Source organism: Bos mutus, chromosome 20 (genome assembly GCF_027580195.1).
Source record: "Bos mutus isolate GX-2022 chromosome 20, NWIPB_WYAK_1.1, whole genome shotgun sequence".
NCBI lineage: Eukaryota > Metazoa > Chordata > Mammalia > Artiodactyla > Bovidae > Bos > Bos mutus.
This window is the reverse complement of record NC_091636.1, coordinates 31,598,020-32,174,735: the sequence shown is the minus strand read 5'-3', so window position 1 is coordinate 32,174,735 and position 576,716 is coordinate 31,598,020. Positions and strand designations below refer to the sequence as shown.

Genomic DNA, 576,716 nt, shown 5'->3' with positions numbered 1-576,716 from the left:
TATTTAATGTCCCTGTGTAATAGCTTCAATATCTGGATCTCTTACAGATCTTTCTCCTAGTTTTCAGTCATTTGGTCTTGTTTTCTGTTATGCCCAAAGTGATGAAAGACAACAAACCGAAGATTCAAGAAATACTAAGAAAGAATAATAAAATTACACTTTGGGCATATCACAGTCAAACTGCTGAATGACAAAGACGGTTTAGATTGAACGCAGGACCTCGCTTATAAAAAGGCATTTGAAAGCCAGAGATTCTCTTTCCAGAGAGAACTTGCCCTTATTGTGTGTTGTAGCTTATCTAGAGCATGTTGTTCTAATCCAGTCAGAGATTACTGTGATTCAAGGCTCTATTTAGTTTTATTGAGAGCTGATCTCTTTCTGATTCTCTCACTCTTAAGATCTAGCCTTCTGGGGCAGCAGGGGCAGTCTCAAATGAAATACTTGGATATTTGCCAAGCCTCTCCTATCTTGGCAAACCTTGAACTCTAAAGTTGCGTCACTAAAACTCTAAAACTGCCGAAGACTTTACTCAGCTTTTCAACCCCCCAGCTTTAGGAGGAAGGAGGGGTCAAACGGTTTGATTAACCTCTTTTTACTTACCTTCTATATCATCTCTTGGCTCCTTAAGTTTTGATAGTAGGAGGAGTTCTCTAATGTCTTCAAACATTAAAGAAATGTTTTTACCCAGTTTTTCTAGTTGTTCTCGCCAGTCTTTTATAAGCTAATCCACCAAGACAATGATGAGAACCCTTAAGACTCAATATTTTGATGATGCAAATTCTTCTAGGTTTCATTTTATATTAAATATTAATCCAATTAATACACTAATAAGAATTTTTGTGGTGGGAGAAACAAGGGAAACTTTATAAAATAATACTGGGAATTATCTGAAAGATCAAACATCTGAGAATTGATTCGAAAAAACTTTAAAGGGGGCAGTAGCAAACTTGGCATGGAGTTTATCTAATCTTGCCATATTTTAAATTTGATGAAGTTAAAAAAATGGAAGCATTTGACACTAGAGATCAAATAGGTGGATTAATAGAAGATAATTCAGAAATATATCTAAAATAAAAGTAGAAATTCTAATTTTATATACCTGTTGGTTCTGTTTCCCCAGAGAACCCTGACTAATATAGATTTTGGTATCAGAAAATGAGGTGCTACTGTAACAAATACCTAAAATTTTGGAAGTGACTTTGGGACTGGGTAACAGGTAGAGACTGGATAAGTTTGAGGCGCATGTTAGAATACGACCTACATTTCCTTCAAGGTGCTATTGGTAGAAATATGAATGATGGATTCTTCTGGTGAAGTCTGATAGAATTGAGGAACATGGTAGTGGAAACTGGAGGAAAGGGGACCCTTGTTATAGAATGAGAAAGTAGTGGGCTGATTTGTATTCCAGGGTTCTGTGGAAGGTAGGATTTGTGATTATTAACAAATTGGATATTTAGCTGAGAAGATTTTTTAAGCAAAGTGTTAAAGTCACAACCTGGTTTTTCCTTACTGCCCATAGCAAAATGTGAGAGGAAAGAGGTAAATTGACAAAGGAAATGTTATTAAAAATAAAACCAGAACTTGAAAATTTAGAAAATTCTGCTTTTTCATATTGCAAAAACTGATAAAGTGGGTACTCGAGGTACTCTAGCTATGGCCTGATGCTCATAGCTAGATCATGTTCTTCTTTGGGACATACACACTCTCACAAAATACCAGATACCTCGGACAAGGTCATTCTGAGACCTTGATAAAATGAGGCAAAATAAAGCTATTTTATAATTTCATGTAAGTGCAGACAAAAACTATCACTGTACAAAACACAAAATATCAAACATCCCTGTCTCCCAGCTAGTATAAGTGACTGCTGCTTCTATCCCAGCTATCGTTTTAACTTCTTTCCAGTAAGCCTTTTCTGTAGATAGATTTGTTGAGATACCCAGCAACTGGATTAATTGTGATTTTTGACAGCATCTACTCTAAAGCTAATCCCCCTGCTTTGGACCTTCTCCAAAATTAACTAGTATGTTTTCTCCCTCATTGCCATGAGTAATAAACCTAGTTTATTGACTTGTGTGTATTTCCAGATGGTCTTTGACTGGAGGTAACTTACAGATATTAGTGCAAAAGCACATCAAGTACAATGATGTTCACTGCAGCAACATTTATAAAACAAAACACTGTAAAATGAACTAAAGGCCTGTCAACTGGGGACTGATAAAATAAATTCCAGTACCCTCTTTGAATGCAATTCTTTTTCACTACTCTGTCAAGAACATTCTTAAGTAAAACTGTTTTTTTTTTTTTCCCTGTAAATGCATGGCAATGAAGAGTATAATTATTACTTTAGGTGTTTCTGCCTTGGCTCAAGCTGAGTTGCCATTAGTTTTACTGATCACTGTTTTTGCATGATCAGTTCAAGTATAAACACAGTAAAAAAGATAAATAACCTTCTAATATTAACATGAAAATAAATTTGATCTGGGCTTACCAGGTGATGCTAGTGGTAAAAAACCTGTCTACCAATGCAGGAGACATGAGAGGCAAGAGTTCGATACCTGAGTTGGGAAGATCCCCTGGAGGAGGTCCATGGCAACCCACTCCAGTATTCTTGCCTGGAGAATCCCATGGACATGGAATACAGTCCATGGGGTTGCAAAAGAGTCAGACATGACTGTAGCAACTTAACACGCATGCAGATTTGATTTGAATGGGTCTTGGCTGGAGATTCCAGAGGTGTATGGGACCATACTCTTTGAACTGCTACATCAGAATATCAGTTAAAGCTAGGGAATAGGCATAGTTATATCACACAATTTAAAATGAAATATTCACACTACCATATGTAAAATAGATAGCCAGTGGAAATTTGCTGTACTATGCTAGGAACTCAAATCTGGTGCTCTGTGACAACCTAGGGGGCGGGATGGGGTGGGAGGTAGGAGGGAGGTTCAAGAGGAAGGGGACATATGTATTAATATACCTATGGCTGATTTATGTTAATATATTGGAGAAGGAAATGGCAACCCACTCCAGTGTTCTTGCCTGGAGAATCCCAGGAATGGGGAGCCTGGTAGGCTGCTGTCTATGGGGTCACACAGAGTCGGACATGACTGAAGTGACTTAGCAGTAGCAGCATGGTAGAAACCAATACAATATTATAAAGCAATTATCCTCCAATTAAAGATAAGTAAATTTTAAAAAACAGAGGGAATTTATTTCTACCATTCTTCTAATTCACTAATCCTATCTTCTGCCTCTGTTATTCTACTATTTGTTGCCTCCAGAGTGTTTTTAATTTCATTTATTGCATTATTCATTATATATTGACTCTCTTTTATTTCTTCTAGGTCTTTGTTAAACCTTTCTTGCATCTTCTCAGTCTTTGTCTCCAGGCTATTTATCTGTGATTCCATTTTGATTTCAAGATTTTGGATCAATTTCACTATCATTATTCGGAATTCTTTATCAGGTAGATTCCCTATCGCTTCCTCTTTTGTTTGGTTTTGTGGGCATTTATCCTGTTCCTTTATCTGCTGGGTATTCCTCTGTCTCTTCATCTTGTTTAAATTGCTGAGTTTGGGGTGTCCTTTCTGTATTCTGGCAGTTTGTGGAGTTCTCTTTATTGTGGCATTTCCTCGCTCTGTGTGGGTTTGTACAGGTGGCTTGTCAAGGTTTCTTGGTTAGGGAAGCTGGTGTCGGTGTTCTGGTGGGTGGAGCATGAATCAGAGAGGATAAAAGAAAAACGAATTAAAAGAAATGAGGACAATCTCAGAGACCTCCAGGACAATATTAAATGCTACAACATTCGAATCATAGGAGTCCCATAAGAAGAAGACAAAAAGAAAGACCATGAGAAAATACTTGAAGAGATAATAGTTGAAAACTTCCCTAAAATGGGGAAGGAAATAATCACCCAAGTCCAAGAAACCCAGAGAGTCCCAAACAGGATAAACCCAAGGTGAAACACCCCAAGACACATATTAATCAAATTAACAAAGATCAAACACAAAGAACAAATATTAAAAGCAGCAAGGGAAAAACAACAAATAACACACAAGGGAATTCCCATAAGGATAACAGCTGATCTTTCAATAGAAACTCTTCAAGCCAGGAGGGAATGGCAAGACATACTTAAAATGATGAAAGAAAATAACCTACAGCCCAGATTATTGTACCCAGCAAAGATCTCATTCAAATATGAAGGAGAAATCAAAAGCTTCTCAGACAAGCAAAAGCTGAGAGAATTCAGCACCACCAAACCAGCTCTCCAACAAATACTAAAGGATATTCTCTAGACAGGAAACACAAAAGCGGTGTATAAACTCAAACCCAAAACAATAAAGTAAATGGCAACGGGATCATACTTATCAGTAATTACCTTAAATGTAAATGGGTTGAATGCCCCAACCAAAAGACAAAGACTGGCTGAATGGATACAAAAACAAGACCCCTACATATGTTGTCTACAAGAGACCCACCTCAAAACAGGGGACACATACAGACTGAAAGTGAAGGGCTGGAAAAAGATTTTCCATGCAAATAGGGACCAAAAGAAAGCAGGAGTAGCAATACTCATATCAGATAAAATAGACTTTAAAACAAAGGCTGTGAAAAGAGACAAAGATGGTCACTACATAATGATCAAAGGATCAATCCAAGAAGATATAACAATTATAAATATATATGTACCCAACACGGGAGCACTGCAGTATGTAAGACAAATGCTAACAAGTATGAAAGGAGAAATTAACAATAACACAATAATAGTGGGAGACTTGAATACCCCACTCACACCTATGGATAGATGAACTAAACAGAAAATTAACAAGGAAACACAAACATTAAATGATACAATAGACCAGTTAGACCTAATTGATATCTATAGGACATTTCACCCTAAAACAATGAATTTCACCTTTTTCTCAAGCGCACATGGAACCTTCTCCAGGATAGATCACATCCTGGGCCATAAACCTAGCCTTGATAAATTCAAAAAAATAGAAATCATTCCAAGAATCTTTTCTGACCACAATGCAGTAAGATTAGATCTCAATTACAGAAGAAAAACTATTAAAAATTCCAACATATGGAGGCTGAACAACACACTGCTGAATAACCAACAAATCACAGAAGAAATCAAAAAAGAAATAAAAATTTGCATAGAAACTAATGAAAATGAAAACACAACAACCCAAAACCTGTGGGACACTGTAAAAGCAGTCCTAAGGGGAAAGTTCATAGCAATACAGGCATACCTCAAGAAACAAGAAAAAAGTCAAATAAATAACCTAACCCTACACCTAAAGCAACTAGAAAAGGAAGAAATGAAGAACCGTAGGGTTAGTAGAAGGAAAGAAATCTTAAAAATTAGAGCAGAAATAAATGCAAAAGAAACAAAAGAGACCATAGCAAAAGTCAACAAAGCCAAAAGCTGGTTCTTTGAAAGGATAAATAAAATTGACAAACCATTAGCCAGACTCATCAAGAAACAAAGGGAGAAAAATCAAATCAACAAAATTAGAAATGAAAATGGAGAGATCACAACAGACAACACAGAAATACAAAGGATCATAAGAGACTACTATCAACAATTATATGCCAATAAAATGGACAACGTGGAAGAAATGGACAAATTCTTAGAAAAGTACAACTTTCCAAAACTGGACCAGGAAGAAATAGAAAATCTTAACAGACCCCATCACAAGCACGGAAATTGAAACTGTAATCAAAAATCTTCCAGCAAACAAAAGCCCAGGTCCAGACGGCTTCACAGCTGAATTCTACCAAAAATTTAGAGAAGAGCTAACACCTATCCTGCTCAAACTCTTCCAGAAAATTGCAGAGGAAGGTAAACTTCCAAACTCACTCTATGAGGCCACCATCACCCTAATACCAAAACCTGACAAAGATCCCACAAAAAAAGAAAACTACAGGCCAATATCACTGATGAACATAGATGCAAAAATCCTTAACAAAATTCTAGCAATCAGAATCCAACAACACATTAAAAAGATCATACACCATGACCAAGTGGGCTTTATCCCAGGGATGCAAGGATTCTTCAATATCCGCAAATCAATCAATGTAATACACCACATTAACAAATTGAAAAATAAAAACCATATGATTATCTCAATAGATGCAGAGAAAGCCCTTGACAAAATTCAACATCCATTTATGATAAGAACTCTCCAGAAAGCAGGAATAGAAGGAACATACCTCAACATAATAAAAGCTATATATGACAAACCCACAGCAAACATTATCCTCAGTGGTGAAAAATTGAAAGCATTTCCTCTAAAGTCAGGAGCAAGACAAGGGTGCCCACTTTCACCATTACTATTCAACATAGTTTTGGAAGTTTTGGCCACAGCAATCAGAGCAGAAAAAGAAATAAAAGGAATCCAAATTGGAAAAGAAGAAATAAAACTCTCACTATTTGCAGATGACATGATCCTCTACATAGAAAACCCTAAAGACTCCACTAGAAAATTACTAGAACTAATCAATGATTATAGTAAAGTTGCAGGATATAAAATCAACACACAGAAATCCCTTGCATTCCTATACACTAATAATGAGAGAACAGAAAGAGAAATTAAGGAAACAATTCCATTCACCATTGCAATGGAAAGAATAAAATACTTAGGAATATATCTACCTAAAGAAACTAAAGACCTATATATAGAAAACTATAAAACACTGGTGAAAGAAATCAAAGAAGACACTAATAGATGGAGAAATATACCATGTTCATGGATTGGAAGAATCAATATAGTGAAAATGAGTATACTACCCAAAGCAATTTATAGATTCAATGCAATCCCTATCAAGCTACCAACGGTATTCTTCACAGAGCTAGAACAAATAATTTCACAATTTGTATGGAAATACAAAAAACCTCAAATAGCCAAAGCTATCTTGAGAAAGAAGAATGGAACTGGAGGAATCCACCTACCTGACTTCAGGCTCTATTACAAAGCCACAGTCATCAAGACAGTATGGTACTGGCACAAAGACAGAAATATTGATCAATGGAACAAAATAGAAAGCCCAGAGATAAATCCATGCACATATGGACACCTTATCTTTGACAAAGGAGGCAAGAATATACAATGGATTAAAGACAATCTCTTTAACAAGTGGTGCTGGGAAAACTGGTCAACCACTTGTAAAAGAATGAAACTAGAACACTTTATAACACCATACACAAAAATAAACTCAAAATGGATTAAAGATCTCAACGTAAGACCAGAAACTATAAAACTCCTAAAGGAGAACATAGGCAAAACACTCTCCGACATACATCACAGCAGGATCCTCTATGATCCACCTCCCAGAATATTGGAAATAAAAGCAAAAATAAACAAACAGGACCTAATTAAACTTAAAAGCTTCTGCACAACAAAGGAAACTATTAGCAAGGTGAAAAGACAGCCTTCAGAATGGGAGAAAATAATAGCAAATGAAGCAACTGACAAACAACTAATCTCAAAAATATACAAGCAACTCCTACAGCTCAACTCCAGAAAAATAAATGACCCAATCAAAAATGGGACAAAGAACTAACCAATTATGTAAAGTTTAAAAATAAAATAAAATTTAAAAATAAAAAAATAAAAACAAACAAACAAAAAAAGAAAAGATACATACACCCCCCCAAAAAAAAAGAACTAAATAGACATTTCTCCAAAGAAGACATACAGATGGCTAACAAACACATGAAAAGATGCTCAACATCACTCATTATCAGAGAAATGCAAATCAAAACCACTATGAGGTACCATTTCACACCAGTCAGAATGGCTGCGATCCAAAAGTCTACAAGCAATAAATGCTGGAGAGGGTGTGGAGAAAAGGGAACCCTCTTACACTGTTGGTGGGAATGCAAACTAGTACAGCCACTATGGAGAACAGTGGAGATTCCTTAAAAACTGGAAATAGAACTGCCTTATGATCCAGCAATCCCACTGCTGGGCATACACACTGAGGAAACCAGAAGGGAAAGAGACACGTGTACCCCAATGTTCATCGCAGCACTGTTTATAATAGCCAGGACATGGAAGCAACCTAGATGCCCATCAGCAGATGAATGGATAAGAAAGCTGTGGTACATATACACAATGGAGTATTACTCAGACATTAAAAAGAATACATTTGAATCAGTTCTAATGAGGTAGATGAAACTGGAGCCTATTATACAGAGTGAAGTAAGCCAGAAGGAAAAACACCAATACAGTATACTAATGCATATATATGGAATTTAGAAAGATGGTAACAATAACCCGGTGTACAAGACAGCAAAAGAGACACTGATGTATAGAACAGTCTTATGGACTCTGTGGGAGAGGGAGAGGGTGGGAAGATTTGGGAGAATGACTTTGAAACATGTAAAATATCATGTAAGAAACGAATTGCCAGTCCAGGTTCAACGCACGATGCTGGATGCTTGGGGCTGGTGCACTGGGACGACCCAGAGGGATGGTATGGGGAGGGAGGAGGGAGGAGGGTTCAGGATGGGGAACACATGTATACCTGTGGCAGATTCATTTTGATATTTGGCAAAACTAATACAATTATGTAAAGTTTAAAAATAAAATAAAATTTAAAATAAATAAATAAATAAATAAATAGACAGATAGTTGATTAAATGGATAGAAAATTATATCATACACAGAGCTTCTTAATTCTAGTGAACCCCTGAAAGCACACACAGATGTAAAACTTGCATACAGACTCCTGGATATGACCTGTGGATCTCAGGTTAAAAACTTGTCCATAGATACTGGGCATTACTCTTCATAAATTTTATTGTCTCTCTCAATTTCATTTTAGCTTAGAACACCTTGCGTGCATGTGTACCTGCGTGCTAAATTGCTTCAGTCATGTCCAACTCTTTGCAACCCTATGGACTGTAGCCTGTCAGCTACTCTGTCCATGGGTTTCTCCAGGCAAGAATACTGGAGTGGGTTGCCATGCCCTTCTTCAGGAGATCTTCTCCACCCAGGGATGGAATCCATGTCTGTCTCCTGCATTGGCAGGCAGTTCCTTACCACTAGTGCTATCTGGGAAGCCCTTAGACCACCCTGCCTCTGTCTAAAAGTTTAAATCCTAGTGTTTCATAAAAACTGTTGAAAACATACTCAACCTTTGCAATTTCTCTTTTTGTTGAATCAAGTTCAAGCAGAGAGATGCAGGCTCCATTTGTGTTCTCCCTACTTTGCATCAGTCCTCCTTACTTAGCAGTGACCCTGTGCTCCCTTTCTTTACTGTCCTAACCGTTGAAAAAAGCAATCTCCCACTGCCACAAATTGAATATTTAATACTAATCTCTAAATTTCATTTTTCTCCATTGCCTACTATTTCATCTCAGTACCTAAATTCACTCCATGTAAAGCTGACAAACAGTAAATCCATGATCAGCCTAAGGCACAACCATAAATTAAGAAGTAACATTTCTAAGAGATGTCAATAATGCAAGAGGCATAAGCACACACATTAGAAAGGATTACAGAGAGTACATGTATAATAGTTAATGGCTGTGCATTGTGCCAATTCTTTTCAGTTAAGAGAACATATTACTCAGTCTAAAACTTCTACAAGTTTCTCAAAAATAGTGCAGGAAAAGTAAAACTAGAGAACATTATATACATATGAAGGAAGCTCAGAATTTCAGGATGAAACAAAGTTCCTCAAATATGGCTCTTTTCCTGTTTTTTCTATTTCTCAAATGTTTTATAAACAGCATTAATTTTTACAGAAAAGTTGCTTTTATTATAAGATACCATTTTTTTGGTAAAAGGTTGAGATCATTCAGACTATTTGGAATTTCCGAAATAATATAATAATATGTCCCCAAATAGCAGGAAGTTCTTATCTGGACTTCATGTAGCATATTTCTTCTTTAAAATAAAATTAATTTTTGCAAACATTAGAAAACTTTTGGATTCTGTCTACAATGCTACATAATGCCTTTTGCTGTTTTCTGTTGCCTGTTTTTAAGCAAAAAAGAGAAATCTTAAAAAGAAAGAAAACAAAGGAATGTATCTGAGTTTGTTTTTTTTTTTCTATAGACAACTCTGCTAACAGAATTCAGTAAGAATTTATGAGACTCTTACTGGACAAAAGATACTTTGCTAGGACCCATAGGAAATGAGCAAGACATGATTTCTGCTATGTAGGTCATAAAATCTGGAAAGATATATATATATATATATATTTTTACAAAGTATGAGATGATATGAAATATCAGTCTTAATAAAATACAAAGTTCATGAAAATAGAAAGGTGTTAGTCACTCAGTCGTGTCTGACTCTTTGAAACCCCATGGATGGTAACCCACCAAACTTCTCTGTCCAGAGAATTCTCCAGGCAAGAATACTGGAGTGAGTTGCCAGTCTCTTTTCCAGGGGATCTTCCCAACCCAGGGATCAAACCTGGGTCTCTTGCATTGCAGGCAGATTCTTTGCCATCTGAGCCACATGGAAAAAGAAAGTATAAGATAAATTCTGTTTGAGGCATCACTGAAATATTCATGGAAGAAAATGGAATATAGGGAGGAAATTCCAGGTGAAAGTAATAGGCGTAGGGAATAGATGTAGTAATGGATGGGGGTGTTCTTGTAATGAAGTCCTTCAATTGAGAGAACTGGGTGAAGGGAAAATCAGAGAAGGTAAAAAAGTGTGTGTGAGGGGAGACCTCCTCATCTTGCCTTGTCCTGCCTACGTTAGTCGTATCTCCTATTGCCTTTCCTTTTGCTCTCTCATCCCAGCTACTCCAATCTTTTTCTCAGGTATGTCCTTGAACTCAGATGGTCCTCTGGCTACATGCCGCTCCCATTGCTGCGTGTCTTTGCCTAGCTAAATCTTACCTTTGTGCAGATCTCAACCCACTTCCTATTCTTAAGGAAGTCTTTTCTGATTCATCTAAATTATATTATGCTTGCTCACAGTATGCTGTCATTCTCCTTTATAATACTTAACCCTTAAAATGCAACTTTATAAGGATGTGTGGTATTTTCATTAATGCTTGTCTTTCACCAGACTGAGTTCCAAGAAGCAGGAGTGGTGACCACTTTTATATTCATCATTTTGTCTCTAGATCAAAGTGCAGTACCTGACACAGAGAAAACATACAATAAATACTTATTGAATGAATGATGAATGAGGTGAAAATGAACTAATTATGTACAAAAAGAAGGAAAGTAGCCAAGGTGATACTGTTTGACCACTCCCACAAAAATCATATGAATATGAAAAACAAAAGATTTGCTTTTGAGTTGTGAATTTAGCTACATGTTTTTCAAGTGTTTAAAACTGGTTTTCAGTGTTCTCTTGAAAAATTCACATTTTGCAATTTTGAAATACACTGCGATGCAAGGAATTTGAATCAAGTAATTACTGAGTACCCTTGGGAGATAAAACCCTGAGGCATAATTTCAAAGTTTCACTTATTCTGAGGCAAGTTTGAATCTCCTGATTTATAAGAAAACACAAGTAGTCTTTCCCACCCAGCAGAACACAGGGAAGGAACACCATGAATGCCTAATACTTGTCAACTGGAGTCAAACATGGCCAAAATCCAAGTCTTCTATGTACAGAATCACTTCTGCTCTGTAAATGAGTCATTCACGTGGTGACAGGATGAATAATAACAAAGCTTAGTTCATTTCATATCAGATAGTGCAAGTATGACAAGTTTGAAAAATGAACAGAATAATATTTGGTATTTCAGTAATAAGAGTTTCACTTGATTGAATTTCCCATAGACTCTGAGGCACTCCATGATAGAGGAATTATTTCTAAGGAGGGCAGAGATAGTTGTAGCTTCATTTTATTAATATCAGTGGTATCAGTGGAATCCATTGCATACTCCCAGCCAAGCCAATCCTTCTCTTCTAGTCATCCTTCCTATGTCTCTACACTTTTAATTCAGCATGCTCACACCACAGGCCTTGAGCTTGTGTAACAAGCCACAGTGAGCGCCTGGTCCCTAGCTCAGGGATTTCCTAGAGTTTGCTAACACACTGTAATAGGTGCCAAGCAGGTCCAGAATATTCTCACAAATGCTCCCTCCCCTTTCATCCTTCTTGTCTTAGCTCCTCAGCAACTCTAATTCCTCCAGTTACCATCTGCAATGATTTTGGAGTCAAAAATAAATAAATAAATAAAGTCTGTCATTGTTTCCCCATCTATTTGCCATGAAGTGATGGGACCAGATGCCATGATCTTAGTTTTCTGAATGTTGAGTTTTAATCAACTTTTTCACTTTCCTCTTTCACTTTCAAAAAGAGGCCCTTTAGTTCTTCACTTTCTGCCATAAGGGTGGTGTCATCTGCATATCTGAGGTTATTGATATTTCTCCCAGCAATCTTGATTTCGGCTTTTGCTTCATCCAATCCAGCATTTCTCATTATATAATCTGCATATAAGTTAAATAAGCAGGGTGACAATATACAGCCTTGATATACTCCTTTCCCAATTTGGAACCAGTCTGTTGTGCCATGTCCAGTTCTAACTGTTTCTTCTTGACCTGCATACAGATCTCTCAGGAGGCAGGTAAGGTGGTCTGGTATTCCCATCTCTTTATGAATTTTACACAGTTTTTTGTGATCCACACAGTCAAAGGCTTCGGCATAATCAACAAAGCAGAAATAGATGGTTTTTTGGAACTCTCTTGCTTTTTCGATGATCCAGCGGATATTGGCTATTTGATCTCTGGTTTCTCTGCCTTTTCTAAAACCAGCTTGAACATCTGGAAGTTCACGGTTCATGTACTGTTGAAGTCTGGCTTGAGAATTTTGAGCATTACTTTGCTAGCATGTGAGATGAGTGCAATTGTGTGGTCGTTTGAGCATTTGTTGGCATTGCTTTTCTTTGAGATTGGTATGAAAACTGACCTTTTCCAGTCCTGTGGCCACTGCTGAGTTTTCCAAATTTGCTGGCATGTTGAGTGAAGCACTTTCACAGCATCATCTTTTAGAATTTGAAGTAGCTTGACTAGAATTCCATCACCTCCTCTAGCTTTGTTCGTAGTGATGCTTCCTAAGGCCCACTTGACTTTGCATTCCAGGATGTCTGGCTCTAAGTCAGTGATCACACCATTGTGATTATCTGGGTCATGAAGATCTTTTTTGTACAGTTCTTCTGTGTATTCTTGCCACCTCTTCCTAATATCTTCTGCTTCTGTTCAGTGCATACCATTTCTGTCCTTTATTGTGACCATCTGTGCATGAAAAGTTCCCCTGGTGTCTCTAATTTTCTTGAAGAGATCTCTAGTCTTTCCTATTCTATTGTTTTCTTCTATTTCTTTGCATTGATCACAGAGGAAGGCTTTCTTATCTCACCTTGCTATTCCTTAGAACTCTGCATTCAAATGGGTATATCTTCCATTTTCTCCTTTGCCTTTCATTTCTCTTCTTTTCATAGCTATTTGTAAGGCCTCCTCAGACAACTGTGTGTTTCTTTTTCTTGGGGATGGTCTTAATTACTGTCTCCTGTACAATGTCATGAACCTCTGTCCTTAGTTCTTCAGGCACTCTGTCTATCAGATCTAATCCCTTGAGTCTATTTGTCACTTCCACTGTATAATCGTAAGGGATTTGATTTAGGTCATACCTGAATGGTCTAGTGGTTTTTCCTACTTTCTTCAATTTAAGTCTGAATTTGGCAATAAGGAGTTGATGATCTGAGCTACACAGTCCTGGTCCATAATAAAACGTAATTTTCTACTTCTCCCCACAGTCGTCATAGGGATTTAGGGAGATGCCATAGTTGTGGCATCAGTCAGAGAAACACATGACCTCTTATGAACTCTTTGTTCCTCTACTATCAGGATCTCTCCTAAGGAGATGACCTGAGTGCAAGTCCTTACCTTGTCTCTTTCTGTCCTTTTTCATAGCAATCCCTCAATTTAGGGACACACACACACATACAAACCCACACACCCCAATAATAAGTATACATTCATCACCATATATTTATTCAGATGAAATGACATTAAAAGAAACATCAAGGGCAATATTAAAGATCAAAATGTAGTAATTCTGCTCAAAAGAAGTTTACACAGATAGCAAGCAGCAGGGAAGAAGGAAGCAGTAGTATCACTCTCTCACTCTCTGTCACGATAAGATTATTGACTGCAAGTGCTCTTTCTCAGAACCAGTCTTCAGTACGACTTCTACCTTCTATGCCCCACACCCAGGTCCATATTTCTACTGCAGCTTTCAGCATGAAACATAATCACTTTCTCTCAGGCTTTCTCTTCTGATCACTTCTACTTAACCCTTTCTAACTGCTTACTTTATGTGTTACTACTTCCCAAATATTACTTGCTGTTCATCACTAATCCATTTCTGGACCTTAAATATGATTTCCAAGCAACTCTCATGCCTTGTACAACAGCATGACTTCAGGGCACATCACACAAAATTACCTAATTTCCAAGGCTACAGTAAACATGAGATGATTTTGGATAGCTTAACCTATCATCTTACTTTAGAATGTTGCATACTTAGTTTCCTTTTGTGTTACTCACTTTATAACCTCTCCATTTATGCAGATTTTATTGCTCTCATTCTCCTTTTCACATGGAATCAAACAAAAATGCTAATATCTTTTTTTTCATTTAGCACTTTACATTTTTAATTCATCTAACATTCCATTTTATCCCATCAGCTGTTGGATGAATAGGAAAGTTTTTTTCTCTCCACATTACAGATGGTGATACCAAACCTAGAGGGGCTCCTGCACACTTCATCTAGAGACATCATCTGGAGGCCTGGATGTTGTGAAAAATACAAAATATGACTTGTATCAATAGAGTGACTCTTCCCAATGAAAAGACTCCATGTCACAAACATGAGAGGACATCCCATGAATGTATCTGTTCAGTTCACTCAGTTGTGTCCAACTCTTTGCAACCCCATGGACTGCAGCACGCCAGGCTTCCCTGCCAGCCACCAACTCCCGGAGCTTACTCAAACTCATGTCCATCAAGTCACTAATGCCATCCAACCATCTCATCCTTCATTGTCTCCTTCTCCTGCCTTCAATCTTTCCCAGCATCAGGGTCTTTTCCAATGAGTCAGTTCTTCACATCAGGTAGCCAAAGTATTGGAGCTTCAGCTTCAGCATCAGTCCTTCCAATGAATATTTAGGAATAATTTCCTTTAGGATTGACTGGTTTTATCTCCTTGCTGTCCAAGGAACTTTCAAGAGTCTTCTCCAACATCACAGTTGAAAAGCATCAGTTCTTCAGCATCAAACTTTATGGTCCAACTCTCACATGAATGTATAAACTATAGTAATTTTACTTAAAATCTTCATAGTTTCAAGATTATTGCTAGTGAGACCAAAACTTTTATCCCTCTTGAGAATGGTACCTTTTCTACATATTTTTGACTTAGCTAATTAATTAGGAAGGGCCAGATAGTGAATATTCAGGCTTCGTTGGCTATTTTGTCTCTATCTCAACTATTCAACTTTACCCTTTCAGTGCCAAAGGAAGCCATAAATAGTACATTCAGATCAGATCAGATCAGTCAGCTCAGTCATGTCCGACTCTTTGCGACCCCATGAATCGCAGCATGCCAGGCCTCTCTGTCCATCACCAACTCCCGGAGTTCACTGAGACTCACGTCCATCGAGTCAGTGATGCCATCCAGCCATCTCATCCTCTGTAGTCCCCTTCTCCTCCTGCCCCCAATCCCTCCCAGCATCAGAGTCTTTTCCAATGAGTCAACTCTTGGCATGAGGTGGCCAAAGTACTGGAGTTTCAGCTTTAGCATCATTCCTTCCAAAGAAATCCCAGGGCTGATCTCCTTCAGAATGGACTGGTATTTGGTATTAATGGGTGACTATGGCAGTGTTCAAAACTGTAGAAAAAGATCTTCACGACCAAGATAATCATGATGGTGTGATCACTCACCTAGAGCCAGACATCCTGGAATGTGAAGTCAAGTGGGCCTTAGAAAGCATCACTACGAACAAAGCTAGTGGAGGTGATGGAATTCCAGTTGAGCTATTTCAAATTCTGAAAGATGATGCTGTCAAAGTGCTGCACTCAACATGTCAGCAATTTTGGAAAATTCAGCGTGGGCATAGGTCTAGAAAAGATCACTTTTCATACCAATCCCAAAGAAAGGCAATGCCAAAGAATGCTCAAACTACTGCATAATTGCACTCATCTCACACACTAGTAAAGTAATCCTCAAAATTCTCCAAGCTGGGCTTTAGCAATATGTGAACCATGAACTTCCAGATGTTCAAGCTGGTTTTAGAAAAGACAGAGGAACCAGAGATCAAATTACCAACATCCGCTGGATCATCGAAAAAGCAAGAGAGCTCCAAAAAATATATATTTCTGCTTTGTTGACTATGTCAAAGCCTTTGACTGTGTGGATCACAATAAACTGTGGAAAATTCTTCAAGAGATGGGAATACCAGACCACCTGATCTGCCTCTTGAGAAACCTGTATGCAGGTCAGGAAGCAACAGTTAGAACTGGACATGGAACAACAGACTGGTTCCAAATAGGAAAAGGAGTACGTCAAGGCTGTATATTGTCACCCTGCTTATTTAACTTCTATGCAGAGTACATCATGAGAAACGCTGGGCTGGAAGAAGCACAAGCTGGAATCAAGATTGCCAGGAGAAATATCAATAACCTCAGATATGCAGATGACACCACCTTATGGCAGAAAGTAAAGAGGAACTAAAAAGCCTCTTGATGGAAGTGAAAGAGGAGAGTGAAAAGGTTGGCTTAAAGCTCAATATTCAGAAAACGAAGATCATGGCATCTGGTCCCATCACTTCATGGGAAATAGACGGGGAAACAGTGTCAGACTTTATTTTTGGGGGCTCCAAAATCACTCTAGATGGTAATTGCAACCATGAAATTAAAAGACGCTTACTCCTTGGAAGGAAAGTCATGACCAACCTAGATAGCATATTCAAAAGCAGAGACATTACTTTGCCAACAAAGGTCCGTTTAGTCAAGGCTATGGTTTTTCCCGTGGTCATGTATGGATGTGAGAGTTGGACTGTGAAGAAAGCTGAGCACCGAAGAATTGATGCCTTTCAACTGTGGTGTTGGAGAAGACTCTTGAGAGTCCCTTGGACTGCAAGGAGATCAACCAGTCCATTCTAAAGGAGATCAGTCCTGGGTGTTGTTTGGAAGGACTGATGCTAAGGCTGAAACTCCAATACTTTGGCCACCTCATGAGAAGAGTTGACTCATTGGAAAAGACTTTGATGCTGGGAAGGATTGGGGGCAGGAGGAGAAGGAGACGACAGAGGATGAGATGGCTGGATGGCATCACTGACTCGATGGACATGAGTTTGAGTGAACTCTGGGAGTTGGTGATGGACAGGGAGGCCTGGCGTGCTGCAATTCATGGGGTCACAAAGAGTCGGACCTGACTGAGCAACTGAACTGAACTGAAATGATGGCAGTGTTCAAATAAGCTTTTTTTTTTTGCTCTGTGCAAGTAGCATCAGATTAGAAAAATTGACTAGTGGAGGAGAGTAGAAGACCCTCAGAAGACTCACAGAGATACAAACACTTGATTTATGATGATGGAGACACTGCAGAGGAAAGAGTAAAACATATTTTCTATATATTGTATTGGGACAATTTCCCTACAAGGGAAAGAAAATGAATCAGGTAAATCAACCCTGCCTCATACCACCAGAAAACCAATTCCAAGTGGACTTGAATGTGAAAACCAGCAAAATAAATTTTATAGAAGTTAATATGGGGGATAGTTTCATTATATCAGTTAGGAGAATATTTTATTAAAAAGTATACAATCAATACAACAAAAGAGTATATATTTAATTACATTAAATTTTAAAACTTTCTTTTCTCAAAAGAAAGTGAAACTAGACAGTGATAGAGGATATTTGCAACATGTATACTTGACAGAAGGTTTCTATCATATATTGTGCTCTTACAAATCAATAAGTCAGATACCCAGTGGAATACAATAGAAAAAAATGGCAAAGGAATTTAAAAGCCTATTCATAAATCTGGAAAATGAACAACCAAGAAAGTCACATGAAAATGTGCTCATCCCCATTAAATATCAGGGAAATTAAAAAATAAAACCACAAGAATAGACTGTTATTCATTCACCAAAACAGCTAAAATTAGAAGACTTAATATCAAGTGTTATTTGTGAAGCAAGATTTCACAGAGAGAAATGCACATGTACCTAGAGATATGTGCAAGAATTTTCATAGTAATATTACTCAAACAATAAAGGATTGTAAACAACTCAAATGTCCATTAGAAACATAATGAATAGGTTTTGGCAATTGAGTTTTATTCAATGTATAAATGAATGAACTTCAGTTATTTAGAACAGCATGAACAAAAACTTATAAGTAATATGAGAAAAGAAATCAGATAATAGCATACATATGGCATGATTTATTTATCTATATTTCAAGAAAGTGATACTACACTGTAAGCAGTATTTAAGGATGAATATTTGGATGGTAAAAGCATAAAGGCTAGGAAATAACATGATATATCTGGACCAGAATTCTTTCTCTGCTACTTACCAGCTACTTATGGCACTGAAATTCTCATCATCATTCATAAAATGAGAGTACTAATGTCTACCTCTTAAGGTTGTTAAAACAGTTAAAACTGGATAACACATGTAAAACTGAGCATATCGCCTGCTGTTAGGGTTTCAGCCTTTGGGTAATTCTACTCTTGTCTCTCATAATTTTGAACCAACTGACACTGGAAAAGGATAAAAATAAGGGCTTAATGACTGATAAATCTGACAACCATAGTTAAACCACAGTGATGTTTCATAATTCATTTTAGAGCTGGAGTATCCATTGGTATCTTTAATATTCTTAGAGATTTGTGAGTGGAAATAGAACAAGTGAGGACATATATTTAGGGGTTTGATTTCATTCCATCTAATGAAGGAGCATCAATCCAAAAGATGTTAGAATCTTTCCATCTCAATATGAGATGGATGCATACTCCTCCCACGGAAGAGGACTGAAGTGTTATCTCATTAAGGTTCATCTCATTAAGGTTCTCTCACCTCATGGAAACAAGAGAGCAGCTTCCCTAAACATATTACACATACTAAAGATTCAAATCATGAACATAGCAGTCATGGTTGTGGAAGTAGAAGTAGCAATTATTTTTTGCTAGGATGATGATGAGACTGATGACAATTTTTAAAATTAAAATAACAGGCAACCATTGAGTAAATGGAAATGCAAAAGTAGGAAGTCAAGAGATATTTGGAGTAACAGGCAAGTTTGACCTTGGAGTACAAAATGAAGCATGGCAAAGGTTAAAAGAGTTTTGCCAAGAGAACACGTTGATCATAGTAAACACCCTTTTCCAACAACCAAAAGACAACTCTACACATGGACATTACCAGATGGTCAATACTGAAATCAGATTGATGATATTCTTTGCAGTCAAAGACGGAGAAGTTCTGTACAGTCAGCAAAAACAAGACCAGAAGCTGACTGTGGCTCAGATCATGAACTCCTTATTGCAAAATTCAGACTTAAATTGAAGAAAGTAGGGAAAGGCACTGGGCCATTAAAGTGAAAGTGAAAGTCGCTCAGTCATGTCCAACTCTTTGCAACCCCATGTACTGTCCATGGAATTCTCCAGGCCAGAATACTGGAGAGGGTAGCCTTTCCCTTTTCCAGGGGATCTCCCCAACCCAGGGATCAAACCCAGGTCTCCTGAGTTGCAGGAAGATTTTTTTACCTGCTGAGCCACAAGGAAAGCCCAAGAATACTGGAGTGGGTAGCCTACCCACCCCTTCTCCAGTGGATCTTCCCAACCCAGGGATTGAACCAGGGTCTCCTGCATTGCAGGCAAATTCTTTACAACTGAGCTATTAGGGAAGCCATTAAGGTATGACATAAATAAAATCCTTTACAGTTAGACAGTGGAAGTGATAAATAAACTCAAGTGATTATATCTGATGGAGTGCCTGAAGAACTATGGACAGAGGTTTGTAACATTGTACAGGAAGCAGTGATCAAAACCATCCCCAAGAAAAAGAAAAGGAAAAAGGCAAAACAGTTGTCTGAGGATGCTTTACAAATAACTGAGAGCAGAAGTGAAGGCAAAGGAGAAAAGGAAAGATACACCCATCTGAAGGCAGAGTTCCAAAGAATAGCAAGGAGAGATAAGAAAACCTTTCTAAGTGAACAAACCAAAGAAATAGAGGAAAACAATAGAATGGGAAAGAATAGAGATCTCTTTAAAGAGATAGGAATACCAAACCACCTTACCTGCCTCCTGAGAAACCTGTATGCAGGTCATGGAGCAACCATTAGAACCAAACATGGAACAACAGACAGGTTCAAAATTGAGAAGGAAGTGTGTCAAGCTGTATATTGTCACCCTATTTATTTAACTTATATGCAGAATACATCATGAAAAATGCTGGGCTGGATAAATCACAAGCTAGAATCAAGATTGCCGGGAGAAATATCAATAACCTCAGATATGCAGATAATACCACGCTCATGTGGTGAATTCCTCAGAAAGTAAGGAGGAACTAAAGAGCCTCTTATTGAAAGAGGAGAGTTTAAAAGCTGGCTTAAAACTCAACATTCAAAAATCTAAGATTATGACATCCAGTCCCAGCACTTCATGGTAAATAGATGGGGAAACAATGGAAAAAGTGACAAACTTTATTTTCTTGGGCTCCAAAATCACTGCAGATGGTGACTAAAGCCATGAAATTAAAAGACATTGCTCCTTGGAAGAAAAGCTATGACCAACCTAGACAGCATATTAAAAAGCAGAGACATTACTTTGCAACAAAGATCTGTATAGTCAAAGGTATGGTTTTTCCAGTAGTCATGTATAAATGTAAGAGTTGGACCATAAAGAAGACAGAGTACCAAAGACCTGATGCTTTTGAACTGTGGTGTTTGAGAAGACTCTAGAGAGTCTGTTGAACTGCAAGGAAATCAAACCAGTCAATCCTAAAGGATATCAACCCTGAATATTCATTGGAAGGACTGATGCTGAAGCTCCAATACTTTGGCCACCTGATGTGAAGAGCTGACTCATTGGAAAAGACCCTGGGTTCTTGAAAGATAGAAGGCAGGAGGAGAAGTGGATGACAGAGGATGAGATGATTGGATGACATCACCGACTCAATGACTCTTTCTAAAATGGTGGCTAATTTCCTGGTACACTGATCAACTTTTAAGTCAAAGTATGGTTGGACATTACCGAACTCAATGAGTTCGAGCAAGCTCTGGGAGATGGTGAAGGACAGAGAAGCCTGGTGTGCTACAGTCCATGGCTTCACAGGGAGTCAGACAGGACTGAACAACTGAACAACATTGAGTAAAAGATGTATAACTCTATAAAATAATTAAGAAACAAAACTAGAAGCCAAAGTGGCAGAGTATTCAAGCATAAATATTCTAATTATACCTTAAGAAAGAGTTTTACATAATTGGTATAAACAGTCATCTGATGGCTATGACTTGGTAGTTCCAAGAAAGGGCCCTCCTGATAATCGTATCCTAAGCTCCTAGTCCAACAGTATATTGCTGTGTGGGGTAGCACCCTTTCAAACATCCATTTCTCTGAAGACCATAGCACTAGAAAACTTCTGTTGATAGTGTCACTAATGACGTTCATTCTTTGTTGTTCATCAGTTCAGCCACTCAGTTGTGTCTGACTCTTTCTGACCCCATGGACTGCAGCGCGCCAGGCTTCCCTATCCTTCACCGTCTCCCAGAGTTTGCTCAAATCCATGTCTATTGAGTCAGTAATGTCCAACCATACTTTGACTTAAAAGCTTGATCAGTGTACCAGGAAACTAGCCACCATTTTAGAAAAAAAGAAAAAAAAAAATGAGCCAGGTCCAGGGGAATAGTAAACCTGTAACTGAACTGACTTATTACAATGATAGTACAGATAGATATACCCACCCTATCACTAACTTTTCTCTTTTCTTTTTCATTTGAATTTTGTGTTTTTTTTTTCATTTTTTAATATATTTTTAATAAAATTTTATTTATTTTAATTGGAGGCTAATTACTTTACAATATTGTATTGGTTTTGCCATACGTCAACATGAATCCACCACAGGTGTACGCGTGTTCCGCATCCTGAACCCCTCTTCCACCTCCCTCCCCATACCATCCCTCTGGGTCATCCCAGTGCAGCAGCCCCAAGCATCCTGTATCATGCACCGAACCTGGACTGGTGATTCGTTTCATTTATGATATCATACAAGTTTCAATGCCATTCTCCCAAATCATCCCACCCTCGCCCTCTCCCACAGAGTCCAAAAGACTGTTCTATACATCTGTGTCTCTTTTGCTGTCTCTCATACAGGGTTATCGTTACCATCTTTCTAAATTCCATATATATGCGTTAGTATACTGCGTTGGTGTTTTTCTTTTTGGCTTACTTAAAAATACATTTTGTGGGCTTCTACTGAAAAGATTCTTGTTTCTCAGTGTCTTTAAAAAATAAAAAGAGGACTTTGCAATGCAGATTTTTACAGATGTTAAAAGATTTCTAGAGGCTTATTGGTTTTGGTCATGATTTGACACCATGATTGTTTTTCCTCATAGTTGTCTAATAATGGTAATTTAGTCACTAAGTCATGTCCAACTCTTGCGACACTATGGGCTATAACCTGCCAGGCTCCTCTGTCCATGGGATTCTCCAGGCAAAAATACTGGAGTAGGTTGCCATTTTATTCTCCAGGGGATTTTCCCAACCCAGGAATTAAACCTGGGTCTCCAGCATTGCAGGCAGATTCTTTATTGACTGAGCTATGAGGGAAGCCCACATAGTGATCTATACCTGCCTTACTTTGGACATTTAACTCTGGAAAACAAACATGTTAGTCTTGCCAGATTACCACAGACTCTCATGAACTGATACTTTATTTCTGCTGAGTCCAGGTTATACTGGTCACCATACAATAGTCCAATAAATCAAGAGATGAGGTGTTGGGTCAAGGAATAGCAACTAGTTAGAAAGCCAACAGATCAAGATGATGGTGGACTAGTGTCCCAAAGAACCATTTTTATCAGTTATACTAAAAGGGGAGAGGATAAAGCTGGTTGTTGAAAATTTCTTTGTGTAGGATCCTTTGTTCTTGCAGCTATCTACTCTGTAAACCTCCAACAGTTATTTTCTGTTCTGCAACTTTGTATTTTTATTTGAATGGAAAATACCTTTAAAGTTCAGAGCCCTGAGAATGGAATACTTTGTTACTCAGCCATATCTGACTGTTTGTGACCCCATGGACTGTAGCCAGCCAGGAGTTGTCTTAAAGGTGTGAGGTATTTGAAGAATCTAGCATAGCCATAGGGGACAACAGAACTTTGTGTGTCTTAGGAGCTCAGTCATGTCAGACTCTGCAACTCCATGGACTGTAGCCCTCCAGGCTCCTCTGTCCATGAAATTCTTCAGACAAGAACACTGGAGTGGGTTGCTATTTCCTCCTCCAGAGAGTGTTCCCAACCCAGGGACTGAACCCAGGTCTCCCACATTGCAAGCAGATTTTTTATTGACTGAACCACCAGGGAAGCCCAGCCACCAGGGACTTTACTCCTACTGTAAATCAGTGGATGATGCACTGCTGTGTATGGACAGCTCTCCCTAAATGGAAACAAAAGATTCAGGGGTCACAGCACCCCTGAACAGTTAGGTTGGACTCTCAATTCTATTTTACATCTATTTAGTTCCCTGTCTCTGGACACTCCTGGTATCTTCTTGGAAGTTGAAAGTTTCTTCTGTCTACTTGGTCTCTCCCCCTTCCCATTCCCCTCAGCAAACTGTTTTTATCCAGACAAGGAACAAGAATATTCTGTCTGTACATATGCATCAGAATATTTCTTGTTTATACCTAGACCACTGGTTTTTAAACTTAAGAGGCAGGATTTGTCATCTTCCTTTTCTTGGTTATTCAGTGACCCTTTTCCCCCAACATCAGCAAATTAAAGGCTAAATAGAATAAGTGCAGGTAAATTCATCATGTTTCAAGCTATCAGAAACTGCTTGATGTACTGGTCTAGCATCCTCTTGCCTTGTAGCTTCACTACTAACTCTTATCCAACCATGTCAGACCTTTTGCAGTTCCAGGAATATGCTATGCTGTGTCATTCATGCTATCTCTTCTTTCTTGTTCTTCTCTTTAGCAGAATGATCTTCCCCTTCCTCATTTTGAAAACTCCTTCAAAACCCAATACCAACATCTTCCTCCAGGAAGCCTTCTCTGAAACTTCATGCTTTTCTCTGGACCTCCAGAATAAGAAGCAAGTTCTGATGTCCCTTGAGGTTAATAGTCTTCTCCTTTGGCAAATTGCTGGCTCAGCAAGTATGAGTAACTCCCCTGAAAAACAGACTGATGTGGTGTCCAATCTTTGTATGCTGCTCCTTTATAACAAGGCCATTCCCTTATAGAATAGTCCATTGTTATATAGTCACCTAGAGGGCCCCTCCATTTATAAATATGAAGAGTGTTTCAGGGGCACGCTCCCATGGTCTGGCCTATGCCACCATATCTGGCCTAGGCAGACCACCCCATGACACAACATGTGTTTTCTGCTGCTTCTCTGCTAAGAAATTTGTCAGCAACAAATCTATTTTATATTTAACCATGTGATGGCTACAGCATGGTCTAGGTGCCCAATGGGCCTCAGTCTGTTAGGTGAGTACTTTACATGTTGTAATAATCAGTTTATGCATTTGAATTTTCCACTAGATTGTAAATTTCTTGAGGGAAGATAATGCTTTGTTTGATTTTGTATTCCTAGGATTCAGGACAGTTCTTATACATAATTGATGCTCGAAAAGACATTAGTGAATATCTCCTTTCATTCTTTAAGCCCCACATGCATACCTATCATTTTATTGAGCTAATGATTCCCCAGTGCTTCTGTTGAATATCATTTTTGTATGAAGAATGCTAATCTTTAATTCAGGAGATTAAGGCCCTATACATGAATAATAAGGGATAAATCAAATTGAAAATTTCAGAGCTGTCTCTAATTGTACACAGTTAAAATTTATTCCTCATTTTTTTAGGTTCAAGAATCATTTCTTCTTCAAATTACTTACATGGTCCTGGTCCAGCCAAATGACTTCTATAATGACTCATGGATCATTCATCACTCTTGTTTATGAGCTTTCAGAATAATTTTAGGGTTTTATTTAAACCTATAAATTATGTGTGTGTGCTTGCTTTCTTTTGCTTTCTTTCAGACTTAAACTGCTAAAAGCAAAATATTTTCATCTGAGATAAACAGTAAGATAACTTGGGTCTTCACAACTTGGCATAACTTGTCAGAGAGAGTAGAATACCAACTAGGAAATCATCTAAGTGTCATTTATTTAATGGGTCACAGGAATTCTGATTCTGATAAGTTTCATTCTAATCTACTGGTACACAGGTGTGGTTTCCTATGTGATAACATTGTTAGCCCTGAAAATAATTGCTCTGTAGGATCCACATGTGTTTTTGAATATTAGAAAAATAATATGCAACCCTTCTAAAGATCAGGGCCCTCCAAACTGCTATTACATGGCTTGGAGAAGGACCCAGGGAAATAAATTAAAGTTATATGTAGAAACATCAAGCATGCCTGCTTGGTGGGATCTTGTGAGAGTAAGTTAACATATGAGGTAGGGGACAGTAGTGGGAGAATGTTAGGAAGAGAGAACAACTATCACTCATAAAGAGCTTGAGCAGAGATATTTCTCTCTTTCCTACTTCAGAGACTTCTTCACTCCCTCTCTGGCACTTTGCATTACAGTTTACCTTGTGAGTAGTAGCTTCCTATGTGGCATGATTCTTGAGATGGCAAAAATGGCTCTTGCTTCTAAATACTTCACTGATCAACCAGTGATCCATGTATTGCAGGGTTAGAGCTCTGTTTCCTTTCCTTACCTAACTGGGGACTGTTAAAAGTTCCAAAAGCTGTGACTCATTAGACCTTATCAGATGCCTATAAAGGTAGTGTTCCCACAGCCCTTCAAAGAGTGTAAGACTTCCTCCACAGTCCTCAGATGTGGCACAGAAGAATGGAGTTGAAGGTGGACTTTCCCTTGTTAAGATCTGATACCAATATTTGTGTATGAATGGTTCAGTTCAGCTCAGTTCAGTCACTCAGTCATGCCCAACTCTTTGTGACCCCATGAACCACAGCATGCCAAGCCTCCCTGTCTATCACCAACTCCCGAAGTCCACCCAAACCCATGTCCATTGAGATGGTGATGCCATCCAACCATCTCAACCTCTGTTGTCCCCTTTTTCTCCTGCCCTCAATCTTTCCCAGCATCAGGGTCTTTTCAAATGAGTCAGCTCTTCGCATCAGGTGGCCAAAGTATTGAAGTTTCAACTTCAACATCATTCCTTCCAATAAACACCCAGGACTGATCTCCTTTAGGATGGACTGGCTGGATCTCTGTGCAGTCCAAGGGACTCTCAAGAGTCTTCAACACCACAATTCAAAAGCATCAATTCTTCTGCACTCAGCTTCCTTTATAGTCTAACTCTCACATCCATACATGACCACTGGAAAAACCATAGCCTTGACTAGACAGACCTTTGTTGACAAAGTAACATCTCAGCTTTTTAATATGCTGTCTAGGTTGCTCATGACTTTCCTTCCAAGGAGTAAGTGTCTTTTAATTCATGGCTGCAATCACCAGCTGCAGTGATTTTGGAGCCCAGAAAAAATAAAGTCAGCTACTGTTTCCACTGTTTCTCCATCCATTTGCCACGAAGTGATGGGACCAGATGCCATGATCTTAGTTTTCTGAATGTTGAACTTTAAGCCAACTTTTTGACTCTCCTCTTTCACTTTCATCAAGAGGCTCTTTAGTTCTTCTTCACTTTCTGCCATAAGGGTGGTGTCATCTGCATATCTGAGGCTATTGATATTTCTCCTGGCAATCTTGAACAGTATGAACAGTATGGATGGTAAATACATTCTTTATTCAGAAGTGAATTTACCTCACCAACTGTTGCCACTCATTTCTTTCTCCTATCAAAAAATGTACCTGGAAGAATTTCAGTTGGATTAGGTTTTACTTGCTTGTCTGTATCCAGGCATTTACCTTTACTGGAGTACTTTACTCCAGTACTTTACTCCAGTAAAGGTAAATGCCTTTACTCTAGACTCTGTGGAACATGTTGGATTCTAGTTATATGTCAGAACTTTCATCTTGTATTCTGACATAATATTGATATAATACTACTGATAATGAGGCTTCCAAATTCTCAGTTGAATGGGGTGAGTTCTAATAATTTAGTGAATAGAATAGTTATGATTTTTTTTTTTGCCTCTCGGTTTTTTTTTTATTAATTTTATTTTTAAACTTTACAATATTGTATTAGTTCCGCCAAACACCAAAATGAATCCGCCACAGGCATACCCGTGCTCCCCATCCTGAACCCTCCTCCACCCCCCCTCCCCACACCCTCCCTCTGGGTCATCCCAGTGCACCAGCCCCAAGCATCCAGTATCGTGCATCGAACCTGGACTGGCGACTTGTTTCATACATGATATTATACATGTTTCAATGCCATTCTCCCAAATCTCCCCACCCTCTCCCTCTCCCTCTCCCTCTCCCTCTCCCTCTCCCTCTCCCTCTCCCTCTCCCTCTCCCACAGAGTTCATAAGACTGATCTATACATCAGTGTCTCTATTTCTGTCTCGTACACAGGGTTATTGTTACCATCTTTCTAAATTCCATATATATGCGTTAGTATACTGTATTGGTGTTTTTCCTTCTGGCTTACTTCACTCTGTATAATAGGTTCCAGTTTCATCCACCTCATTAGAACTGATTCAAATGTATTCTTTTTAATGGCTGAGTAATACTCCATTGTGTATATGTACCACAGCTTTCTTATCCATTCATCTGCTGATGGGCATCGAGGTTGCTTCCATGTCCTGGCTATTATAAACAGTGCTGCGATGAACATTGGGGTACACGTGTCTCTTTCCCTTCTGGTTTCCTCAGTGTGTATGCCCAGCAGTGGCATTGCTGGATCATAAGGCAGTTCTATTTCCAGTTTTTTAAGGAATCTCCACACTGTTCTCCATAGTAGCTGTACTAGTTTGCATTCCCACCAACAGTGTAAGAGGGTTCCCTTTTCTCCACACCCTCTCCAGCATTTATTGCTTGTAGACTTTTGGATTGCAGCCAGTCTGACTGGCGTGAAATGGTACCTCATAGTGGTTTTGATTTGCATTTCTCTGATAATGAGTGATGTTGAGCATCTTTTCATGTGTTTGTTAGCCATCTGTATGTCTTCTTTGGAGAAATGTCTATTTAGTTCTTTGGCCCATTTTTTGATTGGGTCATTTATTTTTCTGGAATTGAGCTGTAGGAGTTGCTTATATATTTTTGAGATTAGTTGTTTGTCAGTTGCTTCATTTGCTATTATTTTCTCCCATTCTGAAGACTGCCTTTTCACCTTGCTAATAGTTTCCTTTGTTGTGCAGAAGCTTTTAAGTTTAATTAGGTCCCATGTGTTTATTTTTGCTTTTATTTCCAATATTCTGGGAGGTGGATCATAGAGGATCCTGCTGTGATGTATGTCGGAGAGTGTTTTGCCTATGTTCTCCTCTAGGAGTTTTATAGTTTCTGGTCTTACATTGAGATCTTTAATCCATTTTGAGTTTATTTTTGTGTAGTTATGATTTTTTTTTTAAATTTCAGCTTCATCTTGTGTTCCCAAGGCTCAAGAAAATACCAACTTAAAAAAAAAAGTAATCTTCCAGTGAGATTACTAGTCCAAATTGAAATATTGTTTTAGAAATTGGATCAAATTTTGAAGGATCAATTGGCCAAAATGCGATTGAATAGAGGCAACAAGTAAAAAGGCTTCCCAGGTGGCGCTGGTGGTAAAGAACCCACCTGCCAATGCAGGAAACAAGGGACATGGCTTTGATCCTGAGTTGGGAAGATCCCCTGGAGAAGGAAATGGTAACCCACTCCAGTACTCTTGCCTGGAGAATCCTGCGGACAGAAAAGCCTGTCAGGCTACAGTCTATGGGGTTGCAAAGAGTCGGACATGACTGAAGCGACATGGCACAAGCACAAGAGGTATAAGACACAAGTTTTTGTAATTAGGTAGTTGACATACTTTTTAAAATGTATACTTAGTTCACAACAGAAACTTTCTACAAATTCAGCCTCAGAATTTTCCTCTCTATACACCTTTCCTTGTCTTTTTCCTTTTCTTCCTTTTTATTTTTGAACAAAAGTTTTTAAATTCTCTTCAGCTTCTAAGTCCAGTAAATAAATCTGATTCCCATCTGGAAAGCATTCAGATCTACGCCATTCTTTGCTGAGACTCCTTTTAGACATTTTAGATGAGTCCAGCCCAGGATAAGCATATCCCTTGTAAGCATATGGTATTTCCAAGTCTCACTAAATGTGCAGTCCCATGATGATGTTTTCTCTGGTGGATCTCCTAACTTTCCCTCCCAAAGGAAGTTTGTGACCAGGATATCTTTACTGACCTTAGAAAAGTTTTTTCAACTATTACTTTTTTAATCCTCTATTCTAATTATGAATGATAGGAACTTCATGTAAATACATCAAAGTAGGGAAAACAGTGATAATTATCAAGTATGCTTATTATTTTAATTTAAAAAATATGCTCCCCGCCAAGTACAAAGGTGCCTGTTTAGCGAAACAGTGTCATTGTGCTGTGCTGTGCTTGGTAAACAATGTCATTAGAAAAACTTAATTATTAGGTATATGCAACACCAGTGCTAGTGAATGTGTCCCTTAAAGAAACAGAAACCCATCTAGACAGAAGAGCTTCCACTGCTCCATAAAGGGCATCTTCTGTCAATGTGATGGGGCTGGAAAGGAACACGCTTGAGAGCTGCAGGTGAAAATGAAAGTCACTCAGTCATGTCTAAGACTCTTTGTGACCCCATGGACTATGAAGTCCATGGAATTCTCCAGGTCAGAATATTGGAGTGGGTAGCCATTCCCTTCTCCAGGGGCTCTTCCCAACCCAGGCATTGAACCCAGGTCTCCCACACTGCAGGCAGATTCTTTACCAGCTGAGCCACCACAGCTGCAGGTGGGAGGTCCCTTCTAGGACTGAGGCTGCAGAGAAGTGGTTTCAATGAATTAAGAGAAACTCAGGATGAGGTTTCATGGCCCAGAACCAGTCCCTTAGGCTTCATTATTTTGTGCTTTGAAGAGTCATGTTCTGTGCAGAGGTCTTGACACTGTTGTGGATACCTCCTGAAAATGAGCATTGACAGCTTTGGAAGCTCCAGGGCTCCCTGAGGGGAGCCCTTTTACCACAATAAAAGTGGTTCCAGTGGTTGTGAAGGGATGGGATATCTGTTCCATGTGCGGTAGAGGCCTGGCCGATGGAGAGTTTAAGTGGTGTGCAGTGGCAGCATAATTTTTACTGGAGCAGTTTCTTGTCTAAAAGGCATTTTTTCCTGGCTTCACTGCTCCTAGTTATGTAGTTTACAAATTGTATAGCATACAAGTTGCTCGTCTTCCTGGAAACTATATGAGCTATTTGTGTTCTGCAATAAATTCCTTACTGCTTAAACCTGCTTAAATCAGACAGAATAGATCTTACTGTTTGCAAACCAGAATCTTGACCTGTGAAGGGTTATTCTTTTCAATATTCTCAAACAAATAAACAAATCCCATGAATTTCTCTAAAGAATATGTTTCCTTGAACAAAGGAAAGTGAAAAATGAATAGTTTTTGCAAAGCACCCAAAATTAAAGAGACTAGACAAGCCCTCACTCCAGTATATAGATACAAAAACAGGAGAATGCCAAAGTTTGTAGCATATCCAAAATGTCTGCAACAGGTATGCACTGAAAAGGGCTTTTGCTCAAAGCACTGCTCTATGTGATGAAGCCAATATGAAGAGGGACAATAAAGGCCTAGAGATTTCAGTCCCTGGTGTAAAGTAAAGAACCTCTGGGCTGGGAATCAAGACTACTCATGTTTGTAATCACCATCTTTAGGAACTATTCTAATCATATGGCTTTTGCTTAACCTTTCTGAGCCTTAGTCTCCTCACTGGTTCAATGTAGTGATTGAATTAAATGAAGCTCCACAATCTAGACAGAAAGAGGTATAGGGTGTAGACAATAGAGATATAGAAGCAGACGTTTCAATATTAGTTTCACAAACGCTTCTGTTTAATCATATAGTTGCATGTGTTATGTGCACACACATTTTGAAGTTTTTTTTCCTTAATTTGAATTTTGAAAATCTAAGAAGAAAAACTGTGCAGCAAGCAATGTTGTATCATAGAAAATCACCTTTAAAAAAACATACATCTTGGGCTTCCCTGGTGACTCAGTGGTGGGGAATTCCCTTGCCAATGCAGGAGATTCAGGTTGAATCCCTGGTCTAGGAAGATCCCACATGCCTTAGAGCAACTAAGCCTGTGTGCCACAGCTACTGAGCCTGTGCTCTAAACTCAGGGAATCACAACTTCTGAGCCCACATACTGTGGAACCTGTGCTCCACAACAAGCAAAGCAACTGCAATGAGAAGCCTACACACCAGAACTAAAGAGTAGCCCCTGCTCTCCACAACTAGAGAAAAGACCTCACAGCAACAAAGACCCAGTACAGCCAGTAAATAAATACATAAATAAAATTGTATAAAAAATAAAAGTTAAAAATATACATCTTAATTAGCACATAGTCTTTCCGCATTCTTCTGCCACTGCCCCTTGAGAAGAAAAATCTTCCCAAACATTTGGGATAATGAATGATAAAACTGCTTGCTGAAACACTAGGGTTCCCACTTGGAGCATCAGTATGGCTTTCAGTGAATTCATCTGATTGTGGAAAAGTTGTGCTCATCACATCATCACTGTTTGTTTCTGGACTTGGGTCTTAAAACTGATAACATTTCCAATATATATAGATCTTTCACTGTTAAAACCACCTGAAGTTTGAATTCTTACCACAACATCCCTGCCAAAATGTGGACCAAGACATTAATGGTGGAGAGTTCTTCCAGAAAGATTTTGTATCACCAAATAAAATCAATAAGCTGGCTGCAATTAAGATTCTTGGGTCACTGTCTTTTTCTCAAATTTAGGGACAAGTATCTTTGGTGTTTGAGAACTGAGCATCACTAGAGAGAAAACTGAGCCAGCCTGATTCTTCCCAGTTGAAGATGACTTACTTTTTTTGACATTTAATAACTAAAATGTTTTAATATCTAACTTTCTCTTGAAATTAACCTTGACATTCAAGCAATTAGAATGTATTGTAATGTCCAATTTTCTGCTTCAGAATTTCCTGGCACACAGTGTAAAGTTTAGCTCCCCATTTCAAGGATTGAGCTATAAAACTTAGCTCTACATATATTTCTTTTTACATTTATTAAAGCTTCTACATCAAGTATAACATTAGCCTTATGTTAGAAAATTTTAATATATCATTCATCTCTGTCATCTTTTTTCTAATAGCTTTGATCTGTTTTTTGTATTTTCCTTCCCGTGAAAATCTTTGGAACTCCTGAGTTTGTCTTTCCATACTCTCTACCCCTTAAGATTTGATTTTCTTCATCCTAAAACTAGATGAGCATACCATCTTCAAGGCATATCTTGAAGTTCATATATCTTCTGAAAGTCATGATAAATTTTGGCTAGGACAGAACCCTGCTATAAGCGTAAGATACTTTGACTTTTAAAAAAATTGATTTAATGGGTTAATTGTACCTTAAACAGTACCATATTATTCTATATTTTGTTTATATAAAATGTTATAAAGTTAGCTTTTGTCAAATGTCTTAGTAATATTTAGATTTCCATCAATAGCTTTTCTCTGTTCTATTAAATAATCTTATTACAATAGGAATTCATCACTTTTTGGTGAATCCCTAGTAGTCTCTACTTTCACTAACTATTTTTTCAACAATGCTTCCTAAAATCTAACTTGAGATTGACATCCCTTTACTAGTTAATATTTTATAGAAATGACATCTTAGTCTTTCTGACAACCTGAAGATATTTCCCTGTCTTGAGTCATTTCATAATATTCCCATTCTCCATGATCCTCGGTCACTGCCGAAATGAACAGTGTCACACGTTTGTTCTCCATTTTGTCTAAAAAGCAGTGAGCTTGGACCAGGTAATGAAGACTCATTTGATTAACCATGCTATAAAGTTGAAGAGAAGGTTTAGAATCTGCCTCTGAAACAGTTTTCTCTTACTATCCCTCAGTTGGCTGGTGCTTGTTGTGTCCCCAGAAAATGGTAAACTCTTCGAGGACAATGACAGTTTTTTTACTCATTTTAGTGTATACTCTGGAGAAGGCAGTGGCAACCCACAGTGCCTGACCACTACAAGTACTCAATAACTAGTTATTGATCGAATGAACTACTAAAGTAACTTGGAAATACAAAAGATAGGCTTTTGTGTATTGTACTAGCTACTGACAACCAACCATCATAGCATTATCTCTCTAAATGAATTTTTTTCTCAGTTATAACTAACCAGTTTTCAGAATATGACTCATTATTCTTTTAAACATTTTCTCAGATTTGCTTGGGGAATTTTTACAGGGGAAATCCTGTTGTTTCATAATCTTCACTTGAACCCAGAGATAGACCTGCTGTATAGAGATAAAAGGGGTGAACAGGTGACAAAAGAGGAAATAATGAGAATCAAGAAAATTACGGGGCATTATTTGTTGAAAGATTATTCTGCTCACATGGAACTTTATGCTAAATTTGAAGACAAACCAAAACATAAAAATGAGTTGCTAAATAGACTTACTGGGCCATCAAACTCCCTCAGACCAGAGATCTTAGTCTGTGTGTGGCTTTTCAACATCCAGGGCTTCCCTGGTGACTCAGAAGGTAAAGACTCTGCTTGCAGTGCAGGAGACCCGGGTTCAATCCCAGTGTCAGGAAGATCCCCCTGAGAAGAGAATGGCTACCCACTCCAGTATTGTTGTCTGGAGAATTCTATGGACAGAGGAGGAGCCTGGCAGGCTACAGTCCCATGGGTCTCAAAGACTGAGCGACTATCACTTTCACTTTCACTTTTTCAACATCCAGTGTTACTTTTGCATGACCTTTCATCTTGACATTATTTATCTTGGCCCTGTTAAAACCAGGACCCCATGTGGTGTCCTTGAGTGCCTTTTTGTGAATATAAATTGCCTCAGTGATTCTAAAGGGACATAACTGTGGGTACCACAGGCATGTCTGATATGGCTAATTGCAGCCATTTGGAATGAGACTTCAGATGAACCTCATTTCACCTAGAAACTGAGGTTGACTTGCTGCAGATTCCTGTCCTTCTGTCTGATATCTAAGAAGAGGGATTAATCTGGAATTGCTGCTATTTGTATCACCTCTAATAATGTCCATACAAATTATAAGTTCTAAAATTCTGTCTTGACAGGTATGAGAGAAGAAAATAAACCTTAGAAAATTAAGAACACGTTCCTAATTTATAATACCTTTCACTAGAAAAGATTACTGACTGGGAATTCAATAGAAAAACTGCAGGATTTAACTTTTCATTCCCATTCAGGTACTCACTCTTCTCTCAGTAGCAAATGAAAAATAAACTTCATGCCCAACCTCAGATCACAGCTCCTTCTTGCACTGAAACAATTTGTTCTGCTGATTAGAAAACCAAATAGTTTTCTGTAGACTGTTATGCCAAATGGTGAAGAATATTTTAGAGTCTTAAGAATCCACTGTTAAAATGGAATGCAGCCAGTAATGGTAGCTTTATCTCATGGGAGGCCTATTTCCAAAACCTGAGAAGTCAGAAGCCAAATGGGGAACCCAGTGAATGGATAGAATCATTTGGAAATGCAGCTCTGAGGAAAAGAAACCAGTCTGCTGACACTACCAGGGCCCTGAGTGGGAGTGTTACATTAACTGAAAATGCTGATAGCTCTAGACAGGTTGTTGAAAGAAGATATCCACAGATTCTGCCAAAGCTGCATGGAATAAAGAGGACATTTTGGAATACCTCTTACGAATAATATTATTGCTGTTTTGGGGTGGTTTTTTTTTTTTTTTTTTGTATTCTGGGAAAGAAAAAAGTCTGATTCAGAGGCAAAGTTGATGAATTATAGACTATGCTTAAAGAAATGAAGCTTTGTTTCTTTCAGAACAATCAATTCAATAGCTGCCAGGCCTGCTGGTGTGAACTAATGTGGCCATTTACTATTCCCCCAGGAAGGCAGCATGAGCTTCCTTAAGTAAATGCATTCTGCCTCTTCAATTGCAAGCCATTCTTTCCCATCAACAGGGATTTTTCAATGTATTAATGGTCACAAAACCCAAATAAAGAAGGCCTAAATGTCGAGGTGGAACTGTACCTCTATAAGGCATCATTGCTGCCATTCCTTACATATTTTAAAACTTTACAGGGCAAATGTTATAAGCCTGATCTTCCATAATTTGCCTTGAACTAGTTATAGTTAGACTGAGATCTTACATTTGGGAGATACCATAATTAAGTCTTAATTCAAATAGGTACTGATATAGGACTGCACACTTAATTCAAAAAGCAGATATACCACTTTTGTTCCGATTTCTATTTGTGCCAGGAAATCTACTCTTCTTTTTTGATTGGTACCACCTTTCCTCACATTGAGCCAAAATATTATTTTTATAAGCAAGGTGCTGGTCTAAATATTTCAGAGATCATGCTTTTGATCCTTTCAACATTATGAGGTATACAGTAGTAACTCCATTTTACTGAAACACAGTGAGGCCAAATAACTCATCAGAGCATACATAGCTAGTAAGGGGTGGAGCTGAGATTCAATACTGGGGTGGCCTTGCCCCAGATGCTATGCTTCCAGGCACTATACATACTGCCAAAATTGATCACTCTCTAGCTTTGAGATGCATTGCCATGCTGCCAACATCTGGCATTGCTTTTAATGGGATTCTGTAATGCCCAGGAGTTATATGCAAATTAAACAATTCTGTTAGATGTCTAAGGAGAAGGAGCAAGCACAAAACAACATTGCTTATATCTTTGAAAACTATACATAATTTATTTTCTTGTGAAGATTATAGGATGGCAGTTAGCAGGAGGAAGATTTCAGCTCAACATAAATGAGAAAATAAAATTTACTTTATTCAGTTCAGTTCACTCAGTCATACCCGACTCTTCACTACCCCAGGGACTATAACATGCCAGGCCTTTCTGTCCATCACCAACTCCCGGAGTTTACTCAAACTCATGTCCATTGAGTCAGTGATGCCATCCAACCATCTCATCCTCTGTCATCCCCTTCTCCTCCCCCCTTAAATCTTTCCCAGCATCAGGGTCTTTTCAAATAAGTCAGTCCTTCACATCAGATGGCCAAAGTATGGGAGCTTCAGCTTCAGCATCAGTCCGTCCAATGAATATTCTGGACTGATTTCCTTTAGAATTGACTGATTAGATCTCCTTGTAGTCCAAGAGACTCTCAAGAGTCTTCTCCAACACCACAGTTCAAAAGCATCAATTCTTTGGCACTCAGCTTTCTTTATAGTCCAACTCTCACATCCACAATAATATTAATATTTATCAATTTATTAAGTAATTTATTAATTAATATTCTATGTTCTACAAAAGTACAGTGAATCATGTGAGGAATACATAAACTCTCCTTCACTGAAGTATTGGGGCTTCCCATATGGTGCTGTCTAAGCAGAGATTTTGAAACAATAGGTCAAGGGTTGCTGTTGATGAGATCCTGGAATTTGGTCATGAATTGGGCTCAGTGATCTCAAAGGTTCATATGATATAGTTTTCACAGATACACAGACTCTTTGGGAAGCCAGAAGGTATCTCTCATTTATCATCATGCTACAAACCTGCCAGATTTCACCTGGCCTCTGTAACATTTTGTCATTTAGAATTTCCAAGGATATCTGAGCACCGAAGAATTGATGCTTTTGAACTGTGGTGTTGGATAAGGCTCTTGAGAATCCCTTGGACTGGAAGGAGATCCAACCAGTCCATCCTGAAGGAAATAAATGCTGAATATTCATTGGAAGGACTGATAATGAAGCTGAAACTCCCATACTTTGGGCACCTGATGCGAAGAACTGACTCATTTGAGAAGACCCTGATGCTGGAAAACATTGAAGGTGGGAGGAAAAGGGGATGACAGAGGGTGAGATGGTTGGATGGTATCACTGACTTAATGGACATGAGTTTGAGTAAACTCTGGGAGTTGGTGATGGACAGGGAAGCCTGGCATGCTGCAGTCCATTGGGTTGCAAAAAGTCAGACACGACTGAGCAACTGAACTGAACTGAACTGAACTGAAGGTATCAGAATGAAAACAAACCAAATTATACTTCAAATTACAAAAAAAGACAAATTAACAGTATAATATTTTGGTACCCCTTTGAGCACAACAAATTTGACAGACTTTAACAGTACCTTAGACTTCCAATTTCATTTTTAGGAACCACTACTTCTGTCTCAACTGCAAAGGTTAATGTGTCTAATTGGGCATTTAGACGTTTTAGTGGCACAAGCCTTTTTATTTATTTATTTATTTATTTTATTCGGAGGCTAATTACTTTACAATATTGTATTGGTTTTTCCATATATTGACATGAATCCGTCATGGGTGTACATGTGTTCTCCATCAAGAATTTTTCATTTAGGTTCTGAGAGGTTTCAGGATTTTTCCAACTTGCTGAACTTTCGGCAAATTATTGTCTAAAATGCACTTATTTCTGCTTCTATATGTATCTCAAAGAGATGGCTTGGGAAAGTTTTGGAATTGCTATAGGGTGTAAGGTTTAAACCAGGATTTGACTCCAGATTCAATATGTTCCAGGGTAGAAACAGTTATTCCTATTACTATGGATTTAATTGAGGAAGGTTGAGGTAATTCAGCCAAAGGCACAAATTCCTATCTTTAATTGAAGGATTTCTGCAAAGGAACACTAAGGATCCAATACTCTGTTGCAATTAACCTTTGAAAAGAAGAATTTTAAAAAGGAAGTCCTGGATTTCCAGTAGCAGGTTTTGAGCAGGTCTTGTTTAAATGCAAGGGTTGATTTTTAATTGCTATTATTCCTTGACTGCTCATAAATGTAACATTTTCTATCTGCTGAGCAATTAAAGACAGAATTCAAGCCACTTTTTCTCAGACAAAAACTTCTTCATGTTATGATCAAGATCAAACAAAATTCTCATATTCTTAATTTTCTCTTGGTAATAATTGTCAAATTTTGTTACTTTTATATTTGGAAACTATTTCTTCTTATTGTGTTTTTTACCTCTGAAAAGATTTGAGTTTGCTATATTTATAGTAGCAGTGAGCCTAGCTACATTTCAGGATCTAAAATGCCATGTTGTCAACAGCATACATGACTTTGCAGAATCTTCTCTGATAACAAGAAACATCATAGTCCCCTTAGGATTCTATAAAATGACCAAATTTTACTTAAGTGATAATTTTACTCTATAATGAGACTGTAATGGCTACTATTGGCCAGAAGCCTAAAAGAGATATTTATTGTGTGACTATAAAGAGAACTCTGGGGAGATATTCATGGGTAATTAGGTGCAGCTTTTAAATTCCAAAGTGTGTTTCATTTAACTCCATCTCATAATTTTATAGACTTCCACTGAATGCCTGAATGAGGATGACTAGATGGCATTTATGAAAGGATCTGAGACTATCATGCCTCTAAAAGAATCATGCACTGAAAGGTCTAGGCATTAAAGTCATGCATTTTACAACATATAGGCAACAATAACAAAATCAAATGACAATACTCAGTCCTTACGCTCCCCAAAGTCACATCACTGTAACTGATGCTAGTTGCAATAAAAATGACCAGAAAGCTAAATGCCTTTGCAATGACAACCACAAGCAGCCTGGCTCACATTTCCTTCCAGTTCCCTATGCCAGCTTGCCCTTCAAGTCCCAGCATCTCTTGAGGCTGAGGTTACAAGTGTTCCCACAATGACAAAGTCAGCTATAAATATTGCTCTCTCCTGTGCCATAATTTAAAACTAGGAAATGTTTAACTAGCCATGGGAAGGAGGAATTTGGATAGAATTGTTTTTAATCCTAAAATTTCTTTGCAAAATTGATATTTAAATTGGGTTAGTCTTCATCCATGCCATCAGTACAATATTTTCATTATTCTTAGAAGAGATTTGGAGTTGAAATGATGGGGTAGAAACCTTGAGGGAGCTAGTGATAACCCTCCTCTGATGCTCTAGAGTCTTTGACTTTTTCCTCTTTTAACCATGCATACTGCATTCCAGAATATTTTTTCCAATTCCTTCATCTCTTCCTTTCCTCTTCTTCCTCCCATTTTTTTCATTGTCCCTCATTGTTCAAACATAGTGAAGTTTGAACAAAAGAGGAGTAAGAAATATTCTACTCTTCAGGTCCCTAGTTTTATCTTTCATAATAAACCTTGGACAGGAACTTTACAAAGGATGTGGATCATAGAGAAGCTTCTAGCATTTAGGTCTCTGAAGTATAGTCATGAACATGTTCTTGTATTCAGGTTTTCAAATACTTTTTGAGTACCCCTTAGTTCATGAAGATAGATGAGGATACATGCTCCTTTCTCTAAGGGATTTTACCTAACTTCCCTTCCATAAAATAACTTAAAATGAGGAACAAACAAATAACATGACAAAATAGAATTGGAATGATTTCTTATTTCCCCTCACTTCAAATATCAGTTTCACCATGTCACTATATAGGATCTTAAAGTTCTGGGGAGACTGAATGGGTAGATAAATGGGATTAAGGGACATTGACTGTTGCTTGAGATTCAAAGTCCTTGTCACATAGTCCTGGGTTTTCCAAAGAGAGAGCCTGAGCTTACAAATAAATCATATATAAAATCTGAGTTTTCTTATGGCAAATTATATACATAACACACTATATATGTATACATATATATATACATATATGCATATACATTCATATAATAACTTCTTTTTTTAATTTTATTTTATTTTTAAACTTTACATAATTGTATTAGTTTTGCCAAATATCAAAATGAATCCACCACAGGTATACATGTGTTCCCCATCCTGAACCCTCCTTCCTCCTCCCTCCCCATACCATCCCTCTGGGTCGTAACTTCTAATATTCTGTAGTTTACATAAAAAATTCATCTCAATTTTTCAGAAGTTTTAGGTGACTATATCCAAGAAGCAGCATTAATGTCACAGCTGGGCCTTGGCTCTGGTCCCTGGACACACAATGCAATGCTTTTATTTTTAGATGTTTCACCTTTACCCTTTCAGATACAATTTTCCTTTCTTCATTGTTGAACATATTTGAGAAACTTTATAATCATCATTCTTCTAATCTGGCCTCAGAAAGCCAGCCACTGATTTTTCTCTAAGAGATACAGACAATATAGTATTAGAATTTCTCATGATGGAAGAAGTGTAAAATTATTTGTCATAAAGAGAGAAGACCAGTGGCTACATTTCACATTTTCACAGGCTAAATAAATCTGGTCTTCGCTGTGTCTCAAAAGGATTCACTTAGAATGTGTGCAGAAAAAAGCATCTGTCATACTGATACATGGGAATTGCTGGCATCATAAAGATTTTTCCAACCAGCTACAAAAGCTATGAAGAGAAGATAAGATATGTCTACTGAAATGTATCCTTAAAAATTCATTTTAATGTTAGCAGGATTTGAGAAAACAAAGCCATTAGAATGTTGCAGCCGGCAGAAGGGAACTTAAGCATAGTTTGAAATTACAGATACTTACCTGAATTCCACAGAATAAATAAATAATAATTAAATAACTAACTAAATAAAAGAAACTATCAAATTGTTTGTGCAGACCTAATCCTAAGGTATACAAGTTTGTGGACATATAGGGCAAAACAGCTCTGACTGTCTTCCTGGGTCTCAAAGTCTCCTGTCCAGATATCAGGGGGTTCCAGCTTTCTCTCTGAATTTCTAGCCAGATCACTTTCTCTGTTTCTTTCATGTGTCCCAAAGTGAGAAGTCAAGCAAAGTTATCATGTTCCCAGGCAAAAATTAATGTGTGTGTGAATGTGGTTCAATTAAAAGGCAAAGGCCCAAACATCTTTACCTGTCTCTTGCTCACGCTCTGTGAATCAAAGAAATCTGTGCCTCCATCGCGTCCCAAGAAGAGACTTTGAATCATGTGGCTGTCCCCCTACTCCATGTCCTCACCATTTCTCATCAAATTCATTAAACTAAAAATAGCAAACTGATCCACAGGACAACCAACTTGGAGAAACAAACACATGAACAACTTGCTTGGTCAGGTAGATTCCCAGTTTGAAAAACCAAATGGAAATAAAAGTAAAAAATACTCATTTTAAGCAGGTCAAGAGCAACTGAGTGTAGTTAATGGCAAAGCACTTTCAGCCTCCTTTAATCTAGAAATACCATCCATCTCTTACCTTGATCCCTTGAATCTTTGTAGATTTCATCTACTTTTCACTCCATAATTATCCTCAACAGTAACCTCCCCTGTGTTGAAATTAACCTGAATCATTGTTTCTACTTTCTAAACCAAAGAGCTCTGATTAAGACAATGCCAAGGAAGACACTTCACAAAATTCATCTCATTCTTTTGTGACTAACCTCTGACTTTAAGGGTGAGCCCTGCAGTTCTTGCATTCATCCTTCTGCTCAGAACACAGCCCTTAGAGCTCCCCAGAGAGACCCCTGAGTTCTTGTGTGACTCCTCTCACTAATTCTCATCATTTGCCCTTTACTCTTGCCCTTTGCAGACTCTTGAGTAAGCCTCTGTATTATACTCATCTAATGTGAACCAGGCAACCTGCTGGTCTTCATACTCTATCTGAACAGAATTTTTGACATACCCAATAGGAAGCCAGTGCTATACTTGTGTCTACTTTAGCTTTGATCTTTTGTTGCTTTACCAGGAGCAAAGTTAGTTTTCCAGTATATTCTCACACATCAAGGATCAGTTCAGTTCAGTTGCTCAGTCGTGTCCGACTCTTTGCGACCCCATGAATCACAGCACACCAGGCCTCCTTGTCCATCACCAACTCCCAGAGTTCACTCAAACTCATGTCCATCGAGTCAGTGATGCCATCCAGCCATCTCATCCTCTTGTCGTTCCCTTCTCCTCCTATCCCTAATCCCTCCCAGCATCAGAGTCTTTTCCAATGAGTCAACTCTTTGCATGAGGTGGCCAAAGTATTGGAGTTTCAGCTTTAGCATCAGTCCTTCCAAAGAACACCCAGGACTGATCTCCTTTAGAATGGACTGGTTGGATCTCCTTGCAGTCCAAGGGACTCTCAAGAGTAGCTAAAACCTGCTTTTTATAGGCCTCATCCCAGAGATTTTGAGTTCAGTGAACCTGAGAAGGAGCCCATAAATCTACATTTTATCTAGCTCCCAGGTGTTTGCTGATACAAGTGATTCTTGAGCCAACTTTGAGAAACACTGCTCTGGAACACTGGATTCCAAATTCAGTAGGAAACTAATGGATTATTATAACTCGCTGGGGAGCATTTAAAATGATCTCCTCTGGGGTCACACTCATGAATGTTCTGATTCAGTAGTTCTAAAGAAGAGGATGGAAGCATGCTAACTGACCTAGAAAATTGAATGGAAAAGCAAAATAGATGCTCTTTGTATTATTTATATCAGGTAGAGCTTCCTCTGGTGTGTCTCAGAGCATGAACCATTTGCATTAAATTCATCTGCTGAGCTTGCTGCACATGGATTTGCACTCTTCTAGACACAGTGGTCACAATTTCTGGCAGAAGGTGGGTGGGAATCTGCTCATTTGAAAGTTCCTCAAGTGAGACTTACATGTTTCTGCCTTTCTCTTCTTCTAATCACTGATCATCACTGAAGCATGAGCATTACAGCATTTTTTAGATTGTTTCCAAATTTGAAAATACATCCCTTGGCCATGTTAAAACCATTGGTACTGAATTAAGCTTTCTCGTTTCATGAGGTATAAATAATGAAGTATCCATCTGGATTCTCAGAAAAGTTTCCATTTAAATGCTCGTATTGACATGAATAACGTGTAAGTAAACTGTCTGGTTTGGAATGATATTTTAATATTTTCACAAGAGTCACTTAAAAAGTGTATTGATTTTCTGTGTCATTGTGGATCCTTTTACTTCTGCCCTAATACCAAGAGACAGAAAATACCATCAGGCAGGGGTGGGAATGGAGAGCTTTCTCAGAAAAGATATCACCAATATTTCTTCTTAGAAAGAACCAACAGCAGAAATTGCCTGTAAGGTTTTCATGAATTACAAAGTCTCACCTTTCAAAGAACATACATAATTCCACATGCCACTAATTCCCCACTATATAAATCACCCCCAAATAAAATGTTTGTGTATCCCTCCCTTTCAAGAAACTGCCCAAAGTTAGAAGAAAGGAAGTAATAAAGATTAGTGCATCAATACATGAAAAAGAGAACAAAAAACAAGAGAAAAAAATCAGTGAAATTAAGACTTGGGCTTTTTCAAAGATAAGTGATATCAACAAAGTCAGCAGGACTAATCAAGAAAAAAATAAAGAAAATCTTAAATGAAAGAGAAAACATTATAACTGATGCCACAGAAATTAAAAAAAAAATATAAGGAACTATTATGAACAATGATACAGAAGCAAATCAGACAAGCTAGGAGAAATGGATGAATTCCTAGATGCACACACCTACCTTGATATACTGAAGAAGAAATAACAAGCTTGGATTTAAAAAAAGGAGAAAAGGATATACAATGGAAAAAAGACACTCTCTTCAACAAGTGGTTCTGGGAAGACTAGACAGCTACACAAGAAAGAATGAAGTTAGAATATTTTCTCACATGGTGTAAAAAAAATAAAATGGTTTAAAGGCCTAGGTATAAAACTAGAAACCATAAAACTCCTAGAAGAGAATATAGGCAAAACACTCTTTGACATAAAGTGTAACAATTTTTTTTTTATCTGTCTCCTAAGGTGAAAGAAACAAAAGCAAAAATAAACAAATGGGACCTAGTTAAACATAAAAGATTTTGCATAGCAAAAGAAACCATTGACAAAGTGAAAAGACAATCTACAGAATGGGAGAAAATATCTGCAAATGATATGACCAATAAAAGGTTAACATCCAGAATACTGTAAACTCATAAAACTCAATATCAAAAGGCAAACAACACAATTAAAAAATGGGCAGAAGACATGAATAGACATTTTGCCAAAGAGAAAATGCAAATGGCCAAGAGGCAGATGAAAAGATGCTCAATATTGCTAACCATCAGAGAAATGCAAATCAAAACCATGAGAGATATCACTTCACATTGTCAAAATGGCTATCATCAAAAAGTATACAAATAACATATATTGGTGAGGATGTGGAGAAAAAGGAACAGTTTTACACTGCTGATGGGAATGTCAATTGGTGCAGGCAGGCACTGTGGAAAACAGTACAGATGTTCAACAAAAAGCTAAATATAGAACTACAATATAATTTACCAATTCCACTTGTGGGCATATATCCAGAGAAAACGAAAACACTAATTTGAAAAGGTATGTGCACCCCAATGTCCCAATATTCACGGCAGCATTATTTACAATAGTGAAGGTATGGAAGCAACCTAAGTGTTTATAAACAGATGAATGGAAAAGAAAATGAAATACTACTCAGCCATGAAAAGAATGAGATTCTGCCATTCACAACAGTGTACATGGACCTAGAGGTATTATCATAGTGAAATAAGTGACGCAGTGAAAGACAAATACTACATGTTATCCCTTATATGTGAAGTCTAAAAATTAAAACAAATGAATGTATATAATAACACAAGAAAGCCTGAATCAATAATAAATGAGATTGACTCAGTAATTAAAAACTTCCCAACAAACTCAGTACCAGAGGGTTTCACAGGGATCAAGTCTCAATTAATATCCCAATTCTCGAGCATTCTTTAATTGAAGTTTTATGAAAGACATATTTTTAATGTTTATTAGAATTGTGAGGGAAAAATAAAAATTTGATGGTTTTCAAATTATGTCTAAGTAAGACTGGCTCCTTAATTTGTGGGATCCAGTGCAAAATTAAAATGCAGGACGTTGGTAAAGCATTCTTACAAATTTAAAAGAAAATGACGGCAGAACATTGAAACAAACACATAGTTTTCTAAGCTTGGGATTGTGCAAATACAGAGGTCTCATGCCAAGAAGCCAGGCTATCTCTAAGCTTACAATTAATTTGTTCTAGAATTTTATTTAATATTTGACTAAGCAAATGCCCAATGGAGGGGGAAATATAGCAGTAACCAAGAAAGAGAATACACACATTTTATCACCATATCACCTAAGAAACTGCTACAGAAACTTACATTATAATATATTTTTAAATGTTTTCATTTAATATCTAAAACCATTAATTACCAAAACATTCAAAAATCCAGGTTAGTAATCCATTTCATTGATATGTAAGATTGAGGAGGTAGTAAGTCTGCAGATTAAAGAAGGAAGAAATCATCAAATTTTCCATTAAATACAAGTGAATCTAAGATATTATACTTTCTACTGGAAATAGAAAAATGATTGAGAAAGTGGAAGTTTATCAGACAAGATGTACAACTACAAGGGGCCATCCTGCAAGATGAGGTGTGTTTTAACAAGCAAGGTTTCTTAATTAATTATGGGCAATTCACTTTCTAATCAGATGTAAGTTATTGCACAAAAACAGGAAATAAATTATATTTGAGTTCTTACATTTTCTCATTTTAATTAGCACATATTGTGTGGTTTGCCTCAGCCCTTCCATAAATAATTTATTTCCTACTGCTCAAAGCTTCAATTTCTTCATCTCAAAAAGGAGAGGTTTCAGCTAACTGAGTTTTGAATGCTCTCCCAGTCCTAATTGAATTCAGTGTTACTTATTGGTAACGTACTGCCCACAAATTTCTGTGCAGGAGACTTCAGAATTTTAAAAAGAATAAGCCATGATTCCTGACCACAGAGAGGTTACAATCCAGAAGGCAAGGCTAGCCAGGTGCTCAGTAAGTACAATGTAAGACAGCTCCAAAATTCTCGATTTTTAATTCTAAACAAAAATCTTACCGAAGAAACACAGAAACTTTTAAGGTTGAGATATGATGTAAAATTAATAGACTGAAAGCGTGTAATACAAATCAATTTCCTTAAACCTTAGCTGTAGATGCTAGAGGCTTGAGTGAATTTTTTAAGCTATCTTATGTTGGACGTGACTGAGTGACTAAACACATAGCTAGTATCAGGGAAATTCTGCTGCCATGCCAACCATCCAAATGCCCAGGGTGGTATATACTTTATAAATGTGCTTTCTCTATAGTAGGGTGTGTTGACTGAATACATATCATGGACGCAGTTTCAGACCACATTTATCTTCATCACTGACTAGTGCAGCAAAGTGACCATGAGGCAAAACTCAGGCTTCATTATTTCACTTGTTTTGTATCCTGGGAAATTTTATTTGGTTGTCATCGTTTTCAACATTGCATGACTTTCATTTCACATATTCGGTTCAGCTGATATAATCAAGATTCTAGTGCATCATTCATCTTTCAATAAAAAATGAAAATCTGGAAGATTAAAAAGTGACAGTTTAAAATAGAGCATGAAATACAACCAAAGTCACAGAAATTGAATTAATACGGTTTAACATGATTTTCAAAGGTCTCCAGTCTGGAGTTTGGGCCCAATTTCCTGGCTGGCTTAAAATGAGACCACGGATCTTAAATGATATGCCTGAGGAACAGCCATGAGTCAGTGCCTGAATGAGCCAGGCCTGTGAGCAGAGAGGGCACAAGAGATAATAAGCGTTGTAGGTTCCAAACTTCAAAACAATCAAGAGCAAGATTTTCATTAATAAAAAATGTGCTTACCTGAAATGACATCAACATGGAACATGTTAATAGTGGTTGTCATAGGGGACACAGATACAGAGATGAAAGTGAAATTTGCACAGTCGTGTCCGACTCTTTGCAACCCCATGGACTGTGACCATGGAATTCTCCAGGACAGAATACTGGAGTGGATAGCCTTTCCCTTCTCCAGAAATGGTAATTTGCAATTTGGAGTGTCTCCGGGAGCAATACCTGTAAGAGAGAGGAGCCAGGACTGGGAACAGGGAGAAATTGAACTATGATGCATCTACAACAGAGGCCTCAACCACTCCTCTCAGAGCCTCGGAGCTGGTTTGGTTCTCTAGACATATGTCCCAAATTAAAGCAAGGGGGATAGGCCCTTTTATGCTGAGGAGGGCCTCAGCTGGAAGCAGTCATTTCCTGGCAGGTGGGGACATGAATGCCTTGGTCCCAGACATGGGTCTGGACTGTGTACCTCAGAATCCACTAGAGTTCACCCTTTGCCTCACGCAGCTCCACCTGTTTCCTCCCATCTGAGAAGAGTTCACCAGGATTCTGGGTGTTTTTTTCCCCAGGGAAAACTCAACATGAAGAAAGTTAACAGAATGACCTGCAGCCTACATCATCACAGGGAGTGTCAGGACTGCAATGAATACTACCATTTCTTAGCTCAACTACTGATTCTAGATTACTCTCACCCCCAGCTAGCCCTGTGGCTAGTCTCCGGGGCTCACCTGATGTGATGACTCGGACTCTCATCCCATAACCTTCATAAAAACATGGCTTCTGAATTTCTCTAGCATCATAATCACCCAATAGAGAACTGGCTTCTGCACTTGTCTATTTACTATCAAAATTAGGAGAGAAGCAAGAGACACTCTAGTGAATCATGTGGGAACCAAATATTCTTTCCTGCCCTCATTGTGTAACAACAATCCTACCATCTGTCTCCCAGTCATTAGGATCAATTACCCCTGGTGCTTCTTCTTGTTTAACAGGTGTTCTTGGTACAAAGTAACAAAAGTTGCCAGGAGGCACCTAGTTGTGCTCACTCATGAAAGCCTTGGCCCTCTTGGAACCAGCTTCTTTGGACCAATAGAGTCTTGCAGGGAAGGGTAGCACAGCTTTTCAACTTCATCTCTGAAATCAGTGGTAAACATAGAGAAAGCACAGGAGTGAAGGTTAGTGTAGAGATCATTTGTAGATTATATTATTAGTAGTATAAGGGAAGGTCGGTCAAATGTCAGAAGAAAAGTAAAATGGTTATGGTAGCAATTCAAGGAAAAACTGAAGAGGCCTAAGGCCAGTAATTAAAGGAGGACCAGTAATTAAGAAAGATCACCATCTAAAACATTAAAAATATGAGTGATGCTGAAGCTGAAGCACCAATACTTTGGCTGCTTAATGCCAACAGCCAACTCATTGGAAAAGACCTTGATGCTGGGAAAGATTGAGGGCAGGGGGAGAAGGGGGTGAAAAAGGATGAGGTGGTTGGATGGCATCACCAACTTAATGCACAGGAGTCTGAGCAAACTCCGGGAGATGGTGAAAGACAGAAAAGCCTGGTGTGCTGCAGTCCAAAGAGTTGGACACAACTTAGCGACTGAAAAAGATAGATGAATGGAAGGAGGCTCATAAGGGAGGATGGGAAACCTCAGGTCACTCCCATGACTCCAGCCCAACTTACTGCTAAGAAGGACAGAGGACACAGGAGAAAGAGCAGGTTTGATTCTTTTGGTTTATTTTCACATTGCCATAGGAGACAATATTTCAGGGTCACTTATTTAAGGTCACTGGCCCATCAGTGACATTGAGGGGGCTCCCAATTCTTTATTTGCTAAGTTTAAAGCCTCAGACCTTCTTTAAATGACCTACACATGGAAATTAGCTGTGCCTTGGCTTTCTGGGAACAGTAGCAAGCATAACTTCACATCTTTTAAATGTTTTATATTGATTACATGCCTCTAGAAAAAGTTAGTAATTTAAAGCAAAACTATGTCTTCCCTGTAATAGCTCCCAAATCTGTATTTCCTTCCTGATTTTTGCAACTATGTATTCCAAACTGCTTGCTGGACACTTTCACATGGAATTCATGCGAGCGTCTCAGATTCACATACCCAAATTCAACTAAGCCCCACCTCTGCCAGTTTTCCCTCATCTGCAAACAGGCTTCAGCTCCTGGAGCCTCTATTTCTAATAAAGGAAGCACTGTCCTCTCAGTTGGGTTTGCAGACCACAGTCCACAGGCCAAACTTAGCCTGTTCCTATATACCAAATTTTATGGCAATATAGCCAAATGAATTCATCTATATATTGTTCATGTCTGCTTTTGTGCCACAGTAGCTGAGTTGAGTGTAGTTGTGACAGAGACCCTTTGGCCCCGAAAGCCTTATTATTATCTGAACTTTTGTAGCGCGTTTGCCCTTACCTGCTCTAAGTCAGCTAGGATCAAAATCTTAGTCCTGTTAGACTTACTTCCCCATTTCTCTCACCTCATCTACTGCCTGCCCTTTAAACATTACAACTACAGATAACTCTCACTCCTGTGTCTCTGCTCTCTCTGAAGCTGACCTGTTTTAGCGCTCTGCAGACCCTTAGCATGCTCTCTTACAGAAAAACCTTTACAAATCTACCTAGCTTCTCTCTCTACCCTTGGTGATGTGATATTAGAGTCTCTCCCTCTGCGGTTTGTCGAGAGGGAAGGGAGGGAGGAGGAAGGGAGTGTGTGTGGGGTTGGGGTGGGGTGTTGGTTAGGGGAAGATTCACAGAAGAAAGAAATGATTCAGCTGATGAAAGATAAATAGGCACTTTGCAGCAAAACAAAGGACCAAGGGGCAGATGGCTAGAGATGTATAGTTGAAGATACTGCACAACTTTTAAAAAGGTGTTTTTGTGGACTAGCAAGTAGTTTGGTATGTCGGGAACACGGCAGGTGGGGAAAAAAGAACAATGTAGTAAGAGCATAATGAGCCTAGACTGAGAAGCCCATTCTAGAACCTTTGTTTAAACCATTATTTCCACCTTGGTCAGCCCACTCCTACTCACCATTCTAGGCCCAGCTGTGACGTATCTGGTTTCTTCCAATCAAGTCACTGTATTTTCCTGTGGATTCTAATTAATAATGCACTCTAATGTCTCCCATTTATCACTTTTCTAACTTGGGTGACGGTACGGCAGAATAGAAGCCCAATATTTATGTAGATGTGATAAACTTTTAGTAGGTAGTAATCTCTTCCTCTATAATCTCTTACCACCCTAGAGACCATCAGAGGTCCCCCTGCTTTTCTTGGATGTTGTCTTCCTCACTTATAGTATGGTTGCACCTTGGGAACACCGGAGACTTTTGCAAACTGTAAAGTGCTAAATAAAAACTAACATTTGTAGGGTACTTGAGTGACTGTTAGTTGCTCAGTCATGTCCAACTCTTTGCAACCCCAACTCTTTGCCAGGCTCCTTTGTCCATAGAATTCCTCAGGCAAGAACACTGGAGTGGGTTGATGTTTCCTTCTCTAGGGGATCTTCCCAACCCAGGGATCAAACTCAGGTTTTCTGCATTTCAGGCAGATTCTTTACCACTGAGCCTCCAGGGAACTTGGTAGAAGTTTATAACTTGAGAAAACACCTAACAACCTGCAAGTTTTTGCCTGTTTATTTACATATCTCCCTTACTGGACTAAACATGGAGGAGGAAACAGCACCCACTCCAGTATTCTTGCCTGGAAAACTCCATGGATAGAGGAGCCTGGTGGGCTACAGTCCATGGGGGTCTCAAAAAGTGAGACATGACCGAGCATGGAAGCATGCACTGGACTAAAAGATAACTTGAGATCAGATAGCAACTCTATCTTGTGCATTTTTATACCATCAGTACAAAAAGAATATTCATTATGTGTTTATAAAATTGTACAAATATTTTAAGTATATAATGCATCATGTCTTTAAATATGTGCATATTTTGACTTAAAAAAATACCTCCTTGATTAAAAATGCTAGGCACCATCTGTTCCTTCAGTGAGTCATTATCCTTTTACTGGTGGAGGGTCTTGAATGGAAGTTGATGGCTGTTGACTGATCAGGGTGGTAACTGCTAAAAGTTGGAATGGCTGCGGCACTTTCTTAAAATAAGATGACAATGAGTTTTCTTCCTCAATTGACTCTTCCTTTCACAAGCAATTTCTCTATACAATGGAAAGCTGTTTGAAAATATTTTATCTACAACAGAACTTCCTTCAAACTCGGAGTCAGTCCTCTCAAACACTGCTTTATTTTATCTAACTTCATTTTATCTACTTTATCAACTAATTTTATGCAATATTCTAAGGCCTTTATTGTCATTTCAACAGTCTACAGTATCTTCACAAGGAGTAATTTACATCTTAAGAAACCACTTTCTTGACTCCTCTATAAATAGCAATTTCTTATTCTGTTAAAATTTTATCCTGAGATTGCAGCAATTAGGTCACATCTTGAGATCCCACTTCTAATTCTAGTTCTCTTGCTATTTCTACAACATCTGTAGTTACTTCTTTTACTGAAATCTTGAACCCTTCAAAGTCAGCCATGAGGGCTGGAATCAATATCTTCCAAACTTCTGTTATTGTTGATATTTTGATCTCTCCCCATGAATCATAAATATTTTACAATGGCATCTAGAATGGTGAATCTATTCCAGAAAGTTTTCAATTTATCCAGATCCAACAGAAGAATCACTATTTATGGCAGCTATAGCCTTACAAAATGTATTTCTTAAATAATAAGACTTTAGAGTCAGAATTACTTCTTAATCTATGAGCTTTAGAATGGATGTCATATTAGAGGCAGAAACACAACATTAATCTCATTGTCCGTCTTCATTAGAGCTCTTGGGTGACCAGGTGCATTATCAGTGAGAAGTAAAATTTGAAAGTAATATGTCAGAGCTGTACTACTACTACTACTACTACTAAGTCACTTCAGTCGTATCCGACTCTGTGTGACCCCATAGACGGCAGCCCACCAGGCACCCCCATCTCTGGGATTCTCTAGGCAAGAATACTGGAGTGGGTTGCCATTTCCTTCTCCAACCCATGAAAGTGAAAAGTGAAAGGAAGTCACTCAGTCGTGTCTGACTCTTAGCAACCCCATGGACTGTGGCCCACTAGGCTCCTGCGTCCATGGGATTTTCCAGGCAAGAGTGCTGGAGTGGGGTGCCGTTGCCTTCTCCATGTAGGTCTTAACTGTGGGCTTAAAATATCCAGTAAACCATGTTGTAAACAAATGTGATTTGTTGTTCCATTTATACAGCATAGATGGAGTAGTTGTAGCATAATTCTTAAGGGCCTTAGGATTTTGAGGATGGCAATTGAACATTGGCTTCAACTTAGAGTCATCAACAGTATTAGCCCCTAACCCTGTCCTCTGAAGCTTTGAAGGAAGGCATTGACTTCTCTCTAGCTGTGGATGACATCTTCTTCCAAAATAAGGCAGTTTCATCTATATGACTATCTGTTGATTAGTGAATCCACCTTCATTAATCATCTTAGTTGGACTTTCTGGACAACTTGCTGCAGCTTCTACATCCACACTTGCTGCTTCACCTGAACTTCTATGTTATGGAGATGGCTTCTTTCCTTCAACCTCATGAACCAACCTCCGATAGCTTCAAACTTTTCTTTTGCAGCTTCCTCACCTCTCTCAGCCTATATAGACCGGAAGAGGGTTAGGGCCATGCTTTAGATTCAGCTTTAGATTAAGGGATGTTAAGGTTGATTTAATCTTCTATCCAGACCACTAAAACCTTTCTTCATATCAGCAATCAGGCTGTTCTGGTTTTGTTTTTTAAATTCTTATGTTCAATAAAGTAGCACTTTTATTTTCTTCAACAACTTTTCTTTTACATTCGTAACGTTACTATTTGTCTCAAGGTTTTTGTTCAGTTTCTCAGTCATGTCTGACTCTTTGAAACCCCAAGGACTGCAGCCTGCCAGGTTTCCCTGTCTTTCACCAGGTCTCCCATGTTGCAGACGGAATCTTTACCCACTGAGCCACACGGGAAACCTAAGAATACTGGAGCTGGTAGCCTCTCCCTTCTCCAGTGGGTCTTCCCAACCCAGGAATCGAATCAGGGTCTCCTGCATCGCAGGAGGATTCTTTACCAACTGAGCTATGAAGGAAGTCCAATGTTGATTACTCATTTTAAGTATAGCAGTTTGTACACATCGATCCCAAACTCCATAACTATCCCTCCCCTAAATGGTTCCCTCCTGGTAACCATAAGTTCCTTCTCTAAGTCTGTGAGTCTGTTTCTCTTTTGTAAATAAGTTCATTTGTATCATATTTATAAATTCTTCATTTAAGAGATATCATACAATATTTCTCTTCCTCTATCTGACTGATTTCACTCAGTATGACGATCTTTAGGTACACCCATGTTGCTGCAAACGGCATTATTACATTCTTTTTAATAGCCGAATAACATTCCATTGTGTATACATACCATATATTCTTTATCCATTCCTTTGTCAGTGGACATTTAGGTTGCTTCTGTGTCTTGGCTCTTGTGAACAGCATTGTTGTAATGAACATTAGGGTGCATGTATCCTTCTGGGCCATGTTTTTCTCTGGTATATGCCCAAGAGTAGGCTTGCAGGATCATAAATAGCTCTATTTTTAGTTTCTTAAGGAACTTCCATATTGTTTTCCATAGTGGCTGCACCAATTGCCATTCTCACCTATAGTGTGGGAGGGGTCCCTTCTCTCCACGCCCTCTCCAGCATTTGTTGATTGTGGGTTCTTTGATGACAGCCATTCTGACTGGTGTGAAGTGATATCTCATTGTAGTTTTTGATTTACATTTCTCGTTGAACATCTTTTTATGTGTCTCTTGGCCATCCATGTATTTTTTTGGAGAAATGTCTATCTAGGTTTTCAGCCCATTTTCTGATTGGGTTGTTTGTTTTCATAATATTAAGCTGCATGAGCTGTTGGTAAATTTTGGAGACTAATCCCTTGTTGGTCACATCATTTGCAAATATTTTCTCCTATTCTGTGAGTTTTTTCATACTGTTTATGATTTCCTTTGCCATGCAAAAGCTTTGAGTTTAATTGAGTCCCATTTTTAAACTTCTGTTGTTATTTCCTTTACTCTCTGAGACAGATTGAAAAAGATATTGCTGAGATTTATGTCAGAGAGTGTAGACAAAACACTCTCTCACTGTCTTTAAAATACTGTGACCTTTAATTTAATTTTCCTTAGGGAGACTGTCACTTAAATAGCATTCTCAAATGGGATTTCCTGGACCATTATCACATATTTTTCCTACAATAAACTCATAGTTTATCTTTTGTAACAATATATGTCATTTGCAACTAATCTTCAATCCATTCCCTGCACTCTCTTTGCTCCCACAGGGACTATTGTATTCTCTATTATCAAGGTTCTCTTGCCTTCCAATTAAGTTTGGCCAGTCGGAAACTGTGGCACATCAGAGGGTTGTAGGAGTGAAATAATACGTCTCTATTGTTCTCTGCTTCAGGTGACATATCTAGCAGTAGCTGCATCTTTTCCATCTCCATTGATCTATTAGCTTCTGTGTTCCACGAGATACTCCTGAATCACTGCAGTAAGTTCCCATTTATGCTTAATGAGTTTTGTTGTTGTTATTCAGTTGCTCAGTCATATCTGACTCTTTGTGACCCCTTGGACTGCAGCACCAGGCTTTCCTGTCCTCCACCATTTCCTGGAGTTTTCTCAAACTCATTTCCATTGAATCAGTGATGCCATCCAACCATCTCATCCTCTTTTGTCCCCTTCTTCTCCTGCCTTCGATCTTTCTCAGCATCAGGGTCTTTTCAAATGAGTTGGCTCTTTGCATTAGGTGGCCAAAGTATCGGAGCTTTGGCATCAGTCCTTCCAATGAATATTCTGGGTTGATTTCCTTTAGGAGTGACTGGTTTGATCTCCTTGCAGTCCAAGGGACTCTCAAGAGTCTTCTCCAGCACTACAATTTGAAAGCATCAATTCTGCTGTGCTCAGCCTTTTTTATTGTTCAGTTCTCATATCCATACATGACTACTGGAAAAACCATAGCTTTGACTATATGGACCTTTTTAGGCAAAGTAATGTCTTTGCTTTTTAATACACTCTGTAGATTTATCATTGCTCTTCTTCCAAGGAGTATCTTTTAATTTCTGTGTGTGTTTTTATTACCAGTTATCAAAATGACTTATCCTTAACTTTTCATCACTTAATCATATTCCAGTGTAGCCTCGAATATTCACCTCTTTAGCAGGAAGTGATTTATCATTCTCCAGGTCTAATACAAAATGGCAAGAGGAAAGAGTCACTCATCTTAGGGACATCGTTTACTATTTTCCTATAAAAGTTTTTTTCTAACTCTGAGCTAAGAAACAGAGAAGGCAATGGCACCCCACTCCAGTACTCTTGCCTGGAAAATCCTATGGACGGAGGAGGCTGGTAGGCTGCAGTCCATGGGGTCGCTAGGAGTCAGACAAGAGTCAGAGACTTCACTTTCACTTTTCACTTTCATGCATTGGAGAAGGAAATGGCAACCCACTCCAGTGTTCTTGCCTGGAGAATCCCAGGGACGGGGGAGCCTGGTGGGCTGCTGTCTATGGGGTCACACGGAATTGGACACGACTGAAGTGACTTAGCAGCAGCAGAGCTAAGAAAACATTACTTCAGTCTCTCAGGTATCTCCATCTCTCACAAGTCTTCACTGATTCTTTATGAAGCCACTGGAGAAAATAGAATCCATAATAAAGCCTAGGAATAAGAATTGTTGTTGTTCAGTTGCTAAGTTGTGTCCAACTCTTTGCGACCCCATGGATTGTAGCTGACCAAGCTCTTCTGTCCATAGGATTTCCCAGTCAAGAATACTGGGGAGTGCCATTTCTTTCACCAGGAGATCTTCCTGGATCAGGGATAACTCATGTCTCCTGCATTGGCAAGTGGGTTCTTTACCACTGAACCACCAGGGAAGCCCAGGAATAAGAATTAAAAGTTACTAAATAACTTAGTAAAACTATATATGTGCCAGTTATATATATTTGTAATATATATAAAAATATCACTGAGGAAGGCTTTCTTATCTCTCCTTGCTATTCTTTGGAACTATGCATTCAAATGGGTATATCTTTCCTTTTCTCCTTTGCCTTTAGTTTCTCCTCTTTTCTCAGCTATTTGTATCCAAAAAACATCTTCATGACCCAGATAACCACAATGGTGTGATCACTCACCTAGAGCCAGACAACCTGGGTTGTGAAGTCAAGTGGGCCTTAGGAAGCATCAGTACAAACAAAGCTAGTGGAAGTGATGGAATTCCAGTTGAGCTAATTCAAATCCTGATAGATGATGCTGTTAAAGTGCTGCACTCTGTATGCCAGCAAATTTGGAAAACTCAGCAGGGGCCACAGGACTGGGAAAGGTCAGTTTTCATTCCACCCCAAAGAAGCACAATGCCAAAGAATGTTCAAACTACCACACAATTGCACTCATTTCACATGATAGCAAAGTAATGTTTAAAATTCTCCAAGCCAGGCTTCAACAGTACATGAACCGTGAAATTCCAGATGTTCAGGCTGCATTTAGAAAAGGCAGAGGAACCAGAGATCAAATTGCCAACATCGTTGGATCATAGAAAAAGCAAGAGAGTTCCAGAAAAACATCTACTTCTGCTTTATTGATTATGCCAAAGCCTTTGACTATATGGATCACAATGAACTGTGGAAAATTCTTAAAGAGATGGGAACACCTGACCACCTTACCTGCCTCCTGAGAAATCTGTGTGCAGGTCAAGAAGCAACAGTTAGAACCAGACATGGAATAACAGACTGTTTCCAAACTGGGAAAGGAGTACGGCAAGGCTATATATTGTCACCCTGCTCATTTAACCTATATGCAGAGTACATCATGTGAAATGCCAGGGTAGATAAAGCACAAGTTGGAATCAAGATTACTGGGAGAAATAGCAATAACCTCATATACGCATATGACACCACCCTTATGGCAGAAAGTGAAAAGGAACTAAAGAGCCTCTTGATGAAGATGAAAGAGGAGAGTGAAAAAGCTGGCTGAAAATTCGACATTCAGAATACTAGATCATGTCATCCGGTCCCATCACTACATGGAAAATAGATGGAGGAACAAATGGAAACAGTTACAGACTTTCTTTTCTTGGGCCCCCAAATCACTGCAGATGGTGACTGCAGCCATGAAATTAAAAGACACTTGTTCCTTGGAAGAAAAGCTATGACCAACCTAGACAGCATAATAAAAAGCAAAGATATTACTTTACCAACAAAGGTCCATCTAGTCAAAGCTATGGTTTTTCCAATAGTCATGTATGGATGTGAGAACTGGACTATAAAGAAAGCTGAGTGCTGAAGAATTGATGTTTTTGAACTCTGGTGTTGGAGAAGACTCTTGGGAGCCCCTTGGATCACAAGGAGATCCAACCGGTCAATCCTAAAGTAAATTAGTCCTGAATATTCATTGGAAGGACTGATGCTAAAGCTGAAACTCCCATACTTTGGCCACCTGGTGCAAAGAAAAGACCCTGATGCTGGGAAAGATTGAAGATGGGAGGAGAAGGGGACCACAGAGGATGAGATGGCTAGATTGCATCACCGACTCAATGGACATGAGTTTGAGTAAACTCCAGGAGTTGGTGATAGACAGGGAGGCCTGGTGTGCTGCAGTCCATGAAGTCACAAAGAGTCAGACATAACTGAATGACTGAATGAAACTGAACTCCCGGATTGCAGGCAGATTCTTTACCAGCTGAGCCATCAGGGAAGCCCAAACTACTGAAAACATGTGTAGATTTAAAAGATAATAAATGAATTTTTTTGATAACCCTACCCAGCCTACTCAAGGACAAAGCACCTAGACTGATTATTTTTCCAACTGTAAATTTATCAGTTTGTCCACAAATACATAAAGACAGAATTTACTCTTCCCTGCAAGGTTGGTTGGAGAAAGATATGACAACTCGCTCCAGTATTCTTGCCTCGAGCATCCCATGGACAGAGGAGCCTGGCAGGCTACAGTCCATGGGGTCACACAAAAATCAGACAGGACTCAAGCAACTTATTACACAATGTTGGTAGTGACTCTATTTGTCTGGAATTGCAGTTTTCTCTCTCCAGTCCTGTTTTATTCCCCTTCCCTTTATAGACATGTGTAGCACAAATTCCATTTCAGTGTACTTCTGGAGAATCCACCCACCAATATCAGATGACCCTCCTACACAAAAAATGTAGTAAAAACAAACTTACTGTTATCAAACTGCTCAGACTGTTTTTTCTTTTTCTCTCTTCTTGTAAGTTGGTTCTATTGCAAATGATAGTGTGTCCCTAGGCCTGGGCCTGGAGATGAGCACATGTGTATGGGCAAATAATTTTGATGAATAAAAAGTATAGCCTTGTTTTTTTTTTTTTTTAACCAATTTAATTAAATACAAATACACATGCATAATGGGCTTCCCTGGTAGCTCAACTGGTAAAGAATCCACCTGCAATGTGAGAGACCTGGGTTCACTTCCTGGGTTGGAAAGATCCCCTGGAGGAGGGCATGGCAACCCACTTCTGTATTCTTGCCTGGAGAATCCCATGGACAGAGAAGCCTGGTGGGCTACAGCCCATAGGGTGGCAAAGAGTCAGGCATGACTGAGCAGCTAAGCACAGCACAGCACAAATGTGCATGCTAAGTCACTTCAGTCATGTCTGACACTTTGTGACACTATGGACTATAGCCCATCAGGCTTCTCTGCCCATGGGGTTCTCCAGGCAATAATACTAGAGTGGGTGGGCATGCCCTCCTCCAGGGGATCTTCCTGAATCAGGGAGCGAACACGTGTCTCTTACATCTCCTGCATTGGCAGGCAGGTTCTTTACCTTTAGTGCCACCTGAGAAGCCAAAATACAAGCAGATATTTTGACAATTTCTAGAAAGGGCATTAGAAATAAATGGTGTTATTTTAAATAACCAATAACATGATAAAAATTTAACAGTCTCCAGTGCTATCAAATCTCAACACTTCCTCAGAATGAAGCATTCTGCAGTGAGAAAGCACCCTCATATCAGGCTTTAACTGAGGTCCACATCCTCGGGGTCATTTCTTTACAGTGTGTAAGGCTCTCCTGAGGAACTTGAGAATCCCGTTATTAAACATGACTTGAGTGAGACTCATGAGTTGGCATGTTAACCAGTACCCATATGCTTTAACTGCATGATCAGAGAGAACATTTTTTTTTTGTTTGAATGCAATTGCTTTACAGTGTTGTGTTAGTTTCTGTTGTACAACTGCATGATATAGCATACACACACACACACACACACACACATATATACATATACATATATCCTCTCCTATTTGAGCCTTTCTCCCACTCCCCTCACCCACCAAACCCTTCTAGGTCATCACAGAGAACCTAGCTGAGCTCCCAGTGCTATACATCAGCTTCCTGCTGCTGCTGCTGCTGTTGCTAAGACGCTTCAGTCGTGTCCGACTCTGTGCGACCCCATAGACGGCAGCCCACCAAGCTATCTATTTTACACGTGTGAAAGTGAAAGTTGCTCAGTCCTGTCTGACTCTTTGCGACCTCATATACTGTGCAGTCTATGGAATTCTCCAGTTCAGAATACTGGGGTGGGTAGCCGTTCTCTTCTCCAGAGGATCTTCCCAACCCAGGGATTGAACCCAGGTCTGCCACATTGCAGGCGAATTCTTTACCAGCTAAGACACAAGGGAAGCCCAAGAATACTGGAGTGGGTAACCTATCCCTTCTTCAACACATCTCCCCAACCCAGGAATCAAACCAGCATCTCCTGCATTGCATGCAGATTCTTTACCAGCTGAGCTACCGGGGAAGCCCCATTTTACACATGGTATACATGTCTATGCAACTCTCTCAGTTTATCCCCCACTCTCCTTCCCACCCACACTGTGTCCACAAGCTCATTCTCTATGTCTGCAACTCTATTCCTGTCCTAAAGGAATGAAATTGAGTCAGTTATAATGATGTGGAGGAACCTAGTCTGTCAGAATGAAATAAACTGCAAAGAGAAGAACAGATTCATATATTAGCACATATATATGGAATCTAGAAAAATGGTACTGATGAACCTGTTTGCAGGATAGGGTTAGAAGGAGAACATTTTTTAAAAAAACTATTCTAGGCTCACTCAAAGTTCTTCACTGATGAAAAAAAGAACCAAGTAATGTCTTCTATTTTGATCAAAGGAATAGAAAAACTGGAATATAAAAACCTCTGGCCTTGACAGAGTAGGGTTACCAGATTTAGCAAATAAAAATATAGGACATCCAGTTAAATTTGAATTTACTATAGGTATATCCCATGCAATATTTGGAAGACATTTATAGTAAAAAAAAAAAAAAAGTTATTCATTGTTTAACTGAAATTCAAATTTAAAAAGATATGTGGTCTTCCTGGCCTTTCCCGGTGGCTCAGCAGAAAAGAATCCATGCAATGCAGGAGTTGCTGGAGATATAGTTTCGATCCCTGGGTTGGGAAGATCCCCTGGAAGAAGGCATGGCAACCCACTCCAGTATTCTTTCCTGGAGAATACCACAGACTGAGGAGACTAGTAGGCTACAGTCCATGGGTTGCAAAGAGTTGGACACAGTAAGTGACTTAGCACGCACCCAAGCGTGTGGTCTTCTTATCTGGTAAACTTATTACAGAAAGGTCAATCAGATTTCAATTCAATGTGTTTTAAGGTTCCACTCATGTTTGTCTAGGCCTGAATGGGTCTTTTGAAGGGGGATGATAGCACCTTTTTATTACAAAAGTTTTCAAAATAAAAAAACCCACAGAAAACAAGGAAACATAATTCTGCACAATTCACAGGAGACGTGTTGCTGGACTCCACCAGTGTGCTCCACGTGACCTACAGATGGTCTCTTTCCTGAGACACTCTGGGCTGCTGAGCTCCTTACCATGAAGAAACCAAAATTAGCTCTGAACAGGGTTGATCTTGGTGCTTTTCAGACAATAATTTTAAAAGGGATTTATTTTCTGATTAAAACAAAATCCTGCTTATCTTGATATCAGACTTCCAGCTGATTCTGTTTTTCATTGAACAGTCTTAAATTTACAATTAAAGGGAAAAACTCAGATTTAGAAAATAGCTGGTACTGGCACATGTTCTGTGCCTCTTGGTGTGGCCTTGTGAGTCGAATTACCCTTCTTGCCTTTAAGAGTGTAATTATAATTTGTTCTGGCTGGTGGGTTAGTTAGAGCAGAGATGATATTGGTTGACTATGAGAATTCAATGCACTGGGAAACTGTGTTAGATGGAAAATTCTACAAACTGAAAACCAGGACTGGGAGCATAAGCCCTCTGCCCTTTAATGGTCCCAAAGGACTCCACTCACAGGAAGATGGACCTTCTGCAATGAGGAAATGGCTACCTGTGCTTTGGGGCTTCCCAGAAGCTAGCTCAGGCCTCATCTTCTGATCTAACTTCCTGTTTCTTTCCTTGCTGGGTATGAGCAGCAAAGAAAGTAGAAGTGAGGCCTGAGGACTCAGACTGGGGCCCTGGACTTCTACCTGGCAGCAGCTCTCTGTCTGCCTGGTTTCTCCCCAGCTACTGTGGAAGTAACTTCTTCAGACCCTGATCTGCTGTGCAGTTGACACCTGCTCTGTCTCCTAACATCTTTGTAAGCATATTAGTTTGCCAGCTGCCATAACGAACTACCACAAACTGAGTGGCCTAAACAATAGGAATTTATCATTTCATAATTCTACAGGCTAGAAGTCTGATATCAAGGTGTCCACAGGCCCATGCTTCCCCCGACAGTGCAAAGGAAAACCCACTCAAAGCCTCTCTCCTAGCAGCTGGTGGTTTGCTGGCTATCTCTGACATTCCTTGACTTATGCTGCATCAACCCGATTTCTGCCTTCATGTTCACATGATGTTCTCCTCGTGTGTACACCAGTCATGTTGGATTAGGGGCTACTCCAGTATAACCTCATCAAAAACTAACTATATCTGCAACAAATCTTTTTCCAAATAAGATCACATCCTGAGGTACTGGAGTTTAGGACTTCAACCTACGGATTTGGGAGCAACACAATTTGATCCATAATGGTAGAACTCAAGAGAAATGGCAAATATGAAAGCACCCTAAAACTTTAAACATAATATGTGAATACTGTCAGGAGGAGCAGGGTAGAGCCTTCTTTGATTTTCTGAGATTTGCACAAAGGAAGAAATTTTCACCATTATCCCTACACAGTGAATTCTTATTTTTCTCTCTCTGCAGGATCCTTTCCTCTAGGGTGGGAGATGAATCCTTCAGAAAAAAGCAATAAAGATTTTATGCAAGAAAATAAAAGAAAATTTGGAATGCAAGATTATATACAAAAGTAAGTACTTGTATATAAGGAGCCAAAGAAAATTGAAGTTACACAATAAGTTATCCTCTTGAATTATTTATAGTCACTCTATTTGTTGGTGCTTACCGTATGCCAGATACCATGCTACACATTGTGAGTATGTTATTTCATCCTCGTAACAACCCTTCGGGCAAATATTATTAGGCCCACTTTTAAAGTGAAATGATGACACTGAGGCTCAGATACTTCAAAATCAGAAGTCACCCAGCTCAGAGGCATGGGAGTTGGCAGCGAAATCTAGGTCTAGGCTTGAAGCCCATCCTCTTAACCACTATGCCCTGAGTAGGGGTTAGAGTGGGCAGTTGGGAATGGAGGTGAGGGATAGGAGAGAGACAAGGGGACAGGTGCGAAAGATATTATAAAAGAGGAATAGAGAAGACTGAGAACAGGCTAGATTTGAGAGGGAAGCAGGAGTTGGCAGGATTCTCCTGAGAGAGCAATGATAACTTTGACAGGAGGAAGGAAATGCAGAGAGAGAGCAACTGGGGACAAGAAAGGAAAGGGCAGGGGGAGCCCAGCCTGGGCCTCATCATCTCAGGAGCAATAAGCAGAGAGACCATGGTGCCAGCAATCCAGAAATCCATGGGCAGAGATGCAGAGGAAAAGTCAAGTGTTGCAACAGACACAGGAGAAGTTGGAAGGAAGTGAGAAACATTAGGCTTAAGTTTTCCTAGTTCTGAATTTTCAGAACTTTCTCTTATAAGAAGCCTCTTCAATTGTGTTTACTAATGATTGTTAAGAGGGTAGGGGGTGAATTATATTTGTTCACCACTGCCCAGTTCAAATTTGATCTTTTTAGATTAAATTTCTCCCTACACTTGTTTTTTCTCAAGAAAAGACAAAACAACTTAAGTTACAAAGTGTCCAAAAAAAATAAACCTCTATTGCTTATTTCCATTAATGTCTGCCTTATTCACCAAGAATCAAGGGGATTTAGTATTTCTCTTTGTCTTATTAGTGATTTGTTATATGATATTAGGTGCTTAATGTAATTTGTTTCTTATTTTTCTAGTTATAAAATAAATCTTTGACCATATAAGGATTTTGCAAATCTATGGAACATGAGGCCAAGTGAGCAGTTTTAACATTAAAGCTTTATGGAATAATGTGCATGCATGCTCAGTCACTCAGTCGTGTCCTGCTCTTTGTGATTCCATGGTCTGTAGCCTGCCAGGCTTCTTTGTCCATGGAATTTCCTAGACAAGAATACTGGAGTGGGTTGCCATTTCCTTCTCCGGGGATCACCCGACCAAGGGATCTCAGTAGATGCAGGAGATTGAACTCGCATCTCCTGTATTTCCTGCATTGACAGACAGGTTCTTTACCACTGAGTTACCAGAGAACAAATATTTATGTAAATCCAAACACATACATCTTAAATTAACTCAAATTCACATGTGGGAAAAAGATAGTATTAGATGATCTCTCACAATGTAAATTCTATAATTCACTACCTAATGAATCATGCAGAGAAGGCAATGGCACCCCACTCCAGTACTCTTGCCTGGAAAATGCCATGGACGGAGGAGCCTGGTAGGCTGCAGTCCATGGGGTTGCGAAGAGTCGGACACGACTGAGTGACTTCACTTTCACTTTTCACTTTCATGCATTGGAGAAGGAAATGGCAACCCACTCCAGTGTTCTTGCCTGGAGAATCCCAGGGATGGGGGAGCCTGATGGGCTGCCGACTATGGGGTAGCACAGAGTTGGACACGACTGAAGCGACTTAGCAGCAGCAGCAGCAGCAGCAGCAGCAATGAATCATGTACTTAAGAATACTGAGAACATTTTGACATCTCAGCACCTTATAATGTCTCATCTCTTCTCTCCTACCCTCATAAACACTCCTACCTTCTGCTGTCAATAGCTACACACCCACAGAATGAAAATTTTCTATATTATCTATCTTTTAAATCTGTCTCTGTTCCCTTCTAATAGCTTGATAACTAAGTCTGATTAATCTCACTTATTTTTGTTCTTTTTTATTGAATTGGTATCCTGAAAAAGTGTGAAATAGTCACCTTTAAGGAGATTGTTGCTAGTTCTTTGTTGATTACCATTCTCTACTAAGCCATGAGCAGGTAACAGTTGTTTCAATTTTAGGGCACAGTCCCTGTACAGGAGATAGACAGACATTAATCAGTCTCAGTGTATTCCAGCAGTGGTTCTTAAAGGTGATCTCTAGACCAGCAAAATAAGCATCACTTGGAAAACTTTTTAGAAATGCAGATTTTTCAGACCCACCTTAGAGCCACTACATCAGCAACTAGGAGTAAAGGAAGGATTAGGCCCAGTACTCTTCAGTCCAAAAAGTTCTCTGGATAATTCTGATATACACCCTACAGTTTGAGAACCAGTGTATTAGAGTAACAATTGACTCAGCATAGAATGGAAGACTCTTCTTTTCAGAACAAAGTTAATATTCCCTGCTGTACATTAGGAAGACTGGGGTTCATCAGAAGAGCTTTTGCTATTCAATTGTTTTAGGAGAAATGGTATCCTCCCTCTGCCATGAGCTGAGAAGTAAGAGGGAAGATCAGAGTCATCATGGTAAGGTGATAGTAACATATGCACACAGCACACGAGGCACATAGCATGTAGCAATGAAGCCCACATCTCTGGGCCCTATAGGTAGCAGTCTATAAACACATTTCGTACCAAAAATTGTCACATCTCGGTAGCAGAGGCAAGTAAACTTTTTCTGTAACAGGTCAAATAGTAAGTATTGTAGGCTTTGGAGGGTCATTGTTCTCTGTCACAACTACTCAATTCTGCCACAACAATGCAACAACAATCCTGAACAGTATGTAAAGGAGCATTTACTGAGTTTCAGTAAAACTTTACTTTGTAAAAAAATGGTGGGTTGGATTTGGCCCCTGGGCCATAGTTTGCCAGCCTGCTTTATAATGCTTCCGTTTAATGAATTTTTAAAAGGACTTAACTATTTTTTCCCAGTTGATTGTTTAGTGATTAATCAGATATTTAACTGCCATTCCACTAACAATTCATTAACTAGTTGCAAATCATTAAAAGCAATCCCCCAAAATCCAATGTCCCTCTTTTGCATTGTTGGTGGTTGATCTGTAAATAGGGCTTCCCAGGTGGCTCAGTGGTAAAGAATCTGCCTGCAATGCAGGAGACATAGGAGATGTGGGTTTGATCCCAGGTCAGGAAAATCCTTTGGAGAGGGATGTGGCAACTCATTCCAGTATTCTTGCCTGGATAATCTCATGGACAAAGGAACCTGTCAGGCTAGAGTCCATGAGGTCGCAAAAGAGTTGGACATGACTGACCATGTGCAATCTGTGAACAATCAACCAAAGCATAGGGTTGACCAAACTCAACTTTATGCCTGATTTTCCACCTAATGTGCAATGGGAACAAATGTTCTGCCTTCATAGACATACTTTTAAATAGTTTGAGTTTACCACTCTTATCATACTATGGTATACCAATATATAAATTAATCTCACAGGGCATAAAAAAATATAAATTAATTTACCTTACAGCTGTGGCTCCTACAACAACCATTTTAGCTGCTGTTCTAATGTACAACTCTTATTCAAAAGCTGCCTCTACAAAGTAGGTTATGGATACCCTGCCTCACCAAAAGTTATTGATGAAACATCGTTAACAGGGTTTATCTGTTTAAAACTTTGACTGAAAAAAAGGAAAGATTACATTTCCTTGCTGTTACTGCAAGTGATGCCATGCAAGTAAATTTAATACATGCTATCAGTGTCTCTTCCTTTTTAGCAGGTTAGTGAGCCTAGGTAGAGAAAAAGAAGGACCCAAGATGGTGGTTTAGTGCTTAGTTGTGTGAATACATCCCAGAAACATGAGCAGTTGGGCTCATTTCATAAATGTAAAAAGAAAAGAAAAAACTCTAGACATCTTTCCAAGTACAATAAGAAAACACGTTGGGTAATTTTGAAATTTCCCACCCTTCGCTCTTGTCCCAAGTGAAAGCATATGCCAGAGTAATAACTTGAACTTCTTCTGAACTTTGAGTTAGATTCGTGCTAACTTTCCTTATACTGTTATTCTTTCAGTATTATCTGTATTATCCTTCTGTCCATTCATAATTAGTACTCAACTGAATTTTTGCAGAATACAATACTTAATGAAGAGCCAAGTCTTGGGCTATTGATGTTTCCACCAACTTGATAAATATTTTGTCACTATGTATCGAGTGGAAAATGGGCGCCACAGAGATAATGGCCTATTGTGTTTTAGAATGATTTCTTTTTTATCATTATTATTATTACTTAGGAAACTATCCTAAAGTATTAAGCATTCTTTTGCACTATCCTGCCACATGGCTTTGTCTCAGTGCACGTATGCCACAGGCTGGCAGTCTCAGGGAACTAAATCGCCAGGAACAGCTCTCAGTCAGGGATCCCTGAAGTTGAAGGGCAAACATCAGCTTCTTCCCACTGCATGTCTGATAAATCTTGATGTGTTTCACATCTAGTGCCGCAGAGAGATTGAGCCCCAGTTGTTCACAGCAACAACCTGCTTGATAATGAGCCTCCTTCACTTCTCTGTCTTGTTTTCTGCTCCCCTACTGATACCCTCTGAGATCACTTCCTAATAAACTACTCACACTCAAATATGGGAAAACAGGAATCATGCACAGGATATATTTTACATATTGATACAAGCATGCAGGAAATTCAAATTTGACTTCTCTTCTTCTTGTTTTCTTAGGGAGGTAAACTGAGAAGAAAATGGGGATTAAATCCCCTAAAATGGACTCACTAGAGGGCTCTCAAGTCTGTATCCCTTGGAGAAGTCACAAACTGAGACAGATGTGCTGCTGCCTGGAATTGTTGTGGTAAAAATTATCTGAATCTCAGATTTCCAATTTATATAGCCTAGCTGAGTTTGACAAATCAAAACACTGAGACCCGTCTGTGAGAATTGATTTGGATCTTTCTTACCATCTGCTTATTGAATTCTGTGGCCTGAAGATAAAGAGATAAAACTCTCAATGATAAAATTACTAAACTGAAAACCAGAGTTGGGATACTTATTCCAAAGCATATTGAGTTCATAATATGAGTCAGAGCCTTGTTTGACCTTTACAATGACCTGTAGATTTAGAGAGATTATAAACTCCATTTTATAGATAAGAAAACTGAGGTCAGAAAAGTTAAGTAACTTGCCTAAAATAACAGCCAGTAGAGCCAGGCTTGCAAGCCAGGATCTTCTCAGTCTAGAACCGAGCTGTAGCCAGTAAGCTGTTCTGATTCTGCAGAGGTAGGCTCCCTCTATCTTTAGCTATCATCACGCCTGACAGTGATGTGTGACATAAGAGTATTCTTCCACATGCAAGAACCACAACATAGCAAGATCAAATTTACACCCAAAACAAAAAAGCACAGGTTTTAGGGCCAGCAAGTTGTGTGATAGACAAATTTTTCTATGACTATAGGTCTTACTTCTACTAAAATGAAGATGTTAGGCTAAAATATTTCCAGGGTCCCTTGCAGTTATGAAATTGTGCTGCTTTGTTTGGAACAAGTTGGAAAGATAATTTTTCTTTTCAAACTGCTACAGTTTTATTAATGTATCATAGTAGCTAAGATTCAGAGACCCAACCTGAGATGTAGCAGTGAATTAAAGAGTTAAGGAGTACATTTGTTGGATTGAAAATGCTAAGATGACAATTGATTAATAAGAAAATTTTAAACATAAAAGGCAACTTAAACAGGCATTCAGATGGAAAAGGGAATTATCCTAAGTGCCCCTAATAAAAGATAATTCTACACTTTATCTCTGTGAAACTACTCTACATCCCTCACACTGTACCACCTACTTAAGTTTTAATCTTATTGAAGAAAAGATGATTGCAGATTTAGCTAAGGGATTGCAATATTGATACAGAATTCAAAAGTCTCATCACTAGCCATTTATATCATGTTGTCCATTTCTTTTCACATGTTAAAGGTAGAAACCAACAACAAAACCACCAAATGCTAACCACCTCTCATCCTTAACCCTTCAAATAGAAGGAAACACTATCACTAATAAAAACAGTGTTGAAATCTCATAACTCTTACATGGAAATGTCTGTTCTCCCATAGCTTGGATGTTTACGGTTGGAATATGGAAGCACAAAGGGTTCGTTTACACTACAAACACAGGGTGAGGCAGTAGGCCTGGTGAGGAAGCCCACGGATGAACTTCTTTCACTTACAGGATTATGAGAACTCACACTTTCATCTTCACATAACAATACAGACTGTGCTTCATTTTGTAATCACAGTATGACGATCATCTCTGAATACAGAAGAATCATAAGGTGTTCAGTTCAGTTCAGTTCAGTTCAGTTGCTCAGTCATGTCCGACTCTTTGCGACCCCACAAATCACAGCACGCCAGGCCTCCCTGTCCATCACCAACTCCCAGAGTTCCCTCAAACTCATGTCCATCAAGTCGGTGATGCCATCCAGCCATCTCATCCTCTGTTGTAGGTACAATGTTAATATTTCCTGAGCCTTGGGCTCATACCTCTGAGGGCATACCAGAATGAAAGAGCTTAATGGACTAAACATCACAACCTTTCAGGAACAGGTTGAAGTAAGACAAATAACTTCAAAAATTCAGTTGAGAAACAAAGCTTTAAAAGACCAACATCAGCAAATGAACTGATGATAAAGAAAGATTGCCATTCTGCCAAAGAAGCCTCTTTTTAGAACCTTCTACCAGCCACATTCTGGGATGGTCTTTTGAAATCCTTAACAATTCTTTGGATCACCTTCTCTGTGTTCCTATCAGAAATCTCCCTGAAACCTAAAGCATGACAGCCTATCTTCAAGCACTAAACAAGTCAAGCAGCCTTGACTTCTCCCCTTCAGCTCACTAACTGGTTCAGTTCAGTTCAGTCGCTCAGTCATGTCCGATTCTTTGCAACCCCATGAATCGCAGCATGCCAGGCCTCCCTGTCCATCACCAGCTCCCGGAGTTCACTCAGACTTACATCCATCATGTCAGTAATGCCATCCAGCCATCTCATCCTCTGTCGTCCCTTCTCCTCCTGCCCCCAATCCCTCCCAGCATCAGGGTCTTTTCCAAAGAGTCAACTCTTCACATGAGGTGGCCAAAGTACTGGAGTTTCAGCTTCAGCATCATTCCCTCCAAAGAAATCCCAGGGCTAATCTCCTTCAGAATGGACTGGTTGGATCTCCTTGCAGTCCAAGGGACTCTCAAGAGTCTTCTCCAACACCACAGTTCAAAAGCATCAATTCTTCGGCGCTCAGCCTTCTTCACAGTCCAACTCTCACATCCATACATGACCACAGGAAAAACCATAGCCTTGACTAGACAGACTTCTGTTGGCAAAGTAATGTCTCTGCTTTTGAATATGCTATCTAGGTTGGTCATAACTTTCCTTCCAAGGAGTAAGCGTCTTTTAATTTCATGGCTGTAGTCACCATCTGCAGTGATTTTGGAGCCCAGAAAAATAAAGTCTGACACTGTTTCCACTGTTTCCCATCTATTTCCCATGAAGTGATGGGACGAGATGCCATGATCTTTGTTTTCTGAATGTTGAGCTTTAAGCCAACTTTTTTCACTCTCCACTTTCACTTTCATCAAGAGACTTTTTAGTTCCTCTTCACTTTCTGCCATAAGGGTGGTGTCATCTGCATATCTGAGGTTATTGAGATTTCTCCCGGCAATCTTGATTCCAGCTTGTGCTTCTTCCAGCCCAGAGTTTCTCATGATGTACTCTGCGTAGAAGTTAAATAAGCAGGGTGACAATATACAGCCTTGATGAACTCCTTTTCCTATTTGGAACCAGTCTGTTGTTCCATGTCCAGTTCTAACTGTTGCTTCCTGACCTGCATACAGATTTCTCAAGAGGCAGGTCAGGTGGTCTGGTATTGCCATTTCTTTCAAAATTCTCCACAGTTTATTGTGATCCACACAGTCAAAGGCTTTGGCATAGTAAATAAAGCAGAAATAGATGTTTTTCTGGAACTCTCTTGCTTTTTCCGTGATCCAACGATGTTGGCAATTTGATCTCTGGTTCCTCTGCCTTTTCTAAAACCAGCTTGAACATCTGGAAGTTCACAGTTCACGTATTGCTGAAGCCTGGTTTGGAGAATTTTGAGCATTACTTTACTAGCGTGTGAGATGAGTGCAATTGTGCAGTAGTTTGAGCATTCTTTGGCATTGCCTTTCTTTGGGATTGGAATGAAAACTGACCTTTTCCAGTCCTGTGGCCGCTGATGAGTTTTCCAAAGTTGCTCACATATTGAGTGCAGCACTTTCACAGCATCATCTTTCAGGATTTCAAATAGCTCAACTGGAATTCCATCACCTCCACTAGCTTTGTTAGAAAGCTAGTGGAGCATCACTTAGAAAGTGATGCTTTCTAAGGCCCACTTGACTTCACATTCCAGGATGTCTGGCTCTAGGTCAGTGATCACACCATCATGATTATCTGGGTCATGAAGATCTTTTTTGTATAGTTCTTCTGTGTATTCTTGCCACCTCTTTTTAATATCTTCTGCTTCTGTTATGTCCATAACATTTCTGTCCTTTATCGAGCCCATCTTTGCATGAAATGTTCCCTTGGTATCTCTGATTTTCTTGAAGAGATCTCTAGTCTTTCCCATTCTGTTGTTTTCCTCTATTTCTTTGCATTGATCGCTGAGGAAGGCTTTCTTATCTCTTCTTGCTATTCTTTGGAACTCTGCATTCAGATGCTTATATCTTTCCTTTTCTCCTTTGCTTTTTGCTTCTCTTCTTTTCACAGCTATTTGTAAGGCCTCCTCAGACAGCCATTTTGCCTTAAATCCCTCTATTCCTTTTCATTTAAATATATCTTATCTCCCATTAACCAATTTCTAAAATACTTTGCAGATTAAACAAAACACCCTTTAGTAGTTGACTTTCAGGCCTGATTGGCCTAAGTTACAATAAACAGTGACCCAACAGCAGATTATTTTTATTGCAGAGCCAAGGATATTTCTATGTAGGTTGATTAGAAGTAGGTTGATTAGGCTGTACTAATACTTACTGTTAAATGAATGTTAGTTATTTTTATATTAGGCAATAGCATAGACAATGGGGAAATCAGGCCAAAGAAAGAGGGCTTGACGGGAAAGTTTGAGGGGAAAGGGGCCAGTGCAGGAGTCAGGACCTGAAGAGAACCGTAACTCTAAGGAGGCTCTATTGGACTCTCTCCACTTCTCATCCAGCTGAGAACGGAGCCCTTGCAGGTTCCTGTGCAGGATGGGATTTATCAAGGCAAACCAAAGTATTACAGTAAGAAGTAATTTAATGACACACAGGTGACCATTTCAAGGTGATTCACATAACTGAGTTTTTGTGAGGTTCTTTGAGGATGTAAAAATGACAAAGTTAGTAGAATTTAATTATTTTTATTTATATAGTGACTTTTAATACATAGAGAAGGTACATGTTCCCAAAAGGATATTTTAAAAACAAAGTTATGTGTAATGAATTTAATTTTTTGAAAGAAAATTAACAGGTTTATTCCCATAAAAAAATAGTATCTCCAAAGCATACTAAAATCTCTGCTATGAGGAAATTTATCAGCTCACCTTCGAAGAGCACAGCCTGTGTTCAGTGTGGTTCTTCTAGTGTTAATTCTAACGCCCCTTATTAAGCTTGCTTGGGAGGGACACATGGGATGCTGGACTAGGATCTACATCAGTTAAGGATGCAAATTACTCTCTTAACCATGATGTTGTGCTGTGCTTAGTCACTCAGTTGTGTCCGACACTTTGCAACCCCATGGACTGTAGCCCACCAGGCTCCTCTGTCCACAGGGATTCTCCAGGTGTGAATACTGGAGAATTCTCCAGATGAGAAAACTGGAGGGTTGCCGTGCCCTCCTCCAAGGGATCTTCCCAACCCAGGATCAAACCCAGGTCTTAATTATGATAGTCATGAGTTATTTCTAATTCCTTAGTTAGGAAATAGGTACCAAAATTCATAATCGGTAGGTAGATGATAAATACATAGACACATGGATGTGTACATATACATGTATGCTTTGCTGAAGTCAGTTATATAGTGTGGTATCATTCTGGTGTCTTTAAAGTCTCAATCTAAAGCACCTCCTCCCAGTAATGAATTAGACAGTGTCTGGGGATGCTCGGGCTTCCCTTGTGGCTCAGCTGGTAAAGACTCCATCTGCAATGCGGGAGACCTGGGTTCGATCTCTGGGTTGGAAAGATCCCCTGGAGAAGGGAAAGGCTATCCACTCCAGTATTCTGGCCTGGAGAATTCCATGAACTGTACAGTTCATGGGGTCAAGAAGAGTCAGACATGACTGAGCGACTTTCATTCTCACTTTTCACTTTGGGGATGTTTAGAACCTTACCCATTATAATAAATTCTGGTGCCCTAAATGAATTAAAGCAGTTAAGCATATGTCCTACAGAGCTCTGTCTTAACAGGGCTGCTTTTCAAGAGTCAAGACTGCATTACCCTAGCGCGCTGTATGATCACTCCATGCTAGAGTAAAAGTCATCATAAATGTTTCCACCATAAATCAATCTCTGACAGTGTGTAGAGAATAGTATGCACTCTTTTTTTAATTTACTTTTTAACTGGAGGAAAATTGCTTTACAGTGTTGTGTGGTTTCTTCCATGCAACAAGGCAAATCAGCCATAATTATACATAGACCACCTCCCTCCTGAGGCTCCCTCCCCTCCCCAGATCCTACCCTTCTAGACCATCACAGAGCACTGGGCTGGGCCCCCTGTGTTATATAGCAACTTTTCATCAGCTATTTATTTTACAAATGGTAGTGTATATGTGCCAACGCCATTTCTCCATTCATCCCACTCTGTCTTTCCCCACTGTGTCCACAAGTCTATTCCTTATCTGAATCTCCATTCCTTCCCTGAAAATAGTTTCATCAATACCATTTTTCTAGATTCTATATATATGCTTATTCCGTATATATATTCCATATACGCTAATATCTAGATTAATATATTTGTTTTTTTTCTTTCTGACTTGCTCTGTATAACAGGCTCTAGGTTCATCTACCTCTCTAGAACGGACTCACATTCACTCTTGGTGCTTAGGAGAAAGTCCTAGTAATATTCTATCTCCTCCACATTCTATGCTCTCCATTCGCCTCCTCCCCCACCTTTGTCACTGTCACTCTTGAATAACTTGCCAAATAATTTGCTGCAATTTGGACCTGGAATAAGCTAAAGTAAATAAATTCCAGGTGTGACCTCACCTGGCTATATTTACCATCCAGAGTCTCAGGGTCAAAGCATATTAAACTAATGCTTTTTCCAGGCCTCCTATAACTAAAAAGTATTTATTTGATATTTCTCATTTTGGTATCAGACTGCAGAATTCAACCCGTATGCATACCCACAGGCTTTTTTTTGGAAATATTACTCACCAGATTTATTTTCTCTTTTTAATATCTGTTGTGGTGTGTTTTTTCAAATGCATTATCCAGTATTTTGCTGAATGAATTTGAACTTATTATTTTCTGCCTAGGAGACTTGTCTGGGGATTGAGCTGCTTGCTGGCCTAGCTGCAGATTTTGTTTTAGGGCTAGTACACTGTTTTTTAGCAGCCCACTAATGAGCCATTAAATGAACCTAGCTTCTTCACTGCAATCTGACCAACCCCACCATTAAACACACCAGTTGTCTTTTTTATTTCCTGTTGTTTGGAATAATTCTCCTTTCACATACTTAGATTTGGCATTTTGTTTAAAAACTGATAAAAGTCCAAAGACTGAACAGAGACCTAAGTCAGGACAAAATAATGGCAGAGAAAGTTTGGTGTTTTGGCCCTATCAATCCCTTCAGTGCCTTTACTCCATTCTCAATATCCTTCCTGTCTTATGGTATCCTGGCCCCTATAGCATTGGGGCGGGGGGTGGAATTATCTAACCAACATCTACTATAAGAACAGTGGTCTTTACCCAGGGGTGATTTTGCCCCTCTGGGGCATTTGACAATGTGTGGAAACACTTTTGATTGTTACAACTTGGGGCAGGGGTGGTTCTAGTGGCACCTAGTGGGTAGAGACCAGGGATGCTTTAAATACTCCACAGTCTAACGGAGCAGAGGACAACTCCCACCACAAAGCATTATGCTATTCAATGGCATTAGTAATGTTATCTATTACTCTTTTTTAGAGTTTTTCATCTTTCAAAAGGGACCAAGAAAGAAATATACTTAACTCTATCGTCTTATCACTTATCGTCTTATCCAACTCAGGTGTACAATTGGATGCAAGACCCATCAGCTTTCAGAGATTCAAACATATCAAGAAATACCCACTCCTCTCTCTCTTCCTCTCTCTCTCTCTCTCTCTCTCTCTCTCTCACACACACACACACACACACACACACACACAAAACTAGAAACAGGGAGCAGAGCCTGAAGCCAAATCTGTCCTCTGTACTCCCATACTGAATTAAAACTCAGAGATGGAGTTTTGAGTGTCAAGGCAGATGAGGCCACAGCAGGCTAATGCCCTCCAAACTATGTGCTCCACCTGGAGGGTGTACCGAGAAGTAAAGGTTCAAAGAGGGTGTGATCAGAGTGTGGACTTTCTTCTAATTGGTTTGTGGTGAACCTTCTGCTTCCAATCGGTCTAGAATTTATGTGCTTGTGGACAGCATACCAGCCTTAACCATTATCGGTAACTTCTCACGCATGGTGAGGGTTTCTGTATCTGCACAACACCTCAAAGATGTTGTTCTTTATATCCCTTGATGAGGAACCAGGATGTTTCCCCAAGGCTATACAATTGCTTCTCTTGACTGTTCCTCCCAGGCCTCACATCCCCTCCCTACTCTAATTAACACCTGCTTTGAACCTGCCCATTGGAACTCAGGGATTGTGTGGAGGCTGAATGAAGCCTATTTCCTGTAATCGAAGAAATGGGGACCCAGGAAGATTTTTGTGCCCAGGAGCCCCACAGGGGCCTTCTCAGTATCAAACCTAATACTGGCATGTAAAACTCTCTTGTTCTCCCCTATAAGCTCCTCCTCCCAATCCAGATGTCCTTTTTGCCATAGTGAGAAAGTTTTCTTTTAAATCAAGGGATTCTTCCAGACTTAGTGGTTCATATTGTAAATTTTGTGTCCTTTATCTCTGTATCAGCCTATAACTTTTAATGTTTCAAAAGAAGTTTTTAAAATGATAAATAAATTTATAAACAGATAAATATGAATTATTTTCACTTATAGCTGCTAAGCTTTTCAGTTGAAATCAGGGCTTTCAAAACTTGGTTCTGCTAAGTTACAAAAGGCTATATAAAAATTCAAAACTAAGAATTTTTTAGTTTTTTTCCTGCGTGATTCTCATCCTGATGGTCTTGGCTATAGGAAAGCTTTACCACCATTAAATGGTGGGAAGAATATAAAAAGAAAGTGAATGGGAAAATATGTAGCTTACTTACAAAATTTACTGTAAATTTTCTCTTCTATGTTTTCCATAACCCACCATAAAAAAATGTTGATTCTCATCTAAATATTTCCTGGCTAAATAGGTGGGGTGGAGGGGTTAGGTTGTGACTCTTTCTAGAATCTGTTTCTTTAGAATATTACTCCAAGTTCACCGAGCTCCTACTTGCATCAAGGTCTGGATACTGGAAGAACTGTCCACGCCCCTCCACCGAGGGTCTCACTGCTCCCTCCTCAGTGTGTCCCACGACCCCCTCATCACACAAGACTGGCCTCCAGAGCCCTGGCAGTCCCTGTGTGTGAGGGTGACTCGTGGGGCCTTCACTCAGGGAGTGAACAGCTCCCCGCTGGGATCTTGACCTTGACCTGTGAGGAGAGTCAGCACCAGCCGAACGTGGCCTGACCCAAGAGCTGGGCTTCATCCCTGGGTCTCCTGCCGACTTCCCGAGAACTCCGACCCCGACTAGCTCTGCTTAGCTGCCCACTCTATGGTAAAACTACTGCCAAAGTTCTATCTCTCTACCAAAAGAAAACCAGAAAGAGCACAGCATAGCTTTAAACTGTTAATGACCATCATGGAAATGTTCACCCTCAAAATTCTTCTCTCTTGCATTTTGAGCCAATATCACAGGAATTAGTCATTCCTCTTAAAGAAAAGACTTTAATGTTTTCAAACATTACAATCCAAGGTAGAAACCTTGATTTTTCATGACATTGACCCTTCTTCCCCTCACTTTTTTCTACTTCTCTGTTGATTATTTCTTGGGGGTTTAAACCATTCTGCAGTATATTTTCAAGCTAAATATTATTTAGTCCACTCTTATAAAGTCAAAATCTGGTTTCTCTCTGCATTCACCATCTCTCCTAGGGTCAAAGTCCTGGCCTCCAGCTGACCTGCTCCAATTTTCATGTAGGGTTTGTAATAGTTCATGGCACACAAGAATTTTTGAAATTCTGGGCTGATGCCCCAAAAGAAATAGATGTGAAACTGCAAAAATAGATGTAATCTTTCCCAATAACTGAACTATTTCTAGCACAGAACTCTCAGTCCCTCCTCATGTATCCTAAATCTTGAGAAAATGAGGAACCTAGATAAGAATAAAAATCTTTTGATGTTAAAAGATATTAAATGATACTTTAGTGAGGTTTATGCTAAATACTATGTTATTTTCTATCCCTTTTACTTTATGTTCTTTTGCCAAATTTTTTTTTCCCGTCACTTAGTTATCAGTGATATCTTTTCTCATTGCCCTGCTACAAAAGGAGAGTGAACACATCTCAAAACCAAGGGGACTTCCCTGTTGGTACAGTGGATAATAATTCACCTGCCAGTGCAGGGGACATGGGTTCAATCCCTGGTCTGGGAAACTTCCACCTGCCACAGAGCAACTAAAGCCCATGAACCTCAATTACTGAGCCCGCATACTGCAAGTACTAAAGCCTGTGCACCTAGAGCCTGTGTGCTACGGCAAGAGAAACCACCACAGTGAGAAACCCATCCACTGCTACAAAGATCAGCTCCTGCTCACTGCACCAGAGAAAGCTTGTGTGCAGCAATGAAGACCCAGCATAACCAAAAAAAAAGAAGAAAAGGATAGGCTGCATTTCTGAATGAATTTGTGCTGAACACATGGAATGGAAGCAAAAGTAAGAGCCAAGTTTTATGAGAAGAAAAGAGAGTTTTGTTTCATTTGTTTGGTTAGAGATTTTGTTTTCTGAAATTCAAAAAACTTGACTTTTCTAAGCAAGAGGAAAACTAAAAGCTAGATTTTTGAGTTTTAAAAATAAACAATAAAACTGAAGTGTTTATAAAATGACAATTTTAGCTATTTTCCCATTCAAAAGAAAAGGTCAATTAGAAAGCAGGAAAAGGAGAATTGAAAGAGATATTGCTGACATTTCGATACTAGAGATACTATTCCTGAGAAATGAAGCAGGAGAATGAAACTTTTAGTTGTTCTAAATGTTATAGTTCTAGACTCTGAAGAAACAGATGCCAAGATGTAATTAGGAATGAAAGAGAATTGGGGATAAAACATTGATGAGAGAAAGTGATAAGGAAGTCAGGAGAGATGTCAACTGTGATGAAGGTCTGAATCCCGCGAAGGAGGGAGGGAAACGAGGGAAGGCAGGGTACAGAAGGCAGTACAGTTCTTAGAAGGTTGCGGGAAAGCCTACGGAGTCCTTGAGCCAAAGTCACCCCTCAGATGAACCCTGGTCCCTCGCAGATAGTTTCTTGACCTTCGTATCCTGACCATGCTCTCATTGACTGGGAACAGCCCCTGGGAAGTATGGCCTCATTCAAACAGTGCATCTCTGATCATGGCAGGTAAAGTCATGGGTAAATCATACTCTCCAGTGTCAGATATCTGAGAGGCACATTTTCCTGAACACAGAAACACTCATGGGATTGAGGTAAATCTTACAGCAGAGAATAAGTTTGCCTAGCTTCTATTGACTGAAAAAAAAAAAAAAAAAAAGTACAACCCAAAAGTTGAGAATTATGTTTTATTTAACAGACAAACTGAGGACTTAAGCCTGGGAGACAGCCTTTCAGATTGCTCTGAGGGACTGTTCTGAAGAACTAAAAGGGAGAAGCCAGGATATATAGGAATTCTTGCAATAAAAACCAGGTAGTTGGAACATCAGAAGATTATTGTTAGTTAAAGATACTAGATATCTCAAGTTAATGAATATAGCACTTTTCTATGTATGGAAAGATGCAAGAGTCTGGGCTCATTGAAATCAATCCTTTGGTATGATCTTAGCTAATCGGGGCCAGTATCCTGTATTTTTCTATCCTAAATTCTCTCAGGGCACAGAGTTGGGGGGCAGCTGCAGTGACTGATGGCTTGATAGCCACAACACTCTTTGTTTACTGATATGACAGGCAACATTCTTCATCCACACTTCTATCCTGCAAGCCTAGGAGTTAAGCTTCGAGTCCAATACATCACCTGAGAGGTCAAATATTTATAACAGAAAGAAAAGATCTTGGCAGATTTACTTAGTATAGTAAGGCAGAGCAACCACAAGACTGACTGGAAATGAGTAAGGGAATGCACAGGGTTCTGGTGCCAGAAACATGACACTGACGTGACCCAAAACAATGGCAGTAACTGCGGATATTAGTCATCAATGCCAGTAACAGTGGCATTTCAATCACAGTGTTTTAAAACCGAGTGAGAGTAACCATATCTCAGCTGATATCAAAGAACATCACCCAGTGTTCAGTCTAGAAGACCAGCAAATGCCAGTGTGGACCTGGGTGCTTAGCAATTGCTGTGGAAGGCACTCAGTGAGTGGTAAAGGCCTGAGTAATTTAAGATGGAGTGCATATACAGGAGTCTGGAAGTGAAGAGTAGAAAATGAAACCCATGTTCTCATCTGGTACGCAGCAGCATTTGTGTTTTTACTGCTGTCTCTAACCTTGCACCAATATAAGCATTCTGCAGCTGTTGGATGAGAACATAATTACTTAATTTTGGGGTCACTGTGATCATCAGTGGCACATATTAATATTTACAGCTTCAGAATACTAAAATCAGCATGCTTATCAGATTTCTTTAATGAAAAAACAGGGAATGAATTACAATATGTTTGTTTTTTCATACTGTGCATGTTTCTAATTCGTTTGAAGTTAATATATCTGAATTATCTGTAAGTTGTTAATAGTAAGCAGAGTTTATTTCAAGGGAAAAAATAGATTCTAATAAGAGCAGACTCAAGTGTTGGCAGAAGAAGCTAAATATTAGCCTTATGGCAAAGTACTAGATTTTGTGAACTGGGGAATCAGTTCAACACTTTAGGCACAGCAGAAGTGAATGGGAGGTGGGAAGACCAAGTTTCTTCCTCTGAGAAGTAAAACTGTGAGGAAGTCCAGCCAGGATGGTCAGCTGCAATTCATAAAATGTGGACAATGCCATTCTGGGGATGAGAAAACAGGAGTCAAAACAAAACTTCTCTCCTGGTTCTACACTACCTACACTCACAGGGCCTCCACATCCCACTCAAAGCCCAGTTCCTTTAGTTTAGACTGTGTCTTTCAAGATAAGCATTAGCTCCTGAGTTATCCTAGGGTAGCTTCGCCTCCCTCCCTGCCAAGGTGTCTGGCTGCTTTTTATCTCTGATAACAGTGAATGACCATCACAGCAGCAGCCTCCTTGCCTGAGCTCAGAAGAAGAGGAAATGCTTTTACTCAAGAGATTAGTAAGCTACTTCTGCTCTACTTATATTATAAAAATTATATTTCTGTTTATTCTTGAAGTATTTTTCTTTCAGCATTATTGAGGTATAAATGGCAAATAAAATGAATACATATTTAGCATGTACAAAGTGATATTTTGATGTATGTATATATTCAATATGAAATTTTTAGCACATCCATCATTTCATAGAGTTACCTTTTTTGGAGAATAATTAGGATCTCTTAGCAAATTTCAAGTATATGATACAGTATTGTTAACTATAGCCAACGTGCTATAAAGATCTCTAGAAATTATTCATCCTACATATCTGAAACTCCAAAGGAAATAAAATCAGTATCTCCAAGAGATGTCTGCCTCCAACCCCCAACCATGTTCACTGCAGTATTTTTCACAATATCCAAGATATGGAACCAACCTAAGCATCTGCCAATAGATGAAGGGACATTGAAAATGTGATATATATGAATATATGTGTGAATATTATTCAACTTTTAAAAAAGAAGAAACCCTGTCATCTGCAACAAGAGAGATGGACTTTGAGGACATTATGCCAAGGGAGAGAAGCCAAACACGGAAGGATAAATGCTGTATGATCTCACTCATATGTGGCATCTAAAAAAGCTGTGTACTCTTACAAGCAGAGACAGCATGGTGGTCACTCAGGCTGATGGAAATAGGAAGTGTTGGTCAAAGACAGTTTTAACCATCTGTCTCTGCTAAAGATGCCACTGCCCAGCGGAGCTTGGCTCCACCTAAGCAGAAGTTTTCAGCCGTTCCTGCTGTGATGATACAATGCTGTGCCTTAGAGAAGCTCTGCACTGTGTCATCGTGTGATACTCACTAGAACATGAACCCCGTTATCTATTCCTGTAGAGATTTTCAGGAAACAGTGCTTCCATTTTCGTTCTGAGTCCTTTCTCCCCAGCACTCAAGGCAGCCCCAGTGGCAGACACTGTTTCAGTCATCCCTCCCTCAAACCCACGGCAAATTCCTCACAGTCAGAGTGTGTCCCTCGGGGTCTTTAACCTTGAGATGAATGCACCGCAGTCAGGAATCTCTGCTCTCAGGACTCCTGCAAGGAACTCTCAGCCATGCCATGTATTCCTAAGACCACAGGTAAACACAGGCTCCACATGGAACCCCTGCTTCAATTCTTTTATCCTTCCATTCAAAATCACTTACATTAATAGCTCCTTCTCTATAGATGCTAAACTGTGTGTAATGTAAGAAAAACAGAACTACAGCTTGCCCTCAAGAAATCTACACTCTTATCACACCTAGCAGCCCTGAATATAAATGACTTTTCTGGTATTGAGCAATAGAAGATCAAAGAAAGCAAAAATAATTTATCAGAGGCATCTGAGGAAGTTTATGGAAAAGTTGACACTAGCGTGAGCCTTGAAACATAGGTAGAGTTTTAACAAATATAGTCATTGTTGATGCTATCATAATTCTTCTAGTAAGGATCTATCCTTGTTTAACATAAAGAGAAAAATCATATGGGTCACAATAACATTAACATTTCAAATAAATATTTGAAATGCTGTGGAAGGAGTAGATTTTTCTCTTTGTAGCTTTAAGGAATACAAGAGTATTTACTGGGTGAGAGTTACAGAAGACAAGTTTTTTTTTAAGTTTTACATTTTACCTACTTAAAAAAAACCTGCCTTATAAGGTATATGTCAAGCACATGCTATCTATTAGGGATATCGTAGAATGTGCTGTGCTGTGGTCAGTCTCATCTGACTCTTTGTGACCCCATGGTCTGTAGCCCACCAGGCTCCTCTGTCCATGGGATTCTCCAGAAAAGAATACTGGAGTGGGTTGCCATTTCCTTCTGCAGGGGATCTTCCTGACCCAGGAATGGAACCTGCATTTCTTGTGACTCTTGGATTGGCAGGTGGATTCTTTACCACTGCAACACCACCCATTATTCTATGATATGGGAAGCCATATCATAGTTATTCTCAAAGGAAGATTTAGAAACCCCTGAAGTTTTCCTGAGATGCTTTCAGGGGATCCTTGAGGTCAAAATGAATTTAACAATTCTGTGGTAGGCAGAATAACATTCTCCCAATGATGTCCGTATTCTATATAATTTCAATAACATGATAATATATTAATGTCAAAGGGAATCAAGACTCTAATGAAGTAAAGTTGTTAATCATAGGACCTTAAAATAAAGAGACTATGCTGGATTATCTGGGTGGGTCCAATGTAATCACAAGAGTCCATAAAAATAGAAGAGGGAATCTGAAGAGGGGCCCAGAGAAATGACAATGTGAGAAGGACTGAGCCCAAAATTTCTGACCTTGAAGATGGAAAGAGGCCACAGCCAAGGAATGTTGGTGGCCTCTTAAAGCTGGAAAAGACCAAAACAACAACAACAACAGAATCTCTTGAGAACCTTCAGAAGGTGTACAACCCTGTCAACGTTTTGCTTTTAGGTCAATGACACCCATTTTGAATCTCTGATCCTCAGAACTATGATGATGATGTTCATCACTAAGTCATATCCCACTCTTTGAGACCCTATGTACTGCAGCATGCCAGGCTTCCCTGTCCTTCACTATCTCCCAGAGTTTGTTCAAATTCATGTCCACTGAGTTGGTGATGCTATCTAACCATCTAATCCTCTGCTGCACTCTTCTTATTTTGCCTTCAATCATTCCCAGCATCCAGCTCTTTCCTAATGAGTCAACTCGTCACATCAGGTGGCTAAAGTATTAGAGTTTTGGCTTCAGCATAAGTCCTTCCAATGAATATTCAGAGTTGATTTCCTTTAGGATTGACTAGTTTGATCACATTGCAGTCCAAGGGACTCTTGAGAGTCTTTTCCAACATCACAATTCAAAAGCATCAATTCTTTGGCCCTCAGCCTTCTTTATGGTCCATCTCTCATATCTGTACATGACTACTGGAAAAACCATATCTTTGACTATATGGAATTTTGTTGGCAAAGTGATGTCTCTGTTTTTTAATACACTGTCTAGGTTTGTCATAGCTTTCCTTCCAAGGAGCAAGATTTTTAAAATTCATGGCTGCAGTCACCACTGGCAGTGATTTTGGAGCCCAAGAAAATAAAATCTGTCACTGTTTCCACTTTTTCTCCTTCTGTTCACCATGAAGTCACGGGAACAGATGCCATGATCTTTGTTTTTTGAATGTTGAGTTTTAAGTCAACTTTTTCACTGTCCTCTTTAACCCTCATCAGGAGGCCCCTCAGTTCCTCTTCATTTTCAGCCATTAGAGTGGTATTATCTGCATATTTCATGCTGTTGATATTTTTCCTGACTATCTTGATTCCAGCTTGATATAACTTGAGTATAAGTTAAATAAGCAAAGTGCCAATATATGGCCTTGTTGTACTCCTTTCCCAGTTTAGAACCAGTTCATTGTATATCCAGTTGTAATTGTGGCTTCTTGACCTGCATACAGGTTTCTCAGAGGCAGGTAAGGTGGTCTGGTATTCTCATTTCTTGAAGAATTTTCCACAGTTAAGTTGTGATCCACACAGTCAAAGGCTTTAGTGTATGTAGTCAATGAAGGAGAAGTAGATATTTTTCCGGAATTCTCTTGCTTTCTCTATGATCCAAGGAATGTTGGCTATTGAATCTCTGGTTCCTTTCCTTTTCTAAATCCAGCTTGAACATCTGGAATTTCTTGGTTCACATACTGCTAAAACCTAGCTTGACGGATTTTCAACCTAACTTTGTTAGCATGTGAAACGAGAGCAATTGTATGATAGTTTGAACATTCTTTGGCACTGCCCTTCTTTGGAGTTGGAGTGAAAACTGACCTCTTCTGGTCCTGTGACCACTGCTGAGTTTTCCAAATTTGGTGACATATTTAATGCAGCACTTTGACAGCATCATCTTTTAGGATTTGAAATAGCTCAGCTGAAATTTGATCATCTCCACTAGCTTTGTTCTTGGTAATGCTTCCTAAGGCCCACTTGACTTCATACTCCAAGATGTCTAGTTCTAGGTAAGTGACCATACCATCATGGTTATCTGGGTAATTAAGACCTTTTTTGTACAGTTCTGTATATATTGCCACCTTTTCCTAATGTCTTCTGGATCTGTTAGGTCCTAACCATTTCTGTCCTTTATCATGCCCATCCTTGCATGAAATGTTCCCTTTGTATTTTCTTGAAGAAAAACTCTACTCTCTCCCATTCTACTGTTTTCCTCTATTTCTTTGCATTTTTCACTCAAGTTCAGTTCAGTTCAGTTGCTCAGTTGTGTCTGACTCTTCACTCAAGGAGACTTTCTTAATCCTGCTTGCTATTCTGTTTTACTATGCATTCAGTTAGGTATATCTTTTCCTTTCCCCCTTGCCTTTCACTTCTCTTCTTTTTTCAGCATTTTGTAAGGCTTCCTCAGACAGCCATTTTGCCTTCTTGCATTTCTTTTCTTGGGGATGGTTTTGGTCACTGCCTCCTGTACAGTGTTACAAACCTCCATCCACAGTTCTTCAGGCTCTCTGTCTACCAGTTCTAGTCCCTTGAATCTATTCCTCACCTCCACTGTATAATCATAAGGGATTTGATCTAGGTCATACCTGAATGGCCTTATGATTTTCACTACTTTCTTCAACTGAAGCCTGAATTTTGCAATGAGGAGCTGATAGTCTGAGCCACAGATGACTCCAGGTCTTGTTTTTGCTGACTGTATAGTTCTCCATCTTTGTCTACAAAGAATATAATCAATCTGTTTTCGGTATTGACCACCTGGTGATGACTATGTGTAGAGTCAACTTTTGTGTTGTTGGAAGACGGTGTTTGCTATGACCAGTGTGTTCTCTTGACAAAACTGTTTAGCCTTTGCCCTGCTTCATTTTGTTCTCCAAGACCAAACTTACTTGTTTACTCCAAGTATCTCTTAACTCCCTACTTTTGCCTGAAAAGGACATATATTTTGGTGTTATTTCTAGAAAAGGACTTATTTTTTGGTGTTATTTCTAGAAAGGACATATTTTTTTGGCATTATTTCTAACACATGTATACCTGTGGCGGATTCATTTTGATATTTGGCAAAACTAATACAATTATATAAAGTTTAAAAAAATTAATTAAAAAAAAAAAAAGGTATGATGACAGTTGCAAAAAAAATAAATAAATAAAGTCTTGTAGGTCTTCATAGAACCGTTCAACTTCAGCTTCTTCAGCATCAGTGGTTGGGGCGTAGACTTGAATTACTGTGATATAGAATTGTTTGTCTTGGAAATGAACAGAGATAATTTTGTCGTTATTGAGATTGGACCCAAGTACTGCATTTCGGACTTTAGTTGACTATGAGGACTACTCCATTTCTGCTAAGGGATTCTTGCCCACAATAGTAGATATAATGGTCTTTTGAATTAAATTCACTCATTCCTATCCATTTTAGTTCACTGATTCCTAAGATGTCAAGGTTTACTCTTGCCATCTCCTGCTTGACTGCATCCAATTTACCTTGATTCAAGGACCTAACATTCCAGGTTCCTATGCAAGATTGTTCTTTTCAGCACTGGACTTTACTTTTACCACCAGCAATGTCCATAACTGAGCATCATTTCTGCTTTGGCTCAGCCTCTTCCCTCTTTCTGGAGTTATTAGTAATTGCCATCTGCTCTTCCCCAGTAGCATACTGGACACCTTTAGACCTGGGGGCTCATTTTCCAGTGTCATATCCTTTTGAGGCCTGGCGTGCTGCGATTCATGGAGTCGCAAAGAGTCAGACATGACTGAGTGACTGATCTGATCTGATCTGATCTGACAGTTCATGGGGTTCTTACAGCAAGAATACTGAAGTGGTTTGCCATTTCCTCCTTTTGTGGATCACATTTTCTCAGAACTCTCCACTATGACCTGTCTATCTTGTGTGGCCTTGCATGGCATGGCTCATAGCTTCACTGAGTTATGCAAGCCCCTTTGCCACAGCATTGCTGTGATCCATGAAGAGGCCACCAGAATGGTTTGATTGTTTATTAGTAATTATAATTATTAATAATCATATCATTGATATGAGCATTAATTAGTAAATATGAATAATTAATAATAAATCAATGATAAATTTGTGTTGTTCTCAGTCACTACGTTTGTATTACTTTGCTAGAGCAATAATAAAAAACTAATACAAAGATGTCATTTAGCTTTGTCACTTTCATTCTCTCATGCATATACAGTGGGGTTTTCCAGGGGCTATTTGAATGAAATAATGAAATAATACAGAAGCAGCTAAGAGTATCTATATGTAAAACAGTGACACATATATTTTTGGAAAATATAGTTACTCCTCATGAAGATGTTATTTATCTTAACTTGTAATGGGTCTATATATAAATTTCTAATGTGTGAAATCTTGATAACTTGATAACACTTAAACCAAAGTTCTTTGGACTTCTTAATAATTTTTAAGAGTATATAGCAATACTGAATCAAAAAAAAAAACCCACAAGAAAACAAAACAGAATTTTGGTGAATAGCTATGTCTTTCCATGGCTAAGACCATATGAATACATCAAAGGGACACAGCCCAAATGAATTTTGATGTGAGAGATGAGCAGGGAAAGTTTTGAATTAGTGAAGGAGAGTCACATTGTGAAGGGCAGGCCAGAGTAGCACCACATGGTTAAGTCTGGAAGGACATGAGTGTTAGATGTCGAGGCTTTGTTTGAGCCCCGCAAGAATTGAGGAAGCAGAGAATACACTTTTAATGCATGTTAACTGTGGAAAATTCTGAAAGAGATGGAAATACTAGACCACCTGACCTGCCTCTTGAGGAATCTGTATGCAGGTCAGGAAGCAACAGTTAGAACTGGACATGGAACAACAGACTGGTTCCAAATAGGAAAAGGAATACGTCAAGGCTGTATATTGTCACCCTGCTTATTTAACCTATATGCAGAGTACATTATGAGAAATGCTGGACTGGAAGAAACACAAGCTGGAATCAAGATTGCCAGGAGAAATATCAATAACCTCAGATATGCAGATGACACCACCCTTATGGCAGAAAGTGAAGAGGAACTAAAAAGCCTCTTGATGAAAGTGAAAGTGGGGAGTGAAAAAGTTGGCTTAAAGCTCAACATTCAGAAAACAAAGATCATGGCATCTGGTCCCATCACTTCATGGGAAATAGATGGGGAAACAGTGGAAACGGTGTCAGACTTTATTTTTCTGGGCTCCAAAATCACTGCAGATGGTGACTGCAGCCATGAAATTAAAAGACGCTTACTCCTTGGAAGGAAAGTTATGACCAACCTAGATAGCATATTCAAAAGCAGAGACATTACTTTGTCAACAAAGGTCCATCTAGTCAAAGCTACGGTTTTTCCTGTGGTCATGTATGGATGTGAGAGTTGAACTGTGAAGAAGGCTGAGCGCCAAAGAATTGATGCTTTTGAACTGTGGTGTTGGAGGAGACTCTTGAGAGTCCCTTGGACTGCAAGGAGATCCAACCAGTCCATTCTGAAGGAGATCAGCCCTGGGATTTCTTTGGAGGGAATGATGCTGAAGCTGAAACTCCAGTACTTTGGCCACCTCATGTGAAGAGTTGACTCATTGGAAAAGACTCTGATGCTGGTAGGGATTGCGGGCAGGAGGAGAAGGGACGACAGAGGATGAGATGGCTGGATGGCATCACTGACTCGATGGACGTGAGTCTGAGTGAACTCCGGGAGTTGGTAATGGACAGGGAGGCCTGGCGTGCTGCAGTTCATGGGGTCGCGAAGAGCTGGACACGACTGAGCGACTGAACTGAACTGAACTGATATATATGTATTTGGTATCCTGTCACTGCCTTCTCTGCTAGAAAGTGAAAAAGAAACTCTAAATAAAATAATACTCCCATAATACTATTTGGAGTTTATAATATCTGTCTGCAATTACCCACTTTGCTTGAAATGAATAGGTTAGAGGTAGGTGAAACCCAAATTAAAGGCCAAGGTTTATTTTACAAAATAAACTTGACGTCTTGAGGCAATGTGCTCTTGGACGAGACGGGCAGGTCTAAAACTTTTATTCAGAAAAACTTACTCTTGAACGCTCTCTGCAATGCCACTTTACTCAGATGGAAAAATGGATGATTTCCCAATGTGGATGATTCCACATTTCTAACACAAAACAGAACTATTTGCTCTTGAACCTGAAAATCTCCCAGTGGATCACTGAAAACTATAGCAATATGTTACTGAGGCATAGACCTCTTACAGATTGCTGGACTCTGAGAACCAGGGAAAAGGCAAAACAAGTTCTGAGCTTGTTTAATAAAATCTCAAAATGAATAAATCTCAAGATTCCAAGCATTAAAGCTTATGAAATTTGCCATTAGAATAGCCTCTCAACTGCTGTTAACTCTAACTCTAGGTGCATCTACCACACTTGCTAATATACTGTTTAGGTCACACCACCTAAAACAGAAGCAGAACAGTTAGAAGTTCAAGAAAAGAAAGTACCCAGGGCAGACACCCTAATAAAAGGTGGCATTTATTTCTTGCATTCCATATGCTTTCATGGACTGTCCCCGGTGGCTCAGTGGTAAAGAATCCGCCTGCCAGAGTAGGAGATGTGGGTTCAATCCCTGGGTTGGGAAGATCCCATGGAGAAGGAAATGGCAACCCATTCCAGTATTCTTGCCTGGGAAATCCCATGGACAGAAGAGTCTGGCAAGCTATAGTCCATGGTGTCACTAAAGCGTTGACATGACTTGGAGACTAAACAAAAAACAGCAACTATGCTTTAATATATATCTTCTCTAATCCTGATAATCCAAAGAGGTAAATGCTATTCTTCCATTTCACATGTGAAAGACATCTAGCCTTAGAGTTTGAATAACATGCCCAGACCCCAGCGGGGATTCCTGCTGAGTACAGAGCACAGAGGTCAACATGTTTACATCCATCCCTTACGGCACTTTTCTTCCTCCCAAATCGACTTCTCATCAAAACTTATTTAGAAATAAGATACATAGAGTTTTGAGATAAAATATCTTATGTCAATACTTAAATGTTATGATCCATAAATTAACAAAATGAAAGATATTCATTAAAATGTGTTCATTCTTTCTCTCTTTTTTTGTTGCATTTTCCCTCACAGAATTCAGAGAAGAGCTATTTAAATAAAGAAACAGATGATTTTAATGAAGCCATTGTTTTTAGAAGGCTGCTTTTACTTTAACTAATTAGATCTATTTCAGAATTAGTCAGAAATAATTTCTCCCCAAAGACTTACAAAGCCAGAATTTCTAGATTTCATTAAGGAGAGGGTAAAAGCCTCCAATAGGATGCTCTTGAGAACAGACAGGGGAAGTGGCCCAAGGGGATCTAAGCTTCTTTGGAAAATGCCCCAAACAAGAGCAGGCTGGAGTGGGGTGCAGAGGAGGAGCAACGTAGAGGAGGGGATGGCTATGTGGGCTTACTTCCTTTTTTAAGAAAAAAAGTATCTTTTAGTGGCTATTTTCCTTCCTTCTGTCTCAGGAAACCACTTGTGCTCTCCTCAAAGAAATAAGAATCTCATCATAGAAACACAGCTCACTAGCTTTCATCTTATAACACTCTAGCATAACATTCATCTTTATCCTTCAAGACTACAGACTGTACATTTCAAATGTAGTGACCTCCTCTATAAATGTAGCAAATTCAGCTCTTGCTTTTGTAAAGAATCTCAAAAGTACAAATGACTAATGAACTAATGTATGTAGCTAAGTTTCTGTAGATGGGGAAACAGTGGAAACAATGTCAGACTTTATTTTTGGGGGCTCCAAAATCACTGCAGATGGTGACTACAGCCATGAAATTAAAAGACGCTTACTCCTTGGAAGGAAAGTTATGACCAACCTATATAGCAGATTAAAAAGCAGAGACATTACTTTGCCAACAAAGGTCCATCTAGTCAAGGCTATGATTTTTCCAGTAATCATGTATGGATGTGAGAGTTGGACTGTGAAGAAAGCTGAGCGCCAAAGAATTCATGCTTTTGAACTGTGGTGTTGGAGAAGACTCTTGAGAGTCCCTTGGACTGCAAGGAGATCCAACCAGTCCATTCTAAAGGAGATCAGTCCTGGGTGTTCTTTGGAAGGAATGATGCTGAAGCTGAAACTCCAGTACTTTGGCCACCTCATGTGAAGAGTTGACTCATTGGAAAAGACTCTGATGCTGGGAGGGATTGGGGGCAGGAGGAGAAGGGGACAACAGAGGATGAGATGGCTGGATGGCATCACTGACTCCATGGATGTGAGTCTGAGTAAACTCCGGGAGTTGGTGATGGACAGGGAGGCCTGGTGTGCTGCAATTCATGGGGTCACAAAGAGTCAGACATGACTGAGTGACTGAACTGAACTGAAATTTCTGTAAACTCAGCGAGGGCAGGAACCACATTGTTCTTTATATATATATATATATATATATATATATATATATATGTATATATATATATATGTCCTTCTTTCTGATCATTGTACATGTAGAGTCTATACCATGTCAGGCATATAGAAGACCATCCATATTTGTGCTGAAAGAATGAATGAGTACAAAATTTTATAATTTGACCATCTATAATAATCTTAATTCAGACCAAAATACTAAAGGAATTTCAAACCAAAAGGGCTTGGATAATAGTTCTGAAAAGGGACTGATTCAATCTTTTGTTTTATTTATGATTTCTTTGTTCTTTTGAAAAAAATTCATTGGAGTACAGTTGTTTTACAAAGTTGTGTTAGTTTCTACTCTACATCAAAGTCGGTAGTTATACATATATATATACCCCTGGTGGGACTTCCCTGGTGGCTCAGATGGTAAAGCCTCTGCCTACAATACGGGAGACGCAGGTTCAATCCCTGGGTCGGGAAGATCTCCTGGAGAAGGAAATGGCAACCCACTCCAGTATTCTTGCCTGGAAAATCCCATGGATGGAGGAGCCTGGTAGGCTACAGTCCATGGGGTCTCATAGAGTCAGACATGACTGAGCGACTTCACTTTCTTTCTTTATACATATATCTCCTTTAAAATTTCCTTCCCATTTAGATCACTATAGAGCATTGAGTAGAGTTCCATATGCTATATAATAGGTTTTCATTAGTTATCTATTTTACACATAATGTCAATAGAGTATGCATGTCAATTCCAATCTCCCAATTCATCCCACTTTCCCCCCTTTCTTTGCTCTTTATTTTAATGGAACTATATAAATGGTGGAAATTATATATAATAAAATTTCACTTAATCAGAAATGAAAATATATACTTAATTGTATTTTGGGATGAAAAAGAGGAATGAAAAAGACAAAATGCAAAGAGGGATATTGAAAAAAATCTGAATTCTGAGGATGGTTTGAAGTCAATATGCAAAGCAATTCCTACTCCAGTATGCATCCATGTCCAGAGATACCTGTTTAGTGCACAGGAAGGTAAAATATCCATAGGTCCATAGCTAAGTGACAAATTTTATTTTCTTGGGCTACAAAATCACTGCCCATGGTGAGTGCAGCCATGAAATTAAAAGACGCTCACTCCTTGGAAGGAAAGTTATGACAAACCTAGACAGTGTATTAAAAAGTAGAGACATCATTTTTCCAACAAAGATCCATCTAGTCAAAGCTATGGTTTTTCCAGTAGTCATGTACAGATGTGAGAGTTGGACCATAAAGAAAGCTGAGCACCAAAGAACTGATGCATTTGAACTGTGGTGCTGGAAAAGACTCTTGAGAGTTCCTTGGATGGCAAGATCAAACCAATCAACCCTAAAGGAAGTCAACTCTGAATATTAATTGGAGGAACTGATGCTGAAGCTGAAACTCCAGGGCTTTGGTCACCTGATGCAAAGAGCCAGCTCATTGGAAAATACCCTGATGCTGGGAAAGACTGAAGGCAAAAGGAGAAGGGGGCAGCAGAGGATGAGATAGTTAGATAGCATCACCGACTCAATGGACATGAATCTGAGCAAACTCCAAGAGATTGTGAAGGACAGAAGAGTCTGGCATGCTGCAGTCCATGGGGTTGCAAAGAGTCAGACATGTCTTAGCAACTGAAAAACAACAAATAGCTTAGTTACCTGCCCTAAAGAATTTCCCCTTTCTCTGTGTGAGCTTGTGTACATGCACTGCCTTGTTGATTGATTACATCAATATGAATGTGTCTCATATTCTCAAATAAATATCAAAATCTTCACCTTACATTATCTATCTCTATTTTAAAAGGGTTTTCCCTCAGCCCTAATTCTGTGAATTCACCCAGAAAAGTACACAAATCTAAAAAAAGAAGGTGCTTGCTAACTGTGAAATCCCCAAGTCAGAGAGAATAATGATTAATATTTCTTTTCTTGTCCTCAAGAATGAACAGAAATCCAGTATAGTGGTGTAGTACCTGCTTGATAGTTTTCATAAAAATAAAATCATCAAGCAAAAAAGACTCTTTAATCTATCTGCCAGTGAGTTCACAAACCGCTACAGAAAAAGTTACTACAAGTGCCAGCATGAAGACACATGTATACCTGTGGCAGATTCATTTTGATATTTGGCAAAACTAATACAATTATGTAAAGTTTAAAAAAATAAAAGTAAATTAAAAAAAAGAAGATAATTTGACTAAGGAAGCAATGGTTTTAAAAGTAAAATAGCAGGACTTCTTGAATTCATAAATACACAGAAACATTTTATTTTTAAATCATTAAAGCTAGTACTGGAAACAGAATAGAGAACAAAATTATATTAAAATTTGCTTTGAATAATGCTGCAATGAACATGGAGGAGATATCTCTTTCAGACAGTGATTTCATTTTTTTCTAATACCCAGGATAGTAATTGTGGATCATATGGTAGTTCTATTTTTAATTTTTTTTGAGGAAACTCTATACTCTTTTCCATAGCGGCTGCACAAATTTCCCTTCCCACCAGCAGTACACAAGGATTCTCTTTTCTACATATCTTTCCAATGCTTGTTCAGTTCAGTTCAGTCTTTGCGACCTCATGAACTGCAGCATGCCAGGCCTCCCTGTCCATTACCAACTCCCGGAATTCACTCAAACTCATGTCCATCGAGTCAGTGATGCCATCCAGCCATCTCATCCTCTGTCATCCCCTTCTCCTCCTGCCCCCAACCCCTCCCAGCATAAAAGTCTTTTCCAATGAGTCAACTCTTCACATGAGGTGCCCAAAGTATTGGAGTTTCAGCCTTAGCATCAGTCCTTCCAAAGAACACCCAGGACTGATCTCCTTTAGAATGGACTGGTTGGATCATTTTGAAGTCTAAGGGACTCTCAAGAGTCTTCTTCAACACCACAGTTCAAAAGCATCAGTTCTTCAGTGCTCAGCTTTCTTCACAGTCCAACTCTCACATCCATACATGACCACTGGAAAAACCATAGCCTTGACTAGATGGACCTTTGTTGGCAAAGTAATGTCTCTGCTTTTTAATCTGCTATCTAGGTTGGTCATAACTTTCCTTCCAAGGAGTAAGTGTCTTTTAATTTCATGGCTGCAGTCACCATCTGCAGTGATTTTGGAGCCCCCCAAAATAAAGTCTGACACTGTTTCCACTGTTTCCCCATCTATTTCCCATGAAGTAATGGGACCAGATGCCATGATCTTCGTTTTCTGAATGTCGAGCTTTAAGCCAACTTTTTCACTCTCCATGCTTGTTATTTCTTGTCTTTTTGATAATAGTTATTCTAACATGTGTGAGGTAATGCATCATTATGGGTTTTTTCTTTTTTTTTTCAGTTGTGATTTTGATTTGCATTTCTATGTTAGTGATGTTGAATACCTTTTCATGTCTCTGTTGGTCATCTGTAGGTCTTTATTCTTTAAAAATGTCTGTTCAGGTCCTCTGCCCATGTTTTTAATGGGATTGGCTTTTAGCTATTGAGTTGTTTGAGTTCCTTATATATTTTGTATATTAATACCTTATCAGATAGATAGTTTACAATATATCACTCAATTATGTCTGACTCTCTGTGGTCCCATGGATGGTAGCCCACCAGGTTCCTCTGTCCATGGAATTTTCCATGCAAGGATACTGGAGTGGGTTGCCATTTCCTACTCCAGGGGATCTTCCCAATCCAGGGGTCAAACCTGCATCTCTTGCAACTCCTGCATTGGCAGGCAGATTTTTTTTCTACCACTAACACCATCTGGGAAGTCCTTTACAATATATACATGAATCAAATCATCATATTGTACATCTTAAACTGATAAAATGTTGTATGTCAATTATAACTTAATAAAGCTGGAAAAAATCAATAAAATTGGAACACATCCTCACACCATACACAAAAATAAACTCAAAATAGCTTAAAGACTTAAACGTAAGATGTCACCATAAAACTCCTAGAAGAGAGCATGGGCTCTCTTAAAGTCTAAGTGATATTTCTCATTTGGCCCTTTTGCCTTAAGTTAGTGAAACAAAATCACTAGGTTTGGATAAGAACAGTGATCCTGGTATCAAGTAATGGTGCAGCAGCCTGTGGCAAGGACAGAAAAGAGTTTTCTGATCTCAAAGGCCTCATATTCCTTACAGTGGGCTCCTTATCACATGCCTTTAGTCAACCATGTTTAGCTAGACTAACATGATGATCTGTAATTATAGGGGGAAACATTGAAATAGAAAAATTTTAATATTTCATGGACTTAAAAACATAAATACATCTAGAGTTCCAGAACCAAAGCAACTTAAATGTTTTCTTACTTTTTTAAATTGACTATAGGTGAGTGGGCTTATTTCCGGGCCTCTATTCTGTTCCATATGTCTGTTTATTGATCCATATGTCTGTTTTTGTGCCAACACTATGCTGTTTTGATTACTGTAGCTTTGTAGTATTGCCTGAAGTCTGGGAGGGTTATGCCTCCTGCTTCGTTCTTTTTCTTCAAGATTGCTTTGGCAATTCTAGGTCTTTTATGGCCCCATATAAATTTTAAGATTAGTTGTTCTAGTTCTGTGAAAAATGTCATGAGTAATTTGACAGACATCACATTAAATCTATAGATTGCTTTGGTCATACAACCATTTTAACAATATTAATTCATCTGATCCAAGAGCATGGGATATCTTTCATTTCATTGAATCATCTTCAATTCCCATTATTAATGTTCTATATATCTCAACATATAAGTCTTTCACCTCCTTGGTAAGATTTATTTCTAAGTGTTTTATTTTTGATGTGATTTTAAGAGGCTTTTTTTTTTTTTTTTTCCTTTTTGATATTTCATTGTTAGTGTAAGGAAATGCAACCAGTTGATGTATGTTAATCTCATATCCTGCTGCTGCTGCTGCTAAGTCACCAGTCATATCCGACTCTGTGCGACCCCATAGATGGCAGCCCACCAGGCTTTCCATCCCTGGGATTCTCCAGGCAAGAACACTGGAGTGGGTTGCCATTTCCTTCTCCAATTCATGAAAGTGAAAAGTGAAAGTGAAGTCACTCAGTCGTGTCCTACTCCTAGCGACGCCATGGACTGCAGCCTACCAGGCCCCTCTGTCCATGGAATTTTCCAGGCAAGAGTACTGGAGTGGGTTGCCATTGCCTTCCTGCTACCTTGCTGAATTTGAGACATATTGTTAATAAACTGTTAAAATTAAAGATAAAGTGAGAAATTTGAAAGCAGGAAGAGAAGAGAAACTATCATATACAAGAGAACCCCTCTAAGGCTATCAGTAGATTTCTCAGCAGGCCAAGAGAGAGTGGGATGATATATTTGAAGCACTAAAAGAAAAAACTGCCAACCAAGTATACTTTACCTAACAAAGTTCTCCTTCTGAAGACTTTCCCTGACAAATAAGCTGAAGGAATTCATGACCATTAGACGCGCCTTGCAAGAAGTGCTAAAGGGAGTTCTTCAGACGAAAATGAAAGGATGCTCTTTAGTAACCTGAAAATACATAAAAGTACAAAAGTCACTAGTAATGATAAGGGTAAGGTCAAATTCAGAGTACTGTAATACTGTAAGGATTGTAAATAAATCACTTTAACTTTGATATAAAGGTTAAAAGAATAAGTATTAAGTCTGAAAGTGAAAGTTGCTCAGTTTTGTCCCACTCTTTAAAAGTAACTATAGATACTTTGTTAATGGATAATTATCAATAATGGTTAATGGATATACAAAATTTTAAAATATAAGTTGTGACATCAAAAGCATAAAATGTGGAGGGGAAAGTAAAAGGGTAGAGTTTTATTAATATATGCAATTTAAGTTGCTATCATATTGAAACCAACTGTTGTAACTATAAAATGTTTTATGTAAACCTCATTGTAACCCCAAGGCAAAAACCTGTATAATACACAAAATATAATGAGAAAATAGAAAATCATGCTACTACATAAAGTCATCAAATCACAAAAGAAGATAGCAAAAAAGGAACAGAGGAGCTACAACAAGTCAGAAAACAATAAGGTGATATTTGTAAGTCTTTACATATAAATAATTACTTTAAATGTTGTTGTTGTTCAGTCACCCAGTCATGTCCGACTCTTCATGACCCCATGGACTGCAGCACACCAGGTCTCCCTGTCCCTCACCATCTCCCAAAGTTTGCCCAAGTTCATGTCCATTGCATCTGTGATGCCATTCAACCATCTCATCCTCTGATGCCCTCTTCTCCTTCTACTCTCAATCTTTCCCAGCATCAGGGACTTTTCCAATGTATGATCACTGAAATATTATTTAAAATAGCCAAATATGGAAACAACCTGTGTCCATTGATAGATCAATGGGTAAAGAAGTTATTTTGGGTGTTTTGGTTTAATGTTATAGAGATGTTTTCCCACACCCTCTACCCAATATCCCCAATCCCATCCTGGATGATTTTGAAATAAATCTGAGACATACCATGAAATCCATAAATATTTCAGTATGTATCTCTAGAAAACAAGGAATCTTAAAAAATAAATCCACAATACCATTCTCAAGATTAAGAAGATAAGAGTAATTCATTAATATTATCAAATAAAACAGCAGTTATTTCTGAGTAGGAATGATTAGGAGGGAATGTGGTAATAGTCTTAAGAAAAGAACAAATGAGCCGTGGGAGTTCAGGAAAAGAAAGTTCAGTTGTTCTTTAATGTTTCCAGTATTAAAGAAAAGAACAACTTACCCAGGGGAAAGGATTATGTTTGGACATTTTACAACTGTTTGTTTTTGGCTTTTCTCAGAAAAGTGGTTCTTGAAGTAGTACATAGAAGGAAGTTCCGCTTCTACATGGACTACTTGTGGATTTTGTATTCTTTCCCTTTTCCCTAGTAAGCAAGAAATAACAGAGAAAGAGATTCAGTTAGTAGCAAGGAAGTTGTACATTTACAATTTAGACAAATTCTGAGCATTCAAAGCCAAATTCTACTGATTCCAGCATAGAGTTTATCTTTGTATTCATCTTCCCAATTGAAAATATTCTCCTTTCCCTGGTTTAAAAATCTTATCTCAAGCCATTGAGAGTACCTTTAAATTGCTTACTTGAGAAAAGGCTGCCTGGATTTGTTTTACCAAAATGTACCAAACATTTTGCCATGCCTTCCAGTCTAGCACTTCTAAATGATTTATTCAGGTCAGGTCTAGCACTAAAATTTAATATCTAAAGATGAGTAAGAGGATTTTTTTCTTCACATAATTTTCACTTTCTAGGAAGTCAGAATGCATGAGGTTAAAAAACAAAATTAAAAGAGAAGCAAAAAACCTATTCCAGTAAATAATGATAGTATTGGATTATAACCTATAGGTAAAAGTCATGTATCCACATTGATATAAATAAATAATCAATGAGTAAATAAGTAGGGTAGAAAGGAGAGCTCCTCCTTGCAGCAGAAGCCCAATGAATAAACAGAGGAGTGATAGAAATAGAAAATCGCCTTTAGGTGATCACCATAGTAACACTTCTTGCAAAGAAAACTGTTGATGTTAAAATTGAGTGACATATAATGAAAAATAGATTATTTGGAGAGTCAAAGTGTCTCATTGCAATATATTAATTAGTTATAAAGGGGAAAGGAGTTACTTTACAGTGTGGAACCATGACAGGATTCTGGTTAATTATAGTTATCATCATCAATAATAAAATATATTACCATTGTAAATTCTCAACATGATGTTCCTACAAGATACAAACATCATTTCTATGATATTCTTATTCAAAATACATAACTTTTAATAGAGACAGTTTTCAAACTACAGATTAGTATGTCTCAAAATTGTTAAGGTTATGAAAGATGATGAAAGACAGAGGAACTGTCACAGACTGGAGGAGACCAAGGGGACAGGACAGCTAAATGCAACATTGAATTCTTGGATTGGATCCTACAATGGCAAAAGAACATTACTGGGAAAACTAGGGAAATCAGAATAAGGTCTGTGAATTAGATGCAGTATTCTTTTAATATTAGTTTTCTGGGTTTTATAATTGTATTATGGTTATGTAAGATGTTAACATTGGGAAAAGCTCATTGGGAATTTTGTGATATTTTTCAACTTTTCTTTAAATACAAAATTATTTCAAAATAAAAAGTTAAACCTTAAGGGGGAAAAAACCCTCTTCCAGCAGTGCACAAGTATATCATGGCTTGAGTGAATCCATTTACAAACATCTCATTCTTTGGATGGTTGGGCTGGGCCATATTTGGACAGTGGACATTTGCTCTGCAGAAAAAGGCATTTTCTTGGATATCTCTAAGTCTCACTAAATACTGTGAAACCCTCAGAACAATCAATAGAAGAGTAAATGTTGGGAAATGTTTGTTTTATGCTCCATGCGTGTTTTAGATCACCCCTGGGAGTAGTTTTTGCTTGTTCTCAAATAGTTGGAGACATAAGGAGGCATTCTGAGGCATGACTAAACCAGAGGAAGCTGTCTATGCCATGTGCAGACTTCTCTTTCTGGTCCCTTACTCTTTTTTTCTTTTTTAAACTTTTTATTGGAATATAGTTGATTTACAATATTGTGTTAGTTTTGGTGTACAGCGAAGTGAATCACTCATACATATACACTGTTATACATATATCCATTCTTTTTTCAAGATTCTTTCCCCATATAGGCCATTATGGGTATTAAGTAGAGTTCCTTCTGCTATACATTAGGTTCTATTAGTTATCTATTTTATCCTTGAACATCTTGATCATTCCTTACTCTTCCTTCCATCCTACCCTTAATATACTCCCTAAACACTAACCTCTTAAGTGAAAGTAAAGCAAGCACAAGTCAGAAAAAATTCTCATTAAACACGCACACGAGTGCACACCCATGTGTCTGTAGTATAGGAAGTTCTAATGGCATCAATATCCAAACTTCTCTTTCTCCATCCACAGAAGAGCAGCCAAAGTGCAGTCATGTGAGTTTGTGCCTGCTGCTGTAGTGTCTCCCTTTCTGCCCCTTTTCTCCTTAAATGCCATTCCCCTCATCTGCCATTTCCATTTTCTACAACTAGCTCTTTCCTGCTTTGCCTTCACATTCACTGCTAAATAAGAAAGAGATCCAATAGCTTAATTATAGTGACAGAATGTCTGTCACACTAATAAAATGTTCCTTTCCTTTCAGGGACACAATGAATTTTTTTAAGGGCTTGGGAATACACAGCAGGCCAGAATGATACTAAGTGTTACATGGACCCCCACGAGCAGGAAGTGCTCCTGGACCCATCAATTCCTAGAGGGAGGGACAGGACTTCAGGTCGACAGTTCTGGAATGAGACCTCTGACTTAGAAATTTCATGAGGAAGTCTCCCAACAAAGTTCCATGCCACCCTGAATCTTCACGGCCACGGTGGAGTATGGGAGACAATTTGCTCTGCCTCTGCAGAGTGTCCAGTTTTGATGTGTGAACCACCCACAGAAAGCCCTATATACTTAGCCCCAAATGCTTTCAGTTCACTACCTCTGTCTCTTTTGATGACATATGTGGAAACCATATCAGGAGATCCCCTTATCTTACTAATTGATAAAAAGATGATTGAGAAGAAAGATAGATTGCTATGAATACTGACTTAATAGTTAAATTTTTCTCATGGCCTTCTGACCCACCCCCCAACTCTCTTTCCCCACATCACCATTGTTAAAACAGTAGTCTACAGTCCTTACTAGAATTTCACCAGGTATCCTGTTACTGCCCTTTTCCCATTCCAGAATCCAGTCCAGGATCCACATTGCATGTAGTTATCATGTCTCCTTGGTCTCCTCCAATCTCCAAATACCTCTGGGTGCTTTCTTTCCTTTGACCCCAGCAAGATGGTAGTTTATAAAGCAGAGTTTCAGTGACTGTCTTAGCCTGGCAGGGACTGTGGAGTCTATCAGAGAAGCTGCCATGCCGCAGGTGAACGTGGAGCTGGGACGCTGCACTACCTTGCTTCTCTCACATCATCACTTTCCCTAATAGGAGCACTCTGAAGTCAAGGATGTCTGGGGACTTAGACCAAAGCTTCAGGCTACAAGCCCGAGGTAGTTTTTTTCTTTTTTTTTTTTAATATAAATGTATTTATTTGAATTGGAGGCTAATTATAATATTGTATTGGTTTGAAGTCTCATGCTTAAAGTTTTCAGGGATTTTCTTATTTTACTCAAAATTATATATATTTATTTTTAATTCAGAAAGAATTCTTCCTTACATTTTATAATGAAATTAACAATGCCAGAAAGATGCACCATGTTTATTCCCTTACCTGAAGTATTCATTGTTAATCCCTGCATATTTCAGTCTGAGAAGCTCAAACAGCGTTATTTTACCATTTCAAAAGTATGACCGGATGACACAGGCCATCAGGACTAAATGCTGGTGTCCCAGCCACCACCTACAACATGTCCCTATAGGCAAATGCCTTCCAACTTACAAAGAACTGACTTACAAAATTTGGCTCACAATCCACTTCTAAGTGGGGAACTGTTTGTTCTAATATAATATCCTTGCCACAGGGATTTTATATCATCACAACAAATGGTTCTTTTAGTTTCTGTGAAAACCCACCACTTCTTCAAGCTGTATGTTGATTTTTTTTCTCTCCAGATATCAAATGGGCTTTAAGCAGAAACTCCCAATATGGTGATCTAGTTGGGAAAATAGTCTGACAACAACAAAAAGAAGATACATGAAAAAGCAAGATTGAACAGAATGCATTTATAAGCAAGGGCCTTTGATTCTGTGCTCTGTCCTTTGGCTTCAGAATTTAATTTTCCTACTCAATTTTCTGCTGTTCAAATGATGCAGTCATTTTGTTGCTTGTATATAGATGGTAAACTCCAGCTCTGAAAGCAACAAAGTTGGTGAAAAGCCCACAGGAAGCCAGCTTCTTCTTTGAGTCCTCTTTTGTCAAGGACCTTTGTAGTTTCAAAATGATCAAAGGTGAGTGCAGGTGAAAAGCAAATCACTGAAGTGAATGACAGAAAGGGCAAGCCCTGGAAATTTTATTCGCCTTGGAAGACAGATGTCCCTGAAGGGAGGGGGCAGATATTGTTACCTTAGAGCCCACTGGGGTTGGATTTTGAACTTCCCAGCCCCATTTTAGAATTGGCTCAATGCTGTCATTGGTTCTTGGCTATGGGAAACTTCTGTCTCAGGGGATATCTTTTCTTCCCCTTCAATGATTGTTTTTCTAATTGTGCTGCTTCCCCTCCTTCAGGTGTCGTGCTTGAGGAGAGTGAGGGCCACTTCATTTATGTGGCACTGCTTTCCAGGCTCCTTACAGATGGAGGTAATTGCAAATGGAAAACATACCACAGGAGAAGATCACTGGTGACCACGAGAATTTAAAAGCTGACATGTGTAGATCATAATGCTCTCTGAAAACCTGGCTTTCTGAGTAACTTTCAGTTCTTTCAAGCTGGAATATTCTCTCTCTTTGCTTATGATTTGGGATAACTGACTACCTCAAAGGAGCCTGGAAACGTATTGAAAGAGCCTCACCTGTGTGTGTGACTCATGGCAAAACAGAAATAGATTAAGCTTCATGCCACTCACATACAATTCCTAGCCTCTGAGAGTTTACCTTTTATACTAGAGTTCATCTTTTATATTAGTTAAATCTTTTCTATTACAGCTCTCTAGACAGATCTGCCCCCACCACTTTGTGTGAGGTTTTTTGTTGTTGTTACTGTTATTTAGCCTACCTAAGAATTTTTAAAAATACTTTTATACGGTTATGGAAAAACAAGAGAAGAAAAATATTTTGTGACACAAGAAACTTACTTGAAACTCAGATTTAAATGTACATGAATATAATTTTACTGGAAACAGAGCCATGAGTATTTATTTATGTACGACTTTTGTCTGCTTTTGTGTCACAACTGCAGAAGTTGCAACAGAAACCGTGTAAATGGCCTGCAAGGGCTTGCCAGGTGGCGATAGTGGTAAAGAACCCACCTGCCAGAGGCATGAGACTGTGATTCAATCCCCAAGTTGGGAGGATCCCCAATGAGAGCATAGCAAGCCACTCCAATATTCTTGTCTGCAGAATCCCATGGACAGAGGAGCCTGGTGGGTTATAGTCCAGAGGGTTGCAAAGAGTCAGACACGACTGAAGCAACTCAGCACGTACACATGCATGGCCTGCAAAGCTTATAAAGTTAACCATTTGGTCCTTTATGGGAAAACTTTGTCAACCTTTATTCCATAACACTGAGAGTTTGCTTTTGCTCAGTGATGTGCAGCAAGAAGGTGGACATGCCTGGGGCAGAGGACAAGTGTCATAAAGGAGTTGGGGAGGGGCAGGCCTGGAGAAGCATGAAAAGCTTTTGAAGGCGTGCTTCCCATTGTCATTGGTTGTCTACAGATAAAGCTGCTCTTTGCTTGCTCTAAAGTATTTCATGCATATTTTTAATAAAAGGAACTAAGATCCCAGTAAAAGTTGGACAAGTTAGGATTTAGAAAAGAAGGACAGAACAGCTGTCTCTGTACCATAGTAATGCACTTATCTCTGACTCTTACACTCTGCCTCACTGTCTTTCGTGGTTCCTCTTGAAATGAGAATTGAAAGGAGGAAGAAAAGGAAGAGACAGAGAGAAAGAATTTTAGATGAAAGTAGAGGACTCAGGTAATGAAATAGAGGACATAGCAGAAATCAAAATGAGAATGGTAGAGAAAAAGATTATGGAGTAGTGGGAAGGGCATTGTTAAAAACGTTCTCTGCCGTAGTTGGTGCCATCCTCTATTCTAGATACAAATTAAGCTTTCTAAAAGGAGACTGCAGAGGCTTTATTAATTGATTATAGAAAGAGGGTGAAAGTGAGACATGGCATCAAAAATTAATTTTGCTAGCTGTTATGTGATAAAAAACTTTTTTTTTAACTTATTGCCATTGGACTCCAAATTCAAATAAAAGGTTATATATGAGCCTAATATGCAGACAACATAAAGATGACCATCCACACACACTCCTCTCCCTTCATCAGGGATTTCCACAGAGATTTCAAGGCACACACACGTCTACTCTCTCCCAAGAATAATCACCATTTTCTCATTTGGGGTGGGGGAGGGGGTCATTCTGACTTCATGGGAGTCACTTTCAATCCAACTGCCAGAATGTAGGAAGACATAAACATGCATTTGCAGTCTCTGTCCACACCGGACTTATATAACTGCCATAAAACAGTTTAGTTTGGTAATCATCCAGATAAATTTACAGCTCACACATTTTTAAACTATGTTGTAATTCTCCCCTGAAACTCAAAAACACTAAGTAAAAGATCAGCTTACTATGCATATGAAGCAGATGAAGGTTTGTTTCATGTGGTGTTGGGCAACTTTTTAAGAGCATCAGACACCTAGAAGAAGAGAACCATTAATCCCTAATTTTAAAATAGCAACATTAGCAGCACAGGGATGACCAGGTCCTGGAGTGAATAGCATTCTTTGTAACCTTAATCTATGGCAAATTTAGATTTATAAAAACATTTGCCATTTGTGTTGAACAAGTCAGTGTGAACAATTAAGGACCAATTTATTGACAAACAGCAATAACAAATTTACAAAGGTAATGATATGTCTTCTTTTAAAGAGTTTTCCATCTTCGTTCATCCTATGGCACACAGGCCAGCTTGTTAGAAGATCAGGAGACATGGGGTTTTTTGCACCCTTCTTGCCATTTACTTGTTCAGACCACACAAACCAACCACATTAGAAAACACACACAAATGTGCCAAGAATGCCTGCCTCTCTCTCCATCATATTTGTAGCCACCGTTTCCTAATGGAGCATGGAATTCCATAACCTCAGGGAACATCAAGACTATTTCAAAACACTCCCAAATGTTCTAGAAAATGGATTTGGACCTGCTCTTTATTTTGCCTTGAGAAATGCATTACTAACATTTGTGCTTAAAGAGGGTCTTCTACTACTCTGAAATATTTTCCTTAGAAATAAATGTATAGTGAGAAGTAGACAACTGAACACATCTACCCCTCCAGCCTCACTTCTTCCCTGTAATTAAAGGAAACAGTATACATCCATCAGCTCTACCTCAAAATCAATAGGAAGAAAAATGTTAAGCACAGAATATGAATTATCTTCTATTTACCTAAAGAAGACTCCCCTAAGGATCCTATTAACATTGAACATGAGTACTTCAAAAGACAACCACATGACTTATGGGTAGGCAGATATCAAAATCAACAGATGTTCTAGTTAACACAGGGAATCAGAGCCTCATGATGAAAACGGGACCTTTATAATTCAGCTCCTGCTGCTGCTAAGCTGCTAAGTCGCTTCAGTCATGTCCAACTCTGTGCGACCCCATAGACAGCAGCCCACTAGGCTCCTCTGTCCCTAGGATTCTCCAGGCAAGAATACTGGAGTGGGTTGCCATTTCCTTCTCCAATGCATGAAAGTGAAAAGTGAAAGTGAAGTCGCTCAGTCGTGTCCGATTCTTAGTGACCCCATGGACTACAGCCTACCAGGCTCCTCCGTCCATGGGATTTTCCAGGCAAGAGTACTGGAGTGGGGTGCCATTAGTGTGGGCTAAAATCCTGGTGACCACTGAAAGCTCTCCTAAATGAATTAGTCAGGATGACGATTAATGACTTGTAGGGCTTTTGGTCTCTGAAAAACAGTTCTTTGTGAAAGGCAGAAGTTGGAGGGAAATGTTATTTCTCTTGCATAGATTGTTAAAATTGAACAAAAATACAAGAAGTAATATCAGCACAAAATGACTGTTTTTCTTGTGCAGAAACCCTTATCAAAATCAAAAGCTTACTCTGGAGCAGTAATAAATCTGCTCCTGACTTGCTCCACCCAGAGTTTGAACAGTCTTCAAATGATTATGCCTCAAATAGATTTTCAGTGTTCCATTACCCTGTTCCAAACTACAAAGGGATTTTTCATGCTCTACTACTTAACTGAGCATTGTGTTCCTGCATGAAAGCTTAAGAAGGTCAGAGAAATATATAAAGATTAAATGCATTATGACTCTGGAAATGAATTGTTAGATCAGAGAAATGCATGAAAACCTCATGACTCTTTTGCAGTAATGTCTAGCTTGGAGGTTGGATGGGGTATAAAAGTTGAGTGTTTGAGGGGGAGAAGTTGAATGTGAAGGAGGGAATAAAGCCATAATGTACAGAGTTTAAAAATGGTGGGTTATTACTTGACAGTACATTTGAAATGGTTCCAAAGAATGGTAAATGAAAAGGCTAATGTGAATAGCTGGGAAAGGTTTGACATTATTAGTGAACATGATGACTGACGGGAGGCTTCCTCCAGGAGGGCCTAGACAACACACTGGCTTTAAAAGCAGGCCCGGGTGTTTCAGAGATGAAGGGAGCTCAGGCTTAAAGAGGTCTTTACAATTTTCAGTAATAACTAGGCAGAAAGACTCATAATCCACAGGACAATGGCATTCTTGTAGCCTGGAGGGGGACAGCAACTCACAGTGCTATAGCAAAGGTAGAAAATGCAGAGAAAGGCTAAGCGAAGAGCAGACGGCAGCAAATTCAACCTCAGTTGCTGTATGTTGCTCTCTGGTAACATCTCCAATAGTTAACTGATAGATAAGTTTTTACGGAACATAAACCGTAGACCTAGTAAAAAAAAAAAGGCAAGGTACTCTGAGTAAAAAGCCCAAGGAGTTAAAGGTGTAGCTCAGAACACAGAGTCATTTAATGAAACAAAATGTGTATAATAATATATCAGATTATGTGATACTAATAATTTAAAGCTAAAAATAAACACAATAAAGTGTTACTGGAGAAGGAAATGACAAACCACTTCAGCATTCTTGCCTTGAGAACCCTATGAACAGTATGAAAAGGCAAAAAGATATTACACTGAAAGAGGAACTTCCCAGGTCAGTAGGTGCCCAATGTGCTACTGGAGAAGAGCAGAGGAATGGCTCCAGAAGAAATGAAGAGGCTGAGCCAAAGCAAAAACAACGCCCAGTTATATAAGTGTCTGGTGGTGAAAGTAAAGTCCAATGCTGTAAGAACAATATTGCATAGGAACCTGGAATGTTAGGTCCATGAATCAAGGTAAATTGGAAGTGGTCAAACAGGAGATGGCAAGAGTGAACATTGACATTTTAAGAATGGGTGAACTAAAATGGACCGGGACGGGCAAATTTAATTCAGATGACCATTATATTTACTACTGTGGGAAAGAATCCCTTAGAAGAAATGGAGTAGTCCTCATGTTCAACAAAAGTCTGAAAGTCAATACTTAGGTGCAAGCTCAAAAACAGGAGAATGATCTCCATTCATTTCCAAGGCAAACTATTCAATAGCACTGTAATCCAAGTCTATGCCCCAACAACTAATGCTGAAGAAGTTGAAGTTGAATGGTTCTAAAAGACCTACAAGATCTTCTACAACTAACACCAAAAAAAGATATCCTTTTCATCCTAGGGGATTGGAATGCAAAAGTAGGAAGTCAAAAGATACCTGGAATAACAGGCAAGTTTGGCCTTGGAGTACAAAATGAAACAGGGAAAAGGTTAATAGAGCTTTGCCAAAAGAATGCACTGGTCATAGCAAACACTCTCTTCCAACAACACAAGAGATGACTCTACACATGGACATCACCAGATGGTCAATACCGAAATCAGGTTGATTACATTCTTTGCAGCTGAAGATGAAGAAGCTCTATACAGTCAGCAAAAACAAGACCAGGATCTGACTGTGGCTCAGATCATGAACTCATTATTGTGAAATTCAGACTTAAATTGAAGAAAGTAGGGAAAACCGCTAGGCCATTCAGATATGACCAAAATCAAATACCTTACAATTATACAGTGGAAGTGACAAATAGATTCAAGGGATTAGATCCAATAGAAAGAGTGCCTGAAGAATTATGGATGCAGGTACGTGACATTGTAGAGGAGGCAGTGATCAAAACCATCCTAAAGAAAAAGAAATGCAAAAGGGCAAAATGGTTGTCTGAGGAGGCTTTTAAAATACCTGAGAAAAGAGCAGAAGTGAAAGGCAATGGAGAAAAGGAAAGATACACTCATCTAAATTCAGAGTTCCAAAGAATAGCAAAGACAGATAAGAAAGACTTCCTCAGTGATCAATGCAGAGAAATAGAGGAAAACAATAGAATGGGAAAGACTAGAAATCTCTTCAAGAAAAATAGAGATATTAAGGCAATTTTCATGCAAAGATGGGCACATTAAAGGACAGAAATGATATGGGCCTAAGAGAAGCAGAAGATATTAACAAGAGGTGGAAAGAATACACAGAAGAACTATACAAAAAAGATCTTCATGACCCATATAACCACCATGGTTATATCACTTAGAGCCAGACATATTGGAATGCAAAGTCAAATGTTCGAAGCATCTCTACAAACAAAGCTAGATGGAATTCCAGCTGAACTATTTCAAGTCCTAAAAGATGATGCCGTGAAAGTGCTTCACTCAATATGCCAGCAAATTTGAAAAACTCAGCAGTGGCCACAGGACTGGAAAAAGTCAGTTTTCATTCCAATCCCAAAGAAGGACAATAACAAAGGATATTCAAACTACTGCACAATTGCACTCATTTCATATGCTAGCAAAGTAATGCTCAAAATTCTCCAAGCCAGGCAACAACAGTCCATAAACTGAGAACTTCCAGATGTTCCATCTGTATTTAGAAAAGGCAGAGGAACCAGAGATCAAATTCCCAACATCTGTTGGATCATAGAAAAAGCAAGAGAGTTCCAGAAAAACATCTACTTCTGCTTCATTCACTATGCTAAAGCCTTTGATTGTGTGAATCACAACAAACTGTGGAAAATTCTTAAAAAGATGGGAATTCCAGACCACCTTACCTGCCTCCTGCAAAACCTGTATGCCATGCTATGCTATGCTAAGTCACTTCAGTCGTGTCCGACTCTGTGCGACCCCATAGACGGCAGCCCACCAGGCTCCCCTGTCCCTGGGATTCTCCAGGCAAGAACACTGGAGTGGGTTGCCATTTCCTTCTCCAACCCATGAAAGTGAAAAGAGAAAGTGAAGTCGCTCAGTCGTGTCCGACTCTTAGCGACCCCATGGACTGCAGCCTACCAGGCTCCTCCGTCCATGGGATTTTCCAGGCAAGAGTACTGGAGTAGGGTGCCATTGCCTTCTCCACGAAACCTGTATACAGGTCAAAAAACAACAGTTAGAACTGGACGTGGAAGAACACACTGGTTGAAACTTGGGAAAGGAGTACATCAAAGCAGTATATTGTCACCCTGATTATTTAACTCATATGCAGAGTACATCATGCGAAATGCCGTACTAGATGAAGCACAAGCTGGAATCAAGGTCGCCGGGAGCAATATAAATTACCTCAGATATGCAGATGATACCACCCTATCGGCAGAAAGCAAAAAGGAACTAAAGAGCCTCTTGTTAAGGGTGAAAAAGGAGAGTGAAAAAATTGGCTTAAAACTCAACATTCAAAAAAATGAAGATCTTGGCATCTGGTCCCATCACTTCCTGGCAAATAGATAGGGAAACAATGGAAACAGTGACAGACTTTATTTTCTTGGGATCCAAAGTCACTGCAGATGGTGACTGCAGCCATGAAATTGAAAGACGCTTGCTCCTTGGAAGAAAAGTTATGACAAACCTAGACAGCGTATTAAAAAGCAGAGACATTACTTTGCCAACAGAGATCCATCTACTCAAAGCAATGGTTTTTCCAGTAGTCATGCATGATGTGAGATTTGGACCATAAAGAGGGCTTAGCACTGAAGAATTGATGCTTTTGAACTGTGGTGCTGGAGAAGACTCTTGAGAGTACCTTGGACTGCAAGGAGATCAAATCAATCAATCATAAAGGAAATCAATCCTGAATATTTATTGGAAAGACTGTTGCTGAAACTGAAGCTCCAATAATTTGACCACCTGATGTGAAAAGCTGACTCATTAGAAAAGACCTTGATGCTGGGAAAGATTGGAGGCAAGAAGAGAAGGAGACGATAGAGAACAAGATGGTTGGAGGGCATCACCGACTCAATGGACATGAGTTTGAGTAAGCTTTGAGACATGGTGAAGGACAAGGAAGCCTGGAGCTCTGCAGTGCATGGGATCACAAAGAGTCGAACACTTCTGAGCGACTAAAAAACAATAATAGACAGAAAATGGGCTGAGTTCACAGGGAAAGCTCTAAGAAAAGTCATTTAGGAAAGGTTTCTCAGGAATGAATGCAGTGGTTCAGCAGCCCCTCCTTTAATTTTGACTTTAAAACATAATGTTTTTTTCTGTTGCTCAAATTGTAATAAAAGCCTTAACCCAATGGTATGACTCTAAGAATGGGAATTGCAGAAAGAGTACAAGGATGTACTTTGTAAGGTTGTAAGACAAATATTTCATTTAGATGCAATTTGCAGTTTTATACATATAGCTTTCCTAAGAGTGTGATTGAAGGTAGAATATCTAAAAGAGAGGAAGAAAGGTCTATTCTCAGAGAACAAATTATTCTAAAATTCTTTTTGTATAGAAACATTATTGCTGTTTCTTAACCCCTGAGTGTCATACATTTTGAATACGTATAACAAAAACATTAAACATTAATAATGGGCAATGAAAATTAATTTTATAAATGTAGTTATTATCTCAAATTCTAGTTTTCTTAGTTTAACTGAAATCATATTTAATTAAAAGAAAAAATTAATGAAGAAAAATGAAACATCTGATGGTAATTTGCAAAAGATGGAAAAGAGATTATGATGATAACTTTGGTAATGCTTTATAAATTATTTTAATAAACTTGATTTTTTAAAAGACTTATTATTTTACAGCAGTTTAAAATTCACACAATATTGAGAAGGTTCAGAGATTTCCCTACACCCTTAGTCTGCACCTGTATATCCTCCACATTATCAATTTCCCCCACCAAAGTGGTCCATCTGTTTCAATTGAAGAACCTACATCAACACATTATAACTACCTAAAGTCTGTAGTTAACCTTAGGATTCTCTTTTGGTGCTACACATTCTATGGATTTGGAGAAATGCATAATGACATGTATCTATCATTTTTGTTCCATACAGAGTATTTTACTGCCCTAAAATCCTCTGTGATCCACCTATTTCCCTTCCTCTCCTTCAGTCCCTGATGACCACTGATCTTTTTACTGCTTCTATAGTTTTGTCTTTTCTAGGATGTCATATAGTTGGAATTATACAGTATTTAACCTTTTCAGAATGGCTTATTTTACTTAATAATATGCATTTAAGATTCTTCCATGTTTTATAGGGCTTAATAGCTCGTTTCTTTTCAGCACTGAATAATATCTCATCATTTGGATGTACCACAATTTATTCATTCACCTACTGAAGGATATCTTGTTTTTTAGTTTTGTGTAAACTTTACCTTTAAATTTAATTTTAACTGGAGAATAATTGCTTTCTAATGTTGTGTTGGTTTCTGCCATAAAACAACATGAATCAGCCATAAGTATACACATATCCCCTCTTGAGCCTCCCTCCACCCTCCCCCACCCGCTCCGTCTGGGTCATTGCAGAGCACTGGGCGGAGCTGCCTCTGTTGCACAGCAACTTCCCACTAGCTACCTACTTCATCCAAGGTGGTGTATCTATGCCAGTGCTACTCTCTCAATTCGTCCCACCCTCTCCTTCCCCCACTGAGTCCACAAGTTTTTCCTCTATGATTGCATCTCTATTCCTGCCCTGCAAATAGCTTCCTCAGTACCATTTTTCTAGATTCCATATATATGCGTTAATATACGACATTTGTTTTTCTCTTCTGACTTACTTCACTCTATAACACAGATCTTGTTTGCTCCTAAGTTGTGGCAATTACAAATAGAGCTGCTATAATATCTACATGCAGAGTTTTGTGTAGACATAAGTTTTCAACTCCTTTGGGGAAATACGAAGGAGCACAATTGCTGGACCATATGGTATGAATTTGTTCAGTTTTGTAAGAAACCACCAAAATATTTCCCAAGTGACTCTTCCACTTTGCATTCTCACCAGCAATGAATGAGAGTTCCTGCTGCTCCACATCCTCTCCAGCATTGGATGTTCTCAATGCTCTGACTTTCAGTTCAGTTCAGTTCAGTCGATCAATGGTGTCTGACTCTTTGCAACCCCATGGACTGCAGCAGACCAGGCTTCCCTGTCCATCACCAACTCCCAGAGCTTACTCAAACTCATGTCCATTGAGTTGGTGATGCCATCTAACCATCTCATCCTCTGTCGTCCCCTTCTCCTCTCGCCTTCAATCTTTCCCAGCATCTGGGTCTTTTCAAATGAGTCAGTTCTTTATATCAGGTGGCCCAAAGTATTGGAGTTTCAGCTTCAGCATCAGTCCTTCCAGTGAATATTTAGCACTGATTTCCTTTAGGATGGACTGGTTGGATCTCCTTATAGTCCAATGGACTCTCAAGAGTCTCCTCCAACACCACAGTTCAAAAGCATCAATCCTTCAGTGCTCAGCTTTCTTTATAGTGCAACTCTCACATCCATACACAACTACTGGAAAAACCATAGCTTTGACTAGATGGACCTTTGTTGGTAATGTCTCTGCTTTTTAATATGCTGCCTAGGTTGGTCATAGCTTTCCTTCCAAGGAGTAAGCGTCTTTTAATTTCATGGCTGCAGTCACCATTGGCAGTGATTTTGGAGCCCAAACAAATTAACTCTACCACTGTTTCCATTGTTTCCCTCATCTATTTGCCATGAAGTGATGGGACTGGATGCCATGATCTTAGTTTTCTGAATGATGAGATGATGAGTTTTAAGCCAGCTTTTTCACTCTCCTCTTTCACTTTCATCAAGAGGCTCTTTGTGTTATCTGCATATCTGAGGTTATTGATATTTCTCCCAGCAATCTTGATTCCAGCTTGTGCTTCTTCCAGCCTAGCATTTCACATAATGTATTCTGCATATAAGTTAAATAAGCTGGGTGACAATATACAGCCTTGATGTACTCCTTTCCCTATTTGGAACCAGTCTGTTGTTCCATGTCCAGTTCTAACTGTTACTTCTTGATCTGCAATACAGATTTCTCAGGAGGCAGGTCAGGTAGTCTGGTATTCCCATCTCTTTAAGAATTTTATACAGTTTTTTGATCCACACAGTCAAAGGCTTTGGCATGGTCAATAAAGCAGAAGTAGATGTTTTTCTGGAACTCTCTTGCTTTTTCCATGATCCAACACATGTTGGGAATTTGATCTCTGGTTCCTTTGCCTTTTCTAAATCCAGCTTGAACATCTGAAGTTCATGGTTCACAGTTCTGCCTTTAGGGCACTCGTAGGTAAGCAGTGGTGTCTCGTTGGTTTCATTTGCACTTCCCTGATAACATATGATGTGGAGCATCACTTCATATGCTTATTTGCCACCTGTGTATCTTTTTGGTGAGATCTGTTAAGGTCTTTGGCCCATTTTTTAAAATGGGTTTTTTGTTTTCTTACTACGAATTTTTAAGAAGGTATTTTAAAATATATTTGGGGAAGCAGTCCTTTATCAGATGTGTTTTTTGCAAATATTTTCTTCCAGTCTGGACTTATCTTCTCATTCTCTTGACACTGTCCCTCATAGAGCACAAGTTTTTGATTTTAATGAAGTCCAGCTTATCATCATGCCTTTGGTGTTTTATCTAAAAAGTCACCATCATAGGTTTTCTAGATCATCTAGATTTTCTCCTAGGTTATTTTTTAGGAGTTTTATAGTTTTGCCTCTTGCATTTAGGTCTATAATCCTTTTTGAGTTAATTTTTGTGACAATCTTACGGCCTGTGTCTAGATTCACTTTTTCACTTGTGATGTTGCTTTGTTCCAGCATCATTTGTTGTAAAGACTGTCTTTGCTCCTTTACATTGTTTTTGCTGCTCTGTCAAAGATGAGTTGATTATACTTATGTGAACCTATTTCTGAGTCCTCTATTCTATTTTATTTATCTATTTGTCTTTTCTTTCACTAATACCACACTGTCTTGATTACTGTAGCTTTATAGTCAATCTTGAAGTTGGGTGGTGTCAGTCTTCCAACTTTGTTCTTCTCCTTCAATATTCTGTTGGTTTTTCCAAGTATTTTGTCTCTCCATATAAACTTCATAATCAGTTTGTTGATATACATGAAATAATTAACATTTTGACTATGGCTGCATTGAACCTATAGATTAAGTTGGGAAGAACTTATGTCTTGAAAATATTCAGTCTTCCTATCTATAAACATGGAATATCTCTCCATATATTTAGTTCTTTGATTTCATTCATTACCATTTTATGATTTTTTTCATGTAGATCTTACATATATTTTGCTAGATTCATGCCTAAATTTTTTATTTGGGGTGATAATATAAATGCCATTGTGTTTTTAATTCAAATTTCACTTGCTCTTTGCTGGTATATAAGAAAGTGATTAATTTTATATATTGATCTTATGTTCTACAGACTTGCCACGATTGCTTATTAGTCCTAGGAATTTTTGTCAGTTCTCTTAGATTTTCTACATAGATGACAATGCCATCTGTGAACAGAAGCAGTTTTTTTTTCTTCCCAGTCTTCATACTTTTAGTTTTTTTTCCTTGTTTTATTTCATCAGCTAGAATTCTCAGAACAATGTTGAAAAGAAATAGTGAGAGATGACATCTTTGCCTTGTACCTGATGCTAGTCAGGGAAAATTTGAGTTTCTTACCATAAGTATGATGTTACTTGTAGGCTTTTGGTAGGTGTTCTTAATCAAGTTGAGAAAGTTCCTCTCTCTCTAGTTGTTTGAGAGTTTTTATCATAAGTGGGTGCTGGATATTGTCTTTTCCTGCATCTACTAATATGATCAGATGATTTTTTTTCTTTAGCCTTTGATGTGATGAATTACATTAACTGATTTTCAAATGTTGAATCAAGCTTGCATGCTTCAGATAAACACCACTTGGTCACATGCATGGTTCCTTTTATGCATTGTTGGATTTGATTTGCTAATATTTTGTTGAAGATTTTTGCATCTCTATTTATGAGAGATAGCGACTATATTTTTCTTTTCTTGCAATGTCTTTATCTAGTTTTGGTATTAGGGTAATGGTAGACCCACTGAATGTGTTAGGAAGTACTACCTCTACTTCTGTATTTCAAAGAAGATTGTAGAGAGATGGTATAATTTTTTTCTTAAATATTTGGTAGAACACCAATCAATCCATCGGCCTGATACTTTCTGTTTTGGAATGTTATTTATTCTGATTCAAGTTTTAATAGATATATAGACCAATTTAGAGTTACTTTTCCTTCTTGTGTGAGTTTTGGCAAATTGTGTTTTTTAAGGAATTGGTCCATTTCATCTGTGTTATCAAATTTGTGGGCATAGAATTGTTCATAGTATTACTTAATTGTCTTTTTGATGTACAAGGGATCTGTAGTGAAATCCTGTCTTTCATTTCTGATACTAGGAACTAATATCCTCTCTCTGTCTTTTCTTAGTTATCCTAGCTGGAAGCTTATCAATTTTATTGATATTTTCAAAGAACCAGCTTTTCATTTCATGGATTAATCTCGACTGATTTCCTGTTTTCTCAAGTTGACTGGAAAAAGATTAAGTCTAGACTTCTAAGTCCCTTAATTAAGAGGTTGAAGAAAACTGTATCTCTATTTAGTTCAGTTCAGTCGCTCAGTCATGTCTGACTCTTTGCCACCCCATGGACTACAGCAGACCAGGCTTTCCTGTCCATCACCAACTCCTGGAGCATGCTCAAACTCATGTGTATCAGTGATGCCATCCAACCATCTCATCCTCTGTTGTCCCCTACTCCTCCTGCCTTCAATCTTTCCCAGCATCAAGGTCTTTTCCAATGAGTCAGTTCTTTGCATCAGGTGGCCAAAGTATTGGAGTTTAAGCTTCAGCATCAGGCCTTCCAATGAATATTCAGGACTGATTTCCTTTAGGATTGACTGATTTTTATCTCTATTAGATGATGTATAAGCCTGTGATGTTCTCTAGAGAATCAGCAGAATATTTTATTAATATAGAATCTCAATCTATAACTTTTAAAATTCCCCGTATTTCCTTTATTATAACACTTTACCTTTGGGTTTATAGTCTTCAAAAATATATTATCACTATTTTATAGATTTTTAAAATTCTTTTCCTCTGAAATTAAGCATAATCAACAAGCTTACTTCACATGTACATCCAAACCACACAGAAGGAAGGTACTTTATACTCTTGTCTTTTTATTAATATTAGCATATTGATTTTCTCTACCTTATATTTATTTATTTTAAACAATGAAGGAAATGTATTAGATAGTCAAGTAGACACACAAATAAGTATCTTATAATACAAAGATGGTTGTTTTATAGAAACCAAATAAGTTGACTGGTAAGCAGAGATGGATGGCAAAGCTTGGTATTCTGTTACTGGAGTCTAAATTTGAAACAAGAAGAGTTATTTGAGGGTAACAGAGTAAAAGTTGAGTTCCCATAGAGCATACATATGTGGCCTAGAGAGAGCCTACCTGGCTGTTTTTATTAAAAAGTAAAGACTTAAGCACCATGGCTGTTGAAAAGGGAAAAATTACCCACACTCCAGCTGGTGAAATGTACATAAACCTCTGCTCCAGAATTTGGTCTAAATTCAGAGAGAATGGTGTCTTTCATTGGATTGTTGTTGCTGTTCAGAGGCTAAGTCATGTCCAGCTCTTTGCAACCCCATGGACTGCAGCATGCCAGGCTTCCCTGTCTTTCACTGTCTCCCCAAGTTTGATCAGATTCATGTCCATCAAGTCGGTGATGCCATCCAACTGTCTCATCCTATTTTCCCATTCTCCTCCTGCCCTCAACCTTTCCCAGCATCAAGATCTTTTCCAATGAATTGGCTCTTTGCACCAGATGGCCAAAGTGTTGGAGCTTCAGCTTCAGCATCAGTCCTTCCAATGAATATTCAGGACTGATTTCCTTTAGGATTGACCAGGATTGATCTCCTTGCTGTCCAAGTTACTCTCAAGAGTCTTCTCCAGAACCACAGTTCAAAAACATCAACTCTTCAGCTCTCAGCCTTCTTTATGGTCCAACTCTCATGTCTGTACATTACTACTGGAAAAACCATAGCTTTGACTATACTGGGAAAACCATCACTTTGCTGGCAAAGTGATGTCTCTGCTTTTTCACTGGCTACTAGGAAGATATACCATATAATTTGATTCTGAACTTAGCATGGATATATAGCATTGGATTAAGTGTATCCTTGTAGACCAGCTTATTTGAAGAGGTGACACAATCAAGTTTTGTCACCAAAACTACCAGCATGTGGTCAAAAGCCAGCTGCCCTTTCCCATTTGCCATCTTATCTTTGTTTTTCAAATCTGTTATATTGTGGTGTGTAATAAAATACTGTCACCAGGCAAAATCTTGCAAAATTCACTTCAAGCAGGGAAAAAAAACAAACCCAACAGTGTTAGTTACCAGAGCTCAGGCACAGTCCAGTGTTACCAATACAGAACCATCTACGGTTGAGTCAGTCAAAGGCATCAGCTATCAGTGCAGTAAGCAGAGTCAAATAGCAAGTCAAATAAGCTGGCTAATCCTGAGTCCACAGGTGAGGTGACAGACAACAGGTAGGTGTCATGAAAGAGGAGTGAAGAAATAGAAATGGCAGACATATCCTAATACCTCTCTGCTAGGAGACCTTATAAGTTCTCCTTTGCTTTCATCACTACCCTCTCAAGAGATGGCTTTCGTAAATTCTTCTGCTTCATTATGGCCACTGTTCTAATCTTTTAATGTCATCTTATCTATTTGTCTTGTGCAATTATCCCTGCAACAAAGGAATCAAATTCAAGGCCTTGGTGACCAGAGTAACTGGTAGAAGACTCCTGCTAAATCCAAGGCTTCCTTGCTGTCCTCTTGACTTTTATAGTAAAGTCCAAACCATTGTCAACAACTCCTGTGTGGTTTGTAGAGGTCATACATGGCTGTCCTTCCTATGGGTCTGCCTCTACATTATTATATCTGTTCTCTTAAATAATGACTCCTATTTACAGCTTGCAGAGACAAGCTTTTCTTGTCTCAAGGCCACCATCTCACACAGATCATTTGAGTAGAGCACATTAATAACAGGAACTATTTCCTTATTTAACTTTTCATGACAAATACCTAACTGCCCAGGACCTAGCAAATTCTAGGTGCCAAATACATGTTTCTTGACTGATTGAATGACATTTTCTTCAGTTACTTTAACTTTAAAGAAATCTGTTTTCAGTGCTTTTCTTCTCCAGCTTCATAAACAGCCTTCACACTGAAATAATTTACAATCGCCTTGGGTCTTGGGAGGGAGAAACAATTTCCAGACCTTGGGCTATTAATTTAAGAGGATTCATATTAGATACAGAATTAGTGTCACGTTTGATTCAGCCTTTCATGTCTTAAAACATGCCTCAAGCCACATCTGAATGCACCGAAATGCAGCAGGAATTCTAAAGCTGTTGTAAATCTTGGTCAAAGCCATCAGCAGAGGAGAACACATGAAGTGATCTCATGCTAGGCACTGTTGAGGGCGAGCAGTGCAAGAGGAAGGCCACGTGCAGCCCTTGAGATGTGTGTACTCTGGGATAAGCCAGAGACTCAAGCATATTTAAAGTCTGAGCAAGATTTTTGAGCTCCCCAAAAGTTTGATAGTCAACTGATCTATGTTCTAACATAATAGGGACAACTATGCATGTAATAAAGAACCAGTGTCTAGAGTTGTCCCTACCTTTCCCCCTAATATGTTCCAAATTTCTATTCACCCATCCACCTTAAATCATTGTAACTCTATACTATCATCCAACAGACATACGCACAAATACACACACACAGTTTCCCCAATTGCCCAATTATATACTAATCTACCTTGACTAAAGTGTGAAAAAAATTACTTTTGTTCTAATTTAGTCAAACTAAAGTGAAAGTTTTTTTAAAAAACACTTTAAGAGGAAAAAACTAACAGAATACAAAACAAAGAGTGTAGAAACAGATGAATTTCACAGAATCATATGTTTATGAGCCAAATTTAATTCAGTTGAATACACTTAGGTTAGCTTGGCTGGCCCCACTTTTCTTCTGATGCTTGGCTGGCCCCAGCATCTTCTGATGCTGAAGCTGAAGCTCCAATACTTTGGCCACCTGATGCCAAGAGCCGACTCATTGGAAAAGACCCTGATGCTGGGAAAGATTGAAGAAAGGAGGAGAAGGGGATGACAGAGGATGAGAAGGTTGGATGGCATCACTGACTTCTTGGACAGGCATTTGAGCAAGATCCGGGAGTTGGTGATGGACAGAGAAGCCTGGTGTGCTGCAGTCCATGGATGCAAAGAGTCAGACACAACTGAGTGACTGAACTGAACTGAACCAATGAGGAGGGAATCTTTTTGGCACTGAGCATATTTGCACGTTGAAAGTGATGTCCATCACTAGGACTCAGTGATGCAGGCACCCCCATCCATGGCTGCAGTGGCTATGTGCCCTCCCATAAAAAATCCAAAACAAAACAAAAATAAAGTACACATTTTCTGTAACTCTATTCACTACCAAACTTCTTGAAAAACAAAGCCCAACTCACTGCCTTCCCTCCACTTGACCCCCTGCCAGTGACTCTTTATCCCACTGCACTTTGCCTCCTGCCTCCAGCACTTCTCTAGAGCTGTTCCCAGAAAGTCTGCAGCAACCTCCTGATTGCCAAACCAATTCCCAGTTCTCTAGACTTGTTGTTTGACCCTGTTGGCCAACTCCTCATTCTTGGATCTCTTTTCCCTCAGTTTCTGTAACTCTTCTGGTTAAAATCCTACCAGATAAAGTTTGTGTTTGTTAGTTTCAAAATTGACATGAAAGAGCTGATATGTTTTTATGAGTTTCTATTATATACTCTCTTCCTACCACTCTGGCCATTCTCTTGGCCTCTTTCTCTCTGTCTGTCTGTTTCTTTCTCTGGTAGTAACGTTATGTTTACCTATTGCTTCAGTTCAGTTCAGTTCAGTCGCTCGGTCGTGTCCGACTCTCTGCCACCCCATGAATCGCAGCACGCCAGGCCTCCCTGTCCATCACCATCTCCCGGAGTTCACTCAGACTCACGTCCATCGAGTCGCTGATGCCATCCAGCCATCTCATCCTCTGTCGTCCCCTTTTCTTAGATGTAATTATTTATTCTGCCTTCATTTGCATCATTTCTCTTCTTTTCTCTCAAAATATCTTCTATTTCCGTAGCTCCAGTTGTCACATAATGAACAGAAGACGTGTTAACTGACCCACAGCCCTGTATTCTTGGCTCCTGTTTCCCACTGTCTGCTGTCTACTGCCACATTCCTTGATAGAGTTTATCCTTGGCCTGGAGGATTAAATGGAGAGGGCAGTCTACTCACCCTTCTGCAGTCACAAGTTGTTGCATTTTAAAAGTTTACTGACTCTTTTAAGGCATAATTTTCATTATACTGCTTTGATCTTTGATCTCCTCAGTCAGTATTTACCAGTCATAGGAAGCTATGAGCCATCCTGGCTTTGCATTGCCCTTGTCTTTTAATATATCTCATAGTATGTCTGTGGCTTCCCTCATGGCTCAGCTGGTAAAGAATCCTGCAATGAGGGAAACCTGTGTTTGATCCCTGGGTTGGGAAGATCCCCTGGACAAGGGAATGGCTACCCACTCCAGTATTCTGGCCTGCCTGGAGAATTCCGTGGACTCTATAGTTCATGGGGTCACAAAGAGTTGGCCATGACTGAGTGACTTTCACTTCACTTCATAGTATGTCTGCACCTCTTTGGTGGCACAGTGGTAAAGAATCTGCCTGCATTGCAGGAGATTTGGGTTTGATCCCTGGGTGGGGACATTCCCTTTGGAGAAGGGAACGTCAACCCACTCCAGTATTCTTGCCTGAAAAATCCCATGAACAGAGGAGCCTGATGGGCTACAGTCCATGGGATTGCAAAAGAGTTGAACAGGACTTAGTGACCAAACAACAACATAGTATGTCATGCAAATTACTAGATTATAAGCTCTCTGGGGACAGAAATCCAGTCTTGAATCCAATCAGAAATCCAATAATTTAGTTGTTTGTTGCTTAGTACAGTAATTTGCATTAATTCATTCACTTATTTTTAATAAGGTATTCATTTCCCACCTATTCACGCTAGACACATTTTGGGCATTGGAAGTACAGTGGTGGGCAGGACAGATATAGTTCGTACTCTCAAGGAACTAGTTCAAGAAAATAGCCATATAAAAGAAACAGGCTAATTGCAGAGCATAGCAAGTACTATGAAGAAAAAAATGGAATGAGATAGACTGATAGGATTAACTTTATGTACAGGAAGTTCAGGCAGGTTTTCTGACATCTGAGCTGAGATCTAAATAAGAACAATAAGACCCCCACCAACTCCCCACCCCCCACCCACCACACACACACACATGAATACACACAAAATCCTGAGGAGTAACATTCCACATAAAGGGAATAACAGGATTAGAACAGAGAGGTAAGAAGGATAGAGACTGTGTTGGACTGGGTAGTCCTTGAAAAGGATTTTGGGTTTTTAATTCAATGGGAAATATAAGACAACATTAATCAGACAAGTGATTTGATATGAATTCCAGTTTTAAATTTCAGATTTATTTTTAATGAAATGGGAAAATATAGGAGGACATAAATCAGAGAAATTGTGTGATCTGAATTCCAGTTCTGGTTACCATGTGAAGAGCAAACTGAAGAGTGGACATAGGAAATAGGTAAGAGGTGATGCAGGAACCCAAGTGAGAAGCAATGGCAGTTTGTGTTAGTTTGGGACTTAGGAGGTGGTGGGAATTGGTTCAATTTGTGATAGATTTTAGAGTTTGCCCTAACAGGGTTTGAGTTAGACAAGACGGGAGTTGAGAGTTACCACACCGTAGTTACTTAATACGGAGAAGGCAGTGGCAACCCACACCAGTACTCTTGCCTGGAGAATCCCATGGACGGAGGAGCCTGGTAGGCTGCAGTCCATAGCGTCGCTAAGAGTCGCACACAACTGAGCGACTTCACTTTCACTTTTCACTTTCCTGCATTGGAGAAGGAAATGGCAACCCACTCTAGTGTTCTTGCCTGGAAAGTCCCAGGGACAGGGGAGCCTGGTGGGCTGCCATCTCTGGGCTCGCACAGAGTCGGACACGACTGAAGCGACTTAGCAGTAGTAGCAGCATCAATTACTTAATAAAGGTTAATTGCCTGATAGCTGATGAATTCAGGTACTTCCAAGGTAAATGATCTCCTAAGATCCTACAAGTATGGTTTAACAATACAAAAAAAAAGGGGGGGAGCCAGAAATATTTAGCATATGATTTCTACCAAAGGAAGGTAAGAATTCCAGCCTAAGTCCAAATGCCACAACCTCTACTCACATTCCCATCACATATTTCTATATATCCAAGGAAAACAATTATGCATTTTAATTGGATTTAGAGGAAATTTGGGAGACCTGGGTTTGATCCCTGGGCAGGGAAGATCCCCTGGAGAAAGGAATAGCTACCCACTCCAGTATTCTTGCCTGGAGAATTCCATGGACAGAGGAGCCTGGCAACCTACAGTCCATGGTGTCACAAAGAGTCAGACATGAATGAGCGACTAACAATTTAACTTTCAGAGGAAATGTAGAATGAAATCTGTAAATATATATATGTAGAGCTGTCTGCCTTTGTCTTTTGGGGAGATCTTTTTATGTTCCTAACCACACAAAAGACCTCGGACTCTTTAAATAAGTTGACAGTTTATCCTGAATCAATGAACGGATAATTTGAGGATGATTAGAAGAAACTCTGTTTTGACCAGTTCATAAATATACCTTTTAGTAGTTCTTTAAAGCTGTAAGAGTTTTCTCTATATGAACTATTTTCATGTAAGTTATCTTAAGAATCTCCTAAATGGCCCCCGACATGTCTGTTGTCACAAGGATAAAAATAAAAATGCTTACAGGGAAAATTTTACTGAATTTTGATTCAAAAAAAAAAAAAAACTTAAATGAGAGCTCAATTTGTAGCAGTTTTCAAAGCTCACCAGGCCTGCAAATATGCTCTGGCCAAGTTTTCATTGATTCTTCCTGCAGTAACATGCCTCTGCTGTCTCTTAGGTATCTTCAGTTCCAATGATGTATGTATGTATCTAAGTATGTACGTATGTATCTGTCTAATTGACTTTTTGGAGATTTAAAAAAAATTATTTTAGATTTACAAAAGAATCGCAAAATTACACAGAATTTCTATATACCACTCCCCTAGTTTTCTCTAATGTTTACCTTTTACGTAAACATAGAATATTTATGAAAACTAAGAAATTAATCTTGGTATGATTAACTAATAAACAGCTAATTCAGATTTTACCATTTTTTCCCCCATTAATTCTGCTTTGTCTATACTGCGGGATCTTACATTACACTTAAATCAGGGGTCAGTAAAATGCCTATAACATTCTTGTGCTTAAGGAGGGAATTATAATAAAAGAAATGGTTTTTTAAATACAGTGAAATTGTATAAGAATATTAAAGTAGAAATTTAATGAACTATTATGTTTATTGATATGTCTTCTATTGTAATTAGTGTTGCTACTAAGTCACTTCAGTCGTGTCCGACTCTGTGCGACCCTAGAGACGGCAGCCCACCAGGCTCCCCCATCCCTAGGATTCTCAAGGCAAGAACACTGGAGTGGGTTGCCATTTCCTTCTCCAATGCAGGAAAGTGAAAAGTGAAAGTGAAGTCGCTCAGTCATGTCCGACTCTTAGCAACCCCATGGACTGTAGCCCACCAGGCTCCTCCATCCATGGGATTTTCCAGGCAAGAGTACTGGAGTGGGGTGCCATTGCCTTCTCCGTAATTAATGTTATACTTGATCAAAAGTAGCATTTAATGCATTTGGTGACTAAGGGATTCATAAATCAGAAATCTAGACAAAAGTCCTGCTTTGATTAAACTCTAACCAATAGATTTAAGAAAACATAATGGACCTTGCCTACAGCAATTTGAACTATGATAGTCTAATGATGATTTTTAAATTTCCTTCATTCCTTTTACATGTCTTAATTGTACTTCTGTAAGAAAGAGTTGTCACTTCCAGATCATTTATATATTTATACATATATATGAATTTATTACTATATAATGATAATGTAACTATTAGTATGAATTCATGAATATTTATTTTATCCTTTGGGTTATAAATTTTGTCACTCAAGTTCTAAATTTGGCCATTGGGAGCTTTTTTGGAATTTTAAAACTGTGCCCTTTTGATATGCCCCAATTCTTTTTTGTGTGTGTGCACTTCCTTTATTTCAGATTCCACAAGATGTTCAAGCTAATCTTGTGTTTTCCCTGATTCAGTCCTGGAGTAAACCAGTTTTCCAAGAGTCCTGGTTCCTTTTATTGGAGACTGACATTTAGAAAACAAGCTCTGGGTGTTAGATGTGCTCATTGCTACTAGGACATCACTAGTCTAGCCACTCAGTATGTGCTCAGTTGCTCAGTCGTGTCCGACTCTTTGTGACCGGATGGACTGTGGCCTGCCCGGCTCCTCTCTCCATGAGATTTCCCAGGCAGGAATACTGGAGTGGGTTGACATTTCCTCCTCAAGGGAACCACTCTCAGTGGACAAAGCTAAAAACAAACATGAGATCATTTTGATGCCTGTGGCACCAATCCACTGCTATGGGGTTTATGCTACTTTCCTCCTCTCCTCATTTGTAACTTCTTTCTCCAGAAGTGAGAAACGTGGCAGTAGTATGAAAACAAAGTAGTTTCAGAATTGCTACCATATCCTTGTAAGAAATACATTTTCCAATATAGTGAAATGTTTCTATACAGTTCTATTATTTGTAGACTTACAGTGTCCAGTCAAAACACTGTTTCCTAGAGTTACTTCCACTAGTTCCTTTCTTCCCATCTCTTTTTTGTGGCTTTGTGATGTATCTGTTGTATTCGGTTGGTTAGAAGCAAGTCACAGATCTTACCCTTTAGGGAATAAGACCACCAAGGGCAGGATTTTCCTTATGCATTCCTATAATTTCCATCCAAACCCTTAGGACTCCACAGACTTTATTAAGTCATGCTTGTGTTTCACTGGTTAATAATTTCTTTTAAATTATTCAGCTTAATAACAGAAAACCAAAATGACTGCACTGTAGCATGGACATCTAGTCATTTCAACTCTTTTGAACACTGAGGCATTGTGACTCAGCTCAAAACTTAGGACTTCTATGCAGACAAAGTCCAGGAGGCCATAGCTGTCCTCCTATAGCAGATAAACTCTGCTGAGGTCATTCCTTTAATATCAATTCCTTCTCAGATCAAACCAAGAGAAAATAGAAGGCAGGTGTTCTAAGAACTACTGTCTGATTTTTATGCAGCTTACATTCCCCCCACCCCCAACCCCTGGCCCACATTTGCTTCACTTATGTATTGGATACACAAACTAAAACTAATTTTTTTGTAGTCATAATATATAAGCTGGAACCGTGATGAAGTTTAATATGCATACTTTCCATATTACACTCTAGGATAGATGTGGCTGTCTCTAATTTTATTTGTTTCTCCCAGTCCTTATAGGAAAACAAATGCAAAGCATTTGGGAATTTTTGCCAAGTTTTCTAGAATTGAAACCCTGCCTGAATAAAATGAGGAACAAACCCCCTAGAGAAAGTAGCAGGCTCACCATGAGCTGAGCAAACCAAGGAATAGTGTCTTGCCTTGGGGTGAAACAGAAGAGGGATGAGATTTACTTCTCCATTAAACTTGAAGTAGGTTTATATAATTTAGGAGAAGCTGTTGAACATCAAGTCTAGCCTTAGATAAAAAGAGTCACTTCTATAATTTGCTGCGTAGAGACCTTGTAGGCGTAACTCTGAGATGTCCACCCACTCACTGATCTGGCATCAGGCCCATGTACAGCTCTGGGCTTAGCCTCACCCTTTGAAGTGTATGAAAGAAATGTAAGAGAAGACCTTGCTCTCCAAGGACTTTGGAGATTCACCATCTGCTTTCTTCATTGTCTGCCACCATATGAAGATAAGGAGTAACTTTGATTAGAAGGCATGGCCTTTATGAAAGACCAGTGGAGTTAAATAGAAGAGTCTGAATCATTGCATATTTTCAAAGTGGAATATACATGGGAAATAAAGTAAGGCAGTGCTGTTTATAAAACTCAAGATGCCTGAGGCAAAGGAAAAAAAGAAATACAGACAGACCCTTCAATTGTTGACAGCTTTTGGAAGTATATGAACAAACAGCACATGAACCAAAAAGGCCCCAATGCTCTACTATAAAACTTGAGTCAAATCTGGCACTAAAGGTGAAGCAAGCAAAGATTTCCTAAGATGAAACAACCAAGAAAGAGGTACTGGAACAAGAGGCAGTCTTTGAGTGTTTTTAAAGTATTTTCAGATGTTTGAGTTCTACACTGGAAAGACACAAGAGTGAAAATCTTAAGGCTGCAAAAAGGCTGAAATGAGAACGGAATAATCAACTGCTACCATCTTAGTCCTCAGCATCTCTCACATGTTTTACAACAGCCAACCTCCTGTACTGGTCATTTTCACTCTTGCAACAATTCACCCTCCATACTTCCCTGGTGGCTCAAACAAAAAGAAAGCACCTGCAGTGCAGGAGACCTGGGTTCAATCCCTGAGTCAGAAAGAACCCCTGGAGGAAATGGCAATACACTCCAGTATTCTTGCCTGGAAAATCTCAGGGACAGAGGAGCCTGGCAGGCTACAGTCCTTGGAGTCACAAAGAGTCAGATACGACTGAGCGACTAACACACACACCCGCCATACAGCCTTGAAAATAAACCTTTAAAAGCATTCATTTCTTCCTACTAACAAACTTTCAAATAGCTTTCCATTGCACTTTAATACCTTGTCTTCATTTAATTCCTTGTCTTCATTTAATTCCATAATAGTCACACTAGATTTTCAGAATTTCCAAAGCTTCTTGCTTTACAGTTCCTTCTGTGTGTACCATTCTCACTTTGGCTCCTCATATGACTGGTCCTGCTCATCTTAAGGGTTATTTCCAGAGGGAAGGTTTCCTTGCCCAAATGCTAAGCAGACTCCACGGGGTATTCTATGCCATAATACCCCATTTATTGACTCATGGAAAATATTCCAAATAGTAATTACTTACTTTATACATTTTTATTTTATATTTTTCTCTTTCTCCACCATTAACCATGGGAGAGGTGCTGCCCAACAGGGGCTATGACGTTTGGTAGAGGACTGCAGCCTCTATTCCAGCTGAGGCCTGGCAGAAAGTGAATAAATACCCCACCCACAATCCTCACTCCTTCTGATCTTTTGCTGGCTCCTTTTGACAACAGACCAGGGGCCAAGAGAAACAGGACAATGCAGGCCATAGAGGTTGGCTTTCTGAGACACACAGCAGGACAGAGAAGGGCTGAGGGACAAATGGGTCTGAGAGGTAAATGGAGACTATCCACACAGGGACTGAAAATAGAACAAAGTGATTTTAATGGGACTATAAGAAGAGAAGTACACAGCATACTGTGCAAAGTCTGTGATCAAAAAAAAATAGGAAAATAAAATATTTCTTGAATTAAAAAAAGATTTGAGTCTACTGATCGAAAATGCTCATCAAAGAACTGAAATGAAAGAGCTTTAAATAATGTACTATCTAGATACCATGCCTTAAAACATAACTGGATAAAACAAAACTCAAGAATGAGGAAAATAAATGAACTGTGGATAATCATTAACACTCAGAAACCAGGACTTCCCTGATGGCTCGATGGTAAAGAATCCACCTGCCAATGTAGGAGACATGGGTTTGATCCCTGGTCTAGGAAGATCCCATATGCTGTGGCACAACTAAACCCATGCACCACAATTGCTGAGACTGGGCTGTAGCACCCATGTGACACAGCTACTGAAGCCCACGTGCTCTATAATCTGTGCTCCACAACTAGAGAAGTCATCTCAATGAGAAGCCCATGAATTGCAACTAGAATAACCCCTACTCCCCAAAACTAGAGAAAAGCCCACACAGCAACAAAGACCCAGGACAGGCAAAAATAATAAATAAATAATAAATTTTTTAAAACCTCACATACCAGAGACTTCTAAAATATCAATAACCTATTTTTAAATGTTTAAAAATTCCAGTGCAAATATTAAAAGTAAGCTTGTAAAACATAAGAAGCTTATCAAATAAGTTCTCAATTTGAATAATATATGATGTCAATAAAACTGGGAAATTTGGAGAGAATGGGCAAAATTATTTTACAGATGAGTAGATGGAAACCATTGCATTCTTAGTATTCATAAGAAAAACATAATTTTTCTAATTAAAATAATTCCAAATAGTGTGTCTTAGAAATCAACTGAATAAAAAGAAAAAAACAAAACATAATCAAATACTAGAGTAAAAAAATCACCTCTAAGAAGCATTAATGCAGAAGAGGTACATAATCCTAAGCAAAACTGGACTGATAGTATTGAAAAACAAAAACTAATGGATTTGTCAAATTCTTCATGGTCTTTGAAAAGATGGACCTAAAAGTGTAACATAAAGATTTAAATTAAAAAAAAAAAAAAAGGATTTGTAGGTATGTGTAAAAACAAAAGTGAGTAAAAAACAGTAACTGTTTTTATTGAAAGAAACAACATAGAATTCAAACCTATAAGGACTAGATTAAGGAGGAAAAGGTCAACACTTTATATTGATTCATGGTTCCCCAAAGAAGAGATTATAATTAAGAAACTTTGTGGAGCAAATATCAAGTCATTGAAATATACAAAAAAAAAAAAAAAAGTGACTGCAGAAAACAAGTCCTTGAAAAAATACAACTTTAATGGGAGACTTTAGCAGTCCACTTTGAAATACAAAAAATGGCATACCTGATTTAAACAATATAAAGATGCCCTATAAATTAGATTAAATACTGTATTTTGGGAATACAAATTAGAGTAAACATTATTTCCTAGTCAAAAACAGAATTGACAATGTTAATACTAGTTAGCTAATTTGAGTTTGTTCCATTTCAGGCACTTATCATTTCATTTAATCCTTACAACAATGCAATGAGAAGGATAATATTGAACATATTTAAAGATGCAAACACTATAACTTAAAGAACTTATCTAATTTGTGCCCCCCACCTCACAATTGTAGTGGGAGAAAAAGAATTTTAACCAACATGCATGACTTCAGGTATGCTCCTAACCACTTTAATATACTCTCTCCCACCCAGATTGTTGTTGCTCAGTTGCTAAGTCATGTTTGACTCTTGTAACCTCATGCAGCACGCCAGTTTTCCTGGTCCTTTACTATGTCCCAGAGTTTGCTCAAACTCATGTCCATTGAGTCAGTGATGTCCATTTCCTCCTGCCCTCAGTCTTTCCCAGCATCAAGGTCTTTTCCAGTGAGTCAGCACTTCTCATCAGGTGGCCAAAGTATTGGAGCTTCAACTTTAGCATCAGACCTACCAATGAATATTTAAGGTTGATTTTCTTAAGGATGGGCTGATTTAATCTCCTTGCTGTCCAAGGGACTCTCAGGAGTCTTCTCCAGGACCATAATTTGAATACATCAATTCTTTGGTCCTCAGTCTTTTTTGTGGTCCAACTTTCAAATCCATACATTTGTGTTGTTGAGTTGTGCTTAGTCGCTGCTGTGTCTGACTCTTTGTGACCCCATGGACTTTAGCCTGCCAGGCTCCTCTGTCCATAGGGATTCTCCAGCAAGAATACTGGAGTGGGATGCCATGCCCTCCTCCAGGGGATCTTCCCAAACCAGCGATCAAACTCAGGCCTCCCACATTACAAGCAGATTCTTTATGGTCTAAGTCACCAGGGAAGCCCAGCTACTGGAAAAACCATAGCTCTGACTATGGACCTTTATTGGCAAAGTAATGTGGACCTTTATTAGCAAAGTAATATCTCTGCTTTTGAATATGCTATCTAGGTTTGTCATAGCTTTTCTTCCAAGAAGCAAACATCTTTTAATTTCATGGCTGCATTCACTATCCACAGTGATTTTGGAGCCCAAGAAAATAAAATCTGTCCTAATTTCCACTTTGACCCCTTCTGTTTGCCATGAATTGATGGGACCAGATGCCATGATCTTAGTTTTTTGAATGTTGAGTTTTAAGCCAGTTTTTTCACTCTTCTCTTTCACCCTCGAGAGGCTCTTTAGTTCCTCTTCACTTTCTGCCAATAGGGTGGTATCATCTGCATATCTGAGGTTTTTGCTATTTCTCCTGGCAATCTTGATTCCAGCTTGTGAGTCTTCCAGCCCGGCATTTCACATGATGTACTCTGCATGTATATTAAATAAGCTGGGTGACAATAGTGGGCTTTCCTCATAGCTCAGTCGGTAAAGAATCTGCCTGTAGTTCAGGAGACCCAGGTTCGATTCTTGGGTCAGGAAGATTCCCTTGGAGAAGGAAATGTGGTGACAATATGCAGCCTTGATGTACTCCTTTCCCAATTTTGAACCAGTCTGTTGTTCCATATCTGGTTCTGTTGCTTCTTGACCTCCATACATGTTTCTTAGGAGACAGGTAAGACAGGTAAGTGAAGCAGAAATAGATGTTTTTCTGAAATTCACTTGCTTTTTCTATGATCCAACAAATGTTGGCAATTTGATCTCTGGTTCCTCTGCCTTTTCTAAATCCAGCTTGTAATTTAGAAATTCTTGGTTCACATACTGTTGAAGCCTAGCTTGAAGGATTTTGAGCATTATCTTGCTAGCATTTGAAATGGTAGTTCAAACATTCTTTGGCATTGCCCTTCTTTCAGACTGGAATAAAAACTGACTTTTTCCAGTCCTGTGCCCATTGCTGAGTTTTCCAAATTTGTTGGCAGACTGAGTGCAGCACTTTAACAACATAATCTTTTATGATTTTAAATAGGTCAGCTGAAATTCCATCATCTCCACTAGCTTTGTTCATACTAATGCTTCCTAAGGCCCACTTGAACTTCTGAGGCTACTCAGATTATATCACTGTAAGAATTTGATAAGGGCCCATTCTCTGAGCACAATACAATAAAATTAGAAAGTAAGCTTCAATAAAAGATAATTTTAAAAACTCTTTTTTAAAATAAATGAGTTGTGCACTTCATTCAAGATTTTAGGAGAAGGAGAAGCACAAAGGGAGTGCAAAAAAACATACCTAAGGACAGAAATTAACTAATTAGAACATAGCTTTTTAAAGGGAGAGATAATCAATATGAAAATACAAGCTCTGGATACACACACACACACAATTTTCATGAAACAAAGTTTAAATTTCCTGAGTGATACACTCTGATGTTTTAATTTCTATAACAGACTTATTGAGTTATAACTGATAAATACTAAACTACAAATATTTAGTGTGTACTATATAAAAAGTTTTGAAATAGATGTAGACTTGTAGAGTCATCAACACAATCAAGATAATGAAAATATCCAATATTATTAGAAGTTTTCTCATGTCCTTATGGTGTCCCTTCCTCTCACCTGTACTCCTTCCCCATCCACAGAAAATCACTAATGTGCTTTCTATTACCATAGATTAGTTTTAATTTTCTTTTTTTTTTTTTTTAGTTTTAATTTTCTATGGAATCATAAAGTATGCACTTTTTGGCCTGGCTTCTTTCACTAATTATGTAAGTTACCTTAGATATCTTAGATATCTTCTGAGAGTTATCTCCATTATTTTATCTGTCAGTAGTTCATTTTTTTCGTTGTTGAGTAATATTCCATTGTATGGATATACCACAATTTGTTTATTCATTAACATGCAAGTATGGATTTGGGTTGTTTCCAGTTTGCAATGTCTATTGCAAATAAACATTATTCTATTTGGTTTCTTTGTTTTAATCTTGTCATGGCCATCTTAAACTGATTGCACTACTAATGTGATGTATGTCACTGATTAGCAAATAGTGCCTGAAAACATCGAAGGCTTAAGGAGAAGGTTTCTTTGGTGGCCCAGCAGTAAAGAATCTGCCTGCAATGCAGGAGCCACAGGAGAGAAGGGTTCAATCTCTGAGTTGGGAAGATCCCCTAGAGGAGGGCATGGCAATCCACTCCAGTATTCTTGCCTGAAGAATCACAGACAGAGGAGCCTGGTGAGCTATAGACCAACTCTACAGATGCAAAGTGTTGGACATGACTAAACAGACTTAGCACAACATACACATATTAAGGAGACTAGGCAGGAACAACAGGAAGATTATTCCTGCTACACTAGCATCCCTCATTCCATATGGATCGACTGTTCTACAAACCTGGTGATGACCAATGTTAATAATTCACTTTTAGTGCCTTGGAGAAGGCAATGGCAACCCACTCCAGTACTCTTGTCTGGAAAACCCCATGGACGGAGGAGCCTGGTGGGCTGCAGTCCATGGGGTCGCTAAGAGTCGGACAGGACTGAGTGACTTCACTTTCACTTCTCACTTTCATGCATTGGAGAAGGAAATGGCAACCCACTCCATTACTCTTGCCTGGAGAATCCCAGGGACGGAGGCGTCTGTTGGGCTGCCGTCTATGGGGTCGCACAAAGTTGGACACGACTGAAGCAACTTAGCAGCAGCAGCAGCAGCAGCAGCAGCTATTAACTATTATTCTTAACAGGACATTCATGGAAGAACAAAAATGAAAGACTGGAAGATAGGGTTGGGGAGGAGAATGATTAGGACATGATATAGAATAGAAATGATAGAAGTGTGGATGAGGGCAATTGACAAGGCATCAAGGACATGGTGTAGGAGCCCTGGCCCTTATGTTTCACTCCTTTCTGTCCTTAGCCTGTAACCTTTTGTTCACAGAGGCAAGCAGTGTTTTGGTTATCATTTTGTGCATATGCAAACGTATAAGGATCTACTGTATGTGTGTGCTCACACACTCACAGTATGGAACAGTAATATACTGTATGCACCCACTTAGTACTTCACGTTTTTACTCAGTATTCCAGATGAGTACAGATTAATTGTCTCATTTTTTAAAGACACACACATACCTTTCTTCTAATCAGATAATACTTTATAACCCACATGTTGAAAACTTCCTTTTTAGAATTAATGTTTCTTGGTGGCTCAGCTGGTAAAGAATCTGCCTGCAATGTAGGAGACCTGGGTTCCATCCCTGGGTTGGGAAGATACTCTGGAGAAGGGAATGGCTACCCACTCCAGTTTTCTGGCCTGGGGAATTCCATGGACTGTATAGTCCATGGGGTCGAAAAGAGTTGGACACAACTGAGTGACTTTCGCTTTGACTTCAAGATACCTACAATCTATTACTAATGTGTTCATTGTTAAATGTCCTAGCCTGTAATAAAAGTAGTCTCTGTAAGATTCACTAGTTCTTTAAATGCATAAGGAACTTTAAATATAGGCGAAGGAGTATAGTTAAAGGGAGAAAATATGAAGGAGTAAAATAAAATTTATTCACTGTCAACAAACCGACAGATCTTTACACACATATTATAGCATTCCTATGAAGTGAAATACTATTATTTCCAACTTGAAGATAAGACATAACCTCCAGCATGGCCATTCTGGATAAGTTTTTACTGAAGAATAATATATGTATAGAAACATGACAAATAATAATATACAATTCAGTGAATTCTTACATACCCATTTAACCATTACCCATATCTAGGTTTGGGTTCCCTGGTGCCTCCTGCCTGCAATGTAGGAGACCCAGCTTCAATTCCCCAGTCTGGAAAACCCCCTGGAGCAGGGCATGGTAATCTACTCCATTATTCTTGCCTGGAGAATTCCATGGACAGAGGAATCTAGTGGGCTACAGTCCATGGGGTCACAAAATGTCAGATAGGACTGAGTGACATTTCCTCCTCCTTCGTATCTAGGTTTACAACATTACCAGCACCCCAGGATTCTCACTCTTGCCTTCTCATTGTCAATTCAGATGTCTGGCTTAGAAATCAGTCATGAGACTGGATGATAGCATTAAGGCAATGGTCATGACAGTAAGAGAAAAAACATTTGACTGAAGAGATCTGGAAGCCAGTTGATAGCAAAGGAGTCACAGATACACTCAACTTGTGAGCATCATGTTACACACAGAATAGGTTTTATTGGGCAAAGTCTTACAAACCAAGAAGCAGCTGAGCATGCCTGATACCCTGAGTTCTCATTTCCACAGATAGGACTCCAGGGGAAGGGCATCACACCTATAATATGACCAGTGCGTTCTCTTGGCAAAACCCTATTAACTGCTTCATTCCCTATTCCAAGGCCAAATTTGCCTGTTACCCCAGGTGTTTCTTGACTTCCTACTTTTGCATTCCAGTTCCCTATAATGAAAAGGACATCTTTTTTTGGGTGTTAGTTCTAAAAGGTTTTGGAGGTCTTCATAGAACTGTTCAACTTCAGCTTCTTCAGCATTACTGGTTGGGGCATAGGCTTAGATTACTGTGATATTGAATGGTTTGCCTTGGAAATGAACAGAGATCATTCTGTCGTTTTTGAGATTGCATCCAAGTACTGCATTTTGGACTCTTTTATTGACCATGATGGCTACTCCATTTCTTCTAAGGGATTCCTGCCCACAGTAGTCGATATAATGGTCATCTGAGTTAAATTCACCCATTCCAGTCCATTTTAGTTCGCTGATTCCTAGAATGTTGACGTTCACTCTTGCCATCTCCTGTTTGACTACTTCCAATTTGCCTTGATTCATGGATCCAACATTCCAGGTTCCTATGCAATATTGCTCTTTACAGCATCAGACCTTGCTTCTATCACCAGTCACACCCACAACTGGGTATTGTTTTTGTTTTGGCTCCATCCCTTCATTCTTTCTGGAGTTATTTCTCCACTGATCTCCAGTAGTATATTGGGCACCTACCGACCTGGGGAGTTCCTCTTTCAGTATCCTATCATTTTGCCTTTTCATACTGTTCATGGGGTTCTCGAGGCAAGAATACTGAAGTGGTTTACCGTTCCCTTCTCCAGTGGACCACATTCTGTCAGACCTCTCCACCATGACCCGCCCGTCTTGGGTGGCCCCACACGGCATGGCTTAGTTTCATTAAGTTAAATAAGTCTGTGATTATGGTTTGTGTGTCTGCCCTCTGATGCCTCTCACAACACCTACCATCTTACTTGGGTTTCTCTTACCTTGGACATGGGGTATCTCTTCACGGATGCTCCAGCAAAGCGCAGCCACTGCTCCTTACCTTAGATGAGGGGTATCTCCTCACAACTGCCCCTCCTGACCTTGAATGTTCCAACAACACAAGAGAAGACTCTACACATGGACATCACCAGATGGTCAACACCGAAATCAGATTGATTATATTCTTTGCAGCCAAAGATGGAGAAGCTTTATACAGTCAGCAAAAATAAGACTGGGAGCTGACTGTGGCTCAGATCATGAACTCCTTATTGCCAAATTCAGACTTAAATGGAAGAAAATAGGGAAAACCACTAGACCATTCAGATATGATCTAAATCAAATTCCTTATGATTACACAGTGGAAGTGAAACAGATTTATGGGACTAGATCTGATAGATAGAGTGCCTGATGAACTATGGACGAAGGTTCGTGAAATTGTACAGGAGACAGGGATCAAGACCATGCCCATGGAAAAGAAATGCAAAATAGCAAAATGGCTGTCTGGGAGGCTTTACAAATAGCTGTGAAAAGAAGAGAACCGAAAAGCAAAGTAGACAAGGAAAGACATAAGCATCTGAATGCAGAGTTCCAAAGAATAACAAAGAGAGATAAGAAAGCCTTCCTCAGGGATCAATGCAAAGAAACAGAGGAAAAGAACAGAATGGAAAAGACTAGAGATCTCTTCAAGAAAATTAGAGATACCCAGGGAACATTTCATGCAAAGTGGGCTCGATAAAGGACAGAAATGGTATGGACCTAACAGAAGCAGAAGATATTAAGAAGAGGTGGCAAGAAAACACAGAAGAACTGTACAAAAAAGATCTTCATGACCCAGATAATCACGATGGTGTGATCACTCACCTAGAGCCAGACATCCTGGAATGTGAAGTCAAGTGGGCCTTAGAAAGCATTACTACGAACAAAGCTAGTGGAGGTGATAGAATTCCAGTTGATCTATTTCAAATCCTAAAAGATGATGCGGTGAAAGTGCTACACTCAATATGCCAGCAAATTTGGAAAACTCAGCAGTGGCCACAGGCCTGGAAAAGGTCAGTTTTCATTCCAATCCCAAAGAAAGGCAATGCCAAAGAATGCTCAAACTACTGCACAATTGCACTCATCTCACACGCTAGTAAAGTAATGCTCAAAATTCTCCAAGCCTGGCTTCAGCAATACGTGAACCTTGACCTTCCAGATGTTCAAGCTGATTTTACAAAAGGCAGAGGAACCAGAGATCAAATTGCCAACATCCACTGGATCATGGAAAAAGCAAGAGAGTTCCAGAAAAACATCTATTTCTGCTTTATTGATTATGCCAAAGCCTTTGACTGTGTGGATCACAATAAACTGGAAAATTCTGAAAGAGATGGGAATACCAGACCACCTGACCTGCCTCTTGAGAAACCTATATGCAGGTCAGGAAGCACCAGTTAGAACTGGACATGGAACAACAGACTGGTTCCAAATAGGAAAAGGAGTACATCAAGGCTGTATATTGTCACCCTGCTTATTTAACTTCTATGCAGAGTACATCATGAGAAACTCTGGGCTGGAAGAAGCACAAGCTGGAATCAAGATTGCTGGGAGAAATACCAATAACCTCAGATATGCAGATGACACCACCCTTATGGCAGAAAGTGAAGAGGAACTAAAAAGCCTCTTGATGAAGGTGAAAGAGGAGATTGAAAAAGTTGGCTTAAAGCTCAACATTCAGAAAACAAAGATCATGGCATCTGGTCCAATCACTTCATGGGAAATAGATGGAGAAACAGTGGAAATAGTTTCAGACTTTATTTTGAGGGGCTCTAAAATCACTGTAGATGGTGATTGCAGCCATGAAATTGAAAGACGCTTACTCCTTAGAAGGAAAGTTATGACCAACCTAGATAGCATATTCAAAAGCAGACACATTACTTTGCCAACAAAGGTCTGTCTAGTCAAGGCTATGGTTTTTCCTGTGGTCATGTATGGATGTGAGAGTTGGACTGTGAAGAAAGCTGAGCACTGAAGAATTGATGCTTTTGAACTGTGGTGTTGGAGAAGACTCTTGAGAGTCCCTTGAACTGCAAGGAGATCCAACCAGTCCATTCTAAGGGAGATCAGTCCTGGAATTTCTTTGGAAGGAATGATGCTAAAGCTGAAACTGCAATACTTTGGCCACCTCATGCAAGGAGTTGACTCATTGGAAAAGACTGATGCTGGGAGGGATTGGGGGCAGGAGGAGAAGGGGACGACAGAGGATGAGATGGCTGGATGGCATCACCGACTCAATGGACATGAGTTTGGGTGAACTCTGGGTGTTGGTGATGGACAGGGAGGCCTAGTGTGCTGCAGTTTATGGGGTCAGAAAGAGTCGGACACGACTGAGTGACTGAACTGAACTGAAGAATGTTATAGGAACAGCTAAGAATACACAGCTAATCTGTATAGGGTACAGATTACCATGTAACACTGGAAGCTTCCTTCTCCAGAAAGTGAGTGTCTTAGAAAGTCCATTCTGAAGCTCATCAGCTAATATCCACCAGTTTTTAAATTGAGTCAATTCAGCCTCACTAAGCTACCAAAACCAAAGAAGAAATGAGTTTACAGGTCCATCTGGACGTCTCTCCTTGGCTAGTGAGAAAGCAAAATCAAAGAGTTGAGAGAGATCAGTTCCTTCAAGACTCTGCTGACAGGTCAAGTAAGAAGAAGACCAGGAACTGACCTTTGTCTTTAGCCATGGGGAGTTTACTGATCACCTAGGCAAAGCCATTATTAATGGAGCTGTGGAGGAAATATCTGAATGGGATGAAATTAAGAGCAATTGGAGAAAGGGATTGGAAATAGTGAATATAAGGAATTCTTTCAAAAAGTTTTGCTATCAAAGACAGAGAAAAAAATAGATGATAGCTGGGAGTGGAATTGGAATCAAGAATAGTTTTTCTTTTTAATATGGTAATTATGACTATCTGTCAGGAATGAGTCAAAAGAGAGCAAAAATTGAGAGTAAGGGAGAAGGGAGACAGAAATGTTCTGAGTGAAGCCATATGGAATCTTATGCGCAAGGAGGGGGTCTGGCTTTAGTAGGAGTGGGAATTTGATGAGTCATGACAGGTGTACATGGACAGATGCTGGAAGGTGTATAGATGTAGTGGCAGTGGTGGTAGAGGGCTGGTTTCTGGAAGCTCTCCTCCAATTACTTCAGTCTTCTCAGTGAACTAAGAAACAAGGTCACCAGCTAAAAGTGAGGATGGAGAAGAGGTGTTGGTGTTAGAGAGGAGATGAGAGATACTCAATAATCGTCTGAAATTGTAAACCCTGGTATACAATTGGTAAGTCATTCTGAATGGGCTCAGACAGTAGCATAATTAACAGCTACAAACTTAAACATTATTCACCCAGAAAAATATGGGCGTGCCTGAACTCATTGCTCACAAGACCCAAATCCTGACAGTTCTTTTCTATGACTTAACATCAGGAGGTTAAGTTACAACCTGTTCTCTGTGCTTCCCTTTCATTACAGCACTTCACTTAGGGGTTGAGAAGTGTTAAGCCAATTTCCTTTTAGCCACTTGCTGTTTTGCTATTGTTGTTGTATTGTGTATGCTAAGTCGTGTCCAACTCTTTTGTGACTATAGCCCGCCAGACTCTTCTGTCCATTGAATTTTCCAGGCAAGAGTACTGGAGTGGGTTGCCATTTCCTCCCAGGGGATCTTCCCAGACCAGGGATAGAACTCCTGACTTTGGCATTGGCAGATGGATTCTTTACTTCTGAGACAGCAGGGAAGCCCCCATTTTGCTGTTAGTTACTGTTGAACATGAGCCATATCAGCCATGTAGCACCTCCGAGTGCATATGTGTACTTCTGGCAAGATAAGAGCTTGTTTATCCTGTTTCCTTTTGTTAATTCTTTGTTTCAACCAGGAAAAAACCTAGGTTTCTCGGCTTCATTTTGGTTATGGTGTATCAAAAGGAGACCATCCACATAAACTGAGATCACTCAATTTTGTTTCACAGGCACGTTTGCCAAATTAAAATCTGGGTTATTTCCCCTCATGGGGAAAAGAAAAGGAAATGATATTTTCAAGGCTAGCTTAGTGCATCCATAAAAAGAAGGAGCAATTTTTCCCCATTCTTGAAAGCATCTCTATTCCAGCTGTCACTGTGGGAAAAAATAGGAAAGAAAGACTGAGCTTTACAGAATTCCTGTTGATCATTCATATGCTTTCAAAATGATGCTAGATTTGATTTTAAAGAAATAATAAGCATGAAATGGAAGGTCCATTTAGCAGACATTTTGGCTTGAACTTGAAGTGGATGATAAGAATAACAGATGGGGAGAGAAGACACGATAAGAGTAATTTTATAAACTAAATCCTGGGCTCGGTATTTTTGGGGGCTCTAGTTAAATAGTAACTTAAACTTTTCAATGTCTATTTGTGTGTGTGTGATAATAACAAGTGGGGGATGAACAAGTCATTCAACAACATTCTATTATACCCAAAATGCCAGAAAATCTGTTTAAGGCTTCCTATAGGAATAAGTGAATAAAACTGAAGAGACCTCTGAGGAGGAAATTATACGGTTGTGTCATAGTGCCACCTGGCCTATACAATACTTTGCTCACATGGCATCAATTTGCTAATGCAAACATGAAATGGGCTATATTTTACATGGAAATTGTATATTTTCAGGCACAGGATAAATTTGAAATGTCACTCCTTCAAAGAGAAAAAATATAGCATAGTGCATTTAGAAGGCTTTCTATTTGGATGATTTGCTGATTTTTGAACAGTCTTGAAGTGACCATTTCCAGATACAAATGCCTTTATCTCAGATACCATCATTATTATAGACTGCTAGCATTATTATCTGGAGAAAGAAATGGCAACCCATTCCAGTGTTCTTGCCTGGAGAATCTCAGGGACAGGGGAGCCTGGTGGGCTGCCGTCTATGGGGTCACACAGAATTGGACACGACTGAAGCGACTTAGCAGCAGCAGCAGCATTATTATCAGACTAGAAAATTTAGGGTGGATGCAGGAGAGGAAATCAGATACCTATAACCCAAATACTATTGCTTAAATTAGAATTTATAAATAAGGAACACTAATTGAAAATTTGCAGGATATAAAGACTTTTTAAACTTTCAGGTGAATTCAGTTGCATTTTTATATATAGTTTACAGCTATTCATTCATTCATTTTAAATTATGATGTCTTGGTTTTGAGATTTATTCATGGTTTTAAAGTTAGATATACTCCCTAACAGGAGCACAGGACACCTATTCATCAAAGCTATAAACAACGTTTTTCTTTTCTTGCCATATATGCTCTGTTTTAAGGTAGAGCAAGGAATAGACATTTAAGAACATTTCAGAAGACTTGGCACACCCGATCAGCATGTGCAGAGGCTTGCTCCCTACACTGCATATAATTTTTTTCAGACTGTGTTTTGGTAGGAGCTTATCCAGATTAGCTATAGAGCAAAGGAATGTTCAAGCAGGAAGGAACCCCAGAGAGGGTCTAGGGCTCAAGGCCAACTCACCCTGCCTGTTTTATAAATTCTCCTGAAGAAGTAAAGAGACTTGCCCAATGTTGCATTACTGTGTAGCATGGCCCCCATCTACCATTTAGGATATTTAGGAAGGATGTACCATGTGTATGTACAAGTACAGACCTGGGGTCAGACTAACCCTCATTAGAATCCTTGCTAAACTGAGAGCGGGTTATGTAACCTTGAGCAAGTTACTCACCCTTTCTAAAACCCAGCTTGCATGTTGTAAATTAGAGATAACATAGCACATAGGGTTATAATGTGAATTATGTGAGATAATCAGTTCAACAGGTCATTGCACATAGAAAATAATAACACAGGAAATATAGAAATCCACTATGCTCATATTTATGATGGTATTGTAATACATAGTGAAAATAATATGCTCTAAATTGCTTAAAAATTGAATTTGAATGGAGTTTTATCAAGAAGTTCTTCAGATTGTTTAAATTATATTCATGAATCTCACTAGTTGCACAGGGCATTATGCTGAACCCATAGCACTAAAGCACCCAAAGTGCCTATGTAGAACCAAGCCACATTGAAAGAGATCTGTGTAAGTGAGAAAGCGGATGACTTATGTACCCATCTGGAGGGAAAATGAACATGCTGTAGATACATACATACATAGCTGGAAATTTTAAGTAAACTAGTCCTCTTGATTTATCCTTTTTCATTAATTGAATCTGAATATGATCATATTAAAACCAGATTTTGACATCCTCAAAGAATCAGATCAGATCAGTCGCTCAGTCGTGTCTGACTCTTTGCAACCCCAGGAATCGCAGCATGCCAGGCCTCCCTGTCCAACACCAACTCCTGGAGTTCACTCAGACTCACGTCCATCAAGTCAGTGATGCCATCCAGCCATCTCATCCGCTGACGTCCCCTTCTCCTCTTGCCCCCAATCCCTCCAAGTCATCAGAGTCAGCTCTTCACATGAGGTGGCCAAAGTATTGGAGTTTCAGCTTTAGCATCATTCCTTCCAAAGAAATCCCAGGGCTGATCTCCTTCAGAATGGACTGGTTGGATCTGCTTGCAGTCTAAGGGACTCTCAAGAGTCTTCTCCAACACCACAGTTCAAAAGCATCAATTCTTCAGCGCTCAGCCTTCTTCACAGTCCAACTCTCACATCCATACATGACCACAGGAAAAACCATAGCCTTGACTAGACGGACCTTTGTTGGCAAAGTAATGTCTCTGCTTTTGAATATGCTACCTAGGTTGGTCATAACCTTCCTTCCAAGGAGTGTCTTTTAATTTCATGGCTGCAGTCACCATCTGTAGTGATTTTGGAGCCCAGAAAAATTAAGTCTGACACTGTTTCCACTGTTTCCCCATCTATTTCCCATGAAGTGATGGGACCGGATGCCATGATCTTTGTTTTCTGAATGTTGAGCTTTAAGCCAACTTTTTCACTCTCCACTTTCACTTTCATCAAGAGGCTTTTGAGTTCCTCTTCACTTTCTACCATAAGGGTGGTGTCATCTGCATATCTGAGGTTATTGGTATTTCTCCCAGCAATCTTGATTCCAGCTTGTGTTTCTTCCAGTCCAGCGTTTCTCATGATGTATTCTGCAAAGAAGTTAAATAAACTGGGTGACAATATACAGCCTTGATGTACTCCTTTTCCTATTTGAACCAGTCTGTTGTTCCATGTCAAGTTCTAACTGTTGCTTCCTGACCTGCATACAAATTTCTCAAGAGGCAGATCAGGTGGTCTGGTATTCCCATCTCTTGAAGAATTTCCCACAGTTTATTGTGATCCACACAGTCAAAGGCTTTGGCATAATCAATAAAGCAGAAATAGATGTTTTTCTGGAACTCTCTTGCTTTTTCCATGACCCAGCGGTTGTTGGCAATTTGATCTCTGGTTCCTCTGCCTTTTCTAAAACCAGCTTGAACATCAGGAAGTTCACGGTTCACATATTGCTGAAGCCTGGCGTGGAGAATTTTGAGCATTACTTTACTAGCGTGTGAGATGAGTGCAATTGTGCGATAGTCTGAGCATTCTTTGGCATTGCCTTTCTTTGGGATTGGAATGAAAACTGACCTTTTCCAGGCCTGTGGCCACTGCTGAGTTTTCCAGATTTGCTGGCATATTGAGTGTAGCACTTTCACAGAATCATCTTTCAGGATTTGGAATAGTTCAACTGGAATTCCATCACCTCCACTAGCTTTGTTCATAGTGATGCTTTCTAAGGCCCACTTGACTTCACATTCCAGGATGTCTGGCTCTAGGTGAGTGATCACACCATCGTGATTATCTGGGTCATGAAGATCTTTTTTGTACAGTTCTTCTGTATATTCTTGTCATCTCTTCTTAATATCTTCTGCTTCTGTTAGGTCCTTACCATTTCTGTCCTTTATCGAGCCCACTTTGCATGAAATATTCCTTTGGTATCTCTGATTTTCTTGAAGAGATCTCTAGTCTTTCCCATCCTGTTGTTTTCCTCTACTTCTTTGCATTGATCACTGAAGAAGGCTTTCTTATTTCTTCTTGCTATTCTTTGGAACTCTGTATTCAGATGTTTATATCTTTCCTTTTCTCCTTTGCTTTTCGGTTCTCTTCTTTTCACAGCTATTTGTAAGGCCTCCCCAGACAGCCATTTTGCTTTTTTGCATTTCTTTTCCATGGGGATGGTCTTGATCCCTGTCTCCTGTACAATGTACGAACCTCATTCCATAGCTCATCAGGCACTCTATCTATCAGATCTAGGCCCTTAAATCTGTTTCTCACTTCCACTGTATAATCATAAAGGATTTGATTTAGGTCATCAGTTACCATTTTAACGAATGTAGGAAAATTCTGTATAATACTCTTATTTTTTAGAATTGATGGATCCAGTTATTTGATCTTCATGTAAGAACTCTGAACCTGAACATCAAACATAGTTTTGCAAAGTATAGTCAATAAGCTGCTAATCAAGAGTGATTGCCAACTGGCACTTAAGTAACTTTTTGGCTGAGAGGCAAATTGCACGGGGGTCAGAGAGAAAGCCAAGTCCCTGAAGATTCTCTCATAACACTCTAAACAGCAATAGCTCCATTGTTCAGATAAGGGGCCCCTTGCTCAAGGCTTCCTTGTAAGTATATATAATCTAAAACACATTCAGATAGTAATGACTCTTGTTGGAACAAGCTTTTAAGTAGTGCCGAAAAGTTCTTCAAAAATATATGTAAAATTTAAAAGAACCTTTAGAAAATGAAAGTGTTATTTGCTTAGTCGTGCCTGACTCATTGCGACCCCATGGACTGTAGCCTGACACTGCATCAGTCAGGTCGTTGGGGAGCCACAGAACACAGCCTGCCCTTTGGAAGAGCCTGTGCTGGGCAGAAATGGCTCAGCTGTAGTTGCCAGTCACTGGTTGGGTACAGCCTAAAGAAAGTGAAGCCTTGGTGTGAAAATTATGGCAGATCCAAAGGTTGGGCCTCAGGAGGCTGTCTGCCAACCACAATTCTTGGACTAAGTTCTCTGGGAGGGAGATCTAATCATTTTCTTTTTATCTTTCCCACAATGAAATTTATTTATTGAAACTGAAAAAAAAAATTTAATAGCAATAATTAATTTTTTTGAATTTTATTTTATTTTTAAACTTTACATAATTGTATTAGTTTTGCCAAATATCAAAATGATGCCTTCCTAAAATCATATCCATCTCTGACTGGGTTCCTTAAAAAGATAGGTGGAATAGTTAAGAATGATTGAAATAAGAATTGTATACATTTTACTGTATATGACATTATACACAATGAAATAAAGTTAACAGCTGGTGTTCAGATAATAATTTCCAGTTTCTATACACAGGCATTGGTAAAATCTTTGGTCTAACATGGCTTAAGCAATTGCTTTTATGGTAAGTGCAAGTTTCCTTCTTAGCTATTTTATGGTTTGTGTTTCTTTTATCTGAGTTTCATGCAATTGTAGGTTGAAATGGCTTTTCCATCAGATAATTGACACATTACTAATAATACTATGAAATTATCAGTCTCAACTACTCATTCATTAATCCTGACTTTGTGCACTTTCAGCAGCTTAGTGACTTCTTAATTTCACAAAAGTTAAAGAGTGTTCTTCCTTCTTTGACAGTCATTGTTACGTGGGAATGATGACTTCACTTGTAAGACCTGTCACAGCTCTGCTGTTTCTGAGCTGTCTCTGTTGTTCTACACAGGGAAGACCAGGTGGAGAGGCAATGGGCTGGGTTTCACGTCCCTGGCTTTGGGGCAGAAAAGTAATTGTAGGGTTTGAGTCCAAGAAGAAGCAAATTGTAGTCTGTTAGGATTGCCTCTGTATGACACTACTAAAACCTCTCACTATAATGACCCAGAAGTGTTTCCACCAGTTTCTAACTTCTAAATCTAAAATATACCAACACCATCCCCAGGCCTAATCAGACCAGCCTCTTGTCTGGCATCATCTAGAATTTCTATTTTTAAAAGAATCATTTTCAGCCTCTAACTAAAACTTTTCCTTTACACAGGAATTTAAGAATCACAAAGCTCTGCATATGCAGAGCATTCAAGCAGAAAAGCTATCATGTCTTCTTTGAAATCTTCTAGGGAGCAAGAGATAGAGTTTTTCCAGCAAATCCTGTGCCCAGATAAATTGACAAAGTACAGATGACCTCCTGAGCTAAACCCTTTACCATGATAGAGTAATCCAACCTTAACCTAAGATGTGCCAAGAATTCTGACAACTCCTCCCCAGGAAAGAATGCATGTCTCCTCCCTACTTGCACCAAGATGATAATCTACCAGGCCCAGAGATGGGGCACCAGCTCACAGAAGAAATAAAACAAATTGATTATATGGGAGCTGCAATGAGTGACCAGCCTTATCCCACTTTAAACTCTTCTTTTTTTTCACAGTATACAGGTAAATTGGGCTTACATGATGCCGAGGGAGGCCTCATGGAGATTTGTAACACAACCGTCATTCTCTGTGACTCATTTTTGCTTGAATGGTTTTAAAACCTCTCCAGAAATTTGAGTTAATGGAAAAGCCAAATTTTAATGTAAACAATTCTTATTGAAAGTAAAACTCTCTAATCTATTGCTTTGTGTTGTTAATGGAAGAGAGATTTCAGACTTAGTTTGAGTCAAAAGTTTATCCCAGCACTTGGCTACACTGTTTCTTAAACCAAAGCAGATGTATTACTTTCATCTTTATAAAAATTATTGCTCTTTAAAAAAATTACAGAAGTTGCCTTTGCTTACTAGAGGGAAAAAAAATAACAAAACTACATGAAGACTGAATTTGTGAAAGTTTTAAATACTCATTGGAAAAAATTCAAATAGTACACAAAATATATGAAATATAGAGTGAATATTCACCTTTTCCCACTTGCCCTTCCCCATTTCCCCTCTCTAGGGGTAACCTAGATATTTTGCTATGCATTTTTACAAAAGTTGGTTCATCCTTTAGTTTTCTATATCAGTAACAGAAGTCATGCCAATGAAGACTGATACATCTCATTCTTCGTATATCTGCATCCCACTTCATTGTATAAAATTTTGATTTAATTGATTATAATAAGGAGCATTTTGTCATCAATTTTTCTCTATTGCCATTAAATATGGAGTAAATATTGTCCATATGCCTTTGTACATGGGTAAATGTTACTCTAGGATAGTCCCAGAAGTAGAATTGATGGTTCAAAGGGTTTGCAGAATTTAAAATTTTATATGTGTAGCCAAATGCCTTTTGAAAATGTTACTAATCATACATAACCATAATTATATGGGAACGCCCCTTTTCTAATGCATTTGTCATCCTAGATGTTATCAATCTTTTATTAATTTAATCTTTAGTACTGGGGTATAATTGATTTTCAATGCTATGTTAGTTTTAGATATACAGAAAAGTGGTGTATATATATATATATATAAAATAAAATATATATTATATATACATATCTCTCCACTCTTTTTCAGATTCTTTTCCCATATAGGTTATTATAGAATATTGAGTTCCCTGTGTTATACAGTAGGTTCTAGTTGATTAGCTATTTTATCAGTCTTTCTGATGTGTTAATTCAGCATTTGGAAATCACTGAAAACATGAATACCTTTACAGATAAATTTCCAAACATGGAAATATGTCTAACATTCTAAGGTTGAGAAATATTTGGGTGCATACTTTATATACCAAAAACTAAGAGGTGGAATAAGTGACCACACTAAGGAGATCTATGCATTAGCAGTTAATAATCCTTTCTCCCATCTGGCGACCCCCAAATTGATAAGGATTAAAAGAGTGGTGGTGATCCCTGAGTTACTTTCAAAGTTTCAACCTTTTCAACATTTCAAGATTGAGTATAATGAGGTGAAAATACCATAGATTTTGAAGTCAGTTAGAACTGAGATCAAAATCTCTACTTTCCTTTTGAGTAAGTGAGTGAATGCTCTTTTGGTTTGGTTTCTTGAAATGAAAAGTGGTGGTATTTGGTCTTATCTCAAGGCAGAGTTAACTAAGTGAGGAAATAGTCCTTGATGAACAAGTGGGTAAGTATGACTACGTAAAAATTACCTGTCTCTTTATAGAAACACTATATCATTTTTAAAAAGTCAAAAGATAAAGAATATGGAATCATTGTATTCATTACTTTCATTCATATAATTTAATGAAATTTTGTGAGTTTACAAGTATATACCTCTAAAAGGGATTTCTGGATAAAAGGATACAGGATACATGCATTTAAAATTTTATCAACATGTCAAATTGTCCTGAAGACAGATTTTACCTATTTACATTCTTAATTGACATTGAATAAGAATGCCTTTTTCTCCACACCCTGACTGATAAGGTATATTACTAATATGTTTTTTCCAATATGATAGGCTAATAAAATTTTTTATTGTTTTGAGTATCTTTTCATATGTTTATAATTATTTTTATTTTTCTGTGAGTTGTCTCTTCTTAATCATCTTTGAAAAGTTTGTTTTCTACTGGGTAATTTGTCTATTTTTTGAAATCAGTTTTTAAGACTTCTTTATATTAATTAAATTTTCTCTGTCTTAATCTATTGCATATAAATTTTCATTCTGTATTCTTTAGTGTTTGTTTTTTTCTATCATGGAAATACGTTATGTTTTAAAATTAAAATTCTAGAATATATATAAGCATAAATTATATTATGATTATCTATATCTATGTATAATGAATTTCTTATAATCCCAGTATATTATACTTGACCCATAATAAAGTCAGGTAGGAAATATGAAACACCAAATTTCTGCCCATTGAGTGAAACTATGCTACAAATTTTATTTCACAGTGATCCGCAGTACAATTTTGTATTTATATAAAGAGAATAATGAAAATGGAAATACAAATAAACTTATACTTGGCACACAAACTCCTTCAAAATATGAATTCTTGGGGAAAACAGATAAACAACTATTTTATTTTAAAACTGTATAACCATTTAATTCATCTCTGTGAATGTGTAAATAGTTTCTAATAGATTAATTTATCGCTCATCTTAAATAAATATTTCAATTTTGACAAGACCATTCTACAAATGAAGACTTAGCCAAAAGAAGAGATTTTGCGATTGGAATTGCATGCTCAGAAAGATGAATTTGGGGTATAGCAGTGTGAGAAAATAGTGGGGAATTTTATCAGGGAAACTTTGATGACCTTGATTTGTGCCACAAAAACTGGGCTGCTGATTCCGCCAGTCTTATTATGACCACTTTCAATAATTTAATGTTACTAATAGTGTTTATTTCTACAAACTTATTTCCAGAGAGAACTCGAACAGGGAGAAAACGGGCTCTAAGTTGTGTTTTGATAATTTTCATTTTAGAATCAACACCCATCATGCATCAGGCATACAAATGTGGTTCAAAATGTTTATTAACCCTTTTGTGAGTTATAAACATTTAAGTGAAACAACTGATGTATTTATGTTGTTGTTGAGTTGCTCAACTGTGTCTGACTCTTTGTGACCCTATGGACTGTAGCCCACCAGGCTCCTCTGTCCATAGGATTCTCCAGGCAAGAACACTGGAGTGGGTTGCCATTCCCTTCTCCAGGGGATCTTTCTGACTCAGAGATCAAACCTGGGTCTCCTGTGCTGCAGGTGGATTCTTTACCATCTGAGCCACTGGAGAGCCCATTATCCTCCAGAAGGCACCTCACTTCCTTTTCAGAAGAAGGGGGCTAGGAAAACATTAAATATAAAAAAGGAAATAAATAAAAAATAGATAATAAGGCATACAGAATAAAAACTGTCTATTGTTATACATAAAAATTATATAATAAATTGACGAGAGGATGTACCTCATCTTACATTATACAATGGATGTGTTTTCTAGAATGTTGCTTATGAATCAAATTATTTTAAAGAAAATTACACATTTAATCTGCTAGAGAAGCTTGCCATTCCAGCATTTGTCAAGTGCAGAATTTTAGGATGATATGAACACTCAGCTTCTGATACAGATGAAGCTTGTGCTGTGCGGATTCAGCTTTTATGCTCCCTGATTTAAAAGAAAATTTTATAATAGCTGGAAATGGACTATAACCTTTAACCTTGTGAATCACTGTGTTGTACATATGAAACTTAATACTGTAAATCAACTATACCTCAATAATAAGAAAACTAGAGTGTAAAAGTAAAAAAGTCCTTGTTCTTTCATTCCCCCACTCCATGCAACTTTCTAAAATTTTTCATGCCCTGGATAGTATCACCAACTCAATGGACAAGAATGAGCAAACCCTGGGAAGTTGCTGATGGATAGGGAAGCCTGGCAAGCTGTAGTCCATGGGGGTCACAAAGAGTGGGACATGACTTAGCAACTGAAAAGAACAACAGAGAAAACCACGGTTAATAATTTAATGTAATCCTTCCAAATAATTAAAAAATTAATATTCATATATGTGGGGAAAATTTTAAAGTTTTTTGTCTCAGATAGATGTTTGTGGTCTGCTGGTTTAAAAACACAAAATGGTTGACTGGCGTGGATAACTGGAGAGGGTGTGGAGAAGTCTCAAGAAGGGACCTGACCCAGAAAGCCTCTGGGTTCCCATTCTACCCTCACATCTACCTCATTGAATGATTTGGGCCAGTTGTTTTGCTTCTCTCATCAGCTTGCTCACGATAGGATAATCACACCTTTTTCATAGGACTGCTATGAAGAAACATTGACATAATTTCTGTGAATATGCTTGGAATACTCTATAATGTTAGGAAAACATAGCACAAAATTTGTCAGAAACAAATTTTATGAAACAAACTTAATTTTGACCGACACTGTGATTTACTGTTTGTCTACAACAGTTGAGACCTGCTTGACTTAGCTCTCAAAATTTCTTTCATTCAAGACATCATGAGTTCCTCCAGTTAATATGTCTCAGCCTTTACCTCATTCAGCATGTGCTGCAGAGGGCCACTGACCTTGAGGAAAGTGCTGTTACGCTGTAGGCCCTCTCTCTCCTCAATAGTCCTTGCCCTGCCTAAGCATGTTTCCCAGCCAGGAATTCTCCAGCAGTTCCTCCCCTCACCTTGACCTTTCCTGGCTTCACTGGGTGGACACCAGGTAGTAGGCAGGTCTATTCCTTTGGTACACAAAGGGATCAGTATTATTCCTCTTGGGTTTTCATGATACCCTTGGAGAAGTCTAATTAGCAAATTAGATAGCTTATTTAGTAACTGGAAATATTCTGTGTGCCTAATTTATATAAAGTTGCTATGAAAAACTTTTTCATATCTGCTCAGATTACTTTCTCATTCACATTCCTTTTTTATTTTTATGTTTCCTCTTCTTTTAAAAATAAAGAGGATAAATAGAAAGAACCAAGTAATATGTGAAGACAAAGAGTAGGAGATGATTGAATGTGAAAGCAAAGAAGGGATGGAAATGCCCTGATCATGGTAAGATTGCTAAATTCACTTCCGTGGAGCATAGGCTGAGTGACAGTGGAAGCTGGATCAGAGCTGGGGGTCCCATCACATCTCTCAGACTTCAAGACTTCTGCCATTTCCACTACTTCAGAAAACCTAGTTGGAGGTTCATAGCTCTCCTCTATCTTGTGGTGATCATAATGGGATTGAATTTGATACTGGCATCAGGAATTTATGAAGGATTTTGATGAACTGGAATATAATTAAGGCAGAGGCCTAGGATGGTATAAGGTCTGGAAAACTCATCACATGAGAAGTAGTGGAAAGACCTCCATGTGTTTGGCCTGGAAGAGAGGTAACTTATGGTGAGACATGCAGAAACTGTGTCTCATGGAAAAAAGCAAATTTAAATTTCTAGTTTTTCCCTATGTGCTTTAGAGATCGAATCAGGTATCATAATAGAATATCAGATTCTGGCTAAAGTACTTTTAACAAATGGTGCGATCTCAGAATGGAACTTGGTTTCCAATGAGGAAGCTAACGGGTTCCACATCAATATAATTATCCAGACAGAAGCTGGAGGATTGTCTATCAGCTACTTTTTAAAAACAAGCTTTTGCATGTAGAGGCAGGATAGAGAAAATAATCTCAAAATATTTAAAGCATTTTTAAAAATCTTTACACTTAAATTATTTAAAGGGGAACATTCTTTCATGAGTCTCTGTTAAGCTCTGTCTTGTCTGGTTCCTTTCTACCTGCTAGCTGCACATGGATGGCATTGCCCAGGCCCTGAGCTTTCCTGAGGGTGACTCTGACTCCACCAGAGAGAGTCAAGGCAATCATATTCCTTTTAATTTTTAAGAGCTCTGAATTGAAATACCAATTCTTTTTTTAAAATAAATTTATTTATTTTAATTGGAGGTTAATTACTTTACAATATTGTACTGGTTTTGCCATACATCAACATGAATCTGCCACAGATATACAAGTATTCTCCATCCTGAACCCCCTTCTTTCCTCCCTCCCCATACCATCCCTCTGGGTCGTCTCAGTGCACCAGCCCCAAGCATCCAGTATCATGCATTGAACCTAGACTGGTGATTCATTTCACATATGATATTATACATGTTTCAAAACCATTCTCCCAAATCATCCCACCCTCTCCCTCTCCCACAGAGTCCAAAAGACTGTTCTATACATCTGTGTCTCTTTTGCTATCTCGCATACAGGGTTATCGTTACCATCTTTCTAAATTCCACATATATGCATTAGTATACTGTATTGGTGTTTTTCTTTCTGGCTTAATTCACTCTGTATAATAGGCTCCAGTTTCATCTACCTCATTAGAACTGATTCAAATGTATTCTTTTTAATGGCTGAGTAATACTCCATTGTGTATATGTACCACAGCTTTCTTATCCATTCATCTGCTGATGGGCATCTAGGTTGCTTCCATGTCCTGGCTATTACAAACAGTGCTGCAATGAACACTGGGGTACACGTGTCTCTTTCAGTTCTGGTTTCCTTGGTGTGTATGCCCAGCAGTGGGATTGCTGGGTCATAAGGCAGTTCTATTTCCAGTTTTTTAAGGAATCTCCACACTGTTCTCCATAGTGGCTATACTAGTTTGCATTCCCACCAACAGTGTAAGAGGGTTCCCTTTTGTCCACACCCTCTTCAGCATTTATTGCTTGTAGACTTTTGGATTGCAGCCATTCTGACTGGCTTGAAATGGTACCTCACTGTGGTTTTGATTTGCATTTCTCTGATAATGAGGATGTTGAGCATCTTTTCATGTGTTTGTTAGCCATCTGTATGTTTTCTTTGGAGAAATATCTATTTAATTCTTTGGCCCATTTTTTGATTGGGTTGTTTATTTTTCTGGAATTGAGCTGCAGCCTTCAGAATGGGAGAAAATAATAGCAAATGAAGCAACTGACAAACAACTAATCTCAGAAATACCAATTCTTTGAGATTCATAAAATAAATGGTAATTACAAGCTCTAATACTGGCTCTGGGATCTCCTCATAAATCTTGGCTAAGAATTTACAGATTAGGAAATAGTTTTTCCCCTGTTGGCTTTCAACAGAGGAAAGAAAGGGTAAATTCATTCCTCAATTGTTTTCTTCCTTTCATGATTCCCCTGCCACCTTCTGAACCAATGCAATTGGGAGTGAAGGCTAGGGACAGGGTGAGGAGAGTCAAGTGTGCTCTTGCAGAATGTTCACAACCATCACATGCTCAACTTCATAATATGCTGCTGAGTCCTGGGCAAGGAAGACATTCCCAGCATTTTTCCACCTGTTACCTGGCTTTCCTGAACCCCTTATCCTAGTATAGTTTTCTCTGAGTGGCTCTTCAGCGATTCACCTATTTATTATCTTTATTATTGTTCACTGTCTCCCCCAACTGGAATGCGAGTCCCGTGAAGGCAAGGTCTCTGTGAGCATGTCAGGTAGGTTTTGTTCCCTGATGCATCTTAAGTTCCTAGAACAAATCTGTCATGGTGCAGCCTCTCCAGTACTTGTTGAATGAAAGAACCTGGTGGATGGGAATTCAGTGTTAGTTTTCAAAAATCCTTTAAAGTAAGTGTGTTTTATCTTTAGAATATTACTAATTTTATCAGCAAATATCGTCATGGTTTAAATTCTCCAGCAAAACAAGAACAGTAGAATTTGGGAGACAATAGCAGTAACCCAGGCAGAAAAGATGATGGTGGTTCAGACCAGGTGCTAGGTATAGAGAGGGCTCAAGAAGAGACCCAATTCTGAACATGGAGTATGACAAAATGTGGAGGATGGCAGTCTGGAGCTCTGTATAAAGACCTAGGTTTGAGATACAAATTTGGAAGCTCTATATTTTCATTCAACTTGATTAAATATTTATTGGGCATCTTACTATTTGCTGGGAACCCACCTAGACATTTTAGATACAAATTGTAAGAGTATATAGTACCTCCCTCAGAAGCCTCATAATTAATGTGAACAGTAGACATATTAATAAAAACTGAAATATTTAATAAAAGTAGGTATAAAGACTTATGAGGGATAGATGCAGGGATAGTTAATTAATTCCACCTTTGGGAAAAGTCAGGCATGAAACAACTGAGTTGGAATTTGAGGGTTAAGGAGAATCTCCCTATCTGGTCAAAGTAGAATATTTCAGGCAGACAGGAAGGCTTGGTAAGTACAACTTCATGTTTCATAAGTTAAAGGTACTCTGTCATGCCTTAACTTGCAGCAAATGAGTTAATTCAGTACCTGATATATTTCCCCTCATAATCTAGAAAATATAAAGAGGCAAATACTACGATAGACCTAATATGATCATATATGAGATCGGAGGATCTTTATTCATGGAGCTTAAAGAGGGCTGCCTTTCATGTAAGCTGCAATTTTATGTCTGGTTTCATAACTTTTTATATTAACCAATGTTTTTAGTGCATGGTGACCTGTCTCTCAAAGATGGAGTAGTCAGTTCCCCTGCCTCACAGAATGAAGGCTCCAGATGAACCCAGAGGAAGAAAGAAGGTAATCTTTCTTTGCTAAGCATGGCCCTGAAATGGTCTCAGGGCACAAACACCAGAATTAGAATATATTTCATGAGTCCATCTGGCACCTGCTAGACTAGATCAAGTTTGGACTTGAGGGGGAGAAGGGGGAGCAGGGATAAGAAGGCACAGAGGTGATATAAAGGGAGAATTTGGCTATGCCAGAGTCTGAAGTGCCAACTTGGAAGGTCATCTCAGAAGGAGTGGAGTCAGCATTCTAGGACTGCCTGATTTCCACTCCTGTCAGAACTGCCCTTTCCGCCAACCTGGCGGCAGCAGTGACCACCCAGCAGGTGTTCCGCCTGCCTGTGCCCTAATCTCTATGTGGGCAACTCCCCCTTTAAAAACCCCAGACACTGATAAGCACTCCTTCTGCTCTAGGAGAATATAACCCCAGAAGTCAAAGGATTAGGGGTGGTTCTGAGGGAAAGGACATGAATTTGAGCAAACTCTGGGAGATAGTGAAGGACAGGGAAGCCAGGTGTGCTGCAGTCCATGGGTCGCAGAGTTGGACACAGCCTAGCCACTGAGGGAAAGGAAGCCTCATTAGACTTGAATCTAATGATAGAGGGGATAGAGCTGGGGAAGGACCAGTTCAAGATCAACACCCACCTGCCTCAAGATGGGACAGTGTGATCCACACCCCGTCTAGAATCTTCCCCCTCCTTTCCTGCTGGGTGTCTTTGCCTTGAACAGTTGGCTTGCTGAGCCACAGCTGAGCACCAGAAAGGACTCCAAGGAACAGAATTTTCCACTTCCTTGATTCCTTTAAAAACAGGGGTATCTGACGTGACATCTGCTGCCCCCAAGTCCTTGGTCCTGTGTTTCTTCCATTCTTGCCCCACCCACCCTCCGGACTGTCCCCTCATCCCGTACTACTTTCCATGCCCTGGGGATTTTTGTTTTATTCTAGTGCTAAGAAGCTTGGTTTCTTTAAGTTGTTGCTTAAACATTTATCTCTGGGTATAAATTTGGCTTTGTGTCTCGGAATCCTGTAAAATACATACATACATACACACACACACACATATATATATGTAATTTAGTAAACTCAAGCTGTTAAATAAATGACATTACAAGTGGCTGTGAGTAATAAAGTTAAATAGTAAAAAGATAGCATGACGCGCTGGTCTGTCAAATCTCAGACAACCTGGAACTGGACTTTTGAACTTTCTGCTTAGAAAAGCCTGTGGTGACGAGAGTTTGATGCTTTAACAACATGACGGGCTTATGCAGAACGACACTGACTTTCTAAAGCACGTTGACAGCTTTTCACTTTATTTTCCCTGCACTGGAATGGGGTGGAAAGGCCCGTATTTGACAGATGTCACGCGCAGGACATTTAAAAGCCACCTTCCCTAGGTTGCACACAAGGATAATCCGGGGGCTGAGGCCTGTGTCTGAATACCCGCCTCCCTGTGCTCCAGGGTCTGGACATACTCCTATTCTAACATGCCTTGTGTCCTTGGTAAATTACTTCATCTCTCCTGCCTCTGTTTTCTAACCTCTAAAATGAGGTTCTTCCTACTTTTAACTATCTTTTCACCATGCCCCAGCAAGTAGGTGTTTGGAAATTGATTGCAGGTGGAAAGAGGCAGTGTTGGGTTTGCTAATTACGCTTTTCAAGTGGTCTTGTCCGTTTTCTCCCCCTTTCCAGCAGAGAGCTAAGCGTTCCTCTGAATTTGTTGACTGCACTTAGGCTCTTTTAGGTCCTGCCTCCTTTTTGGGAACAGGGGTGGGCGGAGAGGAAGGAAGTGCCTTGCAACTACCAATATTTTCCTCTAGGAGGAGCCGCGCAGCCCAGATGAGAGTGACACGCACCAACTCCGAACTCCTCGCCGGGGAACGCTTCATCCCAGCTCCGCCGAAGGCTCGGCCGGGACGGCGCTCGGCGCCTCCGCAGCGGGTCTCGAACCAGCCGCCCTCAACTCCCGCTCCCCCTCGCTGCGGCCGCCAGGCTCCCGGGGGCGGCTGGCCGGGCCCGGCTTGACCCCTGGTGAACGGCCGCCGCCGGTTCCCACCCCTCCCCTCCCAGCCTCCCTTCCCGGCTCACCCCGCCCCCTCCCCCCTCCCCGAGCCTGACAGCTTGCGAGCCGCGGAGCAGGGCGCAGCCATGGGAAGAGGAGGCGGTCTGGGGAGCAGCGGCGGCGGCGGCGGCAGCGGAGACTGCTGCAGCGGCGGCGGCGGCGGCGGCGGCTGCTGAGCCGAGGCGGCGGCGGGGACCCAGGGGGCCGCAGGGCCCCGCGCCCTGGGCCCCAGCGCGGACGCGAACCGCGCTCTCTCTCCCGAGGCTCGGCTCGCAGGTACTGGAAGGGAGGTCCGGAATCGGGCTGTTACTTTTCCACTGTTGTGTCGGGGGGCCTGGGAGTGGAGCCTGGGACGCCAGTTGTTTATGAAAACTGGGGAATCTGTCTTACGTATTTACACTGATAATTTTTGTCCTGGTGACTTGGGGGTTGGCGGTGCGCCCCTCCTCCTCGCCAAGAAGTTGTTTTCAGCTGGTGGGTAGTTGTAACCCGATCCACGCTCTGGACGTGTGTATGTGTGTGTGTGTAAGTTAGTGGGGGCATGATGGAGTTAGGGGTGACAGGCGAACCGCCCCACGCTGGCGCCTGCACCCACCCGTGTTTGCGGTGCCTGGAGGGGCTTCCTTCGAATCCAGTTTTGTTCAAGTCTTAGAAGTTTTGCGAGCGTTTCTGTTTGACACCATCAGTCAGCGAGGCTGGGGCAGGAACTGCAGAGACTCAGCTGCTGAGCGAGGAGAGGTCCCAGGCTGCGCAGGGAGAGGGCAAAAGAGAGGAGGTGGTCCGGCTGTGCGCCTCTACCCCTCGCGCTCTTCCCCAAAGCGCACCACCCTTTGTGCGTTTGTGCAGGCTGCAGCCGGGACATTGGCACCGACGGAGCTGGGGCTAGAGTCACGGCCAGCAGTCCGCATGAGCTGAGGTGGGTGGAGATCGTGGCGAGCCGAGCTCCTCCAGTCCTGGACACACTTGTGGTTATGAAATCGACCAGGCTCAAAGTTTTGACAGAACTGCTCGAGGCAAGAGAGCCGCGGGTGAGTGGGATAGTGTCGGATCTGGGGTGAAGAGTCTGGCGGTGCTCAGTGGGAGGGTGCTGAGCAGGGTCACCGACTTGCGGGTGCACAGGGAACTCTATTTGGGGGTGAGTGCTTTGTATATAACCCGGAGCAGGAGGGTACGCCTGTTGGGGCCGCGCTGCGGGAGTCGGTGGCCGGTTGCGGGGTCTGAGTGCTGAATGGGTGTACGTGCGCGCTGTGTGTGTGCGCCCATGTGTGCTCCTGGGGGTGGGGGGCGTGTCGGAGCCTGAGCCAGTAGGGTGTGCGGGGGAGTTGGGGGGAGGAGGCCGGAGAGGTGCTGCCCCTCTGTTTGTGCCGCCAGAAGACCTTGGAAGGGACAGGGAAAGGTAACGGGAAGCCAGAGGGTTGGGAAGTCGCAGGAGTTGCTGAACGGGATTTAAGTACCACAGACTTTAAAATACTAATCCCTTAGCCATCCAAGGGCTGGTGGTACAGGTTTCTGGAGCTCTCAGGAGACCTGCACAGGAGGACTGAGGGTCTAGGAGATGTGTGATTGTGTGGGTCCAGAAGCCCGGAGACGCGGACGCAGTTTGGATCGGTGGATTTGAGATTCCCAGGGTGCTGTAGTCAGTCTCTGCGGAGTTTAGACTCCGTGGTGTGTGTGCCTGGGAAGGCACTCACCTTTCCTCACCGTGGCAGTTCTGTGCCCTGAGCAGTTGTTGTCATCTTGGAAGTCCTCTCCTCTGGGGATTCCAGGGTATATAGACTTTGCAGGTAACTAGTATTGAAACATTTCTAGAAATTAAAATGCTGGATAGAAACGAAATAAAATTTAGTGGACGAGAGTTGTTGGTTCCATCTTTTCTGTGACTGAGGATTGTTTGCTTCTGAGAAAAGCAAAGATCAGTGTTGCCAGATTAGATTTCAGGGAGTCTGGGTCATTGATGGTTTCCCTTCAGATGGACTTTAGATGGAGCTGGAAGGATGTGTTTTAAGCCAGAGACCATTGAAAAACTTTGTTTGTGGCTTAAGTATGTCCCATCTCTCATCTTCTTCCTCCCTCTTGTAATCTTCTTGCTTTACATGAGTCTAAGGAAAGTTGGTGAGTCAACATTCAGTTTTTCTTTTGGAGTAAATATATCACAGTGAAATTTTAGTTTAAATCTCCTGAATAGCATGGAAAACCAGCACTTCATGGGCAGAGGTGTGAAATGAAAATCTATAAATGCATTGACAAAGTGACGACACCAGTGCATTTCTTTTTTCAAACTGAGCATAACTTTGCCTGCCAAATATTTGTTCTAGGCAGAGTTTGGGGCTATGCTTTTGATTGTTAGTTTTTAAACAGCAGACTCCACATCATAAACTTTTTAAATGGATTCTATTATTAGATGCCTTCTCTGTGCTATCTCTGGTGCCTGTGTTAACAGATGTTTATAGTGCTTAGTAACCTATGGAATTGTCATATTGAGTATCTTGTTAGCTCAAGACATGTTTATAGCATAATGTAATAAATGAACCCTCATTGCAGTCTGCTTCTGCCAAGCACATGAAGCACCCCAACATGGAAACAAATCTTAAAGTTGGTCCAACTTGGCAAACCTTTTGGGCTATCTGCGAGTAAGCGTTGTTAATATAAAGATAGATCTGAGTGATACACTAAGAATAAGGCACAGCATAATGGTTCGCTTAGAAAAAAGGCATGGGTTGTATTTTTTAAATCTACTAACCTTATGCTTCTGGTCATTCCACTGGTAAACTGCACAATTCCAGAGTTTTGGTTTACTTTCAGAGAATATATTTTTAAAAAGTGTGTCAATAATGAAAATAATTTCTATTTTGTGTGTGTGTTCACATACGTCCATACAAATCACCTCTTTTTCTTTTTGAAAAAGAAAACCCTATAAACTGTGGTAGTGACTTAAATAATATGAGTATTCAAATCACCTAATCATTTTCTGAATCTTGAGTTGATAAGAATCAAAGTGTTCTAAGGATAGAGTCATACCTTTGCTAGCTGGGTAAACAAGGCAATACAGGATGTCTTTTTGGTAAAGTGATATTTTTTAAAACTTGGGACAGTATAAGTAAAGAATATACTCAATAACATGGTTGATTAGTGTGACCACTGACTTAGAGATAACTCCCTACCAGGGGCAAGAACCACCACTTCAGAGCCATCCCTATTAGTGGACCAGCTGAGCTCTTCTTGGAAATAATCAGATGAAAATCTTGCTTCCTCACTAGCCAGTCTTTTCTAGGAGAGATTCATGACTAGAAAGTTCTGCCTGTACTGAATCAACATTTTCTTCTGCTTACTGGCCTAAACTGGAACCACATGCTGCTGCTGCTAAGTCGCTTCAGTCGTGTCCGGCTCTGTGCGACCCCAGAGATGGCAGCCCACCAGGCTCTCCCATCCCTGGGATTCTCCAGGCAAGAACACTGGAATGGGTTGCCATTTCCTTCTCCAATGCATGAAAGTGATGAAAGTGGAGTCGCTCAGTTGTGTCCGACTCCTAGCGACCCCATGGACTGCAGCCTACCAAGCTCCTCCGCCCATGGGATTTTCCAGGCAAGAGTACTGGAGTGGGGTGCCATTGCCTTCTCCGCTGGAACCACATACAGTGAATCTAATCTCCCATCCCTTTAAGTGCTGTATGGAGAACAAATAGCCTGCTCCTTCTTCCTGAATTCTTTTTTGCCTGTTCTCGGAGTTGTTCCTCACCCACTGTGGAGTGCCACACATTTCTGCCCTGACCAATATGTCCTTGAGTCCACATTCTCACCATCTTTCCTAAGGTATATCATCCAAAACATAGATGTGAAATGCTGAGTCCTGGACGTTCTACATCTATTCATTTCAGTTCAGTTCAGTTGCTCAGTTGTATCCGACTCTTTGCGACGCCATGAATCGCAGCACGCCAGGCCTCCCTGTCCATCACCAACTCCCGGAGTTTACCCAAACTCATGTCCATCAAGTCGGTAATGCCATCCAGCCATCTCATCCTCTGTCGTCCCCTTCTCCTCCTGCCCCTAATCCCTCCCCGCATCAGAGTCTTTTCCAATGAGTCAACTCTTCGCATGAGGTGGCCAAAGTATTGGAGTTTCAGCCATAGCACCAGTCCTTCCAATTAAGTCAGCTTAATATTCATGAGCTCTTTTAGCCATTTCATTACACTGTTCACTAATTTCAAACCTGTAAACAACTCATTTCTTCTCAGATTATTAATCATCCACAGTCAAAACATTATGATATAATGGTTTCAAGACTTTATTTCATGCCTGAACTCCCAATGAGTCTGTGGAAAATATAATACTGTGTAGGTGAATAGAATTCTACATGCAGTGAAGACAGCTCTCTCATTTCTTACTATCAAGGAATACCAAGCCCTGAATAGCAGATGTAGAATATTCTGAAAATGAGCAAATTGCAGCTGCGCGTTACAGACAGGTAGAGATGACGTTGTGAGATATTCTTTTCACAAGTGTGAGTTGGTACTTGCAGTCAGCATTTATTGAAGTCTTGTTCTGTCCAAGTCCTAGACACTATACTATCTGGCCCTAAATGAAGTGAAAGTACATCAGACAGAGACACTTCCTCAGGCAAATGGGGTTGAAGATGTACATATAGGACATGAACTGAGTCAACAACCTTGTCTTCCTCTGGAGATAAATGCTTGCTGATGCCATAGGGAAGTCTTGAGCAGTTATATCTCAGTACTCAGGGAGCTCCCTGATACTCCTCACTTACCAAGTCCTCACCTTGGAGGGAGGAAGCAAAGCTGGTGCATACAGGGGAGAGGGCGTGGTGCAAAGGCAACAGCTTTGGGACCCATCTGAGCCCAGTTTGAGTCTGAACTTTACTACCAACATGCAAATTAACTCCACTGAGAATGAATTTTCTCCTCTGTGAATATTTTGTGCCTACTGCCAGTGAGTATTTTCTCCTCTGTGAGTATTTTGTGCCAGGACAGAGGTGTTTCCACATGTAGCATTTACGACCTGGACTTGGTATTAGACACCTATCTGTTATGATTGATTTCTCTTTTGTGTATCCGGCTGAGGCTTCCCGACTAAATTATGAGTTTCCTCTGCCACCGGCTGAGAATCTGCTCCAGCCGAGACTCTTCTGTCTTCCTGCAGAAAGTGTTTATGCTTGATGATGATGACCGTGTTGTTTATATCAGCAAGTCTGGATGTGAAAGAAATGACCGTTTCTTCTTGGTAAAGAGAGAAAACTAACCTATGATAAAGACTGACTTCTGGGCCTATCAGAAGATCCTGCTGCTGCTGCTGCTAAGTCGCTTCAGTTGTGTCCAACTCTATGCAACCCCATAGACGGCAGCCCACCAGGCTCCCATCCCTGGGATTCTCCAGGCAAGAACACTGGAGTCAGAGGATCCTACTTGTGCACAAACTTCAGTCAAGACAAGGGGCCAGTGCGAGTCTTGTGCTCTTAGATGCAATTGTCCATGCTGTCCCCTTCGTGTGTGTGTGTGTGTGTGTGTGTGTGTCTATTTGCAGTAATAGTCCTCACCCATCCCCCTTGCATTAAGGTCTCCATTCATATTACATTTTCTTCCTTGCTTTATTCTTTCCTCATTTAAAGGGAGGAAATAGTCAATGATAAAGTGCATTTTTTAAAGTTCAAAAATCTATTTCATTGTATTGACCTATGTGGGAAAAGAAGCTGAAAAAGATATATATATACATATATATATGTATATATATATCTGAACCACTTTGCTGTACGCTTGAAACACACACAATATTGTAAATCAGCTATACATCAATAAAAAAATTTTTTAATCTATTTCACTACTCCCTACCTCTTATTCACCCTCCTCCCTCAAATATATCAGATCTATTGAAATACTTGAATATATAATTTCTAAACCAAAGTTCTGCTTTGATATTAGAAACCTGTCAGTTAGGATGACATAATGTGACATAAAGTAGGTGTCAGGAAACCTGGGTCTCCTCACCTCTGCTTCCAATAGGCTTTGTAATTTTTGCAGACTAGTTAACTTTCTTGAGCTTCATATTTCTCACAAGTTAATAACAAATAAACAGCAAAAAGAGAGGAATTATCAAGATGATCTCCTAGGATTTTTTGCAGAGCTATATTTGTATCCATTAAATTATTGAATTTCTCTCTCAGATCTTTTTGGGCTTTGCTTGAACATCTGTAGGAACACCTATTTCACTCATTTTCAGTCTCGTGGTCTACTCTTTACATATCTGTCTTCCTTTCTAGGCTGTGGGATTCTCAAGAACACAAAATAAATGTGATTCATTTTTTTTATTGTTTCACTCCACTGAATGCTGTAGACACAGCCATGTGGAAAGAGTGTTATTTGACTTAATGTGGGCTACCTTGGACAGTTGAGCTATAATTTATATCATTTATTTAACAGTGTGCAACAATTTTGGATATAAGCATCAAGAAATACTGTTTAATGATTCTCTTTCCTTACCGTCAATTTTTAAAAATCAATTATGTAAAACAGATAAAAATGTAATCACAACCATGCTTCCAGCTCCCATTTCTAAACAATACCAGCTCCTCACAGTCTAATGCGGGAGGTCTTCCTGAAGTAGTTTCTTTTCTTTTGTTGTTGTTTTTATTTTGAGCGAAACAAATTTCCATGAAGAGTACCAGACTCTTAAAAGAAGGATGACAGAGAGGGTCATTGCTTAGTCTCAACTTCCTTTTGGGTGTTTCTTACTACCTTTTAATATAGGCGAATGAACCCTTGGGTCAGGTCCCCATTTCACTGAGTAATGATTCATAGGAAGGCGATGATTTCGTCAAATTGTTTGGCTGTGTGTTTTTAATTAGCCTCTCACCTTCAAATACTCTGTTCCCAAATCAGTAGATAATTTCTTCTACAGAGTCCTTAAAACTTCCAGATGTGTTTACTGCTCTGATTAGGGCTTGCATCTTTTGTTATTGACTAGACTTCAGTCAGTTTTCTTTAGAAGAATGTCATTATAATCCCAATGAAATAGACTTCTTAGATTGTGAATTTGTTTAAATATAAACAAGTCTATCCCCCTCTGGCTGGGCTTCTCAGTGGAAAATGTATCCTAAGGAAAATGCTCACTTCATGGAGATTCGGCACCAGTGGTAGAAAGTACCCCATAAATCCCTCAGTCAGCATTAGAACCAAAAGGGCTTGCAAATTGAACAGGTGCTTTGATGTATTGGTCTATGGTGGACAGCCTGCTATGCTAGACATTTGCTGTAATAACTCCTTGATTATATCTTCAGTTGTTTACAAAATAAAACATTTAAAGTAATATATAATTAAAAACCTTAAGAGAGGTATCCTTTAGTATAGGGCTTCCCTGGTGGCTCAGATGGTAAAGAATCCGCCTGCAATGCTGGAGACCCAGGTTCAATCCCTGGGTTAGGACGATCTCCTGGAGAAGGGAATGACAACCAACTCCAGTATTCTTATCTGGAGAATCCTATGGATAGAGGGATCTGGCAGGCTACAGTCCATGGGCTCACAAAGAGTCGAAAACAAATGAGTGACTAACACTTGTTAATGTATTAGACATATGATAAAGTCATTGGTGCATAGAAAAACTCATTTTTTTTCTTAAAAATATCCTTTATCAAAGCATCACATTATATCCACCTTTTTTTTTTTTTAATCTTTGAGTGGTCATGTCAAAAAAGTAGAGTGAGATCATTACAAAACAGAGTCTTACAAAGTTTTCTTCTCCTGCTCATTAAACTAGAAGGTGCTACTGTGATGCAGAAAATACATCATCTCAAGTTTGAGGATGGCTGATGAGTCCTCAGTTAGACTTCCAGTTATGATTGCTGTCATTCAGCTTTGTCCTTGGTCAGGATGATGGCATATGATCCCACTTCACCCTGTCAGTGGCTTCTTTGGACATCTTCAAGCTATGTTATTGTTACCCGGGAGAAACCTCAATTTGATAAAGCAAAGTAAAGAAGAGCCTGGAAAAGCATAAGTGAATGAGAAATTGTGAAAAGATTCCTGAAGACAAACTCTCTATAATGGTTTCTTCCCATAAAGGGAGAAGATACCAGGATCCCTGCCAAGATGGTGATGACAGAAAAGACACCAGTTTTATACCGAACAAGTCAAAGACTAAAGAAAGAGCAGCAGAATAAAGAGGAAGGATGTCTTTTTATCAGCAGTCAATGCAGCACAATATTTCCAATAGGGACATGTCCAGAACAATCTTTGTTTGTCATAGAATAAACATTCAATACTGATATGTTACTAATGATATTGTTGTTTTTGTTCAGTCACTAAGTCATGTCTGGCTTTTCGCGACCCCATGGACTGCAGTATGCGAGGCTTCACTGTCCTTTACTATTTCCCAGAGTTTGCTTAAACTCATGTCAGTTGGTCGGTGATGCATCCAGCCATCTCATCCTCTGTCATCCCCTTCTCCTCTTGCCTTCAATCTTTCCCGGCTATCAGGGTGAGTCAGCTCTTTGCATCAGGTGGCCAATGTATTGGAGCTTCAGCTTCGGCATCAGTCCTTCCAGTGAATATTCAGGTTTGATTTCCTTGCCATCCAAGGGACCCTTAAGAGTCTTCTCCAGCACCGCAATTTGAAAGGATCAATTCTTTGGTGCTCAGCCTTCTTTTTGGTCTAACTCTCATATCCATACATGCCTACTGGAATAACTATAGTTTTGACTATATGGATCTTTGTTGGCAAAGTGATGTCTCTGCTTTTGAATATGCTATCTAGGTTTGTCATAGCTTTCCTTCTGAGGAGTGTCTTTTCATTTCATGACTGCAATCACTGTCCCTCGTGATTTTGGAGCCGAAGAAAAGAAAATCTGTCACTCTTTTCACTTTCTACCACCTATTTGCCATGAAGTGATGAGACTGGATGCTGTGATCTTAGTTTTTTGAATTTGAGTTTTAAGCCAGTTTTTTTGTTCTTCTCTTTCATCCTCCTCAAGAGGCTCTTTAGTTCATCTTCACTTTCTGCTGTTAGACTGGTATTATCTGCATATCTGAAGTTGTTGATATTTCTCCCAGCAACCTTGATTCCAGCTTGTGATTAGTCTAGCCTGACATTTCATATGATGTACTCTGCATAGAAGTTAAATTAGAAAGGTGACAGTATACAGTCTTGACGTATTCCTTCCCCAGTTGGAACCAGTTTGCTCCATGTCCGTTTCTAACTCTTGCTTCTTGACCTGCATGCAGGTTTCTCAGGAAAGAGGTAAGGTACGCTAGTATTTCCATCTCTTTGAGAATTTTCCACAGTTTGTTGTGATCCATACAGTCAAAGGCTTTAGCGTAGTCAGTGATACAGAAGTAGATATTTTTCTGGAATCCTGTGCTTTTTCTATGATCGAATGAATGTTGGCAATTTGAGCTCTGGTTCCTCTGCCTTTTCTAAATCTAGCTTTTATATCTGGAAATTCTCAGTTCACATAGTGCTGAAGCCTAGCTTGAAGGATTTTGAGCATTACCTGGCTAGCGTGTGAAATGAGTACAATTGTGGTAGTTTGAACATTCCTTGGCATTGCTCTTCTTTGGGATTGGAATGAAAACTGACCTTTTCCAGTCCTGTGGCCACTGCTGAGTTTTCCAAATATGCTAAGATATTCAGTGCAGCACTTAGACGGCATCATCTTTCAGGATTTGAAATAGCTCAGCTGGAATTCCATCACCTCCTCTAACTTTGTTTGTACTAAGGCTCATTTAACTTCACACTCTAGGATGTCTGGCTCTAGGTGAGTGACCACACCATCATCATCTATGTCATTAACACCTTTTTTGAACATCTGTACAGACCTACAAGACCTTCTAGAACTAACACCAAATAAAGAATACCCTTTTCATCCTAGGGGATTGGAATGCAAAAGTAGTCAAGAGACAAGTCAAGAGACACCTGGAGTAACAGGCAAGTTTGGCCTTGGAGTACAAGATGAAGTAGAGCAAAGGCTGACAGAGTTTTGTCAAGAGAACGCACTGGTCATAGCAAACACCCTCTTCCAGCAACACAAGAGAAGACTCTACACATGGACATCACCAGATGGTCAATACCAAAATCAGACTGATTATGTTTTTTATATTTTTTGTAGCTGAAGTTGGAGAAGCTCTATACAGTCAGCAAAAATAAGACCCAGAGCTGACTGTAGCTCAGATCATGAGCTCCTTATTTCAAAGTTCAGGGTCAAATTAAAGAAAGTAGGGAAAAACCACTAGGCCAGTCAGATATGACCTAAGTCAAATCCCTTATGATTATACTCTGGAGGTAAAGAATATATTTAAGAAATTAGATCTGGTAGACAGAGTGCCTGAAAAACTATGTGGAGGTTCATAACATTATACAATAGGCAGTGACCAAAACCATCCCAAGGGAAAAAAATGCAAGAAGGCAAAGTGGTTGTCTTATGAGGCTTTACAAATAGCTGAAAAAAGAAGAGAAGTGAAAGGCAAGGGAGAGAGGGAAAGATACACCCAACTGAATGCAGAGAATAGCAAGGAGAGATAAGAAGCCCATTTAAGAATAAATGAACAATGCCATGAAATAGAGGAAAACAGTAGATTGGGAAAGACTAGAGATCTCATCAAGAAAATTGGAGATATCAAGGGAATATTTCATGCAAAGATGGACACAATAAAGGACAGAAACAGTAAGAACCTAACAGAAGCAAAAGAGATTAAGAAGAATTGACAAGAATATACAGAAGAACTAACGACGTTAGTATGTAGTAAAACAGAGAGAAATTGAGGTTGTTGACAAGACCTACGTGGAGAGTTGGGGGCAAAAGGATGTGGATAGAATTGGATGATCACTAGACTCTAAGCTCATAATGCAAATTTAGTGTTAATTCACCTTAGATTAATGATGGCACCTAAACATGATGACCAGGTTTCCAGAGTGGATCTTGTTCAGGGCCTTGGAAACCTTGAAGCAAGGTGGAAACATTTTTAATTTTTCCACAGGATGCAGTAGAACTGGGAATAATCATCCTGTCTGCCAGCTCTTGGTATACCCTCATCACAGAGTATGAAATTTTAATTCTCTTTGCCTTTGTCCTGTACACTTTAGTGTTTTTATTTATTCTTTCAGTACATATAAGGTATGCAAGAGTTAATTATGTCATCTGAAAAGTACTTTGAAAACTAATTAGGAAAAGATGCTGAATAAATAAGATATTTTATTAGCCTGCAGGATGAAAATTGGCCAACCTACTCATTCTAATCTCAAAGAAAGGCAATGCCAAAGAATGCTCAAACTACTGCACAATTGCACTCATCTCCCATGCTAGTAAAGTAATGCTCAAAATTCTCCAAGCCAGGCTTCAGCAATATGTGAACTGTGAACTTCCTGATGTTCAAGCTGGTTTTAGAAAAGGCAGAGGAACCAGAGATCAAATTGCCAGCATCCGCTGGATCATGGAAAAAGCAAGAGAGTTCCAGAAAAACATCTATTTCTGCTTTATTGACTATGCCAAAGCCTTTGACTGTGTGGATCACAATAAACTGTGGAAAATTCTTCAAGAGATGGGAATACCAGACCACCTGATCTGCCTCTTGAGAAACCTATATGCAGGTCAGGAAGCAACAGTTAGAACTGGACATGGAACAACAGACTGGTTCCAAATAGGAAAAGGAGAACTTCAAGGATGTATATTGTCACCCTGCTTATTTAACTTATATGCACAGTACATCATGAGAAACGCTGGACTGGAAGAAACACAAGCTGGAATCAAGATTGCCAGGAGAAATATCAATAACCTCAGATATGCAGATGACACCACCCTTATGGCAGAAAGTGAAGAGGAACTAAAAAGCCTCTTGATGAAAGTGAAAGTGGAGAGTGAAAAAGTTGGCTTAAAGCTCAACATTCAGAAAAAGAAGATCATGGCATCTGGTCCCATCACTTCATGGGAAATAGATGGGGAAACAGTGGAAACAGTGTCAGACTTAATTTTTCTGGGCTCCAAAATCACTGCAGATGGTGACTGCAGCCATGAAATTAAAAGACGCTTACTCCTTGGAAGGAAAGTTATGACCAACCTAGATAGCATATTCAAAAGCAGACACATTACTTTGCCAACAAAGGTCCTTGTAGTCAAGGCTATGGTTTTTCCAGTGGTCATGTATGGATGTCAGAGTTGGACTGTGAATACGGCTGAGTGCCGAAGAATTGATGCTTTTGAACTGTGGTGTTGGAGAAGACTCTTGAGAGTCCCTTGAACTGCAAGGAGATCCAACCAGTCCATTCTGAAGGAGATCAGACCTGGGATTTCTTTGGAAGGAAGGATGCTAAAAAGCTGAAACTCCAGTACTGTGGCCACCTCATGCTGGGAAGGATTGGGGGCAGGAGGAGAAGGGGATGACAGAGGATGAGATGGCTGGATGGCATCACTGACTCGATGGACATGAGTCTGGGTGAACTCCTGGAGTTGGTAATGGACAGCAAAGCCTGGCGTACTGCGATTCATGGGGTTGCAAAGAGTCGTACACAACTGAGCGACTGGACTGAACTGAACTGAACTGAACTGGTATTTTGGGAATTACTGTGAAAAATTAAAGACAGAACATGTATTATTTATTTATTTATTTTTGTATTTAAACATGTGTTTTGATTTGTCTGCATTTTAATATATATTTGATGATAATACCACATAATATATAGTCATTTAAAATTTTTTTCATGATCAATCATGTATTTACGTTATACATTAAAATTACTTGAAGATATATAACACAGGTTGATTGGAAAGAATCATCTTTATACAGACTTCATCTTTATACTTCATAAGTATTATCCAAGTTCTATTTATGTCATTTCAAATTTATTTATTTTTATTATTTTAATTGGAGGCTAATTACTTTACAATATTTTGGTGGTTTTTGCCATACATTCACGTGAATCAGCCATGGGTGTACATGTGTTCCCTCCCCTGACCCTCCCTCCCACCTCCCTCCCCATCCCATCTCTCAGGGTCATCCCAGTGCACCAGCCCTGGGCACCCTGCCTCATGCATAAAACCTGGTCTGGCGATCTGTTTCACATATGATAACATACATGTTTCAATGCTATTCTCTCAAATCATCCCACCCTCGCCTTCTCCCACAGAGTCCAACAGTCTGTTCTTTACATCTGTGTCTCTTTTGCTGTCTCACATATAGGGTCATTGTTACCATCTTTATAAATTCCATATATATGCATTAATATATTGTATTGGTATTTTTCTTTCTGACGTACTTCACTCTGTATAATAGGCTGCGGTTTCATCCACCTCATTAGAACTGATTCAAATGCATTCTTTTTAATAGCTGAGTAACATTCCATTGTGTAAATGTACCACAGCTTTCTTTTCCCTTTGTCTGCTGATGGACATCTAGGTTGCTTCCATGTCTTGGCTATTGTAAACAGTGCTGCGATGAACATTGGGGTACACGTGTCTCTTTCAGTTCTGGTTTCCTTGGTGTGTATGCCCAGCAGTGGGATTGCTGGATCATAAGGCAGTTCTATTTCCAGCTTTTTAAGGAATCTCCACACTGTTCTCTATAGTGCTGTACTAGTTTGCATTCCCACAAACAGTGTAAGAGGGTTCCCTTTTCTCCGCACCCTTTCCAGCATTTATTGCTTATAGGCTTTTGGATTGCAGCCATTCTGACTGGCATGAGATGATACCTCATTGTGGTTTTGATTTGCATTTCTCTGATGATGAGTGATGTTGAGCATCTTTTCATGTGTCTGTTAGCCATGGGTATGTCTTCTTTGGAGGAATGTCTGTTTAGTTCTTTGGCCCATTTTTTGATTGGGTCACTTATTTTTCTGGAATTGAGCTGCAGGAGCTGCTTGTATATTTTTGAGATTAATTCTTTATAAGTTGCTTCATTTGCTATTATTTTCTCCCATTCTAAAGGTTGTCTTTTTACCTTGCTTATAGTTTCCTTTGTTGAGAACACATATTTATTGAGCCATTACCATGTTCCCAGAAATGTTTGGGACACTGGAGAATACAGAAGTAGTATAAGACATGACCTTTGATTTGCTGCTGCTGCTAAGTCACTTTATTCGTGTCCGACTCTGTGTGGCCCCATAGACGGCAGCCCACCAGGCTCTTCTGTCCATGGGATTCTCTAGGCAAGAATACTGGAGTGGGTTGCCATTTCCTTGTCCAACCTTTGATTTAAGGACCTAGCAATTAAGTTAGGAAGGCAACACTAATAATGTACGTGGAGTGCCTATGTACTGACAAGTACACAATTTAACAAAAAATTATATTACAGAATGTAAATGTGACATTTATTTAGAGTGAAGGGAGATCTGTTTTGAGTTAAAGCATTTGAGGTGAGGCATTATGGACAAAGTGGCTCCAAAGCCAGGATTTAAAATACAGTGAGTTGTTTGGATACGTAGACATTGTACGGGAGAAGGCTGGGAACTGAGCTCCAGGAGGTATGTCTGGAGCTCGCGGGGTCATTTGTAACAGGGAGCAGGAGGGGTGTAGCAGGCTGTGGATTGGTTTCCCGCTGGAAGCCCTTCTCATTGCTAATTATGGATTTACAGATGTGCCCTATAGGCCCCTCCCTTGGGTGGCTGTTCAGGTGGACATGGCCATCCTGAACCTAGTGCTTGCTAGACAGTGGTGATGCTTGCAGGTGTCTCTGTAGACTTCTCTTGCGTGAACATTATGTAAATTCAATTTAAAAACTTCTTTCTTTAGCAGTATTCCAAGAAGTCTATTAAAGATGCCCACATTGTGATTTCTCTTTAAGAATATGATCTTGAATGTACCCTATGATGGTAGAGTTGGCCTGGGATTTCCTCCTGTAGCCACACTTCCCTGCCACATCCTTGTTCTGACAGTGTTGGGCCTATAGAGCCATGGAGTTTCCTAGAATCTGAGATCCTTCACCAGTGATTCTCAACCATTCGGCTAAGCAGGGCATAGGGCATTTGGAAATAGGGTTGTTCAAAGGACTGGAAGGATTTATGGACTTTTAGTGCCTAGAGTCAGGATGCTAAATCTCTGTAATGCCTGAGGCAACCCTATACAAAGGAGAATGCTGGTGGACCCTTGCTGAAAGCTGAATCTGACATCCTCCCTTTATTTATAGATGAGGAAATGGGAGTGACAAGACTTCCCCAGCATTAAACTCCCCAGGGACAGTGCCAGATTTATAGCCCCATTCTTCTAGCTTTCTTTCAAGGGTTCTTTCTGCTACATCACAGTCCCACTCATAAACATTGACATTCACTATTTTGTTTATAGCATGTGGTTTATGTCCATCATTCATGAGTGGTTGGGTTATGGATTAAGACAAGTGACACTTGACCAGCAGTTCTTTTCCCTGGGAACACACAGAGATTTGCCTGTGAGTCAGGGCTGGCGGATGTCTTCTGGGGTGGCAGCCGCTGCAGAAGCCTAAAGGTAGGTTGGCATTTTGGAAAGGGCATGCAGTAGGCTTTGGAATCACACAAATCTGGCTTATCTGAAGAGATTTGAATCCAGCTCAGTCATTTAATCCCCTGGAGAAGGGAATGGCAACCCACTCCAGTATTCTTGCCTGGAGAATTCCATGGACGGAGGAGCCTGGTGGGCTACAGTTCATGGGGTCGCAAATGGGGTTGCAAAGAGTCGGACATGACTAAGCGACTAACGTTTTCACTTTTTCACTGCCATTTACTACCTTTACAACTCTCAGCAAGTTAATGAATCATTCAGAGCTTTATCTGCAAAAGGGGGATAGTGATTCTTGGGAAAGTTGATGTAGTTTAAATGAATCCAAACAGTGCCTGGCTCATATGGATGACCAGCAGCACCATCTTGCTCTAAGAGCGAGCCTTAAAAACTTTCCTCCTAAAAGGTTATTTGATACCAATTGCTGCTTTTCCCCCCTTCTGCTTTCGCTGATCAACCCAAGTTACAGTTTTAATGAGTCCCTGAAGTGTTTTTGTTTGTTTGAATTGTTGAAATTTCCTCCTTCAGAAGAGGCCAGAGATTAGTTTCTTGTGACTTCTCTGTTAATGTGCCTAGACTATTACTATACAACAGAAATGAAAGATATACCCAGATGATTATCAGTGGCTTGTGAAATTTGACTTTTAACCTCAGTAACATAAGCCATTTCTGGATATATATGTTTGTCAGAGAGATTGCTATCTGTCAGTGTAGGCAAAGTGTTGCTTGGTGAGTTAAGAGACAGTTGAAAGTTGGCCAGTTGGGGTGGTAGGGCTTGTAGTAAAAGGCTTTTCTGAGGACAGAACAGCCTACATTGATGTGCCTTGACTTGTGAGAACCTAGGGGGATGAGCACAAAAGCCCAAGAGTGTTTCAGTCCTTGACTTTGAAAAAACTTGCAGATTTTGACACCTAAGTGCACATCTTCTATTACTGGAACACTTTGAAGTTGCTTCTCTTTGTTAAAGGTTAATTTTCTTAAAAGGTAAAACCATGATAGAAAACAAACATGTAAAATAATACAGATATTGATAAATGAAGGAACTTGAAAAGATGTCATAGTAATTTCAAAGGAGAACCACACAAATGTAGATACAGTAGAGGAATGTTGAAATGAATTTGTAAACTCTGACTTATCCATAGGGAAATAATCAATTACATCCCATGGATACAACTGATTTGCATTTATTTGAACAAAAACTATTTTTGTGGCTCATTTCTACAAGTTAACTTCTGATTCTGCAAAGCTATAAAATAGCATAGTCAAAGACAAAGGCTCAGACTCCCATAGGATCAGGTAATCCCTGGAGGCTCAGCATTCCATTGAAAGGATATCCTGTAATTTCCTTTCTCAACGCATAGTCCAGAGTTTCTCCTTATGCCATCATGATTCCACAGGACTCCTGTTCATGGTAGAACTTCTAATTTGCTGATGAAAACTTGGTGAGGTGAGACTTCTATAACTTTGAGAATTCTCTATTTTTCTTTGATATACATTTTACTTTAAAAAAGCTTTTGATTGTGGGAAGTTTTACATAAACAAAGTAAAGCAAATAGTATTTTGATCCTCAGGTACCCATTACTGAGCTTGCAGGGTCATCAATATTTTGCTAATCTAATTTAATCTTTCCACATTGCCCCTAAGTATTTTAAAGCTCAGACATCTTATCTTTTCATTTGTAGATGCAAATACTTTAGTATTTTATCTAACAAGTAAACCTCCTATTTTTCATAACCAGATGGTCTATATTTTATGATGGATAGAGAGATAATACTTTATGAAAGGACATTATACTCCTCAAGCCTGACTCTGTAATATGATAGAGGTGTGAATGTGTGTGTGTGTGTATACACACACACACACACACATATATATATATACATATGCATCCATGTAAGACTAGTTCTCTTTTGTCATTCAGGCCCAAGCTCAAATGTCACCTTCTCAAAAGGACTTCTCTGACCCCTAGCTAGAGTAGTCTTTCCTCAACTAGGGGATGCTATCATATATCTCTTTTATTTTCATCACGGCACCTACAACTTACCTAATGTTATCTTATTTATTAATTTGTTTTTCTATTTTTTTGTCCATCTCCCTTTAATAGTACAGATCTTTTGTCTTGTTCACTTTATATTCCATAGAAAATCCTTCCTAAGTTTTGGTTGAATGAATGCATTTTAGTAGTTCATGGAAGTTTTGTTACCATTCTTCCAAAAATTTATTTCCCTTCCACATGTCCAAACACGCATGGCTTTCATGTGCCAGTTCCTAGTGTATTTATAATTTGGTGGGATTTCCTCATACCTGGAAAATCCCATGGACGGAGGAGCCTGGTAGGCTGCAGTCCATGGGGTCGCGAAGAGTCGGATACGACTGAGCGACTTCACTTTCCCATTTCACTTTCATGCATTGGAGAAGAAAATGGCAACCCACTCCAGTGTTCTTGCCTGGAGAATCCCAGGGACGGGGAGCCTGGTGGGCTGCCGTCTCTGGGGTCGCACAGAGTCGGACACGACTGAAGCGACTTAGCAGCTTAGCAGCCTCATAGTATGGAATGAGGGACCAGAGGTAAAATTAGGTCAGTTGTTATCTCTCTCTGTACATGCGAAGTCGCTCCAGTTGTGTCCAACTCTTTGCAACCCTATGGACTGTAACCTGCCAGGCTTCTCTGTCCGTGGGATTTTCTAGGCAAGAATACTGGGATGGGTTGCCATGCCATCCTCCAGGGATCTTCCTGACCAAGGGATTCAAGCCGTGTCTTTACATCTCCTGCATTTGGCAGGTGGGTTCTTTACCACTAGTGCCACCTGGGAAACCCCATCTCTCTCCATAATGACCTTAAACTGATATATTCAGTAGGCTCTTCACTTGAGTTGTGTCTTGGTTTGGATTTCTCCCAGAAGAAAGCCATAACAGAAGGAATCCAGGTAAATGTTTATTTGGGAGAGTGAAAAAAGGAAGGGAAAGGAGCCAACAAAGGATACATTACGAAGCCAGGTACTGTCACTGGCAGTTTGTCGTCTTCTGGAGTCATCTTCTTGGAGGGATTTTGGGAGCCCCAGCAAAATACACATCTCAGAGTCCTCTCGCCCAAAGCTGAAAGAATGTGAATATTTACCCACCAATTTCCATCAGTCATTAATTCCTGGTCGCTAACATTCAGGAGGGCAAAGCAATCTCCAGATGCAAGAGAGAACCTTCAGGCAGAGAAATACAGGTGCAGTGAGAAATCAGGCAGTGTGCCATATTAGGGCTTGGGGAAGGGACAGGCATCTGGCGTCAGATAGCACAATATGAGTTTTTAAAATAAACTTTTTATTTGGGACTAATTTCAGATTTACAGAAAAGTTGCAAAAACTGTAGAGTTCCTGTCTGTCCCTTGCCCAGTTTCCCCTAATGTTAACACCAATAATCATGGTTTATTTGTCAAAATTTAAAAACAAACATTAGTACAAAACTATAAACTCCAGACTTTGTTCACATTTTCTTGGTGTTTTCACTGATGTCCTTTTTTCCATTTCAGAATTCACTCCAGAGTATCACACTTTATTTAATTATAAAATTTTAAAATACTGCACATACACTCTTTTATGAGGGTGCTGTTATATGTTCAACCAGCTAATCTTTGTAACTAAATAGTATGTTCTATGAGTGAAAATCCAATGATGTTGGTTTCCAACAATATGTTGAACACAGAGTATGGTCTCAAAACAAATACATCAAAAGCACAAGACTATTTGGTAGGGCTATGTGTGGCTGAGCCACCATCAGTTAGCTCAGAATTACTCATAGCAGTATGATGACTTGGAAGAAATTTTATTTTGAACATTGTGTCCTGAACATCAAAGGTGAAGCAGGATCCCCTCAATCAGACATGACCCAGTCAGTTCCATGTGCCTGGCTTTGAGTGTACTTGTCACATTTAATTCTGCTAACTGTGAGTCACATAGCCTATACCTTGAGCCCCTTAGATAGATGAGGGAATGAAACTCAGGGAAGTTGTTACTTGCCCAGAGATTTACAAGTGGTAAATAACTCAGTTAAAATGAAGACATATGTCTTCTGCTTTGGAGCTTATTCTCTTGATACTATCCTCCCACCTTCCCACTCTTCTCCACCTGCTTGCTCAGCCCCTCTCCTTGGTGCCTTTTGATAGTCATGCAGTCATTGACAGATCTGTATTATGAAACATGCATGGTATATTTCTTAGTAATCTGGATTAAACTGTCAGCCTTAGATCTGTGAAACATTTTCTGAGCCTGCCTAACAATTTGTAAAATCTGTTGTCTTGATATCTGCATACATTGACCAAGAAGCTCATCAGAAAATTCAGACATGACCAGTCGCTCAGTCGTATCTGACTCTGCCACCCCATGGACTGCAGCATGCCAGGCTTCCCAGACCATCACCAACTCCGGAGCTTGCTCAAACTCATGTCCATCGAGTTGGTGATGCCATCTAACTATCTCATCCTCTGTTGCCCCTTCTCCTCCTGCCTTCAGTCTTTCCCAGAATCAGGGTCTTTTCCAGTGAGTTCCTGTGCTCTAACAATAAAGTTGATCCAGGGTCAATAATAGGCTTTAGAATTAAGCACTTCAATAGAGTGGGCATTGATGTTGTATCATAATTCAAATATTTTATTATTTTATAATGTGTTTGACTTTGCTTTGTTAACCTCTATTTCTCAGTCCTTCAATAGTTACTTTTTTTTTTTTAACATATTACATGAAGGATATGGAATATTCAGTGAAATCTTAGACTGATCTCTATACCTTCAGTAGCCCAACTGAAAATTACCCTTGGTTGCTTTGGAACTTGGGTCATGAAATTCAGAAGAAGAAATTTTTATAAATTATTCAAACTTTGACTCTGGGAAGATAAACAACATGGATATCTGGGCTAACCAATGCTGAAAACCCTCTAACCTCTAATTCTAAATTCAGAAAAGAATAGGCTTTAAGGTTTTTTGTTTGTTTTTGCTTTGATTACAAGTTGTTGGAAGCTTAGAGTTAGTATCTAATAACACAATCTATGTAAAACACAAATTATTGGCTCAGAATGAGATCTAACTTCTAAGATGATAGACAGAAACAATCATGTAAAAATGGTCTTTTGTCCTTAGAAAGAATAAATAGGGATTGACTGAAAGGTGATAATCCCTTCAGATTTTAATGTTTGAAGCATTACACATTTTTAAAGGAGAAAAAGCATTACTGTTCAGGTCATATTTATGAAACTGTTTTCTTTCCTTAAATAACTGCATTAGGTTAGCATGAGCTTAAACCGTGACCTTTGATCGGATGGTCAAAGGGCTATTTGACCTTTGATCTTAGTATTTGTGACCCAGGCACAATCTATTCATGCAGATTTGCAAATTGTGCTTCAGCAAGCCCCCGACTCAGGGCCCTCGGGGTGTCCAGAGGACAGGGCCATGCTGACTGCACTCCAGGCTTCCCTCTGCAGAGTGCTGTGCTCACCTCTGTTTTGTACATGATGCTTCTGAGAAAAAGTTGAAGGAAGAGCCTCTCTTCTCCAAAAAAAAAAAAAAGCAAACAGGCAACCAAACATATTTAAACCATCATATATTTCCTTATTTTGTTTAGACTGCTTTTCTGAACACTTCTCTTTAGGAACTACATGTTCTCTTTAGGAAGCCCTTGGATTTCTAGAGGAAAAATTAGTTTCTCTATGTCACATTAACTTTTCTACGTCTAAATTCAGATTTACTTTCATAATGGTGAGATTATAAGCTCCCACAGGGCAAAGGAGGCTTCCCAGTGGCACTAGTGGTAAAGAACCCGCCTGCCAATGCAGGAGACTAAAGAGACGTGAGTTTGAGCCCTGGATTTGGAAGATTCCCTGGAGGAGGGCATGGCAACCCACTCCAGTGTTCTTGCCTAGATAAGCCCACAGACAGAGAAGCCTGGCAGGCTGCAGTCAGTCCATAGTGATGTAAAGAGTGGGCACGACTGAACCGATTTAGCACCCATGCACAGGGCAAGGGACTGTGTATATTCTACTTGGTGGGCACTCAGTAGTTTGCTTCGCCAGCTACTGTTGTATGGGCAACATTAAAGTGCTTACTATTACCAGAAGCTATTCCAAGGCCTTTTTTCCTGTTATGTTATTTAATCCCACACAAAACCCCCACGAGCCACCGGATTCTATATTTGGTGAAACTATGACACAGGGAGGTTGAATAATTTATTCAATGACCTGCAGCTATAAGTAGCACAGTCAATTTTCAAACACGCACCTTCCAAATTCCAACTCCCATGCTTCTAGCCACTACCTGTGGGGTGGTTTTTAAAAATATATCCACAAATTCTTTGCTACTGTTCCCATCAAGAGGTGGATTCCAGGTTTCTCTCCCTCAGAGTGGGACCTGGACTTGGTGACTCATTTCTAAGGAACAGAATAAAGTAGAAGTGATGATTTGAAACTTTGGAGTCCAGATCACTCAAAGGCACTGTGGCTTCTGTCTTGGTTGCTCTGTCTTTGGGATCATTCATTCTAAGGGAAACTGAGAGCCACATGTTGAGCTGTCCCATGGAGAGGCCCACATGGGAAGAGAGTGAGACTCCCACAGCCAGCGTGGAATGAAACTCAGGCCCCCAACCCAGTAGCCAAGGTGAAACCAAAGCCTCTGGACAATAACCACCATGACCTTGGAGATGAAGCCATCAGCCCCAGTCTAACCTCAGAATGACCCTTTCCTGCCAACATCTTGACTGTGACCTTGTGAAAGACCCTGAGTTAGAATCACCCAGCTAAACCTCTTCTAGGTCCCTACCCACAGACTGTAAGATAATAAATGTTTGTTGTTTTAAACTGCTACATTTTGAGTTAACTTGTTATGCAGTGATAGATAACTAAGGCAGCCTAACACTGCCTTGATCACTTTAAAAAAATAAATTGTCTTAATTTCAGTATATCTTAAATTTTGAAATATTGATAGAGCAAAGAGAAATTTTCCAGAAAAAAACAGCTGCCAAATATAAGTAGTAAAATGTTAATGACCCGTTAACATAATAGTTATAATGACATCCCTGGGATTTGGGATTTTGTAATTCAAAGGACAACTGCCTTAAAAATCCATGATTTAAAAGGAAGGATATTAATAATAACCACATTGCTGAAGATAGCATTTTGAACTTTTAAAAAAATCCTCATGGGAAAACTCAGGAAATATTTTGTTTGGTAAGTTATCACTCATAATCTTAGATCGTCAGGAGCATGCTTGCACTGTAAAGTATTTAAAGAGGGATATAAAACAAAGTTGAATTTTAACCTCTTTCCTAGTGATTCCACTCAACTTTTCAAAGAGGGTCCTAAAAGCTCATAGGTCAAGCCATGTCTTGGTTTGCTTTGCCTGCCAAATTGCATTAACTTTGCTTTATGGCCACTTACAGTTTAATAAATTACTTGGACTTTGATTAATATCTTTTGAGCTTAAACCCAAGAATTTGAATAAGACTTTGGGACATAGTACTGTAAACTTATTTAAAGATGGACTGTCAGAGCTGGAAAGAGATGGGTTAATGTTGGATTTAGTACATGTATACATACTGAATTTAGAGCATTTTAAGATCCTCATGGAAGACTCTAAATGATTTGCCTTTTTAAAAAACATGTAAAGGTGATTTTTTTCTTATATACTTACAAAGTGATTTAAGTAAGTTAAGGAATTATTCATGAAGTGGATATGACTAGTTCTTGCTTGGTATTCAGAAGTGAATACAGAGATGCTGGTTTTCCTTCCCTATGTTGGAGAACATAGATTAGACCCTGCTAGTCCTTCCCTTTCGATCTTTTTTCCTCCATGCAGCTTACACCCTGAAAATTAAGTAAAAAATACTTTTTATATTGAACTGGTCTTGTTAATTTATGCTTGACTTTGATTCATGGGTTTGTGCTGCAGGGGAGAATAAAGATGAGTATTGATAGCCTAAGTATAAAGAGCCATCATTACCATAATTCATTCATTCACTCACTCTCAAATCACTCATTAATTCAATCTATACTTTGCCCAGCAGAGCAGGGACTGGGTGCTGGAATCCTATAATAAGCAACTCAGACATAGCCTTTGCCTCATGTGAGTTCATGGTCTACAATGGAGAAGGACATTAACCAAGTATAATTAAAAGCAGTTTTAAGTATACTATGGAATAAAAGAATAAGGAGACCTAATTCAGGTGGGGGCTTGGTGGGAAGGGAAGGCTTTCAAAAGAAGATTTTGAAATCTAAAGGAGTAAGAGTAGGAGGGAGAAGGAAGAGCAATGTGGGCAGGGGAAACAGGAGCCAGAAAGTTACCCAGTACCGTTGAGAAGTGAAAACAGTCAGTGGAGTGACGAGCATGGCCTAGGAGGCCAGAGGAGGAAGCAGGGGCTGTGTCTCACATGGTCTTGCAGTCTGCATTGTAGTCTTTATTAACAGAAAAGACAATAGAAAATCATTGAAGAGTTTGAAGCAAAAGGGTGACAGAATCAGGTTTGCATTTTAAGGAGGTCACCTGGCTCTATAATGAAGAATGGATGAAGGGGAAGTGGAAAGAGGTATTCAGGGAGATGAATTCTAAATCTGCTGGAGGCCAGAGATATTGGTAGCTTGGACCAGAGTTGGGGCTTCCCTGGTGGCTCAGATGGTAAAGAATCTGCTTGCAGGAGACTTGGGTTCGGTCCCTGGGTCAGGAAGATGATCCCTTGGAGAAGGAAATGGTTACCTACTCCAGTATTCTTGCCTGGGGAATTCCATGGACAGAGGAGCCTGGCAGGTTATAGTCCATAGAGTCGCTAAGAGTCGGACATGACTGAGAAACTAACACTTTCAACTTTCAACAATAGTTAATGGATTTACCACTTATTTATGAAGGAAAGTGGACTGGACTTCGTGCTGACTTGGATATGACTGGGTGAGGAATGCCATGTAAAACTTCCCGTATTTGGCTTCTTCGGGTGAATGGGGAACACTGGAGGGACACCAGGCATAGGCTGGGAGACAGTGTTTAATATGGGGACATTTTCAGTGGGGGGACTTTTGTAAGACATTCAGAAGGAGACCCATTGTAGTCTTAGTCCTGGACCAGAGGTATCTGGAGATAAAAATTTGGAAGTCAATGCTTTCCACACAGTACTGAAGCCACAAAGATATCACCCTGAGCTCCCAGAGTGAAAGTGGAGTGAGAAAAGAAAGAGTAAACCCGAGTCCTGAGGAATTCCAGCATTTAAAAGCTACATGGAAGAGAAGCTGATAAATAAGAGTGAAACCTGCGACAGGGAAGATGGTAGAGTGTCATCTCAGAGGCCAAGGAAAGAGAGTCATTTAAGATGCTGATGAGGGGTAAAGTAAAAAAAAAAAAAAAGCCCTGAAAATGTCCATTAGGTTAGTAAAATGGGTGTCTGGAAGGACTTTAAGGAGACCTGTGTTGCAGTAGTGATGGAGACAGAGGCCACCGGAGTGAAGTGTCATGGGGAGCAAGTGGGACATGAAGAAAGGAAGACAGTGGATAGAAGATAACTCAAGATATTTGGCTGTTGAGGGAAACAGAAGGATGGAGCTCTAACTGGAGGAGGAAATATAGCTAAGGGAGATGTTTCTAAGGATGAGAAACCTGAGCTTATCTACGGGTTGATGGAAAAGAGCAATGCGAAGGTGAGGGGGTGGCTTGAAGCTAGAGAGAGGGTGGGTAATCCATTGTGCAGGATTCCTGAGAAGATAGCATGGTTCCACTCGGAGAACAGCTAGAGGAATCAGAGAGGAGCGAGGATCCCTGCCCTTCTGTACTAGGAGGGAAGAAGAAGGGAAGGGTGCAGATGCCGAGCTGTGGTAGCTGCAAGTTAGAGGCATTTCTACTTGATGGCTTCTATCAATTTTGGAAAGTAGTTGAATGAGAGAGAGAAAGGGATGGCATCCTGGCAAAGAAAGGAAGCAGTTTCAAATTTTTGTGGAGGACAGAGAGAGCTTGAATAGGAAAGGGAATAAACTAGTAAAGCTTAATAGGATCCCTAGTTATTACTTGAAGGCCCTGTTGAGATTGATGATCACAAATTTATGGTGACAACACTGTTAAAAGGATAAAGTATTTGCTGCTTTCTGGAGGCATTCAACCATTACCACACACAGGGAAAGTGGAATCCTCTAGGCCTTGGGTTTTGTCAGAGAGCTGTGGTGAAAAGATGGCAGCAACAAGGGAGCCACTGAAAGGACTAACCAAGGACCTAAGCTGGTTAAAAAAAAAAAGTTGAGATGGGGAGAGAGTAGGAATCAGAGGAGTTAATTAAATGTGGTAGAAGAATAGAAGTCAGTGAGAAGAACAGAATGCTGCACCCAAGAACAAATAAAATTCTTAAGGGGGTGCTCATTGATTGTTTAAAGCTCACTGGTGATGCCAGTGCTTTTTTGAAAAAGGAATATAGGATGTAGTATAAAAAAACAAACCAAAAACAGGAATATGATGAAATGATTGTTAATAAGTCCATAATGAAAAAAGATACTAGCAGTATGAAATCAAGATGACATAATTAGAGAACTCAGTCAAAAAAGTGTGCCTTTAAAACAAAAACTCTGAAATCAAGCCTTTCCTTCTTCACAAACTGAAATCATAGGCCCTTCTTGCTCATTCTCTTTGATTTTAGAAGTCCATAGCAAAGATTATTATAGGGAAGCTAGTACAAGGGGTTGCTAAGAGTCAGACACAACTGAGCGACTTCACTTTCACTTTCCACTTTCATGCACTGGAGAAGGAAATGGCAACCCACTCCAGTGTTCTTGCCTGGAGAATCCCATGGATGGAGAAGCCTGGTGGGCTGCAGTCCATGAGGTCGCACAGAGTCGGACACGACTGAAGCGACTTAGCAGCAGCAGTGCAATTCAGGAGGGCCTCCCTGGGGGCTCAGTGGTAAAGAATCAGTCTGCCAATGCAGGAGATGTGGGTTTGATCCCTGTGTTGGGAAGATCCTCTGGAGAAGGAAATGACAACCCACTCCATTATTCTTGCCTGGAGAATCCCATGGACAGAGGAGCCTAGTGGGTAACAGCCCATAGGGTTGCAAAGAGTCCAATACAATTTAGCAACTAAACAACAACGAAATGTACAATTCAGGACAAATTATCTGATGCTGTGGGATTGAGCTGATGCAAACATGGTAATATTTGTTCACTACAGTCTCTTTGGAGGGACAGCACTTTGGCTTTCTTGGCATGGGATGCTGTTAGTCTGGCTACAGAGGTCTGAATGTGGGGCTTGGGTTCCTGTAAGGAGCCTGGTTGGCCGTCTGTTAGCCCAGATCCTTGGGCTTGGTGGCTTTATTATGGTCCAGTCTCCTTGGTGTGGTGTCGAAATCTGATTTCATTGAAATCAGATGTGAGGCTACATTAATGTTTTATCTAGAAGTCAGTAACAAAGATCATCACTGCCACTTCTTTTCAGTTCAGAAAACTTACTTCTGTTCTCTACATGTTAAATAGAAGGCCATTATATAGTTAATATCTGGCTAAGCAGACTGCTTATTAAATACATGGGGCTCATAGGCACAACTATTGCCTAAGAAAGCCCAGCAAATCTAGCTAAATACTCCTACTCCCAGGCTTCCCTGATGACTCAGATATTAATGAATCTACCTGCAGTGTGGGAGACCTGGGTTCAATTCCTGAGTCAGGAACATCCCCTGGAGAAGTGAATGACAATCCACTCCAGTATTCTTGCTTGGAGAATCCCATGGACAGAGGAGCCTGGCAGGCTATAGTCCATGGGATCATAAAGAGTCAGACACAAGGAGCAACTAACAGCATGCAGCTGATAACCCTTATCTCTCATCCCATAAATTCCATGTCAAGAGAATTTTCTAGAGAAGATGATCATAAGAAGATTCAGGTAGACAGGACGCAGGTTGTGAAAACTCTGGCATGTTTTACCACTGTTTGAGTGTTCTCCAGAGAAACAGAACCAATAGAATGTGTATACATATGGAAGGAGATTGAAGGAATTAGTTCATACAATTATGGAAGCTAGTAAGCTCAAAATCTGTGGGGTGCGCTAAAGCTCTGGAGCAGAACTGATGTTGCACTTCAAATTCAGTTGTCTGTTGCAGCATTCTCCCTGACTCTGCGAGGTCGGTCTTTTGTTCCATTCAGGCCGTCAGCTGGTTTAGTGAGTCCACCCACGTTCCGAAAGGCAATCTAATGTAAAAAAGTCTACTGATGTAAATGTTAATCTCATCAAAAAAACACCCTGAGAATAGTGTTTGACCATGTATCTGGGCACTGTGACCCAGTCCAATGAACACATAAAAACAACCTAATGCCAAGTGGGAGCATTGTCTTCTCTGGAACCAACAACAACAGAAATACTTGGGGAGTGCTTTGGACTTCCCTGGTGGCTCAGACGGTAAAGTGTCTGCCTACAATGCGGGAGACCCTGAGTTGGGAAGATATCCTAGAGAAGGAAATGGCAACCCACTCCAGTATTCCTGCCTGGAGAATCCCATGGATGGAGGAGCCTGATAGGCTACAGTCCATGGGGTCACAAAGAGTCGGACACGACTGAGCGACTCCACTTTCACTTTCTTGTATCTATCAGATGCCACGTAGAACATAAACATCACACTACAAGTTTGGTTTGGTCTTTGCTGGGAATCATGAGCATTTTGCTGTACGTATTTTTTGGCATTTTGGTAATATAACAGTTCTGGGCCAATAGCAAGCACACAGACTGCTCAATGCCAGTGACAAGAGACTTCATAATGATGTGTTTGAAGCCAAAGGTCTGAGAAACAAGGCACCACAGCAGTTAATAGATTTCCATTTGACAGTATCTGGGAACATTAATCAGAAGGATCCCTACCGTGTTCAGCTCATACACTTGGTTGGAGCAGAAGCCACAACCACAGAAGTCCTTATTTACCCTCCTTTATCTCATCTCACTATTGCAAAAAGGAGAAAGGGGTGGCAGAGGATGAGATGGTTAGATAGCATCACCAACTCAATGGACATGAATCTGAGCAAACTCTGGAAGATAGTGAAAGACAGGGGAGCCTGCATGCTGCAGCCCTGGGGTCACAAAGACTTATAGACTGAACAACAACATCATTGCCAAATCATCTTAAATAATTGGTGTTCTGACCACTCACTCTCTCAAAAATCATCTTATTAGTCTAAGGATTGATTGTTAGATTCCTTAGCCACATGGTCAGAGCCCTGTGATATTACCCCAACCTACTTAGCCATCTGAATTTTCTGCCAAGCTTCAAACTGAACTGCTCCTGTGCCCTCAAAATATCTCATTTGTTTCTGCCCAACAATTTTTGTTCATGTTATTCTCTTCACAGTGAGCTCTCTCTCTGTTTCATCCTCTCGGTCTACTCATCCTTTGAGGCTCAGCTCAAAGGCCACGACGTCAGACTCCACAGTGCCTGCTCTGATCTGATCCTTCTCCTGCATCTGCTCCCTTTCCAGTTGCAAGCTCTCTTTTCCTTTCCCCTGGCATTTCCTTGGCGTATTTATGAAAAGTCTCATACTTTCTCTCAAGTTTCTCATGAGTATTATCTAATTGCATATGGCCTACATGTGGGAACGAAGTCCACAGTCTCCCCAATAGCCTCTCTGCAGTGCCTTGCAGGTGCTGAGCACTGTGCTGTGCGAGATCTTGTTGAGAAAAATCAAAATAAGGGGCCTGATGTGTAAACCCTCATTCTGATGTATTAGTTTCATCAAGAAAAGAATTTTTATTTATTTTTTATTTTTTTGCATATCATCCAGAGAAAATTTAGCAGTGTGCTGGCCTATAGTGGCCATTCAGTAATTTGTAATTGATGGATTTATTCAACTTTATTTATAAAGTTGTTTTGGATGCATTCAGACTAAAGTAGATTTGACGATACAAATTTCAAAAGGTAACCTTATTGATGATGCACATTATGAGGGCACTATGGTATCTTTGGGGTTTCCCAGGTGGCTTGGTGGTAAAGAATCTACTGGCCAATTCAGGAAACGCAGGAGACGTGGGTGCAGTTCCTAGGTTGAGAATATCCTCTGAAGGAGGAAATGTCAACCCACTCCAGTATTCTTGCTGGGAAAATCACATGGACGAATGAGTCTGGTGGGCTATAGTTCATGGAGTTGCAGTGTTGGACACGACTGAGTGAGCGCACAGACATGCATGATATCTTTAAAGGCCAGCAGATAGAAAAATGAGTCAGTCAGGAGTGAGAATCATTGATGGAATTGTGCCACCATCAAGCTCTACAGGATTGACACTGATGTCAATAGATAATAACTCACTCTGAGAGCAGGCATAGCTAGCTCTCTGTACTGAACCAGCAGTGTGAATGTGACTTTTTTCTGGGGTAAAGACTTGGTAGTTTGGTAATCCTTGTGGTTTTTAGAATCTATTTTCATTTGTAAACTTGACGTGACTCTGATTTTCTGTTTCCTCCATCTCTGGTGGTGACTTTTCTGAAGATATTCTTGATATCTCCTGATTCAAATCACAGCAAAAGACTATACCGTAGAAAAATAAGAGAACACTGTAAAGCAACTATACTCCAATAAAACATTTTTTAAAAAAGATTCGCTTGAGGGATCTTAGTGATGAAATTGTCTATATCTAAACAGTGGTGATGGTCACAAAGTTACACGTGTGATAAATAAATAAATCACCACAAAAGAGGTTCAGGTAAATATCAAGAGAGAGTGCCTATGATGTCTGATTTGAAAAGTGTACTTCAATCAACACTGACTTTTTTATTAATTTATTTTTAATTGGAGGATAATTGCTTTACAATGTTGCCTTGGTTTCTGCCATATATCAACGTGAGTCAGCCATAGGTATACAAATGTCCTCTGCCTCCTGAACCTCTCCCACCGCCTACCCCATCCCACCCTTTTAGGTTGTCACAGGGCACTGAAGTTGAGTTCCCTGTGTCATGCAGCAAGTTCCCGCTGGCTATCTGTTTTACATATGGTAATGTACATGTTTCAGTGCCACTCTCCTGGTTTGTCCCAGGCTCTCCTCCCCCACTGTGTACACGAGTCTGATCACTATGTCTGCATCTCCATTGCTGCCCTGAATACAGGTTCATCAGTACCAGGCTCAACGTCGCACCAGTCAGAATGGTCATCATCGAAAAATCTACAAACAGTAAATGCTGGAGAGGGTGTGGAGAAAAGGCAACCCTCTTGCACTGGAAGGGAATGTAAATTGAAACATTGACTTTTATGTCAGACATTATGTTTAATAAGGAGGGTCTGATTTAAGCTCAGTGTGTTTGAGAATAGAGCATATTTTTGTTTGCTAGTTTGTTTCAATGTATTTTAAAGTCCTTATTGAGGTAATTGACTAATAATATTGTGTAACTTTTTGTGAGGATCTGATATATGTATTGTAAAGTGGTTACCGTATGAATGTTAGTTAACACATCCATCACCTCACATTTGTGTGTGGGGAGGAGAACATGTAAGAGCTATTCTCTTAGCAAATTTCAAGTGTGCAATACAGTATTGTTAACTGTAGTCACCATGCTGTACATTAGGCCTCTAGGACTTGTTCATTTTATAAGTGAAGGTTCATACCCTTTGACAAATTTCTCCCTATTTCACCCAATTCCCAACCCTTCTAGCCACCATTGTACTTTATTTTTATGACTTCATGTCTTTTAGATTCTATATAACTGAGATTGTGCAGTATTTTTCTTTCACAAGAGAGGCTTACAACGGAGTAGTTGAAGCCAAAGCATGGTTAAGCAAAACAGTCACAAACAGCGAGTAAGCTTGCTGTGGATGGGGGCCAGAGTTGCCACAGGAGGCAGAACCGCCCAGGACACCCATTTGTCTGCTTATCTGCACAGGTGAGGCAGCAGCAGTTGGCTGAACTTGGCAAACCTGTGTTCCATACGGAGTGCCTTCATGAGCCAGGCACCAGGAGGCGATGAAGGGCAGGCACCGGCTTTGGGAGCACACAGCCTGGAGCCATTTAATCACGTTCATAACTAACCCCAGGGGGAGGCAGGAGAGATGGAGGCGGCAGAGACTCACTGTCCTGGAGAGTCATGGAAGGCTTGGAAGATATGCCTTTTAAGCTGATTCTTGAAAAGCCCACCAGGTAGAGAAAAGGGGGAAAGGGAGTTCTTAAAGGGCCCGCTCATACTCATGGACCTATAAAAGAAGATGGTGTGTTTGATAAGCGATTTAAGGTGGCTGACCAGAGGATATTTTGAGGGTAGGTGAAGAGAAACGAGGCTGGAAAAGTTGATGAGTTCATGCATTGGCCCAGGGATCACAGACCTTTTCTGGGGCACTGTAGGTAGTTGCACCAGTATTTCTTATGTAGGTAAATGACACGATCAGATTTGTTATTTTAGAGATAAAACCACAGATAACCAGTTAGATCCATCCCACCTGCCTTCACTAATTAAATTTGTTGTAAGACTTGCCTGTCCTCTCAGCGGTACCTTGCCTAAACAATCAGATGTTTGCCCAAGTTATCTCTCAGGAACTTGGAGTCAGCAGCCTCTAGTTGGTGCTGAGCTGGTTGAGACTGGATAGGACTACAGACCCTTCACCTGGGCATGCTTGTGTCTGCTTGGTGACCTTTTGACATCGGAGGGCGAAAACTCCACCCTCAGAAGGTTCAGAGACCCGTAGACTAGTTACACCTGTGCAGAAGGGTGATTCCCGCATCTTTTTCCAATCACCATTCCCCACGCCTCCCATGCTGCGTCTCTATACCCCAGCCCCTCCTCTTGGGAGGCGGACTGGAGATTTGTTCCCCCCTCTCCTCACTTGGCTGCTGCTGCTAAGTCGCTTCAGTTGTGTCCAACTCTGTGTGACCCCAGAGATGGCAGCCTACTAGGCTCTTCTGTCCTGGGATTCTCCAGGCAAGAACACTGGAGTGGGTTGCCATTTCCTTCTCCAATGCATGAGAGTGAAAAGTGAAAGTGAACTTGCTCAGTCGTGTCCGACTCTTTGCGATCCCATGGACTGCAGCCCACCAGGCTCCTCCCTCCATGGGATTCTCCAGGCAAGAGTGCTGGAGTGGGGTGCCATTGCCTTCTCTGCCTCACTTGGCTGCTTTGCTGCAGACCTTGGCATCTCAGCATTTTGGTTTGCTGTGCATCCTGGCAAGACAAACCTGGTTCAATAACAAAACGACAGCTCACTATGAAGAGAGAGGAATGGATTGCGTTGACTGACAGGTAGGGCAGAAGTGTGTGTTTTTGTTTTTGTTGTAAAATAATAAACCAAATGAGCAATAGCTTGTCTTACTCTTACACGATGAATAGGGATTTCCAGCATCTTTATAGGATGAAAGGAAGTCTGGTATTGATCACCAAATCTTTTGAGGTGTTAATATAATACAACTCCATATTCCATGTTTTGAGGTGAGTCGTCCCTGTAGTGTGTGAAAAGGAATAAAAGTGTAGACAGATAAGTGATTGCAGGGTTCTGTCATAGGGAGTCAAGAAACCAAACCGGATATTTAAGCTGTGGCTATTGATATTGGCAAGGGTTCAGCTCCAGGGAAAATAACTACTCTGAGTTAGTGGTGGTGATGAAAGTGACATAAATAGAGTGGTCTGTTCCTTTTTGTACTGTTGCAGAGAGAGGAAGCTTTAAACCTAATAAGATGGGCTCTTGTGAACAGCTTATTCCTTCAGTTACTGTTTACAGCTCTTTGCAGCAGTGACCTAGGGATCTCCCTCCTAGATAGATGAGACCTGATAATTTGTTCCTCTGAAATGTTTCTAGACATTGCTCTGTAGAAAATTGATTTTTGAGCTTTTAGGAAATTTTATTCCCAATTTATATAGTAATAGAACTTTGAAAATCACGAAGTCATTTGTCGACCAAGTGTTTATTGAAATGATGACTTATCTCACTGGTGAGGGAGGGACTCAACAATCCTTTGCTTTCAGGGAATTTACAATGCAATGCAAATGTTGCAGGAGAGTCACTCAACTTAGTTCTTGATGCTATGATCCTCTTTTTCCTAACACTTCTGTTGAGGAAGCATTTGGAACACTTTACAGTGTTGGAGCCCAAACTATGTTGCCAGTTCATTGGCAAGAAAAGTAGCGTTTATAGTAAAGCTTTGCTAGGTCAGCATGTTGGGTAAAACCCCCGTTCTTTCTCTCCTGGTAGCTTCAGGTTGCTTTAGTCTTTGAGCCACTATTTCCTCTCTATAGAATTCATAGATTAGACCAGATTGGTGTTTTTCAACTCTGGCTGCCTAATAGAATCACCTGAAAGCTTACCCTTGACGAATTGAGGCAGACCAGTATAGCTCCTCAGAGAGGGCAATGGCACCCCACTCCAGTGTTCTTGCCTGGAGAATCCCAGGGACGGGGGAGCCTGGTGGGCTGCTGTCTATGGGGTCTCACAGAGTCAGACACGACTGAAGCGACTTAGCAGCAGCAGTGTAGCTCCTGGGTGATTCTAGTTTTCTTTTTTTAAGCTAGGACTGAAACTCACCGGATTAGGTTGGCATTCCCAATTGAAAATCTTCAGGTGAGTTTAATATGCACGTGGATATGGAGCTTAATAATCTTTTAAATTAGTTGCCAACATTAAAAAATTTCCAGTTTCTCTTGGAAAAATGGAAAGATTGGGCAGCAATTGGGTTTATAATTCTGAGTGGTAAAAATTCAACAAAATAAACCCCAGTTTCTACCTGGCCTATTTCACTTATTTGTGTTACCTTCCTGGCCTTTGGAGGCATTTTCGTTTGAACTAGAAGGTCTCTAAAGTCTCAAATTATTTAAATTGCTTGTTTCCAAAGCCAGAAAACTGGTGCAAACAAATGGCACCTTTATCTATAAACTGGTTGTTATATTAAATCAAAGGGAATTTAATCTTTGAAGATGGAAAAACCCCAGAGTCCAGTGGAAGGAGAGAGAATGTGTTAACAGCGGAACTCTACTTGCTACTATTTACAGGACACATGCTGGGGGGAGTGGAAAGGGGAGGAAGGGGATTAATTCATCTTCCTGCGATTTTTAATGATAATTTCCCTCTTCTTTTTCATTATTTCCTGTTTGAGTGCTGGATTATTAGTTGGGATGTGACTGGCCCTCCCAAGGGAGCAGAGAGGCAATTATCAGGTTTTGCTCACTTTCCTGTGAGATTTTTGCTGTGGAAGCAAGCCTCTCCAGTCTCTCTCAACTTCAACTTCTTATGTCTGCCTGAGAGCAAATACCTGGGTGGAAGGACTGATTTGTGTGGCTTATTGATAGCTGCCTATCCTGATATTTAAGTGGGTGTATTTGAATTAATAGGATTTTACTTTTTACAGATTGAAAATAAGTACTTGGTTGGTATAAGACCTCTTGCCCAAAGTGAGTAATGCTTTGTGCCTTGCTCTATTTTTCTTACTTTTTTTTTAAACTAAGAGTGATGGTACTTAAGGGTACAAACTCGTAAAGAGAAGTAAATAAGCAATTTACTTATTGCAGTGAATATAGACAATTAAACTATAATTGAGTAATGTGATACATATTACTATTAGCATTCATACTATATATAAATATATAAATGTGTCAAAGTGATCTACTGTACACCTATGATATGTTATATATGGTAATAATAATAATAAATAGCATTTAATGACTTCCAGGTACTTTTCATAGATATCCAATTTATTCCTCACAACTCTATGAACTAGATGCTGTTTATTATTTCTGTTTTTTAGATGAGGAACAATGAGGTGCAAAACCAGTTATTTGATTTCCCATATGTCATTGCTAGGTTAAGTGAGATCCATTAACCTGTATAACCAGATCTCTGTTTTTGGCAAATTCAAATGTGTATTGGTTGTGACCAAGACATGACACATTGTTGTATGTTAAATATATTTTCTCCCTAGTTCCACCAGTTACTTCACTCGATTTGTTGTTGTTGTCTATTGATGTTGTTTACACATGGTAGGCTACAAAATTTCATGCAACTACAAAAATCTTGAATGTATCTCTTATAAACTATATATCCTGCCTTTAGAAGAAAAAAAATTTGCAGCAATAACCCAAGCAAATTACTTCTTATCCACATGACCATGGGCTTCTCTACTAGTTTTCTTGCTGGAAAAATGGATATTATAATATACACCTGATTTCTATCCACAAGCGTATTTCCAGAATCAAGTATGATCATGAATGAAATGTGTTTCATCAACTCTAGAAATTACCTGTGTGTATCTTACGTACGCTGTGTTCATTGTGATACAGAATGTGAGATGAACATTCTTTTGTTAAAGAATTGTTGATTGTTAAAAAACAATCCATGGAGATTTTTCCATTTGAGAGATTTAATCCCATTAAAGGCTTTTAGATTGGTTAGACAATGTGAATTTATCTCTGAAACCCAGGCTGAAAAGTTGATTTTGTTTTCCTACTGGTTTCCTGCAGAGTCCCCTTCCACACTGTCTCAAGACAACTGCTGCCAAGCTGTCTTCAGAGTGGATGGATAATGTGATGGATTAATTACTCTAGTTGAAGCCATATCTACTTTTTGGTGCTGAAAGGTTGCTTGTATATATTCAACCTCTGTATATATATCAACCTCTGTTGACAGATGATGTGACTCTGCCCTTAGATGATAGCTCTTACTAACTTGTCAGGCAAGATTTCTTGGGACTGGGAGGGAAATGAGGGCACAGTTTTGCTTGGCTGCTAAGTAATTTAAATTATAAGTTGAGCTTCTCATTTTTTTAATGTGTGATTGTGTGCTTGTCATAACTAATTATCTTGCTGCAAAAGTCATGTCTGACTCTTCACGGCCCCATGGACTGTAGACTGCCAGTCTCCTCCATCCGTGGGATTTTCCAAGCCAAGTATGCTGGAGTGGGTAGCTATTTCTTCCTCCAGGGACTCTTCCTGATCCAGGGGTCAAACCCACATCTTTGGCGTATTTTACATTGGGAGGCAGACTCTTTACCCTTGCGCCCCCTGGGATGGCCAGAAGTAGCAGCCTTTTAAAGTAAAAAAGCTGAAATCGGATTCATAATCTTAGGTCTCCATCCCTGTGGTGTTTTCCACATATGTATGTGTATGCATACCTTCATATCAATATGAATATGTATGTATGCTGTGTGCATACTTACTGTAACTGGTGCTATATATAATTACTGTAGTGAATTCAATAATAACGGGAAATGCAATCTTCCCCAGTAAATAGCCGCCCAAGAAATTTTTTGTTTTTCATATTGTGGGATAAAGTAAACATTTATTTTAAAACAGCTTTCTCATAAAGTTCTCTGTTTGGCACATACAAAACCAATATTTGACTCTTTAATCTTGTGAAAATGGTGAAGAATAAATGCTGAGTTCTATCATCTCTCCTACTCTATTTAAAGACTTATTAAAAAAAGAAATTTAGGAGTTTGCCAGCTGGACTAGAGTTTAAGTCCCATTGTCTTAACACACTAATGATCTAGGTCTTTGGAGTTTAAGCTACTGTATTTCCCACTTTGAGAGGACAGCTTGGTAAGTGGACCGATTATGGGTATTTGAGACCTCTATTCAAATCCTGCTCATATCACTTTCTGTTGTTGTTGTTCAGTCATTAAGTCATGTCCTATTCTTTGAAACCCCATGGACTGAAGCATGCAAGGCTTTCCTGTCCTTCATCGTCTCTCAGAGCTTGCTCAAACTCATGTCCATTTAGTCGGTGATGCTATCTAACCACCTCATCCTCTTTTCAAATCTTGCATGTATCATTTTCTACCCACATGTTATATATGGACTGAATGTGTCCCCCCAAAATCCTTATGTTGAAACCCTAATCCCCAGTGTGACTGTATTTGTAGATAAGGCCTCTGTGGAGGTGATAAATGTCAGATGAGGTTCTAAGTGTTAGTCACTAAGTCGTGTCTGACGCTTTGCGACCCCATGGATTGTAGCCTGACAAGTTCCTCTGTCCGTGGGATTTCCCAGGCAAGAATACTGAAGTGGGTTGCTGTTTCCTCCAATACATCTTGTGACCTTAGAAGAAGAGAAAGAGATACCAGAGTGCTCTCTCTGACAGTCAAGAACATGGAGAAAGGAGCTATCTGCAAGACAGAGGTCTCCCCAGGAACAGAATTGGCTAGAACTGTGAGAAATAGCTTTCTGTTGTTTAAGCCACCTAGTCTGTGGTCTTTTGTATGGCAGCTAAACAAACTGCAATATCACCATGTAAGCAGATTACTTACATTTAGTAGATACATTACTTAAAACTTCAGATCCAAATTCTACCGTTTACTAGCCATAGAAGCACATTACTTTTTTCTTCAGCCTTGCAAAATGGTTTTGTTGTGAAGTTTAAGTTTTGCTTGGCTGATGGGTGACTTTTGTCCCCTCATTCATTCTTTCTGTCCACCACATTTGGCCACAGTGACTTTTCTGGCCAGAGGGACTTTTTTTCCTTCTAAATTTAGACTTCATTATTTCATTATCTGCATAAAATTCTTTCATTGTTCCCCAGTGTTCTTTGAATAAATCTTTACCATTTTTCTCAAAGCCACATGGTCTGGCAGCTGTTTTTCTCTCCAGCTTCACATTCAGTTCAGTCACTCAGTCGTGTCCGACTCTCTGCGACGCCATGAATCGCAGCACGCCAGGCCTCCCTGTCCATCACCAACTCCCGGAGTTCACCCAAACTCATGTCCATCGAGTCAGTGATGCCATCCAGCCATCACATCCTCTGTCATCCCCTTCTCCTCCTGCCCCCCAATCCTCCCAGCATCAGAGTCTTTTCCAATGAGTCAACTCTTTGCATGAGGTGGCCAAAGTACTGGAGTTTCAGCTTTAGCATCAGTCCTTCCAAAGAACACCCAGGACTGATCTCCTTTAGAATGGACTGGTTGGATCTCCTTGCAGTTCAAGGGACTCTCAGGAGTCTTCTCCAACACCACAGTTCAAAAGCATCAATTCTTCAGCACTGAGCTTTCTTTGCAGCTTCACATTACTACCCTCCTTTTTGGCAGTTGCCACATATGTCTTCTTTCAGGGCCTCAGATGCTGCTGCCTCTGTGCCCCTCTTATGTAATGACTGTCAGTTCAATTGTCATTTCCTTAGGGAGGCCTTTCCTCCCCACCATTGTCTGACTGTGTTTATCTCTACAATTATGTGATTCATGCTTGCCTTCCCCGACTAGTCCCTCAGCATCATGTGGGTGGACCTGTGTGTGTTTGGTTCCAACTGTGCCTTCAGTACCTAGCTCAGTGCTGGTGTCATGAGTATTTGTGAAAGGGAACATGTAGAAAGGAAAAGAGATCATTCTGCATTTCATCTAGGGAAAGTGAGGTGCAGGCATCTAGCCTTAGGGAAGCAGGGTGCTGGCAGGAGAGGTGGATGGGAACAAGTTGGAGAATGGAAAAGCACAGGGAATGAGTGTTAGCTTCTTGGAGACTTTGCTTCTGGTAGACCACCTCCAGGTCTGCCACCTTTAAGGGGTAATGGAAGTAATCCCTCTGGTGTGCAAGCTTCCTCTTCCAGACAGAGGCATGGGACCCAGGGACCAGGAGCTGCCACCTCCATTTTGGAAGCTGACTTTTAAAAATAAGTGGCCAATCTAATGTTCAGTTTCCAATCCAGATATACTGACTTGAACAAAGAAACTGGGAATTGCTCTGTGTAGGGCTTACTTGAATTGTTAGTTTTCTTGTATCAATCTGTTACAGGTCATAGCTCTGTTTCTGTCTTTAGAATGATTTGAGTGTTTCAACTTGGACTCTGAGTCATAAATTTCTTTAGCATGACCATAGGAATTTTAAGTTGCTTATTAAAATGAAGCTAAGTTAAATTCAGTAATACTTGTAGATTTTTTTTTCACTTTTGCACCCAAACAGGATATAAGGGGGGAGACTTTGAATTAATAAAGGCGTTAAAAATCTGATATATATTTAAGCTACTTTGTCATCATATGTAAACTGTTTGATCCACATAGTAGACCTGTTTTCAAATAGATAATGAGATTACCTAAATATTTGTTTTGTGTAAGATTACAGTTAATTCAGTTGGTTCCTTATTATTGGAAACAAATTTCTTCCTTTGTGTCTGGCTTATTGTGGTTATGAGACTGACTGTTTTAGGTATTTTGATAACAAAATGTGTGTGTTTAAGAACACGTGTATATACAGCTGCTGCTGCTGCCAAGTTGCTTCAGTCGTGTCCGACTCTGTGCGACCCCATAGACGGCAGCCCACCAGGCTCCCCTGTCCCTGGGATTCTCCAGGCAAGAACACTGGAGTGGGTTTCCATTTCCTTCTCCAATGCATGAAAGTGAAAAGTAAAATGAAGTCGCTCAGTCATGTCTGACTCTTAGCGACCCCATGGACTGCAGATCACCAGGCTCCTCCATCCATGGGATTTTCCAGGCAAGAGTACTGGAGTGGGGTGCCATTGCCTTCTCTGGTGTATATACAGGGAGGCCCTCAAATCCAGAAATGATAGAACGTTGAAATGCCAACACTTCCTATTGTGTAGTTTTTATTGTTGGAGAGATGTAGCTTTGCATTATAACATTTCTGAAATGGAAAACCAGAATGTGCTAAACATGTACTCTACCTTTAAGCTTTTGAAAAACCAAGAAATTTCCAGAAAATGAGTCATGATAACTTAGTTTCAATATTGCACTGGTAAATATTTAAAGACTAAGTTATAAAAATGTAAGGAGGAGATTCATGATTTTAAAGCTTATACTGCAATTCCTGAAAGATTTTAATATTTGTTTGACCTTTTATTTATTTGATTTATAATAAAATTACTGTCATCTCTGTAAGCATTTATGTAATAATGTTTCATATACTTTTCCATTAAAATTACTAAGATAAATAAGGAGTCTTGGTGAATGAGAGAGAATTTAATAAACATGTATTTCTTGGTAGAAAACTAATCAAGTCCTGCTGTAAATGTATATTTAGAAAGAAGCACAGTAGGCAAACTTAATGACTTTGTCAGTGATATGACTTCAGGGAAAATGTTCTTATGCCATGTTGGCCATATCTTTTAATACTTTCACTGAAAATAAAATTACACTCCAGGATAATGAGGATTGTGGAATTTGATAATTGTATATTTCAACCCTAAATTGATTAACAGTGGTATAAATGTAGATTTTTTAGGTTAAATCTGAGAGTGTTTTCTTAAACTAAAATCTTAGTTTAAAATATTTTCCTGGAAGTTTTCCAAATGGAATAATCATCTTTCTGGAAATACAAAATGAAGGGGAGAGGTGGGTGGCCGGACCACAAATCTCTTCAGAGACCTCTCAACCTATAGCTGTAATTTATATTTTTTTTATTATATTTACCATAAAATGTTTAAAGAATATTTTTAAAATAATTTAGTGCCTACCCCATTGATTTTTTTAAAACCAAGGAAAACATTTGCTCATAGCCACATAATTTAATCCTTTCAGAGCTGGTACTAGATTCCAGGTCTTCTGACTTCTGATGCAGTTTGCATTTGTCATTTTCTACCTGCCAGCAACCGCTCCTCAATGTCCCTCAGGAGTCTGCATTGGTGTGTACTGAGCTTTAATGAGTGCTGAGCACTGCTCTGGGTGTCAAGGATATAATGATGAAGGGAGTTCACATTCTGACTCAAGTTAATTTTCTCTTCTTGTTTCAATGGAAACTGCCCTTTTGCTTCATGTGCAGCATCAAGTTGTAAGTTTCTTTTGACTTTGGAAGTTTTAGACAGTGAGAGTGGGGCTCTCATCAGAAATACTTGTGTGAAAAGTTCAGCTGCCTCATGGAATGAGGTCTCTGGAAGGGAGTAGAAGATGTAGGCAAGAATTATTGCTAAGTCACTTCAGTGGTGTCCGACTCTGTGTGACCCCATAGACGGCAGCCCACCAGGCTCTCCCGTCCCTGGGATTCTCCAGGCAAGAACACTGGAGTGGGTTGCCATTTCCTTCTCCAATGCATGAAAGTGAAAAGTGAAAGGGAAGTCGTTCAATGTCTGACTCTTCGCGACCCCATGGACTGCAGCCTACCAGGCTCCTCCATCCATGGGATTTTCCAGGCAAGAGTACTGGAATGGGGTGCCATCGCAGGCAAGAATGCATCCCCTAAAATATGGAGCTAATCAAGAGAGAGGAACAAAGCAAGTGTGAAGCAGAGGAAAAGTAGGAGGTTCATGACCATGTTCTACGGTTGTGTGCTGACAGGCTGTAGGAGAGGCAGACCAGTGACTTCTCAGCCACGTTGCCTCCGTTTTTCCAAATGTATAGTGGGGCCAAAGAGGGTTAATCTAGGTGATTCCTAGAATCCTTGGCAAAGCTACTGTTCTCAGTTATGTGTGTACACACACACACACGCTGATGTGTCATTATAAGCATCTTCTATCTTCTCATCTACCAAAAAAAAAAATCTGATTTTTCTTTCGAAACTAGAAGTAACTAGGTCGCAGTGACCCAAGTGAGTAAATTGAGCAAACAGAAAAAGTACATTGGGATGTATTTATTTTGGGGAAACTAATTTTTGAAATGCAGTAGAAAAATACTCTCTTTCAAGGAATAATTGTTTCCTGTTGCCAATTGAGCAACTCTGCGATCTTCTTGAAAACAGAATTCTGTAAATGGTGCTGGGATGGTAGGAACTGTGTGAGCAGAGCCTGAGTTATAGATGGTTAAGAGGAATGGAACATGTTGGTTAATAATGAGCATCTGAATTAAGAAAAGCAGAGCAGCTGGGTCCAGAGGCAGCAGGCAGGTTGGCAAAGCCAGAACAGTAACTTCAGACAGTGTTTTTCTTATACTGAGTATAATGATTTAAAAAAAATTTTTTTTGGAGTATAGTTGCTTTACAATGTTGTTTGTTTCTGCTGTACAGTGAAGCGAATCAGCTCTGGGTTTACATGCATCCTCTCGTTTTTAGATTTCCTTCCCATTTAAGTCACCACAGAGCATTGAACAGAGTTCCCTGTGCTCTACAGTAGGTTCTCATTAGTTATCTATTTTATTCATAGTAGTGTCATTTCCAATCTCCCAATTCATCCCAGTTCTCTCTTACTCCCTTGGTATCCATAAGTTGCTTGTCTACATCTGTATCTCTGTCTCTGCTTTGTAAATAAGTTCATCTGTACCATTTTTCTATATGCCACATATAAAAGCCACATATAAACGATATTTATTTATTTTGTTGTTTTTCTCTTTTTGCATTAGGTTTCAGTATATGAATTGGAAACACAAATATTCAGTCTATAGCAGGTTAATTGCATGTGCTGGGATTCTCACAGCAAGCTTTGGAAGTGGGAGAGGTGGGAAAATTATCTCCACTTTGCAGATAAGGATTTTGAGGCTCAGAACTTCTCATGTATTGCACCATCTACTTTGACAGACCAATCCATTGTCTACCTTGGCAGATATTGAAGGAGTTGTCAGTGAGGAAAAAAAAGAGAATCTCACAGTGGCAGCAAAAGGGCCCTCTTTCTCCTTGTCAGTGCTTCTGCCCAGCCTTGCCTCTGTCAGTCAGGTCCAAGCACCTCGTCTTAGAGCCTCAAGACACCTTCCCCTCTGGCCAGTGAACAGTCATCTTCCTAGAACCCTGATTCCCCTGACAATAGTGAAAGCCAGACTTAAAGGCTCAGGGTAGCATGGAGAGGAGAGAAGCCTCCTGGGACCCAGAGACCCTAGACTGGCATCCCTAGACTGGATTCTTCTGATTTCTGCATCACCCACACAACTGGAAAATGGAGCTTCTGGTATCAGAACATAAGCATAAGCTGTGCTTGAATTCCAAGTTTGGACTTGATCTGGTCTGTTGCTTCATCTTCTAGCTTCTAGTTTACTGGTTTGGTGTTTTTTTTCTTTTATAGTGTAAGAGTTCCTTTCTGGAAGGTTCCCAGAGATACTCAGTGTGGGGTAAATACTCATTTCATCTTTCAGAAAAGCATGTTGAGAATTAGCCTGTCTCAAAACCTAATAGTCCCATCTCCTAAGTGGGGGTGGGGAGGAATGGGAGTGGGGAGGAATGTATGTGTGTGTGTATACATAAACATATATGCATGTATATTGCTTATTTGCTAAAAAAAGTCTTGCAATTGTTAACTGCTCATTCTCTTCAGTAGACCAGAAGAATATTTAAATTAGCACAATGAAAATCCAAATTCATATCTGTATTCCCAACAGATTTCCTCCAGAATCTGGTGGATCATTCCATCTCTAACAGGAGTTGGATACAGAGGTTCTGTTTGTATCCCACTGCTGCCTCCCTCAAATGAAATGTGACTTTTGGTCATTCCAACACCCATCAGTGCCTTTCTGATTATTAGAGCTAATCACATACCCTCCTTTCAGACCTAAACTTTCTAGAGAGAAATTCTGAATTTAGAGACTAGTTTGCCATAGACCCTAGTCCTAAATGAAAAGATCTTGCCTGCTGTGAGGTTCACTGTAAAATGGAAATGGTCCCCACCCCACCTCTGCCCCCAGGGCTCTGGCTCCCTGCAGTGCTTGAATATTTCTTACTCACATGAAGGAATACTGAATTCAGTCTGAATCTAAATTTGAAGTAAAAATATACCACTCAGTAAAGCTGCTTCTGTGACCACTTTTTCTTCCTAACTGGCATTTCCTTCTTTCCCTATCTTGAGGAGCTTGTTTAGAGCTTTCGTGGACTGGCTTTAATGGTTTTTCAAAAATTCATTGCACTGAACCCATTAGGATAAGCGCACCAAGAATATCTACTATATTCCAGCAGACTTGCTAACTGAGAATGTGTGGGGACACACCTGGAGCAAGATAGCGGATCCTGAGATTGCTTATTGGTGAGGATAAAAGTTGCTGTATATACTGTTTGTAAACTACCTGTAAATATTTGAGGACGTTTCTGTTCCTACCTTCAGGTAGGCCAGTGCTTAGCTCTGGAATGATCTTCATCTTGATGTTTTTCCTAGGAAATGCATTTTTCCTTTTCCCCCAGATTCCTGGTGCCTGGTGTAGCCCTTTTTTGATTTGTTCTTGTTCTGGCAATAAGTTGACCGGGGCTCATGGTCCCTAACATTTTGGGTAAATACTTCCAGCAGTTGTGACTGGGAAGGAATGCAAATCAATGCAAGGCATTTGTATCCACTTTATGTTCGAGGAACTATATTTTAGTGATTTTTTCCCCCGCTGGTTAGTGACAAAAATATGACTGAAAGGAGAAGCTGCTATTTGGAGAACTAATGGAAAATCGAGCAAAATTCACTTTTTTAAGGTGCGTGGTCAGTGACCTTCCTTACTATCCAAATGTTCTGCCATCAGCTCACATGGAGGGAGTATGGCACGCATGCAGAAGGCAGACTGCCTGGGTTCAAACCCCAGCTCCACCACTTGCTGGCGCGACAGTCCCTGACTGCGTTAGTTAACCTTTCTGTCCTTCAGTTTGCTTTTCCAGGATTAAATTAATATTTGTAAAGTGCTTAGGACTGCCTGGTCCCATTATATATACCACATGTCTTTGTGTAAATACATGAAATGTTGAGATTGTTGTTCAGATGGGGGAAACAAGGGTCTTGAGAGGTTTACACATGTTTCTCAAGTAACAGAATCAGGCAGTGGCAGAGGCAAGAATATGATCACTGCCCAGTGCCCTAGTGGAGAGCTATAGCTCTTAAGAGCCATGTGGGGAACGAAAAGAACTGATGAAAACCAACCATTATTAAAGGGAGGATGGGAGCTTGGGAACTACTCATTCATTTATCCAGTGGTTTAGTCAATAAGTAACTATTTAATGCTTATTACGGGCTTTGGCACTGTTAACATTGCAGAGATGATGATAAAAATATAAAAGAAATTTATAGAACATTTACTTAACCTGGGTTAGACAAGATGTCTTTTTTTAGGGCTGGTGACCATTCCACAGAGGACTCTCTTGTCTTAAACTAAAGGACACCTTCTAGCATAGCATGGTATTGTGTAGACTTTCAGCAGAATTTGAAGATGAATTTGCTGACCTTTGGGTGACAAACTGCAAAAGGTCAATGGAGGGAGTATGATGGGATTCCCTCCTTTAAACATCTACTGGAAGATGATGATTGTAAGATACATTAACTGCCTTGGAAGACACATGATATTCTCTTCTTAGAGAATCTAGTTTAGAGAATGTTCTTGTTTTAAATTTAATTTGAGCCAAGAGTTTGGCATAGTGCCCCCCCCCGCCTCCGCCTCCCACCAGATTAGCTCAACTGTGGATTGTACAAATGCTGTTGCATGAAAATAGAAGTATTGTGTACAGATATGCATAGTCAGACGACATCTAGGTTCATGGTTTCAGGTATGCTGCTGCTGCTAAGTAACTTCGGTCGTGTCCGACTCTGTGCGACCCCATAGACGGCATCCTACCAGGCTCCCCCATCCCTAGGATTCTCCAGGCAAGAACACTGGAGTGGGTTGCCATTTCCTTCTGAATGCATGAAAGTGAAAAGTGAAAGTGAAGTCGCTCAGTCGTGTCCGACTCTTAGCAACCCCATGGACTGCAGCTTACCAGGCTCCTCCGTCCATGGGATTTTCCAAGCAAGAGTACTGCAGTGGGGTGCCATTGCCTTCTCCAGGTTTCAGGTATAGATAAATGCTTTAAGAATGATATTGACAAATTAGAGGACATCTAGAAGCCAGTGCCAGAATTGTGAAAAGGCAAGAAACTGTGCCAAGTGTTTAACAGTAGAAAGAGAATTCAGTGTCTAACTGGAACTTGATAGGTTCATCAAAAGACTGTCATTGGTAGAGTGAAAAAAGAGTCCTTTTAAAAAAAATTTTATTGAAGTATAGTTGATCTGCAGTGTGCTAATTTCTGCATATAGCAAAGTGATTCAGTTATACATATATGTTCTTTTGCATTTTGGTTTATCACAGGGTATTGAATATAGTTACCTGTACTCTACAATAGCACTTTGTTGTAATAGTTTTCTTTGGCGAATCCCGAATGCCGATCCTTCCCTCCTACACTCCTCTTCCCCCTTGGCAACCACAAGTCTGTTCTCTGTGTCTTCGAGTTTCTTACTGTTTCATAAGTACTTATTGGTGCCATATTTTAGATTCAACATATAAGTGATACCATGTGGTATTTGTCTTTATGTCTTATTTCACTTAATATGATAATTTCTGGGTCTATACACATTGCTGCAAATGGTATTATTTCATTCTTTGTATGGCTGAGTAATATTCCAGTGTGTTTGTGTGTGCACACTACACAAGAGGGTTATTCTTGGTTGCTTCCTGGGTAGGAGGGGTAGATGAGGGACTAAAGCCTAGAAGTGGGAAAATACAAGGAAGATTTTCTAAATAGTAAACTCACACTCCAAGGAAATGGCCTGCCAGGTAAGCAGGGATCTCTGCGACTGGATCTGTTTGTTTGCAGCCAGACGAACAAGCTTCTGGACCCTGGGGACTAGAGTCCTACTGCTGGATGCGAGGTTCAACCAGATCACCTTGGAGGTCCCTTCCATTCTAAGTATCTGCTACTATGATTTCATGACGTGGATATCACCTCCAGTGCTATCCTTACACTGGTTACTCTGAATAATGTTAAAAGTCAGTGTTTGCCTAAAGACTGAATGCACTGCATCAGCATGATTTTTGCCATGTAAGCAGTTGAGGCTAAGAGTGAAACAGTTCTTTCTAAGCAGGAGAGGTATGAATGATGCAAAGATCAGATTTCTCTGTGGCTGAAAAGAATTTGCTTTTGGGCCTTGTTGGATACATTGTAGGTCATAACCAGAACCTAATTGGCCACCTGATGTGAAGAACTGACCCATTTGAAAAGACTCTGTTGCTGGGAAAGATTGAAGGCTGGAAGAGAAGGGGAAAACAGAGGATGAGATTGTTGGATGGCATCACCAACTCAACGGACATGAGTTTGAGTAGTCTCTGGGAGTTGGTGATGGACAGGGAGGCCTGGTGTGCTGCAGTCCATGGGGTCACAAAGAGTCAAACATGACTGAGCGACTGAACTGACTGAATTAGATGATCTGTATAATATGCATTCAGAAGATGAGGCCTTATTCTTAGGTAAAGCTCAGGAAAGCTGGTAAATGAACTAGAATGGCCTTTTGAGGTGTATCTGCCCACCAGTGAGCTTCTGAGAGGAGCCCTCTTCTGACAGTGGAAGTGCTTGGTCTAAGAGGCCATGTGCTTCAGCTGCTGTCAGGGGAGCCAGTCACTTGCTGGTATGGTCAGGACTGAACCTTTGCAAGACACCTTCTAAGTGAGGTGTTGCAGGTAGCCCCAGAAGCAGGCAGAGGTCTTTGGCAAGTTTTGAATGAAGCATTATTTCTCTGACCTGAGCTAAGAACTACAATAAAAGACCCTCTTTAAACATAAGTTCCTTTTTTCTTAAGCGTGCAGTGAGTTTTGATTGCTAACAGCACGTTCTATGAAAGAGAACATCATGGTAATATGCACCCTATGAAAATTGGGTGCTCAGACAAGATGATCAAGGAGGTGTGAGTAGTATTTTGAGGGCTGAGATTCTGTATTTTTAGGAACAATATTTTAATTTTCTACAATATATTTTCCTTTTTTTTACCTTTTGATTTTGAATTATTATGTCTCTTTGAGTCATAATAAGTCTTTCTCAGGGTTAAGGGGATCAAGTAAAGGGATAAGGCTTATTCTTGGGCTGGAATTTCCCCTTGAGTTAGCTGTAATGCAGGCTGCAGAGACTTAGGGTAAGAACAGAGGCAGGTGTGGTATGAAGCTCCTAGGAGGGATCGTAGCAATGTGCTGTCATGGTCATTTATTTTTAAGGTAATTTTGTTTTATTTTTAAGTTATTTTTTAAATAGGAGTATAACTGCTTTACCATGTTGTGTTTCAGCTGTGTGTTGATCTACATATATCTCCTTCCTCCTGAGCCTCCCTCCCCTCCATCCCATACCCTTCTAGGTCCTCCCAGAGCACTGAGCTATTTTTTCTAAAACTGCAAAACATAATGTATTTCAACCAACGAGAAATGATTAAAATCACTGCCTCCTTCCAATTCAGCTTGCCCTCTTATGTGCTTGCCTTCAGGGGGGTGGCGTTGAAGTGAACATGGTGTTTTGTATATGTTATAAGGTATATTTTTCTTAAAGATTTTCCAAGTTGCATAAGTTTCAGGCCTTACAAACATGGATCTTCCCCTGGGGTTGGGAATGCAGTGGATAGCAAATCAGAAATTGCCTATGTAACAGAGTCAGCCAAAATGTCGAGTCACACATGAACATGTGGAGATGCGAGTGAAAGTGAATTGGCATCTGTATTCCTACCAGTTTCTGACCGTAGGCACACAGAGTTTTTCCCTCATCTTAAAGGTCTGTTTTGAACGGGAATGTCCTTTGCATGGTATACCTTTATGTATTGGTTAAGAGAAATACATCATATTAAATATTTAAAATCATGCATTCTTAAAAATAATGTAGATTGACAATGAGCTGTGTGAAAATAATGATGAGAAACTGCTGTTGGAAGAAATTAACGGTATTCTCCCTTTTCCCCTGCTACTTTCCATAATTATAAAACTTTTCCCTCAAGTTCCCTTCTGAGAGAGAAATTCAGCCAACAAAAATTCAGCAGAAACTGGAGGCAATTTACAGCGCTCCAGGGTGGAACTGTCTCCGATAGACTATCAGTGGAATCTTGTGAGGTGAGGGTCTCTTATGCCTTCTCCCCTTCTCGCTTCACACACTTGTGGTTCCTGTTACTGTCACACTACTCTCTTTTTATTTGTCTGAGTACATAGTTTGCAAATGAGAAGTCTGTCCAAGGAGTCTGAGCTTGGTGAATAAGGGTTCCTTTTAGCCCTGTCTGTGAATTTCTGATTCTGGGAGATCTTTGAAGATATATTTTATCTGGACATGTAAAAAGTTTCTTTATAACATTCAAAAAACTGTCTTATTGTTGGTGATAAGGATTACTGAGGAAAGGGATAATCATTCATTATATCAACTGTTTCCCAAATGATACCTAGTTAACATGTTATGGAAGGGAACCAAGCCTAAAAGAGATGCCCATTTAATGAGGCCAAGTGAAGTCGTGATAACTAAGGAAAAACTTACAAGGCAAGTCTTAAGCCGGTGTCCAAAACATTAACATAAAGACAAGTTGAGGAGCTATTTGATCAATTCACCCAGATCCGAACTCTCAAAACTCAAGCACTGTCACTCTCAGAGTGACACTGTCAGAGAAAAGATTAAAAACCAGTGATTGTGTATAATATCATATGTGAAACGAATCACCAGTCCAGGTTCAATGCATGATACAGGATGCTCGGGGCTGGTGCACTGGGATGACCCAGAGGGATGGCATGGGGAGGGAGATGGGAGGGGGGTTCAGGATGGGGAACACGTGTACATCCGTGGCGGATTCATGTTGATGTATGGCAAAACCAGTACAATATTGTAATTAGCCTCCAATTAAAATAAATAAATTTATATTAAAAAAAACCCCACTGATTGTAATTGTTGGCTCTCTTGTAATCCTGGGCTATATGCCAAGGGTAGGATTTGACTCCGATTTTTATCTTGTGTTTAGAACTAGCCATGGCAGTCTCTGTGCTCAGCACAAAGAACTTATTAATGGTGGTAAGTGTGTTCTAAACACTCTGCTCTGGGGAGTTTGTGGCCCTTTGGACTCTTCATGCTGTGGACATTCTTAGAAAGCCCAGAAAGGGCATCTTTTATAGACAAACACGCGTCTTATTCCACGTGAACTTAGAACTCAGTGAAACACTGTTCTTTGGACTAAACTCTCAGGACTCATGTGCATGGCATACAATTCATTAACTGAAAATACGATCCATCCTTCACCGCAGGTAGGACCACAGGTGTCCACTGTCTGGATGCCGTTTTACTCTTGTCGTGTGGATGGTTTTCACAACTTGTAAAAAGTGATCAGAAATAAACACTTTGCAAAAGAGGGAGGTTTGACATTGTGATTGTCCAGCCTGTAACCTTACTCCTGCAATTGTGAAATCTGAGCAAGATGAAAAGATGTTTTCTGTGCATTCTCTTCCAGAAATTCAGAGCTGCTGCTCTTCTGGCTTAAGTATAACCATGCTGCCCTGAGGAGAGCTCAGAACTGCTTTTAAATTCAAGAGGACAGCTGCTTTCTCCTCACTCAGACCCCTGAGGCCTGACCCAAGACAGAAAAGGGGTTCTTGGCAGAGGCCCTCTGCCAGAGATTCAATATATGAATTTTACCATGAGATTACAAAGTTGGCCCGCTTATAAAAGGTTAATCGAAAGTTCACTGTGGGGTGTTCTTCCTTTCCTCTGATGGAATCAATTTAAATTCTGGCCTCTGAGCAACAAGATTTATTTTTTGAAGAGGCAAGCAATCCTTCTGCCAGGTAGTCCCAGAAATGCCTCTAATCTCATGGCAGGAGGAAGGAAAATGAAAGAGTTAGATACTCCAAGGACAGTTAACACCCTGGCTCCTTTACTTTAAAGCCAGCCAAGAAGTCTGAGATAAGCTTTTACCCCAAATTCAGTATTTATGAACTGCTGAAAATGAAAAAAAAAATTGTCCTAGCACTGAACTGATTGATAAAATTACACCATCAAATTTTCCCATTATTTTCAGGCTGCTGAAAATTGAAAAATCAATCTCAGAGCTAGAAAAAGGCCTTGTCTTTCCGTCATCAGTCTAGCATCTGAAAATCCACGCTGGGCTGTTTCCACTCCCACACTTGCCCTGCCCTTTCTCACTCTCTATCTTTATGGTCTCCATCTGTTGATTTTTCTCGCTCCTTGGGATCTACCTCCACTGTCCGTTCAACATGAAGGCTCTCTGGTTTTTCTTATTTAGAATTAGCTGCTAATGCCTCATTGTTCTCTAGGCATTGGGTATGATCAATATCCCTATCATAGCCTTTACTGTAATCTGCTGTGTACTTATGTATTGGGTTGCCCAAATGTTCGTTTGGATTTTCTGTACAGTATTATTTTTCCCCCTCCCTTGTTGTTTGAATAAATGAATAGCTAGATACAAAGCTAGAGGAAAAAATGAGCCCTGAAGATGTTTAATAAACTTCCCAGGGCCACACAGAGTTATGGGCTTCACTGAGTCTTAAGTTTTCTTCCAGTATATTTTCTCACCTATTTTAATGCCAATAAGTCTTTTCTTTTTGCCTAATTTGATTCATTCTATACCCTGGTGGCTCAGATGTTAAAGTATTTGCCTGCAATACAGGAGACCTGAGTTCGATCCTTGGGTTAGGAAGATCCCCTGAAGAAGGAAACGGCAACCCACTCCAGTATTCTTGACTGAAGAAACCCATGGACAGAGGAGCCTGGGGCCTGGCAGGCTAAGTCTATGAGATCATAAAGAATCAGACATGACTGAGTGACTAAAACACACACAGACCATACACACATATATGTATATATAAACACATACACATATATAATATACAAACAGTCCTTTAATTATAATAAAGCTGTCTTTCCAGGGCCCTAGTTGGCTACATGAAGATCAGAATGCAGTTTTACATAGACTCCATATTACCGTGGAGGGAAGTTACACTCAAAAGCTAGTTCACAAGAAGACTGCTAATTCGGAAAGGTGTGCTGACCAGCTTCACAGGGGCCTAGCTCAACTCAGCTAGCCTTTCCCAAATTCCTCACCTCTATCCCACATTTCTCTCTGCAGCTGTTCTGAATCTCCAGCCCTGAAGTCCTGGCCCCACCTCCTTGTGAGACATCAGCACATGATGTGGTTTACTGATTTTACTAAGATGGTTTAGGTCTGTGGTTCTTAAACTTTAATATATTTAAAAATCACATGGCACAATTTGGGGCTTGCTATAATATAGCTTCCTGAGCCTTATCCCCAGGGATTCTAATTCAGGCGGTCAGGGCGGGGCTCCTGAGCTTGCTTTTCTAACAAACTCGCAGGTCCTACCAGAGGACCTCACTTTGAGAACCCTGACTTAGACCATCTTATACGATAGGGTATCTTCAACACGAAACTGTCCAGATTTTTATCCTCCCTTTTTTTTTTTTTTTGAATTCTGACCTACAGAAGCCTTATTTTCTTCTCAAGCTGAACCTTGTCACTACCAGTTTTTTATTTTGTCCATTTCAGGACACTGCTCCAGCATTTAACCCTTCTGTCTTTGTGCATCTTTTACATCATCCGCTCTAATGCCTTATTTCTTTACTACTTTATTAACAAAACTGCTTAAATTTCCTCTGTCAGGTGTACTATTTAAAATACACTTGACCCTTGAACAAAATGGGTTTAAGCTGCGCAGGTCTGCTCACACTACAGATTTTTTTCAATAGCAGATACTGCAATACTACATGATTCGTGATTGGTTGAATCCATGGATACAAAGGAACCACAAATACAGAAGGCCAATTATAAATTATACTCAGGTTTTCAACTGTTGCAGAGTCAGTCAGCACCCCTGACTCCTGCCTTCTTCAAGGGTCAGATACATGTAGCCGTGTCTAGTGATTATAAACGAATTCATATTTCTGTGAAGATACACGACTATTTTGGTTCTCTAGGAATTGTAATTTGGCTTCCAAGTTTGTCTTTTTGTTTGTTTGTTTTATGGAATGGGTGGAACTGACTAAGGACATGTCATAAAAGAAAGTGAACTTGAACCTGCCTGTATCCTAAGGAAGGTCTGTACCTCTGGGTACTCAAACAGCACAGTAGGTTGAGATCTGAATTTGCTCCCCTCTGAGGCACTGCAACATAGACACGCCAGGCAAAGGCACTCCACCTCCTCTAGGCAGTTAGAGGTAGGGGAAGTGAGGACCAAATGTACTTCGAAAATTTCACAGCGAACCACTTTGCATTCTGATTGTTTTCCTTACTGAAGAACCTTGCATAAGGATGCTATGTCTGTTCTTCGTCACTGATACGTTTCATTTGCGTTATCACATAATTAATCTTGACTATAAATCATAAGTATATTAAATCATTCTAAATTGACTCATTTCTGCCTGTGTTCTTAATATTAAGTCTTTTCCTAATTCAGTGTTGTTGTTCTTTGGATGCCTGAGGAATCAGATAAAGCATGTATATAAGACATGTAAAAGAAATGGAAACTTTTCTGCTTTGTTTTCTAAAGTTGGTTGTATTCCTATGACATGTGCAGCTTGATTGGTTCACATATAACTAACTCTACACTATTTAAATTATCTGACAGAAACCTAGCGAAACATTGTCTTCTACCTAAGATGTATATTCTTTAACAGACCATATTTTATTCCTTTTGGATCCTTAATAATATTTTGATACAGGGCTCTGAACTTATTAATCAGTGACAGTTGAATGAATGAATGGTAGTCATGAGCGACGTAAGTAAAGTGTTCAGTTCAGTCTCTCAGTCGTGTCCGATGCTTTGCGACCCCATGGACTGCAGCACACCAGGCTTTCCTGTCCATCACCAACTCCCGGAGCTTGCTCAAACACGTCCATTGGTGTTGCCACCCAACCATCTCATCCTCTGTCGTCCCCTTTTCCTCCTGCCTTCAATCCTTCCCAGCATCAGGGTCTTTTCCAATGAGTCAGTTCTTCACATCAGGTGGCCAAAGTATTGGAGCTTCCAACTTCCCTTCAAATGTTTCATTTATTTTAATTCAAAGGGTGCTTTTAAAATATTTAATGGTATGATATTATTCAAATTATTCCTCTTTTCTCTGCATGATTTATAAAAATACTTGCCTTTCATTACTTAACAGTTTGTGTTTTTTAATTTTTAAAAGATGAGTTCCAGAGCATCACTTAACAAATTTGCAGAAAGAAATCTTCTGCTTAATAATAGCCTCTAACTGAACTGAATATGCTTAGTAATTCATAATCCATTTTTTCTCCTTGTTTTAAATATGCTATTGCTATTGTCACATCAGTTTTCTTCAGAAAATATCATAAATGAGACTGTCATTTTTCATGGTGAATCTCAGTAGTCAAAATCCAATGACTGAACTCTCTTCCCATTGCTCCTTAAAGGACCAAAGTAGTTCTGGAGTCTGGGAATGTCAAACGGTTCTCTTCCCAGGGGAGCAGTTTTATCAAATAGAATATTATTTAAAAAAAAAAATAGGATGTTATAATCAGTGCTTTTCAGTGTATTGGTTTAGTGTATGGGAAACTTTTCTATGTCTAGTTCTTTGGCAATTGGCTGTTATTTTTAACTAACATATTTATTTTTAAGCCTTGGCAAACAAATTTAGGCCAAGAAAAGCTCCATCTTCTGTGATTATTTTGAACATCTGGCTTACATTTTTTGTGACTCAGTTTCCAAATTGGCTCAAAAGGACATGCCTACCTATCAGAGTGCAGTTCATCAGTAGGATTAAAATGAATAGATATCATGATATACAGCACCATTAATAAAAGGCCCCTAGAGACCAAATCACAAAATTATAAATCAACACAGATGACCTACCAAAGGTCGGATTCCTAGATATGGTTTCTTGAGACAGCGGGCCAGATTTGTTCTTCACTCTTCCATGACACTCACCAAAAATCAGTTAAGAGGTAAATGCTATTTGTCCTCCGGTGTAGGAAGACTGAGTTATTATACCCATTAACCTGTAGGCAGAATAGTATTTAAAACACTAATAAAGATTACTGCCTGTGTAACATAAAGCCCCTGAAAATGAAGCTTAGACTGTTGATATTTGTCAATGGTTCTGAACATGCGCATATCATGAAACTTTTCTGTCAAAATTCAACTTGAAACTTTCAGCTTGTCTTGTCCACAGTAGAAATTGAGAAGAGATACTCATCTTTTGATACAATTTTTTTGATATAATTGATATAACATATGTTAGTTTCAGATATGTAACAGTGATTGATATTTGCATATTTTGTGAAATAATCACAATAATTCTAGTTAACATACATCACCATATATATTGTAGTTACAAAACTTTTTTTCTTGTGGTAAAAGCTTTTAAAATCTCAGCAACTTTCAAACGCACAATACAGTAATAACTATATTCATTATGCTGTACACTCTTATTTTAATACCGAGAAGTTTGCACTTTGTGATCCACTTCTCCATTTTGTGTCCCCTCCCCTGGTCCACTCTTGCCCGCTTTTGACAACTGCCAATTTATTCTCTGTGTCCATGAGCTCAGGGTTTTTTGTTACTTAGTTTTGTTTTATTTAGATTCCACATATAAATCATATGGTATTTGACTGACTTCACTTAGCATAATGCTCTCAAGGTCCATCTGCGTTGTTGCGAGTGGCAGGATTTCATTTCTTAAGGCTGAATAATATTCCCTTATGTATATATACCACGTCTTCTTTATCCATTCATCTACCAATGGATACTTAGGTGCCTTCATATCTTGGCTATTGTAATAATGCTGCAGTGAACATGGAGACGCATAGATCTTTTTTAGTTACTGTTTTCATTTTCTTCAGGTATAAATATCCAGAAGTGGAACTGCTGAATTATATAGTAGTTCAATTTTTAATTTTTTGAGGAACCTCCACACTGTTTTTAAGAGTGGCTATACCAATTTACTTTCCCACCAACAGTGCATGAGGATTCCCTTCACATCCTTGCCAACACTTTTTATTTTGTATCATTTTGATAATAGGCATTCTAAAAGGTGTGAGGTGGTCTCATTGTGGTTTTGATTTGCATTTCCTGGATGATAAGTGATGTTGAGTACCTTTTCATGTACCTGTTGGTCATCTGTATATCTTATATGGAAAAATGTTTGTTCAGATCCTCTACCCATTTCTTTGCTTCCATGGTGGCTCAGATGGTAAAGAATCCACCCACGATTCAGGAGACCTGGGTTCAGTCCCTGGGTTGGGACGATCGCCTGGAGGAGGGCATGTTCCGCCCCCTCAATGTTCTTTCGTGGAGAATCCCCATGGACAGAGGAGCCTGGTGGACTGTAGTCCGTGGGGTTGCAAAGAGTCAGATATGACTGAGCGACTAAGCACACAGCACATCTAACCCGTTTTTAAATCAGATTTATTTTTGCTGTTGAATTGTATGAGTTATTTGTATATTTTGGATATTAACCCCTTATCAGGTATATGTTTTGCAAATACTTTCTCGCACTGGGTAGATGTTCTTCCTTTTGCTGCTGGTTTCCTCTGCTGTGCAGAAGCTTCTTCATGTGGCCTTCTCCTGCTTGTGTTTTGTGTCCTCTGCTTTGGTGCTAAATCCAAAAAATCTTCCCTGAGACCAGTGTCAAGGAGTTTTCCACTTACGCGTCTTTGAAATTTTATGGTTTCCGCTCTGGTATTCAAGTCTTAGATCCATTTTGAGTTAATTTTTGTGTCTGGTGTAAGGCAGTGGTCTAGTTTCATTCTTTTGCAGGTAGCTGTCCAATTTTCCCAGCACCACTTTTTGAAGAGACTATCCTTTCTCTGTTGTACATTCTTGGCTCCTTTGTTCTAAGCTAATTAACCATATATACAAGGGTTTATATTTGGACTTTCTCTTCTGTTCCATTGATTTGTGTGTCTGTTTTATGCTCATACCATACTACTTAAGATAATTAGCTAGGTGAAAACAGAAGTAGAATATGGGATTGAAATAAAGAAAAATCTCCTTACCTTTTCTGTTAGAAATCTAAGTGCATGATTACAGAGCCTAGCTCTCCATAATTTCTAAGTAGCTAAATATAGGCTACCACATACACACAAACACGCAGTGTTTTATGCATTGAATGCCACTTTACTGAGAAGCATATTTTTGTTAATTCAAAAAGAACTTTTGAGTTATCATACAGAGGCAAAGATAGGCTTGCCTCTATTGTGTAGAGAGCTGCTTTGGTAATCATCCCCTGCATTGATACAAATTATCATTGGAGTTTCATTTGGATTCTGAGCTTAAGCATTTTGAGCTGTTCTCTCCAGTTTCAGAAGTTATAGCTATTCACCTTCGTAAATAAGACTTTTAAAATAGGACAAAGCCATAAAACAAACATTTGAGAGCAGTGTTAGATGTGCCCAGCTGAATAAACTGCCCATCTATTTAGCTTTTTGAACTCTAAACTTCATTGAAATACCCAGCTTTTTTTTGCCTTTCTAAAGAAAAGAAGGCAAAAGTCAACCATTACTGTGGATTCTAAAGAAAAATATAGCAGGAACATTTTGGTTAGAGATATTTCTTCATGGAAAAGTACAAAAATTGGGCAAGTACTTGCAGCTTACCAGTAGAACTTGAAAGAGGAAATACAAAATGAACTTCTTAGCCTGTGGAATGGTGTGGGTAAGTTTTGATTACTGAGATGTTCAGAGATCCAGCATTTACTCAAGTACTGGAATGGCTCATGTGGTCACCTGTGGCTTATACTTTATTTCTTCCAGAAGGATTAGGTTGTGTACTACCTAAGACCACATTTACTCTTAGTAATGGGATCACCACATGAATTATGAGCGCTATATACAAATGTTTAGAAGAGCCTCACTAATTTCTCAGAATTGAACAAACTATGATTATAACCCTGGTCCAGAAATCTGAGTTAGCTTGGCAAAACTATGTTTTGCCATTGAATCCACCTGACTGTATTTGCATTTGTGACAGCTGGCGTGGCCTTGATTGGCATATGCCACTTTGCCAACCTCTGAATGCAAAATTAAAGATCAGCAAGTCTTGGTTAGGTGAACTGTGCTTCACAGAAGTAGATACCGTAACAGTAGTAGATAACAGCCTTATCTCGGCCCCCAGTTGATTGCCTGGCTGTGCCATATCATAGGCGTAACAGATTTCTTTAAGAAAAGTAATCTTGCATGTTTTTACTTTTTAAAAAAGTGAGTGCCCTCCATCCACTACCAAAAACACTACACTCGTATCCATTTGTTTTGCATCTTGTAACTGCACAAATTCAAAAGTCACAATTACAAGCATGTTTCCTGAAATAAATCTGAACTATAAAATATTACAATACCACAATCTCTAAGGGGAGCTAGTTTGATGTTAGGGAGCCATTTTTCTGTGTTTTTTAATCATCAGAACACTCTAACTGTTGAAGAAAATGTGAAGATTTTCATTTTGAAATAAGTCTGGCATTTCAGAAGACACACATGAATCTTTCTTGGGGAGGAAAAATGGAAGTTCCATTTTGGACACTGTAAATGGCATTACCAGCTGTTGTCATAATATTTCTAACATCCCCAAAGGATTAATTCCAGGCCCAGACAGCTCATTGGATGAGCAGAAACAACCATAGAAGTAAACACTGGTGCTTATGCCCTGACATTGTGAAGTTAGGCAGGAGACCTCTGGAACTGGGTGTCTAGCCAACAGTGGATTATCATGCCTGTGGATCATTCACTTTGTGGATTATCTGCATAAATTTTAATCCTGAACTTTCCTCTGCTGCTCAGCCCTCTAAATTTCCTGAGTATACCACTATATAGAGAATCTCATTTAAATGTAACCTTTTCATGAATATTCATTAAATACTCAAGAATAGAAATCAGGAGCACTCAAGGTGGGGATACAGGCCTGGTTTTAAAGCATTGACTTTCACTGTAGAAACAGAGGCATGAGCAGGATGAAACAGACATGAGTTTCAGAGGTGGGTGGACCTGGATTCAAACTTAGTTCTGTTGAACTATGGCCTTAGACCCATTATTTCCATTTCCTAAGGCTGTTTCCTTTTCTAGAAAATATGGATACTAATACTGTGTGGCAGAGTTCTTTTGAGAATAGAAATGTTTTAGATTGCTGCATGGTGGCTGTTTTTCTGAGTCAGACATACTTGTACGTATATTTTCTGTGAGACAGAATATGTAAAGTGCTAAGTGAGGAGAGTCCATTTTCCCCAGGCCCAGCAGGAGGTGTGAGTGAAAAATCTGCCCTCCAAGCAATGGGATCAAGCTGGGGCCAGGCATGTGGGAAGGACTTCACTAACCAGGCCAAGGGAGAGGACATTCCTGGGGGCGGGTATAGGTCCCACTTAGGAATGAAGACAGGAATACTCAGTGTTTTCAAGGCAAAGGATTAGGTAGTTTAGGTAAGACTGGAGACCTTGAACAGCAAGCAGACTAGGGCTTCATGAAAGAGTGACCACTAGCTGGAGGAAAAGAAAACCCACAAGGCCTCCTTTCTCCCCTGCCTTCCCTCCTGGACTTCCCAGGCGGCACTAGTGGTAAAGAACTGGCCTGCCAATGCAGGAAAGGGATATGGTTTCGATCCCTGGATTGGGAAGATCCTCTGGAGGGGGGCATGGCAACCCATTCCAGTATTCTTGCCTGGAGAAGCCCATGGCCAGAGGAGCCTGGCAGGCCATAGTCCATGGGGTCACAAAGAGTCGGACACGACTGAGTGACTAAGCACACACCTTCCCTCTTGCCCTGCATTATGTTCAGGCAAAATTCTGGCTTTTCCTTGAACTCTGTTTCTGTTGTTGTTCAGTCTCCCAGTCGTGTCCGACTCTGTGACTCCATGGACTGCAGCATGCCAGGCCTCCCTGTCCCTCACTGTCTCCTGGAGTTTGCCCAAGTTCACTTTCATTGCATCCGTGATGCCATCCAGCCATCTCATCCTCTGATGCCCTGTCTCCTTCTGCCCTCTCTCTTTCCCAGCATCAGGAACTTTTCCGATGAGTCTCTGTTCACATCAGATGACCAAAATACTGGAGCTAGTGAATATTTAGGGTTAATTTTCCTCAAGATTGACTGGGTTGATCTTGCTGTCCAAGAGACTCTCAGAAGTCTTCTCCAGGACCACAGTTCAAAGGCATCAATTCATTGGCATTCTGCCTTCTTTACTGTCCAGCTCTCACAACTGTATATGACCACTGGGAAGACCATTATCTTGATTTATACGGACCTTTTTTGGCAGAGAAATGTCTCTGCTTTTCAACACACTGTCTAGGGTTGTCATTGCTTTCTTGCCAAGAAGCATTCATCTGATTTCATGGCTGCAGTCACCATCTGCAGTGATTTTGGAGCCCAGGAAGAGGAAATCTGTAACTGCTTCTACCTTTTCCCCCTCTATTTGCCATACAATAATGGGACCAGATGCCATGATCTTAGTTTTTTTAATATTTAGTCTTAAGCCATCTCTTTCACTCTCCTCCTTCACTCTCATCAAGAGGCTCTTTAGATCCTCTCGCTTTCTGCCATTAGAGTGGTATCATCCACATATCTAAGGTTGTTGACGTTACCCCCGCCTATCTTGATTCCAGCTTGTAACTCATCCAGCCCGGCATTTCTCATGATGTGCTCAGCATATAGGTTAAGCAAACAGGGTGACAGCAGACAGCCCTGTTGTACTGCTTTCTCTCAATCTTGAACCAGTTGTGTTTCTGTGAGTGATTTTTTAAAAAGGCAAAGCTGTCTGCTGTGTAATGATCAGGCAAAAGGCAGATTGAGTTTATGAAACTAGCAAATCCTATGAAGGATAGTGGTGGGAGAAAAAAGTGTCTAATTCTGAGGAATGCAGGGTTAGGATAGAGAAAAGTGAAATACAGTGAATGAAAAAGTAAACAGAAATATGAGGAAGGGACTGCTAGTGGTCTGAGTTTAAGCAGCATAGACAATCTGGTGTGTGTAGCTCAAAACTCCTTGGCGTCTCTTTCTGTTATCGGTCCTTCCTGAGACCAGGAGTGCATGTTCAGGGAGATGCAGATGGGGTTTTGTGCTGTAGGTACTAGTAGTGGAGGTGAACCCAAAGAAGAGATCATGGAGAGGACTGTGGTTCTCCTTGATACCAGTTAATGTTTATATGTAAAGAAAGAGTGGTTTTCAACATAATTAATTAATGTCAATTATGAAGTAGAATTTGTAAAAGTTAAATATAATCCAGATTTTCTTTTTGCTGCTCATTTGGAAAAAAAAAATCCTTGGAGGAATATACTTGGAATGATTACTAGGGAGCATATCTTGGTGTCATAGCTTAAAAGTATTGCTAAGAGAAAGCTCTACACATGGGGCAAATTGAAAAGGTGTATTTTATGTGCACTGAAATTCAAGATAAGGGAACCAAAAATTCTGTTGCCTGGGTAAAAGTTGTGAGAATTAAATGGGGATTTGGCAAACCCCATTTAAAATGGGCAAAAATTGACTTAAAACACAGATAAGCCTATTCAAGTATTTAAAGGGTGGAGACTTCAAAGAATTTAGGAAATAGTTTAAATAACAAATACAGTGATGGAATGTGTAATGGGAGAGCAGATTCCTGCTGTCACAAAAGTCATGTTATTGTGTAAAAATGTACCATTATTTGGTACACTTAAGATAAAAAGGAAATGGTGATTTCACCATTGAATGGCTGGGACATTCTCTAGTTTGTGATTCTGTAGGCACAAAACAGGTTTTTGATAGAGTGGAGGTGGGGAATAGACTTACTGTATTAAACGAAAGCCATTGCTTAGAATAAAGCCAGCCTTACTTTATAACAGAGAAGGAAATTGGTGTACATAGAGAAAAGTATTCTCTTAATGGTAGACTTTTAAATTTTAGGCTTTCAAGTATTGTTTTGAAATAACTGCTTAATATTTAAACATTTTCAAACTCTGATTCAAAAAAAAATAAAATAACAAAGAATGGAAACTGTTTCTGTAGAGTGTTATATGCCTAAAAATCACTTTTTTTGTGTGGTTACGTGGATAGATGATACATCATTTCAGATTTTGTATATGACTTTCAAAGAAGATTGTGTTATCTGATAATAAATGATTTTGTGGTGGGATCTAACTCATAATTAGGAGGATCATGCATTATTTGTTACTAATAAAATCCATGTGCAGTGTTGGCAGAAAAGAAAGTAACATGTTAGGATCTGTTAATGCTCATCAGTTCAGTTCAGTTGTTCAGTCATGCCCGACTCTTTGTGACCCCATGGACTGCAGCATGCCAGGCCTCCCTGTCCATCACCAGCTCCTGGAGTCCACCCAAACCCATGTCCATCAAGTTGGTGATGCCATCCAACCATCTCATCCTCTTTTGTCCCCTCTCTTCCTGCCTTCAATCTTTCCCAGCATCGGGGTCTTTTCCAACGAGTCAGTTCTTTACATCAGGTGGCCAGAGTATTGGATTTTCAGCTTCGGCATCAGGCCTTCCAATGAATATTCAGGACTGGTTTCCTTTAGGATGGACTGGTTGGATCTCCTTGGAGTCCCGTGGACTCCCAAGAGTCTTCTCCAACACCACAGTCCAAAAGCATCAATTCTTCGGCACTCAGCTTTCTTTATAGTCCAACTCTCACATCCATACGTGACTACTGGAAAAAACATAGCTTTGACTAGACAAATCTTTGTTGGCAAAGTAATGTCTCTGCTTTTTAATATGCTGTCTAGGTTTGTCATAGCTTTTCTCCCAAGGAGCAAGCATCTTTTAATTTCACGGCTGCAGTTACCATCTGCCTATTCCACAATTGTGCTGGAAACTTCTATTGTAGTTGTTTTCGGGCTGAGATAGGCCTAGCTGTCTAGAGGTCAACAAGCATGGTTTTACACAATCAACATGGAGAAGTCATTTAAGAGACTGACACTGAGCTCTTGGAGAGCAGAAAGTGAACCTTCAAGTCTCTTGGGAATACTCCTCACTTCAGCTCCTAAAGTAGGAGCTCTAATGGTTGCTTGAGAGAATCTAAGTCCCATGTGCTGTGCTCAGTCACTCAGTGGTGTCAGACTCTGTGACCCCATGGACTGTAGCCAGCCAGGCTCCTCTGTCCATGGAATTTCCCAGGCAAGAATACTGGAGCAGGTTGCCATTTCCTACTCCAGGGGATCTTCCCCACCCAGGGATCAAACTTGCGTCTCCTGCGTTTCCTGCCCTGGCAGGCAGATTCTTTACCGTTGGACCACCTGGGAAGCCACAGGCAGAGTATACTTTATCCTACTGCTTTTGGCCAAACCACCATAAACCCTGTAACTGAACTATCTTAGGGAGTCAAAAGGAATGACAAGGACTAAAGGGAACATCAAAACCAAGATGGAACCTTAAGGCTCTCTGGCTGACGTGACACCTCTCCCTATTGGAACAATTGGGAACCTTACTGATTGGAAGTGACAGGATGGTCATTTTCAAGGGGAAGCAAGAAATCATGCATAACCTCTTGCCTCCCTGTTCTCTCTTTAGTTGGGTACTAGAAATGCAGCTCAAGAAGGAATGGAGCCCTATTCATACTCCTAATATCTAGAAACGGCTCTCATTATTCAAGACTTAATAGGGAAAAAATGTCTCCTTATGTCCTTTCTTTTCTAAAACCCCTCCAGTACCATCAAGCATGGATAGATATACATGAAAGTATATACATGAAAGCAGAATCCAGGAGACACACCGTCTGTGTAAATAACCCCAGAATCTGAAGCCTTCACTTGACAGTCTGGCTTCCTCAAATCTGCTGGGAGACAGTCGGATCTCTCTGTACCTTCAAGCATAGCTTAGCATGAATTGGGGGATAAGTCAGAAAGTTTATTGCTTTAAGTACAACTACATAGAGCAAGCTGATTCTTGGATGGATGACCTCCTCACCTGGAATTGAAAAATCTAGTGAAGAATTTTCTTAACATTGGATATTTATTTCTGTTCACTCTCCTTTATAGATGAGTGAACTACACTGTAAAATTATGTTCCATCTGGGGCAATGCTTGGCTGTCAGAGCCCAACATGCAAGTGGTTGGAATTAAGTCCTTGATTTAGCATACCCGCTAGATAGGTGATGGAAACTCCCATTCCTTTGTTTTTCTGTTTCTGAATATGTGCCTTTTCACTGAGGCAATATGCTAGCATCTACATTTGACTGTCTCACGTGGATAGAACTAAGTGACACATCTAACTGAATGACATGCCTTCCAATTCCAAGCCCCCTTTTTTGGAAGGGGATAGATGATGTTTGAGAGCCAAGCATTGTCCCCGATAGCTCAGTGCATAAAGAATCTGCCTATAGTGCAGGAGACACAGGAGATACAGGTTCAATTGCTGGGTCAGGACAATCCTCTGGAGTAAGAAATGACAACCCACTCCAGTATTCTGGCTTAGGAAATCCCATGAACAGAGGAGCCTGGTGGGCCACAGTCCAAAAAGTCGCAAAGAGTTAAACACACTGAGCATGACTGAAATGATGTCATTTATACTGTACAGCTATTGCTTGAAGGTACTTGCTCCTTCTATGCTACTGCTACTGCTAAGTCACTTCAGTCATGTCTGACTCTGTGCGACCCATTGACGGCAGCCCACCAGGCTCCCCTGTCCCTGGGATTCTCCAGGCAAGAATGCTGGAGTGGGTTGCCATTTCCTTCTCCAATGCATGAAAGTGAAAAGTGAAAGTGAAGACAGTCGTGTCCAACTCTTCGCAACCCCATGGATTGCAGCCCACCAGGCTCCTCCACCCATGGGATTTTCCAGGCAAGAGTACTGGAGTGGGATGCCATTGCTTTCTCCATGCTCCTTCTATAGACAAGCAAAAAACAGAAGGGAAAAATAATAGCTAGAAGGAAGATGTGCCCGTGACACTTTTTTTCACTCCATCTATCTAATAAGTATTTGTAGAATGTTCCAGGCACTTTGCACATAATGAGAGATGTGCACACAGAAAAAGAATACAGCAACAGACTTCTTTGAGAGTGATATGGTAGGCTGAAGAGTAAAAGTTGTCTTCCCTACCCCCTGAGAGACTCATGAATTATGTATTAGCTAATTTTTCCACCAAATTTGCAATCATCTCATGTGTTGCTTGCCAGTCTTGCAAGTTATTAATATCTCGTGCTCTATTTATTAACATATTTACATTACTCATCCTGTATTAAACACAATCCCCCGAGTCTCCATCTCTTGTTTTTCCTTGGAACAGCCTTTTGTCACTGCCCTATTACTTCAAGATCAGAAAAGAAATACTGGCCTCAAAATTAGCCCAAGCATGCATATGAGGATGTTCATTTGGGTTGGAGTAGACAGGTGTTTGTGTAGATAACTCGAGCTTGTGTGCGTATCTTCACATTTCAAAAAGCACAATAGAGGAAGCATGAAAGCTTTGGCTTGTAGTGATCTAATGGAGGTGGAGGTCAGGAATCTCAGAGCTAGTTAGCTCTGTATTTTTTCCATTCTGCAAGAGATGATGGTTAATATTTTATCTCTTGCTACAGGTTCGTTTTAGATGAAGTCAGTCCTCTCTGCTGTCCATGTACCCAAATCCACTCTTGACAGCAGCTCTGCCTGCTAAGTCACCAGTAATTCCTCAAATTATGTCAAGTAGCACTCATCCTTTGGGAACACCCTTCTTTTTATTAAGGAAAAAAAGGAAGACAAAGCTGTCTGCATCTAGCCAGCCATGATTTAGCCCTTGATGAGGAGTTATTGCAGGTAGAGGGCATGCCAGGCTGTTTCGTGACTCACCTCATCTCTTGTCAAGACTAGCTGAGGCAGCAGAGTCGGAAGCCTCACTGTTTTGTGCAGCAATATTTTGTGTTGGAGGGGGACGCATAAGTACAAACATAATTAGGCTTTCTGAGCAGAGAGAATTTGTTCTTCAGGACTAGTGAACGGTTTCTGCCATTTAAGGTCTAAAATATTGTCAACTAATGGAGTATACCGGGTTTCTTCCTTTCCAATGACTTTTTCTCTTTGAAGGTCATTTAGCAAACTGGACCAGGCCATTTTTCCCCCCTTAGAGTTTTGATGCAGACCTGATGACATGCAGAAAGCTTAAGACTGGATATGTTGGATACATGTGTATGGAGATGTCCATTTGGAGCTGTGCCTGATTAGGGCACATCAAATAGAAATCCATGCCTTGCATTGTAGGTAGGAGCCTAGTTTCTGGAAGTTGAGGTAATATTTGGCCTGTGGGCTTGTAAGTATCAGGTCCGCCTTGTCCAACAGAACACGAATTATACCTGTTGAAGGTCAGATTGCCTTCAGGACAGTTGGCACCTGTGGATGGCTGAATACTCAGAGTTCACAGTGTCCAGGCAGAAAGTATATTTATTCTCATCCACCATTTTCATCCATCATTTATCCCCTTAGTTGAGTTAGTGATCCCAGTGCAGGGCATATTTCTTCTCACGTTTCATTATATTCAAGATAGTCTCTTCCTGACTTCACTAATTCACCTGGTTTCTTTCTCTTGCCAGAAACCCAGGGCTCTAAGGCTCAGTGGTAACTTTTCAAAGCAGCTTTTGTTAGACTAGAACTGGGTAATCTATTGGTCTTCCCTGGTGGCTGAGTGGTAAAGAATCTGCCTGCAATGTAGGAGACCTGGGTTTGATCCCTTGGTTGGGAAGATTCCTCTGGAGAAGGAAATGGCAACCCATTCCAGTATTCTTGCCTAGAGAATTCCACGGACAGAGGAGCCTGGCAGGCTGCAGCCCATGGGTTTGCAGAGAGTCAGACATGACTAATCTACATGGGTAATCTGTTGGAGTCTAGTGTTCAGACTGGCTTTTAAGAGCATAAATCTTTAGTTTTACCTCTTAGATGCTGCATTGTCCTAGGAATTCTAATCCAAATCCTTCAATTTACAGATAAAATTGTTGGGGTCCACAGTGGTTAAGTGACTCTCTGGGTTTGGTCAGCTGACTGGTTGTGGCCTGAGATTGAGACCTGGGTCTCCTGGGATAGTCGCTTACATGGCATCGTGTGGTCTCTCACTCTGGGTATAGGTAGATGCTGAATATCTCCTTTTCATCCTCCAGCCTGAAACCTTTGGGTGTGGTTTTTCTTCCTCCTCATACTTTCTACCTTGAGCTTGTCAGCATCATGATGAAGCATGGGAAGGGGTTACAGAGGGTTAAGGGCTTTTCTCATAGCTCAGTGCTAAAAAATCCGCCTCAATGCAGTAGAGGTGGGTTTGATCCCTGGGCCAGGAAGATCCCCTCAAGAAGGAAATGACAACCCACTCCAGTATTCTTGCCTGTGAAATCCCATGGATAGAGGAGCCTGGAAGGTTATAGTCCATGGAGTCACAAAGAGTTAGACACAACTTAGTGACTGAACAACAGAGAGTTATACTTCATTGCTGAGAATATGTGAGTGACATTCAAGAAATTCATTCATTAAGAAACTAATTTGCAGATTATCCCAGCATCTCCAAGGCTTATCTTTCAGGAATAAGAACAGTTGACTTCCCTGCTTCAACTTCCTTAAATTCCTCCCTTAAGCTTTAAAATACCTGCTAAAGGAGGAAGAAACTATACATGTACATACAGGTGAAATGCTGATAAATTTAGAATTTCCTCCCGGCCTGACATTTTATTTTTAAGCCTTAGAATGCTGTCCTTCAAACTTTTATGAAGCTCTTGTTATATAAAATTTTCAACATTTATAAAGTGAGGTAGAATAGTGTAATGAATTTCAGATAGTTGTTAGCAGCTTCAATAGTTATTAGCTCATAGAAATCTTATTTTATCTCTGCCCCACCCAGTTTACCGCCCCCCCCCCCCCCCGTATTATTGGGAAGCAAATCCAGGCATCATTTCATTTCATGCATTAGTATTTCGGTATACATCTCTAATGGAGAAGGCAATGGCAACCCACTCCAGTACTCTTGCCTGGGAAATCCCATGGATGGAGGAGCCTGGTGGGGTCGCGAAGAGTCAGACATGACTGAGCAACCTCACTTTCACTTTTCACTTTCATGCACTGGAGAAGGAAATGGCAACCCACTCCAGTATGCTTGCCTGGAGAATCCCAGGGAGGGGAGCCTGGTGGGCCGCCGTCTATGGGGTCGCACAGAGTCGGACACGAGTGACGTGACTTAGCAGTAGCAGTAGTAATACATCTCTAAAAGATAAACTTTTTTTTTCTTTTTTTAACCAAGATTTATTGAGAGTTTATTTATAGTTGATAAAATTATGAGATATTTAAAGTGTCCATTATGATAATTTGATATGTACATCTCATAAAAGGATTACCCCATCTAGTTAATATATCTATCATTTCATTTAATTAAAAGATAGTATTTTAAGGTATATTCATAATACCATTATTATATTTAAAAATAACAATCTTTAAATCATTGAATATTCATATACTGTTCAATTACAGTTGTCTCATACATGTCAAGAGTCTTGATAGTTTGAATCAGGCTCCAAATTTCCACGTATTGCAATTGGCTACGTCTTTTAAATACCTTTAAATCTATAGGTTCAAAATCTATCCTCCTACTCTGCCTTCTTCCTTCTCTCCCTCTCTCTTTCTCTCTCTCTTTGTCTCACCCCCTTTCTCTCTCTCTCTCTCCCCTGCAGTTTATCAGTTGAAGAAACTGAATTGTTTGTTCCGGAGATGATGTTCCCCCTTTGTATCTTTTGACATGTTTTTCTCTTCTCTTTATATTCTGTAAATTGGTAACTGCATCTGAAAGTTGTATTAAATTTTCTCAAGAAAAAGGAAAAAATACATATGGACATGCCCTGGAGGGTGGAATGAAGCCGTTGGTGTGTGGAGCTGGCTTTGGGATGTGGAGGAGGAAGACGGTGTGACCTTGGGGAAATGTAACGGCCAGCAGCATAGACGCCAGAGCCAGACTGTTTGCGTTCCAGTTTCAATGTTGTCATTTCTTAGCTGCATACCTCTGGAAAAATGACTTGACCTCTCTGTGATTCAGCTGCCTCATCTGTTCAATGAGAACAATAGTACAGGACACACCTCACAGTTGAAGATCAAGGTCAACATATATGTACATAACATACATAGAACATTGCCATGAAGTAAGTACTTCCTAAGTGTGGGCTGTTATTTATGAAAGAAGTTAGAATGGAGTTCAGGGCAAGGACAGTAGTGAAACAAAGATGCATTTCTAGGAGAGAGCAACAGCCATCAAAAAGCCAAAAGACCAGCTTCCTTTTTTTTTTTTTTTTTTAATATTTCTTTATTTATTTGGCTGCATGGGATCTTCAGTCTTGGTTGAGGCATGTAGGCTCTTTAGCTGCAGCGTGCCAAGTCTCAGTTGTGCCATGTGAGATCTAGTTCCCTGACCAGGGATCAAACCCAGGCCCCTGGCCGTGGGAGCACAGAGTCTTAGCTGCTGGACCACTAGGGAAGCCCCACGACCAGCCTTCCAGAAACTCGCACCAGGCCTGATGATCTTCCTCTGACTAATTTTTCTTCGTTGCATTTTCTATTTTCCTTACTTTCTCCACGTTTCATCCCACATAGTTTATTTTCACATTATGAATGCTTTGCATGTGAGTAAGGAAGAAAGCAGAGCAGTGACGCCCGTGCCAAGCAGTGCTGGGCCTAGGAGTGAGGGCCCTCAGGAGTTCGGAGGGCATCTGTTTGGTCCTTGTGCTCCTGCTCCAACCCTTACCTTGTATCTGCCTCTTTGTGCCTCAAGAGTCAAAGACTGAAACACTTCCTGGTGTTTCGCATCTGCTCCCAATGGTCCCCTGACCTTCCTGTGGCACCCCCATGCTGTAGTCTGCAGATTATTTTATTCCCTTGAATGTCTTCATTGTCAGGCTTCTATGCATCAGATGGCATTCTCTTCCTTTGCTTATCACGGTTGGCATTGATCTTGGAGCACTTGTGTCTTTGGCTTCACATGGTAAGACAGCTTCTCATGTTGTAGGGATGCCTGCCTCTCCTGTCTCCTTCCCTCTTCTTTGTTGCTTTTACTTCAAGCCCTATGGTTTGTTTCATGGTGATGATTACTGGTGAGAGAGTCTTGCCTATTCCCAAATGTTTCTTGTCTAGTTTTGCATGGTTCCAGTGTCCTTTGAGGCAGGGACTGCCAACTATAGGCCACCTGTTTTTTGAATGTGATTTAATTGGAGCACAGCCACATGCATTCCTTTCCACATTATCAATGGTTGGGGTCTCATTACAGCAGCAGAGCTGAGTAGTTCAGTTCAGTTCAGTTGCTCAGTCGTGTCCGATTCTTTGTGACCCCATGGACTGCAGAACACCAGACTTCTGTGTCCATTACCAACTCCTGGAGTTTACTCAAACTCATATCCATTGAGTCAGTGAGGCCATCCAACCATCTCATCCTCTATCATCCCTTTTTGCTCCCGCCTTCAGTCTTTCCCAGCATCAGGATCTTTTCAAATGAGTCAGCTCTTCACATCAGGTGTCCAAAGTATTGGAGTTTCAGCTTCAGCATCAGTCCTTCCAATGAATATTCAGGACTGATCTCCTTTAGGATGGACTGGTTGGATCTCCTTGCTGTCCAAGGGACTCTCAAGAGCCTTCTCCAACACCACAGTTCAAAAGCATCAATTCTTCAGTGCTCAGCTTTCTTTATAGTCCAACTCTCACATCTGTGCATGACTACTGGAAAAACCATAGCTTTGACTATACAGACCTTTGTTGGCAAAGTAATGTCTCTGCTTTTTAATATGCTGTCTAGGTTTATCATAGCTTTTCTTCCAAAGAGCAAGGGTCCTTTAAATTCATGGCTGCAGTCACCATCTGCAGTGATTTTGGAGCCCCCAAAAATAAAGTCTACCACTGTTTTCACTTTCCCCATCTATTTGCCGTGAAGTGATGGGACCAGATGCCATGATCTTAGTTTTCTGAATGTTGAGTTTTAAGCCAACTTTTTCACTCTCCTCTTTCACTTTCATCAAGAGGCTCTTTAGTTCTTCTTTACTTTCTGCCATAAGGGTAGTGTCATCTGCATATCTGAGGTTATTGATATTTCTCCTGGCAGTCTTGATTCCAGCTTGTGCTTCATCCAGCCCAGCATTTCTCATGATGTACTCTGCATATAAGTTAAATAAACAGGGTGACAATATATAGCCTTGACATACTCCTTTCCTGTTTTGGAACCAGTCTGTTGTTCCATGTCCAATTCTAACTGTTGCTTCTTGACCTGCATACAGATTTCTCAGGAGGCAGGTCAGGTGGTCTGGTATTCCCATCTCTTTAAGAATTTTCCACAGTTTATTGTGATCCACACAGTCAAAGGCTTTGGCATAGACCATAAAGCAGAAGTAGGTGTTTTTCTGGAACTCTCTTGCTTTTTTGATGATCCATTGGATGTTGGCAATTTGATCTCTGGTCCTCTGCCTTTTGTAAAACCAGCTTCAACATCTGAAAGTTCACATACGTTGAAGCCTGGCTTGGAGAATTTTAAGCATTTCTTTGCTAGTATGTGAAATGAGTGTAGTTGTGCAGTAGTTTGAACATTCTTTGGCATTGCCTTTCTTTGGGATTGGAATGAAAACTGACCTTTTCCAGTCCTGTGGCCACTGCTGAGTTTTCCAAATTTGCTGCATATTGAGTGAAGCACTTTCACAGCATAATCTTTTAGGATTTGAAATAGCTCAACTGGAATTCCATCCTCTCCACTAGCTTTGTTCATAGTGATGCTTCCTAAGGCCCACTTGACTTCGAATTGCAGGATGTCTAGCTTTAGGTGAGTAATCATATTGTCATGATTATCTATATCATGAAAATCTTTTTTGTATAGTTCTGTGTATTCTTGCCACCTCATCTTAGCATCTTCTGCTTCTGTTAGGTCCATACCATTTCTGTCCTTTATTGTACCCATCTTTGCATGAAACGTTCCCTTGGTGTCTCTACTTTTCTTGAAGAGCTCGCTAGTCTTTCCCATTCTATTGTTTTCCTCTATTTCTTTGCGTTGATCACTGAGATTATTGCTTTATCTCTCCTTGCTATTCTTGGAACTCTGCATTCAAATGGGTATATCTTTCAGTCAGCATTAATCTTTATGTTCCAGTCACCATGCCTGTGGCTCTTTGTGAATTGTCCCCAAGCTCCAGGCCTTGGTGATGCCTCTTGAGATGTAAGGAAAAGGAACAATGATGCCTCCAAAATATAAACATTCCTGTGACCATTTGCACCATAAGGAAGCATTTATGATTTATACCTAAGTCCTTGTCCCCCACCTGGCTACCCACACACAAAGTTGGGTGGGTATTTTGTTCATTTGTTTTTGGCTGCCAAACATAGAGCCTCAAGAGAACAGTATGTCCTGAAAAACAAGAATTTCAGCCAGCAGAGGAAGAATCCACTGAGCTTGGTCACCTGACGGAGTCAGTCAGCCCAGAATCTGGATGTGTTTTTTGCCCCTTCCGCAAAGGGGTTAAACCTTAGCTGAAGAGCTGTGAGAAGACCCATTTGCAACAGGGGCTTTTTAAAACAAAACACTGTAAATGTAATGAATACAGAGGTCACAAAGTTGGAAAGCTTGTGGCATCTTCAGTTCAGTTCAGTCGCTCAGTCGTGTCGGACTCTCTGCGACTCCATGAATTGCAGCACGCCAGGCCTCCCTGTCCATCACCAACTCCCGGAGTTCACTCAGACTCACGTCCATCGAGTCAGTGATGCCATCCAGCCATCTCATCCTCTGGCGTCCCCTTCTCCTCCTACTCCCAATCCCTTCCAGCATCAGGGTCTTTTCAAATTAGTCAACTCTTCGCATGAGGTGGCCAAAGTATTGGAGTTTCAGCTTTAGCATCAGTCCTTCCAATGAACATCCAGGACTGATCTCCTTTAGAATGGACTGGTTGGACCTCCTTGCAGTCCAAGGGACTCTCAAGAGTATTCTCCAACACCACAGTTCAAAAGCATCAATTCTTCAGCACTCAGCTTTCTTCACAGTTCAACTCTCACATCCATACGTGACCGCTGGAAAAACCGTAGCCTTGACTAGATGGACCTTTGTTGGCAAAGTAATATCTCTGCTTTTGAATATGCTGTCTAGGTTGGTTATAACTTCCCTTCCAAGGATCTTGGGAAGTAACATAAATGTGTGAAGTGAGCCAGTTGCTTGCAGGCAAGCCTGTGTGCCTTCTAGAGACACTCCTGAACAGAGGAATACTGGTTCTGCCTCCCTTCCTCCTTCCCTGTGTCTTTCTTCTTTCCTTCCTTTTTTCCTTTCTCCTTATCTCTTTCCTCTGTTTTTCCCCCCTTTCCTTCCCTAAGAAGCAGTAAATTTGGAATTTCACGCAATTGTTAGTGTTGACAACCAGGGTTGCCACTGGCTCATCTAGCTCTTTTTCCTAAATTGGAAAATGGCATCCCTTTATCCACGCTGGCGCCCATGATGGTCTAAGTCTAGTGAGGCCTGGATTTTGCTTGCCCCAGGGCTGAGCCTTTTTGCCAGACTCAAGCTGCCCAACTTTAGATGGTGACCCCAAAGTAACATATGTAAGTCAAGCAAAACATATCTGTGGGCCACACTTAGCCCACAGGCTATCATTTTGCAGCATCTGGAGTTGTGGTTAAAACAGAGCTCTGGGGTCAGACTGTCTGACTTCAAATCTGGGTTCTGTCATTTAGCCAAATTATTCCATGTTTCTCTGCCTCAGCCTCCTGTGTCTGTGAAATGGCCTATCTCAGAGGGCTGTTATGAGGATGGGATTAGATAATGTATGAAAGGCATTTAGCCATTCAGAGTGTGTTTAATACTCAGCACTTGATTCAGTTCAGTTCAGTTGCTCAGTCGTATCCGATTCTTTTGACCCTATGGACTGCAGCACACCAGGCTTCCCTGTCCATCACCAACTCCCGGAGCTTGCTTAAACTCATGTTCATCAAGTCAGTGATGCCATCCAACCATCTCATCCTCTGTCGTCCCCTTCTCCTCCTGCCTTCAATCTTTCCCAGCATCAGGGCCTTTTCAAATGAGTCAGTTCTTCATGTCAGATGGCAAAGTATTGGAGTTTCAGCTTCAGCATCAGTCCTTCAAATGAATATTCAGGACTGATTTCCTGTAGGATTGACTGGTTTGAGCTCCTTGCAGTCCAAGGGACTCTCAAGATTCTTCTCAGCACTTGATTAGTTGGTATGAAAAATCATGTAAAAACCTGAGTTTGCATACTTAACAGCTTATCTCTGCAAGTCCAGTTTTGTTGGTGAGTTCACAGCCTATGAAGTGGGTAACAAAGTGTGTGTCAAGCCTTCTTGATTTCCTTCCACTTTTTCAGGAAATGCTCACACTTTTGGTGACTTTGAAGGCAGGGAGCTCAAATAGCCAGCTTGACTTACCTACCAATGCTACAAGAACTTGAGTGAAGTAAACACTTTGCTTGAACCACTATTTCTGTCTCAGTGCATAAAGCAATTACAGGGATTAAGAACTGACATCTGTAACAGTGATACTGTAAAACCATTAACAGAAGATAAAATTAATCATGGTGGTGTTTGTTGCAAAAGGCAAAGGTGTATGGGATCATTTTAGAATGATTTACAGTGAAAATAGTCTAAAAGTAGTGGAACTTCAAGTGGCAAATGCGGAATTATTGAGTTCATCTTCTAAACTGGCTCATTCTCTAGGGAGCAGGCCACAGAACCAAGACTCCATCATTAAAAACTGCCCCAGTGGGTTTGCATCCAACAATCCAATAGGCATGCTCTGCATAAAAGATTGATTCTCACCCCTGAGACTGTTCCAGGGGAGAGTTAGCTCAGCGCTGGCCATAACAAATCTGAGGTCGGCTGCCAGGGTTTGGGTTGAAATGAGACTACAGCCATCAGGGTTGCTCTGGAAGGTCCAATCATATCGAAGAGTTAAATATAAAGAAGTGGTAACCTATCAACTTACTTTGAAATATACTCAAAAAAAGGAAGTCAAAGAAATAATTTAGTACAACCTACGTCTACATTAACTTTTCTCTCCTGTAGTATCTGAGCTTCCCCTAAACACTCATGTAAGCCCTAAATGAATATGAAAAATATCTGTGAAACTCAAGAAATAAGGATTGCCCCCAAGAACTCCAATTCTTACTTGCCTAGCTTGGTTACACTACCATCCATCTAAAGCTTTCTCTCTAAAGTGAAGTAAGTCCAAAAGAAAAAAAAACCAAATATCATATGTTAATGCATATTTATGGAATCTAGAAAAATGGTACTCATGAACCTATTTTCAGGGACGGAACAGAGATACAAACGTGGAGAAGGGACTTGTGAATGCAGGGAGGGAAGGAGAGAGTCGGATGAATTGAGAGAGCAGCGTCAACATGGATACACTACCATGAATGGAAAGCTAGCTATCCCTGCTGTGTAGCACAGGGAGCTCAGGTTGGTGCTCTGTGATGACCTAGAGGGATGGGGTGGGGGTTGGAGATAGGCTCAAGAGAGAGGGGATATATGTATACTTGGGCTGATTCATGTTGTTGTACAGGAGAAGCTAACACAACATTGTAAAGCAATTATCCTCCAATTAAAACTGAATTTTAAAAATATGTAAAGCTTCTCTTTCCATCTCAGCACTTGGTTTCTCCATCTTGGCGCTATTGACATTTTAGGTCAGCTAAATCCTTACTGTGGTGGCTGCGTTGCCTCTGCAATAAAGAGTAGGATGTTCAGCAGCATCCTTGGTCTTGACCCACCAGATGCCAGCAACACACCTCCCTCAACTTGAGACAATTAAAAATGTCCCTGACCTTGCCAAATGGCTATCCAAAGGAGAAAATCTTGATGATTGAGAACCACTGCTCTAGACTAAGAAAAGTGGCCAGAATTTGTAAACACAATCATTTTTCTGTGTGTGTGTGTTTTAAGTGACAAAGGCCCTAAAGACAAAATTTTCAAAATAAGCTCACGGGCAAGCTATATTTAAAGAATGTTTCAAGAAGGATCCTGTAAGCACCGTGTTTGGCAAATGGGTGATTTTGCTAAGCCTCAGAGCAGCTTTTATGTCATGTTAAATGCTAACAAACTGACCAGTCTAGAAGGATGTGTCATCATTGAGATCACCCTTAAGGTATTTGTCCAGACTTCTTCCAAACAGGAGTGTTTCTTATTCAGCAGTGCTTGTGTTTAAAAACTCAGTAGGTGGGAATAAGGTTCATAAAGCAAAGAGAGATTTCAGATCTTCTAGTTGGCTTCTCATGTTTTATAGGATAAGATACCGAGGTTCAGGGAATAGAGTTTGTAGCAAAATTTATGATAAACCTCAGTGATTCAGATACTAACTTGAAATTTTCAATGATGTAGGCACAAAACAATATAGGTACAAAATTATTACTGAGTAAAATGTCAAAATCATACTCTTATGGCAATTTTCAAGTGCTTAGGAATAATAAAGAGAAACCAGAAACAAAATTTTAAATGTTTTTCAAATCAAAGGCTCAAAAAATTAAGGTTGCCATCAGTGTACCTCTTGCTTCAGAATCCAGAAAGTTCTATATTTGTTTATAACACATGACTGCATAATGTTGATCTATTGGAAATGTTTTTGTTGTTCAGTCGATAAATCATGTCCAATTCTTTGCAACCTCATAGACTGTAGCATGCCATGCTCCTCTATCCTTCACTGTCTCCTGGAGTTTGCTCAGATTCATGTCCACTGAGTCAGTGATGCTGTCTAACCATATTATCCTCTGCTGCCCCCTTCTCCTTTTGCCTTCAGTCTTTCCCAGCATCAGGGTCTTTTCCAGTGAGGGAATGGTAGATTTCCTTTAATGTACCTTATCATACTTATACACTTCAGTTCAGTCACTCAATCATGTCCGACTCTTTGCAACCCCATGAACCGCAGCACACCAGGCCTCCCTATCCATCACCAACTCCCAGAGTTCACTCAAACTCACATCCATCGAGTCGGTGATGCCATCCAACCATCTCATCTTCTTTCGTCCCCTTCTCCTCCTGCCCTCAGTCTTTCCCAGCATCAGGGTCTTTTCAAATGAGTCACTATGCCCACCAAATAAGTTATTTGGAACTTGAAGAATGGTTTATAATTGATTTGTCCTTAAGTTGATCAAATATTCTCTCTTCTCCTCCCTTCATGCAGCATTTTCTTTACCCAGATCATAATTCTAAAATGAAGCAACATGAATGAATTCATCCCATGGGTTCAGGATACCCATCTCTGCATCCAAATTTCTTTTACTAATTGGAGGAAATGGCTAATCATGTATTTAAAACTCAGTGTTCTTTCTACATGTCTAGGATTCATGTTTTCTACATGTGATCAGTTCCTGATCTAAGGAAGAAACAGGCAGGAAAGTGGTCAGATTCAGGTGGTGTTTAACTAGAAGATGAGATCATGACGAGAAGGGCACAGCATGTTCTGGTATGTGGGAGTTTTGATTACACGGTGCACCTTTGCTGCCTGGTGGAGTGCCTCAGGCTCTGCGTGCCTTTAGTTTGTGATTACTAGGTCAGATGTGGATCTAATACTACTCATGTCATGTTCGAGTATCTTCCTGTGCCCAAGCAATAAAAGAAAAGCTTCCTACTGTGACGTGGGTGTAAAGGTTATTGAAAGACTTCAGATAATGCCATCAACCTCGTTTGGCCCTAGAGGATGATCTCTCCAGAAGTGGGTACGGTGTCAAAATATGGAAAGTACCAGTAAAATAAGCATATGACTTGCTTAAAAAAAAAAAAAAAAAAAAAAACTTGTTTTCAGGGTGGAGATACGATCCACTCTAGATTTTAAGGAGAGATGTGGCTAAAACAGATGTGATATTTTTACCCAAAACAGGGTAGGCTACACTGTCACCTCTTGGCAATGATGTGAAAGGAAGACTGTTAATGCATCTAGCAAACATTTATAGTGGGCTTGTTATTAATAGTGAGTTAATCACTGTTATGGGTAGTAGAGATTCCACAAAGAACAAAGTGCTTTCCCATATTTAGTGAAGGGAGACTGTCAGTAAACAAATATATGTTAAGTTAGGTAGAGTTGAGTGTTATGGGGAAAACAAAACACTATAAGGGGATAGGTGGAGCTGGATGGGCCAAAGGGTTAGTATTTTATATGGGATAGTCAGGGAATCCCTCCCTAATAAGGTGACATTTGCTCAATTAGCTGAAGGAAATAAAGCCTGATGCTGTCTGGGGAAGGATACCACAAACTGTTATAAATGTTTCAACAGGAAATTTATTAGTCCTGAGAAAGGGCAGGTCTATATGTGCTTAGAATGAAAGGGGGTGGGATAAAAGAAAAGGGGGAGCTTTGGGAAAGAATTAGGGCTACATTAATATATATATACTTAATGAAAACAGCACTGATGGGAAAAACCATAAAACTGGATTGTGTGTTTGCAAATCTCTTACATAGTTTTTAAATGAGACCCATAGTTCTGTTAAACGTCATGGTCGTTTCAGCTGAGTTGTAGTGAACACGGGATTGTCTTTTGAAGTTACCCTGCAAACCTTAGACTCGCTCAGAAAGCAGTAGTTCGGTTTTGTTGCCCAAGCTGGATGATATTATTAATTTGAGCTGAGGTTGTGGCTGACTATGGGCCCTGGTCCAATTCACCAGATTTTGTGCTCTATCTTTAGGGGGGAATGGGCTTTTTATGCCAGGTAGAAGGGAAGAAGGGGCACAATTTCAAGCAAAGTGAAAGTAAAAATGTTAGTCGCTCTTTACCACCCCATGGACTATAGTCTGTGGCCTGCTAGGCTCATTTGTCCATGGGATTCTTCAGGCAAGAATACTGGAGTGGATAGCCATGCCCTTCTTCAGGGGATCTTCCCAGTTCAGGGATCAAACCTGGGTCTCCCACATTGCAGGCATATTCTTTACCATCTGAGCCACCAGGGAAGCCCAGTTTCAAGGAGGAAATGCAGAAAAGCTGAGTATAGGTAAAGATCCCATGTTACCTGAGCCTCCTATGCCCATCTTCAGTATGAGCAATATGGTCTTCTAAGGAGTGTGAAATCTCGAGGACAGGACAAGGATGCTGAGGATTTCAGTCTTTTGGAAATTCTTACCTTATATTCTAGATCTCTATCTTAAGAGGGCCTTCATCCTCTTTTAAGTGTGAAATGAAAAGAGGCATTAGTTAGCCCTGTCCCATTCAGCCAAGAACTGCTCAGGTTTTTTAATGTTAGCATTAAACGAGGTTACCTGTACCAATTGGAAGCTGTTTCCCTGTTCTCAATGACAGTCAGATTTGACCTACATGCCTCTCAGGCCTGGCCTGCCTTGAGGGTTGTTGAGCATGCGTGCTGGGAGTTGTTGGCTGTTTAAAGAAAGGAGAAGTGGCCCAGGAGTAGCAGGAGAAAATGCTAGAATTCTACTTCATAGAGCTGAGGAGCATTTCTGTTGAAGCCCAATTCTTGGACTGATAATCAAGAGTGATTTAAACAAATAAAAAGCAAGGAAGTACTTACTGAAAAGGGATGGCCTCCAAATGCAGCTCATTTCTTGAGCAATTTCTTATCCTCAGTTTGCTCATTCCAAGTACTTCAGTATTCACGGTTTTTTGCTTTTACCAAGTCATAATTCTTTTAAAGTGCTGTCGTATACTTAGCAAACATCCTTTGAGCATCTACCCAGGGCCCAGTCTTGTGCCATCCATTGTCAAAAGGAATAGGTAACATTGTCCTTGCTCCTGTGGAATTACTAGTTTTGTTAAAAACATGAGACTTCCAGCAGTGAAACAAGAAGGAGCAAGTGAAAAGTCAAGTAGGAGGCATAACTCAATGAGAAGAATCCAGACTTTGGAGTCAGGCAGCCGTGGCTTTGACTCAGAGCACTGACTCTGACTAAGAGTGTGCCTCTGTGAGGTTCTCTTATCCTGTGTGGGCCTCGGTGTTCTCTTCTGTAAAATGGGACAATAGTGCCTATTACGCTGTCCTTTGGATTGCTATGATAATGCACTAATACTATACATAATGCAGTTAGGGCCTGGAACATAGTAAGCACTTTGTTCTTGTTCAGTTGCTCAGTTGTGTCCAACTCTTTGTGACCCCATGGACTGCAGCACGTCAGGCTTCCCTATCCTTCACCATCTCCCAGAGCCTACTCAAACTCATGTCCATTGAGTTGGTGATGCCATCCAATCAGCTCATCTTCTGTCATCCCCTCTTCCTCCTGTCTTCTATCTTTCCCAGCATCAGGGTCTTTGCCAGTGAGTTGGCTCTTTGAATCAGGTGGCCAAAGTATTGGAGCTTCAGCTTCAGTCCTTCCAATGAATATCCAGGGTTGTTTTCCTTTAGGATTGACTGATTTGATCTCCTTGTAGTCCAAGGGACTCTGAAGAGTCTTCTCCAACACCACAGTTCGAAACCATCAGTTCTTTGGTACTCAGCCTTCTTTATGGGCCAGCTCTCGCACCCATACATGACTACTGGAAAAAACCATAGCTTTGACTGTACAAACCTTTGTTGGCAAAGTAATGTCTCTGTTTTTTAATACACTGTCTAGGTTGGTCATAGCTTTTCTTCCAAGGAGCAAGTGTCTTTTAGTTTCATGGCTGCAGTCACCATCTGCAGTCATTTTGGAGTCCAAGAAAATAAAGTTTGTCACTGTTTCCATCATCTCCCCATCTATTTTCCATGAACTGATGGGACCAGATGCCATGATCTTCGTTTTTAGAATGTTGAGTTTTAAGCCAGCTTTTTCACTCCTCTTTCACTTTCATCAAGAGGCTCTTTAGTTCCTCTTCACTCTGCCATAAGGGTGGTGTCATCTGCATATCTGATTCCAGCTTGTGCTTCATCCAGTCTGGCATTTCACATGATGTACTCTGCATGTAAGTTAAATAAGCAGGGTAACAATATACAGCCTTGACATACTCCTTTCCCAATCTGGAACCAGTCCATTGTTCCATGTCCAGTTCTACCTGTTACTTCTTGATCTACATACATTTCTCAGGAGGCAGATAAGGTGGTCTGGTATTCCCTTCTCTTTAAGAATTTTTCTCAGTCTGTTGTGATGCACACAGTCAAAAGTTTAGTGCAGTCAATGAAGCAGAAGTAGATGCTTTTCTGGAATTCTCTATTTTCCAGATTCCAAGATGGAAATTTTATCCAGTTTAATATTTCTAAAGTCCAGATGCCCTGTATAATTGATACATATATTTACTGTGGTAATGTTTTTCTCTTTTTTTCTCTCCCAGATGTCATTTCTAAGTGAGAGAGCAGGGCATCTGTTTTTTAAAATTTATTTTTAATTAAAGGATAATTGCTTTACAATATTGTGTTAGTTTCTGTTGTATAATGAAGTGAATCAGCTATAAACATACATATAGCCCCTCCCTCTTGAACCTCATCCCCTCACACCCCTCTAGGTTGTCATAGAGCACTGGACTGAGCTCCCAAGACAGGACATCTTATAAACGATGAAATCTTTGAAGCAAGAGAAATAAATATTTTCCCTGTATTTTGAATGATAAAATAAGGCTGAGAGAAGTTAACTTACATGCTCAAGATTAATGAAAGTAAGAAAGGCACAGCTGGAATTTGACTAAGCTTTGTCTAGTTTTGCATACTTTACCATGCTTCTTGGAAGCAAAAAGTTGCCAACATATAGTCCTTTGCTCACCGTACAGCAAAATATGTTTGATCACTCCTAAATTGAGTGGTAGATTGCCTGTTTATTAGTTCTTAACAGGAATACATTTTTTAATCCTTCAAGTCAGACTTCATAGGCTGTCTTGTGCAATCTATTGTTGACATCTGTTGGGTGTTTACATCACCAGTGACATTGGTCAATCTGAAAAGTTATTTTCTTTTAGATAAGAACCTATTGGACTCGGATCTTTTTTAGAAATCTCACCCTGACCTGAGTTCACCTGGGTGATACCAGCAGATTTTCCCCTAGACTTTCAGGATTCTGGGTCCTTACAAGGAAATGGGGATATGGTCATTAGCAGTTGATTATTAAGCGAATTCATTGAAAATTAACAGCAGTATTCTTTGACCTCAGTTTTTATAGCCAGACTGCTAATCTTCAGTAAATATAAGACTGTATTTCTAATCTATTGACTTAGCACAAATTAGCTATTGAATGGGCCAGTTGTTACTGCTAAACTTTTTTTGAAGTATATTAAAATTCTTCTTTCCTGTGTTTCATTCTCTGAAACACAATCTTAGGGCCTTTTATTATGCCAGGACAACCTCCCCAAAAATCCTATTAAGCTGATTGTTGTTGTTTAGTTGCTCAGTTGTGTCCAGCTCTTTTGCAACGCCATGGACTGTAGCCCACCAGACTCTTCTGTCCATGGTATTTCCCAGGCAAGAATACTGGAGTGAGTTGCCATTTCCTTCTCCAGGCAGTCTTCCCAACACAGGGATTAAACCCACATCTGCACATGTCCCCTGCATTGGCAGGCAAATTCTTTACCACAGAACCACCAGGGAAGCCGTAATTATATCACAGTCACAGTTAATGGAAAAAGACTTCAACAAAGGTGATCACTAGCCTTTGTAAGTATCCTTCAATTTGAGAAGTGAAACTTCTATTGAAAAAAGCCGTTTGTAAACCTGGTTCCCTGTTAAGTTATTCTGAGGTTCTTACAGTGGAGTTCTGTCTCTCCCTTTAACAAGGCATAGATGTTAGCATTTTCACCTACATTGAATGAATGAATATATTATTTGTTTGGAATTTGCTTTTCCTTCCTCTGGTCTAGCAGCTTCAGCACCAAAGTGTAGTTGTAAAGTTGTGTGTGTGTGTGTGTGTGTGTGTGTGGTAAGTCGCTTCAGTCGTTTCTGACTCTGTGCGACCCTGTGGACTGTAGCCCACCAAGCTCCTCTGTCTGTGGGATTCTGCAGGCAAGATTTCTGGAGTGAGTTGCCATGCCCTCCTCCAGGGGATCTTTCCAACCCAGAGATCGAACCCACATCTCTGGCATCTCCTGCACTGGCAGGCTGGTTCTTTACCACCAGCTCTATCTGGGAAGAACCCAAATTACACATAGTGGAATTTGAAATGGTTTATGTGTCAGTCAGCAAGAAACAGAATCTAACTCAAGAGGTTCCTGAGACTTTAATGAAGGGGAAATGCAGGAAGTATGGGTGGGGCTAAAGTCACCAACAAGGCATGTTGAGGTTCTCAGACCCCGGCCCCAGGGAGGCTCTTGTCACCCCTAGACCTGGAGCAGCAGTGGAAGGAAATTGTGTTACCGTTGTTCTGGGAGGAGGGACCATATGACAGAAGCTAAGGTCCGGTGGGGACAGGTTCTGACAGAGCGTGGGGACTCGGGGGGAGGTCATCCCCGACCTCTTTCTCAACCTCCTGGTCTCTTTTGTTCAAACGCAGTGGAGAGTCAGCCAGGAAGGGAGCCTGCAGACTCTGCCCCCAGCAGACCAGCCTTCTGAGGTGCAGTAAAGAGAGAAACCCAGAATGGATCCTCTAGGGAAGAAGAGTTAATCAGAGACGAACTGGCCCAGGTGGGAAATGCTGCCCCCACAAACTGCCCCCCAAAAGGAACGGTGTATTCAAGGAATTCCGAGCCCTGCACTCATTTAATCTTGGGTTAGCATCTCCTTTCTGAATCGCCTTCAAATACACTTGGAGTCACCTGATGGCAGATAGAATTGCTGCTCATTTCCATCTGTCCCAGTCGCAGCACTGAATGTGGTTGTAGGGCCAAAGGGGGCTGGCCCTGTAGCTCCCTGATAGCAAACAGGAAAAACAAGAAAAGTGAGAATGTCATTGAGAATTTCTGCAAGGAGTATAATAACTAGGGATAAACTAGGAGTGGTAAGAAAGCCTGGAGGAGGCACAAGCCTAAAAATACCCTGCGAATGATTTCCCAGCTCTTGGGTCGTGTTCTGCCCTATGCTCTTGCAGCCCTGGTATCTTCCAGAGTCCTCATGGCAGGCAGGGTTGGGGATTCTTTATTATAAATAGTGAGTCCCAAGAGATGACTGCTCTCAGTATGAACAGTGGTATTGCCCATCTTACACATCAGCCAACAGGGAGTCTGTATTTGAAGTTACTGTTGTTTCACCAGCAGGAAAGGGAAAAATAATGTCTTTAAAAGGGACAGAAGTATCACTATGTGATGAGATGTTTAGTTGTGGGCTGTCGCTTGGTTAAAGGCTATACTGATTAATGTTCCATTGGCAGCTTGACAAGAAATAAACATCCTTACCCAATGCCTTTATTCTATGTCTCATACCTAAGTCCTTTCTGAGTTGCTAGAACAAGATGCCACAGTCTAAGTGGCTTACAAATGCTAGAAACATACTGCTCACAATTCTCAGGGTGTAAGTCTAAGATCAGGGTGCCAGCTTGGTTGGGTGAGGGGCCTCTTCTGGGTCTCGAACTTCTCATTGTATGCCCACACGGTGGAAGGGTCTACAGAGCTCTCTGGGGTCTCTATAAGATCCCTTATCCCATTTACAAGGGCTCAAGACCAAATCACCTCCCAAAGGCCTCACCACTAATCCCATCACCTTTGGGTATTAAGATTTCAGCTGATGAATTTGGCTTCAGACTGCAGCAATTGATTATAATGTTTTGTACTTCTTTTGCTTCATCATACTTTTGTTTGGCAAAATTCCAGCCCAGAATAAATCCAGCTCTCTACCTACACCATGCCAGCACCTGAGAGCTGAATATGACAGGAGAAAACACACACCATGATGGTCGGTTGCTGGTTAAATGCACGGCCACTAACCTCCCCAAGTTTTTCATACAACTGTCAAAGCCGTCTTCCCTGATCCATTCACTTTGTCTAGACAACTATTTCACAGCTCTTCTCACTGCTCTCCTCAAGCCCCTAACACTTCCTTCCTGCATCCTACGTCTGTGCAGATAGCCGCCTTTCTCTCTCACTGAAGATAGACCCCACGCACAACAGAAGGGAATCTGCAAGCTCCCACCACACCTGCTTCTCTCCTGGAGTCAGTGCCCATCAGCTCTGCCTTCCTCCTGTTAACACAGCATTTTGTAGGCAAACCTCTTCACATGACACCTGCTTTCTCTCTTGCCTTCTTCTTAGGGACATTACCCCCACAACTCTGCCTCTCTCTCTCAGATTTATTTTTTCCTCTCCACTGGATCATTACATCACCATAAAAACATGCCATAGTGTCCCAACATTATTATAAAAGATAAGCATATAATTGTAGATCCTATGTCTTCTTTTAGCCCCGCCCCCCCCCCCATTTTTCTATCCTTTTCAACAAAACTCCATGTTTGGCTGAAATGTACCCCACTGACTATGGTGGGACAGCAGATGGAAGCTGAGCTTGGCCACTGGGACAGCTGCTGCCCTGTCCCACTTGCTAAATTCAGTAGCACGTCCTCAGTCCTCATCTCAGTTCACCTCTTGGATCACCCACACTTCTTACTTGATGTCCAGGACGCTACATTTTTCTAGTTTTTCTCACACTTCACAGGTCTTCCTTGTAAGCTCTTTGCTATTTTTGCTCATTACCCCCACCTCTGACTGTTAGAATGACCCAGAGCTGGCTTCAGACCTTTTCCGGCACCCTTCTCCCACCATAAGCACTCCCCTACTCCCATTCCAGGAATCCAGGCTCTCATACTAAGAATTAAAACCCAAGTCCACAGGTTTTGTAGCTTTTGGCTTCTACTCCAGCTGCTAGTAGGTTGCTGGAAAAATCAGTCTTTGAAAATTTGAATACATTTACTCTAAGGGTTTAATATAATATACACTGAAAACTTTCAAACTGTTCCCTCCTGAGTTTTGGACACGTCTATTTTGACTGCTGCTGCTGCCACTAAGTCACTTCAGTCGTGTCCAACTCTGTGCGACCCCATAGATGGCAGCCCACTAGGCTCCCCTGTCCCTGGGATTCTCCAGGGAAGAACACTGGAGTGGGTTGCCATTTCCTTCTCCAATGCATGAAAGTGAAAAGTGAAAGTGAAGTCACTCAGTCGTGCCTGACTCTTAGCCACCCCATGGACTGCAGCCTACCAGGCTCCTCCGTACATGGGATTTTCCAGGCAGGAGTACTGGAGTGGGGTTGCCATTCTACCTAGTTGAAATTCCCACTTGATTTATAGCCACTCGAAATTGAGTTCACCAAAATTGAAGTGACCACCCTTAACTGAATCACCCTTCAGTCATCTAGTGTCAGTTGCTTAGGCTGAAAAGCAGTGGAGTCCTCTTGGCTCTGTCTTACTCCATTGTCACTGCTCACTTCCTGGGCCAGCCCTCTCTCACCTGACTGTTGCAAAGGCCCCTCACTGGTCTGTTGCTTTCCACTTGCTCACCCTCTGTTCCTCCATTGTACCACTGCTTTTATTATCAGTGCATCAGGTCATCTCATGCTTCCTCTCAAAGCCCACCAGTACCCTCCCATTTCGTGTGTCCTGTGAGGCCCTGCACTCGGCAGATGTCTCTGGAATAACAGTATATGTGTGTCCTGTAAAACAGGGGCTTCCCAGGTGGCACTAGTGGTAAAGAACCCACCTTCCCAATGCAGGAGACCTAAGAGGCATAAGTTCAATCACTGGGTTGGGAAGATCTGCTGGAGAAGGGCATACCTACCCACTCCAGTATTCTTGTATGGAGAATCTCATGGACAGAGGAGCCTGGCCAGCTAGAGTCCACAGGGTTGCAAAGAGTTGGACATGACTTAGCACGTACACACTTCCTGTAAAACTCTGTGTTCTGGAAAAAAAAAAAAAAGTCACTCAGTTGTGTCCGACTTTTTGTGACCCTTTGGACTCTACAGTCCACGGAATTCTTCAGGCCAGCATACAGGAGTGGGTAGCTGTTCCCTTTTCCAAGGGATCTTCCTGACCCAAGGATTGAACGCAGGTCTTCTGCATTGCAGGCAGATTCTTTACCAGCTGAGCCACCAGGGAAGCCCATGTTCTTCCTTACATCTGAAAAATGTACTCAAAAAAATAGGACTTGGGGGGGAAAGTAGGATTAGAGTGGGCCTCTCCTAATCTTCTATGACTTAAAACCCCAGCACTCACCAGAGATAGCTTGGGAGAGCTGCACGTTTTTGGGGAGACAGCAAGGGGCAGGTGCTCATTCTCTCAGTTGGAGGTGAAATCCCTCTGGCCTGTGCGGCAGCCAACCTAAGGTCTTTCTCCTTTCCTGCTAAAAGATGAGAATTCTATTCTGGCTCTTCTGGCTCCTTTTGCCTAATAAAAAAACAAAACAAATGTTTCCATGTTATACCAACATTTATGCTACTATCTGCCAATAGCCTATGAGCTAATTACTGTTACAGAAACACACGTTGCAACAGAACAGCCTGTCCTGGCTTACTCTCAGTTGTCTTGCCTCCTCCTCCTATGTGTCAGGAGAGCACTCACCGACAGGCTTCTGTCTTTGTTCTTCTTACCACCTGGTGAGACCTTCCTCCTAAATCCTCCTGATTTCTTCATCTTTTTCAGATCTTTATGCTAATGTGTCCTGCATATGGCACCTTCCCTGGACAGCTCCTTTAAGAGGACAACAGCCTCACTGTCCCCCCAACCCCGACGCTCTCCTGCACGTCGTTGTTTATTTTTCCCCATGGCACTTATCATCTGATATATATGACTCACTTATTGCCTGACCCACATCCGTGAGTCTACAAGCTTCTGGGAAGGCAAGGATTGTGGACTTTTTCATTTTATTTGCTTCCTGTGTTTTTCTCCGCTAGATCTTCAGTGCCTGGAACTTAGGCCCACATGTGAGAGAGGCATTTCAAAAATGTCGACTGAATGAATGAACCTCGAACTCCTTTAGAATTCATCAGAATTTCCTTCCAGGCTAGAGAACAGTCTGTCTGCCTTTATTTTTCTTCTGATGTTATTTATATGTTTGTCTGCATATGTGACAGGAAGAGTGGATTTTATCAAGCCTGTTTTCGTGTTTTCTTTGGTATGCATCAGACTTGCATACTGTTTCATACTCACCACAGTGCCCCCGAGGATGTTCTAACCTTTTAAGCTTTGGTATTTTAGTCATTTATTATAAAGGGTGTGCTGGAAAAGATTGTGGTGCCAGGTTGCGTATCTTTTTATACCCTTCTACCAACATAAGTACTGTTTGTTCCCCTTTAGAAATCCAAGCTTTTATGAGATCAATTAAAAGTTAGGTTAATTAGGTTTGTGGCTTTTCAAATGTTAGCCTGTGCTCTAACTGCTATGGGTTACTGTAAAATTGATTTTTGATGGAAATTTGAAATGTATTACCTCTATACCCACTACCAGTCTTAATGTATAGTTAGAGAACACAGATCCTCCCAATATTCCATAGTGATGGCCATGGCACTGGTTTATGCTAATATTACGAAGGGGCAGGGAGATGATGACTAACTCCTTTTGGTGCTGGACGTGGTTTCATGAGGGTGGTGTTGAGAGGTGGTGGTGGTGTTTGAGGTTGATAGGGCAGAGGGTAATAAATGCAGAGGTTCTCAAGGTTGGGGTGCAGACCGGAGTCATTCCAGTGGATCCAGGAGTCGGCAGGTGCCATTTAAGGCACAGAAATGTACAGATTCCAGTGTATTCATCAATATATGGTGAATAATTAGGCACAGAGGTGAGGGGGAGTATAGGAAATCCTGACGAGAGCAGCAGACCCTTGTGAACTTGACCCCCCCTAGGGAACTCTCAAAGTTTTAGGTGATATGACTGGATTGGTCTTCCCATTCCTCACCTTTCCCAAACAGTACTTGGCTTCTTGGAACTGACAGCTTGTTTGGAGAAAAGATGTCTGTCCCCAGTGCTTAGATGAGTGCCTGGCATATAATAGAAGGACTTATTTGTTTCGTGAATATATAATACATACACACACACACACATAGACGTACACACACATATATGATTTATATACATTTGTTGTTGTTCAGTTGCTAAGTCATGTCTGACTCTTTGCCACACTGTGGACTGCAGCATGCCAGGCTTCCCTGTCCATCACCAATATCCAGAGCTTGCTCAAACTCATGTCCATCGAGTCAGTGATCCCATACAACCATCTCATCCTCTGTTTCCCCATTCTCCTCCTGCCCTCAGTCTTTCCCAGCATCAGGGTCTTTTCCAATGAGTCAGCTCCTTGCATCAGGTAGCCAAAGTATTGGAGCTTCAGCATCAGTCCTTCACATGAACATTCAGGACTGATTTCCCTTAGAATTGACTGGTTTGGTCTCCTTGCAGTTCAAGGGACCCTGAAGAGTCTTCTCCAGTGCCACAATTCAAAAGCATCAGTTCTTCAGTTCTCAGCTATCTTTATGATCCAGTGCTCACATCCATCGGAGAAGGCAATGGCAACCTACTCCATCACTCTTGCCTGGAAAATCCCATGGATGGAGGAGCCTGGTAGGCTGCAGTCCATGGGGTCACGAAGAATTGGACATGACTGAGGGACTTCACTTTCACTTTTCACTTTCATGCATTGGAGAAGGAAATGGCAATCCACTCCAGTGTTCTTGCCTGGAGAATCCCAGGGATGGCGGAGACTGGTGAGCTGCCGTCTATGGAGTGGCCCAGAGTCGGACACGACTGAAGTGACTTAGCAGCAGCAGCAGTTCACATCCATACATGACTACTGGAAAAACCATAGCTTTGACTAGACAGACCTTTGTCAGCAAAGTAATGTCTCTGCTTTTTAATATGCTGTCTATGTTTGTCATAACTTTTCTTCCAAGGAGCAAGCATCTTTTAATTTCATGGCTGCAGTCACTGTCCACAGTGATTTGGAGCCCAAGAAAATAAAGGCTGTCACTGTTTCCACTTTTTCCCCTCTATTTGCTATCAAGTGATGGGACTGGATACCATGATCTTCATTTTTCCAATGTTGAGTTTTAAGCCAGCCTTTTCACTCTCCTCTTTCACCTTCATCAAGAGGCTCTTTAGTTCCTCTTTGCTTTCTGCCATTAGAATGGTATCATCTGCATATCAGAGGTTATTGATATTTCTGCCAGCAATCTTGATTTCCTCTTGTGATTCACCCAGCCTGGCATTTTGCATGATGTATTCTGCATGTAAGTTAAATAAGCAAGGTGACGACAATATACAGCCTTGATGTACTCCTTTCCCAATTTTAAACCAGTCCATTGTTCCATGTCTGTTTCTGTTACTTCTTGATCCGTATACAGATTTCTCAGGAGACAGTTAAGGTGTCAGGAGACAGAAAAGGTAGAGAAAATGCAACAGTGAATATTAATATATATTTGAATGAATGATCTATCAATATTCATTTCTGCATTTTCTCTGTAGTAAAGCTTAACTATATATTCAAATCCTTTAGGGTCCTGCACTTGACTAGCAGGTTGCTCATTGAAAACTAGCTTTATAGACTGTGAATTAATAAAAGTAATGGCATAAGTAGACACCCCATAACAGTTTTTGACTTGGATATTTTAGCTGTGACACATCTTCTTTCTCAATTCTGTTTAAGGTTCCTTCTACCAGCTCTGATCTACTTCTCAACTTGTGGTGTTTTAACGCCAGCCCCCCTGCCAAAATAAAAATTTTTGAACACCTTAAGGTTCTTTCTTTGATGTCCTGAACTCGTGGCTCTGGGAGAAAAAAAAATTTAATGATCAAGGAAATAAAATTGAATTAGATCCTTCGTGAAGTTTATGATGAAAACAGTACCCTTCTGTAAGCATAGTCTTCTGGTCTGCCACTAACAGGTTGGGTATCACTGATTAGCTCCTCCACATTTCTGCATCTCAGTAGACTAATGTGGCCAAATTTCCATAATCAAATGGTTACTAGAGACCTAATGTTTTAACCACCACCACCACCCCAAACTTACCTCTTTGGTGAGATTTCAACTGTATAGGTTATATGAGAGGAAAATGCCCTACTCAGCCTCTTTAATCATCTCATCCCAAGGCTGGGATGAGTTGTACACAGTAAAAAGTCATTTGTGCAGTCTCCAAATGACTTTGTGGATTATTCAGCCTCTAGTCCTCTCCCTTCCATGTGGAGGCCAGCTATCTTTGGCAACTTCATAGCTTATTAGCAGCCCAACTAGAGGCCAGGGAGAGGAAATGGATGAGATAAAGCTTAAGTATGTCACATTGGTTCTTTCTTAGCAACTCTGATAAAAGGCTTAGCAGGATGAGGCTAAAACTTGATTAAAGAGGTTTGGGGATTATCTGTGACTTTAACTTATGTATCTTACCTTCCTCCTTTCTCCTGTTCCCTTTTCTAGTAATTAAGCATGAGTTGGCTGTAGACATGAATGAGGTTGGTATAAAAGTTCTTTACTATCCTATAGGTTCTTGAAAAAATTATGTTTAATTACAGGAAAATCAAAATAAAACTTACTTTGTTATTTTTCCTAGTCAAATTTGGGCAAGTTCTTGACCAGAACTGTGACTAAATATAGTAAAATAATTGCTTAAGTCAAAAGATGCACCTTACAGCTATGTTCTGGATTCCACGTGCAGAAATCTGGCCGCTTACAAGTGGCCTATTGTAGGTCCTCAAACAAGATTTGTTCTGCAAATCTTCCATGAGCAAGGTCACATCTTTGGGTAGGCAGACCCAGAGATTTCACACTCAGAAGATAAATTCATGCTATATTTCTTGGAGAAATCTTTAGCCTTGCTTCTCTGATAACCCAGCCCTTTCTTCCCTCTTGTTAGAATTTGTGATCCCCAAAAATTATTATCTGGGTTTATGTAAACTCCCAGCTATTCATGATCGTGGACATAAATGGTTCTAGATGCAAGAAAAAAAAAAATCCAGAGATAGATAATCTGAAATCAACTTTAGTGAAGAAGCCATAGAACAAGGTTCAGGATTTAAGAAACAGAGGTCAAAGTTGGGGCATGACCTCAGGAAGATGGAGGACAGGGCAGAGATGAACCTGGGACCTCTGGTGAGGCAATGCCCAGGCATGCCCCTGGAACTCTGTCATGGCAGGGACATTGGTAAAGATCGGTAGTTATTACAGAAAGAGAAGGGAAGATGGAAGGAAAAGATTGTGGGAGGGTCCATGGGGTCCCCGTAAATAGTATCATCCCAGTTCCATTTGATAAAGGAGCTTTGTAAACTTTCCTACGTTTCCAATGTCTAAAAGAAGACTGGGTCTTTAGGGACCAATAAGACACTCCATTTCACTGGGAATTTGTGACATCTTGGAGGAGAAAGAGTGGTGGGGGCGTGATGGGCCAGCTAAGTCACAAAGCCAGCTGTCTCATTAAAGGTGGCCAGAAGAGGGCCGTTACCTTTTATCAAGAGCACAACTGAAGTTGCAGAGAGTACTTCTGCCACAGAGTCATAAAGCACGGTGCAGGTTTACCCAAGATGCAGTATCTTACACATTAGTAGACCCTTAATATGTTTGCTAAATACATACTAGCTGCTGCTTTTTCCCAGATCTCATCAGACTTCCATAGAGACCTTGAACCTGGTCCCTTCCAGAAAACCAAAGAATGACTCTACAGGGAAATGATTGCAAATCCAGAAAGCAGTTTTGCCTTACTGGTAAAAACAGATTTCTTTTCCTCGTAGTTTACTTTGGCATAGGCTAGTGTCTCGTTCATGGCAGACAGCTACTGTTTGCAACTGTTGTTATCATGTGTTTCCTTCCTTATCTTCCAGTATACTCTCTTCCTATTGTTAATTCTTTCAGTTTACTAATGAAACCCACTTTATAAGCTGTTGCATTTTTCTTCATCTGTGAGATCCATCTTACTGTGCTCTGGGTCATCTCCATAGCTTTGGCTTCTGTTTACCTGGGAGTTAGTTGTTCACAGGAAAGAAGAGAGATGGTGGACACAGGTTGAGGACTAACTTAATGATTTCCTTCATTTGGCAGTAAGGCTTAATTAAGATCCCCATTGCGTGTTATTGGATTTAGTCTGTGACCTTCTGGAACACAGTCTTGACTTAACACTGGGTGGATATAAAAACAGTAAGCCAAGAAATTTGTGTTTCTCTGGACTGTAGCTGTTTGTTTAGCTGTAGAAAATTTAGTGGGTGGTCCAGGCTTCACCACCGGTAAGACCAGAGCTGAGTTGGAAAATGGTTGTTGAAGGAGGCGGTAGCAATCCTTGCATTTCTTCCATTTTATCACAGTCTAGAAATTAGTTCATTGGGCAGGTTGATCTTGCAGTAGTTCGTATTTTCGTTTTCTCTCCATCAAGTCATTTAGTTTAAATCTTAGAGCTATGCTCATTGAAAGCTCTTCCTGACCCATGAAGTGAATAACAATAATGATTGTCACTGGAAACAAAGGCTTTATTTGGCTTACTTTTGGAGTGGATACAGAGAAAAACTGTAATGTTATAGATAGATTTTTATTTACTTTTTGATTATTCGTTTAAGTGATCATAACCTCTAACTGGTATTTGTTTCTGACTTTTGTCAATGTGTTCCCCATATGGGAGAGGCAAAAGACCTGAAGTTGGTGCAGCCAACATATAAAATGTAATAAACTGCCCCATTAATTACCACTTTGATTGCCACCTTTAAAGTGAGAGTTTGTTAACTGGATCACTAGTACTCTGCAATCTAAAGCCTAAAAACGGTTCACCTTTACCATAAACACATAAGCCAAAATCACTTGGATGCAGCGTGACACAGTGGTTGGCTCAGAAGGGCTAACTGGGATCTTGGTTTGGCTGCTCCCAAGCTATGTAACCTTGGGTTTCAGGAACCTGATCTTGGTTTGGCTGCTTCCAAGCTGTGTAACCTTCTGCTACATATGATGATTGCAGAGTTTCTTCATCGGGGTTTTGAAATTAGATAATATATACAAAGAGCTTAGAACAGTATCTCACCCTGTAGAGAAAGTAGGGGAGAAACAATGAAAGGAAAGGGGACAAGACAGTGAGGGGTGGGGAGGAGGAGAAGGGAGAGAATGTTAGAGAAACAGTGGAAGGATCTCAAATATAAAATGGCTGTTTTTTAGTTTTTCACGAGAAGAGATACACAGGCATGCTCATATGATTTGGACAGACTTTGGTGTACATCAGCAAAAGGTTGGAGCCTACACTGAGCCAGAGGTATGGACCTGTGTGATTTATGTCCTGCCCAGTTGCCTGGTGTCCCTGTGGTCGGATTGATCCCTATTGGTACAAAGAATTTTTTGGACAGGTAATTGGGGCAAACTTTGAAGCCTGATTGTTTGAACCTATTTGCCAAAATGTGTAATTATTTACTGGTGCTTGCTAAAGATGTTAGCTTAGCTTTTATGGCTGAGACAGAATTAAGTTTAATACTTGGAGGCATCTTCTTCAGTTGGCCTGGTTGTTGTGACAGCCCTTGGTTTGGCATGTAGCAACCAAACCTACTGGTTAATTCATTAGACATTTATTATTTAGAAATTTATCTTCTCAAAGCACAAAAAACAATGCTTTATTATGTTCCATCTCTTTCCTCTAAGAAGATAGTAACTGTTAACTTAATACCAATGGACTGATATTAAATGGGGGTTGAGAAAATAAATTTTGAAAAGACAGTAATAACAAGAATTTTCCTCTGATGAAGATTTTCTTTTAAATACTTGAAGTGAGATTTATCAAAACAATAATTGAACTTTGAAATAAGATCAAACTAGCGAATTAGAATTTCCAGGAGATCAGGAAGGTGTCTGTGTCCTCTATGACTACATCTTTGGGCCTGTATCAGTACCCAGGTCATGGAGGCACTCAATAACACTGAATGAATGAGTACAGTATCTAAATTAGCATAACTGTCCCTTGGAGTAATATTAAGTCAAAGGGGGATATGTCATCACTTCTTTATGGTCAGGACCTATGTTGTCTGTTCCAATTAAAAGAAAAAATGTGATATAAAGGAAACAAAGTGAAATGCTCTTTATTTCTATTGTGTTTGACATCTTAATAAGTTCTGAGTTGATTTTCCAAATCCTGTTGTATTGAGATTGTCAGACGTTTCTTAGTGGTGTCTTGTTTGTTCAACTTACGGTGAAGGTTAGGTTACTGCCATTCTGGGTAGATGTATGTTTTACGTTATTAAAAAGGCATGTCTTCTGGGCATGATCATGTAATCCAAACACTTGGCATAATTTCTCTTGATGCTGTGCTCTTGCCATTGCAGAGTCTAAGGACCAAATGAGGTCTTGTTCCTTTCCTGATATTCTTCTGAACAATTTAGAATATGCCAAGTCCATTAACACAATGAACTGGCTCAGCGTTCTGTTTTCTGGTCTTCTCAGATTACCCACCAGCTGGAAGTTTAGACATTAAAAACAATGACTGTGATCCTTTCCCTGCACTGCCCTTCCTTCTGCTTCTTTCCCTAAAATTGGTCTCTTGATTCCAGTATATTAATAATGAATAGTATTAATAGTTTTATATGAATATCTTGATAATTATTTTTATTACTAGCATTATAATAATAGCATATGTGTGTACAAACACATATACAAAGGGGAGAGTGATTGGTAGATAATTTGGCCATTGGATGAATGCTAAAATTTTTTATTAAACAAATTTTGTGAGTGTGTGTGGTGGTGTTTGTTCCCTTTGCAACTCAAATAACAGACTTCTTGGGATGTAGGGAAAACATATGCTCAGGAAACAACAGAGCCTCCTTTTCCACTGTCGGTATGGAAGACATATGCAAAAGAAATGAAGGGATGTGTTTGCTGGAGCCAGGGCTCTGTGAGCAATAACACGGGTAGGAAAAAAGGCTCACAGGGAAGTAAAAGCTTGGGGCGCTTTCTCCTGGCAGAGTAATCTCGTCCTCATCAGCTTTTCCCTGGCCTCAGAAGTACATGTGGAGTGACCACAGCAGAGTGCCCAGCTTCTCAGATCCCCATCATCCCCTTCCCAGTATGAGCGGGACACTGCAGGACCATTTCTGCCTCTTCCTGCTGTTAGCACACACAGCCTAAATGAACACATCCCAGTGGAAGGGGCACAGCCTGTTGGCATTTACAGGGATCCAGGGTGATATCTGATCTTCCCACTAGAGAAAAGTGAGAGAGTTGATAAAAAGTGCTAAACTCTGCATGGGTCATGTGACTTATTCTTGGCATTCAAGGAGCCAGAGGCTCTTGTGGTCTAATCTGGAGAGAGTCGCTAACTCACTGTGTCACCTTGGCAAATTGGTTGATCTCCTTGTGCTGTAGTGTTCAGTCCAGCTGCTAGAGGGAATAAAAGCAAGACCTCACTGAAACCAGATGCTGCCTCTCTGAAAGGCTTTCAGCAATAAATAATATCGTATATACTTTGTTCCTGGCAGCAAGTGCTGAACTGTTATAACCCCCTGTTTTCACTTGCTTCTAAAATTCTGGAAATTTCTCGTTTGGGCTTGAATTTTTCCATGCTTGTCCTCAGTCCAAAGCTCTTTGGAAATTTTGACCAAAATTTCACTTAGCTGTTTTTCCTGAATGATGGGAGAATGAGGGCAATGCATTGTTTCTTCAGCTCATAAAATAAATGTCAATTTTTGCCTGGTATACGTCAGAAAAACAGCAAAGCTGCTCTGTTTGAAGTGTCTAGTAAAAGAATCGTGGGCTGGTCAAGAATGCCCGCAGAAGACAAATTTAGGTTGTTCAGTGTATCCTCTTGTGTTTAAACAAGACCACACACAATTGGGACACACATGGAAAGCCCTAGTCTAATGTTAAAGATGGCGAAGAGGAAGATTCCACTTAGTCCCTCAGGAATCCATCCCCAGCTAGTTACCAAGAGGCAGTCGCAGCTACCATCGGTTCTCATCTTTCTTGACCACTTGCTCCATGTCTACGTGGTTCCTAAAGACTTCATGATTATTTACTGTCACTGACCCCATTGTCTACATTTTGAATAAAGTAGACCTTATCTTTCAAGTGGACTTCAAAGAAGCCTTCTGTGACCATCAAACTAGCTCATGCATCTCTTCAAAGCACTTGCAGCCTAATTACATACATGTGTAATGACCTCAGCTATGCTTCCCCACTAGACCCACAGCTCCATTATGGCAGAGCCCATGTCTCTCTTACTCATTGTCTCTGTGACACTTAGCTTTAATGTTGAGCATATGGTGGAAACTCATTGCTGAATGAATTAAATCACTACGACTACAATTGTTCTTACTGGCATTTGTTCATAGATTTGTCCGTTCAGACATGCATGCGTGCGTTCAGCAAGCATCATTATCTGTTTATGCCAAGAGTTGCCGGGAATCTGTCCTTTGGTCGATGACACAGAAGTTCTTAAGGATTTATTACTTATACACCAAAACAAGTATATTATGTGGGCACCATTATAATTGGAATGCTTTTCCTATAATTGGAATATTCAGATAATAAAAGCAGACCCAGGAAATTTATCATTTACTGAGCATCTGTTATGTGCCAGGCACTGTATTAGATACTGAAAAGAGAAAGATTGGTAAGAAACAGTCTCTGTCAAGAAATGTCCTGTAGGCTAATGGTAGCAAGAAGACAGATCCTGAAATAACTATTACTCAAGGCAGAATATAATAATCAGGTGAGAGTTAAAAGCTTGAGAGCGATTGCTGTGCCACAGGATACCTTGTGACCTTGTGCAAATCTCCTGAAGAATCAAGGAGAGATTTCTGGTGTTCCCTTTATGGTCAGAGGCCTCCTGAGGATAGGCAGTTAGTTGCGCTTCCTCTCACAGCCGCCTGGGGCTCTCCTTAACCCTACCAGCTTTGCACTCTCTGCCTTCAACCTTGAGAAACGGGTCCAGTCTCTCAGTACTAGAAAACATACTTGCCATCAAGATCATTATTATATGCATAAAACCCCCAAGATCTCTTTATGCTTTATACAAACATGGGTACATTTTTGCCTCTAGATTTCCCTGTTTCACCCTAAGTTTGAAGAATGTATGGCAGAAACCGAAGTGTGTACATTTATAGGCAATTGGCTGGGGGACAAACAGCTCTCTACACTCCAGCCACACTGACTTTTTCTCATGTTCCCTAACCCACCAAGCTAACTGTCCTCTTGCCTGGAATGTTTCATCCTCAGATTTTGGCATTGCTGGCTCCTCTTGTCATTCTGGTCTCAACTCAACTGAAAGGTCTTTTGTGACCCCAGTAACCAACCATCCCTACCCTTGTTTCCATTTACTTTCTATCATGTCATCCTGTTATGCTTGCTTTATAGCATTTATCCATCTGATAGTTTTCCACTTATTGTTGTTCAGTCACTAAGTCATGTCCAACTCTTTGTACCCCATGGACTGCAGCACCCCAGGCTTCACTGTCCTTCACTGTCTCCCAGAATTTGCTGAAATTCATGTCCATGGAGTCAGTGGTGCTGTCTGACCATTTTTCTTTTTTTTTATTTTTATTTGTTTATTTTTTTTATTTTATTTTTAAACTTTACATAATTGTATTCGTTTTGCCAAATATCAAAATGAATCCACCACAGGTATACATGTGTTCCCCATCCCGAACCCTCCTCCCTCCCCATACCATCCCTCTGGGCCGTCCTAGTGCACCAGCCCCAAGCATCCAGCATCGTGCATCGAACCTGGACTGGCAACTCGTTTCCTACATGATATTTTACATGTTTCATTGCCATTCTCCCAAATCTTCCCACCCTCTCCCTCTCCCACAGAGTCCATAAGACTGTTCTATACATCAGTGTCTCTTTTGCTGTCTCGTACACCGGGTTATTGTTACCCTCTTTCTAAATTCCATATATATGCGTTAGTATACTGTATTTATGTTTTTCCTTTTGGCTTACTTCACTCTGTATAATAGGCTCCAGTTTCATCCACCTCATTAGAACTGATTCAAATGTATTCTTTTTAATGGCTGAGTAATACTCCATTGTGTATATGTACCACAGCTTTCTTATCCATTCATCTGCTGATGGACATCTAGGTTGCTTCCATGTCTTGGCTATTATAAACAGTGCTGCGATGAACATTGGGGTACACGTGTCTCTTTCCCTTCTGGTTTCCTCAGTGTGTATGCCCAGCAGTGGGATTGCTGGATCATAAGGCAGTTCTATTTCCAGTTTTTTAAGGAATCTCCACACTGTTCTCCATAGTGGCTGTACTAGTTTGCATTCCCACCAACAGTGTAAGAGGGTTCCCTTTTCTCCACACCCTCTCCAGCATTTATTATTTGTAGACTTTTGGATCGCAGCCATTCTGACTGGTGTGAAATGGTACCTCATAGTGGTTTTGATTTGCATTTCTCTGATAATGAGTGATGTTGAGCATCTTTTCATGTGTTTGTTAGCCATCTGTATGTCTTCTTTGGAGAAATGTCTATTTAGTTCTTTGGCCCATTTTTTGATTGGGTCATTTATTTTTCTGGAATTGAGCTGCAGGAGTTGCTTGTATATTTTTGAGATTAGTTGTTTGTCGGTTGCTTCATTTGCTATTATTTTCTCCCATTCTGAAGGCTGTGTTTTCACCTTGCTAATAGTTTCCTTTGATGTGCAGAAGCTTTTAAGGTTAATTAGGTCCCATTTGTTTATTTTTGCTTTTATTTCCAATATTCTGGGAGGTGGGTCATAGAGGATCCTGCTGTGATGTATGTCAGAGAGTGTTTTGCCTATGTTCTCCTCTAGGAGTTTTATTTCACTTGCTTACTGGCTATTGTAAATTTTCTTCCAGTAGAATTCTCAGTTTCATGAAATAGGAAAGCTTTAGTGCTGATTTAGAGTGTCCCAGAAAGTGTATAATGCATGATAGGTGCTCAAACATGCACATTGAATGACTAATTGAATACAAGAATGGCCAGAGGCTGAGGGCAGTGGTTGAATCCTATTATGCTCTTTGCCTGAAGAAAACCTCTTGTCCGCTGATCTTCAGGTGCCTTTGCCTTGGCACCAACCCAAATCTACTCTACTGGTGAAGCAATAGCCGCTAGGATGGTATTTATCCATGCTCTTCAGATTAAAGGATGCGCTCTAATGCAGGCTCCTTTGATCTCTACTGTAAAGATGCCATTGCTGAGACCAGTATGTTTCAAGATTTCATCCATAGTTCTTATTCTAGACCTTCTGGTTATCACTGACTTCCAGGTATAATTTAGAATGTCATTTCAGGTTTATGAAGCTCTGTATGCTGTAGGTCTTCTCTGAAACTTTTTCAACACATCTTAAAAACTTTACAGTTTCTCTTGCTAATGATTTTCATCTGCCAAAGAGTCTAGTTAAAAATCAGATCACTGAAGATACCTCAGGTGTGTGTGTGCGCACTAAGTCACTTCAGTCTTGTCCGATCTGTGCAACCCTATGAACTATAGTCCACCAGGCTCCTCTGTCTATGGGATTCTCCAGGCAAGAATACTGAAGTGTGTTGCCATTTCCTTCTCTGGCAGTGGGGTGCGGCGGGGGGAGTCTTCCTGACCCAGGGATCAAACCCACGTCTCTTTCATCTCCTGCATTGACCAGCAGGTCCTTTCACTAGTGCCACCTGGGAAGCCCTACCTCAGGCATACATTTTTCATAATACTTAGGCTGATTGTGTTTTAAGTTGTTTTTTTCTCTGTTGAGAAAACCTAAAGGAGGAGGGGGGCAAAACCTGACTTCTTTTTTTTTAAAGAGAAGATTTTATTAGGGTTGAGAGTTCTAGTTACATAAAATATATTTCTCTAGTTCTTAACTGAATCAAAAATGAAGCAAACAGACAATTTGGGGAAATAGTTTGGGGTGACCAGGTTTCAACATATTCGTGGGTTCTCTCAGCTATTTGAAAATGATCTTGAAAGACTTATTTGCATTCCCCAAATTAAAGATTTTAGCCCAAAGGAAAGACAAGTTATGTTTTTTGCTAAGGTTGATTTTTGGGGTGTTACACATTTACAAGAGTGTTTGAAGGGGGGACATGGATAGGACCTTTGTACAGAGTCAGCTGGCCAAAAGAGACACTTCATTGTCCCGTAATTTTGTGTTGCACAGGGGAAAACATCCCAAGCATTATGCCATTAAGGGGACCCAAATTACCAGATATGGAAGGAAAGCCAGTAGTTGGTTGAGCCACTTTGTGCATAAATGGTGGTGCAGGTTGACTGCCAAATTTCTTTCAACACAAGAAAAGATCATTTATATATTAAAAAATAAAATTTTCTCATCCATTATGTAAGAAATTTATGTATGTTAGTACTTAACAGAAGAAATGGCACAGATATATTCTGTGTTTCAGCAGTCTGTTGAAATATCTTGATTATTTTTGTGTGTGTGTTTTAAATTAGAGGGAATATCTTTTTTTATTTTATTTTATTTTTAAACTTTACATAATTGTATTAGTTTTGCCAAATATCAAAATGAATCCACCACAGGTATACATGTGTTCCCCATCCTGAACCCTCCTCCCTCCCCCCTCCCCATACCATCCCTCTGGGTCGTCCCAGTGCACTAGCCCCAAGCATCCAGTATTGTGCATCAAACCTGGACTGGCATCTCGTTTCATACATGATATTTTACATGTTTCAATGCTATTCTCCCAAATCTTCCCACCCTCTCCCTCTCCCTCAGAGTCCATAAGACTGTTCTATACATCAGTGTCTCTTTTGCTGTCTTGTACACAGGGTTATTGTTACCCTCTTTCTAAATTCCATATATATGCGTTAGTATACTGTATTGGTGTTTTTCCTTCTGGCTTACTTCACTCTGTATAATAGGCTCCAGTTTCATCCACCTCATTAGAACTGATTCAAATGTATTCTTTTTAATGGCTGAGTAATACTCCATTGTGTATATGTACCACAGCTTTCTTATCCATTCATCTGCTGATGGACATCTAGGTTGCTTCCATGTCTTGGCTATTATAAACAGTGCTGCGATGAACATTGGGGTACACGTGTCTCTTTCCCTTCTGGTTTCCTCAGTGTGTATGCCCAGCAGTGGGATTGCTGGATCATAAGGCAGTTCTATTTCCAGTTTTTTAAGGAATCTCCACACTGTTCTCCATAGTGGCTGTACTAGTTTGCATTCCCACCAACAGTGTAAGAGGGTTCCCTTTTCTCCACACCCTCTCCAGCATTTATTATTTGTAGACTTTTGGATCGCAGCCATTCTGACTGGTGTGAGATGATACCTCATAGTGGTTTTGATTTGCATTTCTCTGATAATGAGTGATGTTGAGCATCTTTTCGTGTGTTTGTTAGCCATCTGTATGTCTTCTTTGGAGAAATGTCTATTTAGTTCTTTGGCCCATTTTTTGATTGGGTCATTTATTTTTCTGGAGTTGAGCTGGAGGAGTTGCTTGTATATTTTTGAGATTAGTTGTTTGTCGGTTGCTTCATTTGCTATTACTTTCTCCCATTCTGAAGGCTGTGTTTTCACCTTGCTAATAGTTTCCTTTGATGTGCAGAAGCTTTTAAGGTTAATTAGGTCCCATTTGTTTATTTTTGCTTTTATTTCCAATATTCTGGGAGGTGGGTCATAGAGGATCCTGCTGTGATGTATGTCAGAGAGTGTTTTGCCTATGTTCTCCTCTAGGAGTTTTATAGTTTCTGGTCTTACGTTTAGATCTTTAATCCATTTTGAGTTTATTTTTGTGTATGGTGTTAGAAAGTGTTCTAGTTTCATTCTTTTACAAGTGGTTGACCAGTTTTCCCAGCACCACTTGTTAAAGAGATTGTCTTTAATCTATTGTATATTCTTGCCTCCTTTGTCAAAGATAAGGTGTCCATATGTGTGTGGATTTATCTCTGGGCTTTCTATTTTGTTCCATTGATCTATATTTCTGTCTTTGTGCCAGTACCATACTGTCTTGATAACTGTGGCTTTGTAGTAGAGCCTGAAGTCAGGTAGGTTGATTCCTCCAGTTCCATTCTTCTTTCTCAAGATCGCTTTGGCTATTCGAGGTTTTTTGTATTCCCATACAAATTGTGAAATTATTTGTTCTAGCTCTGTGAAGAATACTGTTGGTAGCTTGATAGGGATTGCATTGAATCTATAAATTGCTTTGGGCAGTATACTCATTTTCACTATATTGATTCTTCCAATCCATGAACATGGTATATTCCTCCATCTATGAGTGTCCCCTTTGATTTCTTTCACCAGTGTTTTATAGTTTTCTGTATATAGGTCTTTAGTTTCTTTAGGTAGATATATTCCTAAGTATTTTATTCTTTCCGTTGCAATGGTGAATGGAATTGTTTCCTTAATTTCTCTTTCTGTTTTCTCATTATTAGTGTATAGGAATGCAAGGGATTTCTGTGTGTTGATTTTATATCCTGCAACTTTACTATAGTCATTGATTAGTTCTAGTAATTTTCTGGTGGAGTCTTTAGGGTTTTCTATGTAGAGGATCATGCCATCTGCAAACAGTGAGAGTTTTACTTCTTCTTTTCCAATTTGGATTCCTTTTATTTCTTTTTCTGCTCTGATTGCTGTGGCCAAAACTTCCAAAACTATGTTGAACAGTAATGGTGAAAGTGGGCACCCTTGTCTTGTTCCTGACTTTAGAGGAAATGCTTTCAATTTTTCACCATTGAGGATAATGTTTGCTGTGGGTTTGTCATATATAGCTTTTATTATGTTGAGGTATGTTCCTTCTATTCCTGCTTTCTGGAGAGTTTTTATCATAAATGGGTGTTGAATTTTGTCAAAGGCTTTCTCTGCATCTATTGAGATAATCATATGGTTTTTATTTTTCAATTTGTTAATGTGGTGTACTACATTGATTGATTTATGGATATTGAAGAATCCTTGCATCCCTGGGATAAAGCCCACTTGATCATGGTGTATGATCTTTTTAATGTGTTGTTGGATTCTGATTGCTAGAATTTTGTTAAGGATTTTTGCATCTATGTTCATCAGTGATATTGGCCTGTAGTTTTCTTTTTTTGTGGGATCTTTGTCAGGTTTTGGTATTAGGGTGATGGTGTCCTCATAGAATGAGTTTGGAAGTTTACCTTCCTCTGCAATTTTCTGGAAGAGTTTGAGCAGGATAGGTGTTAGCTCTTCTCTAAATTTTTGGTAGAATTCAGCTGTGAAGCCGTCTGGACCTGGAATATCTTGATTAAAGGCATCTTCAACTCAAAGCTTGAGGGTGACAGCATTAGTACAGATAAATTCAGTTCTAATAGATTGATCTTTTCATCATCTTAACACTTCTTTCCCCCTGCTCTGGCAATCAACAGAACACTGTAAAGGTAAAAACGTTTTTCTCTGATCTTGAAATGTTAAGTCAAAAATCATCTCTCTGCACTGCCTGTACCCCCGCCTCAATTACTCCTAGCTCATCCTGAAAAAGAGCACCGTGTCTACCCATCACTGTTGAGTGCTGCCTGCGTGGGTTGCCATTGTTACTGTTTGGGCAACTTTTCTCACTCCTAAGGTTCTTTCTCCCCTTAGAAGAAAGAGTATCAAACCCAAAGATCACGCACCTTGTGCTGAAGTGGTTGGCTACGCTTCTGTTCAGCCAAGCCTCATTTACTGGAGGAGAAAAAGAACATTTTATTAGGGCCTATAATTTTCCAGACATTATGCAAGATAATAGAGGAGGCACAGATGAGGTCTTGCTTTTGAAGTCTTAGATCTCTTTCCCTTTGGGCACTGGGGAATGAGAAGGCAGAGCTGAAAAGCCGTGGATGATTTTAAAATTTATTTAGTTTTGTAAAGCAGATGATCACATTTGTCAGGCACCCTTTCCAATATTAAACTGTGTCAGTTTAACACCAAATATAATAAGCCTCTGTCTCCCTAAGGGAACTTCTAGTTTGATAAAAATCACATCCAGCTCGTTGTCGGACAAGCTGTGATAAATCTCCAGGCAAGAACACTGTAGTGGGTTGCCATTTCCTTCTCCAAGGGATCCTCTCGACCCAGGGATCGAACCCAGGTCTCCTGCATTGCAGGCAGACGCTTTAACCTCTGAGCCACCAGGGAAGCCCTATAAACTAAGCAAGAGTTTGACAAAGAAAGCATGCAGCTTCAGAGCTCAGAAAGATCCTGCCTGATTCAATGACTGAGGAAAACTTTCTGAAGGAAGAGAGAGGAAAATTTGGTAGGTTGTATTACAAGATGAAAAAAGCCAAAACATGGAGAGAAAGGAAAATACAGGGCACTCCAGGTGATATAGAACGTAACAGTTAAAAGTTGGAGTATATCCACGTAACAAATTGAACGACATTGAGTGTAGCTTGAAAGACAGAATGGGACCAGTTCGGATTGAACATTGATTGCCAGCTAAGGAGTTAGGGCCTGAGCATGGGAAGTCATTAAAGAATACTAAACAAGGAAATGTTATGTTCAGAGATGGACTTCTGCTTCCTGGCTGCAAAGTGCAAGAAGGATCAGAGACAAAAGTCAGAAAACAGGGGACCAATGAGGAATATGTGGTGGTTAATAGTCTTTAAAGTGAGCAAAGAGGCAGACACACTGTTGGTGAGGATCACAACAAAACCCCTTCACAAATTAGTGTCTTCCAAAGGAGTAGGGTCTGTCTAGAACACAAATTAAGTGAAACATCCAATGGAGATTCATTGCAGTAGGTGAATGGGTGGTCTAAATATGGAATTAGGAGCAATACCTAATGATGCAATAGATCAGTCAGCGATGTATACTGCTACTGCTACTGCTAAGTCCCTTCAGTCGTGTCCGACTCTGTGCGACCCCATGGACGGCAGCCCACCAGGCTCCCCCGTCCCTGGGATTCTCCAGGCAAGAACACTGGAGTGGGTTGCCATTTCCTTCGCCAATGCATGAAAGTGAAAAGTGAAAGTGAAGTCGCTCAGTCGTGTCAGACTCTTAGCGACCCCATGGACTGCAGCCTACCAGGCTCCTCCGTCCAAGGGATTTTCCAGGCAAGAGTACTGGAGTGCGGTGCCATTGCCTTCTCTGCAGCGATGTATACTGTAAGGCATATATTCAAATATATACATCCATGCTAATCCCCTTGGTTAAAGTCCTGGCCATCTCATTATTCTCTGCAGCATCAAAGACTGCAGTGCTGTGTGCTTTGACCAACAGTAAAGGCAGCTTTGGCCCATGTCCGGTTTCTTGTTCTACTGCTGTGCAGAAGTCTGAGTCTGGAAGGTGAATCTGGCCAGTTTTGAGTTTGACAGTCTGCATGAACGTGGACGTTCTGACAGGTGCTGTGTCAGACACAGCTTAACCCTTGGGTGGGTTGATTAGTTCCTGCTTGGTTGAGGCTTCAGCAAATTTCACATTTATAAATAATCTACTTGTCATCCCTTCCTTCCCTAAAATACAAGATCTGGAACTTCTTTTGGATCTATGATTTTTAAATCTTCCAAATTCACTAAATATGGAGACAAAATCCATTCTCAGGACCAGAAATAAAAATGAACGAATTAAATGACCCTTCATCTTTTCTAAGTTTATTATGCCAGCCCCAACTTCTTCACCTGAAATAAATTAAATGTAGAATTAGCACTAAAGAGAGAATTTGAATTTTTTCTCTTTTGAACACTGGCTACAACCTACAACACACATTGAAATTCTAATGGAAGAAGAAAAATTGTCATGTAGCTTTCCAGCTTTAGAAATAACTGACAAGCTGTGAGCCTTTTGAGGAAGACTTAGTCAGACATTCAGGAATGAATGGGAGCACTTAACTCTGAAATGATTGTTATGAAAGAAAAAGTCCATGCTGTCTTACAAAAGCATTCATAGTGCCAGTCTAGTTAAAAGGGCAAAATGAGCCATGGATGGAAGTCAGTGGCAACTAGGGGATTCTTATCTATTACCTACTCTTCCTCTTAGCTTTAAAGTAGGAACTTCCAGAATACCTAAAACATGTAGACTTCAGAAAACAAACTGAATTTAGCAAAGGAGGCAAACTTGAAAATATGCGAGCATCTTAGATGCGGAATAAAATTTGACCTAAGTATCAATAGTTGTTTCAAAACTGGCATCAATCAGTTTAGAAGCACTGTTCAGTTCACTTCAGTTGCTCAGTCATGTCCGACTCTTTGCAACCCCATGGAGTGCAGAAAGCCAGGCTTCCCTGTCTATCACTAACTCCCAGAGTTCACCCAAACTCATGTCCATTGAGTCGATGATGCCATCCAACCATCTTATTCTTTGTCATCCCCTTCTCCTCCCACTTTCAATCTTTCCCAGCATCAGGATCTTTTCAAATGAGTCAGTTCTTCACATCAGATGGCCAAAGTATTGGAGCTTCAGCTTCAGCATCAGTCCTTCCAATGAATATTCAGGACTGATTTCCTTTAGAATTGACTGGTTGGATCTCCTTGCAGTCCAAGAGACTCTCAAGAGTCTTCTCCAACACCACAGTTCAAAAGCATCAATATCTTTGGCTCTCAGCTTTCTTTATAGTCCAACTCTCACATCCATATATGCCTGCTTAAAGAACTATTGTCTTAAAAGTGAAATACTGTTCATTAGAAGGATCGGTGAGATAATTTACATTTGTTTGTTATAAAAAAGTTACATATGGGGGAAAAGTGGGAATCTTGTAAGAACTCAAAGCATAAAAATGCCTTTACCTTTTCAAGGGAAAAAGTAATCGGAAATAAAGTCACAGGACTTTAAAAATTTTCTAGATGTGGCTGCAACTCAGTAGGCGCTGTGGAAATGACTGCTAGAGCCAAATCTTTTAGCATGCAAGATTTTTCAGTTTTGCACAAGCTGTGTCATGTTCAGAAGTCGATTGTTGGCATAAACTAAGTTACCTATTCTCTTAGGTTTTCATCTCTTTCAATAAGAACAGCTAAATAGTTTCTAGAGCTGCAGTTGAAGCTGCTCTGGCCAACTCTGTGGAAACATACTTGTGAAGCGTGGTACTATCATAGGACATGCAGATAAAATATACAAGGGACACATTTCTACATACACTGAAATATACATAGAAGCCTATTTGGAATAATTATGGTGGTGGTTTAGTCGCTAATTTGTGTCCGACTCATACAACCCCATGGACTGTGGCTTGACAGGGTCCTCTGTCCCTGGGATTCTCCAGGCAAGAGTACTGGAGTAGGTAGTCATATCCTTCTCCAGGGGATCTTCCCAGCCTGGGGATCAAACCCAGGTTCTGCATTGCAGTGGATTCCTTACCGACTGAGCCACCGAGGAAGCTCATTGTTTCTTAAAAGTAAAATCGAGGAAACTAATTATCGACTTTCTCAGAATATTCTCTGCAGTCATTTGAGGCAGCGAGTGTGGTATGCTGGTGCCTCTGTACTTAGGAACTGAGATGACCACAGATGTATGCCACTCATCCTGGATGTTCTGAACGGGATGTTCTGCCTGTACTGCCGTTTTATGGTCACTGTATTATTATTTCAATGTTTCTCAACCAACTGCATCACATAGTAGTATGTGAAATATTTTGATTCTTGTTTTAATGGGTGTTTGCTGGCAGGTTTTCCAATAGTCCACTTGATTAAAATGAACCAGGCCTTTCAGAGCCATTAGCTGCAATTCAGGGAGACTAAACAGAACCCCCCATCTAGCTTCCTGAGTCTTGTCCTGTTTGTGTGACTTCAGGGAGAGAGATTGAGAACTGTTTATTAATCATTGTACGCATGCATGCATGCTGCATGCTGAGTCGCTCCAGTCGTGTCCAACTCTTTGTGACCCTATGGACTGTAGCCCGCCAGGCTCCTCTGTCCATGGAATTCTCTAGGCAAGAGTACTGGAGTGCCCTCCTCCAGGGAATCTGCCTGATCTAGGAATCGAAGCTGTGTCTCTTATGTCTCCTGCATTGGCAGGCAAGTTCTTTATCCCTAGCACCACCTGGGAAGCCCCTTATTAATAATTATGCCCCCACGTCAGACAGTGGAGTACTGAAGCACTCAAATTAGCATGCTTCTTGAAGGCTAGTGAGGAATACAGCTTTTTTCACTTTCATCAGGCTCTGCTGGCACCAGACCTCTGGGAAGCCTTGTGACAGGACCTGGCCTGAGCAGCATCACATGTGATTTGCTTTTCTTCTTGTAAGATCCACTCTGTGGCTTTTCTCTGGAATCTGTGAAGACAGTGTTTCTCAACCTAAAAGCTGGGATTGAGTAAGCTCCCCTTCCTCCTCCTACCAGTTGACTGAGGGTCAACTATTAAGCCACAAGGGTAAGTGCAATGGATGTGGGGGTGACTGTCATGGGTTCAGTGACTGGAACCAACCTGAGTCACCATTTCAGCCTTTGCATCTCAGTGTCATCACAGGGATGGATGCTCCACACGTGGAAAGTCAATATAGTGTGTCTCTAGCTTTCCATCTGTACCATACTTAATGTGCTTGTCACCTTTGACTCTGGCCAAGGATATAGACTTGGGGCTCTCTAAACTACTTTTGATTTTTTTTTTTTTTTGCTTGTTCGTTTGTTTTTGTTTCTGTTTGGGTTTTTTGATAGGTAAGAAGTGGACTTATTTAGAGAGAAACACACTCCACAGTGTGGGCCCTCTCCAAAGGTGAAAAGTAAAAGTGTTACTCAGTTGTGTCTGACACTTTGCTACCCCATGGACTGTAGCCTGCCCAGCTCCTCTGTCCATGGAATTTTCCAGGCAAGTATATTGGAGTGGGTAGCCATTCCCTTCTCCAGGGGAACTTTCCAACCCAGGGATCAAACCCAGGTCCCCTGCATTGCAGGCAGGTTCTTTACCATCTGAGCCAAGGTGAGGGTGGCTCAAAAGATGGCTTGGATAGTGTTTATGGACTGGGTAGTTTCATAGGGTAATGAGTGGATGGATTATCCCAACTATCCTGGGAAAGAGGCAGAGATTCCAGGATTCAGGCCACTGCCTACTTTTTGGTCTTTGATGATCTGGACTCCTGAACTGTCTTGGAGTCGGTGGGTATGTCACTTAACTTGGTGATGTGTTAATGATGAGCATACACTGAGGCTCAGTGTCCAGTGGAGGTAGACTTGTCTGCCATCTTGGACCTGTTTGGGTCTCATCAGTTTATGTTGTGACTTTGGACAGTGTCATTCTTTCAAACCGTGTGCTCTACCCTCTTGCCTCCTGATTGATTCCCCGCTCAGAGACTTTACTTCCATATTCTTATGGGAAAGAGAGGAGTGGCAGTCCATCTTCTTGAACTGCTTCAAGGCTGAGTATGGGTGTCAACCCTGACCTACTTTGTTATTTATGTCATTTTCTTGATGTACTAAGGATGCTACAATACACGCCTGTGTACTTGCCACCCAGATGAATACATCAAACGTAAACCTATTTCCCATGCCTGCTTCATAGCCATTGTTTGTAAAGAAGCAAACTATATGGGTAAATGTGAAGTCTCTAACATTTTCCAGTCTCGCCATTCTCTCTGCCACTCCAGAGGATACAGCTGTCGTGTATTGGCATTTTCACAATCCTGTTTGTATACTTTTAAATTTTACTACTACAAATATGAAATATTATACATGAACCAAATTATTTGCATTTTTTTCAAGTGTGTATTTTTTACTTTGGGTGTGGAATGTGTTACTCTGGCAATTGCTACTTTAACTACCAAGTATTTTGTTTTCAGAACTCACCTTCATGGTTATATTACCCTGGTTCATTTTTTAAATTGCTGTGTATTACTCCATATTTTGAAAATATCACTATCTATTCCCACACTAGTTGGAATATGAATTGATTTCATTGTTTTACTGAAATAATTGATACTGAAATAAATATCCCCTTGGGCATATGTAATAGAGCTTGTCTGGAGTACGTATCAGTGGAAACTTGCTGATCATAGGATATGTGCATTTTTGTGTCTGTGCTATATCGCCAAATTGCTCCACCAATTGCAAACCAGTTTGTACTAGTATCAGCAATATGTGAGAATCCTCCCTTCCCCAGGTCCCTGCCAGCACTTGATTACTCTCAGATTTAATTATCTGAGAGTTGATGGATACTGCATATGAATCTCATTGTTTTAATTTTCATGACTCATTATTTATGAAATTGAACATCATTTGTGCAGGGCCATTTGGATTTCCTCCTCTGTGTCTTTTCTACTCTCTGTCCATTCTTTTCTTGTCTATTCTCCCTATTGATTTATAGAAACGTGTATACATGTGATCCTAATGTATATATATATCAATATATGTTTATTTTTCATGATATGCATTCATATATATGTGACAAACCCTTTGTCTATTATACACATAGAAAATTTTGCCTCCCATCTGTTGATTGCATTGTAATTTTTATGACATCTTTTAGCACAGATAATTTTAAATTTTTGATATAGTTAAATTTCCTTATTATTCTGATTTTTGTGCCTTGCTTAAGAAATCATTTTCTCCTCCATGGTTATATTTTATATTAACTCCTCCCATATTCTAAAGTGCTTTAATTTACTTATGAAACTTTTATTTTAAATAAGTAGACTTTTAATTTACGTGGTGTTAATGAATGTGTATGGTGTAAAGCATGAATCTTTTTTCCCATGTGAAAATCTAGTCCCAGCGCCATTAACTAAAAAGCCTCATTCTGTCTCCATTGTTTGTATTGTCTTCTCTGTTATACACTAAAATCCCATATATGCTTTGGACTTTCTAGGCTCTTTTTTCCCACTGATCTGAACTTTCCTATCCTTACAAGATACCATGCCGTGTAAATACTATTTCTTTATAATAAGCATTTTTATGTTATAGTCAAAGTCTTCAAAAATTTCACTTGTACTTCATTATAGTGTAAGTCTTCAAAGTTTCACTTGAAGAATGCTATTAGGTATAGGTTTGGAGGTGACCTATTTTTGTCAGATTAAGAAAATTGTCTGTATTTCTAGTTTCTTAAGAGAATTTGTAAATAAATATAAATTATAACATCAGTCTTCTGCATGTTAAAATAACCATTTGACTGCCTCTTCTAAGATATTAATGCTGAAAATTATATTGAGCCTTCTGAAAATGAACTATCCTTACATTTTGAGTCTAAATCTTACTTGAATGGGATGTATTACTATGTCATTTTTGTTTCATTTTTTAGTCTTAAAATGTATTTTTGGTAAACATGCTTTTATGGGTATTGATGTAAATAATTTTTAGAAATGTTTCTTAGAAAAGTTAAAAATGCAGATGTTTTCCTTTCATTTTATTTCAAATATAGGCATTACCTAGGAAAAGGGATTCTCCATTTTCTGCCCATTGAGAATGAAAACATTCCTGGAACAAAAGCCTAAAACATCTCCTTTTCCTATTTTCTAAACTCTGTGAAGACTGTCACTTTTCAAAAAATTGTGATCAGGCTCAGCTTCTCTCTCCCTTCCTAGTCTCTCTGGTGGGCTGTGACTCCCTCAGTCTTCCCCAGGGAGGGTCCCCAGCACCACCCTGCTAATTCTTAAGACAGCAGAACCTGCAAGGACCACATTGACAGCACTCACCACATGTCCGTGTATCTGTCCATGTACCCCTCAGTCGGGCTGCTCACTCCCACATCAGGCACTGTTAGCAGTCCCGTTCCACATGCACCGTCTATCTTTCTAACAGAGTAGAGAATCTAGTACATTTTAGTAATCCTTTGAGATAATGTCAACTATTTCCCATATTTTTATTGCCTAAAATGTATTTTCATCTTTTTTGATCAATAAGAAATGTGATTAATATTGTTTTGACAAGCAATATGGAGTTGAATTAGCCATCCGGTTTTGCCTTTCTCTTCCTCATCATTTATTTATTCATCTAGTATATCCTTACTGCATGTTTTCTCTTGGCCTGCCATGGTTATAGGTATTTGGAGGTACAGCAATGAACAGAGTGGATAAAGTCCCTAAACTCATGTAGTTGATATTCTAGTAGAAGAATAGAGAAAAAAAGTTAACGACTATACAATATAAATGCTCTGGGGGAAAAAAAATGAGTTTAAGGGTTATTATTGATGTAGGTTATCAGGAAAGAGCTCACAGATAAAGTGATATTTGAATAGATACTTAAAGGAAGTCTGGGAGAAAAGTACCCTGTGCAGAGAAAATGGCATATGCTGCCTGAGGGCTAAGAAACATCAAACAGTCTAATGTTGTTGGAGCAGAATGAGCAAAAAAAAGTAAGGTGGTCGATGGTGGCAGAGATGGGGATGAGAGTCGGGGGTGAGGGTTGAGGGGATCAAACAAGATGCTCATACCACTGTGAGCATTTTGGCATTTACTCTGAGTGAAATGGGTACCATCAGAGAGTCTTAAACAAAGAATTGACATGTTCTTGTTTTATCAGGATTAAGATCTTCGTGGGTTTATGTCTTTGGACATAAGATATTCAAGACCAGAAAGTAGACCAATTTAGAAATTATTATAATAATCCAGATAAGAAACATTAGTATCTTGGATAAGGAAAATAAAGATGGGGATGGTAAGCAGTGATCACATTCTGGATATAATTTGAAAGTATGTCTAACAGTATTAGCTCATAAATTAATCAGGGGTATGAGTGAAAGGCCTGAGAATCTGGAAGGATGATGGTGATTTAGGTTGAAATGACCAAGACTATAGAATGAGCAGGTTAGGATGGTAAAATCAGAAGTTTGGTTATAGATTTATAAGTTTGAGATTCCTATCAAACATCCAAGGGAATTATTAGTCATTGGATAGATGAGTTTGTCATTCAAGAAGAGATGTGAATTGAAATTATATGTTTAGAGAACATAATCATAGATGATATTGATGTCATAATACTGAATGAGGTCACCTAAGGAATAAGTGTAAATAGGGGAAAAAGGAGAGGAGAAGTCCTAGGGGTGTTCCAGTATTACATGGTTGAGAAAATGAAGAGGACGCAGCAAAATTGACCATAACTAAATGTCCAGCAGGGTGGGAGAATCAGTGGAGAGTGTAGATTATCACGAAAGAGCTCACAGATAAAGTGATCAGATTAAGGTAGTGTTTCAAAGAGAAGGCCACTGTGTCGTATATTGTTTTAACAGTTCAAATGAAGATAATTAAAAAGTAGCTACTAGATTTAGCAATGTATTAATAGAAGTCATTAGAGACCAGGACAAAAGCTATTTAATTGGAGTGGTGAAGATTAAAGTCTAATTTGAGTGCATTTTACAAAAGAGACAAAAATTAATTGGTAATAAAAACATAATGCAATTCCTTCAAAAAATTTTACTTTAAAGGGAAGAAGAGAAATAGTTCAATAACTACAGGATAATAATGAGTAATTGGAAGAGAATCTTGTTTTTGAGACAACAATTTCAGCATTTAAGATTTTTTGTCTTCTTGCAAAATAGCTCCTTTAGTAATTATTTAAATTAGAATCTTTAGGTTGTAAACTCAGTTTTCATATGACTCCGGCTCTGCTGTCCACCCATGCAAAAGACTTAGGGAGCATTTAGCTGGGTATCAATTTCTAAATAGATGGTTATTTCTCTACCACTTTGAAGGTTTTCATTTGTGTCCTGTTGTCTGTTGTTGATGAGAGAAAGTCTTCTACTTGTCCATTTGAGTTTCTTGCTAGGTAATCTGCCTCTATGTAAAGTACTTTTTAAGGTTTTTTTTCTTTATCCTAATGCCCTAGAGTAGGTTTACTTTTTATTTATACTACTCAATGATTACTTTTGCTTTTAACCTGAAAACTCATTTTATTCTTTAATTTTTATAAAATTGTCAATAACAACCGTTTCCAAAACTTAATCTTTGCAGTTGGAATTTAATTCAAATTCCATCCTGTGTATGTTGGAGCTTCTCAATCTGCTTTCTTTGGTGTGTAATTGCTCTTTCACATTTTCCAGTACTACTGTCTTAATTTTTTTTTTTAAATAAGCCTAGCATTGAAGTATTTAGCACAGAAGAGGAAGTACAAAGTGTAAACTTGCATATTGGCTGCATTTCTGGCACTAGTTATTTTTATGGCTAACATACTGTATCATGCAGCTTTGTGCAGGATTAAAAGCCTAAGGTTAATTTGATATCAGTCTGGCAAAATCAAGCCAATTGAAATACTCTATTTTCTCTTCTTGCTACACCTTCATTCCTAGAGAATAACTAAGAAACTGTCCCTTTAAAAATGCATAAAAGAGCAGAAATAAAAAGGTAGGAACTCCAACAAAGAAAATAATGAAAAGGGGAGGACATATATAGATAATTCACATTAAATGTTTCAAAGAAGTAACCTCACTCATTTTCAAATAACTATATTAAAACAGTAGAAGGTCATTTTTACCCATCAAATTAGCAATGATAGGGGGAGAATAAATTTTTTTCTGACGGTTGTACACTGATATTAAAGTTCTCTGTTGCTCTGGTCGAAGTCTAAATTAAGATAGTTTGAAAGCATTGAGTAATATTTATCAAAAAACTTTATAAATTTTTACCACTTTCACACAGTAACGTTGTTTCTGGGAATCAATCACTTGGCAATAAATGGAAATATAGGCCAAGTCCCCTCCCTGCCAGGAGATACTTATTGTACCATTACTTATGATATTTAAAAATTAGAAACAATCTATATCAATGACCTACAAACTTTTTGACTACTGTCCACAGTAAGAAATAATCAGGTCTTCACAGTGAGCCAATAGTCATACACACACTTTAAAAAAAATTTTTCATGTGAAGAAACCACCATTCCATTCCATTTGTCTTATTAGTCTGTTTGGGCTTCTATAACAGAAGTACCATAAACTGAATGGCTTATAAATAACAGAAGTTTATTTCTCACAGTTCTGGATGCTGGGAAGTCTATGATCAAGGCACCAGCAGATTCAGTGTCTGGGGAGCACTCACTTCCTGGTTCACAAAGAGCTCTATTTGCTATGTCCTCACGTAGCAGAAAGGTGGCACAGGCTCTCTGGAACCACTTTTATAAGGGCCCTGGTCCTGCTCATGAGGGCTCTACCCTCATGATCTAATCACCTCAGGACCCCCGCCACGTCCATTTCAAAATATGAATTTGGGTGTCAGGGAGCACAAATATTTGTTCCATAGCATCATTCCATCCCATCCATTTAAACAAATTGACAAAGCTGGTTGAGACACTAAATTGACTCCACAGCCTAATTATAGATTATGGCTCAGTTTAAAGAATACTCACACCTGAATAGGAATATGATGGAATATTAATTCATACAACCATTTATGTTCATCTTTTATTTTGGTTTAGGATGTGTGCTAAGTTGCTTCAGTGGTATCTGACTCTTTGCAACCCTATAGACTGTAGCCCCCCAGGCTCCTCTGCCCATGGGATTCTCCCGGCAAGGATATTGGAGTGGGTTGCCTTGTCCCCCTCCAGGGGATCTTCCTAATCCAGGGATTGAACCTGTGTCTCTAATGTCTCCTGCATTGGCAGGCAGGTTCTTTAACACTAACACCACCTGGGAAGCCCCTGGTTTGGGATAGGTGGGGATTATACTTTTTCAGGCAGCAAGGGAGAGGATGTTTCCATGTAACTCCATACAATGGGGACTTACTATAAAGATACCAGATCTCTGTGCAGGTTTCCAGTCATCCTTCTGTATCTCCCTGTATCTCCCTTTCACTACCTCATGTACCTTTCATGGATTCTTCTTGATGTCCTCAAGCTCTCTCTCCTCTTGTTACTTCTCCAAGCTGATAGTCTGCCTGGGTCGTCCAACATTTAATTTCAATCATTTCTTACTGGTCTGTTCTTAATATTGGGACTTCATTCTCAGTCTAATCAGTCAATACAGGCTGAGCCAGGTTGATTTCGTTTGAATCAACAAAGAATTGCTAAAAGCTGCATTTCCTAGAAAAAGTGGCAATATAATTGGCAGATGCTTGAGACACTAATGTTAAATGGAAAAAGAAAAATAAACAAATTTTTGGTATGGGATCTTTTTGACCTTTGTTTTAGAAACTATTAGAGAGTGACAGAAAAGGAATCTAAAATTTGTTTTACATTATATTAATTCTTACCAAACTTCTACAAAAATAAGTATTGTATGTTTATAACCAGGGGAAAAAAACCCAAACTGGCTCTGGGGAAAATGATCACTTTGCAAATTCACATCATGTACCCCTACTCTTTTTTTACCCCTACTCTTGATTTAGCTCATGTTCTTGGTATAAATATCTAAATTTGAAGTATCTACAAATAAAATTCGCCTTGAAACAGAAAGCCTCATGTTTGGATGCAGCCTAGTCTAGGGGGACTGGGTGCAAAAACTTAGAAAGATCCTGTTCCTAAGGCCCCATACTTCCCTACTCTTTGTATGACCATTATTTACTGCCAGATTTTATTTATCCAATAAATCCCCTAGTAACTTGAGGTTTGCTAATTTTGTTTGGGATAAGGTTGGGCAGAGTGTCCCCTGTTTTCTTTAATAGACCAAAATATTTCTGTCTGTTGATGATGGTCATTACTGTGGGCCCTAATAATTCCCTAAATAAAGCTGCTGCTGCTGCTGCTGCTAATAAAGCTACTCATTTCTAAATACTTTTGGTTTCAGTGCACTAGAATTCATAATTCTTCTTAGAAATGGAAGGGGTGCCTCTTAAGGCCCCATGAAAAAAATTCATGTCAGACTGTCATGTGCTCCTGTCAAGTTTCCCTTTTTATACATATTGAGGATGAAATTTCAGCTTATGCTTTTACATCCATGTGTGCTAAGTCGCTTCAGTTGTGTCCGACTCTTTGCGACCCTGAGGACTGTAGCCCACCAGGCTCCTCTGTCCATGGGTTTCTCCAGGCGAGAATACTGGAGTGGGTTGCCATTTCCTTCTCCAGGGGATCTTCCCAACCCAGTGATTGAAGCCAGGTCTCCGCATTGCAGACAGATTCTTTACCTTCTGAGCCACCAGGGAAAGCTTATGCTTTTAGACCTCTTGATTTTTCTTTCCCGCTTCTTTTCAGTTGAACCTGAAAAATTCAGTGAAAAAAAATTTTTTCTTTCAAGAATAAGCTAGAAAGACCTCAACTGGCTGGTCAAAAAACCACTGACTAGTTAGTCCTTTATGAGTACTTAAACCCTTATTATCTGAGATCCAACTTCAAGCATGTATGTATGCTCTATCGCTCAGTCCTGTCCGACTCTTTGCAACCCCATTGACTGTAGCCCACCAGTCTCCTCTTTCCATGGGATTTTCCCGGCAAGAATACTGGAGTGGGTTGCCAGTTCCTCCTCCAGGAGATCTTCCTGGCCCAAGGATCAAACTTTTGTCTCCTGCTTCTCCTGCATTGCAGGTGGGTTCTTTACCACCAGTGCCATCTGGGAAGAGCTTCCCACTTCATAATGAGTTCCAGAAATCTTCCACAGAGGTGGATGCCCTCATCCAAGTGTTTGGTGATCCAGCCCATCAAGCCAGGGGGAGTGGAGAAGGAAAAGTGAAAGGGACGTACATTTCCTGAAAGATGTTTCTGCCACTACTGACATCCTGTAACCAGAAGTGAGTCTTAGTATGACCAGAGGTGGCTGCAAGGTTGGCTGTGACAGGTGCTCTCTTACTGGGTTCTATTACTAATTGAAAGTGGGGAGAGTGAATGTTGGGGGATAACTGTAACTATTAACTCACATGATGGGTTATATTAATTGTATGAACAAGGAAAATCATTTGAATGTTTTATTCACAGGGGTACCATGATCATATTTGTTTCAAAACATAATTTTTCCATGAAAAAATGGATTGGAGGGAGTCTGAGGCTCCTCATGGGTGTTATGAGGCCATTCCTAAAGTCTCAATGAGAGATCATGGCTAGGACTTGGTGGTAGCAGTAGAGAGGATAAAGGGGATGGAATGAATTCAAAAGATACCGAAGAGCTAAAGTTGACAGATGAAATGGGGGCAGAAGAGGTAGAAAAGGTAACCCCTAGATTTCTGGCTTGTGTTGAAGACTCTGGAGGAAGACAGGGTTTAGAGATGAGGTATTCATGGACTCCTGAGTCTGACTTTGGAAACATCTGTCAGAAGGGCTGTTTCTACTTGTCCAATGTATCATTCAGAGTAAATGAACTCACAGTCCACCAACTCACAGTCAGGGAGTCTCAAATCTAGTCATTGTCAACTAATCTAATCGAATGAACATTTCCCTGTAAGGTTTTTGTTGTTCACTGGCTAAGTGGTGTCTGACTCTTTGCAACCCCGTGGACTGCAGCACGCCAGGCTTCCCTGTCCTTCACTGACTCCCAGAATTTGTTCAAATTCATGTCCATTGAGTCGGTGATGCCATCCAACCTTCTCATCCTCTGCCATCTCCTTCTCCTCCTGCCCACAGTCTTTCCCAGCATCAGGGTCTTTTCCAGTGAGTCAGCCCTTCACATCCGGTGGCCAAAGTATGGGAGCTTCGGCTTCAGCATCTGTCCTTCCAATGAATATTCAGAGTTGATTTCCTTTAGGACTGACTGGTTTGATCTCCTTGCTGTCCAAGGGACTCCCAAGAGTCTTATCTAGCACCACAGTTCAAAAGCATCAATTCTTCCATGCCCGGCCTTCTTTATGATCCAACTCTCACGTCTATAAATGACCACTGGAAAAACCATAGCTTTGACTTTACAGACCTTTGTCAGCAAAGTGATGTCTCTGCTTTTGAATACAGTCTAGGTTTGTCATAGCTTTCCTTCTAAGGAGCAAGCACCATGGCTGCAGTCACTATCCATGGTGATTTTGGAGCCCAGGAAAATAAAATCTGTCACTGCTTCTACTTTTTCCCCTTCTATTTGCCATGAAGTGATGGGACCAGATTCCATGACCTTAGTTTTAAGAATGCTGAGTTTTAAGCCAGCTTTTTCACTCTCTCCTTTCACCCTCATCAAGAGGCTCTTCACTTGCTGCCATTATGGTGATATCATCTGTATATTTGAGGTTGCTATTTCTCCCAGCAATCTTGATTCCAGCTTGAGGATTCCCTATGAGGGTTCCTTATATTAAATGGCTTTGTATGTGTCACATGTCACAGAATTATCTATTGCACACACACACAGGAAAGCCAGCCAAGCAGGAGTCTTTTAAACAGTAAAAGGCCTTGCTAATTTCAGCTATGCTCATCAATCATGAACAGTCTTTTTTTCAATATATTATTTTTTAAAACTTTTTATTTTGTATTGGATGGTATATAGCCAATTAACAGTGTTGTGTTTGTTTCAGGTAAACAGCAAAGGGACTCAGCCATACGTACATATGTATCTGTGCTTCCCCAAACTCCCCTCCCATCCAGGCTGCCACATAACATTGAGCAGAATCCCATGTGCTATATAGTAGATCCTTGTTTGTGTCCATTTTAAATATAGAAGTGTGTTCATGTCCATCCCCAAAACCCTAACTATCTCTTCCTCCAGCTTTCCTCCCAGCAACCATAAATTCATTCTCTAAATCTGTGAGTCTGTTTTGTAAGTAAGTTCATTTGTATCATTTCTTTTTAGTTTCCACATATAAGAGATGTCATACAATATTTCCTCTTCTCTGTCTGACTTACTTCACTCAGTATGACAATCTCTAGGTCATCCGTGTTGCTGCAGATGACATTATTTCATTCTTTTTAATGGCCGAGTAATATCCCAGTGTGTGTGTGTGTGTGCGTGTGTTTATATATACATACCACATCTTCTTTATCCTTTCCTCTGTCAATGGACATTCAGTTACTTTCAGGTCTTGGCTGTTGTAAACAATACTGTAATGAACATTGGGGTGCATGTATCCTTTCAGATCATGTTTTTCTCTAGATATATGCCCAAGAGTGAGATTGCAGGGTCATATGGTAACTTTTTTAAGGAACCTCCTTACTTTTTTCCATAGTGATTGTGCCAATTTACATTCCCACCAACACTGTAGGAGGATGAATGGTCTTCTTGTATTGGGAGCATGGACAGGACCATTGGTCATATAAGAATAATACTCACATAGCTTTGCATGCAGGCTTCCCTCATGGCTGACTGGTAAAGAATCTACCTGCCAAAGCAGGAGACACAGGTTCATTCCCTGAGTCGGGAAGATCTCCTGGAGAAGGAAATCGTAACCCCCTGCAGTGTTCTTGCCTGGGAAACCCCATGGACAAAGGAGCCTGGCAGGCTATAGCCCTTGGGTTCGCAAAATCAGACATGACTGAATAACTAGCAGCAAAGCTTTGCGTGCACAGCAGCTCAACCCACACTCAGTGGTGGGAATCATTGTGATTGTTCTAACTGGTGAGGAGGCTACAGGAAATCTGGTGAAGCTCCAGATAATAGCCACTGATAGGTACTATAATTAAACATGGAACTTTAAGTATGTTGGGATCTCCAATGGGCACTAATGTTTTAAAATTTAATTGCTCACCCTTCATTTAACAAATATTCCACTTTCTATACTCTGGGTTCTTGGGATCCTTCATGGAGATTCCAGCACCTCTGCCCTCCTGGAGCTTCCTTCCTTGAACTCCTTAGCTGTGGGATTAGATTCCGATAACTCTCCCTGTCTTCAGCCCCTCTGGCGTATGGTCTTTGTCAAATTCTCATACGTGGCCTTCTCAGTTGGTCTGGCTGGCTCCATCCTGATGAGCCTTGTGAGCCTCCAGCCCAGGCCTGGCCTTCACTTCAGTTGGCAGAACCCAGCCCTGGGCAAAGGTCGGGGGGTTCGTTATGTGAGGCAATGCGTTGTGTGCTCTAATCTTTTCTGGTACCAGGTTGTGTGTGTGTGTGTGTGTGTGTGTGTGTGTGTGTGTGTGACTGGGAGGGAGGAAGAGAGAGAAAATGTAATTGATTTGGGGAGGATTTGGGGAAGGTTTATATAGGAAAGCAGCAAGACCAAGAATCTACTGCCAAGCGGTGACCAAGAAACGTTCACCATATTCCTCCTCCAACCCCGCACTGTTTGCCAACTCTTAACCAAATTAGCATAGTGCGGTCTGCTTCCATACATGACTGAATGAATAAGGAAGTTTAGACGTCCTTGCCATAAAGCCTGGAGGAACCATACGAAAATCCAGCCTCAGTTTCAGGAGTGTCTGCTGGACTATTGGTTAGTATTTCCCTTCTTGTTCACTTTGCTTTAAAGGGTGAGAGTCAAGTCTCTTTAAAAAAAAAAAACAAAAGTGCTTTTGCACTTGACCTAGTCGCTTTCCTCCTCCCACCTCGCTCTTCCCTCTTCTGGCTTTATTCCTCCCTCCCTCCTTGCCATCCTCTTCTACTCTTCTTCTGCTCTGAATGAAACTTCTTTCTCCTGTCCAGCAGCCTTTAAAATATTCCAGTTAGGCAAAACCTCAGACTGCCTTCCTCCTGTCCAATGACCATTATAATATAATTTAGGTCTCTGAAGTTTATTCTGTGAATGAAAGGCTAGCTTTCTGCATGTGTAAGAAGCTGATACATTTTGAGAAAGTTGACAGAAATAATAATTGGCACTCAGGAGACATTTCGGGGTTATAATTGTGGTTCATGTTTTACTTTTCAGCAGTCAGTTTGTATTTTAGAGGAGTGTCATGAAGAAGTGCCACCACGATTGTATATTTGTTTTGCATTTTCTTCCAGGTTTCCTAAAGTCTTAGGGATGGCCAGCATATTGACGAAAAGGAAAATAAGACTTAGTTTTTTTGTACTGCTAGCTGTACCCATTGGCTGGTTTGCTTTGATGTCTCAGGTTCCTACCTGCATGCCTGATTAGGGCTGTCCTGTCATGCCATGGACTTTGCTTGTGTCTCAGACAGTAAAGAATCTGCCTACAATGCAGGAGACCTGGGTTTGATCCCTGGGTCAGGAAGATCTGCTGGAGAAGGGAATGGCTACCAACTCCAGTATTCTTGCCTGGGGGAGCCTGGAGGGCTATAGTCCATGGGGTCGCAAAGAGTCAGACATGAATGAGTGACTAACACACACATGCATTGTGCCTTATATGATAGGAAATGCCACTTATTTTATCTCATTGAAAAGCATTCAGCTGAACTTTCAACAGAAGGATGTGCTCCTACCCCCTTAAAAACATCTATTTTAAAGTCCAGGGGAATCTATTCATTTCTGCAATGATTCATTTCAGGCTGAATGTGTTAGGTATTGCAAGACAGTGGGGGATACAGAGATGACCCTCAGGGGAGAGAAAAGAAAGTAGTGGGCATCTCAGGATGCTATGGTGGAGGTTTGGCAAGGCACCTAACTTCTCCTGGTAGGGAGTGGGGGCTGTTGCTAGAAATGGATTTAAGTTGAACTGACCTTGAGCTGAGGTTTGGGGAATGAGTACCTGGGATGAATGAAGTGGGAATAGGGTGGAAGGACACAGGGGTGAAGGTATGAATAGCCTGGAGCCTTCTGAGAAGGTTCCTCCGTAAGGAGGAGGTTTGGACAAGGGGTGGAAGATGGACATGGAAAGATAGGAGTCCAGGTGAGATCACACAGGACTGGAAGGACCTTGCTAAGGGTTTGTCATTGATACTAGATAGAGTGAAACAGACTGCCAAGCTGCACTTGGAAGGAGAGCTGTGTGGTGTCAGTGTGGAGAATAGATTTTTGCAAAGTGCTAATCAAGATTATTCTCGGAACTTCAGGCTCAGTTTGCTCCAGTCCTGAGGGCTGGCTGTGAGTAGATTTCATTTCTCGGTTGTTCCAGGGCTCTTGTCTTAACTCACAGAAGGTGGCTAGGGCAGCTCACTGTGGAGCTGGGAAAGGCCAGGAGAGCTTGGCTCATCTCACCTCCACACGGGTTAGGATTTGTTTGTGCTGAATGCCTAATGATTCGTGATATTATATGTGACAGCACGTGTGAGCCTAAGGGTGAACTGACTTTTTGCTCCTTGATAATAGAGCAACATGTTAAAGACAAGGTGAAGTACTGAAAAGCCCGCTGGACTGAGGACGAGAGGCCTGGGTGCTACTCCCAGCTTGGCTGTGAACAGCAGTGGGGTCTTGTACTCATCACTTATTCCCTTTGGGCTTTGCTTACCTCATCTTTGAAGTGAGACCTTTACAGTAGCACGGTCCTTAGGGCCCCATTCAGCCCCTAAGCTCTCTGATTGTGATACCATCTCCCTAGTCATCCTCCCAACCCCCACCATCACTAATGTTAGGCTTCCAGACATTTTTTTTCTAGAGAAACTAGTAAACCCATTTCCTTAAATGAAGTTGTAGTTTGAATAATATAATCTAGTGAGCATGGGAAGTAATTTCCAAAGGAAAAAGGAATTGTGATTCGTGCTCTATCCTGTGCCAATGGTAAAAGGGGACCAGGAAGCCCCCTGCACCCGACTTTCTTCTTTTTCTCTTGACTTTTTCTGCTTGTCCCTCCTGTAAAAGTAGAGAGGAGATTGGCTGTGAATTCTGAGGGGACTAAGGTAAGACACTGATGGGAAAGACTGACCTGTGAGGTCTGCCTCCTTCCAGAGGAGCAGTGAAGCCTTTCCTCTGGCATAAGCAGCCAGCCACTCAGGTCGATGTTGGGCAGAATTTTGAGTAACTATGACCTTCTGTGCCTTTGTGAAATTCTCTTGCACTTATATCCAGCATCCTCAGGTGATATTCTGGCTGCCCACAGATCAGCCCTAGGCCCATCCCCTAACTTCCAAAGTACCCTCTGCTCTCTTTCACGCAAACTAACTCCTATAAGCAGAGTGATAAATAGATGAGGGGAAAGTCTGTGTCTTACCCTGCTGCTGCTAAGTGACTTCAGTCGCGTCCCACTCTTAGTGACCCCGTGGACTGCAGCCTACCAGGCTCCTCCGTCCATGGGATTTTCCACGCAAGAGTACTGGAGTGGGTTGCCATTGCCTTCTACAGCGTCTTGCCCTGTGGAAACTTACAACACAGGCACTGAGAACTCATTCATTCCACAAACAGGGGTTTGTTACCTTGTGACTTCTGTGTCAGGGCACATTTTTATAGTAGAGGGATGAAAGGTTAAGTCTCAGGAGAGTATGGAAGGCTTCATGGAGATAGTGATATTTGAGCATGATTTTGAAGAATCGATAAGTTTTGGGTTTGTCCAGCAGCAGCCTTGAAGGTAAAGGAAGAGAGACTGTGACAGCAGCTGTTTTAAGCCTAAAGAAGTGTGGCAGGCCTGGAGGGAGGAGGCACTACCTTCCAGAGAGAATTCTGAGATAGAATCACCCCCTTATGGTAACAAGTTACACATGGTGTATATGGAGTAACCAAATTATCACTTGATAGTTCAGCTAATGTGGGAGCCGTAACTTCATTAAGCAAGTTAGAAAATGTATGAGATGAAGCCGTTTGTTTGTTAGGTGGGAAGCTGGGGGCGGGTAGGAGATGCTGAGTTCATTCAGTTTGGACAGGACTGATTTCAGAGGCTTATGGGCATCCCAATGACTATTTCCCTTTGTCTAGGGCACCTGCCCTCTGGTTCGACATTTACATGATGCTCTGTGTAAACTCGGAGAAGGCAATGGCACCCCTCTCCAGCACTCTGAGGAGCCTGGTAGGCTGCAGTCCATGGGGTTGCTAAGAGTCGGACACGACTGAGTGACTTCACTTTCACTTTTCACTTTCATGCATTGGAGGAGGAAATGGCAACCCACTCCAGTGTTCTTGCCTGGAGAATCCCAGGGATGGGGGAGCCTGGTGGGCTGCCGTCTCTGGGGTCGCACAGAGTCGGACACAACTGAAGCAATTTAGCAGCAGCAGCAGCAGCTGTGTAAACTGCCACGGTGGGATTCCCTGTAGCTTTTCTTCCCCATTTGGAAGTAAAGTTTTGACTGATAAGATGGTCACAAGTGGTTGAAAGTGAAAAATTCATTTGAATCACTTTTCAGTTTGATGGGAAGATGAATGTTTTATTACTGCTCTCGAAGATGTGAAATAACTGATTTCTCTCAAACAGATTGCAATGGAAGGTGTGTTAGTGTCTGTTCCTTTGACTTCTTCATAGGAGGATGGTCTTCTTGAATTAACAGCCATTCAGACTTTAGCTCAGTCCGCTTGTTCCAGCTTCATTCACTAGCCAACTGATTTAGGAGAAACATGACCAGATCGCTGAGTTAAGTTTCCTGAGTCATGCTGTGGTGGTCCCATGGGGTGGTAAAAATAAGGCTCCTGGAAAATGAACATTCCATTCAGGGGTCCTGAAAACAAGCCCTCCTGAGCCAAGATGTTAGATTTACAAGGACATGTACAAAGATAGCCTGTCCTCCCTTCCACAAGACCTTTTCCTCCATAAATACATGCGCCTTGTCCTTATCTTCTCCCGACTCTATTCTTTCATAGATTTTGACCTTGATTTTGATTTGTCTTTTCATTGACAGTTTTTTAATTTCCTGTCTGACATGAGGTTAAAATGAGAAGCAAGGCCAGCAAATTAATTTAGATGGGATCTCTCAGGCTTTCTCTGGAATCAACTGATCAACTCGTCCAGATTGATGTGTTCAAACAATGAATTGCATCAATTGACCCAGAGATGATTAGATTCTAGGCACCCAATTTACACTGGCCAAACCTCATGAGATGAATGCCAATACATTTGTTTGTTTTCCATGTCAGCTGTGAAGCAATTTCATTTCAGCTTGTTATTGTATTAATTTTCCAGAGAGAACCCAGAAAACAAGACAAGAATCGGCAGGTCATTTGGCAATTGTAGAGTTAGAATGGAGAGAACTGAGTGGCCTCAAGGGAGAGCATCAGCAGGCTCTGAAAGGAAGATTCTTGTACCTGTCTCTGTATTGGGACATTCTTGTTGGTCCTAAATAGTTGGGCAAGACAAAGCCATAAATTATTTACTAATTTTTTTCAGGGTTCTTCATCAGTTACTATTTGATTAGACTGGATTATCTCTAAAGCTCCTTCTGCCTCCAAAATTCTGTGCTCTTGTAAAAATCTCCTCTCCTTTTGGCTGTGTTTCCGTCGGCTTGATAGTTGTCTTCCTGACAAATGTTTAGGATGTCAACCTCAGGCTTGTTTTGTATTGCTTCTAAAAAAATTACCATAAATTGAGTGACTTTATAAAAACCCATTTGTTAGCTCACAGTTCTGTAAGTGAGAAGTCTGGACACAGGCTGGTACAACTGGATTCTCTGCTCAGAGTTCACAAGGCTGAAATCAGCTGTCATTAGGGCTGCATTACCTTTGGGATGTCCTAGGCATGAATTTGCTTCCAAGTTCATTCACGTTATTGACCAAATTCAGTTCGTGGCCGTTGCACGACTGTCGTCCCCCTTTCCTTGCTGATTGTCAGCTAGGAGACCATTTTTGCTCCTCAAGGCTGCCTGCATTGCATCTCATGCTGTATGGCCCCTCTAGTAACAGCAGGGCAAGTCCCTCTCAAGTTTCTAACCTCTCTGACTTCCCTTTCTGCCACATCTCACTGGTTAACTTCCTCTCCTGGTCTTATAGACTAATGTGATTAAATGTAAATCACCCAGACAATCCAGAATAGTCTCCCTATTTTAAAGTCAATTGATTTGTAACCTTAATAACATCTGTGAAGTCTCGCCAGTGCAGTACCTCGATTAATGGTGGAATAACCAGAAATGATTGTCTTTGGGGGACTGGAGAACCTCTTTAGCATTCTGCCTATTCAGTCTGATCAGCAACACTTTGAAATCATGTTATATCATTATTGGAGTGATTAAAATATCTGTGGATGACTGGTCTCATCTGTTTACACATGTTCTTTCTTTTGCAGTTTCATTGGTTAATATTTTCTGATCCTACTTTTCATATTTCAGCATTTAAACCCCTTAGAGGGTTCTGTGTTATTGTTAAAAAATATGTTTATCGGTCAGCTGAATGGGGGAGAATGATGTTTTACTCTCCCCCTCCCCCCTCAAGCAGCACCCATAGAAGCTGCTTGGAACAGCTAGACTCTATTTTCACAGACTTCAAAATCAAAGCACGTTTGACTTGCAATAGGTCATTGATTTTCAGTTTGCTCATGCGTGCTCAGTTGTATCTGATTCTTTGCAACCCTATGGACTGTGTAGCCCACCAGACTCCCCTGTTCATGGAATTTTTCAGGCAAAATTACTGAAGTGGGTTGCCATTTCCTACTCCAGGGAATCTCTCCCACCGGGGATTGAACCCACGTCTCCTGCATCTTCTGCACTGGCAGGTGGATTCTTTTACCACTGTGCCACCTGGAAGCCAAATCTCCCATTTAGCTTTGGTACTATGGTAAAGCCAGGGCATTTGATTGTAAGGTCTAATACACAGTCAAGGCTAAGAACCATTGATATGCTCCCAACATACTCTTTTGGAAAGAAAGAGGCTAAGGGTGTGAAATGATTTACTTAAAGTCCCATACCTAATGACAGATCTGTTTCTGGGCTTATGGTTTAATTATTTGTAGAGTTCAGTGCTCAGTAATTATATGCAAAATGAGTGTTACGGTCTAGAAAAGCCTGCTTCTCGCTTCAGTAGAAAAACTCTTTCTAGGACCTTAATAAATTATTGGACCTTGCCAAATATGTTTAAAAGTCCCTTCTCAGCAGTTTGGTCTACACAGATACATCCTGCAATAGCCAGGGGCTGGGCACGTGGACCTCCCCAGTCTCAGAGTCTCAGAACTGCACCATCCATTGCAGTGTCCGCTCACTGCCTGCGGCTCTTAAGCACTTTTAATGTGACGGGTGCCAGTTGCCATGTGCTGTGAGTGTGAAATACACACCCGATTCAAAGACTCAGTGTGGGAAAAGAAAAGCGCATAAAATATCTCAATAATTTTCCTATTTACTACATGATGAAGTGATGATATTTTGGATATATTGGGTTAATTAGGATATATAATTAAAATTTATCTATTTCTTACGCTTAATGTGGTTACTAGGAAATGTAAAATTATACAGACAGCAGGTATTTGTGGCTGGCATTATATTTCGGTAACAAGGTGCATTTTCTTTGGAGAGCATTTTCTACTAAAGCTATTAACAATGATGGTCCACATCAAGCTATTACGCCTTCCATGATCTGAAGAGTGAAATGGTGTATTGTAAACTTCCTGGCAATGAGACGTGACATTGATCTGCCCTGTGTTTGCCATCTATCTGGCAGCCAGTCAGTCTGGCCAAATAGACTTCTTTCTATTTATAATATAGGCTCCAAAGAGGCGGGCAATGCCCTCATGTCATGGAAAGGGCACACCGCATAGCTCTTAAGTAATGTACCTAAAAGTAGACCAGGTGCTCTCGGAATCTCTGAGACATAGAGATGAATATCCTTCTCCTAAAGAAACAACGTCAGCACTTATGAGTTATCACCGTCCTTGACAGGCCCTCAGTACTGGAAATACTATAGTGCCTGTCCCTGTCCATAATTTAAATGAGGACTTTCCTCTCTTTCTCTTGCTCTCTGAGGTATGGCCTGCCTCACTGGTACCCTGCTTGTGTGTTTAGTCAGCCTGGCTTAGCATTTCCAGAGAAGCATGAAGGGCAATGGCAGGCTTGGAGAAGGTTCCAATCCATACCTGGAAGTATTCCGTCTGAGCTTGTGGGATTCCCTTCACTTCTCAAAGCCTCTCTAAACTTTTGTTTCCCTATTTTAAAATGAGGATCTTTTGCAAGGAATGAATGAAATAATAAGGCACTTGGCACATTTATTCATTGGCAGATTTTGGAAGGGGCATCTACTCTGTGGGGTCTGGGGCTAGTTGTTGGGGATAAAAGCGTGAGTGACACACAGCTGTGGCCTCCAGGTTGCTCACAGCTGAAGAACGAGAAAGACAAGGAGCCTGGCAGCTTCAGGACAGGAGGAACCCTCTGTACTTGGCAGCTGTTTATTACATTGCGCAGCATGGGGTTTGGCGCATCACAGAAGCCTGGTATGGTGTGTAGGTGAAGAGACAGGCCCCGCAGTGATGAACTTACTGCCTGAGCCATCACATCGGGCAATGTAGGGCTGCGTCCAGGGCACAGGACTGCTGACTCCTTTTCTAGCCATGCATTTCCCAGGAGAGCATGTTGCCTCACTCTGGGTTTCCCAACTTGTTTACCCTGAAACCACAGCTTCACTATTTTGGACTTGATAAAAGAAAAAAAAGAGTTTCTTCCAACGTTTACTCTATATGTGATCCAGGTATGTGAGTGACTCCTTGAATACTCTGAGTTATGGTCGAAATCATTGTCAAATTATATCTCATCAAGATACTGAATCTTTTTTGTTATTTGAAGATTTCATCCTATGAGATCTTCAACAGCTTATCTATTTCCAATAAATTAGGTAAGACAAAGCCTGTATTTCCATCTGAGAGTCTTAGAAGAAACTTCAGCATCTTCAACTTTGTTTAAAGTACATTTTCCATGTTCTGTGTGATCTGTCACAGTAATAAAAATTACATTTTTCGGTGGGGGGACCACTCATGGAAAGAGAGAAACCAGAAATCCAGTAAGAGGTTTGCTTTCTCAAATTCTATTTAGGAAAAAAAAATGACTTTGTAGGTGCAATACTGTAAGATATACAAAGAAATGGAACATACTGTTCAAATAAGCACCCACCTATGTGACTGATCTTCTCTTCCATGTACGAGTTACACCTGCCTCTTGCCCAGTGAATGCACCAAGGGTATCAGGCTGAGTGAGTTTGAAGGTCATCCATTGGTCTAGCTATTGTGTTGAGGGGTTGCAAAGTGCCACTGGGTCCTGCTGAATTCAGACAGGATGTCCCATGCGCCAAGAAAGGTCCACTCCCAACAGAATGCCCATCCTTACCAGGAAAGGGGAAGCACAAGCATTTGGTCTTGAAATGGCCCTTATTCTTTCACTCCTCCAGAAAGAAAAGGGTGGAAGCCCAGGTTCCTGTAACCCCGTTGCCTTCTCTGTGTTCTCACAGGAAGATTCCTGGCTTTAAACCAAGCATCTTATTATTAGAATTAATCTACCCAGTTTTCAGCTGTAAAATCCATAACTCATGAAACAGATGATCTGGATCCAGTAAACAGGAGCATATAATATTCTTACAGTAGGTGAGATTGTGATTAAGGGGGAAATCAACCTCTGGATTCCCATACTTTTTATTCTGATTACTTTTCCCACCTCCATGTAGGTGTGCAGTTTGCCTGCACACCTAAGCAGAAGTAAGCAGTGTAACATGTGCTATCCTAGGAGATGCACATGTTACATTATGATGATCCTTCCACTTCCCTGGACACTCGTGTGATTTAAGTGCTTGCTTGAAGAGGGGAGTCTCACCTATTGTGCTGATGGCATAACCACATCCCTAGGCTTCCATTCCAGGACCTACAATGAGGGCCTCTCTCCCAACCCCATGGAAACATAAATGGTCTGCTTAATCACTAGTATCAGAAAGTGTAATAAATAGCAAGTGTTGATACACACAGAGTAAACTGAGGTTTGGTAAAGCAAGGATTTGAACCTGATTCCAGAACTTGTGCACTGAGGCCCTAAGCTCACCCTCTGTAGTTGAAGGGCAAGGATAGCATCTATGATAGAGTTTGATAGTAATTTCTATAGCCCTGGAAAAGTATCAATGCTTATTAATGACATATGGCCATCTGACGTGGAACAGGTGGCATCAGATGAACCCAAGTGTCCAGGGCTCACTCAGTAGCACTGTCTCCTGCCTGTTGTGTCCATGTCAGCAGATTGTTTAATCTTTGTACCTGTTACCTCACCTAGAGTCCAGAGAGCATCACTTATTTTCCCAGCTGGTGGTGTGCTCGGTCCAGCTTATACCAACTTGTGAATCAACATTTCGTGATGTCAGTGATTCAATGAATCCAAGTTAAGTGACTTGGTAGCTTAAAATCAGCCTTAGTGGCGGTATTTATATCACAGAGATTGGCAAATGCTACAAACTGTGGCCCTTTTAAGTTATTACTCCAGAGAGACAATTGTTAGGTATTAGTACACCACTGACTATGACTCCGGAGAAGGCAATGGCACCCCGCTCCAGTACTCTTGCCTGGAAAATCCTATGGATGGAGGATCCTGGTAGGCTGCAGTCCATGGGGTCACTAAGAGTCGGACACGACTGAGCAACTTCACTTTCACTTTTCACTTTTCATGCATTGGAGAAGGAAATGGCAACCCACTCCAGTGTTCTTGCCTGGAGAATCCCAGGGACGGGGGAGCCTGGTGGGCTGCCGTCTCTGGGGTCTCACGGAGTCGGACACGACTGAAGTGACTTAGCAGCAGCAGACTATGACTCAGAGATACACTGCAAACTATCATACTTCTAAAGGTAAACAAAGGCACAGTTGGTACCCTAAAAAGCTCCCATAAATATAATCATACCTAAGTCTTCAGTAAATCTTTTGTCCCCATCATTCTGCATTTGGGAAGACCTCTAAAGACTTAACCATTATGATTTCATAGTCATTATAAATATACAATTTTATTTTGTGTATTGTTTTTGTTATGAAAGCAGATATGCTTCTGTAACAGACTAATGTTTCTGAATGCAGGTACAGACATACAAGCCATAAAGTGTGTATATCAGTATTGTCAATAGGAATATAAAATATAATTCAAGCCACATATGTAATTTAACTAATTCTCTATAGTTAAATTATTTTAAATGGGGGATAGTAGTTTTAATATTTTATTCAACAGTCCAAAAATATGATTTTAACATGTAATCAACATAAACATTATTGAAATATTTTGTATCCTTTTGTACCAAACCTTCAAAGTCCATGTATATTTTACACTTACAGTACATCTCAATTTAGATGCTAACTTTTCATCTGAAATATACTTGATCTGTACTTAGATCTTATAAAATGTACAGTTGAAAAAGGCTTACATACTCAACCTGTTCTGAATATATACTTAATTAAATATTTAATTGAAATATTTAATCAAAATTAAGTATAATTGAGCTTATTTAATTCTTCAGTTGTGTTAGCCACGTTTGAAATATTCAGTGGTTGACTGGTAGTAACTGAATTAGCACAAGTGTTAATACCCACCATATATGCTCTATTTTTTTATAAAAATGGAGACCTACTATATATACCACTTCCAAAGGATTTTTTCTCCCACACCTTATCCATTTAAATTACTTTCTCATCTTGTATTCCCTACCGGATCCAAGAAGGGAGAGAAATTTCAACAAGAGTAGTTATATCAATAATGTCGGTGAATTTTTTCTCCCTCACTGATAGGAAAGAGATAAATTGACCTAAGGCATTTTGTGTCTGACAGATTTTCAAATGACCGTCACCAAAAAGTAGATAATAACATGAACTCTAGGTGCAATCTATTCAAATAAATGCCTGAAGCTAATTAGAATAGATTATTTCAAATACCCTTTTGGATGAACCTCTTCCTTTTTCAGTGCTGAGTTCTTAGAAAAGCTTCACCAAGAAATCAATGAGATTCCGTTTTGCAATATTTCATTAGTAATCAACACTAGCATCAGAAAATACACATTTATTAGGTTATCTACCTGGAGTCTTGGTTTTGCAATATAAACAATTCTGCTTCTGTTGGGTTTTTTTTTTTAAATCAGCCCTCGCTTTTTCCAGGGCTTCCCTGGTGGCTCAGATGGTAAAGTCTGCCTGCAGTGTGGGAGACTCAGGTTCGATCCCTGAGTTGGGAAGATCCCCTAGAGAGGGAAATGGCAACCCACTCCAGTATTGCCTGGAAAATCCCATGGGCAGAGGATCCTGACAGGCTATAGTCCATGCAGTCGCAAAGAGTCGGACACGACTGAGCCACTTCACTTTCTTTCTTTCACTTCTTGCAGAGCAGAATTACTAGATCAGTAAAACAGAAATTTGGGGAAACTTATTTCTGCTCAATTCAAGCCACCCTTTTTGATATTCTTCCTAACTTGGCTGTGACAGGACTATAAGCTCCCAAATCTGTTATTTTACTCCTCCCATTTATTAAAATGTTAACATCATACTTCTAAGGATGCTTTTTGACTGTTTTCCTTTTAAATACATGATGCAAATCAGAGGTTGTAGGGGGTTTTGGGTAGTGGTTCATTATATCTCTGGTAAATTACTAACCAGATATGAGGACATTTTTTCCTGTATGGCTTTATATCTTTTTTAGTGTTACTTTTAATAAAGATGACATGGGGATTCTTTGCAAAGTAGTCTTATCTTCACTTTAAATTGACCTGCTGCTCATCATTTCTGTGTGAATATCTCTGAAATCCAATAGTGATTTCTCAATGATTTTGATTGCTTTTATATTTTCCATTGTGCCTTGAATAATGCTAGCAGGTACTGGTGATTCAACAAATACTTGCTAATTTTAAGTGAAAGAGAATTGAACCAATGGCTTCCTTTGCCTGGAGTTGGTTATAACATATTGGGAAAAAATATTTTATTTAATCTCCGTCTCTTCTTGTGTGTTTATGGACTGTTTTATAGCCAAGGAACAAAACTATATCATTGGCTGCACTGTGATTTTGAGGCCTCCTCTGCTAGGCAGTTTACAGAATTAAAACTCATGCCAGCTGGATCACAGGGCTTTTCAACTGGCTCTCCCTCGAGGAAGGGGGAACAGGCAAAATGCCTCAGGCATATTGAGCTCCAAATAAATGGTGTGAGTACCCTGATGCAGGAATAGCAGCTCCTTCTTCCCCCACCCCAATGAAAATCATGCCTTGTGGCTATAGCCAAAGAATGCGTAAATATCATTAGAAATGTAGAGAGGGGTTTTCCCTAGGAAAATATTGCAAACTTCAAAAACCCTATAGACGAAGGTACAGTTTAATAGATGCCTCTGAACAATGCCTGCCTCTAGTTAGATTATTATATTAGGAAAGGGAAATAAAGGATTTTCACATCTAGCACATCACTGATAGATTAAAGTACCAAACTTTGTGTTTTGGCACTCTCTCCTCTTCCAGTGACATTTCATCTCCTCCAGAATCTAATGAGAGAGAATCCTGTCATCTAGAAGCTGCCATGCAGAGCTCTGCATAGTTGAAGGGGGAAGCTTACAGTTGAATCATCCCAGGCCAACTTACACTCTGTTCATGTTAAGGCATTAGAGAGAGTTCACTAGGGGAGTGTGAAGGAGCGGGGTACACAAGGGGACTGCTTTTGCAGTCATCCCCACTGAGCCAGCAACAGTGGAAGGGGAGCATTAATCTCTAAGGAAACACTTAGCCCTTCCTGGAATCCAGCCTCATTGCTTTATCTTCTTCTCTGCTCCCACTCCTTGGAAGGAAAGTTATGACCAACCTAGACAGCATATTCAAAAGCAGAGACATTACTTTGCCAACAAAGGTTCGTCTAGTCAAGGCTATGGTTTTTCCTGTGGTCATGTATGGATGTGAGAGTTGGACTGTGAAGAAGGCTGAGCGCCAAAGAATTGATGCTTTTGAACTGTGGTGTTGGAGAAGACTCTTGAGAGTCCCTCAGACTGCAAGGAGATCCAACCAGTCCATTCTGAAGGAGATCAGCCCTGGGATTTCTTTGGAAGGAATGATGCTAAAGCTGAAACTCCAGTACTTTGGCCACCTCATGCGAAGAGTTGACTCATTGGAAAAGACTCTGATGCTGGGAGGGATTGGGGGCAGGAGGAGAAGGGGATGACAGAGGATGAGATGGCTGGATGGCATCACTGACTCGATGGACGTGAGTCTGAGTGAACTCTGGGAGTTGGTGGTGGACAGGGAGGCCTGGTGTGCTGCGATTCATGGGGTCGCAAAGAGTCGGACACAACTGAGCGACTGATCTGATCTGATCTGATGTATTCCCATAAGCCTATTAGTATAGTCTCATAAGATCTTATGGGAAAACCCGAACGAACTTCTTGGCCAAACTAATATTTTTGCTGGAGACCTCAAATTATGAATATAATGGCCTGTTCATCTAAGAGTAAAGGATCTTGAGAGAGAAGCTCAGTAAAAGTAGATGTGGATGACGCAAAGCCATTAGCCCAGAGCCTTCCAGGTTAAGAATTTAAAACACGGGTGTCATAATAACCCCAACTCACATTAGTGTGAAGTCTCACTGTTGGTAAAGTGTATTCCTCTGTGATGTCACGCTCAATCCTATGAATGACCCTTAGGGCACAGTATAAGGGCTGTTCTCATGCATGCGGGAACACAAGAGAGATTCCGTTCACCTAGAGATGTTTTCTTAGAATGTTTTAAGAACATAAAAAAATGATACAGAATTTTTAAAATGTTGCATCATCCACTGTCTAGAAATGAAAATGTAGAACATCAGATGTTTTATACCTATTCAGAATTACACAGCTGTTACCTGGCTCAAAGCCTTCCATTACCCATGAAAACAACCATCCGTGTTCATCATTTCAGTTTGATTAGGGGAGATAGAAGGACTATTCTGTTGTTGTCAAGAATGTAATAAAAATAAGTCCAATAAAGTCACTGATGGAGCTCCCAGTATGATGATCAGATCTGCCTGAATAACTTGTAAAGAGCTATAATTTTATGGAAATATTGCAGCTAAGATTTAAAGTAGTTGGCATTAGTCATCAGATGTAGCAACAGCTTTCCAAAGGGCAGTCTGCTGATTTCATTTTAAGCCAGCCTAAACTTGTCTCTTTAGAGATCAAGGAGGTGGACATCTGGTTTATTTATTACAAAGAAGCTTCATTTCCTCCAGGTAAAGGTGTGTGCTGGCTGAGGCATGTTGACCTGTTCCCCCCATTCATCACACTGAAGGGTCCAAGGTGTGGCCAAGCTTGGGATTCCAAATGGCTAGCCCGCAAACTGACCCTTTTTAGAATCTGAGGTGCTCACATTCCTGGGCTTTTCAGAGACCTCATTCCTTCTGCAACTAACACCCACAAGGACACCAGGTGTCCCGGGGAGGCCACCTAGGAAGCACTGATGTTTTTTTCCTTTCCACCTCCCACCTTCTCTCTGCAGCCTTCTAGTTAAGCCTCCTTCCTATGGCTCATTAGCACAGTGTTTTGAGTGTTAATTGAGCTCTTTTGTTCACTGGGAAACACGTTGGAGAAACTTTACTATGCCTGAAGTGGGTTGTTTTGTTTTTCCTTTTTTGGCCTGTCCAGCCCAAGGTCCCTTGCTTAGCGATACAGCTGAGGAGTTCCCATTTCCAGGTCAAATTAAAGTGAACCATGCTGGCCCTGTCATGAAAGCAATGTGTGGGGGTCATTTGTTGTGAGGTCATTTTATGGCCGTGGGCAAGAATGTGGAAATCTAGTGTCCATGTTCTTTCTCAAGGCGAGCACCCACCGGAAGTAGAATGTATGTAAAATGAGAAGTATGACAACGTGAGACTCTAGGGCAGCGAAAAACTTATGAAGATTCCTTCTAGAGCTGATGTGCATGTCAGCTCATTCCTGCTTCAGCCGTATTTAAACAATTTTTGATGAACATGGTCTGCTTTTAATTGCTTGGCTTAATTTTATTTTTCTTTGTATGATTGCAGGTCCTACAGGTATGGATCTCTGGCAGCTGCTGTTGACCTTGGCAGTGGCAGGCTCCAGTGATGCTTTTTCTGGGAGTGAAGGTGAGTTCTGCTTTTCCATTCCCATTCGCAGTGTTTTGAAACCACACTGAACTTTATTTGTGAAATCTAAGTTCTTTGGGTGAGGTAATTAAAAGAGGTAAGTTTTAAGTAGCTGTAAATAGAAAACCTGTTGTAGGTTTAAAATTGCAAACTAGGAGGACATCTCTGGGGATGTTTTAGGAGGAATACAGTAGTCAGCTTTGACAGCTGATGTTTCTTCATCAAAAATAAATGCTGCAAATCATGCTGAGGACATTTCTGGTGAAGGCACACCAGGTCTCTTGGTCTCAGGCTCTGGGAGAAAGATTGAAATTGCACTGAAGGGTTATTTACCAACTGATCACTCAGCTCATCTGTGACTAAGGTTACCAAAGCCTGTTTCCAGAGCTCAGATTTAAGGCCTCTTAATCATATTCTCTGAGAGTGGAAATTTCAGATTTCAAATAAAGTTCACCTCTCACTCACTGGATGGTTACCATTTGGCTAAGTTAGAAGGAAGAAACAGCTGAAGTAGTTGAATGATGTGCTCAGATGTCACTAATTTCCTTGGCCATCTGTGTAATTCTCCCTTCTTTATACTCTCTTCCTATTGGAAAAGTTGTCATATATTCAAACTTAGGACTCAAACAGTAATAACTGGAATAGGCGAGTAATGAAAGGGAATGAAAAGGATTTTTCTGCCCTGAAAGAAAACCGTGCTTATAATGAAGTAGGAGACTTTTTAAAATATCATCTTGAATACTTGATATTTTTTTCTTGCCTGAGCATCAACAAAGGAAAGGATCATCTGTTTCTCCTATTCTATGATTTGACAGTCACTTGTGGCTTTAACAGCGGCCAGCTCCCCTACTTAACCAGGCAACTCATGTTGGAAAACACAGTTTAGCAACAGAAGTAGTGCCTTAAAATGTCCTCCCTGACCTTCAAGCCAAAAATAAATCCCTAGTAGTGAGCTGCAGAGGGCAACCAGAGTAACTAAGAAAACAAGAAGGGTAAAATGTTATTTTATCTCTTAAAACAATTTTAAAATATTTATAGAAAAGAAGTCACAATTGTTTGAAATATTTTGGGGTCTCTCTGGTGTTACAATGTCAACATTATGCAAGTCGAACATGGAGGGAATCACAGCCTCCATGTCAGCAGCTTTTCCCATGGCTGGTTTTAGACCCTGGTTCTGAGCCAAAGATTTACAGCTGAGATCCTGTGCCATTCCAAAGTCATGGTGGTTTAATCTCTACTTTCTTCATGAAGATGACTTTCACTCTTCCGGGCTAGGCTTGAGGAATTTAAAAGACTTGTGAAATGAAAAGTATGGCAAAGGAACTCTAAAGAAAATTTAAAATGTGTGCCTGGCTAAAAGACTAGAACTCAGATTACATTTTTGACCTAGAGAGTCTGCAAAGAGCATATATTCAACTGCTTTGACATTTTAGTAAACCTTTAACTTCGTGGAGGAAACAAAACAATTAGTTGGTTTTATGTTTGCTTTTTTTTTTTTTTTTTTTTTTTGATAGTTTTTTGTCTGTGGGGAGCACAGAATAAAAAAATGCAATAGTTTATAGTAAATACAAATTGTATATTCAACAGTACTTACAGTTTAACAGTACTTGCACATACTAAGTAATTTAGGAAAGGGAAAAAAAAAGTTGTTACTCTTTTTTTCTTAGTGGGCTAACCAAAATTCCTTTGGAATATGTGGCTACTCCAGAATTCTTAGCTTAAAATGGCCTGAGAATTGTTAAGGACAGGGTATGATGTTTATATAAGAAGATGAAGATGAGCATGTTTGAACATGAGTGAGTGAGTGAGTGTGTGTGTGTGTGTGTGTGTGTGTGTGTGTGTGTGGTGCTTGCCAGTTCTGGCCATTTATCTGATGGGTTCAGCCAGAGTGATCTCCTGACATGACATGAATTGAATCTCAGATTACCTTCATGGGCCACGTGTTTTTTTTTTTTTTTCCTGCTAGATCCAGATTGTACCCAGATCAATTTATTTTATCTCCCATTGTATAAGGCAGACTAAAACTGTAAGAGAGAACTTTGGAAAAAAAAGATGTTTCTGTAATTTCACCAGCCATTCACTGAATCTAGTTTGGTCAGTGGAAGAGGTGGTGCTGCTGAGCAAGCAATCTGGGAAGCGTCACCTGGAAAAGAGCTGCCCAGAGGCTGGTAGAAGATGGCAGATCTGCATGCCCAGGGAAGGTTGGCACCTGAAGCCTTGAGCAGGGCTTTTCTTGCTTGGGCAGATGAGCAATTAAAAATATACTGGCCCTGAGAGAATTTTTTTATTAAGTCTAATTGGCCTGTCGGAAATTTAATGAGAGCTAAGCACTGAACAGTGCCACCATTGTCTTAGCTACAGTGTTGGAATAGCTGCTTTCTCTGTCTTTCATCCTTAATACATGATTGACTGGGGGATTTTGCAGGAACTAACGCCTCTGCTAGCGATGTGTTATGTAAGTGAATATTGACACACTCCAGTCAATAATGTTCAGGTAACAAAAGTTGTATTAATAGGTCTCTGATCCATAAGCTGTTAATATTAGTCTTTATATCTAATCCTCAAGGCAGTATACCTACTCTTAGGGAGAATTTATTTTTTTTTCCTGGATGTAGTTTGTTTAACTTTTTAAATTAAAATATAGTTCATTTCGGAGAAGGCAATGGCACCCCACTCCAGTATTCTTGCCTGGAGGGTCCCATGGATTGAGGAGCCTGGTGGGCTGCAGTCCATGGGGTCACTAAGAGTCGGACACGACCGAGCGACTTCACTTTCACTTTTCACTTTCATGCATTGGAGAAGGAAATGGCAACACACTCCAGTATTCTTGCCTGGAGAATCCCAGGGACGGGGGAGCCTGGTGGGCTGCCGTCTATGGGGTCGCACAGAGTCGGACACGACTGAAGCGACTTAGTAGCAGCAGCATAGTTCATTTACAATATTATATTACTTTCAGGGTACAGCATAGTGACTTGGTATTTTCATAGATTATATTCCATTTAAAGTTATTGTAAAATTCCAGCTGTAATTTCCCAGACTGTGCAATGTATTCTTGTGGCTTATCTATTTTATATATAGTAGTTATACCTCTTAATTCCATATTGCTATGTTGCCCCTCTTGTCTCCACTCTCCCTACTATTCACTACTAGTTCTCTCTGTGAGTCTGTTTCTATTTTGCTATATTTGTTTTATTCTTTAGATTTCATAAATAAGTGATATGATAGAATATTTGTCTTTCTCTAACTTTTTTCAGTAAGCATAATACCCTCCATGGCCATCCACATTATTGCAAATGGTAGAATTCCATTCTTTCTTATGGCTGAGTAATAGTCCATTGTATATTAACACATATATACATCTTGTTTTATCCACTTGTTGATAGATACTTGGGTTGCTTCCATGTCTTGGCTATTGTAAATAGTGCTGCTGTGAACATGAGGATGCCTGTGTCTTTTCAAATAAGTGTTTCATTTTTTCCAGATATATACCCAGGAATGGAGTCGATGGATCACATGGTACTTCTATTGTTAGTGTTTTGAAGACGTACCATACTGTTTCCATAGTGGCTGCCCCAATTTACATTCCCACCAACTATGTAAGAGGGTTCTCAGGGAGAATTTCTTATTCCAGAATCAGAGATGAGCAACAGTGCCCCATTTTCAGAGGGCTGCACAGGGTTGAACTGTCAACTGGTTGCCTTAAAACTGCGGCTCCTGTGATAATGGTTTTAATGAGAAATACGCATAAAGATGTTGTGGATACAAACGTACTTCTGAGGAGCCCCTGTTATATGTTGTTGTACCTCTGCCCTTTCTGTTGGCCCCCAACGGAGCATCCTCTTGACCTCAGCAACCTCAGGTGAGAGCAGGCAAGGCCTGCCCTGAAGAAGTTCAGTCTAGCTGGGATGTGAGGAACCTGTAGGTATTAATGAGAGACTACAGCTTTAAGGTCTAGAGTGTGTGATGAATACTAATGACCAAGATGTTCTGAAAAAGAATAAATCAAGATGGCTGGAATAGTTTAATTCAACAAATTCAGCATATGGATACTTCTTCAGAGCTTCTCATTTTTAAAGATTGAACTCAGGGCTATGAGGAAGATAGTGATTCTTCCTTCAAGGAATTTATCATGACTTAAGAGATCAAGAAAATCCACAGAGAATGACTGTATGAGGTGGTTATGTATGGAAACAGTGGCCTGAACTACTGTCTTTCAGAGGAGTGAAGAGAGGAGAGTCACGTCAAGCTGTGGTGAAGTAGAGGGAACTTCACAGAGGATGTTGGTGTTATTTCAGCAGAAATGAGAATACTGGGTTAAGGCTTGAAAGGCTGAGAAGAGCAGGCATGGCTGTAGAAGTAGCATGGACGGTGATGGAACAACAGAAAAGAAGTGCTCAGGTGTAGATACGCAACAGACGTGGAGAGCAAGTCACCTGGTCACTGGGTTTACACTGCATGCAGGGCACTGTGCTAGGCAGTGAGTGGTCTATTTCACACACAGCATCCAACAGATGTTTTTTCAGCACTTCCTTTGTGGAAGGTGTATAATTAATTTGGTCAGAGTGTATGCTATGTGAACGCTGTGTTTGTAATTATTCCCTTTCTATGTAAACTTAGGTCGATGAATTCAAGATAAAGTATAGAAGGTCTAGAGATGGCCAAAGCTTCATGGAAAAGGCAAGGCTTGTTGGGCCGGGAAGATGGGTAGTATTTGGAGAGGCTTATACCGTATCTGGAGAAGGCAATGGCACCCCACTCCAGTACTCTTGCCTGGAAAATCCCATGGACGGAGGAGCCTGGTAGGCTGCAGTCCATGGGGTCACGAAGAGTCGGACACGACTGAGCGACTTCACTTCCACTTTTCACTTTCCTGCACTGGAGAAGGAAATGGCAACCCACTCCAGTGTTCTTGCCTGGAGAATCCCAGGGACTGGGGATCCTGGTGGGCTGCCATCTCTGAGGTTGCACAGAGTCAGACATGACTGAAGTGACTTAGCAGCAGCAGCATACCATATCCAGCAAGTCATAGTTCTTAAATTCTAGGCCAGGTGAAAGTGTTCATGGTGATGCATTTTGTGTGTGTGTGTGTATGTATGTATGTATGTAGAATGTATATATAGCATATATAGGGAATTCCCTGATGGTTTAGTGGTTAGGATTCGGCACTTTCACTTCTGGGGCCAGTCCTTAGTCGGGGAACTAAAATCCCATAAGTCATGCAACTTGGCCAAAACATATATATATACATACATATGTGTGTGGATGTGTGTGTATGTAGGGCATGGTTTGCAAACAAAGCACATCGTTAGTATCTTATCACTCTAAATATCATTCCATTAGATAACTTACACTAGGAGTGAGATGCCATGTCCCAAAGGAACCAAGATCCCTCAAATAATGTTTTCTATCTTTGAACATTTTTCACAAACTTATGCAAACATACACAGCACTTTTGTGAAAGAAAAGACACCTCTGGTCTAATTGCTGGCAATAGGAAATAATGACCCAATGGCAAGAACATTATTTAAAAAAATAAATAAATAAACCTTTCTATTTCATGCCTGCTTGCAGGCAAAGCCCCACAGAGTCCTGGGAGCTTCAGGTCATGCAGGATGTATTTCACCCATGTATTAGAGTCATGGCTGTAGTTGGTAAACAGTAAAAGGTGTACCTGTTAAAAATGTTTTCAAGAAGGTGTAGTTCAGGGCTTTCCTTGAATTCACCCTAGAAGTTAGTGAGAAAGCCATGGAGCATGAGATTCCTGCTGTCTTTACTTCAAGAGATGAGAAGTCTTAGTCTCTTCTGGTGCTGTGGACATCAACAGCCCTGTGTCACCTGGTCCTCTTGGTGTATCACAGATGGCTAAGCCGCTGGAGTTCAAGTCCTAGCAGGCCAGGTGATGGAGCTTCCAGTCTCGTCTACCTGGGTGATGCCAATGGAAGATATGCAGAGACCTTTGTGGGTGATGAGGTCTTTCAGCAAGTTTTTATTGAATGTAAATTTGAATGTACCTATCTGCCTTTAAGGAGCTCATGGGCTATAGAAGCCAGACAAGTAAACTTAATTTAACTGTGGTCCTCTGAGGTTATTAAAGAGATTTTTAAAATATATATGATTTTACTTGACTGTGCCAGGTATTATTTGTGGCATTAGGGATCTTCAGTCTTCATTGTGGCATTCGGTATCTTTAATTGCTGCATGAAAACTCCTACTTACAACATGCGGGATCTAGTTCCCTCACCAGGGATCGAACCCAGACCCCCTGTGTTGAGAACATGGAGTCTTAGCCACTCAACCACCAGGAAAGTCCCTAAAGAGTTTTAAGCAAGGTAATACTACTGTTAGATTGTCATTTTGGAAACAGTGACAATGTTTGTAGTAGTAGATTGAAAGTTGCAATGGCCGTAGTAGATTAGAAGTGAATTGGAGAGAGATGAGCATGGAGGAAGGTGGTTGTAATAGGTTAAGAGAGATGATGCAAAGGTGCCAGTGGTGGTCAAGAAGAACAAATAGATGGGTTACAGACAGATGTTGAGGAGCACCTGGAGTCCAGTTACATGTGGGTTTTTGACTTCAGGAACTGGCAGAGCTTTCTTACTCCATCCATTTCAAAGTTTCTGCGTCTTGAGTTCATGTTACCAGCATCAATGGTGACTCACTTGTCACAGAGTGAAGACCTGGAATACAGCTCAGCCTATAAGTAGTGAAGTGGTACTTGCACGGCACAGCTCTGTGTTGGGGGGAAACACTGAGACTGATGACAACAGAGTATCTAAGCAAGCTTTCTGCTGTTCCATTAACCAGAACCCCTCCTGCCTGTGCCCAGCCTGGGTCCCACAGCCATCTACTCCCCCTCTGTGGTGTGTCTGTGATATGGCTTGGCCACTGAGCCCTGAGGGTCCACAGCAGGAACAAAGGCCTGAACTCCTGACTCCATGTTGTCTCTGCACATTCATTACTCAATCCCAAGACCTTGACATATCCCCAGATATTTGATCACCCCTAGAGTCTGCACTTATCTCATGGAATGCAATAAAATACACTCAGGATGAGTCAAGGGCAGCACAGCTATGCACTGAGCAGAATCTGGGAGGTCGATGAGGCTTCCGCAGTAGATACGTGACTCACCCCTGTGAAGCAGCTGGCCATGTGAGTGATGAGGTTTGTACCCTAGCTGCTGCTGCTGCTAAGTCACTTCAGTCGTGTCCAACTCCATGCAACCCCAGAGACGGCAGCCCACCAGGCTCCCCCATCCCTGGGATTCTCCAGGCAAGAACACTGGAGTGGGTTGCCATTTCCTTCTCCAATGCATGAAAGTGAAGAGTGAAAGTGAAGTCAGCAACCCCATGAACTGCAGCCTTCCAGGTTCCTCTATCCATGGGATTTTCCAGGCAAGAGTACTGGAGTGGGTGCCATTGCCTTCTCCGTGTACCCTAGCTAGTTAGTGTTAAAAGGACTGGGACCACCCAAGAGTAGTCTAAACCTTAACGTTCAGGTCCCACACGCCAGTGTTGGACTATACGTCCTATCTTCCACTTTAGATGCCAACGTTACAGGACAAGAGCTTCTATGCACAATGTTGACAAACCACTTTGGTTCAGTAGCCCACACTCAGGCTCCTGTTATGTGGGGTCAGGAATGCGGTGGACAAAATGTGTTTGCTGATGATGCTGGCCACCAGCTCCCGTCCATCCACACACCTGGTTTCCTGCCTCGAGCAGAGGTTCACATAAGTTTAAGTGTGCAGAAGTCCACACTGGCTTGGACTGGCCTGGCCAGCCTCTCTCTGGCTGATGTCATCTGTCATAGCTAGGGGCCCAGCTCTCTCTGTCACCCAGGTTTCCCTAGGAAACCCTCTTAGGAAGATCCTGTGGGGGCTGGTTTTCTTCTCACCCTGATTTTGAGTCATTGCGTTACTTTCTTGGAGTTAGTTTAGTTCAAAGCCTTAACCTTAAACTCAGTGATAAAGAATTCTAGGCATTTCAGAGCCATCCACAAAGACATCTTTGGGGCCCACCCCCTGCTCCTTGGAACTGCCTGCTTATCCATAGCCGTGTATGTCTATAACTTGGTCATTAGGCAGAGTCACCGGCAGCCACAGACCAAGGACCACCCTCAGCTTTCCCAGGCAGCAGGCACTGTAGTTCCGTTTTGGCTCTTCAAGAAATTCTCACATGCTGTCAACAGGGTCATCCCTCCATCCCAGAGCACAGCTCCTTCGTTGTCTGTAGTTAGCAGCAAAGGCGGAGATGATGTGTGGCATAAACACTGTCTGAAATCCGAGGCGGCCAGTCATACAGAGAGGATTCCATGGTGCCCCGTATGGCCAGCACCGTGCAGACCAGGAAGCCCCAGAGCCTGGAGTGCTTCTTCAAACCTCAGCTGGAAATCAGAGTTTTCTCTGGTCTGTATTCCCCAAATCTGTCCAAAAATGAATCTGCTATATTTTGTCAGATACATCTATCAGGAATCTCTGTTTCTATATATGAAAAAACTCACCAGCCTTAGGCTTTAACCTTAACTAATTACAGTGTCGGTGTTATATCGCCACAGGAAGGTTGCAGGTATTAGAGCATGGAGGAGTGTGTCCACACAGAGGGAATGTTTCAGCATCTTGTTCATTGTTTTTAGAAATTTTACCAAGACACAGGACAGAGGGATGGGCTTCTAGAAGGGCTGTCAGTGGCAGAGGATCAGGGGGTAGGAGAGATGACATTTGTTGCACGTCTCTCTTCTAAATGTATCTTCCCCTGGTGGCTCAGATGGTAAAGAATCTGCCTGCAATGTAGGAGACCTGGGTTCGATCACTGAGTCAGGAAGATCCCCTGGAAAAGGGAATAGCAACTCACTCCAGTGTTCTTACCTGGAGAATTCCATGAACAGAGGAGCCTGGTGGGCTACAGTCAATGGGGTTGCAAAGAGTCAGACATGACTGAGTGACTAACACTTTCACTTTTCACTTCTAAATGAAGTTATCATGACATCTGTGTTTTAAGTTGTGTGTCACATTCTGGACTGACCTTGAAATATATGCAATTTGTTTTCAAAAGATTGACAAAATGACTACTTGCAAACTCTGTACAATAAATAGTTACAGGTTAAAACTTAGTAGACCTAAAGATTCATGAAGAGTGTTTTGTTCACTCCTGTTTCCCCATCCTGTAGCATTCTGAGACATGGAGTAGATCTTCATTTTCTTTTCTTTTCTTTTTTTTTTTTTTGATCTTCGTTTTCTTTAAGGAAATCAGCTTCTAAATCCCGACCTGGGACTTCCCTAGTCATTGTCCTCAGTTGTCACTAATGCTCTGTTATGCCCAGCCCTCACCAGGGCAGAGGCTGGATCTGGACCCCTTTTCAGTAGGAAGGGTCTGGAAATAGCTGTGCAGCTATAGAAACTGTTCTCCAGAAAGCCCCAAGCCTCCCTGTGTCTGACCCAAAGCCCTGATTTGTGGGCAGAAGAATCATTTTCTTGCTCTGTACTTCAGATGCCTCTAGAGTCAGAACTTTGCCCAACCCACCAATGCCTGGGCATCTGACGCCATGTCTAAGTCTTGCCAACATTTTCCCAGGTGACTGAACTCTGTACCCCATATACCAGCCACTGGCCAGCATCCTTCATGGAATAGACCAGTCACCCAGCACCTACCCCTGAACCACCTTTATCTGCGCCCCACCTCCCTGATTAAATCGCCTCAAATATTGACAGACAGAGAGATGTCATGAGGGTTTCAGATTCCAGATCCAAATTGTCTCTGCCCCTTTGGACACTGAACTTTTGATTACGAAAGACCCTGATGAGCGATCTTACGGAGAACCGGTCAGTTTTCCCTGCCTCATCCCTGAAATATCAGGTTTTTCCAGTTTTCCAGTGACAGCTCATCTGAAAGTATGAAACTCTCAAAATTGTCAGTCATTTTGATGAAAACCCTACAGTCTTCATCCTTGAATAGGAAAAAAAAATGTATTTTGTGTAATCTAATTTTTTAGTTGTTCTCCAGTCGCTCAGTCATGTCCAACTCTTTGTGACCCCTTGGACTACAGCACACCAGGCTTCCCTATCCTTCACCATCTCCTGGAGCTTGCTCAAACTCTTGTCCATTGAGTCAGTGATGCCATCCAACCATCTTATCCTCTGTTGTCCCCTTCTCCTGTTTTCTGTCTTTCCCAGCCTCGGGGTCTTTTCCAGTGAGTCGGCTCTTCACATCAGGTGGCCATAGTATTGGAGCTTCAGCATCAGTCCTTCTAATGAATATTCAGAGTTGATTTCCTTTAGGATTCACTGGTTTGATCTCCTTGCAGTCCAAGGGACTCTCAGTAGTCTTACCAACACCATAGTTCGAAAGTATCAATCCTTCAGTGCTCAGCCTTCTTTATGGTCCAGCTCTCACATCCATACATGACCGCTGGATAAAACATAGCTTTGACTAGATGGACCTTTGTCAGCAGAGTAATAAAATCTTGCAAATTTGTGGGAGAAATAATGTTCAGAATATTTGACTTGTGGACAGTCATGTGTTACCAAGTATTGGGTTGGCCAAAAAGTCGATTCAAGGTTTTCCATATGATCTTATGGAAAAACCCGAATGAACTTCTTGCCCAACCCAATGTTAATAGATTCACATTAGTGGGAATTGAATTGGTGATGTTTACCTTGCCTTTTGCTGTTGTTGTTGAGTTGTGTCTGACTCTTTTGTGACTGCATGAACTGTAGCCCGCCAGGCTCCTCTGTCCATGGGATTTCCCAGGCAAGAATACTGGTGGCTTCCCCCAAACTGAGAGCTCATTTTTTAGGAAAGGACCTTTTGGCTGCCTAACATTCAGGACCTTCCTTTCTCCTCCACTGCCCAACCAGTGGCCCAGCTATTTCCTTGATTGAAGCAAGAAGTACCTGCCTTATATGTATGGCTGAGTCCCTTTGCTGTTCACCTGAAACTACCTCAACACTGTTAATTTACTATACCCCAATCCAAAATGTTTTGGGTATTAAAATAAAAAATTAAAGAAGCTCCATGCTTTTTCTAACAATAACTAACAATGAATGAATGTGTTGTGAAGAGAGGGCAGTCAGGAATTGGGGGAACCAGTCAAAGAGCCTTGCCCTGTGTCAGGGCACAGTTGGCCCAGACAAGGTTCTGGGGTGCAGCATGCAGTGAAGTATTGAGGTGCTGTGCTTAGACAGCCCAGGCTGAGTTTCCAAACGGGTTTGTGACTGTGCCTGACTTCCATGTTAGCCATGCCAACACCATAGTCTTTGGATGTTTGCTCTGAATTTCATAGGCATGGTTGACTAGCTCTCTCTCCCTTTGTAGCTATCACTAAACCTGGCTTCCTGGAAAGCTCCTATCGAGGAATAGAAATCAACTAGATTAACTCCTGTGCATACCCTGGCCATATATACGTGTCAAACTTGTGTTTGTATAGCCATGATGGTTGTGAGAGGTGAAAATCTGGCTACTCCCTAGGGTGACCTGTCTTGTCTTGTTTCTGTGGATGAATACTGAAAGCCTGTATTTTTAAGTCTTGAAATCTTACTTTAAGGAAAAAATAGAAGACTATTAAAGAGAAAAGAATATGTAGCACTTTCATTAACGTGAAATGTATCCAAAGTGAAACTATTTCATAACCATCAAATTTGGGAGGGTGGTGATTTCTCCACCACCCTCCACCATGTTGGTTGAGAGTAGGCTGCTGTAAACCCAAAGTCAGAAGACTTTGACAGAGGGGAGAGTTGACAGATGCCTTAAAGCAGAAGGTAGAAGGGAAAGACTGAGATTCTAGGTTGATGTGAGGGGACTGCTTCGGTTGCTTAGCCGTCGGTTGGCATTCAGTAAATACCGTGTAGACTGATGACTGATTTCTGCATTAGTTGCTAGGAGCCCAGTTTGATCTGCATTTGCTTTGGTTATACACGATGTCCCTCCCGTTCTATGATATTGCCCTTGGCTATCACAGGAGACAGCAGCAATCACCAGAGGCCTAGACCCTCAGAGAGGAAAGGGGACTTGTGGAAGAACTCCCCGTGGGGAAAGGAGAGAGGCTGGTCAGATGGCCTTGGCCGGTACTTGGAGAACGTACAGAGATGCTTAGGGAGTAGGACCAGTAAGCAAGTCTCTGCACCAGCCACTTCTGATTCCTGCTTCTGTCTTCTCTGCCACTGTCAGGAGAAGCAGTCTAGATTAGGGATTTTAGAGCACTGATCTCCAACTTTGTCAGAACTAGGTTTGAATCCCAGTTCTGTCACTTATGAGTGGTGTGATATATTTTTTAGTTTGAGTTCCCCAGAAGCCAGATGCTGAAACAAGGGTTTAAATGAAAGTGGATTATTAGAAAAATATTCCAGGGGAAAACTGAAGAGTAGGGAAATGAGACAAGGGAAAGGCTCAAAAAAAAAAAAAAAAAAAAAAAGAAGCAAGAATTGAATATCCAGTGCTGGATAACCATATGATATCTGGTATAGTCTCCTCTAAAGTAGTGTTTCAGGTTGTCCAGAACAGCCCTCAGTTGGTGGTTAAGGACTGACCATGGGATGACCGGGGGAGGTCATCAAATCCTAGAGGCTCCCAGCTCTTCCAGCGCAGGTCCAGATGACAGAGACACAGGTGCCTGGTGTTGAGAGTGAAGGCACAGAGGGAATTCATGTGTACAGATATGGATATGGGCTCTGCATCAGCAAAGCGCTGACAACATGTGCTGCAAAGGCTTTTATAGTTTCTTATACTCTCTAAGCCTCAGTTTTCTCATATGTTAAATGGGAGGAAAAGAGCTTGTTTAAAACCATCAAGGAAGTAACAATAGTAAAGCACCTGCTGAGATGACACGGGAAAAGCCCCCAAGTACTCAAGAACTGGTAACTCATATTAACCTCAGGTTGACTAACTACAAATCCTGAGGCCTTAAACATGCAAACTAAACAGACATGAAGAATTTGAATTATAACAATATATGCCTAAAAGGAGCAATTCAGTTACACAATGAAGTTTTGGAAGCTAAAGATAATTTTAACAATAAATCCAGAAAACTGTCTAAAAGAGAATTCTAATGTTAAAAGTGCTTTCAACAATAGAACTAAGACCGGATGGTATAAACTTTTAGGAGATTGGACACTGTTCTATAGTTATAGTTTTAACAATAAATGCTCAGAGGACGTTTGATCAAATCTTAGTTCTCTGGTTCTTATACTTTCAATAAAATGGAACCTGATCAATCCAGCAAGTGGGTCTGGAGTGAGTTGACGCTGATACGGGGAGTGGTGCTGGGCGAGTCCATTGACTTCAGTGAACATTCTCTGAGCGTTTGCGTATGGCAAATACAAGGCCAAGAAGAGTGAGGCCCACCCAGTTTCCCAAGTTGGTCACTGGGTGGACCGGGGATATGGAGAGAATGAATTAAAACCAGTTCACTGTGATAATAACTGAAGCATTTTCGTGGACCTAGTTTTAAGTACTTCATGCTTGTAACCTTGGTTAATCCCTCCAAGCAATAAAAAGAGGTAAGTTCCATCATTACCTGCATTAGGTAAGGACACCAACAATAATTATGTAACTAACTTACATAACTGGCGAAGGCCAAAGTAGGAGTCCAGCCCAAGCAGTCTGAGCCCATAGTGCATGGCACATGGCCTCACAAGTGTCAGGATCCCCATGGTGCTTACCAAACTGTAGTACTCACCTCTGCAGAGATTTCAGCCGAAGTCTCGAAGTTGCATGTTTTACTTGCTCAGCCTAGGTCAAGAATCATAGTTATATTATGTCAAAGAGACAAGAGGCAATTACTTGAACTCCTTCTGTAAATTCTCTAGGTTTCAGATTCATTCGGTTTAATGTAGCACTTTGATATAAGTATCCTATATACTTATATATGAGACTTATGATGAGGTATGGGCAATTTTCCTCAAATCAAATGGGCATCTCTTCCTGAGGCTAACTCAGTAGCCAAGTTTGTGGAGATAGGAGCCTACCTCTTCTTTTGAAAAAAATCCGTAAAAGGTACCTACTGGGCCGCTGAACAATACTGTGTGATACTGTGCGGCCCTGATATCTACAAGGCTCTCCCAATGTTGTTCTAAGGAAGTGCAAGAACTGTCTTATGAAATCAACTCTGGGTTTTCTCTTCTTATCATTCCTGGATTCTCCATGAACGCAGAAACCATTAAAGTAAAGGAAAGCTGTCTCCCCTCTCTGCTAATATGCCTAGAGAATTATACCATACTCACTCTTATACCATGTACTTTTTGCCTGTTTCTAAGTCTATACCTCCTTACTAAAACTTTCCTCATTTTCACAGGGAACATTTCACGTTCCCTATTTTGTACCTTGGACTTGTGTTGGGTGTAACATTGTTCCTACACCATTTTTCTTTTTGGGGGGAGGTAGGAGTGGAGACAAAAAAATATTTGTTAATTTATTGAAAATCAGAGACAATGATAAAACAATGCTTATATTTCTCTTATCTTGTATTTCTCTCTATCCTCCCAAGAGTCCTACTTTCTCATAACATTTGTATCAGAAGTGTTTTAAAATGAGTCTATTAATATTTTTAAATATATTTTCTAATTGGAGAATAATTGCTTTACAATGCTATGTTGGTCCGAGAAGGCAATGGCACCCCACTCCAGTACTCTTGCCTGGAAAATCCTATGAACGGAGGAGCCTGGTAGGCTGCAGTCCATGGGGTTACTAAGAGTCGGACACGACTGAGCGACTTCACTTTCACTCTTCACTTTCACGCATTGGAGAAGGAAATGGCAACCCACTCCAGTGTTCTTGCCTGGAGAATCCCAGGGACAGGGGAGCCTGGTGGGCTGCCGTCTATGGGGTCGCACAGAGTCGGACATGACTGAAGCGACTTAGCAGCAGCAGCTATGCTGGCTTCTGCTGAGCACTGAGCTGGTCTGTGTGTGTCATCTAGAGCTTCCTACTGGCTGCCTGTTTCACACATGGTGGTGTATTATGCCAATGGTACTCTCTCAATTCATCCCACCCTCTCCTTCCCCAGGTATCCCCACAAGTCTGTCTTCTACATCTGCATCTCTATTCCTGCCCTGGAAATAGATTTACCAGCACCATTTTTCTAATAAGATTTGTCCATACAAATCAGTGGAAGAGAAACCACGTTTATGAGAACAAGAATCTTCCACTTAGTGACAAAATCACCACTACCACCAATCACAAAGTCTGGGTGGTTTTGTCACTAAGTCGTGTCCAACTCTTGAGATCCTCTCAACCCAGGGATGGAGGAGCCTGGTAGGCTACAGTCCATGGAGTTTTAAAGAGTTGGACGTGACTGAGCAACTTCTCTTTCTTTCTTTCTGAGCCACCAGAGAAGCACCTTAGAGTTGGTGATTGGTCAATGTTTATTTCCTGTTATACCATTAGGCAGGATCACTAATGGCAAGAAAGACATTACAGATTTGTTTTTAAACAATTTCTTGATACAGTTTTCTTTTCTGACAATATGACCCTTTATCCTAAAAGAGTAACACACACAAAAATTTCAATGCATGGAAGAGTCTTGTTCTCATAAATTTTTGTTCTCAAAGTTTTTACCATCTGAGCTACCAGGGACTGGAAAGTTAATTATACTTTTACCTTTGAGAAAATTATACATGGCTGGGGGGTGGGGTGAGCAGGAACTCATAGTACTGCAGTGATGAGAGAATGATAAAGAGGGGCCTAGAAGTCCCTTTTGTTTATTACAACTGAATAGCTTTCTACAACTTACAAAAATGATTCCCAGATTTCATGGGTATAGTGAAAGAACACATTTGGATCTTTTCTAACTCCATCTCCAGAAGGATCATGCATATTCTAGTGAATACCAATCCCAACAATACAGACATGCAGAGGACAGAGAGAACAAAGACATCTTAGGAATCTTCTTATCCACTGATTTTCTTCCTTTTAAAAATTTGAACTATTGATTCACACAAAATCAGACCTGGAAACTTACTGTGTAGAAATCAAAATTAAGATGTGAAGCTATATTTAGATTAAATATAGTAGTGTCAAGGCACCAGAGTGCCTTGACAGTTCAGCTCTGCTCTCCAAGACCTTAACCCCAGACCTGTATGACTCAGGAACCCATTCTACTTTGGGATAATTTCAATAGGCATAGAGTACTTTCTAGAAAAGCAATCTAATTGTCCTTGTTCTTCCCCACTTTAAGGAAACGAAGAAGAGATTCAGTTCAGTTCAGTTCAGTCACTCAGTCATGTCCGACTCTTTGCAACCCCATGAATCGCAGCACACCAGGCCTCCCTGTCCATCACCAACTCCCAGAGTTCACTCAGACTCACGTCCATCAAGTCAGTGATGCCATCCAGCCATCTCATCCTCTGTCGTCCCCTTCTCCTCCTGCCCCAAATCCCTCCCAGCATCAGAGTCTTTTCCAATGAGTCAACTCTTCGCATGAGGTGGCCGAAGTACTGGAGTTTCAGCTTTAGCATCATTCCTTCCAAAGAAATCCCAGGGCTGATCTCCTTCAGAATGGACTGGTTGGATCTCCTTGCAGTCCAAGGGACTCTCAAGAGTCTTCTCCAACACCACAGTTCCAAAGCATCAATTCTTCGGCGCTCAACCTTCTTCACAGTCCAACTCTCACATCCATACATGACCACAGGAAAAACCATAGCCTTGACTAGACGGACCTTTGTTGGCAAAGTAATGTCTCTGCTTTTGCATATGCTATCTAGGTTGGTCATAACCTTCCTTCCAAGGAGTAAGCGTCTTTTAATTTCATGGCTGCAGTCACCATCTGCAGTGATTTTGGAGCCCAAACAAATAAAGTCTGACATTGTTTCCACTGTTTCCCCATCTATTTCCCATGAAGTGATGGGACCAGATGCCATGATCTTAGTTTTCTGAATGTTGAGCTTTAAGCCAACTTTTTCATGCTCCACTTTCACTTTCATCAAGAGGCTTTTTATTTCCTCTTCACTTTCTGCCATAAGGGTGGTGTCATCTGCATATCTGAGGTTATTGAGATTTCTCCCGGCAATCTTGATTCCAGCTTGTGTTTCTTCCAGCCCAGCGTTTCTCATGATGTACTCTGCATATAAGTGAAATAAGCAGGGTGACAGTATACAGCCTTGATGTACTCCTTTTCCTATTTGGAACCAGTCTGTTGTTCCATGTCCAGTTCTAACTGTTGCTTCCTGACCTGCATACAGATTTCTTAAGAGGCAGGTCAGGTGGTCTGATATTCCCATCTCTTTTTTTTTTTTTTTTTTAAATTCCCATCTCTCTTCAATTTTCCACAGTTTATTGTGATCCACACAGTCAAAGGCTTTGGCATAGTCAATAAAGCAGAAATAGATGTTTTTCTGGAACTCTCTTGCTTTTTCCATGATCCAGCAGATGTTGGCAATTTGATCTCTGGTTCCTCTGCCTTTTCTAAAACCAGCTTGAACATCAGGAAGTTCACGGTTCAAATATTGCTGAAGCCTGGCTTGGAGAATTTTGAGCATTACTTTACTAGCATGTGCTGCTGCTGCTGCTAAGTCACTTCAGTCGTGTCCAACTCTGTGCGACCCCATAGACGGCAGCCCACCAGGCTCCCCTGTCCTCGGGATTCTCCAGGCAAGAACACTGAAGTGGGTTGCCGTTTCCTTCTCCATTACTAGCATGTGAGATGAGTGCAATTGTGTGGTAGTTTGAGCATTCTTTGGCATTGCCTTTCTTTGGGATTGGAATGAAAACTGACCTTTACTAAAAACCTAACTCTTACTAGTAACTATGCCAAGTACTTAACATGCCAGCTCATCTAGCTTTCATGGATGACTTTCTGAGCAAGGTATCATTATCGCCTTTTCAAGATGAGAAAGGAACAAGCTGAGAAATTGAATAACTCAGTCACAGAGTTGAAACTGATAGAATTAAAATTTTTACATGCATAGGTTTGGTTCCCAAAATCTACATTTTTGGTATGTTATTTTCCCATGCTTTCTAAACAGAATTGTGACCTCTAGCTACTAGATGGTACCCTCCGCCCTCAGCTGTAAGAACCAGAACATTTCCAGACATTGCTAAGTGTTCCCTGGGATGGGGGTGAGGGGCGGAGAGGGAGTAGTGGAGGTGGGAAATGACTCACAGTTGAGAACCACTGCCCTAGATCAGGAGCGTGCATGTTGACCTGACAGTGCTCAGGACTGTTGCAGGGTCCGATTAGACAAAGCATGTTTATAGACTTTTAAAGGGAAAGAAAAAAGTGTGTGTGTGTGTGTGTGTGTGTGTGTGTATAGTTACAATGCAGCCCTTATCTTTTCACTGGTTTATTTGTTCGTCCAAGATTTTTTGAGCCAGGTGAAGGACACTTTTAAATAATAAACTTTGAGAGCCTTAAAGATTTGCCAAATAAGCAAAGGACTTGGACGAAAGAGAACAATCCTAGAAAACATCCCGTAATGAATATACATAATATGCACAAAATGCTGTGGGAACCCCAAGGAAGGAAGGGCTGCCTTTGACCGAAACCATAGAGAACGAGTTGGGCTGCATAGTCCAAGCTCTGTGATAACACCATTCAACTAATTGTGACTAATGCTTCTTCATACAGTGACATATATTCATGCAGTTTTTCCAGGAGTATTTAAAGTGCATGCTGACAATGGTCAGCACTGATTAAGGTATTAATCATTTTTAGGGCACACTTAAAGGAGTATGAACTATGAATAAGCAACTTAATTGAAGTTAGACACCTCTTATTTTGGAGAAGGCAATGGCACCCCACTCCAGTATTCTTGCCTGGAAAATCCTATGGACAGAGGAGCCTGGTAGGCTGCAGTCCATGGGGTTGCTAGGAGTTGGACACGACTGAGCGACTTCACTTTCCCTTTTCACTCTCATGCATTGGAGAAGGAAATGGCATCCCACTCCAGTGTTCTTGCCTGGAGAATCCCAGGGATGGGGGAGCCTAGTGGGCTGCCGTCTATGGGATTGCACAGAGTCGGACATGACTGAAGTGACTTAACAACTTATCAACTTCTTATTTTTCCTTTTATCATACCTGCTCCAATGATAGCAAACAATCAAACAACAAGAACAAAAAAAATAAAGACAAACCCTCCAATCCAGATTTCATTATGTAGATTTCCTTCCTCTATTCCTTCCACAAATACAGGAAGCTCAATCTTGAGTATATTCTTCAGATAAACCTCAATTAATTCATATGAGGTCTGTTGATTCAAGAAGAACCATTCCTAGAATCATGAATACTTGTTTTAAGCTCTAAATCTGACATTGTATATTTAAGTAGAAATAAATTCTGAGTAATTACCTGTTAGTACCATAGAGACAAGTTTGACCATTATGAAAGTACCAGAATTTCCAAACTTTATTCCAAAGTGTTCTACATTAAATAGTCATTAACAAGGAAGCTCCATATAAAAAAACTGGTGTGTCTGATGAAGCCACATTTACCTTAAAGCATTTCCCCCCTTTCAGCTTGCCTGCAATTTTTGCTATTGCTTGTTGCAGAGGTCTATGCAGGTTGACTAGAGCCTGAGTTGCTAGCTTGAGCCTGAACTGCCCTAATGATGCTGAGTCACATTTGTTTTGGAAGATCAGTCTTAAAGCCTGCCGCTCATGCTTGTTTATGGGGAATGCAACAACTTCAGCATCAGCTAACAAATCCCTTTGCAAGAACAGCCACATCTGAGCGCTTCTGACAAATGCTTCCTGTCACTTCTCCCTCTACAGCTTTGAAAATTAGAGCCTGGTGGAGTGAACTGGGAGACAACCCTGAGCATTTAGGAAAAGAAGTATGGGAACTGTAAAGCTGGCTGTTGAAATCAGTGTAATTGGTCTAAGATTACCTTTCATCAGTCTTAAGACCTGCCTTTTACCACCAGAGAAATCAGTCTCCACATTTAAGGTCACATCAATATGGAACATTCTGCATACTGAGCTGTTGGTCACATGCGTTTAGAATAGCATACCATGCTGTTTTTTAAGCATTATGAGTGAAACAAACAATTGACAAGTGGATCTTGTGGTACATTGAGAATTCTTGTGTAAACTCCCCCAATACTGTTTTTTTTCAATCTCAATTTGATTATATTTATGAGAACCGTATATATTATATATAGCATAAACATGTATCAGCAGACCTAATATAATGACTCACAGTGAAAACCAAGCCTGTATTATGATTTTTAAATCAGGAATTTGTTGGATATATTCATATCTCTAAATCGTACTTATTGTCTTTAGATTCCTTCACTTGAGAAAACCGTACTTTTCATAAAATTACTAGGAATTGAGTCAACAGATATTTTTATTGCAAATTAACTCTACTCTAATTAAAGAGGGTTTTAAAAAAGTAAATACTTTCTGAGCATTTATTATGTGCCAGGCACTAGTCTTAATAGGTGCTTAGAATGCTTCAGTGAACAAGAAATATAAAGCATCCTGTACCACAAGCTTTCCTTAACAGGATGTGTTTGCATGTGTGTGTTTTAAAGAAGGTATGTGGATGCATGAGGCAGAAGATAGGCTATAAAAATAATACTTAAATTATCTAGTATGTTAGAAGGTAGAAAGGGCTATGGAAAACCATTCCATTTGTTCTTCATTGGAGTGTAGCCAAAAGTTGGTCTTGAAATATTTTTATCTGAATCTCTTGTTTTAAATGTAAGTGAAAGTATTAATCGTTCAGTCCTGTCCAACTCTTTGTGACCCCATGGACTGTAGCCGCCAGGCTCCTCTGTCCATGGAGTTCTGCAGGCAAGAATACTGGAGTAGGTAGCCATTCCCATCTCCAGGGGATCCTCCTGACCAGGTCCCCTGCATGGCATGAATTCTTTACTGTCTGAGCCACCAGGGAAGCCCTTAAATGTTAGGAATCTATTCAAAAATAATTTGACACTAAACATGTCCTCATGGTCTTGTCTAGAAGCTACAGCACACACCCTCTCTGTTTCTTAAGGAGGAAGCCCAGGCCAGAAAAGTGAAATGACTTTCCCAAAGTTCCAATAGTCATCAACAGGAGCAGGGCCGAGATGCAGGCTCCTTCTTCAGTACCTGTTCCTCCATAGGTTAGCCTTTGATGGCAAGCAACCTAGTTGGTGAAATCTATTTGAAAATCTGTTTTGAAACATTGCAAAATTTCAAACACCTAAAGGTGCAGGCTGAGTGGCACCCTCAGGACAGAGTGGTCAAGAGCAGAAAGGAGCTTCTGCGATGAGTGAATTGGGTTGAGACAAGACCCTTATGAAATCATTCTGCCCTCCCCTGTGGCAGGCCAGCCGCAGAAGTGTGACCCCTGATTCTTGCGCCCTCCTTCGTCTTTCTCACTCACAGACTACCACTGACCATTCTCCTGCTTCCTGGAGCACCAAAGACACAGCTGGAGATGGGTCTAAGGCCTTGCTGTCGTGTGTGTAGATGTTAGTCACCCAGTTGTGTCCAACTCTTTGTGACCCCGTGGACTGTATCCTGTAGGCTCCTCTGTCCGTGGGATATCCCAGGCAAGAATACTGGAGTGGGTTTCCATTTTCTCCTCCAGGGGATCTTCCCAACCCAGGAATTGAACCCAGGTCTCCTACATTGCAGACAGGTTCTTTATTGTCTGAGCCATAAGGGAAGCCCCCTTGCCATCATAGCTTTTTCTTAGTCCTGTCTCCGTTCCTGTTCCACATATACCTTGGGCTTGGCCATCAATCATTCTTAGAGTTTAATGAAATCATTTGATGAAAATATTGTTTATAAAGGTAAAGAACAGAATTGAAAAGACACTGGAAATAGTCATGCGCTGGAGTAAACTGAAGTCAACAGTCATGGTTCCCAGACTCGCCACCACAAGGCAGCCTCCCTGGGATTTGGTTTCCCTAGCTGTACATGGGGCTTTTTAATCTGCCCGCACACAGGCTTGTTGTAAGGAGTAAAAGGTTAAGGGAGATTGTGTCTGCATAGCTCTCAGAAAACCATAACTTGCAATCCATACTCTAGAAATTTCAGTTACTTCTGCCCCTTCTTTCTCTGAAGACAAATTACTAGAGGGATAGACAAGTTTACTGTTATTTTGAAGGCTGCTTCAGGCTTATTTTATGTCAGGGAAATTAGTCTTCTCAGAGTTGGAAGGGATCTTAGACACCCTAATGAGGCCAACCCTGGCTGTTACAGAATAAGCTGGGACTTTTTTTGAAAAATACAGATTCATAAGCTCTATATCCAGAGATTCTGATGCAGAAGCCCAAGAGTGATGTCCTGGAGTTTTATCTGTTTTCATATTATGTGTGTGTGTGTGTGTGTGTGTTTTAGGAAAACTCCAAACATGAATCTGAAGATCAGCTGGTTTGGAAAACCTTCTTCCAGCTTCCTCTAGTGCTGGGCTCTTTCTCCTTCCATCCCTGGCTTCACTTAGAAATGGAAAACCATTAATCACTCAAGCTCTCATCTTTTCCACTCAGTTGAATTGCCCCTTTGCACCCCCCACCCCCATTACTTGGCACCCCACCTTGACAGCTGCTCCTGCCAAGCCCTGACATTGATCCATTGGGACATCCTCTCCCTTCCACCTGCTGCCCTCTAGTGGAGGTGCTGAGAAGCAACAAAATGTTTAAGTGGGAGCCACCAGGGGTTGGCTGGTCTGAGCTGGCTAGTCCCCTAGGAGATATCCACAGACCACAGCTATGAGAGGAATCATTAGGATAGCCTCAAGCTTATGGGACACTGCGTGCACATGACTTATGTTCAGAGCAGAACTTTATAAAGACCCTGGCATCTATTTATGTGTTCCCCCTCCTCACCCCCAGGTTTCAGAAATCTACCTGGCAAAGATTGTCCTTGGGATATTTTTAATTCTTTGGCCCCTCCCTTCTATCACTTACTCAAATCCTACTTCTTGCAAAAGGAGTCGATTCCTCCCCACCTCCCCAAACCTTTGGATTTTTTTAAATTTTGAAAAAAAAAGGAAGAGTATTTTTAAAAAATCCTTACACTTTAGAAACTTCCAGTCACTAGATTAAAAGGACAGACATGAACTCAGCATTAAGTGTAAGCAACACCTAGGTAACTGTGCTCACCCTGCATCCCACAGACACCCTGGAAGGTGTATGTGGTAATCATCTTTACCCAGGAGGACCTGAAGTCAAGAGAGCTCAAGGAGGTTATGGTTTGTCACAGCAGAACCCAGGTCTGGCTGATGGTCAGCCCCTGTATGTTCCTTTAATGTGCTCGCCACCTGCAAGCAGTGCTTGTTTAGTTCTTGGATTAATGACACAGAAATCATAACTTTCATGGTTGTTGCTATTGTTCGGTTGCTAAGCCGTGCCTGACTATTTGCAACGCCATGGACTGCATCATGACAGGCTTCCCTGTCCTTCACCATCTCCCAGAGCTTGCTCAAACTCATGTCCATTGAGTTGATGATGCCATCCAACCATCTCATCCTCTGTCGTCCCCTTCTCCTCCTGCCCTCAATCTTTCCCAGCATCAGGGTCTTTTCCAATGAACTGGCTCTTTGCATTAGATGGCCCCAGTATTGGAGTTTCACCATTAGTCCTCCCAGTGAATATTCACAGTAACTTCCATAGTAAATTATATTAAATCTCATGTTCAGTTCAGTTCAGTCACTCAGTCGTGTCTGACTCTTTGCGACCCCATGAACCGCAGCACGCCAGGCCTCCCTGTCCATCACCAACTCCCAGAGTCCACCCAAACCCATGTCCATCGAGTCGGTGATGCCATCCAACCATCTCATCCTCTGTCATCCCCTTCTCCTCCTGCCCCCAATCCCTCCCAGCATCAGGGTCTTTTCACATGAGTCAGCTCTTCGCATGAGGTGGCCAAAGTATTGGAGTTTCAGCTTCAGCATCAGTCCTTCCAATGAACACCCAGGACTGATCTCCTTTAGAATGGACTGGTTGGATCTCCTTACAGTCCAAGGGACTCTCAAGAGTCTTCTCCAACACCACAGTTCAAGAGCATCAATTCTTCGGTGCTCAGCCTTCTTCACAGTCCAACTCCCACATCCATACATGACCACTGGAAAAACCATAGCCTTGACTAGACAGACCTTTGTTGGCAAAGTAATGTCTGCTTTTTAATATGCAGTCTAGGTTGGTCATAACTTTCCTTCCAAGGAGTAAGCGTCTTTTAATTTCATGGCTGCAGTCATCATCTGCAGTGATTTTGGAGCCCAGAAAAATAATCTCATGTTACTGTATTCATAGTAAGTTCATTCTTTTCCTTTAATGAATGTTTAATAATCAGTGTATCCCTCAACCATCTTCAGCTCCTCATGTCAGTACTCTTGCATCTAGAATTATTTTGCAAAGGAACTTGGCAGGTGGGTGAATTTGGGAGGAAGTGAGGACAGCAAAAGCCACAAAAGTGTTGGAAATTTGAGATTGGCTATCACAGGGCAGATACAGTATACTCCTGCAGGCTTCAGTGAAACTAAATAGTTGTCTGTATTAACCAGCAGAGCGGAACTCAGAGGTCAAACACTGATAGAAACTCTGTGTGTGTGTGTGTGTGTGTGTGTGTGTGTGTGTGTGTGTCCATCCAGCTCCCATAGGATCCTGCATGAGTGCTATATCAGCATGAATGTACCCTTTTTGTAGTGGTGGTTTTCCACTCTTTAACCTTGATTGTGAATATCTTGGTAAGTGATCTTTTTATCAATATTTTTCTTAAGGGACAAAACAGTAGATTTCATTTGACTCACTTTTCTGTCCCTTGTATATCACTATTATCGGAATGCTGTCATACAATCTATTTAACATCTTAACTGGAAGGTATGTGTATGTACCCACCCACCCACCCACCCTGAACTGCCTTTTCCCCTGCAATGATAGAAAATACAGCTCTGGGTAGATAAGAGAATTATAGCGTGAAAAGAACAATACTTAGGACGTGGACTCCAGTTCCCTGCTGTCCTGCCACTTTAAAACTTTGTTACTTTGTCGGGGTGAGTAAACCAAAGTGAGCCTTGTAAAACCAGAATTCTGTTGCATACAGTCAGTTGAACAGGCTCATCTGAAGGATTCCTCAGAGTCTTTCTAGCTCTCTGAGCTGTATCTTCATTTGTGCTGTCACGAACTTGAAAAGAAAGGTGGAGAGTGGTCAGTAAGGTTGAAAGGGAGGGGATGCTGTGTCTAGATAAGCTCGCGGACCTACCCTGCCCTGTGTCACCGGGGTTGTGTAACATGGAGCCCGTCGAGCAGACTGTGCAGAGAACAGAGTGCATTTGATCTCCTGCAAGGTGAGGGATGCAGAAGATGAGGGTTCAATCCCTGGATTGGGGAGATGCCCTGGAGGAGGAAACCCACTCCAGGATTTTTGCCTGGGGAATCCCATGGACAGAGGAGACTGGCAGGCTACAGTCCAAAGGGTCGCAAAGAGTCAGGCACAACCGAGCCACTAAGCACAAGAGCTTCTAGCACCTGTATGCTGTGTGACCTCAGTGAAGTTACTTCACCTCTCTGTGCCTCAGTTTCCTCATGTAAGGGCGACAATAACAGTGCCTAACATACAGGGTTATTGTGAACATTAAATCAGTTAATACATGTAAGAACTTAAAACCTCTCTAGCACATAAACACTCAATAGATATAAGCTCTTATTGTTATGAAACTAAAGGAAGAGAACCCGACAGTCATATGGTTTGGTGAAATATTGATCATATTTCCTTTCTTCCTTCTCCTCTGCCTTCTTCTGATCCCACTTTGCTCCCCTCCCAATACACCCCAGCCTATTTCTCTTCCTTTCAACTTAAGAATTTTCAGCAAAAACGTTTAGAAGAACAGAAGAGATGTGCCAGTTGGAGGGCAGGAAGCTTTTTTTTATGTTATTTTATTTTTTAACTTTACAATATTGTATTGGTTTTGCCATATATCAAAATGAATCCGCCACAGGTATATATGTGCTCCCCATCCTGAACCCTCCTCCCTCCTTCCTCCCCGTACCATCCCTCTGGGTCGTGCCAAGCATCCTGTATCCTGCATGGAACCTGGACTGATGACTCGTTTCATATATGATATTATACATGTTTCAATGCCATTCTCCCAACTCATCCCACCCTCTCCCTCTCCCACAGAGTCCAAAAGACTGTTCTATACATCAGTGTCTCTTTTGCTGTCTCATACAGGGTTATTGTTACCATCTTTCTAAATTCCATATATATGTGTTAGTATACTATATTGGTGTTTTTCTTTCTGGCTTACTTCACTCTGTATAATAGGCTCCAGTTTCATCCACCTCATTAGAACTGATTCAAATGTATTCTTTTTAATGGCTGAGTAATACTCCATTGTGTATATGTACTAGGATAGGAAGCTTTTTGGCTGCCTCCAACAGTAATGGGCTGTATGGCAACAGAAAGCTTGTTTCCCAAGAAATGGGTTTAACTTTTTGATTGACTCAGTGATAATATAGGACAGCTGGACTCAGATATCTAAAAGATGAACACCCTGGGCCTGTCACCGTGCTTTTAGGAGAGACAGTCACTCTGAAAGCCCACTTGTCTTCCTTCATCAGTGTTCTGCTTTTGTTGCTGTATTTTGTACAGGTCATTCTCAAGAAAGCACCATGAAATCCAAATGTAAGAGCAGAGTTACCCCTCAGGCCGTCAGTGCCTGCCACGTGTCTCTCCCTAGTGGCAGAGATCCTCACCCTTCTTTCCCAAGGCCCCACTGACCTCAAAGGGCCCGTCTTGTCAGGCCATAAAGTTCGTCTGAGCCAGAGCGCTGGGATTCCAGCCAAAGCTGAATGAAGGTGCAAAATGTCTGACTAAAAAAAGCTCGAACACGTGGCATTGGGTATCGCAGATAAATTTGTTGGAGAAATGGTTTATAAATAACATGAAAAGGGAAGAGGGTCAACATATTGAGTTGCTGTCTGATCCTTGAGGGACACCTTGTCTAATACTAAACCCCAAAGTGATAACACACTGGAAAAAAATGGGCTTCCTGAGTAAATTAACTCTACACAGGCTTCTTTTTTTCTTATCAAGATGTTTGTAAGTTTGGCAGTAAGCATTTTAAAAGAGGGTTGCTTTTATTTGGAATACACTGGAAAACATGGATATCATTTCAAAGCAAATGAAATCAAAAGCAAGAAACAAACCCCAGGAAGGCAACGTGCTCTTCTGAGCATGGTCTAAGGCTGGGAGGCTGCAGAAACTGAAATATTTAGGGCTCTTACTAAAATGGTCTCCTCCTCTTCCAAATTAAGCATCGTCACAGGAGGACGCATGGACTCAAGACAGAAGGAATGAGGGGAAAAGGAGATCAGTAACTTGGGAAAGTTTTCTTTTTCTCTGCCCCTTTCTGTTTTTGGTTTTGTTTTGTTTTCCCTTGTCAAAGCCAGAAGGGATCTGAATTCTGCTCCAAAACTCCCAAGACCAGAGGGTCAGGGTGGGCCACTCAGCGGCTGGAAGCTGTGATCTTATCACTAGTCCAACCCCTCCCCCTTCCTCCCTGGGAACCTTGTGCAAACACAACTGCCTGGTCTTCCTGTTTAGTGGCAAAGGTTTTGCTCCCTTCTCTTTTTATTTGGGAATGTGAACTCTGGGGGATATGTTTTGCTGCCTTTTTTTTTTTTAAGAAACAGATTTGTTCCCATAAATCCATTCCCTGGCACAGGAAGACCACAGCTAATTAAAGAACATGATGAGATGCTTAGACAAGTGGGGCCACGTGCCTTTCCCTGGGGCTGGACCATGTTCTCTGCCCACCATCACCTCTTCTTCCCAGCCTACCCCACCTCCGTCTCCATCATACCTGTGGTTATATGTCTACCCCTGACTGTGAGTTTTAATCTCCCAGGAGGGTAACCCACTGGCTCAGGGACAATCTTCCAAGATGTGAATGCACTTGTCTTCTCTCTTTGCATAGATATCTGTCTTTGCCAGAGAGGACTGAGTGAGAGAGAGTCAGGTTTTCAGTGTTCACATGTGTATTGTTTAAAATCATAATTTGCTGTCTGCTTTGAATCTCAAAAATCATGATAATTTGCTGTCTGCTTTGAATCTCATTTTTGAAATCAAAATGATGCTTGGAGTCAGATCCTACTGATGCAGCTTCCAGGGAGTCAGAGAAGTTTGAGCACAGGCTTTGCCAGTGAAATGTCAGGCAGTGATGCAGGCTGGTAAAGGGGTACTTTTGGAAGAGAATTGCAAACTGGGAACTTTACCTTTTCTCCAAACAATTTTGGAAAATTTTAGTTCATTTCAGTCCATTAGGTGAATCTAATGAGATCTGTTAGATTGGAAACCCTGTCCTTCTTTTTTCCTCCAGAACAGAATTACCAATTATTTTTCATCTATGGACTTGATAAATCCATATTCATGTCCCCCCACTTTACAGGGGCTCTTCTACCAAAGCCTTTATTGCAAAACCAAATTCAAAACCTTGCAACCTGCCCTTGAAAATCATGACCCAGGCTGTTTAGAATTCTGTAATTCACTTATTGGGTCATTTGTTCAACCATCTATGAATTCACTTATATTTATAATTATTCAGAAAACAGGAATAGCTGTTACTTACAGCATAGCATGAGAGACTATGTCCCTCGCCTCACTGAAACTGAGAAACATTTGATGAACAACATTCTCCTAAACAGCCAGATAATCCTTTCATGAAGGGAAATGAAGTGCATTTCCAATAATGATTTGTTCTTAATGAATCCATGCTGGTTCCAAGTGACCCATGGTTTCCTTTCTGGGTACTCAGAAACCAACAATTCATTCTAGCATATTGCTGGGGATTGAAGCTAAAGGTATGGGTTAAGAATGTGCCCTTTTAACTTATTCAAGCTTTGCAATTATCCTGTTTTTTCCTCTGAAGATCCTCAGAAGTGAACTCATCATTAGCTTTGGGATTATGCTTATGGTTCATTGGCTTTAGACTTCAGTTTTATTAACTTCGTTTATTCGGTACACTCCAGTCTTCATGTTACTACCCTTCACTGAGAAAAAGAAAATTCTATACAAGTTTCCCTTTGCTTTCTTCTTTTCTGAGTTATCTGTTCTTATTGTTTTCATAGTATTTTATAGTTCTGTGAGAAGAGACAAAATATCTCAATTTAGAGCTTTACCTTATAAGTGTGAAAGTTCTAAACTATCAATTATTGCATCAGCTTTTTAAAAAATGGTCTATAGTCTCCCTGTCTCTCTTTCTCTGTGTGTGTACACGTATATATGTATGTGTGTGTGTATATACACACATGTAGACATACACACATATATGTGTACTTGTATACTTCTTTTAGTATTAACTTGGCTCTTTCAGTGCATCCTGAATATTTTAAGGTCATTTGTGCTACCTATGAGAGGATTAAGAGTCTACTCATGCATAGGTATAATTTAAGGTGGAGATGATTCCTTTGATTTATTATTCCTAGAATATGTAACAAGTCCCCAAATTATAATCTAAACATAGCAAATCGTTAGATTTGTACCAATACTTGGCAAGATGCAATGAAACCCAAGATCATGAAGTTCAGGTAGAGAGGGATGGTGGTGAGAAATTCAGAGTCAGCTGGAGGTGAATGGCTCTGGGCCCCTAGAGGTCAACAGGAGGTCAGTGGGAAGTTGGGAGAGGGAAAGGCAGCAGTAACCAATTATTTCACTCATTCATTGGTCAGTGTTTATTGAGAGCCTGCTGCATGCCTGGCATCATCCTAGCTTCCCTGAAAAGGATGAGGGAAGCACACAAAAAGATGGTGAGAATAAATGAGAAGCAATCATCCTCAGCCTTCAATTACAGCTGGCTATGCTTTTCTGAACACACAGCCAAGCACTTAAAGTAACAAGCCATAGACAACTTCTATTTTAACACATAATGCTTCAAAATAATAAAAAAAGAAAGATCCCCAAAGAGCCTATCACCATTTAAAACGGTTTAAGATTAGAGTCCGAAAGGAAGGAGAGATGTTTCTGTGAGGAAAGTTTCTAAGACTAGAGTTTTCTGCTTAGCTACTAAATATGATGCTTTTTTCATTTTTTCCCTTCCTTTGCATATTTACTTATAGTGTGGGGGAGACTGCTCTATTGGCAGCACAATAGAGATGTGATCAGGGAAATGGAAACGCAAATTCAATATTCGAGAGCTTCTATTCCCCTGAAAACAACCACAGAGCATCAGATTTTGCCACATATTCAGATTGCAAACCAGCTACAGAATGCCAAGAAGTTTTCTGTTAGGACCAATTATCCCTGGGTTTTTGCTACTTAAACTCTGCTGTGGGGAACGCAACTATACACCAGCATTAAAAGTAGGCAATCTTGATATTAAGAAGGAGTGTTGCTTGTAACAGTAAGTACATGCATTGACATTCCAACCACTGACTTCTCATGGGTTTGTAGGATCAGAAACCCAGTATGTGTGCCTAGAACTGGCAAGACTCTTCTCAGGGAGTATGAGAGTGAAATGACTCCTTGCCTTCCCCGTTGGATTTCCTTAGACAGCTGTGTGTGTGTTGCAGAGACCATGGCAGATTTCCTTGCTGTAAGCCTAGCAGCTTGTTTTTCAGTAAGCACAGTAAAATCTGAGTAGAAGAGAACTCCCCTTTGGCCACCCACCTCACAAGCTCTAAAAGGGAACTCTGTGTGATGCATTCCGCATTAGGCAAATGTACAGTTCTGCAATCAAAATGAGAAACACTTGGCCTGAAGCATCCACATTAGCTATAGCTTCCAGCCCTGATTTAAAAGAATAGAGAACCTTGCAAGTTTAAGGGAATTGGCAAGCAAGAAAACAGCTGTAACATGGTCAGAGGTTGTCTGTAGGAGCTGTGCAAGCTGTTGACAGTACTTGGGATGCCCAGAAACAGAGCAGACCTTCCGAGTTAGGTCAAAGGAGTGGCAGCAACTCTGGTCAGGAAGTGAACTTTTGACCCTATTGGAGGCAAATTGCTCTCATGGACCGTGTTCTACTGTTTCCTAGACTAGTTTTCTCCTCCAGAACCAGCGGGTAGGATCTTTAGCTTTTGAATTGTTTCACTGTCATCACCACTAGATGTACTTGTAGCTGCAGCTGAAGGGAAGAAGGATGGGCCTTGAGAACTGTTACTTCCCACCATCCTCCAGTGTCCGCCATCTTCCCCCAGATGAGAAATCATGTCAAGACCATTGCAGTAAATCTCAGATGTGCTCACCAAGGAGAATTGTGCAGTTGGTAAGGTTGTTTCAGCATGTGAATCTTCCACAGCTCTCTCTCTGAGACCCCCCCTCTCTTGTTTCTTACCCACTACACATGCCTCCCGCCCCTCGCTGTACTGTGCCTGCCGCCAGAGAATCCCTCTGCATTCCTAACAGGCCCAGCCTCCCAAAAGAGCTCCAGACTTTGGAACTTCCACCTAAAAATCTATTTGCATGTGCCCCAAACTGATGGCCCATGCAAAAATCATAAAATAATTTATGCTGAAATGTTTGCCCAGCTGAGTCTTCTGAATCTGACAGCTCCCTCAGGGGTATATGCATTTTGATAGAGGACCATGATTCATCCAAATGAATAAATCTCTACTGGTACAATGTCTATTCTCCAGCACCAGCTGGTATGGACATTTTGGTGACTCAGAGGATTCTTCCCTCAGCCCCTCGGGCCATACTCAGTGAATAAATACATTATCTAGCTCCCCATGTTTTCTTAAAGATACATAGTTCAGTTATATCTTTGAAAGCGTCTTTACTTCTTTGCCAGAGTTTATTGAAAAATCAGTGAAAATTAAAGAGGTATTGTATTGACTACCAGTTTATTTCAGGTTGTTAAACCAAGTCTCCAATTAACCTGAAAATATCCCTTGACATCCTTACCTGTACAATTGTTAAACTTCAGAAAACTTCTGTTAACCAAATAATATGAAGTAATGCCAGGTGGACAAATTGATAGAGAGAGATAGCTTAGTCTGGTTAGTTAGAAAAGGGTAATACATGCCCTCTGTTTTTGCTGTTTTAGTCACTCAATCATGTCTAACTCTCTGCAACCCCATAAACTATAGCCCACCAGGCACCTCTGTCCATGAAATTCTCCAGGCAAGAATACTGGAGTGGGGAGCCATTCCCTTCTCCAGGAAATCTTCCTGACCCAGGGATCAAACCTGGGTCTGCTGTATTGGCAAGCAGATTCTTTACCACTGGACCACCTAGGAAGCCCAGTTGCCCTCTAGAAGCCAACAATCCAAAGGAAATTATTTCAAAGATTCTCCATAAAGACAAAGCAGTTTCCAAGTGGAAAATCTGACCTCTACCCTTACAGTTCTATTATAAACATATAGTTTAGAAACAGAGTATGATGGGGACATCATTCTTGTGAAAATGCTATTTAATTATGCAAACACTGTTTATTGTTGCAAAGCAGTCGATACTGTCAAGACATTTGTAGAAATTAATATTGAACTTAAATTTTCAGCTGTGTCATTTCATGTTATTTCCTTAGATGCAAAATGCCTGGTGCCAGGTGCCATATCTCATCAGTCTACATAGCATCTAACAGTGTGCTTTGTGTAAAGTTTATTTAATGAACTGATACAGTTTGGGGTTTTGTTTTATTTTGCTTTTTAATTTTCACTGGAGTATCGTTGACTTACAATGTTGTGTTAGTTTCTGCTGTACAGCAAAGTAAATCAGTTATACATGTTCATATATCCCTTCTTTTTCAGATTCTTTTCCCATATAAGTCATTACCGAGTACAGAGTAGAATTCCCTTTGCTATACAGTGAAAGTCAAAGTCACTCAGTAGTGTCCAACTCTTGCAACCCCATGGAGTATACAGTCCAAGGAATTCTCCAGGCCCGAATACTGGAGTGGGTAGCCTTTCCCTTCTCCAGAGGGTCTTCCCAACCCAGGGATCAAACTCAGGTCTTCCACATTGCAGGCAAATTCTTTACTAACTGAGCCACAAGGGAAGCCCAAGAATACTGGAGTGGGTAGTCTATCCCTTCTCCAGTGGATCTTCCCAACTCAGGAATTGAACCGGAGTCTCCTGCATTTCAGGCAGATTCTTTACCAAATGAGCTATCAGGGAAGCCCTTGCTATATAGTAGGTTATTATTATTTATGTCACATACAGTAGTGTGTATATGTCGATCCCAATCTCCTAATTTATCCCTCCCCCAGTTCCCCCTTGCTAAACATTTGTTTTCTACTTCTTTGACTCTATTTCTGTTTTGTTTAATAAGTTCATTTGTACCATTTTCTAGATTCCACGTATATATGATATCATATATTTGTCTTTCTCTAACTTCACTCAGTATGACAATCTCTGTTTTCCTTAGAATGCAGGGTTAAGCCAAGGGAAGCTGTCTCTTAGCTCTTGCATATCAACATTGATGTCAAAGTAACTATTTTTGCATAAACAAATGCGTTCAACTGATTTGGTGAACATTCTATATCTGTATGGATATATATATGGGGCCTCGCCTATATTCAAGGTGCCACACACTGGGCAGCTGAAGACGTCTGAGGCACTGTTACTTCAGTCTTTCTGCCCTAATTGGATCTTGGACTTGACCTTGGTAGAACTACTTCCTAAGGAGGCCAGCTGTGCTTAAGGGCCACCAAAGGAGCAGCCCTGCTGAGGGTATTTCTGAAGGCCAGGAGCTGAAATGCCTTGCCTGGGCCTGGAATTTAAGAGAGTCCCTGAGAGAGGTCACACACATTTTCCACTTGTGGGGGAATTCCCTTTGCTGGAAATAGAAGGTGATTTCAGAGACCTGATCCAAACCTCGCTTCCTCTTCTGAGTTGAGTAGGCTGATAACCATTCTTGAGGCTCTGGAATAGTGACAGATTTTCTTACTTGGGAATTTAGCTGCTGGTTTCTGAAGCAGAGTTTTGAAACTTAAGAATGGCAAGGGCATGAGGCAATAAAGAGAAGCCTAGACCGAGGGATCGTTTATCTAGGCTAGCTTCACTTGGTTTATAAAATAAATAAGAAGGTAGAGAATGAAAGGCTAAGAGGACAATCGAGAGAAAAATCATGCGCCGCCGCGCGCACACACACACACACACAGAACTAGGGCTAGCTAAACCCAAATATGGGAGAAGCAGGTGAGAGTACAAAGAATCACTGCGCTGCGGTGAGCTTTTGTCACCTGGTTGCTGTTATTCAATAGCTAAGTCGTGTCTGACTCTGCGACTCCATGGACTGCAGCACGCCAGGCTTCCCTGTCCTTCACCGCCTCCTGGAGCTTGCTGCAACTCATGTCTATTGAGTCAGTGATGCCATCCAACCATCTCATCCTCTGTCACCTCATTCTCCTCCTGCCTTCAATCTTTCCCAGCATCAGGGTCTTTTCCAGTGAGTAAGCTGCAGGTGGTTAAAGTATTGGAGCTTCAGCTTCAGCATCAGTCCTTCCAATGAATATTCAGGGTTGACTTCCTTTAGGATTGATTGGTTTGCTCTCCTTGTAGTCCAAGGGACTCTCAAGTCTTCTCCAGCATTTTGAAATCTCCACATTTCAAAAGCATCAATTCTTCGGCGCTAAACCTCCTTTATGGTCCAACTCTCACATCCGTACATGACTACTGGAAAAAGCATAGCTTTAACTATATGGACCTTTGTCAGCAAAGTAACATCTCTGCTTTTTAGTATGCTGTCTAGGTCTGTCACAGCTTTTCTTCCAAGGAAAAAGTGTCTTTTAATTTCATGGCTGCAGTCACCATCTGCAGTGATTTTAGAGCCAAGAAAAATTAAGTCTGTCACCTGGTAGAATTCACTACTTACTGACTTTTCACGAGGTCTGCTTGATTCATCACCATGTACAGAGCCTACCATGGTATTTAGCCTAGAGTAGGTGCGTCATAAATGTTCTTAGATGAATGAAATGGTTCCCTGCCTCCAAGGAAAATGAAGCAGGTAAATAAATAGATAAAGTGATATATGTATAAATCACTCTGAAAGGGTCTAATAAACAAGGAAAAGCAAGATTCTCAGCACAAAGACTGGAGCTGAAGTCCTGGGGGAACGGAGACAGCAGCAGAAGCAGATGTGTAATTACTGGATTGCCATTTCACATTCCGGGGAAGCACATAAACCTTCTTGCAGGGCCCTTGGACTGTGGGATTTTTAAGTCACCTGATGAGCAAAGCATTAGCTCCTCCCCTGGTGTAATCAGGAGCCAGGGTACAGTAGACATATATGTCAGAACCTTGGCTCCAGCCTAATCCTGCTGGCTTAGTGTTTGTGGTTGCAGGGAGCACTGGCCTCTCTCCTGGCATGATCAAGTGTCTGAGTTCCAGACCTTCAGGATGAATAGAATTGATTGCCTTAACATTGGGTAAGAACTCTTGCAGAGCTTTGCAGGAAGCCAGATCCTTTTCTTGGAGGCCAGCTTGTAGGGAGATCAGTCTTGAGCAAATGAGTCCTTAACTCTCAGTTCACCAACATGATTGAAAGTGCAGCCCTTAAGCATTGTACTCTACACCGCCAGTGACCTGTTCACTCCCAACTTGTAAGACTTGGGAGGCTGATCAGCGACATAGCCATGGGACGCTATGGAGGATGGTTAGAAAAGGGTGACCACTCCAGCCTCTTGGTTGGGTTCTGTTAAGGTGGATTGGCAAGGACTGTGTGCAGTGCTATTAAATATTGAACAACTGCTCTTGGTGATAGGGAGAAGGGAAGCAGTGAACCGTAGTATTTGCTGATTTCTGTGGTGTAAATACCACCCCCCTCATGGCCAATTTCAAGCTACCAGGGTGACAGAAAGTAGCACTGGGAAGAAAGGCACAGTAGTCTACTGTTACGTAGTTTTTCACCAGATTCAATAGACATAAATAACCTCAAGAGCATAGAGAGTAATGAAATGTAATGAAATAATTGTGAAGTGATGAGTTTTGTCTTGATTAGATTTGTTTTTAATATAATGCATTTAATTTTAAGGTGATATCATTTAATTTTCAATAATGCCTATGTTTAATAACTAGCTCACACAATTCCTAAAAATGTGACCACCAACTCACCCCCATGAACTGGTAAAAGCTGATTCCAGCATTCCACTCGGTGAGAACAATCTGAAAGAAGTACTTTGTTCTGCCAGGAAAGGTGCCAACACTGGCATCCGTGGCTCCAGTGCTGGATCAGGGAAAGAATAATAACTAGGCCCTGCACCATTGCTCCCGGGTCTCTTACAATGACCCGGGAAACATTCTGAAGGAAGAGTGAGTTGTCTTGAATTACTTACTTAGCTTCAGGTCCTGGTATCCATGGTTGACAGTCAGTTTCATTTATGGGTACTGGGTGGTGCCATTTCATAGGTTTGCTGGAAGGCCTTGAGAGCAGAGTGATGATGTTAGGAGATATTGGAATGATTGCTCTGTCCCCCTGCCATATCCACTGCATGCATGCTCAGTCGTGTCTGGCTCTTTGTGACCCCATGGACTGTAACCCACCAGGCTCCTCTGTCCATGGAATTCTCCAGGCAAGAATACTGGAGTGGGTTGCCGTGCCCTCCTCCAGGGGATCTTCCCAACCTAAGGATCGAATCCACATCTCCAGTGTCACCTGCATTGGCAGGCAAGTTCTTCACCAGGGAGCCACCTGGGAAGTCCTGCCATGTCCAGTACTAAGTGGGAAACCCAGTGACACATTCACTGAGGACTCCACCAAGAAATTCAAGACAACCTGAGTAACAGGTTTTGTTTTTTTTTTTTCTTTTTCCCCTGAGGGATTTCAGGATTAGATAGACAGAATGCAGAAATAAAGGAGAAATCAGTATAGCTCTGAAACGGGTCAAAGAAGCATGAAGAAAGCAATATTTGAATTGTCTTTAGTGGTGACTAGAGAAGACTGATCTTGGAAGTGGGAGGGAAAGATGGCAGAGTGGGTATTCTTGGCAGAGGAAACTAGGCACACAAAGGGTAGGAATACGGAGGCTGATAGAGTGTTTCTGTATTGCCCAGGTGCCTACTTGGGTACCTGGGCAGGGGGCTGCTGTGGTCTGAATGTTTGTGTGCACCCAAAATTCAAATGCAAATATATTCTAATAAATTCAAATATATTGACATTCAAATCCCCAAGGCGATGGTAGTAGGGCATGGGCTTTTAGGGGTCATGAAGTCCTGAGGCAGAACAACTGGAATTATAAGAGGTCCCAGAGTGCTCTCGCCCAGAGAGCAAGGAGAGATAAGAGTGGGGAGGGGGTCAGGACCAGGTTGTCAGGGGCATTTTTATGTCTTGCTGAAGAGTTCAAATTTTTTTCCTTTTAGTAATAGGATGACTTTGGAATAAGCAGGGAACGGCTTTACAGTTTATGGTAGGAGGGGTTTATTTTTAATATAATTTTTGTTTTTATGTTGAAATACAGTTGACTTACAATGTTGTATTAGTGTGAGGTGTACAGCAAAGTGATTCAATATACATATGTTTTTGGAAGAAGTCTGGAAACACCCTAGGGGGCACCACTCCGTTACTCGGGGATCCTGGCTGAAATTTCCCCCGTCAGTGCACAGGCCATGGGGTACCCCTGGAGGCTTCCTCTCAGGGCTTGGCCCTTACCTGTTCTTACAGAGAATGTTTGCTCACTGCCAAAACAGTAGTCTTTATATCTAAAGTTACTCCACTTCTCTCCAAAAGGTAAATTTGAAAAACAATATACCTTTAGTTAAGAGAATTAATCTTTCATCATTTAAGTCGCTGTTTATGGCAGCTACTTCAGTTGTAAAGACAATTTGATGCACATAAATAGCTATAAGCCCCGGAACTCTCTTTATGCTTGCGTTTTAAATTTATTGGACCCAACTTCTGCCAGTAATTCTAGAATTTTCTTTGACCTGTCGTCTTCAAGAAATATATTCCTGTAAATCTGGACTGAGAATTTGGAGGGAAAAAATACACATTGCCTAAAGCCTCTTAAAACCTTGCTCTTTAAGGGCAAATTACTCAAGAATAAAAGAAAAACTTTAAAAAATAGATACATCAGTGGAGATACGAATATGCAATATGAAGAATATGTGTAGGCAGGAGCATCTGGAGAGCTCATCTTCATTTAAAATCAAAGTATCTGGCACAGTTTCAAAGCTCTGGGTTATTCAGTTTTGCAGTTCGAAACAAATGTACAGCTGAGTTCTTGAGCTGTCTATGTGTGACCACTGCTGCGACAGTGGGCAAAGCTATCTGAAAGAGATGAGTAGCTTAAGGCAGGCTGGGTCAGTGGCACACTCCTCAGTGGATGCAGTGCCCTTCTGAGATGGGTTTTAGGTTAAACTCCTTGATCCCAGCCTGGTAATATGAGTTGGGGCATAAACTGAAGTGTTTCCACATATCCACAGATGTCATATCAGGCAGAAATGAGAAAATCCAGCCAAGCTACCAAACACCCTACTGGAGGTGGCCTCCTAGGACCATGTGGACCAGATAGATCTTGCCACAAAGCCCACAGACTGATATCTATAGGCCAGATGTTTTATGTCACCCAGACAGCATTTTTATAAAGTCATATTGGTGGGTATCATCTAAAATTTGAATTATTTAGCAAAAAAAAAACAACAACCTTACTTCTGTCCCTTCTCTGACTAATTAAACAAGTCTGAGCCTGCATGGTTAAGACAGTTGTCTGGGCCTAAGTAACCACTGGCCCTGTAAGATGGAGCAAACATTCTTTGCTTGTCACCGCACTCTACCCGCTCCAGGCTTCTTTAGACATTTCTGCTACCCACTTGGCTTCAGTAGGCCAGCAAATATTTAAGACTGAATAATAGGTATTATATGGGCAGTCAGATACCAGTCAGCAGGAACTAGGCCTGAGCACCAGCACAGAATCCTAGAATATGAATGTGCTAGACTGGACATTGGAAAAGACCCCAATGCTGGGAAAGACTAAGGGCAGGAGGACAAGAGAATTACAGAGGATGAAGAGGTTAGATGGCATCACTGACTCAATGGACATGAGTTTGAGCAAATTCTGGGAGATAGTGAAGACAGGGAGGTCTGGCGTGCTGCAGTCCAAGGGGTTGCAAAGAGTTGGATGCAGCTGAGCGACTGAACAACAATAGGCTGGACATGACCCCTCTAATTACTGGACCATAAAAAGGTCCAGGAGGTCCCAAGGAAGGAACTGGGGAGGCAGTTCAGGGAGTGGGGCCCTCAGGAGCTTGGGTTGGTAGCTTTTTACCAACTTGCATGGAAATACAGCATGTTTATTAAGAGCATTTCTTTCTTTTTTTTTTTTTTTAATTGGAGGATAATTACTTTACAATGTTGTGTTGGTTTCTCCCATATAGCAACGTGAATCAGTCATAACTATATGTATAAATATATCTCCTCCCAAGAGTGCTTCTTAATCAGTCAGTACCTGTGAAAGAGAAAGAAAGGGAACATGAATGGGCAGAGCAAAAAAGGGGGCAGCAGAAAGACCTTTGTGGTGATGGAATCTCCATTTTGACTGCGGTGGTGGTGACCCGAATCTTCATATGTGAAGAAATGACACAGAACTCTACATATACCCTATACCAATGTCAATTTCCTGGGTTCGATATCGTCTTATAAATATGTAAGATATAACTACCTTGAAGACCTCGGTAAACGATACAGAGGCTCTTTCTATACTATCTTCGCAACTTCTTGTGAATCTATAATTATTTCAAAATTCAAACAAATCAAACAAAAAGGTAGGGGGAAAGGTGGGCAGGGCAGGAAGTTCAGCTGCAGAACAGGCCCAGGGACAGCCTCAGCTGACCCCACAGGAAGCTCAGGAGCTTCATAATTGTCTTCATAATTGTCTCCCATGGGGCTGAGATGACCTGGCCAGCCACCCCAACACGGATCACTCACTAAATGCGGGAATGGTCTTGCCCTTGGCAGAGGCAGCTCTCTGCTACTGAAGCAGTCCCTGAAAGGGGCTGAGAACTGAAGGCTCTTGGCCTGAAGCACCTCCAGCATCTAGAACAATAGGTCCTTCACTGAAGGGGTCTGGACAGCACACCACAGTGGCCCCTACAGCCAGCAGCTGTACAGTGACAAATATCAACTCTGCCTCTAGACACAGGGTGTGACCCTTTCCTGTATGTTACCCAAGGCTGTGCCTAAGTTCTTTGCACTAATTCAGGATCAAACGAGTTTTGGCCTAAGAGAGCAGTTTGATGCCATAGTACTTTCTATCCCCTTTACTATAGCAACTTATTTAGTCACTACAGAAATGTTTCATCTTCACATAGTATTAGATCATCAAACTGTTACCATTCTGTATTCAGAAATCTGAATCAACTCTTAAAATATCTTACTTTAAACCTCAAAAGAGAATGCTTTTTGAGAAGGACCAGAATCTTCCTTCTTCTGATGTCTTCCCTTTTCTTTCCCGTGAAACTCTAACTCTACCATATTTACCACACAAGGAATAATCAAATGTCTTCAGCTCTGGTTTGTACAATTCCTGGTGCAACTTTTTACTTTTATTTAATTTCGATCTATTCAGAGGATTGGTGATCCAGGCATTTGGAAAAACTCACTTTACTGCAAAATGGATTTTAGGGATTTTAACTCAATAATAGATATATTTTTGTAAGTGGGTCTGAAGCAGTTGTCCCAAAGAAGAAATCACAGTCCCAAACTCACCATAGGTTTGTTATTTTCCAAAATCTCATTGAAGTGTTAATGCAAGTGGAATTTTCCTAATACTCTCTTCCCCTCTCTCATCCCTGATGGGATTAATGTCATTAATTGCTAAAATCTAATCTGATTTATTGCAATTTTATATTAAAGATACATAATATAATTGCCCTTAGATGTCAAATACTAAAGAACCTGTTACTATTTTAGTCATGCTGGTTCTTATTCTTTCTTTCAGCTTTTTATTCCTCTCATAAACTTTTAATGAGAATTTATGTGTTAAAGGTTGTTTTCAATAGAATTTGTAGCTCAAAAATGTTCTGTCTCTTGTCTTAAATTTTGAAACCTATAAAAAGAAAGAAGGAAAGAAGCAATCAGAGTTTAAAAATAAGTCTGGGATTTATTAATAGCTAAGCATTTTCTTGAACACACCAAGTAGGTAGTCCATATTATGCTAAGGGCTAGGAAAGATACAGCCATAAAAATCTGTACTCTCAGTGTACAATCTAATCAGGAAGAAAAGCCTGACACATACAAAGGCAAAGTAAGGCACCATAATAAGTTGCTAAATGCTCTTCTACTGAGTATGTAAGTGATGGCAGAATTCAGAAAACTGAAAGGGGGCAGGGTGGATAGGAGTTGGTCAGGAAGACCGCATGGAAAAGAGAAGTTACCTTGAGTGTTAAAGACGAGAGTGAGATGTGGAAAAACAAATGAAATGGAAGAGGCTCATTTCAGTATAGTAACAATATTAGAGGCACAGAGTTTATAGAAAGATTAAAATAGCAGAGGCTTGATAGTGATAAGAAGTTATTAGTAACTTTCTCCTAAAAATTTCAAGTGTTGAAAACATCCAACCCCTCAATCTACTTTCAAGATTTCCTGGCAAAGTGAAAGAGGCAATTTTTTTTTTATTGCTTTACAACTGAGGTTATTGACTTTCTAAACTACAGTTTGGGCTGATTCTAGAGTCAAAGAGTTAGGAATTCAGCATCAAAAGATGAAAATATGTATTTCCTGGCAGTGTGAATATGAGCGAATTGTTAAATATTGTGAGCTCTGGTTTTCTCATCTAGGAATGGAAATGAGAGCCTTATTTATATCACTGGGTTATTGTGGCTATTAAATTATATCAGTCAATGTGAAACTCTTTTTAAAATATTTAACAATACAAATGTTAGTGTTTTTGTTACCCTCTCCACTAGACCACACTTTTATGTCCTTGATTTTGAGTCTTTCATTAAAAAGTTAAGTGCAATGTTTTTTGTTTTAAAGATGAATATATTTTTTGTTTTATTCATTTTTATTTTTATACAATTTTTTATGGTTATAATCTATTTGTTGTTCAGTCATTAAGTCATGTCCGACTCTTTTTGCAACCCCATAATCTATAGCCCACCAGGCTCCTCTGTCCATGGGATTTCTCAGGCAAGAATACTGGAGTGGGTTGCCATTTCCTTCTGCAGGGTACTATTCATTTATAGTTATTATAAAATATTGGCTATACTCTGCCGTGTTGTACCATGCATTCTCTCTTACACCCACTGGTTTATGCCTCCCACTTCCCAACTCCGATATTGCTCCTCCTCTCTCCTCACTGGCAACCACTAGTTCTCTGTGTCTGCTTCTTTTTTGTTATACTCATTAGTTTGTTGTATATTTTAGATTCCAGATATAAGTAATATCATGTAGTATCTGTCCTTCTTTACTGTATTTAACTTAGCATAATGCCCTCCAAGTCGTCATGTTGCTGCCGATGGCAAAATTTCATTCTTCTTTATGGCTGAGTAGTATTCCATTGTGTACCACATCTTCTTTATCCATTCACCTGTTGGTGGACACTTAGCTTGCTTTCATATCTTGTCATTTGTAAATAATGCTGTTCTGAGCATTAGGGTGCATGTATCTTTTCAAATGCGTGTTTTTTATTTTTTTGGATATGTACCCAGGAGTGGAATTACTGGTCATATTATTGTTCTATTTTTAGTTTTTTGAGAAGCCTCTATACTGTTTTCCACAGTGGCTGCAACCATTTACATCCCCACCCACAGTGTACGAGGATTTCCTTTTCTCTGCGTCTTCACCAGCATTTGTTACTTGTATTCTTGTGGGTGATAGCCATTTGCCAGGTGTGAGGTGGTGTCTCATTGTGGTTTTGACTGTACTTCCCTGATGATTAGCAATACTGAGCATCTATTCATGTGCCTGTTGGCCATCTGCATTTTTCTCTTTGGAAAAATGCTTAAACAGTCTTCTGCCCATTTTTTAATTGGATTGTTTTGTTTTTTTGATGTTGAACTATATGAGCTGTTTACAGATACTGGATATTAATCTCTTATTGGTCATATCATTTGCAAATATTTCCTTCCACATATTAAGTTGTCTTTTTGTTGATGGTTTCATTTTCTGTTCAAAAGTTTTTAAGTCTGATAAGGTAAGCATAGACTTTTTTTTTTTTTTTTGCTTTTATTACTTTAGAGACAGATCCAAAAATATATTGCTGTAGTTTTTATCAGAGTATTCTGCATATGTTTTCCTCTAGGAATTTTATAGTATCTGGTCTTATATTTAGGTTTTTAATCCATTTTGAATTTGTTTTTGTATATGCTGTTAGAGAATGCTCTTATTATGTTCTTTTCCTTGTAACTGTCCAGTTTTCCCAGCACCACTTATTTAAGAGACTCTGTTTTTCTCGGCTGTATTTTCTTGCCTCCTTTGTTGTAGATTAATTGACCGTAAGTGCTTAAGGGTTTATTTCTGGGCTCTGTATACTGTTCCATTGATCTATGTGTCTGATTTTGTGCCAATACCATATTGTTTTGATTACTGTAGCCTTGTAATACAGTCTGAAGTCAAAGAGTGTGATCCTCCAACTCTGTTCTTCCTTCTCAAGATTATTTTAGCTATTCAGGGTCTTTTGTGTTTCCATACAAATTTTTACACTACACGTAGCAATCACAAAATTAAGTAAGGCTCAACTAGGTTTTTTTCCATTTTTTAGCCTTTTTACTTTATATTGGAGTATAGTTGATTATACAAAAAAAAAATGTATTAAGGACTCAGATGATCACAATGGTGCAGTTACTCACTGTAGAGTCAGACATCCTGGAGTGGGAAGTCAAGTGGGCCTTAGGAAGCATTACTAAAAATAAAACTAGTGGAGGTTATCAAATTCCACATGAGCTATTTCAAATCCTAAAAGTTGATACTGTCAAAGTATTGCACTCCATATGTCAGCAAATTTGGAAAACTCATCAGTGGCCACAAACCTGGAAAAGGTAAGTTTTCATTCCAGTCCCAAAGAAGGACAGTGCCAAAGAATGTTCAGACTACTGTACATTTGTGCTCATCTCACATGCTAGCAAGGTAATGCTCAAAATCCTTCAAGCCAAGCTTCAGCAGAACCGAGATGTACATGAACTGAGATGTACAAGCTGGATTTAGAAAAGACAGAGGAACCAGACACCAAATTGCCAACATCTGCTGGATCATAGAAAACTCAAGGGGATTCTAGAAAAACATCTACTTCTGCTTCATTGACTACACAAAAATCTTAGCCTATGTGGATCACAGCAAACTGTGGAACCTTCTTCAGGAGATGGGAATGAACGCCAGATTACTTTTCCTGTCTCCTGAGAAACCTGTATGCGGTCAAGAAGCAACAGTTAGAACCAGACATGAAGCAACAGACTGGTTCAAAATTGAGAAAGGAGTTTGTCAAGGCTGTATATTGTTACCCTGCTTATTTAACTTATATGCAGTGTACATCATGCAAAATGCTGGGCTGGATAAATCACAAGCTGGAATCAAGATTGCCAGGAGAAATATCAACAGTCCCAAATATGCAGATGACACCACTCTTATGGAAGAAAGCAAAGAGGAACTAAAGGGCCTATTGATGAGGGTGAAAGAGGAGAGTGAAAAAGCTGGCTTAAAACTGAACAATCAGAAAACCAAGATCATGACATCTGGTTTCACTATTTCATAGCAAACAGAAGGGGGGAAAGTGGAAGCAGTGACAAATTCTGTTTTCTTGACCTCCAAAATCACTACAGATAGTGACTGCAGCCATGAAATTAAGACACTTTCTCCTTGGAAGAAAAGCTATGGCAACCCTAGATAGCATATTAAAAAGCAGAGACATCACTTGTTGACAAAGCTCCATATAGTGAAAGCTATTATTTTCTCCAGTAGTCATGTATGTGTGTGAAAGCTGGACCATGAAGAAGGCTGAGCACTGAAGAATTGATGCTTTTGAACTGTGGTGTTGGGGAAGACTCTTGAGAGTCCCTTGGACTGCAAGGAGATCCAACCAGTCCATCCTAAAGGAAATCAGTCCTGAATATTTATTGGAAGGACTGATACTGAAGCTCCCCCAGTTTGGCCACCTGATGCAAAGAACTGACTCATTGGAAAAGACCCTGATGCTGGGAAAGATTGAGGTCAGGAGGAGAAGAGGGTGACAGAGGATGAGATGATTGCACGGCATCATTGACACAATGGACATGAGTTTGAGCAAACTCTGGGAGACAGTGAAGGACAGGGAAGCCTGGTGTGCTGCAGTTCATGGGATCATAGAGTCAGACGTGACTTAGCAACTGAACAGCAACTTAGTTGATCATCAACATTGTGTTAGTCTCAGGTGTACAGCAAAGTGATTCAATTATAGGCATACATGTATTTATTGTTTTTCAAATTCTTTTACTGTTAATGTTGTCACATAATACAGACCATAATTCCCTGTATTATACAGTACACCCTTGTTGATTATTCACTTTTAATATAGTGTGTACATGTCAATTCCAAACTCCCTAACTAGTGTTTTTTTACAATCAGCCATCAGTTATATATTATACATATGGGTCAAATTTGTATTTGGATTGTTGTCATAGATTGAAAGCCCTGGTTATACTACAGTACTGAAAGTACAAAGCATTCAGTCCTCATTTTTTTCAAATCCTCAAGTTAAACCAAAAAAAAAAAAAATTCAGAAATAAGTTACACTATTAACATAAGATTATGATGAAATAGGGCATAGTTAGTTCAGTCACTCAGTCATATCCAACTCTTTGTGACCCCTGGACTGCAGCACACCAGGCTTCCCTGTCCATCACCAACTCCCAGAGCTGCTCAAACTCATGTCCCTTGAGTCAGTGAAATAGGGCATGGTACTACATATTCTTCTGTCATAGCTCGTTGGTAAAGAATCTGCCTGCAATGCAGGAGACCCCAGTTCCTGGGTTGGGAAGATCCCCTGGAGAAGGGATAGGCTATCCACTCCAATATTCTTGGGCTTCCCTTGTGGCTCAGCTGGTAAAGAATCTGCCTGCAATGTGGGAGACCTGGATTCGATCCCTGGATTGGGAAGATCCACTCGAGAAGGGAATGGCTACCCACTCTGGCCTGGAGAATTCCATGGAACATATAGTCCATGGGGTCCTAAAGAGTCAGACATGACTGAGTGACTTTCACTTTCACTACATATTCTGCATTTTTTTTCCTTATGTCTATTGCTGAAACTCAAATTCTACCTTTTCTTCTACCCAGTGTAAAAGTAAAGAGTTGCTTTGTTTGTTCCACTAAAATACTTGCCTAGAACTCATCTTGCCCTATGTTTTCTGGACAATTTTAAATTGCTTATTTTGTATACCTTGAAAACACTTACTGAGTTTGTTTATTTTTTGTGTTTTAAAAATGAAATTTATTTTTGGTTTTTAAAAATAAAAATAAAACTCTCAATCAGGATTGTGGAATCAAAAATAAAACTCAGTATGTATAGAAATCCATTTTATCATCTAAAATCCAGGGCAGAAAGAGATGGTATATGCAAAGAGTTTAAGTAGAGAGAGCATAATGATGTGTCTCTTTACAACAGATTCATAAGTTTAATCAATCCATCCCTGGTGACAAATCCAAAGCTAGCAATAACTGAGAGCCTCTACTTCCCTCATGCCTAAAAGCAAGTGGGGAAAACAGCGAGCTAGATCCCAGGTGGGAGTCAGTAGGAGAAGAGCCATGTGACCAGCGCTGTTATGGTGGAACACAGTCTCTGCCAGAAACAGAAGCAGACAGGGGACTTGGATTTGCATCAAAAATTTTTTTTTTACAGAATATCCTATTAACAGTGGCTCAAGCCATATGTGCATTTTCTGCTTATTTAAATTTAGAAGTGGTCTCAGGTTTGGTTAGGCAGCTTACGGGTATCATCAGGCTCTTCTTGGGTTTCTGCATCACCCCTAGTGTGATGACTTTTTGGCTTCACGAACTTTTTGCCTTCATGATTGTCACTGCTTACAGGCCAGATGATAGCTGAAGTCCCAGACATCACACACATATTCAAGGCATGTAGATAGAAAAGGTAGAAGAGGTAGTGGTGTCAGCAAGCTCTTCTTTTACATCTGTCTGTTTTGTAAGGCATCTACAGGTTTTCCAGACGTCTTCAGCCAACTTTCACAATACTTTCTTCAGCCAGAGTTCTTTCACCTGCACCTCAGTTGCAAAGGGTGTCATAAGTGTGAACATCTGGCAAAGGTGAATGGGATACCTTAACTGGTTTAGACTAATCCCAATCTAGCCATGGGTTTGGGGTAATTTGGTTCCTGGCTGTTGAGTAGCCAACCAATAGTGTCGACCCACTAGAACGTCTTTAAAGAATAAAGTAAAGAATGAAGTGCACTGGGACGACCCAGATGGATGGTATGGGGAGGGAGGAGGGAGGAGGGTTCAGGATGGGGAGCACATGTATACCTGTGATGTATTCATTTTGATATTTGGCAAAACTAATACAATTATGTAAAGTTTAAAAATAAAATTAAAAAAAAAATAAAAAAAAAAAAAAAAAATAAATAAAAAAAAAAAAAAAAAAAAAAGAATGAAGTGTCCTGATTGAATTCATAAACACAACAGATTCAAGATCACAGTTTCAAAGAAGGAAATGAATTAGTAGATTAAAAGGATACACAATTGGCCTGATTCATTTCTGCTCTATTGTGAACACAGTTGTCTTTTGCTTTCTCAAGATTAATTCATTTCAGATAGCCTATGAAATCTTAACCTCCTTTAGTTCAAAATCACCTTTACCATCTGTATTCTCCATCATTTGCTACAGTGCTCAAGAAGGGAAAATAATGGGCCAGTGATTAAGAGAAATCTTGGAAGATGACGTGACCTTAGCGACTGTCACTAAAACGCAAACATGGCTTTATAAATAGTAAGCAGGAGGCATCAAAGTTCTTGACAGGCAGGGCTCTCAGGAAGGCCCTTGAATGGCAGGAAGCATAATATTATAAGTGTGTGATAGGAGTTACTCTTCTTTTTTTATTCATGTGTCAACAAGGGAAAGAAATTTCTAAAACAAGAAGACCAGACATAAATCCTAAGAGTACAGAGGAAAGCACGTTCAAAGGGGAAATGAAAAGTAAAAGAAAAGGTCCTGGAGGCCACGGTTACCTGGGTTCTTCCAGCCTCTGGGTCCTCCTTGGCAAGCACCCCATCGGCAGTGAGGCTAACCTGAGCCTGAAGCCCTCCAGTCCTTGAGCCTCTCTCTTCATTGCGAAGCTTGACAGCTTCTTTACTCAGAGGATACAGTTCACTCTTAGAAGAAGAAACAAAACTAAGTGGCTCATAAGCCCGTGGTATGGTATTTTGGGGTCTCTTCAGCTTGTTAGTGGCTGACCACTTGGCATTTCTTTTTCTCAAGCTCTCATGATCCTGGGAATATAAATTTTGGCTCCTTGGTTAGCCTGAGTTTTCTGAGACTCAGACCTACAAGGGATTTCCTGGGAAATTAGATATGCAGGAGATATATTAGAGGAGAGGAAAAGCGGGGGAGAAACTGCCTGAGAGGAAAAGGGGGGAAGAAACTGAGGGGACCGGAAGAGCTGTCAGACTGCAGTGCAGTTCCAACTTCTGTGAAGAAGAAATAAATGAAGGGATGAAGAAAGGGAAGGAGAGAAGGAAGGAAGGAGAGAGGGAGGGAGGGTGGGGAGACGGGGAGGAAAGGTCTTAGATAGCAGGCCAGGGCTAGGAAAGTTTTGGCAGGGACCTAGGGAAATAAGGAAAGAGAAGGAACATGATGTATTTTTGATAAGCTACCATCTCGGACTTTCATTTCAAAGTTTTATCCAGAGAAAAAAGTTTTATCTTGATATTGACCTTTCCCTTGTATAAAGAGTATTTTAATGATGTCATACTGTTTTCCTACAGGAAACTCTAACTACAGGCTGAGTTTCACTAAGGCAAGAACTTCAATTTTCACACTGTAGTGTATTAAGACACCAGTAGGTAAATGGTCCTCATTCTAAATTGTGTCATCACATCTGATCTTACTCCCTTCAAAAGTTTCACTTTTCAGAGAGGCCAAACATGTTATTTTAAAATGGCAAAATTAGCGTTACCCAGCTTCTGGTTTTTGTCACCTAAACCATTCCTGGAAACAAGGGTTTAGGACATCATTTGGGACAAGAGATGAATCAACCTAAAAGTAACTTTATTCTTCTGCCTCTAAACATTGAATACATGTTAATATCTACCAATTTTTTTAAATATTTAAAAATTTGCAAATCTCCATTCTGTAGTAAATACTAGAAATTCTACCCAGCATGCCTCTGTTCATCTCCCGAGCAAGAGGTACTTGTTGCCACTGCCTTTGAACTGCTTTGAAGTTCATTCCTGTCCCTATTACATCACTGTCTCCTATCCTCTCAACTTCAGTCCTCACACACATGCTATTCATATTACCTAACCTAAGGCTATAGTTTTCAGAACAGTGAAAATTTTTCATTTAACCAGTCAAACCAATACATATGTGTATGTGTACCTATTTCTTCATTTTTACTTCTCATTAAAATGTTATCAAAGAGGGAACCAGTAAATGGTAGGTTTTAAGTAGAAAGCAAACCATGAAATAAATAAAATGTGCACCAGTTTAATTCTATGGTTTTACTTAATTTACAACTCATACTTCTGCTTATGATTCTGAATGCCTTCATACCCTGAGCTTTGCATGGAACAGAGGAATAACCTGTCAGAGGAGGGACAGATCAGGAAATGGGAGCATGGACCAGTGGAAAGAGCCCTTACAGACAAAGCTAGATTACATTTTCAGTTCAACTAACTAGTTGTGAGGTTTTGAGCAGTCCCTTAACCACTTTGGGACCCAGTTATTTCATCTCTAAAATTATGACCCATTTAACAATTAGGTCCATTCCAACATCAGCCTTCAATGCTTTTATTTTATTTGCTGCTTTCATTTTGAGCATTTCCTTGTAATCATGTGAAATGAGTGCAGTTGTGCCTTAGTTTGAGCATTCTTTGGCATTGCCTTTCTTTGGGATTGGAATGGGAACTGACCTTTTCCAGCTCTGTAATCACTGCTGAGTTTTCCAAATTTGCTGGCATATTGGGTACAGCCCTTTAATAGCATCATCTTTTAGGGTTTGGAATAGCTCAGTTGGAATTCCATCACCTCCACTAGCTTTGTTCGTAATAATGCTTCCTAAGGCCCACTTGACTTTCCACTGCAGGATGTCTGGCTCTAGGTGAGTGATCACACCATCGTGGTTATCTGAGTTATTAAGATCTTTTTTGTACAGTTCCTCTGTGTATTCTTGCCACCTCTTCTTCTTATCTTCTGCTACTGTTAGGTCCATACTGTTTTTGTCCTTTATTGTGCCCATTTTGCATGGAATGTTTACTTGAAATCTTTAATTTTCTTGAAGAGATCTCTAGTCTTTCCCATTCTATTGTTTTCCTCTATTTCTTTACATTGTTCACTTAAGTAGACTTTCTTATCTCTCCTTGCTATTCTTTGGAACTCTGCATTCAGATGGATTTATCTTTCCTATACTCTTTTGCCTTTAGCTTCTGTTCTTTTCCCAGCTATTTGTAAGGCCTCCTCAGACAACCATTTACCTTTTTGCATTTCTTTTTCTTGGGGATAGTTTTGATCACTGCATCCTTTACAATATTATGAACCTCCATCCATTGTTCTTCAGGTACTCTATCAGATCTAATCCCTTGAATCTATTTATCACATTCACTGCATAATCATAAGGGATTTGATTTAGGTCATACCTGAACTGCTGTCAGATTCTGGTGATGATCCAACTGACAGGATTCATAGACAAACATTGAAGGAAATATCAACTAAATTGTGAGGTTTAAGTGTATGAGCTCTAGAGCCTCTGTCTGGCTTAGTTCCATTTACTACCTTGTGATTTGGGGTGAGTTACAGTCTCTGTGCCTCACTATTCACATCTTTAAAAAGATGGTAATATACACACTGAGGAAACCAGAAGGGAAAGAGACACGTGTACCCCAATGTTCATCGCAGCACTGTTGATAATAGCCAGGACATGGAAGCAACCTAGATGTCCATCAGCAGATGAATGGATAAGAAAGCTGTGGTACATATACACAATGGAGTATTACTCAGCCATTAAAAAGAATACATTTGAATCAGTTCTAATGAGGTGGATGAAACTGGAGCCTATTATACAGAGTGAAGCCAGAAGGAAAAACACCAATACAGTATACTAACGCATATATATGGAATTTAGAAAGATGGTAACGATAACCCTGTATACGAGACAGCAAAAGAGACACTGATGTATAGAACAGGCTTATGGACTCTGTGGGAGAGGGAGAGGGTGGGAAGATTTGGGAGAATGGCATTGAAACATGTGAAATGTCATGTATGAAACGAGATGCCAGTCCAGGTTCAATGCACGATGCTGGATGCTTGGGGCTGGTGCACTGGGACGACCCAGAGGGATGGTATGGGGAGGGAGGAGGGAGGAGGGTTCAGGATGGGGAACACATGAGAAATAAAGGAATAAAAAATTAAAAAAAAAAAAAAGATGGTAATAGCACTTACACAGTAGTTTCGTGAGATTGTCTCAGGAATTAATCTGATCGTCTTTGTAAAGTGCTTAACATGGCATGTGGCCCATGGAAAGTGGTTATTAGCTCTCAGCTAGCATGATTTTTCCACATTCAATACCTATGTGCCCATAGCACTGTGCAGAGTGAAGCCACAGAATGTCTGCATTTCTGCCTATGTGAATTTAAAATTTCCAAAATGCCAAAGTTGTCATCCAGGGAGGTGATACATGGAAATGCAGCAAAGTCACTTAATGATGGAGAAGAAAATATTGTACTTAGCTGTTATGAGAAATTATTTTCCTGAATGAAAACTGAAGAACCAAAAGAGCCTAGAGGTAGAGATAAGAATAGTAAAGAAGGCAACAGGAATGGAAAGATACAAATGTCTTTACTAAGAGTCACAAATGGTGTGATAGTCTCTAAATTATTAGGGTATTGGTTTTAATATGGCTGTTTCTGAGATGCCAGAGAAACAGTAGCTTATCTACTTCCTTTCAGATAGGACTGACTGAAAATTCATCACATTTAAGTATTTAACTTTTAAATAGTCTGGAACACATTCGCACAGACTTAGCTCTTCTGCCTCTGCCATGAATGAGTACCTCTCAGTCTCACTACAAAAACAGTTTTGGAGCAAAATATCAGTTTGGGTTTCCATAGTGTTATGATTTAAGGAAACTCGAAAGAAAAAGAGGCATTCCACTTGAGTCTCTGGGAAGATGAGCTATGTCATTGAAATGACCTGAAGTCACAGGCATAATATTTCTCAGAAATGTTCTGCCAGTAAGTGTGCTTGGAAAGCTATTTAATTTTGTCATAACATTAATAATTTTCACAATTATTGGTGATTTGCCACACATGGAGGATAAGTATTAGAAACTCTTCACAACTGTTTTTGATTCTTTCACAAGACATAGCCCCGAAGGATAAAGATAAAATTCTTTTCTGGCATTTTGACCTTTAAAAATTAAAAAAACATTCCTTGAACAGAGGCCAAGATCTTATAATGACTTTGACTTAATCGTGCAGTGTGAGATGGTGATTCCATCAGGCAGTACTGTAATGAGGAATGATGGGAAGAATGGAGAGACCAATACTGAGGATTATATTTGCTAGCGACTGGGTTCTGGTTCCTGGAGCAGGGAACCTCTGAGGTTGTATAATTATTGCTCAAATATTTTCCTGATGTTAACTTGCTAGGTGGTGTTATTTTTGTTATTTGTTTTAGATTTTTAATAACATTATAAAACTTCTGGCCATTTAAAGTAATTTCAGCTCAAGGCATTTGATTGAATTTAGGAAGCTGTTTATCCTTTCTGGATTAAATTAGGACTGTACTTGCTCTCAGAATAAGAACTGTACCTTCCAGGAGAGATTTCCATCAAGAGTCCAGAGCCTCACAAACATGTTGTCTGTAATGACCCCTGGTCAGAAATTCTCACTACCCAGCATGCAGTGCAGCCCCTAAAGTCTCCCCTACTATTGGTATGAGATTGGTATATAGACCCTTTGCAAATTAAGCCTCATTTAGTCACAAAATGCAGGTTTTCATTTCCAAATTGTTCTTCCACAGAAGAAATTATTTTCTTTTATAGTTATTCAGACAGAGCTATTTCAAAATCAAAATAAGTACATAATATTCTCTATGACTGTGCCTCTTGGCATTTCTCCTAACTTCTACCTAGCCATCCTCCAGGATCCACTTTAAGTCCAACTTTATCCATGTAGGTTTCCCAATTTGTTCCAACTTTCAGTGATCTTGACCACATCACGGCCCTGGTTAGTTAATCATCATGCAACATTTGGGGAAGGCCTCTAGTAATGCTCTGCTAATACTGACTCATCCTTGCTCTTGGTCCACCGTGGGTGTGTTCCAATCTGGCTCTTTCAACGAAGCTGGCTTTATCTGAGCATGGGGATTTGTCTTATACTTTTACTTCTCACAACCCTTGCCTCTTACATTGCTTAATCTATGCTTGATAACTAATTGGACACAAAACAGCCACTTGATAAATGTTTTTAAGAAATGAGGACACCAAGTATTTCTTAATAGCACTTTATACCAGGCACCACTATGGAAAGCTATGTACTTTGGAGTGCATCATTTCAAAAACAAGAAATTTATCACTTGTAAATTATTTCAGGTATTTGACATTATTTTGAAGACACAAAATTTCCTTAAAAACAGCTACCTGAAAGTGGACAGAAGTAAAAATGAATGAATGGGTGAATGAATGACATACCTAAATGCTATGAAATGTGGAAGTGATTTTTTTTAAGTTAACCTAATCTATTTTTCTTCTCTAATCTCCACTGTGGGTGAAGAATGAGGAAGAATTAGGTATTTGTAACAGGCAAATATTCCTGAGTCTTGGCTCTTAACATTAGGGACAATAGGAGAAGGGGATAGGATATCTACTTAGAAAATAAACTGGCATTGCAAAGTGTAAATGCCAAGTGTAAATTTTATAGGCCAAATAACAATTTTTGCAAGTCTAATGACTTGAAAGCTACTTGTACCCTGGTTCAAAGGACATTTTCCTTACTGTCTGTAGTAAGCAGTCAGTAAGCTGTATTTGGGATCTGGACCAAATGCTGGCCTTTCATTTCTCAAATTACAGCTTAGTGATCCGAGCTCAGAAGTCCCTCCATACACAATTTAATAAAATTAGCAGCATAAACATGGAACCAGGGTGCAACTATGCCTTGTTCCCTCCAGAAGAAACATGTGAACTCTCTTCTCTTTGGAAGTCTATTGGTTACCTAATCCCAGATGTTGTGGTGCAGTTTTTGTCCAAGTGTTGCAGCAGAGACAGAAGCCCCTTCAGAAAGCTTCATTTTCATCACTCATTTGGAGGGGTTTCCTCAGGGTAAGTCATGCAGAGATTATGCCTTGTGTTTGAGAAATGGAAAAGAAAAAAGGGAGGAAAAAAATCATTTAGAGAAGCAGTTCTCAAACTTTAAGGTGCATGCAAGTCACTTGGGGAACTTGTTCAGACGCAGGGTCTCATTCTGAAGGTCTGGGGTGGGGCCTAAGACTCTGCATTTCTAACAGGCCACAAATGCTGTTGGCCCACAGACGAGACACTGCTGTGAGTAGCAAGCTTTCTAGAACAAGAATTTTTTTTTTTTTTTTTTTAGCAAGGAGCACAAATTACAATTCTAGGCTACATTTCCAAGGACTTGGGGATAGTTTTAGTCATTTTTAATGACTAAAAAACACTGCCTCTCAACACTCCTGTGACACTTAGCAAGAATGGAAGGTGAACACTAGCCATTTACCCTTTCAGCTGTGGCAGGAGCACTGCGGATGCAGTCATCTGTGATTTGTTCCAGTTCCCATTCCAAAGGCAGCCAAGACTTCTTTTTCTCTTGGCCCCAGGGGGTTTTGCAGGTCTGAAACAGGACTTCTCTTCCTAGGTTTGTTTATAAATATTGGAGAGGGGAGCTGAACTTCTCTTGAGTTAAGGAGAGAGGGGACCTGAAGAAAAGAGAGAGAGAGAGAATGGATACTTTTTGTAAATGTTTATCTCTGCGTAAGACTGCCAAAGAGCTATTTCCTATAGAAAGAGCTGAAACTGAATATCCCACCAACTTGGGAAGAACTGAGGAGGCTGAGTCAGGCGCAAATCAATTTTACAGAAGTACAATAATGTGGCATTCTTTGCACCCTGATGACTTTGTAGAAAATTTATGCCTGCTTCACACAAAATCTATACTTGGGAAGTTTACAAGAGTATACTCTTAAGATTTTTTAAAACTCTACAGCAAAATACACTAAAGAGAAAATAAGGTTATTTTTGTGCACATACACTGATATGTAGCTGTTAACAGAAATGAGTATAGGAGGCAGAAATAGCCTACCCTGTAAACTTGCACCTTTACTTGTTAATATCAATAATATGCATTCAGTGGGCTTCCCTGATGGCTCAGGTGGTAAAGAATCTGCCTGCAGTGCTGGAGACCCACATTTGATCCCTGGGTCCAGAAGATCCCTTGGAGGAGGGAGTGGGTACCCACTCCAGTATTCTTGCCTGGAGAATCCCATGGTCAGAGGAGCCTGGTAGGGTACAGTTCATGAAGTCACAGAGAGTCAGACACGACTAAGAGACTGACATGCATTCAGTACATAATGCTGACACTTACTTAGGTTAGTATATTGTACACTCTCCTATTTAAAAAACAAAAACAAAAAAAAAAAACTATTTTTCCATCCAGCTTATGGCTTTGTTGGTTGAAAACTGAGTTCTATATGTAAAGGAGATTTAACTGTCTAAGATTTGGGCTATTTTCCAAATTCATTCCCTAGTGTTTTCATATCATAGTCTAATTTTTCTGCTCACTAACGAAATTGGATTACTTTTTAAAAGTCCTAAAACAGTTACTGTCTTGGCTTTTTTTTTTTTTATCTTGGCATTTTTAACCAAACTGATGCTATTGAAATAGGGTAGCCATAGACTGTAACCTCCATGAAGGTAGGGATATTTCAGTGTTGTGTCCTTAGAGCTTTGAGTCATGCCAGTCATATAATAGGTGTAGTAGATCATCGGTTGTTATTTGTTGATTTAATGAACAAGTAGAAGCAATTCATTAGTCCGTTGCTGGAAGCACCTCATAAACTTTTAGGTAACTATACTGATATCCACTGAAATATTTTTTTTTGTTTTGAACTTTTTATTTTATATTACAGTGTAACCAATAACAATGTTGTGATAGTTTCAGATGGACAGCAAAGGGACTCAGCCATACATATACATGTGTCCATTCTTCCCCAAACACCCCTCCCATCCAGGCTACCATATACCACTGAGCAGAGGTCTCCGTGCTATACAGTAGAACCTTGCTGGTTTTCTATTTTAAATATGGCAGAATGTACATGTCAATCCCAAACTCCCATCCTTCTCCCCATTCTTCCCCCACTGGCAACCATAAGTTCATTCTCTAAGTCTGTGAGTGTGTTTCTGTTTCATAAACAAGTTCCTTTGTATCATGAAATATCTTTTAAATCAAATGTTTTCTTTTTATAATTTCTAAACTTTTTGCCAGAGGCAGACTTGGGCCTTCTGTTCCCTCTTTGGTCAAAGCAGCCCCAATTTAAAATAAATAGATTGAGTCTTTAACATCAAAATGAAGTTATTTTGTCAGGTAAAAATGTCATAACAGAGCCCTGCGTCAAAAGGAAAGGAGGATTTGGCATGGCACACTTTGCAGGGAGGAAAGGAACACCTAATAGAAATTTATTACCATATTTTTATTTCTCAAGAAGTTAAAACTTTTCAAAACAAACATTTGTGTTAATTTTTGGACCCTTCTGGGTTTAAAGTCTCAGCTGACACAAACTTACGATCACATGGGTGTTTTACTACTTAACGGCCATGAGTTTGGTCCTGAAGAGGAGGTCACCCATACCCTGAAGGAGAGAAGCAAGGAGGATGGTCCTTAGGAGACTTGGCAGGAGATGTGGAAAAGGAAACTTTCACATAGAGATCAAGCCATGTGGCAAAAGCCTTGTTTTGCCAAGGTCTTCTGAACAAGTAAGAACAATAGAGAATAATGGATATGATCTCAGTGCTCTCAGAGGTCATGCCTGAGCTATTGCAAGAACCCCTTGAATTCCCCAATCGCTTAGGCATGCAGCTGAAGAGCCCAGTTTCCTAAAACAGCCCTTTTGTCCTATCACACTCTAGTTCAAGAATCTTAGTGGTTCCCATTGCCAAAGGCTACAAGTCTATGTGTTGAGGCCATCTGGCTCTATACTGAATGGCCAGTATTTCCCCCACCTCCACCCAAACACACTCCCCTTCATGGCCATATCTGTCCTTTGCAATGCTTCTGTAAGCCAATCGTGCCCTTTTATCATTGTCCTGGGACATGTTATTTCCCTTCTGCCGATCTATCTGCATCCTCCATCCTGCAAGCCTTCAAAATCAATCCCAACACCATGGCTGCTGTAAAGGTTAGCAAGCACCTCCTGACTGTGCTGCTTTCCCACTTCCCAGACTCCTTGGGCATCACTAAGTTCCAAACATTTTAGCCCTTAGGAGCATCACATAGCATCTGGTCTGTTAGTATTGCTCATGGACTAGTTGAAAATTCCTTCAGTTCAGTTCATTTCAGTCACTTGGCGGCCCCATGAACTGCAGCATGCCAGGCTTCCCTGTCCTACTCCAGCTCCCAGAGCTTGCTCAAACTCATGTCCATCGAGTCAGTGATGCCATCTAACCATCTCATCCTCTGTTGTCCCCTTCTCCTCCTGCCCTCAATTTTTCCCAGCATCACGGTCTTTTCCAATGAGTCAGTTATTTGCATCAGGTGGCCGAAGTATTGGAATTTCAGCTTCAGCATCAGTCCTTCAAATGAATATTCAGGGTTGATTTCTTTAGGATACAGATTTGATCTCCTTGCAGTCCAGGGGACTCTCAAGAGTCATCTCTAACACCACAGTTCAGAAGCATCAATTCTTTGGCACTTAGCTTTCCTTATGGTCCAACTCTCACATCAATACATGACAACTGGAAAAACCATAGCTTTGACTAGATGGACCTTTTTCACCAAAGTAACATCTCTTCTTTTTAATATGCTGTCTGGATGTGTCATAACTTTTCTTCCAAGGAGCAAGTGGCTTTTAATTTCATGGCTGCAGTCACCATCCACAATAATCTTGGAGCCCTAGAAAGTAAAGTCTGTCAGTGTTTCAATTGTTTCCCCATCTATTTGTCATGAAGTGATGGGACCATGATCTTCGTTTTTTGAATGTTGAGTTTTAAACCAACTTTTTCACTCTCCTCTTTCACTTTCATCAAGAGTCTCTTTAGTTTGTCTTCACTTTCTACCATAGAGTGGTGTCATCTGCATATCTGAGGTTACTAATATTTCTCCTGGAAATCTTGATTCTAGCTTGTCATTTCACATGACAAGTATATAAGCATATAAGTAAAATATATGGGAAATAAGCATATATAAGTAATATAAGTAAAATAAGCAGGGTGACAATAAACAGCTTTGATGTACTCCTTTCCCACTTTGGAACCAGTCTGTTGTCCCATGTCTGGTTCTAACTGTTGTTTCTGGTCCTGCATCCAGATTTCTTAGGAAGCAGGTGAGGTGGCCTGGTATTCCCATCTCTTGAAGAATTTTCCACAGTTTGTTCTGATCCACAGTCAAAGGCTTTAGCATAGTCAATGAAGCAGAAGTAGATTTTTTTTTTTGAACTCTCTTGCTTTTTGTATGATCCAGCAGATGTTGGTGATTTGGTCTCCGGTTCCTCTGCCTTTTCTCAATCCAGCTTGAACATCTGGAAGTTCATGGTTCATGTATTGCTGAAGCTTGCCTTGGAGGATTTTGAGCATTACTTTGCTAGCATGTGAGATGAGTGCAATTGTGCAGTAGTTTGAACATTCTTTGACATTGCTTTTTTCTGGGACTGAAATGGAAACTGACCTTTTCCAGTCCTGTGGGCACTGCTGAGTTTTCCAAATTTGCTGGCATATTGAGTGCAGCACTTTCACAGCATCATCTTTTAGGATTTGAAATAGCTCAACTGGAATTCTATCACCTCCAGTAGCTTTGTTCGTAGTGATGCTTCCAAGGCTCACTTGACTTTGCACTCCAGGATGTCTGGCTCTAGATGAGTGATCACACCATCATGGTTATCTGGATCATGAAGATCTTTTTTGTGTAGTTCTTCTGAGTATTCTTGCCACCTCTTGCTAACATCTTCTGCTTCTGTTAAGTACATAATGTTTCTGTCCTTTATTGTGTCCATCTTTGCATGAAATGTTCCCTTTGTAGCTCTGATTTTCTTAAAGAGATCTCTAGTCTTTCCCATTCTATTGTTTTCCTCTATTTGTTTGCACTGATCACTTAGGAAGGCTTTCTTATCTCTCTTTGCTATTCTTTGGAACTCTGCATTCAGATGGGTATATCTTTCCTTTATTCCTTTGCCTTTAGCTTCTGGTCTTTTCTCAGTTATTTGTAAGTTCTCCTCAGACAACCATTTTACCTTTTTGCATTTCTTTTTCTTGGATTTGATCATGGCCTCCTGTACAATATTATGAACCTCTGTCCATAGTTCTTCAGGCACTCTTGTCTATCAGATCTAGTCACTTGAATCTATTTGTCACTTCCACTGTATAATCGTAAGGGATTTGATTTTGGTCACACCTGAAAAGTCTAGTGGTTTTGCCTACTTTCTTCAATTTATGTCTCAGTTTTGCAGTAAAGATTTCATGATCTGAGCCACAGTTAGCTTCCAGTCTTGTTTTTGCTGACTGTATAAAGCTTCTCCATCTTCAGGTGCAAAGACTGCAGTCAATCTGATTTCAGTATTGACCATCTGGAACCAAGATGAAACTCCTAAGTTTCATCTATCAGTACTTTTCCTTAGCCCATGAACCTGGCAAAAAGCTATGCATTTAGGCAGTGCTCCCTATAAATGGGCTTCTCTGGTGGCTCAGGCAGTAAAGTATCTGCCTGCAATGCAGGAGACCTAGGTTTGATCCCTGGGTTGGAAAGTTCCCCTGGAGAAGGGAATGGCAACCCACTCCAATATTCTTGCCTGGAGAACTCCATGGACAGAGGAGCCTAGTGAAATACAACCCATGGGGTCACAAAAAGTTGAACATGACTGAGCGACTAAGCATGAACCCTATAAATATTTTGACTAAAATGGATAATCAGTTTGCCATCTCAATATTTTTCATTTTTAAAGAGTGGTTTTAGGAAAGACATTTTCAGACAAGATGGGCATATCATCCATTATCTTTACACAGGCTGCCAGTTATGACTAATAAATACTGTGGTTAAACTCAAGAAGGGCTTCCCTGGTAGCTCAGATGGTAGAGAATCTGCCTGCAATGCAGGATACCTGGGTTCAATCCCTGAGTTGGGAAGATCCCTGGAGAAGGAAATGGCAACCCACTCCAGTATTCTTGCCTGGAGAATCCCATGGACAGAGGAGCCTGGTGGGCTACAGTCCACGGGGTGGCAAAGAGTCATAAACAACTGAGTGACTAACACACACACACAAGCTTAAGAAACGAAGGAGGCTACCTGCTGGCACTGCATTCCAGAAGCAGAAATTTGACATTATAAACATATACTTAGTGGGTTTTAATTAAAGAAAATTATGTGATTATCAATTGTAATATGTCTGAAATATACCGGTTTGTGCAAATCTTCTATAAGAAGGTGTTCAAGGAGGGAAAACAATGTAAATTATTTCCTAGAAGCTTTGGGTAGATTCTAATTATTGGAAGTGTCACAAATAGTTCACATTCCAGTGTGACTTGAAGAACGTTTATGGAGCCTCCGTGTCCTCTAACGTTGTTATGCTACTCGTTTATCACACACTCTTAGGTCCCATTTTCCTGTTTGGAGAGATTATCCTAATGATAGTAACTATATACAAATAGTTTACATTCCATGTTTCTGCTTAACAGTCTTTTCAAGAAAAATCACTGACAGACAACTTCAGTAGCCAGTGCAAGGGGAGAGGTGAAATGTCAAAAATTGTCAGAAGGGAGCCAATTTTCAAGGAAGGTCTTGTGAAGGAGCGGGTGTTCTCGGGGAGTTGGAAATTTTGCTCAGGGAGGGAAGTATGAAAACTTTCAGCAGAAGAGGATGAAGAGGAAAATGTAAAGGATAAAGAAACGAGGACACAGGCTGACGATCGTAGGGATGCCGTTTTGACTGAAGAGTGTTTGCATTAATGAGTTGTGGGAAAGAAGTTGGAGCAAAGCAGTGCCTGCTGAAGAAACACTTTGAATGTCAGGCTGCAGAATTTGGACTTTATCCAGCAAGTGAGAGGGTGGCATGTGAGTCTTATCAGCAGGGGCATTGGCTCAGACAGTAAAGAATCTGTCTGCAGTGCAGGAGACCCGGGTTCAATCCCAGGGTCAGGAAGATCCCCTGAAGAGGGGAATGGCTACCCACTCCAGTATTCTTACCTGGAGAATCCCATAGACATAGGAGCCTGGTGGGCTACAGTCCATGGGGTCACAAAGGGTCAGACACGACTAAGCAACTAACACACCCACACAGCAGGGGTATGGCAGAATGACAGTGGTATTTGAGGAAAATTAGAGCACAAAGCTTAGACTTGAATCCCTGCTCAGGGCAGAAATAACAGGAAGCTTTGGGGTAAGGCTTGAGTGGAGAAATGTCTCGTTAGGGAAGTAAAAGTGGGAAAAAAGAGGAGGAGCCTAGGAAACACGTCATGGAAGGAAAGAACCAATTGTAGGTTCTGACAACTAGTAGAGAAAGGAGAAATCATAGACAAATCCACAATTGTAGTCCCAAGTCCAAGAAAACAGTGATGATGCACGTCTAGCGACTGAGAAAAGATATTAGCCTATCTCTAGATTACCAACTGTTTGCATTCGAAGATTCTGCCTGCTTTAACAGCCTTTATGCCCAGTTAAGCAAATTAGCAATGATTTATTTGTTGCTAATGTGAGGAATTGTCATAGAGTTTCCAGGAATATATTTATAGATACATCTTTAGAAAGTATAGCCCAGATCTTTTAAATCTAAGGTAACAAGCAAAAAGTAAAGTCCCCATTATTACTAGGTCAAAACCTTCATTTATGCGTTTATCCATTTGACAGATATTTATAGAATGCCTACTTTGAGCCAGGAAAGAAGATCCTTGCTTTCTTCAGGCCTTATATTTTAGTGGAAAGAAGACAGGAAAAAGTAGACAAAACTACAAATGAATAAAAGAACTCAACACAAAGATAAATAAGGACTATGAAGAAAATAAAATATGGTGATTGTCCTTCCAATTATTAGGTCAGAGAAGGTGTCCCTAAGAAGATACCATATGAACCGAAGCCTAAGCCATTCACAGGAAGATTACGTGGGTACTAAGATCAGCAAGAGTTCAGTCTGAGTAAGATCGGCAAGTTCAGGGCTGGGGCACAATGGTAAGCAGACATTGGTGCAAAGAGAAAGAAAGGGAAGTGGGGCCACTCTTTGAATATATTAATAGGAGTCAGGATCAGGAGCAAGGGATAGTAAGAATCATTCAAACTAACTTAAGTAATAATAAAAATAATTCATATAATTAGAAAAGAAGAGTTGGAGAAGGCTTTGGATTAGCTAAATACAGCAGCTTCAAATTCATTTTCCAAAAGATGTCTTTGCCGGAGACTCATGGCATTCTGTCATTTTTTCCATTAAAATTTCCAGAATGCCTCCTAGTAGGGTTCCCTTTGGGCCACATCCTCTTTCTTGAACTTCAAAAGAGGATAGGAATAGCCCTCTATCCAGTTACACCTACTCATGGAGCTGGGGTTGGGTCGGTTTCTGTTGAGGCACATGAGCTGCTTGGGGAGGAATGGTTACCCAAACAAAATCAAGATTTGGTTGAGAAGGAAGGAGGAAGGCACTCTGGGTAGGCAACCAGACATGTTTACCACACAAGAGATCTTGGTGTCCATTATAAGGAGTTTGAGCTTTAGTGTGATTACATGGGAAGCTGTGGAGCATTTTAGTTAAGTACCATGATGTGATTTATGCTTTTAAAAGGTCACCCTGTTTAATGTTTCAGTACTTAATTGAAGGGGGATAAGCGTGGAAATGAGAAGGCCAATTAGGAGGTCATTTGATAGTCTAGGCAAAAACTGTTGGGAGTTTGGGATATAATAATAGCACAGGGAAAGGAGAGAAGTTAATTGAGATGGAACTGACACAGTTTGTCAGTGGGTTAAACAAGGGAATGGGAGTTAGGGAGGGTGAAGACATGAAGATTACCTATAGGTTTTTAGATTAAGTGCAAGTGTGGATGGGCTTCCCTAGTGGCTCAGTGGTTAAGAATCCACCTGCCAATGCAGGAGACATAGGAGATGCAAGTTGAATCCCTAGGTCAGGAAGATCCTCTGGAGTAGGAAATGGCAACACACTCAAATATTTTTGCCTGGAAAATTCAATGAACAAAGGAGCCTGGTGGGGCTACAATCCATGGGGTTGCAGAGACGGGCAGAACTGAGCATGCGCTCACCAGCATGGATGGTGAAATAATTTACAAAGATAGGGAAGAGTTCAGAAGAAACAGGTTCATCATGAATTACTTGAGACTTCTGTGTTAGGATTGAGATACCTATTGGATATCTAGTTAAGAGGCTGAAGAGCCCAAGTTGAGCCTGGAGTTCAACAGAGGTTCAGGATTTTATGATGAGAAATTTGGATCATCAGCATATAGTGATTTTTAAAGCTGCAAGACTTGATGAGATTTCCCCTTCTAGTGGGGAGAAAGGCTAGGAAAGTGAAGAGTCTATGAAATGGCAATATTTAGGAGTAAAGCAAAGGAAGAGAAGCCAACAAAGGAGAACAAGAAAGAATAGCCAGTGAAGTAAAAGGGAAACCAGGCAAACAAAGATGACCTATAGGATTTTAGATTAAGTAGAAGTGTGGATGGGCTTCCCAAGTGGCTCAGTGGTAAAGAATCCACCTGCCAATGCAGGAGACACAGCCTTCCTAAATGATCAATGGAAAGAAATAGAGGGAAACAATAGAATGGGAAAGACTAGAGATCTCTTCAAGAAAATTAGAGATACTAAGGGGACATTTCATGCAAAGATGGGTACAATAAAGGACAGAAATTGTATGGACCTAACAGAAGCAGAAGATATTAAGAAGAGGTGGCAAGAATACACAGAAGAACTATACAAAAAAGATCTTCATGACCCAGATAACCATGATGGTATGATCACTCTCTTAGGGCCAGACATCCTGGAGTGCAAAGTCAAATGGGTCTTAGGAAGCATCACTATGAATAAAGCTAGTGGACGTGATGGAATCCCAGCTAAACTATTTCAAATCCTAAAAGATGATGCTGTGAAAGTGCTGCACTCAATACACCAGCAAATTTGGAAAACTCAGCAGTGGCCACAGGACTGGGAAAGGTCAATTTTCATTCCAATCCCAAAGAAAGCCAGTGCCAAAGAATGTTCAAACCACTGCCCAATTGCACTCATCTCACATGCTAGCAAAGTAGTGCTCAAAATTCTCCAAGCTAGGCTTCAACAGTATGTGAACTGAGAACTTCCAGATGTTCATGGTGAATTGAGAAAAGGCAGAGGAACCAGAGTCAAATTGCCAATATCCATTGGATCATTGAAAAAGCGGAAGAGTTCCAGAAAAACATCTACTTCTTCATTGACTGTGCTGATACCTTTGACTGTGTGGATCACAACAAACTGTGGAAAATTCTTCAAGAGATGGGAATACCAAAACACCTTACCTGCCTCCTGAGAAATCTGTTTCCAGGTCCAGAAGCAAGTTAAAACTGGACGTGGAACAATGGACTGGTTCCAAATTGGGAAAGAAGTACGTCAAGGCTGTATATGTTCACCCTGCTTATTTAACTTCTATGCACTGTACATCTTGCAACATGCCAGGCTGGATGAAGCACAAGCTGGAATCAAGATTACCAGGAGAAATATCAATAACCTCAGATATGCAGAAGACACCACCCTTATGGCAGAAAGTGAAGAGGAACTAAAGAGCCTCTTGATGAAGGTGAAAGAGGAGAGTGAAAAAGATGGCTTAAAGCTCAACATTCAAAAAACTAAGATCATGGCATCCAGTCTCTTCATTTCATGGCAAATAAATGGGAAAACAATGGAAACAGTGAGAGACTTTATTTTCTTGGGCTCCAAAATCACTGCAGATAGTGACTGCAGCCATGAGATTAAAAGACACTTGCTCCTTGGAAGGAAAGCTATGACCAACCTAGACAGCATGTTAAAAAGCAGAGACATTACTTTGCTGACAAAGGTCTGTATAGTTAAAGCTGTTTTTACTAGTAGTCATATAGTGATATGAGAGTTGGACCATCAAGAAAGCTGAGCACTGAAGAATTTATACTTTTGAACTGTGGTGTTAGAGAAGACTCTTGAGCATCCCTTGGACTGCAAGGAAATCAAAGTAATCAATCCTAAAGAAAATAAATCCTGAATATTCATTGGAAGGACTGATGCTGAAGCTGAAGCTTCAATACTTTAGCCGCCTGATGCGAAGTACTGACTGTTTGGAAAAGACCCTGATACTGGGGAAAATTGAAGGCAGAAGAAGGGAATGACAGAGGATGAAATGGTTGGAGGGCATCACTGACTGATGGACATGAGTTTAAGCAAGCTGCAGGAGCTGGAGTAGGACCGCGAACCCTGGCGTGCTACAGTCCATGGGGACGCAGAGTCAGACATGACTGAGCACCTGAGCTGAACTGAGGCAAACTTGGCATAATAGATGCTAGACAAAGAGCATACCTTTAAAAGGCAATGGTCTACTGGGGCAACTGCAACTGAACAGTTGAAATATAAAAGGTAGGAGAAGAGACCATTGAACCTGATAAGAGCAAGTAAGGGTAAGGGTCAGAAGCACAGCTGGAAAGGATTCAAAAGAGAAGAAACGAAGAAGTGGAGCCATTCATTCAGGCAGCATTTAAAAGATCCAGGAACAGGAAAGAAGCTTCTTGGGTGTGCAGCTCCTAAGGACTCGAAAATGAGTATACTTTCCAGATAAAGTTTTTAAATTGTTTTTTTTGTGTCCTTCTTTCGAAAGAGAATTTTCCTCTTGTGACTTTCATTTGAAATTAATGTTTGTGGCCCACCCATTTCTCTTGATCCTTCTCTGGATCCTTTTTTGCTATGTGCTCCTTCATTTAAAAAAAAAAAAAAAAACTGGGCCATTCAGATTTTCCAACTTAGAGCAGGGGCTAATAGCAGACAAGACTCAAGTAGGCTGTGTATGGTCATATATATTATTTTGTGTGCTCTTCAGTTGCACTGGCTGCTGCTTGGAAGTTCATAAAATATAAATATAAACAAAATTTAATTACAAAATTAATGATATGAATTGTATAAATCATATACATTATATATGTAATTCATATTATTTATATATATATATATATTTTTTTTTTTTTTTTTTTTTTGCTGCAAATTTCCTGAACTTGAACTCTATAGAGTCCCAAATCCTTCTTTGTCCCGTCTACCCAAAGGTGTCTTTCTCAGCCTTTTCAACTTACATCTACCAGAAAGTAGAGCAAGGCAGAAGTTGTATGGGAGTCCTGCCCCTCTCCCTCCCCATCATCTCCTGGCCTCAGCACAATAAAAACTCTGTTCAGAACTTGGCTCGTGGCTGTTTTTCCCACATTCGATCAGGGAACGCTTAAAGCCATACAGTGTCCCTGTCTTGCCAGGGAGCCTATGGGCAGGGCGCCCCTGCAGGCGGACACAAAGGCACGCTGTGCTGGGCATGCACGGCAGAGCAGCGGCCACATATGGCTGATCAATACGGCCTTTGATTTTCTTTTCTTTATGTCATACCATCATCACGTTAAACATAATTCCAGCAAGGGATCGAAACTTATATTTTACACTACAAGACTTTGCCTGCCCTGTAGCTGCAAAGAAAGGGAGTTTCTTTTCAGTTGAAACATATTCCTTCCAGAAAAATACCATAACCTTATTTTTCACACCCAGTACAGTTTTTTGCTTTAGAGTGATGTTATGTGATTTGATGGACTGTTTTGATTCTAATCGTCCATTTTGGAAACTCTAAAATTAGATTGAGAATTAAAGTTCAGCCCATAAGGGTTGCTTCTCACTGGAGCCAAAAACTACAGGCCCAACAGAACAAAGCTCAAAAAAGTAAGCGGCAGGTACCTTGCTGCCAAGGCACGTGTCTGTGGTGGATTGTCACCTTATCCGTCTCCATTCACATTTTGGGAGAACTTCTATTTCCACTGCAAAATAATTTTTGGAATTGGTGGCCTGTTAGTTACAGAGTTTCAAGCATTTCTTTCCATAACTGGCCTTCAGAAAAATGAATCTAAAAATTTTGTGTCAAGTATCTTAGAGAAGCTGTATCCAAGTTTTGTTTTCTTTTGGAACTCTAGAACTCTATATATTTTGTGACAAATATATCTATGAAGTGTACATGATCTTCCACTAAGACTCTTTGTTAACCAAAAAAACCTGTAATCTTGTAGATACTAATCAAAAGGAGAGCGTGTTAGGATAAAAGACCATCTAGCCATCATAATACAGATATTAATGGAGGGCCTCATATGTGTAAGGTTGGAAAGGATAAAATGTGGTTCCTACTTTCAGTGGATTTGTAATCCAATTGAGGGGGCAAATATATTAATACAATAATCAGCATTTTTATCAGATGAGTGGCATGTATAATACATGCCATTAACTGAGAGGCAACTGTAATCATAAACATTATGTACCAGACAGTCTTTTTACTTTAAAAAAATTTTTAATTACCTCATGCGAAGAGTTGACTCATTGGAAAAGACTCTGATGCTGGGAGGGATTGGGGGCAGGAGGAAAAGGGGACAACAGAGGATGAGATGGCTGGGTGGCATCACCAACTCGATGGACATGAGTTTGAGTGAACTCCAGGAGTTGGTGATGGACAGGGAGGCCTGGCGTGCTGCGATTCATGGGGTCGCAAGAGTCAGACACGACTGAGCGACTGAACTGATAGTTGACTTCCTATTGTGTTCATTCCTGCTGTACAGCAAAGTGACTTAGTTATACACATATATATTGTTCTTCATATTCTTTTCCATTATGATTTATCACAGGATATTGAATGTAGTTTCCTGTGCTATAGTATCCTATACATACTAGTTTGCATCAGCTAATCCCAAACTCCCAACCCTTCCCTCCCCCACGCCTGCACCCTCTTGGCAGCCACAAGTCTTTTCTCTAAATAAGTATGTTCATTTGTGTCATATTTTAGATTCCACATATAAGTGATGTCATACGGTGTTTGTCTTACTCTTTCTGACTTCACCTAGTTTGACAACCTCTAGGTACATCCACATAGCTGCAAATAGCATTATTTCATTCCTTTTTTTTTATTGTGCCAGACATTCTGTGAAATACTTTATATATATCAATTTCATTTTCTGAATTATTATCCCCACTCCGTAAGTGGTAATTACCTCTGATTTTTCTCCCCATTCTAGAGAAAGTAAAGAGAATGATATAAGGTGAGCAAAGACCTAAAATCAGGAATGTGCTAGATGGCAAACACATGCATTGGTCTGGAGCCAAGGGTCTATTGAGGGGAATAGAGAGAAATGAACCGTGAGTGCTGTGGGAGTCTCTTCACCACCATATCCCAATGTCTAGCATAGTGCCTTAACATTATAGGTGCTCAGTAAGTATGTCTTGAACAAACAAATGGCCCTCTGGCTTATGTCTATAACTCAGATGAAGTACAGTGGGATAAAGGTACTTAGTGAATTGAAGCTATACACCAAAAAGCCTCAGGACCCTTTGACAACACTTCCCAATTCCCAGCTATTACAGTGAAGGATTCAGGTGGGAAGGACACAGCATAATGGGACAGATGTGACAGCAGTAGCAGCTCCAACTCACTGGTGTCCTTTTCATGAAACTGACATGGTGACGTGGTGAGCAGTCCACACGTCCTCACCCTGGCCTACAAGATGGTGCACTGTCTGGCCCCTGGTGCTCCATTACCTCAAATCCTTCTTTACTCCTCTTCCTGTGTTCCTTGTCTCCACTTGCTCCACCCATACTGACCTCCTTTCTGTCCCCCAGCCCCATCTTAGGGCCTGTACTCTTTCATGCTGTGCTCAGGTCTCTTAATCGCCCCTCTCCCACGTCTCACTGCCCTCCCCTGCATCTGCATCATCTGTTGGCTTATCTGTTTCCTGCCTTCCTCCCACATGGTGGACTGTAAGAGCAGACCTCCCTCTGCAGTCCTCACCATCATATCTCTGGCGTCCAGGACAGCACCTGGTATATCGTATAAGTGCCCACACACTGCAATTCTGACCTCTCAATACCTCTCAGATACCTGCTTCTCAAAGGAATAGGCTTTTTTGTTCAAGAAATTCCATGGAAATTAATGAGTAGAGCTTGGGAACGAGAGGCAGAGTGGCAGGAGTTCAGATCAACCTATTTATAAAAGGTGCCTTTGGTCCTTCCCTGGTGGCTTAGATGGTAAAAAGAATCCATCTGCAACATGGGAAATCTGGGTTTGATCCCTGGGTTGGGAAGATCCCCTGGAGAAGGGCATGGCAACCCACTCCAGTATTCTTACCTGGAGAATCCTCATGGACAGAGCCTGGTGGGCTACAGTCCATGGGGTCCCAAAGAGTCAGACATGACTGAGTGACTTTCATTTCACTTGATCAGCAAAGGAAAAATATGCCTTAAAACCTCTGGCAAAGTATATGCTTGCCTAGGACACCTTTACCATTTCACACTTCTGAAATGCTGCTGCTGCCGTTGCTAAGTCGCTTCAGTCGTGTCCGACTCTGTACGACCCCATAGACGGCAGCCCACCAGGCTCCCCCGTCCCTGGGATTCTCCAGGCAAGAACACTGGAGTGGGTTGCCATTTTCTTCTCCAATGCATGAAAGTGAAAAGTGAAAGGGAAGTTGCTCAATCGTGTTCGACTCCTAGCGACCCCATGGACTGCAGCCTACCAGGCTCCTCCATCCATGGGATTTGCCAGGCAAGAGTACTGGAGTGGGATGCCATTGCCTTCTCCATCTGAAATGCTGACCAGTCTCAAAAAGGAGATCCATGAATCTGCCAAAACAACTGATGCCCAGGACTTAAGAGTCAGCAAAACCAGCCTTAGCCTAGTAAATGGTATCAAAAGACTGGCTGACTGCTGTAGCCAAAACCAAGCAAGTGCATCTATCCAGGTAACAGGAAGGCAGGTGAGGAAACTACATGATCCTGTGTTCATTTATTCTTCGAACCTCACTGAACTCTGTTAAGTGGTTTGATACCATGAAGATAAGCTGAAATACACGGACTTTGCCTCAAGTTTAAGCACTCAAGGTCCTGGGTGGACATTTGTCATAAGATCTAATGGTATGCTTTAGAATCTTCCAAATTGAGACTCCAGAGACCACAAAATGCCTGCTAAATTCAGAATAATAATATAGGTAAAGTCATGGTGTCTCGTAACATTTCTTGAAAGACTTCCCAGTGAGATATTCAGTAATTTCATAAATAAACGTTGAGCACTCACTGTATTGAAGGGGCTGTGCTAATGCTTTGGTGGATCAGAAGGAGGAGACAGGGTCCTTGCCATCAAACATCCAGTACATCATTCATTGGCCAAGTCAGATACCTAAGATATCGGACAAAGAATAAGAAATGCCACAGTCCAGCTATTGTGTGAGAGCACAAAGAATGGAGAGGTGGATCCCATCTGGGAGAAAATACAAAATGCATCATGGAGGAGAAGACACACTCATCTTGAAAGGTGAATGGGATTCCCACAGACTGTGGCAAAAAACCTTGATTTGAAGTATTCACTGATTTTTGTGGTATAAATATTACCACCACGGCTGATTCCAAGTCAGTGACATGATATCACTGAATACAGAGTTGAGAAGAGGTCCCAGCTCTGGGGCATCATCTGTGAGTCACCATCTGAGCTTTAGACTTTATTAAATCGTCCGATTCTGTTGCTCTAGTGAGTGTATTCACAGGTATTAAAAACATCTAAAACAACATTATAAGGGAAGAGACCCTTCTGCCCTCTTCCGTGCACATCAATCTAACCTTTTAATACTCTGGCTGTCCTTCCAGTCCCAGTCCTGTGCCCCTGCCTGGCCACCTAGGACTGATAATGGTCTGGTGCCAGCCTGGATTCTGTGTGCTTCCCCTTAGCAGGGCTGTCACCGGGCACAGAGGGCTGGCTTTCCACCCATCGCCTGGTATTGACACACTTGCTGTTCTCATAATGAGAAGAAGCCTTAAGGGCAGCTAGCAGGGCAGGGTGTTTCACTGTTCTCTCAACAGTTAAAAGGGAAAGCTGGAGGAATTGCTGGGAAGCATGGCCAAAGGAAGATGTAAGCCAGCTGAGATCAGCATGCGTATTAACCTCCTTTAAAAAAAATAAAAGAGGGCACCCTCCCCAATGTGTTCTCCTTAAGTCACTGCACCCCTAACTGGCCTTATCACCCTAAGAGCTACGTTTGAAAAGTCGGGCCCTAGTTTCTGTCTTTAATTACAGGCAGATGTCCTCGGTACGTGCGTAAACTTGTGTCAGGATTTTTTTAACTTAGCATGGAAAACACTGCCAAACAGGAAAGGAACATGTGAAGCTTCAAGCTGTTAGGAAACTTCCTCATTTGTCCACTAGGATCTCTCACTGCACGTTCATTCTTCTATCCTCGAGGCCCAACTACTCTCTAAAAGCATTTACAGCAAAAAAATGACTGCTACAGATTTATTTCAGCATGTGCTTCTTTTCATGACACTAGTTTCTCCTCCAAAATTGCTATAGATTGTCTGCAACACAGGTTTTTTTTTTTTGTTTGGGGTTTTGTTTTTTGTGTTTTAGCATTAAAAGGTGTTTGGAACCACCAGCATCATCTCACAACTCCTTTTCTTGTTTGTTTAAATTATCTTATGTAATGTGCTCTGAGATTTACTGTCCAAGTGTAGAAGAACCACATTCCCTCGTGGAGATCTGGGGAGGTGACGCTGTCTGTTTGAAAGGTTCAGAGATTTTCTGTTCAGATTACGCAGGCTTCTTCAGAGCTGCCAAGAGTCATAGTCTGTAGGAGATAATATGCCTTCATTCAGGAGAAACTACGGATGGAAATTCAAGTTAGTCAGTGAGCCCCAGAAGAAATGAAATTCCAGCTTAGAATTGTCATAGCGCTCGGGTCCAGGACTTGGGGTGCCAAGGGTTAGCCATGACCGGGACAACAGCTGCAGCCCCAGGAGCTGCTGTGTACACGTCACTGGATGACACAGCAAAAGGAAGAGGCCTGGCTGCCAGGCTGTTGTGTGCCTTACCTGCTTCCTCATGCGCTGACCCCTAAAGGATATTTGCACCCACAGCCTCAGCACCTTGGTTCCATCAGTTTAACTTTCCAGAACATTTGGAGCATTCAAATAAATCAGGTTGCGCTCTACTGAGCCATAAACCCCAGCTGTGAACACTTAGCGGGGGAGCCTGGAAGGGGAGCCCCACAGAGGACACAATGGCTGACCAGAGCAAGAAAGTACTGCCAGTGGACAGTTTCTCCAAATGTATCATGTCATAGGAATCACCTGGCTGGGGGTAGGACATGCAAAGTAAACATATATATTCTCAGGGCCTTGCAAGCCTACAGATTGACCTGGGCCCTAGAGACCCAGATTCTATAAATCTGGTACAGAGCCTTGGAATCCACATTTTAACAAATGCCACAGTTAAATCAACTATACTTCAGTGAGTGAATACGAACGCCACAGCAAATCTTGGTGGTCAGACAGGTTTGGGAAACAGTAGACTGGGATGGAGTCAGAACCTGGCTGCAGCTCCAAATTTGGCTTCTGCCATGTAATTGCTGGACGGCCTTAGACAAGTTACTTCTTGGAACCTCAGATCCCTCATGCACTGTTGTTGTTCAGTCACTCAGTTGTGTCCAGCTCTTTGCGACCCTGGACTGTAAGCCCGCCAGGCTCCTCTGTTCATGAAATCCCGCTGGCAAGAATACTGGAGTGGGTTGCCATGCCCTTCTCCCGGGGATCTTCCCAACCCAGAGATCAAACCTGGGTCTCCTGCATTGCAGGCAGATTCTTGACCATCTTGAGCCACCAGGGAAGCCCTCCCTCGTGCATACAATGTAACAAATCATATCCACTTCAGAGGGTTGAAGGTAAAAATGGAAAAAATTCAAAAAATGTCTTGAAGTATGGTGCTGGCTACATTTTAAGGGCATAGTAAACATGAGCAGTAAACACCTCACACACATTTTTTTGACTTTGCCGTCAGCTGGCCTCTTCAGAGTCAGCAGGATGGCCTGGGAAACGATATCAGTGTGACCAGACAGGGAGCTGGAACTCGAGCCTTACTGCAAGGAGACCACACATCTGGAGGAGATAAGGACTTTAAACTGAATACTCTCCGGTGATGGTGATCATAGTGTGATAGAGAAAAAAAGGACAGAAAGGCAGAAGTGGGTCTGGAAAGAGCTCTAGAGGTTGAAATCTGAGCAGGGGAAATTTCTGAAATATGCTCAAGGATAACTAGACTTCTAAAAGGCAGGAAAAAATGGTCAAGCGAACTTGAGATTTATAAGGAGAGATGTAGTGTGCTGAGAATAAACTGTTTTTCTTTGATCCCCTTTTAGTCCAAAAGCCAAAGTTTCAAGCATTTTTAATTCATCTACCGCCTTTGTTTAGCAAGCTGTATTTTTCTACTAGGTTCCATGCCCTTCACTCCTAACAGAGGTTACAAAGATAAAAGCAATACCTATCTCAAGAAACTTACTGTGTGTCATAGGGCACAGGAAAAGAAGCAGTTACTGCAAAGGGTGTAAGAGTTGTTTCTAGGGCTGCTGGGTGGAAGGACAACTTACTGCCCAAGGGAGACTTCAGTGGAAGTCTTTTGTTTTTTTCCAGCTTTATTGAGATAAAATTATCATAAAATATTGTGCAAGTTTGTGTCCAACATGATGGTTTGATATATGTGTATACCACAAAATGATTATTGCAATCAGAGAAAGTCTTGAAATGGAGATTTCATGACAGTTACATCAGCATTATCTTTATAGTAACCATAAGGTAATAATGATAATAGCTGACGTCAACCGATGCTTATTTTATGGCAGATGCCATATGAGGCACTCTGTGTTCTCCTGCCGTGGTGTAAAATGGTTGCCATATGCTGTATCTTGGTTTACTTACTTGTGTTTGCACTATTCATGGCTGATTCCAAATGCCACTGCTGCACAACAGGTAAAGTACAATCCTCAGCAGAATGTTAATTCTCCCATACCGACTTTCCTACTGTAAGTAGGAAGTCACCAACTTACAAGAACTGGAAATGACTGCATTGAGTCCCAGGTAGATTCCCATTCTCAATGCCACTGATCTCACTTCTCCAGGGTCCTACTGCCTGTGTCCAGCCTGCACAGGAGGACCTAAATAAATAGAGCAGATCCTGGCGCACTTAGGACTGAATCATGTCTTCATATGTGCAAAGCCTTAAGCTCACAAAGTCCACTTGTGATTGTCACATTCTTTTACAACAAAGATTCGTGCTGAATTCTTTGTTGTAAAAGATGAGCCCTTACTTTCAGGGTGCGTGCGTGCGTGCATGTTAAGTCACTTCAGTCGTGTCCAACTCTGTGCAACCCTGTGGACTGTAGCTTGCTGGGCTCCTCTGTCCATGGGATTTCCCAGGTAAGAATACTGGAGTGGGTTGCCATGCTCTCCTCTACTTTCAGGGTAGTGGTAGCAATAATAACAGTGACAATAATAAAAATAATATCTAACTCTAAACACTATATTGCATATTTAATGTATTTTATTGTATTGAATACATTGACTTAAACCTCACTTGTGTAGATACTGCAACTGGCCCCATTTTACAGACAGAGAAACTGAGATCCAGTTGTGTGCCATGGTTGGGAAGTTGAGCACAGGATTGGACATAAGTAGGAAAGTATAGACTGCAGTTTGTTCTTAAGCAGGTTCACCATGAGAAGCTCTACCTCAAGGCCCCACAAAGGAATAGTTCTCCAGTGTTTGCAGGATCACAATTAAGTTCTTTGGAAAGACCATCCTAACATGACCTCTCCCCACTCAACACATCCCCGGTCAGCCATGCTCTACCCACTCCCGACAGATTGTGACTCACATGCCCCAGCCACGTCTTAGCCCTCTCTTTATTCAGTGCTTCCCTTAGCACCAACTGCCTTATCCTTTCCTTCTCATTTGCTTAGTTATCCCAAATTCAGCACCATCCGAGGGGTCACCTTCCCCAGAAGTGTCCTGACTTGTTAAAGGACACTGCATTGTTCCTCCAATGCAGACCACTCCTTCCTTTATATATCCCTGCCCAAAAACTGTGGGCTCACCAAGGCCAAGGGCTGTAGCTAATTCATTTTATAATGCCAGGATTTAGAAGCCCCCATGGGATATACTAGAGCAGTGCTTCTCTCATTATTGCCACCCCTCACTTGTTTTCCTCTATTACTCAGCACTTCTAGACAGCGAGGACAGCTGGGACACTGAAATTGACCACCGAGGGTGATACCTCCATTTGCTAAGGTGTCACAGTTCTGCTCATGGTTCTCAACTTTGTAATCAGCGCCCTCTCGGTGCTGGCATAAATCGGTGGTTATTCCCCAAGGATGCCATTTGTTCCTTTTATGCCTTGATTCACCATGTTCTGTGGAGGCTGTTAGCTGAGTAAGACTTTCTGATTCATGAAAATGTTACCAAAGACACCATAAAGAGGAAGGCACCAGACCGCTGTCTGCAAGGAACGCAAAAGAGTCGAGGGTGGCCAGCGCTGCCCAAGCATTTCCGGGCCTGAGGTTTGGCTCTGTGGGCTCCCCTAGGGCCTCATAACTGACCCCCCACTGTCTGTATCAGTCATCGTTCTGGAAATTCATCAACTTTCCTGCCGGTCTGAGCCTGGAAACTGGTGTCTTTTTACCCGGTGTCAAGCTGAAAATGGAGAAAAACTCAGTGGATAATTTTGACCAAAATAACACAGATGGTTGTGTGTCTGTCGTCCCTGATTGACTTAATTTTCCTCTTTTTGGGAGCCCTTTTTTTAACATTCTCAAGGCATACATAGTTGTCAGTGAAAGAGGTCATTCACAGTTGAAAGTTATATAAACTTGCCCAACCTTGACCAAAAATAATGTTCTAGTGCCCAATTTAGGGCAAGGGGTAATAAAGTGTTGTCTGATTTGTAGCAAGGAATTAAAGGTGGGGGTTGGGGTCTAGATAATGATAATAACAAAGACTAAGGGTCTCAAGGCAGTGAGTAGACTTGAGGGGATTTTCATAAAATGCAATTTTCCTTTCTGGTCACGTTAAAATCCATGTGTAGTACATTATCTACTCTAGGGAAACGTGTATTCTATTTGCTTTCTGTCATAATTCTTTATTGCATTTGGGAGTAAATTAACTTCTGCAGATAAAGTTAATATTAAAATTTAGAGAGAGAATGAAAAGAAACCCTTTTGGAGCTGAAAGTCATACAGAATTTACAATATTATTCGCCAAAGGCCCCCAAACCTAACTTCATTTGGAAAAATACTCTCCCTGATATGCCCAGGCTGCAAAAACTTTTAAGGGTTAGAATTCTGCAGCATTTGATGAGAGGATCTTAATTTCCTCCGTTAGGTTCTATATTCTGATCTCCAGACCCGACAGCTGCTTCCTACTGGTTGGCCAGGTGGGAGGAGTTAGTGAAAAACACATTGAAAAGTGGATCAGGACAGATGGACAGGATTCACCCATTCTGAAATTCAGGGAGATGGATGTGGGCCAGTTCACTGTCCCTGCATCTTCATTTTCTTCCTCTTCCTTTTTTCATATCAGAGAACCATTTCTCAGCACTGCTACTGTGGGTTTCTATTGAGCACCAGAAGCATTAGCAGTTCCGCTGCTTTGAGGCGGTGCTGTGTGTTTGCTGTGGCCCTGGGTCACACTGCCTCTCCAGCAGCCCAGGGATCACCTAATGGGATGAGAAGAATCTTACAGACACTCCCTTCTCCACCAAAACCAGACAGCAGTTACAGTATGTTTGCAGTTGAGGTGTTTGCAGTTGAACCCAGTTCAACAGTTCAATGATAGCTACATTGATCATGTTCCATTTTTCCTGTTTTTAATGTAACCTAATACTAGTATCGGGACTTCCCTGGTGGCTCAGACGGTAAAGCGTCTGTCTAGAATGCAGGAGACCCGGGTTTGATCCCTGGGTCAGGAAGATCCCTTGGAGAAGGAAATGGCAATCCACTCCAGTACTATTGCCTGGAAAATGCCATGGACAGAGGAGCCTGGTAGGTTACAGTCCATGGGGTCGCAAAGAGTTGGACACGACTGAGCGACTTCACTTTGAATACTAGTATCAGTACCATTAGAACTCCTTTATAATAGATGACTCATTGCCCATCTCATGTCCTAAAGTTCTGTCTCTCCCTCTTGTCCAATTTTTCACTTCCCCTCATTCCTTCCCTACTCCCAGGGTTGCTCACATGTTTGTTTCTAAGAATAAACGTGTTTGACTGAACTGTTTTTAATACTGCTTTTAAAAAGAATTTATGTTCCTTCTTGTTTTCACAAGCAAGACTTAAGTTTGGACCCAAATGATGTAGGAAGGCAATTTTTCATCCTTCCTAACTGTGTCCAGGCGTGAGACCAGAGGCAACTAAACAAAAGGTTTCCATTTGCTCTGAATATTTAGGAGTTCCTTTTAGAGGATAGGTGTAATTTTAGTTTTGAAAAGAAAGAAAAAAGAAGAGAATTTTTGTGAGGTTGGGCCAGGTCACATGTTGACATTTGAAAATGAGAATGTAACAAGGTCACATCAGACCATTTTTCACAGGGGTGACTAATGGGTTTTTTCCCCTCTTTGTCTTTCAGCCACACCAGCTTTCCTTGTCAGAGCATCTCAGAGTCTGCAGATACTATATCCAGTCCTAGAGACAAGTAAGAATTTCAGTCGTTTTTCTGCCTTTGGCGATAATGTTCAGATTTTACTGCAGTTCAAGCTACTGTTCTTACTCTGTTTTATTTAGGATATGGTAACTGGATGAATTAATAACTGAAATTGTAGGGGCAAACTAAAAAAATTTTTTTTTTTCAGAATTTGTCAACTTCTCCACAAGGCCGCTTTTTTTCTGCTTTTCTTTTAACTGAGTGAAAGATTCTTTAAATTCTGTAATGCTTTACAATTTTCAAAATTTTCACACACATGATACCATATAATCACATAATAACCCTTTTTCCCCCCCGACCCCCTTCCTTCTCCCTACTGGTAACCACTCGTTTGTTCTCCATATCCGTGAGTCTGCTTCTTTTTTTTTTTTCATAGTTTGTTAAGTTTTTTAGATTGCACGTATCAGTGACATCATATAGTACTCGTCTTCCTGTGTATGACTTATTTCACTAAGCATAATGCCCCCCAGGCCCATCCATGCTGCCGCAGATGGCAAAATTTCATTTCTTATAGCTGAGTAGTATTCCATTACATGTATATACCACATCTTCTTTATCCATTCATCTGCTGATGCAACTTACATTGCTTCCATATCTCAGCAACTGTAAATAGTGCTGCTCTGAGCATTGGGATAATGTATCTTTTTGAATTAGTGTTTTTGTTTTGGGGAGATATATACTCAGGAGTGGAACTGCTAGGTCATTTTTAGTTTTTTTAGAAACCCCCATACTGTTTTCCATGACGGCTACTCCAGGTTACATTCCCACCGACGGTGTATAAGGCTTCCCTTTTTTCCACATCTTTGCTAACATTTGTTATTTGTATTCTTTTTGATGATAGCCATTCTGCCAGGTGTGAGATGATATCTCATGGTGGTTTTGATTTGTATTTCCTTGATGGTTACCAATGTTGAGCATCTTTTAATGTGCCTGTTGGCCATCTTCATGTCCTCTTTGGGGAAAAAAAAGGCTGCTTCTTTATTTCTCTCATACAGTTAGTCTTATAGGTTGTTGTTGTTTAGTTGCTAAGTGATGTCCAACTCTTTTGCAAACCCATGGACTGTAGCCCGCCAGGCTCCTCCATCCATGGGCTTTCCCAGGCAAGAATACTGGAATGGGTAGCCATTTCCTTCTCCAGGGGATCTTCCCCACCCAGGGATAGAACCTGTGTCTCCTGCATTAGCAGGCGAATTCTTTACTGCTGAGCCACCTGGGAAGCCCAGCCTTAGAGGTTAAGTAAGACCAACATAATGCAAAGAAAAGAAAGATGAAATAATTTATTGTGAGCCAGCAAGTAGGTTACTGAGTTTAGGAATCTTTCTTTTTACAAGTCCTGTATCATATTGTCATTATTAGTCTGAGATATTTCTTTACCTAATGATCACATTACCACTTAAGTTTGTCCCCTTAACCAAATCACCCTGGACTCTGAAATTCTGCCTTCATACAAGCTGTCTCTTCTCCTTAACATGACTTTCATATCCCCCTCTTCTCCTGTGACAATCTTTTCTTTATCTTAAAGACTGAACTCAAACATCTGCTCTCTTGGGAACACCTCTCGAAATCCTTTAGCCCCAAAAACCGGTTCTGCATCTATGCTTCCATGGAACTTTGCTCACTGCTCTGTGATAACATTTATACCTCACAACATCATCATGTATGTCTTTGTATCATGCACAGAACTCAAAAAGTTGTGTGGGCTTCAAGAATTAATTATGTTGCAGTCAATTAAGGCAAAGCCCATGTTTTCTGCTTCTTCTAAATCTCTCACATGCCCTAAACAAATCCTAATTACCTCGTAGATGGTAGTGGTTTTGTTTAGTCACTGTCATGTCCAACTCTTTTGTGACCCTGTAGACGGGGACCCACCAGATTCCTCTGTCCATGGGATTTCCCAGGCAAGAATACTGGAGTGGGTTGGCATTTCCTTCTCCAGAGGATTCTCCCAACCATGGGATCAAACTCCCGTCTCTGCATTGGCAGGCAGATTCTTTACCACTGAACCACCTGGGAAACCCACATAGTAGGTACCTTTAATTAAATTCTATGGATGGATTTTCTCTTCCTCAATTGACATATATGCTCAAGTCCACATTACACAATAAAGAAAGGGAAGACAGTGTACCTGACTGTTTAAGCCACTGCTGTTTCATGGGTCATTCCAGCGTCATGAAACCATAATTGGGGTTTTATGACTAAATTGCAGGCTACATTTCTAATACGCAATGTAAACATCATTTTTCTTGGAGGTCACTCAAAGGGAGGGTTGGTGCTGTTTTTAACAAACGTCATCAATGTGTCAGTTGTGCCAGACCACAGACTCATTACAACCCTCCTATTTTAGAAGCATCTGACATGTTAATCTGCTCCCTAATTAATGTGAGGGGCTGTAAAAGGGTTAGCTGTTAGTTATGTTTGCGTTATCCCAGCCAGTATGTTCCAGAGCCTTCACTCAGAAGATAATGTAACTTATTGCTACTTTCTGTAAGGAAATGAGAAGGAATGAGTTAAGAATGTTTTACTAATTGGCACATGCTCTTTCCCACACTGAAACCCTCTCCCACACACAAATATAATACATTGCCCTTCACTTCCCTCAAAGTGGTGGTAGAATTTCCCCAAGCCATTTTCTTTGTCATGTCATGGGGTCTGAGGAGCTCAAGCTTTGGGCTTTGTTGAAAGACAACCTCTGAGTATGGTGGATATGTTGAAGAAATTGCTGCCACTTATTTTGCATATGTTGATTTTTTTTGTCCTTGTGATAAGCAAGAAGAATAGCTACTTACCTTCATCTGTGAAAGGGTTAATCGATCAGTCATGCCCGACTCTGATCACAGAGCTCAGCTCAGTGCTCTGTGGTAACCTGGATGGATAGGATGCCGGGTGGAGGAGGGGGGACCGGGTAGGAGGGAAGTCCAACAGGGAGGGGGGACGTATGTATGCACAGCAGAAACTAACACAACACTGTGAACCAACATTACTCCAGTTAAGAAAAAAAAAATTATTGTTCATGATTTGTCAGTTTACAATTGTAATGTATACATTTTCTATGTGCACTTTTCTGAATTCTTAGATTCAAAGCAAAACCCCATGGAAGAAAAATAAATAAACCTCCTCAGAGCGAATCCTAGACAGAACTATCCAAACATAAATAAATGACACCACCCTTCTGCAGGTCACCTCGACTTCATACTAAGGGGTCACAATAACCCCTTAGTAACTGTCTCCCTCCTTCCACCCTCTTCCCACCTCTCCTTCCATTGCCAATAAAGATGTTCAGAATCCAACATATCCCTCTGCTCTAAATAGCCTTAACTTTAGGGTCTCTTGTACCCTCCCCATTACCTAAAATTTAAACCGCAAACCTATTCCAAGACACTCGAATCCACCATCTGTCGTCTGACCCCAATTGTAAGTCTAGACGAGTCACTCCTCCCCAGGAACACTGTGCTTTCCCTCCTCTGGGACGTTGTTCATGCCATCCTGTCTTCCAAAACTGTCCTCCTCCTGCCTTATCCCACATTCTGGAAATATAAATCCTGCCCATACTTTTAGGTTCAGCCAAAACACTTTAACCCTTGGCCTGGAGCAATCCCTCCTTCCTCCATGTGTGTCTTTGAAGGAGGCCATGTGATTCCTTACCACTCTGAAGTAATATGTTAAACACTGCTTTGGAGTATAGTTGTTTGCATATTTCTCTTATCTCCCTATCTGGATCATGAACAGCTGTGTCTTATTCAGGGTTGTATAGTTCACAGTACCCCAAATGGTACCCTGAACACAGCAAGTAATAAATGATGTTGCAAATAAAATAACTGAATGGAGGCATCCTTTATAGCTCCCTGACTACCCACCCTTTTGCACACTTAACAATTCCCACCAACCCCCCCACCCCCGCCTTGTTATCATGGAACCTCTTGGCTTACAGGAGGGTGGGGGGCACTCATAGAGGATCAGATCTCGCTGCCTGTATTAACTGCACATTGACCACCTTCAGGGTTCTATTGCTAAAAGAATCATAGAAATCAAATGGTGTATACTCAGAGGACAGCTTCCTGACTGGCAAGAGATACAGTGCAGCTACAGTAGATGGGCAAGTGCACTGACCAGGGTCTGCGGAACCCAAGTGTGCGCCTTTCTGTCCTCTCACTCCCCAGTCACAGCAGTCACCCTTGGTCTCCAGGTCTGGAACCATTACTCATGTTCCTGCCAAGCACCTCAGTACCAGGAAGCCCAAAGTCTGCTCATGATGGAGTTTCCTGGAGTGAGCTGGTCATGTGGGTGCACCCTAGCTATGTAGACAGCCTTAACTGTCAGGCCCCCAGTTCCAGTGAACTTAGGTACAAATCATAAATCTAATTCTATTGCTAAGCAGCATCAACAAGCTGACATATCTTGCCCTGAAATAATTTGGGGAACCATGACTAGAGCACATCATTCATCTTTAGTTAACATGATCCATATACAGCATTGCCAAGCAATACTCTGGGGGAAAAGCATGTGGTCAAACCAGACCAGCTAAGATTAACCCACGCAATGCACCACCTAAAGAATCGTCCATTGCACTCATCTCTTTCTTCTCTTGCTCATCAACAAGTGTGTGGCCCATCTTCTAAGCCCTCAGGGCTTTGCTCTCTGTGTGGATACAGGACCTAATCCATGTGAATGGGTGTTTGTGCAGTCATGGGCCCATACTAACATACCTTCCACAGAGTACAGGCTTGAGAAATATTTTCTGGAAACAAAGAACTAATTTTAAAAGTCCCATGAGAAGTTTTCAGCCCACACACATGGGTAGCAGTGTAATTCACCAATGCAGAGATATAAATATGAACAAAAACACACATACAGGCTAAGAAGGGGTTTGAAGGAGTTTACAGTTGAAAGAGATAGACATCTTTATATACTTGAAAGAAGTAATGGCACAAACTTACTACAAAGAAAGCTGCTTTTAGTTGTGGGGGAGAGTGATGAGGATAGTTAGAATCTTTCAGAGAAAGACAAAACATTTTTAGTGTTCCTGAAGTAGGCAGACTCCAGAGTCAGGCTGCTGTGGTCTCATGCGTTTTGTTTTTTTAATAATTTCATCTCTCTCTTAGTTGGTTTTTGGCACAGGATTTGATGATTGTATGGGACAAATACTTAAGACTTATTAAGTATTAGAGAAATTATTAGCTGATTGCACATCTTTCTGAGGAGGATTTTGGATATATGTATAAGTGAATTACTTTGTTGTACACAAACTAACACAACAATGTAAATCAGCTATACTCCAATATGAAATTAAAAATTCAATTAAAAAACACATATGAGATCATAGTTTACTGTAATAACCATCATCTTGCTTGTTGGGGTCCTTACTGTACGTTCATAGCTGGACTCCTGCCCTAGCCTCCTAATTTTTCTTCCCTGCCTCCTCTTTTTTTCCTGTTCCCAGCCCCCTACCCTCTGCTTCCACATTCATCCTTCTTCCCTACCTCTGATCCAGTGATTCTTCTGACCCGTCATCTTCAGTAGCTCCCCACTGTTTCCTAAACTATGAATAAACTCATCTCTCTGTCCTTTAAGAAGGCCCACAACATGGATCCTGTGTGTATTTCCAGCCTCATCTCCCTTGTGTACTATGTACACCCATGTTTATGTCGGCAGAACTCCTGCTCATTATAGCCTTTCATAATGACTCCTTTGCCAGAAATTCCCTCTTCTTCCCTCCCAGGTGGGAACAAACCTTTATGGATTTTTGTCTTTAAGGCATATTTCAAATATTGCTTTATCCACAAAGCTTTCCCCAGTTCCCCCAAGAGAATGTGCACTTCCATCTTGGAATCTTGGTAACCCTTTCTTTCCCTCTAAGAGAGGTAGTATGCAGCCCAGTACTTCGAGAACTCAACCTCTGCAACTTTGATGTAGTCCACTTCTACAGCTTACTTCCTGCATGATCTTACTTAAGTTTTGTGACTTCTTTGTACCTTGGTTCTGTTTTGTTTTGCTTTTTTATCTCTAAAATGAACATGCTAATAGTACCTACCTCGTAAGGTTGTGATGAGGATTCTAAGTGTTGATATATTTAAAGTACTTAGAATAGTACCTGGCTCCATGAGGGGCCTGGTAGGCTGCAGTCCATGCGGTCGCTAGGATTCGGACACGACTGAGCGACTTCACTTTCACTTTTCACTTTCATGCATTGGAGAAGGAAATGGCAACCCACTCCAGTGTTCCAGTGTTCTTGCCTTTGGAGAATCCCGGGAGAGAGCTGCACCCCCTCCAGTAATCTTGCCTGGAAAATCCCATGGATGGAGGAGCCTGGTAGGCTGCAGTCCATGGGGTTGTGGGCTCAGACACGACTGAGTGACTTCACTTTCACTTTTCACTTTCATGCATTGGAAGGAAATGGCAACCCACTCCAGAGTTCGGATGGAGAATCCCAGGGACGGAGAGCCTGGTGGGCTGCCGTCTATGGGGTCGCACAGAGTCGGATACGACTGAAGCAACTTAGCAGCAGCAGCCATGGTCTTTTGGAGAAGGCAATGGCACCCCACTCCAGTACTCTTGCCTGGAAAATCCCATGGATGGAGGAGCCTGGTAGGCTGCAGTCCATGGGGTTGTGAAGAGTCAGACACGACTGAGGGACTTCACTTTCACTTTTCACTTTCATGCATTGGAGAAGGAAATGGCAACCCACTCCAGTGTTCTTGCCTGGAGAATCCCAGGGAGGGGGGAGCCTGGTGGGCTGCCGTCTATGGGGTCGCACAGAGTCGGACACGACTAAAGCGATTTAGCAGCAGTAGCAGCCATGGTCTTTACTGTACTCTCTTATGGCTCTTATTTATATTCCAACAAGAATTAGAATTGAACTGTAGGAAATTTCCCGTACTCAACTCCATTTTGGACCTCAGTATCATTAATGTCATTTGTTTCAACCTAATGGAGACTCTTATATGCTTTCTATTCCCTCTGATAGACTATACTACCCCAAAGAATAAGGGCTTTATCTTTTACATCCTTATTATCTTACAGCACCTGGTAAGGACCTGGCAAATGCCAAGTCTTTAATGAGTAGTCAGTGGATTTTACATGGACACAAAACAAAAATTCAAAAAATAGAAGCCAGGTGTTCCCCCAGTATCTTAATTATTCTTTGGCTCCCACACAGTAGCTTTATATCCTCCGGCAGTCATTTATGAGAGGACAGAGATTAAAATATGCAAGAGGAGACATTTCTCCTGTCCATTACTATAAGTACGTACAGCCTTTCCCAAAAGCCTTCCATAGAGCCTTATTGTCAGGTCATGGGACTACTGTCACGGGTCTAGTCGTAGGGGGGTGTCCCAGGATGTTCCTATGTCATCACTGTACTAGCCTACAGGCAATTCCAGTGCCAAAGGAATAGAAGCCTCCCTCCTGCCTGTGACCCGCCACTGCCCCCTAAAAGCCAAATGACCCTCTCGGCTTTAATCATTCTTTTTCATCAGATATTTTCAAACTTAAGGGCTTATTAGTTGACAATATAGCTGAAATAAGCACAAGCTAACAATCCATGTAAAAGAAACACAGGATAAAGAAAGTGTGTCCTTGCACAGATCGTGTCTTAGAATGTGCAGCCTTTACTTGTTGAGCTTCGGACACACATTAGAGAGTAGCACAGGGCTGTGACATCAAAGCTGACATTGAATTCTTGACAGTACGCTGTTTACAAACAACTCAGTAGACGACACAGTAAGTTAACATAGATAACTAGGATCCCTTTTAAGGAAATGGTGTTTATGTTGGCTACTTCTTGCACCCAAACTAGTGGTAGCCCTTTCTAACTCACAGACAGCACTAATGTTCTGATAATGCCAAGCATCCTGCAGAGACTATTTAGCCTCTATGCTTGCTTCTCTGAGGTCAGAGGAAGGCCAGTAGAATTATACACTTTATCCGAGAAGAAACAGAGGTAGAGACCAAACAGCTCTCCTGTTGTTCAGCCACTCAGTTGTAGCCAACTCTTTGCTACTACATGAACTGCAGCATACCAGGCTTCCCCGTCCTTCATCAACTCCCGGAGCTTGGTCAAAAACATGTCCATTGAGTCCGTGATGCTATACAACCATCTCATCCTCTGTTGTCCCCTTCTCCTCCTGCCTTCAATCTTTCCCAGCATCAGGGTCTTTTCCAGTGAGTCAGCTCTTTGCATCAGGTGACCAAAGTATTGGAGTTTCAGCTTCAGCATCAGTCCTTCAAATGAATATTCAGGACTGATTTCCTTTAGGATTGACTGGTTGGATCTCCTTGCAGTCCAGGGGACTCTCAAGAGTCTTCTCCAACACCACAGTTCAAAAGTGTCAATTCTTTGGCACTCCGCCTTCTTTATGGTCCAACTCTCACATACATGACTGCTGGAAAAACCATAGCTTTGACTCTACAGACCTTTGTTGGCAAAGTAATATCTCTGCTTTCTAATACGCTGTCTAGGTTTGTCATAGCTTTTCTCCCAAGGAGCAAGAGCCTTTTAATTTCATGACTGCAGTCAGCATCTGCAGTGATTTTGGAGCCCCCCAAAATAAAGTCTGTCACTGTTTCCACTGTTTCCCCATTTATTTGTCATGAAGTGATGGGACTGGATGCCATGATCTTCATTTTTTGAATGTTAAGTTTTAAGCCATCTTTTTCACTCTCCTCTTTCACCTTCATCAAGAGGCTCTTTAGTTCCTCTTTGCTTTCTGCCATAAGGGTGGTATCATATGCATATATGAGGTTTTGATATTTCTCCAGGCAATCTTGATTCCAGCTTGTGCTTCATCCAGCCCAGCATCTCACATGATGTACTCTGCATGTAAGTTAAATAAGCAGGGTGACAGTATACAGCCTTGACGTACTCTTTTCCCAGTTTGGAACCAGTATGTTGTTCCATGTCCGGTTCCAACTGTTGCTTCTTGACCTGCAAACAGGTTTCATAGGAGGCAGGTCAGGTGGTCTGGTATTCCTATCTCTTGAAGAATTTCCCACAGTTTGTTGTGATCCACAAAGTCAAAAGTGTTAGCATGGTCAATGAAGCAGAAGAAGATGTTTTTCTGGAATTCTCTTGCTTTTTCTATGATCCAGCAGATGTTGACAGTTTGATCTCTGGTTCCTCTGCCTTTTCTAAATCCAGCTTGAACATCTAGAAGTTCTCAGTTCACGTACTGATGAACCTAGCTTGGATAATTTTGAGCATTACTTTGCTGGCATATGAAATGAGTTCAATTGTGTGGTAATTTGAACACTCTTTGGCATTGCCCTTCTTTTGGATTGAAATGAAAACTGACCTTTTCCAGTCCTGTGGCAACTGCTGAGTTTTTCAAATTTGCTGGCATATTGAGTGCAGCACTTTCACAGCATCATCTTTTAGGAATTGAAATAGCTCAGCTGGAATTCCATCACCTCCACTAGCATTGTTTGTAATGATTCTTCCTTAGGCCCACTTGACTTCACAGTCTAAGATGTCTGGCTCTAGGTGAGTGATCACACCATCATGGTTATCTGGGTCATGAAGATCTTTTTTGTATAGTTGTTCTGTGTATTCTTGCCACCTCTTCTTAATATCTTCAGCTTCTGTTAGGTCCATACCGTTTCTGTCCTTTTTTGTGCCCATCTTTGCATGAAAAGTTGTGTCCAACTCTTGTGACCCCATGGACTATAGCCCTCCAGTCTCCTCTGTCCATAGAATTGCCCAGGCAAGAATACTGGAATGGGTTGCCATTTCCTTCTCCAGGGGATCATCTCAACCCGGGGATCGAACCCAGGTCTCCTGTACTGCAGGCAGATTCTTTACCAACTGAGCTACCCCAAAAGCCCGCAGTTCTCGTAAGTCTCTTTAACCAACCGAGAGATTAAAGAAGGTACCAGCAGTGTGATGCTTTATATCTGCACCTAGATGAACAAAATAAAGTGTATATAATGCATGTTATTGATCAGTGAAATAACAGTGTTCAGTTATCTTCAAGTAGAGACTTGATAGTGACTTTTTCCAGCCTGAAATACGCAGATAATGCCTGCTATTAGTTTCCCAGTGATGGTGCTTCATTATACACTGTCTGCCTTCACATGTAATTGTTGGGGGAGTTAACGATTCTTTGTAAGATAAATAGTAGGTCTTACCTTCTTTATCCTCCTCAACTCCCAGCAATTTGCTGAGCCATAATCAGCAGTGAGTAGATGCTTCCCATTCAGTTTACGAGAGACCTGTTCTCTGTGCACCGGCCTTGGCCAGCGTTAACTGAATATCTGGAGTGGGGAGCGAGCCCACAGCTCAAGACCAGCCTCCTCAAGCACCTGCAGGTCCTTTCTGATTGTCAACATATGTCAAGGTCGTCTGTTTATGATGGATCCTAAAACAGTAAGAAAAGAATTGGAAGTCTGTGGGTATAAGCTTCAGAAAGCCTGGATCATGGAAGTGAGTAATATTTTTTTTAAGTCTGAGAAGGGCGATTAAGCGTCCCTCTAAAAATTCCAGGGGGCCTGTATGGACTCTCTATACCCATTCCTAGTATGGTGTCTCTTCCAGAGCGTAATGCACACTTCTCAGGGGTAAAATCCTAGACAACCATTCTTTCACCCTGGGTAACCCCAGTGGGTGGCAAACTCTTTCGTGATCTGAAAGTTAAAGCATCCCAAAGTTGATTGTGACCTTGGAGTTCTAGCCTGCAGCCCTGCTGAATTGCTAAGTTCTACAGCTTCAAACCCCACTCTAGAATCACTGCTCTCAAGAAAGCTCTTGCTTCTGCACACAAAAGCCTCTCTAGGGTGAGGACCCCAGACTCTGTCATTCCTAAAAGGCCTTTGTCCACACCAGCTCCTACATGCAATGCACAGTTTTTCAGATAATGTGTACTTTTGCACTGAGAAAAAAAATCTTGAATTCATCATATAGGTGTGCCCTGATTTTAATATAGATTCATCTGTGCAATGAGAAAGCAGACTGAACATCACATTTATAAAAAAGATTTATGAAATTCAAAAACAGGTACATTGAATAGAAATTCAGATAATAGTGTGCCTTATGGCAAGCACATGTAATATGAGATAATATATATTTAAACTAAAAATAACTTGAGAGACAACTGATTGCACCATATGTAAAATAGATAGCCAGTGGGAATTTGCTATATGATGCAGGGATTTCAAATCCAGTGCTCTGTGACAACCTAGTGGGGTAGAATGGGGTGGCAGGTGGGAGGGAAGTTCAAGTGGGAGGGAATGTATATATGTATCCTATGACTGATTCATTTGATGTATGGCAGAAACTAACACAATATTATAAAGCAATTATCCTTCAATTAAAATTTAAAAGAATAAAATAGTCTATACAACTTTCAAAGGGATTTTAAATGTATATAATTTCTAGGAAATTGATCTGCAAGTAATTCATAATATATAATACAAAAAAAGCTACTTCTTTTTTTAAGGCTGACAAATATTTAAACCAGGGGTTGGCAAGCTACAGTCATCAGACCAGATGCTTATTTTGTACAGTTTTATTGCAATACAACCAGACCTATTTGCTTCAGATCATCTATGGCTGCTTTGGGAATACCATGGCAGAGCTGAGCAACTAAAACATAGACAAGTCTGCAAGCCTGAAATATTTACTATCTGGCCCCTGAAGAAAAAGTATGCCAACCCCTTTTATAAACAGAAAAAAGATTGTTTCTGTAATAAGGTATTTTTAGTCATCATGTTTGAATTCGTTGTTGTTTTTTAGTCTCCTATAGAAAATTGTCTTCAATTGGTAACATTAATGAGAATCCCAGATGCATTTTATGAATTTCCTTCACAGTCACCTCCTCTGAAATACATATTCTATTGTAAAGTAAGATTAACAGTATCTACCAAGCAGTGTGGACTTATACATTTCTATCATTATGGGTATTCCACAAAATGAAAGCTGAGCATCTGTAAATGCTTGGTGATGGATTGAATAGGCAATAGTTTGCAACTGAACTGTCTGAGACGTGTCATCATTATCACATAACATTTATCTTATGAAGAGCTACAGTCAACAACACACAGCTCCAGTTTGAGGGCAGGCTTGACTTTGTGGGTTTGCGGATCATCCATAAGCTGACTGCTGCCACTGAGCACTGAATCCACACTGAAGAATAAAGACAGGAGACTGTCCTGTTAGGAAATTGTGCATCATGAAAGACTCATAAGCCAGAAACCCCACCTCATCGTAGTAGATGTTACTGTTCAGATGAATGGGCTTTGTGTGTCCTCAACATGCTCTTAGATAACATTCGTGTCTTTACTGCTATAGATTATCTTTTCGTTTTCGGGTGTTATGGAAAAGCAGCCTTTAACTCTTCTTTTTTCCTCACTTAATATTCCATAATCAATAGTTTCAGCACTCCAAATTTGGGTTCATGGGAGAGCAAACATTTCCAGGAGCAGCTCTGTGCTCCTGTCAAGCAGACCCCAGAGAAATGGCAAATGTATGCAATAAGAAATGATACACATTTAAACCAAAAATAACTGAACTAAAACTCTTCTTCTTCTGAATTCCAAGAGCTTTTGAGGTTGTACATCTTTTGGTTGAACACAGGTGGCCTGTATCCATATGATAACTTCCCTTCAATTGTAAACTCTTCAGTTCAGTCCAGTCGCTCAGTCATCTCCGACTCTTTGCGACCCCATGAATTGCAGCACGCCAGGCCTCCCTGTCCATCACCAACTCCCGGAGTTCATCCAGACTCACGTCCATAGAGTTGGCGATGCCATCCAGCCATCTCATCCTCTGTCATCCCCTTCTCCTCCTGCCCTCAATCCCTCCCAGCATCTGAGTCTTTTCCAGTGAGTCAACTCTTCGCATGAGGTGCCCAAAGTACTGGAGTTTCAGCTTCAGCATCATTCCTTCCAAAGAAATCCCAGGGCTGATCTCCTTTAGAATGGACTGGTTGGATCTCCTTGCAGTCCAAGGGACTCTCAAGAGTCTTCTCCAACACCACAATTGAAAAGCATCAATTCTTCAGTGTTCAGCCTTCTTCACAGTCTAACTCTCATATCCATACATGACCACAGGAAAAACCATAGCCTTGACTAGACGAACCTTTGTTGGCAAAGTAATGTCTCTGCTTTTGAATATGCTATCTAGGTTGGTCGTAACTTTCCTTCCAAGGAGTAAGCGTCTTTTAATTTCATGGCTGCAGTCACTATCTGCAGTGATTTTGGAGCCCCAAAAAATAAAGTCTGACACTGTTTCCAGTGTTTCCCCATCTATCTCCCATGAGGTGATGGGACCGGATGCCATGATCTTCGTTTTCTGAATGTTGAGCTTTAAGCCAACTTTTTCACTCTCCACTTTCACTTTCAGAGGGAAAGAATTTGGTCTTCCCTCATCTTTATATGCCCTACTCTCTTCTGCTACAACATAAACAGGGCCTGATACAAAATGACTATTGGTTAAACGAATATTATACTGAGTTCCAGGAGAGACTTGAGAGCAAATGCAGAAGGAAGGTAGAGAGGGAAGTGTTAGTTTAGATCTCATGGCATTTGAGTTTAGCATCCTCTCCACAACACTAACACTGATGAGAATCATTTCCCAAATCTGAGAGCAGCAAACGCATTTTCTCTTCTGCCATTTTTCTTTCTCCTAGGAAAAAGCAGACAAAAAGGTCCTACAAAAGTATTAGAGGTGTTTGTTCTAAACCAGTAGTGATTGTACAGATTCTATTATTGGTTGCAATTGATGTCCCAAGCTGTGCCATGAGGACTTCGGAGGTCAGGGAGCTGGAGAACATGAGTTGTTATGTGTGTATGCACCTGGCATACTGCTGACATGCTGTGGACTCTGATTTATCTGTCAATGGCGATATTGACATCTATCTCAGAGGATCATTTTGAGAAGCAGATAGGTACATAGGAAAATTCCTGGCACAAAGTAGGCATGGAATAAAAATTAGATATTTTATTATTTTTACTCTTGCTGCTGCTGCTACTATGACTATTGCCCTTAAGCATCCCATCTACCTCCTCACCTCAGTCACCAGAGCTTTTCTTGTATTTATACTTTCTAGGAGGATAAGAAGGATGCTGAATCTAGTAGAATATATCTCATATTGAGTAGTATATTTTTAATTAATTTTTATTAGAGTGTAGTTGATTTACAATGTTGTGTCAATTTCTGCTGTACAGCAAAGTGAATCAGTCATATGTATACATATATCCACTCTTATTTGGATTCTGTAGCTCAGTTGGTAAAGAATCTGCCTGCAGTGCAGGAGACCCAGGTTTGATCCCTGGGTCAGGAAGATCCCCTGGGGAAGGAAATGGCAACCCACTCTAGTACTCTTCCCTGGGAAATCCCATGGACAGAGGAGCCTGGCAGGCTACAGTCCATAGGATCGCAAGAGTCAGACACGACTGTGCGACTAACTTTCTTTCTTTTCTTTTGATTCTATTCCCATATAGGTCACTACAGAGTACTGAGTAGAGTTCCCTGTACTATAGGGGACTCTAGTTATTCTTTATTTATCCCTTCTACCCCCACTTTCCCCTTAGTAATCTTAAGTTTGTTTTCTACATCTGTAAGTCTATTTCTGTTTTTTGTAAATATCTTCATTTATACCATTTTTTTTAGATTCTACATATAAGTAGTATCATATCATATTTGCCTTTCTCTGACTTCACTCAGTATGATAATCTCTACATCCATCCATATCACTGCAAAGGGCCTTACTTTGTTCTTTTTGTGGCTGAGTAACACTCCATTGTTTGTATATACCACATCTTCTATATCCATTCCTCCATTGATGGACATTCATGTTGCTTCCACATCCTGGCTATTGTAAATAGTGCTGCTATGAATACTGAAAGTGAAAAGAGAAAGGGGCTTCCCTGGTGGCTCAGATGGCAAAGAATCTGCCTGCAGTGCAGGAGACCAGGATTCAATCCCTGGGTCAGGAAGATCCCCTGGAGGAGGGAATGACTACCCACTCCAGTATTCTTGCCAGGAGAATCCCATGGACAGAGAAGCCTGGTGGGCTACAGTCCATGGGGTCACAAAGAGTTGGACACGACTAGGTATATGAATCTTTTCAACTTATGGTTTTCTCCAAATATATGCCCAGGAGTGGGACTGCTGCATCCATATGGTAGCTCTATTTCAAGTAGTATATTTTTTAAGGTAATAAAATTCTCACAGACTCCAGAGAATGCCCGTTGGAGAAAAAATTATTTAAAAAATAAATTTTAATATTAGAAATGTGCCTTTTCATTGTCACTTATCTTTACAAAAAAAAGAACAAAACTTCATATCCCAGAAGACCCTCATCTGAGAAGCCCTGCTTTCTTCATGTTCTTCTGTAAGCACTTCAACCTGGACTATAAGTCAGTTCAGTTCAGTCACTTAGTCATGTCCAGCTGTTTGCAACTGCATGGACTAAAGCATGCCAGGCTTCGCTGTCCATCACTAACTCCTGGAGCTTGCTCAAACTCATGTCCATCAAGTCAGTGATGCCATCCAACCACCTCATCCTCTGTCGTCCCCTTCTCCTGCCTTCAGTCTTTCCCAGCATCAGGGTCTTTTCCCAGGAGTCAATTCTTCCCGTCAGGTGGCCAAAGTATTGGAGTTTCAGCTTCAGCATCCGTCCTTTCAATGAATATTCAGGACTGATCTCCTTTAGGATGGACTAGTTGGATCTCCTTGCAGTCCAAGGGACTCTCAAGAGTCTTCTCCAACACCACAGTTCAAAAGCATCAATTCTTCAGTGCTCAGCTTTCTTTATAGTCCAACTGTCACATCCATACATGACTACTGGAAAAACCATAGCTTTGACTAGACAGACTATAGGTCAGGCTGGCCCTTTAGAGCTGGGAGACCATGGGGCACTTACTGAGAGGAAGGGACTGAGGGGCTTGCCAGACTTCAGAGGATGAGATGTGGGCACCAGGTGAGAAAGACGGACACCCCAACAAGGAGGTGGTGGGCAAGAGGACAGAGCAGCCTGGAAGCTGACTTCCTTGCTTCACTGTCTTGCCTCAGGATTGCCCCGGGGCAGGATTAGATCAAATGTTTACCACATTACTTGGCACCCTGTAGGAGGTTGTTTCCTTTTCTTCCTCTTTCCCCTGAAAAAGACTGTCCTTAGTTCTAGAAGCCATGAAGCTGTCCAGACAGTGAAAAGATATGTGATTACAACAAATTTTTTCTACTTTTCCAAAGGGCAACTTTACCCCCAACTGAACTAAACTCAGGCCTAAGCTTCTTTCTTTGAGCTTTTAGAACATTTACTGCCTGGATGAGTCATTTGGTAATAATCAAGTACTGTTTTATTGCTAGGATTCTTTTATATGTATACATTTATAAGTCCCTGGAGTCCCTGACTTAAAATTTAGTTTTGCTTCAGAAGTTCAGCTATAAGGAGGCTCCCCAAATCGAGTTTAACAGCAGCAACAAATAATATATTAACTAATGGTTAAGTACCCAGTCTAGCCTCTGACAGCCTGTTTGAACTGGGTAGCAGGTGAACTGTGGCTGGCTCCAAGAGCTAAATCAGGACCTCTGTGGTTTATAAGGAGAAGGAATATCTCCTTCACCATCTTATCCACGATCATCACACTTCACCCTTCCTGGCTGAAGAACCAGCTGGGGTAAAAATTTTGAAATTTTTCTTTGGTACCTTCTCCCAAAGTTAGTTTTTGACTGGATAATCTTGGATAAACCATGAGCAAATAACCTCCTAGGGTCTAGTCAGCCTCTGTATGAGAAGCTGTCAAACCAGAAAACCAGAAGAGCATACATCAGCTCTTTCCTGACTGGCAAACTTCTCCTTGTGGAGGTATTTTTAAGAGCAGGTGCCTTATTTATGAATCATCAGCTCTGGACAGGACTGGAGAGACATCTCTGACTCCTTTGGAGAAATCAAAGACTGAGAGGGCAGACCAGATCCAGAGAGCCAGGGAAGCTAAGCACTAAAATGAGAACAGTTGGGAAAAGAAAGGTGTTTTCAGATGAATAGAAGCTGGAGATAAAAGGAGCAGCCTTCTTGGGCAGCTGAGAAAAAGAAGGCAACTGAGTCTAGAAGGATTATAAGTGAACTAGAAGGGTTTGAAGTCATAGGAGACCAGGGTTTCTCAAGTTACCGAAAGAAAGAAAGCTCCACCTTATTCAGGCTGCAGAATGAGACTCCCTTCCAGTGAGATCTGCTTGGTTAATTGGATGATCAAGTGCTGATCTTCGTCTCCTCCCTTTGAACCTACTGATGAGTAGTCCTCTTTCTACTCACGCAGCCTTGACCATCATCACCATCTATAAAAACTACTTCCAGTGTACTACCTAAGGGATGACCTGATAGCATTTCATTTCAAGTCTGAAAAACAGACTTGGGGGTAAAGAGCAGAAAGTTTTATTGGTCCACTGGAGTCACAGCAAGAGCCTAAATTCCATTGCTGTGGTTCAGTTGCTAAGTCATTTACAACTCTTTGCAACCCCATGAACTGAAGCATGCCAGGCTTCCCTGTCCTTCACTATCTCCCGGAACTTGCTCAAACTCATGTCCATTGAGTCTGTGATGCCATCCAACCATCTCATCCCCTGTTGCCCTCTTCTCCTGCCCTCAATCTTTCCCAGCATCAAGGCCTTTTCCAATGAGTCAGCTCATCACATCAGGTGACTAAATCCAACAGGATGTCAATATAAGCAGGTCAACCCCCAGGGCCCTAAAGTGGTGGTTCTTGATGCATATATGTCCATCAGAATCAGCTGTGGACATTTTCAGTAAGTATGAATGCCATCTACCACAGATCTCCTGAGTCAATCTCCATTGATTCAGGCATATTGTATTTATTTCCTGAAACAGCTGTGTAACAAATTACCTAATCCTAGGAGCTTAAAACAACAACATTTAATCTGTCACGTTTATGGAAGCCAGAGTCAAAATCAAGGTGACGTCAATGTTGATTCCTTCTGGACTCTCTGAGAATTTATTCCTTCTTCTAGCTTCATCTCCTAGTGATTGTTGGTGTTTCTTGGTTTGTAGATTTATTACTTCAGTCCCTACCTCTATCTTCACATGGTCTTCTCCCTGTGTCTCTATGTCTGGTCTTCTTTTGTCTTATAAGGACACCCATCATTTCCATCTAGAGCCCTAACCCAGGATAACCTTATCTTGAAATCCTTACCTTAATTACATCTGCAAAGACCTATTTTGCAACTAAGGGCACATTCAGATTCTTTTTCAGATTCTCTTTTATTATAGGTTATTACAAGATAGTGAACATAGTTCTATGTGCTATACAGTAGGTCCTTGTTGCTTATCTATTTTATATGAAGTAGCATTAGGTGGTGCTTTTTTTTTTTTAATTTCCTCCACTAATATTCTTTACACACCCTTGCAAAGAACTCTGGCCTTAACTGTTTAGCCTACCATGTTTCCAGTGCTTGGGAAATGCTGGAACATGCAAAGTTAAACAGGGTTCTTCATTACAAAACCACTCAGAGTCTCTAATCTGTCTGTTTGGGCACATTGTGAATATCCAAAAGAAATAAAAGAACCACAGCACTTCCTGAAAATAGTTGGCCAGGGAACTTCTTTTCAAAGCATTACCTACTGCTACCCCAGTGGCCACTAGTGTTCAAAGGAGCACGGTTGCTAGTGACTGACACCTCTGCAGCTGTGCTCAATGCTGTGGGCATGGTGTGGGTCTAGCGATCAAACATGTAGATCTTGGATCAAATATGTAGATTGTGGGTGTCTGTACCTACCCTTCCCTGAGTATGTATGAATCCCTCACTAAATACCCACAGGGCAATTATCCTCCAATTTAAAAAAAAATACATATTTTTTAATTTTTTTAACTTAAAAAAGAAAAAACCCACAGGGGTTTGCCTTGAGAATTTGTATATATACATGGATTTTTAGATATCATCTGGCCTCAATGCTTGCTTCCAGCCATTTTTATAGAGGGAGCCTGGTAAAATAGTAGGGTGATAGAGAGGAAAAAGGGAGAATGGAAAGAGGAAAGTTAGCCAAGATTACACAGTGAGCTTTTTATCTGAAAACAGCTCAGAATAACTGAAAAAAGATGAAATGACTTCATCCTTTCTATTCCTATCATTACAGTCCCCTAAAAATTGCATCAAAACATGAATCATCAGTAAGTTCATAATGAAACTTTTTAAAAAATGGTCACCTTTGAAAGTTACTAGGGTATTTACTCATTGTTATAAAAACTGATACATTAGGAAAATAAGAAATTACCTTGAATTTTTATATGAATTGCATTTCAAGGTGAAGGAAAGTTGTTTTCTTTTGGTTGTTATTGTTCCTCATTTAGACATACTTAGCTAATAAATGCAGCTAAAATGGCAGATTAGAGAAATCACCAGTTTAGAAGCCCTAATGACATAATGATTTGGAGAAGGAAATGGCAACCCACTCCACTATTCTTGCCTGGGAAATCCCATGGACAGAAGAGCCTGGTGGGCTACAAGAGTTGGGTCACAAGAGTTGGACACAATTTAATGACTAAACCACCACCACCAATGACATATGATTTGGGCAAGATCATCAGTAAATGATAAAAATTGCTATATTCTAGATTAATCAGGCTGACAACATTTCAAACATAGATAAGTCTTGTCATCATATGATATAATATGTCCCTGATACAGGAGTTCACAGCTACCCATGATGGATTCTTTCCATTAGAGATAAACTCAATAAGCCTCTGGGTCTTACTGCCAGTTTATAGAAAATAGCAGAATAAGAGGGATATCTTAAATGACTCATTAAGAATGCATAAACCCTAAAGAAAATTATCTTCAACCAAAACAATGATGTAACAAAAAACTGAGAAGTATTATGGATTTGGACATACTTGAGACATTGCATGGGCCTAGTTTGTATCCTGATTCAAACAAATGGCCAAAAGACATTTTTTGAGATATTTTTGGAAATCTGAGCACAAAGTGTGTATTAGATGATACTGAGGAGTCATTATTAATTTGCTAGGTATAATATTAGATTATTTTTTAATGAGAGAGTCCTTAGCTTTTAAAGATACATATGTATGTAGCTATAGGTGAAAGCAGATGATTAAAAACAAAGGCAGAGAATGTACAAAACAGGATAGGTCAAATGCTGACAATTGTTTAAGCTGGGTGAGGACCATAGTAAAATCACGATTTCTATTTTTATGTATTTGCAAATTCCATAATAAAAATGGAGCAATCCCTCATGAAGAGATACCCATCCCCACCCCCAAGTAGAGATAATTCACAACCCCAGTGGAAACCATGAATTAGCTTTACTGGTGACCAGAATTCGATGAAAAGGCATTTATATGGAAAAGGCACTTATATGAACATATTAGTTTAGAAAATTGCTATGGGAAAACCAGAAAATACTGAGTTCTAGCTAACTAGACATGAATTGTGTTGAAGTGTGTGGTCCTAAATGGTTCATATTGAAAAATGATACTCTGTTTTCAAGTGGCAAGGAAAATGACTTGTCTAGAATTTAAGATTGTGGCTCTAGGATGTATTTGAGCTCAATTTGGACTGAAATTTTCATTGCTGCTGTCATCTACCATGATGAATTTGCTTGTGCAACTTCTGCTAGAGGTTCAATGTTGATGCAAGCAATTTCCTAGAGCTGAAGTCAAATTACAGTGACCATTGCTGTGTCCCTAGAGAGATTCCAAGATGGCGTGGCCATGGAGTATTTACATTCTTTCCCGTTTGAATTAGCCTCTTGCCACTCCTAAAAGAAGAAAAAGAAAAGAAAAATAACCAACAGGCTTTTGATTAAATCACAAACCAAAAAGTGAGGACAGAAAATAGAACCAGTTAGTTGCAATTTTCTAAATGCAGTCTATTATTTCTACCTTCAAGATATTTGTTCTTGAAGGTCCAGCTTTAAGGCTTGACATTTACAAGCCTGAAGTACATATTTGAAAAATGGCCACCCCTGCCCTTGTCCATGCCACTCAACCTGCCTCCTCTCTACTTCTTCCCTGCTGTCCTATGTCAGGGGCTTAGAGGTTGAGAGCTCTGAAGATAGCATAGTCATTCAAGCCCATATAAATAGGAGGAAATCTAAATGAAAACCAAAAATAATGGAATTTCATTTCAAAGACTGTTCAGTCCCCTTCGTGTTGTTGCCTGATTTCTAAGCGGCTTAGGCTCAGCTGTTGGATGTATCAGAACCAAGGAAAGGAATTATTTATAACACAGGCATCTGCTTGTTGGCCTGAAAGCTACAAAAATCAGTTCATAATTTAGCTGTTCTAAAAAGAAAAGGAAACCCCATACATTTGAGAAATAATTCCTAAAACAGAACCATGAACCACATACCTACACATATACATCTGCCCATCAAGCGATCCTTTATGGTTTCCCACAATGCTGTCTTCTACTCCTGCTGTACTTAAGGTTCCATGGAGCAAGAAAAGTCAAAGAAAGTCAAGATTTTATGAAACATTTTCAACCACAGGCTTTGGGCAAGCCAGTTAGAGGAGATGAAATACTGGAAATGAAGTGGCCATCTCTACCTCATCAATGTCGGAGAGCAATGGGTGTTCTCTCTTAGCTGATTACAAATGAACCCCAGAACATCTAACACCAGACTGTTCCAATCATCCCTTTCTTTGCCAGGTTGGGTCCATGCCCATATGTCAAGAAAATGGTGCTTCCAATCTATGGTGGACTAGCATTTTTTCATGCAAGCTAATATGGGTGAGCCTATGTCACCCACAGTAAAAATAAAAGCTTTCTGATACCTGCACACCAGTGTTCATAGCAGCACTGTTTACAGTAGCCAATACATGGAAGCAACCTAAGTGTCCATCAACAGATGAAAAAAGATGATATGGTGTATATATACACAGTGGGCTATTCCTCAGCTCTGAAAAAGAATGAAATATTTCCATTCACAACATGTGTGAACCTAGAGATTATCACACTAAATGAAATTCAGACAAAGAATCTGAAAAGATGTAGAATCTGAAAAAATAATACAAGTGAAATTATTTACAAAACAGAAACAGCCTCACAGATATATAAAACAAATCTGTGGTTACCAAAGGGGAAAGGGGAGTGGAGGGATAATTAGGAGTATGGGATTAACAGATACACCACTATGTATAAAATAAGCAATAGGGATTTACTGTATAGCATAAGGAACTATATTCTATAATAGCTTATAATGTAAAATAACCTGAAAAAGAATATATGTATGTGTGTATACATGTATATGTATAACCAATTACTTTGCTACACTCCTGAAGCTAGCACAATTTTGTAAATCAACTATAAAACTTTTTACTCACTCAAGTAAATAAGCAAAAGACAGATCTAAAATTCACTGGAATTGAGTTCCAAGAAAACAGTGATTTCTGCTTCGTCTCTTGCGGTGCACTTGGCATCTAGAACTAGCCTATAGTGGATACGAATGATATATCCATTCATTCATTCATCCATAAAGGAACAAATGGTTGCAGGTTCCACAGGGAACTTCCCTGTGCTTAGATGAGTCGTCATCCTATAGGCTTGGAGCCACAGTGTCAGTCCTGCAAACTGACTTGATGGAGTGGGGTTGTCCTGCACCAGGCAGATCAACTGAGAGCCTCCCAAGACCCCACAGTGGCCGCCCGCATGCTAGTTTGCATTCCCTTGTCCTTCCTAGATTTTCAAATGAGGAGTCATTGTGGTAACCAGACTAGAAATCATGTTCCCCATACTTTCTCATATTGAGGTTTGGGAGCTTTATCTTTTTTTTGGTGTCTGAAGTTGTTGTTCAGAGAAGCATATTAAACCATGACTCTTTCCATTACCACGCATTTCTGTTACCAACAGAGGAGGTAAATGAATCACTTAAAATGAAACAATTCCATCCTCTTTAGTACACTATAAACATAGCCTTAGCTTTGAGTGTAATTATAGTATGTGGGTGATGCTGCTGAGAAAATGGTATAATTATATCATTATGGTTGAGAACTGTCTGAGTAGAAAACACTGAGCTTCACTGTGCAAAGTTTCAGATGGGATTATGGTCCTTTTTCAATATGAATAAGACTAATTAGCCAACTGCCACTGAGCACTTTGTAGTATTATATTAATAGTGTAATAAAATCAAGAGCCAAAGTAAAAATAAAAGGAAAATCTAATTTTCATATGTTCCCAGGAGTTTTACATGCAAGTATTACGTGCAAGTATAACGAAGAGCAAAGAAGCTCACCAACTGGAAGGAAGCAGAGATAAAATCACAGGAAACTAGCTTAGAAAAACCAGCACTCACGCTTGCCTTTCCTTCTTCGCTCCTGGCTAAAGGGTTTTACATTAGGCACATCAAGTACCCAAAGTGGTATTTCCTTGAATATAGCTTTTGGAGTTTTTACTTCAAAATTTTGAGATGAGTTTTATTTCCCTATGGCTTTTCTTTCCCCAAAAAGTCAGACACAACTCGACAACTGAACAACACAACAACATAGTGTATACATAGAATATATTTTATATGTTCTGTATGTTACATATTCTATACTGTGATACAGTATATAATAGTAATATTATTATTATTGCTATTTTTAATGAAGAGAAATAAAAATGCTACTGCTACTGCTAAGTCGCTTCAGTCGTGTCCGACTCTGTGCGACCCCATAGACGGTAGCCCACCAGGCTCCCCGTCCCTGGGATTCTCCAGGCAAGAACACTGGAGTGGGTTGCCATTTCCTTCTCCAATGCATGAAAGTGAAAAGTGGAAGTGAAGTCGCTCAGTTGTGTCCGACCCTCAGCGACCCCATGGACTGCAGCCCTCCAGGCTGCTCCGTCCATGGGATTTTCCAGGCAAGAGTACTGGAGTGGGGTGCCATTGCCTTCTAGTAGTAGAAAAAAATAGAAATACTTCCTGTACCTGAGTGGCAGCTCTATGATTTGGGTTGTTTCGGACTTTGCCTCAACAAACTTAGGACAACCTGGAATGCCTTTAGCACTTAAGTCCTGTCTCTTAAACCTGACTGATATTTCTTGTTCTTGGAATCAGTAATGATAATCTTTTCTGAGAGGTTCAAAGAGCACAAGTGATTTTCCTAAAAATTCCCTCAAATAAGAGAGGTACCTGAAAAGTGAACCCTGAAAGGAGCAGTCTTTGAGAAGCTCACCTGAGCACTTAGGCTCTGAATCAGTCAGTCAGTCAGTCGTGGCTGGCACTCTGACCCTGCTACTTCCTAGCTGTGGGATTCTGGACAAATCACTTAACCTGTGAGCCTTATGCTGCTGATCAGTAAACAAGGTTAAATGCTACCTGCCTCGTATGCATGCATAAAAATTTCCACAAACGTTAGTTTCCTTTCTTTTGTATCCAGCTCTGAAAATATGTGGTGTAGGAAGTCGTTAACATTTCATTAACACAGGGGGATAGTATATAAATACACCAAATGCAAGATCTGAGGTCCTTGAGAGTATTTTTTTAAAGGGGCACTAATTTGGAATGTTATCAATGAAATAAGGAATATTTGTAAAATAATAGAATTAATTTAAAAATAAACAAAATACTTTAATGAATTTGGGGAAAATGAACTGAAGATAAAGATTCAGAAAAAGAGGAAATTATCAAAGCAGTGAGATTCAGGGCATATGATATTTTCAAAGTAATAGAAGCCATAAAAACCCATTAAAGAGAAGACAAAGCCAAACAGGCTGGTTCACTTTGAAGGGCTTTTGAAAACAGACATCTGGAAAATTATGGTCTACTCCCTGGGCCTTATTTCCCACCCTGGAAAAGCAAACTCCTCTTGCACAAAAAGAACAGCCAGGAGATGAAATGATTTATCAGAACTGGTAAAAATAATTAAATCCAAAAAGCGTGATCCTGGGCATGTAGTAGAGATGATTTTCACAGAGATTTGAAAATAAAGCAGCTCACTACAAGGATTTGGTTTGACTGCTCTAAACCAGTGTGACAGGTTGAGAAATGGAGAATGTTCTGAAAATCCTGTTTACTTTGATGGTGAGCCAGCCAGCCAGGGGGGATACCGGAGTCCTTTTCTTTAAGAAATGTAGGGTTCAGGAGGAAGAAAAAACTAGAAAGGTAAGTTTCAACCTTCAACCTAGTGTATTGAGAATATGTGGGTAAAGAATCCACCTGCAGTGCAGGAGACAGGGTTCAATCCCTGGGTTGGGAAGATGCCCTGGAGGAGGGCATGCCAACCCACTCCGGTATTCTTGCCTGGAGAATCCCATGGACAGAGAAGCCTGCCAAGTTACAGTCCATAGGGTTGCAAAGAGTTGGACACAACTGAAGCAACTTGGCATGCACGCATGCACTGAGCCTCCATTAAGAGCATAAAACTATCCTAAATGGCCTAGGGAGTGAATGGTTACGGGGCCAGGGGTTGGAAAGAGAGGAGATATGAAGCCTTAAACCTGAAGCCTTACAATTTATTTGAGGACTTTTTGTCCCCATTTTCCTTACACCATGATGTCACTCAAAGTCATATAAGAGGCCATATAAATTTACTGGAGATGATATTACAGAGAACAATAGTGACACTGAAATACTTCCATTATATTCACTACCCCGGTTATCTGCAGTTGCCTGGGGACATTGCAAGCATGGACAGGAAAATCCAGTACCAGGCAGTTCCAGATAATGAAATTATTTGCTCCCAAAACTTTCACAGTATTGCTAAATTAGATTGGTTCAGACTAAAATGTAATAGGACTGATTTGCTTATGTGACTCATGAATTAATTTAAAGATAATTCCTTTAGAAGAAAGTAACAACCTCATTGGGATTTATTTAAAGCTTCCCAAGGTACTCACTTTTAAAGATAATGTTATTTAAATATATGAATGCCTGCATAATTATTAAAATGATGTTTTATTACTTTGTAATCACATCAATTGCTAATAGTTGAAATACAATGTATGATATTAGTGAATCTGATGATAATATACAGTATATGGAAGTCTTTCTTTCTGAAGTGTGCCATATATTGCTGTCATTGTAATTGTCCTCTTGAGACCCTGAACCAAATGCCCCAAATAAGTGTATAAAAGTGAGTCGTATCCGACTCTTAGCAACCCCACAGACTGTAGCCCACCAGTCTCCTTTGTCCATGGAATTCTCTAGGTAAGAATACTGAAGTTGGTAGCCATTCCTTTCTCCAGAGGATGCTTCCAACCCAGAGATCAAACCTGGGTCTTGGGCATTACAGGAGGACTCTTTACCATCTGAGTCACCAGAGAAGCCCCAAATAAGTGTGTAACATAGCCTTTATCCTGACCATGTTTCCAAGTACTGTAAATTTGTGAGTACAAGCAGCCACTGCCAGTTTACAACCATTAACTCCATTAACTCCAAGGTGATTTTAAATGGAATGTAGTGGACTTCTTTGGAATGTAGTGGACTTAGTATCTAACCTGCTCCATAGGGACTTTGCTGAAAGTGGAGTTGTCAAATAGGGGAAAGAGATCAAGCAAATAGGATTTTCCTTATTTCACCATTCTAGCAATCCTGCATGGGTAGTAAGGACCCTTTGAGTTGTTCCCAGTGAATTTGAGGTTCCTACCTTGTCACAAAAGAATTTGGAGATGAAGTGATAATAAGAAGTGGATTTATTTAGAGAGAAACATACTCCACAGACAGAGTGTGGGCCATTCAGAAGGTGAGAGAGCCTTGAAATATGGCATGGTTAATTTTTATGGGCTGGGTAATTTCATAGGCTAATGAGTAGGAGGATTATTCCAGTTATTTGTGGGAAGGGATGGAGATTTCCAGGAATTGGGCCTCTGCCCACTTCTTGGCCTTTTATGGTTGACCTCAGAACTGTCATGGTGCCGGTGAGGGTGCCATTTAGCATGCTAGTGTATTATAATGAGCATGTAATGAGACTCAAGGTCTACTGGAAGTCGAATCTTCCACCGTCTTGGACTCGGTTGGTTGTAACCAGTCTTTGTCATGTCCTATGGCTATATCATTTTTTAAAGGTTGTGTCCTGTCCCCTTCCTTCCTGTTTCAAAGTGATTCTAGGAGACTTTCATGAATGTTGTCAAGGCTTGGGCTTCCTATAATTGAATCCTAAAGAAACCACACCACTCACATGTTTCCCCAAAGTGTGTCTGGTTCACACCTGAAAGGCCAAGTCTTTATTTTATGATGGTTTACTCCCAAGTGACCTTCAGGAGCCACCCAGCCACATCTCTGATCTTTCCATGGCCTTCCATCATCTTAAAAATTTTAAGAGAGGTTAGTGAACCTCCAGATTGTCAAGGCTGAACCAGATTTTGAGTGGATACCCTGTGCAGTGCTAAGAATGAAACAGAAAGCTTAGTGCATGGTAGCCTTTTACCAGTTAGGAATTGAGAAGAGCTGGTCAGGGACCACAAGTTCGTAGACACACATGGACCAAGAGGCACATTTCTCTCTCAGCTGGGTTGTAGTGTATCCTGGAGCTATGAGAAGTAGGAGAGACATACTCCTTCGAGTGACATGCTGAACTGTTCTTTTTTTTCTTAGTAATACTTATTTATTTATTTAGCTGTATCGGGTCTTAGTTGCAGCATGCAGGATCTAGTTCCCTGATCAGGGATCAAACCCAGGCCCCCTGCATCGGGAGCGGGGAGTCTTAGCCACTGGACCACCAGGGAAGTCCCTGAACTGTTCTCACTCTCTGGTCTCTCTGCCCCTCAATTTCTTTTATTCTCTCTCTCTCATCTGTCCAGCAAACGTGTTTATTCAAAAACTTTTTCTAGACTGATATTATCAGTCCAGAGATGGATGTAGTTTTGAATTAAAAGGGAAAGTTATATTAACTGATTTCATTTGGTAGGACTTCTGCTATATTTTCAACTTAAGCATTATGTCCCAGTACAAGTATTTTTAAAATGTGTTTTCAAACTGATAGGATATTTGCATCAACCATGAATTTGTAAGCCAGAAAGAAAAACACCAATACAGTATACTAACACATTTATATGGAATTTAGAAAGATGGTAACGATAACCCTGTATGCGAGACAGCAAAAGAGACACAGATGTATAGCACAGTCTTTTGACCTCTGTGGGAGAGGGCGAGGGTGGGATGATTTGGGAGAATGGCATTGAAACATGTATAATATCATATATGAAACGAGTTGCCAGTCCAGGTTTGATGCATGATTCTGGATGCCTGGGGCTGGTGCACTGGGATGACCCAGAGGGATGGTATGGGGAGGGAGGTGGGAGGGGGTTTCAGGATGGGGAGCATGTGTACACCCATGGTGGATTCATGTTGATGTATAGCAAAACCAAAACAATATTGTAAAGTAACTAACCTCCAATTAAAATAAATAAATTTATATTTAAAAAAATAAATTAAAAAAAAAACTCTTGATTTAAAAACATTAACCCAAAAGAGTGCAAAAGAAAAAAGCACTGTTTTAAATTTTATTATAAATGACCTATGTGGACATTATTCAGTTGTGTTTGTTTTTATTTAGACTTATTCAAAAAGAGAAATTTCTAAGTGCTCCTTTCCTGTATAACTGTGCTGATAACATAGCTTTCAAATTACAAGTCATAAACCAAGAGTTATTGGCCAAAGAAAAGTTCACAATTAGACTCTGGTAAACTCTCTGCCAAAAGAAGTAAAATGTTGCTCACATCCCACTCCTTATACCAGACAAGATGAATGTACTAGATTCTGTAGCACAGGGAGTTGTGACAACTATAAGGAATTCTGAGCTTTCAGACTTCAAATTCTGAACTCAGGTTTTTTGACCTTAAAAAATAAAGTATGGTCTTTAAAAGTAGGTCTTTAAAAATGATGACACTGCTACAGCATGAATTTTCAAAATTACAGTCTGCATATGGTAGTTATGGCTAGCATGTCAGATGGGGTCTCTGATCTAATGAGTGCCTGCTTTTAAAGACCACGTTTTTATTTCTCCTCTTTTTCTTACCCTATGATTTCACTGACCCAAATGAGTTTTACTACTGTTCACATTACAGAGGCCAGAATGGGTTATTAAAATGGGTTATTACATTAAGAAGAAATTGAGATAATATTTTAGTTCATAAAACACTGGCAAAGTTATTATTTGATGCAGAATTATAAGGAAAGGTTTGTAATAATTGAAGGGGGCAGGGACAGATTGTTTACAGTTCCAGTGTTGAAGACATCCATCATCAGATTTACCACCAGGAAATACTTTATTAATATAATGGGATTTACATCTTATTTACTATGTGCTAAACACTTTACGCAGGTCAGGAAGCAACAGTTAGAACTGGACATGGAACAACAGACTGGTTCCAAATAGGAAAAGGAATACGTCAAGGCTGTATATTGTCACCCTGCTTATTTAACTTATATGCAGAATACATCATGAGAAGTGCTGGGCTGGAAGAAGCACAAGCTGGAATCAAGATTGCCGGGAGAAATATCAATAACCTCAGATATGCAGATAACACCACCCTTATGGCAGAAAGTGAAGAGGAACTCAAAAGCCTCTTGATGAAAGTGAAAGAGGAGAGTGAAGAAGTTGGCTTAAAGCTCAACATTCAGAAAACTAAGATCATGGCATCTGGTCCCATCACTTCATGGGAAATAGATGGGGAAACAGTGGAAACAGTGTCCGACTTTATTTGTTTGGGCTCAAAATCACTGCAGATGGTGACTGCAGCCATGAAACAAAAAGACGCTTACTCCTTGGAAGAAAAGTTATGACCAACCTAGATAGCATATTGAAAAGCAGAGACATTACTTTGCCAACAAAGGTCTGTCTAGTCAAGGCTATGGTTTTTCCAGTAGTCACGTATGGATGTGAGAGTTGGACTGTGAAGAAAGCTGAGTGCTGAAGAATTGATGCTTTTGAAGTGTGGTGTTGGAGAAGACTCTTGAGAGTCCCTTGGACTGCAAGGAAATCCAACCAGTCCATTCTAAAGGAGATCAACCCTGGGTGTTCTTTGGAAGGAATGATGCTAAAGCTGAAACTCCAGTACTTTGGCCACCTCATGCGAAGAGCTGACTCATTGGAAAAGTCTCTGATGCTGGGAGGGATTGGAGGCAGGAGGAGAAAGGGATGACAGAGGATGAGATGGCTGGATGGCATCACCGACTCGATGGATGTGAGTCTGAGTGAACTCCAGGAGTTGGTGATGGACAGGGGGGCCTGGCGTGCTGTGATTCATGGGGTCGCAAAGAGTTGGACACGACTGAACAGAACTGAAACACTTTACATATTTAAAATCAGTAATTCTCATCACAATCCTACTATTATCCATATTTAATGGATGAGGAGATGGTGCACAGGAGAATGAGGACTTGTTCAAAGCACACATCGCTAAGTACAAAGTGGCAATTCAAACCAGGTAAACTGACTCAGGTAGGTGGGCTTCCCTAGTGGCTCAGCTGCTAAAGAACCTGCCTGCAATGTAGGAGACCTGGGTTCAATCCCTGGGTTAGGAAGATCCCCTGGAGAATGGAACAGCTACCCACTCCAGTATTCTGACCTGGAGAATTCCATAGACTACAGTCCATGGGGTCACAAAGAGTTGGACACTACTGAGAGACTTTCACTTTCACTTTCTCACTAACTGACTCAGGCACCCACACCCTTGCTCATCACCACTGTGCTGTGTTGCCTCTGTACATCTTCTTGATGTAGAACTCTTCTTCTAGAATGATGGGAAGTGGTGATATGGAGGTGCTTCCCTGGAGGCTCAGCGATAAAGAATCTGCCTGCAATGCAGGAGACGCAAGAGACATGGGTTCAATCCCTGGAGAAGGGCATGCCAACCCACTCCAGTATTCTTGCTGAGAAAATCCCATGAGCAAGCACAGTGATTGAAAGTATGGGCTTTGAAATAGGACTTCCTAGGCATGGTATTTTCCATCTGTAGGTCAAAGTTTTCCCATATTTACCATGGGATACCATCAGTCCCCACCTCATAATACTTGTTAGAAAGACTGAATGAGTTAATACACCAAAGCTCTGAGGACAGTCTGAGAGATAGCCAGTTCAAGCACCGACAATAGGTATTAGCTCTTGTTATCCTAATATTTATATTACTATCAACCCTAGTATGTGAATTCAGTTCAGTTCAGTCGCTCAGTCATGTCCGACTCTTTGTGACCCCATGAATTGCAGCAAGCCAGGCCTCCTTGTCCATCACCAACTCCTGGAGTTCACTCAAACTCACATCCATCGAGTCGGTGATGCCATCCAGCCATCTCATTCTCTGTCGTCCCCTTCTCCTGCCCCCAATCCCTCCCAGCATCAGAGTCTTTTCCAATGAGTCAACTCTTCGCATGAGGTGGCCAAAGTACTGGAGTTTCAGCTTTAGCATCATTCCTTCCAAAGAACACCCAGGACTGATTTCCTTCAGAATGGACTGGTTGGATCTCCTTGCAGTCCAAGGGACTCTCAAGAGTCTTCTCCAACATCACAGTTCAAAGGCATCAATTCTTCGGTGCTCAACTTTCTTCACAATCCAACTCTCACATCCATACATGACCTTTGTTGGCAAAATAATGTCTCTGCTTTTCAATATGGTATCTAGGTTGGTCATAACTTTCCTTCCAAGGAGTAAGCATCTTTTAATTTCATGGCTGCAATCACCATCTGCAGTGATTTTGGAGCCCAAAAAAATAAAGTCTGTGAATTACAGTAGCCAAATTTCCTGGGTGAAAGATGATTAGCATTTATTAAGTGGGCACTTTTTAGAGTTTATCTCACAATAACTCAGTAAGATAACTCTTACATTCCCGTTTCACTGAATTTGAGAACATTAAGACTCCAGAACCATATGTTATTTTCTAAAATCAGATAAACAAGGAATCAAACTCAGAACACTTGCCCCAAAGCCTTAGCTCCATCTACTACTCTTGTCTTGTTCTAAAACCCAGGATTGTTCTGTCAGTCCCTACCTTGATCAAAAACAGCAATGCAAAGCAGAGGTAACAGTAAAAGAGAGAATTAATGCTGTGCTTATGAAATTACATCATGGGCATGTAACAAATGCGATTGTTCTGTCAGTCCCTACCTTGATCAAAAACAGCAATGCAAAGCGGAGGTAACAGTAAAACAGAGAATTAATGTTGTGCTTATGAAATTACATCATGGGCATGTAACAAATGCAGTGCAGCTGTATTGGCTCAGTGGATAACAACCATGCTGCTCTGTGCTGAGAGTTGTCCAAGTCCATAAATAAAGTCACGTTAATAATTATGGTATGGTGAGAGACCACCCAGGAAACCTTGCTTGATATACGAAGTGGCAGCTGTGGCTTCTAATGGAGAGTTAACTGCTGCTTGAATCAGTGCTGAATCATGGCTCCAGGGGGATATTAAGACTGCTCTGTCCATGGAAGATGTGAAACTCAACAGCTGACCCGACCACTTGTCATTGTTGACGATCCTATAAATTTCTCGTAAGACAGGAACTTTATGTTCTAGTTCAAACCAAGTGAATATTTCCTGTTTGTTGACCCACACTTCATGGGTGATAAGTCATCAGTTTAGAGAGATTCTTTTACTCCTCTTTACTGTAAGGGTTATTATAGTTCTATCAAATGGTCAGAGGGAATGCCTGCATATTTCCACTTCACCAAATACACTAGCTGTTCCCTCTTGTTTCCTGTCTCCTCTTTACTTTGGGGCTTCCCAGATGGCTCAGTGGTAAAGAATCCGCCTGCCAAGCAGGAGATGTGGGTTCGATCCCTGGGTTGGGAAGATCCCCTGGAGAAGAAAATGGCAACCCACTCTAGTATTCTTGCCTGGGAAATCCTATGGACAGAGGAGCCTGGTGGGCTGCAGTCCATCGGGTCACAAAAAGTCGTACATGACTTAGTGACTAAACAACAACAACAACCATACTTTTACTTTTTCTCTCATCTGTTTATTAATGGTACCCTGAATTTTAAAACCAAGATAGTGGTGCAAAGGCAGTGGGAAATATATTAGTTGTGAATTTCAGAGATCTGGTGCAAATCCCACTTCTGCCTGTTAGCTGAATGAACTTAAATGAGACATTTAACCTCTCAAAGTCTTACATTCCCATCTGTAAAGTGGGAATATCACTGACTGCCTTCTATGGTTACCTTGAGCATTAAATGTACATGTTTCTGGAACATAGTTGCCTGTAGTAAGTGTTAGCTGAATCTGTCCCAGTGCCCTGCCACCACCTCCATGTAAGCAAAGATACATCTCAGAAGACCAAAAAGAGGCTTCTCTTTCAAGGTAAAGATTTACAGTCTCTTCTTAAATGAATCCATTCTAGTATTTAATTTTCTTTATGGGTCAAATATTCTCTTATATCTTACTGAAGTTCACAGCATGAATATAATACTGTCTTTGAAGAGGGAGCCCCTAATGATCTCAGGCCAGCAAGGAAACCTCTGCTCTTTCTCCCTTTGTGGTTACCATACAGCAGCAGTCGCCAACCTTTTTGGCACCAGGAACCAGTTTCATGGAAGAAAATTTTTCCATGAACCAGGAATGGAATGGGAGGGATGGTTTGGGGATGATTCAAGTGCATCACATTTATTGTGTACTTTATTCCTAATTTAATGCTGCCACTGATTTGATGGGAGGTGCCAGTCCATGGCTGGAGGTTGGGGACCTCTGCCATACAACACACTCTGCCAGAGAGTTGGGACCCAAAAATATATGAATCAACGAGGGAAGCAAAAATAGCGATTCCTATGCCTCTCTCAGAGAATTTGGTCTGGAGTGGAGCACTGAAACCTAGGTGTTTCTCAAGTTGCCCTGGTGGAGAGCACAGTGGTTACCCAAGACTAAGTATACCTTCCGCTCCAGGATTTATGTAGATCATTGATCATAGCTCCACAAAGTAGAGAGAGCCAACATGGAGGAAAAAACTACTGGGGCTAAGGAAATGCCTCATCCGGGAAGGAAATTCTCTTGTACCTGCCCCAGAATACCAAACGATTTTCTCCATGACCACATCAACCTTTTTAAGCAATTCCTCACTTTGCTGTGTAGTTCAAAATTGTGAATACATTTTAATTAATTCTCTTGCTTATAAGAGTTCATTTGACAGGATTAATTATAGGAATAAACACTTAGCTTATCCTGTGGTATATTTCTGCTCTAGTATCTGGGTCCTTGTATCACACATAGCTGCATTTTTTGTGATGGTCAGATGCCTTCTCTTTACTATTCCTTGCACCTTTGTGCTTCCAACAATAATTCTTTAAGGATAAAGGCATTTGGAGAGTTGTAGGAGGATAAGGTCTAGTGGTCTGCCCTGGACCTGTGTACCTAAATGTATACCTTATAAGTTAAGCCTGAAAAGGGGATGAATGCAAATAGAAACCAATGGAGTCTAAAGAATTTAAAAATTAATGTTCTGTATTGACCTTAGTAGTCTGTAAGCCTCTGGACCTCATTTGGCTCATTCATCTGTAAAGGGATTATGCTCAGTCATAGGTCACTGAAGTTTGGATTCTATATCCTAATATTTAGTAAAATTTTTTTAAAACTCACAAAATATATGCTTCCATATTTATAATTTATGTGCAGTGTTCTAATATATTTTGTTACAGAATGTTCATAAAAATATACATTTTAAAGTCTTAAGTTGAACCAACAACATTATAAAATAGTCCCGTGTTTGATAAAACAAAATACTTCCTGCAGTGTGTTTGAAGTTTACTTCTTTTGGAGAAAGAAGTCTTCATTTAACAATTTAGGAAACACAGTTTGAAAGGTTGGATCTGTGCTACATTTATTTCATTACTTTGCATTAATTACAATCTCAGTCTCATATCTGAAAAGAATAAGATATATCAAGTTAGATGTTAAAAAAAAATGAAGAGTAGTTGTAGAAGATGTCAATCTATATTTCAAATTGTCTTTAGGATAATTTCCCCTTTTGGAAATCAGCTTCCTATCAGATTTGGATAAAGCTATTCTACGGGTAAGAAAAGCGTCAGCGAGGCCAGTGCCTTATTGTTGACTTGGGCTGGCATCATTAGAATTACTTTCAATAATAGATTTCTTTACTTGAATATTTTTCCTCAGTTTTTTAAATTGAAGTATGGTTGATTTACAATGTTGTGCCAATCTCTGCAGTACAGAAAAGTGATTCAGTTATACACATATATACACTTTTTTTATATTCTTCTCCACTATGGTTTAGCCCAGGATATTGAACATAGTCCCCATGCTGTACATTAGGACCTTGTTGTTCTTCCGTTCTATACGTAACGGTTTGCATCCACCAAACCCACACTCCCGGTGCATCCCTCTCCCTCCCGCTCTCCTCCTCGGCAACCACAAGTCCGATCTCCACGTCTCCGAGTCTGTTTTGCAGAGAGGTTCATTTATGCCATATTTTAGATTCCACATATAAATGATATCATTGCATGAATATTTTTAAATCATTTATTTCCTATGTTATGATTAGCTAAACCACCATAATATCAGTTTAATCTGTTTAGCCATTAAATCAGCCATGTAGAACCTATTTTTAAAAATGCCCTAACATGTTAAAAAAAAGAGACAAGTGAAGGAACTACTCACCAACTCTCTAAACTGTGCCTCCCCATCCTTCCCGCAGAACCCTTCTTGTGCCAAATGTGGTGTGTGACTCTGACACAAGCTGAATGAAGGCTCCCTGTGACTCTCCATGTTCATTATTAGTAAACCTTAATTTCTATGTTAAATAAACAACATATGTTAATAAAAGCTTTAGTGTGTTCTTTTCATTCCCAGTGGATCATTTTACACAGTCCATTTTGAAGACGATGACTTAGACAGTCCTTCAGCCCTTTTGGTGATTAGGTAGCCTCTAATTTTTCTAAATACCTGCCAGTATTTAGAGCCTGCTTTTGTTAATACACATTTCCACCCTGTGCATCATAATAGTCACATCCTGCAACATCTCTTCCCAGACCTGTCTTCTCACTACTGAACATCCCCTATCCTCTGGTAGCCAGAGAAAAGATTCTGTAAATAAATAAAATATTGCCCTACCTGCCAAGAGCCAATGATTCTACAGTTCAACACTGCAACAATCCACCAAATTTTTAGCACCCTACCATACATAAGAAGGAATCTCAGTAAAAAACACAAGAACCACCACTTCAAGAATGTTTGAGAGCATGCAAGAGATTAATACTTGTGAACTTCCACTTTATTCAGTGAATATTGTATGAACTACAATCTGTGTGTAGTTTCCTTTTGTTTTCAATTTCCTAGTTAACTGACTATATACCTAGATACCTATTTGCTGCCATCTAGTGTAATAAAAATAGGTTAATTATGCATGGAATTCTGGACTCATTACGTGGTTGAATGTTAGTACTTAAAATACTTCATCTGGGTTTCTTAAAAGCTTTCAAAGTGCCTAATAGTGGCCTGTTTTTTCTAAAAACAGGGATCCAAGACATGGTTTAATATTGTCATAGAGTCTAGGGCTCAGGATTTAGCTTGGTTCACTCTATAAATGTGACACTTTGAAATTTGGTGAGGCATTAGAGGTTGTCAGATGTGAAGTAAGTCCATAATGATCATCAGGTCGTCATGTTTAGTGCCCGTGATTTTCCCTTCGTGGAGGCAGTGGAGCACGTAGCCTCGCTTCTTACCAGCTGTGTAACCTTGGCCAATTCATTTCTCTCTCTCTTAACATTATATTCTTCAGCTGAGTGAAATGGTGGGCCTCGCTGAGTATAAGTTTATCTGTAGTCACACCTCTAAGAGTGTGTGACTACATATAAACTTCTGTTTAGAATTGCCAAAGTCATGTTCCCAGAATTCTCTTTTTATGTCTGTAATAAATGTTGCTCCTCTAATTCTTCTATATGTTTGTTTGTCTTTTGGGTTATGGTTAGAAGTGAGTGGAAATCCTGACTTGGAAGAGAGAGAAGCAAATATGGGCCATGATTGTATGTCCTTTATTCTTGAGAGTTCCCCCAATGGAATGTTGTCTACCTGTGGATAAGCAGATATTCACCAAGGTGCATTTAACCGCCTCTCTTAACTCACAATGGCAAATTTAGAAGTATAATATCTGTTGCAAATTTAGAAGTATAATATCTGTTATAAATGATCAACTTCCTAAAATGCACCTCCATTTTTTCTCTCCTCCCATCCAAACTTTTCTATGAAAGATCCTAGATCCATTGTAATTTATACTGCTTCTCGCTTTCTTTATACGGATCAATACAGCTACTCCAGTATTTCCTAAATGGTTTATTTTCTGATCATTTTATATGTGTACATCTTATTTCCCCAACTAGACTGAAAACTTCACAGAAGCATGGACTGTTGTTAGTTTCCTGTTTCCATGAGGGGATTTGACACTGCTAGTTAGGGATACATATGACTCTGACCATAAGCATGCTCTTCTGATTTGCATCGGTTAAAAGGTGAAGTACAAGACCTTCTCAGACCAAGTACAGGACACTTAATCTCTAAACTGTAGTCTCTACATGCTATCGGACAGCTCGTAGAAGCTGATAAATCTCTGAGCCTGATGCCAAAAAAGCAACCTTACCATAAAGAGAAAACCCAAATAAAACTGAAAGCAGCAGTGCAGTGTATGAGGAAAAACATTTTGAAATGAAAAGAATCTGGATTCAAACCCCAGCCTTGCTGCTTGCTGGTTTGTGCTTTGGCTAAAAATGTTGTACCTTTACTGAAGTTAAACTTCCTTATCTATAAAGTAAAGGTTATTATACTCTCATACACCATTCCTCACAGAAGAGATAGATGTCAAGATGAGATGAGAAGTATGGGGCAAGAACTTAGCACATATGAGAAGTTCAGTCCATGGTAGTCAAAAATAACTTTTACACATTAATATATACAATATACAATAAAAATGATTCCATTTATTAATTGTAAGTGCAGTTTCATTATAATCAGGGCATTGGTAATTGAGGTACTAAAGTGAGTGGTACATTCCCATGGAGCACTGGTTCTTACCAGGGGTGAGTCTCACCCCCAGGGGACATTTGGCACTAGCTAGAAATAGTTTGGTGGTCACAGCTGGAGGAGAGGGCAGAGATGCTGACATCTCGTGGGTAGAGAATGATGCTAAACATCCTCCCGTGCTCAGAATTGTTTTGTAATTGCTCAGTCATGTCCAACTCTTTGCAACACCATGAACTGTAGCCCACTAGGCTCCTCTGTCTATGGGACTTCCCAGACAAGAATACTGGAATGGTTGCCATTTCCTTCTCCAGGGGATCTGCCCGACCCAGGAATTAAACCTGTGTCTCTTGCATCACCTGCATTGGCAGGCAGATTCTTTACCACTCAGCCACCTGGGAAGCTCAGGATAGCCCTCACAATAAAGAGTTAGCTGCCCTAAAGTATCAACCCTGCTATAGAACCTAGAGAGCCCATTACTTCTGACAAAAATGTGTTTTACATTTGAGACTGACTGGATACATGAATAAGAAAGTAGTTTCCATTTTGGTGGATTCTAAGTAGATTTGCCTAGTTGTTGGAGAAGACTCTTGAGAGTCCCTTGGACTGCAAGGAGATCCAACCAGTCCATTCTAAAGGAGATCAGTCTTGGGTGTTCTTTGGAAGGAATGATGCTAAAGCTGAAACTCCAGTACTTTGGCCACCTCATGCAAAGAGTTGACTCATTGGAAAAGACCCTGATGCTGGGAGGGATTGGGGGAAGGAGGAAAAGGGGACGACAGAGGATGAGATGGCTGGATGGCATCACTAACTCGATGGACGTGAGTTTGAGTGAACTCCGGGAGTTGGTGATGGACAGGGAGGCCTGGCATGCTGCAATTCATGGGGTCACAAAGAGTCGGACACGACTGAGCGACTGAACTGAACTGAAATATCTTTCTGGGCTTCCCTGGTGGCTCAGATGGCAAAGAATCTGCCTGCAATGCAGGAGACCTGGGTTCGATCCCTGGGTTGGGAAGATACCATGGAGAAAGGAGTGGCTTCCCACTCTAGTATTCCTTCCTAGAGAATTCCATGACAGAAGAGCCTAGCAGGCTAGTCTTTGGGGTTGCAAAGAGTCAGACACAACTGAACAACCAACTTTTACTTTTTTCAAATACCTTTCTATGTGAACCATTTCCGTGTTTCAGAGTCTCATTGTGAATCATACTTTTAGACTAAATTATTACAATGTATAAGGCCCTGTTATATTTCAAAAATAGCCTGGAAACTCAATAGATGAAGGCGTGAGGACCTAACTAATCCACATGAGTAAATACGAGAGCTTTATATACAATTTTAAATTTAGTGAGTTTGTCCTCTGTAATAATGGTGATGGTTCTTTGTTGAAAACCAGTCACATGTCAGGCACTTTATGTAAATAATCTGATTTAATTTTCAGCAACCCGATAGGTATTTTGCTTTCATTTTGCACATGGGAAAATATAATATTTCTAGCAAGTTCCACATCTGAGATTCACACCCACATTCAGCTGGCCTTCAAGCCTGTGCTCTTTCTGCTGCTCCGTGATGCCCCTATTCACCAAGGGTCTAAGACTGGAAACAGAGGCAGGTGTGTTTTAGAGGAAATAAGGTAGGAAAGAAACATCGATTAGGGGCTTCGCTCAGGAAGGTTGGATTGGGTCTCTTGCTGAGGGGCCCATGAGTGTCCATGAACTAGGTGAAAACCTGGAGCTTTCTCAGGACAGTGGATCAGAGAGAATGGATTTGTTGAAATGGGTATTAGCTCTATACCTCAAATTTATACAGCTTGCCAGTTTAGCAACTTTTTTTAGGTCTTCCATGTTTAAGCTGACGCAATGAATTTTCTGAATTCTTCCTTTTTAGTTAAGTATTTTTTCTTTTGAAATCAGTTCTACCATCTAAGCAAGTACTGTCAAGTAGAAATGCGAGTGCTACATATGCAGTTTGAGGGCTTTCCAGGTGGCACAATGGCAAAGAACCTGCCTGCCAATGCAGGAAGCAAGAGATGCAGGTTCAATCCCTGGGTCAGGAAGATACTCTGGAGTAGAAAATGGCAGCCCACTCCCATATTTTTGCCTGGAAAATTCCATGAACAGAGGAGCCTGGCAGGCTACAGTCCATGGGTTCGCAAAGAGTCAGACACAACTGCCACACACACATACAATCTTAAATTTTCTATTAGCCACATTAAAAAAGTAAAAAAAACAGGTAAAATTAACTTTTATATCTTATTTAGCTGAATATTAAATAAGATATATTTATACTATAATTTCAACATGTAATCAACCTAATAAAACGGTATTGTGATATTTTACATTATTTTTTCATAATCTTCAAAATTCAGTGTGTATTTTACATCACACTTTGGGATGCCAAAGTTTCAGAGAAATGAAATGTAGTCCTATTGAAACAAAGTTATATTTAAGGCAAAAACATTTTACACTGCTTTCATTTTTAAATGTAAATTAATTAAAATTGAATAAAATTAAAAATTCAAAATCTTGGTCACAGTGTCCCCATTTCAAGTCCTCAATTGCAACATGACACTAACAGCTACCATACTGGATGACACAGATCTAAATTCTTGCCCCTTGGAATGTGGTCACCAGAAGCAGCATCCAGAAACTTGTGAAAAGTTCAAAATCTCAGGTCCTACCTACTGAATCTGCATTTTAACAAGATTTCAACTTTGGATTTCTCATACTAAAGTTTGAAAAGCATCTCTCTCAAAAAACGTGAATCTCTCCAACAGAGAACTGCAGGAGTGAATAAATGAAGAACTACGAGGATTTAGGAAATTTGCTGCTGGAGCACTGCCAGGGCTTGGTATGATGTGTTCCACTGAGACATAGTCATTTCCCACAAAGGCAGCCGTGGCCATTCTACTGTGTGCACTGACACAGGGCTGTCCTGGAGCCCGGAGCTGGCTCTACTCCCAGGATCTATGGCGCAGAATCTCACACTAACGTCCATGACTCCCACAGTTAAGGCAGCTGCATTCTCACAACACCGTATATGCTTAAAACTGCAACTTTAAATCCCCCAAAACACAGCTGCGAGCATGTGTTTCTGCTCCACACAGTGGAATTTAAGGCTGGGCCTTCCTGGGAGACCCCAGGAAGATCACCCACAGAGGGGCTTGTGCTGTCCACCACACTGCCATCTCGGAGATTTCAGTGCATGCTGCTTTGCCTTGCTAACCTTATTTGGTGTGTTTTTCACAGGACTCGGCATTTAAGGGGCCTTTCAATATATCTGCTAAGGAATTCATTGTACTAATCTAACACAGAAGCTCATTGTTCTAATTCAGAGGTTCCCAACCGTGCTTGCATGTTAGAGTCACCTGGGGCATTTTTTAAAATACCAATGCCTAAGTAGCACTTCAGTCTTTTTCCCTCTGTACATTGAGAGTAGTGTTTATATTTTTAAAGATATAAGTGACATCTAACACTGTATAGGCATCACCCCATCTAATTAAATTAGATCTCTGGAAGGTATGTTGTTAAAGACCACCAGGTGATGTAAATGTGCAGCCAGCGTTGAGAACCACCGGTCTAATTTAAAAGAGCCCTTAGCTGGCAGTCAGAGACCTTAAGTTAATCCTTCTCAATCTTTAATGTACATAATACAGATAACTTGGGAACTTGTTAGAATGCAGATTCTGATTCAACCCAAAGAGGACAAATAAGCCCAACCTTATGTACAGATATGTCCCTCGTGGCATTTGGTTCTTGACCATCATCAATCTTTTTCCATCTCAGCAAACTAGGATTAGTTCACCACTCTCTCCTTATTCATCTTTGAAGACTTCATCTGTCTCTCTATCCTCAGCTATTAGTCATCACAAGTTTCTTTGATTTCCTAAAAGCAATTATTATCTTTATTGGAACTACCTTTTATTGTTAACTACTTCTCACATATTATTTCCTGTACTACTACAGCTCTTCAAAGGCAGACTCCATGTGTCATGTTATTTTCATAATTCCCATAACACTCAAAAGACTACCTTACACATAATGGGTACCACATAAATGCTTCTTGACTAATAGAGTGTCTATATGAAAGTCTCTTTAAAATCCCAAACAAGTTAAAAATGCAAGATGTTTTTCATTGTTGAGAAGACAAAAAAAAATTCAATGTTTGTGTTAGCTTTTTCCATTCTGGGTACATATTTAAATTTTGGAGAACTACTTTGTAAGTTAATAGTCTTATTTGTTTGGAAGAGGGTATTATCGTCATTTTACACCAGATAATTCTTTGTCATCTGGTCACAGGAAGTCTCCTGTGCACTGTAGGGTGTTTCACAGCATCTCTGGCCTCTACCTGAAAAATGTCACCCCTCCCCCAGCCATGACAATCCAGTATGTCTCCAGCAAACATCTACTGGGAAGGAAACCCACCCTGGTTGACAGCTCTTGGTTTAGAAGAATGAAGAGTGACACAGCTGCCTTGCTGCAGCACTAAATACCTTTAAAAATTCATATACACACACACACAAGAATTACAAGCTATGTTCCTGAGAAATATGTATATAAGTATTTATAGAAAAATGTTCTCTCATATTTTGGAAGCCATGGCTGTGTATACCATATTTATCTTTGCATTTGTCATACTGGACATTCTTTTATGGAAACAGAAATATATACATGAAACATTTTAAAAACCTGAATATAGACTTCAGAATTCAAACATGTGGTGGGAATAAATTATACCAAGCGAGAAAGTATCCACAGAGCAAAAGTTATGAAGAAAGAATGACCAGGCGAATCTCTCTCAGGGAACTGGCCCAGCCTCTTGCTAGAAAATTGTCTGCTGTGCCATCATCCTTTGACCATATTTACTGTTCCAGCAAGTGATGCTCATTAAGCTGGAGCCTGGCACATAAACAGATGTTCAATGATTGTTGAATAAGTGGACAATTGAATGAATTCATGTTGCATGTGCCTGTAACCCTAAAACTAAAAAGCTTTGGTGTCCTCATTACAAAAGACCCTGTTTTACTGCATTTGAAACTCCAAACCTTAGAAATGCAATTACATAGAAGACTACATCATCATCAGTGAGAATTAAACGGCCTTGACAAAATTACAAGGACGGGAAAATAAAGACTCATTCATCATTTGGTTTCTTCTGGCGATTGAAGGTTCCCCTGAGACTTTAGGAGGTTTGTGTTTTTCAGTGACAAGAGTTTTGACTTTGGCAAAGCATGGCTATACTTTTAGGCTTGGATGAGAATATACCCACATGTACTTTTCCCTCCCATTCCTGGCAAAGAACTTGTCTGTGAGAACCAGACAAGAGGCTCCAGTGGTGGGAACAAGCAGGATGTCTTCTGGACTCAGAAGGGAAAAGATGATATAAGTCAGTGGTTCTTGAATCCTTCTGTCCTTTAAAATCGCTGAGGAGCTTTTAAAAATCCAATAGCCAGATAACTAAATTGGCGATTCCATATATTATCAGTTAAAGTAGAATCTCAAAGAGTAGAACACAGCATCAGTAATTATTTTTAATTCCCCAGATTCCAGCATCAGTTCAGTTCAGTCGCTCAGTAGTGTCCGACTCTTTGCGACCCCATGAATCGCAGCACTCCAGGCCTCCCTGTCCATCACCAACTCCCGGAGTTCACTCAGACTCACGTCCATCGAGTCAGAGATGCCATCCAGCCATCTCATCCTCTGTCGTCCCCTTCTCCTCCTGCCCCTAATCCCTCCCAGCATCACAGTCTTTTCCAATGAGTCAACTCTTTGCATGAGGTGGCCAAAGTACTGGAGTTTCAGCTTTAGCATCATTCCTTCCAAAGAAATCCCAGGGCTGATCTCCTTCAGAATGGACTGGTTGGATCTCCTTGCAGTCCAAGGGACTCTCAAGAGTCTTCTCCAACACCACACTTCAAAAGCATCAATTCTTCAGCACTCAGCCTTCTTCACAGTCCAACTCTCACATCCATACATGACCACAGGAAAAACCATAGCCTTGACTAGACGGACCTTTGTTGGCAAAGTAATGTCTCTGCTTTTGAATATGCTATCTACGTTGGTCATAACTTTCCTTCCAAGGAGTAAGCGTCTTTTTATTTCGTGGCTGCAGTCACCATCTGCAGAGATTTTGGAGCCCAAACAAATAAAGTCTGACACTGTTTCCCCATCTATTTCCCATGAAGTGATGGGACCAGATGCATGATCTTCGTTTTCTGACTGTTAAGCTTTAAGCCAACTTTTTCAGTCTCCTCTTTCACTTTCATCAAGAGGCTTTTGAGTTCCTCTTCACTTTCTGCCATAAGAGTGGTGTCATCTGCATATTTGAAGTTATTGATATTTCTTCCGGCATTCTTGATTCCAGCTTACAATGTGCTAATTCTGAGTATAGCCCCTCTGCCAGCCACCTATTTCCAGGAATTGGGATCATTTCACTAAAAAGAACCTGATAACCTCATTCACAAGTGCTTCAGCTAAGTTTCACTTGGGACATTTTCATATGACCAGGGGATCCAGTAGTCTTTTTTTTAAGATTTTTTTTTTTTTTTGATGTGGATCATTTTAAAGTCTTTATTGAATTTGTTAGAATTTTGCTTCAGTTTTATGTTTTGGATTTTTGGCCATGAGTGATCTTAACTCCCTGACCAGGGATAGAAGCCACACCCCCAGTATTGGAAGGTGAAGTCTTAACCACTGGACCACCAGGGAAGTCCCCCTCTAGTAGTGTCTTCTGTGCAGTGAGTTATAAACCCTTATATTGTGACATGCCTAAATTAACAACGCATGCCGTATGCTGAGTCATGTCCAACTCTTTGTGGCCCCATGGACTATAGCCTACCAGGCTCCTGGAATTTTTCCAGACAAGAATACTGGAGTGGGTGCCATGCCCTCCTCCAGGGGATCTTCCTGACTCAGGGACTGAACCCGCGTCTCTTGCGTCTCCTGCATTGGCAGGCAGGTTCTTTACCACTAACGCCATCTGGGAAGCCCCGTCTAACTTGTGAAGAACTGTTAAACTTTTTCTACAGTGACTGTACCAGTTTATATTCCTACTGGAGGTTTCAATTATTCTACATCCTCTTGCTTTATATTTTAATTATTTGATTATATTATCTAAGATGTCCCTTGCTTCAACCAAACAAAAAATAAATTTTACTAAATTTAATGTTGTTTCTTTGACATATTAAAACCATGCTATAAGAATTTTTTTAAAATAATAAAACTATGGCAGTTCTATTTCCTAAGTCAGTTATCCTGCAGGGCAGTAAGTATGCGTCTTGGAGGTGACGCTCCTCTTTCATCTTCCAGCAGGCTATACTGTTAGAACCTGGAGCAGCTGGAACTGCCTTGGTAGATCCCTCTCCCTAGCCAGAGAAAAAACACCAGGGAAAATAGTGCTCCCACCTGCCCACTCAATTTTAAGAGAATTGATGGGAGAAGAGAGAAAGTCTTAGATAGGAAAGTGTGTGACCATTCTGTCCTAGAGAATTGAGTGAAATAATGGGAAAGTACTGTGTATGTGTGTGTGTGAGTTGCTCAGTCGTGTCCGACTCTTCGCAACCCCATGGACTGTAGCCCACCAGGCTCCTTTGTCCATGGAATTTTCTAGGCAAGAATACTGGAGTGGGTTGTCATTCCCTTCTCCAGGGGTCTTCCCAACCCAGGGATTGAACCTGGGTCTCTCGCACTTCAGGCAGATTCTTTACTGTCTGAGCCACCAGGGAAAGCAATGAGTAAGCTAAATACACTGAACAAATGCCATGGAGAAGAAAGGAAAGGGGAGAAGAATGATTAATTAATTACCCTGAATATTCAAAACTAGGATTAATTATGTTCAACCACAACGGTTTCAGAAGGGAAGTAAATACATTTGATAATGAAACTGTTCCATGAAAATTAAATAAAACAACAAAACAAACTTTGTGAAAAGATAGAGGCTTAAACGCTAACAGTCCTGCATGCATAGCTTTGTTTCCTGACACTGCCATACAGATGAGCTATCCACAGGGGCCGCATCCAGTTAAGTTCCCTGCCAGACCACATGTGCTGCAAATACTGTTCCAAGACCCTGTAAAGTTCACTTGACTTGACATTCATCTTAAAGTAACTGGATGTTTTCACTAAGTCCTTGTTTTAGTCAAACTTACAGTGTTTTAAATGCACCAAGAATCTATTTTTTAAAGCATACTAGAGTTATTTAAAATAATAAAAAAGAAAGAAATGAATAGTTCAGGGGAAATTTTGTGAACTCTCGGTCTGAACTCTAAGCCATTAAGCGCCTAAGCAGAAGATTTTACAGCTGTGCCTTCCTCATTTCTGCAGAGAACCATAAAGGAAGTCAAGCGTGAAGGTGAATTCCTTACATTTAGTATTGTCCAATGCAAAATACTTTATTGGATTCTTTGCCAATTTCCAGTGTTAAAGATTTTTTTCCAATAGCTTATACAAACTGAGTAGTCACAGTTTCAGAACCATTTGATAATTCGTAGGTTATAAAAAGCCTACCAGACTTTTAAAATGTGTGTTCTTTGACACTAGATTATCTATGTGCTCAGTTGTGTCCAACTCCTTTCAGCTCCTTGGACTGTAGTCCACCAGGCTCCTCTGCCCATGGAATTTTCCGGGCAATACTGGAGTGGGATGCCATTTCCTTCTCCAGGAGATCTTCCCAACCCAGGGATCAAACTTGTGTCTCTTGAATTTCCTGCATTGGCAGGCAGGTTCCTTATCACTAGCACCACCTTGGAAGCCCATTTTATCTCTAAGGCAGCTTACTTACTTAACAATAGTGATCAACCAAGAAGTTTACAGACTTCTTTTACCATATTTTGACAGGCTAGCATCCATCAATAGTGATCAACCAAGAAGTTTACAGACTTCTTTTACCATATTTTGACAGGCTAGCATCCATCAAAGACAAGACATTTATTTAGTAAAGGGTTTAAGATGCTCTAGGGTGGAGAAATCACTGAATTTCTGAAGCTCTTCAAATAGGTAAGTGCTTTGAAAATAACAAGTGTACTTTGGAGAAGGATGAAGTGAAGAGAAATTCTCTCTGTTGTGTCTGACTCTTTGTGACCCCATGGACTGTACAGGTCAGAATACTGGAGTACCGGGTAGCCATTCCCTTCTCCAGGGGATCTTCCCAACCCAGGGATCAGACCCAGGTCTAATGCATTGTGGGCAGATTCTTTACCATCTGAGCCACCAAGGATGCATGGCCTCAAAGCAGAGGTTCAAAAGGGAAGACTCCAGAAAGCTGGGCAAGGCGTTCTTTTCCCTCCACCTAAGTGTTTACAAGTGTGTGCAAAATACAGTGCCCCCCAGTCCAGAACCTAGTCCCCAGGAAGACCAGCAAATATTTAGGCTTTACAAAAAAATAAAAGGTAACATTTTAGAAACACAACTCAACCACCTAGCCCATTCCACTTATTTACTTATGAAGTTCATTTGTCTGTTCTATAAAATTGTCTTTTGTATGCCTTTGCAAGTTTTCATTCTTAATCATATCAACGGCCTTTGTTTTCTTTCCTTACTGTCTATGCCACCCAATTCAAAAAGCAGCTGTCAACTGTCTGTGCTCAGTTATGCTTTGGTCAGAGAGCAAGGTTGTCTCTTCACAAGATACTGAGTCCCCAGCCCCCTTTCAGCAGTGATAACAAGTGTCCAGGACTGTTGACAGCAGATGGTCCACATGACAGGCTATAGGGGAGGTTGTACGTTGAAGGGCACGTGGCTGCAGTGTGCCTGCCTTCCCCTCCATGACCTGGTGCTCCAGGAAGAACGTTGTCCTTTCCTTCCCAAAACCCCTTTCCTTCTAGCCTTCCCCTCCCACTTCAATTGCTCCTCTTCTTCCTTCTCTTCTAACCCTGAACCCTCAAGCACACATTGGGCACTTGTATGTGATTTCATTTGGCTTTTGTTTCTGTTTTGTCACGAGTTGAGGATGGGAGAGTGTGACTGGTGAGAGAGGGGAAGAAGGCAAATGACTATTTCAGTGGCAGCAGCTGCTTGATGTCTGTGTCCTGCCCCGGAAGATTGTCTTCCTCCAAAGGGAGAGCCCCTGGGCAGGGAAGGGGGCCCGGCCAGTCTGGCTGCAGAGTCAGTCATGGTCACTGTCAAAGGCGATGTGGGGCAACCAGCAGAGCCTCCCAGCCATTTGTGATCCTTCTGTCATCATAGGATTGAACATAAATCGACTTTTCAAAACTTGAATTGTAATAAAACTCTCTTCAAGCTTTCTTGGAGTAATAATTTCAGTAAGAATACTAATTTATTTTTAATTTTTATTACCAGTTTATAGTCCACCAGAAATTTGGGCAGGTTTAGCATTTAGATGTAGTGTTTTATATATGTATTTGCAATCTCTCTTAGTTCTTCAAGGGTTCATGAACCATTATTATATTCTTCGGAGGCCATAATTAACATTCATATCCTTCTAGCACCCTCCAGAACTTGGCTCACAGGACTAACACCAAGTGACACTCTTCATCTGTAGTTGTGCTAGAGCTGATCGGAGAACCTAACGCTATGGAAAGCCAACTTTTCAGTGCTTACATATAGCTGTGTTTCTCTACAGCAGTGGCTGTCTCAACCTGGGCTGCATATTTCAAGCAATGGGTGAACTTTAAAAAATCTCAATGCCGATGCTGCACCCCTGCTACATTTGGTCAAGCCTCTGGAAGTAGACCAAGGGATCAGTATCTTTCACAATTCCTCGGTTGATTCTGATGTGCAGCCACAGTTAGGAAATCCTGCTCTTAGGGCTTGCCAGGTTACAGATAACCGAGAGTTTAGTTAGAGCACGTCTGTTTGCTTATCATCTTTCCTTTCTGGGGATTTTTGAGAAGCAAAAGAGAATTATCTAACAAAAAAGCTACTATTTTTTGCTAGTACCAAGAGTTTAGATAAAATCACATAGATTTGTGTTTTAATCCCGTCTGCATACAACAGTAATATAAATATGGGCAGCTCACTTCTCTGAACTCCAGTTTTACCCATTTCTAAGTGTAAATAGTACCTGCCTTCTAGAGCTGTTATTAGTGTTAAAGGAGATTATATAAGCATGATATTATCAACATGATGTAATATATAGCATGATGTATGTAAACTAGTAATAATAACTAAGTATGTCATTACAGTTATTTTCAAAATGGAACTCCAAAGAGAATAAAAATGAATCCCAAATGTATTATTAATATTTTTGAATCTTGAGCAGTGTTAATACTAACATTTCTTCAGGAGGCAGGACCACTTGAGTTGAAATAGTCATTTGTCTTAGTGAGAATTAATTTCTCACTAAGGGTCAAAGGTGGTTTCTCCTGTCCATTGCAACATTAAGAGATGCTGTAAATGGATAGTGTACTACACTGTCTTCAGGGCTATACTAAAAAAAAAAAAAATCACGAACAGGTAAGAAGTATTTCTACTTTAGAAATGACTGTATGTGGCTCATCAAAGAGGAACTCAGAGAGTATCATAACCATTGGTCGTCTTCATAGTGAAACACAGAACAAGTTTCTACTGGGATTTTTAGATCTAATAGGTGCTCATTTTAAGGTTAGGCCAGTACCTCTCAGATTTGGAAAAGCTCAGTATGACTCTAAGGAACTGGACTTAGGAATGCTGAATGTCTTCAACCACAGTGGTAACAGCTGAAGCAGGAGGAAACTAAGAAAAAGAGAAGCAGCCAGCTATACTGCAGTTCTTCTTGCCTCCAAAAGGGAATTTACCCCCTTTCCTATGCTCATGGTGACATATTCTATTTGTGACTTATGTCATTCTTAAATGGTTCTTTGAAGTTCTGATGTGCTCAGTGACTCCTTGCAACCCCATGGACTGTAGCCTGCGAGGCTCCTCTGTCCATGGGGATTCTCCAAGCAAGAATACTGGAGGGGAGTGCCATGCCCTCCTCCAGGGGATCTTCCCAACCTAGAAATTGAACCCAGGTCTCCTGCATTGCAGGCGGATTCTTTACCATCTGAGCCACCAGAGAAGCCCAATATATTAGATTTATTCCTTATATATCAACAACATTCAAACATTTACTATGGTTAGTATTTTTCCCTATCCTTCCTCCACATGGACTTAGCAGGTGGGCCTGCTTCAGATTCTCTCACAGGGCTGTGCTCAAAGTGCCAGCAAGGGCTGTGGTCTCATCTGTGGTGTGGACTGGGGAAGGATCGGTTTCCACACTCACTGAGCAATTGTTTCCCAGGATTCAGCTCTTGAAGGGTTGTTAGACTGAGGGCCTCAACTTCTTGCTAATTGTGGACCAGAGGCCACCCTCAGTTCTTTGCTGTGTAGTTCTCACCACCATGGCAGCTTGCTTCAGCAAAACCGGCAAGAGACTCAGCCAGCCAGCAAGACAGAAGTCACAGTCTTTTGTATTCTAATCCCAGATGCGATATCCCCTCAATGCTGTTATATTCCACAGATTCAAGCAAGTTGCTCAAGGGGAGAACATACTTAAGGTTGTGGATAACAGGAGCCTGGGATCCATGGGGCCACAGCACCTAACAGCACACACCCAGCCATAAAAGAAAGGAAAGAAGGAAGGCAAGGAAGAGGCTGCAAGGAAGAAGGAAGAAAAAAAAAAAAGGAAGGCAGGGAAAGGAAGACAGGCAATGAAAGACAGACATTTAAAAAAAGACCAAAAAAGTAGCTTTGCTGCACTGCGTCTACAGCAGGATTCCTCTGTGGGCATGTTATTTCATCACATTAGCACCACAACTATGAATTTCCTATTTCTTACTTAAAATGGAAGATAATATGGGGGCTTTCTATACATCTGGAGTTAAAAGGAAACAGAATAATCAGGAACAGTAAGTTGAAGCAAGCAAAATGTGTTTCAAATTAATTCTTTCAAGTTCTTTTCCCCCAAGCTAGCAATTTTTTTCCTTCATGTTTCAAGTTTTCTGATTGGATTTATTCTTTTTACCAGTATGTGGCAGGCTTATTGCACAGAGGCTATAGGAACCTGAATGGTGTTTGCATTTGGTGTTCTCTGGCAGTTTCGGCTCAAATGCCAAAATTATATTTTGATCATGTGCATTGTTATTAACAGCTGTTTATGTCACTTAAGGGCTTTCCGGGTGACTTAGCTAGTAAAGAATCAGCCTGCAATGCAGGAGACCCCAGTTCAATTCCTGAGTCGGGAAGATCCCCTGGAGAAGGGATAGGCTGCCCACTCCAGTATTCATGGGCTTCCCTGGTGGCTCAGATGGTAAAGAATCTGCCTGCAATGTGGGAAACATGGGTTCGATCCCTGGGTTGGGAGGATCCCCTTGAGGAGGGTATGGCAACCCACTCCAGTATTCTTGCCTGGAGAATCCCCATGGACAGAGGAGCCTCGTGGGCTGCAGTTCACGGGGTCGCAAAGAATCAGACACAACTGAGCAACTAAGCACAGCACAGCACATGTCACTTAACTGTAAAAGTGACGTCATAAAGTTTAAGAAAGAGTTCATCTATTCCAGCCTCTCTATTGAGGAAGTTGAGGCCCAAATGACTTGGGAAGTTCAAGGCTAAATATTGTCAGAGCTGAGACTAGATCACAGATCTCTCAATTTGAAATCTGGTGTATTTCCTCTCCTCACATTCTGTGCAAAAGAGCAGTCAGAATGTGCATTCCTTCCTCAACATTGCAGGTATTAAAACATGTTTATTGTTGTTGATGTTAAGTCACTAAGTCATGTCCAACTCTTTGCAATCCTGTGGACTGTGGTCCACAAGGCTTCTCTGTCCCTGGGATTCTCCAGGCAAGAATACTGGAGTGGGTAGCCATTCCCGTGTCCAGAGGATCTGCCCCACCCAGGGATCAAACCCACGTGTCCTACATTGGCAGGCATATTCTTTACCAGTGAGCCACCTGGGAAACCCTAAAACATGTTAGTTGTGGCTTAAATGTGGTTTATTTAGCACTTATTTTCTGGAAGGATCTAAAAATAACGCTTCCAGTGCATCAGCTAATAGAAAAAGAACTTTTCCAGCAACTCTACTGTATAATAAAGTGTTTGGCTAACAAAACACACACTTTTTTCATTTGCAACAGATCATACAAGCTCCTATGCTTCAGTTAATTAATACTGACCACCATCTTCAAAATGGCTATGGAAATCAGAAAAAGAATTAAAACTGATACACAAAAATTTGTTTTGCCTCAGACCTACTGCAGATTTCATAGATGCAGAGGAGTCTGCTAATATCCTCACATCTAGGTGGCTTTCTCCACTTCCCATGTTAGAATTGATACATATGTATGCATAAGTTATTTAAAGTAGGTATCTATTTAATAAGTTTACTGGCTGAATCTTTTAAAAGAAGGCAAATGTAACTTTTCATCAAAAATTGGTAAAAAGAGAAAAGGCTCTGTGATGAATGCTGTGGTCCCCACACGACATCCCTTGGGTCCACCTGGTGCCAAGACAGTCATCCATGGTGGTCAGCTGCCACCATGCATATCACTGGGCACATTTCAGGTGCCTGTCAAGGTTTCTAAGAAGTCTAGCAAGGACCCTCGACCCATGTGCAGGTGCAGCCTAGAAGTTTGTGGGCATTTGTACCTCCTGGACAGCCCTCAGCCTTGGGAGGTAGGAGTTGGCATATAACACCCTGGTCTTCCAGACAAGGATACCAGGAAGGCACACTCTGACAGCTTCTCAGAGGGACCTCTGTGGGGTTGCCCCCGCCGGCCACTATGGGAACGAGCTGAATAGCACACACCGTATTAGCTGTTCTCTGCTCCCCACATCCCTCTCTTCCTTTACCGGAGTCACCCTCCTAGTAAACTGCTGCTGCTTCTGCTGCTAAGTCGCTTCAGTCATGTCCGAATCTGTGTGACCCCATAGACAGCAGCCCACCAGGCTCCTCTGTCCCTGGGATTCTCCAGGCAAGAACACTGGAGTGGGTTGCCATTTCCTTCTCCAGTGCATGAAAGTGAAAAGTGAAAGTGAAGTCGCTCAGTCATGTCCAACTCGTAGCGACCCCATGGACTGGAGCCTACCAGACTCCTCCGTCCATGGGATTTTCCAGGCAAGAGTACCGGAGTGGGGTGCCATTGCCTTCTCCTACTTGTGCCCAAGTCCTCATCTCTAACTCTGGTTTCTTAAACAGCATCCCCCACCCCAAGAAATAATGTTGGAAATAAAGACAAAATGGTTTGTTCCTGGAATCAAGGGCTAAGAGAAATAACTGACAACAGCTCTGAAGCTATGGCCCAGAGAAACAGCATTTCTAGAAGTGGTTGCTCTTGATCACTTTAAATGTGTGTCTCATTAGGACCATCCATTACCCTCCTGATTTCATGACTTGTCTTGTCTTTTTACTCTGCAGATTCTTCTGGGAATCCTAAATTCACCAAGTGCCGTTCACCTGAACTGGAGACTTTCTCATGTCACTGGACAGATGGGGCTAATCACAGTTTACAGAGCCCAGGATCTGTACAGATGTTCTATATCAGAAGGTATGGGCTTCATGCTTTTCTGATTTCTGTCCATGAATTTTCTGATGAAAATCCATTGAGTGTCATGCAGTGGTGGGAATGGAAATAATCTTCTTTGGTGATCTAAATGCATTCACCCATTCATTCATTTAAATATATTAGTTAAGCCCTTACTATATGTTGGGTACTATTTTAGATGCTGGAAATATGGCAGTGATGACAAAAAGTCCCTGTCCTCCTGAAGATTAATTTCCAGTGAGGAAAGACAGACAAAAATTTTAAAAATTAAAAAATTAAATTTCAACTGGTATATGGGTTACTGAGAAAAGTAAAGCCAGGAAGAATGTTCAGCTCAGTTCAGTTCAGTCGCTCAGTCATGTCCGACTCTATGCGACCCCATGAATCGCAGCACGCCAGGCCTCCCTGTCCATCACCAACTCCCGGAGTTCACTCAGACTCATGTCCATCAAGTCAGTGATGCCATCCAGCCATCTCATTCTCTGTTGTCCCCTTCTCCTCCTGCCCCCAATCCCTCTCAGCATCAGAGTCTTTTCCAATGAGTCAACTCTTCGCATGAGGTGGCCAAAGTTCTGGAGTTTCAGCTTCAGCATCATTCCTTCCAAAGAAATTCCAGGGCTGATGTCCTTCAGAATGGACTGGTTGGATCTCCTTGCAGTCCAAGGGACTCTCAAGAGTCTTCTCCAACACCACAGTTCAAAAGCATCAATTCTTCCGCATTCAGCCTTCTTCACAGTCCAACTCTCACATCCATACATGACCACAGGAAAAACCATAGCCTTGATTAGACGGACCTTTGTTGGCAAAGTAATGTCTCTGCTTTTGAATATGCTATCTAGGTTGGTCATAACTTTCCTTCCAAAGAGTAAGCATCTTTTAATTTCATGGCTGCAGTCACCATCTGCAGTGATTTTGGAGCCCCCAAAAATAAAGTCTGACACTGTTTCCACTGTTTCCCCATCTATTTCCCATGAAGTGATGGGAACGGATGCCATGATCTTCATTTTCTGAATGTTGAGCTTTAAGCCAACTTTTTCACTCTCCTCTTTCACTTTCATCAAGAGGCTTTTGAGTTCCTCTTCACTTTCTGCCATAAGGGTGGTGTCATCTGCATATCTGAGGTTATTGATATTTCTCCCGGCAATCTTGATTCCAGCTTGTGCTTCTTCCAGTCCAGCTTTTCTCATGATGTACTCTGCATATAAGTTAAATATCTGCATGTGCATGAGAGCGTCTGAGGATGAGTGTGTGAGTATGAGTGAGCACGTGTGGGTGCATGAACGTCAGTGTGTAATAGTGGGTATAGTGTGACTGTGCATGAATGTGGGAAAGCAGGTGAGTATGCATGTGTGAGTATGTGTAAACGTGTTGGGTGTGTATGGATGCGCATGAGTGTATCTGTAAATGGGAGCATATGGGAGAGTAAACGTGTGAAAGTGAGCATGCATGAGTGTGTGTGCCTGTTGAGAGCCCAGGTGATACCTTAAATGAGGTCTTCAGAGACCCCTCTATGGTACCTGAGAGCAGAGACATAAAATAGGTGAGAGAGGCCATGTGACTATCTGAAGGAAAGACTGCACAGACAGAGGAAACTGCAATTGGCTGACATGGCAGGTTGGAGGAACGCAGGAGGCTGGCTAGGACAAGGTGGAAGACAAGGAGAGTGATGCGGGGAGAAGTCAGAGGGTTAGATGGGACCAGACCGAGACAAGCCTTGAAGGCCACAGCCCAGCCGACTTCCTCTGTGGTGCAAAGCCATAGGGTTTTTGTTTTTAAGATATGTGTAAGATGGTTTGGTTCCTATGTAGAAAGTCGACTTTGTCTCTGTTAAATTCATTATCTTCGATAAGGGACTGTGATACTTCTCTTTTCCATTTTTACGGGTATTCCATTAAAGAAGAGTGAAGACAAAGATCTTTCAGTGTAATCACCATCCAAGTCACTTATTGCTTGCCCCTCACTTGGTATGATTTGCATTTCTGTATATTCTCATGTTGCACCTTTATGCTCTTTAAAAGCCTAGGCTCAAACTCTCTATCATCTTCTCTCGTCCACCCAACCCTCAGGGAAGGCCTAAACCAAGAGGCAAGGTTAGTGGAGACCCGATTAAGTGGTGGTCATCAGTCCCAGGATGGTGCTATTGATCCCCCGGAGGAGCCAGGAAACTAAAGGAAGGGGCAGCAGTCAGTGAAGGGAGAGAGCTTAGGGCCAACCATCCTATATTTCAGCCTGGCTCCAGCCTTTGCTCCAGAGTAGTACTGGACAGATTAGTCATTCTGTCCACAATTCAGCCACCTCATACGCAAAATGAAGATAACAGAGCTTGCCCCATGGCTTCTTGGGAGGATTCTATTAACTAATGCATGAAAAAGCCTTATCACAGTGCTTGGTGACAAGCATAGTAAGTACTGAATGAGTAATAGCTGCTATTCTTATTATTGTAGTATGAGAATAATTTAAAATACTATAGAATTCCAGTTCCTGGGCTACAAAAGCATTTTTTTTTACTGCCTATGATTATTGATATGCTATATTCCATTTTTAATGCAGAGCCGGGTGCTTAATTTGCAAATAAATACGTTGAATTAACAACCAGGATGGGCCTTACTCCCCTGGTGTGAGAGGTCTCTCAAACATACCCCAAAGGGCACACAAGGATGAGATGCTTGGGCACCAAATGAACTTTTACCCCTGCAAGGCTGATACGCCAGGCTTCCTTGTCCTTCACCATCTCCTGGAGCTTGCTCAAACTCATGTCCATCTAGTCAGTGATGCCATCCAACCATCTCATCCTCTGTCATCCCCTTCTCCTCCTGCCTTCAATCTTCCCCAGCATCAGGGTCTTTTCCAATGAGTCAGCTCTTTGCATCAGGTGACCCAAGGATCGGAGCTTCAGTTTCAACATCAGTCTTTCCAATGAATATTCAGGATTGATTTTCTTTAGGATTGACTGACTTGATCTCCTTGCAGCCCAAGGGATTCTCAAGAGTCTTCTCCAACACCACAGTTCAAAAGCATCAATTTTTCAGTGCTCAGCTTTCTTTATAGTCCAACTGTCACATCCATACATGACTACTGGAAAAACCATAGCTTTGACTATACAGACCTTTGTTGGCAAAGTAATGTCTCTGCTTTTTAATATGCTGTCTGGGTTTGTCATAGCTTTTCTTCCAAGGAGCAAGCGTCTTTTAATTTCATGGCTGCAGTCACCATTTCCAGTGCTTTTGGAGCCCAATAAAATAAAGTCTGTCACTGTTTCCATTGTTTCCCCATCTATTTGCCATGAAGTGATGATGGGGCTGGAATGCCATGATCGTAGTCTTTTTAATGTTGAGTTTTTTTGTTTTTTTTTAATTTCAAGAGTTTATTTGAGCATCAGTTTGAATTCTTCAATGCTGAACTGAATTTGGTCAGAAAAGCTCTGAAGACGAGCTGGAGAAGGGCTTTTATAGAGCGACCTCAGAGGCAAAGAAAGAAATTACTTGATGGGGCTACAGTTTAAGTGGTGGCTTTCTTTGGGAAAGCATAGTTGGCCGTTTGTGATTGGACATTCTTTTTTTTTTTTTTTTAACTTTACAAAATTGTATTAGTTTTGCCAAATATCAAAATGAATCTGCCACAGGTATACATGTGTTCCCCATCCTGAACCCTCCTCCCTCCTCCCTCCCCATACCATCCCTCTGGGTCGTCCCAGTGCACTAGCCCCAAGCATCCAGTATCATGCATTGAACCTGGACTGGCAACTCGTTTCATACATGATATTTTACATGTTTCAATGCCATTCTCCCAAATCTTCCCACCCTCTCCCTCTCCCATAGAGTCCATAAGACTGTTCTATACATCAGTGTCTCTTTTGCTGTCTCGTACACAGGGTTATTGTTACCATCTTTCTAAATTCCATATATATGCGTTAGTATACTGTATTGGTGTTTTTCTTTCTGGCTTACTTCACTCTGTATAATAGGCTCCAGTTTCATCCACCTCATTAGAACTGATTCAAATGTATTCTTTTTAATGGCTGAGTAATACTCCATTGTGTATATGTACCACGGCTTTCTTATCCATTCATCTGCTGATGGACATCTAGGTTGCTTCCATGTCCTGGCTATTATAAACAGTGCTGCGATGAACATTGGGGTACATGTGTCTCTTTCCCTTCTGGTTTCCTCAGTGTGTATGCCCAGCAGTGGGATTGCTGGATCATAAGGCAGTTCTATTTCCAGTTTTTCAAGGAATCTCCACACTCTTCTCCATAGTGGCTGTACTAGTTTGCATTCCCACCAACAGTGTAAGAGGGTTCCCTTTTCTCCACACCCTCTCCAGCATTTATTACTTGTAGACTTTTGGATTGCAGCCATTCTGACTGGTGTGAAATGGTACCTCATAGTGGTTTTGATTTGCATTTCTCTGATAGAGTGATGTTGAGCATCTTTTCATGTGTTTGTTAGCCATCTGTATGTCTTCTTTGGAGAAATGTGTATTTAGTTCTTTGGCCCATTTTTTGATTGGGTCATTTATTTTTCTGGAGTTGAGCTGTAGGAGTTGCTTGTATATTTTTGAGATTAGTTGTTTATCAGTTGCTTCATTTGCTATTATTTTCTCCCATTCTGAAGGCTGTCTTTTCACCTTGCTAATAGTTTCCTTTGATGTGCAGAAACTTTTAAGTTTAATTAGGTCCCATTTGTTTATTTTTGTTTTTATTTCCAATATTCTGGGAGGTGGGTCATAGAGGATCCTGCTGTCATGTATGTCAGAGAGTGTTTTGCCTATGTTCTCCTCTAGGAGTTTTATAGTTTCTGGTCTTAAGTTTAGATCTCTAATCCATTTTGAGTTTGTTTTTGGGTATGGTGTTATAAAGTGGTCTAGTTTCATTCTTTTACAAGTGGTTGACCAGATTTCCCAGCACCACTTGTTAAAGAGATTGTCTTTAATCCATTGTATATTCTTGCCTCCTTTGTCAAAGATAAGGTGTCCATAGGTGCGTGGATTTATCTCTGGGCTTTCTATTTTGTTCCATTGATCTATATTTCTGTCTTTGTGCCAGTACCATACTGTCTTGATAACTGTGGCTTTGTAGTAGAGCCTGAAGTCAGGTAGGTTGATTCCTCCAGTTCCATTCTTCTTTCTCAAGATCGCTTTGGCTATTCAAGGTTTTTTGTATTTCCATACAAATTGTGAAATTATTTGTTCTAGCTCTGTGAAGAATACCGTTGGTAGCTTGATAGGGATTGCATTGAATCTATAAATTGCTTTGGGTAGTATACTCATTTTCACTATATTGATTCTTCCAATCCATGAACATGGTATATTTCTCCATCTATTAGTGTCCTCTTTGATTTCTTTCACCAGTGTTTTATAGTTTTCTATATATAGGTCTTTAGTTTCTTTAGGTAGATATATTCCTAAGTATTTTATTCTTTCCGTTGCAATGGTGAATGGAATTGTTTCCTTAATTTCTCTTTCTGTTTTCTCATTATTAGTGTATAGGAATGCAAGGGATTTCTGTGTGTTGATTTTATATCCTGCAACTTTACTATAGTCATTGATTAGTTCTAGTAATTTTCTGGTGGAGTCTTTAGGGTTTTCTATGTAGAGGATCATGTCATCTGCAAATAGTGAGAGTTTTACTTCTTCTTTTCCAATTTGGATTCCTTTTATTTCTTTTTCTGCTCTGATTGCTGTGGCCAAAACTTCCAAAAGTATGTTGAATAGTAATGGTGAAAGTGGATGTTGAGTTTTAAACCAGCTTTTTCCACTCTCCTCTTTCACTGTCATCAAGAGGCTCTTTACTTCCTCTTTGCTTTCTGCCATTAGGGTGGTGTCATCTGCATATCTGAGGTTTTGATATTTCTCCCGGCAATTTTGATTCCAGCTTGTGCTTCATCCAGCCCAGCATGCCGCATGATGTACTCTGCATATAAGTTAAATAAGCAGGGTGATAATATACAGCCTTAACGTACTTTTTCCCAATTTGGAACCAGTCCAGTGTTCCATGTCCAGTTCTAACTGTTGCTTCTTGACCTGCATACAGGTTTCAAAGCAGCCAGGTAAGGTGGTCTGGTATTCCCATCTCTTTAAGACTTTTCCACAGTTTGTTGTGAGCCACACAGTCAAAGACTTTAGCGTAGTCAATAAAACAGAAGTAGAGTTTTTTTCTGAACTCTCTTGCCTTTTATATGATCCAACCGATGTTGGCAATTTGATCTCTGGTTCATCTGCCTTTTCTAAATCCAGCTTGAACATCTGGAAGTTCTCAGTTCATGTACCATTGAAGCCTGGCTTGGAGAATTTTGAGCATTACTTTGCTAGCATGTGAAATGAGTGCAATTGTGCAGTAGTTTGAATATTCTTTGGCATTGCCTTTCTTTGGGATTGGAATGAAAATTGACCTTTTCCAGTCTTGTGGCCACTGGTAAGTTTTACATATTTGCTGGCATATTGAGTGCAGCACTTTCACAGCATCATCTTTTAGGATTTGAAATAGCTCAACTGGAATTCTATCACCACCAATAGCTTTGTTCATAGTTACACTTCCTAAGGTCCACTTGACTTCACACTCCAAGATGTCTGGCTTTAGGTGAGTGTTCACACCATCATGGTTATCTGGGTCCTGAAGATCTTTTCTGTACAGTTCTTCTGTGTATTCTTGCCACCTCTTAATATGTTCTGCTTCTGTTAGGTCCATACCATTTCTGTCCTTTTTTGTGCCCATCTTTGTGTGAAATGTTCCCTTGGTATCTAATTTTCTTGAAGAGATCTCTAGTCTTTCCCATTCTATTGTTTTCCTCTATTTCTTTGCATTGTTCACTTAGGAAGGCTTTCTTGTCTCTCCTTGCTATTCTTTGGAACTGTGCGTTTAGATGGGTATATCTTTCCTTTTCTCCTTTGCCATTCACTTGTCTTTTTTTCTCAGCTATTTACAAGGCCTCCTCAGACAGCTGTTTTGCATTTTTGCATTTCTTTTTCTCGGGGATGGTTCTGATCACCACCTTCTGTACAATGTTATGAACCTCGAGCCCAAATAGCCGAGCACCATTTATCTGGAAAGGGTAGAATTGATGGGATTAGGAGTATTCAGAATATTAGTATTTGGAGAAGGCAATGGCACCCAACTCCAGTACTCTTGCCTGGAAAATCCCATGGATGGAGGAGCCTGGTAGGCTGCAGTCCATGGGGTTGCTAGGAGTCGGACACGACTGAGCGACTTCACTTTCACTTTTCACTTTCATGCTTTGGAGAAGGAAATGGCAACCCACTCCAGTGTTCTTGCCTGGAGAATCCCAGGGACAGGGGAGCCTGGTGGGCTGCCATCTCTGGGGTCGCACAGAATCGGACACGACTGAAGCGACTTAGCAGCAGCAGCAGGGCTGCACCTAGTAGAGTACACACGTGTGGGGCTTTGCATCACCTGCTTACAGGAAGAGGCAGATACAGATGCACTTTCTGGCTCCAGTCACTATTTCTTGGAAAGCAGTTCCCAGGTACCTCCTGGAACCATAGAATCACAACTCCCCGTCCCTGGCACACAATTGAAACTGTGACCCGAAGTCATCCAGAGGCAGAGTAGTGGAGGCAGGGAGGAGTGGGATGGGGCCACTGCACTCCAGGCCTGGCCTTGGTAGCTAAAGCACCAGGGAATCTAACCAGGTCAGGCTGGTCCACAGGACAGGCCCAGGCTGCATGCTTGGCTGGCTCTGTTTCCAGCCAGGTGAGCCAGTGGAAGAGGCAGCCAATTCAGAACAGTCTGTGCCACCCTGTGACGGGACCATGCCAGGTTCAGCCTCGGAGCTGGGCTGGGACTCTGCAGGAATGCAAATTGCAGGCCTGGTGAAAAGGGGCCTCTAGGAGTCTGTCAGCCTGCTCTGCTCTCAGCCTGTTCCTGCAGATGCCTCATTTCCAAAGAAGTGGGCGGGTGAAGACTCGTTCCCAAAGGCTATATATCCCCACCCCCACAAACACCCCCTCAACAAATTATCCTGGTTTTTGACAAGAAAGTTCATTTGCCCTGCCAGGTTGTAGAGGAAATTAGAAAGGAAAATGAGCAGTGTTACTTAAAAAAGAAAAAGAAAATGTTAAATATTAAGCCTAAAACACATGATCTGGATAGCTTGAAAACAGTTGCCCTTAGGACATAAATGATGGTTTGTTTGGGGTTTTTTGTCTTCCGGTTAGGTACCTTTAGGTGGAAAGCACGTCTTCTGCTCTTTATTCTGATTTTTATGGATAGGCTCTTTCTAGAGTTCTCAGCCCTGTTTCACAAGCCAGTCTGGGAACAAACCTAAAGCACTTAAGTCTTGGGACTAAAAGAAGGAGAGAGTAGCTTTTAGAAATGGGCTTTGGTCATCTGTAGAGAAATTCAACCCAGTGAAGGCAGGCAACAGAGCATCTGTGTCGTGTGTCCATTTGGTGTTTGTCTAAATTTAACAGTTTAAAAATAAGTTTTAAGTATGTATTTAAAATAAAATTCAACTTCAGTTAATGAGGGAGGGGGTTGGGAGTTGTGTTTTGAAGTGGCTCTTCCTGATCCATTGTGCTTTAGAGAAGTACTTTAAGTTGTTTGTTCTGTGGAGCTAATGGGTTGGAGATAATCTAAACAGGGCTTTTCATACCATCCCTTGGGGACCAGGTTGCTGACAGGCCAGAGTTGAGACACTGCATGCCATACACAGAGCTCATCTCCCATTACCAATCCAGACCTGCTAAGCACTGGCCTACGTCTTCAGAACGTTTTCATACTGACTTTAATACTGTCAATTTGTTAAATACATTTGACTATTATACAAAACTTGACTCCTTAACTATTATATGAAAATCTCATTCCCTAGGCAATCTTGTTAAACCATTCTCTTTTACTACACTCGTATTTATTTTTGAAAGTCTATCAAGATAAACTATACCATAGTGCAGTGACCTACCTATCTGTATTTTTCTATCTTTTTCCTATTCTGAACACACACACACACACAGTTTATCTTTCCTTCTACCCTCTACCCCCTTAATTTTCCCATTGGAGATGAATCTCCCTCTCATCCAAGGATATGGAACTTTTAAGAGCCTCAGCCAGAAATTAAGGAACAGTCCACTGTCCATGTTAATCCCAAGTTCTTTCCAACAGCTGATGAGCAGCTGTCTCAAGGACCCCTTGATATTACATAAGTGTCCTCCTAGTGCCAAACAGACCAGCTTGGGAAACAGCTGTAAAGAAGAAAATGTGTGTCTTCTCCCAGCTTCTCATCCCTTTCTTCCAGTCCCTGCCCTTACACAGCCTGTGGGGTCCTTCTTGTCTCCTGCTGCCAAGCACCCACTCCCTAGAGCGATGCTCACAGACCTCCACAGCCTGGCCCGCCAGCCACAAGCACCTCAGGGACACAAGGTCATTCCTTCCCCCTTCTGCCTCAGCCACACGTTACCTGCTTTATGTCTCCTTAATTTGTAAAACACCCTCTCAGCCTAGTGAAGAGTAAGTAAATAACGAATGACGCCATCTAAGTAGCAATCCTAGTTTAAGAAAGTTTTGCCCAGTGATTCCACTGCCTCTATTCCCTCTCTTCTTTCCCCTATTGCCACCTTTTAAACTTTTACCCTTCTTCAAGATTGCTAAGAGTACCTCACTCACCCCGAAGCCGCCCATGAATGGTCATGGCAATCATTCTCTTTTCTAACTCCAGTGAGCACCACGTATGAACACTTGCCCACTCTGCTCTGTAATATGGTTTCTCGTCATTCCCCTGAGGCTGAAGTATTTCTTTAGACACACATGACTCCCCTGTATATATCAAGCACAATATTTTATGTATAATTGATGCTTATGAAACACTCATGTCCTGAATAAAGGAGACCAAAAAAAAAAAAAAAAGTACTCAGTGGATAATTTCTGAGTCGCCTTCTAGCCTGAAAGTAGGGATCAAGGCCTATTAATCCTTATGGCCACACAGTGCTAGTGTTAGATATGATACCTGCAGAGTGCTTGCATAGGAGGCACCCAAAGATGACTTGCTGAATTTACTCATTCAGGCAGGCAGGCAGATGGGAGGTTGGAGGAGAGCTGTGTCACATTCTCTCACATATTGCTGCTGGGATGGACTTGAGTCTGAGCCATCTTTTGATTGCTCTGCATTTTTGTTCAGGTCCCCTTGGCAGCTGATCAGGGTGAATCCTTTCCCCAAACTCCGACATCCTCCCCCAGTGACCTTCCTGCCATCTCTTTTCCATTCGACATCAGTTCTGCTGTTTTTTTTTTTCTTAATTTTATTTTTAAACTTTACAATATTGTATTAGTTTTGGCTCCAGTTTCGTCCACCTCATTAGAACTGATTCAAATGTATTCTTTTTAATGGCTGAGTAATACTCCATTGTGTATATGTACCACAGCTTTCTTATCCATTCATCTGCTGTTGTTTTAAGTCATCGAGGTAAATAATGCTTTCTGTAGAATGGGGTGGAGGTGAGTAACTCTAGGGTGGATCTTAGATATGGAGGTATAGCTTTTCTGATTTCTTCAGTGTTCTCCATGTGTCCATCTGTCATCTATGACTTGTTTCATTTGGTCTTATCTGATCCAAGATACAGAAAAGGATGAGCTCATTCTTTGTAGAGAAACACTCACAAAGGAACTGATAGGTAAACACATTGATTCAATACAGCCCCATTTTTGTTTTTTCCATTCTTTTGATATTATAATTAAATGTCCATTCCCATTTACAAAATGGACAAGAAAAATGCTTTCTTAGTTTGGAGAATTTTTTTTAATTTCTGGTCTGGGTTTTAAATTTCTTTGGTTTCTTCTATGAGTAGAGGGGGAAAGGCTAGGAGTCCCATGTTTCTTAAAGGTTACCTGGATGTCCAGCATGTTTGAAATGTTACCAAGGCTCTTTGTTTAAGAAAAGATATCAGGAATATGGGAAGGAGTTCAAGGCATCAGGAAAACTCCCACCCTCCACTGCCAAGCACAGGACAACCTTGCAGAGGAGATGGACATAAGATGCAGTGGTTCAGAGTAGGGTGGTAGCTGATTTTCCTCTTCAGGACCACCCACATCTCACTGTCACTCAACTTGGAGAACACCATCCATGTGTCGCCTCAGTTTCTTCCGCCATGAGTTGGGGAAATACCCAGGTCTAAAGACTCAGCTGTTCGCTGGGATTCTCTATAGTTTAGGAGTTGATTCTGCAGTGTTTTAATAAAAGAATATTTTTAAACCTCTGTAAGCCTCAGAACTTTCATCTGTAAGATGGGGAAAGTACCTACCAATGAATCACTTAAATTAGGAGCTGGCACCTTATATGCAGTCAACGAAGGGATACTTTTACTATAGATAGACATGCCAAAAGGCCTCCTCTCAGTCTGCAGACACTGATCGTCAGTCCACAGATGTGCTAGTCCTTGGAAATGGTACCACTAAGATACTTGCTCATAAAATACTCGTGTCCTGGTTTATTGAATGTGACTCTTAAGCAGCTTGCTTTGAATGGCACTATTGCATGATTTGGGGAACAATTCTTCCTTTTTACCCTCCATTTCAGGGACATTCAAGAATGGAAAGAATGCCCCGATTACGTCTCTGCTGGTGAAAACAGCTGTTACTTTAATTCGTCTTATACCTCCGTGTGGACCCCCTACTGCATCAAGCTAACTAGCAATGGCGGTATTGTGGATCATAAGTGTTTCTCTGTTGAGGACATAGGTAAATCACAGGTTTGTGTTTTATTTGACATGGCTTTAGATTACATAAGCGGGGAAGGCTGCAAAGTCCAAGTGCATGCAAGTAGGAAGACTTTGCCATTGCATTGCATTGCATTCTCTGGGTGGATGGAAGTCTTCTTTATAGCACATGAGATAAGCTGGCGAACAAGAAAGGGCAGGGGGAGCTCAGGTTGGCTCTAATATAGAACAATCTGGCAGGAGGTTTATAAAGGGAAGAATAGGAGTCTTATGGAGTCTTTTCCTTGAGAAGGTCTCTGAATGCCAGTTTGTATTCTTGTGTGGCACTACAAGGAAGAAACTCAATGCACTCTTAAGATTCCTTCTCTCCTCATGATCTGGTATGACGATTATATTCAGCTCTACTGAAATACATTGGCCTTGATCTCTGGCATTCCTATCATAAATGCCTAGATTTTCTTTGGGTTTCCCAGGTGGCGCTAGTGGTAAAGAACTTGCCTGACTATGCAGGAGATGCAAGAGACACAGGGTCAATCTCAGGGTCAGGAAGATCTCCTGGAGAAGGAAATGGCAACCTAGTCCAGTATTCTTGCCTGGAGAATCCCACAGACAGATGAGCCTGGTGGGCTACAGTCCAAGATTTTCTTTGCCACAAGGCATAATCATTCTGGAATTTTACATTGGCAAAACAGCCAAAATCAGTTTAAAGGCATGTTTATAAGATCTCAAAACAAATACTGGAGAAATCAGTTCGGTGAACTAAGTGAAAGATTCAAGCAGCTTATCCCTTGCCCACCATGTGGACACAGGGGAAATGAAACAAGACAAAGAACCATAATTGGAATATTCGTGTTTGTACTATAATAGTATAAACAGCTAAATAGAATCACAAAAGGACCATAAGTAGCTGACACTGATGCCTCGCATCTATCCACAAAGCTTGTTTGTTGCTTACAGGAACTCCTTGGAGCCTCACTTAGATGTGCTGTTCTTGTGTGTGGTTTCCAGGCTGGAAGAGACCGAGAGAGGGAGGGTGGAAGATGCAGATAGAAACAAGTAAATCTGATAGACTGACTGTGGAGGGAGAAGATTGAGAAAAATGTAAAAAGCAGAAGATGACCTGTCTGCATGGTTTAAAGAAACTATTGAATCCAGAGAAGCTATCAGTACTTGAATATATGCCCTAAATTTAGTCATTTAGTCTAATGACTAAATGGGTAGGAGAAAGAATACAGTATCAAAGACTCGTGTTCTAAACCTGTCCTGCCAGTAGCCACCCGACTCGTTCGCTTGGCTGATTTTCACTGAGTGCCTGGCTCCTGGCTGGGTGTGTTGGCTACAAAATGAGTAAGACACAGTCAAGTGGGGAAAGCAGGCATGTTTACAAATAATTGAGATACGGCCAGTAGGTGCTGGCCTTGAGGTGTGTGGAATGCACAGCAAGCCGAAGTGGTGGCCAGAGGTGTGAATGATTGACTGGGCCTGAGGGATGAGAAAGGGCTGCGCGGAGATGGTGACAGTTCAGTTACTTCTTAAAGCCTCAGCAGGAGTTGCCAGGTATACAAGATGGACAGTGTCTGCTAATGGCTACTGAGTTCCAGAAGTGATAGCACGGAATAGTCACAGACTCAGGAGCGGTTTGGCAGGCCTGACTGGTTGACCAGAGGAATCATCAGTGATTCTGTGTGCCCCACAAAGGAACCTAGACTTTACCTGACTGCCCAGGGGTACACTTGAGGATGTTTAAGCAGGGAAATGACCTCAGGATATTTACAAAGCATGTACCATAAATCAGGTATGCTAACTGTGCTAGATGGGTTCTATTATAATTTTCATATCACAGATGGTGAAACTGATCCCCAAAGCAGTTCAATGTCTAGCCCAAGGTCAGAACTACTGGTAGGCAGAGCTGAGATTTGCACGTAGGCAGCATAACTCCAGAGCCCACGCTCTTAACCTCAAAGGCATAGTGTGTATGTATATGTGTGCACGCATGCATGCAAAGTTGCTTCCGTTGTGTCCGACTCTTTGCAACCCTGTGGACTGTAGCCCACCAGGTTCCTCTGTCCATGGGATTCTCCAGGCAAGAATACTGGAGTAGGTTGCCATGCCCTCCTCGAAGGGATCTTTCCAACCCAGGGATCAAACCCACATCTCTTATGTCTCCTGTGTTGGGGGGCAAGTTCTTTACCACTAGCGCCACCTGGGAAGCCAGAGAGTATTGTACTAACATCTCAGGGAAATTCATCTTGGTGCAGGATAGAGGGTAGATTAGAATAGCACAGACTAGATTAGAAGGCTTTGTGATAATCAAGGCAAAAGATGATGACAGGCAGGGTTACCGTGATAGCACGGAGGGAGGGAGCTGAGAATGAGAGACAGCAAAGAACTGGGGTGACCTTATAGCTCTGAAGATGCTGATCACAAGCTTCAGCTTCCTTGTGTATTATGCATATACTCTACTAGACCTCTCAGGGCTGGTCTTTGGATTTAAAGTCGTATATGACTTAGGTGTCTGTCATTTGTTCAGTTTATTCCGTGCTTCTTTGAGTCTCTTCCTTGGGCCAGGCAGTGTTCTAGGTGCTAGAGGCAGGAAGTGTCTGTACCAGGGGGACATTTTCTCAGTGCGGGTGGAAGGAGACCATGCTGGGAGGAAAGACAATGTGGAAAAATAGGAGAGGCTGCAGTGGGAGCATTATCACACACGGCCTCATTGAGACAGAGACACTTGAGTAAAGAAGGAAATGAGAAAACAGTCCCATGTCTATCTGATGGAAGAGGGCATAGACAGGGTAAAGATCTGGAGGTGGAAGCACGCCTTTGCTCACTCAAGGAAGAGCGTGGGGTAGTGGAAGGACACACGGAGAGGGAAGAGGAGCATGATCATAAACCAGATCCTGGAGATCAGAGGGTCAAAGCTATGGCACCCTTTAAGCTTTGGTGTGACTTTGACTTTCGTCTGGAGATAGGAAGCCTTTAGAAAACTTTAAATGATGAGCAATGTGATCTAACTTAAGTGTTAGGATGACCAGCATGGCCACGGTGTTGAGGATTGTATCGAGAATAAACTGAAGGGGGACATGGACCACAGGAAGAGACTAGTTAGGAGGCTAATGCTTCAAAACAAAATGATAACGGCTAGGACCAGGTAAGAGCAGAGCAGGTGAAGAGAAGTGGGTAGATTCTGGAAATATCTTGGAATTACAGCTGACAGAATGTGAGGTGATGGGGGGGGAAAAAGTGAGTCAAGGAAGGGTTCACCATTTTCATCGTGCAGGAATGGAGTCATCATTAACAGAATTAGGGAAGGTGGAAGAGGAGCAGGTTACAGGCAGTAGACTAGAAGAGAGATGGTTATTATTATGCTCATCATGGTGGTACTGGGCATTCTCAAAAGGGACCCTGTTCTATATCCTCTATTAAAAGTGCGGGAGGGGTGGGGGGGTGGGTAAGATGCAACATGAGTAATAAGTTTGAGAAATTTTCCCTTTAAAAATATTTTTATAGTTCAGTCATATAAAGCGTTAAGCTTTGGTTTTCAGAACTCATCAATCCCCAACAAAACTGGAAAGATGAGGTGTAGGTATCATTATGCGGCATATGTAGCTTAGCCATTTTGCAAATCCCTCCAATTTAATTTCCAAAATGTGGTCATGACTAATCAAATTGGGACTTTCTCTGTTTTTTTAAAAAGTAGTATCCACTCCACAGAAGTCAATAGCATGCAGTTAAGTGAAACACAGAAAACACTGACTCATCACCATCTGAGATCAGTGTAACGCCCTCCTTCTATACCTGAAGAAACGATCACATGGGGCCAGGAAGACAAATGAAGGGGTATTTACCAAGTGTTCTGAAGGACTGTGCTTCTGTAGCAGTGCAGAAATAAATGAGAAAGAAAATTTAAAAGGCCTTACCCCAGGTAACATACAGAAGAAAAGACTTCTCCACCCCTCGCTCCAAAATGGCCACACGTTTAAATACACTTGGGTCTTTCTGACTCTCTATTCCTTTCAGTTCGGGGTTAAAGTGAATTCCTTTGCCAAAATCCCAAAGTATTCATCTTATCAGAGCCAAAAGAAATGCAAAATGTGACAGATCTTCAAGAATGGCTATAGATCAGATTTTAAACTCAAAAAGGAATTTTTTATAGGGGCTTTTTTTTTCAGTTAATAACAGGTCATCCTTAATTTTAAAAATGATACTCTGCCATAAAGTGGAAGTATAATGATGGGAATATTGGAAGAATCGAGAATAATGTATGAAGTAACTTAGTCGTCTTCGGAAAAATGCATTCCACTAACATCAAGCTATGTCTGTGTACTAATTCTCTGCTGAAATGCACAGTACAACCAGATCCACCCGTTGGCCTCAACTGGACTCTACTGAACATCAGTTTGACGGAGATTCATGCCGACATCCTAGTGAAATGGGAACCACCACCCAATACAGATGTTAAGATGGGATGGATAATCCTGGAGTATGAACTGCACTATAAAGAACTAAATGAGACCCAGTGGAAAATGGTAAGATATTATTACATCTCACATTGAAAAACCCTTTGACTTTTCTTTTTTGTGTTCAACAACCCCTCTCATTTCTAATTAGACTTTCTTTTGACTTAATACCACATATCCCAGTTCTAATTTCTTATTTGAGAAAAATGGATATAATCACTAAAATTTCATGTTGGAATTCTTTAAGACAGCAGATGCTTACATGGAGTTTTATATGGAAACCTATGGAAGAAAAGGAAAATGATTTCTCCAGTCATCACTGGTGTCCGGTCTAACCTTATAACAATATCACATACTCTAGTCACTCAGCTATCTGTGAGGATGTGGCTAAACATGGGAAAGGTTATGATCAAGGTCAGTAGTGAGCTGTGGCTAAATATTCGCCCAGGATTTTAGTTGCCACTGTTCAGCAGACTCCCACTAAAATAAGTTCTTCAGTGACTCCACGAGGGAAACAGAGGGAGGGAACTGATCCCCTAGAGTTTCAGAAGGATGTTTTGTCACATACCCCAGGGAGAATCAAGCTAAGAGGTTTTTACTTAGGCAAGTAGCCTGGTACTGGGTTGACCTCTGAACTCCTCACTTCCTTGCCAAGGGCATGGGAACTGGGCACTGAGATAAATTCCACATGGCACACAAGAAGAAGAAAAGCAGGATTATCATGCTGCTTTCAATGTAACCAACTCTAAATCAGTTTAACCACAGCCACAGGCCTGGCCAAGCCAAGTGGTTTCTGGCCAGTCACCAGGTCGTGCCCAGCATCCTGGCATGGCCTCACTCCTAGAATTGAGACACCAGGCCCTGTCCATTCAGTGAACTGCTGAAAACGGAGCCAGTTTTGTCATTACAGGAAAGTTAAGTTTAGAGCACTATGAACAGTTAAATATTGGCTTCAAGGTTCTGTTTGTGGAATCATTCTAATTTAGATATCTGTTCCATAACTTGGTACAGAAAAGTTTGGCTGGATACTGAGTCAAACAAGGCATTCTAAATTCAAACTTCAGTCAAACATTTATTCAGCAGTATTGAAATAACTAGTATACACAAAGCACCGTGCTGGGCACCCCAGGGCAGCATTTTCCCAAAGTGTAAATTTTGAACCCTTGAGGGTCCCTGGGACTCTTTTAGGGAGTCCACAGGGTCAAGACTATTTCCATAATAATACTAGAATGTTCTTTCCTTTTTTGACTGCATTGATTTACACAGGTGGTACAAAAGCAAGGGTGGAAACACTGCTGCTGCCTTCACACAAATCAGGGCAATAACTCCAGACTATACTGGTAGTCACTATGCTCTGCACCACTCTGTACTCACAGAAAAGAAATGGAAGCAGGCGAGGTGGGGGAGGCAGATGTCCTTGACGAAGCAGTATATATGTTTCTAAGTTTATTAAATCATGATTTCTGACTATGTAGCTTTTTCATATTCTGTGTACGCATAAAGCACTTTGGCTGCATTCGGAGCTGTGGATGGTTATTTTGAGCAAAGGCATTTAAATACCCGAGTTCCTGCTTGAACTAGCTGCTTTTTGCTTGGAACACCATTTTTACTTTGAAGGAACAACTGGTAAACTGATAGATGACTTTTCATATTTGAGTTGGCAAATATTTGGCAAATAGTTCTTGGAAAAGAATACAGTGAGCTTAACACTTCAAGAAAAACAATTGACAGTATTTGTTGCCAGTGAGAAAATTTGAGCTGTCAAGGTTAAGTTAAAATTTTGGAAAACTTCGCCATCTGCAGCTGTGAGCTTGAGAGTGTTCCCAACCTTTGAAGATCTGATGCAATCAATGGTGATCTTAGCAAAAGTGGTTTTTTTTTTTTTAAATATTGTATAATGAAATGTGTGAACAGGTAGAAAATCTGCATAACTCAGTGAGTGATATTTTCCAAGTGACCAATACATGCTGTAACCAAACGACGAATGGAGAAATGATGCATTCAAAATACTAGTTGCAATGGTGGATTTTAATATAAAGAAGTGTGAAAGATTTATTGACATGGTTTCAGATTTCACACTGCAACTAACCTTTAAGAAAATACTACTTACTGAGTTTTTTTGTTGGTGGTGGTGTTGAGGAATAATATATATAATTAGCTGAAACAGCTATTAAAAGCTCTCTTCCATTTTCTCACTATATATCTGTGAGATCAAGTTTTATTCATGCACCTCAACCAAAATCACACATCCTAACACAGTTTTAATTCAGAAGCAAATGTAAAAATATAAGCATCTTCTACTAAGCCAGATAGTAAAGAGATTCGCAAAAATCTGAAACAATGTCATTTTTTCACTATAATTTTATTATTTCAGAAAGTACAATTCTTATAAAAATATATGAACATAAAATCAGTTTATCATCATTTTGAAATTAGTATTTTTGAAATTCTCAATAATAAATCCATGATACTTGTAAGTTTGGTCATTTGCAAGGGTCTCAGAGTTGCCATGAGTATCAAGGACCCATCTATGACAACTGACCTTTCTTAAAGAACTTATGATCTAGTTGGTTGTAAAAACAAGAGGCATAAGCATTAAAAAAAAAAAAAAAAAAAGATTGTAAGTCAAGGGGGAAAAGCTAATGTGTGTTACTTATATCAGGAATTTACCATTTGACAACATTGAATTTAGTATTAATATGCCCATTTTTTTAATTAAACACATTTTGAATATAATAGTAATTCTAATGACCATGTAGTTGCTTACAAGTATCTACCTGCTAAACCAATTGTGTTTTTGAATTTTGGGGGTTGTTTTTTTAAGACTTAATGAGTGGCATAGAATTATCCACAACATGTGGGTCATCTCTTGAGTACACACTGAAAAAGCAAATGCTGAAAGTGTTAGTCATTCAGTTGTATGGCAACTCTGTGGACTGTAGCCTGCCAGACTCCTCTGTCCATGGAATTTTCCAGGCAAGAATACTGGAGTGGGTTGCCATTCCCTTCTCTATATACCTGATATCGTGCTGGGCTTCAGAAATGTAAAGAGAATGAAAGCATTGTTTTCTCCCAGGGAATATGTGGTATAATATAGAAATTTGAGCGATGAATTAAAAGAAGTAATACGTGTATTCTCAGGCAGGATGGAGTAGGGAAAACTGCCAGAAAAGACTTCTTAGAATATCAGCAGTACTTGCACTGAGAATTAGCCAAGAATAGGTGTTCCCTCATAGGCAGGTGACAGGGGTCAGGGCAGGATTAGTTATGTGAGCAAATCTGAATTTGGTGTGGCTGCTGTGGAGGGCTGAGGGAAGATGAAGAGGGGGCCGTAGATTGCATCACTCAGCCCCTTTGGGATTTTGTTATTAATGAAACCTGTAAAGAAATAATATATTGGTGATGGTGACAGAGAAATGTAGGGCTTCAAGAATAGTAAATAGACTTTTTAAGAAAAATAAAAAGTTTAATATTCAGAAGCATTTCAAGTACATAAATATTCCATGTATTAAGCTTCTATAAAAGATCAAACTAACCATTCTGTGTACATGGGGGGAAAAAAAGAGGTACTTTGTGAGTAGAAACTAACTGTAGCGAAAGGAAATTTGTTTTAGAAGCTAAAGGTCCAGCTTCTAACTTAACAAATTATGAGAATCTTATTTGTGTGAATAACCCAGGCTGTTGAAAAAGAATGTTCCTGGTTTTCCTATAAATGGGAGCAAGATGTTCTACCTGAAAATATATAAAAAGCATGTATTGACTACTTACTTTGAATATTTGACTTGAAGGAAAACCCCATCATTAGTCGTGTCTTCCTCTTTGATAGCAACATGTCTGAGAATCTCACCTGCCTTCCCTGGGAAAGTAAAGGAATGGCCTGGCTTTCAGGACTGCGGGATCCTGATGTTTGTTACCAAAGGCCTCTAGTGACTTTTCTTCATAGATTTTGAATAGCATATATTTTTGAGATGGCTTTAAGCCTTATAGAACAAGCTGATAGAATTATTTGAAACTTTAAGACAACTGATTTTTCTAGAACACTTTACAATTCTGTGATCATATGAATGACTACCCAGGATTTCCAAAGAACAGATATAGACATAGAGAATAGGAAATATGTTTGGTTTTTACTGTCCTGATGTCTTTACATAACAATGTAATATTCCAAAGGGTAGGCAGTGTGTCTGTAATCTTCTTTATAATTCTGCCATCCTCTATAATAATTCTATTATGCTTTGATCTTAGGAGAATATCTGACAGCCTAATGCAAGAATAGAGATGCATTTCTTTTAACAAGTCTATTATATCTTTGGGTTTATAACAGAACTAATTTGAGGACTGTGATTTATTTAACAAAGTGACTTTTTTACCATTTTTAAATTGAAGTGTAGTTAATTTACAATGTGTTACTAAGTTACTTACTTAGATCTTTCTCTAAATAGCAAACTCCAGGAGTGCATTTTAAAGTATTTCCTACTTTCCAGAAATTCATTTTGAATAAAAATGCAGAAGCACCTCATGGAGCTTATTGCATTGAGTTGTTGACTCTCTAACCAGTAAGTTTTATATTTTGTCTTGAAAGATGGACCCTTTAATGGTAACATCAGTTCCGATGTACTCGTTGAGACTGGATAAAGAGTATGAAGTGCGTGTGAGAACCAGACAACGAAACACTGAAAAATATGGCAAGTTCAGTGAGGTGCTCCTGATAACATTTCCTCAGATGAACCCATCTGCATGTGAAGAAGGTAAACCTAAGAGATTAAGGTGGCAGCCAACATGGTTTCTGTCAATACACAGGCATACATTCCCTATACTGTTAGAGTGTTGTCCAGATCAATATACATTAGCCTCAGTTTTCAGGATGAGGGACCTGGAGTTCACTACCTGTAACAAGTATTATCCATTATGAAAGAGGAAGGAGGATTTCACTTCTGAATTGTTCAGGAAAAGTCATGATGTAGGTGCAAGTTAAAGAGGAGAAGAGACACAAAGTTACTGATGGAGGAGAGTGGGGTGATAATTCCAGATAGAATTTCAGGTGATTCTTTTCTTTATATGTTTCTGTATTTCTAATATTTCGTTTGAGTTTGTTTTGCATTTATAATAATAAAAAAAGGTTTTTCAAATATACAGAGAAGAAATTCTGAATCTGGATGGATGGCTATCTATGTGGCTTCTAAGAGAAAGCCTAGTATTGAATCAGCATAAGTGGTCAATGGCAGGTGCTTATTGGTTTTAGAAAGTTTGTGTGTGGCTTTTATCTGGAGGAAGGCTTGATAAATCATGTGCTAGTTATGCTCAAGGGTGACATAGAATATTTGAAGATCCTATATAAAAGAAATGTAATTTTAAAATATAAACACAATTGTTTCTGCACATATGGTACAGGTAGAACCCATGATGCTATATAGCACAGGTGAAAATGTCTATAATACCATTTTTTCTAAGCTCTCCTCAGTAGGCTTGTTTCAGACAGTATTTGATATATGGAAATTCTGGCTTAAAAGTACATTTGCAATGTATGGCAAAACCAATACAATATTGTAAATTAGCCTCCAATTAAATAAATTTATAGTAAAAATTAAATTAAATTTTTAAGAAAAAGTATATCTGCCACATGCCCTTTATCGTGATGGCATTTAATTCACTTAAAGATTTTTTTAAACAACTTTTTACTTCTGTTAGAAAAGGAAAAAAACTCTTGCTTTATATTATGTTCCTAAGTATATATCATTGATATAAAATTATAGATACCACAAGAACAAAAAAAATGGTATTCTCTCCCCCACTAATTCTTTATAACATGCATAATAGCTCCCTTGTAGATTTTAATATGTGAATAAGAGAATAAATAAAAGAATATCACAGCATAAAAGCTTTCTTTCAGTAAAGCAGTGTTATGGTAAAAGTGAAAAAAAGTGGGAAAGTGTTAGCTGCTCAGTCGTGTCCTACTCTTTGCCACCTCAAGGACTGTAGCCCACAAAGCCCCTCTGTCAGTGGGATTCTCCAGACAAGAATACTGGAGTGGGTACCCATTCCCTTCTCCAGGGGATCTTTCCCCACCTTGCAGGCAGATCCTTTACAGTCTGAGCCACCAGGGAAATTCCACCTTAAAAGTAGTCAACCTCTGCCACTGTGGCACTTGTTCTAAAGAAATGAAATAGAAGTTTTACAAACAGTCTCCCACAAATTTTCTATCAATTATACTAAAATCTGAATCAATGGGCATGACTCAATGAACACGAGTTTGAGCAAACTCTGGCAGATAATGAAGGATAAGGAAGGCTGGCATGCTGCAGTTCATGGGGTTGCAAAGAGTCAGACATGACTTAGCAACTGAACAGCATTCTAAAATCTGAGAGTCCTAGTACTGATCTTCTGTCAAACAGTACTTTTTACGCTGTAAAAATGTACACCCTGCATATCTAAGAAGTTTTAATAATGATTCAAAAATACAACTTGGCCCCCATCTTTTTGATGGATCCTCAGTCTAGATCAGATCTAGATCTAAAGATCACATTTAAAAAAAAAGAAGTGGACATTATTTAGGTAAAGTAGTATATTAACAAGCATCACTTTTCCCTCGAGCTAAAGCCTTTTAATGACACACCCTGAACACATAAGATGTTTAAAGCAGGTTGTTTATATAATAAACATGGATTGTGCTTAAATTGTATGCTGTTACTCTTTTTTTTTTTTTGGTATACGAAAGGATCTGAAGAAGTAGATAGAGGTGTTCTTAGAAAATACTAAGTAATTGCATTCTATTTTAGTGGCTATCAAGTGAAATCATTGACTTTACTAGATGAATACAAATTAGGAAGTTTTATGTGGAACAGGAGAATGAGATATAAACTTCAACTGTTCATAGTTCTGTGAGATATTATTATTTTTGTGTTTTTCAGATTTCCAGTTTCCATGGTTCTTAATTATTATCTTTGGAATACTTGGGCTAGCAGTGACATTATTTTTACTCATATTTTCTAAACAGCAAAGGTAAGTGTGATATAACCTACTCTGATATGTTTTGCCAGTTATTTAGCAAATGTCCATGTTTCCATTTTTTGTTTGATGTTTTCTTTTGTGAATCCTGAGTGAAGTGTTTCATCAACCCAGTGAAACGTTATCGCTCTACATTTACATCTTTGTTGTGTCCACAGAGAGACAACACAGGTCTCAGTTTTATCTGGAAAGTTGCATAGGATGTTAAGAGGGTGAGGCTAGTGACTACATACCGTGTGACATGCACCTTAAAGTTCCGCACTGATATTTATTCCAGGACCCTGAGGTAGCTTTGAGCAAAAATTTAAGTGGTGAACTAAAGCTACTAGATAATTCAGTCTACTAAAACCTTTCTTTAGACTTCATATGATACCAATCTTAAGTAAATTTGGGTTTATTTAAATTGGTTGGCTACTTACAGTTTGGTATTTTACCTTCTTTTGTCAGAGATAAAATTCTAAGTTTGAGGACACCAATCCTGCATCCTCTTGCAGCCAGAAGGCAGGTTTCAGTTATTATTCTGCCACTGTTGTTTGAGTTCATTTGAGTCCCTTTATCTCTAGGACTCCACGTTCTCATGGGTAATTTGAGGGTGGTGGATTGTATGATGTTTAAGTTTCCCTTAAGCTGTAAGGACCATTATTCTATTTTCATTCTTGAAAGAAACTCAGTATAGACTACAGAAACTTTTAATACAAAATACTGGAAAAGTTACTGGTGTGGGTTGCCAGTTTTCTTACATTTAGAATACGCCTTAAGTCCCATAGGTTAATCTTGTCCCTTCTCCTAGAATTAGGGTAGCTAACACTCCATTTGCCTGGGACTTTCCTGGTTTTAACACTAAAAATTCTGTGTCTAGGCAAACCGAGACAGTTGGTTACTCTATCTAAAACCAAATACAAGTTCTCCAGGTGAAGCCATGAGGCATCTAGAAATCAAAATAGGCTTTATATTATGAATATATTGTGAAATTTTTTTACTTTGTTTTGAAGCTGTATAGCATTTGTAAACATCAAAACAGAATTTCAATAGAAGAATTCTAGAGTTACAGAGTGTCAAGCATGCTTAAAAGTCTCCAAGTGGATGCAGGAAGGATTATTTTTAGTAGAGTTTCATCTCCAATTTAATAATGTAAACTCAGGGGGACAAAATTAACTCTGGAGAATTTTGTTTTCTATCTTTCTAGCAACATTATTGTCTAACAGCAGCTTTCAGTTTGGGAGGGAGGAAATTAGTAAATAAAATTCTAAACAATTATTTACTTAAATGTATTCATTACTTAAGTAATACCAAAGGAGCCAAATTATTCTGTAGATTAATTTGAATTCACTGAACTGTCCAGTTAGGTGATATGCTAATTTATATATAAATACAGCAGATAAACTCACTACATACATAAAGTAATTTACTTTTAACATTAGTTGTCAATTTCAAGTCATCACGAAGGCCAAGCAAATTTATGTTGCTAAATTACATTAGCTAACAATATTTGGAAGAAAAAGTCATCCTCTGATCAAATAGAATTACAAAGGAAATATATTAACCTTTGTCTAAAAGATAGTTTTCTATGAATAATGAAGTTTTTAACTATGACACTTGGTCAAAATCACCAAATTGGAAAAAAATTTGAAAATCTATTTGTACTGCCAAATTCCCTGTTCTGAATTTAATTCTTTTCAACAAAAAACTTATCTTCCTTTTTCATATGCCCACAAAAACCCTTATCATTGTCTAAATTTCCATGTTCTAATGAAAGCAGGAAATGGTAGAAAATAGCTGTCAGCAAGTGTAGAAAGAACAATTAAAATAAAACTCAAAAGAATGAGATACTATGTCAGTTACCGCAGAACTTCAGGACTATAAAGGATTTCAGGTGCTCCTTGTGTTTGCTTGAGATTTTGTTAGTTCACAAACCAAGCCACTGTTCCCTTTCTTAATCCAAATCATTAAGAGTCAACTCTAGTAAAATGTATAGTGTAATTTGGATTTGAATTAAAGATCAGAAACATAGTTTCATGCCAGTTTATCTTTATTCTAGACTCTGTTGCTCCCACCATACAACTTACTGTAGCCATCAAGCTATATGACTAAATCAGGAACGAAATAACTGAATCAACATAAAACAGAAGTGGCAACCTGAAAGCCAGATTCAGCCTGCAGATCCATGTTTTGCTGGGTTTTTTTTTTTTTCCTTCCTTCTGATTTTTGAGGGACAGTTTTGCTACAAAGTGTTTCTAAAACAGGGAATTTTCACACAAAAATTTACTAGATTATTTTAAAAACAGAGATCTTGAACTTCCCTGGTGGTAGGTATAGTCGTTAAGAATCTGCCTGCCAGTGCAGGAGACATGTGTACGATCCTTGGTCTGGGAAGATCCAACATGCTATGTAGTAACTCATCGTCTGCACCACAACCATTGAGCCTGTGCTCTAGAACTCAGGAACTGCAGCTACTGAGACCACATGCTGCAGCTACTGAAGCCCACAGGCCCTTGAGTCCATGCTCTGCAATGAGAGAAGCCACTGCAGTGAGAAGCCCATGCACAAAAACTAGAGTAGAACCCACTCCCCACAACTAGAGAAAAGCCTGTGCAGCAACAAAGACCAGAACACCCAAAATAAATTTAAAAAATTTTAAGTCATTGCCATATTAAAAAAAAAAAAAATAGTGAAACTGGGTTGATAATCCTGCATGGCAATATGTCCCGAGACAGAGGACCAACCATCCCATTCGGAAAGGGCTCATGTTCTCTGTCACAATTCCCATCTCTCCTTATGACTGGCTTGGTCGCTCCAGGCTACAGGGTGTGCCACCCTAGCCTAAAGGCAACAACACTTCCCTGACAGCTGACTCTCAAGTACCTAAATGCATCATCCTCTTTAAAAAAAAAAAAAAAAAGGGACCCATACAGAGCAAAGCATATTTGGGGATCTTTATTTCCTGTAATTAGAGTTATGTTACATTTTTGGTTTTGAACCTGTGAAGCTCTATACAGTCGGCAAAAAGAAGACATGGAGCTGACTGTGGCTCAGATCATCAGCTCCTTATTGCAAAATTCAGGCTTAAATAGAAGAAAGTAGGGAAAACCACTAGGCCTTTCAGGCATGACCTAAATCGAATCCCTTATGATTATGCAGTAGAGGTGATGAATAGATTCAAAGGATTAGATCTGGGACACAGAGTATCTAAAGAATTATGGAAGTTCGTAACATTGTACAGGAGGCAGTGACCAAAACCATCCCAAAGAAAAAGAAATGCAAGGAGGCAAAGTGGTTGTTGGGGGCAGGGGCGGGGGGCTTTACAAATAGCTGAGAAAAGGAGAGAAGCGAAAGGCATGGGAGAAAGGGTAAAACATACCCAACTGAATGCAGAGTTCCAGAGAATAAGAAGGCCTTCTTATCTCACCTTGCTAAATGAACAATGCAAAGAAATAAAGAAAAACACTAGAATGGGAAAGACTAGAGATTTCTTCAATAAAATTGAAGATATCAAAGGAACATTTCATGCAAGGATGGGCAGGATAAAGGACAGAAATAGTAAGGACCTAACAGAAGCAGAAGAGATTAAAAAGAGGTGGCATGAATACACAAAAGAACTATACAAAAAAGGTCTTAATGACCCAGATAACCATGATGGCGTAGTCACTACCTAGAGTCAGACATCCTGGAGTATAAAGTCAAGTGGGCCTCAGGAAGCATTACTACAAACAAAGCTAGTGAACATGACCGAATTCCAACTAAGCTATTTCAAATCCTGAAAGATGATGCTGCGAAAGTTCTGCACTCAATATGTCAGCAAATTTGGAAAACTCAGCAGTGGCCACAGGACTAGAAAAGGTCAGTTTTCATTCCAATCCCAAAGAAGGGCAATACCAAAGAGTGTTCAAGCTACTGTACAATTGTGCTCATTTCACATGCTAGCAAGGTAATGCTCAAAATCCTTCAAGCTAGGCTTCAACAGTATGTGAACCAAGAACTTCCAGATATACCAGCTAAATTTAGAAAAGGCAGAGGAACCAGAGATCAAATTGCCAACATCTGTTGGCTCATGGGGAAAGCAAGGGAATTCCAGAAAAACATTTACTTCTGCTTCATTGACTACGGTAAAGCCTTTGATTGTGTGGATCACAACAAACTGTAGAAAATTCCTAAAGAGATGGAAATACCAGACCACTTCACCTGTCTCGTGAGAAACTTGTATGCAATAGTTAGAACCGGACACAGAACAACAGACTGGCTCAAAATTGGGAGAGGAGTATGTCAAGGCTATATATTGTCACCCTGCTTATTAAACTTATTTGGAGAGTATCATGCTAAATGCTGGGCTGGACGAATCACAAACTGGAAGCAAGACTGCTGGGAGAAATATCAATAACCTCAGATATGCAGATGACATTACTCTAATGGCAGAAAGCAAAGAGGAACTAAAGAGTCTCTTGATGAGGGTGAAAAGAGAGTGAAAAAGCTGGTTTGAAACAACATTCAAAAAAAACTAAGATTATGGCATCCAGTCCCATCACTTTATGGCAAATAGAAGGGGAAAAAGTGGAAGTAGTGACAGATTTTATTTTCTTGGGCTCCAAAATCACTGCCGACAGTGACTACAGCCATGAAATTAAAAGATGCTGCTCCATGGAAGGAAAGCTATCACACATCTAGACAGCATATTAAAAAGCAGAGATAACACTTTGCCAACAAAGGTCCACATAGTCAAAAAAAGGTATGATTTTTCCGGTAGTCATGTACATATGTGAGAGTTGGACCATAAAGAAAGCTGAGTGCTGAAGAACTGATTCTTTTGAATTGTGATGCTGGGAGAGTCCCTTGGACAGCAAGGAGATCAAATCAGTCAATCCTAAAGGAAATCAGTCCTGACTAATTCATCAGAAGGACTGATGCTAAAGCTGAAATTCCAATACTTTGGCCACCTGATTCGAAGAACTGACTAATTGGAAAAGACCCTGATGCTGGGAAAGACTGAAGGCAAAAGGAGAAGGGGACAGCTGAGAATGAGATGGTTAGATAGCAACACCAACTCAATGGACATGAGCTTAAGCAAACTCCAGAAGTTAATGGAGAATAGAGGAGCCTGCTGGTGTGCTGCAGTCCATGGGATTGCAAGAGTCAGACATGAGTTAGCAACTAAACAACAACAGAACCTGTGAATTATTTATTTAGAAATGCAGAACCAAGTTAACCCAGCAGCATGACAGAAAGCAAAGGGCATGGGTTTTGGAGTCAGCTGCTTTGAATTTGAGTGCCAGCTGAACCAAGTATTAGTGTGTGATTTGAACATGTTCCTTAAATCTCGAAATCTTTCCATAGATAATATCTTCTTCCTCCCTGGTCGTGGTAAGCACCAAAGGAAATGTTTAGTGCAAGTGTTGGCAAAGTTGTTTTAAAAATAACCGAACAGTAAATCTTCGGCTTTCTGGGCTATGCAGTCTCTGTCACTACTACTCATTTCTGCCACTGTGTCATGAAGGCAGCTGTAGATAATATATAAACTATGTTACATAGATAATATGTAAACTGAACTTGACTCCATGTTCTAAAAGAACTTTCTTTACAAAAACAGAGGGCAGAACAGATTTGGCCCACAGACTGAAATTTGCCAACACACTTTCCGTGTTTGGAGGCATTATTAGAGGCATTCAAAAGTGGTAGCAGTTATTAATAGCATGCTTTTTTTTTCCTATTATTTCTATTCATCAGTAACAATTTAACACTTGTCCCACTAAGTAAAACTAGTGAGTCTACTCAAACTCAACTTACAAAATGAAATTTGCCTTGGATTAGGTTAAAAAGTGATGGAAACATTCAGAGAATGGGTTCCCTATTGAGTGCTGTGCTTAGTTGCTCAGTTGTGTGCGACTCTTTTCAACCCCATGGACTGTAACCCACCAGGCTCCTCTGTCCATGGGGATTCTTCAGGCGAGAATACTGGAGTGGGTTTCCATGCTCTCCTCCAGGGGATCTTCTCAACCCAGGGATCAAACCAGGCTCTCCTGCACTGCTGGCAGATTCTTTACCAGCTGAGCTACCCAGGAAGCCCTCCCTATTGAGTAGACCAGACTATTTATTCACACTGAGTAGAATATCATCTGATATCCAAAAATCAGATTAGAATGGATAATCTCTATTCCAGAGCCACAGTGTTGATTTTAAAATGAAAACTCTATTCACACTATTAATGAAATAGACAAATGATTTACTCAGATTTATTCAGGCAATGTTTCTCTGTGCCAGAAATTTTCTAAGTGCTGGGAATACACTTAGGCACAAGATAGGCAGGATAGACATTGAAATAAATTATGGTCAAAAAGTAATGTAGATATTTGGAACAGAAAATTTAAGTGCATTATAGAATTGTGTATATAAACCTGTACTGATTAGAAATAGTTCATATTTAGTCTGTCCCAACTGAAATGAACCACGCAATGACATCCTGGTTAATGAGATTATCTTAAGTAATTTAATAATTCATGTGAGCATTGTGGTATGAACTTATCTCAGCCCACTCTTTTTTTAGGGTGCATATCTCTACATGGATTGGCTCTTTCTCCTCCCCTTCCCCAACGAATTATGTATCAAAATTACCTCCTTATAACTGACATGGAAATTGGCTTCAGATGGAATTAAATGTCTAACTCCCAATTCTGAAACTTTATAAAAGACATTAAGGAAAAGTTATAGGAAAACCACATTTTATTTAAATTCACTTCAGATGAGGGTTTTTTTCCATTCTTTAGTTTTGCCTCATCATTCACTGCTTAATGCTTTTCCTTCTCTTTCTCAGATTCACTTATTCCAAATATTCTGTTACTTTATATTAGTAATAATATTGTCAATATTTTATTTCTGTCTTTTGAAATGAGAATGAGTAACTTACATCAAAACAAAATTTTGTTTTCAAGGATTAAGATGCTGATTCTACCCCCAGTTCCAGTTCCAAAGATTAAAGGAATTGATCCAGATCTCCTCAAGGTAATTAATAAAATATCTAAGTTGTACATGACACTAATTAAATGTTACCTTAAGAACAGAGCCTTATGTTGAAACCTTTTGCAAGCTATATGTATCACATTTAATTTTTTGTATTCCTTCTGGGAAAAGTTTTTAAATAATACATCCCTTAAAATTATGAGGATGTCTTACGTATTTAAAAGCTCTTGACTTCTGAATCAAGATGACAGAGTAGTAGAACATGAAGCTCACCTCCTCCCACAAATTTATCAAAAATACATCTACATACGGATTGATCCTCAGAGAATATCTACTGAACACTGGCAGAAGACATCCAAACTCTGGAAAGGGCAAGAAAATTTCCATGTAACTGGGTAGGGCAAAAGAATAAAGAAAGAAACTGGAAAGGGACTCCACCCCAGGAAGTCCCTTCACTGGTGGGGAGATCAGCCAGGACAGAGGGGGAGCTTCAGAGCTTTAGAGAAGAACACAGGAACAGGTTTGTAGCAGCTAGCATGTAGAGAAACCTGAACAGATGGTCAGTGCCACTCCCCTGCACTCCCCAGCCAGAGACCCATGTCCACTGGTGCAGGCTGGGTGCTGAAGCTCAGGCTTCAGAGATTAGACCCAGGGAAAGGACTTGGGTTGGTTGTGTAAAAACAGCCTGAAGGGGCTGCAGTTTGGTGTAACCGCACCTGAGGATGTATATGGTGGAAGCCTGGACTGTCTTAGAGGCCAGGCACCGTTGTTTGGGTGAGGGTCCCTGCATCTGCTCTCAGGTAACAGGCACCCCCCTCACCAGCTCCAAGAGCTATCACAAGCCACTACCCACCCCCTACACTTCAGGAGTGGTCATGAGCTGACACCACCTTCCTTGTAGACTCAAGGAGCACCTCACCACCTCTGCTCCCAACACGTGCTCCAGGGGCACACATGAGCCACCACAGATTACCTGAGGATTGGGCACCAGCTATCACACTTGCACACTCTCCTTATCAAGGGAATAAGGCCAGCAGATACTGAGGGAAAAAATGACAGGCATCCATAATAAAAACAAACTACTAGAGTGGATTGCCATTTCCCTCTCCAGGGGATCTTCCCAACCCAGGGATCAAACCCATATCTCCTGCATTGGCAGGCATATTCTTTACCACTGAGACACAAGGGAAGCCTCTGACTGTGTGGATCACAATAAACTGGAAAATTCTGAAAGAGATGGGAATACCAGACCACCGGATCTGCCTCTTGAGAAATCTGTATGCAGGTCTGGAAGCAACACTTAGAACTGGACATGTAACAACAGACTAGTTCCAAATAGGAAAAGGAGTACCTTAAGGCTATATATTGTCACCCTGCTTATTTAACTTATATGCAGAATATATCATGAGAAATGCTGGGCTGGATGAAGCACAAGCTAGAATCAAGATTGCCAGGAGAAATATCAATAACCTCAGATATGCAGATGACACCACCCTTATGGCAGAAAGTGAAAAGGAACTAAAGAGCCTCTTGATGAAAGTCAAAGAGGAGAGTAAAAAAGTTGGTTAAAGCTCAACATTCAGAAAACTAAGATCATGGCATCTGGTCCCATCACTTCATGGGAAATAGATGGGGAAACAGTGGAAACAGTGAGAGACTTTATTTTCTTGGGCTCCAAAATCACTGCAGATGGTGACTGCAGCCATGAAATTAAAAGACGCTTGCTCCTTGGTAGAAAAGTTATGACCAGCCTAGACAGCATATTAAAAAGCAGAGACACCACTTTGCCAACAAAGGTCCATCTAGTCAAGGCTATGGTTTTTCCAGTAGTCATGTATCGATATGAGAGTTGGACTATAAAGAAAGCTGAGTGCTGAAGAATTGATGCTTTTGAACTGTGGTGTTGGAGAAGACTCTTGAGAGTCCCTTGGATTGCAAAGAGATCCAACCAGTCCATCCTAAAGGAGATCAGTCCTGAGTATTCATTGGAAGGATTGATGTTAAAGCTGAAACTCCAGTACTTTGGCCACCTGATGCAAAGAGTTCACTCATTTGAAGACACCCTGATGCTGGGAAAGATTGAAGGCAGGAGAAGAAGGGGACAACAGAGGATGAGATGGTTGGATGGCGTCACTGACTCAATGGACATGAGTTTGAGTAAACTCCGGGAGTTGGTGATGGACAGGGAGGCCTGGTGTGCTGCATTCCATGGGGTCACAAACAGTCAGACATGACTGAGAGACTGAACTGAACCAGTAAAGCCCACTAAAAATATTAAACCCACACAAACTACATAGGAAAAATGCCACATATAAATAGTCCTCTAAGACCATAGATCATTAATTCTTCTAAACTCACAGAATAAGAGAAATAAGTAAGATGAAGAAGCAGAGGAACAATTCCCTTTTAAACCGAGAGAATTCCCCTGAAAGAACAATGAAACAGACCTCTTCAGTCTAATAGACATCTACTTCAAAAAAGAAGATAATGCAAATACTGAAGGAATTAAGACAGGCTGTTGACAGAAATGCAGAGTACTGTAAAAAGAAATTAGAAACTATAAGGAAGAACAAAGAAATAGAAAACTCATTTGCCAAGATGAACACTAAACTAAAAGCAATGAATAGCAGGAGGAATAATGCAGAAAAATGAATACGTGACCTGAAAGAAAAAATGATGGAAATCAACCAATCAGGACAGCAGACAGAAAGTCAAATTGAAACAAAAACAAAAAAAAAATGAAAGCAATATAAGAGACCTATGGGATAATACAAATCTTGCCAAGTGAAAGTCGCTCAGTCATGTCCAACTCTTTGCGACCCTATGGACTAAATAGTCCATAGAATTCTTCCGGCCAGAATACTGGAGTGGGTAGACTTTCCCTTCTCCAGGGGATCTTCCCAACCCGAGGATCAAACCCAGATCTCCCACATTGCAGGCAAATTCTTTACTAGCTGAGCCACCAGGGAAGCCCAAGAACACTGGAGTCTTTCTTCCCTTGCCAATTTATGCATAATAGGGATTCCAGAAGGGGAAGAAAGAGAAAAGGGTATTGAAAATGTATTTGGAATGCTGAAAACTTCCCAAACCTAAAGAAAGAAACATCCAGGTATAGGAAGCACGGAGTCCCAAACAAGGTAAACCCAAACACACCAAGACATATTATGATAAATATAGCAAAAGTAAAATAGAGGATTCTAAAGGCATCAAGAAAAAAAAAAGAGTTGATTACAAGGGAACCCCCATAAGGCTATCCACTGATTTCTATACAGAAACACTGCAGGCCAGAAAGGAGTGGCAAGATATAGGTTCAGGATGGGGAACACATGTATACCTGTGGCAGATTCATTTTGATATTTGGCAAAACTAATACAATTATGTAAAGTTTAAAAATAAAATAAAATTTAAAAAAAAATGTTAATCCCCAAGAAAAGAAAAAAAAAAAGTCCTGAAACGGAAAAAGCTGCAATCTAGGATGTTCTACCCAGCAAGATTATTATTTAGAATATGAGATGAATTCCTCAGACAAACAAAAACTAAAAGAATACAGCAATACTAAACCTGCCCTAAAGGACTTCCCTTCTATTGTTTTTCTCTATTTCTTTGCATTGATCACTGAGGAAGGCTTTCTTATCTCTCCTTGCTATTCTTTGGAACTCTGCATTCAAATGAATATATCTTTCCTTTTTTCCTTTACTTTTAGTTTCTCTTCTTTTCTCAGCTATTTGTAAGGCCTCCTCAGACAATCATTTCACCTTTTGCATTTCCTTCTCTTAGGGATGTTCTTGATCATTCTCTTATGTACAATGTCACGAACCTCTGTCCATAGTTCTTCACGCACTCTATCAGATCTAATCCCTTGAATGTGTTTCTCACTTCCATGGTATAATCATAAGGGATTTAAGTCATATCTGAATGGTCTAGTGGTTTTCCCTACTTTCTTCAATTTAAGTCTGAATTTGGCAGTAAGGAGTTCATAATCTGAGCCTTCCTCAGTGATCAATACAAAGAAATAGAGGGAAACAAAAGAATGGAAAAGACTAGAGATCTCTTCAAGAAAATCAGAGATACCAAGGGAACATTTCATCAAAGATGGGCTTGATAAAGGACAGAAACGGTATGGACCTAACAGAAGCAGAAGATATTAAGAAGAAATGGCAAGAATACACAAAACAACTATACAAAAAAGATCTTCACGACCCAGATAACCACGATGGTGTGATCACTCATTTAGAGCCAGACATCCTGGAATGAAAAGTCAAGTGGGCTTTAGGGAGCATCACTGTGAACAAAGCTAGTGGAGATGATGGAATTCCAGTCGAGCTATTTCAAATCCTAAAAGATGATGCTGTGAAAGTGCTGCACTCAATATGCCAGCAAATTTTGGGAAACTCAGCAGTGGCCACAGGACTGGAAAAGATCAGTTTTCATTCCAATCCCAAAAAAAGTCAAAGCTAAAGAATGTTCAAACTACCGCACAATTACACTCATCTCACATGCTAGTAAAGTAATGCTCAAAATTCTCCAAACCAGGCTTCAACAATACATGAACCAAAAACTTCCAGATGTTCAAGCTGAATTTAGAAAAGGCAGAGGAAACAGAGATCAAATTGGATCATCAAAAAAGCAAGAGTGTTCCAGAAAAACATCTACTTCTGCTTTATGGACTATGCCAAAGCCTTTGACTGTGTGGATCACGATAAACTCTAGAAAATTCTGAAAGAGATGGGAATACCAGACCACCTGACCTGCCTCTTGAGAAATCTGTATGCAGGTCAGGAAGCAACAGTTAGAACTGGACATGGAACAGCAGACTGGTTCCAAATCGAGAAAGGAGTACATCAGGGCTGTATATTGTCACGCTGTTTATTTAACGTATATGCAGAGTGCATCATGGGACATTCTGGGCTGAATGAAGCACAAGCTGGAATCAAGATTGCTGGGAAGAATATCAATAACCTCAGATATGCAGATGACACCACCCTTAAGGCAGAAAGTGAAGAACTAAATAGCCTCTTGATGAAGGTGAAAGAGGAGAATGAAAAAGTTGGCTTAAAGCTCAACATTCCAAAAACTAAGATCATGGCATCTGGTCCCATCACTTCCTGGCAAATAGGTGGGGAAACAATGGAAACAGTGTCAGACTTTATTTTTTAGGGTCTCCAAAATCACTGCAGATGGTGACTGCAGCCATGAAATTAAAAGACGCTTGCTCCTTGGACGAAAAGCTATGACCAACCTAGACAGCATGTTTGCAGAGACATTACTTTGCCAACAAAAGCCCATCTACTCAAAGCTATGGTTTTTCCAATAGTCATGTATGGATGTCAGAGTTGGACTATGAAGAAAGCTGAGCGCCAAAAAATTGATGCTTTTGAACTGTGGTGTTGGAGAAGACTCTTGAGAGTCCCTTGGACTGCAAGGAGACTAAACCTGTCAATCCTAAAGAAATCATTCCTGAATATTCATTTTAAGGACTGATGCTGAAGCTGAAACTCCATTACTTTGGCCACCTGATGCGAAGAACTGACTCATTGGAAAAGACCCTGATGCTGGGAAAGATTGAAGGCGGGAGGAGAAGGGGACAACAGAGGATGGGATGATTGGATGGCATCACCAACTCAATGAACATCAGTTTGAGTAAACTCCAGGAGTTGGTGATGGTCAAGGAAGCCTGGCATGCCACAGTCCATGGGGTCACAAAGAGTTCGACACAGCTGAGCAACTGAACTGAACTGAATGGACTTCCCTACCTAAAGGGCTTCCCTGGTGGCTCAGCTAGTAAAGAACCCACCAGTCAATGCAAGAGATGCAGGTTCAATCACTGGGATGGGTAGACACCTGGAGAAGGAAATGGCAAACCACTCCAGTATTCTTGCCTGGAAAATTCCATGGATAGAGGAGCCTAGCAGGCTATAGTCCATGGGATCACAAAGAGTCAGACATGACTGAGCGTACACACGTACAAAGGAAATATTGAAAGGCCTTCTCTAAAAGAAGTAAGAATATATAGAGAAGAGGAAATCACAGTTAGAAAGCAAATCACCTAAATAAGCCAGTATACAGATTTTTTTTTAAATGTCTGTGAAAGTGATGATAACCGAAATGAACAGAAAAAGGATGAACATGAAGATATAAGAGGACATCAAAATCCTAAAATGTGGGAGAAAAGAGTACAAAAATGTAAAATTTTTTAATCATTTCCTAGAACATGTTTGAGCCTGTGTGATTACTAGTCTAAGGCAGGTAGAATATAATATGGTATATACATACATGAAAAACAAGGTAACCACAAATTAAGAACAAACAACAGATTCACAAAAACCAAAAAGAACATAATACAAAAATAATTCAAACCACAAAAAAGAAGGGGGAGGGGGTCAAGGAAGAAATTTAAAAATCAGTGGGAAAGCAGGACTTAAAATAGCAATAAATACATATCAATTAATAATTGCCTTAAATGTCAGTGGACGAGACGTCCCAATCAGAATACACAGAGTGGCAGACTATGTGAAAAAATGAGAGCCTACATTATGTTGCCTACAAGAGACCCAGTTTAGAGCAAAGGACACACAGATTGAAAGGTGATGGGAGAAGATTTCATGCAAATGGAAATGACAAAGTGGGAATCACAATATACATGTCAGACAAAACATACCTTAAAGGCCATAAAAAAGATAAAGAAGGACACTATATAAAGATAAAAGGATCAATACAAGAAAAGAACTTTATACTCATCAACATAGATGCAATAATGTTGCAGCACTCAAATACATAAAACAGATCCTAACAGATATAAAGGGAGAAACCAACAGGAATACAGTAATAGTACGAGACCTTTAACACCCTACTCACATCAGTGGACAGATCTTCTAGACAGAAATCAAGGCAACAGGGATCATAAATGACAATGATAGAACAGTTAGACCTAAATGATATTTTCAGGACATTATATCCATAAGAAACAGAATACACATTCTTTAAATGCACATGAAATATTCTCTAGGATTGACCACATGCTGCTGCTAAGTCGCTTCAGTCGTGTCCGACTCTATGCGACCCCATAGACGGCAGCCTACCAGGCTCCCCCGTCCCTGGGATTCTCCAGGCAAGAACACTGGAGTGGGTTGCCATTTCCCTCTCCAATGCATGAAAGTGAAGTCGCTCAGTTGTGTCCGACTCTTCACAACCCCATGGACTGCAGCCTACCAGGCTCCTCCGTCCATGGGATTTTCCAGGCAAGAGTACTGGAGTCGGGTGCCATCGCCTTCTCCAAGGATTGACCACATACTGGAGCACAAAAACAGGCCTCAACAAAGAATATAGAAATTATCTCAAGCATCTTTTCTCACCACAATGGCATGAAACTAAAAGTCAACCACAGAAAAAGAAATGAAATAAAAATGATCACAAAGCAATATGCTACTAAAAAACCAATGAGTCAATGATGAAAGTAAATTTAAAACTACCTTGAGAAAGATGACAATGAAAATACAACCATACAAAATCTTTGAGATGTAGCAAAATCAGTTCTTAGAGGGAAATTCATAGCTATACAGGCCTTCTTCATCAAAACAAGAAAAAAACCTAATCTACTACTTGAAGTAGAAAACGAACAAACAAAACATAAAATCAGCAAAAGGAAGGAAACAATCAAGATCAAAGAGGAAATAAATAAAATAGTGATTAAAAAATAGAAAAAAAATCAATAAAACCAAAAGTTCATTCTTTGAAAAGGTAAACAAGATTGATAAACCTCTGGCCAGGCTCACCAAGAAGAGAGAGAACCCAAATAAACAAGAAATGAGAAAGGAGACATAAAAACTGATATCACAATAATAACAAAGACCACAGGGAATGCTATAAACAATTATACGCCAACAAATTTGACAACCTAGAATAAATGGACAAGTTTCTAGAAACATACCCACCAGATTTGAATCACAGCCCACCAAAATTGAATCAAGAAATAGATAATTAGAAAAGACCAATCACTAGAGGTAAAATGGAATATGTAATTTTAAAACTTCCTATAAAGAAAAGTCCAGGACCAGATGGCTTTACAGGTGAATTCTACCAAACATACAAAGAAGAAATAACACTGATCCTTCTCAAAAGCTTCCAAAACACTAAAGAGGAGTTCCATTAGTTCCAAAGACATTCTATGAAACCACCCTAATACCAAAACCAGACAAACACCACCAAAAAAGAAAATTACAGGCCAATCTTTGAGGAATATAGATGCAAAAATTCTCAGCAAAATATTAGCAGACCAAATCCAAAAGCAACAACAAAAAAAAGATCACATACTACAACCAAGAGTCATTCCAAGTTCACAAGGATGCTCAACATACACAAGTCAATGTGATACATAAACAAAAGACAAAATCACATGATCATCTCAAGAAAAAAGACCATCTGACAAAATTTCACATCCATTCATGATAAAACTCTTACCAAAGTAGGTATAAAGGGAACATATCACAACATAATAAAAGCCAAATGACAAACCCACACCCAATGTAATAGCCAATGGTGAAAAACTGAAAGCCTTCATGCTAAAATCTAGAACAGGACCAGGATGCCCACTCTCACCTCTTCTATTTAACATAGTATTGAAAGTCCTAGCCACAGAAATCAGACAAGAAAAAGAAAATTTATCCAAGTTGGAAGGGAAGAGGCCAACTGTTACATGCAGATGACTTAAATATAAGGCATTTTACCATCAGAGCTTCCCTGGTAGCTCAGACAGTAAAAAATCTGCCTGTAATACAGGAAACCTGGGTTCAATCCCTGGGTTGGGAGGATCCCCTGGAGAAGGGCATGGCAACCCGTTTCAGTATTCTTTCCTGAAGAATCCCCATGGACAGAGGAGCCTCCTAGGCTATACTCCATGGGGTCACAAAGAGTTGGACACGACTGAGCAACTAATACATACATACCATCAAGCTCCTAGAAGAGATCATAGGCAAAACATTCTCTGACATAAATCATATCAATGTATTCTTAGGTCAGTTTCCCAAGGCAATAGAAATAAAAGCAAAAATAAACAAATGGGACTTAATCAAACTTACAAGCTTTTGCACAGCAAAAAAAAAACCATAAAGGAAAAGAACTTACATAATGGGAGAAAGTATTTGCAAATAATGAGACCAACCAGGGCTTCATTTCCAAAATATGAAAACAGCTCATACAACTCAACAACAATAAAAACCCAATCAAAAACTGGGCAGAAGACCTAAACAGACATTTCTTCAAAGAAGAAATACAAATGGCCAATAGGCACATGAAAAGATGTTAAACACTGCTAATTATTAGAGAAGTACAAATCAGAACTACAACGAGGTACCACCTCACACCAGTCAGAATGGCCATCATTAAAAACTACAAATAACAGATGCTGGAGAGGATGTGAACAAAAGGGAACCCTCCTACACTGTTGGAATGTAAGTTGGTACAGCCAATATGGAAAATATTTATAATATGGAGATTCCTCAGAAAACTAAAGAATTACCATATGATTCAAGCTTTTTGTTGGCAGGAAAGCTATGACAAACCTAGACAGCATGATGAAAAGTGGAGACATTACTCTGCCAACAAAGGTCTGTATAGTCAAAGCTATGGTCTTCCCAGTGGTCACATACAGTTGTGACAGATGGACTGTAAAGAAGGCAGAGCACCAAAGAATTGATGCCTTCAAACTGTGGTGATGGAGAAGGCTCCTGAAAGTCCCCTGTACAGCAAGGAGATCAAACCGGTCAATCTTAAGGGAGATCAATCCTGAATACTCATTGGAAGGACTGATGCTGAAGCGACAGTATTTTGTTCATCTGATGAGACAGCCAACTCACCAAAAAAGTCCCTGATGCTGGGAAAGATTGAGGGCAGAAGGAGAAGAGAGCATCAGAGGATCAGATAGCTGAATGGCTTCACTGATGCAATGGACATGAACTTGGGCAAACTTTGGAAGATGGGGAGGGACAGGAAGGCCTGGCGTGCTGTGGTCCATGGGGTCACAAAGAGTCAGACATGACTGGTGACTGAATAACAGCAACAGTGATCCAACAGTCCCACTTCTAGACATATATCCAGACAAAACTCTAATCCGAGAAGATACATGCACCCCTGTGTTCACAGAATCACTATTCACAATAGCCAAGACTGGGAAACAACCTAAATGTCCATCAACAGATGAATGAATGAAGATGTGGTACATATATACAATGGAGTACTACTGAGCCATTTAAAAAAGAATGAAATAATGCTACTTGTAGCAACAAGGATGCAACTAAAGATTATCATACTAACTGAAGTAAATCATAAAGAGAAAGACATATAGCATATGTTACCACTTATATGTGGAATCTAAAATATGATACAAATGAATCTATGTACAAAACAAAAACAGACTCACAGACATAGAGAATAGACTCGTGATTGCCAAGGGGGAGAGGGTTGGAGGAGGGATGGTGTGATGTTGGGGTTAGCAGATATATGCTATTATATATGGAATGGATAAACAAGGTCCTTCTGTCTAGCACAGAGAACTATGTTTAGTATCCTATGATGAACCATAATGGAAAATAATTTTAAAAAAGAAAAGTTCTTCACTAATGTATTTGTTACATGGTTTGTTATATGATTTTGTTACTGATTAGACTCAATATTATTTGTTAAATCAATTGTTGTTAATTTATTTTCATAGATCTTCTTTTTCTATTTTATAGGAAGGAAAATTAGAAGAGGTGAATACAATCTTAGCCATTCATGACAACTATAAACACGAATTCTACAATGATGACTCTTGGGTTGAATTTATTGAACTAGATATTGATGACCCTGATGAAAAGACTGAAGGGTCAGACACAGACAGACTTCTGAGCAATGACCATGAAAAATCACTCAATATCTTTGGGGCAAAGGATGACGACTCTGGGCGTACCAGCTGCTATGAACCTGACATTCTGGAGGCTGATTTCCATGTCAGTGACATGTGCGATGGTACCTCAGAGGTTGCTCAGCCACAAAGGTTAAAAGGGGAAGCAGATATCTCATGCCTTGATCAGAAGAATCAAAATAATTCACCTTCTAATGATGCTGCCCCTGCTAGCCAGCAGCCCAGTGTTATCCTAGTAGAGGAAAACAAACCAAGACCACTTCTCATTGGTGGAACTGAGTCAACTCATCAAGCTGTCCATACACAGCTCAGCAATCCAAGTTCATTGGCAAACATTGATTTTTATGCCCAGGTAAGCGACATTACACCAGCAGGAAATGTGGTCCTTTCCCCAGGCCAAAAGAATAAGACTGGGAACCCCCAGTGTGACACGCACCCAGAAGTGGTCACACCCTGCCAAGCTAACTTCATCGTGGACAACGCTTACTTCTGCGAGGTAGACGCCAAAAAGTACATTGCCCTGGCCCCTCACGTCGAGGCTGAATCACACGTAGAGCCAAGCTTTAACCAGGAAGACATTTACATCACCACAGAAAGCCTTACCACTACAGCTGGGAGGTCGGGGACAGCAGAACATGTTCCAAGTTCTGAGATACCTGTCCCAGATTATACCTCCATTCATATAGTACAGTCTCCACAGGGCCTCGTACTCAATGCGACTGCCCTGCCCTTGCCTGACAAAGAGTTTCTCTCATCATGTGGCTATGTGAGCACAGACCAACTGAACAAAATCATGCCATAGCTTTTCTTTGATTTCCCATGAGCTACCCATTGAATGGCACAGGGTTGGCTGGGGCATGAATGCTTAAACCAAAACAATGTTTAAACTTTTTTTGGGAGGGGGGTGAGTTGAGGGTGGGGAATATGAATTCTAAATGCCTTTTCCTGAAATGTTGAAACATTATATTAAAAAAAGAAGAAGAATCCTTAATCAGATAAATATTCCTGTTGTGAATTGTAAATACTTTAAAGAACTGTCTCAAAGACTGTTTAGTGGCAGTAATTGTCTTGTTATTGTGGGTGTTAATTTTGTGCTACTAAGCATTGAATGGCTATGTTTTTTAATGTATAGTTAATCATGCTTTTTGAAAAAGCAAAAAATCAGGTGGCTTTTGCAGTTCAGGAAGATTGAATGCAAATTATAGCACAGGATAATTTTTTTTTATAATTGGGAACTAAAATTATAGGTAAGAAGAAATAGTTTGGATATGTAAAACATTTATTTTGGCATAAAATGGATAAAGATATTTTTAATAATTTACACTTTAAGCATGGCTATTTTATATTACACTGTACATGGTGTACTGTAGTTCATGCCAACCCATCTAAAGAATGTAATAACTGCAGTCTAAAGCTGGTTTAATGCTTTGGTCAATGCACCTGAAGAAAAACTAGTTTTTTACAAGGCCCTTTTTATACCTCCTAAAACTCTTTAAGTGATTCTGAAATGATTGTAGTTACCTGCATTATTGGAAAGTGCTCATCTTATCTGAATTTGTAAACAAATATTTGTTAATTTAGAAAACTTTTAAATGTTTGCACAAGTCAACTTACCATGAACCAAAAAAAACAAAACACACACACAGAAGAATAACAACAAAAAAAACCTTTTCTTACCCAAGTTTTGGTTCATGTCAGAGGGCTACATACTAAGAGAAGTAGAAATTACAGCTTGTTCCTATTGACCAGGATGCTTAATCACTGCAGTGCCCTGGAAAAAAGTGTCTTAGCGCATGCATATCATAAGAGTCAAGCCTTAGAACCTCCACCGCAATGTCTCGTATTTCATATTTATCTAAGGAAGGAATAGGAACAAGAAGCATTTTGTAAGTTGAAGCTGGTCAAAGTGAAGTTAACCAGATCATGGAATAAAAGTTCAAGAAGTAGGTTTTTCTTTCATAGCCTCTAGCCAGACACATGCTCATTGTTAGTGATAATGAGAAACAAACCAAAAAAAAAAAAACAAGATTTTAAATCCCGAAAGATAACTCAAAAATTTATTTAAACCCATAGCAGAAACTTTCTTCCTCACCACATCTTTTATAGGATTTATTTAAAGCAGTGAAATGAGTTTCATCATTTTTTACCTCCTCTCCGAGTGAATTGGCCTTAAAGCTGGTAGTTAGAAGAAAATGAGGTCTGAGTAATTTATAAATTATTGCTCAATCCCTGAATAAATTAAACATCATTCACAGGAGCATTGGGATTGCTCCGCAAAAGGTTTGTCAAAAAGAGAAGACTCATCTCACTCATGAATGCTTCTCACTTTAAGTATTTTTTTAAAGTTAATAAAACTTTAAAGTTAGCTTTAACTTAAAAAGCATATTTGCCATTTAGCTCAGACCTTTTTAGAAAATAAGCTTAATGGTTGGTAATTTTAAATTCCTTCTTTCTTGCAGGAAGGACAGTGAAAAACTAAAATTGGGTGTTTAAAGTTCAATATGTTACTTGTAATAAATGTTCAATAGGTTTTCTGCTATCTTGCTGCTATGGTTTTCTCTAAGAGCTACATAATTTAGTTTCATAGACAATTTCATCTATGTAGAACCTAATTCAACTTAAAACTGTGTGTTTGGGGAAACTATCTTACCATTTCACAGTAGGCTGACAACATTTCTATAGCCAAAAATAGCTAAATACCTCAATCGGTCTCCGAATGTCATTTTGGTACTTTGCTGGCCACACAAGCCATTATTCACTAGTATGACTAGTTGTGTCCTGCAGTTTATATTTAACTTTCTTTATGTCTGTGGATTTTTTTCCTTCAAAGTTTAATAAATTTATTTTCTTGGATTTGTGATGGTATCCTTCTGTTATCAAACACCACAGAAAAACATCCTCAATCAGACTGCATACTCTTGAGTTCTTCTCCTTGTAAGGAGAACTTAGCACAGTAGCTTAAACACAGTAGCAATGTGTGTGATTTTTGATCTGGGCTGAAATACAGAAGCAGAGGAAACAGCTCCTTATTTCTTCTTCTTTTTTTTTTTTTTTTAAGGAAACAAGAGCCCAGCACAAAAATATCCTGCTGGATTTCCTGGACTCTTAGAGCCATATTTTGGATGTGTCAAAGCATGCATGACACATGCGGGGGTGTTTGTTTGTGAGAAGGGGGAGAGTTTAAGCCTGTTGCCTAGAAGGGAAAAACAGCTCTCCCTCTACCATTCACACATTAGAAGAAGTCAGTTTGTCAGACAAGCCCCTTGTCATAATGGGAGACTGATAAGAAGTCAAGACTGGGAGGGAAGCTAGTCAGGCAGGTTGTGTAGGACCCTGAGAACAGGAAACCCATGAGGCAGAGATTCTTCCACAGAAGGTTCCAGCTCCTAGAGAGATGAAATTGTGATAAATTCAAATCCTATACACACCAGGTGGGCAACCCACAAACAGGAAAATGATTGTATTTCAGAGATTCTCCCACAGGAGAGACAGTTTTAAGTCCTGCATCAGGCTCCCTAGCCTGGGGGTCTAGCATTGGGAGGAAGGGCCCCCAGAGCATCTGGCTTTGAAGGCAACTGGGTTTGATCACAAGACTTCCGCAGGACTGGGGAAAATAGAAATTCCACTCTTGGAGGGCACATACAAGGTCATATAAGCACATACAAGGTCTTGAGAACCCAGGAGGAAAAGTAGTGACCTGGAGACCCTGGGTCAGACCTACCTGCTTGTATTGGACGGTCTCCTGCAGAACCAGCAGCAGGTGGCTGTGACTCAGTGCAGGGACAAAGACACTGGTAGCAAGAGTTCTGGAGGGTACTTATTGGCATGAGCTCTCCTGGAGGCCACCATTTTCTTACCAAGACCTGGCCCCACCCAACAGCCTATAGGCTCCAGTGCTGGAACACCTCAGGCCACACAACCAACAGGGTGGGAACAGGCTGCCTAAAGTTTTACTAAGCCCACAGCTGGTCACTAAACACAACCCTTGACATGGCCCTGCCCAGAGGAGGAACAAGACCCAGCTTCATCCAGCAGTGGACACAAACCAGTCCTCTCCCCAGGAAGCTAACACAAGCCCCTGAGACCAGCCTCATCCACAAGGGGGCAGATCAGCAGAAGCAACAAGAGCTACAACCCTGCATCCTGCAGAATGGAAGCCATGAAAACAAAGACAAAGATAGCAGAGGAATATATCCCAGATGAAGGAACAAGCTAAAACCCCAGAAGAACAGCTAAGTGAAGTGGAGGTAGACATCTTCCTGAAACAGAATTCAGAGAAATGATAGTAAAGATGATCCAAGATCTCAAAAAAAAAAACAAAAAAGAAGAACAGGGGCACAGAACAAGATACAATAAATGCTTAGTGAAGAACTAAAGAACAGAGATGAACAATACAACAAGTAAAATTAAAAGTACACTAGAAGGAATAAACACCAGAATAAATAAGGCAGGAGAATGTATATGTGAGCTGAAAGACAGAATGTTATAAATCACTACTGTGGAACAGAATTTTAAAAAAGAATGAAAAGCAATAAGGACAGTCTTAAGAGATTTCTGGGACAATATTAAATGCACTAACATTAGCAATATAGGGGTACCGTAAAGAGAAGAGATAAAGGACCTGAGAATTAACGGAAGAATTAATAGCTGAAACTTTCCTAACATGGGAAAGGAAACAGTCACCCAAGCTGAGGAAGCAGAGACTTCTCCCAGGAAGGATAAACCCAAGGGGGAACACACACAGACTTATAGTAATCAAATTGACAAAAATTAAAGACAAAGTGATAATACTAAAAGCAACAAGGAAAAGGCAACAAATAACATACAAGTTTATCAGCTTATTTTTTCAGCAGAAACTCCACAGAAGGTCAAAAGGGAATGGCAGGATATATTTACAGTGATGAAAGGGAAAAACCTAAACCAAGAAGACTTGTTCAGATTTGATGGAGAAATCAAAAGCTTTACAAACAAGGAAAAGCTAATAGAATTCAGCACCACCAGATAAAACCAACTCTGCAACAAATGCTAAAGGAACTTCTCTAGGTGGAAAGGTCACAACTAGAAGGAAGAAAATTACAAATGGAAAAGCTCACTGGTAAAGGCCAACATTCAGTAATGGTAGAAAATCATCCACACGTAAATATGATATCAAAACCAGTCATCATGAGGAGAGTACAAATGTAGGATATTGAAAATGAAATTTAAAAAAAAACAGCAACTTAAAACAACCTTGTTTACAGACTGCTATATCAAAACCTCATGGTAACTGCAAACCAAAAATCTACAATAGATACACATACAAAGAAAACACAAGAGTAAATTTAGTCATCACAAGGAAGAGAACAAAAGAGGAAGGGAAGAAAAAAGACTTACAAAAACAAATCCAAAACAATTAACAAAATGGCAATAAGAACATACATATCAATGTGTTAAATGTAAACATATTAAATGCTCCAACCAAAAGACACAGACTGACTGAATAAATACAAAAACAAGACCCATACTATAAGAGACCCACATCAGATCTAGAGACACATACAGATAGAAAGGGAAGGGGTGAGAAAAGTATTCTGTGCAAATGGAAATCAAAGGAAAGCTGGGGTGACACTACTTAAGACAAATGGTTAAAAAAAAATACTCTTATAAAGGATACTACATAATGATCAAGGTACCAATCCAAGAAGATGTAATAAGTATAAATACATATGCACCTAACATAGCAGCACCTCAATACATAAGGCAAATACTAACAGCCATAAAAGGAGAAGTAAACAGTAACACAATAACAGGAGACTTTAACACCCCACTTTCATCAATAGATCATCCAGACAGAAAATCATCCAGACCTTAAGGATACACTAGACCAGATGAACTTAATTGATATTTATAAAGCATTTCATCCAAAAGGAACAATAATATACATTATTTTCAAGTGTCATGAGACATTCTCCAAATTGATCACATGCTAGACCATAAAACAAGCCTTGGTAAATTTAAGAAAATTGAAATCATATCAAGAATTTTTTCTGACCACAACACTATGAGATTAGAAATCAACTACAAGCAAAAAAAAGACTGCAAACACACAAGCATGTGGAAGCTAAACAATATGCTACTAAACAACCAGTGGCTCACTGAAGAAATCAAAGAGGGAATAAAAAATACCTGGAGACAAATGACAATGAAAACACAGTGATTCAAAACCTATGGGATGCAGGAAAAGCAGCTGTAAAGGGGAAGTTTATAGCAATAAAACCTTACATCAAGAAACAAGAAAAGTCCCAAATCAACACCTAAAGGAGCTAGAGAAAGAACAAACAAAACCCAAAATTAGTAGAAGGAAAGAAATCATAAAGATCAGAGCAGAAATTAATGAACTAGGATTGAAAAAAATATAAAAAATGAAACTAAAAGCTAATTCTTCAAAAAGATAAAATTGATAAACCTTTAGCCAGACCCAGAATCACCAAGGATAAAAGAAAAAGCACTCAAATCAATAAAATTAGAAATGAAAAAGTTACAATGAACACCACAGAAATACAAAGGATCATAAGAGATTATTATGAATAAATACATGTCAATATAGAAGTTACTTGAATCCAAACTCTAGGTAGAATCCAAGATCATTTGCTTAATCTCCTTGCTAACTTAATATTTAAGGGCTGTGTGTAAACAGCACAGCTTCAGAGTAAGAATTTGACCTTTTGTTAAGCTCTATTCCCTTGGAAATCAAAGAATATTATGTCAACTATGTTCAGATCAGATCAGATCAGTCCAGTCACTCAGTTGTGTCCGACTCTATGCGACCCCATGAATTGCAGCACGCCAGGCCTCCCTGTCCATCACTAACTCCCGGAGTTCACTCAGACTCACGTCCATCAAGTCAGTGATGCCATCCAGCCATCTCATCCTCTGTCGTCCCCTTCTCCTCTTGCCCTCAATCCCTCCCAGCATCAGAGTCTTTTCCAATGACTCAACTCTTCGCATGAGGTGGCCAAAGTAGTGGAGTTTCAGCTTTAGCATCATTCCTTCCAAAGAAACCCCAGGGCTGATATCCTTCAGAATGGACTGGTTGGATCTCCTTGCAGTCCAAGGGACTCTCAGGAGTTTCCTCCAACACCACAGTTCAAAAGCATCAATTCTTTGGCGCTCAGCCTTCTTCACAGTCCAACTCTCACATCCATACATGACCACAGGAAAAACCATAGCCTTGACTAGACGAACCTGTGTTGGCAAAGTAATGTCTCTGCTTTTGAATATGCTATCTAGGTTGGTCATAACTTTCCTTCCAAGGAGTAAGTGTCTTTTAATTTCATGGCTGCAGTCACCATCTGCAGTGACTTTGGAACCCAAAAAATAAAGTCTGACACTGTTTCCACTGTTTCCCCATCTATTTCCCATGAAGTGATGGGACCGGATGCCATGATCTTCGTTTTCTGAATGTTGAGCTTTAAGCCAACTTTTTCACTCTCCACTTTCACTTTCATCAAGAGGCTTTTTAGTTCCTCTTCACTTTCTGCCATAAGGATGATGTCATCTGCATATCTGAGGTTATTGATATTTCTCCCGGCAATCTTGATTCCAGCTTGTGTGTTACACAAGTAAAATTGCTCATGGTTAAAATGACCTGACTGGTAAATTGCATCTGGATAAGGAACAACTCTAAATGCTCAAAGATAAACCGTGCTTTAAACATAAGTATGGTGACTCTTTGAGTACATTCCATGTGGGGACATTGTAAGTTTTGCCTATGGAGTTGTAACAAGAGCTAGTGGCACCAGTGAGAAATAGAGCTTCTAAGCCTTGGGTGAACTCCTTTATATGCCCACTACCAGTCTCCTGCTCTTATACCTCAGCGGTCACTTGGCAGAGGAGAGGAAAGAAAATACCGCACAGCTGTATTAATGATTGTGTAGACTGCTATATGGACTGTTGCTACAACTATGACTATAAAACAGAAAGCCTCATACTGCCCTGTCCTACATTCTCATCAGTAAACTAGAAATAAGTATTGCCTGTAGTCATCTGGGGAATGTTTACTTGAACTTAAGGTCCCCTTGTGGAGGCAGCAAGAGACACTTGCCACTCCTTGAATAGAGTTTGTGCTTTCCCATCTCCGTGTGTTTTGTTCCTGCCTCTTCCTTCACCTGTAAAGCTCCCACCTACAAAGCCTGCCTGTCAAATTTCCCCTCATTATTCATGACCCAGCTCAAGACTTCCTTCATGCAGCCCCCCTAATTCCTTCGAACCTTGAATGATTACTCCCTCCTTTGAACCACTTCTAAATGGTGTTTATCACACTCTAGTTTTTAGCTCACCTAACAAGCTGCCTAGAATGGGTTTACCAACATGTACTCTAGGGCATACCTGTTCCCTTAACTGGTCTTAAATGAGCAATTCTCTAAGCTGGAAAACACTTTATACTACACTTCCCTCTGGGAAAGCCAGAGTACAAATTGACATTTTAAACTATTGTTAAAGAAATCTACTTAAATTTAAACACATTTTCCAATTTATTCAACAATGGAAAATATAATGGTAAAGGAGTACACATCATTGGATATATTAACACTTGAGAAAAACAGCTCTAGAAGAATAACTAGCAAGCCTGGCACAAAATAAAGTTATAATAAAATTCATGTAAACATGAATCTGAACTGAGCATCTTTGAGGCCATAAAACTTATCAATAAAACTTCCCAAGAAATAAAAGGCAAAGGAGCTGCATACTTAAAATAACCACAGATCCTTCTCAACACAGGTGCATTGTTTTTTCACACATGAAATGACATTTTTCTAAGACCTTGGAGGTCTTAGAGCATTCATTTTCTTCTCTGTGGCATTTACTTTCTATCTCCTTGCTGGAAGAAGACCAAATTTTCCTCTTTCAACTGAAAGACTAGCTGAGGGGGGCTGACACATGGAATTTAGCAATGATAACAAATTCTCAATTTCAGTGCATTTAGTTTACTATGAAATCTGAGGGTTACAACACTGAAATAGTCACTCTGAAGAGCATATTTTTCTGGGAAGATGCAGAGTAAGTGTATGTTATTGCCTGAACACAAATAATTTCACACCTTATTTTTATCTTCTTAGTCAAAAAAAAAAAAAAAAAAAAACTGGGGGGAGAGGGGTGGCGGTCCTAAGATGGTGGAGGAATAGGATGGGGAGACCACTTTCTCCCCTACAAATTCATCAAAAGAACATTTGAACATTGAGCAAATTCCACAAAACAACTTCTGAATGCTGGCAGAGGACATCAGGCACCCAGAAAGGCAGCCCATTGTCTTCCAAAGGAGGTAGGGAAAATATACAAAAGATAAAAAGAGAGACAAAAGAGGGAGGGACGGAGATCCATCCCGGGAAGGGAGTCTTAAAAAGAAGAGGTTTCCAAACACCAGGAAACACTCTCACCGGCAAATCTGTGGCAAGCCTTGGGACCTCAGAGGGCAACATAACCAGGAGGAAAATAAGTAATTAAAACACACAGATTACGTGCCTAAGGCAACTTCCAGTGGAGAAGCAGCGCAGACGCTTGCATCCGCCACTAGCAAGCGGGAGCTGTGCAGGGAGGCAAGGGCTGCATTGCTTAGAGTAAGGACCAAGCCTGAATGCCCTGAGGGCAGTCTTAGGGAACTAACTTGAGATAGCAAACCAGACTGTGGGATAGCTATCCCGCAAAAAGCCCTAACCTAAAACACTGCCAGGCCTGCTCACAGAACAAGAAAGAAAGTGAAGTTGCTCAGTCACGTCCAACTCTTTTCGACCCTGTGGACTGTAGCCTACCAGGCTCCTTCATCCATGGGATTTTCCAAGCAAGAGTACTGGAATGGGTTGCCATTTCCTTAAGCCACCAGAGAACAAAGGACTGAGCAGAGCTAGCCGGCTGTGGACCAGCCCATCCCCGACCAGAGACAGGCAGACAGGGCAGCCAGAGCCAGAAGGGGACAATCGTGGCCCCAGAGAGGCATCATCTACCAAACTGCAAGCAGGCTCCTTTGCTAACCAAGACTCCTTGGAATTCTGGACGGTCAACATCCACCGGGAGGGTCGCAGCCAGAGATCAGCTCCCCAGAGGAGACACACAGCACACCTGAAAGGGTGCACCTGTTGTACACCCAGAAAACCGAGCGGCTGGGACGGGGGAGGCGATAAGTCACAGCTTGCCAAGCACCTGGTCACCTGAGCTGCTCGGACTGGGGAAGGGCACAAAACGCAGGCTCAATCAAGTCTGTGCTTTTGTGGAGTACCTGAACCTGAGTGGCTTAGACCTGGCAAGTGCATTCAACCCAGGACAGGCCTCAGACAGTTCCTGGCAGAGCAACCTAGAGCCTGAGCAGTGTAGACTGGGAAAGCACACAAGCCATGAGCGGGGGCAAACCCAGTGTGGCCTAGACACTGGGAGCTCTCTCCACAGACACCAGTGATATTTGTTTGCAGTGTTCCTCCCTCCCCACAGCACGACTGAACAAGTAAGCCTAAAAAAAGTGACCACCACCGCCCCCTTGTGTCAGGGTGGAAATTAATCACTGAAGAGGCCAGCAAACAGAAGCTAAAATAAACAGAGGGAACCACTTTGGAAGTGACAGTTGCAATAGATTAAAACCCTGCAGTTGCCACCAACTACATAGGAATGGGACTACAGATGTTGAGAAGTATAAGCCAGATCAAGGAACTATCTGAAAATGAACTCACCCACACTGTCCACAGTAACACCAGATAAAGTCCTAGATGTACTTTTACTATTATCATTTTTTTAATTTTTTTTAAATTTTAAAGTCCTCTATTACTCCTTTTTCATTTTTATAACCTACTATTACTTTGCAAAAAAAACCCTTATTTTTAAAGCAAACTTCATATATATATATTTTTTTTTATAATTTTTGTGACTTTGTTTTTTTCTTTAATATTGTATTTTTGAGAATCTAACCTATACTCTAGATTTTTAATCTTTGCTTTTTGGTATTTGTTATCAATTTTGTACCTTTAAGAACCCGATCTCCGGTACCCATTTTTACTTGGGAGTGAGATTACTGGCTGGATTGCTCTTTGGAGCATCTTTGGACTCTCCCCTTTGGACTCTCCTTTTTTTCCACCAGGTCACCTCTATCTCCCTCCCTACCCCTTCTCTCCTCTGCCCAACCCTGTGAATCTCTGTGTGTTCCGGGCTGTGGAGAACACTTAGGGAACTGATTACTGGCTGGATCTGTCTCTCTCCTTTTGATTCCCCCTTTTATCCTCCTGGCCACCTCTCTCTCCTTCCTCCCTCTTCTCTTCTCTGTGTAACTCCATGAGCATCTCTGAGGGGTCCAAACAGTGATGAGCATATAGGGAAGTGATTACTGGCTAGCTTGCTCTCGCCTCTTTTGATTCCCCCTCTTCTCCTCCTGGTCACCTCTAACTCCCTCCTCCCTCTTCTCTTCTCCATGTAATTCTGCGTACCTCTCCAGGTGTCCCTTACTGTGGAGAAACTTTACATCATTAACCTAGATGTTTTATCATTGGTGCTGTATCTATGGAGAAGTCTTGAGGCTACTATAAGAATATGACTGAAAACCCGAGGCAGGAGGCTTAAGTCCAAATCCTTAGAACACCAAACCCAGAGAACTCCTGACTCAAGGGAATAATAATTGACAGGAGCTCATCAAACACCTCCATACCTACACTGAAACCAAGCACCACCCAAAGGCCAACAAGTTCCAGAGAAAAATATACCGTGCAAATTCTCCAGCAACACAGGAACATAGCCCTGAACTTCAATATACAGGCTGCCCAAAGTCATACCAAACCCACTGACATCTAAAAACATTACCAGACACCTCACTGCACTCAAGAGAGAAGAAATCCAGCTTCACCCACCAGAACACCGACACAAGCTTCCATAACCAGGAAACCTTGACAAGCCACACGTCCAATCCCACCCACAGCAAGGAACCTCCACAATAAAGAGGAACCATAAACTGCCAGAATATGGAAAGGCCACCCCAAACAAAGCAATATAAACAGGATGAAAAGGCAGAGAAATATCCAGCAGGTAAAGGAACAGAGTAAATGCCCACCAAACCAAACAAAAGAGGAAGAGATAGGCAATCTACCTGATAAAAAATTCTGAATAATGATAGTGAAAATGATCCAAAATCTTGAAAACAAAATGGAGTTACAGATACACCGCCTGGAGACAAAGATCGAGAAGATGCAAGAAATGTTTAACAAGGACCTAGAAGAAATAAAAAAGTCAATATTTAATGAATAACACAATAAATGAGATTACAAAAACACTCTGGAAGAAACCAACAGTAGAATAACGGAGACAGAAGATAGGATTAGTGAAATAGAAGATAGAATTGTAGAAATAAATGAATCAGAGAGGAAAAAAGAAAAATGAATTAAAAGAAATGAGGACAACCTCAGGGACCTCTGGGACAATGTTAAACACTCCAACATTTTTTTTTTAATTTTATTTTTAAACTTTACATAATTGTATTAGTTTTGCCAAATATCAAAATGAATCCGCCACAGGTATACATGTGTTCCCCATCCTGAACCCTCCTCCCTCCCCATACCATCCCTCTGGGTCGTCCCAGTGCATTAGCCCCAAGCATCCAGTATCGTGTATCGAACCTGGACTGGCAACTCGTTTCTTACATGATATTTTACATGTTTCAATGTCATTCTCCCAAATCTTCCCACCCTCTCCCTCTCCCACAGAGTCCATAAGACTGTTCTATACATCAGTGTCTCTTTTGCTGTCTCGTACACCAGGTTATTGTTACCATCTTTCTAAATTCCATATATATGCGTTAGTATACTGTATTTATGTTTTTCCTTCTGGCTTACTTCACTCTGTATAATAGGCTCCAGTTTCATCCACCTCATTAGAACTGATTCAAATGTATTCTTTTTAATGGCTGAGTAATACTCCATTGTGTATATGTACCACAGCTTTCTTATCCATTCATCTGCTGATGGACATCTAGGTTGCTTCCATGTCCTGGCTATTATAAACAGTGCTGCGATGAACATTGGGGTACATGTGTCTCTTTCCCTTCTGGTTTCCTCAGTGTGTATGCCCAGCAGTGGGATTGCTGGATCATAAGGCAGTCTATTTCCAGTTTTTTAAGGAATCTCCACACTCTTCTCCATAGTGGCTGTACTAGTTTGCATTCCTACCAACAGTGTAAGAGGGTTCCCTTTTCTCCACATCCTCTCCAGCATTTATTATTTGTAGACTTTTGGATCGCAGCCATTCTGACTGGTGTGAAATGGTACCTCATAGTGGTTTTGATTTGCATTTCTCTGATAATGAGTGATGTTGAGCATCTTTTCATGTGTTTGTTAGCCATCTGTATGTCTTCTTTGGAGAAATGTCTATTTATTTCTTTGGCCCATTTTTTGATTGGGTCGTTTATTTTTCTGGAGTTGAGCTGCAGGAGTTGCTTGTATATTTTTGAGATTAGTTGTTTGTCAGTTGCTTCATTTGCTATTATTTTCTCCCATTCTGAAGGCCATCTTTTCACCTTGCTAATAGTTTCCTTTGTTGTGCAGAAGCTTTTAAGGTTAATTAGGTCCCATTTGTTTATTTTTGCTTTTATTTCCAATATTCTGGGAGGTGGGTCATAGAGGATCCTGCTGTGATGTATGTCAGAGAGTGTTTTGCCTATGTTCTTCTCTAGGAGTTTTATAGTTTCTGGCCTTACATTTAGATCTTTATCCATTTTGAGTTTATTTTTGGGTATGGTGTTAGAAAGTGGTCTAGTTTCATTCTTTTACAAGTGGTTGACCAGATTTCCCAGCACCACTTGTTAAAGAGATTGTCTTTAATCCATTGTATATTCTTGCCTCCTTTGTCAAAGATAAGGTGTCCATAGGTGCGTGGATTTATCTCTGGGCTTTCTATTTTATTCCATTGATCTATATTTCTGTCTTTGTGCCAGTACCATACTGTCTTGATAACTGTGGCTTTGTAGTAGAGCCTGAAGTCAGGTAGGTTGATTCCTCCAGTTCCATTCTTCTTTCTCAAGATCGCTTTGGCTATTCGAGGTTTTTTTTGTATTTCCATACAAATTGTGAAATTATTTGTTCTAGCTCTGTAGTGAAGAATACTGTTGGTAGCTTGATACGGATTGCATTGAATCTATAAATTGCTTTGGGTAGTATACTCATTTTCACTATATTGATTCTTCCAATCCATGAACCTGGTATATTTCTCCATCTATTAGTGTCCTCTTTGATTTCTTTCACCAGTGTTTTATAGTTTTCTATATATAGGTCTTTAGTTTCTTTAGGTAGATATATTCCTAAGTATTTTATTCTTTTCCTTGCAATGGTGAATGGAATTGTTTCCTTCATTTCTCTTTCTGTTTTCTCATTATTAGTGTATAGGAATGCAAGGGATTTCTGTGTGTTGATTTTATATCCTGCAACTTTACTATAGTCATTGATTAGTTCTAGTAATTTTCTGGTGGAGTCTTTAGGGTTTTCTATGTAGAGGATCATGTCATCTGCAAATAGTGAGAGTTTTACTTCTTCTTTTCCAATTTGGATTCCTTTCTTTTTCTGCTCTGATTGCTGTGGCCAAAACTTCCAAAACTATGTTGAACAGTAATGGTGAAAGTGGGCACCCTTGTCTTGTTCCTGACTTTAGAGGAAATGCTTTCAATTTTTCACCATTGAGGATAATGTTTGCTGTGGGTTTGTCATATATAGCTTTTATTATGTTGAGGTATGTTCCTTCTATTCCTGCTTTCTGGAGAGTTTTATCATAAATGGATGTTGAATTTTGTCAAAGGCTTTCTCTGCATCTATTGAGATAATCATATGGTTTTTTATTTTTCAATTTGTTAATGTGGTGTATAACATTGATTGATTTGTGGATATTGAAGAATCCTTGCATCCCTGGGATAAAGCCCACTTGATCATGGTGTATGATCTTTTTAATGTGTTGTTGGATTCTGATTGCTAGAATTTTTGTTAAGGATTTTTGCATCTATGTTCATCAGTGATATTGGCCTGTAGTTTTCTTTTTTTGTGGGATCTTTGTCAGGTTTTGGTATTAGGGTGATGGTGTCCTCATAGAATGAGTTTGGAAGTTTACCTTCCTCTGCAATTTTGGAAGAGTTTGAGCAGGATAGGTGTTAGCTCTTCTCTAAATTTTTGGTAGAATTCAGCTGTGAAGCCGTCTGGACCGGGGCTTTTGTTTGCTGGAAGATTTTTGATTACAGTTTCAATCTCCGTGCTTGTGATGGGTCTGTTAAGATTTTCTATTTCTTCCTGGTCGAGTTTTGGAAAGTTGTACTTTTCTAAGAATTTGTCCATTTCTTCCACGTTGTCCATTTTATTGGCATATAATTGTTGATAGTAGTCTCTTATGATCCTTTGTATTTCTGTGTTGTCTGTTGTGATCTCTCCATTTTCGTTTCTAATTTTGTTGATTTGATTTTTCTCCCTTTGTTTCTTGATGAGTCTGGCTAATGGTTTGTCAATTTTATTTATCCTTTCAAAGAACCAGCTTTTGGTTTTGTTGATTTTTGCTATGGTCTCTTTTGTTTCTTTTGCATTTATTTCTGCTCTAATTTTTAAGATTTCTTTCCTTCTACTAACCCTGGGGTTCTTCATTTCTTCCTTTTCTAGTTGCTTTAGGTGTAGAGTTAGGTTATTTATTTGACTTTTTCTTGTTTCTTGAGAGGTGTGCCTGTATTGCTATGAACTTTCCCCTTAGGACTGCTTTTACCGTGTCCCACAGGTTTTGGGTTGTTGTGTTTTCATTTTCATTCGTTTCTATGCAAATTTTGATTTCTTTTTTTATTTCTTCTGTGATTTGTTGGTTATTCAGCAGCGTGTTGTTCAGCCTCCATATGTTGGAATTTTTAATAGTTTTTCTCCTGTAATTGAGATCTAATCTTACTGCATTGTGGTCAGAAAAAATGCTTGGAATGATTTCAATTTTTTTGAATTTACCAAGGCTAGCTTTATGGCCCAGGATGTGATCTATCCTGGAGAAGGTTCCATGTGCGCTTGAGAAAAAGGTGAAATTCATTGTTTTGGGATGAAATGTCCTATAGATATCAATTAGGTCTAACTGAACACCCCAACATTTGAATCATAGGAGTCCCAGAAGAAGAAGACAAAAAGAAAGGCCATGAGAAAATACTTGAGGAGATAATAGTTGAAAACTTCCCTAAAATGGGGAAGGAAATAGTCACCCAAGTCCAAGAAACCCAGAGAGTCCCAAACAGGATAAACCCAAGGTGAAACACCTCAAGACACATATTAATCAAATTAACAAAGATCAAACACAAACAACAAATATTAAAATCAGCAAGGGAAAAACAACAAATAACACACAAGGGGATTCCCATAAGGATAACAACTGATCTTTCAACAGAAACTCTTCAGGCCAGGAGGGAATGGCAAGACATACTTAAAGTGATGAGAGAAAATAACCTACAGCCCAGATTACTGTACCCAGCAAAGATCTCACCCAAATATGAAGGAGAAATAAAAACCTTTACAGACAAGCAAAAGCTGAGAGAATTCAGCACCACCAAACCAGCTCTCCAACAAATACTAAAGGATCTTCTCCAGACAGGAAACACAGAAAGGGTGTATAAACTTGAACCCCAAACAGTAAAGTAAATGGCAACGGGATCATACTTATCAATAATTACCTTAAATGTAAATGGGTTGAATGTCCCAACAAAAAGACAAAGAGTGGCTGAATGGATACAAAAACAAGACCCCTATATATGTTGTCTACAAGAGACCCACCTTGAAACAAGGGACACATACAGACTGAAAGTGAAGGGCTGGAAAAAGATATTCCATGCAAATAGAGACCAAAAGAAAGCAGGAGTAGCAATACTCATATCAGATAAAATAGACTTTAAACAAAGGCTGTGAAAAGAAACAAAGAAGGACACTACATAATGACCAAAAGATCAATCCAAGAAGAAGATAGAACAATTATAAATATATATGCACCCAACATAGGAGCACCGCAATATGTAAGACAAATGCTAACAAGTATGAAAGGGGAAATTAATAATAACACAATAATAGTGGGAGACTTTAATACCCCACTCACACCTATGGATTGATCAACTAAACAGAAAATTAACAAGGAAACACAAACTTTAAATGATACAATAGACCAGTTAGACCTAACTGATATCTATAGGACATTTCACCCCCAAAACAATGAATTTCACCTTTTTCTCAAGCGCACATGGAACCTTCTCCAGGGTAGATCACATCCTGGGCCATAAATATAGCCTTGGTAAATTCAAAAAATTTAAATCATTCCAAGCATCTTTTCTGACCACAATGCAGTAAGATTAGATGTCAATTACAGGAGAAGAACTATTAAAAATTTCAACATGTGGAGGCTGAACAACACGCTGCTGAATAACCAACAAACCACAGAAGAAATCAAAAAAGAAATCAAAATATGCATAGAAACGAATGAAAATGAAAACACAACAACCCAAAACTTATGGGACACTGTAAAAGCAGTGCTAAGGGGAAGGTTCATAGCAATACAGGCTTACCTCAAGAAACAAGAAAAAAGTCAAATAAATAACCTAACTCTACACCTAAAGCAACTAGAAAAGGAAGAAATGAAGAACCCCAGGGTTAGTAGAAGGAAAGAAATCTTAAAAATTAGGGCAGAAATAAATGCAAAAGAAACGAAACCATAGCAAAAATCAACAAAGCCAAAAGCTGGTTCTTTGAGAAGTTAAATAAAATTGACAAACCATTAGGCAGACTCATCAAGAAACAAAGGGAGAAAAACCAACAAAATTAGAAATGAAAATGGAGATATCACAACAGACAACAAAGAAATACAAAGGATCATAAGAGACTACTATCAGCAACTATATGCCAATAAAATGGACAGCTTGAAAGAAATGGACAAATTCTTAGAAAAGTACAACTTTCCAAAACTGAACTAGGAAGAAATGGAAAATTTTAACAGACCCATCACAAGCATGGAAATGGAAACTGTAATCAGAAAGCTTCCAGCAAACAAAAGCCCAGGACCAGATGTCTTCACAGCTGAATTCTACCAAAAATTTAGTGAAGAGCTAACACCTATCCCACTCAAACTCTTCTATAAAATTACAGAGAAAGGTAAACTTCCAAACTCATTCTATGAGGCCACCATCACCCTAATACCAAAACCTGACAAAGATCCCACAATAAAAGAAAACTACAGGCCAATATCACTGATGAACATAGATGCAAAAATCCTTAACAAAATTTAGCAAACAGAATCCAACAACATATTAAAAAGATCATACATCATGACCAAGTGGGCTTTATCCCAGGAGTGCCAGGATTCTTCAATATCTGAAAATCAATCGATGTAATACACCACATTAACAAATTGAAAAATAAAAACCATATGATTATCTCAGTAGATGCAGAGAAAGCCTTTGAAAATTCAACATCTATTTATGATAAAAACCCTCCAGAAAGCAGGAATAGAAGGAACATACCTCAACATAATAAAAGCTATATATGACAAACCCACAGCAAACATTATCCTCAATGGTGAATAATTGAAAGCATTTCCTCTAAAGTCAGGAACAAGACAAGGGTGCCCACTTTCACCACTACTATTCAACATAGTTTTGGAAGTTTTGGCCACAGCAATCAGAGGAGAAAAAGAAATAAAAGGAATCCAAATTGGAAAAGAAGAAGTAAAACTCTCACTGTTTGCAGATGATATGATCCTCTACATAGAAAACCCCAAGACTCCACCAGAAAATTACTAGAGCTAATTAATGAATATAGTAAAGTTGCAGGATATAAAATCAACACAAAGAAATCCCTTGTATTCCTATACACTAACAATGAGAAAACAGAAAGAGAAATGAAGGAAACAATTCCATTCACCATTGCAATGAAAAGAATAAAATACTTAGGAATATATCTACCTAAAGAAACAAAGGAAAGTGAAAGTGAAGTTGCTCAGTCAGTCTGACTCTTTGCAACCCCATGGACAGTAGCCTACCAGGCTCCGTGGTCCATGGGATTTTCCAGGCAAGAATACTGGAGTGGGCTGCCATTTCCTTCCCCAGGGGATAGAGAAAACTATAAAACACTGGTGAAAGAAATCAAAGAGGACACTAATAGATGGAGGAATATACCGTGTTCATGGATCAGAAGAATCAATATAGTGAAAATGAGTATACTACCCAAAGCAATCTATAGATTCAATGCAATCCCTATCAAGCTACCAACGATATTTTTCACAGATCTAGATCAAATAATTTCAAAATTTCTATGGAAATACAAAAAAAAACCTCAAATAGCCAAAGCAATCTTGAGAAAGAAGAATGGAACTAGAGGAATCAACCTTCCTGACTTCAGGCTCTACTACAAAGCCACAGTCATCAAGATAGTATGGTACTGGCACAAAGACAGAAATATAGATCAATGGAACAAAATAGAAAGCCCAGAGATAAATCCACGCACCTATGGACACCTTATCTTTGACAAAGGAGGCAAGAATATACAATGGAGAAAAGACAATCTCTTTAACAAGTGGTACAGGAAAAACTGGTCAACGACTTGTAAAAAAAAAAAATGAAACTGGAACATTTTCTAACACCATACCCAAAAATAAACTCAAAACGGATTAAAGATCTAAATGTAAGGCCAGAAACTATAAAACTCCTAGAGGAAGACATAGGCAAAACACTCTCCAACATAAACCACAGCAGGATCCTCTATGACCCACCTCCCAGAATATTGGAAATAAAAGCAAAAATAAACAAGTGGGACCTAATTAAAATTAAAAGCTTCTGCACAACAAAGGAAACTATAAGCAAGGTGAAAAGACAGCCTTCAGAACGGGAGAAAATAATAGCAAATGAAGCAACTGACAAAGAACTAATCTCAAAAATATACAAGCAACTCCTGCAGTTCAATTCCAGAAAAATATTTTACAACCCAGTCAAAAAACGGGCCAAAGAACTAAACAGACATTTCTCCAAAGAAGACATACAGATGGGTAACAAACATATGAAAAGATGCTCAACATCACTCATTATTAGAGAAATGCAAATCAAAACTACAATGAGGTACCATTTCATGCCAATCAGAATGGCTGATATCCAAAAGTCTACAAGCAATAAATGCTGGAGAGGGTGTGGAGAAAAGGAAACCCTCTTACACTGTTGCAAACTAGTCCAGCCACTATGGAGAACAGTGTAGAGATTCCTTAAAAAACTGGAAAAAGAACTGCCTTATGACCCAGCAATCCCACTGCTGGACATACACACCGAGGAAACCAGAACTGAAAGAGACACATGTACCCCAATGTTCATCGCAGCACTGTTTATAATAGCCAGGACACGGAAGCAACCTAGATGTCCATCAGCAGACCAATGGATAAGAAAGCTGTGGTACATACACACAATGAAATATTACTCAGCCATTAAAAAGAATACATTTGAATCAGTTCTAATGAGGTGGATGAAACTGGAGCCTATTATACAGAGTGAAGTAAGCCAGAAAGAAAAACACCAATACAGTATACTAACGCACATATATGGAATTTAGAAAGATGGTAACGATAACCCTGTATGCAAGATAGCAAAAGAGACACAGATGTATAGAACAGTCTTTTGGACTCTGTGGGAGAAGGCGAGGCTGGGATGGTTTGGGAGAATGGCATTGAAACATGTATATTATCATATGTGAAACAGATCACCAGTCCAGGTTTGATGCATGATACAGGGTGCTCAGGGCTGGTGCACTGGGATAACCCAGAGGGATGGGATGGGGAAGGAGGTGGGAGGGGGGAGTTCAGGATGGGGAACACATGTACACCCGTGGCAGATTCATGTCAATGTATGGCAAAACCAGTACAATTTGTAAAGTAATTAGCCTCCAAAAAATAAACCAATAAATTTTTTTTTAATTAGAAAATTACCCAAAGAAGACTTCAAGGGTAATAGATTTTTACACATAGTCCCAGGAAGCAGTCTTTGTAGGGATATATTGAAAAGCAATTTTATGTTGATTTTTTAATGAATCTCTACACAATTGCTCTGCAGACATTAAGAGATGTTACCAGTATTTTCTGCAAGGATGAAATCATTTGTCAGGAAACTGTAATGCACTTTGACCTTCCCAGTGGGTTTCCCAAAGGCTTCCCTTTAAATAGTACCATATGATAAAAATAATTTGCATAGTGTTTTAATTTTATAAAGTACTTTCATATGTATTGCTTCATTTAAACATAAATCTGTAAGCAACTAAGACATTATTTTTAACATGTAACAGGCAAGAAAACCAAGGCTCAGGAAATCTAACATATTTTCCCAGAGTTAACTGACTGATAAGTGTTAGAGCCAGGAAAGAAGCACAGACCTCCTGACTAGTCCAGTATTCTGAAAACAGTGTAGAACTTCCCTGTGATCCAGTGGTTAAGAATCCTCTTGCTAATGCAGCGTACATGAGTTTCAACACTAGTCTGGAAAGATTCTGCAACTAAGCCTGTCATTACAACAACTGAGCCCACTAATCCTAGAGCCCATTCTCTGCAACAAGAGAAGCCACTGCAATAAGAAGCCCATGCACCACAACTGGAGAACAGCCTCTGCTCTCCACTACTAGAGAAAGCCCATGCACAACAAAGACCCAGGACAGCCCCCCCAAATTAAATAACTAAAAACTTTAAAAGAATAAATAATTTTTAAAAAATAAAAACAGTGTAGGTTGTAACATTTCTTGATTAGAAGAAAAGCTTCTGATCCTACTCAGTGTGAAGAAAATGGAAAACTGTTTCAGGGTATCCATGAATCCAAAGAATCACCTGCTAGAGATAAAAGTTTTTCTGATAAACATAAGCAGCATTGTGCTAGTAAATGTTTAACAACTAAGTGCAGAGAGGTACGGGGTGGGAGGGAGCCCAGATTCATAGTATTTGCAAATTTCTGTTGGTTGTGAATACAGTACTCCCAATGTGACTGATTTTAAGCCATCATTGTTTCATCACTGAACACAAAGTCAGGAAGAAATTGCACAATCAGCTCTCCCTCATAAGACAATTGAAACCAGCTCCAGCACACCACTGAGTCTACAAAACCTGAAAATTCCATCTAATGGATGACATTCTTCATAATGGCTAGATAGCATATCTAGCTGATATTTATTAAGCACTTATGTCCCAGACACTTTTCTAAACATTTTACACACATGAAATTATTTTATCCTCCCAACAATCCTATAAAGTAAATTCTATTACTCCCAGCTGTGTTAGTAGCTCAGTCATGTCTGACTCTTTGCGACCCCACCTGGACCATAGCCTGTCAGGCTCCTCTGTCCATGTAATTCTCCAGGCAATAATACTGGAGTGGGCAGCCATTCCCTTCTCCAGGGAATTTTCCTGACTCAAGGATGGAACCTGGGTCTCCTGCATTGAAGGGAGATTCTTTACCATCTGAGCCAGCAGAGAATTCCCAGCTTAATGATGTGGAAACTTGAGAATCATACTTTACTAACCATGATGAAAGTCACAAAATTAATATTAATGTCAAAATGCCAATACAAGCACTCCAGTTCCAGAAAGGAGCTAGAAAAAATGATAAAACTACCATCTTATCCAGTAGTCCCACTTCTGGAATTGAAAACAAGATCACAAAGAGACATCTGCACTCTCTTGTTCATTACTCACAATAACCAAGATATGAAAGCAACCTAAGTGTCCACTGACAAATGAACTGATAAAGAAAATGTGGGATAAAAAAACTGAGATACACCACAGGCTTGCACTAAATCTAGTGCAAACGCAACAGAGAAAGGGATGCCACTTTGGGCTGCTACTGAGCAGAACCATGGATGCCTCCGTATGTAGTGCAAAGGTCCACAGACCACACTTGTGCCAGCAACTGCCTCTTCTGAGACAGGGAATGCACTCAAGGGCAATGGCGGCTGAGCAAACCTAACCTTCAGGGCTTCTACTGCAACAACTGGAGGGTAGACCCCCCATCCCTGACAGGGTGGAGAGAGCCACAGCACAGAGAGAAAACCTGGTCTCACATGTTGTATAGGCTTTAAGTCCACCAACACCAATCAAGGGGATAATGGGCAGCACTCTGAGGAAAGATGTGGCTGGCATCCATACCAAAATCAGCCCACACTCCAAAAACATTGAACACACACAATCCACACAGAGATGCTACCACATAAAAATACCCTTTCAAGCCCACAGTAGGTAATTGAATTCTCCTAAATTCATAGAACTAGAGAAACTTACGGAGAAGGCAATGGCACTCCACTCCAGTACTCTTGCCTGGAAAATCCCATGGACAGAGGAGCCTGGTGGGCTGCAGTCCATGGGGTCACTAAGAGTCAGACACAACTGAGCGACTTCACTTTCACTTTTCACTTTCATGCATTGGAGAAGGAAATGGCAACCCACTCCAGTGTTCTTGCCTGGAGAATCCCAGGGACGGGGGAGCCTGGTAGGCTGCCGTCTCTGGGGTCGCACAGAGTCGGACACGACTGAAGCAACTTAGCAGCAGCAGAAAAACTTAAGTAAACTGGGATGGCAGAGAAACTACTCTGAATTAAAGGACTAAGAAAAATCACCTGAAAGAATGAAACAGACATCACCAGCCTACTAGACACTGAGTTCAAAAAAGGAGGTAATAGAAACGCTCAAGAATGATTGTCAACAGAAATGCAAATTACTGTAACAAGGAACTAGAAACCATAAAGATGAACCAATCAAAAATAGACCACTCAATTGTCAAAATAAAAATCAATCTACACACAGTGAAGAGCAGACTAAATGACATGGAAGAACAAGTAAGTTATTTGGAAGATAGAATAATGGAAACCTCCTAATCAGAACAGCAAACAGACAGATGAAAAAAATGAAAGGAACATATGATATCTATGGGATCACATAAAACATGCCAACCTATGCATGATAGGGATTTCCAAAGGAGAGAGAGAGGAGTCGTCTAAAATGTATTTGAAGAAATTAGGACTGTAAAATTCCCAAACCTAAAAGGAAAAAGATACCCAGGAACATGAATCACAGACAGTCCCAAATACAATGAACCCAAACAGACCCACACGAAGACATATAATTAACATATAAAGTTAAAGAGAAATATATAATTAACATATAAAGACATATAATTAACATATAAAGACAGCAAGAGAAAAACAAAGAGTTAATTACAAGGAAACTCCCGTAAGGCTATCAGCTGATTTCTTTGCAGATTTGTAGCCCAGGAGACAATGACATGATATATTCAAAGTCCTGAAAGGGAAAAACCTGAAACCTAGGATATGTTACCCAGCAATATTATCATTTAGAATAGAAAGAGATAAAAGCTTGGGGCTGGTGCACTGGGACGACCCAGAGGGATGGTGTGGGGAGGGAGGAGGGAGGAGGGTTCAGGATGGGGAGCACGTATATACCTGTGGCGGATTCATTTTGATATTTGGCAAAACTAATACAATTATGTAAAGCTTAAAAATAAAATAAAATTTAAAAAAAAGAATTTATCTTTATAAATTCTTTATAAATCTCTTTAAAAATACCAAAAGAATTCAGCAAAGCTTAACCTATCCTAAAAGAAATATTGAAGGGTCATCTCTAAATAAAAAAAGAAGCAAGAATCTAGAAGAAAAAATCACAATAGGAGAAGCAAATATAAAAAGGATTCATGATCACTTAAATAAGCCAGTATATAGATTGAAAAAAAAAAAACATTTTTATAAAAGTGATGACTACAATTAACAGTAAAAAGATAAGCATGAAGATGTAAAAATAGGATATCAAAATCATGAGATTTGGGAAAGGATTATAAAAATGTAGGGTTTGCCTAGTGGCTTAGACAGTAAAGCGTCTGCCTGCAATGCGGGAGACCTGGGTTCGAACCCTGGGTTGGGAAGATCCCCTGGAGAAGGAAATGGCAACCCACTCCAGTATTCTTGCCTGGAAAATCCCATGGATGGAGGAGCCTGGTAAGCTGCAGTCTATGTGGGCACAAAGAATCGGACACAACTGATGAGCGATTTTCACTTTTCACTTTTATGATGTGTTTGAACTTGTACACTTATCTGTTTAAAGCAAGTAAATATAGTTATGCATCAACATCCTTGAAATCTATGGCCACCACAAATCAAAAACATACAATAGATCCAGAAAGGCCTAAAGAAAAGGAACTCAAGCATACTACAAAAGAAAATCAAACTATGAAAGAAAATTTTCAAACCACAAAAGGAAAGACAAAAATAATAAGTTAATGGAGAACTACAAAACTGGAAAATAGGTTTAAAATGACAATAACTACATACCCATCAATAATCATTTTAAATGTCAATGGACTGGGACTTCCCTGGTGGTCCAGTCATTAAGACTCCAAGCTCCCGATTCAGGGGGCACATGTTCAACCCCTGGTCAGGGAACTAGGATCCAGCATGCCACATAGTGCAACCAAAAAAAAAAAAAAAAAAAGTCAATGGACTAAAATGCTCCAACCAAAAGACAGAGTGGCAAATCAGATTTAAAAAAACAAGAACCTATAGTATGCCTACAAGAGGCTCACTTCAGGGTAAACACACATACTGAAAGAGAGGATGGAAAAATATTTCATGCAGATAGAAACAAGAAAGTGGGGGTAGCAATACTCATATCAGACAAAAAAGACTAAAATAAACACTATAAAGAAAAACAAAGAAGGGCATTATATAATAATAAAGAGATCAACACAAGAAGATATTACACTCACTAACATACATGCACCCAATATGTGTTCTAAGTCACTTCAGTTGTGTCTGATTCTTTGTAGCACTATGGACTGTAGACTACCAGGCTCTTCTGTCCATGGGAATCTCCAAGAAAAAATACTGGAGTGGGTTGCTATGCCCTCCTCCACAGGATCTTCCAAACACAGGGACCAAAACAGGTCTCTTACATCTCCTGCATTGGCAGGAGCGCCACCTGGGAAGCCCCACATCCAATATAGGTGTACCTAAATATATAAAACAGATAATAACAGATGTAAAGGGAGAAATGGACAATAACACAGCAATAGTAGAAAACTTTAATACTCACTGATATCAATATACAGATCATCTGAAAAATCAATAAGGCAACAGAGATACTAAATGATACAATAAGCCATTTGGACTTGACAGCTACAATAATACCCTACATCCAAAACAACAGAATACATATTGTTAACAAGTTTGCGTGTTACCTTCAAGAGACCATATACCAGGTTTCCAAACAATTCACAAGACAGAAATTATTTAAAGCATCTTTTCTGACCACGATAGTGTGAAATTAGAAATTAAGCACAGAAAGAAAATTGGGAAAATAACAAACAAATGGAGACTAAACAACATGTTACTAAAAGACCAATAGGTCAATGAAGAAACCGAGGAAAATTTTGGAAAATATCAAGGCAAACAAAAATGAAAACCCAACCTACAAAATCTATGGGAAAAAGCAACAGCAATTGTTAAGAGGGAAGTTCATAATGATACAAGAAAGATCACAAACAAACAACCCGATCTATCACCTAAAAGAATTTGAAAAGAACAAAAGCCAAAGTCAGCAGAACAAAGGAAATAAAGATCAGAGAGGAGACAGATTTAAAACAAACAAACAAAAAAAAAAAAAACAAAGAAATCAATAAAACTAAGACTCGTTTCAATAAAATAAAACTGGTTTTTTGAAAAGAAACAAAAATTAACAAACTTCTAGCCAGGCTCACCAAGAAGAAAAGCAAGAGGAACCAAATAAAATAAGAAAGAGGAGAAACTGCAACAACTGAAATCACAGAAATTTTAAAAATTCAAAAGAGAATACTATGAAGCTGTATTTTGACAAGTTTGACAACCTAGAAGACATGGACAAGTTTCTAGAAACAGCCTGTCAAAACTGAGTCAAGAAGAAAGAGGTAATGTGAACAGACTGATCACTAGAAGTGAAACAGAATCTGTAATTTTTAAAACTTCCTCAAAAGTCCAGAACTGTATAGCTTCACTGGAGAATTCCACCAAACATGTAAAGAACTTGTACCTATCCTGTTTAAACTATTCCAAAAAATTGAAGAGGAGGACACATTCCCAGAAACATTCTATAAAGCCACCATCACTGTCATACCAAAACCAGACAAGGACATTACAATAAAAGAAAATTACAGCCCAGTATCTTTGACGACACCAAGGCTTCTCTGGTGGCTCAGACAGTAAAAAATCTGCTTGCAATGCAGGAAACCTGAGCTCAATCCCTGGGCTGGGAAGATCCCCCAGAGAAGGAAATGGCAACGCACTCCAGTATTCTTGCCTGGAGAATCCCCATGGACAGAGGAACCTGGTGGGCTACAGTCCATGGGGTCACAAAGAGTCAGACAAGACTGAGCGACTAAGACTTTATTCATGGAAAACTGGCCAGTACTTGGATGCCTGAGGCCAAGCAACTAGCTGAATGGGTTCAAAACCCCACTCACCAGGAGACAGGCTGCAATAAGACCCCCTGAGCCCACAGCCACCTCTGGACATGAACCTGCAACACACCAGAGGGACCTGAGATATAGCTGCATCCATCATTGGGCAGACACCAGTCCCAGAATGCCCTGGGTCCAAGCCCTGCCCTCCAGGGAGCCTGGTCTGGTCTCTGGAGCAGCCTCACCCCAGACTCAAGAAAACCAGAATCCCCTAGCCTGTAGACCCAGCATGTCCATCAGCAAACCAGAGACTGACCTGAGACTAGCTGGGCCTTGGCCCTGCCCACTAGCAAGCCAACAAACTTCAAGACACTCTGACCCTAAACCCAACTGTGTCAGAAACCAGTCCCGCCCCACCAGCTTTGGGGCCCCTGGGTTTTGCAACCAGACTCCAGGACCTGGCTCTCATCCTTGAACTTGGCTTTACCCACCAGAGGGCAGGCAACACCCCTGAGTCTTCTGACTCTGGCTCAGTCCAGGAGTGAGTGGGCATAAGACTTGGGGTCCCCTGAGACTCCACAGTCAGCTGCTTCACGCCCTCGTCCCATCAATCAGCAGCCTACATTCTCAGTACAAGTTATGGCCTGGCCATCAACTTGACCAACTATGCCAGAATGCTACATGGTAAGCCCACTACAACAGAAAGACCCCCACAGCCCTCATAGGGGAAGCCTCGAGAGCATATAGCTTGAGTTACAAGGGGTAGTATGCTACTTGGATGCACAGGATGTCTCCTTCTCCAAGGCTGGGAAATATAATCAACCTGCTGCTGCTGCTAAGTCGCTTCAGTTGTGTCAGACTCTGTGCAACCTCATAGATGGCAGCCCACCAGGCTCCTCTGTCCCTGGGATTCTCCAGGCAAGAATACTGGAGTGGGTTGCCATTTCCTTCTCCATAGAAAAGAAAAAGAAAAGTCGCTCAGTCGTGTCCGACTCTTTGCGACCCCATGGACTGTAGCCTACCAGGCTCCTCCATCTATGGGATTTTCCAGGCAAGAATACTGGAGTGGGTTGCCATTTCCTTCTCCAGGGGTTTTCCCAACCCAGGGATCAAACACAGGTCTCCCGCATTGTAAGCAGATGCTTTTACTGTCTGAGCCACCAGGGAAGCCATAATCAACCTACCAAATACATAAAAATAAAAACAGCAATTTAGGCAAAATAAGGTGACACAGGAACAGATGCCTCATGTTCCAAACAAAGGAACAAGATAAAACCTCAGAAGAACTAAGTGAAGTGGAGATAGGCAATCCACTCAAGGAGGAGTTCCAAATAGTTCAGAATAGTGATCATTAAGATGAACGAAGGATTCAGGAGAAGAATGGATGCACAGAGTAAGAAGCTAGTTTTAACAAAGAGAAATAAAAAGAATAGGAAGAAGGGTCACTTGAGATGCTGTCTCCAGGGCTTGAAATCCTAAAAATTCCCAAGAAATAAAACATAAGTCTTAACTTTTAGGTTGTGAATATTTTTGAAGTCCACAGTTATGGCAACCAATGAAGGGACCAGAGCAGATTCCTCTCTTTCACCTGAATTCTACGAGAATCCAGAGCCTTGGAATCAGTGGAGGCCTCTTTTGCCCATCCACCTCCTCGAGGAGTCCAGACATCCTGGTTCCAGGATCTCATATTATTGGTTGACAATCCTAAGTTTTACTCAGTGAGGGAAGAGGTTATCCTTGAAACTTGGTCTCAAGAAGATGTACCTACGTTATTCTCAAAGGACTTGGGAAGATTTTGCTCAGTTTAGTCACTGAGTGGGTTATCATCAGTTTGAAAGGCACTGGGAAGACTCAGTTTGGATACTGAGCAGTCTTCAGTTTAGAGACTGGGTAAGACTTTGCTAAGCTAAACACCTCATTTTGTCTAAGTTGCTGTTTTTATTTTCATGTATTTGGTAGGTTGGTTGTATTTCCCAACCTTGGAGAAGGAGATATCCTATGCATCCAAGTAACATACTGTCTGTGCTCAGTCACTTCACTCATGTCTGGCTCTTTGCAACCCTGTGGACTGTAGCCCGCCAGGCTCTTCTGTCCATGGGATTCTCCAGACAAGAATACTAGAGTGGGTTGCTTTGCCCTCCTCAAGGGGATCTTCCCCACTCAGGGATTGAACCATGTAAAAGACTGAAATTAGAGCACTTCCTAACACCATACACAAAAATAAATTCAAAATGGACCTAAATGCAAGGCCAGAAACTATAAAACCCATGCAGAACACTCTGACATAAATTGCAGCAAGATTCTCTTTGACCCACCGCCTAGAGTAATGGAAATACAAACAAAAATAAACAAATGGGGCCTAATTAAACTTAAAAGCCTTTGCACATCTAAGGAAACTGTAAACAAGATGAAAAGACAACTCCCAGAATGGGAGAAAATAATTGCAAATGAAGCAACTGACAAAGGATTAATTTCCAAAATATACAAGCCATTCACTCCACTCAATATCAGAAAAACAAACAGCCCAATCAAAAAATGGGCAGAAGACTTAAACAGACATTTCTCCAAAGAACACATACAGATGGTCAACAAACACATGAAAAAATGTTCAACACTGCTCTTTATTAGACAAATGCAAATCAAAACTACAATGAGGTATCACTTCACACTGGTCAGACTGGCCATCATCAAAATATCTACAAGCAATAAATGCTGGAGAGGATGTGGAGAAAAGGGAACCCTCTTGTACTGTTGGTGGGAATATAAATTGATACAGCCACTATGGAGATTCCTTAAGAAACTAAGAATAAAACTACCATATGACCCAGCAAGCCCACTACTGGGCATATACTTTGAGAAAACCATGGTTCAAAAAGACTCACGTGGACTTCCCTAGTGATTCAGCGGTTAAGAGTCCACTTGCCATTGCAGGGTACACATTGATCCCTGGTCCAGGAAGACTGCACATGCAGTGGGACAACTAAGCCTATGCGTCACAACTACTGAGCCCACCTGCTACAGCTACTGAAGTCTGCACACTCTCAAACCTTTGCTCTGCAACACAAGAAGCCACCACAATGAGAAGCCCATGCACCACAGCTGGAGAGAAGCCCCCACTCACCACAGGCAAAGAAAGCCAGTGCATAGCAACCAAGATCCAGCACAGCCAAAAATAAATAATTTTTTTAAAAGACATGTACCCCAATGTTCATTGCAGCACTATTTATAATAGCCAGGACATGGAAGCAAGCTAGATGTCCATCAGCTGATGAACGGATAAAGAAGTTGTAGTACATACATACAATGGAATACTGCTGCTACTAAGTCACTTCAGTCGTGTCGGACTCTGTGCGACCCCATAGACGGCAGCCCACCAGGCTCCCCTGTCCCTGGGATTCTCCAGGCAAGAATACTGGAGTGGGAGGCCATTTCCTTCTCCAATGCCTGAAACTGGAAAGTGAAAGTGAAGTTGCTCAGTCATGTCCGACTCTTAGTGACCCCATGGACTGCAGCCTACCAGGCTCCTCCAATCCATGGGATTTTCCAGGCAAGGGTACTGGAGTGGGGTGCCACTGCCTTCTCCACCACAATGGAATACTATTCAGCCATAAAAAGGAACAAAACTAAGTCAGTTGCAGTGAGGTGGATGAACCAGAGTCTATCAAAAAGAATGAAGTCATAAAGAGAAAACAAATACTGTATATTAACACACACATATGGAATCTACAAAGATGGTACTGATGAGCCTATTTTCAGAGCAGGAATAGAGATGTATATGTGGAGAAGAGATTTGTGGACACAGTGGGGGAAGGAGAGTGTGGGATGAATTGAGAGTAGCACTAACATATATAATCTTGTGTAAAATAGCTAGCTAGTGGGAAGCTGCTGTATAGCAAGGAACTCAGCTTGGTGGTCTATGAAGAGGGGCAGGAGGTTCAATAAGGAGGGGACATATGTATACTTACAGCTGCTTCATTGTTGATTATATCAGAAACTATAAAGATTATATAGCAACTATCCTCCAATTAAAAACAAATTTTAGAAAATCAATGTGTTAATTCAAAAAAAAGGAAAAGAAAATCAAGTTTTAGCATATTAATATTGTAAGAAAGGAAAACTTCTCCATCTACCCTTCTAGGTTCTGTGGCTGACTTAAACTGTCATAAACAGGAAAAAAAACACTATTTTAATTATGTTCTTATATAAGGAGCCTTTCAAAGATGTGTGAGTCAAAAAGCAGCCAGACAATTGAGGCTTATGTACAGTTCTGACCTAATGAAAGTGATGAAGGTCTGGATTTCAAAGAGAGAGAAGGCAATTCATGGGAAGGTGAAAAGTGGAAATTAAATGTTTGTTAAATTAATGTTGCCTGCCTTGAAGGTAGGTACCTCAGGTGACTATTACCTCTGGTGTTAGCTCTCTGGGCTTCCCTGGTGGCTCAGACAGTAGAGAATACACCTGCAATGCAAGAGACCCTGGTTCGATTCCTGGGTCAGAAAGATACCTTGGAAAAGGGAATGGCTACCCCATCCAATATTCTTGCCTAAGATCATGGCATCCAGTCCCATCACTTCATTGCAAATAGATGGGGAAAAATGGAAATGGTGACAGACTTTATTTTCTTGGGCTCCAAAATCACTGAGGACGATGACTGCAGTCATGAAATTTAAAGACACTTGCTCCTTGGAAGAAAAGCTATGACAAAACTGGACAGCATATTAAACAGCAGAGATATCACTTTGATTACAAAGGTCCGTAGAGTCAAAGCAATGGAATCAGACCAGATCAGTCGCTCAGTCATGTCCGACTCTTTGCAACCCCATGAATCGCAGCATGGCAGGCCTCCCTGTCCATCACCAACTCCCGGAGTTCACTCAGACTCACGTCCATCGAGTCAATGATGCCATCCAGCCATCTCATCCTATGTCATCCCCTTCTCCTCCTGCCTCCAATCCCTCCCAGCATCAGTCTTTTCCAATGAGTCAACTCTTCGCATGAGGTGGCCAAAGTACTGGAGTTTCAGCTTCAGCATCATTCCTTCCAAAGAAATCCCAGGGCTGATCTCCTTCAGAATGGACTGATTGGATCTCCTTGTAGTCCAAGGGACTCTCAAGAGTCTTTTCCAACACCACAGTTCAAAAGCATCAATTCTTCGGTGCTCAGCCTTCCTCACAGTCCAACTCTCACATCCATACATGACCACAGGAAAAACCATAGCCTTGACTAGACGGACCTTTGTTGGCAAAGTAATGTCTCTGCTTTTGAATATGCTATCTAGGTTGGTCATAACTTTCCTTCCAAGGAGTAAGCGTCTTTTAATTTCATGGCTGCAGTCACCATCTGTAGTGATTTTGGAGCCCAGAAAAATAAAGTCTGACACTGTTTCCACTGTTTCCCCATCTATTTCCCATGAAGTGGTGGGACCGGATGCCATGATCTTCATTTTCTAAATGTTGAGCTTTAAGCCAACTTTTTCATTCTCCACTTTCACTTTCATCAAGAGGCTTTTGAGTTCCTCTTCACTTTCTGCCATAAGGGTGGTGTCATCTGCATATCTGAGGAGCAATGGAATAGTCATGCACAGATGTGAGAATTGGACCATAAAGAAGGCTGAGCGCTGAAGAATTGATGCTTTTGAACTGTAGTGCCAGAGAAGACTTTTGAGAGTCCCTTGGACTGCAAGTAGATCCAACCAGTCAAGGAAATCAACCCTAATATTCATTGGAAGGACTGACGCTGAAGCTGAAGCTCCATTACTTTGGCCACCTGGTGCAAAGAACCGACTTATTGGAAATGACCCTGTTGTTGGTAAAGACTGAGGGCAGGAGGAGAAGGGGGAAACAGGGATGAGATGGTTGGGTGGCATCACTGAAGCAATGGACATGAGTTTGGGCAAACTCCAGGAGATGGTGATGGACAGGGAAGCCTGGTATGCTGCAGCCCATGGGGTCTCAAAGACAGACACAACTGAGTGACTGAACAATAACTCTCTTCCTTGTATAGGCCCCACTTCTAGTGTAAATTACTCTTACAGAAGGTACCTTCTACTGGTTTCAGAACTTATGTGTCTGCAGTTTCTCAAAATAATCAGCGTCAAAATAATCTGTATGCCAAAGAAGCATAATTTGGGGTGGCATAATCTGCTATCCTTCAATATTTTACTTTAATAGAGTTGCTTGGAAAAACTAGTTTTTCAAAAAGAGAGGAAGCAGAACAGAAAGAAAACAATTATTTCAACAGTGTGACAAAATTGGGTGGTCTTCTCATTGGCATGTTGTAAAATTTATATTATTTGAATGATTAATGTATAAAATTGTTTAAAAATTTAGTTGAAAAATAGCACAGAGTCTCAGTTTGAGGTTCTCCAGGAAGCAAAGTTTAGCATGCAGACTATTAGGGAGTGCCCTGGGAACCAACATCTGTTGCAGAAAACACCTCATCACCTGGAAAAGGAGCTGGTCTGCGCCTCTGAGGAGAACAAAAGTCAGGATTAAAAGCAGGCTGAGGCAAGAAAGTCTTCCTCCTCCCCCTCTGAACAAAGAGAAGAAATCCCCCCCCCCAGAGAAACCTTGTGCCAGACCTGGGATATTCAAGATAGTCCTGAACTGTTCCAAGATAAAGGAACAGGATAAATGCCCACCAAACCAAACAAAAGAGGAAGGCCTACATTTGTTGTTGCCAAAATTAGTCACTAAGACACAAGGATTGAGAAGATTTGAGACCCATGGACTGCAATCCTCTGGAAGCCAATAAATAGCTCTGTCCATGGGATTTCCCAGGCAAGAATAGTGGAGTGGGTTGCCATTTCCTTCTCCAGGGGAATCCTCCTGACCCAGGGACCAAGCCACACCCGCTCCATTGACAAGCGAGTTCATTACCACTGAGCCACCAGGAAAGCCCATTCAAGCCTACATATCCCTGCCTCAATTAGTTAAGAGTATAAACTACTATAGCCATTCTAAAGAGGATGAAATTTAGCAGTTAGTAGATCTGGGTCAGCACACATCCTGTGACTTGTCAATATTACTTGTGTTACTCAGAGTAACTCTTAAATAGATTTATAAGGGAGAAATGGTGTAACAGGGAATTAGAGTCTGTGTTGTCCGTCACTAAGGAACTACATAAGCCAGATGGGGTGGAGGCATATGACAGTCCTATTCAGTGGTCAGAAACAGTGAACTGAGGATAATAGTGAATATTTAATGAAGTACATGAACTGTGTGCTAAGTTGCTTCAGTTGTGTCTGACTCTTTATGACATTATGGATTGTCGCCGTCAGGGTTCGTCTGTCCATGAGATTACCCAGGTGGGCTGCCATGCCCTCCTCCAGGGGATCTTTTCCACCCAGAGATGGAACCCATGTCTGTCTTCTGCATTGGCAGGTGGATTCTTTACCACTAGTGCCACCTGGGAAGCCCTTAATGAACTGCAGGTAATGATAATACTAAGAATCTCTAACTTCTTTTTTTTCACCCCTTTCTTTTGTGATTTTTAAGCAAACTAGTAACTTGGAGGAATAAGTTATTCAATTTTATCAATTCAGCAATTCTTTTACTTCAATGAGTAAATTTTAAGTTTCTGGGGGGGGGGGGGGGAAATGCTAGCTAATTTATTATTTGCCAGGCTCTTTGTTTATCTCAGTTCAGTTTAGTCGATTAGTCGTGTCTGACTCTTTGTGACCCCATGGACGTCATCATGCCAGGTTTTCCTGTCCATCACCAACTCCTGGAGCTTGCTCAAACTCATGTCCATCAAGTCAGTGATGCCATCCAACCATCGCATCCTCTGTTGTCCCCTTCTCCTCCTGCCTTCAATCTTCCCCAGCATCAGGGTCTTTTCTAATGAGTCAGTTCTTCACATCAGGTGGCCAAAGTACTAGAGCTTCAGCATCAGTCCTTCCAATGAATATTCAGGACTGATCTCCTTTAGGATGGACTGGTTTGATCTCCTTGCAGTCCAAGGGACTCTCAACAATCTTCTCCAACACCACAGTTCAAAAGCATCAATTCTTCAGCGCTCAACTTTCTTTATGGTCCAACTCTCATATCCATACATGACTACTGGAAAAACCATAGCCTTGACTAGACAGACCTTTGTCGACAAAGTAATGTTTATCTGCACCACCTTTATTCAACCCAATGTTCCATTATAGTATTCCTAATCGTGGACACCAAGGAGAGGAGAGGTGACGCAATTTGCTTAAGTTCAGATAGCTAAAAAGTGGCAGAGCCAGGGTTTAAATGGAGAAATTTTAATTTTAAGAGGCCAAAATTGAAAATTTGAGGTCATGCTTTTAAGTGCTTTTGGTTAAATACTTTTCACCACTACCCCAAGTATAAACTTTGTGGATAAAATGTTGAATGGGAAAAAGAACAAGAGCTAGCACATAATATTTATGCAAATGTAAGGCACACCTAATAGATAAATACACCATATCTTTGAATGATATATATCTTGCCAAGGATTTACATTAATCACTTTAGAGTAGCAGCCTTTGATGGAAGAAGGGAAATGGAAGCGGGAAGATGAAGGTTAAGAAGACTAAGAAGAGGAAAGATGCCTAGCATGCATCACGGATGCTGTGCTATAAACTGATTATGACTGAGACAACTGCCTTCACTTGGAGCTCAAAGCAAACAAAGTTACAGTAAAACTTCTAATCTGATCAGGTCCTAACTCCCCTGATAAAAAAAAAAAAAAAACGTCATTTATTCTGTGATAATTTACAAAATCCTTTAAAAAGTAGGCAAAATATGGGCCACTTCCACCTTACTCTCAATATCCAGCCATATAGTATTTCTCTGTTCTTTGAACACTTTGTACCTTCCCAGACCATCCTCCTTCAGCCTGATTGTCTGCTCCTTCCCTCCCCAGCTTGGCTACATTCTGCTCATTCTTCAGTTCCTGAAATACCCTTTTTACAGGAAGTTCTTCCTTTGATCTCCAGAGCAGATTAGCTCTTCACAGTACTTTTTAAAAAATATTTATTTATTTGGCTGCACCAAGTCTAAGTTGTGGCATGCAAATCTAGTTCCCTGACCAGGGATTGAACCCAGACCCTCTGCATACTGGACCTCCAGGGAAGTCTCTAGCACTTACTTTTATTATGTAGTTATTTGTTTTGATTCTGTTTTCATGATTTTCTCCCACCTAATAGGAGGGCATGCATTTTATTTCCTATGTTCATTATCCCTAAGACCAGCAGAGTATTTAGCACATATTAGATACTCAATATTAAATGAGTAAGTCCTTCAGTCGTGTCTGATTCTTTGTGGGCTGGTGGACTGTAGCCCATCAGCCTCCTCTGCTCATGGAATTCTCCAAGCAAGAGTGGGTTGCCATTTCCTTCTCCAGGAGATCTTCCCAACCCAGGGATCAAACCCAGGTCTCTGGCATTACAGGCAGATTCTTTACCCTTGGAGCCACCAGGGAAGTCTGTAGTTTATATGAAATGGCCACAAACTTTTTCATGCTTATCCCTTTAAAAGACAGCTTTCTATGTTTTCATCCTTGGAATCTGGTGAGTTTGTGACTGCTTCAACCAATAGTCTGTGCTATTGTGTGGTGACACTGTGATAAATGATACTGTGTGGTTTCAAACATTAAGTCACAAAAGGTGATACACCTTCTTCTCAGCTTTCCTGGGACAACTTTTTTGGAAAATCCAGCCACCACTTAACTCTGACAACACGGAAGCTACCATGCTGGTACATCATGTGTAGGCACTCTGGACAATAGTCCCCGCTAAGCTCAGCCTCCCAACCACTCCTGCCAGGAAGCCAGAAGAGCAGGGACATTATCTTGTGTGTCGTACAGCAGCCCATCCACCAGTTGGGTACTACAGAATACCTTCAACTGATGACACAAGCAGCAAACAAATTGCTCAGCCAAGCCTTGTTCAAACTCCTGATCTACTGATTATGTGAACTATACTAAAAGGCTTGATGTGAGCATCACTAAGTTTGGGGATAGTTTGTTTTGCCACAATAATAACCGCATCATCTAGAGAGTGGAGAAGAGAGATATAAAGAAACCCTGAATATTGAGATACCATGTGTATGCCACGTGAACAATACAACAGGCTTATATGAATACAGCTACACATATTCTGGTAATATTTTTAAAGGCAAAGAAGCCTACAGTTATCCAGGATTTCAGGTATCTAACCCCTGCATTATAGGATATACCTTTGGTTTCCAGACAGTAATTCTAATAAGGGCCTCACTCATTGTGACAACCCAAAAAACACCCTTACACATATGAAAAAAAAGCATGAATAAATTTCTCACAGACTCTTTACAAATTAAAGTATATTCCTTCTATAACTACAGACATTTGAAAAATAAATTAGAAGAGCATTACAGGATTGAGTTTTCAGGCCACATTAATCAGAAGATTTAGTTTTTGAAGCTTTTAAACTTTGTTTTAAAAAGTTAGTACAATTTAAAAATTGTATTGGCAAAGTTGGATTTATTCAGTGTATGGATTCAGAAATACAGGCTCAGGCAGCTCCCTCAGGAAGATGAACAGAGGGGGAAAAAAGTCTCCACCATCACTAAGGATTTTTTGTTTCTGGAGGTTATCAAATCCTGGTAACTTGCCTCTCAATTCAAACTTGAAAAAATACTGTTACTACATAGCTTTCTATTCTAAAGTTGTGAGATTACAGAGCCCTCAAAGCCTCTGTAAAGAAAATCTCATTGCCACCATAATGAGTATGTGATTACAGCAGAATTCAAACATTTTATCCCAAATTGAGGAAGTCAGTCATTCTGACAGAGTTCTGTACAGAATGTAAGAGTATTATCCATAGTGTAATACCTTACATTATAACAGCTTTTTATTGAAACTCTTTGGAAGACATCTGTCTCAGCTATATTCTAGGGTTTTTTTTTATTATTAATAGTGACTTTAGATCCCTGAGTTGGGAAGATCCTCTGGAGAAGGGAAAGGCTACCCACTCCAGTATTCTGCCCTGGAGAATTCCGTGAAGTGTATAGTCCATGGGGTCACAAAGAGTCAGACACAACTGAGAGACTTTCACTTTCACTAGCTTTACTGAAGCCTATTTTCTAATAAACTTTAAATCTTGCTTGATAATTTCAAAAGTCATAATGGACTAGATCTCTAAAGATGTGACTGAAAATGGAAATCTAAAGGTAAGTATCTTATTACTATCTTACTATGTAGAGTAGAGGCCCCGCAAAATTCACCCCTGGTAGGAATTTTAATGGCAATTTGCTGGTGCTCCCTATATCAAATAATGGCATCAGTACTTATGTTAATCTAAGTTACAAAATATCTAAGCCCCAAATGTCCACTCTGACTCCCAGATACCCATTCCATCAAATTCCATCATCAAAATTCAATTTCTACAAAAGGGGACACTCCTACACTGTTGTTGAAAATGTAAATTGGTATAGCCACTATAGAAAACAGTATGAAGTTTCCTCAAAAAGTCAAAATGGAAATACCAGATGATCCAGCAATTCCACCCACTCCATATCTGAAGAAAATGAAAACACGAATTCAAAAAGATACATACACCCCAATGTTCATAGCAGATTTACTATAGTCAAGACATGGAAGCAACCCCCGTGTTCATCAACAGATGAATAAAGATGTGGTATATATACACAACAGAGTATTACTCAGCCATAAAAAAGAAAGACGTTTTGCCTTTCGCAACATGGCTAGACCTGGAGGTTGTTACGCTTAACAAGTCGGAGAAAGACAAATATTCCATGTTATCACTAGCGTGTGAACTCAAAATGAATGTATATCATGAAACAGACTCACAGATCTAGCGAACAAACAAACAAACTAGTGGTTGCCAGTAGGGAGAGGGAAGCGGGGAGAGGCAAGATAGGGGTAGGGGATTAAGAAGTACAAACTACTACGTGTAAAATAAGCTACAAGGATATACCATATAGCACAGGGAATATAGCCAATACTTTATAATAACTTTCAATGGAGTATAACATAAGAATTTGAGTCACAGTTGTATAATATTATAAATCAATTCTACTTCAAGTAAAAAATGAAAAAAAGAATAAGAATTCAACTTCTACATACCCCTTGTCTTTAAGAGTTCAGACTTTTATTGTCCAATATCCCAGCCTCAATTTTTTCCATAAATTGTGGCCTTAGAAGTATCTTTCTATAATGTACATATGATTGTACCAATCCTTTGGCAGCCCCATGTCTTAACCAAAATAATCTTTATGTTCTTTAGTCTGATATTCAAAACTCATCAGAAGCTTATCCAGGGCTCTAGCCTATTGCAGAGTTTCAGGTTAGGCATTTCTAATTCTTATCTTAATCTAGAACAAATCCTTAATCAAAGCTGACTTTTAACTTTGGCTGGGAGATTGATGACCCATGTGGATTTCATTTGCAATGAACTGACTTAGTGGTCTTAGCCTTGCCTTGTGTGCTGACCCTCCCTGACTCCATCAAATCTAACCAACAGAAAGGGTGGGGGAGGAGGCTTGGCTTTAAACGAATAAATTTTGGAATAACTAAATTCACTTGTATCCTAAAGTATTGTTTACACTGGACTATGCCTATAAAACTGATTGTAACAAAGCCCAAAAGGGAACCCAGAAGATGCCTGCAGTCCTCCCAGGTTATGCAATGCTTCAGGAATGTCACCAGGGGGCGCTGCATCTCCCTCCACCTCTGCCTCTCCAGCACTTCCAGCAAGCAGCTGCTGCTAAGTCGCTTCAGTCGTGTCCGACTCTGTGCGACCCCATACACGGCAGCCCACCAGGCTCCCCCGTCCCTGGGATTCTCCAGGCAAGAACACTGGAGTGGGTTGCCGTTTCCTTCTCCAATGCATTAAAGTGAAAAGTGAAAGTGAAGTCGCTCAGTCATGTCCAACCCCAAGTGACCCCATGGACTGCAACCCACCAGGCTCCTCCATCCATGGGATCCTCCAGGCAAGAGTACTGGAGTGGGGTGCCATTGCCTTCTCCGAGCAAGCAGCTACAGACCCTAAACGTCGAAGACAAAAAACAGGAAAGCTAGAAAAAGGTAAAAAGCAATGGAGCAAAAATTCAGGAGTGGAAGGCAGGCCAGCTTCATCAGCGTGTGGCCTGTGTAGACGCACAAGGCTCCACATACAGAGGGTCTGTCCTTTGTTCAATGTCTGTTCAGTCCTGAAGTTTAGTTTTTAATGCAAGGGGCCTCATAATTTGTGTAGCCAGTTCTGGTCAGAGGGTTTGGAGGCTGGCACTTGCAGCCATATCTAACCTTCCCTAAGGAAGGCTTTGATTTTTTTTTTTTTAACACAACCCATGTCCAACCCTCATGGTTCAGTGATAAAGAATCCTCCTGCCAATGCAGGAGACGTGGGTTTGATCCCTGATCCATGAAGATCCCACGTGCCTAGGAGCATCTAAGTCCCCGTGGTCTAGAGCTCACATGCCCTAGAGCCTGTGCTCCGCAACGAGAGAAGCCACCGTGATGAGAAACCCATGCAACACGACTAGAAAGTAGCCCCCACTCACAGAGAAAAGCCCGCACAACAGTGAAAACCCAGCACAGCCAAAAAGTCAGTAATAAAGTCTTTCAGTCACATCTAAAACTAGCTATAGGGTATTGCTGGGCTGCACCCCGCAGGCCTGCAAGCCTTGTTTCCCAGTCTCAAGACCAAAGAACAAAGCCTGGAAACAGCTACAGAGACAATCAACTGTTCATTGGATAGAGAATCTTACCAGTCCAAAGCAGAATGTTCTGGAGTGACAACCCACTACCTATGGTAGAGAACAGGCAGAACGTGACAGCAGCCTTCACTACCTGTGGAGAAGGAGGCTACCATTTATAGGTGAAATTGACATCAGGTGGGCTCATCAGTTACCAGGGAAACCAGCGACTGGGGCGGAGGCAAGCACGAGGGCTTCCCTGATGGCTCAAATGGTAAACAAATCTGCCTATAATGCAGGAGACCCAGGTTTGATCCCTGGGTTGGGAAGATCCCCTGGAGAAGGGAATGGAAACCCACTCCAGTATCCTTGCACAACTTTCACTCTGTGGTCTAGCTACTGATTAAGCCCTATAATTAAGAGGATTGAAGGAATATAGAGAGAGAGCAAGAGAACAGTCATCTTAAGTGGCCTGACTACTCACTCCACCCCTACATACACTGTACAACCCTTACAATCTTGGTATGCCCCTCTTCCATGATATCCCTGGGGTCAGCTATATAGAAGTGTGCTGACACCAAATACCACAAATGCAATACAAACAACAGCAGCTAAAGGGTATCAAGAGTTAAGATACTTAGTATGCTCAAAACAGTGATTCACCAAGAGGTGGGCAAATTCTGGAGCCAGACTCCTGGCATGCAGGACAGGAAGGAGGTAGGCATTTTCAATTGTCCCCACGTAGTGGCATTAGCCTGGTCAACTTTCCATGGCGTCTCACTGCTGACCCAGCAATCAGACTCACTTCATAGTGAGACCACCCTTGTCACCCAGTCCTCAACAGATTTCCTCTGCTCAGACTAGGCATGAAACGTGAGATGTTTGACAGGCACAATCAGGGGAGACATGACTATTAAGCAAAGTCCAGGCAGTCACAGCATTCTGAGACAATACCACCCCTGCCTGGGGTTTTGTCCTGGCTGGCAGTGCCACACTACCTGTCCAGCCTCAGCTGCCACAGTTGGAGCCGAGGACTGGAGACCACACACATCAACAGATGCCAAGGTTAATGTAATGGTACCTCTCCCATAAGGGCCCAGATTACTTTAGTAGTTTTAGGTGTGACCAGGTAGAAGACAGGTGAAATCTAAGTCCCTTTTTGATCCTATTCCCCAAAAGGCAGAAAACCCAAACTACCAGGGATTTACCTGCCAGTCTCAGGCCCGTTTTATGGTTTGTTCCCCTGGCAGGGTGGAGGTGGAGGGGTTAGATCCTTTGTCAAAGGTGAAAGTGAGTTACTGTCCTGAGTGAAGGACCTAGTTGCCTCTGGGTTCATGGTGCAAACGCTGGACATTCAGTTATAGTCCACAGGGCTTGGTTAGCCGCCTGGTCCTGAGCAAGTTTACGTCCTAACTGTCATTTGAGTAGTCTACCTACACTTCCCATGAGCCCGGCAGCAGGGGGATTGTAGGGCAGGTGGAAAGGCCAGTGTGTGTCATTTCTGCTGGCCCAAACCTGAAGTTCATGGCTGGTAAAGCAGGCCCCTTGGTTTCTATTCAAGTCCAGGAGAGTTCCATGCATCACGCACAGCTGTTACGGGCTCCCAAAGAGTGGTTTTATTGTGTTGTTCAAGGACTCAGGTAGGCCTTTCGTAATGCCTTGCACCTGTTGTCACACACTAGCCCGCATGTAGCGGTTAGCTCCAACACACAATGTCATTACTCTGCCCCTTTCTATAGCTGGGACCAGAAGACCAAAGGTACTCATTTTGTCATTGCCACAGGCCCCAACCAAACTCTTCCAGTTAACCTGGCCACATCGAATTCACAAGCCTGTCCCTGGGTTGATATCCCTAAAACCTGTGGCCGTAATTCTGTAGTGTAAATGTTTATCTTACCCAACCACGTAACAATAAGTATTTGCTAGATAATCCAGGTTCCTGCATTTTGTCTGTATTCAGCGGCCACCCCTGTGCAGTCAGATGAGCGCAAATGCAGGGCTGCTACTTTTCAAAGTAGAAACGAGACTCTGAGGTTAACAGGATATCATCAGTATCACGATAAGCATCTCTCATAGTAGTCAGCTGCCTCTGCTCTGAAGAAGGGAGCTGCTCTTCACCTCTATCCCACGAAACGGGGCCTCTGTGGCCTCCTCCCAGCCTTCTTCCTCTTCTTCAGCGCCCTCAGTAGGGTTGTACACCTTGGGGTCCCAATTCAGACAGGCCCTGACCATCTGGACTCTCTTGTGGGCACCCATTCCTTAGTGCACAGCCATGCCAGGGTCCCCCCAGCACCTTTCAGTTCCCCGTTCTTATTTCCCGACATCTTGGCTCTCACAGGAGTCTCTTCAGCCTCCTGGTTCACTCATCAATTGTTGGGCTGCACCCCACAGAACCGTAAGCCTTGTAGTTGCCAGCCTCAAGACCAAAGAAAGAACCCGGAAATAGCAACAAAAACATCAACTGTTTACTGGGAAGGGAATCTTACCTGTCTGAAGCGAAAGGTCATGGAACTACACCCCACCGTGGCTGGCGGTGGCGGACTAACGACGGCAGGAACCTTCACAACCCGGAGCAGAGGAGGATGCACCACTTACGGGGCCAATGACGTCAGCGTAGCTCATCAGTTACCAGGGAAACCTGCAGCTGGGGGGAGGGGGGCAAGCACGGTAGGCAGTCACTGATGATGCCCTGTAATTAAGAGAACTGGATACTCATGTTATTAATGCTAGTTCACATGCTCAACGCACAGTGAGCCCAAACAAACGGAAACTTCAGAGTTTGGAGCAAACAAATTTTACTGCCGGGCCCTGTGAAGAGACGGGGGCTCGTGCCCTGATAAGCCCTGAGCTCCCCGAAGGGTTTTGGCATAACACTTTTAAAGGCCAGGTGAAGAAGGGGGAGGGTTTCTGGGTCTATTGTCAGCTTCTGCACAACTCTCTGGCTGATGGTGAGGTAGCAGAGTGGTGTCACAGGGGTTAACAGTATCAGTCCTTAGGCTGCAGGAGGCCTGGGGCTATGTGCTCATGGTCATCAAGTAGCTAACTGTCTTCTATTTGTTGGAGAGGGGGAGTTGTTACAAAAACAACCAGGAAATGTGCATCAAATACTATTATCTAGGTACTTCAGGGGAGAAGGTAATGGCAACCCTCTCCAGTACTGTTGCCTGGAAAATCCCGTGGATGGAGGAGCCTGGTAGGCTGAAGTCCATGGGGTCGCTAAGAGTCAGGCACAAATGAGCCACTTCACTTTCACTTTTCACTTTCACGCATTGGAGAAGGAAATGGCAACCCACTCCAGTGTTCTTGACTGGAGAATCCCAGGGACGGAGAGCCTGATGGGCTGCCGTCTATGAGGTCACACAGAGTCGGACACGACTGAATCGACTTAGCAGCAGAAGCAGCAGGTACTTCAGAGAGGAACCAAAGCAGAGGATATGGGGGAAGGCCTGCCCTTCCCGCCCCCTCAAGGCCCCGTGGGGTCCTGCTTGGTTACAGTGTGAGTGAAGCAGATGCAATCTGCTTCAGGGGATGCAAAGAGAGCAAGAGAACAGCCATCTTGAATGGCCTGACCCTACAGCTATCTCACCAGTATTCATTTTAATACAACTTGCTAACCCTGGCAGCTGGTTTTCCATGATGTTCTGTGATTTCTTCAGTAAGCAAAAGGATCCAAGTGGAAGTTACCTCCTTTTGTTTCCCATGTGCTTATTTTCCCATTCTTTTTTGGGGGAGTCGGGCAATATTATTTTCCAGTATTCCCCAACAGTGATAATGGAAAAAGCTTCCTTGTTGGGAGCTCGTTTTGTGTGTTTTGGCCTAAAGATTCAGATGAAGAGGTTGGTGCCTTCGGCCCAGCAGTTTAGAGGTGTTTAACCCTTCAGCTGAATCTGTGAGCCCTCTGTAACTTAGGTTTCTGTCGTATTTCTTGTTCCTAAAACTGAAATGAGTCCTTTTGGTTCTCATAGATATTTTATTTTCCACTGTTATCTTGTTTGTTCCAAGACATGACTGTGAGAGAGTTCAACAAGTTTTAGCAAATAAATAACCAAGCTCCTGATGGGGACCTGGTTGCAAGGTGCAGTCAAACAGAGCAGCGAACAAAGGGGTTAAGTCACAGGTTGCCACTTCTTCCTCTTTGACCTGGATTCTCCCTTTAAAATCGTAACATAAAGTCTGAAGAGATTACAATATCAGCTTAAATGGAACTCTCTGCAGCAGCGTGAATTAAGAAGAGGATACCAAGTGGTCTTAGTTCATGTCGTGTAGCTGAGGAGATGACTCAAATTGAAAATCACGCAATGTCATAGGAAACTAATGGATAAATTGTTTCCTACGAGTTATTATGATATTAAAATACTATATATCTCTTTAAATCATTTCAAACTGTATGCACAATTGCTTTACAATCAAATTGCTATTAATGCTTCTTGGTAAAGATGGGAGATAATAAAATGATGACAGAATCTCACCACATTACAAATTAGTAAAATGAACCAAAAGGAAAAAAAAAAAATGAAAGCAGTCACAATGTTCAACGACAAGAAACAGACAAGAGAAGAGTCATGACCTCATGTCATATATTTAGAAGATGACAATCAGGAGAAGAAATGGAGGATGGTGAAGAAGAGCTCTTCTACCCACCCTCCCCTCCCGCAAGCCTCACTGTTGAGTCAGAAAAGTCCTGAAACTTCTGCTTATACCTTCTAATGATGGAGAGAAGTAGACTTAATATTGTTACTTTCTTGTGATTAGGAAAGGGTGGAGGAGGGGTTAAAACTACCAGGTGAGATGGAGGAAAGGAAAAACCTGGGCTGATTTTCTTGTAGAACACAGGCTCCCAGAACTCCAGATTGAGTTTAACAATCTCTCATGAAGATATCAGAGAAGGCAATGGCACCCCACTCCAGTGCTCTTGCCTGGGAAGTCCCATGGATGGAGGAGCCTGGTGGGCTGCAGTCCACGGGGTTGCTGGGAGTCGGACATGACTGAGCAACTTCACTTTCACTTTTCACTTTCCTGCACTGGAGAAGGAAATGGCAACCCACTCCAGTGCTCTTGCCTGGAGAATCCCAGGGACGGAGAAGCCTGATGCGCTGCTGTCTGTGGGGTCGCACAGAGTCGGACACAACTGAAGCGACTTAGCAGCAGCAGCAGCAGCATGAAGATATCACCCATGGAGCTGAAATGAGCTCTTATTAAAGAGGCAAACTCCATTTGTGAAGATTTAACACAATCTCAGAGGAGACAGCCTAATCAGTTTTTCCAGGAAAAGCTGCAAACAGCTTTATCTGAGTTGTTCTCATATTCAAGACACAAGAAAGTGGTTAGATATCACTTCCCAGTCTTCACACAGAATTTAGAGGCAAGCTAGATTAATGAAGTAACTTAAGGCATGATATGAAATTTATATTTGAATTTACAATAATAGATATAATAGACATTACATTTCCTCAAACTCCAAAGAGCCAAAAGCTTAACTTAGTCATGAAATTCAAAGAGTGATAAGTGCCCTAAAACCCAGGAAAATGAGAACCGACTTCCTTCTCCATGGTGAATGCCATGAAGTACTCTGACGGGAGATTCATAGATCACTAAGAGAGATTGCTTCTGCTGCTGCTAAGTCGCTTCAGTCGTGTCCGACTCTGTGTGACCCCATAGACGGCAGCCCACCAGGCTCCCCCATCCCTGGGATTCTCCAGGCAAGAACACTGGAGTGGGTTGCCATTTCCTTCTCCAATGCATGAAAGTGAAAGTGAAGTCGCTCATTCGTGTACGACTCTTAGCGACCCCATGGACTGCAGCCCACCAGGCTCCTCCGCCCATGGGATTTTCCAGGCAGGGGATTTTCCAGGCAAGGGTTACTGGAAAAGTAAAATGCCATTGCCTTCATCTGCAAGATGGATTAGAAAAGAAAAAGTAAAATATAAGAAAACCTCAAGAATGAATAATTGGCAGCTCTGTCAACTCAAAGAAAAAACTGGGGTAGAGTAAAACATCTGCTGAACCAGGGAGATGGCTGAAGACCTGGGAAAAGAGTGAGAAAGAATGCCTTCCTTTTATTAAAGGCAGACTATCTCCAGTGAGACAAACCTCAAGAATGATGATTGGCAGCTCTGTCAACTGAGAGAAAGCTCAAAGAGAAAACTGGGGTAGAGTAGGAAGAGGTTATGATAGACAAAATTGGTGAAAACACGGTTTAAATTCCAGCTTTTTCCAAGTGGCCCTTTTGCCCCTATTGTTTCACATACAGTCCTGGGCAGAGGCCTGCGAGGATCATTTTAAGACCTTTTCTTCAGAAAACTTATTTTTCTAAAGGTGGTTGGTCAGGAGCCACCCTCCAAAAAAAAGCATTAGATAAAGTTGCATTCCTACAGAGCAAAGGTGTGGTGGGCTATTACAAGAAAAAGAATTAACTCAAGGGTCCCAGGTTACAAACATTAAAGCTACTACTTACACCAATTATATTAATCAATACACTGCCAGGGACACAGCAGGTAAGGGATATGAAAACTTAGCAGCAAACAATTGGCCCAACAAGTGAAAAACCATTCACCAATACAATTTCTAATCAATCTTTTAACTACTCAAAAGAATCTGTGTTTAGACAGTTTAGAACATCTCCTGCCTCTCACAGTTGGGAGGCTCTGAACAATCACATGTGGCCGGAAAAACCTATTCAGGCAGGCTAGAGGATTTCCAAAGGAGTTTGTAGGTTAAACACTGTCACACCCAGGAATTATTAACTGGAACCGTAAGCTAACTCTTTCTTCAGAGAGAGGTAGTGGGGGACAGCCCCCCGTAAAGTCAGAGGTGTAGGTGAAAGCACAAAGCAGAAAGTAGGCAGACTCTGGTTTTGGGGGTATATGCTTGAGAATTTCCAGGGGGACTCCTGAGGCTCGATCCCGCCTTTGCGTATGCCGAGCCTCCTTCCTCATGACCTTTGTCATGGGCGGAGTTCCTCACACTGGCTACCGGCAGTGATAGAATTCCAGTTGAGCTATTCCAGATCCTGAAAGATGATGCTGTGGAAAGTGCTGCACTCAATATGCAATATGCACTCAATATGCTGATAGAATTTTATTTTCCCCAAAAATGTTTTGTAATTAATGCTTATGAACATATTTCCAACTACATTTGAACACTCTAGAATCTAAAAGCATACTGATGGTATTTTGATTGAACAATCACCTATTCAAGCAAAATTGAAATTTTACATGATCAGATAGACCCATTTTAAATAATAAAGACCATCTTATAGGTTATGAGGATGTTATTTAAAATATGCAAAAGTCATTTAATTTACCTCAATAAATTTCATGTTTTAAAAGCAACAACCACCAGGATACTGGAGCTAAACTTATTTTCATTAGTTTAGCTCTAAACTTATAGATTAATTTAGAGGAGTTGACATTCTGCAACAATTTGCTTTTTATTTTTCAATTTCTTTTTGACCTTTGTTATTTTGTTCAGAATATTCCATGTTCTTCAAATGTTTCTAAATTTTATGCAGTCAGTATGAAAATTTTTTTTCTCCTTAAAAAATTAACCCAGTTTGGCTCCCTGGTGGTCCAGTGGTTAAGAATCTGCCTTTCAATGCAAGGGATATGAGTTGGGTTTCTGGCCTAGGAAGACCCCACATGCTGCAGAGCAACTAAGCCTGTGTGCCACGACTACTACTAGGCCAGCTCTCTAGAGCCCCCAAGCCGCCACTACTGAAGCCTGTGTGCCTAGAGCCTGTGCTCTACAACAAGAGAAGCCACCACACTGAGCAGCTCAGGTACCGCAATGAAGAGGAGCCCGCACTTGCCGCAACTAGAGAAAGCCCACGTGCAGCAACAAAGATCACCACAGCCCATAAATAAATCTAAAAAAAAAATTAATCCAGTTTATTTTATATAATATATAAAATTAATGTGTCCCAGATTTCGTTATTAATTCAAATATTTAGTATTCGGAAAGCATCTTTCTGTAGAAATGGTCAGATTCTATGATTAAGCATACCTATAGATGCTTAACAGTTAAACCTCAGTGTAACTGAAATGCTATACATTCAAGATGAAATTGTAGATTCTGGGCACTAAGAAAATTAACTCTGTGATTAAGAAACAATTTTTAAAGTACCTTTCTTTTCATGTTTGAGAAGAACATTTAACTAGCACAAGGTGAGGGGGCAGAGGGAGGCTTGTGTGAGAAGGATGAAGAGGACTTCAAGAAACTTGCAAGGGATTTGGAGGTGTTCACACTGGCTCCCAACTTTACATTTTCTCTTATGTAGGTCACATTGCATTTATTAGCCAAAACTAATTTTATTTTGGTAACATACGAATTAATCTAAGAAAGAAAGAGAGATTTCTTAAGGTTGTTGTCGTTATTCAGTTGATCAGTTGTGTCCAACTCTTTGCAACCCCATGAACTGCAGCACGCCACAATTCCCTGTCCTTCATCATCTCCCAGAGCTTACTCAAACCCATGTCCCTTGAGTTGGTGATGCCATCCAACCATCTCATCCTCTGTCATCCACTTTTCCTCCAGCCTCCTATCTTTCCCAGCATCAGGGTCATTTCAAGTGAGTTGGCCCTTCACCTCAGGTGGCAAAAATATTGGAGCTTCAGTTTCAGCATCAGTCCCTCCAGTGAATATTCAGGGTTGATTTTGTTTACAATTGACTGGTTTGATCTAGCAGTCCAAGCGAGCCTCAGGAGTGTTCTCCAACACCACAGTTCAAAAGCATCAGTTCTTCGGTGTTCAGGCTTCTTTATGGTCTAACTCTCACATCCTGGAAAAACATGACTACTGGTAAAACCATAGCTTTAACTACATGGATCTTTGCCAGAAAAGTTATGTCTATGCTTTTTAATATGCTGTCTAGATTTTTGATAGCTGTTCTTCCAAGGAGCAAAGTGTCTTTTAATTTCATGGCCACAGTCACCATCCACAGTGATTTTGCAGCCCAAGAAAATAAAGTCTTTCGCTGTTTCCGATGTTTCCCCTTCTATATGTCATGAAGTGATGGTACCAGATGCCATGATCTTCAGTTTTTGAATGTTGAATTTTAATTCAGCTTTTTTACTCTCCTCTTTCACCTTCATCAAGAGTCTCTTTAGTTCCTCTTCCTTTTCTGCCATCAGGGTGGTGTCACCTGCATATCTGAGGTTATTGATATTTCTCCCAGCAATCTTGATTCCAGTTGTGCTTCATATAGCCCAGCATGTCCAGTGATGTACTCTGCGTGTAAGTTAAATAAGCAGGGTGACAATATACAGCCTTGACATACTCCTTTCCTGATTTGGAACCAGTCCATTGTTCCATGTCTGGTTCTAGCTATTACTTCTTGACCTGCATACAGGTTTCTCAGAAGGCAGGTAAGGTGGTCTGGTATTCCCATCTCTTGAAAAATTTTCCACAGTTTGTTGTGATCCACACAGTCAAAGGCTTTAGCATAGTCAGTAAAGCAGAAGTAGATGCTTTTCTGGAATTCCCTTGCTTTTTCGATGATCCAATGGATGTTGGCAATTTGATCTCTGGTTCCTCTGCCTTTTTTCTAAATCCAGCTTATGCGTCTGGAAGTTCTTGGTTCACGTACTGTTGAAGCCTAACTTGGAGAATTTTGAGCATGACCTTGCCAGCATGTGAAATGAATGCAATTGTGCAGTAGTTTGAACATTCTTTGCCATTGCCCTTCTTTTGGGTTGGAATGAAAACTGACCTTTTCCAGTCCTGTGGCCACTGCTGAGTTTCCCAAATTTGCTGGCATATTGAGTGCAGCACTTTAACAGCATCATCTTTTAGGATTTGAAATAGCTCAGCTGGAATTCCATCACCTCTATTAGCTTTATTTGGAGTGATGTTTCTTAAGGCCCACTTGACTTCACACTCCAGGATGTCTGGCTCTAGGTGAGTGATCACACCATCATTGTTATCTGGGTCATGAAGATCTTTTTTGTATAGTTCTTCTGTGTATTCTTGACACCTTGTCTTAATATCTTCTGCTTGTGTTAGGTCCATATCATTTCTGTCCTTTACAGTGCCCATCTCTCCATGAAATGTCCACTTGGTATCTCTAATTTTCTTCAAGAGATCTCTAGTCTTTCCCACTCTATTATTTTCCTCTATCTGCATTGTTCACCTTGGAAAGCTTTCTTATATCTCCTTGCTCTTCTTTGGAACTTTTCATTCAGATGGGTATATCTTTCCTTTTCTCCTTTGTCTTTCGCTTCTGTTCTTTTCTCAGCTATTTGTAAGACCTCCTCAGGCAACCGTTTCACTTTTTTTCATTTATTTTTCTTGGGGATGGTTTTGATCACTGCCTCCTGTACAATGTTAGGAACCTTCATCCATAGTTCTTCAGGCACTCTGTCTATCAGATCTAATCCCTTGAATCTATTTGTCACTTCCACTGTATAATTGTAAGGGATTTGATTTAGGTCATACCTCAATGGTCTAGTGGTTTTCCATACTTTCTTTGATTTAAGTCTGAATTTTGCAATAATGAGTTCATGATCTGAGCCACAGTCAGCTCCCTGTCTTACTTTTCCTAACTATATAAAGCTTCTCCAACTTCAGCTGCAAAGAATGTAATCAGTCTGATTTCAGCATTGACCATCTGGTGATGTCCATGTGTAGAGTCTTCTCTTGTATTGTTGGAAGAGGGTGACAGGCACCCTGGAGTAACAGGCAAGCTCGACCTTGGAGTAAAAAATGAAACAGGGCAAAGGCTAACAGAGTTTTGCCAACAGAATGCACTGATCATAGCAAACACCCATCCTCTTCTTAAGGTTGAAGTAAAGTAGTGAAATATTAGTTGCTCAGTCATGTCCAACTCTTTGCAACACCATGGACTATAGCCTGCCAGGCTCCTCTGTCCATGGAATTCTCCAGGCAAGAATACTGGAGTGGGTTGCCATTCCCTTCTCCAGGGGGTCTTCCCAACCCAGGGATCAAACCCATGTCTCCTGCTTTGCAAGCAGATTCTTTATGGTCTGAGCCACCAGGGAAGCCCCTCTTCTTAAGTTTACTAGGCACAAATTGAGTATAGTAGAAAGGAGTTATTAAAGAGATTGTAAGAAGGTAATTATCTGAGGATTTACTAAACAAGACAAATAAAATGGTGACGAAAAAGGAGAACTTTCATTAAAGGTCTAGACTCGTAGAGTAATATTGATTTCTTTTCTGACCTGACTCAGTTTCTTTTCAAGAAGAATGTTCTATCTCTAATGTTTATAGTTACCCTGCTATGGTATAAGTATAGGTATAGTTACCTATATTGCCTATTTATATATCTAGCTTCAGTGTGTTCGTTTTTTGATTATTTGTTTTGTTTTTTACTCATGAATCCTTTCTGGAGTTCCCAATGGAAAGGCTGCTAATGACTCCCTTGATGGAAGGCAAGAGTGTGGAGGACATCCCATTTACCTCTGTTTTAAGAATCGCCTGCCTCTTCATTTTCTCCATTTCTTTTTAATATTGCTTGATTATTTATAACTTCCTAGGAGAATACATAAACACCTGTAAATGGGTGATTAAAACTAGGAGTTGTCTCAAAAGACATTGCTATCTAACCACTGTTAGAACTAATGACCAAATTTCAATTTTTCTAACACAAAAATCATTTGTCAGATGTCCTCCAAATTTTATTGGGTTTATACTTAACCATTATATACAACAGGCCATTTTTTCCCCTTTACTGAAGTATGCATTCTGTAACAATGTTATTTTGACAGGCGTACCTAAAGATAATCTCTTTTATTTATTTTTTTTTGGGGGGGGGCAAAATGACAATATTACCTTCCCTTTATTTATCCTGTTCAAAATTGGCGTCATCAAGAAGTGGAATCTGTTCCTTCACTACTTCTATCTGGGTGGCCCTGTAATGCACTTTGGCCAATATAATGGTGCGGAAGTCACTGGGGGCAGTATTGAGCCTTGCCTTCTAGACAGCCTTGCATACAACTGCTTCTGTCCTGAAAACCTGACACTCCCTAAGAATAAGCCTGACTAAGCCTGCTTGAGGATGAGAGGCCAAGTGACAGAGTGAAAAGTCATCCCAACTCCTATCCCAGGATGCGAGAGCCCAATCATGACCAACAAAGCCACTTACAGCACTTCCTTGATCCACAGCTGACCCAAAGTTCATAAGCAAACCCAGGTAAGACCAGAAAAACTGCTCACTGAGCTCAGTCTAAATTTCTAAGCAGAAATGGCATTAGGTAAATAAATGTTTGTTTCAAACCACTAAGCTTTAGAGTAGTTTATTACACCACAATAGTTTATTGATTCAGAAACTAACATTGTTCATTGATTCACCAAGTCATTCAACAAATACCTGTGGCCTACTCTAAGCCTGCCCTGATAAGATATAATATTTCATTTTATCCCTTCCATGATCTTCAGAAGTTTGTTCTCATTTGAAAATTATAAAACTAAGGGGTAGAGAGAGAAACTGAGTTGCCTAGAATCACACAGCTCATAGGTGCAAAGCCAGGATTGAAGCTGTGTTGTGCTGTGCTTAGTCGCTCAGTTGTGTCCAGCTCTTTGCAACCCCATGGATACCTAACAGTTTATTTATTCCCTTGACCCACAATCAAGTTATCACTAAGAAGGTATGTTATGAAAAAGTTGATGTTCTCAGGAGCAAAGGAATATTCTAGACTTAAACCATTAAACTCATGACATATTATCTTTTTTAAAGTTTTTATTTTGTATTGGGGTATAGCCAATTAACAAACAATGTTGTGATAATCTCAGGTGAACAGCAAAGGGATTCAGCCATACATATTCATGTATCCACTCTCCCCCAAACTCCCCTGCTATCCAGGGTGCCACATAACATTGAGCATAGTTCCCTGTGCTACACAGTAGGTCCTTACTGGTTATCCATTTTAAATATTCATGCTATGACATTAAAGCCATCATGGATCACTTGTTTATGTACCTGTGCAGACTTAAAATTGTATTTGAGAAAAAAAAATCTGACTTCTACTGAGAGTACCCCCATAGTCACCTCCAACCAACTATGGAAGACCAAGCTACCAAGAGTTGGCTAGATTCCTTAATTTTCACAAAAAATAAGTCACCTTCATCATATGCTCATGTCTAAACTGTATTGGTTTCTTCTGAGTAAATAGAATATTTGTACTTTCTGTCCTCAAACAAAAATGCAAATTCTACCCAGTTAGCAATGTGATTCTACTTTTAACAGAAGCCTGTTGAAAGATGGAATATTTACATATATAAGGATGATTGTTTCAAGAAAAGTAGTCCAAATATTCCATGGTTTAGGATTTATCCTGGAGTCATGCCCAAATCCTTCTCTGTACATGGAGAAGGAGAGAGGTCCAACCAACATAGTTCCATGGGGTCATAGACCCTATACACACCCTGTACAGAGTGTCTTTTACCCAATTATTGAAAATAATGCTGAAAACCAGGGAGTCACAGAACTGGGACCTAAAGTTGTAGTTGAAGACAGGACAAGATGGTTCAGTAGCAGATAGTGAAATATGGGAATCAGATAAATACAGAGATAACAGCATGGAGAAGTGTGCCAAGAGTGCAGGAGGGGCAAATAAAAGCAACCCCAGCATCTATCTGTTGCCCCCAGCTAACATTCTGATGTATCCCTCGGGGCTTACTTCCATCTTATCTGCTCTGAAACATTCTTCATGATAGTGCACTATATTTAATGCAACTTCTGTTCACTTTTTAAATCAAAATCATGGATTTGTGTTTCTTTCCTTCCACTTATTATAATTTTTATTTATCATTTATTTACTTGTTGAAGGAAATGGCAACCCACTCCAGTACTCTTGCCTGAATAATCCCATGGACAGAGGAGCATTGTAGGCTACAGTCCATGGGGTCGCAAAGAGTTGGACACGACTGAGCGACTTCACTTCTTCTCTTTACTTGTTGATTATCTATTTTCCTCTCTACACTGGAAGTCCCCTGGGGTCAGGAACCATGTCTGTTTTGTTTATTCCTAGTGTTCTCATAGATCCCCAAACATGGTTGGTGCTCAACATGTTTTGTTTTGTTTTGTTTTTAACAAATAGATGAGTTAGTGCTGATGATCTTAAAAAGGCTGTCTTATGAAACTATAAGCTCTGAAGCAGAAGGAGAATGTCTTATTTGTCTTGCTCTCCCTAGCACCTAGACTCTTAGTAGCTGATATCTTGAAAGAACTTAAATATTTTTAAATGGATTAATAAATGAAGTTGTCTATTACAAGAAAAACATCAATGTATCATTCATCTTAAGATCCTTACATACATTAATTGATAACTTCCAATTTTCTTCAGTTGCATTTATTTTCCAAATCAAGGCACTTTTTAATAGATTCAAACATTAGTTTCTTTCTACTCCCTTTGTTACCATTTATAATAATGTAAGTTATTTCTCTCTTATGGTTTTCCAGGCAGTTTCTGAGCAAATGTTCAATGAGTCCTTTCTGTTTCTCAGCCAGATGGTATTGATGAATACAACCGTGAAAGGCACTTCCTTTTTAAATGAAATCATGGGCAGTTCATATAGTTTCTCATCGACAGATATATTTTTAACTCACCAGGATTTTTTTCCAAAAAAAAAAGAAATGCTAACATATACAAACTGGAAGAGAAGCTTGTGACTCATTTCAAACTAGAAGAATCAAGCCAGGTTTTCATGATTTGTTTCTGACATGTTGGTTCTTCTATTTATTCTAACTATGCTGGCACAATACAGAAATACATACATATAATATTATACACACACAAACACAGAGTTTCTTTCTCCAAGGAGCAGACAGTGCAGCAGGAAAGATAAGATATCAATTCAAACAGCCCTAACAAATACCAAGGAAGGCCAGTATGATCCAAAGTAATGGAAAAAAAGTAATAAAAGCATAGAACAAGGAAAAGTAAGTCACTGATGATTGATAAAATCACTGAATGCCTCATGGAGAAGATAACATTTTAGGAGGGTCTTGAAGTGGGTTCATCTCAATAAATAATATAAGTAACACAGAACATTATTTGCATATTTATTATTTTGAATTGGATTCCTTCATGGCTCAGTGGTAAAGAATCTGCATGCAAACAGGAGTCCTGGGTTTGATCTCTGGGTCCAGAAGATCCCCTGGAGAAGGAAATGGCAACCCACTCCAGTATTTTTGCCTGGAGAACCCCATGAACTGAGGAGCCTGGTGCAAAGAGTCAAACACAATTGAGTGACTAACAAAACAACAATTATTTTGAATCATCAATTCAAAAGGCCATTTTCAATATCCCTTTGTGTTGTTACTAATGTCAAAGAAAGCCTCTTGGATAGTCAGAAGTTTCATCTCTTGTAAGATCTCTAAAAATTAAACTATGTGTGTGTTTGTGTATGTGAATTTTGTGAAATCAATACAGTAAAGAACATGAGAAGATAACATTTTCAAAACATTTTGATGAGCTATGTTTTATCATAAGACAAATTTAAAATCTTAAAATTTTATCTGTTATTTAGTCCACTTTCCTTATTTCAAAGTGAAAAAAAAAAGACTTGGGAATCCCAATCTTTCCAAGATTACCAACTGGTCAGCAGCATGAAGAGGTTCCCCCCCACCACCCACATATTTCCCACTTTGATCTAGTTCTGTTGCCACCATGCTATAATACCTTTCAGATAATAATGTATTATTTATCCTGTTACACTTTACATTTTTCTGCTTGCCAATTTTGTTCATAGAAAAATCAAATTAATAAATCTTCCCTCTCCCACTCAAAAAAAAAAAGTAGACAGGGAAAAGATGGCAGTGGATACACTTTCAAATGGTTATCAATTTTTTTTAATTATAATAATTAATACTTTTAACACTTAACCTTTGGCACGAAGTACATTAAACACTTTTAAAGTACATCATTTCATTTAAACATTACAACAGCTCTATAAAGTAGGCCTTAGCCTGCAGTGTTACTCATTCAGTCCTGTCCAACTCTGCAACCCCATGCGCTGTCTCCCGCCAGGCTCCTCTGTCCATGGAATTCTCCAGACAAGAATACTGGAGCAGGTAACCATTACCTTCTCCAGACGATCTTCCGAAGTCAGGGATGGGCAGTTTCTTTATGAGCTGCTGCTAAGTCACTTTAGTCGTGTCCTACTCTGTGCGACCCCATAGACAGCAAGAAAGCCCGTAAAGTAGGCATTAACTAATGTCTGTTTTTACAAAGAGACTGAAGCAGGTAGAATTTAGAATCTGCTCACTGATCACCCCCTTGGTAAATAGAAGAGTTGGGGTTTGGATCCACTAAAACCCATGCCATTAAACACTGAGCTACTAAGACAAAAACTCTGTAGAAGGGAGATCATATCCATTAACTGACTCCAGACTGCACAGACTGTATTATATCCATGATTTCATCTCCATCACCTAGCACAGTGTCTGGTACTTTTATAAGCCTGCTGCTGCTGCTGCTAAGTCGCTTCAGTCGTGTCCGACTCTGTGCGACCCCATAGACGGCAGCCCACCAGGCTCCCCCATCCCTGGGATTCTCCAGGCAAGAACACTGGAGTGGGTTGCCATTTCCTTCTCCAATGCATGAAAGTGAAAAGTGAAAGTGAAGTCGATCAGTAGTGTCCGACTCTTAGCGACCCCATGGACTGCAGCCTACCAGACTCCTCCATCCATGGGATTTTCCAGGCAAGAGTACTGGAGTGGGGTGCCATTGCCTAGTTTATGTTATTGGAATAAACATGGATTACTATTTATTCAGTAGTGGTGACTCATTAATCACAACTTAATCCAACGTGATTTATTATTTGCTCAGAAAATAATTATTGATCTGATAGTCACTACGTGTTGAATCGTATTCTAGTATCTACATGAAAATACCTAAGAAGCCCAAGGAGGTAAGGCTGGAGGTGGGGCCCTAAGGGCAGGCTCAGTGGGGACTAGGAGAAGGGCGGGCCCATTGTTGGGGGAACACGCTTCCTGAGCAGGGGACAACAGTTAGGGCCGGACCAGTACCAGGAAGAAGCTGTGCGTGGGGAGGCTGTGGAAACCGCGAGCGACAACAGGTAACGCTCCAGGCTTTTCCTCCGCGAATTCGAAATTTCCTTTTCCACAGGTATTCTTTACTTAGCACTTCTTAACACTATCCTGGTTTGAGACAGAAGTTTGACCCAGCCACCTCTCCCACCCCAGGGGATTTTTGTCGTGCTGTAGAGTTGAGCTCCTAGGGACACCAGAATGGGAGAGGAAACCTGGAGCCCTAGGCCTCAGGACTGAGCGTGAATTCACGCAGTATGGTGAAGAGGGGGGTTGGGGAGATAACACAAACCTATCCTGGGGTGCGGAGGGCCGGCCTGAGCAGGGTGGGGGCGAGGGCAAGAAGGAAATGGGGCTGCCGCCCACTGTGGGGGTGGTTGAATTTGGGGTTGTAGAGGTCAGGAGTCAGTCCCGGCTTCTCAGCAAGAATTTGCCAATCACTGAATCAGCAGCCTGTGACCTAGTTCACCGGGTGAGAAGACGGTACCAACTGAAGAGATCTTGCTCTTGTCCCTCCTGCATTGGAGGAGAGGTAATGAAGACATCTAGAAGCAATCAGATGGCTTGGCCAGTGTGACAAAAGTGATAGCATGTGTTGCTAGCCAGTGTAATATTAGTGATGATTTTATGAGGAAAAGCACCTCAAGGCTCTCATTAGGAGGAAAGAGTTGGGAGAAATCAAGCTCAAGTAAAACAAACTTAGTTCAGGAGCCAGATTCTGAGACAAAGCTGTAGTAAAACCTTTTATTTATTTAAAATGTTAGGAACTACAGAGAAGATAGGAACTACAGAGAAGACATACAGATGGCCGGTAGACACATGAAAAGATGTAGGTCAAAGCTATAATGAGGTACCAAGTCACACTGGTCAGAATGGCCATCATTTAAAAGTCTACAAGTAACAAATGCTGAAGAGGTTGTGGAGAAAAGGGAACCCTCCTACACTCTTTGTAGGAATGTAAATTCCTACAGCAACTATGGAAAACAGTGTGGAGCTTCCTCAGAAAACTAAAAGTAGAGTTACTATATGATCTAGCAGTCCCACTCCTGGGCATATACCCAGACAAAACTGTAATTCAGATACTTGCTGTGAACCCCTATGTTCATAGCAACACCATTCACAATAGCCAAAAGATGCAAACAACTTAAATGTCTATCAATAGATGAATAGATAAAGAAGATGTGGTACATATGCACAATGAAATACTACTCGGCCATAAAAAAGAATGAACTAATGCCATTTGCAGCAACATGGATGCAACTAGCAAGTATAATACTAAGTGAAATAAGTCAGAAGGAGAAATAGAAATACCATACAGTATCACTTGTATGTGGAATCTAAAATATGGCATAAATGAACCTATCTACAAAAAAGAAACAGACTTGTAGGCATAGAGAATAGACTTGTGTTTGCCAAGAGGGAGGAGGGTAGGGGAGAGAAAGACTAGGAGTTTGGGATTAGCAGATGCAAACTGTTATATGTAGAAAAGACAAAGAACAAAGTTCTATTGTATAGCACAGGAAACTATATTCAATATCCTGTGATAAACCATAATGGAAAAGAATATATGTACATAACTGAGTCACTTTGTTGCATAGCAGAGCATGACTCAACATTGTAAATCATCTGTACTTCAATAAAAAAAATTTTTAAGTTAGAAATTAAGGAAAAAAGTTATGAGGAAAGATTTTTCATCATTACTTCAGATTATCCTATAAATTAAACAAAAATATATATTGTGATGATTTCTAAATTTTGCCCCCAAAGGAATTTTACTGCATTTAAATATTTTAATAGCATCATGGGATGCTATTACAGTTAGTCTTCTGTCTTAAGGAACAAGTTTTAACTATTTTAGAGTTTTACTACTATATGTGATACAGAGGATAATAATTCAGTAAACTGAAAATACACAGCTAAAATTCAAACTTAAAACCACTAATAGTTGTTAATGCAGTATAAAATAAAAAGAGGAAGGAAATGGGGTTTCTTTATAAAGTAACAAATTGTCAAACAATGTCTATGTTTTGGAGTACCTCATTTTAAACAATATGTCCCCAAAATTACTTTGAGTAATTACTTTAGGAATTTTACTTACCTTTTACTTTGGACTACTTATCACTGCCACTGTCACACACCAGGCATTTGCACATGCCCTGTTGGAACCAGAAATCAAATTGCCAACATCAGCTGGATCATGGAAAAAGGAAGAGAGTTCCAGAAAAACATCTATTTCTGCTTTATGGACTATGCCAAAGCCTTTGACTGTGTGGATGACAATAAACTGTGGAAAATTCTGAAAAAGATGGGAATACCAGACCACCTGACCTGCCTCTTGAGAAACTTATATGCATGTCAGGAAGCAACAGTTACAACTGGACATGGAACAACAGACTGGTTCCAAATAGGAAAAGGAGTTCGTCAAGGCTGCTTATTTAACTTCTATGCAGAGGACATCATGAGAAACGCTGGGCTGGAAGAAGCACAAGCTGGAATGAAGATTGCCGGGAGAAATATCAATAACCTCAGATACGCAGATGACACCACCCTTATGGCAGAAAGTGAAGAGGAACTCAAAAGCCTCTTGATGAAAGTGAAAGAGGAGAGTGAAAAAGTTGGCTTAAAGCTCAACGTTCAGAAAACGAAGATCATGGCATCCGGTCCCATCACTTCATGGGAAATAGATGGGGAAACAGTGGAAACAGTGGCTGACTTTATTTTTGGGGGCTCCAAAATCACTGCAGATGGTGATTGCATGAAATTAAAAGACACTTACTCCTTGGAAGGAAAGTTATGACCAACCTAGATAGCATATTGAAAAGCAGAGACATTACTTTGCCAACAAAGGTCCGTCTAGTCAAGGCTATGGTTTTTCCAGTGGTCATGTATGGATGTGAAAATTGGACTGGGAAGAAAGCTGAGTGCCGAAGAATTGATGCTTTTGAACTGTGGTGTTGGAGAAGACTCTTGAGAGTCCCTTGGACTTCAAGGAGAACCAACAAAAGTCCATTCTGAAGGAGATCAGTCCTGGGTGTTCTTTGGAAGGAATGATGCTAAAGCTGAAACTCCCATACTTTGGCCACCTCAGGCAAACAGTTGACTCATTGTAAAAGACCCTGATGCTGGGAGGGATTTGGGGCAGAAGGAGAAGGGGATGACAGAAGATGAGATGGCTGGGTGGCATCACCAAACTCAATGAGTTTGAGTGAACTTCGGGAGTTGGTGATGGACAGGGAGGCCAATTCATGGGGTCGCAAAGACTCAGACACGACTGAGCGACTGAACTGAACTGTCCTCAATCTAGAATACTGAAATGTCACATTTTTATTTTCTCCTTCGTGTTTGCTAGGGAAAAGTCTAAAGACAAGTATCTCATACATTTAGATTGTTTTAATCGTGATTCTTTTAGCTATTCTCACACCCTCGTGTGTAAATACTTGCTGTTTTGCAAAAGTCAGTTTCCATCCTAACTAGATGAGCTTACCTCTGGAATTCTGCAGAATGTCTTATGACTGATTCCATAGAACTGAAACTGGAACTCTTATTCTTAACTTCAGCAGTTAGTTGGTTATACCCCAAAGTACTCTTATGTAAAATAAAAGAATAGAAATACTTAGTGCTTGCTTTAAGCATATTAATTTCCTTATGTTCATTATTTACCAAACAGGTTGCCAGCCAAAAAAAATAAGAAAATTAATTGTATATGTCTACTCAGGCTGCTGCTATAACAAAATACTACAGGCTCAGTGGCTTAAACAACAGAAATTTATTTTCTCATAGTTCTGGAAGCTGAGAAGTCCAAAATTAAGGTGACATCAGTGTTGATCCTCGTGAAGACTCTCTCCTTGGGTTTCAGAGAGCCACCACCTCACTGTGTGCTCACAGGGCCTGTCCTCAGTGTGAATGTGTGGAGAGAGAACAAAATCACTCTCTTCCTCTTCTTATGAGGCCACAGTCTTATCAGATTAGGGCCACACCTGTATGATTTCATTCAACTTTAATATTCTCCTAAATATTCTATATACAAATATAGTCACAGTTGGATTTAGAGCTTCAACATGCAAATTTTGAAGGAGACATAATTCAATTCCTAGCAACAAGCAGACTACCAAGAAATTCTGCAAAAATTATTTGTGGCATGATAGTTAAATATTTTAAATACTTTAAATTGAGAATACATACAAATACAAGTGTCAGTCAGTCGTGTCCAACTCTTTGCAACCCCGTGGACTGTAGCATGCCAGGCTTCTCTGTCCATGGAATTCTCCAGGCAAGAATACTGGAAATGAGTAGCTATATTTAAAAGCCATGTATCAGACTTAGTAATGCATCAGATTTTAAATGCAGTCATATTGATGGCAAAGAGCTGAGTGATGAATGGTGACATAATTTTTGTGTAATAGGGACAAATAATTTCTACATATGCACATATCATTGCACTAATTATAGATTTGTTTAGAGAAAACTTGGCTGGAGTGGCTGTGTAGAAGAGTAGAGAAGCCTTAATTCATTTGATCGTTGTTAATAATGGTATAATAAAAATTCTCTTGAGTGCAATGGAGCTCAAGTATGTGCTCTATGAGTGGAATACAGGAACTTTAGTATTTGAACTATTATCATTATTATAGTGCTTTGTATTTTGTTTGTTTGTTTTAACACTATCTACTCTTCACTAGTTTAGATATGAATCAAAACAGCGAAGGATGTATGAAAAAGATTAGCAGTGTGAATCTTGACAAACTTATAAATGACTTTTCACAGATAGAAAAGGTATGTAAAGATATCCAACAATTGTAGAATATAAGGGAAAGTGTAACAGATTTTGTCAATGGAGGGAGTTAGGAAAAAAAAAAATATATATATATATATATATAAAGAAGCAAGATAAAAATAATGGAAATGTATTTTTTAAGCCCCTTCTCTCTCATTTTTAAAATCTGTATTTAGAACGTATGTGGTTGTAACTCATTAATACTAGTATCAAAATGTTTTGGGGGCAAGGGAGCAAACAATTGATATACTTTTGCTAAAGTTAAAGGGGAAATACATATGTATATACCCTGGATGTCCATAAACTCAAGAATGGTTTAGTAAGGATTGAAGTAGATTCAATCTTCAATCTCTTACTCTTATGACTAATTTCCTTTTTAGTCTTTCCTGTTCTATCTGTTCCCTTTTCTCTTTTGCCTAAAAGCAGACCTGTTTGAAGTCCCCCTCCCAAACTCTACACAAATTATATGTCAGACCATATCCCCAAGTATATACTAGGCTTTTTGTCTCCTCTGCCTGGGAGAGGAGTAGGAATATCTGTTGAGAAATGTAAGTGGATAAATCAGATTTGGGAAGTGGATTTGTGAAATAGGAATAGGAGGAAGAATAATCCCTTCCTCTATTTTCTCTCTTTTTCTTATCATCCTTCTCTATTCCTTCTTTTCCTCTGTACAATGTAGTATTGCCCTCTTAAAAAAATTTTCATGATGATGGGTATTTTCATATAATGAGCTTTTTTCCAACAATGGACTTGTGTTTTTTTAACCAAGTGATTCTGACCAAAGTAAGAGAGGAGAGAGAAAGAAATAACACTTTGGTGGGAGAAGAACTGGTACAAAGCATTTGGAGCTTAACTTGGGATTATCTCTCATATTCTTAGATATTTTAAATTAGAAATATTGTTCTTTTTTAATGTCATAATGGTATTGTGATTGTACTTTTGAGTCATCTCTTAGAGAAGCATGTAAATGATAATATTTATCAATGAAATAATATAGTGTCAAGGAGTTGCTTTGAGATAAATTCAGAAGCAATGAGAATAGAGAATGGGTAGAAGTACAGATTATACAGGATAGGTTATGAGTTGATGATTTTTGAAGGTGTTTGAAGGGTACATGGCAGTTATTACATTATTCACAAAGATATATGTTTGAGAATATTTATTCATTGACTGTAATAGCAAAAAATGGGAACAGCACAAATTTTCCTCAATAGGGAACTATTTAAATAAATTAAATTCGTGAATGAAACTCAATGCAGCTGTTAAAAAGAATGAGGTAAGACTTTTACATGCTTATATGCCATCATCTCTGAGAAAGCAGTACTAAGTGGAAAATCCAAGGTGCAGAACAGAGTATAATGTGACCCTTTCCTATAGTTGTTTAGTCATAAAATATTTTGGAAATATTTATAAGGAATGGTTAGTTTTAGGAGTGGAGGTTGAATAGTTGGAAAGAAGGGAGTTCAAATTAGGTCATATTTTTACTTTTTATAACTTTTTATAACTATTCACCTATTCTAACTTTTTATTATGTTACTCTTTAAAGATAAATTAGGAAATTGACTTATTTAAAAATGTGTGCCAAACTTAATTATTAGACTTTCAGGTATTAAATGGTTTATACTTTCATATTCTTAGGTTAAAAAAAAATCAAAATAGCGGCATTGATTTGGTAATAAAATGTATTCTGTTTCTTCTATAGAAAATGATAGAATCCAGTGGGAAGAACAATATCCTGGATATGCAGTTGGAAAAAGCTAACTGTTTATTAAGAGTAATGCAAACAAAAGAGGTCGCAATGAAACAAGGTTAGTTCTTTGCTACCTGTAGAAACAATCATTCTAATGAGTGTGCTTTTTGCTATAACAGTAATTTTACATTTGTAAAATATTTTTAATTCACATAGAACTTTTCAGATTATCATTTCATTTTGTCCTTAATATAGCCCTGAAAGACTATATAGATAGGACTGATGTTATTATTCCACTTTGATAATGAAGAAACATAAACAAAGGAGGGTGATCTATCTGCATCCAGTCAGCTAAGAAATGACAAATCCAAGGCTCAGTCCAGGCCTTCAAACACATGGAAGAAGTACAGTTGAATTCCTGCCTCACAGTTACACCAGAAGAAACTTCAGATGGGTCAAAAATTTTAGTGTTAGAAAGATGCTGTCCTAGTCCCACTCGCTTCTCAGACATCCATGCCACGTGCTCTGCTCAGCTCCCAGCTGCCACCATCCCTTCTTGTGTCTACTCTGCCCCTTCTCTGTGCACCCGTTAGCCCTCAGGGAGCGTGGGAGCCTGGGCACCCAGCCTGGCATGGTGCTACTCGTTGAGAAAGTGGCATTGCTCTGCAGCACAAAGGTCTGGGACTACACTCAGTTGAACAAGCTACCTGACAACTTCTCCCCAGGCCTGGTAGTGCTGGTCTTCCCATGCAACTCATTCCTGGCATCAGGAGAACGCTAGGTACAAAGAGAGCCTGAGTTCCCTCAAGTTCAGAGACTTTTCCAGAAGTGTATGGTGAGTGGCACGCAGATGCATCTGCTCTGCACCTTCCTGTGGAAGGCCTTGCCCTGGCCCCCTGACAACCACTGTTTTCAACAGATTCCAAGCTCATCACTTGATCTCTGTGTGCTGCAGCCATGTTGCCTGGAACTTGGAGAAGTTCCCGGAAGGTGCATCTGTGCCCAACATGGAAACACTGCTGTCCTAGGAACCCAGCTATGCCTAGGGCTCCCCTCCTACTTCTGCTGTTTGCCAATCACAGTGATACACTCTGTGTGGGTTTCATCCATATTTCCTCTAAACCTGCATGGAGAAACCACCTGATGACCAGGAAAATCCCCCTAGATGAATGTTAGTCCTGTCCATTCCAGCCTCCCTTTTCGTGGACCAAGCCTCCTTACTAATAAAGTGCTGGGCATCAGGAAAAGAAAAAAAGAAGCCGTATACATACACTTCCTTGTTATGTCAACTGAGAGGGTACATAATCCATAGCAACAAGCAAAACTAGCACCAAGTTTCTAATACTATCTTATTACAAAAGGAACCAGGACTTCTTGAAGAAATGGCTGATTCTAAGACGGGGGCAAGAAATATATAAGTCGAAAGCATCTTGTAGTACCAGGAAATAAAGTACTCAAAAAGGAAAAAACTGCATAATAATGGGGTATGTCAAAGATACAGGACTCAAGTGAAAAAGTACTCAATGACCAAAGCTGAAACAATTTGAGCAACAAAATAAAATAGTATTAGATTAAAACCCCAGGTATATCCATGAGTACATATTCATAAAAATAAATGAATAAATAAATATATGGGGTGAAGAGATAAATCTCTGCAGAATTCCAAATAGCTTATGTAAATGACTTGGCCTCAAGGAAATATAACACGGCACTCATCAGGTGTGGGCTGTGTACAATGATTTTTTTCACTATCAGATCAGATCAGATAAGTCGCTCAGTCATGTCCAATTCTTTGCGACCCCATGAATCGCAGCACGCCAGGCCTCCCTGTCCATCACCAACTCCCGGAGTTCACTCAGACTCACGTCCATCGAGTCAGTGACGCCATCCAGCCATCTCATCCTCTGTCGTCCCCTTCTCCTCCTGACCCCAATCCCTCCCAGCATCAGAGTCTTTTCCAATGAGTCAACTCTCTGCGTGAGGTGGCCAAAGTATTGGAGTTTCAGCTTTAGCATCATTCTTTCCAAAGAAATCCCAGGGCTGATCTCCTTTAGAATGGACTGGTTGGATCTCCTTGCAGTCCAAGGGACTCTCAAGAGTCTTCTCCAACACCACAGTTCAAAAGCATCAATTCTTCGGTGCCCAGCCTTCTTCACAGTCCAACTCTCACATCCATACATGACCACAGGAAAAACCATCGCCTTGACTAGACAAACCTTTGTTGGCAAAGTAGTGTCTCTGCTTTTCAATATGCTATCTAGGTTGGTCATAACCTTCCTTCCAAGGAGTAAGCGTCTTTTAATTTTATGGCTGCAGTCACCATCTGTAGTGATTTTGGAGCCCAGAAAAATAAAGTCTGACACTGTTTCACTGTTTCCCCATCTATTTCCCATGAAGTGGTGGGACCGGATGCCATGATCTTCGTTTTTTGAACGTTGAGCTTTAAGCCAACTTTTTCACTCTCCACTTTCACTTTCATCAAGAGGCTTTTGAATTCCTCTTCACTTTCTGCCATAAGGGTGGTGTCATCTGCATATCTGAGGTTATTGATATTTCTCCCAGCAATCTTGAGTCCAGCTTGTGTTTCTTCCAGTCCAGCATTTCTCATAATGTACTCTGCATATAAGTTAAATAAACGGTGACAATATACAGCCTTGACGAACTCCTTTTCCTATTTGGAACCAGTCTGTTGTTCCATGTCCAGTTGTAACTGTTGCTTCCTGACCTGCATACAAATTTCTCAAGAGGCAGATCAGGTGGTCTGGTATTCCCATCTCTTTCAGAATTTTCCACAGTTTATTGTGATCCACACAGTCAAAGGCTTTGGCATAGTCAATAAAGCAGAAATAGATGTTTTTCTGGAACTGTCTTGCTTTTTCCATGATCCAGCGGATGTTGGCAATTTGATCTCTGGTTCCTCTGCCTTTTCTAAAACCAGCTTGAACATCAGGAAGTTCACGGTTCACATATTGCTGAAGCCTGGCTTGGAGAATTTTGAGCATTACTTTACTAGCGTGTGAGATGAGTGCGATTGTGTGGTAGTTGGAGCATTCTTTGGCATTGCCTTTCTTTGGGATTGGAATGAAAACTGACCTTTTCCAGTCCTATAGTGAAACATATACTGAATGGAAAAGGGGTTGATAAAGAGTAATTATATAGTGGGGAAATCTGACATACACAACTTAAAACACGAAATCAAGGTCAGCTTGATGTCATGTTGATAGTAGGTACCTGTGCTATGATGTGATGAAAATGGCACTTTACTTCTATGTTTTTTCTCCCTCTAACCTCATCTCATCATGAGATAAGCATCATATTCACATAGAGGGATATCTACAAAAGACCTGGCCAGTAGTTTGAAAAACTTAAGTGCATCAAAAACAAGAAAGCTCTGAGAAACTGTCACAGCAAAGGGGACCTGAAGAAGACATGACAACTAAATGTAATGTGGTATTGTGGATGGCATCAGAGAATAGAGAAAGGATATTAGGTAAAAATTAAGAAAATCAGAGTAAGGTATGCATGCGTGCTAAGTCGCTTCAGTCGTGTCTGACTCTGTGCAACCCTATAGACTGCAGCCCACCAGGCTCCTCTGTCATAAAGAGTCTCCAGGCAAGAATGCTGGAGTAGGTTACCATTTCCTTCTCCAGGGGATCTTCCTGACCATTGGCAGGCAGTTTCTTTACCACCTGTACCATCTGGGAAGCCCAAGTAAAATATAGATTTTAGTTAATAATAATGTATCAACATTGGTTCATTAATTGTAACAAACATACTGTACTAAAGTAAGATATTAATAATAGGGGAAACTTAGCTTAGGATATTTCACAACTCTCTGTAGCATCTTCTCAAGTTTTCTGTACATCTGTGCTCAGTCGTGCCCGACTCTTTGCAACCCTATGGGCTGTAGCCCGCTAAGCTCCTCTGTCCATGGGATTTTCCAGGCAAGAATACTGGAGCAGATTGCCGTTTCATACTCCAAAGGATCTTCCCAACCCAGGGATCAAACCAGCATCTCTTATGACTCCTGCATTGGCAGGCAGATTAGCACCACCTGGGAAGCCCATCTATACATCTAAAACTTTTCTGAATAATAAAGTTAATTAAAGGTCAAAAAGTGAAGCCACAATAGAAGAGAATATAGGGAGTTTTGTTTTTATGTTTTTAAGACTGAAGAAAGCTTTTCCAAGTGTGACACCTATCAGTGGATATCTGGTTAAATAAATTACGGTGTATTTTGTAATGAACTACTATATAACTGACAAAAAGAATGAAGTATCTTTATATGATATAGCATCAGTTCAGTTCAGTCGCTCAGTCATGTCCGACTCCTTGCGATCCCATGAACTGCAGCATGCCAGTCCTCCCTGTCCATCAACAACTCCCGGAGTTCACTCAAACTCACGTGCATCGAGTCAGTGATGCCATCTAGCCATCTCATCCTCTGTCGTCCCCTTCTCCTCCTGCCCCCAATCCCTCCCAGCATCAGTCTTTTCCAATGAGTCAACTCGTCGCATGAGGTGGCCAAAGTACTGGAGCTTCAGCTTTAGCATCATTCCTTCCAAAGAACACCCAGGACTGATCTCCTTCAGAATGGACTGGTTGGATCTCCTTGCAGTCCAAGGGACTCTCAAGAGTCTTCTCGAACACCACAGTTCAAAAGCATCAATTCTTCGGTGCTCAGCTTTCTTCACAGTCCAACTCTCACATCCATACATGACCACTGGAAAACCATAGCCTTGTCTAGATGGACCTTTCTTGGCAAAGTAATATCTCTGCTTTTGAATATGCTATCTAGGTTGGTCATAACTTTCAATCTCCCACGTATAGTAAATGAAAATAATAATGTACACAGCAGAGTATTATCATTTTTAAAAAATATATTTTAACGCACAAACACCCTCCCCCCTGTATATTTGTAGATCCCTGGAAAGATAAACAGTGCCCTAGTAACAGTGTTTGCTTTGAGGGGAGGGAAACTGGTTAGTTTTGGGGCAGAGATTGTCAAGATATTCACTTATCACTAAACTTGTGTCTCATGTGTGTATATTATTTGAAAAACATAATCAAATACTTCCTTAAAAATTAGTTATACTTATTCTAAATCTAATGACCTTTTTCTGAATAATACACGATAGAAGTGAAAGAACAAGTGAGAATGATCTCTTAGAAAGCGAAGTGCGTACTAATTCACTTAGGAAGGGCAAACCATGTATGTGACTGGACTTGTTCAAAAGTAAATCATGATATCTTTGTATTTTCTTCACTTGATATCAGATAAACAATGCCTTTGCCAGCTCAAGATGGTAACAATATTGATATTGAAGATCAACTACTATAAAAAAAAGCCTTTTCATGCACATTTTATTTAATATTTCCGACTGATTTATGATATAGATATTAATACCTAAATTGCTTATAATGGTAGAGCCTAAATTTGACCTTAAAACAATCACTGATTTACTAAATTATACAATATAAGTGATAGCTTAATGTTCTGAGCTCTAGTTTTTAAGAATTGGATAGGATAGTTCTTCAAATTGTACTGTAAAGTCCAACAGAAATGATGCGTAGGAGAAGTTTTGCAAAGAGAATTAAAAGCTATTATTCTAAAATAATGAATGATCTTCTATTTTATGGGGCTTCCGTGGTGGCTCACATTTAGTAAAGAATCCGCATGCAATGCAAGAGACCCAGGTAAAATTCCTTACTGAGCCAGTTTCTGTTTTAAAAAATGTGTTTAGAGAGCCACCTTGTGTTCTAAATTTAAAAATACACAGTTTGGAAACATTCGGTATACTTTCAGTTTCAGGGTTCTGTTTTCAATTTGCTAATTACTGAGATAACATACTTTAAAGGCAATGGCACCCCACTCCAGTACTCTTGCCTGGAAAATCCCATGGACGGAGGAGCCTGGTGGGCTGCAGTCCATGGGGTCGTGAAGAGTCGGACATGACTGAAGTGACTTAGCATAGTATAGCATAGCATGCATGCTGGATTCGTGCTTCTAAAGGTGCAAGGACAAGTGATGGCAGGATCTGTGCCTCCATTTTTAATTGCAGCAGCTAATACAGTAATATACACGAAGTAGGTAATGTCAGTTGTCATTTAACCATCATTCTGTTACTAGGACTCAGCAACAGAACAAAATGAAGGATGGTGGGAACTTTGAGTTGGCGATAGGGGAGGTAGAGTGGGAAAAAGGAGGAGTAGAACCTTGTACTTGCATAAAGCTTTTAACTTCTACCGAATACTTTCATTTCTATTAATGTAGTTGAAGTACATGGAGACTGAGTTATAGGACCTCTAACTGAAAATGGGAAGTTTTGAACTCTCCCCTCACAGCATTGGTTCTCTCATTTAGTTAATAAATACAAAAACTATTGAACACTTATGAAATAGTCATCACATTATGCCGAGGTCCAGCCCCGGCTGATCCAGGGTATTCGAAGGAGAGACGGCTTAGGCGACCTATTTATTTATTTATTTATCAAAGATATAAAGAGTAATAGAATGAGAATAGCTCAGTAGGAAAATTCAGTGGAGAAAAGAAGCTGAGTAGCTTGGTTTACGCGGAAAATCAATATAACCCGTGACACCAGGTTAGCTCTGACCACGGAGGCCGCAGGCGCCCTCTCGAATAGCGGAAGGTGCCCCACCTTAGACACCTTCTCAAGTGGGTCTTAGAAGCCCAGGCAAATAAATGGTCGCAGAGGATATCCATGCTCCAGATGGAGACTCAGCTGGAAGTTAAGGGGAAGAATGACATGGGGAGACCAAGCGTTGGTGAGCAAGGCCCGTAGCTGTATTTTTAACAGGGGCTTATATACCCTAAGTTACACATAGAGGATAATAGGGGATGCAAAGTCAGCAGTTTTTGATCCTTATCAAAAACCAGGGTTTCTTTCCTGCAAATTTATCGTATACAAATGGTTTAGGTGATTTACATCATCTTCTGGCCAGAAGGCTTATTAACATTTTATGACTCTTGACAAGGACTTATCAACAAAGACTTATTTTCTCTAAGAGTAATTATTTTAAGGTTTGGCGCCATCTTCCGAAGATAAAATTGCATTCCTATAGGGCGGATGTGTAATGGGTTTACAACAAAGGAAAGAATTTATTACCTTAAGGGTCTAAAGTTACTAACACCAAGGCCACTACTTATTTTTTCTACATACAAACTATATTAATTAATACACATTCAAGGATACAATACAGGGGATGTGGAAACTTGGCAACAAGCATTGGCTCATCAATGAAATCTTTTACTAGTTTTATTCTGACAGTTTCTAACTCTCTGAGAGGCTCTAAACTATTTGAATATCTTAAGCTTCCTGTGCCTCTCGAGGCTGGGAGACTGTAAACAATCGTATGCATAGCTGTAGGAGTCTGGGTAAACTTGTCAGGCGAGTTAGAGAGCTATCTGAGGGGTTTGGATTTAAACACTCCTAGTTGCCCAGGAACTTTATTAATTGGAGCTGTAAGTTAACTCTTTGACAGAGAGAGCGAGATGGTGGTGGGGGACAGCCCCCAGTAAAGTCAGAGGTGAGAGCACAAAGCAATAAAGTAGGCAGACTCTGGTTTTTTGGGGGGTAGATGCTCGAGAATATCCGGGGGGACTCCTGAGGCTCGATCCCACCTTTGTGTATGCCGAGCCTCCTTCCTCATGACCTTTGTCATGAGTGGAATGTCTCTCGGGCTCCTGGCAACATTAGAAGTAAGGATTATCAAAATAAATATCTTTACCTGAAAGAGTTCACTGTCTAGTGGGAGAAACCATCTAACTAAAATGTAATGTGAACAATGGATAAAAGTAATATATACAAATTGTGGGACACAGAGGAGAGAAACAGTAACAATGTTAAATATCTGTGAATGAACTTAGAAAGTATATTTTTTCATTTGGTTGTCAGAACAACCTAATATAGGAGAAAAGTACATTACCCAGAGCGTCATAGTTACAAAGTAAAGAAGAAAAAAACTCTAATCCAGTTCTTTTGATTCCAAATTTCAAGGTTTCATCAGCATGTTATACAATTCCTGAGGAAGTCTTGAATTAAGAGCACAGGATTTAAAATGTGAAAAACCTGTGTTCAAACCTAGACCTACACATGTACTATGGAATCTTTGTTAAGTTACCAGATATCTATGGGTGACTTCCTCCTTTTGTGAAATCAAGATAATGATGCCAATTTCTCAGCATCAGTTTGAATACTGATTATAATGTTTATAATGTACTTAATGTAATGCCTGACAGGGTAAATATTCAATAATGTACTTTAATGTACCTAGACAACTTTTTACTGTTAGATAAAAGTATGTCACACTAATGCACAGTGGCTGAATATCCACTGTAGGTCTCTAAAACTGAAAGAAAGAGAATAAGGTTCAATGTTTAATAACCATTAAGCCAAGCACATAAGAACAAAATTGCCTAATCTTTCTTTTTAAAAATACTGTTACTCTTTGTGAAGTTTTCATCATTATATATTTAGCTACTATAATTGTAAACTTAAACTGGTGCAACCTGGGTTTCTCAAACTTATAGTAAAAATGTGATAGCAATAACTATCACTAAGTCTTTCTCTGGCTCTATTCCTGCCCTCTTTCCAGGGCCTCTCACCTATTCAGATTAGTCTGAAGAAGTGATCCTACGCCGATCTTCTTGGTATATTAAAGTAGTTAGAATCATTGGCGTTAGTGCTGGACTGCTTGAGTTCATGTTGTAGCTCTACCATCTACTACTTTTAAGTGTGAGTTTGGACAATTTGCTAAACTTCTATGTGTCAATTTCCTGATATGTAAAAATGAGGCAAATACTAGAATCAATGTCATAGAGTTAAAAGGGTTAAATGAATAGTTGCAAAGCATTTAAAATAGCAGTGTGTTATTATTCTTATACCACTGTTTCTCCATTTACTCCTTACCGTTATAATGCCTGTCAATCAAATCACTTAAAAAATATTTAGGAAATGACTATTATGGACCACAACTCTTCTAAGTACTAGGGAGAAATGTTAAACAAGACAGAAGATAGCCCCTGCTATCCTGAAGCTTACAGCCAAGGGCTGCTTAAAGTTACAGAAGTCTCCACCACTGTTGCCCCGCTTCAAATGTTTAGCTGTTGCCGGTGATACCAAGAATATACATACTGAAAGCTTATTTGCACATTTCGGGCTTGATTGCACAGAATTCTCCCATTATTCAAGAAGACATTGGCACCAAAGTTGCTGATGCCTTGTAACCCAACACATTGAGTTTTTACTCTTTGTCGCTACTCCCTTGTCCTAGGACTCAGGCAAGAGGACAGGTTAGAGGACAATGAGGAAGAAAAGCCTTATCTTCTCCCAAATGACACTTGTTCACCAGCTCTGACTCTCTATCTTTGAATAAAACTTCATTTTCCTTGACTCTCTTTCCTTGGAATGTTCTGACTCTCTTTCCTTGGAATGTTTTTATGGAAAAGCCACTTGGGTACGTGCCTCACAGTTCTCCAGACATATCCAAATGTGCCTTATTTCTAGGGTAGCTGTTGCTAAAGGCACATAGAGGGAATCCCTACTTTACTGGGTTTTTCATGCCTTAGAAAACTCATAACTAAATCATGGAGTGCATTTGACTTAAAGACTGATTTAAAAAGTGTTTATTACAGATGGCTAACAAGCACATGAAAAGATATTTAACATCACTCATTATTAAGAGAAATACAAATCAAAACTACAATGAGATACCACCTCACACCAGTCAGAATGGCCATCATAAAAAAATCTACCAATAAATGCTGGAGAGGGTGTGGAGAAGAGGGAACACTCTTGCATTGCTGGTGGGAATATAAACTGATACAACCACTATGGAAGATGGTATGGAGATTCCTTAAAGAGCTAGGAATAAAACCACCGTATGATCCAGCAATCCCACTCCTAGGCATACACCCTAAGGAAAAAAAAATTGAAAAAGACACATGTACCCCAATGTTCATTGCAGCACTATTTACAATAGCTAGAACATGGAAGCAACCTAGATGTTCGTCTACAGATGAAAGGATAAAGAAGCTGTGGTACATGTATACAGTGGAATACTACTCAGTCATAAAAAGGAACGCATTTGAGTCAGTTCTAATGAGGTGGACGAACCTAGTGCCTATCATACAAAGTAAGTCAGAAAGAGAAAAGAGAAATATTGTATATTGACACATATATATATGGAATCTAAAAAGATGGCTTTGATGAATTTATTTTTAGGGCAGCAATGGAGAAACAGAGATAGAGAACAAACCTACGGACATAGAGGAGGGGAGGACTGAGAAGGGGAGGTGTGTGGAGAGGATAAAATGGAAATTTACAATACCATATGTAAAATAGATAGCCAATGGGAATTTGCTGTCTGACTCGGGGAACTCAAACAAGGGCTCTGTGACAGGCTGAAGGGTGGTAAGGGGAGGGAGATGGGAGGGAGGCTTGGGAGGGAGGGGATGTGTGTACCAATGGCTGGTCCTTATTGATGTATGACAGAAAACCACAAAATTCTATAAAGCAATTACCCTTCAATGTAAAAAAAAAAAGTGTATTATATGACTTATTTTGAGATACCTGGTTGCTTTATTAAGTCTCATAATTGTCAATTAAATATTATTTTAAGTATTTTTTAACTTTGAGATAATAATTCCAAAAAGAAAGTAAATATTCAAATAGATTTGTCTTTTATGTTTTAGAATGTGCTACTCTTCATGATATGATAAAAGGGCTACAGCATACCATTGAATATCAACATAATTTGAAGGGTAAGTTAGAAAAAAAGTAAAATCTAAAAAAAAAGGTTGTATTTAAGCATCTTTAAGAATAGAAAGTTTTTACATTGCTGACAGTAATCTTCTCTTAATCTGATCTTGTTAAATTTATCAGCTAAGAGCAGGATTCCTTACTACTCAATAATATCTTCCTAAATTATTGTAAAATAAGAAATGTCATGCTGAATAGAACAATTCAGTCATATTCTGACAAAAACGTCAGGGTTTTATAGTTGATTATAATAATTCTCTTTATTACTTTAGAAAGGTTAGAAGTATATTTATTCCCAGTAGTATTCTTGGTCTTTAATAACCTTGTGTTCAGTTTTAAAGGATGGGTATTATGAGTAATTACTTCATGAGTATTCTGTTCAAACCTCAGAGATAGTTTAGTTTACTATTTAATTTCTGTCATTGAGTAAGGTTTTTATTTGTGTAAATTAAGCCAACATCTTCAGCCACCATTGAGAAAACAAGGCAACCAAGTGTTTTGTCTTGCTTTAATTTAGCTACAGTGCAATGTTAGTGGCATTTTCCTCTACTATAATTAATTAATTAATAAAAGTCACTCAGTCATGTCCCACTCTTTGCGACCCCATCACCATACAGTCCATGGAATTCTCCAGGCCAAAATACTGGAGTGGGTAGCCTTTCCCTTCTCCAGGGGATCTTCCCAACCCAGGGATTGAACCCAGGTCTTCCGCATTGCAGGTAGATTCTTTACCAGCTGAGCCACAAGGGAAGCCCAAGAATACTGGAGTGGGTAGCTTATCCCTTCTCCTAGGGTCTTCCTCCACTATATTAGAGTTTAAACTAAATTGCCTCCAAGATCTCATAAAACTGACACCAAACAATAAGAATTTTTTATCTTAGTCCTCTGCTTTTCTCATAATGAAACTACTTTACATATATAGGGGAGATACAATACTGACCTTTTGTGGTATTTATTTGATGTGTTATTCCTTATAGTCTTTTAAGAACTACTATTAGTTTTTACTTTTCCCCCATTGGTTTACCTTAAAATATTTCCTCAAGTGTTAATGAAACAAATATAGGAATTGGATCAGAAGACTTCACACTTAAACTGCCGAACAGCTTCTGCAGTACATAAAGGATTCATTTCCATGTTGATACACCACTAAGAGCTGTTCTGGAGATCAAGAAGGGTAGTAGATAGGGAGCCATATCATCTCCAATATCTTTTTTTAAATTTTTTCCTGCAGATGTCTGATCACGGTATGTCCCATAGGTTTTTGCTTGGCTTAGTTCTAGCATCCTGCTCATTTTTTCCCAGTATTTGATCCCTATCCCACACCTGGTTTGGGCTTTCATTTTTCCATCTCAGTGCAAAGGGCTCAGAAAAACTTTTCCTTTCTCTGACTAAATATGACACCTAGCTGCATTTTTTTTAATGTATCTGTTCATAATCCTTTACAGGATTCAACTCTTTCCAGGAGTTTAACCCTTTCTAGGATTTTGTTCAAATAAAACATCTACCAGAGATTAACATTAAATACTTTGAAGTTCCAGAAAGTTGATTATAATTATAAACATGTTAAACATATTGCTTTATAAGAGGTTATCAAATATCTACCATAGTCAAGAATATTATATTTTCACAGACATGGTAGTACAGATCTTTTAATAATCCATTTCTGAAAAATGGATATCCTATGCTGCCTCTCAGGAAGAAATAGTGATTCACTGATTTCATTTGTCCAGTGCTCCTACAGGTTTTGCCCAACATGATAGATGTGAACTACCTATCTTTCTTCTCTTTGATCTGTTTGATTCTCAAGATTGTATGGATAATTTGCTTATCAAGGTTACAGTGGTTGTAAATGTCTGCCTCCCCAGAAACTATTTCCTTTTCTTAATATAAACCTGACTTTTTTTCTAAGATTCATTCTTAATCCACGTGATCATATGCCTCGGGAGAAGCTAGTTACACCCCAATTCCAAGGGAGGGCTTCTGAAATATTTTCCTCTCTCCCAAAAAACTGTTATTCTGGTTGTTGTTAAGTCTGCATATAATGCCTGAAATTGTTGCAGACTGTTTGCTTTCAACCTGAAAGTGATGACAGCATTGAGGAGAGCAGCAAGAAAAGACTAGAAGGATATGGTGTCTTGACTGCATTATTGAGTTACTGAATCAGTTGCCCTCTAAGCTTAAGAGTTTCTTCAGCCACTATGAGAGAAATGATACCTCCCTTTACTCTCATCCATCAGTCTTTTCAGTAGGTGCTTATGGGCTGTGTAAAAGATGATCCATTGAGATGCAGAAAGAAAACAACACAATTCCTATTAATGCTTATTTTTTATTAAAAGTAGTCAGTCATGTACTGGAGAAGGAAATGGCAACCCAGTCCAGTACTCTTGCCTGGAAAATCCCATGGGCGGAGGAGCCTGGTAGGCTACAGTCATGGGATCGTGAAGAGTCAGACACGACTGAGCCACTTCACTTTCACTTTTCACTTTTATGCATTAGAGAAGGAAATGGCAACCCACTCCAGTGTTCTTGCCTGGAGAATCCCAGGGACGGAGGAGCCTGGTGGGCTGCCGTCTATGGGGTCGCACAGAGTCGGACACGACTGAAGCAACTTAACAGCAGCAGCAGCAGCTACTTACAATCAAAATAATCCTTTCAAACTGGACAGTAGCTTTAAGAAATAAAATATGTTTGACAATAATACTAATAATGCAAGCACAAATCAGCAATAAAAAAGTAGCAAAAAAGTAGCAGAGCTGTCACTTCTACCCTTGTACAAGTTCAGAAACATTAAAAAGTTTAATGAAAAACTATCATAACTGATGAAATGTCAGCCAATGGTGGCCAAGTGTAACTGCCTTTGAAAAAATTAATCTATAGCAGGACTGTTTACAAATGAATATTTAGAAATGGTTCCATCATTAAGTGATTGGGGGCCAAAAATGTGTCAACTTTAAACATTCTTACATGCGTATTAAACTTGGCATAGAAAGCTAAATTCAATTAAAAATTCTTCAAACAATGATCTAACAATGATTCTCAACCCTTTGTTAAATGTTTGTTTTCAAAAATCTTTTGAGAGGCTTATAACAACATCAAGGAAGATGGATTTGACAGAATTTCAAAAACAAATCACTTTTGCCTAATCAGTGTTTGGGACTGAAAAATGAGTACAGTAGGCCCTTCATATCTGCAGGTCCTGCATCCATGGATTCAACCAACCCAGACTGAAAATACTTGAAAAAAATTTCAGAAAGTTTCAAAAAAGCAAAACTTGAATTTGCTAAGGGCTAGTAATGGCACCCCACTCCAGTACTCTTGCCTGGAAACTCCCATGGACGGAGGAGCCTGGTAGGCTGCAGTCCATGGGGTCGCGAAGAGTCAGACATGACTGAGAGACTTCACTTTCACTTTCCACTTTCACGCATTGGAGAAGGAAATGGCAACCCACTCCAGCGTTCTTGCCTGGAGAATCCCAAGGATAGAGGAGCCTGGTAGGCTGCTGTCTATGGGGTTGCACAGAGTTGGACACGACTGAAGCGACTTAGCAGCAGCAGTAACTATTAATGGCAGAAAGCAAAGAGGAATAAAGAGCCTCTTGATGAAGGTGAAAGAAGACAGTTAAAAAGCTGACTTAAAACTCAATATTAAAAAAACTAAGATCATGGCATCCAGTTCCATCCCTTCATGGCAAAAAGAAGGGGAAAACGTGGAGGCAGTGACAGATTTCCTCGACTGCTTCTTGGCAGGAAATCTATGACCAACCTAGAAAGTGTATTAAAAAGCAGAGACATCACTTTGCTGACAAAGGTCCATCTAGTCAAAGCTTTGGTTTTTCCAGTAGTCATGTACTGATGTGAGAGCTGGACCATAAAGAAGGCAGAGCACCAAAGAATTGATGCTTTCAAACTGTGGTGCTAGAGACGACTCTTGAGAGTCCCTTGGACAGCAAAGAGATCAAACCAGTCAATCCTAAAGGAAATCAGGACTAAATATTCATTGGAAGGATTGATGCTGAAGCTCCAATGATTTGGCCACCTGATACGAACAGCTTACACTTTGGAAAAGACCCTGATGTTGGTAAAGATTGAAGGCAGGAAAAGAGGGCAAAAGAGGATGAGATGATTGGAGGACATCACTGATTCAATGGATGGGAACTTGGGCAAAGTCCACGAGATGGTGAAGGACAGGAAGGCCTGTCATGCTGCAGTCCATGGGGTTGCCAAGAATTGGACATGACTTGGTGAATGGACAACAACAAAAGTAACTATTTACATTGTATTTATAACTATTAACATAGCATTTACATTGTATTAGGTGTTATAAGTAATCTAGAGATTAAAAAAAATATTAAAAAGATATACAGGATGTGCATAAATTATATGCTAATACTACACCATTTTATGTAAGGGGCTTGAGTATCCATGAATTTTGGTACCCACAGCAGTCCTGGAACTAATCTCCAATGGAAACCTAAGGATGACTGTGTTGTGATTTAGTAAGTACAGCCAGTAATGCATTTGAACCCGCAAATCCAAGTATCAAGACAGCCTGAATATTAAAAAAATTTTCATAATCAAAGAGTTAAATCAACATTGTAAAAGCTACTGATGCATTTCCAGTGGCATTATCTCACTAAAATTTATCAACAATAATAGTGATTCAATAAAAAGTTTTATAACAGTGCTTTAAATAATATTAGAATAAATTAACATTTTTTTCCTCTTTAGTCACCTTCTTAACTTCTACTTGTATCCTTTTTAAGAATTATGTACAGTAAGAAAGTGATATATATATAATTTATAAATAGACAAGAATTGGGGTGTACATTCTCATTATTTTTATTAACAGGGCACACAATTATGAGAGTTTGGAGACTATTAGTTTAGAACTTCACTTTATCTGTTTGTCACTACTTTTTAGATTTTGTGATTTTGTTATTTATGTTGGCCCACCTATTCCCTCCTAATATTTACCAGTTACATGTGAGACAGTGGATGATCCCTCTTACCATTCCCTGATGGCTCAGTGGTAAAGAATCTGGCTGCCGATGCAGGAAACTCGGGTTTGATCCCTAGGTCAGGACGATCCCCTGGAGAAAGAATGGCGCAACCCACTCCAGTATTCTTGCCTAGAGAATCCTATGGACAGAGGAGCCTGGTGGGCTATAGTCCATGGGGTTGCAAAGAGTTGGACATGACTTAGCAACTAAACAACAACAAACCATTTATGGCAATAGCATTGGAATTTCATAACTTAAGGGAAAACTTGAGTCTCTCATTCTCATGAGTGATTGGATGATTAAGTTAAATATATTTTCTGAGATGTTCTCATTGTCAAGGACCAAAGAAGCTCTTCATTTATTACTGCTAACCTGACACAGAGAAGGAAAGTCATGAAACAATATTTAATGACATCTGTTATGCTGGAGACATCTATCAGGCTGGAGAAAGGCAAGGGCCCATTGTGTAGATTATGCAAAAGTGTTGGCAGCCTTTTATACTATGAGCCTTTGTTTTCTTGCTGCTTCATTACCCCAAAGAATGAATTCATTCTATCTTTGAAATAATATGTATTTGGAGTTCAGGATATGAACATAAAACAGAGTATGATTCATCCAATATATCATAAATGATAGGAATATTTTTATATTGTTTCTTATATTATTGTAAAAGTATTATTCTATATTCTACTTTAGGAGAATCTCAGTAATTCACTATATGAGAGATAGTGACATTATACCTGCTAACTTATCATCAGTGGTTATTACTGCCCAGACAAAGGAAACAAGATTCAGAGCCTTTTTTCCACTAGAGGAGAATTATTGCGATATAACCAGCCCTAGATCAATTGAATTTCAGGCATTTAAACACATGAGCAGTGAAAAGAGAAAAAAATAGAGACGTGAAATCAGCCGAATATTCAGAGCACCTCCAAAATCAGTAGAATTCAAACATATTTGCCAATTTTCTCTAAATAATTTATTACAACTTAATATTGCTTTTTTCCTGTCTGAACTGAGCCTGAATAACTTAAATTTATTTGAGCCCTTATACTCTAAAAGAGTGGATTTTAAGGAAGACATTGTTATGGACAGTGCAGCTTTACTGTACAAAATTGTTCTAAACAAAATGATGTAGTCAAAACTGATCACTGATCAGAATGTTTTGAAAAGAGCAAAAGCATATATTCAGTGTTATTCTATAAAAGAATTGTATGAGAAACTAAGCTAATCCATGATCAACTACTACTTAAGAAAAAAAATAATGCTTACATGAAAATTAGTTTGAATAATGTAGAAATACTTCTTTCAATGTAATTGTGAGAAAGACCTTCTTAAAATAATCAGACTTGTTCAGTTCAGTCGCTCAGTCGTGTCCAGCTCTTTGGGACCCCATGAATCGTAGCACGCCAGGCCTCCCTGTCCATCACCAAATCCCAGAGTTCACCCAGACTCACGTCCATCGAGTCAGTGATGCCATCCAGCCATCTCATCCTCGTCCCCTTCTCCTCCTGCCCCCAATCCCTCCCAGCATCAGAGTCTTTTCCAATGAGTCAACTCTTTGCATGAGGTGGCCAAACTACTGAAGTTTCAGCTTTAGCATCATTCCTTCCAAAGAAATCCCAGGACTGATCTCCTTCAGAATGGACTGGTTGGATCTCCTTTCAGTCCAAGGGACTCTCAAGAGTCTTCTCCAACACCACAGTTCAAAAGCATCAATTCTTCAGAGCTTATAGTATATCTTTTGAAGAATGCTATCATATTTATATAAGCATCTTTTAAGTATGGGGAAATGACTTCTTATGAATATGTACTGTAGAATCTTCATTATTTAAAAATTGCCACCTTCCAAGAGAGATTTCCTAAAGGAACATTAAAAGGAAGGTAAAGAACAAAACCTATAAATAATTTTGGCCACCAACATAATTTTCAGGGCACAGTGCAAAGTGAAAACATGGAGTCCATGTTCAAAAATTAGGGAAAAAAATAACATTAAAGGTTCTGAAATATAAAGCTTCTTCCTTTCTTTTGTGATCTCTCAGTTGTCAGGATATTTTGTTGTTTAATATCACTCAATGAAAAATGCTTTTAATTTTAATTATGAGCATGAATTTTACTATTTACCTTTCTGTTGTACAAACTAGTTTTAAATTCAAAGAACACAACTCATATGTGGAAGTACAGAAGTACACAATTAATACTTCATAGTTTATACATGTATATCTGTTTCATTCTTACCAGAATAGAGAAAATGCTACACAAAACTACCTCAACCATTTTTCATTCATTTTAATTCTTGAGACATGCACATTCTACCAACACTCTCTACCTTCTGCTTACTGATGAATAAAAAAAAGACTGAAATGAAAAATAACTATGAATTTCCCTATTTTTCCTTTTGTTCCATGTCATCATTTTTTGTCTGGCTAATAGAGAGAAGTAACAGAAGTAGTAAGAAAGGATATGATAGAGTTGCTTGGTCATTCATGTTTCTTAGAAGACCATTTCCTTCTTTCTGGATTTAAAGCAAAATCTAGCTCAGGTTAGACAGCAATTCCTTGTCAAATATCAGGACCAGGTGGACTCTACAGTGATCAAGATGCTATTTGAGTTTATCTCTGCTCCAGGCAGTGCAGCAAGAGCCTTATACCTTAAGGAAGTAGAGATATGTGTTTGAAAATCTAATGTAAAATCTGGGAAGATGATGAAAAAGAGCTGTGCCAACAATAATAATATAACATGGATTATAATAATAATATAACATGGATTATACTACAGATGAAAGCCAACAAAAAGCCAACTGAGGAGCACTATAAAATATTAAGGAGGTTAGCTGTTTCTTCAGTAGATGACTTTAATTCATAGGTAAGTTATGTGCCTCTGTTTAGCATAATTATAGATATGCCAAAGCTAGATACTAACATAACATTTAGATGGGTTGATCAATATTTCTGGCAGAGGGAAGACTTAACATCATTAAAATGTCATTTTCCTGAATTTAATATACACATTTCATGTAGTTTAAATTAAAATATTAAATTTAGGGGTAAAGGAGAAGATTGCATAAGCTAATCTTACAGTTCATTTGACAGAAGAAACAAATAAACAAAAACAGAAAGTATGAAAAATAAGAAGAACGTAAGGGAGGAGGACTTCCACTACCAGAAAATAGCATGCTCTGAAGCCATTGTAATGAAATCAATATGGTATTGGCATAGAAAGTGAAAAATACATCCATGGAAAGAATGATCTAGATTCTAGAGACAGGCCCCAGTATTTGCTAACTTAATGATTGATGCAAGGAATATTTCAATCTATTGAAAAAGAATATTTTAAAGTATGGTACTGATACAACTATCTTACCATCTGGAAAGTTTTCCAACCATATCAAAAATAAATTCCAGATGGATTAAAAAAAAAACACTTTAGTACAAAAAAGAACAATAGAAACTTAAAATCCAGGAAAAGCATACAACCTGGAGCTGAGGGATATCATCTTAACCAATCTGAGAACCTCAGTTACTATATAAAGAAAAAAAGACTCAACACACCTTCTTAACAACAATGCAACCAAAGTACAAACAACAACAATGCAAAAAGAACCCTACATGTTATGTGTAAAACAAAAGTCAAAAAGCAAATAATTTATTTGAAATAAAAGTGTTTTCAAATACCAACGTAGTTTATATCTACAATACAAAGAGTTCTACAAATTAATCAGCAGGAACAAAGAGAATTTTTAAATGGGCACCTTTAATGTCTGGCTCAGGTACAGATCCTTGCTCTGTTTCAAACCCTCACCACACACTAAATCAGGACTGACTTTTTCCTGATCTAAGTATATGATTTTCCTTAAAACACCTAGTGGTTAACAAGAATGAATATAGAAAAATGTGAAGCACCCTCCTTCTCCATCATGCCTTGTCAAGAGAAGAGTTTTGATTTTTAAAAAAATGTCAAAATTATGATAGGTATGAAATAATAGGGCAAATTGAAGATGCAAAACTGTATTTTACTTAAATTCATTTTTTCCTAAGTTTTCCTTAATAGGGCATTATATAACTATGGTTCTCAATAATATTGTTCAAAGATTAAACCTTCCTTTCCTTCTAGTTTAGCTTAGCTTACTATATCAACTCATCTTCTTTTTAAAGTATTTATTTATTTGGCCACACCCAGTCTTAGTTGCAGTGTATGGGATCTAGTTCCCTGACCAGGGATCGACCTCTGACTCCCTGCATTGAAAGGTCAGAGTCTTAGCCACTGGACCCCCAGGGAAGCCCCTCATCTTTTTTGTACAGTAGTTTTGTTTCCCTCACCTATCCTAAAATACAAACTATACTAATCCTCAAATACAGACCAATCCAGCCATATACTTGCTTGACTTACAGTGCTATAGGCATAGGCACTGAAGGCTATTGGTAAACATAAATTGCAAAGTCATTTTGAGTCCCAGTTTCACATATACCCTTAATTTATCCAGGCTTTTAAATTTTTCATTCTTTAAGTCCCCAACTTTAAATATTTCTTTCTCATTAAACCTACTTTACTTTCTATTTCATAGAAAAAGTTGTCAGACATAAACTACCTGATTTCCTGTCACCCACTATCCCTTCTTCCCACTGCACTTCCTCCAGTGTATTCATACACAGACATATCCTTTCTTCTTCCTCCTCAGCTTTGAAGAAAAAAAATCCTTCTTCCTATCCAAAGTTATTTTTCCACTTAACTCTCATCTCTCATCACCTCTCTCTTCTGGGATGTTGCATCTTCTACTGTCCCTTCCTTTCTCATTTCCTTCTTTCTATTGGTCATTCCTCTCAGCTTTTAAACAACTCAGATCTCTCCCATATTTTCAATAAACACAACAAAGTGTCCTTGATTTTGTATTTATTCCCTCCAATTACTCTCACTCTTTCCTTTTGCAATGGAATCTCAAGGGAATAGTGTGCACTCACTATCTCTATTTCCTTAGCTTCATCTAGTTTTTGGGCTTCCCTGATAGCGCAGTTGGTAAAGAATCCGCCTGCAATGCAGGAGACCCCTGTTCGATTCCTAGGTCTGGAAGATCCACTGGAGAAGGGATAGGCTACCCACTCCAATATGCTTGGGCTTCCCTTGTGGTTCAGCTGGTAAAGTGTCCACCTGCAATGTGGGAGACCTGGGTTCAATCCCTGGGTTGGGAAGATCCCCTGGAGAAGGGAAAGGCTACCCACTCCAGTATTCTGGGCTGGATTAGTCATACACGGACTATACAGTCCATGGGGTTGCAAAGAGTCAGACATGACTGAGCTACTTTCACTTCCACTTCACTTTTCATCTAGTCTTCAACTTAGAACAATTGGGCATCTCCCAAAGATTTCAGATTCAAAGTTCTCTCATTTCACCTTTTTATTGCATTTACTGCCATGGATTATAACCCCCATAAACTCTCTTCTCTTAGTAACACCCTCTCCTGCATCTCTGGACACTTCTTAGTCTCCTTTATAGGATAGTTTTCCTTTAGCCACCTCTAAATGTTTCTCAGCCTACAAGAAATATTCTCCTGGATATCTCAAGCATTTCAAATTTGGCATGATAAAGATAGAGATCCGTCATTCTAAATCCTAAAAATCTTCCCCTTTAAAATCTTCCCTAATTGATTAACAGTTTTCATCCACTCAAATCAGAAACCTAGAAGGCAAAGGTTCCCCTTTTGCTTTTGCCGCTGCTATCCAATCAGCATTAAGTTTCCTGATAATTCTATTGTCTATATAGTTATCTTTATTTTCCATTGTCTCTTACTGCCAGTGACCTACTTTAGGCTCCCATTATTTCTTACTTGATCTGTTACTGATGTATGGACATCCTCTGGGTTCAACCCCTTCCCTATTCATCTTCTGCACTGCCAGATAATCTTTTTGAACATGTAACTAATAATTTCATTTCACTGTTCAGAATTCTTTGGTGAGTCTATAACCTATAAAATAAAATTCAAAGTTTTTCATCTAGAATCTGTCTACTTCCTATAAAGTTACTTCCCCAATCTATTTAACACATTCTCCTTATAAATTTACACTCCAACAATACTGTACTTGAATTGTAATTTTCCCAAATGTGCTATATTGATTCAAGCCCAAAGTCTTCTGGATATTTTTCTGTATCTCTCTCCAACTTACTATTTAAGTCTCAGATCAAGTGCTCCCTCTTCTACAAACCTTTTCCTGACTTAGAACTGACCTAAGCTTTTCTTCCATATCACCCCACCATATTTCAGACACACTGCCATTACCAAACAGTTATCACAGCATTATCATAACTGCTTACACATCTATCTGTCTTACCACTAGGCTGTAAGTTCTTTGAAGAGCGATAATTTTTTTGTTTCAGCATTCCCAATGTCATTCACAGAGCCTAATGTGTAGTAGATTTTGTATTCACATGTTTAATACATACATGAACGAAAACTTGATGGGTTAAAAATATTCCCATATTCATTGAAAAGTTCTATATATTATAATACTCTTCATTGACTTTTACACAGGTGAAAATGAACAACTAAAAAGAAATGCTGATCTTATGAAAGAAAAGTTTAAAATGCATGAACAGGTGAGTTTATGTGTCTTTATATTCTATCAAATACCTGTGGAGCATTGTCTTCCCAAATTAGGGGGGGGGGAGTCATTTTTAATTAATATAGGCAGCCAAAAAGATACAAGTTTTGCAGACCCTCAGTGTTTTACAAACTAATGTAACAGTATATTGCTTGCATTACTTTCTTTCAAACAAAAAGGGATGCAACAATTTTGCCATTTATTTAAAAAGTTATCTTAGAGTTTTTACTCTTCAGTATACTCTTAATTAGCACTTTATAAAAGCTTTTTTGTGATAAAGTGAATGCCTTCAGTATTTATGGTTTGAGTGATCTATTGAAATTTTATGGCACCATCCAAATGAAGAGAGCATTTTATGTGGGTCCCCAATTTTCTCCCAAGAGCCAGCATACACTCTGCTACTTTTTCTTATCTCCTATAAAAAGAGCATCATGATAATAATTATAGAACATAAAACCTAGTGCCTAGAACATAAAATATCCTCAATGAATATAAGTTCCCACCCCTCTGCCCTTTGGGAGGTTTATTATGCTTGTTTTTTCTCATCTCCCAAGAGCCAATATGTCAAACTCTGGCAGATCTAAGATTTCCAAAACTCAGCTTAGATCTGTATCCACCTTAGAACTTCAACTTGAAGGATCATCTCTGTTTCAATCTGGTTCTTAAAGAGCCTTTGAAGAAACACAAGCTAATTCTGTAAACATGCTGGGGCTTCTAGGTAATACTCAGGAGTAATGAATGGTATCTCATGTACTCTTGGAAAATTTAGCTTCTCATCACCAATTTTGAAATAATTTAAATATCCCTGGGTTATATCCCATTCTTTCTATTTCCTTTATATCTTTACTTTATTTTTCCATCCCTTTCATATCTTTCCTCTACATTTCAACAATAAATGTAGTCAGGGTGTAATTGGAACAGAAAGGGAGAAAACTTTTGCCTCCTCTTCTAAAATGTCAGATTGTAGAATACTTCTTTGTCTAAAATAATATGAATTTTCAGAGGGGTGGGAATGACAGAATAAACACCGTAACCCAAGATTCTGAGCTTATTAACTGCTGTCCAAAGCAAACTAAAGATTACCTCAACCTAATGAACATTCTCTAGTACAACACCTCCAGGCACATCCAAGACATACGGAGAACCACTCCCTAGAAATAAATTTTGGAGTTACTTACCAGCCATATTTATGAGACTGGAAGATTGGTAACTTGTATGTGAAGAATGCTTAAGTTTTATAAGAAGATATAACCAGAAGCTGTCCCTTGGAATTTAAAGTTCTCAAGAAAGCAAATGAAAAGAAGGCAATCAACAAGAACCTGTTGGAATTTTGTCCCCTTAAAAAGAAGAAAGGATTGGACTCTTTGGGGCTGTTACAGATTATACTAGAGGAGAAGAACCCAGTGAGATACAGCCTGGTACCAGCCCAGACGTTTAAGATAGGCTTCATGCCTCGAGACTACAGTGAAAATTCTCAGTCTTACCAAACTAATGGCAGCATGTCAGGTGGGAAAATCAATGGAGAATGAAAAGACATGTAGATTTGTCTCCTAGAGTTTCCCAGAGCAACAACTGCTTAGTGCACCAATTTGAGTCAGGAGTCATTTATGAAAGCCATTGTGTAGTTGTCCATCTAGAAATCTAGATTCAAGCATAGGAAAAATATCACAGTCTATGAGATTGACCCCTTCAGTCACCTACCTAACTTTAATCAAAGGCAATGGTTGGATAGGTTCAGCCATTCCTGTAAGTTTTCTGGCAAACTAAGTAACACAAGTAGGAATCCTGACTGTATCCTCTTGAATTTAAGGAAATTTTTAATTATATATATAAATTAATCTTTATTTTTAATTATAGCTGCTTAAACCAGTGGATCTTGACTTTTTTTCATCTCCTCAAATACCTGAATATACTGAATATCTATTAAAACCCATGAACCCTGATAAAAAAGTGCTCAAAAGGGCACATGCATGCATACAATTTCAGGAAGTTAACAGACCCTTGAAAACCCTTTATCTGGGTCTAGGGTAAGAACCTCTAACTAATAATTCTTATTAGCATTCTCATTCATTGAATACATATCAAGGGATATACACCAGGAGATAGGAATACAACAGTGAGTAAAAACAAAGTCCCTGCTTTTACAGTGCTTAACACACATGCGTGCCCAGTCATGTCCAACTCTTTGCAACCCCATAGACTATAGTCCACCAGGCTCCTCTGTCCATGGGATTTTGGCAAGAATCGTGAGTGGGTTGCCGTTTCCTACTCCAGGGGATCTTCCTGACCCAGGGATCAAACTCTCATTACTTGCATCTCCTGCATTGACAGGTAGATTCTTTACTACTGGTGCCTTACCATGTTTATTAGAAGATTTTTCTGGGCCTCCTGCCTGCATCATTGTCTCTTTCTTACTATCCCACTTCACTTTTATTCTTCCTTCTTTCCTTTACTCCTCTCCATCTAGAAATATACCTCTGGAAAAACTGAAAATTTAATCTCTCTGGTGGATTTCTCTTTCCACACTTCTCTCAACGCCTCTCTCTAGGGACTTCCCTGGTGGTACAGTACATAAGAGTCCACCTGACAGTACAGGGGACGTGAGTTTGATCCTTGATCTGGGCGGATTCCACATGCCACAGAGCAGCTGAGCCCATGCACCACAACTACTGAAGGCCATGTGCCTAGAGCCTGTGCTCTGCAACAGGAGAAACCACCACAGTGAGAAGCCCAGGCACCCCACCTAGAGAGTAGCCCTGCTCTCTGCAACTAGAGAAAGCCCTTGTACAACAGTGAAGACCCAGCACAACCGAAAAAATAAAATAAATACTTTTTTTAAATGCTACTCTCCTTATGAGCATAATAAATCACTTCTCTGCTTCAACAACCTATAAAACTAACCTCAGGAGGCTGTTGACCACTTCTCAGATCCCAAATTCATCCTTCTTTAGCCTCCTCATAAAGCTGACCCTTACCATAGATAATGCTTAACCTCCTTCTGGAAATTAGGGATGTTTATATAATTGTCAGAAATGGAAAATTCAGGCTACATTCAAAGAGATTGACCCTATGTTAAGGTAAGTTTGCTGCTGCTGCTAAGTCGCTTCAGTCGTGTCTGACTCTGTGCGACCCCATAGACAGCAGCCCACCAGGCTCCCCCGTCCCTGGGTTTCTCCAGGCAAGAACGCTGGAGTGGGTTGCCATTTCCTTCTCCAATGCATGAAAGTGAAAAGTGAAAGTGAAGTTGCTCGCTGGCTATCAAATGATACATAAAGTTGGCTCTACAATATACTTTGGCTTTTTTGAAATATTTTAATGTTCATGCCATTTCTGCACACACTTAAAATATTTTGAGCATCTATGATAAGTTATGGATATGGTGATGAGAATTCAGGAGGCAAAGATAAAAATCATTGTGTCTAGATGATCTGTCTACTTGAACAAGAAATTGGTCCTTCTCAAAGTTTAGCATTCAAACAATGAACAATATCTTTCCTCTCTAGATATAATTATATATCAAAAATTAATATAAACTTTGAAAATTTCATCTAATCAAAAGATGTGAACACATACTTAAATTGAACAATGAATATATGTTTTAATCTATAGGAACATAGGAATAATATTGCCAAACTTATGAGTGAAATGAAAATCAAAGAGGAGGGACATAAGATTGAAATAACAAAACTTTATCAAGATATGCAGAAAAAAGGTAAGTTTTTATTTTTAATTTACTGAATTCTAAGATACCATATATGCCAGAAAATTTGGAAAACTCAGTAGTGGCCACAGGACTGGAAAAGGTCAGTTTTCATTCCAATCCCAAAGAAAGATAATGCCAAAGAATGCTCAAACTACTGCACAATTGCAGTCATCTCACACGCTAGTAAAGTAATGCTCAAAATTCTCCAAGCCAGGCTTCAGCAGTATGTGAACCATGAACTTCCAGATGTTCAAGCTGGTTTTAGAAAAGGCACAGGAACCAGAGATCAAAGTGCCAACATCCGCTGGATCATGGAAAAAGCAAGAGAGTTCCAGAAAAACATCTATTTCTGCTTTATTGACTATGTCAAAGCCTTTGACTGTGTGGGTCACTGTGGAAAATTCTGAAAGAGATGGGAATACCAGACCACCTGATCTGCCTCTTGAGAAACCTGTATGCAGGTCAGGAAGCAACAGTTAGAACTGGACATGGAACAACAGACTGGTTCCAAATAGGAAAAGGAGTACGTCAAGGCTGTATATTGTCACCCTGCTTATTTAACTTCTATGCAGGGTACCTCATGAGAAACGCTGGGCTGGAAGAAGCGCAAGCTGGAATCAAGATTGCCAGGAGAAATATCAATAACCTCAGATATGCAGATGACACCACCCTTATGGCAGAAAGTGAAGAGGAACTCAAAAGCCTCTTGATGAAAGTGAAAGAGGAGAGTGAAAAAGTTGGCTTAAAGCTCAACATTCAGAAAACAAAGATCATGGCATCTAGTCCTGTCACTTCATGGGAAATAGATGGGGAAACAGTGGAAACAGTGTCAGACTTTATTTTTGGGGGCTCCAAAATCACTGCAGATGGTGACTGCAGCCATGAAATTAAAAGACGCTTACTCCTTGGAAGGAAAGTTATGACCAACCTAGATAGCATATTCAAAAGCAGAGACATTACTTTGCCAATAAAGGTCCATCTAGTCAAGGCTATGGTTTTTCCTGTGGTCATGTATGGATGTGAGAGTTGGACTGTGAAGAAAGCTGAGCACCGAAGAATTGATGCTTTTGAACTGTGGTGTTGGAGAAGACTCTTGAGAGTCCCTTGGACTGCAAGGAGATCCATCCAGTCCATTCTAAAGGAGATCAGTCCTGGGTGTTCATTGGAAGGACTGATGCTGAAGCTGAAACTCCAATACTTTGGCCACCTGATGCAAAGAGTTGACTCATTGGAAAAGACCCTGATGCTGGGAGGGATTAGGGGCAGGAGGAGAAGGGGACGACAGAGGATGAGATGGCTGGATGGCATCACCGACTCGATGGACCTGAGTTTGAGTGAACTCCGGGAGTTGGTGATGGACAGGGAGGCCTGGCGTGCTGCAATTCATGGGGTCGCAGAGAGTCGGACACGACTGAGCGACTGAACTGCAGATACCATAAAAAAACTTACATGCATATATAATTTTTTTCAGTAATTACCAGTATTCTTGAGTAAACACTGCCTTTACACATCTCAATTTAGGTTTGTTGCTTTCTTTATATTTATGTGATATAAATTACATTTATAAATTGGACTCATGGAGTTTGAATTTAACATTTATGTGAGATAGTTAATATTATTGTAAAATTAATATAAAGTGTAAGTTAGCTTTGATATTTATATACTCATCATATTGAATATAATTTCACTAAGAAATTATATTCACTATTCACTAAGAATGAAATGTAATTTCTCTAAGAAATTATATTCAATATTCAATAAGAATGAAATATTCTTCCTTTAGCAAAGTAGGTCTCATGAACTAATGTTGAGAGTTAACTGGTTTCATAAAGGTATTAAAAAGTTTCTTAACAAGCCTAGATGCACACTGTATGCAAAAATTAACTTGAATAATAGATCTGAATGTAAACCTATAAAACAGCCAGAAGAAAGCATAGCAGATAATCTTTGTGACCCTGAGTTAGCCACAGTTTCTTACAAAGAAACACAAAGCACAAACAATAAAGGAAAAAATTCTAAATTGAACATCAAAAACTATTAACTTCTGTCCTTCAACACAAAAGAAAATGAAAAGACAGGCTACAGACCAGTAGATAATACTTACAAACGCATAACTGATAAAGAACTTATGTTCAAAAATCTATAAGGAACTCTTAATTCAATAATAAGTCAAACAACCCAATAAGGAAAGGAACAAAATACTTGGACACAAATAATATATACAGATGAAAATAAACACATGAAAACATGTTCAACATAATTGGTTTGTAGAAAAATGCAAATTAAAACCACAGTGAGATACCACATTGCACCTTCTGTTGTTGTTCACTCAGTCATCCGACTCTCTGCGACCCCGTGGACTCAAAACCTCAGTGCCAAGTGTTGGTGAGGGTATGGAGCATTGGAATTCTCATACATTACCAGTGGGACTGTAAAATTACACAACCACTTTAGAAAAGAGTTTTGCTGTTTCTTTGGGTTCTCTGAGAAGCAGATGCCTAGATAGAATTAGACATTCAAGAGATTTGTAAAGGAAAACATTTGTGAAGATAGATAGGGAGGGAACTGGGGGAGATGGGTTAGCTGTTACAGGTTGAACCGATGTGAAAAAGAGAAGGAAGAAAGGTGTGCTGGACAGGAGAAGTCAGTCTGTGACACATTTATAAGAAAAAAGTCAGCAAAGTTGGGCCAAAGTTGCCCATCAACCAAGTTCTACAACTCTCAGGAACAACTCTGCCTTAGTATCCATGCCAAGTTCAGTCAGTGGCTAGGAGCAGCTCTTGGGAATCGTGACCTCAGCATAAACATGGTCATGAAAAGCAATGAGTCAGTTACGGTCCCTGAAGTTGGAGATCTGAAAGATGCATTTTCATGGGCACAACAGTTCCCTCCTTATGCTACACGTACCTCCTTCTCCATTGGAGTTCAGGCAGCAGGTTCTCCATACTTCTATGGACGTTTCTTCCTCAGGAGAAACCTAGAAGAGGGGTTGTTGAAGTGTTCTTCCTCCTAGGGACCTAATTGTGTATTTTCAGCCAGCAGGTTCTAGGTCAAAACCTTGGTTCAGGTTAGGAAACTGAGCAAAAAATAATTTTTAATGGGGCCATGTGCCCTCAGCCTCCTGTTCCTCCATTCTTATTTCTTTTGTACTTGTTAAGCAGCATTTACTGCTCATCTGTTAACTAACTCTATGATTCTCAAAAATACCCCTTTGGCTGCTTTCTGACCTTTCTGGTCATTATAGTAATTGTGGCCTCCTGGCTTCTGGCAGTTAAACACCATCATCTGGCTTCTATAACTTGGTGGGGGAAGGGGGACACCATTCATGAATATTAATGAGCCCAACTTTATAACCTCTTACTGGCAGCCCTAGCTTGCAGATAAGAGTGAAAGTTGAACTTCTTGGTGATGCTGGTTTGTCTCTCACCAGCACATTCCCTGTGGCTTGATTAATAGTGTGCCTTCTGTGTCCTCCTAAGGAACATAATCCTTTGGTGCGTTTTCTTGCCTCACAAGATACATCTACTCAAGCATGCCAACTTTTGAGAGCCTCCTTATACCTTTCTCGCTAGCTGCCAGGGCATCTCAGGTGTTGCCACTTCACTCTGTTTTGGCCAGTGCTTTCTCTAGAGGTCTAAGGCTACTCCAACAGAATTTGCCCCATATCCTGGGTCCTTGCTAGGGTATTATGTCCCCTGACCCTAAAGAGTATCTTCAAGTCTATTAATTCTTGCTTACCTAAGTCTTAATTTCTGTCGTCTTCTATCCAGCACCCTCAAAAGTGCCTTCTCAAAGGTATTCACATGGCTCTTCCCAATACAACCTAGCTAATTCTTGCAGCTCTTTGGGGTATATTCACTTTCCCCACTTACCAGCCCCGGTACTCCCCCAGCCAGGTGATACTGAGCTTTAACCCTAGTTATTAGCCTAGCCACCAAAAGAAGAGGCTGGGGCAGTTTTGGAGAAGAGCCTCTGTAGCATCTTTCATCAGTTAAGCTAAGGGCTAGCTCTTCCTAGGAAAAGGTAGGTCACTTCTGCCAATTCTGAGCATTTAGGGGAGCTGTCAAAGCAGTTTCCTCATAGGCATTGATCCAGATACCCCTGTCCTATTTTTTAGGATATTAGGTGTTTCCAACCAGGATTTAGCATGGCACACCTGTTTCTGCTGAGCATTTAAACCTCTCTGGAGTTCTGCAACTTTAATGATTAGATTCTGTTGCTCAGCTGTGCCTGCGCTTCCACTAGAGTTTGTAAGAGCCTGTCTATGGGCTTCCAAAGAGACCCTCTGACTCTCACACCTGTTCTTTAAATCTTTACCTTCTAACAGCTCTGTTTCTTATTATCCCAATGCAGGTAGATGTAAGAGACGCGGGTTCGATCCCTGGGTTGGGAAGATCCCCCAGAGGAAGGCACAGCAACTCACCTCCAGTATTCTTGCCTGGAGAATCCCAGAGACAGAGGACCCTGGTGGTCCATGGGGTCACAAAGAGTCAGATACAACTGAACCAGCTGAGCATACACACACAGGAAGTCAATTTAATTTAGCGATAAATAACTCTCCTGTCTTTGTGGGCTTTGTTTCTCATCTTTCAAATGTCTGAACTATTATACCTACAAGGCATTCACCTCCACCAGGACATTTTCCCAGATAACTGCTGATAAAACCTTCAGTGGGCTTCCCTGGTGGCTCAGTGGTAAAGAATCCGCCTACCAATGCAGGAGAGGTGGGTTCAGTCCCTAGGCTGGGATGATCCTCTGGAGAAGGAGATGGCTACCTAACTCAAGTATTCTTGCCTGGGAAATCCCATGGACAGAGGAGCCTAGCAGGCTACACTCCACGGGGTCACAAAAGATTTGGACATAACTTAACGACTAAACAACAACAACAAAATCTTGAGTAATCAGACCCCTGTGGTATACTAGGAACTCCCAGTCCTCTACATACCACTGATGATGGCGTCCTCTTCCTCACAAAGTGGTAAGTGCCCATCCTAACTGTTTCTTGTGCTGATTCAGATCCTCCAAGGAACCACCGAGATGGGAGTAGAAACTCAGAAATTTACTGGACAAAAATGCCTATGAAGGGAAATAGTGAGGGAGCCAGAACAAGCTGGTATAGCTCTAGTCATCCTGTGATGTGAAGCCCTCTATACATAGGAACCCAGGCTTTGTGTGTCTCTTTAACCAATAAATCTCCTATTCTCCAGGCATTCAGAGAACATTATTCTCTAGATATTTAAGAGTACAAATTAGTTTACTTATTCAAAAGCATTCAATGGGCAGCCCTTTTGTTTCAATCATTTTTAAGGGACTTGTTAAAAATATATAAAAGCTACCCTGCACATAAACAGTTTCTAAAATACGTTTTTATTAATAAATTGTACTTTCTTGTCATTTTTTAAAATACAAAAAAGTAATCTTCTAAGATTTTTGAAATGTTACGGTGAATTTTTTTTATTCAGTCAAATTAAGCGAAGAAAAGAATAAAGAACTGATAGAGAAAAAGGAGTTGGAAATTTCCGAGTTAAATGCAAAGTTAAGAACTCAAGAAAGGGAAAAACAAAATGAAATGATCAAACTACAGCTAGAGGTAAGTGTTTAAGGCTCACTGTCATCACAGTGAGATAAATTTCAGGATTAGAAACAAGCCTGTGAGACAGTTTCACACATGCTTATTCTTCATCCATAGCATGCAATGCTCAAACCCTGCACAACTGTTACACTGCCTTTCAGCACTTGGCCTCAAGGTGGGACTCCAGTCGTTCAAAAGGTGCTGATTTCCACAGAGGGTCCTATCTCCTCTGCCTGCAGAGACAGCTCAAAGATTACCTACATTTGACAGCTGAGTCAATGCAGCCAAAAGGACTACTGTTCTAGCAGTAGGGAGAGTGTTTCTAATCCTTAACGTTACTCTCTTCTCAGCAGTAATTGTGAAACCCTAATGAACCAACTGGAAGTTTTTCATTTACAATAAATAACTATTTTTTTCCTAATAAATGTGTAGAAAGATAGATGGTGAAGAATCTGCCTGCAATGCAGGAAACCTGGGTTCAGTCCCTCGGTTGGGAAGATACCCTGGAGAAGGGAACAACTACCCACTGCAGTATTCCGACCTGGAGAATCCCATGGACTATACAGTCTATAGGGTCACAAAGAGCCGGACACGACTGAGCGACTTTTACTTGCTATTCATCTTCATTGTAACTATCCATTCTCTCCCCAAACCAGAACACGATCTCACTGAGTTTATTCTTAGTTCACACTATAAACTCAACCTGAAGGAAAAATAATTGAAGATTTTGCAAAAAAAACATGACCTGTAAGAATGGCCCATGAGAATTTTTTTAACCTGATACAGCTTAATGTCAAACCAGCAAGCATTCAAACTAAATCAGTAAAATCATATCCAAATTCTACTATTTAGCCTCACAGTTTCTATAGAAGGGTATTTAAATGTTTTCCCATGACTGTTGATTACACTACATTTTCTTTACAAAATACACTCATAGCAACATGAAAGTATTTTTATCTACCTTTAAGTTCATGAGATTCTCAACCCTAGTTAACTAGATTCTTAACCCTACATGATAGAATCAATGGATGTCTTGAGGAAAAATGCTCCTGACCCCAGCCCAGAATCTCTAAGGTAGTATCCAGGTATTCAGTTCTTTAAAAAACCTGCCCAGATAATTTTAAAGTGCAGCTGGGGTCAATCTTGTTTGGGTAATCCTTGTTCTGAAGACTTTTCTATCTTCTGTTATACAGTGAATACAATTGAACTACAGATGATACATCTAAGAATATAGTGGATTATATTTATAGAAACAATTGTTTCATTTAACTAGAATGTTCTCAACTTTCTTTTTAAACTTGATTCAGTTTGATGCCAAGCTAGCAAGAGTTCAAACTAAAACAAAATCATATCCAGATTCTACTGTTTCACCACACAGTATCTACAAAAGGGTACGTGAGTTTTTCTTCCATGATTGTTGCTCAAAAAAATTCTTAATGTGTTTCCATAAAAGTTATATTTAAAACAATATACTTAGCAGTTTTCCTGAAAATATATTTATCCCACTATGAGACATTAAATTTTTAATAATCTTTGTAAGTCACTTTCAATTTAAACTAGTAAATCTTAGTAGTAAATTAAAACATTAGACAAGTCCTTTGACTCTGGACTATCTCAGGAATTCCACAGTGTATTTTGAACTAAAGCTGACTTACTATTCTGAAGTTGTTTAGATACTCAGATAGCATATTTCTTCTTGTTCAACAAATAGCGCTAATGTGTGTTTTTTGTCCTTACACCAGTTTTACCCTGTTAATGCCTACATAAACAAAATTATAGACCTTTTAAAATATGGTATCTTTTTAAATACCTTCTTCTACTTAAACCAGAAGCATCGTTTTTGCTGTTTTGTTGTTCCTTGTATTAATACTTAGTTGTATTATTTATGAACCGCAATAACAAAATTGTTCTGCTCCATTTAGAAACTTCAACATCTTCAGGAAGAAAAAGACAAGGAGATTGCAGTTCTTCGTAATACCGTTCGTGATTTAGAACAACGCCTCTCTGTCAGCAAAGATTCTCAAGTTAAACTTGTTGGCAAAGATCCTCGCTTTAAACGTAGACGGTTTTGAGTAGATTCATTAGTTGCTATTTAATTTCTTTAAAAGCAGTTGAAAATTAATTTTGATTGTCAATATAACATACTACCTAAGTAATAACAACAATGAAAACAAAAAGCTTTAAACTTTTTTATTGAATTTAAACATCCACATTTTTGCCAGTCCTGTTCTACATTTCTGCTTAACAGTATTGACCATAAAAAAAATTCAGGTTTATAGGACCTGGTTTGCCTATTGAACCATCACTGACTATGGAAATACTTTCTAAGCAATCAAGAGTTAGACAACATTCTTTTATCTTTTCCCATCTATCTTTCAAGATTGGCAAAAAAACAAGATATAAAGGCTTCATTCATATATGATAGTAAAAATCAAGATATGAGTCTTAGATATAGAAAAGTATAAATGAATATCTAAAATGTAATCAGAGCAAAGTATTCATGTGTATTTCTGGGTCTGAAAAGACAGAATTCACTTCTTGCTTTAAAGGTTTAATCTGTTAAAAACCTAAGATTAAAAAGACGAAGATAACATTGTTTTGAGAAATAAGAAAGTGGAGAACATGTCTTTGTTGTTCTTCCTCCATTCTCAGTTGCCAACCATCCAACAGAAACCCCTAGGTTATAGTTTACGTTTCTGTTCTCATTAACGCAAGTAGAATACTGGAAAAAGAAAAAGAAAGACATGCTAACCAAACGCTGCAACCACCTCTCAGCTGAATAAAAATATGGTTTGGGTCAAAATTTCTTTGACTTAAATTTTATGGAAGTCAATTTCTCCATGTTTGCACAAATCCAATTCCTATTTTTGGATCACTGTTAATTAGGTACCTTATACAAATGCTGGAAATGCAATTGTGTAGATTGACTTGGGGAATATATCCAATTTCATATATTTAATTTGAAGGTCATTTTCACATTTTGGCCTTATTTTTTCAGCTTCACTTGGTGCTGGCTTCTGTGGGGTTGAACTGCTGACCTGCTGCCTGTCAGGCAGCTGGAGGCAAACGTCACTGTCAAGATTCAATGACATTCTCCTCCGCCAAAAGGCCCTGTCAGCTACACAAAGAGGGGAGCTTTTCTGTACACTGTCAGGTGATTGCAGACCCTGTTTTTTCAAATACCAGATGTCGACAGTGGCAACAGCAGCTACTCAAAGCAGATTCTGAATCTTTGGGAAACTGTCAGAGTAACTGATTTATGCATCTCTTTCGTCAGAGCTTCTTTTGTGGAAGAGAAGGTTGTAAACTTTCACTTCCTACTGGTGTATCACAGTTATCTGAGTGACCCCGTCTTTGGGGACCCTTGTGCCTGTGGTGGTGGTGATGAAGACCTGAAGGAGGGGGATTCTCAGGGGTATCTGGTGTGTCTGGTTTTGGAGGCTCTGAAAGATGAGCATTTTCATGAAGCTGATGCCCATGATGGGGATGGGGGTGGGGATGGGGATGGGGATGGGGGTGGGGGTGGGGGTGGTGATGTCGCTGTGAAGCCTCAGCTGTTTTCTCCTTGGTAGCCAGAAATACATTTTTACAGACGTCTTCATCTTCCAGTGCCTGGAATACATTTTATAAATCATTTAACAAATTTATAGATTTAGCAAGAATGCATGAAAAAATGAATTCTGGAGTTAACATATATGAAAGTCAAACTGCTTAATTAGATTTGAACTGGTTTTGTGTTTCCAGCATCATATTAATAAGAGGAAAAAAAATTTATCTCAGCCTCAACGCCTAGACTTTTTATTAAATTTGGTTCCCATCCATACCTAATTATAAAGTGCTTCTTGTACAAAGTTTGCATTTAACTAAAGAATCTTCAAACATTTTGCAAATAAATCAATGTAAATGTTTTGAAAATAGATTTTTAAAAATGTAAGTTAAAGCTTTAACAATTAAGCTTCTATACTAGTTAAATCAACAGCAGAATTCAAATTTTCCTTTCCTTATTAAAAGCATTTCCTAAATTTTTAAGAATTCTGAGGAAGAATAAAACCACTATATTTATATCTGCAGAAGCAAAACTAAACTAACTGGTTAAAAGAACTTAGATCGACTGCAGTAAAATCAAACAACTATCAAATCCTAAAATCAGTTTACCAAACGGAACCTTTCACACCAGTGTCAACAAAGCATTGAATATAATATTATTTTCTGAAACAAACTAATTCCTCTGATAACTCAAAAGAGCCAATAAAATTAACTCTGCTAATATTTATAATTACTATTACTATTTATAATTACTAGGCATTTTCCAAATTTCAAAATACTGAAACAAATCCCAAAATAGGAATCAACATAGCTAACATTCATCAGGCACTGAATATAAGTTAGACACTGAGTTAGTACTTTACTTGCTTTACTTCAGTCTCATCTGTAAAAGCAGTAAAATAACCCTCACAGTATTATGCAGATTAAAATGTGAAGAATGACACAACTAAATTAATTAAACTGTTGGTTTTCTTATTAACTTAAGTGAGTCATTAGAATGTGAATGGCTTTCTTTAGAGTTGGGAAAAATCTAAAGGAAGCAGAGCTCATAAATAAAAATTTTAAATTATTTTTGAACCTGAGTTCAAATTTTGCCAACTTGGCTCTGTCAAGGAAACATTGTTTGGAGTTATTTTCCTTCTCAATCTGAGAGGAAAAGAAGTTTATTTAACATAAGAAGTTTAGTTAATATAAGTTAAAATCAATTCTCTAAGTATCTTTTTTATAAATCATACATACATATAGTGTTTCTCATAACAAGGAATAAATATTCTAGTGGTTGTGAAGAAGTAAAAAATAAATAAAGTTATTAATTTTAAAAATAAAATGATTTTTTAAAAAGTATCAGTAATTCCAAGTGCATTGTGTAAGAGCGTCACAGAAAAGCTGACAGTCTTACATTCTTGGTGAATTAAGTAGTTATCTGGGCCTGTTCCACTTCAGGTAATGCCATGGATAATCTTTGCTATCACTATGTACTTACATGAGCACATTCATAATATTGCAATAGTGTATTTTATGTTGGCTGAATTCTTTAAGCACTTAAAGTCATGCAGTATCATTTGGTGGTAATTATAATACGTTGCTGCATTGATTTTTGTTCTCTAAACTCCTCCTAGATAAAAGCAATATGAATCTTGAAAAGATGTTTTAAAGTGTATGTTACATAACAGGAAGTGTAGGTAATTATAAAAATGACTATTGTAGTTTATTTCTAGTATATCAAAAGAAATGCTGATTTAGCTAATTAGTCATGAAACACTAACTTAGATAGCTCTTTAAGGATTTCCTCTTCAAAGAAAAATAATTGAGAAAAATACCTTGAGAGAGCAGTTTCCACATTTATCTTCACAGTAAACAGTCTTAATGGAATCTTCTACATATGTGAAAGTTAGGAAGGAATAAGGCAAACCAAGATGATATACAAGGCGGCCACATCTGAAAAATATAATAGCCATTACAATACTTTGGCTTAAAACTCAATATTCAAAAAAACTAAGATCATGGCATCTGGTCCCATCACTTCATGGCAAATAGATGAGGGAACAATGAAACAGTGACAGACGCTATTTTGGGAGGCGCCAGAATCACTGCAGATGGTGACTGCAGCCATGAAATTCAAAGATGCTTGCTCCTTGGAAGAAAAGTTATGACCAACCTAGACAGCATATTAAAAAGCAGAGACATTACTTTGCTGACAAAGGTCTGTCTAGTCAAAATGTGAAAGTTGGACTATAAAGAAAGCTGAGCGCCGAAGAATTGATACTTTTGAACTGTGGTGTTGGAGAAGACTCTTGAGAGTCCCTTGGACTGTAAGATCAAACCAGTCAATCCTAAAGGAAATCAGTCCTGAATATTCATTGGAAGGACTGATGCTGAAGCTCCAATACTTTGGCCACCTGATGCAAAGAACTGTCACAAAGAGTTGAACACAACTGAGTGACTAAACTGAAGTGAACAATATCTTCAGTGTCATGATCCTACTCATGCACCATCTGGCATGAGACTGTAGGTTTAATGGTCTTATAACTGTTATAAGACCCTTTCATAACTTTAGTAAATTTCCCTGAAGGGGATCTCAAGCTTCCTGGCACTGCATACCAGGTCAGGTCATGAAAAGACTATAGTGAGTCTGATATGGTTGCCAGGTGGGAGGGATAGTAAAGGAGTTTGGGATGGACATGTACACACTGCTATAAAGTGGATAACCATCAAGGAGCTACTGTATAGCACGTGGAACTCTGCTCAATGTTATGTGCAGCCTGAATGGGAGGGGAGCTTGGGGAAGAATAGATACATGTGTATGTATGGCTGAGTCCCTTCACCGTTCACCTGTAACTACCACAACATTGTTAATCAGCTGTACCCCAATACAAAATAAAAAGTTTCAAAGAAAAAAAAAAAAAGACTACAGTGAGTCCGATACTAGCATTGTGAAAAATGAAATAGATATATGTCACAATAAATAAAGTCAAAATTATGTGGTTATTTTGATTTGGTCAAATACAATTTTGTAATTGGCTCATAAATTCTATCAAAGTTCAAACCACTGACCTCATAAATCAGGTCTGCAAATCACATGATCTTTTCATAACTGCTAAGGCAGCACAAATTCCACACAATAAGAAATCACAGCATAATGAGAAAGATCCTCAAGTCTTGGCCAGTAGCCCACTGATTTAAATAAGAATCTGATGCAGCAAAAATTTCAGCACAATGAAAGAAATGGAAATACACTTGGCATTTTCAGAAACGGTGGAGTTTAAATGTCCTTCTTGCCCCCATTTTATCCTGTATATACAATTTTATATGAATATCAAAAGGTTAAACTTTGCGACAGATTAAATTAGAAGCTCGCAGTCCTGAAAGAATAACATGTAATATTAAAAATACTTAGAGTAAGACCAAGTAGGTCTCAGACCTAGGCAGAGTCTGGCTTACCATCCCTGAAGAGCCAAAAAACAAACAAACCAGCACCAACTAGAAATGATGATAGCAAATAATGTATGCATTGAAGTTCTTTCATAATACAAACATTTTATTCATTCATGGAATCAAAAGCAGATTCATACAGATTATGCCTAAATGATTAACATACTTTATAGTTAAGAAATGCAGATATATAACCTTAAAATGTATTAATAGTAATTTTAGAGATAAGCCAGTAGTCTGCAAAGTACGGTTATTCGTCTGCAACATTTTTAAGTGAGAATTGTACGAAAGGTACAAATTGATTTTTCTTTTTATTTAATCAGAATGCTAATGTACAGAGGGAAGAAAGTATAGTCAATTTTCCTTATTTCCCTATTGGAGTGGTGAATTCTTTTGTGTAAAAGGAAGTCATCTGGCAAAACCAAACATTCTAATGGGCTCACTTTGAGTATTTGGTAACAAGATGAAAGCAGATGTCTTGTTTTAAATCACTTATTACCTTAACTATGAAGCAGGTATACTGTAATGTGAGGGTGGGTGTGCATGCACGTGTGTATAAAGGTGGGGACACACCTGTCATATATGAGGAAGTCATCTTTGTTTCCATTTAAGAGAGTCCAGACATCTGGTTGGTTTTCTTCTTGTTGGTAAACAGGAATATGTTCTGAAACCTTATTTTTAAGATGCACATATTTTAATCGAGAAGAGATTCCTTGATGATTAACAACAACATAGGAGATGTTAGAATATCCTTCTTTCTCCAGTTTTACTCGCAGGTCCTCCAATCTAACATATTTGGAAAAAATACAAAAAAAGGAATAATTAGTGACTTCTCCCTTTCTCCTCTATTTTCCTACATGAAACTCTTTTGTTATTTTTTACTTACTCAGACCTCTTTTTTATATTTTTTTTAAAAACTAAAACTTGTATTTTTCTAATTATTTATTGAACTCTTTATACTCAGTAAAAACTATACGCCAAGTGCTTGCACAAACAGTCCATATGGTCCTCAAAGGAATCCTATGAAGCGTGTATCTTTTTAATCCATCTCCCAGTTACAGAGAAATTGTACCCAATAAGTATTTGGCAAATAACCCAACAAATATATATATTTATAAATTCATTACATGACTCAAGACCTTTGGTGGCAAGTATAGTGTTTGTTCTACTCTGGCAAAGCTCTCATATCTACTTCCTTTATTGAAATAACTAATCCATTTGCAGGAGTACAATTTAAAACATTTTCCTTACACAAGTAATATTTAGTAGGCTACTACAAAATATAGGTACACAAAAAGAAAAAAAAAATTACATAGCTCCAGGAAAGCCACTGTAAACATCCCCCTAGTCTTCTCTCTTCTAACATGTTCTAGGCCAACAAATATAGTTTTTTTTTAATGCAATTTAGTAAATATATCTTTTCTATTTTTATTGTTTCATGCATGTTATCTATTGAATAGCTATCCCCTTAAGAAATTGTAGACCACAGAAAGACTACCTTACCTAGATGCCTGCAGAATGCACAGGTATCAGCTGGCTTGAAGAAGAGCAACCACAGTCACTGAACCGTAGGAGTTCAGCATAGGGTCTTGATCCTTTATGCTCCAGGGTGGAGGTTGCTTACAATAGGAGCTTTGGCCCTGGCTCTCTGTCCCTCCGGTTAGGAGGAGGCAGAGAGCCAGAGCCAGCCCCAGGCCTCTCCACATGGCTGGGGTTGTCCTGTAAAAGAGAAAACCTTTCTGTCATCTTCACAGTTGTAACAAGGAATCTCTATAAACCAGCAGGTATAATTCTACTTTCTACAAATACCTAGCCAGTGGATTCTGTCTCTGTGTTGTTGGGTTCTTTGTATTGGGCATCTTAGCACCAAATCTCCCTGTAAAGGGGAAAGATCAGCCTGAGTCAGGGAAGCTGCCTAAGCACCTCTCAACTATCTGGCTTAGCGAGATACTTGAATAAGCCTGCTATGAAGATTAGCCTGAACAGGCAGTCCAGTGCTTCTCTAGTAGAAGATATATGTCCAGGAGAAAATACATGTCTAGGGAAATTCTGAGAATATGGCCTCTACAGCCAAGTAACATTCTGTAGACATGATTTGATTTTTGAGACACAAGTTCTGACTGCTTCTTTCTTTTCTCTACCAGTCTAAGCACAGGAAGGGTACATAGGGAATTCTGCATAGAAATGAAAAGACATCATGGGAAGAGAACTTAGGAAGAAAGGAGGTGGCAGTGAGGGAAGTCTGCCAACATGAGATTCAGATGTTATTGCCAGCCAAAATATTGCTATTATAGCCAAGACCAATACGGACCAATAAGACACCTGGCCAAGAAGAAATACTACAAATCACTGGGCCTTGTACCACTTAAGATTCACTGAAATCTACACTCTTATGAGTCTACTTATTGGCTACCACTACTTTCAGGAAGTTCCTGTGACTAGATGGCATGTTCTTGGGTAAAAAAAAATGACCCCTCTGAGTAGGGAAGTTAAATAACATGATGAGAAATATTCCCAAAACAAGGGCCAGAGCTCTCTGCAGAGAGGTACAAATAAAACACATGAACTGTAGATAGGTGGTGGAAAAAAGAACATATTCAGCAGAGAAAGAAAAATCCATACATTTAATTTTTAATTTCAGACACACCAAGTGAATCAGGTCATCAAAATAAGCGTGCTTATTTTGATATGAAGGTCGGTGGGAGACAGATCAAGGCAAAATTCCAGAACTAGGAAGTCGGCACATGTTTAGACACTGATCTATGATAAAAAAGTAAAAGTACTTTGGGGACGGGGTGGTTGGGGGAGAGGAGGCAGCTAATGATAAATTACCTAGAGTGAGCCCAGAGTTAAGAGGGGAGCAGAGAAGCTAAAATCAGACTGATATGGGCTCTATTGCACTAGTAGCTGTGGATAGAACTTTCAAAAACCTGATTACAACTATATGACCATTATCTCTTTTTGCAGCTGAGAAAACTGGCTAAGTGTGAGTTTAGGCAGCTTGCCCAAGTCCCACACAGGTACTAAGTCACAGGGAAACTGAATTCAAACCAGTTCTACCGATTCCAACACATGACCTCTTACCTACAGCAATATATTGACTCTTTTCAGATAGGTCACCTTTAGTAACTACAGTAGCCAGAATTTCGGGGTTTTAATTTATTTATTTATTTGCAGTATAACTGCTTTACAATGTTATGTTCGTTTTTGTGCTTTCCATCACATACAACAGCATGAATCAGCTGTATGTACAATATACCCCCTCCCTCTTAAGCCTCCCTCTCTTTCCTCCACCCCACCCCTCTAGGTTAGGACAGAGGGGATTGAGTTTTTTATGCCCTAAAATGACAAAGAAAACATCAAAATTATTCAGGCTTTTTTTGTTTCTTACTAGAATGACTAGATTTTCCCCACTTTATAGAATATAAATTCAGTAGTTACAGACCCTTCAGCATAAACTCGGCACCTGGCACCCTCACTCTGCACAGCATTCCAACTGGCTGAAGAGTGAATATAAATGAAAAGGTTATTTCACTCAGTTTTTTGATGAAAAAATAACTAAAGCCATTGGCAGAGGGTAGTGGATTACAGAGTTCACACTTCCAGATTTTCCCATCACTATAATCAAGAAGCTGTTAACTTTGTTTTCTTAAAATCACTTTTTACATAAACTTTTGATTGATTGCAGCTGTCAGACAACTACATAAAATAATGAGGATAAATAAAATTAGATTTACTGAAAGGTCTTGTGGCTCAGATGGTAAAGAGCCTGCCTGCAATGCAGGAGACATGGGTTCAATCCCTTCAATCTTGGGAAGATCTCCTGGAGAAGGAAATGGCAACCCACTCCAGTAATCTTGCCTGGAAAATCCCATGGACGGAGGAGCCTGGCAGGTACAGTCCGTGGGGTCACAAAGAGTCGGACACTATTGAGAAACTTCACTTAATGCAGTAACAATTAAAATGTAGTTGTGAATTTCACTAATCTCATCACTTTACAATCACAAGCCTGGATTCTTGACCACAAACAGACCTATATTTGTTTAAAATTCCCCATTTAAAGGCAAAATATGCAGAAACATTTTCCACCCTCTTCCCCTACCCTGCATCCTCAGACCCACTTCTGAGGGTCCCCTTCTCATTCTCCTAAAAGCACCAATAACCACTGATTTTGACATGGGTTTTAACTCTTTCAAGAATGACTATTCTCCACAGTGAACCAAACCTGCTTTCTTTTTTTACCTTGAAATTGTTCACAATATCCCTGGACATTTCTACAGCACCCTCTACACAGACCAGATCTCAGTCTCTGCTCCTCAAACCCACCAGCTGTTTTGCCATTAGAGCTCTCACTTTGCATTTCAGTGGGAAATACTTAAGCTTGAATACACAGTATTGCCTATATAACAACACAACTTTTTGCAGAGGAAAAGTATTCCACTTCTCCAGCCTCCTCTGCCCCTATCTTTATCCTCCACTGTGCAGAAGGCAGGGCAAAAATCAGCTAGAACTGATAATGTCCCCACCACACTTTGTGTTCAGACTTGTGTTCTTTATTTTCTTTACCCATCTCTTTTTTTCAAATCTCTTCTAAGGACAAAAACATTTTATCAAGACCCGAAAATCAAATCATTTACCAAACTCTCAAAGAATCAAGTTTGGAAAACACAAAGTTCCTACTTACACAACCCCTTCCGACCAGCTTGCTTCCTTTCTCTTTGCTCAGCTGGGCGGCTCCACAAAGCCACAGAGAGAAACTCGGATATTTATAGTCCTGTTGTTTACCTCACCCGCTGAGCGAAAGTCAGAAGTTTAATGCATGCTCAGCCTGTGACCTTGCAAGGAGAGACCAGCCCTGAACTGATTATTACCATCAACTTTTAAAAGTAACAAGCGCTGGCATGCATAAAATGGGGGGAATTTGGGGTAATTACTGGTATATTCCCTATCGTTTTTAGTCACCCTGTTTGCTAGGATTTAATGGTACAGTCGGGGGCGGGAGGAAGAGCTAAGAATAAAGAAGGCTTCCAAGTTACGTTCTTCTCCAAACAAACTATAATAGGGAAAAATATTTGCTAAGCCAGTGAGATAAGCTGTCACTTTAAAAAAAGAAAAATAATTTTTTTTTCTGTAACTTTGTAGTGGTCAGGTGATAGCCCAACCCAAACCGTGTGAGCTTTGTTAAGTCTCCTGCTGTTAAGGACCTGCTTGGTTTATTTTGCGGCTTTAAAACTTGAATCTCTGGGATCTCACAGGACTTCTGCTCTTTTTTTTTTTATCATTTAAGGGAAGGAATAAGGAAACAGAACTTCTGCCTGAGGGAAACGAGGCTTCAGTTTTCTCATCACAGAAGTCCCACTCCCTGGAAGACATATGTATCCCATAGAAGTTCTTAAGAATCTACTGTAAAATCGTTACCAATTTAAGTACCATGCAAATAAGTTAACTGTGATAGTAGCTGCACATGGAAAAGAATATGGACATTTCAAAGTATACAAATATATTGAGAATTACCACCCTTTCAGACAGTGATACAGTCTTTCTATTAACTGCTGCCAATGAGCACATCCATGACAGGTAGGCAAGTGGCAATGCCAAGAGATGCCGGCCCTGGATAGTGATGATTTTCAGGTGAGCCTTGCTTTCCCTACCAGTGCGCTTTGTCCAAGTGAACCCCTATGGATTGCTGAGCTGGGTACTGCTTTACAAGGTGCAGAGAGTGCAAAGAGGCTCAGATGTGATCTTTTCTGTAAGGAAACAAATTATCAAAGTAGAAGCTTTGCGTTTGAAAGCCAAATTCTATTTACTCACACCAAGCAGTAACCTTAATCTTTCAGGGTCCCTTTGAGAATCCAGTAAAATGCTTAGTTTCTCCTCGGGGGCAGGGGGAAATGCACATATACATCCTTGTTTTTAAAAGAATCTTTTGGGGGAAAAAAATTTCGAAATAAAACAGATAATTCCCCCTGTGGTTCATTTGCTTAAGAAATTTAAATAGTCATGTTGGGTCTTTCTGCAACAGAGTATTAAGTATATTACCATCACCTCCTTCCTTTACATGTGGCTTAGCATTTGCCTCCTGTACCAAAGAATTCCCTGCAAGCATGCAACTGGCTCCAAAGCCAAGCACCCAGGACTGTGTGTGTCCAGGCGACTGTATGCCTAAAACCCCCAAATGGCCAAAGGAGACGATGGGGAGTTTGCAGTATTTGAAGGGAATCCAGGCTTTTTTAACTGAAGTATAGTTAACTTATTGTGTTAGTTTCAGACATACAGCAAAGTGTTTCAGATATAGTTTTTAGATTATTTTTCATTATAGATTATTACAAGGCATTGAATATAGTTCCCAATGTTGCCCAATAAATCCTTGCTGCTGCTGCTGCTACTAAGTCGCTTCAGTCGTATCCGACTGTGTGCGACCCCATAGACGGCAGCCCACCAGGCTCCCCCGTCCCTGGGATTCTCCAGGCAAGAATACTGGAGTGGGTTGCCATTTCCTTCTCCAATGCATGAAAGTGAAAAGTGAAAGTGAAGTCGCTCAGTCGTCTCTGACTCCTAGCGACCCCATGAACTGCAGCCTACCAGGCTCCTCCATCCATGGGATTTTCCAGGCAAGAGTACTGGAGTGGGGTGCCATTTATGTATAGTAGCTTGTATTTGCTAATCCCATACTCCTCTAATTTATTACTTCCCCGTTTCCCTGTTGGTAACCGTAAGTTTGTTTTCTATGTCTGTGAATCTGTTTCTGTTTTGTATATAGATTAATTTGTATTTTTTTAGATTCTACATATAAGTGATATCATATAATATTTGTCTGATTTCATTTAGTATGATAATCTCTAGATCCATCCGTGTTGCTGCAAATGGCAATATTTCATTTTTTCTTTTGGCTGAGTAATATTCCACTGTATATATGTACCACATCTTCTTAAACTGGTTATCTGTTGATGGGCACATAGTTTGTGTCCCTGTCTTAGCTATTATAAATAGTGCTGCTATGAACAGTAGGGTGCATGTATCTTTCCAAGAGTTTCCACCTTTTCTGATGCATGCCTAGGAGTAGGGTTGCTAGATTATATGGTAGCTCTAGTTTAGTTTTTTAAGGACCCTCCATACTGTTTTCCATAGTGGCTATACCAATCTACATTCCCACTACAGGGTAGGAGGGTTTGAAGGGAATCCATTTTTAGTAGCCTCTTCTGTGCTGGGCAATCTAGGTCTAGTCAGGTTCTTAAAAAAGCAAAGGTTTTGCTTTTAGTGAGTATTAAATTATATTAAATCAAACAAAATCAAACATTTATTAGGGGCTTATGCTAGACACAATGTTGAGTTCCTTGTTCTGAAGGACTTCAAAATCTAACAGAATTGACAGACAAGTAAGCAGTGAAAAGACACTAGAAAGTGTGACAATATCTAGAATGCCTGTAAGCACAAGGTTCTGTTGGAACCCTGGAAATGAAAAGAGCAGCATTGTAATGCAGCCTGGAGACAGGGCCAACAGGACAGTTAGCACGAGTTCAACAGGCACTTCATCTTAGGCTTCTCACTCTACTTCCAAAGTGCCCAGTAACTCTGATCATAGGACTGTCTAGAAAATTACTTTGTTTCAATTTTTAACGAATGATTAAAATCTCCTGATAGCTTGTTCCAGGTACCACCGTACAGTGAACATTAAGATGACTGACTGTATCCCATCAAGCTGAACTTCATCCTAATGATCTCATCTCCCATAACTTCCAGCCCTGGAGCCAAGATTCTATCTTTCTTCATACTTTCTCATTCTTCCATATCCTTATCATTTTTCCTCAGAATGTTTATGTAAATGTGTAAACTATGTTTTTAATAAGCATTCTCAACTTTTTAATGTGTCTTGGGTGATTTTCATGGAGAATAGGACCCTAAGAATCTGAGTTCATTATAGACTTGGAAGAGGACTATGAACTGTGATTTTAGAAATCAGTTAGCTGTAGCAGGTGATAATATGACATTAGCATTTAACATTTGTAAGACACTGATGTCTCGAATAATTAACAAGGGAGTGTCATAACCATATGAAGGAACTATATAAAATATTAACCCCCTTAGCTTGGTTGTCAGATGGTGTTTTAAAAGCAAAGGTAAATGAAGATTTTTTTCGCAATATTTTGAGAAATGGAACCCTTTGACCTAAATTCTTTTTCCTCCCCTTTCAAATACATGAAGGTGCCCTATACCTCATGTTATGCATTATACCCAATATAATACTTTTTGAACATCCATGTTGAAAGGTAAGTGACTGAGTATGCAAGGGTTGTCCAGGAAAAAACAAGATGCTTTCAAAGTAAAAAAAGCAAAATAAGAACAATGGCCAGAGGAAGGCATGGACCAGAAGCTTAGATTAGATAAGGAGTAATATAAACCTTTGAGATTCATGTGAGCTGAAATATGCTTTGAAGAGAGCTCTTCAGGCTCAGAAGTTTGACAGATCTGAGAACTGTTTGCTATATCAAACATGAATGCAATTGAGGGAGTGACGACATAGAGTGCCAAATTTCATGCAGGACTGAGCACATTCAGAGAGTAACAGACAACAGAAGAATTTCTGTTTGAAATAGGCTGTTATTAATTTTTTTTTTAATTTAAAAGCTTGTGTAAAACAGCCAGCACCAGCAGCTCCTCAGAGGACACGGCATCAACATACAAGAAGCAAGGGGACATCAAATAGCCCCTTGATGACACATAAAGAAGGAAAAATGATTTTCCCTCTCCCCTTCTAGGTTCGTGGCTGAGACCCCCTATGTAATACAAGGTACAGTAACAAGAGAAAACGAACAGATGTTTGATGACAAGTGTTGTTGTTGTTGTTGTTGTTGTTCAGTCGCTCAGTCATGTCCGACTCTTTGCAACCCGTGAACTGCAGCATGCCAGGCTTCCCAGTCCCTCACCATCTGCCAGAGCTTGCTCAAACTCATGTCCATTGAGTCGGTGATGTCATTCAACCATCTCATCCTCTGTCAGCCCCTTCTCCTTCTGCCTTCAATCTTTTCCATCATCAGCGTCTTTTCCAGTGAGTCAGTTTTCACATCAGGTGGCCAAAGTATTGCAACGTCAGCTTCAGCATCCATCTTTTCCTCAAATATTCAGGATTGATTTCCTTTAGGATTGACTGGTTGGATCTCCTTGCAGCCCAAGGGACTCTGAAGAGTCTTCTCCAACACCACAGGTCAAAAACATCAATTCTTCAGCGCTCAGCCTTCCTTATGGTTCAACTCTCACATCCATATATGGAAAAACCAT

General features: G+C 40.2%; 3 protein-coding genes and 1 long non-coding RNA gene across 8 annotated transcripts; 2 read left to right on the top strand and 2 right to left on the bottom strand.

The window, feature by feature from the left end:
- Positions 1–155,106: 155,106 nt before the first annotated feature.
- Positions 155,107–467,125, top strand: GHR (growth hormone receptor). Of its 5 annotated transcripts, XM_070357600.1 has the most exons (11): positions 155,107–155,599; positions 156,170–156,351; positions 292,085–292,165; positions 369,936–370,001; positions 423,181–423,310; positions 434,830–434,990; positions 439,316–439,494; positions 444,008–444,173; positions 446,334–446,424; positions 453,348–453,417; positions 464,103–467,125. In XM_070357600.1, the coding sequence occupies exons 3-11, from the start codon at positions 292,096–292,098 to the stop codon at positions 465,072–465,074; spliced, it is 1,905 nt and encodes a 634-aa protein (XP_070213701.1). In that variant the 5' UTR covers positions 155,107–155,599; positions 156,170–156,351; positions 292,085–292,095; the 3' UTR covers positions 465,075–467,125. The 5 variants fall into 5 exon arrangements, with proteins under 5 accessions (XP_070213701.1, XP_070213700.1, XP_070213703.1 ...); XM_070357599.1 differs by lacking the exon at positions 156,170–156,351; XM_070357602.1 differs by lacking the exons at positions 155,107–155,599; positions 156,170–156,351 and adding an exon at positions 249,013–249,136.
- Positions 238,646–242,263, bottom strand: LOC138984196 (uncharacterized). The gene is made up of 3 exons (XR_011461462.1): positions 242,154–242,263; positions 241,717–241,839; positions 238,646–238,864 (listed from the first exon to the last, which is right to left on the bottom strand). It is a non-coding gene; the product is annotated as an uncharacterized lncRNA (long non-coding RNA).
- A 59,911-nt stretch (positions 467,126–527,036) lies between the features above and the next one.
- On the top strand, positions 527,037–562,540 carry CCDC152 (coiled-coil domain containing 152). Its single transcript, XM_014477957.2, has 8 exons — positions 527,037–527,123; positions 528,827–528,932; positions 539,529–539,597; positions 551,118–551,182; positions 554,797–554,899; positions 560,353–560,480; positions 561,770–561,853; positions 562,385–562,540. Exons 1-8 carry the CDS (start codon positions 527,037–527,039, stop codon positions 562,532–562,534), a joined length of 792 nt encoding a protein of 263 aa, XP_014333443.1. The 3' UTR covers positions 562,535–562,540.
- Positions 562,541–562,637: 97 nt separating this feature from the next.
- SELENOP (selenoprotein P) lies at positions 562,638–572,282 on the bottom strand. Its single transcript, XM_005894868.3, has 5 exons — positions 572,125–572,282; positions 568,944–569,159; positions 568,014–568,226; positions 565,829–565,946; positions 562,638–564,074 (listed from the first exon to the last, which is right to left on the bottom strand). The coding sequence occupies exons 2-5, from the start codon at positions 569,144–569,146 to the stop codon at positions 563,418–563,420; spliced, it is 1,191 nt and encodes a 396-aa protein (XP_005894930.3). The 5' UTR covers positions 569,147–569,159; positions 572,125–572,282; the 3' UTR covers positions 562,638–563,417.
- Positions 572,283–576,716: the final 4,434 nt, after the last annotated feature.

Coding starts and splice junctions, on each gene's coding strand:
- GHR (XM_005889721.3), top strand. CDS start 292,075: ATGATTGCAGGTCCTACAGGTATGGATCTCTGGCAGCTGCTGTTGACC. Junction 434,991..439,315: donor TTTCTCTGTTGAGGACATAG/GTAAATCACAGG, acceptor TGAAATGCACAG/TACAACCAGATCCACCCGTT. Junction 453,418..464,102: donor TTGATCCAGATCTCCTCAAG/GTAATTAATAAA, acceptor TCTATTTTATAG/GAAGGAAAATTAGAAGAGGT.
- CCDC152 (XM_014477957.2), top strand. CDS start 527,037: ATGAATCAAAACAGCGAAGGATGTATGAAAAAGATTAGCAGTGTGAAT. Junction 527,124..528,826: donor ACTTTTCACAGATAGAAAAG/GTATGTAAAGAT, acceptor TTTCTTCTATAG/AAAATGATAGAATCCAGTGG. Junction 528,933..539,528: donor AGAGGTCGCAATGAAACAAG/GTTAGTTCTTTG, acceptor TTTATGTTTTAG/AATGTGCTACTCTTCATGAT.